At 31.9% G+C, this 554,782-nt stretch overlaps 11 protein-coding genes and 3 long non-coding RNA genes across 48 annotated transcripts; 9 read left to right on the top strand and 5 right to left on the bottom strand.

Moving 5' to 3' along the window:
- Positions 1-15,282: 15,282 nt before the first annotated feature.
- Positions 15,283-20,747, top strand: LOC143073668 (uncharacterized). Its single transcript, XR_012977565.1, has 4 exons — positions 15,283-15,339; positions 16,540-16,587; positions 17,688-19,224; positions 19,878-20,747. It is a non-coding gene; the product is annotated as an uncharacterized LOC143073668 (long non-coding RNA).
- Positions 20,748-27,949: 7,202 nt separating this feature from the next.
- LOC143073669 (protein madd-4-like) lies at positions 27,950-76,831 on the bottom strand. Of its 3 annotated transcripts, none has more exons than XM_076249378.1 (10): positions 76,671-76,831; positions 39,148-39,303; positions 38,634-38,843; positions 37,389-37,547; positions 32,954-33,087; positions 32,143-32,347; positions 30,930-31,778; positions 29,970-30,158; positions 29,354-29,501; positions 27,950-28,257 (listed from the first exon to the last, which is right to left on the bottom strand). In XM_076249378.1, exons 1-10 carry the CDS (start codon positions 76,803-76,805, stop codon positions 28,145-28,147), a joined length of 2,298 nt encoding a protein of 765 aa, XP_076105493.1. In that variant the 5' UTR covers positions 76,806-76,831; the 3' UTR covers positions 27,950-28,144. The 3 variants fall into 3 exon arrangements, with proteins under 3 accessions (XP_076105493.1, XP_076105495.1, XP_076105494.1); XM_076249380.1 differs by lacking the exon at positions 76,671-76,831 and adding an exon at positions 43,030-43,074; XM_076249379.1 differs by lacking the exon at positions 76,671-76,831 and adding an exon at positions 55,071-55,561 and having other exon boundaries at positions 27,952-28,257.
- A 6,269-nt stretch (positions 76,832-83,100) lies between these two features.
- LOC143073670 (structural maintenance of chromosomes protein 5-like) lies at positions 83,101-134,478 on the top strand. The gene is made up of 25 exons (XM_076249381.1): positions 83,101-83,289; positions 88,386-88,580; positions 89,045-89,144; positions 92,385-92,510; positions 94,277-94,486; positions 95,891-96,052; positions 96,811-96,882; positions 97,214-97,275; positions 98,060-98,135; positions 103,882-103,999; positions 109,858-110,012; positions 110,785-110,993; positions 112,178-112,361; positions 116,033-116,091; positions 118,559-118,625; positions 119,185-119,286; positions 120,136-120,203; positions 122,201-122,324; positions 122,820-122,942; positions 123,725-123,850; positions 128,499-128,594; positions 129,828-130,055; positions 130,527-130,706; positions 131,548-131,643; positions 132,802-134,478. Exons 1-25 carry the CDS (start codon positions 83,168-83,170, stop codon positions 132,931-132,933), a joined length of 3,192 nt encoding a protein of 1,063 aa, XP_076105496.1. The 5' UTR covers positions 83,101-83,167; the 3' UTR covers positions 132,934-134,478.
- Positions 84,903-87,564, top strand: LOC143073671 (uncharacterized). Its single transcript, XR_012977566.1, has 3 exons — positions 84,903-85,433; positions 86,178-86,246; positions 87,011-87,564. It is a non-coding gene; the product is annotated as an uncharacterized LOC143073671 (long non-coding RNA).
- Positions 134,479-138,180: 3,702 nt separating the features above from the next.
- On the bottom strand, positions 138,181-382,881 carry LOC143073678 (RNA-binding protein 8A-like). 2 transcript variants are annotated; one of them, XM_076249405.1, is made up of 7 exons: positions 382,865-382,881; positions 148,738-148,824; positions 145,490-145,549; positions 142,753-142,833; positions 141,987-142,123; positions 139,153-139,283; positions 138,181-138,510 (listed from the first exon to the last, which is right to left on the bottom strand). In XM_076249405.1, the coding sequence occupies exons 2-7, from the start codon at positions 148,802-148,804 to the stop codon at positions 138,474-138,476; spliced, it is 513 nt and encodes a 170-aa protein (XP_076105520.1). In that variant the 5' UTR covers positions 148,805-148,824; positions 382,865-382,881; the 3' UTR covers positions 138,181-138,473. The 2 variants fall into 2 exon arrangements, with proteins under 2 accessions (XP_076105520.1, XP_076105519.1); XM_076249404.1 differs by lacking the exon at positions 382,865-382,881 and having other exon boundaries at positions 148,738-148,866.
- Positions 148,990-156,649, top strand: LOC143073674 (uncharacterized). The gene is made up of 7 exons (XM_076249396.1): positions 148,990-149,191; positions 151,295-151,383; positions 152,379-152,451; positions 152,888-152,959; positions 153,602-155,127; positions 155,737-155,774; positions 156,521-156,649. Exons 1-7 carry the CDS (start codon positions 149,117-149,119, stop codon positions 156,634-156,636), a joined length of 1,989 nt encoding a protein of 662 aa, XP_076105511.1. The 5' UTR covers positions 148,990-149,116; the 3' UTR covers positions 156,637-156,649.
- Positions 162,614-174,188, bottom strand: LOC143073675 (HCLS1-associated protein X-1-like). Its single transcript, XM_076249397.1, has 7 exons — positions 174,043-174,188; positions 168,598-168,740; positions 167,737-167,942; positions 166,805-166,859; positions 166,121-166,263; positions 163,670-163,823; positions 162,614-163,122 (listed from the first exon to the last, which is right to left on the bottom strand). The coding sequence occupies exons 1-7, from the start codon at positions 174,117-174,119 to the stop codon at positions 162,938-162,940; spliced, it is 963 nt and encodes a 320-aa protein (XP_076105512.1). The 5' UTR covers positions 174,120-174,188; the 3' UTR covers positions 162,614-162,937.
- On the top strand, positions 174,366-209,938 carry LOC143073677 (stAR-related lipid transfer protein 5-like). Of its 5 annotated transcripts, none has more exons than XM_076249399.1 (7): positions 174,367-174,575; positions 182,877-182,926; positions 186,114-186,246; positions 188,796-188,807; positions 201,569-201,683; positions 202,934-203,024; positions 207,016-209,938. In XM_076249399.1, the coding sequence occupies exons 1-7, from the start codon at positions 174,471-174,473 to the stop codon at positions 207,170-207,172; spliced, it is 663 nt and encodes a 220-aa protein (XP_076105514.1). In that variant the 5' UTR covers positions 174,367-174,470; the 3' UTR covers positions 207,173-209,938. The 5 variants fall into 5 exon arrangements, with proteins under 5 accessions (XP_076105518.1, XP_076105514.1, XP_076105513.1 ...); XM_076249398.1 differs by lacking the exon at positions 202,934-203,024 and adding an exon at positions 204,917-205,010; XM_076249403.1 differs by lacking the exon at positions 202,934-203,024 and having other exon boundaries at positions 174,366-174,575.
- LOC143073672 (high affinity cAMP-specific and IBMX-insensitive 3',5'-cyclic phosphodiesterase 8B-like) lies at positions 216,152-364,046 on the bottom strand. Of its 13 annotated transcripts, XM_076249390.1 has the most exons (24): positions 363,929-364,046; positions 357,452-357,610; positions 293,752-293,808; positions 269,881-270,071; positions 263,227-263,286; positions 259,998-260,055; positions 253,081-253,248; positions 251,643-251,783; positions 250,595-250,683; positions 249,906-249,994; positions 249,444-249,464; positions 243,790-243,869; positions 242,774-242,947; positions 234,005-234,074; positions 233,245-233,271; positions 232,694-232,720; positions 231,254-231,392; positions 230,568-230,766; positions 226,006-226,136; positions 225,445-225,531; positions 224,814-224,952; positions 223,255-223,428; positions 222,195-222,324; positions 216,152-221,461 (listed from the first exon to the last, which is right to left on the bottom strand). In XM_076249390.1, exons 1-24 carry the CDS (start codon positions 363,980-363,982, stop codon positions 221,328-221,330), a joined length of 2,598 nt encoding a protein of 865 aa, XP_076105505.1. In that variant the 5' UTR covers positions 363,983-364,046; the 3' UTR covers positions 216,152-221,327. The 13 variants fall into 13 exon arrangements, with proteins under 13 accessions (XP_076105505.1, XP_076105498.1, XP_076105497.1 ...); XM_076249383.1 differs by lacking the exons at positions 357,452-357,610; positions 363,929-364,046 and adding an exon at positions 347,613-348,080 and having other exon boundaries at positions 234,005-234,071; XM_076249382.1 differs by lacking the exons at positions 357,452-357,610; positions 363,929-364,046 and adding an exon at positions 347,613-348,079.
- A 906-nt stretch (positions 382,882-383,787) lies between the features above and the next one.
- LOC143073679 (C-X-C chemokine receptor type 1-like) lies at positions 383,788-426,118 on the top strand. 6 transcript variants are annotated; one of them, XM_076249407.1, is made up of 6 exons: positions 383,789-383,921; positions 393,035-393,084; positions 402,556-402,665; positions 403,900-403,961; positions 409,168-410,403; positions 419,697-426,118. In XM_076249407.1, exons 5-6 carry the CDS (start codon positions 409,191-409,193, stop codon positions 419,789-419,791), a joined length of 1,308 nt encoding a protein of 435 aa, XP_076105522.1. In that variant the 5' UTR covers positions 383,789-383,921; positions 393,035-393,084; positions 402,556-402,665; positions 403,900-403,961; positions 409,168-409,190; the 3' UTR covers positions 419,792-426,118. The 6 variants fall into 6 exon arrangements, with proteins under 6 accessions (XP_076105526.1, XP_076105525.1, XP_076105522.1 ...); XM_076249411.1 differs by lacking the exon at positions 402,556-402,665 and having other exon boundaries at positions 383,788-383,921; positions 409,168-410,417; XM_076249406.1 differs by lacking the exon at positions 402,556-402,665.
- Positions 426,119-431,034: 4,916 nt separating this feature from the next.
- On the bottom strand, positions 431,035-484,798 carry LOC143073683 (uncharacterized). The gene is made up of 3 exons (XR_012977568.1): positions 484,740-484,798; positions 481,891-481,970; positions 431,035-431,171 (listed from the first exon to the last, which is right to left on the bottom strand). It is a non-coding gene; the product is annotated as an uncharacterized LOC143073683 (long non-coding RNA).
- LOC143073681 (uncharacterized) lies at positions 436,495-452,673 on the top strand. 3 transcript variants are annotated; one of them, XM_076249412.1, is made up of 12 exons: positions 436,495-436,713; positions 437,011-437,127; positions 439,021-439,831; positions 440,377-440,474; positions 441,440-441,655; positions 442,030-442,117; positions 442,700-442,821; positions 443,266-443,371; positions 444,293-444,474; positions 446,353-448,854; positions 449,438-449,537; positions 450,028-452,673. In XM_076249412.1, exons 3-12 carry the CDS (start codon positions 439,070-439,072, stop codon positions 450,151-450,153), a joined length of 4,302 nt encoding a protein of 1,433 aa, XP_076105527.1. In that variant the 5' UTR covers positions 436,495-436,713; positions 437,011-437,127; positions 439,021-439,069; the 3' UTR covers positions 450,154-452,673. The 3 variants fall into 3 exon arrangements, with proteins under 3 accessions (XP_076105527.1, XP_076105528.1, XP_076105529.1); XM_076249413.1 differs by having other exon boundaries at positions 437,067-437,127; XM_076249414.1 differs by lacking the exon at positions 437,011-437,127.
- On the top strand, positions 457,239-506,072 carry LOC143073682 (PDZ domain-containing protein 2-like). Of its 9 annotated transcripts, XM_076249420.1 has the most exons (14): positions 457,520-457,686; positions 460,194-460,947; positions 479,331-480,369; positions 483,607-483,740; positions 485,944-486,076; positions 489,626-489,784; positions 491,738-491,794; positions 493,113-493,362; positions 493,551-493,686; positions 496,835-497,295; positions 500,124-500,238; positions 500,896-501,028; positions 501,905-501,926; positions 503,858-506,072. In XM_076249420.1, the coding sequence occupies exons 2-13, from the start codon at positions 460,202-460,204 to the stop codon at positions 501,917-501,919; spliced, it is 3,378 nt and encodes a 1,125-aa protein (XP_076105535.1). In that variant the 5' UTR covers positions 457,520-457,686; positions 460,194-460,201; the 3' UTR covers positions 501,920-501,926; positions 503,858-506,072. The 9 variants fall into 9 exon arrangements, with proteins under 9 accessions (XP_076105533.1, XP_076105535.1, XP_076105532.1 ...); XM_076249418.1 differs by lacking the exons at positions 457,520-457,686; positions 501,905-501,926 and adding an exon at positions 457,239-457,383; XM_076249417.1 differs by lacking the exon at positions 501,905-501,926 and having other exon boundaries at positions 457,523-457,715.
- Positions 506,073-509,658: 3,586 nt separating this feature from the next.
- Positions 509,659-551,838, top strand: LOC143073687 (uncharacterized). The gene is made up of 8 exons (XM_076249429.1): positions 509,659-509,864; positions 518,936-519,003; positions 523,340-524,344; positions 540,045-542,416; positions 543,766-543,908; positions 544,461-546,994; positions 548,260-548,524; positions 550,206-551,838. Exons 2-8 carry the CDS (start codon positions 518,980-518,982, stop codon positions 550,532-550,534), a joined length of 6,672 nt encoding a protein of 2,223 aa, XP_076105544.1. The 5' UTR covers positions 509,659-509,864; positions 518,936-518,979; the 3' UTR covers positions 550,535-551,838.
- Positions 551,839-554,782: the final 2,944 nt, after the last annotated feature.

Here is a 554,782-nt window from a genome sequence, read left to right on the forward strand (position 1 = left end):
GCTAATACTTTTTTTCTTGTATGTGTTTTTCGATGTACATACAAACAAATAATGCTCTCCCTCATCCTTTTTATTTGAAGTGCACAAGAGAAAAAAAATAATTCTGAAACTATGTGCATAGTGTTTCAAATAAGTTATATTCATCCTCTGTTCAGTATCGTTTATTTTTCAAAACCATAACTGCATTTAAACTTGTTTGATAAGTAGACAATTTTCTTATGAACTGTTTATATACAAACGACAAAAAACATAAATGGTACTCGTATATTAGAGGAACATATGCAATTGATATGAATGAGCCTTAGATGTATGAACCCAATACTTCCCCAGCCTTTCTTTGTTTTAATCCGATCGATGGGAAACAACTAGTACGCTTAAACATATAGTTGTTTTACTTCCATTTGAATTGAACAGTTCACAAGCAACAGAAGAAAGATACTGAGTTGTCATATACATAAACTGAAAATATATTTCTTCACTTTATCTATACTTGCTTTAGTACGGTCAAGGTCGAATACAAGAAAAAAGTATGTCAGTCATGATCGTTATTGGTTGGTTATTGGTTGATTTTATTTAAATACCTATCTATCTCTGAAAAAAATCAAAACTGTTTCTGTATAAACACCTATTTCCAGGTAAGTAAAGTTTTTGTAAACTTAAATGTATGTTAGTACTATAAAAATAACTTATTAAACGTAAACCTTGGTTTGCAAAAATCACAAAAATCTTTAACATAGAGAATAAGTTGTAAAGAAAAATGTTTGTTTATGTGCCAAATTTTGCCAGTTGGATAGAATAAAACGTGTAAAGAACAAATACTATTAAAAGTCGATTTTCAAGAAACGTATATTCAGTTTCGAACGAAAATTATTTTCCAAATCATTAAAATCCATTGATCCTAACTAATTAGAACTATCTTCTTCACTCCAAGGTCTACCAAAAATCTCCAGATCTTTCGATTATTTTCTGAAAAGATATCCGACAATTTGAAAAGATCAGCGAACATTTTAACTTTTAATGGCTGAAAGTAAATGTGTGATGACTACTTTGGCTCCTCTCGGTTTAATAACAGGGTTTGATTAGACTCTGTAATAATGAAAAGATGAAATATGTTATTTAACAATTATCGTATAGTGAAGCAAATATGTATTTGCTGTTAGTAATGCAAATGATAGAACATGAAACTGACTACTCTAATGAAATAAACCTATATCTTTTTACTATTGCTTAATGAAAGCATTTGTATAAAAGGAACAGAATAAGGTCTCTGGCAACTAATGTCAGCCATCCAGATAATGTCATTGCGAAATATGAATACATTACTTTCATTAAATGAATGAGGAGCTCATTTGTTACACTTGCCTGCAGTTTATTCTCAAAATTGATTTCAATAAATCTTTTTGAAACCAAAAATTGCATTTATGTTTGGAACTAATTAAAATATATAGATATCAAAATCCAGGAAAGGGCATCGTTCATTGTTAGTATAAGCTTTATAGTCAGTTCAACAGGACACATATCTTTAGTGTACACACTGAAGTCGTTATTATTGAGAGCCAATATATCATCCACATATCTTTTTGTATATTGTATCAGATGTTATTTCGATGGGTCTTTGCTGACATTTGTCATAAATTGCAACTCATAAAAATACAGAAACAGGTTCGCAAGAAGTGGTCATAGTTAGTTTCATTGGAATGCCGATGACTTGACGATATACGGAATCTCCACAGCGAACAAACTTGTATTCTAATAAAAATTCAAAGGCAGTTATAGTAATAAAGCAGGTCCAATTGACACAGTTTTTTTGTTTATTGTAACTAAAAAATGACCTAAAACAGAGAGAATAACATTAACGGTACCAATTTTCCTGCACCAGATGCGCATTCCGACATTAAATGTCTCTTCAGTGATGCTCGTGGCCAAAATATTTGAAATTCAAAGCTCATATAAACGATGAAGAGCTATAATCCAAAAGTTCCAAAAAGTATAGCCAAATCCGTGAAAGGAATCAGAGCTTTGCTAACAGTAAATTTTAACAACACAAAAATCCATATTTTCATGCCAGTACCGAAGTACTTATACGTTCGCGCTCTTACTTGTTAAATGCCCATTTAATAAGGTGGGGCAAATTTTACTTATTATTTTGCAAAGAGATGTAAAGGGTTGAAAAATCAACAGTGAACAGATTCGAAACCAACAATATAGGCATGCAATTTATCAAGTACTTCTAGTGAATTTGTGACACTCCAAAAGTAGCTATTACCCACTATTTTCAGAGGCCTCATTTGAATAATTGATACTTGAAAGTAGAATAGACCATTTAGTAGTGATAAAATGGCTTAAAAAAATCTATATTTGTAAGGTGTTTTGTGCAACTTCTAAAGCAAGTACATTCATTATTACTTCCTACATTTCGATATTAAAACAAATAAATATATGGGTCAAGATGCGTATAAGGTTCTCCATAGGCCATAAGGGTAACGTTTTCTTCTGTTGCTCAGTCCATATCGTTAACTTAGATATGTATAATGGCTCGTTTCGAAGCTGAAACATTTTCATTTATGTGGTTAAATTTTCGGGGTAAAGTAATATTACTTTTTCCGTAAATTAGGAAACCCCGAGTATCCTTTTGTGATGCGGCTCCTCATGGTAAAAAATCCCATTTTTAACACAATAAGTTACTTGAAAATTTAATACTTGGAACACATTTAATAGCTCTATAGTTTTTACACATTTATTCTGTGTTCTCCTACTTTCTGAATTAACACAAATGGTTCAGCTCAGTCATTTGTTTATCATAGAAATGTGTCAAATATCACTTCACAGAGATTTTTTTGTTCACACGTGACTTTTGAGTTCCTCATTTCAAGGCGCATTAGGGATATTGTCCCATCTGTATGCAAGCACAATCTTTTTAGTATAAACATAGTAAATAGTTGGATTGTCTCCTATATTATTTAATCGGCAACTTGATACTCAACGTCAATTGGTAATCAGAAATTAGTATGATTCAATTTTTCATGTCCCATCCGCCTCTAACAGTAAGTTTTACACTCTCTTTATGCAAAAAACAGAAACTCAATCTCAGGAAATTAACTCTTAACAGAAATAAACAATATAAACAATCCGAAGAAAAAAAGCCCTTAATATTGCAAAACGTTAAAACCATATACCACAGAACTTAACAGTTAAAAAAAAACCAGTTTATGAACATACACAATGATATCTTTTTGCGATCCCTATACGTTGTTCTAAATAATCTCGTTGTCCTCAAATGTTGTCTTACTGTGAAAGTACTTTAATTCATGGGTATCAATTTTCGTGGTTTCAGCAACTTTTACATTTTAGTGGGTTTTTAAATTCGTGGATTTTAGTTTTCTAAAACAAAATTAAAGCCTTTATAGTTTGGATTGAAGGAAATTGCAAAGTAAACATTGACCCCCGTGTAAACCGTAGTGATAACACTCATTTACCCATTATAAATTGATCAACATATTAAAGACCATCTTGAATTGTCAAATAATTCTTATCAAATTAGGCCCAGCATAAAATTTTTATTTCCCATATGTACGAGAATTATGTGGATATAAAATGAACACTTTTTCAAACTAGCATATCAATACCGGAAATCTGACTTTCATCGATCAAAAATATTTTTATGTGAATTAAAAGATCAAAAGTTGTACAGTATCGGTTATTAAAGATTAAATGGGTATACGAAAATTGGTACCCCACGAATAAAAGTACCCTCACAGTATGTTACAATTTTCAACTAGAAAGTGTATCCATCTTTATCAATAAGATTGAATACCAAAACATTGCAATATGATCACTTCACACACTGACTGGTGCGGTTGTTGGTTGGGTTCCAGGTTTTCAGTCTTAATTTCGTATATGTAATATTTAGAGAATTAGTGGTTGTTTTTACCATTTTTGCTATGCCCTTGATGAATTTACTCATTTCGGGGCCTTTTATAGCTGACTTTGCGGTCTGGGCTTTGCTCATTGTTGAAGGCTGTACGATGACCTATAGTTGTTAACTATTGTGTCATTTTGGTCTCTTGTGAACAGTTGTCGCATTGGCAATCATACCACATATTCTTTTTTATATTAAAGTAATTAGTTTTTAACATGTATAGCTTTTGGTCTAAGATAATAGTGCATGTTTTTATTAGCTTTTTGAATTTAGTTATTTAAAGGATATACATGAACCTGCTTTTGAACAAACTACTATCTTATATATAATTCTATTACCAAAAAAAAAATTTTGGCTATCGAGGTATAACACACACAATAGTAATCAAAGGTACCAGGATTATAATTTAATACGCGAAACGCGCGTTTCGTCTACATAAGATTCATCAATGACGCTCAGATCAAAATAGTTATGAAGCCAAACAAGTACAAAGTTGAAGAACATTTGAGAACACAAAATTCCAAAAACATGCCCCAAATACGGCTAAGGTAATCTATTCCTGGGATAAGAAAATCCTTAGTTTTTCGAAAAATTCAATGTTTTTTTTTAAAAATAGAGGAACTTTATAAAAATGACCATATCATTGATATTAATGTCATCACCGAAGTGCTGACTAATGGGCTGGTGATACCCTCGGGGACGAAACGTCCACCAGCAGTGGCATCCACCCAGTGGTGTAAATAGTTATCAAAGTTACCAGGATTATAATTTAATACGCCAGACGCGCGTTTCGTCTACATCAGACTCATCAGTGACGCTCAGATCAAAATAATTATAAAGCCAAACAAGTACAAAGTTGAAGAGCATTAAGGACACAAAATTCGAAAAAAAAATGTGCCAAATACGGCTAAGGTAATCTATTCCTGGGATAAGAAAGTCCCTAGTTTTTCGAAAAATTCAGTTTTAACAACGGCATGACACGGGTTATGTTCTTCTCATATATGTTATGATGGTAAGATACTAAACCCCTCACGGGGAGGATTGCGCCTGATATTCATATGATGAAGACATAATTTTTCAATCAGTTTAATTGAGGTCCGGAGATGGCATGTCAGTTAACTGCTAGTAGTCTGATGTTATTTATGTATTATTGTCATTTTGTTTATTTTCTTTGGTTACATCTTCTGACATCAGACTCGGACTTCTCTTGAACTGAATTCTAAGGTAGCACTCCACAGTTAGGATTGTTAGTTTCGCATTATGGCCCCTGTGGATTTTTTTTCTAAAACAAATTAACTTGGTAAAAGTAGTTAAAAATTAGTAAAAGCAAATAATACAGCTTTGTAAGTGGTTTTAATGGAAAGATATGACTCCAGAGAAGAGATTGAGCCATGTTTTGTTCAGTAGAAGTGTAAATTTCGGGTTCAAATTAGTGTCTGTTCCAGCAATGACTCTAAAATTATATCAGCATTTCTTCTTCTTTCAGTTTCCGCACTCCATCATAATATTGATGACTATGTGCCAGGCATGCGTGGGTAAAATTTACAATTTTATATTTACATTAAAAAAAAAAAAATTAATAACGAAATAATAACTTGTTTTTGATTTTCACTGTACATATAAGATAAAACTATTTACAAGGTGTTACATTACATGGTGTTTGTTGACTATTTTGGTAAGGTGTAAATTTAGCACGAACTTTAAAAGTTAATTTGCGAGAAAATGAGGCGAAAGACCCCCAATTTTTTTTCTATTTTTTTAAAGGGCTATACATCAGTGTTGAAGTATTGTATATCTGATATGCATTGAAATTCTAGTTTATATATATTTTATAGCTTGAATTAGAGGGTCCCAATGCCATTTTTGAAGAAAAAATCAGAAAACAAACCCTTTATGTTTCCATGGATACTGAACTTATACATTATTGTTTTATCTATTTTGTAACAGATTTGGAATTGTCTGAATAAAAGGATTCTAAAGATGTATACATGTTTGGGTATCAATGTGAAAGTGGCTTTATGCATTTCAAAATGCATGTTCATGTTCCTGCACTTTTAGATGCAATTTTACTTTCAGATTCTAACTGTGGAGTGCTACCTAATGTGCGTATTGTTATTCTTGTATCATTTTAACTTTTAGTTTCTTGAGTACAATTTGGAGTTTAGTATGGTGTTCATTATCACTGAACCAGTATATATTTGTTTAGGGGCAAGCTGAAGGACGCATCCGGGTGCGAGAATTTCTCCCTGCATTGAAGACCTGTTGGTGACCTTCTGCTGTTGTCTGCTCTATGGTCGGGTTGTTGTCTCTTTGGCACATTCCCCATTTCAATTCTCAATTTTATATTGTAAACAGGAAATTTTATAAAAATGACCATATAATTGATATTCTTGTCACCGAGATGCTGACTACTGGGCTGGTGATACCCTTGGGGACGAAACGTCCACCAGCAGTGGCATCGACCCAGTGGTGTAAATAGTTATCAAAGATATCTGGATTATAATTGAACATATTCCTTTTTAATGACAACAAACTTTCTTTGTGAAATCCATTTATTAGAAAGATTAGTAAGGACATCCACCATGGATATCTGACCTATCAGTTAAAGGCAAAAGTAGTATAACGATGTTCGAAACTCATAAATCGATTGAGAAAAAAAAACAAATCCGGTTTACAATTTAAAACTGAGGGAAACGCATTAAATATAAGAAAAGAACAACCACACAACAGAAACACAACATTAAAATGTAACACAAACTTTAATATAAGAATGGCCATTTTCCTGACTTGGTACCAGGCATGGGGTAATCGTAATCAGTAATCGTAATCAGCTGTAATCGATTACATTTTGTAGTGTAATACGATGTAATCAGTAATCATGACATTTCTGATTACAAGTAATCGTAATGTTATTGATTACATGACAAAAAAACAGGTGCAATCATGATTACTTTTGGATTACTTTAAGATTACATTCATATGATTACTTCCTGATTACAAATATTGTATATATATGACAAGAGTGCACACGCTGAAATGTCTCGCCTTTTATACTAATCATTGATATTATGTTGATAGTCATAAGTATAAAGCTAAGCTTTATTACAAATGTCACATAAACTTAACATTAACCAAGATAACTAAACAAAGACCAATGAACCTTGAAAATGAGGTCAAGGTCAGATGAACCATGCCAGGCAAACATGTACAGCTAACAATGCTTCCATACAATAATATAGTTGACCCATTACTTATAGTTTAAGAAAAATAGACCAAATACAAAAACTTAACACTGTGCAATGAACTGTGAAAATGAGGTCACGGTCAAATAAAACCTGAGCGACTGACATAAAGATCATAAAATATTTCCATACACCAAATATAGTTGACCTATGGCATATAGTATTAGATAAAAAGACCAAACCTCAAAAACTTAACTTTGACCACTGAACCTAAGAATGAGGTCAAGGTCACATGACATCTGCCCGCTAGACATGTACACATTACAATCATTCCATACAACAAATATAGTAGACCTATTGCATGTAGTATGAGAAAAACAGACCAAATCATAAAATTTTAACTATAACCACTGAACCATGAAAATGAGGTCAAGGTCAGATGACACCTGCCAGTTGGACATGTACACCTTACAGTCTTATAGTATCTGAGATATGGACTTGACCACCAAAACTTAACCTTGTTCACTGATCCATGAAATGAGGTCGAGGTCAAGTGAAAACTGTCTGACAGACATGAGGACCTTGCAAGGTACGGGCATATCAAATATAGTTATCCTATTACTTATAATAAGAGAGAATTCAACATTACAAAAAAATTGAACTTTTTTTTCAAGTGGCACTGAACCATGAAAATGAGGCCAAGGACATTGGACATGTGACTGATGGAAACTTCGTAACATGAAGCATATATATGATGAAGGTAAATTCAGAAAAGCGCTTCGGACGCAATAAGTTATTAAACGTGTTGTTTTATATTTTTACATCACTGGGTCGATACCTCTGCTGGTGGACTATCAGTCCCCGAGGGTATCATCAGCTCAGTAGTCAGTGCTTCGGTACTGACATGATTAAACAAACTTTACTAAAATTGTCCGTTTATAAATTTTGAAATTATTATGAAACTAAGGTTTCAACTCCCTCAACCAAAGGTGGCTTTAGATGAATTTGGCTATTTATTTTAGGTATTTTTAACAGATAGTTCTTCAACGATTTTCGGTACTTATACATCTTCGGATTTCAAATGTTTGGCTTTGAGCGTTCCTGATGAAGGTAAATCCAGAAAAGCGCTTCGGACGCAATAAATTATTAAACGTGTTGTTTTATATTTTTATATATATACAAAGTATGAAGCATCCAGGTCTTCCACCTTCTAAAATATAAAGGTTTTAAGAAGTGAGCTAAAGCCACCGCCGCCGCCGGATCACTATCCCTATGTCGAGCTTTCTGCAACAAAAGTTGCAGGCTCGACAAAACTAGCTTTTGATAGACAAACTGAAAATGTAAATGTAAATTACTTTAAAGACAAGTATTCTAATGTAATCGATTACATTTGAAATAAGGTTTAATTGTAATGTAATCGATTACATTTTATAAGCAAAGTAATTGTAATTCAATCGATTACATTTTAAAGTAATCGACCCCATCCCTGCTTGGTACAGGACATTGTAAGAAACAAATGGTGGATTGAACCTTGTTTTGTGACATGCCAAACCTCCCGCTCTTATGACAATGTTAAATATAACATCAAAATGAAAAACATGGAGAACATATAGGACAGAGAAACACGAGAATAGTAGTAAACAAAAGGTACCAGGTTTGAAATTTAATACGTCAGAAACACAATAATCAGAGCATGGTCATATCTATACAGGTTTGTTTTGGAACAGCATGCTCTTAGATATGACAGTATACACTTGCGTGATAATCTTATCATACGATTTATTAGGCAAAACAATATTTAATTATATGTAATAACGAAAAATGTGATGACAAAATAAACGCCTATAGATTCATTTGCCTTAAGAATTATAACATAAAATAAAAAAAAATAAACAGCTGTAAAGTTCAGCTCATCAGATTCCTTTATGTACTTAGAATCAATTAAATCCAACATATAGTTTCAACCAAACATGTTTGTTTGAGTTGCTTACCCAATATTGCCGACATCACAGAATTATACAGAAGTATCGTTTAGCTTGCTATAAAACAAGGTATTCCTCACCATATTCTGCGGAAAATGCCTGTGGTAACAATACACAGTTACGAAAAAAACTTAAGATTGGCAATCTTAATTTTAACCACCCTCTTTCTCTTCCTTTCTAATCAATAAGGCTTAATATTTGTGTTATGCATGTTTAAATTTAAAAAGAGCATATTCCATGAATTTGATTTCCTATAGTTATAATGGTGAAATATAATCTCTTTCTGGTGTAACCATAGCAACAATCTGCATTGATTTAAAACTACTTACTGCAAAAAGGCCGGGGTGAAAATGCCACAAAAGTCTCCAATTGTTGGTCCAAAGGATAATTTCAATCAATTAGAGTGATACCTTTCCTGAATACATAGATATTTATCATTCAAGACATAGAAAAAACATATGCATATCTGCTCGTTCCATAAAATTGAATTGAAAAGATCGAGCGTTAATTCTTTGTTGAAAAACAATGCAATAATTTCTGAACCTATGTGCGGTACGGATGTGAAAATACGGACTATCAAACAGAAAATGGCCTATAAAACATGCCAATAAACACGTTTTTTTTTTTTTAGATTAGACCTTTGGTTTTCCCGTTTGAATGGTTTTACACAAGTAATTTTGGGGCCTTTTATAGCTTGTTCAAGTTGTTGTTCGGTGTGAGCCATGGCTCCGTGTTGAAGGCCGTACATTGACCTATAATGGTTTACTATTATAAATTTTTATTTGGATGGAGAGTTGTCTTATTGGCACTCACGCCACATCTTCCTATATCTATATAAAAACGTTCATATAAACCCACTTGGAGGGCTATCTTATTCTTCAACTGTCTGAAAATCATTGTATAAAAACTTTCATATTAATTTTGAAAAATTCACCATGGCCAAACTACGTAAATAAATTTCTACTTGTGTCTTGCTACCTGTACGAAGACGGTTGTCTTAATTTCGTTTCTTTGGTTGATTTAATCCTACGATTGATTTTGTCGGATTCGTTTATTTTGATTTGAATTGGCGTTTAGTATTTCTGTAACTACTTTTTTTCTTGTATTATTTTTCAATATATATGAGAACAATAAATGCAAAGCATCATCTTTTTAATTCGAAGTGCACCTTCAAGTCAACCGATACCGTTCTCAATGTATTTCTTTGCAATGTGCAGATTGTTTAACATCCAACTACACTTAAAAGTACAATTGTTTTACAAGATTTCAAGATACCAAATATATATATATGACAACCCCATAATACCATCTAACTGATTGTAATGGCTTTTTTAACTTCCTTTTTACTCTAAAATAAGCCCTGACCAACCTACACCAGGGTTTTATCCAATCACTTTGTTTATATCAAAAGGTTTGGTATGATCGGTGTTGTGAACGTTAAATATCGCGACAGTACCTTTTTGTAAACATTACGTCGTTCCCGGCAAATTTTACAGTTGCCGATTTAGCGTTACGAAAGTCCGCCAATATGTAGCGTTCGAATAACATCTTTGTTTTCTAGCTTGTTATGAATCTTACATTTCCTAAGTTACTTGTATTTACATGCTTTATATTGTTGAATCGGTGATATACGTACTGACAGTTATTTACATGATAAACCTTGACCAGTAACGAACCATATTCTTACACGCAAGGAAAAGGCGTGCTAAGACCTATAAAAACCAGATTTTACTGGTAGCAAAACGAATTTGAACCGATCTTGAAAGAATTCAAGAGGTAATAACACATACACGAAATTTAACTTTGACCCATAATGGTTTACTTTTACAAATTGTGACTTGGATGGAGACTTGTCTTATTGGCACTCATATCACATCTTTTTATATTTATTTTTAATATTTTTACCGATGCAATTCCATTATGTTTCTTAGAAACACTCTTAACCATCTCTGTGCCATGGGTCACTTTTGGGCCATTTTTTTCATACTACGTTCGGTGCCACGGGGCCACTTTTGGGCCATTGTTTTTTTTACTCTGATGCTATGAAATGTACTATGACGTAACGTCATTGTCCGTGCTTCTTTAAAATGCACAAAGCGCGCCAAATTATTGGAAAATAGTAATTTTTTGAAAAGTTGCGTATACTAAATACACAACTGAAAAATAGTTTATTAATAAGATAATATATTTTTCTAATAAATCAAATTGTGCTTTATGTCTTTTATACATAACTTTTTTTATTCTCTCAACCTTTAGTTTAGCTATCATAATCTATTTCGCTTTCATTATTGTAAATCTTTTATTTTCTTTACAATGCTGAGGACATTATAACTTATCTACGTGCATATCCGTAGACATGGATATTTTAACACCCTGAAGTATCAAGTACACACTGAGGTATCTCTAAAATTTGGCGATTTTAGTGAAGTTCGTCCACAAAGTTTAAAGTGAAAGCAACGGTTTTTTTTCTCCCTTTTTTATATATCTTTTACTGAAATTTGACTTATTTCTAACGGAATGTAGGGTACACTAAGCCGGGAATAAAAGTTTTTGACAGTATACCCTTGAATTTCTCATGGCACCTTTTCAACTGATTTTTAATAAAAAAAAAATAATAATTCTTTAGAAAACAAACTGGAACATGTTTTAGGTAGAGGTAGGTTAAATGCATATTTATGACGAGGAGATGGTATATGAGATTTGAGTATTTACCAAGCTTTGTAATAAACTGACTCGCTTGGTCGGTTTATTTTACTTGCTAGTTCAAACAATAAGTATAAAGCTCTGTTGTAAAACAAGTTACCCTACGCGAACACATAATTTTTACTTCATTACTTCTAAACAGCGAGTGCTTAGCGGAAAAGCAGCAAGTATACCAATGTTTTAAAGTTTTTAAGTTTGACCAGGCGCAAAGCTTGAATCCACGACCTCATTTTAAAAAATCAGTGCCATAACTTTTAGAATTTATCTTAGTAAATCTATTTATTTTATATAAGAGATACATGCAACGGCGGGCACATGTAGAGCAGTATCCCTTTCTGTTTCGGTAAAGGGTTTTTGTTAGTCAGTCTTCAGTTTTTGAATAGTGTTTGAAGACTCGTTCTTTGTCTTTTTGTCGTTTTATTAAAATTTCATTACTCGGGGTTTATTTCCGTTGACTAGGACAGCCTTTTTGTTTGGGCTTAAATGCAGAACGATTTTCTTCGTGCTCTTTCACAATATGCAAACATTATAAAATATGTCCCTTGAGAGCGTATAAAATTTATATCAACGTGAACTTGATATGGTATGTTTTATCATGTTCGGCATGTTCCTGTTTTAGCGAAAAGTTCCTGTAAAATTTGCGCCGAGTTGTAAAAGATGTTTAGCAAGCGATGTAGAAGTAAAGAAGTTGTGATATACGACATTGGTATTTTTTACGAAGTAATGTAAATAAGAAGATGTGGTATGAGTGTCAATGAGAGACATTAATTCTCCATCAATTCAAAATGTATAAAAAATTTAAAAATTAAAGATCATAGTACACAGAACAAAACGGTAAAGCGCTCCCAAAATGACTCGTGTAAAATAATTCAAGCAGGAAAACCAACGGTCTAATCTTTAGGAATTAAAAAAAAATTCGAGAAACATCTATGAACCACATCAACAAACGACAACCACTGAACAACAACCCTCGGTTGACCTGGTGGTATTGGATTGACTGCACGCCTTTTCTCTCTATAAATTATATATGTACATGTACAAAAAAGTATATATACTATAGTGAGCATGATATTTCCTGACATTGATTCTACCAGCATCCAAACTTTTACCTCGAAATAAAACTTTTTATGGAATGCATTGCAGCATGCATGTTTGACTGAGAGTTCTTACTAATTGACGTTTGAATAAATCCGAAATTTTGCTGTCGGAGTGTAGTTTTGATTGTTTCTACCGGGAAGGTTATTGTTGTTAGTTAGGTAAGAATTAAAAATTAGTTGAAATATGTTGCGACTAAACATTCAAGTTCTTAAAACATTTGGTTTCTTGGCTTAGCAATATTGCTTAGCAATGTAATGTTCCACTATTCAGATATCGACACTATGAGTATGTATCGTACAAGGAAAGGAGAATTAATGTTCTTTCATAGTAGAATTGTTCACTGTGAAAAATTTAAAATGTATACGAACTGCCTGCAAGATTTACTGACGATCACATTTTGCAAGAACCGCAGAAGCGGATTTTTCATCGTCATTTGCATTCATTTCGTATAATTATATACAAACCACAACTCTCCAGCCTTTTAGTTACACATCTTCGAAAATTGACACAAAAGTTGTATGGAATAAACATTGTGAATGCAAAAGTAGAATTAAGGCAACAAAAACGTTCGTGGTAGAAATGACCAAGTACCTGAATCAAAATTATTAGATATTATTTACGTGAATATCATCGGATTATAATTTATTCATGTAACTTTTACATGTTCTATCAATAACTGTTGTTCTTAACACTTTTAATTGCAAAATAAATCATAAATCACATGATGTATACGGAAAATCGGTCTACGAATAACTACAAGGAAGACGATATAGTTCAATTGCAGAACATGTACATGTATATCATTGAAATATTGAGAAAATAAGATTTTCGTAAAAAGTATATGCATGAATTTGCATACGTTTTTTTAAAAAGCAGCTAATAAGTTAAAAAAAAGCATGTTTTCATTTTTTGTTCAATTTGAAGTTTTATAACACTTTAAGAATCTTTGTTAAAGAAGAAATATATATATGTATGTAAATACGGTAAAAACTGCTTATTCGCAAAAAAATCAATATTTGGACTTTTCCGTAAATTTTTATTTTCCCCGCGTTTTTCCGCGAACACTTTTTTGCAGTTCGCCTACACTATGACGTTAGGGTACAGTAACGTCATAATACAGAACCAGTCTGGATGGAAAAACATGCATTGGCACTGAACGTATATTTTTACGATTTCACCGTGGCATTGAAAGGTAAACATAATTGTAATTAGACTCTTGATCTATAGGACCAGGGGAATAACACGGAGTTTTGCTTCGGACTTCCTTTTTAAGGATTTATGGGGCCTTAGATGCTATATAAACGGACCAAAGCTCCAATAATAGTGGCCCTGTATCCACTGGTAAGAATCTAAGCACCTGTCTCCTTGGCTAGGACTCCATTATCGATTGGATCTACCCACAATATCGATTTTACTAAAAGAGGGACGAAAGATACCAGAGGGACAGTCAAACTCATAAATCGAAAATAAATTGACAACGACATGCATGGCCAAAAATGAAAAATACAAACAGACAAACAATAAACACATGACACACCATCTTCATAGTTGACAGCTTTAGTTAGAGGTTTAGTTATTTTTTAAAACCAGGTTTCACCAACCATACTGTGAAGACAATGTCTTAACCAACTCACGAACATGGCAGTTGTTTTCCTTTCGATCGTTTGATTTATATAGTTTGGCGGACTCGTTTTTTAAATGTGAATTGGAGTTCCGTATTTCTGCTAATACCTTTTTTCATATACATGTATTTGTTTTTCCAATGTACATGAGAAGAAGAAATGCCCCACATCATCTATTTCAATCGAAGTGCACCTAGGAAAAAATATTCTTATTGGAGAGTAATCTGATACTATCTTCTTTTTTATTCCGAAGTATGTGCATGTTGTTTTAATTAAGTTATATTCATCCCCTGATTAGTTTTAGCGTCAGATCTTTGAAAACCAAAATTACTTTTAGATTTGTAATTAGTATGCCACATACCTGAACAGTGCATAACAAGACTTTTTATATATAAATGACAAAAAATGAAATTCATATTTCATATGTTCCTATAATGTGCAAATACTTTTTATATATTCTAAATACATAAAAAGTATTTGCACATTATAGGAACATATGAAATTGGTTTGAATGAGCATTAGATGTATTATAAAAAGCGATGCATGCCAAGATATTCATTGTTTTATCCAAATGTGAAATAACTACGCTAAAACATATACTAGTAGTTTTTTTACTTCCATTTGAGCTGAGCAGTTCACAAGCAACAGGATCAGGATACTAAGATGTCATATACATAAATTGAAAATATTTTTTTCGCTTTATCTATACTTGCTTTTGTACGGTCAAGGTCGAATACAAGAAAAAAGTATGTCAGTCATGATCGTTATTGGTTGATTTTATTTAAATACCTGAAAAAAATCTAAACTGTTTCTGTATAAACACCTTTTTCCAGGTAAGTAAAGTTTTTGTAAACTTTAAAGTATGTTAGTACTCTAAAAATTACCTATATATAAAATGTAAAAATTGGTTTCCAAAAATTATAAAGATTTATAAAACAGGGCTCGATCCTTATTGTAAAGAAAAATGTTTGGTTTATGTACCAAATTTTGACAATTGAATCGAATTATATCTTTTCAGGTACAAACATGAGCAAAAATAGATTTTTTAAGAAACGTATGGACGATAATCACTTTTCACATTTTGAATTCAATTGATTCTTACTAATACAAATTATCTATCTTTTTCATTCCGTGGTCACTTACACCAAAATCTTTGGATTATTTTCTGAAAAGATATCCGAATCTTTGAAAAGACCAGCTGTAATAATGATTACTTAATAAAAAGTATTTAAAAAATAATACTATAGTGAAGCAATTAGGTATTTGTAATTCTAAATACCAATGATCTACTCGAAACTGACTACAACATGCAATGAAATATACCAAGAATTTTTTACTATTGTTTATTGAAACTATTTGTAAAAAAAGAACAACATTGGGTCTCTGGAAACACATGTCAAGAAAACGTCAGTCAAAAGTATCAGATTATGTGTCCATATAAAATGGAGGAAAAGTGTACACAGCAAAATTTTGCTCACGTGAATTTAACGTGTGACCTCGATCAAAATGTCCCTGTGTATGTGAAATCAGATTAGTTGTGATCTGATTTTTATTGAGGGAAGTTGATTATCTGCCGATACTTTCGTTTGCAATATATGAATTCGTCCATTTTATTAAAGTAATAAGGAGCTCACACATTCTTCTTATCTTCAGTTATTCGTTATTCTTCCTCTGTCAAAATTGGTTTCAGTCAACTATAATTTTTTCAAACCAAAAATTACATTACATTTGGAATCAATTAAAATGTTACTTTAAGAAGCTTTTGTCACAGTATGTTGAAAAAATACTAATTTGCTTTATCAAGATAATATATGAACAGCGATCGTACAAAAGTATATCAGTCTTGATCGTTATTGAATTGATAATATTTAAATACCTACCTATTTCAGCAAAATCATGAATATTGTTTCTTCATAAACACCTATTTCCAGGTAAAAACAGTATTTGTAAACTTAAAATTCTATTAAACAACTGTTTGGTTACAATGTTTCCAAAACAAGATATATGACACGTGACTTGTGCTTCTTATACAGATGAATATTGAGAGTTTGCTCTATTTGCTGTTGGAAAACCAGAAGAAGGTGAGTTGACATTACATTTTTTCAACATCTTCAATAATAGGAAATCAAGGATTGTTCTGTAAACGCTGAATCTGTTAATTTTCTATGACTTTGAAATGCAAATAAGATTATTCAAGAGTATTTAACATAACATAACATTACTTTGACGATTAATTTTACTCAAGTTATCTAGATTTAAAATAGAATGAAATGTAAAAGTTAGATATGATCGAAATAATATAAGTTCTGCACGCTTTTTATTATGTCTGTTTAGTTCACGCATCATTGTAAATATAACGGAATTTGATGAGACTGTCATCAAAGTAAAAGGGTTAGCGCTATAAAACCAGGTTTAATCCACCATTTTCTACATTTGAAAATGCCTGTACCAAGTCAGGAATATGACAGTTCTTGTCCATTCGTTTTTGGTGTGTTTTGTTATTTGATTTTGCCATGTGATTATGGACTTTCCAATTAGATTTTCCTCTAAGTTCAGTATTTTTGTGATTTTACTTTTTTCAGTTATCAAGGATATTCCATTCTAGGTCAAAAATATATACTACTAAAACGGACTCGATGATTGGCTCCATGGTCACGTTAAACAAAAAGCTTTTTAACATTTTGGATCATTACTTAATGAAATTGAAAAAAAGTATTTGACAATTTAAAGCACATAAGCTCAAAAAAGCTAATTATGATGCTCCGTCAGATTTCTTAAACAAACAATTTTATCTCCAAATTTTATTTTCTTCCGAAAAACGGAATATTATTAATAAAATTAACAGTACCAAGTTTCCTGTATCAGATGCGCATTTCGACAATACATATCTCTTCAGTGATGCTCGTGGCCAAAATATTTGAAATCCAAAGCTTATATAAAAGATGAACAGCTTTAATCCAAAAGGTCCAAAATGTATAGCCAAATCTTTGAAAGGAATCAGAGCTTTGCATGAGGGAGATACATACCTTAATTTATGATAATTTCTAATTATTTTCTCTATATGAAACTAAAGCGTCAAACTGAACTCATAATTTTGCTTAATTATCTTTAAAGTATTTCAGTTCCAAACAAACAAAACTGCTGATCAGCAAATAACAAACTTAATGTATTGATTTAATAGGGAAATGGCATATAAAACACTATCCGACCTGAAAGGTTTTCTGAAAGAAAATGAAGATGTTTCTGATCGGGATGTTGAGACTGAATGGGAAAAGGAAGAGGATATTGTACAACTTATCAAAGGGGGGCCGAATTTGGAAGAAATTTTTCTTGAGCAAAATGTGCAGTCTGACTTACAGGAGGCAGTAAATAGTCATGGAGTAACAAGTGATTCCACTTGTTTCACTTCAAACCGAGGAGTTGGAGAACCAACATGCTTCTCGTGTGCAAAAAAGTGCAAATTGAAATCGGGTCACGACATCAAACTGGGAATGCATCTCTTACATGGAAGATATTTACCCGCCAACAAAGTTAATGATGCAATCAATAAGGCATTTAGTTTCGTTTCGCAAAAAGTAGGATCAGAGCAGCCATTTCTGTATGAACATCATGCTATCGTTTCAGAGGTTATAGAAACGAGTGATAAAACAGCAACTGTAAAAGTAGTGGAATTTACATCACTGGGTTCATTTACATATGGGGTCATTGAAAGCGATAAACCTTTTGTCATTAATGTGGAAACTGATGGTCACATTTCTTATAGACAATATGGTGAACTAAGGTATACACCGGATGAAATTGTAGAAAGGGCTAGAAGTTGCAAAGGAGAAAGTGCGTATAATTTGATTACAAACAATTGTGAACACGTTGCTGTTTGGTGTGTGTCGGGAGAAAAAGAAAGCTTTCAAGCAGCAGAAACTAGTGATCAAAAATTCCGTCAAATCTTCACATGGATAGGTTCAATGTTAGGAAAAATAACCCAGTTCATGGTATCAGATGGCGTAGCGTTTGGATCCCGTGTTGCAAAGTTTGCAACATTGGCAATTCCTTGTATTGCTTTTGCGGGTGTATTTTTTCTCCTAGAACTGATAATAAGTATTCTTAGATTCGTGGAACTAAGAAAACAAAAGAAAAGTGGTCTTATTTGCCATGCGTGCTATAATAAAAGAAAGACTTACTTGATTGCAAAGATAACATGCTCAGTTATTGCCTCCATCGTATTGTCCCTAATACCAATGGCGTCAAAGGCACACTTAGCTATCTGGGCGATCGTACTTGGAATTGCTGCAACTTTTATTCTGCCGTCATTGGTCTCGTATTTGTACCGTAAAGTCAAGACAGTTTTGAATCCTCTCTATGAAATTCCCAAGATGATTGTGAGAAAGCATGAACATATCAAACCAGGAGATGTCCTTACTATTCCAAAGGACCACGATATCATAATAAAAAATGTAAAACTCTTAACCAGAAACGAAGCAAGCGGTTATGTACATTTAGAAGTAGTGCACTTTACATTCCCAGGACCAATGTCAACGAGAGTTGTAGAAAAAGAGAAAATTCCGTTTGAAATAAACGAGGACATGTTAAATGTATTTGAGTTTCCCTCGTCAGCTGTATACCCTGATGACGAAGTGGTCAGAAATGCTTTGGGGAAAGTCGGTGATAAAAACTTCAACGCCCTCTTTTATAGATCGAGTCATATGGCAAAGTTTTGTAAGGTAATTCATTTAGCTTTCCTAACCGAAATGGTTTGTTTGCATTATTCACAATCACGGAAGAATGTAGACCGCAAGAAATTCTCATCCAATTTTAACCTAACTAAGATATTTTGCACAATAACAGCTCATTAGATGCAAGTCAGGTTAATAATGATTTTGAAAGAAGGACGAAAGATACCAGAGGGACAGTCAAACTCATAACTCGAAAACTGTTATCTTCATGCAATTGACATGAATACATATCCCTCATTAAGTCAAAAATAGGCCAATCGCAACCAAACCAATATGTTATCAATTATTTATTTATGTACAACATATCAGCACAATTCATAGCAGACTGAACTGATAATTAGATAAATGATAATGGTCTGGAGATTAGACAGAAATACAGGAAAATGTACTTGCAAGCAAAAGGCTGCGATATGAGGTAAAGGTCAAATATGTTTATGGAAGTTGCACCCTTGCACACACACCCTTCCTAAACAACAGAAGCATGTATAATATCGGGATTGATGAAGTCGTCTGAGTACTATAAAATTGTAGATTTTTTCACGTCTGTTTTTTAAGATTGATATAAAAGAGGGACGAAAGATACCAAAGGGACAGTCAATATAAACTGATTTAACTTTATTTGCGTTTGTTTTGTATTTCAGGTCAGAGATTATTTTGAAGATTATTGGTTATCATTCAGTAAAGTTAAAACTTCAGAACGCAAAGTGAAAAATGCAAATGACGTAAAACCAGGAGATATGATAAATTTCCGTTATTTTGGACTTCCTCATATTGGTATTGTAGCTGAAAAACATCCACCAGCCGATGTCGTCGAAATAGAGTTTTACCATGTGGAAAGAGGGATTGCAACACAAAGTAAACAGAAATTTGATCTCGACACTAACAAAATATTACGACATAATTACAATGAAAGTGACCGATTACCAATCGAAGAAACAATTGAAAAAGTTGAAAACAAAATCGGTGAAGAGGTTTACCCGTTTCGCATTTACAAGGCGTCGCGATTAGCCCGCGATTGTGTGTTAAAAACTGGGAAGTGAGCAACGAAATCGCATATTATAGTGTTTTCTAACGTTTTTTGATGTCGAGTGTTATATTTAACAGCTCAGCAGAACATACTTAAACTGTATTTTGTTATTTACTTTTTTTCTCATTTTATACTGTCGAAACCTATTAAGAGTGCTCCATTTACAGTTTGGTTCATATGTAATGATATGAACAAAATAATTGTATATTCTGACGTAATCCAGCTACAGTGACACATACGGCTGGCGTCTTTGACCGCATAAGAGATCTGCGTGACGGCTGGACAGAATACAAGTAAACTGGTAAACATGATGAAAGAAGTACGTTCTATTCAAATGATTCAATGGCTTCAGTGATAGTGTTCCAGTGATTCAGCTTCAGGGGAATGAATCTGTACTCATAAACGATTGGTCCATCAATTATTAATTGTGATCTAAATGTTTTTATGTAGTTTCTAATTACAAACAAAAATTGGGCTTTTATTATTCCACAATTCATTGAAAGCATCTTCTCAGAATTCTAAATGAGGTTCTATCGGCTATTTAAAGGGGTTTTTTCCAACACCTAAAATATGTTTTTTTGTGGGTTTTTTTCTTATTAAGAAAATATTTCTTTTTTATATGAATAATCAATGATGGAATCATTTTGATTATTATATAACATCGATGAAACAACGCATTCCATATTGTCAGATAGGACCTAAAACTAGTTGATTGTTTCGGCAGTTAAAGCTTGATATAGACATCTTATAACGTATAAACTCGAAGATACTAAAAGGGACACTCAAACTCATAAGTCGGTAATAAACTGACAATGTCATGGCTTAAACAGAAAAAAACATCAAAAAGACAAACAACAGTATACAAAACACAACACAGAAAACTGAATAAAGGCAACAGTGGTATACCGCTGTTCAATAAAATTAACGGTACCAATTTTCTTGCACCAGATGCGCATTTCGACAATACATGTCTTTTCAGTGATGCTCGTGGCCAAAATATTTGAAATCCAAAGCTTATATAAATGATGAACAGCTATTATCCAAAAGGTCCAAAAAGTATAGCCAAATCCGTGAAAGGAATCAGAGCTTTGCATGAGGGAGATACATTTCTCAATTTATAATAATTTCTAATATTTTGTAACAGCAAATTTTAATAACACAAAAAATCCGTATGTTCATGCCAGTACCGAAGTACTGGCTACTGGGCTGGTGATACCCTCGGGGACTAATAGTCCACCAGCAGAGGCATCGACCCAGTGGTAGTAATAAAATTAACGGTATCAATTTTCTTGCACCAGATGCGCATTTCGACAATACATGTCTCTTCACTGATGCTCGTGGCCAAAATATTTGAAATCCAAAGCTTATATAAATGATGAAGAGCTACATGTATTATCCAAAAGGTCCCAAAAGTATAGCCAAATCCGTGAAAGGAATCAGAGCTTTGCATGAGGGAGATACATTCCTCAATTTATAATAATTTCTAATATTTTGTAACAGCAAATTTTAATAACACAACGTCATTAATTAATTGAGAGAAAACAATTCCAGATTTCAAACTTAAAGAGGAAAACGCCAACATATATAGAAATGAACTATTTGAAAACCTGAAAAAGTATATTCTTATTTCAATTCCGTCTCATCCTGCATTTCTTTAGTCGAGAGTTCTCATCAACAAAAAATAACAAAAATAACAGGAAAAAATTCAAAACTTTAAGTTCCTAATCAATGGCAAAATTAAAGGAGAATGCAATTGTATTGTGTTTTAAATATATTATTTATGATTCTTTAATGTATGGTTATTACTTACTGTCGTTATTCTTCAGATGCGATGAATTAGTAAAATTAAGTACATGATATCAAACATGTTGCAGTTTTCTAAAGGGAGTTATTACTATAATAATAGAACGGCTGATTGTAGACAGTTTAATACCTCTGTTGGTGTACTATCAGTCTCCGAAGGTATCATCAGCTCAGTAGTTAATTCCATGCGTCCGAATCGCTTTTCAGAATTTACCTTCGTCGGGAACTCTCGTAGGCAATTATTTGAAAGTCAAGAATGTATAAGAACCGAAACAGTTTCGAATATATAAGACCAAAAGGACCTAAAACATTGCCAAATATATCAAAGGTTAACTTTGATACCTTAGTTTCTTTTTATTTTTAAAATTTATAAACGGACAGTTTTATAAAAGTTTCTTATAACTCATGCCTGTACCGAAGTACTGAATACTGCAGCTGATGTTACACTCGGTGTTCACCAGCAGAGGTATCGACCCAGTGTTGTAAAAAACTAAAAAAAAAAAAACACGTTAATAAATCCATGCATCAGATGCGCTTTTCTGAATAACCTATTTTAGGAAATTAAGTATTAAATTACATTATGATTGATTTGTAGATCTTGTCTTGTTGATAATGTTTGCCATTAAATTGATTATATCTATTTATTGTCGTTATATATAATTAGCAAAAACGGAAAAAGGTGTCACAAAAAAAGGCTTTAACTTCAATAAGGAGTAGACTAACGATTTTATTCATTTGACTTAATAGTAAATATTGTTTTGCTGCTCATTTTTTCTATTTACAATTTCTATATATATATATTGTAGTTTTTATACGCCCGTCAAAATTTTGACGGGACGTATTATGGTATACAAATGTCCGGTGTCCGTCCGTCCGTCTGTCTGTCTGTCTGTCCGTCTGTCTGTCCGGCGTAAACATGTCGCACCGTAACTTGAGAACGACTTATCCAAATTTCATGAAACTTAATATAGTTGTTTCTTATGATGGTCAAATGATCTGTATACTTTTTGGTGAAAATAAGATTAAAACTTTTTGAGTTACGGCACTTTGTAACTAAAACAGGGGTGTGTTTTTTTCACATGTCGCACCGTATCTCAAAAACGATTCTTGATTATGGCTTAAAACTTTAAACACTTCTTAGTTATATTAATCTTAATATCTGTATACTTTTTGGTGATGATTCAAAATTTCATTTTTGAGTTATTGAGTATTTTGTAAAAAAGGGGGAGGGTTTTTTACATGTCGCACCATATCTCATAAACGATTTATGATTATTGCTTAAAACTTTACACATGTCTTTGTTTAATTAATCTTAAGATCTGTATACTTTTTGGTGATGATTTAAAATTTCATTTTGTAAAAAAGGGGGAGTTTTTTTTTACATGTTGTGCCTTATCTCAAAAACAATTTATGATTATTGCTTAAAACTTTACACACTTCTTTGTTATATTAATTTAAAAATCTGTATACTTTTTGTTGATGATTCAAAACTTTATTTTGGAGTTATTGAGTATTTTGTTAAACAGGGGAGGTTTTTTTTTACATGTCGCGCCGTATCTCAAAAATAATTTATGATTATTGCTTAAAACTTTACACACTTCTTTGTTATATTAATCTAAAGATCTGTATACTTTTTGGTTTTGATTCAAAATTTTATTTTATTGATATTTAGTTTTTCGAAAAAAAAAACAGGGTTGGGGGTTTCACATGTCCAGCTGTGTCTCAAAAACAATATATGGTTATTGCTTAAAACTTTCTCAGAAACTATTTATGATTATTGCATAAAACTTCCACACAAGACGTCGGGCGTATCATGCGCTCATGGCGCAGCTGTTTATTTAAGAGAATATGTAAAACTGCAAAACAAAAAATCGACAAAATCGTCCTTAAAGTGCAATAACTTCAATTAGGGGTCGACTGACGGTTTTGACCATTTGATATATTTTTAGAGCTTGTTTTACTGATATTTTTTTCCTTAATTCTTGAAGTTTATATCAATCGTATATAGTTTTCAAGAAAGTCGGCATTAATGCATACAAAAGTCGTGGAAAAATCGCCGTTAGATGGCTATTAAATCAATCTAGAATACTAATTGCAGTCATATTTGACTTAATTGAAGATCGTGCTTATCATGTTTGATACTTTAGTACAGGTCTTTGTGAAAAATCATGCAGAAGGTGATTTATGACATGTCACAGAAGTATTTTTTTTTTTGCCTTATATCATAAGAACTTTAGTAGATGAGTAAAATTCTGTCTTTATTTTCCCTGTATTATGCCTGTTGCCATGGTAACCATCAAATCAACATTTTGCCTGAATATGTGAAAAAGACCCTTTTTGAAAATATAAAATAAGGGAATTTAAAGTCCCATAGAAATATAGTTAATCAATACAAACAATATGTATATTTACAGTATTGACAAACAAAATCCCAAACTATACAAAAACGTTAAAATTGTGAATTTACTAAATAGTTTGTTTCCATAGCAACCATTTAAAAATGTGTTAAAATTCGAAAAACTCCTATATTTTAAATCTGTTTATCTCCCAAGACCAACAATACCATGACATGTCATTGACAAATTTTGAAAGACCACATTCTATATATTCATAAAATAAAAAAGAAAGTCGTGTGTTGTTTTTTTTTTTAAAAAAAATTTTGTAAAAAATTGTCAATTTTCACCAAAATTCAGATTAACAATCAGATGAATAATTAAACATTTTAAACTTAAAAAATTCCTATTTTGTGAAGAACCAAACTGAATATACAAGAAAATATATTGAAGATAATCAAAATGCTTCACTTTTAATTAGTGTTGTCAACGGTTAACCGGTTAATCGGTCGAACGACCGAATACCGAATACCAAAAACGCTAACCGGTTAACCGGACTTTTTTCAATTTCGATAGATTTGATATAAATTTGTGTTGAAAATCAAATCATTAAATAGTTATGTTTTATTTAAAAATTGTCGTCGTGGTAATTAGTTTGACAGATCAATTGTCCAGTATATTGATTGCTATTGTTAATACTAAAAACGTAAAATTAATTAGAGTTCGGTGCAGGATCTTTAAGAAACATAATTAGTAAACATGTTTTTTTAACAGTAACTTTAAATCAGTAATGAGATTTAATTTTACTTATTACTTCATTATTTCGTTTTTGATCTAATATTGTGTAAACCTACATTTAAATGTGCAACCTCCGTAGTTAGTCTAACTTTCAATTCAAAAATTGTGAAATGCATACCAATGTGAATGTACTCAATGTATACGTGAAAGTACGAGTAATATTCTTAAAGAAAAAAGCAAACACAGTGAAGAAACAGGTCGTACAGCATGTACAATGACCTATAGTTGTTCATTTCTGTGTCATTTTGGTATCTTGTGAAGAATTGTCTCATTGGCAATCATACCACATCTTCTTTTTTATAACTAATCATTTCAAATTGAAACACACCCGATTATTTTCGGAGACAACAAGAGAAAAGGAAACAATAATATGTTTCAGACATTTGACATATTCAATTCTACGAGATTAAGATTTTTTGGGGGATTTTTTAATCTGAAGTTGGTACAAACGCTAAATTTGATACGGTGTATTTGATTATCAAAAGTCACACTTCGCCAGGAATCCTCACAGACAAGCCTCATAATGCTAAAGGAAAAACTTCAATTCTAAAAGTGTATTTATGACTTTGATGAAATGTTGTCAAATTGACACTCATACCACATCTTTTATCTATGTGTAGGGTTCTATTAAGGCTTTCAAACACCAACTTAAATTACCGGTTAACCGGTTAATCGGTCGAACGATTATCCGGGTAACCGGTTAGGCAAAAGTGTACGATTTGACAACACTACTTTTAATCGACAATGAATTAGTTGAGTTTAAAGGATTGATATTTCAACAAACAGTCGTTATTCAATGGGTACTAATTGTGCGCACCTACTGGCCATTTCGTTGTTTTTGTACTCGGATTAAGCAGAATTCATTCAGAACCTTCTAAAAGACAAAGTGCCTTGAGAATTTTTTTTATTTTACTTACAGATATATTGATGATGTCCTATCACTGAAAAACCAAAATTTAAGCCAATACTTGCATCTCATATATCCCAGTGAACTTATCAGATACTTGAACAGATAGACGACCTCACACTAAAATCTATGACACAGGGGACGATTTTAACGTCCCAATTATCACTTACCCATTTCTCAGCTGTAAGATACCCTCTGCCCCATCGTATGGTGTTTATATATCTCACTTGATACGTTATGCTCGTGCATGCTCGCTATAAGGACTTCATATACAGGAGTGTGTTCTTAACGCATAAACTGCTCCAACAAAGTTATGAGTAGGACAGATCGAAATGACACTCCGCAAATTTTAAGTTCGTTTGTTGCACTTTAGTGCTTCTGTTGTTTCGTTGTTTTCCTCATGTAGTTGATGTGTTTTCCTCGGTGTTACTGTAGTTTGTAACCCGGATTTGTTTTCTCTCAATCGATTTGACAATCGAACAGCGGTATACTACTGTTACCTTTATATTCCTGTATGTCTTTGAGAACGTTCTGAATTAATTCTGTTTCACATGAGTACCAAAACCGTCAAGTAGTGACGCACAATTAATACGCGATAATAATAGCAATATCGACTTTAAGCAGAAATGTCAATTCACCAAAATCAGCGACTAGACTCAGTATCTAGAGAAGATCTTTAGAAATTTAAAGAGTCCTCATCTGATAGACACTGCTGGTTGAAAATACATCATCACAATAATTCTGACGGCCATATTTTTCTGTAGAATGAATGGTGGCAGGAAGTTATTATAGATTTTTATCTGAACATCTTGAAGTCACGACTATATATCGTTCTTTATAAGGTTGGATTTTTTTTTTGTGAAGTTTAGGTATCCAGTATAAAGATTGGAGATTTTCATCGTTTTTTATGCTAATACCAAAGGAGAAATGAACATACTTTGATTTTCTTAAATCTGCTCTTGTGTAAATACTGAAGTGGAATGTAAGTGGGCCCCCTGTGTTACTGTGAATTTCAAGTTCTTTAAGGATACATTACAAAGTAAAATAACAAAATACCGAACTTCGAGGAAAAGACTGCCCTGAGCAAATAGCAAAAAAAAATAAAATATAGCAAGCGAATGGATAATAATTTTCATATTCCTGACTTGGTGAAGACATTTTTTCTTAAAGGGCGGATTTAAGCTGGTTTTATATTCAGATAAACTTCTCACTGGTATAACAATCGAAAAAAAATCCTGAATTTGATGATCTGAAGAATTTGTCCAAATGATAACGTTTTTGCATTAAAAAAACCCATAAATAATCTAACTTGGTGCGTTTTAAGAATAGATACACGGACCATTTACCATTTACATGTACCAGGAATGCTCAAACCCAAACATTTGAAAGCCAAAGATGTACAAAACCTTAACACACGAAGAGCTATCTGATAAAAAAAATTACTCAAATTAGCAAAGTCATTCCTTATTAAAGGAGAAAATCCCAATTTAAGAAAAGTTTGTGAAAAGTCATGACGGTATCAGAACACCGACTAATACACAGTGAGACTTACAGTTCATAAGCAGTGTTATCGACCCAGCGCGAGTAATATAGCGTATCACTTTAAATATTTAGTGTATCCGAATCACTTTATTGGGTCTGCAAATATTATCCAAATGTAAACACAAATGGATGTTGCATTATATATCTTTTGAAGTACAAAATTAACATAAAAAGTTTACATACTTATACAAATCACAACAATCAATAAAATGTACAATTATATGTAACACTGCGTAAATCAAATTCTCATTCTCTAGAATTATGGTTTGCACAAACCTTTTATTAAAAATGGAAGTACAAATAAAAGCGATTTTGTAAAAAGTGACATTTAAAATCAATATCCCGTGTTTAGAATGACAACTGAAGCTACTTTAGCACCAAAACAATTGGAGAAACTCCATTTGGTGTGCATGTTATAAACAATCTTATCACAGAACAGAGCTAGTACATGTTGCACAACATCTTTCCCTAAATGTTCTGTCATGTTGTAGAGAACTTTTATGTGAGAACAGAGTTAGTACATGTTGCACAACATCGTTCTCTAAATGTTCTGTATCTGCACATGTTCAATAGTTTTGTAATGCTACAGTATCGTGACGAATCAAAACATTCTGAAAAATAAAGTTTATTTTTACTTTATATGATAATTCATTATGATAATTTGTAATCTTATCTATCTACCTTTTTGTGCTTCTTTGTAACATATTTGTCTGTTTTCATAGAGATTAAGATTATAATACAATGTTGACTGATTTACCCCTACTTTTGACATTTTTACCTATTATGTCGGTTTGTTTTGTTCACAAATCGTTGTCATTGTCAATATATTGGAATTGTATGCGACTGTCATACAAGTGAGAGGTTTAGCTAGCTATAAAACCAGGTTTACCCCACCAATTTTACATAAGAAAATGCCTCCACCAATTTAGGAATATCACAGTTGTTATTCTTTTGATGTGTTTGAGCTTTAAATTTTGTCATTTGATAAGGCACTTTCCTTTTTGAATTTTCCTCGGGAGTTCAGTATTTTTGTGTTTTTACTTTTTACCAAAGAAAAGTAAAAAGAATCCAAAATTGTATGTATCATTAATACAATGTCTTTTAATAATCTATAAAAATTATCTGTAATTTTCTTCAACATGTCAATAAAATCAATGCTTCGCTGAGTGCAACCTGATTCGACCGCAGAAGTTGAACTTTGAACAGTTGGATCAAATTTTGACACAATATTCAATCTTCATACTGTCTGAATTTGGAATATGAGTATGACTGCTATCTTCCATTAGTTTGATGCGTTTTAGCTTTACATTTTGCAATTTGATTAGAACTTTCCTTTTCAAACTTTCCTTGGAGTTCAGTATGTTTGTAATTTTACTTTTTTCTCTGTAATATCTTTATTGGCCAAGTTACATTGTTGTATTCACAGCAGATTCAGTGCACATTTTAACCTGTAAAATACTCATCAACACTATTTCAAGCATCTAAGATTTGTCTTTCTGTCCAATGAAGGTTCTCCTAAACCTCGCAAATTTTTATTACAACTCCTTAGTACTTTTTTAAAGTCATGAATCCTTGAAAATTTTATTTTTTTTTAATTTCTGATAATCAAATTTTTTACCACTATATACTATGTATCATACTTTTTTTAAGCTTTCTTTACCATTGTTCTGATTTGTAAAACAAATTCTATATGATTATGATACTTACTCCGTTTGCAATGTTTTGGTCTACAAACTTTCCTGAGTACTGGTTTTGGTTTTGATTTACAATTATCTTTAGCTTGCTGCTTGTTATGTTTCCACACACACGAAAGCATCCTCGTTTTCTTACCAGTCTTTGCACATCTTGGTTTACACTAGATAAAAGAAAATGTATTATTATATGTATTATCATCGATTCACTGTTCATTGTATTTATTATCACTGTATCTTATATTCACGTTTTGTTTGTTATTGACAGGTTCTTTCAAACATGGGAAATGCTGCCAAGTAAACACTTAAAATCTAACATACGTTGTCATCTTATTTTTAACTCGTGTATAAAGTAGAATCGTCAGTTTCGGTTACGAAAGCATTTGATTGAGTATTATAATATTTATAATTTGCTTTTTTGTGTGGTACATTATTGTTTTGTGTATAGACTTTGATATATTAAATTTTCCAATGACGGAAAATTCTAATGACGTTATTTTAAGATGAGGTTTATATCATTCCATTATCATATCAATATCAGTACAAATATTGACTGAATCTCTGTAATGTTCTAATTCTGTACCATTTGCAAAACACCTTTCCTTTTAACGAGTCATTTATTCATGTCTTACCGATGTCCATTTGCTGGTTTTCCAGATAGCCTCACATTCTTCATTGATACACTGTCTGTGAGTTTGAGGACGAACTTTTATGTCGCACTTATTATGAGGGAGTGTAATGGATTGGTTATTTTCTGCATGACAATGTATCTCTTTGGTTTGTGCTGCTATTCCATCAAACTTGCATGTTTTCACTGAACACTATATTTAAATAAGGTTGGATCATTAACAAAAGAAAGTACATATAGATTATATGCATTTATGTGTTTCATAAGTGTTTCTCGCTTTTTGTATAGGTTAGATCGTTGGTTTTTCCGTTTGAATGGTTTTACAATAGTAATTGTTTAGGGCCTTTTATAGCTTGCTGTTCGGTGTGAGCCAAGGCTCCGTGTGGAGACCTACCTTGATCTAAAATGGTTTATTTTTTATAAATTGTGACATGGATGGAGAGTTGTCTCATTGGCACTCATACCACATCTTCCTATATAAATGTAAAGACATAGAAAACAAACTCTTGAAACTTAGATATATGTTCTTTCTGTTATGTTTGCATATGGTATTGTTTTATAACCAATGTTCATCGGTGTTGATTATTTAAAGACCAAACCGGACCACTAGTTTTATATACCAATAATAGACTAATGGTTTAAACATTCAGCTCAAGGTTCAATATACCACTTATTTTTTTGACACCGTTGAATTCTACTCGTGTTTCCCGACCATAAAATATGTTGATTAGAAGATGTTTCAAACTGTCTAACAGTTATAATACAACAATGGCAGGATCAATAAAATTGGGTCAAAATACCTCACAAGTTGCTTGTTGTTGTCGCGTGTTCGCCCCTAAGTTGTCTTTTTTGTTGTTCTGCAACTATTTCATTGACAAAAAACTAATGTCTTGCTATATTCGTTCGCATTGAGCTTTCTATATTAATTGGAAATACACAATGTTATCATCTATTAGTTCCTTACCTCAGACCATTCTCCATCTCTCCAGACTGGACAAAATGGATTATCTTGGCATACTCTGTGGTTTTCTGGTTTTTCTTCGTTACATTGCTTGTCTGCTACTATTTTTATATATTTATCTGTCACAATATTACACGTTACTTTTCTAGTTTGAAAACCATAACCACAGGTTCTAGAACATTTCGACCAATCGCTTGTTACATATACTGCAGAGTTTTTGGAATGTTTAATATCACTTGGCCTTGCTATTATATTTTGTGGTCCACTTCCAGGAATAGTATCTGATTGAGGTATGTTATGAATTTCATTCTTAATTTTATTAGACATTATCTTTTTTATTTTCTTTGCTTTTTGCCTTGCAATCTTTTTACTTTGGAATTCTATGTCTACATTTCCACTTTCCATCCCTGCTATACAAGTATATATTCCCGTATCTTGAGACACATCGGTCCTTTTGATCTTAAGAGCACCCTTAGAGGTAACGTACACTCTATTGAAAACAGACGTTGATATTAGTCTACTATTTTTAGTCCAAAATATAAGTGATGTATCAAAGTTGTCCACTGGACAATCTATTTTTACTGATTGTCTTGACAAAAGAATGGCCTTTACACCAATTTTAAGTCGAATTGTTTTTGATTTCTTTAACTGAATAAATGTTGAATTGTCTTGTGTGATATGAGGAGAGAATGAAAGCATTTTAAAACATGGCGGCTGAGAGCATGGTCGTGAATTTTGGGGCTTTAGTCCCATACATTCACTGTCTGAGACATTAACTTTTATTCCACGAACAAAGGTTTTCATGCAATAAACGGGACGCCCTTGGACTCCAACATCACATGTAACTGAACACTGAAATGTAGAAAATATCTAATACATATACTTAATTATTAAATTTGTTCCCTTCATCATGAATAAAAACACATTTATCAAAGTTTTAGTACCATTTTGAAAATGATTAGTTGGACTTGTGCTAGGAAAAAAAACATTTCAGTATCTTGTCAACTGTTCTAGTTATCTGAAAATGTTCATCTGTTTATATTTTCAAAAGCAACAAAAAATATTTTCTTTTTCATTACAATTCTTGAACATGTCAACGAACCGGTAATATTTGTAACCCCTTATTCTTGTATACGCTTCCGAATACTGCAGAAATGAAATGATACGGAGTTTTGCTCTGAAGGAAAATTACTATCACAAAATGACAATGTATTACCTGTGTCCATGGCCCAGTCTGCCAATTTGAGGGACAGAACTGTATATTACAAGGTCTTTCTGATGGTGGAATAGGATCGGGACAGCGATATGATGCCACCTCTAATGTTTTGTACCTTCCTGGAGTGAGAACACATGTAACCTTCCGCCTCTGAATACCTCCGCCACATTGAACAGAACAAGATTCCCATAAACTCATTCTCCACCTGAAAAGACCCATGCACATCACTTTAATCATATCTATAATATTACTGAAAAAACTTTAAATCACTCAAACAAAAATTTAAATTAGTGAAAACAATTGTAAATGCCATTTTGTTCTTTCTACTTGATTCAAGAAGTTGAAAATAACCGACATTTTGTATACATATTACAATATATCAATTTTTTTTTTCTCTTCAAGCTGAAACTACAAAATCTCCGGCCTAAATAAAAGTACGAAATAAGATAACGAACTATAAGGATTACCATGGATCGCATGCCGATAACGAACACTCTATTGTACCTCGACACTAACTGGATGGCATACTGCATGGTGACGAACTTTCAATTGTACTTTGACACGTCTTACTGTGGACTGAATACCGCTAACGAACAGCCAATTGTACTTTAAAAATTACTATGGATTGCGAATGGCTTTATTTTAAGGAGCATTCAATTTTACTTTGACTCTTACTGCCAGTGTGGACAGCATGTTGTCGACGAACAATCTGTACTGTGGGCCGCATGCTGGTAATGAATAATGTATTGTACATGACACTTAATGTGGACCGCATGCTGGTAATGAATAATTTATTGTACATGACACTTACTGTGGACCACATGATGCGGATGAACATTCGCGTTTACTTTCTGTTGGTTGAGTTTTGTAATCACAGTAGAATTCCGGAACTTGTTGACCGTATTTTATGTTCCAGCAACTCACTCGGGATGTCTGAAATCCTGTCTAATCAAAAATGAGCAGACTTTAGAAAGCTCCATTAAATAAACCATATTATAGTTTATTGAATATAATGCACATTTGTACCCATATGGGTTGAAGGCATACATAAATCAACATAGTAATTTTACAATACATCATACAGAAAAAACCAACAAAAGAACCAAACATTATATACATATATGTATCTATTATGCAGTTGTTGAGTCCACCCTCCTCAGTGACCATGACTTTTTAACAAATGAAGCAGCATACTGCATAATTGACGGACAAGAAAGACATAAAACCAATTTATCCAAATTATCCATATTATCTATATCGGAATAGATATTTTTAACTTTTTGCAAAAATTCAAATCTCAAATCTTTATTTTTTGTACATGTAAATAAAAAATGCTCTTCATCATCTATTTTATTTAGAAAGCAATGTTGACATAAACGTTCTTCTCTTTTTATATTTTTGTATCTACCCCTTTCAATTTCCAAAATATGGTCACTCACCCTTAATTTAGTGAATTTTTTCCTTATTTCAAAGTTATTCTCTTTAAGTAAATAAGGCTCAGTTTCATATTTCTTTTTGAATTAACTATAGATAAATAATTTATTATTTTCTGTTAAAGAATTTAATTTTTTAAAGAACAGCTTTTTATAGTTTTCTTGCACAATCTCTTTCATGTGTTTATTCATTTTATATTTTTCTTTTATAAAGTCAATATTTTGTATATCAGATATATTTAAATTATTTTCATGAGTTATGTTTTTTACAAAGGTATACCAAGAATAGGTTCCTGTTTCATCCAACTGTTTAGCTGTGCAATATGCAGTCAGAAGCCTGTTGTTCAGTGGTTGTCTTTTTGTTGATGTGGTTCATAAGTGTTTCTCGTTTCTCGATTTTTATATAGATTAGTCCGTTGGTTTTCCTGTTTGAATTGTTCAAACAAGTAATTTTGGGGCCTTTTATAGCTTGCTTTTCGCTGTGAGCCAATAATCCATATTGAAGGCCGTACTTTGACCTAGAATTGTTAACTTTTTATACGTTATGACTTGGATGGCGAGAGTTGTCTCATTGGCACTCATACCACATTTGCTTATTTACAGTTGTCGTGTAACTGGTTCGGGTTTGTTCCAGCAAAAAAATGTTCATACTTCGTTACTTTATATCGGTAATATTTCAAAATCAGAATACTGCCTGTTATTTTAGACTTTCTGTGTAGTAACAATTTTTTAATCACAAAAGGCTAAGATTTACAAACCTCAAGACGGTACAAATCAATTCATTCCATAAATATTTCTCGGTATGCATTGATATGAGATATTTGCCACACAATGTTTTAATATGTAAGAACGTGACCTATTCCCGAATGTTATACCGTTGTTGTCATTCAAACACACAACCAATGATGAGATACGAACTATCATTCAAAAAGCCCCGAATAAGTCCTGCGAGCTTGATCCTATTCCGTCGAACCTCTTGAAACAGTGTTCCGATGTTGTCGTGCCACTTATTTCAGAAATCGTCAATGCATCATTTGATGAGAACAGCGTGCCGTCAGACTTTAAACAGGCTCTTGTGAGACCTCTTCTGAAAAAACCTGGACTTGATTCCGAAATTTACAAAAATTAGACCAGTTTCCAATTTACCCTTTATTTCGAAAACTCTAGAAAAGGTAGTTGATAAGAGACTAGATGTTCATTTGGACTCGGGCTCATTGTGTGATCCACTTCAGTCAGCATACAGACCACGCCATTCAACTGAAACTGCATTAGCGAGAGTACATCATGATATCAATGCAGCTTTAGATAAACAGTCATCAGTAGTATTGGTGCTATTGGACCTTTCCGCTGCATTCGATGTTATAGATCACAGAATTCTTCTAGAACGTCTGTCATTTTCATATGGCATAACTGGTTGCGCTCTCGAATGGATTAAATCGTATTTGACGAATAGACATCAGCGTGTGGTGATTGGAACAACTACATCGAAGAAATGTCATCTAACATTCGGTGTTCCACAAGGTTCCGTGCTTGGCCCGAAATTGTACTGTCTTTTCTCTAAGCCAATAGGTGAAATATGCTGTCGCCATGGCATGACATATCACTGCTATGCGGACGACACACAAGTTTACATGGTTATCAAGCCACTAGACAACTGGGAAAACTATTTTTCGAAACTTGAACTATGTCTTTCCGACATTAGTTCATGGATGTCAACAAATATGTTAAAACTGAATCAAGATAAAACCGAACTTATCATATTCACACCGAAACATCTGAAGGCTAGTGTACCAAATCTCCAACTCAAAGTCGGCAATACTGTTATAAGTAGTGTATCCTGCGTGAAAAACCTAGGTGTATATTTTGATCAACACCTAACGATGGAACGGCAAGTTTCTGCCATAGTAACATCTTGTCATTTTCACATCCGTAATATTGGACGCATTCGCAACTTCATAACAACAACTGCTTGCAAAACACTTGTGAACAGTCTAGTAACATCCAGACTTGATTATGGGAATATTCTGCTGAACGGTATCAACAAGACTACATTGAACAGATTACAAAAAGTACAAAATACAGCAGCTCGTCTTATCACCAGGACAAGAAAACATGAACATATTACACCGATACTTGCTGATTTACATTGGTTACCCGTCCAATATAGACCACAATACAAAATACTGACTTATGTGTACTGCGCTTTGAATGACATTGGCCCTGCTTACATCCGGGAACTAGTCAATCTACACGTGCCAAACCGATCTTTGCGTTCAAGTTCCACAAAACTACTCACCGTTCCAAAAGTGAGAACGAAGACGTACGGTGAAAGACAATTTGATTGGGTAGCGGCATCTCTATGGAACAATCTCCCGAACAGTTTAAGACAATGCAAGTCCCTAGAGTGTTTTAAAATACAGTTAAAAACTCATTTTTATCGTATTGCTTTTAATTAGATTGAATTCTTTTCTCTTTTACGGGCTTTTTTACTCTTTGTATTGAGTTTTTGCTTGTTCTGCATGCTTTTATCCTATATTGTTATTCTTTTATTCTTTGTTTTAACATGTATTTCGTATTGACCTTTTATTTCATGGTAGGCATTTTTTATTTCAGTATTTGAATCTGACACGATGTATTTTTTTATGTTTTATGTTATTGTCATTGATATGTTTTAATTACCATGTGTATGTACAGCGCCTTAGAGTAATTTTTATTTTTTATATAGGGCGCTTTATAAATTTTCATTATTATTATTATTATTGTGAATTTGCATTGCTATACGGCGTGTCTCCGTATTTGTACATCCAACATTCCATTTATTTTGATATTTCTGTTATGGTTTCGGAAGGATAATATGTTATGCCTTATTGTTTGAAGTCATTATAATTATAAAATTGCCTTTCAATATCATCATTGTTATGAGAATTGTTTTGACTGGTTTTTGAAAGTAATTGTATAAGTTCGTGATCGCATGATTGTTACGTAAGTAACTGCGTCACTGTGTGTGGTTTCTGTCGTTGATGGAAGATGTTCGTGTTGTTCTGCTTTTTGCATGTTGTGTCGACTTTATATTACTTGTTTTGCTTTTCTCCGTGATGAGTGTTCTTGCATGCGTTTGTGTTGTATTTCTGCCACGCGTTTGTGCTGTATTTCTGTCACGTAGTGTTGTCATTTTAGCGATATTTTTTAACATAGTCATTTGAAGCACGAGGTTTGGCTACCATTTTTCTGAAAATATCCTATAACAAGTCAGGAATATCGCAGTTGTTTCTATGTATGTTGGCGTTTGTTTTCTTGCTTTTCAGTGGTTCTTTTGTTCCTTTGTTTTCCTCTTACAGTTGTTGTGTTTCTTTCGTTTTGGTTTGTGGCCCGGATTTGTTCTCTCTCAGTCGATTTGTGACTTTTGAACACCGGTATACTACTGTTGCCTTTATTCATTTAATTGACAAAATTGCATCTCATTTAGTGAATAATTCCTTATCATGTCCCCTCCACTTTCCTGTCCTATGCTAAAAACTGTTCTGATTGGTATAATTAAGAAATTAGAAAATTTATGTTCTCAAAGTCGTGGCATGGGGGAAAAACGTTATATCTATAGTTTTTGAATGTCGCATGTTTGGAATATTTTGTACATATTTAACAAATGGCGTTCATATTCAACCTACGGTGTTCGCCACCTCTGTTGATTTCAAAATAAATTGTTTTTTAAATCGGTTTTTGTTTTGTTTGTTCCCTTAACTCCATTTTCTTATATAATGCCCCTTTAAAAAAAGGTCCTGGTTCCGTCCCTGTGTATAATTGAATTTGACTTACGCCACATGATACAGAACAAAATGTCCACCGAACGTCCCATTGGTAAACATGTTTGTCCAGGGTTGGTTCTCGTTCTTCACAAAATGTACCATCGCCATCACAGATACCACAATCATCGACAACTTTAGATGAACCCACTATACCATCACAACCAAGTTTCTGTAAAGCAGGATATATATATTATAGAATACAGTCTAGTAAATGTCATGTAATTTATTTATGAATAGACAATAACAAAGAGGAATAAAATACCAAGGAGCCAATAAACAGCATAAAGTCGAAGAAGAACTGACAATAGTATACCATGACCACTAGTTCACAAAATACTACACAGAAGAACTGACAATAGTATACCATGACCACTAGTTCACAAAATACTACACAGAAGAACTGACAATAGTATACCATGACCACTAGTTCACAAAATACTACACAGAAGAACTGACAATAGTATACCATGACCACTAGTTCACAAAATACTACACAGAAGAACTGACAATAGTATACCATGACCACTAATTCACAAAATACTACACAGAAGAACTGACAATAGTATACCATGACCACTAATTCACAAAATACTACACAGAAGAACTGACAATAGTATACCATGACCACTAGTTCACAAAATACTACACAGAAGAACTGACAATAGTATACCATGACCACTAATTCACAAAATACTACACAGAAGAACTGACAATAGTATACCATGACCACTAGTTCACAAAATACTACACAGAAACTAACGATTGAGCAACATGGACTCCGCTAAAACCAGGAGTTAACTCAGTGCTCCGGAAATTCCGAATGATTAGCACTTTATCTTCACTTAAGACACAAGTGTTGTTACTCGTGAGAAAGAGAAAAAGATGTTCCATTCAATTGTTGAAGGCCGTAAGGTGAAATGATTTAGCTTCTATGTCGTTTGGTCTCTGGTGGAGAGTTGTCTCATTGCCAATATACCTCATCTTCTCATTGTTAAATCATGCAATCTAGTAACTAATTGTTAGTCATGATATGTAGACGAAGTTACAAATCACAAAAGACAGCAAGAACGTCTATAAACATATCTTTTATTTGATATTCAATAATATTATCAAAAGGTCCTTTGTCTGCATTAAAATAATTTAACTTAGAGACCAACATTTCATAAAAATCCATATTTCCATAAAATATTACATACATAGGGATTTTGCAAAGATATTGTTTTGAGGTAGACATTATTTCCGAACATAAACTTACCAAACACTTTCCATTTATACAATAGTGACTGGAATGTTTACTACATTTCGTACCATCAGCCAAATTAATACTGATCATGTCCGGAATTTGTTTAGTTTTGCCGACACAGGAGACAGAACATTGGTACTTTTGGCGAGGAAACCATTCAGTGCTTCCGGAGTAAGACTGACAAGCTTCATACTCCGGTATAATATCGTCCGATGGACATTTCTACAAGAAATTATTACAAATAATTATTTGTATATAGTTTAATAAATAAAGTACGGAAACGGGGACGTGTTTAAGATACACCAACCCGGCAAAAAAGCAGAAAACAGCCCAATGCCACCAAAGGGGTCTTCAACGCAGCAAGAAAATCCCAAACCCGCCGTTCAATGAATAATTGAACACTTACCACACTCTAATCAAAATAAAAGAAAAACTTACATTTGTATAAAACTAATAACAGGAAAATATCAATAAATTACAGTTTGAAGGAATTAATCTAAGACTAAAATATATGTTTCATATATACCTGCGTATTACAAAGTCTGTATTGGATATCGTTTCCAATACAGTTACCCCCGTAACACATCCGTCTTCTGTTAGACAGTCCCCCATTACACGACCTAGAGCACTCATTCCATCCTCCCCAATTATACCAGGAGCCAGCAAATGTTAGTTCTACTATCTGAAATAAGGGAAAACATCTTAAACAATCAGAATCCGTTATGAGATGTTGTTTTTCCTGAATGCATAACGAGATATATAGTTCTTTTTTAATTATTTTATATATTTTAATAGCGTGTAGTTTTTGTTTCTATAATATTAATTAAGGAAATTGTCGAAGGTTAAGGCCAATAAGCAATCAATGTTTTATTTCGCAGAATATGAAATTGAAAGATTGAATAACAACAAAAAAATGTTTAATATTAAAAAAATGACTAAGAAGTAAGAAATATCGTTTTTGGTTTCACTTGAGAATTGATTTTGGCTCCAGATTTTTGTTAATTACTAATGACAACTTTATTTGAAACGTTATTTTAAAATCAGCGGTAATTGTTTTACTCACGTAAAAGAGTAATTAGTAATAGAAACGCGTTGTATAATGTGTCTGAATTAAAGAGCATCTGAAGCAAAGGTCTGATGATTTACTTTAGCTCGATAAACTTATACATTGTGTGTTCAGATATTGCACAATAGCAATCTTCAGACCTTGTCTTCCGATACTCTTTAATTCAGACACCTTTCACAATACCTTTCGTATTACTAATTACTCTTTTTCGTGATTAAAACTTGCAAATATTTTACTGTTTTTATACCTACAACAGTCTTTTAAAAAGATTTTAAAAATGAAATAAAACTCCGTTAGAAATACTTGGACAGTAAAAATCAAACCATTTTATGCTGAGGCTTTTGTTTCGTATACGTTAATTTGGATGTATGTCGGATTTTTGTGAAATGTTTTATGAATGAGAAAGACTGGAACTGCATCTAAATACCCCTTACTGCCCTACACGCCAATAGCGTACAAGGGCGGTAAGTAAGTAAGTAAATCTAAATATCCCAAAATATATAGTACTATAAATTGATTTAATAAAGTAGATCAAATTCATGTAAAACTTAGTAAATATGCATATTTGACATTCTACATGAAATATCACGCTGCGCCATATTTGCCATATTATAACTAAATTTCATAAATATTACAAATATCAAACAAGCAAAATGAAATGTCAACATCATTTGTCAAACTAAACAATTGAACAATAACATTTTAATATGATTTTAACTGGGAAATGATGAACTTTAGTACGCATACCTCTACGTGGTAACGTCCCTGTGTGAGTGAGGTGTAACGTGATATAGTTTTTCAAGGCAACACTTAGGCCGGATCGATAGCTTTCTTTACAGTGTGTGTTTTGCTCGTTGTTGAGGGCCTAACTGTGACCTATCGTTGTTTTTGGTCTCTGGTGGACATTTGTCCCTTTGACAATCAAATCACATCCTCTTGTTATTGAATTGATTGTGTTTGTGGCATTTTTATATGGATAAGAGAAAGATAATCTTAAAACTTATGCCGGGTTATCTCGAGATTGTACGTAACGCTGACATTTTTTAAGACACACTTCTGCTCGTATCTGTGGTAACGTCTTTTATTTCTATGAAACGTAATCTATGTATTACTGGTTTCGTTAACACAAACTACTTGAAACCTTTACAGAATTCTTTAGTAGATACAAAGATTTGGTATGGAAGTTTGGCTGTGGAACCTATTTTAAACGTGTTAGCTGTATACCGAGTATACCGAGTCCCAAAATGTACGTACAGTCCAGGTACACTTATCAATCCTCTAAATAAACTTCTTCTAATTATGTTCATGATATTGAACCAGCTGTCAGTGACTGCGAGTGATCTCTGTTTTTTGAGTCTTTTTTGTTGTTACATATAAGAATATGATCGTCTGATCTGTGTTTTTGATAGATGTTTTTTCTGCTGTGTATCAATGTGATGAGATAAGCCTTTTTCAACTTTTACAGCTTCTTCGTATGTTGTACTGTTACACCCTTGTCTCATGTTAGGATTTGGCGCCAACAAACAAGTTTAACCTTGCCACATTATGTTAGACCCTGTTTTTCAGTGGTTGTCACTTGTTGCTGTATATCTGTCAGACATTTTTGTTTTTCGTTCATTGTTTTGCACATAAATCAGGTCTTTTCTCGTTTGAATTGTTCTAAATTTGTCGTTTCGGGGAATTTTGTAGATCACTATGCGGTATAGGTTTTACTCATTGTTAAAGGTCGAATGCTGAGTGGCCTATAGATGTAAACATGTCTCTTGTGAAGAGTTCAGTGTCTCATTTCCAATAATACAACATCTACTTATTTATATATCTTAGTCCAAGTTTTAAGGTTTGCTGAAACCCATAAGTACACTACATAAATAAACAGTGTTGCTAATTTCAGGTTCCATGTTCTTTCAAGTTGACCATGTGATTGTCTTGCTCCTATTCTCACAGCTTGTGAAAATATAGCACGAAACTTACTTATCTTTATCAAAGAAATATATTTTTTTACAAAAGAGACATGCAATAACATCATCAACACACAAATTAATTATTTGTGCAAGTTAAACCGCCTTCAGGATAATATATTGTTTGTTTTTCTATACATCAAACACATCTAAATTTAAAAGTTTAAGTAACAAAATCTCTGTTAAACGTATGTTAATGTTGATATGTTTACTACACAGACACAAGATGTGTATCCATAAATCAATCTGGTAATCTTATAATAAAGAGGGGGTAATTATACCTTATAGGCTTATGACAAATATTAAATAGGACTTTACTTTTATAGAGAAACGAGGGGGATGGTTGCTATTAAAAAAAATCGGAGGTACGGCTAAAAACCACTACGATGTACTTGAAAATGAGTGATACGATGACAAAAATAACCTCCAGTTTTTATCATTTTTTTTAAGTAAAAAGGGGGACCTGTAACGTGTAGTACGCGGTCCATGCCGTTATTCATAACTTTCTTTTTGCTAATTTGCTAATATTTCAAACAAATTATCAAATAATATATATATAATGTATAGTGACGGAAGGAAACCATCTGACTGTGTTAACGAGGACTAAATGTTCAACAGTAAAAAGAGAAGGAGGGTTACATCATAGAGATAGCAACCTAACAAATTAAGATAACCAAATTAGTAACTTAAATTGACAAAAATTATGTATCTGATACCTATACCAAGTTCGTCAATGCTTTGTTTAAATGCGTCATGCCGGCTGAATTTTTTTATAGAGCAGAGGTGTGAACTTTCAAAAATATGTCAATGAGTCCTTTTAAAATGACATTTTTATTACAGTGAAAGAAAATATAAATACTTGAAATAACAAAATAAAATATTATGAGTGTCATTGTATATTTATGAAATATTATTCGAACATATATTTTGTACTAAGTTCATGTACGATATATTTTCAATCTATCTATAGTCTACATTACGGATATATATCTAACAAATAATGCAGAACAGCAACTCAAGCACTATTTCTGTACTTTTTGTGTTTTGTTGGTTTTTTTTAATTTTTGCTGTCCATGTCCTGAATTTGTGTTATGGCAACCCATATCCTTCGTTTCCTATTATTCTAAAAATAAAATCTAGTAGGAATTGTATTATATGTGTCAATAGATATAGAAGATCGAGTATGAGTGCCAATGAGACAAGTCACAATTTATAAAAGTAAACCATTATCGGTTAAAGGACAGTCTTCAACACGAAGCCTTAGCTCACACTGAACAGCAAGCTATAAAGGGCCCCAAAATATTCATTAAATATCCATATCATTATTGATATTATCATTTCCATTTATCACCATCAGTTCAAGTTAATTTTAAGGTAAACTTACCTTTAGTAAAATAAAAGTTCTCATATTCCAAGTATTTGACAATGACTTTAGTGTGTGCATATAAATATCAAAGAAAACTCAAGTAATAAAATATCATAATATTGCTCAACTTTAAATATTCTAAATTAGTATTTGGAAAGATAATCAAATGTTCTTCATTGTACAACTCTGTAGGTGCCATCTCCTTTAATAATTTGTGTCATTGTCAGCTTTACCACTTTTAGTTCTTTCCATTGTTTTGTTTGTGTCATTATTGAATTGAACTAAATCGATTCATTTAAGAGGGTGTTGGAAGTCTTATAATATATACTGCAGGGGAGGGAGACCGGAACACACATATACATTGGACAAAAGTGAGTTCCCAGTCAAAAATGTCTTAATATTTCAACTAAAATCGATATTTTTCAAAAAATTATTACCAAGTAACTGTATGAGCGAATTTTACCAAAAGTGAGAAAAAAATGAGAGATACCAAAAGATGTAGAAATGTCTGAAGTTTTATTCAGTATTGTTTTTATTTAGTTATCATAGTATTCATGCTCATTTTAATTTTCTGACGAGATGAACACAAAGAAACATATTTCTTGAAAAGTTTGCTATTATTCTAACCAAATTAAAATCGTAAAAATTTGCTTTTGTGTTGAACCCATCAGATGATGAAAACGAAACTCACGAAAATTATGTCCAATGACTGTATATATAGGAAAGGTAACACACGGCCAGCGAAAGGTCTTTTTTTGAGAGCCCAGTTGGTCGTGTGGTCTAGCGGGACGGCTGCAGTGCAGGCGATTTGGTGTCACGATATCACAGTAGCATAGGTTCGAATCCCGGTGAGGGAAGAACCAAAAATTTGCGAAAGCAAATTTACAGATCTAACATTGTTGGGTTGATGTTTAGACGAGTTGTATATACATTATGTACACAGCCATGTATCACCATCATTGATGGCGATCCGATGGATACATCTGTTGTAGAGTTGTCACTGACTCAGACGTACTTATATATATATATATATATACATGATTTCGGAATGCACAAATAAACGTTCAACTTTTTGTATTTAAAAGTCAATACATTAGAAATGTTTATTTTTACAACACCATATATATCCATCTTTAAGTAATTTAACAAACTAACAAGAGAGAAAAAGTGCATGCATTTCCACCAACAGCAAAAATGACTTTGATTGACACAACATTTCCATTACATTGAAAATGATAAAACCACATGTATTTCAATTTTATCATCTAAAATTCGATAAAGCATTTATCTTTAAGATATGATAATGAAATGAAATAAATTTAATTTGAGAGAGTTAAATATAAAGGAATTATCAAAGTGTCAAAACCCTTCAAAGAGTTATCAAGTTAAGTTTGTAAGCTAAAAAAATAATTTTTGAAGCCTTCGGCATAGAATTTATTGGCTTCGTTTTGATTGAAATTGAGCCCTACTATCTAGAATTCTTATGATAGTGAGATTTTCCCCTTTACATTTCTTTTGATCGTCAATGTACGAAACATTTTACACACTGAAAATTAAAATGACATCCTTTTCAATTTGAAAAAAAAAATGTTTCAGACTTTTTTCTGTCGGAGTTTAAAATACAAATGTTCGATAAGTACAACATAGTCAGCTATGGTAGATGTTTTATAATCTGTATTTTAGGTATAAACGTGATACACTTTTCTGTAGGAAAAAGGCTTGACGATCGAACAAAACACAAAACTTTAAGAAAATTTTATCACAATTGCCCTTTTTAGATTTTTTTTTTCAAATGCAAGATATCTAATAGCAGTACTTAACTTGTCCGCTTTCTATTTTAAGTAGTAGTTTGCGTGACAAAAAATCTTCTCTTAACATACACCAACCTGCTGCATGGCATTCCATAAATTTGCAGCAGTCAAATTCTATCAATATTATATAAATAATAAAAAAGTTTTAATTTCAAAGAAATGGGTTTTTGCGTAAAACTTTCCATTTGTTTCATGTAATACTTCTGTACAGTTGCATGCAATATATGATATCATTTTAAGAGATAAAATACAATTTCTTCCCACTGAATATGTATGATATAGTAAATAGTATAGAGATATGTTCATTTTCTGTGTGACATGCACAGTAATCCAGTAAATCAAAGTGTCGGGGAAACCATGCATTTACTCTCTGGATTCGCCTTTCATTTCATGAAAATGTTGATGTTTTATAATCTGTATTGATTTTGATCCATTCTGTATTAAATATTATTTAATAAACTACTTTTCTCTTTATAAAATTGAGAATGGAAATGGGGAAATGGGGTATATGTCAAAGAGACAACAACCCGATTAAAGACCGTCAACAACCGAAGACCACCAATGGGTCTTCAAAGCAGCGAAAACTAGCACCCGGAGGTTGTCCTCAGCTAAATAAGTTGTGTACTAGTTCAGTGAAAATGGACGCCATATTGAACTCCAAAACATATAAATGAAATAAAATAAAAAACAAACAAGAACAATTCTGTATGTATGTGCCTGTCCCAAGTCAGGAGCCTGTAATTCAGTGGTTGTCGTTTGTTTATGTGTTACATATTTGTTTTCCGTTCATTTTTTGTACATACATTATAGGCCGTTAGTTTTCTCGTTTGAATTGTTTTACATTGTCATTTCAGAATCTTTTATAGCTGACTATGCGGTATGGGCTTTGCTCATTGTTGAAGGTCGTACGGTGAACTATTATTGTTAATTTCTGTGTCATGTTGGTCTCTTGTGGAAAGTTGTCTTGTTGGAAATCATACTACATCTTTTTTTATAATATTGGTTTCTGTTATATCAGTGGTGCAACTTGACCTTTATTTCCTTCTCGTTTTGGATCTGGATGTTTAACAGTTTTCTATATTTGCAACCCCCATAAATGCGCGGCATGAGAAAAATACATCTATAATACTAAAATTACGAGGTCCAATTTGTCAGCCGTCATCACGTAAAAACGACGAATCAAAAAATTCAACTTTATATATAACTAATATAGTACAAAGGTGTAGATAAAAAATTACACCACTCCAGGCCCTTTTGTTTTCCACGTAATTAATATTGCCAATAATTAAGAAGTTCCGGGTCGAGTCCGATACCAATACCAATAGTATATTCACCTGTTACCGATTACCTTATCTGTACGTTCCGCATCTGACAGGCGCACCACCAAACGGTGTATTCAGGATTAATATGCTATATAGTATTACACGGGTCATAATCACAGGGTTGACACTACTTAATTGTCAAATTGTTGCCTATTGTAGTATTTTAATCAGTTAAACTTTCTAAGATAACAATACGAATCTATAATACTAAAATTACGAGGTCCAATTTGTCAGCCGTCATCACGTAAAAACGACGAATCAAAAAATTCAACTTTATATATAACTAATATAGTACAAAGGTGTAGATTAAAAATTACACCACTCCAGGCCCTTTTGTTTTCCACGTAATTAATATTGCCAATAATTAAGAAGTTCCGGGTCGAGTCCGATACCGATACCAATAGTATATTCACCTGTTACCGATTACCTTATCTGTACGTTCCGCATCTGACAGGCGCACCACCAAACGGTGTATTCAGGATTAATATGCTATATAGTATTACAGTGGCGGATCCAGCCATTTTAAAAAGGGGGGGTTCCCAACCCAGAGTAAAAGGGGGGGGGGGTTCCAACTATATGCTCCCATTCAAATGCATTGATCGTCCAAAAAAAAAGTGGGGTTCCAACCCCTGGACCCCCCCCCCCCCCCCCCCCCCCCTTGGATCCGCCACTGTATTACACGGGTCATAATCACAGGGTTGACACTACTTAATTGTAAAATTGTTACCTATTGTAGTATTTTAATTAGTTAGACTTTCTAAGATAACAATACGAATACTAAAAATCTGGACTAAAATAAGGCGTATAGGTACAGTTTTCAATTTGTTTATAGCGGGCATGACGTAAAACAGCGAATCAAAGAATTCAATATTTATAACTAATATAGGACAATGCTGTTGATTAAAAAATACTCCATTCCAGGACCTTTTGTTTTCCAAATAATTAATATTATCAATAATTGATAAGTTCCACTTCGACGGGTTCAAACAGAAAGATTTGAAAGCAGAGAAAACTGTGTATCTTATAATCAGCATGACTTTATCAGATGACAATACTAATACTAAAATAAGGCTTGCGCATAGTTATATACTTTAATTCAGTCACGGACCCGCGATATACGGGTGTGTTCTAGTATTTTAAAAACAAATGACTCATATTTTCTACTAAATCAAATATCTTGGATTCATGACATGCGGTTTAGGTAATGCTTTGATATTCAAGGTCTATTGGTCAATAACAGATTAACTATTACTAATAGGCAGATCGCTTTGTCTTATATTTTTTATTTGCATGAATTTGTAAAATCTTTTTCATTTAAAATATCCATCATGATAGGGGTATCTTGTTTTAAAAATAATTAAAGTCACTTTTATAGAGATGCAACATCAGTCAAATAACCAAAAGAATACAGACCCTCAGATTACCCTTCTTTATAACTTTATCAAGGTAAGGTACATTTATGTACCCTTTAAAAACGCGACATGCGAAATATTACTTATTTTTTGAAAAATTAAATGCTCTATAACTTGGGATGATAAAAACGAAAATCGCCAATGTATACAAACCAACATTATAGATATAAGAAGATGTGGTATGAGTGCCAATGAGACAACTTTCCATCCATAATGCATACGAATAGAGTTAAATGCTTGCTCAAGTATACTTGGTATAGCACGCGAAATCGTTTCATCGAAAGCACAGACACAGGTTGGTCTGGCCATGGTTTATAACCAACTGCAAATAGTCCATTGTGATATTTAGGCCTCTCATGTGTTGGGGGGCGTATAAAAAAAACAAAGTTGGGTATGTTACTAAATAGAATTATATCTAAGATCTGATTTTATCAATAATTCACGCATAAGTGGAAAAAATATTAACAGTCATGTTCTACTTAAACTTTATTTCATTTCATGAACAACAGTTTATTATATTATTTACTTTTATAATTTATAAACATATATTATAAAAGTGAACGCATTAAGAAAATACATTTATTTTATGACCATTAACATACAAGCTATATTTTATAGTTCTAAATGTGTATTAATTAATCCTTGGTATGATCATTATCAGAGATTTTGTTTAATTTCCACTAAAGGAGTTTCTGTTTCCATAAATAAGTCAGTCCTTTTATTCTCTTCAGTGGTGTTGTTATAACTGCCGCTAAACTTTTTTTTAAAATAATCCCTAAGTATCTTCTAACTTTTTAAAACCCACATATAACTTTCTAAATATTTGTATTACTTGGAAGAGTCCAGTACAAATACCATTTTGTATCCGGCATATAATCCGGGTCATATATATAGAAGTTGCCAATAAAAGAACACAAAATATCAATAGACAGAAAAAAAGAGGGACGAAAGATACCAAAGGGACAGTCAAAATCATAAATCTAAAACAAAATGACAACGCCATGGCTAAAAACGAAAAAGACACACACGACACAACATAGAAAACTAAAGAATAAACAACACTAACCCCACCAAAAAACCGCTCCACATGCGGCACCCGTCGTGTTGCTTATGTGATAACAAATCCGGTAAATAGTCTAATTCGGTAGGTCACATTCATGAAAGGGAAGGGGATTGTAGTTACGACGTAAGGAACATATCCGATATCATTTGTGAAACGGCTATTCCCGATGATAACGGTCAACCAACTCGTGATGGCGTCCGTAAAATTTACGAAGGGATGATTTCAACTTCACCATTTGGAACTCTTGGTTTAATAGCTTCCTTGTGAGCAGCAACCCTCTATCAAGAAAATCATGATAGGAAATGCAAGCACGGGAATATCGTATCAATTGGGAGATATATACCCCGTATGCAGGTGCTGCTGGAATGTTGCTACTTAGAAATGGAAAGTTCACAAGTGGAAAGCTGAAATCATCTCTTTTGTCGTAAAGTTTGGTTTTCAACCGACCCTCATTGTCAATTTCTAGATGTAAGTCAAGATATGAGGCCGACTTAACTGTGTCTGTAGTATCCTTTATCTCTAGCTCGATTGGATAGATGCGTTCCACATAGTCACCAAATTTTGAATTATTTAGTGAAAAAACATCATCTATATAGCGAAAAGTAGAGTTAAAGGATATTGCTAACTTCTTATCTTTCTTCCTAAGAAGTTCCTGCTTGAAGTCAGCCTCATAATAATAAAGAAACAAGCCGGCAAGTAGAGGGGCACAGTTTGTTCCCATTGGAATGCCGACAGTCTGTTGAAAAACACGTCCTCCGAACGTAACAAATATGTTGTCAATCAAGAAATCAAGCATCTTGATAATATCAGTTTCAGAGAATTTTTTGTTCGAATCAGAGTGATCCTTTACAAAGTAGGATTTATCCCTCCCTAAGACAGGATACTTGTATCTACGTTGGCCATTCTTTTTTACGAAGCAGAGCAATACCAACTCTTTCGATTTGTCTTTTAGTTTGGAATGTGGAATACTAGTGTACAGAGTAGAAAAGTCAAATGTTTTAATACTGTTACAAGATGAAAGAGAGTTAGGTTGTATGTACTCTAACTTGAAAGATCTTTGGAGTTTTTAAGTATCCACATCTGATTCACGCCCCTCTAGAACAGGCAGTTTCACAATAACTTTGAAGCCCGTCTTTGATTGCTGATAAAAGAGATGTTAATAATTTAGAAAGAGGTTTCGTGGAGCACTTGGAAGACCCAGCAATATACCGTTGTTTGTTATGACACTTATGTAGTTTAGGTATCCAATACAGTGATGGCAGATCCAGTTCTTCATCTTTGGTTGAAATTCCAAAGGAACACAGAACAGACCTATGATTATCCAGGCTTTCCTCTTTGGTAAGTGTCGTGAGGGTATATGTTGAGTTTCCAAGTGAATTGTCAATACCTAATTCGTTTATCAAGCAGTTAATGTAATGAGTTTTACATACAAAAACGATGTTGTTTGGGGCTTTATCTGCGGGGACAACAACATATTTGTCATGGAGGTAGGATAGGTGTTTTGCAACATTTGGGTCTTTAAAGATTGACGTAGCATGGCGGGGCATTGATAGACCCATTCAGTTTCTTAATTCTGATTTGTATCAACGACCTCACCGCCTTAATCCATTCGGAAAGAGTGTCTACGTCTTCCTTCTCGCGCTTAGCCCATTGACTGGCATAATCCTCAATTGAATCCATCAAGTTGTATTTCCAATTGATGGATTTAGGCTCACGATATTCCGGACCTTTCGATAACACATTTCGTAGAGAAGTGTTATTAACAATGTTGAGGTCACCAGTAATAACGTGGCCAGCAGGATTATATGTGAATCGGGAACTAGCACAAGTGCAATCACCGGGAGGTTTAGACTTGAAGTCGTCAATATCGAGATCCTGCAAAACGTGTTTGTAATTGAAAATTTTAGTTGCAATAGGTTTGGTATAGGTATAAGAAATGATTGGTACAGACTGGTCTTTGATATAAGGAGGTATTTTCGATTGAACTAATTTATGATGAAGGGTATTGCCTACGTTGACGCCATCGATACCTTTGTTGGCAAAGGAAAGATTAAGGAAAGATCTTTTCTCTTTTTCATCTTTGCAAATGCGGACTGGCTTGAAAGTCTGTGACTTGCAATATCCGAAATGCTGGTATAGAATGTCATTAGCATTAAGGTTAATGTCTGATCTATGACCGCACATACGTTTGTTTAGCCTTCCTTTCGTTTCACCGACGTATACCAATCCGCAAAGGTTGCACTCTAATCCGTAGACGACATTTATCGATTTACAATTCAGATCATCGTAACTTCTGGTAAAATATGACTTCTTGGTCAAATTTCTAGTGAATTCAGCATCTGTAATTAAAATTGCACAAGTTTTGCAGCCTTTGGTCTCACATTTCGAAATGCGACAGTGTTGTACTGTGTCATCAAAAACCAAAATGTCTTTAAGGAGAACTGAACATGGCTGTATATGTGTAATATTGCTGTTGTCACTAGGACGATGATCTGAATGAGTCATGTTTGTGATATTTGTCATGTCTGGTGATGAGGGGACACCTGCCGTATCAGACGACACCGTGTCCATGGTGACGTCTGTTTCGGACCTTTTTATACTGGGCGACGTCCGAGCCAGTTTCCTGTTAGATCTTCGAAAATTCATGCAATTGTAGTTTTGCTACTGGGCGGATGATGTCCTCGGGGACAAAATGTCCACCAGCAGAGACATCGACCCAGTGGTTATAAAAGAGGGACGAAAGATACCAAAGGGACAGAAATGAGACGAACAAATTATACGAGATTAACGAAAAAAAAACAAAAAAAAACGAGTTTACGATAGATAACATTAAGATTAACGATATATAAGAACGAGATTAACGATACCAGACACACAAATAACGAGATTAACGATAGACAAAAACGAGATTAACGATAGATAAAAACGAGATTAACGATAGATAAAAACAAGAATAACGATAGATAACAATAAGATTAACGATATATAAAAACGAGATTAACGATAGGCGAAAAACGAGATTAACGATTGTTGACACACAAATAACGAAATTAGCGATAGACATAAACGAGATTAACGATACTAGACACACAAATAACGAGATAAGGGAGAGACAAAAACAAGCTTGATTAACGATAGATAAAAACGAGCTTGATTAACGAGAAATAAAAACGAGATTAACGATAGCTAACAATAAGATTAACGATATATAAAATGAGATTAACGATAGGCGAAAAACGAGATTAACGATACTAGACACACAAATAACGAAATGAGGGATAGACAAAAACGAGCTTGATTAACGATAGATAAAAACGAGATTAACGATAGGTAACAATAAGATTAACGATATATAAAAACGAGATTAACGATACTAGACACACAAATTATCAAATAACAAGATTAGCGATAGACAAAAACGAGATTAACGATAGATATAAACGAGATTAACGGTAGATAGAAACGAGATTAACGATTGATAGAAATGAGATTAACGGTAGATAGAAACGAGATTAACGGTAGATAGAAACGAGATAAACGATAGATAGAAACGAGATTAACGATAGATAGAAACAAGATTAACGATAGATAGAAACGAGATTAACGGTAGATAGAAACGAGATTAACGATAGATAGAAACGAGATTAACGGTAGATAGAAACGAGATTAACGATAGATAGAAACGAGATTAACGATATTTAGAAAATCGATTTACGATAGACATCAACAGACAAGCCATGCCTCCTTTCAGTTTTACTGCTGGACGAAATAAAATATAGTCCATCATATAAAACTGTTCATTTCAAGCCGATTAAAGGAACGAGAGCAGGCAAAGAGCTTTATGTTTTCAGTTATCAAAAACGTTTTCAGTTATCTAAAACGTCAACAGAAAAGCCAAATAGTAAATTGGATTAGAAACACTTGACACATCAGTATACAAATGATAGTACTAGTCTGGCTCCCCAGTGATCCAGAATCCCAGGCTAAGATAGTAAGTACCCACTTAAGTTTAGTTACATATGTCAACTCAAAGGTAAAATGTAACTTGCTAGCTATGTGAACTTGTAACAGTATTGTCCGGAATAACTACTATTTGAAGGTCATAGTGTTGTAACTATGAAGACATTATCATTCCATACGTTTTATGCCAACTTTACCGCCGGTTTTCCTCGATCATTGTTCGAATTTAAATTATTTTATATGCACGTTTATCGTTATTTACTAGTACCAAATTTTGCAATAGGATCTTACCGGGTATTTTAGTGTGTCCTCACTGAGGTCATTTTCTGTGTCAATGACCTGTAATCTATTTTATGACATTTATCACGAAAGAAAAGCTTGGTTAAATAATATTAAAGATAATAATAAGCTATATATCAATGAAACAAACAAAGCAATGTATTCAGTCAATAGGCTATTTATTCATCCTGTGTTTATAATCGGTCAATGAGTTTTGATGCAAACATTTTTTTAATGAAAATGTTTCTCACGATTGTGTTTCCCAATTTCTATCTCTTGCCTTTGAAAATCAGATATGAACTGGAAGACTAGAAATTAAAGACGGTTGAAAACATCTCGGGTGTTTTCCATTATAAAATCTGAATTACACAATAAATACGACCAGTCAGAAACCGGGGACAGGTTGTGATATTTTTCTTTAAATTGTTGGTTGATCATATGCTTAATCTTGGGTGTTTCTGATTCTAGAAGGTCTCTTATCCGGGTATTTTTTAAGTGATTGCTTTACGGAATAAGTCTCTGCTAAACGTTAAATAAAATGGATTCGTAGCAATCTTGAGTTATCCTGTTCATTTCGGTTGATGGGTTTCTGTACTACTTCATAAATAACGCAGTTGGTTTATTTTTTATTTGTGAAAACATTAAATGTACACAATTCATATACAGATGTTACCTCTATTCTAATACGTATAACAGTTTCTTATTTCGTGCACTGTAAACGCACACGTAAATGTTTAAGTACAATTGTTGTTTGAACAGTGACAACAAAATATGGGTTTCTGTACTACTTCATAAATAACGCAGTTGGTTTATTTTTTATTTGTGAAAACATTAAATGTACACAATTCATATACAGATGTTACCTCTATTCTAATACGTATAACAGTTTCTTATTTCGTGCACTGTACCGGAAAACTAATATTACAAGACAATATTGAGATAAATACAAACGCACACGTAAATGTTTAAGTACAATTGTTGTTTGAACAGTGACAACAAAATATGGGTTTCTGTACTACTTCATAAATAACGCAGTTGGTTTATTTTTTATTTGTGAAAACATTAAATGTACACAATTCATATACAGATGTTACCTCTATTCTAATACGTATAACAGTTTCTTATTTCGTGCACTGTACCGGAAAACTAATATTACAAGACAATATTGAGATAAATACAAACGCACACGTAAATGTTTAAGTACAATTGTTGTTTGAACAGTGACAACAAAGGAAAATTAAAACTCAAATCAAATAGTAGTATCAGCTATCATTTGTAAATAAACTTGTATATCATACACCATGAACTACAAAATGATTATTAATTTCTGCAGACTGGTTATAGGGGACAACCATTTGATATTTGTTTAGGGAGATGGGCAGGAGGATCTTTTGCTGTTTGGCCATTAGTTTTTTCCATTGTATGCTTATATTTTCCCTCACCACCCTCCCATCCCAACGAAAATCAAGAGATTGTTTTCATACCCCAGTAAACAGGACTGCAAACAATATTTGACATGCAACATACGACTTAAAGGAAGAGGCGATAACTTTATAGAATCATTTTTGGCTGGATATTCATCACTTTAGTCATCATTACAAATTATTTCTATATTACACACAAAAAACTTTGAAAATTATACCGTGTCTATGCTTTGCAAAAAATGGCCCTGAAGACCTGTCGACAACAAAACTGCTGGCGTATTTATACTAATTGAACAGATGGCTGTCGCTTCTTCAAAACTTTCGAGCACTATATATGATGAACTTCTGTAGTGAAGCAGGCCGAAGTCTTAATTAGTTCTAGACCTCTCAAATAACTCCTAAAAGCATTCCTTTTAAAATTTGCTTGAATCAGGAAATGTGAATCAAAAAAGGTCTGTCTTGTTATTTCAAATTATTTGGTTACAGTGAAAAATAGCAGTATTATCTTTGTACTATTTAGATGTAAATTTATAGGACATAAACCCTTCAAAGGAAATAAATCTTAATAATAGCTATAATCTTTATAGGTTGTCACATAAGCATACATAATACGGGGTTTGTGGCATTATATGTAAAATAATATAAAAGCAAATTGGAATATTTATACAAGCACAAGTAATTATTACCATGATGAATGAACATTTAACAATCTATAACATATTTTCAAATTTTGAACCATTAATGCATAAAAGGATAAAATATTACAAAAAAATATAATTATAACTTACCAGAAAAACACAAACGAATACATTCTTGATGTAGAGCATTGTATTAACCTTTACTCCGGCCTTCCATGTCTGGACAGTTCACTTGCCCAGCTCTTAGAGTTTACAAAGTGTATTTCAGTTCACTTGTTCGGTCAGTCTTAAAGTTTACACAGTGTATCTGCAGACGTCAATCTCAAGACACTGAATACGTTACACCATTTTATATAAATCGTATCCTAAACAAGATAGAGATGTGATATTTACCTGTTAAAGGTAAACTCGGGTCAATTGAAACTAATTTCCACAGATAAAGTCAATTTGACTCAATTTGATAACTACATCGTACGTATCAAAACGAAGTTTGTATCAGTATCGCGTCCCTGGCTCCACAATATCCCTGTGCATAGATTAATCAAAATACTTTCAAAACTGACATTTGAATGAAATGTTATTTGCAATATAATTTCCACAAACTTAAAACTTCAGTTCCGAGTCTAATTGCAACTTATTCAAGTGAAGCATTAAATTTGATTATTAAAGTGCGTCGATAAGCTAATAATTTTTGTTAATATGGACTATTTTCATTGGCCAACACGAGAACAATTGACAGCTGATAATGGTACAACATTGCGCTACAGATGTAATAATATGCTTGATGCATGAAAAATAGTTATCTAATTATAAGGTGAGAAAATTCTTTCCAAATAATGAGTGTCAACTCTTCAATGTAACAGGACAATTGATTTTAAAAGGTTAAAGGTAACGTAATAAGGTAACATATATCTAAGCTGGTACAATAGAAATTTAATGTTGAAAAGCAAAAAAGTGTATTTAAGGAAAACGTGTGATGCCCTGAATTTTAAAAATAAAGGACTTTCTTTGCAACATAAACTTTGCAGAAAGGTATATATTTTCTGTTTTAAACCAGATAAAGCAGTTCAAATTATAAATCGAATGAAAAAGGGGTGGTACTGAATTTAGTGAAACAAATAACACTGAGTTTGAAAGGACAAGCGGTTTCGTTTTTTATAACATTTTGTGATATGTTTGTTTTTGATTGCATTGTTCAATGGTATGCTATCTTAACGTAGTACAAAGAACTGCTTGTTCAATACTATCTCATTTCAAAAAGATCGCGTGTATCCACTTCTTAATAAATTGGGCGTTACATACTAACGGTCACCTTATAGTTTACTTAATGGCCAGTATGTAAACAATCCAAACTTTGATCCCAGTATTTATAAATTGAAAGTTTCGATTTGACTCTTTGGTTCACATTAGCCCTTTCAGTCATTTATTTCAAAGGCGAGGGTAGGTGTCATAAATAATTGAAAAATTTGCCTTTTCCTTAAAACTACGATGAGATTAGACATCTCATTTTCTCTTACAAACGATTGATGTAAAGTCAAAGTAATGTGCATTCAGATTGATTGATTAATTAATGACGATTCAATGCTACGGTACTACAACGAGCTTTGGAGTCGCATAAACATTTTTTTTCAAAAATAGTACTATTCATATTTGAACCAAAAGGACTTTATAAACAAGTTAAAGATTTTATTCACTTTCACAAGCTCTTAATTTTTATTTTTGTTTAAATAAGAAGACGAAATATGATTGCCAATTAAAAATTATCTATCAGAGACCGAATGACGTTAATATTAGCAACTTTTAGTCTATATACGGCCTTCAACAATGAGCAAAACTCGTATACCGCACAGCAAGCTCAACAAAATGTAAAAATACATCAAACGTGAAAACTAATAGCAATATGTATGCACAAAACAACGAACGAAAATAAATTATGTTATACTCAGACGTTACGCGCGATGTTCGTACATGTAAGCGTAACACAACGTCGCGAATATTTCGTAACATTCAAACCAAAACTTCGACTGAAACGTCGTTTTTAAGCAAGTGCGAAATTCTTGTAAGACTCCGAAAAATCGACGGTGCTTTTTAACTACTTATTGAAAATTGATGTATTTTAGATATTTGAAAAATTAAGAAAAATAACATTTTCAAAAATTATAAAATTCTACCATTATAAGAGCACTGATAAGCAAACAATTGACGTAAATTTGAGGTGAGTTCGTTTTTACGTCAAGAAATGGCAGTGCGACAACCTTGTAAGCCTTTGAAAAATCGCTCATAAATTACAATATATCATTTTTCAGGATATTTGTCTTTAAATTCATAAAATTAAGCAAATTAACATTGATGTAGTAAATACAAACAGTAACCTTTTTCCATGTTAGATAAATGTTTTTTTATTCTCAAATCTGGAATCCAATTTTTTTTCCCCGTGGGACAGATTTGCCCTTGTAGTACGGATCGCCTTTTTTTCTATGACGTCATTAAAATGTCATAAAAAATATATAAAAGACTGATGGAACCTTTTTTCAAAATATTAAATAGTTTAGACGAAAATCATAGTGTTACAATGAATGAAATATGTTACGCGGGACAGCCTAAAAATAGCCAGGTTTTTTTTAAATGAAGCTTGTCACATGCAGCATAAAACATAGTTTCAACAATTATTTTTTTCGTTTTTATTTTAAAAAACATTATTTTTTTAAAATATGTACAATAGCAATGAATATGATGTCACAAAACTATATATTTTGGACTTGCATCTTGCCAACTACACCGATTTTCCAATGATGTACGAACATCGCGCGTAACGTCTCAACAAACGTCAACCACTGAATTATACATGCTCATAACTTGGGACAGGCACACATAGAATGTGGTGGGATTAAACATGTTTGCTGGCGCATAGAACCCTTTACATAACCTGGTACAGTGGTGTAAGCGCATGTTGTTACATAACAACCATTTATTTTGAATTTATTTTCAACCATTTTTTTTTTTTAAAGAAACTGCAACATTAATGGTTTGAAAGGCAACCTTTGATTTTACTTTTATTTTTATATAAGTCATTTCGTTTTCAGGAAAGCTAGTTTCGAAGAACCTTTTTTTACTTCGATTCTGGCCAATATAAACATACATGTATATGAGATCTCGTCGCGAAAAAGCATTGGGTGCTGCGTATTTTAGCAAACATCAATCAATCAATCTTTGCTCATTGTGGAAGTCCGTACTATGACCTATAGTTGTTATTTCTATGGCACATGATCTCCTCGGAAGAGTTTTCTCATTGGCAATCATACCACTTCTTTTTTATATTGACTTCCAGTATATATTATTATTAGTATAACAACTCGTCTAAACATCAACCCAACAATGTTAGATCTGTAAATTTACTTTCGCATTTTTTTCTCTTATACACAGTGTAGATACTATTCTGTACGCTATCCGGAAGTCGCGATTTTCGAAGCGAGAACGTTTTGGATCACATTTTAAATTTGATGGGTATACTGAATTAAACGGTAAGTTGATCATCTGTACATTGCTTAATGATTAATTCAGCCGACATCGACATTCTCAAATGGTTTAGAATTAAATTCCGCACATTCAATATTCGTGTCTTTGCCTTAATCAAGAGATTTTCAATTGCATCACTAAGAAAAATCAGTCGGCGAACCTAAAAAAAATCTTTTTACCCTCTTAGTGTACAAATTAACGTAAAAACCAGACCTAATTAACTCAATGAAGTATATTTCAAGTGGTGGTAAAAGTTTCAACTAGATCTTTGAAGCCAGAAATAAGAAAATTACACTTGTTTGAATTTCTCACTGTACGATCAGTCTCGCTTGTTTATTTTAAAACTGTATGATCAGTCTTTATGTCACTGTATTCTAGTGATGATTTCAAAGTTATTTACGATACATTAGAAGGTGGCATTTTTCTAAATAGCACAAATATATTTCAATACATTCACATCCTGAAAACTTATGAAACATGTTTTAGCTTGATAGGGTGTACTCGACTTACTACATTAAGTATAAGGATGTTTAAGTGTTGCTAAAATAAGAGGAAGGTTTGATGTATACTAGTATATAAGTTTCAGAAATGTCCTCCGTTATACTGAAAATTGTACAAACACACAGATTTAGTTGTTATATAAAAATGCATGTATTTACACACATTCGAGGCCGTACTGTAGCCTTTAATTGATCACAGTTCCTTCACTTTGTTTAAGATGTAGAGCTATATAAAAAAGAAGATGTGGTATGATTGCCAATGAGACAACTATCCACAAAAGACCAAAATGACACAGACATTAACAACTATAGGTCACCGTACGGCCTTCAACAATGAGCAAAGCCCATACCGCATAGTGAGCTATAAAAAGCCCCGATAAGACAATGTAAAACAATTCAAACGAGAAAACTGTCTCTTTGACACTCAATTGTACACCACTTTGTCAAGCGGGGGGTTATAGTGATAAAGAACTCCGTCTTTCCGTTCGTCCGTTGGACCGGTACAATATGTTTCGCCGGTTTTGTAAGCGCATCTCCTCATAAACCACTTAATATACATTGGGGGTTTCGGCCATTTTTAAATGGAGAGGGGTCCAATCCAGGAGAAAAGGGGATTCCAAATATATGTTCCCATACAAATGAATTGATAGTTAAAAAAGGGTTCCAAACTGCCGGATCCCCTTTTTTTGAATCCGTCACTGATATAACTATTAATTAATCTTATTCGGATTCCTTATCATAAATGATAATGACTGTATTGTGTACCGTCTATTTCGGATTTTAGTAAAAATCTTTTATGGGGTAACTTTATATAAGATACGGACTTGAACATTACATTATATGGGGCACCCATCAGGTATTTCCAACACCTCCTAAGGCAACAACCATTTGATTTGGGGGGGGGGGGTGGGGGGCTATGTTTTTTTTTGGAAAAAAAGTTTGTTTCCAGTTTTTTGAGAAAAAAATAATTTGTTTTGAATTCTGAAAAAAAAATTTGTTTGTTACACCCTCAGCTGCCACTATATGTCAAATGTATGTAATGCTAAAATTGAAAGAAAAAAAATTGTTTTCGACTTGTCACGAAAAAAAAAAAGTTTGTACAGAAAAAAAAACATAGCCCCCCCCCCCCCCAGACAATCAAATGGTTGCTGCCTAAACCAATCATGAAAGTTTTCTGAAATTGCTCCATTTTTACTCGATTAATGCATTATGGACCTTCTATTTCTGTAAACTTACCAAAATTATATCACATGAATTATCCCCCTACGCAAAGCTGTCTTTATTCATTTTTTGTTATTTTGAAAGACAAGCTTGATTTATGTTATCATCAATTGGTCAACGGCGGACGGTGTAAATAATTTTTAAAAATGTAATAGCTAAACAGATAACTGTTACGATACACTATTACAAAGTCCACAAGCGAATCATGTATTACTTTTTAGGCATTTGATTTTAAATAAGACTGATGGAACAAAAATACAATTATTTTGCCGTCTAAAAAATTCATCAGAAATATATTTGTATTGTCTGATGAAAGTAATTACACGTTATAGTTCCCTGGATAGTTCATAATATCACATATACACATATATACCTTCAAATTGCTGTTGTTTTTTTCTTCAAAATCACGACTGGTCATACAGTCAAAAAATCTTAAATCGCTTCTAGAATACAGTCAGTTTTAGACTGATCGTACAGTAATTTATTTTGGGATCCTCAAGGAAAACGTATTTTTTTTATGGGAAATACGAATATTCTACTTAAATACGAAAAGAATATTGAAACAGTATATATTTAACTGTAAACTGATGCAAATATTTGCAATAAAAGATTATTTGCTTTGTACTACGAGAACAAAATTGTCCATCGATTTCACTTTTTTTCTACCAAGTTGAAGTGATGCACACGTATATTTTATATTCTAATGTATGTTTTTGTTACAGTTACTCATATTTATGATGCTATATATACCTTGAAGATGTTCAAAGCACTTTGTAGATATAGGAGTAAACAAATGATGAGAAAGTTACCGTAGGCAAAACCGTCCTGTTAGCCAGTTGGAAATCATCGCTTCGAAAATCGCGACTTCCGGATAGCGTACAGAATAGTATCTACACTGTGTTATATATATATTATATACTAATGATAATTAGAAATTCAAACCAGCAATTAGTTCTAGACGTCTCGTATTGCAGCAGCAGTTAAACTTTATATATATCCACACAGCGATATTTGAATACACGTATCAACAACTGTTTCTTGATTTGTACTAGAAATTATTGCACTATACATTTCAAAGAAAGCTAACATAAGCTGAAATCGTATGTATTTTTGCAGTATACGCCGTCCTCAATACTTGTCGAGACACTAGACAATATATAAAAACAAGTTTCCATTGATTATAAAATTTATTTTGATATTTTCTGCTATTGTTTTTGGCAATGAATCAGTATACTTTTAATCTTTTAATCAAAAACTGCATCTTACAATGCTTTTAGGAGTTAATCTTTTAATGCGGAGACACATAATTTATAAATTAGATAATAAACTGCATTTTAATCTTTCTAAAATAGACATTTGGTTCCGTTTCATATATAAACTCAACACTAATCTGGCACTGTTAACTATACAATGAATTTAAGTGGGAACAAATAATGTAACGTATGCAGTTTCTTAAAAACCTGCATGTATACATTAATGCTGTCTATGTAGTGATACAAATATCGCTCGTTAATATTGTTTTGGTAATTAAAAACCAAAAAAAAACGAGAAAAGGAAGGTGGTATTATCCAACCCTTGCATAATTTGTGTAAAATCTGATAACGCTTTTTGGTTTAACTGTTTACATCTTTATAAGAATTAAGCTGACAATGCGTATGAACATTTTTTCAATTTAGAATTTCCCATATTTCTGTGTTGTATTCGGTCTTGCGTTTTATGCTTTATCCAATCTCTAAACGGTCATTGATTTGAATATGGTACTATCCCGAAAAGGGGGGGGGGGGGTACTGACTATCCTTTCGGATATAACTGTGCCGACTTCACTTGCCAAATCATACCCTGTTCTAACCAGAAAACATTGAACAACATATCCTGTTCTAAACAGGAATATTGAAAAAAAACATACGCTGTTCTAGACACGTATCCGGTAAGGTTCAGATAAGGTTTTTTTTCTATAATAATCATTGCAATAGAATCAAAGTTTTCAAAGAATCATTCGTTTGTGAAAGAGCATATTTATATAAGGGTACTGGTTAATAACTATGGGGTGTTTGAGTTAAAATGCGTTCTCATAAGTCTTGATTTCATAAACAACATGTTTTACACAGGAGAACATGTAGCCAAAAAGCATGCCTTAAATATTTACTCTTTTCCGTCTTATAACAAAATAATTGGTTTCAAACATTTCTTTGGTTAATTGAATATATTGATCTCCTTTAAAATATATATATATGAAGGTTGACACAAATAAATTGTCCAATATCGACTTACAATAACAAGAAAAAGACATTAAATTCTTCATATATTAATAAGTAGATTTTTAAAATTAATTAAAAAGGTGTTTAACTGAAATTCATATGCTTTAATTACAATATAATGTATATATTTATATTATAAAAGAAACTGATTCACAAAATAGAGCAGAACATAATTTCTCAATGAGGGGCGTGAGAATTTTCATGCTAAGGTTGTTAAAAGTATGGCGGGAAAAGGGTGTACAAGAAGTCGTCTTTTTAAAAGTAATACTTTGGGAATCTCTTCTGTACACATGAGAATATGCAAACCATGCACTTTCTTTCATGTTTTCACGAGTCATATGATAAATAAAATGTGTTAACGAAACGTAATTTAATTGAACTGTATACACTTGATATTAAGTATTTGCAAAGATTCACATGCATTCCTGACATAATAAGCTGTCATTTGAGTATCATAATGATCTTTAAGATACATAAGTACTACTATTGAAAAGTCACTTGTACTTGTGCACTCGACTACTTGTCTGCATAAACAAATTAAGATACTAGCATGTACATCAATAACTTTATCAAATTTTAAAAAGATATAAACGAAGTATATATACATCGTTACGATTTTGACCCGTCAAAGTGACTGATTTATCATATACGGTATGTGTACATTGTCTAACTTTATGACGCCAGTAAAATGGGTACTAGGGGTCAAAGTTGATGATTTAAAGACATCAAACAACTTAATCTTGCTTACATTTTTGTCAAAATAAGGTATGTGAGCTGTAGCCAGGAGCTGTCTTAAGGAGTTAAAAGTTTGTACCTTAATTCGAAGTGGATTACCCTAAGCCGTTATTACCTTTTAATGAATGTATATTGCTTAAGTTTGTTTTTCTTACGCAATGACCTGTATAACAATACTACGATGCTATCATTTGAACAAAACGGTTGTTTATGGCATTAGTGATCTTTCGCAGCGATATAGCCTTTTTGTGCTAATGCGGCGTAAAGCAACCAACAATCAATCAATCATTAGTGATCTTCTAAGCGGTCGCCTCATAAATTGATTTGTGAACAAAACAAACCATCTGCCGTTGCATGCTGCAATGAATTGAAATATAAAAGAATAAAAATAATAAGATAAGTTTATGGAAGTTTATATTTTTTACGTTTTCATGCACTTGGAATGAAAAATTCGAAATGTTCCAAAAACATTTCGTTTGATTGGAGAAAACCTTAAAATTAATATGGTTTCGTCTAAAAAAGCGATTAACTTGAAGTAAATTCGGTTTCGTCCTTCAAATTAATTTGGTTTAGTCCACAAAGAGAAAAAGTTCAAATTAATATGCTTTTACCTAATGTATGATGAAAATCGTATATACCCGTGAGGTTAGGAATAGGATAAACTAAATTGATACGTTTTCGACATGCTATTTTATCATTAGATTACTTTAATCACCGCTTATCAATAAATTGTTTATGAATGACGCCAAGTTACTACAAAGATATTAAACAAGATGTAGGGTATAGTCAATATCAACAAAATATCACAGTAAAACCTGCTATTCTTGGACTCAGTTCTTGGATGAGTTTTTAAAACCACTGGTTCAATGAACAATTCGTCCACGAGGGTATCAATATCACAGTAAAACCTGCTATTCTTGGATGAGTTTTTAAAACCACTGGTTCAATGAACAATTCGTCCACGAGGGTATCAATATCACAGTAAAACCTGCTATTCTTGGATGAGTTTTTAAAACCACTGGTTCAATGGACAATTTGTCCACGAGGGTATCAATATCACAGTAAAACCTGCTATTCTTGGATGAGTTTTTAAAACCACAGTTCAATGGACAATTGGTTCAACGAGGGTATCAATATCACAGTAAAGCCTGGTATCTTGAATAAGATTCTACAACCATTGTTTATATGGATGTTTTGTACCCGATGGTATCACTATTCCAGTAAAGCCTGGTATCTTGAATAAGATTTTACAACCATTGTTTAGATTGACGTTTTGTACCCGAGCCTGGGTTTCACTATCTTGGATGAGTTTTCTTCCCTCAGATTGGATTGCCATGACCATATTTTTCACAATTTTCCAGAACTTTCGGGTGTTTTAATGTTCTTCCACGCCGAACTTTTTTGTTGTTTTGTATTTTGTTATTTTTACGCCACTGACGTGTTTTGCAATTGACAGATTTATTTATTTCCTTCTGGTGTTTATCGCGATTTCAATAGATAAAAGAAGATGTGGCAATGAGACAACTCCCCATCCAAGTCACCATTTGTAAAGAAAACCCATTATAGGTCAAAGTATGGTCTTCAACACGGAGCCTTGGCTCACACCGAACAGCAAGCCAAAGAGTGCCCCAAAATGACTAGTGTAAAACCATTCAAACGGGAAAACCAACGGTCTAATCTATATCAAAAACTAGATACGAGAATCACTTTTTATTCTTGGGGAAGTCGAGAATATCGGACCTTCTGCAGGAAACTGGCAATCATAGTTTTTAAACTCACAACTTCAGTGTTGTCAGGATAATGATAAGGCAGGTGAATGACCGAAACCACTCGGCCAATGAGGCCTAAAATGAGTATTGTTAATAAGAAACGCGCGTCTGGTGTTCCAAACTATCACCTGATATTTGTTATGTTTTTTTTTTCACATACGGTTCAAGTTTACAATAGTACACTCCCCAAACCCTAACAAGGACCAGTATGTTATAACGTCTGGATACGAAAAAAAAAAAAAAAAAAAAAATGACGTACCAATAAAAACCAAATCTGTAATAACTTGCATACAAACTGTAACCTGCCCTCTAATATATCTCGTTTCACTTTTATCACATTAAAATAAAATACAAGAACGGTAGCAATACTATGTCTTTGTCGTTATATGATATTTGATAATAAAACTTGTAAATCGAACTCTTTACCACCCAGTAAAATATCAACGTGTGTGTGCGTTTAGAAAACAGTATAAACAACGCCTAGTAGTTAAGATAACCTAGGTATAGGTGCTACTACAATTGTTCAGATATGATTTGTATGCCTATTGTCGTGGCACAATCCCTGTCAGTATATTCAACTGTATAATACAGCTGCAGATTATACAAGATTATATATGTCTCTCACAAGATCAAATGCAATATAATCTGCAGCAATGTAAACACCAAGATCCAGATATACACATACTGTTATGATATTGTAATTATTATGTTTATTTATGTTGGCCTAATTTGTGTTGTATGGCCTGATAGTTGTTTACCAAATAATCTTATAACTGTGCAGTTTAGGAATCACTGGAACAATCACAGAATGATTGGAACTTTCTAGAATGATCCTTATAAAAGATGCGTAATTTAAACTTCTACGTTATTCCAGAAACTTCCGTTGTAACTTTCCAGGATTTTCCACAATGTTCCATTATAGAGTGTTCTAGAATTTTCCATGACAACACTATATATACAGACACTAAAGTTAAACTCTCATAATTAAACTTGGACATAGACATTGATAGACATTAGTATTCACAGCATTTGGATTGACACTTTTATTCTACAAACAACATCATACTGGATTGTGACATTAGTAGTGAACGTAATATTCAAATTGGATTCCGAAAGATTTCCGGATACAGATAAAGATAACTGATTGGACTCATATTTTGACAGTTAAGTTAACAGTAATATTTGTGTAATACCTTTTGTAAACTTTTGTATATTAAATATTGTTAAATTTTATTATTGATTTGTGTCTTTTGTTGGCTACAATTTAAAGGCGATTTCTGGCCGTAACAGAAATTGGGGGCTCGTCCGGGAGATACTGAAAATATTTTATTCAAAATTTGTTTAGTATTTGTATTATAACTAGCCAACAAAATTCTACAAAATGGCATTTGATGCTGGTAAATTTTTGAAAACGCCAGACCTGGAGAGTTTTGATAATTTAAAGAAAGACGAATTAGTGTTGCTTGCTAAACATCTGCAGTTAAATTTTAAAGTATCTATGAGAAAACAAATTATAAAAAATTTGGTTATAGACAAATTAGTTGACGCAGAAATTTTAGGTGAAGAGGCTCTTGAACTTAAGGTCGAAAATGTAGATGCCTTTAAATTAAAACAGCTTGAATTAGAACATGAATTTAAATTAAAACAAGCAGAACTGGAAATGAAGGAAAGGTTAGAAATGGAAAAGAAAGAAAAAGAAGATGAATTTAAATTAAAAGAACTGGAAATGAAGGAGAGGGAGAAAATAAAAGAACTTGAAATGAGGGAAAGGCTAGAGATGGAAAAACTGAAAATTGAAATAATTAAAGAAGAAAGCAACTCTAAAGTCCTATCAAAATCAGATTATTTTGATGCAGCAAAAAATATACGTTTGGTTCCCAGATTTTGTGAAAAAACAGTTGATAAATATTTTCCACAGTTTGAGAAAATTGCTCGTAATTTGAATTGGCCAAAGCCGTATTGGACTACAATGCTACAAAGTGTTTTCGAGGGTAAAGCCGCTGAAATATACTCCGCACTTCCATCAGAAAAAAGTTCCGATTATGACACTGTGAAACAGGAAGTTTTGAAAGCCTATGAGCTAGTACCAGAAGCATATAGACAGAAATTTAGATCTTATAAAAAGTTTGATTCACAAACCTATGTGGAATTTGCTCGGGAAAAAGAAGATCTATTTGATAAATGGCTTACTTCAAAGAAAACAGATAACAATTTTGATAACCTAAGACAATTGATGTTATTAGAAGAGTTCAAACAATGTGTTCATTTAGACTTAAAAACACATTTAGACGACAAAACTGTTGGGACAATACATGATGCAGCTGTAATTTCAGATAATTATACTCTTTCACATAAAAGAAGTTTCAAGGGTCAAAATGTTAATACTTCCAGTGGAAATTACAAAAATCAAAGCACTGAGCATACTGATAGTAAGCCTGTTCCACAGAATAAGAGTCAGTCGAGTTATAATATGTCTAGTCCAAAATTTGATACTTTTGAGAAGAAGTCACTGACTTGTGCTTATTGTAAGAAGATTGGTCACCTGATGGCTGATTGTTTTAGACTCCAGAAGAAGAATGAACGAGATAATAAGCCGAAGTCCAGTGCGTGTACGACACCTTATATTACCAGTACGTTGGAATGTCCTGCGAGTCAGGCTTTTAAGTCCAGTTTTTGTGATTACATGGAGGAATATAAACCCTTTATGTCTGATGGGTTTATTTCTATTGTTGATGATACCACTCTTCAGCCTATTAAGATTTTACGGGACACGGGAGCTTCTCAGTCTTTATTGTTAGAAGGTGTGTTGCCTTTGTCCGAGAAGACTTCTGTTGGTGCCTCCGTTTTGTTACAAGGTGTAGAGTTAGGTTGTATAGATGTTCCTCTCCATCGTATTTATCTGAAGTCAGATTTGATAACTGGACCAGTTATTGTGGGTGTTCGTCCTAATCTCCCCGTTGAGGGTGTTACATTATTGCTAGGAAATGATCTAGCTAGGAACAAAGTGGTTGCTGAACCAATTGTTACCAGTGAACCGGTGGTGGATTTTAAATCACCTGAAGATGATGCTGAATTGTATCCAGCTTGTGTTGTTACTAGGGCGATGGCTAGAAAACAACAAAATGAGATTTTGCAAGAAGACAAGTTTGATTACATGGACCTTTCTGACACTTTTATAGCTGACATTGAAGGTCCTGGTAGCTCAGAAAAGGCCATTACAAAACCACCTAGTGTTAACAAGAATGTTATTATGCCATGGCCAGACGTTACCAGCCATTCATTAGACAGAAAGAACCTTTTGGAAGAACAAAATAAAGACCCTGAGGTTCTTCAGCTCAACCAGCGGGCTCAACCACAGGAGGAAGCAGACAAAGTGGCCGAATGCTATTACCATCAGGACGGCATTTTAATGAGGAAATGGAGGCCTCCTGATGCTACCCCAGAAGAGGAATGGAGAGTGGTACAACAAGTGGTGGTGCCTAAAGTTTATAGGCAAGAAATTATTGGTCTTGCCCATGACACCCCCTTGGCTGGACACTTAGGTATAAGAAAGACTTGCCTTAAGATCTTGCAGCATTTCTACTGGCCAAGACTTAGAAATGATGTTGCAGAATACTGCAAATCCTGTCATATATGCCAGGTTGTTGGTAAGCCTAACCAGAAAATACCACCAGCACCACTTCTGCCTATTCCAGCCTTTGACGAACCTTTCAGCAGAGTTCTAATTGACTGCGTTGGACCTTTACCAAAGACCAAAACTGGAAATGCGTATTTATTGACAATCATGTGTACATCCACTCGCTTTCCTGAGGCTATTCCGCTAAGAAATATCAAGACACCTACTATCGTCAAAGCTTTGATCAAATTTTTCACATTAGTAGGACTTCCTAAGTCTATACAGTCCGACCAGGGATCAAATTTCATGTCAGGTTTATTTCAGCAAGTCGTATACCAGTTAGGGATTGCTCAGTACAGATCAAGTGCTTATCATCCAGAATCTCAAGGTGCCTTAGAACGTTTTCATCAAACATTGAAGAACATGATTAGAACTTTTTGTCTTCAATTTGACAGAGACTGGGATGATGGAGTTCACTTTCTACTTTTTGCAGTCCGAGAGGCTGTTCAAGAATCCCTTGGATTTAGTCCCTTTGAGTTGGTATTTGGCCAGACTGTAAGGGGACCGTTAAAATTGATTAAGGAAAAGTGGCTTACTGAACATACTGACTTGAATCTTTTAGACTATGTATCTAGATTTAAAGAAAAATTGTATACTGCTTGTCAAATTGCTCAGAAAAACTTAAAAAATGTACAGAACAAGATGAAAATATGGTATGATAAAGATGCCAGGGACAGAGTTTTTGAGCCTGGTGATAGGGTACTTGTATTTTTGCCAGTCCCTGGACATCCTTTACAGGCTAAATATTGTGGTCCTTATACAATAGAGAGTAAAATCAATGATTTGAATTATATTGTAAAAACTCCAGGTCGGCGCAAACAAAATAGAGTGTGTCATATTAATATGTTAAAACCATATTTTGAGCGTACTAATGTTCTATGTGATAGTAAACCAGTTGCCACTTTAGGCATGGTTAAATTTGAGAACAATCATGACAAACCAGATGTAATTGAACCACCTTTTAGTTCTAAAACTTTGGAAGAGACAGTTAGATTGAAAAATTCAGAAATTTTGTCAAATTTAGACTCAAAACTTGCACATCTGTCTTTTGATCGTAGAGAAGAAATAAAAACTTTGGTATTTTCTTTTAAAAATCTTTTTCCAGATGTGCCAAACAAAACCACTGCTGTTTGTCATGATGTTGATGTAGGAGATGCTTCTCCAATTAAGCAACATCCTTACAGGCTCAATCCACTCAAACTTGAAGTTATGAGAAAAGAAATTAAATATATGCTTGACAATGATATTATTGAGCCGAGTAACAGTGAATGGAGCTCTCCTTGTCTCCTTGTGCCAAAACCAGATAAAACTTTTCGTTTCGTGACTGATTTCAGAAAAGTAAATTCAGTCTCAAAATCTGATTCCTATCCGATTCCAAGGATAGACGATTGTATTGACAATATTGGTCAAGCAAAATTTGTGAGCAAATTTGATTTATTGAAAGGTTATTGGCAAGTTCCATTGACACAGAGAGCTCGTGAAATATCAGCTTTTGTTACACCAGATGGCTTATTTCAATATACTGTAATGCCATTTGGCATGAAAAGTGCTCCAGCTACATTTCAAAGAATGATCAATAATGTTATAAAAGATTTAGACTGTTGTTATGCTTATATTGATGATCTTATTGTATGTAGTGATAGCTGGGAACAGCATTTAAAACATTTGTATGATACTTTTGATAGATTGTCAAAATCAAATTTGACTGTTAATCTTGGTAAAAGTGAATTTTGTCAGGCCACTGTTGATTATTTAGGGCATACAGTTGGCCAAGGTCAAGTAAAACCTATTATGGGTAAAGTGGGAGCCATTTCCAAATTTCCACCTCCTACAAATAGAAAACAACTTATGAGATATTTAGGCATGATTGGATTTTACAGAAAATTTTGTTCAAATTTTGCTACTGTGGTTCAACCATTGACTCATCTTTTACGAAAAGATTATAAATTTATCTGGAGTGAAAATTGTCAAAAAGCTTTTGAAAATAGCAAATCACTTTTAATTAATAGTCCAGTTCTGATTACTCCAGACTTTGAAAAACAATTTAAACTTGCTGTTGATGCAAGCGATGTAGGAATAGGAGCTGTTTTGTATCAAGAGACAGATGATAATGTTGAAAAACCTATATCATATTTTTCTAAGAAATTAGATAAACATCAGAAAAATTATTCAACTATTGAAAAAGAGTGTTTTGCAATGTTGTCAGCACTTCAACATTTTGATGTATATTTGAATCCCACTGTATATCCTATTCTTGTTTATACTGATCATAATCCTCTCACCTTCATGCATAAAATGAGAAACAAGAATCAGAGGTTGACTAGGTGGAGTTTATTGTTACAGGAATATGATGTAATTGTAAAACATATTAAGGGTAAAGATAATGTAATAGCTGATGCTTTATCTAGAGCTTAAAAATCACTTTGTATATATTATGTATTTTTGTTCATATTATTCATGATAAGTTTTTGTTACACTAAAACTTCTTTTAAGGGGGGAGGTGTTATGATATTGTAATTATTATGTTTATTTATGTTGGCCTAATTTGTGTTGTATGGCCTGATAGTTGTTTACCAAATAATCTTATAACTGTGCAGTTTAGGAATCACTGGAACAATCACAGAATGATTGGAACTTTCTAGAATGATCCTTATAAAAGATGCGTAATTTAAACTTCTACGTTATTCCAGAAACTTCCGTTGTAACTTTCCAGGATTTTCCACAATGTTCCATTATAGAGTGTTCTAGAATTTTCCATGACAACACTATATATACAGACACTAAAGTTAAACTCTCATAATTAAACTTGGACATAGACATTGATAGACATTAGTATTCACAGCATTTGGATTGACACTTTTATTCTACAAACAACATCATACTGGATTGTGACATTAGTAGTGAACGTAATATTCAAATTGGATTCCGAAAGATTTCCGGATACAGATAAAGATAACTGATTGGACTCATATTTTGACAGTTAAGTTAACAGTAATATTTGTGTAATACCTTTTGTAAACTTTTGTATATTAAATATTGTTAAATTTTATTATTGATTTGTGTCTTTTGTTGGCTACAATTTAAAGGCGATTTCTGGCCGTAACAATACACTAATATGCATGAGAAATTAGGGACTCAGAACAAGAACCAAATAGGTGATATTGTGGCAAATAATAAAATTGTTTACTGCAGAACAAAAGTTTTCTTCCATAAAAAAAAAACAAACTGTTAGTGGCACGAATTTTCAGAAATAAGAGTTCTTTTTGTAATGAAAGTTCGGCTTTCGAAAACGCATAGAATGATACTGTTAAACATGCCGTATACAAACTAAATGTCTCAACATTGGTAATTAAGCTCTTATTTCCATTTTATAGTGACAATCGTTGCTTCTTAGTGATTGCTTTTTACTTCTGGATGAGTTTAAGAATACACAAATATAAAAAAAGAAGATGTTGTATGATCTTGCACATATTTGAAATGCATAAACTAAGCTTCAGACTTCCTTTGGCTAAGTTGACCTTATAATTTGACTATACTTATGAAGTCTCTTTTGGGAATTTAGTTTCTAACTTTAATATTAGAAGCATCCTTAATTTCTAGATGTTCCTGATAAAGGTTAATCCAGAAACGCTTATGGACGTACAAAATGTATAATGAACTGTTATTTTCATTTATAAGCATTTGTGTTGATAACGGTAACAGCTGGTGGTGGAATGTTAGTTCCCGATAGTATCATCAGCTCAGTTTAAGTCAGTGCTTCCGACAACTTATTAAAATTCCCTGTTTCTTTGTTTTTCTATATAATCCCTGGCTTTCAAATGTTTATATTTTAGTGTTCCAGGTGGGAGTGAAACAAAATTAAGTGAATCAGACGCACGGAACTATCACCAAGTTGTTTTTTCATTCATAACTAACGGCCTGATGTATGCACATAACAAAAAAACAAGAACAAAAACGACACATATGATTTACAGCAACAAATGACAACCATTGAACTACAAGTTCTACGAATGTGTGGTGGGTTGGGTTGGGAAGGGTAATTTAAGGAACTTTACCTCATATTCGGTAATCAACCATTTTCAGCTTTCTTGATCACCAAAAAAGAAATCCATGAATAATGAATTACAAGCCTAATCAAAGTTAGTGGACAATTGATGTCATTCTAAAAGGAAAGAGAAGACACCAGAAGGGCAATCCAAAATCAAAAGTTTAAAATAAACAAAAAATACTTTAGATATTTGTTATGTAGTCTTCAGAAGATGTAAAGGATGAATCCTGTCAAGATCGGGACTAATGTTGTCCAAAAGGTTGAGAAATTCCTGCTACAATATTGGAACCCGTTATGTTGCTAATTAATGGCTAGTAAAAATCCGGAAACAAATTGCCTTCGTTGGTGTCATAAAAGGATAAGAATGTGGTTATGACAAGTGGAACATCGTTGTTGTCATCTATGCCAAGGATATTCCTTAACAGTTAGTCAACCAAACCATAAAAGCGTACGTTAAACTTTCGAAGAGATAAAACAACAAACACTTATAAGTGATGTGAAGGTATAATAAATGGGTTTCCAGGTAACCTGCCAATATCTTATTCTCTTATCAAAAATTTTTTATCTTCGATTCTAGAGAGAGAAAAAAAACTTGAAAATGATTCAGATGATTCCACAGCATATTAAAACAAATATCTAATAAATCTGAATATTAAACCATTTCATAAATTGTGCTGATTGATCAGTTCCTATGTCAGACCACTGCACGTGGTGTTGTCTTTTTTTTAACACTTAATTCTTTTAAATTTAGCGATTTTATTATTTTAACGAGGGTTGGTAACAATACAAAGGCTACTAGTAGTTCTCTTCTAAATAATTATAAGAACAACTACTCTGATCACTATTTTGACTCCAAATAACAACTATATATATGTTTAGAACCAAACAGTTCTCGAATAGGACATGTAGGATGTAAAATAAATATTTGAACGTAGTGTAAATATATGATTACTTTATAAGAGATGTTGCATTTTGGAACCAGAAATGATGCTTTTAGTCAAAAATTGTTATAAACACTCCAAACAATCTTATATATTCGAGAGTTGTCTCATTGACACTCATACCACATCTTCTTTTATCTATAACATAAAAGAATCTCTCTCTTTCGTTTTTTGTTTATTTGTTTGTTTAATAAACTTTGTATACCCAAAGGAACAAACTTTATCATTCACAGGAAATAGAGATAATTATATCGACACGTTAATTCTATAACTACTCTTCAGTCCCGAAAAAAAAGAAGAAATAACAAAACGTGATGCGATGATTCAACTTTTATATCTCCCATGCGGTTAACCATATCTTAATATCTTGATTTATTCTTTGAAATTAATATTTATAAAGATTGAAACCTTGTAGCTTTCATCTTAATGTGATATTAGGTTATCATGTTAAGTTGTTGAGAGGCATATTGGAGGCTTTAAAGCATGATGTAATACAGTATTATATATATAAGCCTTACAAATTTCATTACTAATTTCTCGACTAACAAACTGTTTTTCGTGCAGCGCACTCGAGGCAGCGCCTTGCTACATTTTTATATAGTGGAATATGGAGAATAAAGTTTCTTCGATCTAAAAATATATTTTAATTTACTCTCACAGTAATACTGAACAATTTTACAATAAACCGTTAAGACATCAAAGCAGATGCAAATTTTACGAAGGCGATGTCTTTGCTATTTTGCTAACACGGCTATCGGCAACTAGTTTTTATTCTGAACTCACAGCAAAGTGTTCAAGAATCGAGCGAAGCTAGCTTTGTTTTTTCTGTTATTGACTCTTTTTGAAAAAAAATCTTCTACAAGACGAGTTGTAATAGCCGTCAAGCAGTATTTTTATTTGTATTGTGTAATAGATATTTACTATAGTATTGTTTTGCGTTTCTGTTACATAAGAAACGTAACATGGTCAACTTTTCTCATTCATACAAATAATCACACGCAATTACGAAAATTATCGCCGAATAAGTCCAAGAAGCTATATATTTAAATATTCGACATTGACCATATTCTTTTCCATAAATGCATTTGGACATGGATAAGTTCATCATTAAAACAACCCAAGGCAAGCTAAATTTGATTACTTTCGTTAATTATTTATGTAATTTTTATCATACTTTTTTTAAAATGGTGTTTACAAACCCAGTAGTAGAATAAAGATACATCCAGAAAAGCGCATCGAACGCAACGCGTTTTCTTTGAAAAAAATAACGATATCGACTTTAGTGCGCACATCACGGTCACTTGTCTTTTGAAATTGGTATAACTGGTAACATTTATGCAGAGACAAGTGCCTGTGCATGCCACATATTCGTACTTAAGTGCTTCTTACGTCTTTCACACGGAAATCTTGGGGCCTAGGGTTTGGTATACAAAACATTATAATCGGGTTGATAGCGAGAAAATTGCTGGGTGCGAGAATTTCTCGTTGCATTGAAGACCTGTTGGTGACCTTCTGCTGTTGTCTGCTCTCTGGTCGGGTTGTTGTCTCTTTGGCACATTCCCCATTTCCATTCTCAATTTTATATAAAGAAAAGTCAAACCCCGTCTGATATATTGTCTTATATATAGTTAACGTAGCAATAACACAATATGAAATTTAAAATTCACTGACTGAAGTTTAGATTCATCTTGAGCCCAGTACCCGGGGCGGATCCAGGATTTCATGTTAGGGGTGGCGAAAAGTTTTACATTCGGCGTGCGGAGCGATGCGAACACATTTTTGAGGTTAAATTATTGAAATATTCTAAATAGGGCGCAATTTAGATATCTCGAACTATTGTGTGGTAAAATATTGGAGAAATTAAAGTTTCAAGCTGAAACCGCATAAATCCATCCCTGCCAACAATAAATACAATCACTATAATTAACAAGAAATCTGTAAGGTTCTCTTCATTGAGACTACCCCATATATTTCCCAGAAAACGGGACTCATGAAGACAATAAGGATAGAGGCAGAACTCAACAATCAGGACCCTTTATATAAAAAAATCATAGTGATGTTATGTCAATGGTCGATGGGAAAACTGGTGTTGCATTCATATTAGTCAATCTAATATCTTCAGGGGGAATACAATAATGACTTAATAGATTTGTATACGTCCTATTGGTTCCTCCGGACCAAATATCAAGTGACTGACTGGCGGATGGACTGACAGAGGTAAAACAATATGTCCCTGTTCCACAAAGAACCTCCGAGTTATGAGGGCAAGGTCTCCTTACAAATTGAAAATTCTACAACAATCTCCTAAAACCATAAGTTACGCACTAAGGGATTCATATTGCATTTACGAGTTTATAAAGCTACAGTTATAAAGCTACAGCCCTAAACAGAAGCTGAAGGGTAATCACGTTGATTCTGTGAATAAGTGACTGTTTTGTATACTTTGAATGCTAAAAATGATGGAATGGTCTCTTCTAATACTTAAATAAGCTGAGGTAATTTAAACCAATGCTTTGCAAATTTTAGGGGGGGGGGCGCCCGCCCGCCACGCCCCTCATAAATACGCCCTGCAGTACCAATAAACTTACTTAACAGAAGTTGCTGATCGTCTACCAACAGCGGAACCGACAAAATGGCAATATAAAGAAAATATCGATTTTAGAATTTTAATTCAGTACAAGAATAGAATAAAATGTAATAGAATCTTTTTATTAATCAAATTACAGGGGCCATAAAGAGCATAAAATTAGATACAATAGAGTACTCCTTCACAGTGGTAAGTTGTCTTGCCAGCCAAATAATGGCTTTCGCTGTTCAATCAGTATGGTCATCTTGCTGCATGGACCTTGTCTTCCTATATATAGAGATACAAGAGTTTCGGTGCATTTTACAGCTTGTAATGTGGCATTGGTTTTGCTCATTGTTGAAGGATGTACGATGACTTATACTGTTGCTAACCCTATACCTCATTTGGTTTCTGTTGGAGACTTGTCTCATTGGCAATCTTATCCCATCTTTTTATTTTTATGAGTTCTGTGTTATAAATTAATAAAACATTATAGTTGCAAAATAAGATTTGTACTTACCGCCATAAGCCATGCGATAACGACACATATCATATGCCTTGAACTTGTATCCATCTGTAGGGCTATGAATGATAAAATCTCCAGAATGGTGAATTCTGAATTACAGATATCGAAATACTTAAAAACCATTGGCATTTCCTTAAATCCATTATGAGTTATAAACTTTCATTTGATTAACTGTCAAATTATATACATTATTTCTTTGTACAAAAAAAACATTTAACCGATTTGTTTAATATAAGAGGTGCATTTGAACACCTGCGGAATAGAAACGACCCGAATCAAAGCCACTTCAAAAGATAAGTATAGTTTAAAATGCAATTGGATTTAGCCTTTTTCTAAATCACATCAAATAAACAGTCTGTCTAAATTCAAATCTATAGTGTTTATATGTGCTGTAACTCTCTGTCTAAATGTTGTAAACGACTTTAGATACAGTTCAAATCTTATACATCTTACATATTTTTCTGTAATATAATAGTGTCTACTTTAAACCTTCGATTGTTATTGCAAAAATCGTTTTATCATAATTTGTTTTAATGTAGATGTCTGCACCATCCTATTTTCTTTTTATAGTTAATGAATGTTCTATGGGGAGATGTTGGTTATCTGTTAATGAAACTGCAAACAAACATGTGTAAAACAAAAGAGTCGAGAGTAGACAAGTATCTACCAAACGTGGATCCAGTGTAATTCGTAGGATACCAATTTTTGTGTAATTTGAGGGTATAGTTGAAACACGAAATTGTTGAAACTGAATGATCAACGAATGACAAATTTACAATAGGCTTGTAGAATCATATTCAAAACAGTGTGGCTGTGGCCATTGATTGACGACCTAATTAAATTATCCCATTGACTGGGACGGCATGTAATAAAAAGTGGAGTGGAGTGGAATGGTGGAGTGTTAGAGTGTTAGAGTAATGGAGTGGAGTCATAGAGTGAAAACATGGAGTTAGGAAATGGGGTGTAGTTGAGTTGTGGGATCAATAGTTTTGAAATTAAATCAGTCAATTTATAAGGTATTTTTTTGTATATATGTAGTCATAAAATGAATGTTTTGTCTTAAAGTCATATGAAACGAGTGACCGGTGAAAAATAATGTTATTCCAATTCTTGAACCAATGCATACAACATCATAAACCGCTTAGTCTTCTGTGCACGATTTTATCATTTTTTTCGCATAAATTTCGTATAATTGTCAATTTGTTTTTCAATCGGTCAGTGTAGTTATGAAAATATGGCAGGTAATTAAAGTTCGTGTTTTGAAGCCGAAGTTTAACGATTGTCACGTGTTTGTCAACAATCAACAAAAAAAACATGGATATTGGTCACGTGTTTAACATGTACAATCAGATAATAGTTTATTTTAAGGACATCCATGCGTATTGCGATCACCGGATTTTTACGAGATGGGTCACACTGAGGTCACTTTGCATACGGAAAATATGTGGGGGAATTCCTTCCCGAAGAAAGCAATTAATTTTACCAAGTATTGTCTGAGCAATTTAGAACATATTCACATTATCTGTCCCAGTCAATGGGATAATTTAGGTCGTTAATCAATGACCACAGCCACACTGTTTTGAATATGATTCTATGCAGACTTCCCCAAAACAACATAGTTAGATTTCCTCGAACGTATAAGTTTTCCTTAATCCAAGAAAATTGGTACCTAGGAAAATAAACAGTATATTGATATAAGCTGTGTTAAGATCAGCTGCATTAAGTTTGACAGATTCATGGGGGTGGTTGTTTTGTTTTAACGTAAATGTGTGCACCGTTCTATTTCTTTTCATATTTAATAAATGTTCTATGGGGAGATGCTGGTTATCTATTAAGGAAACAGCAAACCAACAACATATGTAAAACAAAAAAGTCGAGAGTAGACAAGTATCTTCCAACTATATACCATGTAATGTATATAGCTCTTGATATACGCTAGGTCTAGAAAATTCATGGAGGAGGGTTCAGCGTTCCGAATGAAGGTAAATTCAGAAAACAGCTTCGGACGCTCCGTATTTATAGAATTGTATTTTCATTAAAAGGCTATATTTGATTGTGAATCGATTGTACAAAGCGGTGAAAAGCATAATTTTTTGTCGGAATTTCAGACTATCACGAACAGAAAGTTGAAGGCCAGACTCAAGCTAAGGAAGCAATTCACAGTTTTGAAGAAAAAAAACTGCTTTCAAACATTTCTCTCTTCCTGCTTTTACTTGCTTTGTAACCAATTAATCTTTATGTTTGTGTATGCATGATAATTGGATAGCGATTTGTCTCATTGGCACTCACACCACTCCTTGGGTTTTTTGCGCAATGTGAATATCGACATATATCTTTTGATTGAGTTAAGCCATTTCATTTGATATTTTATAGTGTGTCTTTCTGTGTGTTGATGTTACACTATTGTGTCAGATAAGGGTGAAAGTTTGGTACCATTAAAACGTTTAAACCCGCTGTAAATGTTTGCGCCTTTCCTAAGTCTGGAATCTTATTTTCAGAAGTTGTCGTTTGTTGATTTGGTTCATTAGTATTTCTCGTTTCTTCTTTTTTTGTATAGATTAGACTGTTTGTTTTTTGCCGTTTGAATGGTTTACACTAGTATTTTTTTTTTTTTTGGGGGGGGGGGGGGGGGGGCTTTATAGCTTACTATTCGTTGTGAACCCAGGCTCCGTGTTGAAGACCGTACTTTGACCTATAATGGTTTACTTTTATAAATTGTGACAGGGATGGAGAGTTGTCTCATTATAGCAGTTCGGCATACCACATCTTCTTATATCTTTTTATATATGATTAGAAAAGCCGGAATTTTGAAATAAAAGTCGAAATTTTAAGATTTGAAAAGTCTTATTTTAAAAATAAAATAAAAATGTTAAGATTTTTTTAAATGTTGAAATTTCTGCCTAGTTTGCTTATTTTATGTTTACTGTGTACCTCATCGGGTTCGGTAAAAATAAAACTTAACGAAAATGGTTCTGATGTGGTTTGACTGGATGTAAATGTTTACTTAAGATATAAACTAGTGATGATATCTAACTATAATATATTTATATATTGCTAGTACAACAACTTTCTGTCTGCATGGTGTTTACATGAACGCCCATTTATAGTTTATTTTTGCATTTTCTACATGTGATTTCATTCGTTTAAAATATGCACAGATCAAATAATTTTTGATGGCATCACTCTAAGTGTTGTCGTGATTGTTTGTCTTTGCAAGCTTATACGGAACTTGAAAACTCTTTTGGTTCTATGTTCTAATCCGAGCCATCCTGGTTTATGTTTTATTTGTTGTTGTTGTTTTTTTTTTGTTTTTTTTTTTATCGCATGATTTGGCTTTTCAAACAGTAGATTTTTAAAATATTTAAAATATCATTACTTTTCGCATGTACGAATTATAATTTTCGCATGTACGGATTATAATGTGCTTGACCATAATGGACTACATGCGTAGCAGATGATCCCAGATATGTGTCACTTGTCATAATCACAATCACATCCTCTTTTTCTCAATTGTGACATTACCGAATGCTACAAAAGTCTTACCACTGTTTTTGTTTGAATGAGGACTGACAACACGACGGGGACACAAGTGGAACAGGAACTGACGGTTTACCGTTTGAAGTACACAAGTTACCCACCGTTTAACTATTGGTAGGATTCGTGTTGCTCAATCTATTGATTTGTCAGTAATGTTTTATTATTTCTGTTTGTGTTAAATACCTTCGTTTTGGCCAAGGTGTTGTCTGTTTAATTCGTCTTAAATGATGTTTTATTGTTCTCTATTTATCTTCTCTCTCTCTTTATATATGATTTGTAGGGATGGTTACTTAACGCTGCAATAGATTTAAATAGTTGTTTCAAGGGTTTCTTTAGCAATGTCAACTTAAATGTCAATTGATTTATAAGAGATCTTGAATGTTTTACATCTTAAAAAAAAATGAAATAGACGATAGCTGTAAGACTGACTGATGCTCGTGTGATCGTAACATTGGATTTATTTTTTATCCTAGCACATTTCTTATCGTTTGGTACCAAATGAAACCGTACATAAGTTGATACGCGTTATAGTAAAAAAAAAATGCTTTAGTGCACTATTATGAACTCTTATCTTCCCAAAAGTAACATATGTTGTGTTTCAAAGTGTATAATAAAGTTTACCTGACCTATATTGCGTAATGCTGCAGCTTGTAACGTAATTAGGTTTTGCTTAATTACACTGCTAGTAAATGAAAGGACTGCTTATCTGAACATATCTCGTAGACATTCGTTCAGTTGACCTCCTTTAATTTAAGGTAAACTTTCATTGGGAGTAATTTTCTGGGTATATTGCTTTAAACACTTTAACTAAATTCGTTTTGTACGAAATAATAACAATTATTTCTCATTATACAGTAGTTCAATCTATAAGTGTCTTTCAATATTCCAATTTTGAACTTTCCATTTCTATCTTGCAACATTCCTGTAGCACCTGAATAAACCTAGGCGTATATATCTCCAAGTTTAAGCGATATTTCAATTCCTGTGTTTTCTGTCTCGACAACTGTCGCGGGGAGTTGCTGTTTATAATTCATATGACCTCGAAATGGAGTGGTCTAAGTGGTTCAACTGCTGTATCACTTGCCTGTCAGCGCTGGGTATGTGAGGTCAAACTGCATATGGCAAATGCGTTGGACTCTAATCTTTAATGATTTTTTCCAGACTAGTGACCTTAGTAATTTTTTTAGCAAATTTTCTACATTTTCAAGCTAAATCTCTAAGATTTCATCGGCGAAAGGCTTTGCACATGTTGAAGTTGCGCACCTGCTATCATGGACACCTTTGTTTTAAATTTTGGAACTTAGTTATTTCATAGCAAAATTTACAAACCAGGAGCCGTGTCAACGAAGCTGTCCTAGGACTGGGACATGTCTTAGGATGGTCTTAGGGCACGTCTTAGTCCTAAGTCAGGTTAACGAAAGTCTCCTAAAATAAGATATGTCCTAAATTTGATCCTAAAGTTAGGATATACAAATAGGTGTCTTAGGATAGTCCTAAAGGTTACAATGTCATAAAACGTAATAAAAACAACAAATATAGCACAAACTCAATACTAAAAATACTAATACAATATTAAACTTTCATACTGTTATTAGAATTGAATTGATAAAACAAAATATTTTCAATATTTGTTAAAGATTCAATTGTATTACATTTAATTATTCTGTGCTGTTTATTTTGAAGCCTAAAAAATACTATCATTATAAGCAACATATTTTGCGACTAACCAAAACGGTGCAATACATTTGTATTAATTTAAATATGGTAAAAAGTTGACTTTTTTAATTTTTTTAAAAATAATCCTGATTCGATACAAGTAATCAAATCGAGTGGACCTCAGTATAAAACTAGTTTATGTACTAAAATTGCAGCACGAATATCGCATTTAGCAAAGTTTTGTGACTATTTACTTTTGTTTTCGTATCAAATTGATTTATGATATCTTTTATCATATTTAATAACGTATAATAACTTATGACCTATTTATTAGTATTACGTTAAAACTTTAACTTTTATTTTGCGTTAATTGTTTCCATATAAGAGTAGATACTAACATACCATTAAATCTATGACATAGAAATCTCTACATATTTTTTCAATTTAAATAAATGTGTTAGGATGGTCCTAGGACCATCGTAGTTAGGACTGTCCTAAGACAGCTTTGTTTTACATCCTAAGACATGTCTCAGACACGTCCTAAGACCATCCTAAATAATGTCCTAAGACATATCTTAGGACATATCCTAGGATACTTTCATTGACACGGCCCCGGGGTACAAGATTTTTATCAGCTGCTCCTCTACAATTTTCAACATCATCAGATCCCTCAAACATTACATTTGTCGATCTGATGGGTCAACCTTTTTTTAAATACATATAAACTCGTCAACGTATTTTTCGTATGTTGCTGTATATCATATTTGTTTTTCGTTAATTGTTTTGTGCATAAACCAGGGCGTTTGTTATTTATCATCCCTTTATTGATTTATTCTTAAATTAAAAATGGGCAACTAAGATTTCTGTATTTATTTCTTTGGCGGCAACATTTATTTTGTCACGTTTGTTTTTCACTTTAAAATGACACACAAATACACGAATGACTTGATTTCAGACCGAAAGATAAGGGACACAAGACTAAACCAGAGACATATTTGTTAACAGGCTACTATATTGTATAACTGTTCATGATTTTCAACGGCAAAAATCTGATATTTTTTTAAACCCGTTATACCTCAGACCGACCAGCAATTTTTCTTTGCTTTCTTTATCATTTTCAAAAGCTATAACTCCACTGAACAAAATAAGAATAAGAATAAGAATAAGATGTTTTTTCCTTTGAAATGAAATTCGAGTCGAGTACGGGACTGAATACTAGATTTAGCTTATAACACAAACAGGAAGTTTAATGGTTGTTTCTAACATTTGCCGCGAAATTTTGTCAAAAATTTGGAAAAATGAAAAATTCTGTAAAGCAACGGAGACAGAATAGCTCCCAGCTAGCTTTAACAAACAATAATCACGAAGACGTTACATTTAAGGAAGGTGCAATAGTTAGAATCAAGCTTGAAAATATTTTGTAAGTTCAACAGTAGCAGGCAACTTTTCACAAGTTTTACATAATTTGGCCACAGGAGACCACAAATCTTATAATATAATGTTAAAAGCTCTCTACCCAATGAAAAACTGGAGTAGGATATCCTATAAAGTATGCCTTGAACCAGGGACTTTAAATAGTATAGACTATCCCTGCTTGATACAGTTGAACATAAACAAATTATAAAATATTGTGACAGGATTGCTTCCCTTAGATAAATGTATCCAGGTGTGTTGATAAGTCGTTATCCTAAGGCTATTTTTTTCTTATTTTTTCTGTAGACTTAGCTTTCATTTTTTATTACCGTGCATTGTCAAGCTTTGTAACTCATAATTGTTTCTCAGTAACTCAATGTACGATGCTGTCCCATTCTGAACCTTCTGACCTTGTTTGTTTACATTCTAATTTCAATGGCGTCAAAATCATGTGATGTCAATTTGTTCTACCTTATCAAATTGCTCTACTGTCAATTAGGGGATTTTTCAGTCTACGGCAATTACGTTATTTCTTTGTGGGATATTGCTTTAAAATAGTTTGCAATAATTTGGGGCTTTATTCCATGATTCAACAGGAAATCTCATTTTTTGCCATCCCTTTCGACATCAATGGAATTTTGTATGAATATTTACCTAACAGTCATGATGGTCAGAATTATATCGATCTTTTTAAAAGGAATAAAAAAAAATTCTATGAAAAATAAATGTAAATTGTTTTTTATTAACCTACTCTATATTCCTGTACAAAATTATGGCATGAACATCATTTTTTCATATAGTTTTCCTTTCATTTTGGATGGGCTTTTTTCGCAGGAAAATCGCGAAAGACGTAAGGAGTATGTCATTTTAAAATGCCTAAAAATACCATTTGCTTGACTTGTGTTGCCTGCCACAAGATTGATGATGCTGAATGGAATGTACACAAAGCAATGGAGGCCGGAAGTGGGATTTTGTGAAGTTCTAGAATGTTTTTAGACATTCGGAAGTCGGGATTGAAACGGGCATTAGAAAATTGGCATTTTTTAGCAATAATTGAAAACAACAATGAAAACTTACCTTAAGAAATGTTTTTTTAATCAAAAGTGCAGAAAAAAAAGTATTCTGCACTGTTTTTCTACGCCGGAAGTAGCGTAGTGACGTCAATGCGTAGTTTCCCCGTGTGTTAAGTTCAAACACAAAAACCTAATGAACTGATAAGATGACCGATTTTAAACTATGGTAGGTTAGTAGATACTTAGTCAGCGGTAAGCAGTTAATTAGGAGGTACTTCTTTAGCTCAGTCGCTTAACTTGCTATCTTGTTTCACACCGGCCCCAGGTTTGAGTCCCTGTGGAGACTAGCAATTTTGTAATGAAATTCATGCTCTCCGGTAGTCCAAATAATTTTGAAAGCAAAATAAATATTTTCCCACTCTTAATGGAATTGAATCTTATTTTTTCATTTCATTTGGATATTTCTGCAAATATTTTGCATCAACAAGCACGGAAAATGTAAGACTTTGTAACTATATAAAAATTTCTAGCCGACAATAAAATTTCATGTCAAAATTAGGTCTCAAATATAAAAAAGAAGATGTGGTATGACTGCCAATGAGACAACTGGGTCAGGATCCCTAATAGACCTTGAGATGAGGAACTCAGATGACGTAATTAAAAAAAATATTAGTCCGCCATACAATTGTGGATGCTGTGATTTTAAAAATGGACATAAATGAACAATAAGAACTGTTTTATAGAGCTGGTGTGATGAGAAAAGAAAGATGTAGATTTGACCTGAAATAAATTATTAGAAAGGACAATTTTTTTATTGAATTTTATGATCAGAATTTTGGGATTATTTCATGAGGAGAGTGACATTTTTCACCATCTTCCGGGGTCCATCAATTTGCGAAAAAAGTAATCTCACTTGCCACCCCGAAAATTTAACCAGACATGTATAAATGTATCAGCTTCGATATGAGCCATCATACATGTTCAAGTAAACGATATGGACTGAGCAACGGAGGAAAACGTTACCATTACCGCCTATGGAGAATTAATTGTAAATGTATACCCAATTTAGAAGCTTAATTCCAGAAGTTTTCAGGCTGATTTATGGATGATTTCACCTTGTTCACCACCGAAAATGATGGTTAGTAGTTTTTTATTTATACCTAGTTATTATAAATGGTTTAAGATAACTATTATTGATAAAGATCAGCAAAAACTCAATGAAACTTTGCTTTTAAAATGCATTACTGGCACGGGGCTGAACACTTTTTTTAGGCACAATCATAACTTTGTTTATTTCCGAGAGATCCGAAAGGAATTTGTTTACTATATTGAAAAAGGCAAGAAACAACTTTTAAATATTATTAAATTGTAAGTAAACATGACACAATATAGTCTTTGTTATGTTATTATCACTTCGGTCTACAGGAATACCTGATAATCAAGGGAGATAACACACTTCATACGAGTAAAGTGAGATACATCATCGCATGTGCTTTTATCCAATGATTTGACCCCTGGTCAGTAGATATCATATGCAAAAAAACAGAAAAAACATGTACATGTTTTAAGAAAATCATGAACTAATATTTTTAATGCACTTGAGCAAAACAATAGATATTGTCATTTCTCAGTGAAAAAGGGGGAGGGTCAAACCTTTTTGAAAACAATATTTCTGCACCTATTCAACTATTAAGCTAGTTAGCTACTACCCATTGCTTCTAAAATAAAAGGTTTAAATGAAGGTGACTAAGCCACAAGGGAGAAGCATTTGTCTTTCTTTGTGATTAAACTTTCAAGAATTAGATTTTTCTCTCTCAATAGTAACTTCTGTATTTAAATCAAATGATAACACAGCCTGAGTAATTTTTTTGTCTAATTTCAGTTCCAGACATATCATTACTTTTTAACCTGAGATGGCAAACTAGAGGTTTTAAAAAGTCCTGAATAACTGGTAAGCATTTTGCTTTATTAGGCAAGCTCTAAATTGTTTATTTATGGTATTTATGCAATTGAAATTACAGTCGGTATGTTAAAAATATGCAAATATGAAAGCTGTTGCTATGGTCTTGGTATTAAATGAAAAGGCTTAGTTACAGATCGTTTCGACTCAATATTTCGAGTTAAATCTTGCGGCAACTGTTTCTCACGTAACACTGCAAACTATATTTAGCTCTATTTTGATCTGTCGTTATTTAATGACGCCATAATACATGTGATGTCACAATGTTTCCTTTAAAACCTCATGTGGATTTCTCACTAATAAAAGGTTTTCACTGAAATACATGTTAAAAACATTTTTTCTCAAATAGAATTATGTGAAAGGACAAGTTTTGAAAATTTGCACTATATTGCACTCTAATTATATGATAAGGATGACTTTCCAAGTAGTTAAGAGTGCTTTCCACAGTTTTAAATACCAGATTTCCACTAGTAAGAATAATTATTTTGGTGTTGGTTTTTTTTATAAAATCTTCATTTTTGCATAATTTCTCTGTCAAAATGCACTTTAAGGCACAAGAAAATTTTATAGAATGCTTTAACAGGGTCTGTGTATTGTAATTAAAGGTTGTAATCAGAAGTTTTGTCCTTGTTTTGACTAGTGAAGGTATTCTGGAAGAAATTAATTATACAAACACATTGTATTCAAAATAAATGAATATAGCGACGAAAGTGTCATTGCCGTATAGTGCTAAAACAACTTTATTTTTTTTTCAGAAATGGACAAAAATACACAGATTTATTCAGAATGTTATACTGATGAAGATCACATAAAAATATTTGGAAAAATCAGAAGTATGAATTTCAATATGGGTCAGGATCCCTAATAGACCTTGAGATGAGGAACTCAGATGACGTAATTAAAAAAAATATTAGTCCGCCATACAATTGTGGATGCTGTGATTTTAAAAATGGACATAAATGAACAATAAGAACTGTTTTATAGAGCTGGTGTGATGAGAAAAGAAAGATGTAGATTTGACCTGAAATAAATTATTAGAAAGGACAATTTTTTTATTGAATTTTATGATCAGAATTTTGGGATTATTTCATGAGGAGAGTGACATTTTTCACCATCTTCCGGGGTCCATCAATTTGCGAAAAAAGTAATCTCACTTGCCACCCCGAAAATTTAACCAGACATGTATAAATGTATCAGCTTCGATATGAGCCATCATACATGTTCAAGTAAACGATATGGACTGAGCAACGGAGGAAAACGTTACCATTACCGCCTATGGAGAATTAATTGTAAATGTATACCCAACTGTCCACAAGAGACCAAAATGACATATACATTAACAACTATAGGTCACCATACGGCCTTCAACAATGAGCAACCGATATGACAATGTTAAAAAAACAATTCAAACGAGAAAACTAATGGCCTTATTTATCTAAAAAAATGAACGAAAAACAAATATGTAACACATAAACAAACGACAACCACTGAATTAAAGGCTCCTGACTTGGGACAGGCACATATATAAATAAGGTGGTGGGGTTGAACATGTTAGCGGGATCCCAACCCTCCCCCTAACCTTGAACAGTGGTAAAAAAGTACAATATAAGAACGAACTATAAAAATCAGTTGAAAAAGGCTGAACTCATCAGATGGAAAATAATACAAGTAGTCGTGGCCGGGTACTTATACATCCCGACAACAAAAAGACAGTATGAACAGATCTGAGAGTACTCACAGTTATCTGACAGCTAGTTCAAAGCCACTAAACTAATAAAAAAATCATGCATCTAAGACTAAACTATTAATCCGTACACATCCAACAGCCAATGGATTTAGTGTAAAGGCGTTCAAATTAAAGTTCCCCTCAAAATTTGCTCTAAAAGTCCAGACGTAAAAAAATGGCTTCAGCGTTATGACGTTGTAGGAAGGCATCCCAGAAAGAAAACAAATAGCCTTGCCAGATGTCATAAAGTTATAACTTTTTTTATAATATTTTCCCTTTTGTAATAAACCTGTAGTGCGTTGTCACATGTAACAGTATGGTTGGATTTTTATTTCAAAATTAAATTGTCTCCATCTATTCACATGAAATATATTTGTAATGCTATTACATGTATATTGTTGTAGAACATATGATTCTGTTGAATTCCAAGTTGGACCATACTTGAATGTGATAATTGGACCAAATGGAACTGGAAAATCAACAATAGTTTGTGCAATATGTATAGGACTAGGTGGAAAATTAAGTATATTGGGAAGAGCACAGCAGGTGGCTGATTTTATCAAATATGGATGTAACAAAGGAAAAATAGAGCTAGAATTGTAAGTTGGTATATATATATTATCCTGGACTTCTTTAGTATTTTGAAGGATTATAAACATGATGAAGAAGAACTTTCAGGATCACATAAAAATCTTTGTTGAAATTCAATGTGTAAATGTTCCTAATTTTAAATTGTGCAACGTGTTGTCTGATTTTTATGAAATTAAAGTCTAAAGGTTTATAAGCCAGGTCTTGGACTGATCTTATATGTGCACTGCTTTCTTTTATTAAAAAAATGCAAACATGATTAAGAAGATATTAATTAAGATTTTGAATAATTGAAAAAATCTAGAATTTATTATTGATTTAAAATTCAGTTTTATACAATCAGTTGACATTAAATGATGCTGATTTTCTGTTGAGATTATAATGGTTAAAACTTTGACATTTATGACATAAATCATGTTAATTATGTCTCTGAATTGAGTTTATTATAAAACAGCAACTTATATTTTATATTAAGGTTCAATGAAGATGGAGAAAATTATATTATACACAGAGAAATCCACAAGAACAACAAATCTGAGTGGACCATCAATGGAAGACCTGCAACACATAGAGCAGTAAGTATCAAACAGAGGCTAAGTTAATTTATGAAGTCTTTGGAGTTACATGTAGGAAGGAAATATGTTTTTTATGCAGTTAAGCTGCATTATGCGAGCACCCTAGATTTGTGTTCTACCCAATAAATCCTGAAATACTTGCCATTGTTATTATCTAGCTTGCTACTATGTTATATAAAACTAATTGAACACTTTTTTAATACTTTTTATTCTGGATTACAAAAAAAATGACCAGAAAAACCTTAAATGATCGTCGATTTATCCAAAAGTTTTAAAGTTACACATCAAATGCACATAGGAAGTAGTGCTTATTAAGAATCCTTGTGTGGTTCATAATGACTTGTGCTCTAAGATGTCAAAGAACAATTGTATGAAATATTTAATCGCCGAAAATCTCTTAAGACAAGTAGTTTAGATTTCCCAAATGACAAAGTCGTAGGAATATTGTTTGTCATCAATACGTAGTACAACTACGTCAGTAGTCTATTATATAATAAGTTCAACTGTTCATGCTGTTGGCGGCAATTTCAAATTAGAAAAAGAAATTTTCGTAGCTTTTCAATTTGGAGGCAGGTGTGCAAATTAGCGGTGGTCCGAGGTCCGCGACCTTCCACTTTTGCAAGCGGAATTTCGACTAGGATAGTTGGTTTCTAGCTACGCCCGACGTAGTCACCTTACATTTGAAAGAAAATAAGAAATTACTTTGCAAACCTTTTCACCATGTTCACCAAAGTCTCCAATTAAACGAGCTAAAAACTTATTTTTATCATTATTATTCATGACAGTGATGTTCATTTTGTTCAACCGCTAGCTTTATACAGAAAATCGCCGACAAATATTGTATAAATTCGAGTAAAATCGTATCTGATTGACAAAAACAACATTGTAAACACATAACAATGGCGGCCGTGAAGACAAAATTTTACAAAATCGGATCCGCAGGTGAAAAAATACATCTATGCATGGTAAATGAATATAAACGCTATTATTGTAAACCAAAAGATATATGTAAAAGAAAGAAAAAGCAGAAAAATATTTTATTCAGAAACTCAAAATTACTTTTTGACAAATTTTAATTTAAAAATCCATACAACAGTATATCTAACAATATACATGTTCATGGTCACAGTCTAAATTTTCTTTATAAATGATAAATCATGATAATGCATGTGAGATGCTTTTAAAGTGTATACATGTTACTGCAATTTCGAGGGGTTATTTGTTTTTTCTCAATTTTGAAGGGTCAATTAAAGTAGCTGAAAGTTTCATTCTTTATTTTCACAAATAATGCAACTATATTATATATACCTTAATGTAAGTAAATCATATGATATATAGGTGGCATTCTTTGGGCCACTCTACCCCCTCCTGTTTGATAACTTGGAAACGGTCGAGCTCCCCACCCCTAAACCATATGAGGGGCAGATCCAGGATTTTAGGTTAGGAAGGGCGCAAACTTAAATTTTCGCCGAGCAGAGCGAGGCTAAAAAAAAATTGAGGTAAAATTATCGGAATATTCTTTTTATTAAGCTGAGAACAACCATGCTTTGCAAATTTAAGGGGATGCAAGCCCGCAACCCTCCCCCGTCTGAATACGCCCCTGCATATATTCAAGTATAGGACAATATAATAAATAAAAAATGAAATATAGGGGGAGTCCCTGGAGTTACCCCACCCCCTCCTGTTTGAGAACTTGGAAACAGTCGAGATCCACACCCCTTAACCATATATATTCATGTTTGTGACAATATGAAAAATCAAATGAAATATAGGAAGAGTCGCTAGGGGTCACCCCACCCCTCCTGTTTTAGAATTTAAAAGTTGAGATCCCCATCCCTAAACCATATATATTCATGTATGGGACAATATAACAAATCAGATGAAAGATAGGGGGAGTCCCTGAGGTCACTGTTCACCCTCCTGTTTGAGAACTTGGAAATGGTCAAGATCCTTACCCCTAAACCATATATACTCATGTATGGGACAATATAACAAATCAAATGAAATATAGGGGAAGTCCCTGTGGTCATCCCAACTCTCCTGTTTGAGAACTTGGAAACGGTCGAGATCCCCACACCAAAACAATATATATTCATGTATGGATCAATATAACTAATTAAATGAAATATAGGGGGAGTCCCTTGGGTCACCCTACCCCTCCTGTTTGAGAACTTGGAAACCAATGAGATCCCCACCCATAAACCATATATATTCATGTATGGGACAATATAACAAATAAAATGAAATGTAGGGGAAGTCCCTAGGGTCACCCTACCCCCAGTGGCGGATCCAGAAATTTTCATAAGTGGGGCCCACTGACTGACCTAAGAGGGGCCCGCTCCAGTCACGCTTCAGTGATTCCCTATATAAGCAACCAAATTTTTTCCCAAAAAGTGGGGGCCGGGCCCCCTCCCCACCTAAATCCTCTGCCTACCCCTACCTGTTTGAGAACTTGAAAACCATTGAGATCCCCACCCCTAAATTATATATATTCGTATGTATGGGACAAAATAACAAATCATTTACATTTACTATGGGCAAGTCAGTCAGACCTCACCTTTGATCCCTGTTGTAGTGAACATATGTCTGTTTCTTGTCTCATAACTTTTGTACTATAGAACACAAACTCAGTTTTCTTTCCAGGGAAACCAGTCCATTCATACTATTACATGGTCATACTAAGTCAAATTGAACTTCTAGCAGTCAAATAAAACCAAGGTTAACTACCAAGTAGAACAACTGCTATCATTGGGAACTTGTACCACTGCAGACTCACCATAAAAAATATACATTGATATATGCATTGCTTTTGAAACCTTGATAACATATAAATTATTTGCCTTAATAAATAAATCATTAGATAAACATGAATGTACTATATGTGAATGTTTAATGTTGAGGCAACATTGCCACAGTTTTCATAATTACGGTACCTTGGTTTTTGGTTAACTGCCTTCAGCGCTTACAGCGCTTTGATTTTTGAATTGGAACATTTTAACAAAAATAATTTTTACTTTGTCTGAATCATTGATAGAGCAGACATTTCTTAGTCACAAGTAGGTAGACTTTTTTGAGAGCCTTAAAGATGATTTTTTTTTATTTCAGCATCTGTTAACAGATTTCACTAACTTTTGCTGATGATGTATTGTTATCAACTAGGAGATTGTTTACAACATAAACTCTGGTTGTTTTTACCTTAATTGTGCAATAGTATAACAATGTTCTATTATTGTATTTCAGGTAGATGAACTGGTAGCTCAGAAGAACATTCAAGTAAATAATCTTTGTCAGTTCTTACCTCAAGAAAAAGTTGCTGATTTTGCTAAAATGACTTCAGAAGAATTGCTAGAAAACACAGAGAAATCAGTATGTATGATTTAAAAGATGATTATTTCTAACATAAATCTTATTTTAAGATTTAAAGCACCTATATGTTAACAAAGTACAAAACATTTGTTTAATTTTGACATATTTGAGCCTTGATCATTCATTGCAAAATTTTGCAAGGTTTTAATTGCAATTTATTACATGTTTGGCAAGGTTTGAATTACAATTTATTACATGTTTGGCAAGATCTTCATTTAATCTCCTGAAAAATAAGAGCCTAAAAAATGGAAATAGTTCAAACGGAAATAAAAATTTACAATGATGCAAGATGTCATAGTACATTTACATCCATGCTCTCTGTTTTAAACTTCAGGACATATCGTCTCTTTCTATAGTAATTTTTCATTTGTAATTTTTGAGATATTATTATTATAAAAATACAACGAAAAAATCTAGAAAACCCTTACTTACATTTTCAAGTATCAAAACTTCTTTAGACGTGTAATTTTTGCATCTTATCTGCTAATGAGGTACCTTTTACTCCCTTTACTTACTATTACTATTATAACCTTGTAACCTTGTAATTAAGGTGTTTTTTACAATGAATTAACGATAAAGCACAGTCTTGAAGTAGTCATAGCACTTTTTATCATGTAAACATTTTTCACCAAAGTTACAGTATCATATTTATTTTTGTCGAGCCTGCAACTTTTGTTGCAGAAAGCTCGACATAGGGATAGTGATCCGGCGGCGGCGGCGGCGGCTACGGCGGCTACGGCGGCGGCGTTAGCTAACTTCTTAAAAGCTTTATATTTTAGAAGTTAGAAGACCTGTATGCTTCATACTTTGTATATGGATGCCTCATGTTACGAACTTTCCGTCAGTCACATGTCCAATGTCCTTGACCTCATTTTCATGGTTCAGTGACTACTTGAAAAAAAAGTTCAGATTTTTTGTAATGTTCATTTCTCTCTTATTATAAGTAATTGGATAACTATATTTGGTATGTGCGTACCTTGCAAGGTCTTCATGCCCGTCAGACAGTTTTCACTTGACCTCGACCTCATTTCATGGATCAGTGAACAAGGTTAAGTTTTGGTGGTCAAGTCCATATCTCAGATACTATAAGCAATAGGGCTAGTATATTCGGTGTATGGAAGGACTGTAAGGTGTACATGTCCAAATGGCAGGTGTCATTTGACCTTGACCTCATTTTCATGGTTCAGTGGTTATAGTTAAGTTTTTGTGTTTTGGTCTGTTTTTCTTATACTTTATGCAATAGGTCTTCTATATTTGGTGTATGGAATGATTGTAAGGTGTACATGTCTAACTGACAGGTGTCATCTGACCTTGACCTCATTTTCATGGTTCAGTGGTCAAAGTTAAGTTTTTGAGTTTTGGTCTATTTTTCAAATACTTTATGCATTAGGTCAACTATATTTGGTGTATGGAAATATTTTATGATCTATATGTCTGTTACGCAGGTTTTATTTGACCTTGACCTCATTTTCACGGTCCATTGCTAAGTGTTAAGTGTTTGTGTTTTGGTCTGTTTTTCTTAATTTATAAGCAATACGTCAACTATATTTGTTGTAGTGAAGAATTGTTAGCTGTACATGTCTGCCTGGCATGGTTCATCTGACCTTGACCTCATTTTCATGGTTCATTGATCAATGTTTTGTTTTCTTGGTTAATGTTGAGTTTATGTGACAGTTGTAATAAAGCTTTATATTTAGGTCTATCAACATAATATCAATGATTAGTAAAGAAGGCGAGACATTTCAGCGTGTGCACTCTTGTTTTAGATAAACAATGAATTATATGATAACCACCAGAAATTGAAGAAAGCTAGGGAACAAGCTAGATCATTAGAACTAGGGTTTGAGAATATACAAGAGAGATTAGATCAGGAGAAACAGAAAAATGCCAGGCTTGAACAAGATGTCAAAATTTTTGAGGAGCGAGAAAGACATTTATCAAAGATACAAATATTGCAAATGAAAAGACCGTGGGTGGTAAGTATTCATAGACATTTATCAAAGATACAAATATTGCAAATGAAAAGACCGTGGGTGGTAAGTATTCAAAGACATTTATCAAAGATACAAATATTGCAAATGAAAAGACCATGGGTGGTAAGTATTCAAAGACATTTATCAAAGATACAAATATTGCAAATGAAAAGACCATGGGTGGTAAGTATTCATAGACATTTATCAAAGATACAAATATTGCAAATGAAAAGACCATGGGTGGTAAGTATTCATAGACATTTATCAAAGATACAAATATTACAAATGAAAAGACCATGGGTGGTAAGTATTCATAGACATTTATCAAAGATACAAATATTGCAAATGAAAAGACCGTGGGTGGTAAGTATTCATAGACATTTATCAAAGATACAAATATTGCAAATGAAAAGACCATGGGTGGTAAGTATTCATATCAAAGATACAAATATTGCAAATGAAAAGACCATGGGTGGTAAGTATTCATTATAGTCATATTTTTAATGCCAAATGTAATGGTAGGATAAATTCTTGAAAAATTAAAAAAAAAATGTTTTAGCCTCCTCTTCAATGGGAATTATAGATATACATTATACAGCAAGTTCTGGATGAGTAACTCAACAATAAGAATTAACGTTCTGATATCTGATACATGTATCTGTAGGCATATTTTCCTGATATCTGATACATGTATCTGTAGGCATATTTTCCTGATATCTGATACATGTATCTGTAGGCATATTTTCCTGATATCTCAGTTATTTTAAAATCTTATATTAAAAATATGGCTATATTAAGGGACGACATCAAAAGATCGATGTAGGATAAAAAACTTAAATCGAATAGTTTGGGGGTGGGGGGGTCAACATTGCTGCAAGTTTTGTTAATCTAAAATCGATTTTTACATATATCCATATAGGAAAATCAATTTTTCCCAAATTAAGTTAAGAAGGGGGGTAGGGGGGTCAGCGAAAAATCTATGTGAATTAAGTTTTTTATCCTACATTGAACTTTTGATGTCGTCCCTAAATGCTTGCATTAATTTCTGAATTTATAGTAGATTTTTGCCCTTATGAGTCAGTATATTTGTTTTGTATTTGTTAAGTGTGTGTTAAAAACTACATCTCATGATGTGTAATCTGTCTGGCAACAGATTTTAATGTGTGTTCCTTTTCTTCAACAGAAAAAAAAAGCTGCTTATAGAATTTGAAACATTTGCAAAATGAACAAAAAGCTTACACACTTGTATGGGTGACAATAAATAATTTAATCAAATGGCCTATTTATAGATTTACGGCTTCAAATTTCTATGTGGTCAAAATTAAAGGATTTGTTCCAAAATAAAAATGTTTTATGCTGAATAGTAAGCTAATAAAGAATTCCATACATTTGTTTTATTTGTTGCAGGAGTATGACGAAAAGAGGAAACTATATGAGAAGTATAAAACAGAAAGAGATAAGAAAGCTGAGGAATATAAACAAGCCAAACAAATGTTTGCTCCCTTACAGAAGAAATTAGATGCCATGAAAAAAAGGAAGGAAGACATTGAAAAGGAAATGAAAACTAAAGTAAATACAGGGATATCTTTCTGAACAGAATCAGAAACATTTTTAATCAACCTCTGCCCTGCAGATTCATTTATTTTTATGGGTACTAATTTTTGTGGATTAAAGAAAATGTTTGTTTTTTGTGGATGTTTAGTTTGGTGATTTTGTTGCAGCCTGCATAAAAGCCTTTACAAAATTTATACTTGGTGAACATTTATGATTTTGTGATTCACATTTTGTGATTCACATTTACCCATAAAATCCACTAAAGTTGGTATCCCATGAATAATAATGAATCCAAAGGAGATCCCAAACATTTCTTAAACAAATAATGCATTGACAAGAATCAATCAAAACAGGGCACATCTTCAAACAGAAAACTTTCAATCTAATAAAAGGCATAAACAAAAGCATATATCAATACAGAGACTTGCATACCAGGTTTTCAGTATACATGTAAGCAAACAATGATGTTTTGTTGTAATTGCTACTAAAGTTAGAAAGGCTTTTCCTGATAGCTTATAATAAGGCTAAGCAGAAAATGATTTTTTAAAATGTAAATGTGTCATATGCATCAATTAACTTCATATGAAGGCATACCAATATGTGATCTGTGTCTGAAATGAAGTGTGCACATGGAACTGACTTGTAATATTTTAAAACTTTTAATTTTGTCTTCTAAAAAAAATGATTCTGTATTTAATGAGTTGAATTTTAAAAATATAATTTGATCGTATATTTTTATTGATTGTTCTCCAATGTTTTTATAATTTTTCCAGACTGACAGTTTAAGGGACTATGCTAGAAAGGCTCAAGCCAGCAGCAAAGAAATAGAAGCTTTTACAGACAAGGTAAAGTTTGAATCCTTCCAGTGTTGTAAATTTGATTATTATATTTCATTTATTTCATTCATTTATTTCTTTTTGTTGTAATGGACCTTCATGCTATACATTTGATGCTGTTAAATTTGTTGTTTTGTTTTTCATGTGTTAACTAAGTATTGTATACCTCCTTCTTAACCCTAATCCTTTAAATGGATTGATTATTTTATCTGTTCTGAATAAGTGTTGGGATTGCTATTTCAACAAATTTTGTCCTTAAGAGAAGTATTGGTTAATATATGCATCTTGTGCTTCCCAAGTGTTTACCTTATTTTAAAATGATTTTGATATTTTATTGTAGACTCAAGAAGTACAAAATGACTTAAAGTTCAAGAGAAACGAGGAACTGAGTAGAAAGAAAAGGTCAGCAGTAATGTTCATTGTCAGGTTTTGTTTTTATGCCCCACCTACGATAGTAGAGGGGCATTATGTTTTCTGGTCTGAGCCTCCTTTCGTCCGTCCGTTCGTTCGTCCCGCTTCAGGTTAAAGTTTTTGGTCGAGGTAGTTTTTGATGAAGTTGAAGTCCAATCAATTTGAAACTTAGTACACATGTTCCCTATGATATGATCTTTCTAATTTTTATGTCAAATTAAAGTATTGACCCCAATTTCATGGTCCACTGAACAAAGAAGAAGATAATTGTGAAGCTCTGGTTAAAGTTTTTGGTCAAGGTAGTTTTTGATGAAGTTGAAGTCCAATCAACTTGAAACTTAGTACACATGTTAACTATGATATGATCTTTCTAATTTTAATGCCAAATTAAAGTATTGACCCCAATTTCACGGTCCAGTGAACATGTAAAATGATAGTGCGAGTGGGGCATCCGTGTACTATGGACACATTCTTGTTTCATTGTCAGATGATAAGAAGTCAACAGAGAGAACTTTCAAAGGATAAATATATTTTATGAATTGTTAAGATTATTTTTTTTTCCCATAATTTGTTAAAATGTTATATTTCCCCCAGTTGTTAACACATTTGAAGGTCTATATGTTTTCCTTCAAGATTTTTTTTAAATCTTTAAAATACACAACATCATTGAACCAGTGGTTCTCAATAGTTGAGGTCAACTGTCACATGACCATTGACAAAGTTTCTGAGTTGATACAGGCACATACATATTGAGTTTACTATTGATACATTTCAGAGTACAGGACCTGAAGAAACAGATTGATCTTCTTAAAAGTGAATTAGAGACAACAGTCCAGACAGAAGACATAGGGGTTTATATTATTTATTATTATTAAGTCTTTCTATTTTTCTGTGGAAAGACATTGTTTTTGTTCTGATTATTAATTTTTTTTTTCTTCCGCCAAATTTTGTTCTTGCGATAAATATTTGTTTCGCAATATGACACTTAGATATTTTTTAGAATGAAATTCAAAACAGTGTGGCTGTGGCCATTGATTGACACATTAAATTCATCCATTGACTGGGACAATTTAGGTGAACGTTTGTATGTAACGACCACTGCTCACTATGTACTTTTTAAAGAAACTTAAACTATGGGGTCACTAAAGGTTCTCAACACCTTAATAAAGTAATTCGAAAAATTAATCAGAAATAACACGATGTTTTGATTTATATCAATTATATAAATCAAAACATAAAGGTTATTCCTGATTAATTTTTCGAATTATTTTATTATTAAAGGCGTTAAGAAACCTTTGTTGACCCCACAGTTTAAATGTCTATAGTTGGTACGTCGTGAACAGTGGTCGTTACAGACGAACGTTCACGTAAATTGTCCCAGTCAATGGATGAATTTAATGTGTCAATCAATGGACACAGCCACACTGTTTTGAATTTCATTCTATGTTGTATCGTACAGTGTATGCGCTTTTAAATTTCACCCTGTTAAGGGAGCTACCATTTGATTTTTATGGGGGGCTAGGATGAAATTTGAAAAAAATAGGCAGGACAGGAGTTTTGAGTAAAAAAAAAAAGGCAGGATGAGACACTTGCAAAAAAAAAAGTCAGGATGACAATTTATGTAAAAAAAAGTCAGGATAAACTAAAAAAAAAAAAGCAGGACCGAATAGAGTGAAAAATAAAAAGGCAGGACAGAGATTACAACTAAAAAAAAATGCAGGACAAAATTTTTCATCCTAGCCCCCCCATAAAAATCAAATGGTAGCTCCCTAAGACGAACAAGTTATCTCTCTATTCACTGTTTATCATCAGATTGCATCTCCTTCGTAACAAAAAAAAGATATCGACAAAATTCTTTTTACAAATTGTTCATTACATCCTCAGGAATATTTGGCTAATTTGAATTGAAGCAATTTGATGAACTTTTATAGGAAATATCTACCTTTATGAAATAATTTTGTCGGTATGTTTTTTTAACTCATAAACGGTTAACCGTATAACCCTGGAATGTTTTTATTTGAGGCCTCTGGGTCCTAACTTAGAAAATTAGGTCAAGGTCAAAGGTCGAGTTCAAGTTCTTAATGTTGACTTTTCCTTGTTTTCGGCATTTTCTCCAACACCTTTAAAGATATGTATAAAAAAACAAGTGCAAAATGTTTGCTTAATTATAACGTAGATATGTTACATTTGATCTGATATAATCTAATGGCATCTTATAGGAGTTACTGCCCCTGAACTGTCTTAATATAAGGTTATTTGATTATAACTTCAACTGTTAACATTATAAAGCCATTTGACTTCGTACAAAAGGTGAGGTGCCAAATGACCTTGCAAAATGGCTACCGGAAGTGACCCTGAGAAAACCGGAAGTAGAATTCTTTGCAATTTTTTCACATAAAAGTATTCAGAATCCATATATTTTGTCATCTAGAACATACACTGATTACTGAAGACTTAAAATGACTTCCAACAAACCGGAAGTGGCCAATTATCTCCCATTCTACATACAAAAGTATATAGAAACTATATATTTTTGGAATCAGTGTGAAAAAGGCTATCATATTAGACCGGACATTCATTTCACCGGAAGTAGCATATTATCTCCCTTATTTCACTCAAAAGTATAATTCAACCATTATTTATCACATCAGTAGGAAGAAACTATCTTCTTATCAAAATTTCTTTGATGTGGAAAGACTTTCAATTGTTCTCTGAACAATTGGTTTTTAATTATGGAATTTGTTTGTGAAAATTAAATACATGAAAAAAACATAGTGCCTGTATAATTGTCTACAATTACTTTCTTGCTAATCATTGTGTTATCTAATAGACAAACCAACTTGGTGGTCTCATGGTAGTGTGCTCACGTCAAGGGTATCTGTTTGTGGGTACTGTCTGATGGTAGTGTGCTCAAGGCCCAAAATAAAATATTGTTTCCCCTCACCCAACCAACCTGGTAAAATCACTGCGACCCGAAAATTTTATTGGCCATTCTTGTCCACTATTTTTTTTTTGCTATGTTGGTTATTGGTGATATCTTTCCGATGCTGTAGTCAACGAGCGTTGGGTTTTGGTGATACCTTTCTGATGCTGTAGTCAACAAGCGTTTTAAATCAAGGTATTTTTGCATTGAAGTGTCTACATGATTCGGAATCAAGGAAAACAAACAAAATGCTTTGCCACACGATTTGTTTGTGTGCAAGTGTGATCTTTTTTGAAAATAAAAAAAAAACTGAAGCATCTTTCAACAGGCTGATTGCATCTTGATTTGCTTTGTGTCTAACCTCTGTTCCTGTTTAAAGGATAAAATCTAAAAGACTTTGAGTAAAAATGGTCAGACTCATGCTTTAAAATATATCTACTATATCTTTGAACAGGTTGGGCACAAGTCAGGAAATGTGGGATACATGTATTCCCTGCTTTCAGGGAACGTCCCTGTTTTCTGGTGTTACAATTAACTTAAACCAAACCAGTTTAAATGGGATTTTCTTTTTTAATTTATGGCAAGAAAATTACAAAACGGCACGTTATAACTGCATCAGTAGAATTTGTAAATACTTACTAAAATAGGAAATACAAAACATGAATATAAAGTGAAGCCTTGTTTCTTCTAGAACTCGAAAAAACATACAAATCTTTGTTCAGGAATCAATTGTCCAGGTGTAACTGAACATAACTGAATTATGTTCACTTCTATTGAAATTTTTTATTCATTGAATTTTAATTCCCAAGTGATTAACATACATGTATCTTTTTGTCATCTCATAATTGATGATCAAGGTATGAATTGGTGAACAAAGGAATTGTTTTGTTGTGAGTTATGCATCAAATTAGACTTGAAATAAGCTTTATTTAATAACTAAAAAAAAACTAAACACATTTATTTCTAAAAAAAAACAGTTGTTGGCATGACACGGGTTATGTTCTTCTCATATATTTTATGATAGTATGATACTAAACCCCTAACGGGAGGGATTGTACCTGATATTCATATGATGAAGACATGATCTTTCAATCAGTTTAATTGAGGTCTGGAGCTGGCATGTCAGTTAACTGCTAGTAGTCTGTTGTTATTTATGTATTATTGTCATTTTATTTATTTTCTTTTGTTACATCTTTTGACATCGGACTTGGACTTCTCTTGAACTGAATTTTAATGTGCGTATTGTTATTCTTTTACTTTTCTACATTGGCTAGAGGTATAGGGGGAGGGTTGAGATCTCATAAACATGTTTAACCCCGCCGCAATTTTGCGCCTGTCCCAAGTCAGGAGCCTCTGGCCTTTGTTAGTCTTGTATGATTTTAAATTTTAGTTTCTTGTGTATAATTCGGAGTTTAGTATGACGTCCATTATCACTGTTCTGTTATGCATATTTTAGGGGCCAGCTGAAGGACACCTACGGGTGCGGGAATTCTCGCTACATTGAAGACCCATTGGTTGCCTTCGGCTGTTGTTTGCTCTATGGTCGGGTGGTTGTCGCTTTGACATATTCACCATTTCCTTTCTCAATTTTACTTGCCATCATTAAGCATTGTTATCACAAGTAGAATGTGTGCTTTTGCAGATTTCATTACATTAAATGAATATGAAAAAAATTCGTAAGGGTTCCACGGAACCCGGTGTCTCGCCTACTTTTTCTGTTAATCGCAGACACAACAAAAATGAGGAAAAACATCAATAAAAATTTCCCTCACGATACTGTCTTTTGATTGAAAGAAGCTTCCAAGTTTGGTAAAAAAATCCAGGATAGTTTATGAATCTAATAAATGTTTTATAAACTTTAACTGCAGACTGTATGTAATGTTAACTGGAAGAAAAACTAAGTCCATTTATAAGTAAAATACGGAAAAAGTGAATTTTTTTTTTTACAAAATTTACTTCTGAAAAATATCTTATGATCAGAAATAACTTTTTGTCTAAGTTTGGTAGAAATCCAGGATAGTTTAAGAACATTATAAAAATTTTAAAAACTTAAACCACAGAGTGAATGTTTTGTTTCTGGCAAAAAAACTAAGTCCATTTATAAGTAAAATACGGAAAAGTGAAAATTTATTTTTACAAAATTTTCTTCTTGATACTATCTTATGATCATCAACAAGCTTCTGTCCAAGTTTAGTAGAAACCCAGGATAGTTTAAGAACATTATAAAAATTTTAAAAACTTAAACCACAGAGTGAATGTTTTGTTTCTGGCAAAAAAACTAAGTCCATTTATAAGTAAAATACGGAAAAGTGAAAATTTATTTTTACAAAATTTTCTTCTTGTCAGATACTATCTTATGATCATAAACAAGCTTCTGTCCAAGTTTGGTACAAATCAAGGATAGTTTATCAAAGTTATTAAAATTTAAAAACTTTAACCACAGAGTGAATGTAATGTTTCCTCGCAGAAAAACTAAGTCCATTTATAAGTAAAATACGGAAAAGTGGAAATTTATTTTCACAACATTTTCTTCTTGATACTATCTTATGATCATAAACAAGCTTCTGTCCTAGTTTGGTACATATCAAGGATAGTTTATGAAAGTTATTAAAATTTTAAAAACTTTAACCACAGAGTGAATGTAATGTTTCCTCGCAGAAAAACTAAGTCCATTTATAAGTAAAATACGGAAAAAATGGAATTTTATTTTTACAAAATTTACTTCTGGATACTTTCTTATGATCATAAACAAGCTTCTGTCCAAGTTTGGTGGAAATTCAGTATAGTTTAAGAAAGTTATTAAAATTTCAAAAACTTTAACCACAGAGTGAATATTTGTGGACGCCGCCGCCGACGACGACGACGACGACGACGACGCCGACAACGACGACGGAATGTAGGATCGCTTAGTCTCGCTTTTTCGACTAAAGTCGAAGGCTCGACAAAAAGGAGGTCCCTATATACTTTTTTTTTTTAACACCAGAAAACTGGGGTGTACACTGAATTAGAATACAGGGAATACCCCACTTTTCTTGACTTGAGCCTTACCTGTTGAATTTTGTACAAATTCAATATAGAAAACCATATCAAGGAATGAAATAAAATAATTTGCCTACCTACCTACCCATACCCTAACAACCTCAGTCGGGAGAGGGGAAACAAAGATATTTTTAATGTTGGCCCAATTCAGGTGCATGAGTGTGTGAGTACTGTCTCATGGTAATGTACTTAACTCAAGTGCATGAGTGTGTGGGTACTGTCTCATGGTAATGTGCTTAACTCAAGTGCATGAGTGTGTGGGTACTGTCTCATGGTAATGTGCTTAACTCAAGTGCATGAGTGTGTGGGTACTGTCTCATGGTAATGTGCTTAACTCAAGTGCATGAGTGTGTGAGTACTGTCTCATGGTAATGTGCTTAACTCAAGTGCATGAGTGTGTGAGTACTGTCTCATGGTAATGTGCTTAACTCAAGTGTATGAGTGTGTGAGTACTGTCTCATGGTAATGTGCTTAACTCAAGTGCATGAGTGTGTGGGTACAATCTCTAACCTCATCAAACAATAGAGTTCAAAATGGCAATTAATAAATAGTAAGTGTATTGTCAATTAGTATATACACCAGTTACATAAAAAGTACCAGTTGATAGTTAAATGACATATAATCTTATTTTGTAGCCTCAAATTGAGAGGGTAACTCAGGAAATGAGAAGAATTTGTCACCAGATGGAGGAGATGTCTCAGGATGGAGACCTAATACGAAGAGATATAGTAACAATTAGGACTGATATTAATTGTAAGTTAGGGGGGAAAAAAGTACAGAAGAACAGATTTTATGTTATGTTAAGAATGAATTATTCGCAAGCATTTAGAAAATTTACATTCTAGTGTGACATTCTACTTTCGCTTTGGAAGCAAAGCCATTTTTTAATTCCAATAGAACATAAACAAAACATTCTTGACAGTTTGGATAATCTAAGGTATAATAATCCAAAGAGTTATTGGAATCTCATTAAAGAATTAAAAGAACACATTTCGGATGGTCCAGAAAATTATTATTATATTCTATTAATGTCTGGTTTTCATATTTTCAATCTTTAAATTTGAACTCTGACAAATTTAAAGACAGTTTAGAGGAAATTAGTAAGAAAGTAAAAAAGTTAGAAAAAAATCCAACTTTTTGTGAACTAGATTACAAAATAACCCTAAAAGAAATTATGGATGCTACAAATAAACTAAAGATTAATAAAGCTGCAGGATTGGATGATATTCCAAATGAGATATTAAAACCAGGGGGAAGTATATTTGGATGCTATAAATAAACTAAAGAATAATAAAGCTGCAGGATTGGATGGTATTCCAAATGAGATATTAAAATCAGGGGGAAGTATATTTGCACCTGTTTTGCAGAAACTTTTTAATTTAGTATTCTGCTCTGGAACATACCCTCGCAAATGGTCATTATCTTATCTATGTCCAATTTTTGGGGAAAGACGGCTTCAAGCCGTCAATCCCCTATGGGGTTGACCTGAGTGACATTCCCTCACATCATTCATTTTGTTTTTATAGTGTGGAAAACCCCCCAACAAATCTTACTGAAATTGATGAGAGGGAGACACACAAATGAATAGTTTGACTTTAAACACTTTTTTTACACATTTCCCCTCTGTTTCTCGCAAAATTATCGTATTTTGAGCTCTCCTTTAAACTATTTACGTTTCTTTTACAATCCGGAAAAATAAGTATGACGAGATATTCAGAATTCTAAATATATCCAACCTACATTGTATTTTATAGTGACGTCATTGTTGGATTGCCACACTACGCAGAAGCAGGGATATCCTTCACTGGTTATTTAAATCATTATCAGAGATCGTTTACTAATTAAAAATTGTTATTTGTTAAATGTTTGCTAAATGTTTTACATAGTAATGTTTGCTGTAGATGATTCAAACATCAATATGCAATACTTTAATTTGTAGGTCAACAACTTTCAAAGTAAACACAGATCGTGGGGATACATGAGATAGGGGAGAGAAATGATTTTTTTCATTTTTTTCTGTTAAATTCTGTTTTGAGAATCTTCCTCCAATTCAGGAGCACCTCAATTGATTAGTAATTATCCACTAAAATAAAAGTTAATGTATCTGAACACTTAAAATGTGACATTTCATTTGATATATGATTAGTAGTCTTCCATTTAAACTAAATCTTTGTGTACCAACATAATCATTGTAATGGTAAAAATAAATTGAATTACATTAAAAATGTTGCATTTTGTTGTGTTTACCTATTTATTCATGAAATTTAGAAATATTTCAAAATGTAGGATTTGGAAACAAGCTTCACACAGTTTACATCAATCATATTGTTTTTTATTAGTACCTGTATCCCTGTGATGAGAGTTGTAACTGGGAACTTTATCAATGGAAATCTAAAACTGAATAGATTTTTCAGTCCAAACTTTCCAAAGAAAAAACTTTAAAATCTTAGAGTACTGTCAAAAAAAATGGAAAATGGCCCTTGCCTGCAGTTCAGTGGTACACAATTAAGATTTCCTAAAATATTGTAGTTGTTGTTAAATGACAGAATTCAGTTGAATTTTAGATAATTAACTATCAACTTTAATCGAATGTTTAATTAGATTTAGAAGATGCAGATCTCTTCCATTGGTCCAAATTGGATCCTAAACTAAGGAAAGGAAATTACATTAAACAGCAATTGATTTCAATATTGTCAACCTTTCTACATGTTCTAGCTGTTCTTTTTTTCATTCTTTTTATGAAGACTATCAAAAGATACCCCCCCCCCCCCCCCCCCAAAAAAAAAAAATGAATAGAAACAAGGGCCGTCTTTCCCCTCAGAGCTATTCAGCTCTTTGATTAAAGCAGTGAGTCCTAGTAAACCTGAAAATTACAGAGGCATAACAAAAAATTCATGCATTGGAAAATTATTTAACAGTATTCTTAATAAAAGACTTGACATTCATCTTGATAAAAATAATATAATTCATCCATGTCAGATTGGTTTTTCAAAAAAGAGTAGAACATCTGATCATATGTTTGTTTTAAAAACCTTATTAGACAAATATACTTACAAAAAAGGGGGAAAGATTTATGCTTGCTTTGTGGACTTTAAAAAGGCTTTCGACAGGGTCATACACTGTGGTATTAAATATAAATTATTGGAAAATAACATATCTGGAAAATTTTATACTATTTTAAAAGATATGCACAGCAAGAATGAAATGTCTTTGAAAATGGGCAATGTATTAACACCATCTTTCAGCTTGCTAGTTGGGGTAAGACAAGGGGATGTTCTAAGTCCAAACTTATTTAAGCTTTTCATTAACGATCTGATGCTGTTGATATCAATGGGCATAGAATTTATTGTCTTATGTACACAAGTGACATTATTGTATTATCAAACACTAAAAAAGGTCTTCAAAACCGACTTGATATATTGCATACTTATTGTATTCACTGGTGTCTAGATGTAAACTTGTCCAAAACAAAAGTTTTATTTTTAACAAGCCTGTAAAAATTTTGAAGGAATCGCTCTATTTAGATAAAGAGGCTATAGAATGTGTTTATAAATGTAAATATTTAGGGATAGTTTTTACTTCTAGTGGTCTTTTTCAACAGGGGAAAGAAGAGCTATTCAAAAAATCCTTAAAGGCAAAATTTGAATTACAAAAATCCATGTCAGCTTGTAATCCAAGTATTGATACTGCAATTCATTTATATGATCACACAATAAAACCAATTTTATTATATTGTAGTGAAATTTGGGGTTCATTTAAAATTAACTCTGCTGCTTGCAAGAAAAAAAGTGATGATCTATTTGAATTAATCTACATAAAATGATTATTTGGAAAAATCACATTTCAGATATTTAAAGTACAGTCGACTCTCGTTATGTCGAAGCCAGCCGGATCAGAGAAATATTTCGAGATACACGTAGTTCGACTCAAACGAACACCGGAAGTTCGACAGTCTAAGGGACACAACTATTGCTTAGCTTGGTAAAGCTAAAATAAATCCGGGTGAATATGTCAATGGGATCGATAGTCTAGTATCAGATCGATGTATTTGTATGTCACTTATTAACATATATATATATGTCTTTTATTATTATAATGACATTATTTGTACTTATTCAATTGTTTCAATTAAAAAAAAAAATTCTATGGCTTTTCCAAGAGAGTAATTTCCAATCGATAGTTTCGTTATTCAGGTCTGTTATAGCTGACAAAATTGTTTATTCTCGGATACAAGAGATTTAAGAAAATTTTGATTTCTATTCATTTTGTTTTATCTCATTCTTTCTTTTCAAAAGAAAATATAACAAGATTAAAGACGCCGTTTGAGTTGTTTTTAGGTGATCATCAACGGAAGCCATAATCCTCACTTTATACACACCCAAGCTCATTAGTGTAAATCACAAATTAATTGTTTTGTAAACAATTTAAATACTTTTTCATGAATATTAACAATGTATCACTTATTATTTATCAAAATTCTATAAAAGATAATCTTAGGTAAACACTCATGGAAATAGCATGTCATAAATCAACAGTGGTCAGTGACCGGAAATTTAATTACACGTGTATTGTCAGATTAACTCTTCAATCCTTTTAAATCCCGGAGGTCATGTTTTGACATATGTGTATTAGTTCGAGATAAAAAAATGAATTTTGAATGCTTTGTTAACCTTGGGATCGTAAATTTAGTTCGACTCAACCAAAATTTCGACTCATCCAATTTCGACTCATCAGGAGTAGAATTACATACTTTTGTATGGAATAAAGTTCGGGACCACGTAAAAATTTCGACTCATCCGAAATTTCGAGTCAACCTAGTTCGAGACAACGAGAGTTAACTGTATATTCTTGGTGTAAATAAGAAAGCCTCAAATTTAGCAGTGTTATCAGAAGTTGCAAGATTTCGTCTTTATTTATCTGTCATTATATCTATGGTAAACTATGTACACAGGCTTAACAAATTGGACGAAGGGTTACTTTATGATGCTTATATGTTTGTAATAAAATTTTAGATGCAGGAAACATTAATTGTTGGTATTCATCTATGAGATATGTACTTCAATCACTTGATACACAAAATTTAGATACAAAGCTCAATAAATAAATTAGATTTGTAAAATGTAACAGTTTTAAAACATTTTGGTTGGTCAAAAGATCTGAAACCTTATCACAAGGTAATAGTAAATTAGAAAATTATTTCAACCTCAAGGCTGACTTTGTAAAGGAGGCTTATTTATCAATTAAAGATTTTAGTATAAGAAGAGCTAAATGTAAAATGAGAATAAGTGCTCATGATCTTAGAATTGAGAAAGATAGGATTAAAAAGAAGATGTGGTATGATTGCCAATGAGACAACTATCCACAAAAGACCAAAATGACACATACATTAACAATTATAGGTCACCGTACGGCCTTCAACAATGAGCAAAGCCCATACCACATAGTCAGCTATCAAAGGCCCCGATAAGACAATGTAAAACAATTCAAACGAGAAAACTAACGGCCTTATTTATGTAAAAAAATGAATGAAATACAAATATGTAACACATAAACAAACGACAATCACTGAATTACAGGCTCCTGACTTGGGACAGGCACATACATAAATAATGTGGCCGGGTTAAACATGTTAGCGGGATCCCAACCCTCCCCCTAACCTGGGACAGTGGTATAACAGTACAACATAAGAACGAACTATAAAAATCAGATATAGTAAAAAATACATAGAGAGAACTCAACGTCTATGTCATCACTGCTTATCACATGGATCAAATTTATTGAAGATGAAACCCATTTTACAGTAAATTTTCCTTTATATAATGAACAGAGGAAATTATTATTTAATAAAGTTATCTCTTTTTGTACTAATTTTAAAGAACTACCTACTGATAAGAAATATTTCTGGCTGTTCACAAATGAGCATTTACCAACTCTTATGTGCTTAGGAAATTACATTATTAAAGGTTTACAAATAAGATCCAGATGCAAACAAAATATATGAAATAATATAATATTTTATTGTTATAACATTTAATATAATAGTTATATAAGACACATGTTGTGTTAGGCTCTGATCCTGTCCATAACGTTATAGTTTGGTATTAGTTTTCTGTTTTGCTTTTTCCAATCATATTGTGTTGTAAAATGATGCCCTTTATTGGTTCTTGATTAGATTAATAAAATTCTTATCTTATTCTGCATGTGATTGATGTCACAAATGAAATTGTAATGTCAGATGTATTTTAAACAATGATGGAGATCAAAATGGTACACCAGTCACTTTTTTAGTTTAATTTTTTCTTAAAGGATTTAATGGGGTTTTACACATAATGAATACATTTTATCACAATTAGTTGGTTTTTTTTTGCACAAAATGAAATGAATCTAAGGCATTGAAAGTCATGAGTTAGGAACTTTGTTGCCTTCACTAATATACTTGCCCTATGTTAAAATAATAATTCTGGGACTGAAAATAAGCATTTATTCTGTTTGTACTTAAACATCTATTAGGCTGTAACTGATAAAGGACCAAGATCTTTGGCACCCTGATGTATATAGAATGGATAATGTTTAAAGCATTCTAAAATTAAAATAAACTAATGTTATTTCAGCAAACCAACAACAATTAAGAGAAATCCAGAATGTAGAAAATAAGAAATTAGAAATCCTTCGACAAAAACATAAGCATACTTATGACGCTGTTATGTGGTGTAAAGAAAACAAAAACAAATTTCAAGGAGAGGTTCACTTACCGATGATGATGACCGTAAGTTCACCATAAAACTATAGTTATAAACATGTAAGGTGCTCCAAGCAATGTTTTATCCTTGTCCCTATTTCTGTTAAAAAAAAATTGCCTTGCTTTCTGCTTTCGGTATATATTTGTATAACAATGAATTGTCGTTCTAGATAGTATTTCAATCTGCTTGCAGTAATGTTGACATAATAACAAATTGGCAAAAAAATATGTGTTAAAAACATTCTTGTACTGACCTTTGTGTTGGGCATGCTCATTTGGACCTCAGTTTTTGGTAAGTTATTGCATTATTGTCTTGTTTTAACATATTTTTCTGCAAATGAGGGTATCCATGTCATTCTGACATATTTATTAATAAGCAAGATATATTGAAAATTATCTGTAATTGTAACAATTTGCATGCAAGAAAAAAAAATGCACTTTTAAATGATATGTCCTTAATCGATGCAAATAAAAGATGTGAGTTATATGACAATTCAAGGACACCAATAATCCAGACATCTATGTAAGATAATACATACATTCAACTTGAGTGTTTTTTTACATCCCACCTTTCTATTCCATTTCACAGCAGATTTGAGGGCAATCATTTTCCCTCAAGAAGATGCAAGTAATTTTGAAAAATTGCTAAAAAAAAACCTGAATATAAAAATTTGTCGATTTAGGATTCAACATACTTTTACAACATATATTTATTTACTTCTGAACTTTAATAATGATAAACTTATGAAAAAAAACAGATTATTTATATATTAACCAAACTTCTGATTTATTGTTACAGATTAATCCAAAAGATGCTTCAATGGCTAAATTTATAGAGATGCACATTCGTGCTGATGATCTCAAGGCGTTTGTGTTTGAAAACTCCAATGATTATAATCTATTCATGAACACAATGAGAGATGAGCAAGGACTTAAAGTAAATGCTTTGAAAGTTCCACAGAAACCAGTTTGTGAATATGTACCTACCAAAAGTATTGAGAATTATAGGTAAAATGTGTTGTATAGTTTTTAGAATACAAAAATCTTCAGAAATAATTTTTTTTTATCATCTTTTTAGCATGTATGAAAACATGCCACATAATGGTATAATTTTAACTAATCAAAGAATTCAAATAGAGAAAAATATTTAATGCGTGACCGAACAACACATTAATTCACGAATGCACATGACTTAATTATCAGTGTTGTTCGGTCACAAGTTGAATATTTTTCGATATTTGAATTCTTTGATTAGTTATTCTTTTTATTACATTGGCAAATGACATATTTTATGAAATTAATATAGAAAATGTAAGGAACTATATCTTTTTCCCTACACATTCACAATTTTTTTTATCCAACGTTATCAATGCCTTGACAATGCCTATTGTTGTTTGACGTCAGAGAATGTAAAATTATTGATTTTTATCAATAGGGAAATCAATGTAATTGACTGCAACCATTGTAATAATGTTTTTTTTTATCTGCACAGACCTCAAGATCATTCAACAAGATTGATTTTACTTCTATACTGAGGGATTAATTTACCAAACTTACTGTTTAGCCTCCTAACTTTAAGATAACATTGTCCGTCCTTTGTCAACATGTCTGAAAATAACTCTTAATACTTTCACTAATTTGCATAAAACTTAGATGAATTGTTTACATCTATAGATATGAGCTCCCTTTCGATTGTTATAAATTTTAGATTTTACATTTTTGAGTTATTGGGTTTTGTTCATTTAAAAAGGTGGATTTTCCAGTTATCAGACATATCAATAATGTTCTGAACAGTTTATATGAAACTTTATTGAATTATTTGCATCTATTACCATAAGCTCATTTCCTATTTTTATGAATTTGAGATTTTATATTTTCGAGTTGTAGAATTTTATTTATAAACAAGTGGGTTTTTTTTGGACATAAACTCAGAAGTGATTTGAGTAGTTTTCAGTGATCTTGAATATAATTTATATACCTTTCAGACGTTACAGGTTCCAGAGTTACCTGAAGGATTATATATCTTGTCCTGATGGTATTGTATAGTGATAATGAATGTAGATTATCTCCCTTTCAGACGTTACAGGTTTCAGAGTTACCTGAAGGATTATATATCTTGTCCCGATGGTATAATGAGATACCTATGTGCTCAATAGAGAGTCCATGCTAAATATAGATTATCTCCCTTTCAGACGTTACGGGTTCCAGAGTTACCTGAAGGATTATATATCTTGTCCGGATGGTATAATGAGATACCTCTGTGCTCAGTACAGAGTCCATGCTATTCCTGTAGGAGATCGTAGGAGTAAAGAACGTGTAGAGGATATTGTGGCGCAATGTCCAGAGTTTTCCATGTTTTATACCATTGATAGTCAGGTAAAGACAATAGAATTCTTGTACATTTCTCATGTAATAGCAGTTAGGAATCATGTATATATGGAATGGTGGACAGTTTATTACAAAGGCAATAAAAAAAAACAGAATTCAAAAAATGACAGTTGGGACCATGGTCAAAAGTAAAAAAAAAAAAAAAGAAGGAAACTGACAACAGTAAAACACTGCTCCAGGGGGAGGGGTTTCCTCAAATGCTATAAAAGACTAGCATTGTCTCCTTCATTTTTAAAGCAATTGCTTTTATGCCGTCGCGTATGGCCATCTTTGTGACCCAGATCAGAGACTCCGCCCAGATCAAGCCATAGTATTTTGTTAAACAGGCTCCTGGTCAGTCATTCTTTAACACCTATGTATGTTTTCTAATGCAATACATAGCTTGAAACTTTAAAAAAAAGTTAGTGGATTTAAGAAGTTTCAGAATATGTTCTTGTAGATGTATTTTTGTATTTAAAGGGTCAACCGTTTGACTATCAAATAACATAGAAGTCCGAGTGAAAAAAAGTACATTTTTATAAATGCGATTCCGTTTTCCGCCGTTCGTACGATGTTTCAACAAAATATGGATTCATTTCAGTTGTTGATTTAGTATTGAAAATTTAACTGAATTATCTCCTAATAAATACGGTTTTTTATGTTTAATTTGTGTTTCTTTAAGAGGTCAGGTGCTCTTGTTCATTCATAAAATTATCGTTCATTCATACATTTATCGTAAAATCAAAATCACTACACAGGTTAATGCGTAGTGTCAAATTATTACCTGTAATCTAAAAATAGACAAACTTTATTTGCGCAAATAATTTAGCGGAACGAAACCCTTGTTGAAAACACATAACAATAAGTTCGTTTTCCTTTTCTGTCAAAACTCCGTAATATTTAACGATCACCTTACTAATGAAATGGACCCGTCCAAACGTAGTAGATGCCAAGTCGGTCCAGATGAAGAGATATTTACAATTTGGAATTTTCTAGTTTATTAATACATAGATTGAAAAAAAGTACGTCTTTTTAAATATCATGATCAAAACTGGGTTTGCATAACAAATGTCAGATGAAACCATTATCCTCGTCTTTTCAGTGAACAAGTCTACTACGTTTGTTGACACTCGAAGGTCCACCGTGTTAGCAATTTTATTTCACATGTTTTCGAAATATTGAAGATCTCCATGCATGTAACCATTGTAACCTGACTTTCCCATGTATGTTACCATTGTAAGCAAATTCTCCATGCATGTTACCATTGTAACCTGACTTTCCGATGTATGTAACCATTGTAACCCGATTCTCCATGCATGTAACCTGACTTTCCCATGTATGTAACCATTGTTACCTATTTCTCCATGCATGTAACATTGTAACCCAATTTTACATGTATGTAACCATTGTAACCTGATTTCCCATGCATGTAACCATTGTAACCCGACTTTCCCAGGCTTGTTACAAATTTTTACTGGATTCCCCATGCACAGCCATACATGTACAGTTTGCAACAGATACAGCCACTATTGCATATAATTTACTTAAGGTCCATGTGTGTAACCAATGTGACCATTGCTTCAATGGGGGTAACAAAACACGATACCTATATTCAGGTGCACATTTTGTGCCATATCATATAAGGCACAAAATGTGCACCATAATTCAGTTACCTTGTTTTGTAACCCCCATTGACATAATGGTTACATTGGTTACATTGGTTACACTCATACAAACTATCATAAATCATCATATTCAGAAATTCTCAAATCCTGATACATTTGTAACCTCCATTCAGAAATTGTAACCATTGTAACCTGATTCTCCATGCAGGTAACCATTGTAACCTGACTTTCCCATGCATGTAACCATTGTAACCAAATTCTCCATGCATGTAACAATTGTAACCTGATTTCCAATGTATGTAACCATTGTAACTAAATTCTCCATGCATGTAACCATTGTAACCTGATTTCCCATGTATGTAACCATTGTAACCAAATTCTCCATGTATGTAACCATTGTAACCTGATTCTCCATGCATGTAACCATTGTAACCTGATTTTCCCATACATGTAACCATTGTAACCTATTTCTCCATGCATGTAACCATTGTAGCCAAATTCTCCATGCATGTAACCATTGTAACCTGACTTTCCCATGTATGTAACCATTGTAACCTGATTCTCCATGCATGTAACCATTGTAACCTGATTTCCCATGTATGTAACCATTGTAACCAAATCCTCCATGTATGTAACCATTGTAACCTGATTCTCCATGCATGTAACCTGACTTTCCCATGTATGTTACCATTGTAAGCAAATTCTCCATGCATGTTACCATTGTAACCTGACTTTCCGATGTATGTAACCATTGTAACCCGATTCTCCATGCATGTAACCTGACTTTCCCATGTATGTAACCATTGTTACCTATTTCTCCATGCATGTAACGTTGTAACCCAATTTTACATGTATGTAACCATTGTAACCTGATTTCCCATGCATGTAACCATTGTAACCCGACTTTCCCAGGCTTGTTACAAATTTTTACTGGATTCCCCATGCACAGCCATACATGTACAGTTTGCAACAGATACAGCCACTATTGCATATAATTTACTTAAGGTCCATGTGTGTAACCAATGTAACCAATGTAACCATTGCTTCAATGGGGGTAACAAAACACGATACCTATATTCAGGTGCACATTTTGTGCCATATCTAACAACCCGACCATAGAAAAACATACAACAGCAGAATTAAGGTCACCAACAGGTCTTCAATGCAGCGAAAAATTCCCGCACCCGGAGGCGTCCTTCAGCTAGCCCCTATACAATATATATACTAGTTCAGTGATAACGATTTAATGTCATGTTTGTCTGTGATGACCCCCCTTTTCGGGATTGCATGAGAATTGTAGTTATCTCGTACCCACATGCACTTGTTTCTATCCATAGGAAGGTCGACTATCCATATAAGACCTTCCTATGGATAGAAACAAGTGCCTGTGCTCGTACCGCATCAGAAGGACACATATCAACTGAGCAATAATGTTTGGAACTTAGTTTTAAAAATGATGACAAAGTAACATTATGAAAATATTTTTATTAAGCTGAAATATACATTTATTCTTTACATGTTTATGTCTTGTAAGATATTTTATTTCTTTCCCGTTTTTTAACATTTGCGTCTGGAAAGTTGAAATGTTTTAACTTAATCATTTGTTTTAATGGTTAAATATAAATTAATAATGAAAATTGTTAAAATTAAATCAATAAAGGAAATTATTGCCAAGGAAGTTACAAACACTACCAGGGGATAATCCATGATGATTTCTTTTTGAGTTATATGTTTCAGCACATGTATATTTGACCCCAACTTTAGCCTGGTAAACGTGTTGTCTCCTTGTGAAATATAAAACATATTAAAAATGACTTTCTGCTAAAGTCTTTTATTTATATAAAGTTAAAACCTTCTTACTTTTAACTAGACAACACTCATGTCAGGTTTAATTCTTGTATATATGTGGATGAAAAATAAAAGTCCCCAAACATTAACATGGCAGCAATTGCTTTTACAGCCTTTAAGGCTTTGATTATATCTTTTTCAAGGTGCAAGAACCATTAAGCATATTTAATCATTAACTAAACTAATATTATAATGGTTTTCTTTCAGTACCAAGTTAAAAGATCAAGATATGATGGAAGTATATCTTCTAGAAGTTCAAAGATCAGGTATAAAATTACATTCATTTTTTACTAGTCTAAGTTCAGGTATGATATGATATTCATTTTGACTAGCCTATTGCTTTCTGCTTTGCAAACAGGTTTTTGATTTTTATGCCCCCACCATAGCCAAGGGGGCATTAAGTTTTACCCTTGTCTGTCTGTACATCCAAAAGTTTGTCTGTTCTCAAACTTAAGTTTGTCTCAACCAAATGTTATGAAACTTATACACAATGCTAATTACCACAAAACACAGATCAAGTTTGAATTTTGGTGGTATCAATTTAACCGTTCTAGAGTTATACAAATGGAAAAATTTTTCGTTTCAGTTCTCTAACTTAAGTTTGCCTCAACCAATTGTTATGAATCTTATACACAATACTTATTGCTGCAAAATTCAGATCAATAACGAATTTGGGTTGCGTTAATTTTACACATTTCAGTTATTTCCCATTATAACTTTATATGATATGCAAGCAGGGGCATCATCTGTGTCCCATGGACATGATCCCCATTTATTTCTATACAAAGTCACACTTTCAACTGTATTAATTATGGAAAGATGATTAAAGTATAAATGGAGTTTATCTCTCCCAAAAAATTTGAAAAAAACTCCATTCTGACCAAAAATCCAAGAAGATGTATACTCAATCATGATTTGTAAGTGTCAATCACAATGTACAGCAGGGCTTCCAAAATTTTTTTGAGCCAGCCAGACATTTTATATCTGATCCTGATTTTAATCCCTAAGACTATGTCACATAAGGCAATTATGGTAATCAGATGGCCATCATGGATTTTTCACTAGCTTTATGCCAAAAATTGCCAACAAGTAATGTGTAAATCCAAGTTGAAACATATTGAATGACAAACAACATTGACAAACAATGGCTGCCATAAATAAACAGAAAGTGTGGTAAAATGCAAAAAACAGATCAATTCCGAAAACAGATAAGGCTATAATTCCGAGTTTGTCCATCAAATACAGTAAATAAAAAATTAAAAGAACCAAACATGTGACAGCTATCATATCACCACTAAAATTTAACCCTACAAAATATATAAAAGAGAAAAAAGAAACAGGATATATTTTATACAGAACTCAAAATATTTTCATGTCAAAATCAAAAAATGTAACAATCCTTAAAGAACTCATTTTTTGATACTTAAATAAACTTAAATGCCTTGTTGTTACATTTAAAAGCAAAGAAGGTGTAGTCCTTAATTTATTTTCACCAAAAAAAAAAAAATAAATTTGTATTAATTAAACACACTCAAACTAACATTTGGTAGATTGGTAGCTTTTCCCAATTTCATTGAAAACCGCGTTAAAAAGTCCCCAAAACTGGCCAGGGTCCTTTTTCCCAAAATACCCAGATAAACCCCTGGCCATCCCAATTATTGACATTATATTAAAAAAAAAAAGATATTAAACTGTACTTTGATATGAATTTGATGTTCTGACGTAAACTGTTAAAATTGGCAGTGCATCATTCAAACTGTGCACATCAGCGTGCTCATATCTGCCTTAGACTTTATTTGTGCAAAATGACGTCAAGAACTTTACCTTCGTTTTTAAAGTCACATTTTCCAAAACTGGATGTTGACTTGACAATGGTAAAACATAAACGGATACGTAAAATCCGTGTACGTTTAAAATGCACGACTGAGTGAAGAAACTCTTTCCACGTTATTTCTTCAACAAAATACTTGGAATGAAGGTTAGATACAGGTATCAATAATAATTTTAGCATTTTTGAAGAAATGTAGGATGCATAATTAAATTTCCTACCTGTGCACATGCGCACACATGTTCTTGTTCATACAACGTAGTTCTGTCGATTTTTCATTTAAAACCTTTTTACATGTTTTATCAAATCATGTTTATAAATGTATTTATTATGATTTTAATCTTTTTGACTAAATCAAATAGATACAAACCGCTGAAATGTACCAAAATAATTGTGAATTGACCGATTAATTTATATGATGTCCGCTACTGAAAAAAGTTTACCTGTCACCTGATCAGGTAGTTTTCAGCTGTCCAACAACTAATTAGCCTTGATTAAAATTAGAAAGTATTGAAGTAGTGGTTGTTTTGATAGTAATTAATCATCATGTCACTTTTATGACCAGAAATGTGTGGCTGTTAAAGGCAAATGGTTGGGTCATAAAGATCTGAATTATGTTAAAATGACCAAAACAGCCTTGAAAATGAAAAGTATATGACCATTTTATGCTTTGCCCAGCCGGACTTTACCGGACATTATACAACTCTCCGGAATATATGACCGTTTTGGAAGCCTTGATGTACAGCAATACATTTCTAGTTTCTTCGGTCCATAAGCTGTTGTTTCCATTAGTTTGTGTTATCATAAAAGGAAAGATTACTTCTTTTATATAAAATTTAAATCTAGATACCCTCTTAAGAGACATTTTTGAGATGCATGGTTCACCACACATCTATATATTACAGAGATCCAACATGGCTGATAGCATCTGGTGATAATTCAAGAGAAGTTATGCTAGAAACACAGATAAGAGTAAGTAACTCTACTACAAGACAGTAAAAATTTAATCAAGTAAAAGTTCACAAATTTTTAAATGTATATTCATACCCAGGGTGTATTAGTTTGGTGTTCCTTTTTCATTTTTCATTAAAAAAAAATCTGTATCCTCCAATTTCATCATTAAAATTTTTTCTGACCAAAATAAAATTTATCTTTTTAATGTTTTTAAAATTGTCTCAAATATTATCTTTTTGAAGCTCATCAGAAATTGTTAATGTTTAGAGATGATGAAGACCTGGATACTTTTATGTATACAGATACCTTAAGTTTTAAGTGAACTTTATAAATGGCATATTTTTATTGTCCTGTCCTCATTTTGATGGTTGTATTAGTTCATTGAATGATTGTTAGAATTTCATGTCTGTATGGCAGGTTTTATCTCGCCTTGGTTCAGAGTACCCTATATAATTGACACCCTGTGATTTGCCAGCAGACAGGGTAATTTAAGCTGCCATCATGACCCATCTAGTTTTGAATAGTGATATAAGTTTTGTACTGTCTGTGTATAAGATGTACTGTTTATTGTTTACAGCAACTACAAGCACAGTTAAAAACTAAGGAAGAGGAGTACAATGGCAAACAGAAAATGTCCAAGGAACTGGATACAAAGTTAAATCAAAAAAGGGAAGAAAAGGTAATTAAATGTGCTGATAGAATACAATGGTTTGCACTGAAGCAAAAACATAACTTTTTCCCTGCCGCTATTCATTGTATTGTCACCTTAGTATGATGTACACATGTATTATAGAGATGAACAGAGATAAATACATGCTGGGCACCTTTGTTATTGTAATCTGATATTTGTGCTATTTTCCAATTTAACGATTTTGATGCGGTGACCAGGATAAATGTTCCATTGTATTTCATTCACTTGTAAAACATGGTTGTTAGGATTAGGATAAATAAAAAAAATAATGACTGCAATACATGCCTTCTAATATTTTATACCTTATATTGGTGTAAGATTGTTATTTCGATACACTATTCTGGCTAAATTGAAGTTTTGTACGATAAATGAAGTCATTTTTATAGTGATCCTTGTAATTTTATATGGCAGTTACAGTTTGATGCAAGTTCTTTCATTCAGAAAAAAACAGCAGGGTAGGATTGTTGTTTCTTTGACATATTCCCAATTTTCATTCTCAATTTTACATATAAAAGGTCAAAATGAAGCATTGCTTATTTGGGAATATATTTGAATATAAAATGAAGAGATGTGGTATAATTGTCAATAATCCAACTTTACACCAGAGTTCAAATGATGTGAATATAATCAATGATGTTAAGTATATGTCAACAATGTCACAAACTTATTTTTACAACAATTGATTGCAGTTAAATGAGTTTAAATCAGTCTCTTTTAAAAATGGTAATTTTTCAAATTTTCTGTGTGTAATGTGAGTGGGTTAGGTTTCTGACAGTTATTCTTCTGAAAGTTTCAACAAACCAGCAGTTTTAATCTAGATTATTTGTCTTGTTGCAGAAAGAACTAAGTCAGAAAAAAGATGTCAAGAAAAGACTTCAGTCCCAGATTGATTCTAAGATCCAAAGGTTTGTCTAAATGTACAGTGTAAAGTTGATGAGTTTCATAAATCATTCATTTCATATAAATTTATTTATTTAGAATGTACTGATCAGCAATAAGCCTAGCATTTGCTTGCTATTTCTTTGTTTTCCAATTATGTTTATTCAGTTTTAAATTTGATTCTATAATATAAAAATAATGAGATGCGGTATGATTGCCTATGAAACCACTATCGACCAGAGAAAAAATGAAGTGGTAAAGTTAAAATGAAAAGGTAGTAAGGTAACTTAGAGGTATTATAAATAAGACTTTTGTCTTTACTATTTAATCTTCATGCTGGTACTGGTAGAGGATCAAGGATAAGTTCATAAAATATATATGTAGGACTCGGAACCACGATGGTACTCCCAACCGCGATGGTCACGCTGAAGTGCGATGGTCTACGCTGAAGTGCGATGGTTAACACGCTGAAGTGCGATGGTAACATTGTGACGTTAACTTGTTGATATTTACGCTGAAGTGCGGTGGTGGTTACGCTGTAGTGCGATGGCCAACTTAAGACTTTGAGTAAAAGCAAAATGCACATGGGCTGTTGTAATAAAATAACACCATTAAAATTTGGCTGCTAGCCTCTTATTTAGAAGATGTTTTAACTTCTGTTTAGATCAAACCAAACACTATAATTTTCCAAGTCTCCAATTATTCCTTTACACGCAAGAGTATGGAATAAGGTGTTCAAAGGAGAAATAAAAAAAAAAAAGATTCAGCGTATAAGTCTTTATAAGAAGTGTCCATCTCATTTACCTAAATATTATGATAAAACTTAGTAATTGCTCACATTCTTCTTCAATTTATATATACATGTTGTACCTTGAATGTTGGAACAGTATCCACGAAGTAAAAATACCGACAAGTAAATTTATGCTTTACCAATAGCGAAGCTTGTCAATTATTTCACGAAAAACAAAGATGAGGATGATAAATTGGGAAGTACACGTAGGGTTTAGTCAGGTTAATTTCTGTCTGACATGTTTTAGACTGAAACCATAAAAAAAAACAAGAGCGACGGTGTTCTTTCAAAACAAAACAAAAATATCTTGGGAATAAAACAACATTATATGAACTTGATATAGCAAAATCATTGAAACATTGCTAATGCTATCATATTTTTTAAAATTTTTAAATTGCCCACATAAAATCATGTGACGCTTACCGTAAGATAAATTAAGATTAATATTTAGATTAGTATACTGCATTTATCGTACTAAAAGTCTGTGGCATAATTCAGAATACTGGTTAGCCCATTTGGTGACCAAGTTCATCTTTCAGCCGCTTTGCTGCCTACAATGTTTTAACATATTTTTTTAACCTCAACATGTAATGATTAAAACTGTTCGGGACTTGAATTGTTTGTTTCTTTCTTATTTCCTTACTTTTCTTTGTTAGCATGAAACCTTCATCTACAAAACCCTATTCTGCCTGCGAATCCATGTTGTATTTTGAAAACGTCGTATTATTCAAACATCATACACAAAACCATCGCACTTCAGCGAAAGGACCATCGTACTTCGGTGTGGACCATTGCACTTCAGCGTGACCATCGCACTTCAGCGTCCCCATCGCACCTCCGAGTCCTACATATATAACAGATATAAAGTCACCAGGCAAAAATAAAAAAAGAAAGAAATTAATTTAATTGAATTGTTCTTAAAAAAATGATATTTTAAACAAAGAGGTATTTTCACATACATGTATATGTTTATTAACTTATAATTATGATTGTTTAATTGTTAGAATGAGAACAGAAGAAGCTGAGGCTGTTAATTTACAGTATAATTATGATTTTTTTTTATTTTGTTAGAATGAGAGGCTATTAATTAGTTATAATTATGATTGTTTAATTGTTAGAATGAGAACAGAAGAAGCCGAGACTGTTAATTTACAGTATAATTATGATTTTTTTTTATTTTGTTAGAATGAGAGGCTGTTAATTAGTTATAATTATGATTGTTTTTTTTATTAGAATGAGAACAGAAGAAGCTGAGGCTGTTAATTTACAGACAGAAGAAGAGAGTGCTTTGAAGGAAATCAGAGGATATAATAAGAAAAAATGTACATCACTACAGAAGTTAAAAGACTATACAAGGGTAAACAAATTATCTAAATCAACAGCATTCAAACTGCCTCCAAAGTGACAGATGCTGGACAGGTGTTCCTTACCTGGTCTTGGTATCCTTTTGATTATGTCTTGCCTATGATGATATTGTATTATGATTTCTTGTACATTTGTCCCTTAGTTCATCCTGTTTCAGGTTAAAGTTTACCATGGCAGCTTCATACTTGTACACAAGTTCACTGTGGTGTCAATTTAAAAAAAAAAATATGCCAGATTAGGGTTTGACAAAGAATTCATAGAATCCTGAATTTGATAGTATAACGTAAAATCATAAAAATACTGAACAGTGAGGAAAACTCAAAACAGATTGTCTCCGATTCAAAGGACAAAATCTAAAGCTCAAACACATTAAACTAATTACTAATACGTTCGTACTTCAGATTGTAAAATAAGCACTGTTGAAAATTAAGTGGAATTTCTATTGATATTTCTATATAATACCATGTATATATGTATGTTTTTTTAGAAATGTATAGAACTGAGTACAGAGAAAGTGCGTTTAGGATTAAGACAAGCCATGTTTATTCATGAACAAGAACAGGTTGAAGAAGAGCTAAGAGAGCAATCAGAAGTATTACAGAATTTTGAGGTATAGATCTCTTTCATATTATCTGAACATCCATGTTTTGATTTAAGTTCTTAGTTGTTATAGTTGCTTATTATTTTATTACCATAATGGTTAATTAAAAAAAAATGATTTAGTTTGATTCCAAAATTATTTTTGGGTATTTTTTGGAAGTCAAGTATTGTTAGACTGGAGAACAGAAACGATTGAACATATACATACCACAGACATTGACTTAAATTATTCCTAACAAGAAAAAAGACAAGTTCGGAAAGCTATACAGTTGTGATGAAATGTCCTCACAATTTGATGGATACTCAAAAGTCTAATTCTGGATGTTGGACTTTTAATATGCAAAGATCAATAAATCAATTATCTTGAACTTCTGATTTGAATAAACATTGTACTATGATGAGTTACAGATTGATTTTATGTTTGGTTGCTCTCTGCTGGTTATTGCTGAAATGAATATCTTTGAACTATGAAAATTTCATGAATATGACAGTGAATCAGACTTTTTTTCTAAACACCTTCACATATTAGGCTGATTTTAAGTATGTGATTCCTCTATTGTTAGTAACGGTTCAAGTTTATGTTTTGTTCCATGCTGCTGATTTTTGCTAAAATTATTAACCTTCAATTATCGAATTTCCTCTACTATAAATGGCCTTAGGCTGCTTTTGTGAGTGGGGCCATTCATGTCATTAGGCCACATCTAGTTACATCTAGTAAAGTTGAATCAATCAACTGATAACAATTTCTGTGCATTAATGATAAATAGTGAATATATCTTTATTATACTGTAGAGAGCATTTGAAGAAATAAAAGAGAAGGTTAAAACAGCCAAAGAAATGGCAAAGAGATTGTTACAGGCTGCCAAGCATGTCACCAACACAGATGTTGATAGTGAACTGTCTCCAGAACTTAGACAGGTAAATCTTTGGTGGTCCTCAGGATCGTGAATTAGATGGCATGGGGATTAAAATACACATACAATTCTGATGTATATTATCAAGTACATGCATTGTTAACAGTTGATGTCAGACTTATTGTAATAATGATACACATTTTAGTATGTAATACAGTCGAACAAGTATGTTTACACAGCTTTAATCTTTTTGAAAATGATTAGTTGACATAAGAAATACATCTGACTTAAATTTTTATCATTAGGTCTGCATCTTTCGAAAATTCTTACTTTCGAAGTTCGAGACATCAGGGTCAATTTACATTAATTTTCCTTTGACGGAACTATAAAATTTACTCTACTTAACCGAGTATTCGAATCAACCGAGTTCGACTCATCAGAGGTAATTATGCATTGATCAAACAGGAAATTTACCGGAACCAAGAAATAACTTCGACTCATCAGAGTTACAACCGAGTTCGACTGTATATCAAATATGAGAGTTTGAGTCTAATTGGTGAACACTATTTTGACAGCTAATGCCCCTTTAAATGAAATCAGTAAATTAATACTGCAATAAAGGAAAATGAGATAATGTTATATATATAGCAAACAATATTAACAAAAATTTCAATAAACACTAGAACTTAGCAGCACAATTGATAAATGTTTTTGGGTCAGTATTCCAGTTTCGTTACATGTTATTGTCCAAAAACAAATCTCAACCAAATATTGTATCAAAATATCTTTAGTTGAGAACTAAATCAAAGACAAGGTCTTAGCAGCTATAGTAATCAGTCATGAATAAAACCCCATTATTTTGACACCATTTGACATTATTTTGTTTAGAGCTTTGAGAGTTGTCCGTCGACTTTAGATGATATAAACCCCATTATTTTGACACCATTTGACATTATTTTGTTTAGAGCTTTGAGAGTTGTCCATCGACTTTAGATGATATAAACCCCATTATTTTGACACCATTTGACATTATTTTGTTTAGAGCTTTGAGAGTTGTCCATCGACTTTAGATGATATAAAGCCCATTATTTTGACACCATTTGACATTATTTTGTTTAGAGCTTTGAGAGTTGTCCATCGACTTTAGATGATATAAAACCCCATTATTTTGACACCATTTGACATTATTTTGTTTAGAGCTTTGAGAGTTGTCCGTCGACTTTAGATGATATAAAGCCCATTATTTTGACACCATTTGACATTATTTTGTTTAGAGCTTTGAGAGTTGTCCATCGACTTTAGATGATATAAAGCCCATTATTTTGACACCATTTGACATTATTTTGTTTAGAGCTTTGAGAGTTGTCCATCGACTTTAGATGATATAAAACCCCGTTATTTTAACACCATTTGACATTATTTTGTTTAGAGCTTTGAGAGTTGTCCATCGACTTTAGATGATATAAACCCCATTATTTTGACACCATTTGACATTATTTTGTTTAGAGCTTTGAGAGTTGTCCGTCGACTTTAGATGATATAAACCCCATTATTTTGACACCATTTGACATTATTTTGTTTAGAGCTTTGAGAGTTGTCCGTCGACTTTAGATGATATAAACCCCATTATTTTGACACCATTTGACATTATTTTTTAGAGCTTTGAGAGTTGTCCGTCGACTTTAGATAATATAAACCCCATTATTTTGACACCATTTGACATTATTTTTTTAGAGCTTTGAGAGTTGTCCGTCGACTTTAGATGATATAAAGCCCATTATTTTGACACCATTTGACATTATTTTTTTAGAGCTTTGAGAGTTGTCCATCGACTTTAGATGATATAAAACCCCGTTATTTTAACACCATTTGACATTATTTTGTTTAGAGCTTTGAGAGTTGTCCATCGACTTTAGATGATATAAACCCCATTATTTTGACACCATTTGACATTATTTTGTTTAGAGCTTTGAGAGTTGTCCGTCGACTTTAGATGATATAAACCCCATTATTTTGACACCATTTGACATTATTTTGTTTAGAGCTTTGAGATTTGTCCGTCGACTTTAGATGATATAAACCCCATTATTTTGACACCATTTGACATTATTTTTTAGAGCTTTGAGAGTTGTCCGTCGACTTTAGATGATATAAACCCCATTATTTTGACACCATTTGACATTATTTTTTTAGAGCTTTGAGAGTTGTCCGTCGACTTTAGATGATATAAAGCCCATTATTTTGACACCATTTGACATTATTTTGTTTAGAGCTTTGAGAGTTGTCCGTCGACTTTAGATGATATAAACCCCATTATTTTGACACCATTTGACATTATTTTTTAGAGCTTTGAGAGTTGTCCGTCGACTTTAGATGATATAAACCCCATTATTTTGACACCATTTGACATTATTTTTTTAGAGCTTTGAGAGTTGTCCGTCGACTTTAGATGATATAAAGCCCATTATTTTGACACCATTTGACATTATTTTGTTTAGAGCTTTGAGAGTTGTCCGTCGACTTTAGATGATATAAACCCCATTATTTTTACACCATTTGACATTATTTTGTTTAGAGCTTTGAGAGTTGTCCATCGACTTTAGATGATATAAACCCCATTATTTTGACACCATTTGACATTATTTTTTAGAGCTTTGAGAGTTGTCCGTCGACTTTAGATGATATAAAGCCCATTATTTTGACACCATTTGACATTATTTTGTTTAGAGCTTTGAGAGTTGTCCGTCGACTTTAGATGATATAAACCCCATTATTTTTACACCATTTGACATTATTTTGTTTAGAGCTTTGAGAGTTGTCCATCGACTTTAGATGATATAAACCCCATTATTTTGACACCATTTGACATTATTTTTTAGAGCTTTGAGAGTTGTCCGTCGACTTTAGATGATATAAAGCCCATTATTTTGACACCATTTGACATTATTTTGTTTAGAGCTTTGAGAGTTGTCCGTCGACTTTAGATGATATAAACCCCATTATTTTGACACCATTTGACATTATTTTGTTTAGAGCTTTGAGAGTTGTCCGTCGACTTTAGATGATATAAACCCCATTATTTTGACACCATTTGACATTATTTTTTAGAGCTTTGAGAGTTGTCCATCGACTTTAGATGATATAAACCCCATTATTTTGACACCATTTGACATTATTTTTTAGAGCTTTGAGAGTTGTCCGTCGACTTTAGATGATATAAAGCCCATTATTTTGACACCATTTGACATTATTTTGTTTAGAGCTTTGAGAGTTGTCCGTCGACTGTAGATGATATAAACCCCATTATTTTGACACCATTTGACATTATTTTGTTTAGAGCTTTGAGAGTTGTCCGTCGACTTTAGATGATATAAAGCCCATTATTTTGACACCATTTGACATTATTTTGTTTAGAGCTTTGAGAGTTGTCCGTCGACTTTAGATGATATAAACCCCATTATTTTTACACCATTTGACATTATTTTGTTTAGAGCTTTGAGAGTTGTCCGTCGACTTTAGATGATATAAAGCCCATTATTTTGACACCATTTGACATTATTTTGTTTAGAGCTTTGAGAGTTGTCCGTCGACTTTAGATGATATAAACCCCATTATTTTTACACCATTTGACATTATTTTGTTTAGAGTTTTGACAGTTGTCCGTCGACTTTAGATGATATAAACCCCATTATTTTGACACCATTTGACATTATTTTTTAGAGCTTTGAGAGTTGTCCGTCGACTTTAGATGATATAAACCCCATTATTTTGACACCATTTGACATTATTTTTTAGAGCTTTGAGAGTTGTCCGTCGACTTTAGATGATATAAAGCCCATTATTTTGACACCATTTGACATTATTTTGTTTAGAGCTTTGAGAGTTGTCCGTCGACTTTAGATGATATAAACCCCATTATTTTTACACCATTTGACATTATTTTGTTTAGAGCTTTGAGAGTTGTCCGTCGACTTTAGATGATATAAAGCCCATTATTTTGACACCATTTGACATTATTTTGTTTAGAGCTTTGAGAGTTGTCCATCGACTTTAGATGATATAAAACCCCGTTATTTTTACACCATTTGACATTATTTTGTTTAGAGCTTTGAGAGTTGTCCATCGACTTTAGATGATATAAACCCCATTATTTTGACACCATTTGACATTATTTTGTTTAGAGCTTTGAGAGTTGTCCGTCGACTTTAGATGATATAAACCCCATTATTTTGACACCATTTGACATTATTTTTTAGAGCTTTGAGAGTTGTCCGTCGACTTTAGATGATATAAAGCCCATTATTTTGACACCATTTGACATTATTTTGTTTAGAGCTTTGAGAGTTGTCCGTCGACTTTAGATGATATAAACCCCATTATTTTTACACCATTTGACATTATTTTGTTTAGAGCTTTGAGAGTTGTCCGTCGACTTTAGATGATATAAACCCCATTATTTTGACACCATTTGACATTATTTTTTAGAGCTTTGAGAGTTGTCCATCGACTTTAGATGATATAAACCCCATTATTTTGACACCATTTGACATTATTTTTTAGAGCTTTGAGAGTTGTCCGTCGACTTTAGATGATATAAAGCCCATTATTTTGACACCATTTGACATTATTTTGTTTAGAGCTTTGAGAGTTGTCCGTCGACTTTAGATGATATAAACCCCATTATTTTGACACCATTTGACATTATTTTTTAGAGCTTTGAGAGTTGTCCGTCGACTTTAGATGAGATTGATGCTGCCATTCATGAACAACAAGCCAGAGCTGATTCATTGTTCCAGACAGATGAAAGGGTCAGTCATTTACCTGTTATATTTATCATTCAGTGTTTTGAGAACTTGCTACAAATTAATTCTTATTTCAAAAAAAAATATTTGTTTATGAAACTTTGTTTTTATTTGGTAAGATGTTCCATCTTATTTAAGTTTTCCAGAAGCTTGGATTTTAGTTTTTAAAAGACGTTAATCACCAGCTACAGTTTATCTCATAGTTTGTCATTCAAGCTTACAAGAGTAAATACGAATCAAAAAGAAGTATTATAATAAAATGTATTATGTTACGGCCAGAAATCGCCTTTAAATTGTAGCCAACAAAAGACACAAATCAATAGTAAAATTTAACAATATTTATTATACAGAATCTTACAAGAAGTATTACACAAATATTACTGTCAACTTAACTGTCAAAATATGAGTCCAATCTTTTATCTTTATCTGTATCCGGATATCTTTCGGAATCCAATCTGAATATTACGTTCACTACTAAGGTCACAATCCAGTATGATGTTGTTTGTAGAATAAAAGTGTCAATCCAAATGCTGTGAATACTAATGTCTATCGATGTCTTAAGTCTAAGTGTAAGTCCAAGAGTGTGTGTATATATATATAGTTGTCACGGAAAATTCTACAACAGTCTATAATGGAACATCCTAGAAAGTTACAACGGAAGTTTCTAGTAAAATGTAGAAGTTTATATAACGCATCTTTTATTAGGATCATTCTGGAAAAATCCAATCATTCTGTAATTGTTCCAGTGATTTCTAAACTGCACAGTTCTAAGATTATTCTGTAAACAACTATCAGGCCACACAACACAAATCAGGCCAACATAAATAAATACAATAATTACAATATCATTTATATAACATAATTACAATATCATAACAATTATAATAAAAAAAAAAACAAATAAAATAGCACATAATTGCTTCAATATTGTATACTGGATTCATGAATGTCAGCTTCCTTTTCCTGGCACAGCTGTTGATTGTTATTATTTGTTTTTCTGTATCAGACCTGTTAATAATCAATTCCTGTTCTGTTGAAATTAAATGTTGATATCTCTGCTTGTTTAATAGAAACATAGGAATCTGGCTGTCTATCTACTTTTTCCTTTGACTTGGCCAACTTCATTGTCCAAACCTTTTGAATTTATTTCCTGTAGGCATGTTTTCTTTTTGAATAAAATTTATGTACTTCCTTTTGATGTTCAATAACCAAAATTTTAAAATATCTATTTTATTTTAGGTTGTTAAAGAATACAGACAAAGAAAAAAAGAAATTGCACAGTTAGAGAAAGATGTAACAAATAGACAACAGCAATTGCATGGTCACCAGGAAGAAGTAGAGAAAGCTAAGAGGGAATGGTTAGAACCATTACGAGGATTGATAGAGAGAATCAATGAAAACTTTAGTTACTTCTTCTCTTGTATGAAATGTGCTGGTGAAATTGATCTCAACGTACCCGATAATCCAGTAGGTATTCCTGGTATAGGTGTGCTCATAGATATAAGATGTGGTATTATTGCCAATGAAAAACTCTCAATCCAAGTCACAATTTATAAAAGTAAACCATTATAGGTCAAAGTACAGTCTTTAACATTGGGTCACAGTTAACAGCAAGCTATAAGGGACTTATAAAATGACTAGTGTAAAACCAACAGTCTAAACGATATAAAAAAACAAGTAACAAGAATCACCACATCAACAAACAACAACTACTGAACCTCAGATTCTTGACTTGGGACAGGGCCAATCAAATGCAGCAGGTTTAAACGTTTTAATAGGTACCAACCTTTGCCCTTATCTGAAACAATAGTGTAACATCACAACATAGAAAGATACACTATAAAATGTCAACTGAAATGGCTATACTCAATCATGTTGCCAAATAGAATAATATAAACATTTGATTGTCAAGTTTTTAAATGTGTTACTCAATTACAGGAAGACTATGAAAAGTACGGTATTAAGATCAAAGTCAAGTTCAGGGATTCTGAGTCACTAAGGGAGCTAACTCCACATCATCAGAGTGGTGGGGAACGTAGTGTGTCTACAGTGTTATATATGATGGCATTGCAAGAATTAGCAAAGTGTCCATTCAGATGTGTTGATGAAATTAACCAGGTAATTATATGTTTGCTCATTTCTATCTAATATTGGAGGTGAACTACCATAATATACTGAAATTCTGAAAGTAGCATGAAGTATCTGTTTATGTTAAATAAAATTCCAACGATCTTTTTCATGGTTGTATGAAATGGGTATTACAATACTGGTTGATGTCAAATTCTAAGTTTGTGAATTTAAGATTTAAGATATTCGGCTACAATGGAAAATGTATTAGGTTGGGTACAAAATTATAAAACCAGGTTCAATCCACCATTTTCTACATTAGAAAATGCCTGTACCAAGTCAGGAATATGACAGTTGTTATCCATTCGTTTGATGTGCTTGGACTTTTGATTTTGCCTTTCGATTTTTGATTTTCCTTTTTGAATTTTCCTCAGAGTTCAGTATTTTTGTGTTTTTACTTTTTAATGGTAGGTGGCAAGAAAACTGGTACCCCAAGAAGGATACTTCCATAGAATAGGGTTTGTGAGAACCAACTCCTGACATTCTTTTATACTTTGAATAAAATTTACAGGTTGATGAACAATGAAGCTAAATCAAAATTACAATGATTTTTGCCATCACATTTCCTTGGAACCCTTTACCGTTGATACTAAAGTAAAGGTCAATCTGACTATAAGTTGGTTGCTCTTTTCGGCGACAAAATCTAAGGATTTAGTCTTGACCCTCATATAAATCTGACAAAATTCTGGCATATTTTGCAGGTAACAATAACTGACCACTGGTAAAATCAATGCAAAATCCATGAATTATATTCATTTTCTGCATGAATGTTTGTTTTTAAGATGTAAATATTGATTGTGAAAGAATGTTAATTATATTACTTTAACTGTAGGGTATGGATCCTGTTAATGAGAGGAAGGTGTTTGAATTAGTCGTACAGACCGTCTGTAGGAGATCCGCATCCCAGTATTTCTTATTAACACCCAAGGTAAGTAACAATATTTGTTTTTACGCTCCAGCTGTTGCGGAGGGAGCATTAAGTTCTACACTTGTCAGTCTGTACATCAGTACGTCCGTACGAGAAAAAAATGGTTTCCTTTCTCTAACTTAAGTTTACCTCAACCAAATGTTATGAAACTTAACACAATGCTTTTTACTACAAAACACAGATCAAGTTTGAATTTTTGTTGCATCATTTTTACTGTTCTAGAGTTATACCGCTTTTCAAATGGAAAAATTGCTGAAATTTGTTTCTGTTCTCTAACTTAGAATGAAATTCAAAACAGTGTGGCTGTGGCCATTGATTGACACATTAAATTCATCCATTGACTGGGACAATTTACGTGAACGTTTGTCTGTAACGACCACTGTTCACGACGTACCTACGATAGACATTTAAACTGTGGGGTCACCAAAGGTTTCTTAACGCCTTTAATTATAAAATAATTCGAAAAATTAATCAGGAATAACCTTTATATTTGATTTATATAATTGATATAAATCAAAACATTGTGTTATTTCTGATTAATTTTTCGAATTACTTTATTAAGGTGTTGAGAACCTTTGGTGACCCCATAGTTTAAGTGTCTTTAAAAAGTACATAGTGAGCAGTGGTCGTTACATACAAACGTTCACCTAAATTGTCCCAGTCAATGGATGAATTTAATGTGTCAATCAATGGCCACAGCCACACTGTTTTGAATTTCATTCTAAGTTTTCCTAAACCAAATGTTATGAAACTTACACACAATGCTTATTACCACAAAACAAAAAAGTTTGAATTTTGATGGGGCCACCTTTACAGCTCTAGAGTTACGCCCATCTACAAATGGAATAATTGCTGAATTTTTCGTTTCCGTTCTGTAACTTTAGTTTGCCTTACCAAATGTTATGAAACTTGAATATGCACAATGCTTATTACCACAAAACGCAGCTCAATTTTGAAATATGGTAGCGTAATTTTTACCAATAAAAATACCAATCCTGCTTAGGCAATACAATAGCTTCCAGGTCTCAACTGTTTGTTAACTTCAGTTGGTTATTGATTTACACATCTGTTCCTCAGTTACACAGACGATGGCTGCATTATGTGTTTGTAATAGACTTTATATGTTTAACCATTAAATGCATTATGTTTTTTCCCTAGCTATTACCAGATTTGGAGTACTCTGACAATATGACTGTTTTATGTGTATGTAATGGACCATATATGTTAAACCATACAGAATGGAACCTTAAAAAGTTCATCAGACGAAGAAAAAGACTGGAAGATGAGTGATTACAGATACAAAGGTTGTGGAGGAATACAGATCTGTTGATGAGAGTTTAATCTATAACAGGATGAACTTTGTACGACTATTAGTTAAACATGGAGAGTACTGAACGAACGGATGTTTTAATGATGAGATTTTAATTATGTCTAGGATTTTGGATTATGAAAGAGAGAATTGTATTAAAAAATAAAGACTATACACATAAAAAAAAAATAATACTTTTAAGAAGAGCTAATTCCACTGTTAATTTCAGGAATTTGTGTTTATATGTGAATAAAACAAGTGTAAAAAATATTATTTTCCATTACCAAAGTAACAAATTTTTCCAGCATATATTTGAACCAGATATTAGTTTATGGCTTTCAGTAGATTTGTTGAATATCATTATCAGTAAAGAAAATTAAAATAAAATGGTGAGATAAAATGTTAAAATATTTACTGATATTTTAAAGAAAGAAAAAAATGAAGAAAAAGAATTGTTAACTTTTTGGAATATTTAGTTTTTATTTTTAAATGTTGCCTTAGATACCTATTTTGCTCTTTCTAGGCTTCTTGGGTAGTTATCTTAATGTATATTTATTGTTGACACCCAGGTAGGTGTGATTTACTAAATTATTGAACTCATGCTTTGTTATCATGGTTATAGAAAGAAAATATTGAAGGCAGCTGTACACACAAAAATGGCAGGACATAGTTTTGGAAATCTTCTACTTATATTTTTTTCTTAGAGTAAAACTAAATCATTGCTGTAGAATATTTATAGAAGAACCAAAAATAACTTTTACTTTGAAGTATTCAAACTTTAAATTTCATTTTATCAAATTATCACTACTATAGAAATTAAGACAGTTTTAATTTTATTAGATAAAACATTTTGTGCTGATGTAAAAGATTGAGGTATGATAAGAATTATTTTTGACATTTCAATGAGAACAGCATTATGTTCCTTAACTAATTATCTTTCTACTCACAGTTATGCTTGATATTATCATCCTTTAATTTTTTAATTTTAGAATTATTTTAACAAGCGAAAATTCATTGTTCAGCCATAAAGGTTGTTGAATTTTAATACACAGAATTTTAAAATTTTGATGATCATTCAAACAAGCATTAAAGTAGGATTGAATAAATATTTAAAATTAAATGACATATTTGATGTCATTTTGAGAGTGTGCAATGATAATATTGCACACAAAAAAAAACAACACATTTATTATTTGCTCACCTGTTCTTGGGGGGAAAAAAGTTAAAAGAGATACAAAACAAGAGGTTAGCAAAATTAAAATGTTACTTATTACCATATATATGTATGTTTCAACACAGAATTTTACACTGCCATATAATGCTGTGATATGCATTAAAATCTTATGTTTAAGGATGATGGAGTAAGTACTGGGATGATCAGAATATTTTCTAGTGTTTTTTGTTTTTACTTTTTTATTGAAGGAGAGTAAATGAATGTGTTTGTGATGTGCCAAATTATTTGATGTTGGGTTTTTGAAGAAAGTGCAATGTTTGTAGTCAATAGTGCATTAAATTGTTGAACTTTACTGTTGTTTCCTTATTTATATTTCCTTGGTAGAAGTTGTGTACTGACAAAATCATTATGATAGTACTTACTGATTGTCAAGTGTCAAAAATTTCCTGCAAATTCAGAATGCCTTAATCCCTACCTTAACAGTTAGAATTCTCTGCGCAAGAAGTCGCATAAGTTAACTGGAAATTTTAACTGCCATTTGAAACCGATTATGTTGAGGAATGGCAGATCTTATACAAACACTCTCAAAAGTTAGAGCTAAATGAACCCAACAAAAAAAGTTGTAGACTATACTATTATTCCAACAGACATTACCATGAAAACTATTTAATGTTAACCAATAAATCATTTAAATAAAGTCACGGTCAGATGAACTCGACAATGCCAACATGCACACACCTTACAACTATTCACTACACCAAGCATAGTTGACCTGTTGCTAATAGCATTGGAGAAATGAAATTGACAACAAATATTCAATATTAATCACAGATTCATGAAACATACTTTCTGACAGATAAGTAGACATTGTAAGAACCACATATAGCAAATATAATTATCCTTTTACTTGTGAGTCAGTACTTAACATTAAAAAAAAATCTAGCACTTTCTGAACTATGAAAACAAGGTCAAGGCTATGGACATATATATATAATGACAGACAGAAACTTCATAACATGATGCATATATAAACAAGTCTAAATTAATAACTACGTTCAAACCTATGATTGCGTTGGATAAAAACCGCAATTTTTGTATGTGTTCATGTAAAACAAATTTTGTTGTAGAAGGGTCTAAATACAGCACAAACAACATTTTCCAAAAGACCAAAAAAGTGAAAAAGTATATTTTAACAAAAAGCATTTGCCTACAGGTCGAACAAATGTTCTTAAACCCTGCTGACTGCCATATAAATTGATCACAAGAGGTAACAAAATAGATCTTATATATATATGTGTACAGTGTGCATTGCAGGCAAGACCATTAACTGCATTACTATTTACCTAATATCAGTCACTATGAGCTATGGAAATTATATCAATGAAAGTTGTCCAAATATAGATTCATCAATTTGCTATATTGGCTGAGAAACTGACTATTTTGTTGTCAGTTCCTCATATAGTTTACCATGCAGTATGGGTTATACTCATTATTGAAGGTTGAACAGTGATCTTTAGTGCGTACTTCCACATCTTTGACTGGATAATAATTGTCTTATTGGCATTATAAAATCAAAAATGGAAACGAATGTTTCGGAGACAACAACCTGACCTAAGAGCAGAAAACAGTCCACCACACCAATGTACTAAAAAAAAATATGCAAAAATGCCCATAGCTTGGCATAGCTTGTAAAGGGAATGCAGATCACTAGGTAATAATAAACAGCTCAATTGCAGGTGATTTATGATGAACATACATGTATGTAGAATTCAGTAGACCAAGAACATACATCGTATTGAGGACTTTAAAAATTGTAACTTTGAAACTAACCATAGATGATGACCTATATATAACTCAGTTATAACCGAGAGGTAAAAGAAACATTAAAAAATATACTAACAACTCCAATCCCATGAATAAACAAGAATGTGTTTGTAGTACACTGATGCCCCAATCACACTATCACTTTCTATGTTCAGTGGACCATGAAATTGTGGTAAAAACTCTTAATTTGGCATTAAAATTAGAAAGATCATATCATAAGGAACATGTGTACTAAGTTTCAAGTTGATAGGTCTTCAACTTGACCAAAAACTTTAACCTGAAGTGAGACAGACAGATGGACAAACGAAAAGACCGGAAAACAAAATGCTCATAAATTGGGCATAAAAAGAAAAAGACCAACAGACAAACAATAGTACATAAACACAACATAGCAAACTTAAAGGAAATCCTTATGGGAAATATAAGCCTAGGAGATGTATGCTCTGTATGCAGGCGCTGCTTGAATGTTGCTACATAGAAATGGGTAGTTCAGTTTGGAAAACTTAAATGATCTCTTTTGTCAAAAATGTTTTGTTTTCCACCGACCCTCATTGTCAATTTCTAGTTGTTAGTCAACATATAGGCAGACTTTCTTGTGTTGTACTGTTAGGGGAGGGTTGGGATCATGTTTAACTCTGCCATAGCCTGTAATTCAGTGGTTGTCGTTTGTTTATGTGTTACATATTTGTTTTTTGTTCATTTTTATGCCCCACCTACTATAGTAGAGGGGCACTATGTTTTCTGGTCTGTATGTCTGTTCGTCCGTTTGCCAGGATTCAGGTTAAAGTTTTTGGTCAAGGCAGTTTTTGATAAAGTTGAAGTCCAATCAACTTTAAATTTAGTATGCATGTTCCCCATGATATGATCTTTCTAATTTTAATGCCAAATTAAAGTTTTGACCCCAATTTCACTGTCCACTGAACATAGAAAATGATAGTGCGAAGTTCAGGTTAAAGTTTTTGGTCAAGGTAGTTTTTGATGAAGTTGAAGTCCAATCAACTTGAAACTAAGTACACATGTTCCCTATGATATAATCTTTCTAATTTAAATGCCAAATTAGAATTTTGATCCCCATTTCATGGCCCACTGAACATGGAAAATAATAGTGCGAGTGGAGCATCAGTGTACTATGGACACATTCTTGTTTGTACATAAATTAGGCTGCTAGTTTTCTCTTTTGAATTGTTTTACATTGTCCTTTCGGGGCCTTTTAAAGCCAACTATGCATTATGGGCTTTGCTCATTGTTGAAGGACGTACAGTAACCTATAGTTTATTTCTAGGTCATTTGGTCTGTTGTGGAGAGTTGTCTCATTGGCAATCATACCACATCTTCTTTTTTTATATTAACTGTATACCGGTATGTTGTATCCTTACCTCATTAGATGGAATAGATGCGTTCAAAATAGAAACCAAAAGTTTGAATTATTTAGTGAGAGAACATCATCTATATAGCAGGAGGTAAAGTTAAAGGATACTGATAACTTCTTTTTCTTTCTTCCCAAGAAGTTCCTGTATAAAGTAATCCTCATGTAAATAAAGGAACAAGTAGGCAAGAAGAGAGGCACAGTTAGTTCCCATGGGAATGCAAATATATTGACAAGCAAGAAATCCAAGATCTTGATAGAATGAGAATCCGACTTGATCAGGAACACTATATTTAACACCAACTCAAAAACTATAAATCTGCATTCTAAGTTTTATTCACAAGTCAACTGTGAAAATTGAGCCAAATGGACTTGTATTGATCGTATTTAATTACTGCTGTAATTTATTGTAAAACAATAGTCGTTTGAACCTTGATTTTCAAGAATTGATCAAGAATATGTGTTCATGGTACACGGATGACACACTTGATCTATCATTTCTATGTTCAATGGACCATGAAATTAGGGTTAAATCTCTAATTTGGCATTAAATTAGAAAGATCATATCATAGGAAACATGGGTACTATTTTTCAAGTTGATTGGACTTAACTTCATCAAAAACTACCTAGACCAAAAACTTTTAACCTGAAGAGGGACAAACAGAAGGATGAACAGACGAATGAACTGAAGCAGACTAACAAAACCCAAAAATAAATATATAACTTAGTCAAAACATGACAACTTCATGAGAAGCATTTCATAAACATAAATTTTCAATTTTCCCTATTGTAAGTATTCCTCTAATATGAGCATAAACCCCATATCCTTTCTTCTGTTCTTTTATAGAAAAAAATGAAAGATGGTTTTTAGAACAATATTTATTTACAGTTTCAATGTTGACATGTATGTACACACAAAGTGACAGCATAATAAATGAAAATAATGAATGATGTGTCCTTATGTTCTTAAAGTTCATGATTTTTTATCTAAAAATAAAACCATTTCCTTTTTATACCTTCATTTTCCACAAAATCATTCCTTGATCATAAGTATCAAGTATTAATAGGTTTACTTGATAAGAGAAATACAAAATTTGCTGGACTTTATATAATCATATGATGTTGTTAAAATAAAATAAAACAATGAAGTTAGGTTTTCATCTTTTCCGCCGATCATCTCCACTCCTTCTTCCTCTGCAATAAAAAAACAATATTCATTCAATTAATTTGATATGTAATCATAATTTGTAAAGCTCATTTCTTAAAAATTCAAAACAATTTCAATATTTAATAATTTTATGAATGTAAAATAGCCTACCCTTACCCCATTATACTTTTTCAGTTTCAATAATGAAATGCTAAATATTAATTGCAGATGTGTGTTAAAGTTTATTTACAATATGTGTCGACACATTCCCTGTTTCCATTCTCATTTCCATGGTTCATCAAAACATTCTCAAGATCTTTTGAGGTGTGTATTAGCACTCCTAAATAACATTTGTATGTTCCAAAGATATGCACTATGACCCCATTAATATTCCTAAGTGTGACTGATATATAGTTCACAGTTACTCTGACTCATATATGTTTGAACTGTTTCGTAGAAATAACATCAAACCTAGGGAAGGCAGCTTGAATTTGCCACTATCGGTGTGACACTATGGGTGTGACAACACATTTATACAAGTCTCTAAAATTGCATCTATAGGGGGTTACCTTATTTTCAAAATGGCTAACATGCACAGTCCTTAGACTTTGTCAAGTTTCATTGTAACACGATTGCCTTAATATTGTGGACTTGTCAGTTAATTTTTTCTTGTGTCATGTTTTACTTACTTGTGTTTTCTGGGACCTCTTACGAAACACCAATCAACATTGATTTTTTGTTCAAAGAAATCTGATCCATTTAATGCATCCATGGCAGCTTGTGCTTCTTTAAAGGTTTCATATTCAATTAAAGCATAACCCTGAAAACATATATTTACATTTTAAAGTGAACCATTTTATACTGAACTAACTTTCCCACTATGCTATACACCTTAAACTTTTAAACATCCAAAATATACATTTTAGTATGTAATAATATTGTAGATTTATTATTTTGATCTGTGGTAATCTTCTTGGTGTGTATCTGAAATTAATTCAGTTAGAAAAGCCCCAGAAAAAAAGGATGATAATTTCAGATTGAAAGAATGTGTAAAATAGATATAGAGAATTCCTGTTTTGTTGCTTACAGTTGTTTTATATTTGTTTGTATTTGGTGCACAGTGAAACTTTTCATATATTTCTAAAATACAACACTTCTTTTGATCTCCACATTCTTTTTCATCTCAATATATCAATATTTATGTAAGAACATGTTCATGTTCATTTCAACATGTGAATATTAGGCCAAATAAAATAGTATGTGTGGTTCCAGTTACATCTGAACACCAGATGCTCCGCAGGGCACAGCTTTATACGACCGCAGAGGTTGAACCCTGAACAGTTGGGGCAAGTATGGACACAACATTCAAGCTGGATTCAGATCTAAATTTGGATTGTGATTAAATAGTTGACACAGCATAGGTTTCTGACACAGAATGAATGTGGTCTAATGAACTTAAAATATTTTTTTTGCCTTTGAGCAATTCACTATGCTGTTGAAAAAATGTTTGAAGAAATTTTCTTTTTATTTATGAAATCTGAAATAAGAAAAATTTAACCCCCCCCTTTTTTTTTCACATCCCCCTTTCCCTTTTTCTAAAACTGATCTCAATTCAAATTTCTAATGGAGTTTGCAACAATAACTACTCATTTAAATACATCATAAAATATTAAAATGTAAAATAAAGTGCTTGTTATCACTGAATGGTAAAGATTGTTTTAATTTATCAGTTGGTAGTAAAAGTGAATATACATTGTATATTGTATAAAACAATGATTTAAGTTGATTCAACTACTATTCTGGACAAAGAAAGATAACTCCAATTGAAAATTTCTTGCTATTGCACAATATTGTGCAATTAGATATTTCATGCTATTGCGCAATACTGTGCAATTGAAAATATTTGCTATTGCATAATACTGTGCAATTGAAGATTTCTTGCTATTGCGCAATAGTGGCAATTGAAAATTTCTTGCTATTGCACAATACTGTGCAATTGAAGATTTCTTGCTATTGCTGAATACTGTGCAATTGAAAATTTCTTGCTATTGCACAATACTTTATATAATAATTTTGGATCCTGATTTGAACCAACTTGAAAACTGGGCCCATAATAAAAAATCTAAGTACATTTTTGGATTCAGCATATCAAAGAACCCCAAGATTTCAATTTTTGTTAAAATCAGACTAAGTTTAATTTTGGACCCTTTGGACTTTAGTGTAGACCAATTTGAAAACAGGACCAAAAATGAAGAATCTACATACACAGTTAGATTTGGTATATCAAAGAACCCCATTTATTCAATTTTTGATGAAATCAAACAAAGTTTAATTTGGACCCCGATTTGGACCAACTTGAAAACTGGGCCAATAATCAAGAATCTAAGTACATTTTTAGATTCAGCATATCAAAGAACCTAACTGATTCATTTTTTGTCAAAATCAAACTAAGTTTAATTTTGGACCCTTTGGACCTTAATGTAGACCAATTTGAAAACGGGACCAAAAGTTAAGAATCTACATACACAGTCATGACAGTTAGATTCGGCATATCAAAGAACCCCAATTATTCAATTTTGATGAAATCAAACAAAGTTTAATTTTGGACCCTTTGGGCCCCTTATTCTGTTGGGACCAAAACTCCCAAAATCAATACCAACCTTCCTTTTATGGTCATAAACCTTGTGTTTAAATTTCATAGATTTCTATTTACTTATACTAACGTTATGGTGCGAAAACCAAGAAAAATGCTTATTTGGGTCCCTTTTTGGCCCCTAATTCCTAAACTGTTGGGACCTAAACTCCCAAAATCAATACCAACCTTCCTTTTGTAGTCATTAACATTGTGTTTAAATTTCATTGATTTCTATTTACTTAAACTAAAGTTATTGTGCGAAAACCAAGAATAATGCTTATTTGGGCCCTTTTTTGGCCCCTAATTCCTAAACTGTTGAAACCAAAACTCCCAAAATCAATCCCAACTGTTCTTTTGTGGTCATAAACCTTGTGTCAAAATTTCATAGATTTCTATTAACTTAAACTAAAGTTATAGTGCGAAAACCAAGAAAATGCTTATTTGGGCCCTTTTTGGCCCCTAATTCCTAAAATGTTGGGACCAAAACTCCCAAAATCAATACCAACCTTCCTTTTGTGGTCATAAACCTTGTGTTAAAATTTCATAGATTTCCATTCACTTTTACTAAAGTTAGAGTGCGAAAACTAAAAGTATTCGGACGACGACGACGACGACGCAGACGACGACGCCAATGTGATAGCAATATACGACGAAAAATTTTTCAAATTTTGCGGTCGTATAAAAAGTCAGGGTAGGTAGGGATTCTTTTTTAATTTTTAATTTTTTTTTTTACATTGAGTCTATGGAAGCATCATTCTGACTTTAACATTGCTTAAAGAAAAATGACAATAAAATCTTTAGGGTAGGCTATTTTTAAGACGAAAAAGTAGGGAAAGTTGGGTTACTGGAACCACACATATATTTTTATTTGGCCTTAGCAGTGCTTGCCTTTAGGAAACCTGTTCTTCTGTCTAAATTAATGTGTAGATTTTTAATTTCACCATAATCTGCAAATTTATCATGGATATCATCTTCTTGTGCTTCTTCATGGACACCGGTAACAAACAGGATCCAGCCCTCTACAGCTGCAAGCAAAAATAACAAGAAGAAATGACTTGTATCAAATAAATAATCTATTACGGGATCCAATCCTCTTTTATACATGTAGCTTGCTGTTCTGTGTGTTAACATTTTATGCATTGTGACTTGGATGAAGAGATGTCTCATTGGCATTCATACCACATCTTCTTATTTATATGGTATCAAATAAAAATATATTCCATAAGTCTTAAATGTGCATTTACTGAGGTTGTTAGTATTTCAAAATGTGGTGAGTATAAATTTAGTTTTAAGGACTATGTAAGGGAGCTACCATTTGATTTTTATGGGGGGGCTAGGATGAAATTTGAAAAAAATAGGCAGGACAGGAGTTTTGAGTAAAAAAAAAAGGCAGGATGAGACACTTGCAAAAAAAAAAAAGTCAGGATGACATTTTATGTAAAAAAAGTCAGGATGACATTTTATGTAAAAAAAGTCAGGATGACATTTTATGTAAAAAAAGTCAGGATAAACTAAAAAAAAAAGCAGGACCGAATAGAGTGAAAAATAAAAAGGCAGGACAGAGATTACAACTAAAAAAAAATGCAGGACAAAAATTTTCATCCTAGCCCCCCCATAAAAATCAAATGGTAGCTCCCTAACAGACGATACATACATCTCTGTGGACCGGGACCACCATCAGAATCATCCACTTCCATTGCTTCATATTCTTCAACACCACTCCTGGTAGGTCCATCTAAACAACAATAAACAGATATTAATTGTTAAGGCAAATTTTCATATGTACACCAGTTTTGATTTGCTATTTCTAAGGTTACACTGTTAAAAACATATTGGGTCCTTTGTATATTCAGTAAAAAAATTTTGGATAAAAATCTCTACCTACATTGCCTACAGTGTTATCCCCAGGCCGTTTTAGCGTCGCAATACATAGATGCCAACCCCCTTTTGACACAATCAGTAACAAACTATCAAATTTTCCGTATTTTTGAAAAGTTTTCAGTAATCATTCATAAACGTGCATTTACCAATAAAAATTACTGACAAGTGGTTGCAAAGTGATGTACACTAAAATTTGTCATTTAACATGTTGTCTGTAGTATGTATTCCATTCATTAATTGTTCAGATGTTCTCGACTCAAACATTTTTGTTTTGTCAAGGAGAAGTAGAGAAAGCGGGAAAGCTACTTAATAAAATGCAAATAAAAATTGCCTCTTCGGAAGTCAGTTAGTTACCCAACAATAGGTTGATAACTCCCGAGAAACCGGAAGCATTACATTGGCGTTTCCTAAATACTGGACCAGGACGGAAAAGTAATGATAAAAATCCGCGTTTTACACAATTGAACGTCGATGATTGGGAATACGTAACTATTCGACTTTGACCGTAATAGCGTAGTTTTTATCGCAAAATCGGAAAAACTACGGAAAAATCGTAATGGTTGGCACCTATGCGCAATATATGTTTGCTAAGGGAGCTACCATTTGATTTTTATGGGGGGGCTAGGATGAAATTTGAAAAAAATAGGCAGGACAGGAGTTTTGAGTAAAAAAAAAGGCAGGATGAGACACTTGCAAAAAAAAAAAAATCAGGACGACAATTTAGGTAAAAAAAGTCAGGATAAACTAAAAAAAAAAAAAAAGGCAGGACAGAACAGAACAGAGTGAAAAATAAAAATGCAGGACAGAGATTACAGCTAAAAAAAAATGCAGGACAAAATTTTTCATCCTAGCCCCCCCATAAAAATCAAATGGTAGCTCCCTAAATGAAATTTCAAAGAAACAAACAATTTTTCTCTTTTAAAATGAGGTTGAGTCTTAGCTGTTTACGACTTTTGATATATTAGTATTACTTTCTTTCTCTTCCTATTAAATCGGGAGTGAAAATTTTGATTTTGGGCAAAATAAGTTTTGTACTTTCTTTAGAAAGTGATCAAAATTTGCTTGTGCATATGTTTCATCCATTTAATACATTAAAAACGCCATATTCATTCCAAATCTCTTGTCAAACATTGTTTATTTTCGTATTTTTCATTGCTTTTGGCGGCCATTTAATATTTTAGTGTAAACTACTGATCGGAACCGGACCAGATATAACAAAAATCCGCATTTTACAATAATAACTACATATGCACAAATGGCACAGTAGACAGAAAACAATGATACATGAAGAGAAAACTAAGCATTAACAGACTACTTGTAGATAACTTTGTTAAAAATATATCATTTTGTAAAAAGAAACAACTGGGACCATGAACCAATATGTTTCAAAGACATGATAAAGAATTTTTTCTATTCAAATTTTTTATTAAGAACCCATGTTTTTTCCTACATATTTAGTGCAATTGTATCTATACAGGTTGCACTATAATAAACCATTCATTCATTTAGCTGGGTATAGGTAGGGTAACTGGAACCACACATATATTTTTATTTAGACTAAGAGGAAAAAAAATAATTCTGGAACTATATATGAATATAGAAAACATAAACTGAAAATACTGTTATCATGGTTATAGTTTAATTGTATTCTCAGTTATGAATTCAACAATATAAAAACAAAGAATAGGGTGGAATAGAATATTTTATTTACCAAATAAGGGCCTATAGCATACAAACAATATAATACATTTTGTAATAAACAATAATGTATATAACATAAAGGAAATAAAGCGTTGCCACGACACGATAAATTACATTGAAAAAAAATACAATTTATTTTTTTACGCCAAATGTGATGCTATCCAAAATTTCTGGGGAGAACACTGGCCTATTCTTTTTTTAAAACAATGTTACAGAAACCATAATTATTAATTTACTTGGTTTTATATAGCATATCATATACATGATATAGAGTTAAGAATTTTCTTCATTTTGCCACAGTAAATTTAAAAATATGATTTCTTTTATACAAGCTTCAGGTCAATGTAGAACAAAATAGCTTAAAAAAAATTCAAATTGTTTCATGGTTATATATCATTAAAAGGTATTTACCAAAATATCTTACTTCTTAGTGTTTATGTTTAAGAGAAATTAGAAAGAAGAAATTAGTAACAATAACATGAATAAGTTATATGTCTGTTACACCTTTAAATTACAATCTATGTAAAAATAAATTCTTTCGAAATAAAATAGTAACAGAAGAAATAACAATAAAATTAGGATCATAATAAACATGATAAAACCTTCTCTATGTAAAACTGTTAAAATATACAGTTAAAACCCGCCCTGTCTGTGAAACTTTCCAAAAAGAAAGAGTCTGAGATTTATATATTGAATTTTGCTTGAAAATAACTGTTTACTTCTGAGTTTCTGTTCCCTAGAACTGAAATCTATTAACATGTAATAAGGTTCATAAATCTGTAGTTTTAAGATAAATATTTATAATGTACCTGAACCAAATCCTCTTCCTTTTCTTCTTTTTGCCTTTTCTTTTAGTTTCTGCAATCCCTCTAAAATATATAGTAATTTACATTATACATGTGTAATAATTCCTTCAGGAATTCTGTGAAAGAGTGAATTTCTGATTTGACTGCCAAAAAAATCTGCCCAGGCACATAATTCAAAAAAGTTTTTCTAAGACTTCAGTATGGTCTTTTTTTTACATTTCTGACATATTATGTTATTCAGTCATTCGATGTACATATATTGTCATGTATTATATAGAAAACATGAAGCAGACAATTTTCTCCACGAGCCATTTACTGTTTGAACACATGATTTTACTTCTTTAACTTGCTCTTACTTGGCTGAGTACCAGGATGTCCTACCACAGAAAAGGTAACTTGTTGAAAAAGTATAAGCCCCAGGGTCTAGATCGCTATAAATATAGTGTTTAACTCCAATTGTGACCAAGGATAAAGGATATATAACATGTGACATGGTCGCCATGTTCGATGTACACACTTATTGACATTATATTTATAAAGATCTAGAACTTACCTGCTTGCTGTAAATCATTTTTAAGTTATCAAATACACTTTTAATATAATATTATTTAAATATCAATGTTAAAAAGTCACCAATATGTGCTAAAATTAAAATTTCGAATAATAACAGTGTTATTCGGTCATTCATGTTACCCTGACAATATAATGAATATTGATGAAAATGGTAGACCTTCCCCCCAAAATGAACCGATTATATGTTTGATTTTAATTTTTTTGGTTACTCTAAATACTTGACTAAGTACTATCATGTCTAACCACATAGTAAGTTACCTGTACCTTGCAAGGTTTTTTTTCTTTCTTTCTGTGATGCCTTCCTAGAAAGGGAGGCGTCACAGATTTTTTTTTTAAAGCCTTGAAGAGGGTGGTAAAGGGGGTGCTTGCACAAAAGAAACGTGAAATAATTTCTGTCATGAACGTTGCACGAAAAAATAGACTTTGGTGTGAATTTTTGTAACTGAGTCACAGTCCTCTTGAATATATAAACTCTCTGCTTTACATAATATTCCCTATTAAGTATAAACATTTATTATATAAATTATATAAATGATTTACGGCTTTTAAAAAAGTATTCAACAATCTTCTGAACTTTTAAAATGCAAATTAAGGAACATCATAGGCCTTTCCGCCTTCTCACAAAAAAATTTCAATCAATTTTTTCTTGATGATCACTGCCTAGTGTTTGAAATTTATTTGAAAAAAATTCTGAGCACACAAAAATAAGCATTTGAAAATCACGATGCACTTAAAATTAAATAAGCAGAACAAGTTGAACGAGGCACCTGCACGACAGAATGTCAAATAAAATAGTAAAAACACATTGAACGTGAAATAAATAACGGTGATCATGTTGCACGAAATATAACCCTTTACCACCCTCCTTCAAAGGAATTCTAGTCAAATCTGCACCTGGTTAAATCGGCACCCGGTCAAATCGGCACCTAGTCAAATTGGCACCTGGTCAAATCGGCACCTAGTCAAATTGGCACCTGGTTAAATCGGCACCCGGTCAAATCAGCACCTAGTCAAATTAGCACCTAGTCAAATTGGCACCTGGTTAAATATGCACCCATGTTAGATTTGTTTGATGTACATTTTTTAACAGTAATTTAAGCAAAAACAGTAAAAATAAGAAATAGGTTGTCTAGAAATTTTTCAGTATTTACACAAAAAGGGTTAAATAAGGAAGGGGTTGTCCAGATATAATCACTTAATTTTATTCACATTTTTTGGAGTTGATGTATGTTTTTTTCTCTCAACTATAAAATATGTATTTTCAATTATTATATGAGGTATTGGATATTATTTTATGCATTTTTTAACAGTTGAGCATTTTGCAGGATTGTTGGGTTTAATGCTGTTTAAACTTTCCTGAAAAAAAACACCTTAAATTGCTAATTATTTTGCATGAAAGTTTGAAAATTATTGAAAGGGACTCATATAGTTTTCCATTTTGTTGCTTCTAATTGTCTCATTAAACAGCTTGTGTAAGGGCTTTTTGTTGTTTCTTGAAGAATAAAACATCAATAACTACCTGTATACTGTTGAGTTAAAACAACAAACATATTTTAAACTATGTACTTGATTTAAGTTATTTATTAATTGAAAAGAAAACTTATCAAAACAACGGTCACAGAATGTTGGGAAAACTTTAAATAATTGACTTATTTTTTCTAACTGCTTGATGCTTTTTAACGATGCATGATAAAATCCAACCCCCAAAATAGACCATGAATTTATACATTTTAAAAATTATTAATACATATATTATATCAAATATTATTGGATGCCGAATTGACTTTAAACTAAGATGCCGATTTTACTAGATGCCTATTTAACCAGGTGCCAATTTGTCTTTTTCTATGGGTGCCGATTTGACCAGGTGCCGATTTGACTTGTACCCCCTTCAAAGATGTCCTAATCATTAGGACTAGGAAAATTCCTTAAAATAATGTGTTAACTAAAAAAATTGAATTATAATTTGTAGAGAATGGTGTCTGTTAGGGTGGGTCTTTTCACCACCAAACACCGCCACCTACCTGATAAAAACACCAACCACTAAGAAAAACTTTGATATAATTATACAATTAGTAATCAGTTCAAGTATCCTGGATCTCTGTTCATTGGTTAGATTTTGATATTTTTCTCTTTTATTAGTATTGGTACAACTATTTTATAAAAGAGTTAAAAGAAGAAAAAATGGAAAAAAGTATATTTGAGGTGTCCATAAGGGTTAGTCCAAATAATTATGACGTCTTGAAAGGCTATTATAATTAAGGCGTCAAAGAAAAAACTTCACAATTATTTGGACTACATGAGGGTCAGCAGAGTTCAAAAAGTGGGGCGTTATAAGACTCTTTCTTTCTGTTTTCTGTAGATATTTGGACTTTTAATATTTGTATTGATACCGATAAAAGACAAAATAATAAACTTTTGGGGTGTTCGGTGTTGTTCAGTGGTGAAAAGACCTACCGGTGTCTGATATATGTGCTGCATTTGGAGGTCAGGAGCCCGTTCAGTGATTGTATTTTGTGGATGTGGTTCATATATTTATTTTAAAGTGTTTTTGTTTTTATTTTATAGATTAGGCCAATGGTTTTCCTGTATAAATTGTTTTCCACTAGTTCTTATTGGGCTTATTATAGCTTGATGTTCGGTGTGAGACTCTGCTACTTTAACTACATGTGTCTTACGGTCTCCTTCTTCGTCAACTTCGAACTCTTCGCCGGTCCCTTCTTGAAGATCCAAAACATCCGCCATTTTTCACAAGAACACGCGTAAAGAAATGTTGCTTTGGTTTTTTCTGCACCTGTTGGGTAAAACCCAGAAACACTTCGAAAAAGAGATTGCAAGGAAATCTATCGCTAAAAATCAAGGGAGATAAAAATTTCAAAAATCAACATTGCGTTTGAATAACATTATTTGTTACAACCGATTGAAAGCACAAATTTGACATTGACCCAAAAAAATGTGTTCTTAGTTCTTACCATGAGCTTTTTCCTAAGATGTGATTGATATATTGTTTGCAAAGATCTATCTAATCCTATTTCTATATTTAATAACATTCCAACAATGGAAGTACATGAACAGAGAAAGCTTGACGTTGCTAAACCAGCTAGTACAGACATTCTGTCTTTGAATAATAAGGTTTACTGTTTATATTGTTTATTCTGCTTTCATATACTTCTATATGAGCTTTTCTCATCACTTGGCGTCCGTTGTGGTCCTGCGTCCGTCGTTGTTAACTTTTACAAAAATCTTCTCCTCTGAAACTACTGGGTCATATTTAACCAAACTTAGCCACAATCATCATTGGGGTATCTTGTTTAAAAATTGTGTCCGTTGACCCGTCCATCCAACCAAGATGGCCCCCATGGCTAAAAATAGAACATAAGGGTAAAATGCAGTTTTTGGCTTATAACTCAAAAACCAAAGCATTTAGAGCAAATCTAATTGTTTATCAGGTCAAGATCTATCTGCCCTGAAATTTTCAGATGAATCGGACAACCTGTTGTTGGGTTGCTGCCCCAGAATTGGTATTTTTAAGGAAATTTTGCCGTTTTTGGTTATTATCTTGAATATTATTATAGATAGAGGTAAACTATAAACAGCAATAATGTTCAGCAAAGTAAGATCTACAAAAAAGTCAACATGACCAAAATGGTCAGTTGACCCCTTAAGGAGTTATTGCCCTTCATTGTCAATTTTTGTTATCTTGTACAAAAATCTTCTCTGAAACTACTAAGACAAATTTAACCAAACTGGTCCACAATCTTGTTATCTTGTCACTTGTACAAAAATCTTCTCTGAAACTACTTAGACAAATTTAACCAAACTGGTCCACAATCATCATTAGGGTATATAGTTAAAAAATGTGTCAGATGACCCTGCCTGCGAACCAAGATGGCCGACATGGCCAAAAATAGTACATGGGGTAAAATGCAGTTTTTTGACTAAAATCTCAGAAACCACAGTCTGCGACATTAGTATATATATCTTTATTTCTCAACAAACTAAATTACAATGGTATAGAGATGAGCGTTACCCTGGCTCCAGTACAAGAATCTAGGATCATCTAGTTATGTTTTGTAGCTAATGTAAGGAGCAGTGAAAGGGAGGCAAATTTGTATCTGTATTTGTATTTGAACAGGAGTTGTTCAGCAAATTGAAAAAAAATATGAAAAATTATGAAGAATAAAATTTTAACTGATTGATTTTCTTCTTTTCTTGGTCTGCATCAGAAAGGATGATCTCTTTAACTTCCAAAGTCAAATTTGAATGAGAAATTAATTTAAACAAAAGGGTTTATATCTACATGTATACATTTATTTTACATGTATGTCTTAAATTCAAAGAAAAGAGTCAAACAGTTTTGAGAAGGTTTTTTTTAAGGTACAGCAAAGTAAGACCTACAAATAAGTCAACATGATCAAAATGGTCAATTAACCCCTTAAGGAGTTATTGCCCTTTATAGTCAATTTTAAACAATTTTCATAAATTTTGTAAATTTTTATACGTTTATGATATGCACATAGACCAAGGTGAGCGACACAGCCTCTAGTTTTGGTTTGACGACACCTTACTGCCCAGTTAGGCGTCAAGCAAGTAAATAAGATAGCCTTTGAAGACATCATAATATTTTAAACAACTTACATATACATGTACTGCCCAGACTCACACCCTAATTCAATATGAAGATTGTTCTAGCAAGTTTTGGATATATCAGGTCTTGATTATCTACCAAAGCAATTCAAATTCCTATTTTGAATAATATCATAGATGTTTCAAAATCTTTTCTTTGTTGTGTCCTTTACAACAAACATATAATGTCAGAATTAACAAGATGTCATCAGTTATATGATTTCATTGCATTAAAGGATTGAGTGTGGAGCAGGAATCTGTGGAACCCTTGAAGCGATCTGTTCAAATATGCTGCTTATTGTACTATTTATTGTAAATTAAATGCAAAAGACAAACCGCAGTAAACCTTCATGTTCTAATTAATATAATTACTTTATTTTGTTCAAAGCCACTTTTCAATGAGGCATTAACATTTATGGTTATTTAGATTACAATGTCTTACTCAATTATTTTATGTGATCAAATATATTTTATTTTTTGTGGAGACACTTTTATTCTGTCAATTTGTTATTCGATTTAACATAGATTGAAAAAGCATAATGTGGAAGAAAGTGGTTTGGACAGTTTTAACAAACATAATTAATTTGTGTTTTTTATGTAATTTGACAGATTATTATGATGAGACAAGCTGTAAAGAAGGCTAAAGGTCAGACAGTACAAAAGATAATTAGGAGAGTAAAAAGTTTAAGGAATAAAAAGTAAGTTTTCACATATATACTAGTTTATACCAACTTAAAAACAATTATTTATTGTCATAAAATGATAATAATAATTATTACATAATTTTCTATTGTACTACATTTATAATCATGATGACAATGAGTAATTCATTTTACAGATAATGTTTGTAACAGCAGCTTAACAAGGATCATGGGAATGTATTTAACATGTTTAAAACTTTATTTGATGTCTGTAAATGTAATTAAATTTGCCATGCTGAAATCAAAGCAATAATTACATGAATTAAAACCAATAAAAAGAATTTAAAGTAGTTTTGTACAAGTTGCCACACCAAGAATACACCTAAACACTTATCCCGGCTGACCCGGCCGCTTGAACTTTTGACGCATACAACAATCACTTTTCAATTGTGGCATCAGATATTTTGTATTATGATGTCAAAATTTTACGGGAACCTGTGTGATATCCAGTAATTGCCGTATATAGCATCACATTACTATCATGCTAAAACACCCTGGAAAAAACACTGTCAATTGATTGTAAAATGATTACATACACAGCTAATTTCTTAGTTAAGATTGTAGGACTGCCGTAATCTGGTATCTAAAAGAGTAAGAGTTTTCCTTTAAGTAGATTGAATCACGAAGATAAACAGGACATTCTTTACCAATAGCCAATTCAATGATCATGATGGGAGGTTTTACAAGAGTTCATGTTCTTTGTTAAATCAAGTAAAATTTGATGCCTATTCAAATAGCAATGTACACTGTCATGACTGAAAATTAAATTATACATACATTGTAAGTTATTTTTATTTTTGACTGTTTAAAAAATTGACATGTAAACCTCCGTTAGTAAAGACTGCTCATAGTTTTAACAGGAAGGCGGTCTATACAGCTTAGGGACTGGGAGGATCATAGAATCAAACAACAATTATTGATCATTCACAGTTAAGCATTATTACATACTAATATACCTCATAAATGTATTACATATATTAAAACAATTTTAGAGGCACAGAAGAAGAAAAAAATAAGGACAAAAGAAAAATTGAGAGACAGTTAGAAGTTATGTATGCCATCAAGGTACAATGTACTTATGTTAAATGTCACTAAGATTTCTGGATCAAAGATTTTTTTATGTGCATGTATATGTTTTCAATAACTGAACTCATGAAGTTGAATATTAAATAAAAAGTATGATTGCAATTGAGAACTAAACAACAGATTCCAAATGACTTGGATTTAATCATCTGTAGGTCTCCATATGGCCATCCACATGTGAAAAACCCATACCTTTCAGACTAGTTTGAAGGCCAAGTTTGAACTGTTATTATCTTGGTATCTGTTGTAATACTTCAGTGCATATTATTTTTGGTTAAAATTCCATGAGTTATCATTGTGCTTCATAGACCTATAGAAAATGATATGAGTTTGTTAGACTACTAATCTGTATTCTGTTATATACTTTGCTAGTTTATATATAAATATATAACTGTCAAATGTGTTGATTTATTTGTAGGACTTGAAACTCGACAAAGTTTCTAAATTTGCCATTGGATATGATTCAGTTCTTCAAGAAATAACAGAAAAGGTAAGTAAACATAATCCTCAGCATTTTACTGCTTTTTGGAGGGGAAAATTAATTTCTCTTCCTGGTCAAAACTTAGTTGCTAAATCATCTAAGCTTGAATATTTTATTGTAAACATATAGGTACAATGTACTCTTTTTTTTTTGTAATACAATGTTGTATTAAAAAGAATGTAGCAGGGTTACAAATGTTTGAAGGTGTCAACATTCCCCTATCCTGGGAGAAAGGTGTAACAATACAACACTAGAAAAAGCTTTAAAATCAGTTGAAAAGGCTTAACTCATCAGATCAATACAAATTAGTAAAACAAATAACAAAAACACAGACCATATACAGGAAATATGCATCCTTCACAACAAGAAAGACAAAAAGTACAGATCTGAGCGTACTCATATTACCAACACCTAGTTCAAAGCCAAAAACAACTTATAAAAATACCAAAGGATTGATAAAATATTCACTCAATTCGTATCAAAATTTCTAGGCTCTCAACAACATAAAAATTTTCTGGTTAGTAAGAAGTTTTCTATATGTACTGCTAAACTTCCAAACCAAATCTTTTTATCCATGGAAGAATTCAATATGATGGTTGCTTTATAACATTAAATACTAACATTAGTTAAGACTTGTACTTATACTTACAGCCTGATGCCTCTGCAGAAATGATAGCACTAGCTAGACTATCAGAACATGCTGCACTAAAAGAGGAAGTAGACAAATTTAGAAAGGACCATGATGACTGGAAGTCCTTATCAGAGTTTCTTCTTAACCATATTCCAAGGCGTTTTAACAAAAATAAATACAAGGAAATAAAATCTAAAATGATGACAAATGTTAATGCCGGAAATGTTTTAGTAAAGGCATACTTGGAAAATAAAGTAGGAAAGAATTCAGAATTAACTATAGAAGATAATAGTGGTGTTTTAGATAATGCTTCAGACACAGATCTGGTGAATAAATCTACGGATATCGAAAAAGTAAGTCAAGGACAAACACCTCAAGTAAAAGATGAGAGTCAGCAAGAACTATCAGAAGTATTGGAAGAAATATCATGTAAATCAACAAATGAAAGAGAAGAATCCCAAAAGTCAACAGAAATAATAAGAGTTAGCCCACAAAAGACAAGTAAAGTTAATATAGAAAAAAGTCCTAAAAAATTTACAAAAGTATTGGAAGAAAAAACACATAAATTAACAATTGATAAAGAAAAAAGTGATAAAAGTGAAAAACAGACATATGAAGAAGAGGACAGCAATTCAAATGGAGATAATGACTCTTTAATAGAAAGTGAAAATAATGAAATTTCCGATGACCAAAGCAATGCTGAAAGTGAAAGTAGAGTGGAAGAATCGGACAATGATGAAAGTGAAAGTAGAGTAGAAGGTTCAGACAATGACGAGAGTGAAATAAGTGAGGAAGATTCAGATGACAATGAACAGGATGAAAGTGAGAATGAAGACCACACTAAAATTAAAGGTGAAATGGTAGTCAAGAAATTGAACATGAATGACCTAGTTAATAGCAAAGATGAAGATATCCCAGACTTTCTTGTAGCTAACTCCCAGGAGGAAAACATTTCAAAAGTGAGAAAGTCTAAAGATTCATTCTTTGAAAGAGGTGATACTGATAGTGATGATGAAGATTCAGACCGTAATCTTTCTTCTACTCATGGTGACAGTGAATCAGATGACATGGGCGAAGACGAAAAGAGAGAAGCTAGTAGACAGGCTATTAGTAGTTCTTTTCTAGGTGCTTTAAATGAAGTGAAATCAAAACATAGACCTTATGATGAAAGTGAGGGACAAGGATATGGAGGTAGATGGGGACACTTTGACAGACGAAATGACAGCAGAGGAAGGGGAGGATTTGACAGACGAAATGACAGCAGAGGAAGAGGGGGTTTTGACAGACGCAATGACAGTAGAGGAAGGGGTTATTTTGACAGACGAAATGACAGCAGAGGGAGGGGACATTTTGACAGACGAGATGACAGCAGAGGGAGGGGGCAAAACAGAGGATTTGGAAATTCTGATAGATTTGATAATTATAGAGGGAGAGGAGGACAAGGACGTTTTGAAAGAGGAGGGAGAGGCAATTTTAGAGGTCAGCAGAATGGACCTAGAGATTTCCAGAGGTCAGACAATAGAGGAAGTTCATACAGACAAAACCAGTGAGTACACGATCACGAATCAAAGATAACATTTGGTTTTATTTTTTATTTTCGTAAATTAAACCAAATGTGTTTTGTTCATTGTAGAAGGATCAACTGTGACCTTCTATGTCATTTGGTCTCTGGTGGAAAGTTGTCTCCTTGGCAATCATTGACCTAATTTCAAATGTGGTGTTCTTTTTTATTTCCCATCATTCTTACAACAATTCTAACTTAAATAACATTACAGATTAAATAAACTTGTAATGCACTATTGGGAAATAGATATCACATATTTTAATTCTGAACTGGATCTGGAGAATTCTTTAAAGAGTGTTTTCCCCCCTTTACTGAGCAAATCGTTGCTTGAAAATAAAGGTTACAGAAGTTATAGCTATCAAAACAATTATATAAGATGGAAACGGAGAATGTGTCAAAGAGACAGAAAAGCACCCAAGGCCACCAATTGGTCTTCATCACAGTGAAAAAATCCCACACACAAGCGGCCTCCATCTTTTCCTAAACAAAAATGTGTGTATGTACTAGTCATTATAGTATACAATGAACTTCATCAAGGAAAAAAAAATGAATTTTAACTTCAAAATCTAACTTAATATTAATATTTTACAGGTCAAGCAGGAATATGAATTCTTATGCTGACAATAAAGGTAATTATGTTATTGATGTCACATTATAATCAATGCTTTCAATTATAACATATCAGGATATCATTGCAATTTTTATGGTTCTTTTGACAAACTATGTTAAAATTATTATTTCATAGATAAAGATAAATAAAATTTCATAAATTCATACTTAGATATACTTAAATTGATTTTGATTCATATAAATCTTTACTATTTTTTTGCAATTGATCAATTCTATTTAATTGTTTTATTTTTTTTAAATGTTGTGGTAAAATGTCAGGTGTTGAATCCTTCTCGCAGATTTGAATCTAGGGACCATGGACCTTTAACAAGGCATCCTTCGAAGTTGTACATGTAAATAGTCTTTGCATCAACTATATACATGTATATATATATGTAGCCCATATGGGATGATGGAACAGGGCACTTAGCCCACTGCCCCCTAAATTTGTCTCTGTTAATAAGGTGAAATTTGGAAAATCTAAAGTCACCTGCAGACACAAACTATTTCACCAGAACAGTACTTAATTCCATATCTTACAACTATTTTAATACTGGTAACTCTTGAAAGGAAAAATTCATAGTGAACTAACTAGTTATAAGAAAATAGTTGTTTCTTTTGTTAAGGTTCAGGATAAAATAGATATCAGTCATAAAAACCTGTTTTCTTATCCTTGTTGTTTTTATTGTGAAACGTTGATTTACAAGTAAAGGTGATGTGAATATGTTAGAGTTAATCTTTAAAACGAAAAGTTTTATTTTTCAAGGTTCATCAACAAAGACAGAGGAGAAACTTCATCCTTCCTGGGAGGCTAGCAAAAAAAGGAAGGAACATTCAACCATCCAAGCTTTCCAAGGAAAGAAGATTAAATTTGACGATTAAACTCTAAAAAAAATCTTTTTTTCATTTCTTTATTTAGATCAACTATATTTGGTGTATGAAATGATTGTAAGTTTAAGGTGTACATGTCAGACTGGCAAGTTTCAACTGACCATGACCTTTATTTCATGGCTCATCGGACAATGTAAAGTTTTTGTGGTTGGTCTTTTTTTCATATACTACTAGAACATACCCGTGATATCGCGGGTCCGTGACTGAATAAAGTATATAACTATGCGTAAGCCTTATTTTAGTATTGGTATTGTCATCTGATAAACTCATGCTGATTATAAGAAACACAGTTTTCTCTGCTTTCAAAATCTTTCTGTTTGAACCTGTTGACCTGGAACTAATCAATTATTGGTAATATTAATTATTTGGAAAACAAAAGGTCCTGGAATGGAGTATCTTTAAATTAACAGCATTGTCCTATATTAGTTTGAAATAAAGATGAATTCTTTGATTTGCTGTCTTACGTCATGCCTGCTAACAAATTTAAAAAAAACTGTACTTATACACCCTATTTTAAGTCTAGATTTTTAGTATTCATATTGTCATCTTAATAGAAAGTCTTACTGATTAAAATACTACAATAGGAAACAATGTAACAATGATAGAATTTAGAAGTGTTAACCCTGTAATTATGACCCGTGTATATAGCAAATCCTAAATACACCGTTTGGTGGTGCGTCTGTCAGATGCAGAAAGTACAGATAAGGTAATAGGTAACAGGTGAATATACTATTGGTATTGTTATCGGATTCAATCCGGAACTTGTTAATTATTGGCAATATTAATTATGTGGAAAACAAAAGGGTCTGGAGTGTTGTAATTTTCAATCTACACCATTGTCCTATATTAGCTATATATAAAGTTGATTTCTTTGATTTGTCGTTTTTACCCCATGACGGCTGACAAAGTTGACCTCGTTATTTTAGTATTATAGATAAGCAATTTTTTAAGCATAAAGGCCCCATATTTAGTTGATGAGGTAATTGTTAGGTGTACTTGTCTGATTGTAAGGTTTCTTCTGACCTGGACCTTGTGTTAATTGTTCATTGGTCACTATTAGTTTTTGTGATTTGGTCTATTTCTCAGATTATTTAACCAATCAACTTACATTTGATATATGGAATAATTGTAAGTAGAACATGTCTGCCTGGCAGGGTTCATATGACCGTGACCTAATTTTCATGGTTCATCAGTCAATTCAGATACTATAATGAATAGGTCAGCTATATTTGGTGTATTGAATGCTTGTAAGGTGTACATGTCTACTACAGGGTTCATATGACCTTGATTTCATTTTCATGGTTCATTGGTCAATGTAGGAAGATGTGGTGTGAGTGCCAATGAGACTCTCCATCCAAATAACAATTTATAAAAGTAAACCATTATAGGTCAATGTACAGCCTTCAACAGGAGCCTTGGCTCACACCGAACAACAAGCTATAAAGGACCCCAAAATTACTAGTGTAAAACCATTCAAACAAGAAAACCAACAGTCTAATCTATATAAAAAAACGAGAAACGAGAAACACGTATAAATTACATAAACAAACGACAACTACTGTACATTAGATTCCTGACTTAGGACAGGTGCAAACATACTTACAAACACAGCAATGTTCTGGATCCCAGAGGGAAAGAGATGCAGAGGACGACCTAAAATAACATGGCGGCGCTCAGTTGAGTCTTGAGATGGCAAATTTCCAACATACTTGGGGGAGCTTGAAGAAGATAGCACAAAACAGACAGATGTGGAGAATCTTCGTTGCTGCCCCACACGCCAATGGGCGTAATGGGCAGTAAGTAAGTAAGTAAGTAAACATTTGCAGCGGGATTAAACGTTTTAATGGTACCAAACCTTCTCCCTTTCTCTCAAACCTGAGACCAAATGATGTATAGTAACCATTTTAGGTCAAAGTACAGCCTTTAACAATGAGCAAAACATATACAACATAGCCTTAAAAAGCCCAGAATGACAAATGTAAATTCAACTGAGGAAACTAATGGCCCACTTCCTTTAATTGTAAATGGGAACTGAGAAATGTGATGTCAATTTGAAGACAACAATAAAATGTCAAGGCTCATTCGATGCCATTTGACTGAGGTGGCAGCATTGTCAACAATGTATTAGCTTGTGATAAGGTGTAAAGTGAACCCCTAGTTGTAGGTCAGTGATATTTGGTATGCAGTTGTATCAGCATGGCACATCTCATTTTCATGGAGATTATTTGGCCTCCTCAGTCATGGTCTATTGACAGACACTTTTGCTTAGTTCACATGTATTAGTTTGTGATTGGGTCAAGTTTATGGGAAACCCACTAGTGGTAGTTCAATGAATTTTGGTATGCAGCTGTATAACCATTGGAATATCTCATTTTCATGGGGATTAGTTTACATGTATTAGTTTGTAATTAGATTAGTTTAAGATAAAGCTAATGTTAAGTCAGTGATATTTGGTAAGCAAATTTATTTGCATTTGCACGACTTGTTTCCATTGAGATTATTTAGCCCCATCTCCTGGTGATTGACTTTGACCCTTTACATGGTTTACAATGTTTGTGTTTAAAGGGAACAACTTATGATAAGTCAATGGTATTTTGTGTGCTGACACATCTCATTTCCATGGAGATTTCTAAGCCATGTACCTCCAGTCAATGTCTATTGACTTTGAATATTTGCATTACTTCCATGTTAAAGTATTGCTATTGTAAATTCAACATTTGCATTATCCAAATTACAAAAAGGCTAGACATATCTCAGATAGAGTCTCTGTTAACAATTTATTATTCGTACAGTTAGTGCCAGTTGTTTTACCACCACTGGGTTGATGCAAGCAGAGTAGTCAGAAATTCTGTGTTGACAAATTATCATTGATATTGTCATACCGTATTCATAGATTCACCATCTACAGGACTAAAAATTGTTTGTAAAACTAAATGACTTTTTACCACGGATATGATTACCTTAGGTGTATTTGACAAAACCGTTCTCAATTTTCAACTGTCACTGCTCAACCAACTGTTTAGCTTTTTAGATTTGAGGCTACTGATGATTCTTATAGACAAAAAGTGTGTATGGTGAACAAAATTATGAAACTGGAAGTGTTTTTTTTTTACTGTTACAAATTTCAACCAGATGCTCCGCAGGGCGCAGCTTTATACAACCGCAGAGGTTGAACCTTGAACAGTTAGGGCAAGTATGGACACAACATTCAAGCTGGATTCAGCTCTAAATTTGGATTGTGATTAAATAGTTGACACTGCATAGGTTTCTGACACAGAATGAATGTGTTCTAATGAACTTAAAATATTTTTTTTGCCTTTGAGCAATTCACTATGCTGTTGAATATTAATCCTTTCAAAAAAATGTTTGAAGAAATTTTCTTTTTATTTATGAAATCTGAAATGAGAAAAATTTAACACTGTGCAATTGAAAATTTCTTGCAATTGAAGATTTCTTGCTATTGCTGAATACTGTGCAATTGAAAATTTCTTGCTATTGCACAATACTTAATATAATAATTTTGGACCCCGATTTAGACCAACTTCAAAACTGGGCCAATAATAAAAAATCGAAGTACATTTTTAGATTCAGCATATCAAAGAACCCCAAGGATTCAATTTTTGTTAAAATCAAACTAAGTTTAATTTTGGACCCTTTGGACCTTAATGTAGACCAATTTGAAAACGGGATCAAAAATTAAGAATCTACATACACAGTTAGATTCGGCATATCAAAGAACCCCAATTATTCAATTTTTGATGAAATCAAACAAAGTTCAATTTTGGACCCTTTGGGCCCCTTATTCCTAACCTGTTGGGACCAAAACTCCCAAAATCAATCCCAACCTTCCTTTTGCGGTCATAAACCTTGTGTTAAAATTTCATAGATTTCTATTCACTTTTACTAAAGTTAGAGTGCGAAAACTAAAAGTATTCGGACACCGACGACGACAATGCCAATGGATACCAATATAAGACCAAAAAATTGTCATTTTTTGCAGTCGTATAATAAGATTGCTTTTGTCATAATCTCCTAGTCTGTTTAGATGTTGGGAATATGTGTGCCTCTGAACAGTTTAAAGACTGAATCCACTGTCAATTCTATTAGTCTGTGTAAGTTTTATGAATCATAAATATTTGGAATGAATCAAAGAGACAACAACTGGACCAAGACATTTCCTCTTTTTAGCTCACCTGGCCTAAAAGGCCATGTGAGCTTTTCTCATCACTTGGTGTCCGTCGTCGTCGTCTGTCGTCGTTAACAATTTTTCAAACATCTTCTCCTCTGAAACTACTGAATGGATTTGAATGAAACTTAAAATGATTGTTCCTTAGATTATCCTGCACAAAGTGTGTGCTTCGATTTTTGATCCGTCAAAAAACATGGCCGCCGTTACTTAAAATAGAACATAGGGGTCAAATGCAGTTTTTGGCTTATATCTCAAAAACGGAAGCATTTAGAGCAAATCTGACATGGGGTCAAAATGTTCATTAGGTCAAGAATTATCAGCCCAGAAATTTTCAGATGAATCAAACAAACCATTGTTGGGTTGCTGCCACTTAATTGGTAATTTTAAGGAAATTTTGCAGTTTTTGGTCATTGTCTTGAATATTATTATAGATGAAGATAAACTGTAAACAGCAAAAATGATCAGCAAAGTAAGATCTACAAATAGGTTAATATGACCAAAATTGTCAATTGACCCCTTAAGGGGTAAATGTCCTTTAATGACAATTTTTCACAATTTGTTCATCATATTTGCTAACTTTAAAAAATCTTCTCCTCTGAAACTACTGAATGGATTTGGATGAAACTTAGCATGATAGTTCCTTAGATTATCCTGCACAAAGTGTGTGCTTCGATTTTTGATCCGTCAAAAAACATGGCCGCCCTTACTTTAAATAGAACATAGGGGTCAAATGCAGTTTTTGGCTTATATCTCAAAAACGAAAGCATTTAGAGCAAATCTGACATGGGGTAAAAATGTTCATTAGGTCAAGATCTATCAGCCCTGAAATTTTCAGACGAATCAAACAAACCATTGTTGGGTTGCTGCCACTTAATTGGTAATTTTAAGGAAATTTTGCAGTTTTTGGTCATTATCTTGAATATCATTATAGATAAAGATAACAACGTTAAATTTTCGTGGTCAAGTCCATATCTCAGATACTATAAGCAATAAGTCTAGTAGATTTGGTGTATAGAAGAACTGTAAAGTGTACATGTCCAACTGGCAGGTGTCATCTCACCTTGACCTCATTTTCATGGTTCAGTGGTTATAGTTAAGTTTTTGTGTTTTGGTCTGTTTTTCTTATACTATATGCAATAGGTCTACTAAAATTGGTGTATAGAATGATTGTAAGGTGTACATGTCTAGCTGACAGGTGTCATCTAACCTTGACCTCATTTTCATAATTCAGTGGTCAAAGTTAACTTTTTTAGTTTTGGTCTATTTTTTTAATACTTTATGCATTAGGTCAACTATATTTGGTGTATGAAAATATTTTATGATCTATATGTCGGTTACGCAGGTTTTATTTGAACTTGACCTCATTTTCACAGTCCATTGCTAAGTTTTAAGTGTTTGTGTTTTGGTCTCATTTTCTTTATTTATAAACAGTAAGTCATATATATTTGTAATATTGAAGAATTGTTAGCTGTACATGTTTGCCTGGCATGGTTCAATATGTTCAATAAGGCATTGTTTACCAGGTGAGCGATTCAGGCTCTTGAGAGCCTCTTGTTTTATAAACAAGGGGTCAATATTTGGTATGTTTATTCTAGGTAAGTTAATATCCAACTGGACTACATGTGACATTATATTATTTTTATAGGGTTCTATACCAATGCATTAAAACTATATGCATATCAGGTAGCCAGTATTTGATGGGTGGGTGGATTTAATTTATCCCTCTTTCAAACCGCAATTGGAAAACTATGTATTAGATAAAAAATTTCAGTAGCTGTAAAGATTTAAAAATATTTATTTTTACATATTTTATTACATTAAAATTCAATATTGAAACAATGAATTTGGTTATTTTGTCAAAAATACAATATAGTGTTGACATTATATTATAAAACATGTTCACAAGGAGTCTTATGCATCTTCTTTGCCTATAACAACTTTAATCAAACAAAAAACATAATTGATACCATACATTTGCAAATAAAAACTGAAAGACAATGGTTCATGTAAATATTGGAACAGTGCGAACATCAAAACAAGTCACTTGAGATTTGACACTTCTGTTTCCATCAGGAATAGGACAGATTTTACATAGTTTCAGGTCTACTTTGGTTTAAACCAACCATCAAAGAATTTATGGAACAATGATGCATCTGTGCTGTCTTTAATCACTGGGATATTTTCTCTTAATTCTGGACGATTGTCTCTGATCATTTGATCCCCTGTAGATTCAGGCAATGATGGTTGTGGCTGAGATTTCCAAGTTCTGTTGAATTTATTGATATCCTCTGTAAAGAGAAGAAGGCTGCTCAAGGAAAAATGTCAAATTAGCTAAAATCAAGCTGGAAAATGTCAATTTGCTAAAATCAATCTGTAATTTTTAACATTTGCTCATTTTTTAATTGCAGTTTAAAGCACCATTTGTCTAACATTAGGCTTGAAAAGAATACACTATCTTGGATAGTGTTGATGTATAAAAGTACAATATTTTTTTCTTCTTTCTAGTATATATTAGTTTTTTAGGTTTAACACTTCTGTGTTACCTCTTATCCTATTCAAGGTTTTTGGTCATTTTAATACTTCCAAAGACAAACATGATCGACTTTCTCTTACTTTAACAGTGCACATTAGGGCTATTCCAGAAATAACAATATTAGAGGTTGGAAGGCACTTTTTTGTTATGTCCATCGCCCATACAATTGCATTTTACTTTGCATACATACCCACACAATTTAAACTTTTTGACCTGCCCCAACCAATACAAAAAATAAAAGTGCCTTCCAACCCTCCATTATTATTTTTTCTGGAATAGCTGTTATAATAATAAGCACTAACTGTCATCAATATTGTTAAAATTTTCAATCTTTTCCTCCACACCAGATTTGTCTTTCTTTATGGTGACAGAATGTGACTGGTCCCCTATAGATCTGGTAACTGTCACTTCTTCATTCCCCTCTCCATCTCTCACTGTCTTTCTCTGTTCTACTCTCTGTAATCACAACATATAAAACATCAGGTTATATAACCTGAGAACTAAGAATTTAAATGGGTCACACTTTACATAACTATAAAATATAGAAAAACCAGTTTGAAAACTGCATGTTACATTACAATAACAAAACTTTTTTTAAAGTTGGTATTCAAATAATGACTTCTTTTCTCAATTAGCTGGACTAAATCACAATAATTGTCAGATAGCAATAATGGAAAGTTTACCCCTCCTCCCTTATGGTAATTTTAAATAGCAGTGAATATTTTGCTTGATGACAGTGGGATTATTAGACATCAGAAGTTGTCATTAATATGTACCAGTAAAAGGCAGAATATACATTTTGTTATCATTATTCTACCGCCACATATAATGATGTGATTATGATGATAGCTTGTTTAATTGCTCTCACAGTTTGGTAGATTTTGGCCCTGCTTTTATTCTTTTTTATCTTAACTTTTTGGTCAGTTTCTTGTTTAAGTTACTAAGGCCACACCAATTTGATTCCTTGTTTTTTTTTCAAAACAGAATTTTTTAAATTTTTTTATATTCCCGCTTCCCGCATCCGGAAATGTAATCATGTCCATTTCCCGCACCGTTGTTTTTGTAAATATTATAAAAAGATATCAACATTTGTTTTAAAATCACAGTCTAACCTGTATACAACGACTTTAAACATAAAATCACCCCACCACAAGGTGTAAATATCTGTGAGAATATTTGCTTCAGCATGAAACCTATTTATCTAAAGAGGGAGTGCTCCTCCGATATAAATTTATAACAGCGCAGAAATACCTGTAAAGAACAAACAATTGGTTTCTTTCCCCCTTACTTATATTCCCTATCAAAATATGTTCGCTGTTAGAATAAAGTACGAAGAACTTCTGAAGGATTTGCCTTCAACTGCAATTATATTGTATGCTGGCAAAACAAAACTATTTATAGCCACTGCATGTTAATGCACCTGTCCTGATTGATTCAGGGGCCTGTCTACAGCAGTTATCGTTTGTTGATGTTGTTCATAATTTGGTATTTTCCTGTTTGGATATATATATAAATTAGACCGTTGGTTTTCCTGTTCGAATTGTGTACGCTAATAATTTTGGGGTCCTTTTTATAGCTTGCTGTTTGGTCTGTTTCAAAGCCCTGTGTAAAAGGCCGTACTTTGACCTGTGTTTGTTATTGTCAGGTTGAGAACAACCCTCCCTCAGATAAGAGGGGGAGGACAGGGGGTACCCTTCTCCCTTCTCCCACCCCTCTTCTCCTTTCTCCTACCCCGTTCTCCTTTCTCCCATTAGAATAAAACATCTCCTTTTGAGATAAATTAAAAAAAAATCTCCTTTCTCCAACTTTTTCTCCTTTCTCCCTGTCTCCCTTACCCCTGTCCTCCCCCTCAGATAAGTGGTCATTTTATTGATGTAGAAAAGAAAACAGAAATACCAAGGATTTGTATAGTTCTTCTATACAAAACCTTTGAAAACTTAGAATTTTGTACTCGAAAAAGAGGGGTCCACTTATTTTGAATAATATTAAACTGTTAAAGTAAATGTGTTAACATGGTTAAAGTCCAGGAATATTACAAAATTCTTGGACATGTTTTGACCATTTAATACCAGATAGATATATAGTTCTTTGAGAAAATATGCGCTCTTTTATACAAACAAATATATTATAACTTATATTGATCCCTCATAAAACATGTAAAAGGGATATTTATAACATTAAGGGGTTCCCCAAAAACTGATTATGACTTGAATGGAAAATTGTCTCATTGTCAGTCACACACACATAGACCAGATCTAACTATTTCTTGGTGAACAGGGAAAAAATATATTAGAAATTAAAAAAATGTCAACGTACAAGTGATAAATCAAGTTTTAATATTGTGAAAATCTACTTTTTAATGTTTACAAAAAAAAATTATAATCGCTCGCCTTTACTTTTCAAGCTTCGCCTCAAAAATTTGCAAATTAAATATTTTTTTATTAAAATTTTCAAATCGCTCGCTCCCCCCATATTTTGGAGTCCAAAAATCCATAGAACAAGAAATTAAATTGGTGTGGCCTAAAAATAAAGATATCAACACCTCAAGGTGGTACATAACACTAAAGGGAGATAACTCTATACAAATCATGTTCCACTGTTTAATTAAATTTTTATATTTTTGTAAAAGGGCCAAAGTAAATATTTTGACAAAATTTTATGAAATTAAACGGTCCAAAGTATTTTTTGTACCACCTGAAAGAAACATCTTTTTAACTGCACATAATCATATATATATATGTAAATTAACATACCCCATCTGGGCCTCTTGATGTTGTAAATGAAAAGCTTCGGTTAAAAGAATAGGATTTTGGTTGTTCCATTCTGATCTCTGGCTGTGACTTTGATTTATCAAAGAGTTTGGCAACATCATCTACTCCAAGCTTTCCATCCACATCTACAAAGATACAAATATCTTCATACTTTGAATTTAGGTTCTTAAATACAGTTTCATAGTATCTGAATAACTTTCTTCTGTTTAATTTTCAGTGTTTTAAATCTGAATTTCCATTTTTTTTCTAATGATTGAATAGTTTTTAATTGCACTCCTATCAGTCACTAGTTTCTCTTTGTGAAGATTATAACTACATAAGAAACGAAACAAAACATAAATTTCAGATCTCAAATTTTGCTATGAAAACTCAAAACTTTCTGAATCCTTGCAATTTAATCCAGACATTTCAAAATTGAGGGAAAACTTACAAATGGGAGTTAACTGAAAATTCAGAAATTATTGTAAGGTTTTATAAATGCAAATAATGCGACTGAACGACTTTCACAAAAATACAAACTTGCATTCTGATATCTGATACATATAAATCCAGATTTTCCTAAAAATGTAACAAATTGACCTCCCATTTAGGACCATTCTGCAAAGTTTGCAATAATAAATACATGCAATAATTTCTAAATTTACAGACCATTAGGTTTGTATTTACCTGAATCTTCCCTCTTTCCTGTAACAGGTAATCTTGGACTGAATGGAGATCTGAACTATAATAGAAAATAAATCTTTACAATACAATTCTTCTATAACGTCAGCATTTTAAAGCCTATCATATTGATATCAAAGCATTAACAATACATCTAATCAGCAAAACAACATTTAACAAGCTATTATTTGAACTTAAAATTATTTCTAATTATGGAATTTGCATAATTTCTTGTGTTGAAAATTTTTGAAAATTCCATGTGTAATCTGTATTATAATGTTTTGAGCGTTGCATAACGCTTTCCACACAATGTATTTTGTATAGATAATGTTGTGCACAGCACAGTACATTCTATTGAAAACGTTCTATCTTCTTTGTATTAGTTTTTGTGTGTCGCACAGAACATTATAATACAGAATAAACATGGAATTCATTTAAAATTTCAAGTACAAGAAATTATGCAAATTTTTCTTTCTCCCAAATTGCATGGATTGAAAGCATTACCATGTATTTAATGTCTTTAAGTTGCTCTTACTTGACAAAATATCAAAATGTCCTACCACAGAGTAGATAACATCCTGAATATATGAATAGAGGTTTTCGGTTTATATAATTTCTAAGGACATTTTTCCATATTTTCTGGTTTATTTCTTGTTGATGTTTATTATGTATTGCTAATTGTGTCACAAATCTTTATATGATTTGATGACAAATAAGTTTTTGAATTACAAAGAAAATTAAAAAAATAATACTTACAAAAACAGGTAACAAAACTAAATTTGTAAGTTTTATAACCATTGCACACATCAAATATGCAATAAATTATTTATAAATTTTATTCATGTTGCAATTGTTTTAAAAATCTCAGACCAACTTTATAATTATGTATAGTCCGTTTCAGTGATTGACAATAAGGAAAAATGAGGCCAAATAATTACAGGAGTGAATGGTTGTATAAAATATGGCTTTGACTCTTTTTTCTCTTCATTGTCTTTTAACATTTGATCTCTTGGATTCTGCTGGGTTCTTGATTCAGGTGCAAATGGTAGACGAGGTTGAACGAACATTTCCTCTTTGTGTTCATTGTCTTTTAACATCTGATCTCTGGGATTTTGAGGATCTCTTGCTTCTGGAAGTTGTGAACCTGTCAGAGATCAAAAAGTTTATCAATTAAACAATTTTTTTAAGAACAACAACATATAAAGAAAACAGTGCATGCACAATTTAATAATTTCAGGCAGGAACTTTTATCAAGACAGTGTTGATTTGAAAAAAAATGTTCATGTCCAAACAGAATAAAACAAGAATGTCTCCATAGTACACGGATGCCCCACTCGCACTATCATTTTCTATGTTCCGTGGACCATGAAATTGGGGTCAAAATTATAATTTGGAATTATAATTAGAAAGATAATATCATAGGGAACATGTGTACTAAGTTTCAAGTTGATGTAACTTTAACTTCTTCAAAGCTACCTTGACCAAAAACTTTAACCTGAACTTCGCACTATCATTTTCTATGTTCAGTGGACCATGAAATTGGGGTAAAAACTATAATTTGGCATTAAAATTAGAAAGATCATATTATGGGGAACATGTGTACTAAGTTTCAAGTTGATTGGACTTCAACTTCTTCAAAAACTACCTCGACCAAAAACTTTAACCTGAAGCGAACGGACGCAGACGGAAGGACGAACGGAGGCACAGACCAGAAAACATAATGCCCCTCTACTATCGTAGGTGGGGCATAAAAATTCTTGGTTATCATTGACAAGATCCTGTGTTTATGCTATAATCACCTGGTGAAAATTCTACAGCACCAAAATTTCGAAACATATCCTCCATTTCTCTTTGCATGCTCTCCATCTGACGATTTAAATCAAAGTGAAAGAAAAACATTCCATGGTCCTCTTCATCGTCATTACCATCATCATCCCAAATACTGAAATAGAAAAATAAATAATTTACAAGTGAAAAGTATATCCATATAAATGTATAGGGAAAGATTGAGTTCATCTCCATAAACAAGTTTATTGTCTACGTCAACAACAACTATCCTATAAGAGATCCCAATAGTCTATTTTCCACTTCCAGTAAATCCAGATACATGTCATTTTTAATGGAAAAAGCCAAAGTTCTCTCTCCACAAGACAAGATTTTGCCTGTATTCCAAATAGAATTTGTACAAAATATACATGTTTAGACAAGAGATTGTGATGCAATCATATCAGAGATTTGTAACATCCTTAGTTTGCCCAGGTAGTAGTACTTCTTCAAGATAAAAACAATTTAGTGAAATTGCACATTGTTATATTTCTGTTCATTAACCCCTAGAACTCAATAGTACATTTAATAGGGATTCCCACTAAATTCTTTGGTTGCCAAATAGACATCTAAAAAGATGCCTTTAATATTGCTTGTATTAATATTTCTTTTCATTTTTTTTCATTTTTATTTCATTTTTTTATTTTATGAATTTTCATATATATTGTAACGGATTTCGGCCTCGTTGTTCAACAGTTTGAGTCCCCTCCCCCTTTTCACTTTTTATCAGATTAAATCTCTGTTTAACCGTATTGGATACTTATAAATTTTAAAATATGTTTCTTTTTATTAGAATAAGTTATCTTGGATATTTATTATGAACAGTAACTTGAGCAAAGATAAAAATAACGTCAAGTCCTCCCTGAAACTGAGTCGCCTTTCTATTTATTTTTGTACAGTGTAAATACAGAATTTCCTTATACTGGACCTACCTTTATATATTTGTTGATGATTGTATTATGTTGTTTTAATCTCTATATATAATTATATTGAGTGAATTAGTTAACCTGGTCAAGTTTCTAGAGACTCAGAGTCTCTCTTTTTCCTTGTAATGTCCGCCATGTTTACTTGAGTCGCCTTACCGTAAACCGTCAAAGTGCACTGTCGTGAACGGCAATATTACGTTGAAATAGAGTCTTTCGAGTCGCTTTTGACGTCAATATGAAGTCTTTTAAGTCTTTTTGTTGTATATATATTGCACTACCAGTGAGCGCGTTAGTCGTGATCGGACTACCGTGGCAAAAGGTTGCTTACAATCACAAGCCTAATAATAAATCCTTTTTCACTGTACAGTAACTTACAACTCGAGTCTTGCACTTTTAAAAGGTTAGGAAATATTTTGCCAGAGTTTGACTTTATGTAAAACATAGATTTATAATTTTATATTATAAGAGACTCTAAAGATTAGAGATCATTAGACGTACAAAAAGTTATATACTGAAAAGTACAGAAAAGTCAGAAATATAAAATATTCCATATTTTATACAGAGACTCACCGACGCAGTCTCGAGTCTTAAAGTCGCTATTCAATAAGACGTCAATATAGTTTTCTTCAGAGAAAGTAACAGTTAAAGTTATTCTTGTATTATTTACTCGATATACCAATAGTATAGAAACTGCAATTATTAACGATTCTTTACATATATATTACGAAGTCAAATATTAACAAAAAGTACAGTAAAACCCGGAGTAGCATCTTATACATTTGAGAAGTCGACATAACTTACATAATTATAGAGATTTCTATAATTACTTGTTAATAAGATTGTTTATTTAATACATGTGTATATAGAACTTGACCAGAGTACTCACTAGCTTGCATACTATTTAAGTGTTATTTATTGTGTTGATCTGATGTAAAAAAAGATACAATATTGAAATTGTCTGAATTACATATATATATAACTGATCATAGTAACACTTCATTAAATCATTAACTTTAAACGAATTATTTATTTCTGTCTTCTGAATCAACGCATCTTTAAATACACCTATTGGATTACAGGGTTGAGTTAACCCAAGGGAGCAGTCATTTGAAACAGTATTAATTGCCGAGTATTAGTTTGTCTGGCGAATTGTCTAGTTTTGTCAGTGGGTCAGAGTTTCACTTCAGGGTAACGAAAACGCTATAGCAACACAGAGCGAAAACGTTACAATATGTATTACAATGTATGACAATAATTCCTTGTATTCATTTCTGTCTCAAATGGGAGGTAACTCTACTTTCTTTTCAAAATTTAAAATTTTGTTTAACAGAATCTTCATGTAACTAATAAACAGGGCAGTATATATTTTTCTGAGCAGCCTTGTTCCTAGGGACAATATATTGAATTTCCTTTCACTTAAAATTAAGCAATTTGTTTAAATATGATATGATAAGAATATTTATAATACATCAAACAAGTGAAACTGCGAGCTACTGCTCACTGATGATACCCCCGCCGCAAGTGGATAATATTAATAGTGTAAAAATATGGAAGTGTTCGGTAAACAGGAAGTTGTCAAGTGATGAATCTGAAAACGCATCACACGGTATAGCTGACTTATAAAAATCCTGAAACCAAATTTCAGAAATCCTTGTATTGTAGTTCCTGAGAAAAATGTGACGAAAATTTTTAACTTGGTTATCATGTGTAAAATCATACAAGTGTTCGGTAAACAGGAAGTTGTCGAGTGATGAATCTGAAAACGCATCACACGGTATACCTGACTTATATAAATCCTGAAACCAAATTTCAGAAATCCTTGTATTGTAGTTCCGGAGAAAAATGTGACGAAAATTTTCAACTTGGCTATCATGTGTAAAATCATACAAGTGTTCGGTAAACAGGAAGTTGTCGAGTGATGAATCTGAAAACGCATCACACGGTATAGCTGACTTATATAAATCCTGAAACCAAATTTCAGAAATCCTTGTATTGTAGTTCCTGAGAAAAATGTGACGAAAATTTTCAACTTGGCTATCATGTGTAAAATCAGACAAGTGTTCGGTAAACAGGAAGTTGTCAAGTGATGAATCTGAAAACGCATCACACGGTATGGCTGACATATATAAATGTTGATACCAAATTACAGAAAGGGTGGATGTGTAGTTCCTGAGAAAAATGTGACGAAAGTTTCATGGGACGGACGGACTGACTGACGGACGGACTGACGGACGGACGGACTGACAGACAGAGGTAAAACAGTATACCCCCCTTTTTTAAAGCGGGGGTATAAAAACAGTCTGAGCGCACCATAAGCCACTAGATCTATGCCAAAGACCAGCAAAACTTTATTTGAACTAGTAAGTATTTACAAATTATTTATTAAGACACAATCTTGTGTTATGATATTGTATTTATGTTATATAAATGATATTGTAATTATTGTATTTATTTATGTTGGCCTGATTTGTGTTGTGTGGCCTGATAGTTGTTTACAGAATAATCTTAGAACTGTGCAGTTTAGAAATCACTGGAACAATTACAGAATGATTGGAACTTTCCAGAATGATCCTAATAAAAGATGCGTTATAAACTTCTACATTTTACTAGAAACTTCTGTTGTAACTTTCTAGGATGTTCTATTATAGACTGTTCTAGAATCTTCCATGACAATTATATATATACAGACACTAAAGTTAAACGCTCACTCTTACTCTTGGACTTGGACTTAGACATCGATAGACATTAGTATTCACAGCATTTGGATTGACACTTTTATTCTACAAACAACATCATTCTGGATTGTGACCGTAGTAGTGAACGTAATATTCAGATTGGATTCCGAAAGATATCCGGATACAGATAAAGATAAAAGATTGGACTCATATTTTGACAGTTAAGTTAACAGTAATATTTGTGTAATACTTCTTGTAAACCTTTGTATAATAAATATTGTTAAATTTTACTATTGATTTGTGTCTTTTGTTGGCTACAATTTAAAGGCGATTTCTGGCCGTAACACTTGAAAAAAAATGGAGTTGGAAAAGATTTTAGTTCAGACTGAGAAAAACATCTCAGAAAGTGTTTTAAAAAAGGATATGGGAGATAACTCTATCTACACAAATATTTATATATTTATATAAAACATCTCAGCTGTTTTCTGACATATATTGTACAGGTTTAATAGCTCTTTTTGGAAATGTTGATGGCTAGAACAGTTTATTCTGCAAGATTTTCTCCCATGGTTATCAACCACCCTGCAGAGAGATGGCACATTTTGAGCACTTCACATGGCAAGACTGCACATTTTCATGCCACTATATGTGTTTTTAAATTAAGTATTGTTTCATTATTACTAGGAAGAACATTTTGGTCTTACCAAACTAGCAATAAATAGAAACAAATCCCTTTAATATTCATTTTATGCTTCAATATAAATTTTTATTTGAGAGAAATCCATGCCGAAATTTGAGTCTTGAATCTAATAATATAGTTATTCATCTATTGAAGCACCATCCAGGGAATAATGCTATACATGTGTACCTACTTTCTTTATAAAATGTATAAATTTTCATTTGTAACCGATCAAAATTAGTCTGCTGTTAGGGGTGTAACCTGTGGAGCAGGATCAGATCTGCTATTTACAGCTAACCCTTCATATATTTTTTCTTGAGGTTCATGAAGATCAGCCTTAAGTTTTCTTTGTGGTAAAGTTTATAGAATGTTAATTGTTTGTCTTTTTGTGTTTTTTTTTGCCATGGCATTGTTATTTAGTTTTCAACACAGGCACTTGTCTCAGAAAAAAAAATCCTATATACCTTATATAATATTATGTTATATTAAGGTATAAAGCGGAAAAAAAATCTGAGACAAGTGCCTGTGGTTTTCAACTATAGTTTGACTATATATGTGCTGATTGCATCCATCTCACTTTTAAAGAGGGGGCCTATGAGTTCCTAGTATAAAATTTCCATAAAATTAAATTCCATAAAATTAAAAAACGATTGTTACATCACTTACACGACATCAAAAAGTTCTAGATTTGAGGGTCATTTACACAGGCAAATGACAGGCACTTGTTTCTATTCATGGGAGACAAGTGCCTGCGGTCATTCAGCATTCAGAGCAAACCCAGCAAAATACCTATTTTTAGATAAGATTAATTTTTTTTTTATATTTTTTATAATAACCTTCCCGGTTGTGACTTGAGTAAAAAAAAATGATGCAAGACATGTGTATGTCAGTATTTCGTGTTAAAATTTGTAATCATCACCCTTTGAGAATATTGATCAATTGACGTTCATTTTTGAATTCTATTCATATAAATGGTAAAGCTAGCATAATAGAAAACCCTGAAAGAATAGTTCATGTTTTATTTGTTTTGCGTTTTGACTTTTGTGTTCCAGATGTTCAAAACAAAATGTTCAACAAAATATGATTGTGCATCATATTTGTTCGTATGTAGAGCTGATTCCCCGTTTTAAAACTACATACTTGTTTCCTGCAAATGGATGATGGTCTTGGGGCCTTTTAAAACCGAAGAAAGACTTGAAAAAGTCGTTGATACTCATTGCTGTTTTTGATTTTCGTGAAATACTTCGTCTGCATGCGCATGTGTATTGATTCTTGTTTACTTCCGGTTAGGGAGAAATTATTATAAAAATGAAATTTTAAAATATGTCAATGTTTTAGAGTGTAGCTAACAAACCAGTCGTGTAAACAGATATTTAGAATAACTTTAAATCCAAAACGACCACAAAAGTATTTTTTAATCACATTGATAAATTAGTTTCTCCTTAAAGTGGGTTATAAAGTCACATGACTTCATATTATTTATTTGACAGCACCGGTCCTCCGGTAACACGTGAAAAGGTGTTGAATGCTGAAGAAGTTATATTGACACAAGTCAAAGCTAACTCAAGATGACAACAGAAGACTATCGTGACAAGGCTTCAAAGGTTGCAGAGGAACTTCAAGAATATCTAAATAATACTGATAAATATAAATGGGAAGTCGCTAAAGAAACGGTATGACTTTATATTATTTTTATTTAAAATTTAGTATTGGAATAATTCTATTTTGTTTTAACTGATGCAAAGTAGAGAAAATGGCATTTCTATCTCAATTTTTGAAAGTAATATGCTTAATTTTAAAACTTGAAGGTTATCTTCTTGAAATAGTTTGAAATATTTGTCACTGGACATGAAGCATTATACATAATATACAGATATGAAATAATTTATCTAGAATACGTTTTTTTGGGGTTATATTTCAATGAGACAGCAACCCAACAACAGATTCAACTAAAGCCCAAGAAGGTTATCATCTGCAAATCCTTCTGTGTGTATACAGTATATTTATGTAGCTGTGTCTTTCTGGATGACTTTTACACATTTTTCTTCAATGAAAAATTCAATTCTAAATTTATCAAATGTTCAATCATATATTTCAAAATAACTTAGTTTTACAAATACCTTCTTGGTTGGGACAATATGCATTTGCGAAACATTTGCTGCCAGTCTCTAATAAACAAAACTTAGTAAAATTTTATATAGTCAATGAAATTTAGTCCCTTTGTTTATTGATAATATTTTTTTTAAACCTATATAGTCCTTTCAATTAGATGAATTGTTACATTCTTTTCTTTAAATATTGATTTTTTTTCCATCTTTTTAAAGTTTATAAGTATTTAAAATTAAGTGAATATTTATACTTTATTAGTTTTCTTTTTGTTTTCTATGGTTTTAATTGTGTCAACACGAAAAAAACACAAATTAACATTGTCCAAATCTAATATTTTAGTCAAATCTAAAATGCTTACTGATTTAAAGTTGTTTAAGATGTAAACCACAAAATTAAGAGATATCATTGATATATATGATACCAGCTGTATTGACTGATTTGAACCTCATGAAAATATTTTTGTCACACCGTTTTATATATATATATTTTTTTTTTAACTTATTCTCTAAATGTCTCAATGATTTATTACAGAGATGCAGTATCTTCTGTTTAAATGTCTCTTGTAAGACATCCTTCATTTGTTGCCAAATATTTCAAACTATTCTAGAGTACTATTGAAAGGGTCCTACATAGTACATGTAACTTCTCAGTTTACCGTAGATTAATAGGATGAAATTAAAGTGAAGTGGAAAATATTTTATGCATTTTTTAGGTTATTGATCAAAATGCATGGGTTAACAATTATTTTTGAAAGTTATCATGATTTTTATTTATCTATTTGCATCATCTGAAATTACAAAATAGTAAAGAATTAGCTCTACTCAAATGGATGGGATGTTTGCTTGACCAGCTGTCTTTGATTTTATCACTTATATGCTTTGTTTTTGAGAATCATTGGACTCAGTTACATTATACAATCAAACCTAGATGAACTGACATGAACTTAAATAAGGGGCCTGATGGGGAGGGGGGGGTCTTATCACGATTAACGAATTGATTTTTTTGTCAATCAATTTCCATGATCACAGATCACAAAATATAAAAAAATAAATCGCGAAAATGTGCCGATCACGAAGAACACCAATAACCCATCAGGCCCCTCTTAAATAGAAGTTTGTAATATTGCACCAAAGTTAACATTCCAAACATTACTCAGACCTAATTCAGTGTTTACCACAAAGGGAAGTGGATGCACTGATTCATTATACAGTAGAGTAAGAGTGGATCCCTCCCACATCTTTCTATTAAATCCTTATGTGTTATGAGAAGAAGTTAAAGTGTTTCATTATATTGAGATTGTTGTATTTTACATGCATGATCTATTCTATATGACACATAAAATTGCATTAAATTCTGACATGAATGGGATATTACCTATTTAAAACCTATTCACCGTAGTCTAGACTGGTATTTTTGTCGGTAAACATTGATATTTCAGGAAACATTTCCACTTTAATTATGATTTATTATAAATAAAAGATATTTGACATTTTGAAAAATAAATAGAAATGTAGAGGAAGGCATTTTTTTCATTTGTTTATATCGCTGTTTGTAGGTCAATTGTCCTCAATCAAATTCTTTCAAATGTGAGTCTTAGATATGAAAAGTATAAGATAAGATATTTTAAGATATTTTTATTTCCAATTATGGGCCCCAAAGGGCATAAACATTACAACATCAATAATTTTAAAAAAAGAAGATAAAGATTTTATTTATTTTTTATTTTTAAGTCCTAATTTATATTGGTTTATTCTATCAAGATGATAAGTTGAATGATATCTGATTCTGATCCTCTACAAAAGAGAAATTCCATAGCTTTGGTTCTTTTCACAAACTATCTTACCACAGACAAAAATTGACGTTAATCTTGTTAGTTTAGATTTTTTTTGGGTGATTTAACAATGATCTCCCGACTTCAAGATCAGTTTTAGAAGTATTTTAACCCTGTTATTAAAAAAAAGGATAAAGTATAAATGGTTTATCATATTTCTCTATCTTGGTTGATCAGAAACATAAAAATACATAATTTGTAGAAAATTTAGATGACAGAAATTAAACATTTTTTTCAGAAATCTCATAAATCATTCATTTTTCGTTCCGATCTGTAATAGATTATCCATGTTGAGGCTTTACAAGTATTTATTATCTATGAAAAGGTGATTAGTTGTATCAGAAATAAGATTGGCATTTTGATTAAGGTTTTACTTCATTTGAACTCAATGTACCTCTCAGTGATAATGTTGTAGTTAATAAATCACACTGTTTTAGTTAACTAGTTGTTAGAAAGATTCTTCAGTTTGATGGAGAATTACGATTTCAATGTGATAACCCTTGAAAGATAATTAAAGCATCAACTATCCATATGAGACCATCATAGCCCCAGGTTAGTTCTTCACTTAAAGTCTCTAAAGTGTTCAGAAGATGTGCAAGTAGATTATACTCGTAGGTTGTGCATTTTTCTATGTCTTACAATTCTAATTTTTTTTGCTACAATTTCTATGATAATGTCTTATGAAATTCATAGGCAGTTCAAACCTCCTTTTCTTCAAATTTAAAGAACACAAGAAAATCAATGAAAAAAAGACTGGAACCCACTCCTATAACATCCCAACCTCTGGATCTTATGCATTGAAGTGAACTTTTTTCAGAATTAAGTTGATATGTGGCATAGTAGTGTTGTACTCAAATACAAATATGTCTTTCAATTGTATGTGAAAATATTTAGATAATGACCCATATTCCTGGATATAGTTTTTCATTCAGCAAATCTTCCAAATAATGATAAAATTTACAATTATTGTATTTCAAATGCATTAATAATTGTTATAGGAAGAACAAAAATATGAAGAAGTTTGCCAATAGTATAATCATTGTTTGACTATACAGGTATGATTGTGTCAGAGTTTAACTGATAAAGTCTTTCCCTAGTACAAATAATCATAGTTCAATGTTTCAGTGTACTTAGTAGGGGACCATTCACAATGTCTATATATAGAAGTCTTTGTTGACATTTTTATACTGATTTTATGAAGGAAACAGTAAATATATTGCCCACTTTGTGTGATTTATTGTACCATTACAGTGTGTGGGGGATTTATTTTACAGGAAAAATAGAACCTTCATCAGGTCATAACAATTGATTTCCTTATTCTATTAATCAGTACACATTTGTGGGGGAGTGCAATAGATCTGGCCAAGGGAGACCATCACCAAGCAATCAGATCAAGGGGGGGGGGGGGGGGGGGTGTTATTTTGTAATTAATTAGAAAGCTATTATTTATTTTTGCAAAGTAAAATATCTGTTTTTATATTGATTCGAATCAAATTATCGCTGTAATTAAAAATAGTTATACTTTTGAATTAATAATTTATAAGTAACTTTCTCTATCAAACACATTTTCAGGGATGATGCTGCAGACAAATTTTTAAAGGTGGAGTTGAATATAAAATAAATTAATAAGTTAAATGTTAAAGAAAAAAATTAAAGATTTTATAGGTCTTTTGAATATGTACAATGTATGTAGAAAATTTTTGCATCTTCACTGCATGAAAAAAACCAATTTGGAATTTAATTAAAGTCTTTTAAAATGAAAGAAAATTATATTGATTAATGAATATTTTCCAAACTTATCTCATACAATCTCAAAACTTTAAAAGGTTTCTGCTGAGAAAATCAAGAGTGACGTTGGAGAAGCAGTATTATGAGTCTCTTACATAGTCTGTGGTGAATATAAAGATGTGAATAGAATTATTTAGGGCATAGTCAGATCCAGGGGGAGCCTGAGGGGCCTGCCCCCCCTTTCATGGGAAAAATTTGGTTGATTATAAAGGGAATCACTGAAGCATGACTGGAGAAGGCAGTGTTCTTCCCAGAAAAAGCATTCAGCATCATGGTAAAAAGGGAAATTGGAAATACCATCTTGCTTCTAAAAATTATAGCATCACATCCATAACACAATCTATAAGAAAACCAATCCAGATAGCATCACATTCAAAAATATAGCATCACATTACCCTGATGCTAAAAGGCCCTGGGGAGAACACTGGAAGGCCCCCCCCCCTTATGAAAAGTTCTGGATCCGCCACTGTCGGTGTCGGTTATGGACATTTAAAGGTTTTAGCAGGAAGGTGTATAAAAATCATCAATTTTAGCCAATTATTTGAGCTATCTATGAATTCAGACATTGAGGTGTAATCATAGATTTATATAATCTGTATTTATCAATTATAGCTGGTTTCCTGATCTGTTAATGGCTTCAATGAGTACATTTAAATTTATCAAAGATTGCTTGCCAATGAAATTTCATACCTAGGTACTAGAACTATGTCAGGGTATTGTGATTTCCTAAAACTGATTGTTATTAGAGATCCTTTAAATGTCATTCATAAATTTATCACTAGAACTGGAAAATTTGATAACAAGATCCTTGAGTTTGATATTCCGGTTCACTCAGTACAAGTAGTGCAAGCGGAAGGTAACATACTTTTGGTGCTTTTTGGGTGTTCAGCTAACTAAATGTTGTTAATTTATAGTTGTCAAACATGATTGATAGTCTAGATTTTCTTGTTAGTTTAGTATCAGTATTATTTAGATAATTTTTTTCAGAAAATATAATTTAGGTTAGTGAAGGGACTGATACTTTTTGCTGATAATGGAAATAGAGAGGTATGATACTGAATCTACAACAAGAATACTGTGAATTCAGAATTTTTATGCCCCACCTACGATAGTAGAGGGGCATTATGTTTTCTGATCTGTGCGTCCGTTCGTCCGTCTGTTCGTTCGTCTGTTCGTCCGTCTGTCCCGCTTCAGGTTAAAGTTTTTGGTCAAGGTAGTTTTTATGAAGTTGAAGTCCAATCAACTTGAAACTTAGTACACATGTTCCTTATGATATGATCTTTCTAATTTAAATGCCAAATTAGAGTTTTGACCCCAATTTTACGGTTCACTGATAGAAAATGATAGTGCAAATTTCAGGTTAAAGTTTTTGGCTTCAGGTTAAAGTTTTTGGTCAAGGTAGTTTTTGATGAAGTTGAAGTCCAATCAACTTGAAACTTAGTATACATGTGCCCTATGATATGATCTTTCTAATTTAAATGCCAAATTAGAGTTTTGACCCCAATTTTACGGTTCACTGAACATAGAAAATGATAGTGCAAATTTCAGGTTAAAGTTTTTGGCTTCAGGTTAAAGTTTTTGGTCAAGGTAGTTTTTGATGAAGTTGAAGTCCAATCAACTTGAAACTTAGTATACATGTGCCCTATGATATGATCTTTCTAATTTAAATGCCAAATTAGAGTTTTGACCCCAATTTTACGGTTCACTGAACATAGAAAATGATAGTGCAAATTTCAGGTTAAAGTTTTTGGCTTCAGGTTAAAGTTTTTGGTCAAGGTAGTTTTTGATGAAGTTGAAGTCCAATCAACTTGAAACTTAGTATACATGTGCCCTATGATATGATCTTTCTAATTTAAATGCCAAATTAGAGTTTTGACCCCAATTTTACGGTTCACTGAACATAGAAAATGATAGTGCAAATTTCAGGTTAAAGTTTTTGGTCAAGGTAGTTTTTGATGAAGTTGAAGTCCAATCAACTTGAAACTTAGTATACATGTGCCCTATGATATGATCTTTCTAATTTAAATGCCAAATTAGAGTTTTGACCCCAATTTTACGGTTCACTGAACATAGAAAATGATAGTGCAGATTTCAGGTTAAAGTTTTTGGCTTCAGGTTAAAGTTTTTGGTCAAGGTAGTTTTTGATGAAGTTGAAGTCCAATCAACTTGAAACTTAGTATACATGTGCCCTATGATATGATCTTTCTAATTTAAATGCCAAATTAGAGTTTTGACCCCAATTTTACGGTTCACTGAACATAGAAAATGATAGTGCAAATTTCAGGTTAAAGTTTTTGGTCAAGGTAGTTTTTGATAAAGTAGAAGTCCAATCAACTTGAAACTTAGTATACATGTTCCCTTTGATAAGATCATTCTAATTTTAATGCCAAATTAGAGAATTTATTCCAATTTCACAGTCCTTTAAACATAGAAAATGATAGTGTGAGTGGGGCATCCGTGTACTGTGGACACATTCTTGTTTGCAATGTTTTTATAGTTGCAAAAATTTCAACAGTATAGGTTTGCCACAAATAAAACTGTATTTCAAGAAAATCACAAAAATTAATCTGAAATTTGTGTCAATTTTTGAAAAATCACTATAATGAATATGAATAAAAATTTCCAGAATTAACAGCAAGCATCATAATCATCATCATCATCATCAACACCATCATTAGAATCATATTCAAAACAGTGTGGCTGTGGCCATTGATCGACGACCTGAATTATTCCATTGACTGGGACAGATTATGTGAACGTGTGTCTGTAAAGACCACTGCTCACTATGTACTTGTTAAAGACACTTAAACTGTGGGGTCACCAAAGGTTCTCAACACCTAAATAAAGTAATTCGAAAGAATAATCAGAAATAACACAATGTTTTGATCTATATCAATTATAATTAGTAAGTAGTGAGCAGTTGTCGTTACAGACAAACGTTAACCTAATCTGTCCCAGTCAATGGTATTATTTAGGTAGTCAATCAAAGGCCACAGCCACACTGTTTTGAAAATGATTCTATTATCGTGGTTGTCTTGTCTACAACGTTGAGTCTTCATCATACATACACAGTGAACCTTTTAAGTAGACTTCTTCAATTTCAGAGGGCTGTTAAAAGTTATTTTATAAATCCCTGTCCCATCTTGTGGCTAAGAACTAACATACTACACTAGCAGGGGCACTAGCTGTCAAATTCATGTTCACCGATTCTAATCAAATTCTCATATTTGATTTATAACAATGTAAAACATTTATCCAAACTATTAAAAGTCTAAAGAAAACAATAAACAAGACACAGGCATGAAAATATGTAGCTTCGTTTCGTGTGTATTTGAGTGCTAATTTTTTATTGAGTTGACCTCTATAGTCATATGATGACCATATAAGCGATGTAAACATAAATATAGATAGCAAACACGTAGTGTTGAATTATTCTATGTCTATTTAATTTCATATTACAGATAAAAAATAAATGTTTATCATCATTTTTACTTGCAATAGAATGTTTATTTGTGGATCGAATCAGTCAATCAAATGATTTACCTTTGTTTCACTTTCAATGTTGACATTCTCTCCCTTTAAATAACTTTACACATACAATTCACGTGTTATCCATCTCAAGCTAAGGGGTTAAATATAAGTTCACATGAATACGGATTCAATGAGGTTGAATTTTCACTTGCAAGTGAATAATTCATAATCAATGTATTTTTGCTTATTTTGACAAAATTGAACCTTATTGGCTACTAAAAAGGATTTATTATTTCACACTATTTGTATTTCATTACTGATTGAGCCAAAAAAATTAATATATTAGGTTTTTCATATATCTTGTAGCTAGTACCCCTTTAAATGTAGAACTTCAAAATAGAACTCATGTTACTATGTGTGGTTCCTCTGTCTTTAATAATCTTTAATTTTCTCTACAATCTACATTTTATTTCTAAAGTTAGTTTTTTTTTACTGTCTATCTTGACATTCAACTTAAATTGTGTTCATCATTATTTAGGAGAGGTATTTGTAAAAGTGATAATTCACTTGTTTTCCAATCCTAATAAAACTGTCTTATTTGTAATGTTAACATATTACTTTCATAATGAAATATTGTCTACATTAGCTGTGTTGTGATATGGACTAGAAGTATAAAGTTGGTCAAATGGCACAAGGGTTATAGCTATAATAAAGTCAATTTCTAATAGGTTAATGTTTCTACAGCTAGTGATATTTTCTTTTTTTTATTTTTCAGAAAGACTTCAAGATCTCATGTGTGAAATCAGAATATTTTAGTGGTCATTTGTAAGTATTTTTGACATTATCAATTTTGTTGAAGGTTAGACCTTCACTATTATATTTTTTTTTTATTCCCCATTTTTTCCCTGCTGTAATATATTTGTGGTAAGTTACTGGTAACACACAGTTTGATACAGTTATGGCACTTTCATCTTGCTTTCAGGTAGTGAAAAAGCAAAACTTATTGATTAGGTATACTGTTTCAAGTGTCAACAATTTGTTTAAGTTTGCAATTTGGTAGGTCCAAGAGGAACCACTCATGGTTAGTCAAAGAAATATGTTAGACAGTTGTATAAGCATTAGCTAATCATTTACATAAAGATTGATTGCTCCTGCCCCCTCTGTCATGGTCTTTTTACCTCAGAAAATAGAGTTTACACGTTACTGTTTGTGACTTAGTCAGTATATGGGATCCACTTTGACAATTCATTGATATGTGGTATGCAGTTGTATTGACATTGGAATATCTTATTTTCACAGAAATAATTTGGGCTTGTAACATTTAGTTAGGGTTCATTGACTTTGCATGTCTTACATTTTAAGTCTAGTTATTTTAATTTCATCACTTGCATTTTACCAATCAAATTACATACAGGCAAGACATGTATCTGTGTCAAAATACTAGAAAGCATCTTAAGCATACAGAATGTGGGTTTAACAAAAAAAGGAAATTGGATGTGTAGCTGTGTTGATATAATAGACAAACATAAATATTGAAGAATAAGATTAGAATTTTTATGAAAAAGTTATGCCTGATTTGTTGAAATACACTTGGTCCAAGCTAAACTCCTGCATCCGTTCAGATCAATCTCATTAAGCTTTCATTAACCCAGTGTACTTTTAAAGCCTAGATAAATAGAACATTTATAGGAAAACTAAAATACAAACATAAAGTGTACTTTAATATCAATGATATACAGTCAATAGACAAACATTTATATAAGAATTAAAATGTACTTGTAGTCGATTTTTATTTCTTACTGAATGAAAGAAGAATGTGTATGATTGAATGTTTCTCAGCACTCTTCAGTGAAAAATTATGCAAGCTAAAATATTCTTTTTATTATCAGTTTTTTTTCATTAAAGAGTTCCTGTTGCATAGTTTTGATGCATGGAGATATGATGTAATTTGTATATATATTTGAATCATATTTCAATACAGGTGACATTAGTGCACCAAACAAGAGTTTATTGTGGTTTGTCATCAAATGCACTTGTATATATGTTTTAGTATGTAAACATGAGGAAAAAATTACAAAAATGTGATGCACAATTTGATTGACAATGATTCTGAGTCATTTTAATTATTTATTTATTGTAAAATGTTCAGGGCCAGATCTAGAAGGTGCATTAAGGAAAAGTTTTATAATTTAGACAAATTTCAAATTCATGCAGTTTCCAATGCAATAATTTTTGCTGTATCACAATAATAATACTATTACGTCACAGAAAGAACCTTTTGTTCAGTGACTTCATTTTAGCTTAAGTCAACCAGTGTAACTCATTCATAAAAATTAACTGGAAATTCAGAAAAATTCATTTCTTTTTTACTTGCTAATTTTAGTTACGTACTACTAAAATTCCAACCTTATTTTAAAATTACCACTTTTATCTTTGTTCGAAGGTGTAACTCTGTTCCCTGAAAGCACAGACAAAATTCTAGTTCAGAAAAAAAAATCAGTTATCCATAAAAGGAGGGAATGATAGCATTTTAATTGATTTCACAGCTTCTAGTTTGCTAACATGCATTTATGAAAAACGTATGATCAAACTTAATGCCTGAATTAACCCCAGGAGGTACTTAACTTCATATGTAATACTTTTTTTTTATCAAGACCTGCTTCCTGTTGAACTAGATTTTTAATGAATAATACAGGAATGACATTTGTCTGAATGGAAAGTTAACGAGAGTGATGTAACTTTGCCAACCACAAGAATGAGGTCGTTTTAGCATATCATGCTGCAGTTATGGCCCTTGTGTGTTAATGATATTTCTAATGAATAATGCACATGTCAGACATACCTTAGGGATGTAATAACATATTGTAAGATAATTTTTTAGCAAGCAAAGTTGTTTTGTTGAGTACATTCAATACAACTGTCAATTCTAACACACATAAGTCACAAGACCTGACATTTCACACATTTGATTTTCAAAAGATAAAAACCTTATGCTTTTTTTGAAATAAAAAAAAAATGAATTCAAAATATCAAACCAAGATCAACCAAGGATGTAAAATTTACCTCAATTTTATAGTTTTTGATAAAATAAAATATACACTTGTCTTAAATAGATGCCTTCTCTTTGAGAAAATAAATTTGGCAAATTAGAGAAGTTGTCTTATATTGTGATCTCCAAAAATCCTTTCAATTCTGAGTAACATGAAAAATTTAAATGTTTTGATTAAGGGACATAAATAAATCAAGTAACTTAAAATAAATAACTAAATTTATAATCATAACTAAATTTATAATTATAACTAAATGTATAATCATAACTAAATTTATAATCATAACTAAATTTATAATCATAACTTAAATAACTGATTTTATTTCAAGAATAAGATGTCATGACATTACTATTACTCTAATGAACCCTTTTGAATATTCTGTATTGGTACAGGATATTTATTATTTCATTTTAACATGCTGGTGTGTTCTTGTGTGAATATTTCTCTTTGACAAATTTCCCAAATACTTAATTCATTGTTATGTATGTGAATTTTCTCAGTTTTACTTAAAGTCAAAGAAGTATAAAGCAGTCGGTGACTAAGTGTTATTTTATGAAGATAAAAAGAACAGAATATAGTCACTTTATTCTATACTAAAAGGTGTATATTAAAAGAAATTTCATTGTAACAGAGCTTAGAACAGTATAGAGTGAATGTAATGTATCAATACTACATTCTGTATTGTCCCAAGTCTGGAGCATCTAATTCAGTGGTTGTCTTTTATTTGCTGTCAGTTTTTGTCTTGCTGCATCTGATCCTGACCTCATTTTTATGGTTCATTGGTCAATGGTTATTTCTAAGGGCCTGTCATTTGATTTTATTGTTATTTGGTTGACTCATACTTGTATACTCTACATCTTTTCAATTAATTTTTGTTAATCAATATCCCTACCTCCCTCTTATCCCCCTCTCCCCCCCCCCTAATAAAAATCATCAAAAATATATAAATTGATATTTTACAGATATAAAGGAGAGGCAGAGTATAATGTGCCACCAAAAACAGTATTTGAATATGTAGAACCTCTACCAGAAGGTCCAAGAATGAAATGGGACAAAAATATGAAAAAGATTGAAGTCTTAAAATGGCTAGACAAGGTAATTGTATTATTTTATATATGAAGAATTAATATGTAATTATTAGAGTTTCAGATCATGTATTTTATGATGGATTATAATTGATTGAAAACATTACACACTAGTTAAAATACTAAAAAAAAAACTTAACTGGAAGATATACCAGTTGCAGTAAAATGTCAACAGTTGCATGTAAGTCTTGTGTTGGGATTTATTATTACATTTCCCAGGCTAAATGTCAGAATCCAGTTTTTAATGTTTTATTTCCCCTGCAGACAGTAGAAAATCATTAAAATCTTCCATTTTTGTTATAAATGACAGAATTGTCCATAAAATTTCCCGAAATTGATTACAAAATAATTGGCTGCTTAGTAAGCAATTTAAAAGAGTCAACTTGCAAAATAACACAATATTTTAGGAGTAAGGGGTTTCATTCAAATGAATAGGTATAATTTTGTTTGTGGTTGATATAGCAAAAGTAAATAAATACAATATGTATTGACTACATTTCGCATCAAATAATAACAGTCAATTAAAATAATGTCATGCCTTCTTGTAATCTTCAGGCAAAGATTTAACATTGTCCTTGAACCATTAGGTTATGTTAATTACGTTACAGTAATGGTAAGGGGAGATAAATCTAACATGTTAAAGTAGAGCTGTTTAATGTTGACTGGAAGACCAAAAAAAGATTACAAAAGTTTACACTGTCATTGCTGAAGATGACTGTAGTTTAAAGATAACAAAAGTTTACACTGGCATTGCTGAAGATGACTGTAATTTTAAGATAACAAAAGTTTACACTGTCATTGCTGAAGATGACTGTAGTTTAAAGATAACAAAAGTTTACACTGTCATTGCTGAAGATGACTGTAGTTTAAAGATAACAAAAGTTTACACTGTCATTGCTGAAGATGACTGCAGTTTAAAGATAACAAAAGTTTACACTGGCATTGCTGAAGATGACTGTAGTTTAAAGATAACAAAATTTTGTCATTGCTTAAGATGACTGTAGTTTAAAGATTACAAAAGTTTACACTGTCATTGCTGAAGATGACTGTAATTTAAAGATTACAAAAGTTTACACTGTCATTGCTGAAGATGACTGTAGTTTAAAGATTACAAAAGTTTACACTGTCATTGCTTAAGATGACTGTAATTTTAAGATAACAAAAGTTTACACTGTCATTGCTGAAGATGACTGTAATTTAAAGATTACAAAAGTTTACACTGTCATTGCTGAAGATGACTGTAGTTTAAAGATTACAAAAGTTTACACTGTCATTGCTGAAGATGACTGCAGTTTAAAGATAACAAAAGTTTACACTGTCATTGCTGAAGATGACTGTAGTTTAAAGATTACAAAAGTTTACACTGTCATTGCTGAAGATGACTGTAGTTTAAAAATTACAAATGTTTACACTGTCATTGCTGAAGATGACTGTAGTTTACAGATTACAAAAGTTTACACTGTCATTGCTTAAGAAGACTGTAGTTTAAAAATTACAAATGTTTACACTGTCATTGCTGAAGATGACTGTAGTTTAAAGATTACAAAAGTTTACACTGTCATTGCTGAAGATGACTGTAGTTTAAAGATTACAAAAGTTTACACTGTCATTGCTGAAGATGACTGTAATTTAAAGATTACAAAAGTTTACACTGTCATTGCTGAAGATGACTGTAGTTTAAAGATTACAAAAGTTTACACTGTCATTGCTGAAGATGACTGTAGTTTAAAGATTACAAAAGTTTACACTGTCATTGCTGAAGATGACTGTAGTTTAAAGATTACAAAAGTTTACACTGTCATTGCTGAAGATGACTGTAGTTTAAAGATTACAAAAGTTTACACTGTCATTGCTGAAGATGACTGTAGTTTAAAGATAACAAAAGTTTACACTGTCATTGCTGAAGATGACTGTAGTTTAAAGATTACAAAAGTTTACACTGGCATTGCTGAAGATGACTGTAGTTTAAAGATTACAAAAGTTTACACTGTCATTGCTGAAGATGACTGTAATTTTAAGATAACAAAAGTTTACACTGTCATTGCTGAAGATGACTGTAGTTTAAAGATAACAAAAGTTTACACTGCAGACAGTAGAAAATCATTAAAATCTTCCATTTTTGTTATAAATGACAGAATTGTCCATAAAATTTCCCGAAATTGATTACAAAATAATTGGCTGCTTAGTAAGCAATTTAAAAGAGTCAGCTTGCAAAATAACACAATATTTTAGGAGTAAGGGGTTTCATTCAAATGAATAGGTATAATTTTGTTTGTGGTTGATATAGCAAAAGTAAATAAATACAATATATATTGACTACATTTCGCATCAAATAATAACAGTCAATTAAAATAATGTCATGCCTTCTTGTAATCTTCAGGCAAAGATTTAACATTGTCCTTGAACCATTAGGTTATGTTAATTACGTTACAGTAATGGTAAGGGGAGATAAATCTAACATGTTAAAGTAGAGCTGTTTAATGTTGGCTGGAAGACCTTTTATAAAGTGTGCTTCCTTTTGCCAGTCTTTTATATTTATTAGATTCATTTATTATATAGGACGGAAATACGGTAAGTTTCCCCCTACTGCACGTATATATATATATATATATATATATATATATATATATATATATATATATATATATATATATATATATATATATATGATTCACATATAATCTTCCTCCATTCTTCTGGCCTATAATTAGAAGAAAGAATTGAATTAATAATTATAGGAATTAGATTTTTCACCATCGTTGGGAGTATTTCAGTTATTATTCCAAGTCTACATCCTAATTGCTTGGGATTTTTATAAAGTTACCACAGACACAGTTAAAAAGCTGTTTTGTCATTGATTGAGATGACTAGAGATATTCAGAATTGGTCATTGTTGCAAAATGGAATGTTTCATTTCAGTTTACACTGTCATTGCTGAAGATGACTGTAATTTACAGATTACAAAAGTTTACACTGTCATTGCTGAAGATGACTGTAGTTTAAAGATAACAAAAGTTTACACTGTCATTGCTGAAGATGACTGTAGTTTAAAGATAACAAAAGTTTACACTGTCATTGCTTAAGATGACTGTAGTTTAAAGATAACAAAAGTTTACACTGTCATTGCTGAAGATGACTGTAGTTTAAAGATTACAAAAGTTTACACTGTCATTGCTGAAGATGACTGTAGTTTAAAGATTACAAAAGTTTACACTGTCATTGCTAAGATGACTGTAGTTTAAAGATAACAAAAGTTTACACTGTCATTGCTTAAGATTAAGATAACAAAAGTTTACACTGTCATTGCTGAAGATGACTGTAGTTTAAAGATTACAAAAGTTTACACTGTCATTGCTGAAGATGACTGTAGTTTAAAGATAACAAAAGTTTACACTGTCATTGCTTAAGATGACTGTAGTTTAAAGATTACAAAAGTTTACACTGTCATTGCTTAAGATGACTGTAGTTTAAAGATAACAAAAGTTTACACTGTCATTGCTGAAGATGACTGTAGTTTAAAGATAACAAAAGTTTACACTGTCATTGCTGAAGATGACTGTAGTTTAAAGATTACAAAAGTTTACACTGTCATTGCTTAAGATGACTGTAATTTAAAGATAACAAAAGTTTACATTGTCATTGCTGAAGATGACTGTAATTTAAAGATAACACAAGTTTACACTGTCATTGCTGAAGATGACTGTAATTTAAAGACAACAAAAGTTTACACTGTCATTGCTTAAGAAGACTGTAGTTTAAAGATTACAAAAGTTTACACTGTCATTGCTGAAGATGACTGTAGTTTAAAGATTACAAAAGTTTACACTGTCATTGCTGAAGATGACTGTAGTTTAAAGATAACAAAAGTTTACACTGTCATTGCTGAAGATGACTGTAGTTTAAAGATAACAAAAGTTTACACTGTCATTGCTGAAGATGACTGTAGTTTAAAGATTACAAAAGTTTACACTGTCATTGCTGAAGATGACTGTAGTTTAAAGATTACAAAAGTTTACACTGTCATTGCTGAAGATGACTGTAATTTTAAGATAACAAAAGTTTACACTGTCATTGCTGAAGATGACTGTAGTTTAAAGATTACAAAAGTTTACACTGTCATTGCTGAAGATGACTGTAGTTTAAAGATTACAAAAGTTTACACTGTCATTGCTGAAGATGACTGTAGTTTAAAGATTACAAAAGTTTACACTGTCATTGCTTAAGATGACTGTAGTTTAAAGATTACAAAAGTTTACACTGTCATTGCTGAAGATGACTGTAGTTTAAAGATTACAAAAGTTTACACTGTCATTGCTTAAGATGACTGTAGTTTAAAGATAACAAAAGTTTACACTGTCATTGCTGAAGATGACTGTAGTTTAAAGATAACAAAAGTTTACACTGTCATTGCTGAAGATGACTGTAGTTTAAAGATTACAAAAGTTTACACTGTCATTGCTTAAGATGACTGTAATTTAAAGATAACAAAAGTTTACATTGTCATTGCTGAAGATGACTGTAATTTAAAGATAACACAAGTTTACACTGTCATTGCTGAAGATGACTGTAATTTAAAGACAACAAAAGTTTACACTGTCATTGCTTAAGAAGACTGTAGTTTAAAGATTACAAAAGTTTACACTGTCATTGCTGAAGATGACTGTAGTTTAAAGATTACAAAAGTTTACACTGTCATTGCTGAAGATGACTGTAGTTTAAAGATAACAAAAGTTTACACTGTCATTGCTGAAGATGACTGCAGTTTAAAGATAACAAAAGTTTACACTGGCATTGCTGAAGATGACTGTAGTTTAAAGATAACAAAAGTTTACACTGTCATTGCTGAAGATGACTGTAATTTAAAGATTACAAAAGTTTACACTGTCATTGCTGAAGATGACTGTAATTTTAAGATAACAAAAGTTTACACTGTCATTGCTGAAGATGACTGTAGTTTAAAGATTACAAAAGTTTACACTGTCATTGCTGAAGATGACTGTAGTTTAAAGATAACAAAAGTTTACACTGTCATTGCTGAAGATGACTGTAGTTTAAAGATTACAAAAGTTTACACTGTCATTGCTTAAGATGACTGTAGTTTAAAGATTACAAAAGTTTACACTGTCATTGCTGAAGATGACTGTAGTTTACAGATTACAAAAGTTTACACTGTCATTGCTGAAGATGACTGTAGTTTAAAGATTACAAAAGTTTACACTGTCATTGCTGAAGATGACTGTAGTTTAAAGATTACAAAAGTTTACACTGTCATTGCTTAAGAAGACTGTAGTTTAAAGATTACAAAAGTTTACACTGTCATTGCTGAAGATGACTGTAGTTTAAAGATTACAAAAGTTTACACTGTCATTGCTGAAGATGACTGTAGTTTAAAGATTACAAAAGTTTACACTGTCATTGCTGAAGATGACTGTAGTTTAAAGATAACAAAAGTTTACACTGTCATTGCTGAAGATGACTGCAGTTTAAAGATAACAAAAGTTTACACTGGCATTGCTGAAGATGACTGTAGTTTAAAGATAACAAAAGTTTACACTGTCATTGCTGAAGATGACTGTAATTTAAAGATTACAAAAGTTTACACTGTCATTGCTGAAGATGACTGTAATTTAAAGATAACAAAAGTTTACACTGTCATTGCTGAAGATGACTGTAGTTTAAAGATTACAAAAGTTAACACTGTCATTGCTGAAGATGACTGTAGTTTAAAGATAACAAAAGTTTACACTGTCATTGCTGAAGATGACTGTAGTTTAAAGATTACAAAAGTTTACACTGTCATTGCTGAAGATGACTGTAGTTTACAGATTACAAAAGTTTACACTGTCATTGCTGAAGATGACTGTAGTTTAAAGATTACAAAAGTTTACACTGTCATTGCTGAAGATGACTGTAGTTTAAAGATTACAAAAGTTTACACTGTCATTGCTGAAGATGACTGTAGTTTAAAGATTACAAAAGTTTACACTGTCATTGCTGAAGATGACTGTAGTTTAAAGATTACAAAAGTTTACACTGTCATTGCTGAAGATGACTGTAATTTTAAGATAACAAAAGTTTACACTGTCATTGCTGAAGATGACTGTAGTTTAAAGATAACAAAAGTTTACACTGTCATTGCTGAAGATGACTGTAATTTACAGATTACAAAAGTTTACACTGTCATTGCTGAAGATGACTGTAGTTTAAAGATTACAAAAGTTTACACTGTCATTGCTTAAGAAGACTGTAGTTTACAGATTACAAAAGTTTACACTGTCATTGCTGAAGATGACTGTAGTTTAAAGATAACAAAAGTTTACACTGTCATTGCTGAAGATGACTGTAGTTTAAAGATTACAAAAGTTTACACTGTCATTGCTGAAGATGACTGTAGTTTAAAGATTACAAAACATTACACTGTCATTGCTGAAGATGACTGTAGTTTAAAGATTACAAAAGTTTACACTGTCATTGCTGAAGATGACTGTAGTTTAAAGATTACAAAACATTACACTGTCATTGCTGAAGATGACTGTAGTTTAAAGATTACAAAACATTACACTGTCATTGCTGAAGATGACTGTAGTTTAAAGATTACAAAAGTTTACACTGTCATTGCTGAAGATGACTGTAGTTTAAAGATTACAAAAGTTTACACTGTCATTGCTGAAGATGACTGTAGTTTAAAGATTACAAAAGTTTACACTGTCATTGCTGAAGATGACTGTAATTTTAAGATAACAAAAGTTTACACTGTCATTGCTTAAGATGACTGTAGTTTAAAGATTACAAAAGTTTACACTGTCATTGCTGAAGATGACTGTAGTTTAAAGATTACAAAAGTTTACACTGTCATTGCTTAAGATGACTGTAGTTTAAAGATTACAAAAGTTTACACTGTCATTGCTGAAGATGACTGTAGTTTAAAGATAACAAAAGTTTACACTGTCATTGCTGAAGATGACTGTAGTTTAAAGATAACAAAAGTTTACACTGTCATTGCTGAAGATGACTGTAGTTTAAAGATTACAAAAGTTTACACTGTCATTGCTGAAGATGACTGTAGTTTAAAGATTACAAAAGTTTACACTGTCATTGCTGAAGATGACTGTAATTTTAAGATAACAAAAGTTTACACTGTCATTGCTGAAGATGACTGTAGTTTAAAGATTACAAAAGTTTACACTGTCATTGCTGAAGATGACTGTAGTTTAAAGATTACAAAAGTTTACACTGTCATTGCTGAAGATGACTGTAGTTTAAAGATTACAAAAGTTTACACTGTCATTGCTGAAGATGACTGTAATTTAAAGATTACTTAAAGATTACAAAAGTTTACACTGTCATTGCTGAAGATTAAAGATTACAAAAGTTTACACTGTCATTGCTGAAGATGACTGTAGTTTAAAGATTACAAAAGTTTACACTGTCATTGCTGAAGATGACTGTAGTTTAAAGATTACAAAAGTTTACACTGTCATTGCTGAAGATGACTGTAGTTTAAAGATTACAAAAGTTTACACTGTCATTGCTGAAGATGACTGTAGTTTAAAGATTACAAAAGTTTACACTGTCATTGCTGAAGATGACTGTAGTTTAAAGATTACAAAAGTTTACACTGTCATTGCTGAAGATGACTGTAGTTTAAAGATAACAAAAGTTTACACTGTCATTGCTGAAGATGACTGTAGTTTAAAGATTACAAAAGTTTACACTGTCATTGCTGAAGATGACTGTAGTTTAAAGATTACAAAAGTTTACACTGTCATTGCTGAAGATGACTGTAGTTTAAAGATAACAAAAGTTTACACTGTCATTGCTGAAGATGACTGTAGTTTAAAGATTACAAAAGTTTACACTGTCATTGCTGAAGATGACTGTAGTTTAAAGATTACAAAAGTTTACACTGTCATTGCTGAAGATGACTGTAGTTTAAAGATAACAAAAGTTTACACTGTCATTGCTGAAGATGACTGTAGTTTAAAGATAACAAAAGTTTACACTGTCATTGCTGAAGATGACTGTAGTTTAAAGATTACAAAAGTTTACACTGTCATTGCTGAAGATGACTGTAGTTTAAAGATAACAAAAGTTTACACTGTCATTGCTGAAGATGACTGTAGTTTAAAGATTACAAAAGTTTACACTGTCATTGCTGAAGATGACTGTAGTTTTAAAGATTACAAAAGTTTACACTGTCATTGCTGAAGATGACTGTAATTTTAAGATAACAAAAGTTTACACTGTCATTGCTGAAGATGACTGTAGTTTAAAGATTACAAAAGTTTACACTGTCATTGCTGAAGATGACTGTAGTTTAAGATTACAAAAGTTTACACTGTCATTGCTGAAGATGACTGTAATTTTAGATAACAAAAGTTTACACTGTCATTGCTGAAGATGACTGTAGTTTAAAGATAACAAAAGTTTACACTGTCATTGCTGAAGATGACTGTAGTTTACAGATTACAAAAGTTTACACTGTCATTGCTGAAGATGACTGTAGTTTAAAGATAACAAAAGTTTACACTGTCATTGCTGAAGATGACTGTAGTTTAAAGATTACAAAAGTTTACACTGTCATTGCTGAAGATGACTGTAGTTTACAGATTACAAAAGTTTACACTGTCATTGCTGAAGATGACTGTAGTTTAAAGATAACAAAAGTTTACACTGTCATTGCTTAAGATGACTGTAGTTTAAAGATTACAAAAGTTTACACTGTCATTGCTTAAGATGACTGTAGTTTAAAGATAACAAAAGTTTACACTGTCATTGCTGAAGATGACTGTAGTTTAAAGATAACAAAGTTTACACTGTCATTGCTTAAGATGACTGTAGTTTAAAGATTACAAAAGTTTACACTGTCATTGCTGAAGATGACTGTAGTTTAAAGATAACAAAAGTTTACACTGTCATTGCTTAAGATGACTGTAGTTTAAAGATTACAAAAGTTTACACTGTCATTGCTGAAGATGACTGTAGTTTAAAGATAACAAAAGTTTACACTGTCATTGCTGAAGATGACTGTAGTTTAAAGATTACAAAAGTTACACTGTCATTGCTGAAGATGACTGTAGTTTAAAGATAACAAAAGTTTACACTGTCATTGCTGAAGATGACTGTAGTTTAAAGATTACAAAAGTTTACACTGGCATTGCTGAAGATGACTGTAGTTTAAAGATAACAAAAGTTTACACTGTCATTGCTTAAGATGACTGTAGTTTAAAGATTACAAAAGTTTACACTGTCATTGCTGAAGATGACTTTACTTCAGAGATAACAAAAGTTTACTCTATCATTGTGGAAGATATTTCATTTATATCTTTAGGATGATGGAAATATGCAAAAGTTTTTATATATATGTCAATAAGTACATTAATTTTAACTGTAATAAGGGAGATGTTTTTGAGAGAAAAAAGTTTTTTCATATGAACTTTGAATCCTGATGATTTTTCTCATTACCTGTCTCAGGGCACCTGGTTAACATTAGGCAGAAACAGACTTTAAACTGTTAAGTGCAATCTAAACTGGCAATTTGAAGATTAAAGAAATATTTATGGAACTTTTATGATTTAAAAAGATGTTTGATCTAATAAATATGTGGTAAATTAGATGTTAGGTAATACTAGGTACTTTCTACTGGTAATTATCTCCTAGGATGTTTCTTGTAATTATATAATACAAAGGGTATTACCAGGATATTTTTATGTATAGTTTTCCTATTGCTCTAATCCCTTTAATTTTTTCTTTGATGAAATTATCCCTATAGGGTTATGTAGAAGCACCCAGGAAAGTCATTCGAAGAAGAGAAAAAGCTCATATAAAACATTCTTCTTACCTAAAGACTTTATGAATTTAATGATTTTTTAAAGTATTGCTTTTTCCCGATTGATGCCAATGATTAAAGTCAGTTGACTGCTTATGGATATTACTGATAATCCCACCTGGCCAATCATTTTTAGATTTGCCATTTTAACCTGTTTTTCAGAATCCATTAATATTACAGCCTTGGTGGTCTGAAATAAGTTTTTGATTTGAATGACTGTTTCCCTGAATGTATAATAGTGTTATATTCCTGGCCATCTTAAGCTATCAGCGTTTGCTGCTTATCCATCCTTATCCGCTCAGTATGCAGAAGGACAGTATTGGTGGGTCTGGAGTCTGTGTCCGCTCAGTATGCAGAAGGATAGTACTGGTTGGTCTGGCGTCTGTGTCCAGATAGTACTAAACCAAGTACTGGTTGGTCTGGAGTTTGTGTCCAGATAGTACTAAAACATAGTCTTGTATATATTTATGATCTAAGCATGTCCTTCTTAGATCTATATATCATGCTGATGATATGCATGCAGTAAATGTTTTATAAATAATTCATGAAAAAGTAATACAATTCACCTCAAAGCTAGGTTCTCCAGACTTTATGAAATGCATTTGAAGCTTTGTTAAATGAGCCTGCAGATTACCGAATGATTGTTTGCTACTTAAAGGAAATGTTATTTTTTTTTTTCAGTTTTCTATTGGAATTAAATTGACTATTCATGCAATTTATACAAATAATGAGAAAGTTGTCATTTATAAATCTATCATGGTCATTGGAAAGAAATAAAGTAGTACAACATTGCAGCTTAACTTTTATATGTAAGGGCATGTACACATTTCAAAGTTAAAAGGAATAAATATTTTGTAAAGGAACTGCCGTTTTTACTTAGACAGTTAGAAATTGGAAAGAGATATTTTTGAGTGTCAAAGAACTTAAACATGTTCACATCTTGTTGGATTGATAGGATGGTCCTTAAATCTCTGATCTCTTTATACCTTTAAAATTGCTTTGCAACAGTGGGTCAATATCATTTTTGAACCAATTCAATCAATAAGAGTCTGTCACAGAGTGGCATAGTGGTGTATGTCAATATTGAGTTTGTTAGTTTGAAACAGCTTCTGTGGTAAGTGTCAGTTCAACTCCTACATATATGGATGAGGATTGATTCCTTCCAAAGGTCAGTGGTTTTCTCTATGACCATCTGTTTTTCTGACCACCAACAGAAAAACTGTTTGCAACAAAATTACCAACAGTGCTGAAGTGTTTAACACAGCCAATGGGACTTAAAGTGGTGTTTGACACCAATAATCAATCAATCAGTGATTTGTTGCTGTTTTAATCCACTCAATCTAAATAATAAGAAAGTGACCCAGGAAATGTACCTGTTATTTCGAATGAGAAATGATGATGTCTCAGATTTTGCACGATGTTGTCACTATCAGTAATGGAATATTTATTGTACTAAACTAAGTATTTATTATTATAGTCCTGATTTCTTTCTGAACATTTAAGATAAAATTCCTATTTAGCAATTTGATATATAAGATGCTATCATCAGCAAAAAAATCAGAGCATTTGTGTACTGACATCTTAAAAAGACATCATACTCTATCTCTTGTTCTATTATCTTCCCTCCAAAATGTCGAGCTGTCGAGCTGTTCTGTTATCTTCCCTCCAAAATGTTGAGCTGTCGAAACTGTCAATTTCTGATGAGTTTGATTGATAGCTTCACTTGTTGTTTAGATAACTGATTAATAATCAAGATATTAAAAAATGAACTGTACAAACCAAGCTTTAAATTGAGCTTTGATACATCTTAATGTTATGGTACTGAACTACTAATTAGTGCTCGGTCAGAGAGAATGTGAAAGAAAGTAGTAACATTTTTTTAACAAAATGATTCCTGCCCATTGCTGAAACTTTGGCAAATAAAGTAAAATATTTGGGTAATTTGGGTATCAGATGAAAGGAAAGGGACTAATGATTGCTTTAGAACCCCTTTTATTATTATTTTTTTTAACTTTGTTGGAATAATAAAAAGAATAATTTGAAATTAAAAAAGGAGAGCTCAGACCTGAAGTACATGTTTTTGCAGTACCAAACTTTGGGGAACCTGAGTGTTCTACAATTGCAATATGCCATTGATTTTTTCAGCACATATAGTCAAAATCAGGACTTGCCAAAGGTATAGTTTTGACATGAAATGACTAACATTTTATTTGAACTTAAGACAAAATAGCTATGAATGCTTGAAATTATAGAATTTAACTTTAAAAGCAATGGGGCTATGGATTAATGGTTTTATTCCTTATATCATTTTATTAACCAACTAAGTACATTATTGCCAAAAATGACTGGTTATTAGAAATAACATATTTTCTGTAATGGCCCTGTTTTTCTGTAATGGCCCTGTTTTTTCTGTAATGGCCCTGTTTTTCTGTAATGGCCCTGTTTTTTTCTGTAATGGCCCGGTTTTTCTGTAATGGCCCTGTATTAATGCCCGGTTTGTCTGTATAAAGCACAGTTAGGGTTTTTAATAAAGTTAATAAAATTAAGTTGTAAAGAGTATAATACTTTTTTGTATTTTATTTAATTAAGTAACCAGCAACCAACATTAAAGAACCATATATAGGGATCACTGTTCCTCCTGTTTTTCAACACATAACTTCTGTCAACTTAATATCTTGGATATTGGGTATATTAACACATACACTTTTATTCAGTTGGTTAATAAATGTATTAAGAAATGGGTGTTTTTATAATGGCTCTGTTATATGTCCTCGGTCAGTAATAATGGCCTCGGATGTCTGTAATGGCCCTCGGCGTTGCCTCGGGCCATTACAGACTTCCTCGACCATTATAACAGACCTTGGACATATAATAGGGCCATTATAAAAACACCCATTCATTAATACTATAGTATTATATTGTCTAAAATTGAAATGAAGAAAGCTTGGCCTTTTATAGCTTACTTTATGGTATGGGTTTTTCTCATTGTCTGGTGACCTACTGTTGTTCCCATCCCCATAATTTGGTATTTGGTGCATAGCTTCTTCAGTGTCAATCTTACATCATCTCATTATTTTTATAAAGATTTGATAAGAAGCTACAAAAAATGATTTTGTTGTCTATGATCTTTCCTTTTAATTTCAGTTTTATGCTTTTAAAATAAAATCGGCCATTTTAAATATTTTCATTTTGCTATATCCTGCTTCAAGTACATTATTTGATCATTAGCTATGGGAGGTAGAAATAATGTATATATAATGTCTAGGAAGAACGTAGGGGCACTTACAATTATTGAGAGATATATGTATAATATCAATCTAATTACACAAACATGTAGGTATTTCATCTAGATTAAAATCAACCGAAAAACCGCAAGGGGTCAGTTTTTATTGGCATTCTCTCACATTCATCACAGTTAAATAGAGGTTTCTTCTTGTTTTTAATCAAAATATTTATGTACTCAGTGTTTTTTAGACATAAAAAATGCAAAAGTTTATATTGCAATTTAGTCTGGTTATTCTAACGTACCCTAAGTAACCTTTAAATATATTTTATTCATAAGTGTATCACAAAAAATCTTCAAAATAACCTGGAGGTTTCTGCCTGTCATGCCAGTCTTCTTCAGCATAATTTATAGGCATGTACTAAAAGGTTGAGTGGAGTGGTGAAGTGCTGGATTGTTGGAGTGAAGTCATAGAGTAAAAAACATGGAGTTAGGAAAGTTTTAAATAAAACCTATTTATGAGATATGCTTTTATATCTTTAAAGTTGTAGAAAGAATCTGAATGTTTGGTCTCAATGACATCTAACTGTGTATAAAAAAGTGTGTATAAAAGTGACACCTAACATCCACACTTCCCAACGTCAATCTGAATTATAGCCAAAAAATCTTATTTGGAAGACTTTGTATACATACTAATAGTATTTTATTGTAATTATATTACAAAATAATGATCTAATGATTCTAGTACTTCTAGACTTGCAATTGCTTAACATTAACTCAATTTTGTTATAACAAAACATCAATGCAACCACACACTCCATTCCACTCCACTCCACTCCACTCCATTCCACTCCATTCCACTCCAATCCATTCCAACACTCCACTCCAGTCAACATTTTTGTACATGCCTTGCACTTCCATATACATCATATTTTTTTTGTCTTACCTTTAACAAGTTCCTGTAGGCAAAAGTCAAGCTTAATGAGGTGTAAGTATTTTATAAACAGTGTAAACCAATTGAAAATGTAATTACAAATGCATGAACAGAATATGTTCACCTATTTCATACGAACAGCAAATTGACTGCAGATTAAAAATTCAATCAGCTGGTAAATATTTTTTTCTGTCTCAAAATTTTCAGAGATCCTCATCCACGTAATTTAAGTATATGATAAACTCACTGTACAGATTATTGAATGTAAATATTTAACATTTACCTTGGTTTTTTCAGCGATTTTTATTTTAAAACAAAAACATTTGAAAAGATTATTTTTTTTAGTAGTTTTCTTCCTTTATTCAATATGAATATACTACAACAGATTGACAAATTTTATTGAGCAAATAAACTCAAAAAGAGGTATGACAAAACTCAGTGTATTAAAGAGGTATGAAATATCTGGTGCTATGAGAGAGATGTTCCTAATTACAAATGGTTTGCCAATTCAGTCATATTGCTAGTGATCATCATATAAGATAAAACGATGAATAAAAGGAGATGTGGGTTACAACATCTTCAGGACATCATACAGGGCCACAATTAAAAATATTTTGGTTTGCCCAAACCCTAGTTTGAGACAGTGGGTAGGTAGGTAGGCATTTTCTTTTTTTTTTTTTTAAGAAATTTACGTATCGGATGTTTATTAAACTTCGTGCCTATCTGATTAAAAAAAAACTTCTTCAAATCAGGACAATAAAAGAATTTGAGTAGGCAGCTTTTTTTCTGGATAGGTAGGGTTTGGACAAACAAACCTATTCTTTTTTATGGTCCAGTGTGTAGCAATGGATACTGAAAGGTGTAATAGATATACAATATGACAGGATCTTAATCATCTAATAGGTAGCTTAACCAGCTCATATGGAATGACCATTTAACTTCAAGGGTTTATTTCTAAAAATAATTGTGGTCTAGAAGATGACCCAAAAAAAAAATCTCAATCCAGATTTTCCCAATACCTTATAGTGTTAAATTTAGAAAGAATAATTTGATTGATAGCGATGAAAAACTTAATAAAATGTTTCTGACTAGGGAAAAAAAAAATACTTCCCCTCCCTTTTTTTTTAAAATTTATTTGCATTGTTTGCTGGTTACAGAGAATTGCTCTTAAATGGTTGCTCCCTTAAGTATTTTTATAATGCTGCTATGATTTCTCACCAAAAATAGAAGAAGACAACATTTAAATTGTTTTATTAAAAGAAAGTCATTTCTTGGTTTCAATATTTAGCAGGTTTAATGATATATTAATTAAAACTTTTACATAATGTGTCTTTTTTATTTTGTAGGATTTAAGACTTAATAGAGCATGTACATCAAGTGCCTGTATGGGTCTGATCTCACCAAGAGACTTTGTTGATCTCATAGTCACAAAAGAAACAGATACATATTTATCCACAAATGGTATGTATGCCGGCATTGCAGGGGTTGATAGAGTCGGGTCTCATTGGGGTCTAAGTGTGATGCCGGATTGGCTATTTGTTTAAGCGTGATACATGAAAGTCAAATTATTTAGCTTGAAAACAGGAAATGAAGTCAGGGGGACACTGGAAATTACATTATGGCAAGGAGAAGCAGGATGCAGGATACAGGATTCTGACAAAACAATTAGTGGGATCTGGGATCAGACACCCAAATGAGACCCCATAGAGGAGTTTTAAAAGGGAAGGGTAATTCGTAATTTATTCCGGCCTATACTACATTTTTGGACTAACTCATGCTAAAAAAAATTATAAAATAGTGAGAAACAATTTTTTTAAAGTTTTTTGCGATCAAAGGGGTGTATTCCTAGTGGCCCTCTACAGCACTGGATCTGCCACTGGTATATTACTTTACAGGTGTTAAATTATTTTTGTCTAGTGAAATCTAAATAGCATGAAAAATTGTCTGGATTCTACCATATCAATTGATTTCATTGAGAACATATGTAGAAAATGGTATTCCCTAATATCTTTAACATAACTACTTGATTCTTTTGATTTCTGACATTACCCTTACATTAGGTGTTACATAACTCTCTACATGCACAAATTATCATTGGTAAAAAACACCTTCTACTTTTATCTTAGCTTTGAAGCTTCCTTTACAGATGATAACACATAAGATATATAGCCTTCTGCTCTTGAATTTTGAATATTTTCTTTCTGTTCAGTGTTTAGAATATATTGGTCTCTTAACCCCAGAAATCTGTAGTACCATTTACTGAAGTGTTATCACCTAATGTATATTGAAAAGTTTTAAATGTCAGAAGACAGTAGTTTATCTGAATACTTAAATTCCTGGAAGCATTATATTGTTGCACTGACATAGTAGTACTACATAATGTTCTCAAGTTCTGTACGTTAAGGGCTTATTAGGCTAAAAAAATCACTGAAGTTTGTTCTTTTGATCTTTAAAAAAACTTGAACTCCCATTTATACCTGTATGAAAAGAGATATTAGAAAACTGAAGACCGATATTTTGGTAGCCATAACACCAAAGCAGATCTATATATGATATCAACGAAATATCAATAACTTATTTTTGCTCAAACCTACCAATTATTATGACTCAAATTCCAATGGTTTTGGGAAGTCATAGAATAACAGTTACTATTAAGTAGTTTTGACAGAAAGCAGAATGTAGATATTTAAGTATTTATCTTATTTCAACAGCTACGAGTGTAGACCATACCAATGGTCAAGAGAATGGCCATGTCCGAGGCTGGAATTGGCCATGTGGTATGATAGTCCACAAAGTTCCAGAGTAAGTTCTAATTCCCTGCATGCCTGTGCAAGTACAATATTTTCTTCTGTTTGCTTCCTGTCTGAGTATAAACAGAGCATGATATTAATATTTCTGTTGCTTCTATCTGGTGCCCAGTACAAGACACATTAGGACAAGTTAACAGTCTAAATTGTATTGTTGTTAGGGATACCCAGTATATATTAAATGAGTGTTTAAGCAATAATTTTCTCATACAGTAGTGGTATCAGTGTTAATATAGATTTTTGCTAGTTTCCACTTCATTGCAATCTTTTCTAATCAGCAGCATTTACAAGTATTAGATAACAATATTTTATTATTGATAGGTTAAAGGTAATCTCATAATTTTCTCTTGCATTATTAAAAGTATGACAGTTTTTAGAATTATTGGTAAATAATATTATTTATTTTTCAGTTTCGTCATCTGTTTTTGTTTAATATAGTTTGTCCATCATGCAATTTTTTTTTTGTGATTTTGAATGGTATGATCTTTAATTAAACAAATAACTTTGATAAAGAAGAGGAGTGGGTGTCTCTCTTTAAATCTTATGATTTTTTGTCTATTAAGAAATTTGTGATAGATTTGGACCGTCTTTTTAAACATCTGGTTATTTTGACATCATTCAGATTTTGACTATTTTTGAAGACTGTATATTGACCTTTGGATGTATTGTATATTGACCTTTGAAGACTGTATATTGACCTTTGGATGTATTGTATATTGACCTTTGAAGACTGTATATTGACCTTTGGATGTATTTATTTGGTTCTACTGTGTTGTTGAGTTGCTGTCTTATTCACTTCCTAATTTACAAATTTTTGGGATTGTTATATAACTTTATGCTACTGAGGAAAAAATGAATTTGAGTTTTAATACATTATTATATTTAACAATAAATGAAAGACATTATAATCACCAGATTTAGTTCATTTCTCTTTGATAGTATTTACCCCTTGTTACACACACCAACCTTTATTGTCGATGTATTAGACTGGAAATAAATTTCAGATGGGATAAACCTTCTTTACTTCTAAAAATGTATTCTTTCTCAGTTTCTGTATAATCATATTATGAAATATAATCTTTTAATGATCTAATCCATTAAAATCAGTCTAGAATTCAATATATAGAAAAATTAGTCTCAAGTTTAGAGTTGCATGAAAATGTAGTCTTAAGCATTGCATGCAGAATTTAGTTGTATATAATTTCCTGACTTTCTGTGATGGACAGAATCTTGCTTGCACAGGCATCAGAGAGTAATGATAGCTGTCCACGGCTAATTAGCACTTTCAGCTGTTCCTTCAACAACACAATAATCCTTATGAGATCTTTGAGATTCCAATGTTATAAATGATTGGGTATCATTGAACTGAAAGTGCTATGTTTGTAGATAGACGCCAGTTCTAATTAAATGTTAACAATCAGCTTTGTATTTCCTAATTGTTATTTTTATGCACGAGTTGCTTAGCAACACTAAACAAATATAGTCAGTCAGATTTTGTCAGTTTAAACATTAAGTGTAAATCTGGTCATCTATTAATGAAGAGTTAATGATTTTTATCCAATAGTGATTAATTTTTCTTTATACGTTGTTCATTGTTTTTATGAAATGTTCACTTTCTTTCAAAAAAATTGTGAACTTTAAATATAAAAAGTACACATTTTCTACACACTTTTATGCAGACTTTGGCAAAACCATGAATTCAAATTTTCACAGAAATACAATCAAAGAAAATTGGTTCTTATAAAAATAAAGATCCAACAGTAATTTTTTCCCCAAAATATGCTGACCAGCAAATATTATAACCATGACTAAACTGACAAAATCTGATTGGCTAGTAATCTTGATATGACTTTTGCTTCTGTGTATCATTGCTTATATATATTGTAGCTATAAGTTGTGAATGTGACGAGTTTCCTGAGGTGAAGAAATTTGTTAGAGGTTGGAATTATGCCTGCGGTGTAGTAGTATTAAAATATTCCCAGTAAGTTTACCTTATAGAGTCTACAGTATGTCTGCATGGATTGATGTTGTATATGCCTTTGTCTGCAGAGGATTAACAAGCATTTTACATTTTTAGCTCACCTGGCACACAGGACCAAGTGAGCTTTACTCTCACTTGACATCCATTGTTCCTTGTTGTCCATTTACTTTTACAATAATCTTCACTGAAACTACAGTGCCAAATTGGACAAATCTTGACTACAATCATCATTGGAGTATCTTGTTTTATAACATTGCCTCAGATGATCCTGCTTGCCAACCAAGATGGCTGACATTGCTTAAAAATGCTGCTTTCCAACCAAGATGACTGCCATGGCTAAAAATCATATATAGGGATAAAATACAAGGTTATCCATTATCTTGAAAAAAAATGTTCAAAATGTTGAGCTCTGACTAATTTCATATTCGTAAAAACTGTCAGATAGCTTTTTACACGACTGCAAAAAATTTTGCGGTCGTATATTGGTATCACGTCATAGTCGGTGTCGTCGTCGTCGTCGTCAGAAAACGGATGGTTTCCGGATAATAACTGTAGTATAAGTAAACAGAAATCAATAAAATTTTAACACAATGTTATAACCACAAAGGGAAGCTTGGGATTGATTTTGGGGTTATGGTCCCTTAGGTTTAGGAATTAAGGGCCCAAAGGGCTCAAAAATAGCATTTAAGTAGTGTCAGAACTATAAGTTGTGTATAAGTATTTCAATTGTTCTGAAATTGTACCACAATGTTTAATACCATAAGTAGAAGATTGAGATGTATTTTAAGGGTTATGGGGCAAACAGTCTAGAAATAAAGGGCCAAAAACAAGCATTTTTGTAGTTTCAAGTCAATAAAATGGAGTTATCTTTCTTTGTCCAGAATAGAAGTTGAATCAACTTAAATCAATGCTACATGCAATATACAATGCAATATTCACTTTACTACCAACTGATAAATTAAAGCAATCTTTACCATTCAGTGATTACAGGCACTTTGATTACCATTCAAGGGTTATGCCCCTTTACAAGTGGAAAAATTGAAGAATTTTTTAGTTTCTGTTCTCTTAACTTAAGTTTGTCTTAACTAAATTTAATGAAATGTGTATAATAATGCTTATTACCTCTAAACGCAGTTTAAGTTCAATTTTGGCAGCTTCACTTTTACAGTTCTTGAGTCATGTCCCTTTATAACGTTATATGCTAGCGAGGGCATCACCTGTGTCCTTTTTGACACATTCCCCATTTATTCTTTTAGAAGTTACTATTAATTAATATTAATTTTAACCATGACTGTATGACATTATATTTTAATATTTAAGATGTATTTCTATGAGTAGTTATTGTTGCAAACTCCATTAGAAATTTGAATTGAGATCATTTTTGGAATAAGGGAAAGGGGGAAGTGAAAAAAAAATTGAGGTGGGGGTCAATTTTTTTTCTCATTCCAGATTTCAGAATTTAAAAAGAAAATTTCTTCAAATATTTTTTCTTTGAAAGGATTAATATCTAACAGGATAGTAAATTGCTCAAAAGCACAAAAAAAAATTTAAGTTCATGAGACCACATTCATTCTGTGTCAGAAACCTATGCTGTGTCAGCTATTTAATCACAATCCAAATTCAGAGCTGTATCCAGCTGGAATGTTGTGTCCATACTTGCCCCAACCGTTCAGCGTTCGCCCTCTGCAGTCGTATAAAGCTGCGCCCTGCGGAGCATCTGGTTATTGAATTTATTGCACATAATCCCATGTTTAAAACGGAAAACAATATTAGATATACATGTACTGAAAATTCATAGATTATTGTGTTTTATTAATGCCAAAAATGCAACAGTATCAGTTTTGCATTGATAATGACTCACATTCATATATGTATTGGTTTTCCTTTTACAGATTGTTTTCAATCTGATTAATAAGGTCTAGCATATTCACCATGGATAAACGATTCGCAATAATAAATGTACACATGAATTCCTGAATCTACAATACTTATTCTTTATTTGTAGTAATCCAAATAAATGTAAACTAGTCAGTCTGATACAGCCAGACATAAAAGGAATGGTCCCTAAGAACCTGACCGATGCTGCTATACCAGGATCAATGGCCGAGTTCTTCACTAATCTAGGTAACGCACTGAAGGAAGATGGAAAAGTTGTATCATAGGAAGACGTTTTACAGAGTCAGACAAACAACTTATTAGTTAATTTTGTTTTAAAAGCAGAAGAAAGTCGTAATTATTTATTTGAATGGGATCAGATTGTTTGGCAAACTACTTAAAGAAGAATGTCAGAATCAAATATTTTATTATTCATTTAATATATATATAATTTTATGTAAAACATTACAGATTTGAGTTAAAAATGGTTTCTAAAATCAAATTTGATTTTAAGTTCATATGATTATGTCATCCATAGAATATAAGAATTAAATGTATAATTATTATTGTATGTGTATATTGTGTAAAGAATATAATTGATAAATTTTGTGATTTTTACAAGATGCTATGTTTAAATGATATTTATGGGAGAACATCTGAAGTGGTAGAATTTTGTTGTCAGGATTTACTGTAATTTCAGAAATTATTGCGAAGTTTTTACTGAGTGATTATCGTCGTAATAAGAATCAGGGGCAGATCCAGCCATTTTAAAAAGGGTGGGGGTTCCCAACCCAGGACAAAGGGGGGGTTCCAACTATATGTCCCCATTCAAATGCATTGATTGGCAAAAAAAAGGGGGGTTCCAACCTCGGAACCCCCCCCCCCTGGATCCGCCAATGAGAATTTGCATTCTCATACCCAATACACATAACTGTATGCAGATTTATCGTGATGATAAGTGCACACAATAATTTCTAAATTTACAGTAATTATTTGAGGTTTTAAATTTCCAATTTCTAAATTCCTTATTAAATTACAGCGGAACCAATATCAATTTGACTACCTAATTTTACAGTACATTATGTAATAATTAAGTATAAATAATTTAGACTGTTCACATTTAGGCCTTTTTTAATTGAATTATTTAGGATTTAATGATGATGATGATGATGATAACTAGGGGTATTACATTAATCTCTTAATTCATTTTGTATTTAAAACTCAAACTTCTTTATCGCATTTTTAGCTCAAGCTTAGTCCAATTAGTATCAAATACTCTACTCAGTACAAGTCATCTATTAATAATTTTCAGTACAGATGAACGACTGCAATTTTTGTATATCCGTAAACAGTTTTAACTTTTATGTTTTTCAAGCTAACTAAAGTTATTTGATCTTTTCTAAAACAATATAACAGTATGACATTTAGAAAGTGAGTATTCCAGTTGAAACTGGTTCTGAAATATTTCATGTTCTAGATCAATACTTTTCTTTCTTTTTTTACATTAAATTTTTTGTGAGTAGGTGTACCCTCTAGTCAAATCATTATAGTTGGTATTTCAGGAAAATGACACAGTAATCAACTTCTCAAATTAAGCAGACTTTCATGCTGTAGAAACTGATAGCCTTAAGCAGTTTTGGTAACATAAAAGGAGCATTGATTTGTGTAATAGCATCCTAGACAATTTTTGATATTATGATATAATGGAAATGTTAACCCACTTATACATTTCCAAACGTAATCTTTTCCTTTATAAACTATTATTGGAACCATTATTTTGTTACAGTTTGTAATAAGATAAAAATTAGTCTGGAAGTGTCTATATTATATAGAGTTGTTATGAATAATAAATGTGTATTGAGATATTTAAAATTTATATTTAAAAATTTAAAGAGTTGTTTCCCTTTAAAGTTTTTTTTTTTTTTTTTATATATACTTTAATGATTTTAACAAACTATCCCTAATAACTTTTAGAACCTTTTGATTATAACTTGTGTACTGTTTTTGATTACATTTCTGGCAACATATTGAATCAAAACATAGGGCTTCTGGTATAGAACTTTAATTAAAACTCCTCAGTTAAACCCAACACCTACATGTTTAATTAAGCAGATGTGGAAATGTAATATTTGTTTCATGGTATTCATTATTCTTAATACTGCTCAAATGATCAATTTTAATTAGTTTGTGACCTCAGGTTTTTTAACAAGATCTGATGGTGTTATTTGAGTGAATTATATAAAATTAACAACACTCCTCTGAAATATTGTTTTAATCATTCATGTTTAACTTGTTATATTTAAAGTTCATTCTAATGAGTGTTTAAGCATATTTTGTAAAGTAGAGAACTTGTTACAGAAAGAAATTCAAATTATGCAATATTTACCAATTAATATAACTTCTCACTAACACAGAGCCTTGATATCAAGAAAAGAACAAGAAAGCATATCATGACCTGTCCATAATGTTAAAAATAATTCTTATAGTCCCAAATTATAATTTTATCAAGAGTATTTGATTTGCATATTCAATAATTGTATCTGTATACATTGTATGACGCCATTGTAGGTTAATTATTCTAGTCACATACACTTTCAGACTGTTACTTATTTCTCTACAAATATTTCTATAACGCTTCAAAATTTATATGGTAAAATATTTCACTGAACCAGCCTCTATGATAAATGTTTTACATTAGTGAGATACAAATGTACAAGAAATGTGTTATTATTTTTGATGATTATTTACCAAACATAAATTATTTATTGTTATTGTAAAGCACGGACTCTATTTATATATATATGCTTTTCATTTGCAAGACATACAAACATTGTGTAAAACAAAAATCAAAAATATTTCACCAACAACATTTATTAGAAAAAAACAGTAGGGTTGTTGACATATGCTTATAAAGAATAGACAAAGAACAAAAATATTGCCAGTATGAGCAATTTAGAATTTTATCATGAATATTTATGTATATTTTTGTGATATTTATTTTTTTGTGACAATGATTATGTGATCAGTATATTAAATTCTATGTGTATAAGCTATTGATGTTTTTATGTCTTGGTCCAATATTTGATCTTTTAAACAGCCATTGGTTGGCTGCTACAGACCCAAATAAAACAAATAAGTATTATTATACCACTGAGTTTTGAGTGGACGGTATATAGTTAATGGGCAGTTTGTCCATCCATTACCTATTCGTTGGTTCTTCCCTTCATAAGTTTGTTTGTCTGTTCATCTGCTTGTCTTTCCAACATACCTTTAATGCTCTCTGAAAAACCCTATAGTGATAGCTTTGTTCGTCCATTCTTCTGTCCGTCCATCTGTGTCATGGTTATAAGATGGTTACTTGAGTATCCCTTGCTTGATTGGATTGAAAAGTATACAAGAGAAAGGAAAGGGAGAGAAGCCTATTAATTTGGGGTCGAGAACAAGGTCACTGTTACTCAAAATATAAAAGTTGTTTTCTAGATGGTATCCTGCTGTGAATTGTATCACATTCTAATATAACAAAACAAAGAAATGACATCTAAAGAAAAAGTTTGATTTTTTTTTTTTCAAATCTGTAGTTTACTGATAAATGGACTCAAAGTCAACATTACACTTTTACACTGAAAGCAGCAATCATACCAGTAAACACTAGTAAAACAAGGGGCTCATCTATATTACACCAGTAAAACAAGGGGCTCCTACAAGTTTGAATCCCTCATCTGGATTATGCTAGTAAAAACAAGAGGCTCCTACATGTCTGAATCACAGATCTGGAGTCCGTGTACACTAGTAAAAACAAGAGGCTCCTTAAAGTCTGAATCACTTGCCTGGATTACACTATTAAAAACAAGAGGCTCCTACAAGTCTGAATCACTTGCCTGGATTACACTAGTAAAAACAAGAGGCTCCTACAAGTCTGAATCACACATTTGAATTACACTAGTAAAAACAAGAGGTTCCTATAAGTATGAATCACACATTTAAATTACATTAGTAAAAACAAGAGGCTCCTATAAGTATGAATCACTCATCTGGAATACACTAGTAAAACAAGAGGCTCCTACAAGTCTGAATCACTTGCCTGGATTACACTAGTAGAAACAAGAGGCTCCTACAAGTCTGAATCACACATTTAAATTACATTAGTAAAAACAAGAGGTTCCTATAAGTATGAATCACACATTTAAATTACATTAGTAAAAACAAGAGGCTCCTATAAGTCTGAATTACTCATCTGGAATACACTAGTAGAAACAAGAGGCTCCTACAAGTCTGAATCACACATTTAAATTACATTAGTAAAAACAAGAGGCTCCTACAAGTCTGAATCACTCATCTGGATTACACTATTAAAACAAGAGGCTCCTACAAGTCTGAATCACACATTTAAATTACATTAGTAAAAACAAGAGGTTCCTATAAGTATGAATCACTCATGGATTACACCAGTAGAAACAAGAGGCTCCTACAAGTCTGAATCACTCATCTATATTACAGCTGTAAAAACAAGAGGCTCCTACAAGTCTGAATCACTCATCTGGATTACACTATTAAAACAAGAGGCTCCTACAAGTATGAATCACTCATCTGGAATACACTAGTAAAAACAAGATACTCCTATAAGTCTGAATTACTCATCTGGATTTCACTAGTAATAACAAGAGGCTCCTATAAGTCTGATTCACTCATCTGGATTACACTTGTTGAAACAGGAGACTCCTACAAGTCTGAACTCATCTTAATTACATCAGTAATAACAAGAGGCTCCTACAAGTCTGAATCACTCTTCTGGATTACATCAGTAAAAACAAGAGGCTCCTACAAATCTAAATCACTCATCTGGTTTACACTAACAAAAACAAGAGGCAAGTTTCAACCAAAAGTAGGTCCATGTGAGCTATTGTCATTAATTGGCCACTGTCATGTTTTGTCATGTCATCATTGTCCATTGTCATGAACTTATCAAAAAAAAATCCTGGGTATCCACTGGAACAACTACAAATGAAATTTACTTGAATAATCCCTAGGATATATGGCTTCTTGGTTATTTTTAACTTCCAGTTGCAAACTAAATGCATATTCAGAATGAGAACACAATCTTTACCAGTCTTTGCGCTTAAGCTAAATGTCACTTGCTTAGTGAAGAGGCAACAAATACCAATTTTTCAAGTCGTAATTTTGACCTGACTGGTATTCAAACCAACAAAATTTCATAAACAAGACAAGCAGATTTCCGTGAGTATATTAAGACAAGCATGCTACCATGAGACCAGCCATCAAGGCAAGTATGCTACCATGAGTGTATCAAGGCAAGCAGGCTACCATGAGACCAGCCATCAAGGCAAATATGCTACCATGAGTGTATCAAGGCAAGCATGCTACCATGAGAGTATCAAGGCAAGCATGCTACCATGAGTGTATCAAGACAAGCATGCTACCATGAGACCAGCCATCAATGCAAATATGCTACCATGAGTGTACCAAGGCAAGCATGCTACAATGAGTATCAAGACAAGCAGGTTACCATTAGTGTATTAAGACAAGTATGCTACCATGAGACCATCAAGGCGAGTATGTTACCATGAGACCATCCAGGCAAGAATGCTATTGTGAGACCATCAAGACAAGTATGCTACCATGAGACCATCAAGACAAGTATGCTACCATGAGACCATCAAGACAAATATGCTACCATGAGACCATCAAGACAAGTATGCTACCATGAGACCATCAAGGTAAGCATGCTACTATGATACAATCACTATCAAGGCAAGAATGCTACCATGAGACCATCAAGACAAGTATGCTACCATGAGACCATCAAGACAAGTATGCTACCATGAGACCATCAAGGCAAGAATGTGCCCATGAGACCATAAAAAATGTATGAAATGTCTTATAAATACAGGGTTAAAATGTTTGAATTTTTTTCAATAAATACAGGGTTAAAATGTATGAAATGTTCAATAAATACAGGGTTAAAATGTATGAAATGTTCAATAAATACAGGCTTAAATGTATGAAATGTCTAATAAATACAGGGTTAAAATGTTTGAAATGTCCAATAAATACAGGCTTAAATGTATGAAATGTCCAATAAATACAGGCTTAAATGTATGAAATGTCCAATAAATACAGGGTTAAAATGTATGAAATGTCCAATAAATACAGGGTTAAAATGTATAAAATGTCCAATAAATACAGGGTTAAAATGTATGAAATGTCCAATAAATACAGGCTTAAGGTAGCACAATACAAAGATTTTATAACTCAAACTCCCAAGTTTTAAAATGCTGTAACTTTCTTAATAATGCTTGAAAATTTATAAAAGTGGTAGTTATTGATAGCTAACAGATTACTCTTTCAAATAAATGCAATGTTAGTATGATGCAACAAATATGTAACCAATTATAATGTTAACTGTGTCTAACATATTTTTCCTCAAATTTCCACTTTCAATTGAAATTAGCTTCCTCATAGGTATTCCTAGAGGATTGATTTTATTATATGTTGCTCCTATGGCTATTATCTACAAAAGGAAAGCTCTAAATTCATTCAAGTGAACTGACCGAGATTTTGCCACTAATTACAAAATAATTGATTACATAATGATTGCATAATAAAAATATTCCATTCAGTTAAAAGCTTAATCTTTTATCTGTCTATATATAGTATACCTCTTTTATTATTTTGTATGCATTCATAAGAAAGTTACAGCATTTTAAAGGTTAGTGATTGGAAGGAAAAAAATCTTTGTATTGTGCTACCTTAATATGAAATGTCCAATAAATACAGGGGTAAAATGTATTATAATTGTCTATTTGAATATTAATAATTCATAATTGCTACTGAGAAATATATCTGTTAATGCCTATTAAGGTTGGTGATGACCACTTCAACTTTTGAGTTACTGCTCTTTGCTTACTTTATAAACATGACTGGAGTTGTGACTGTTTTTAAACAAAAAAAAAAGTAATGCAGATCCAGGTGGAGGATGTTCTGGGGGTTATAACCCCCTGTTTGATGATCAATGCTATTGAAAGGGGACATATGGTTGAAACCCCCCTTAATTCTGACAGTTAAAACAAAGCTTTTTTTATTGGTCTAAAGTCCTTATAGCTAGTAGTTTGTTTTATAACAGGTTTTTTTCATGACTTATGCTTATGGTATAGACTCTACCATAGAAAATATTTTATCCGTTAATTGAATATAGGATATATATCAGCCAGTTAAGGTAGGAATATTCATGAATCTTATATTTTAAAACACACATAATTGATCATAATTGTTAAGTTAAATGTAAAGTGGAAAGTCAATGACATTAAATTAAAGAGGTACACAATCTCTTCAACATACCCATTTTATCATCAAGTTTATAAACAATAATAAATTATATCTAAATTCAGAATGTTCTAAATATGTCTATCTGAGATAAAGAGTCCTTGAATTGCCATATTCAGGTGTGAGGATCTCTATATTTGGCACTTATTAAACAAGTTACATCCTAAAACAGATAGGTTATCAATGTATTATTCGTGAGATCCTCCATTATTTATCTTTAGCTGAACAAGTATATGTATAGCTTAATTCCTTATCTATATATTAACAACAAATTTGAAACACTGATATAAAGATACAGAAACTATCAAATTAAAATAATAAACTAAGATTACAGGATGTTAATTTACTTGTGATCAAAAGATGAAGCATGAACAGAATGGGACAATGTTTTATTTGATTGTGTGTTATTACCTCTATAGAAATAAATGCAGTGGAAAAAGCTACGGTCTGTTTACATTGTAAAAATGTGCTAACTCAGTAAAACTTTCAACTTTTCCTCTTCTGACAAGTTTTGTCAAGCTGAATCTATCATGTCCTTTATATTCAATAACCCCAAACCGGGTCCATACCCCAAATATAGCTGACCTTTTGCTTATAGTATCTGAGAAATAGACCAAACCATAGAAACTTAACACTGTCTAATGAATCATGAAAATAAGGTCAAGGTCAGATAAAATCTGCCAGTTGGACATGTTCACCTTACAATCATTCCATACACCAGATGATACACCAAACACAATGGCTTTATAATAGTATCTGAGAAATAGACAAAACCACAAAATATAATCATTGTCATATGAACATTAAATCAAGGTCTACTGATTGTTAGATATTTTGTTATGTCTTTTAAATCACTGTTAAAGAAGATGTGATTCAGTATTTATATATCTGGTTTTAAATCACTGTAGAAGAAGATGTGATTCAGTATTTATATATCTGGCTTTTGGCCATTTTGTTGTACTTTCTCATACGTGTGGGTCCAATTGGTCATTTTGTGCTGAGTTATGGTCTGTTCATTTCATTTGTGGTTTAAATTCTGTATTTCCTGTACATTTCACATGTTTTATTTATTAATAATCGAGTTACACCATTACAAGCACAATTCCATTTTTATATTCTAGTCATTGTTAGAAAATAAATAAAATAGCTCCATAACAAACTCAATCCTGATTTAATATTCTTGTACCAGTCTATAAATAAAAATCTATTCTATTTTAAAATATTTATCCATGAAAATATAAGCGCACAAAATAATTTTACGGTACTTTTTGTAATGTTTATCCATTCATGTGACCCATTTTGTTTGTGGTTTCCTGATGCGCTGTTGTAAATTCATTGCAGGCATCCATTGTTATTCTGCTGTTTACATGTTGTATTATACTATTTTACTATTTTACCCTTTCCTCCATTGACATTTTTTTTTGCATACTTGATTCGCATAGGATTTTTCAATAAAATGCTAAAAATATGCCTTAAAGTATAAACAAATTGCGAAAAACAAATATTTCATCAAATAAATTCAAGTTAGATATTCTTATGAATATCCTTTTCATATTAGATACAAACTTTATTAAGTCTGAAGCAGACACTTTGTAGTCAAAGCGTTTCAACTGAGGTACTACACAGGCGTCAAAAGGCGTCATTATGGAGTAAAGGGGGTGGCGTCAAAAGGCGTCACTATGGAGGAAAGGGTTAACTCAAACACATATAAATGAACTAAAATTAAAAACTATACAAGAATAACAAATGCCATAGTCTCCTGACCTGGAACAGGGGCAAAAATGCAGCTGGGTTAATCATGTTTTGTGAGATCTCAACCCTCCCCCTATACCTCTAGCCCATGTAGAATAAACAAAATTCATGTAAAAACCTATAACTGGTAGTTCATGTTACCGGGTATCTGACAAAAAACTACGAACACCAAATGAGCATGTTTCTAACATTTTATTAAAAGTTTGTAGACTTTTGAATGGATTAATACACAATAAACCATTCATAATAAACATAACAACTTATTTCATCACAACTAGGCAAAAAAACTATCCTGTAATTTTAACTATACATTGAAAAAAATGTAGGGATCCTACTACATGATCCATAGAAAATTTAATGCAGCAATACCTCAAAAAAGATGATAACAACATTACACATTCTCAAGAAACCATAAAAAAACAGCTAAAATTTGCCTAGGTTAAAAGTCACAGCGAAACTAAATTTAGCTTTAATGATGAAACTATAAATTCAATGAAATTTAAATGAATTCATGATGTTAATTATCACTCTTAGAAACAAAACAAACAAATGAATTAATCACTTTTTTTGTATGATTATAGATCATTAACAAACCCTTACATTTTCAACATTTGATCCAAAGATTGTGGACAAGTCTACATGCTACAATCTGAAATTTTAGAATATTTCTTTTTCAAAGAGTTACATCATGATTTTATAGATTTGTTTTTAAAGACTAGAACTGCCCCTATGCACGTTTTCAGTACATAAAGAGAGATAAATATTTGAATGAAACATAAGTACTATTTTCCCTAATTTCATCTGGAAAAACATTTATAAAATATATCAAACATAAAAAAAATGCCGACTGCTACACCATGTAAACACTAAACAATGTTTATTTATACATTTAATATGAGAATGCTAAAACCTGCAATATTTTATGATAATATCAAAGGTTACATAATGCTTGTAAAATCTTTTTAAAGATATCCACAAACTTTGGATCAAAATTCTTTTTCTGACAAAGAAGTCAACTTATGATCACAGCGAAAAATAAATAAAATTAAAATTTTCTTTATAAATAATTTTATATTAATTTTAGACATGATGCCATTTTTTATTATTATTTCACTATCACAGAACAATCTATTCAACAAAATTAATCAACAATAACAAAATCAAGCCATGGAGTTATTTCCCTTTCCTTTCATTATGGTAAATATTACCTCCCCTTATGCCATTGTCAAAAGGGATGTAGAATCAACCAAGAGGTAGATATTTCGGTTCAGAAACATAATTTAAAAAAGGGCATACCTCGGGCACAAAATATAGTTTTACTAAAGTTTGCCAAAACTGGTTCATGTTTCACTGACATGTAAATCAGTAATGTTGTCCAATTAATTGGGCTAAAAATTCCTGGAGTGGACCAGCTAGAAATAAAAACATTAAAAGGAAGTGGTATAACGTGTGAATCTTCTCATAAATTATATCTAACAGTTGAGGGTTATCTCTTTCAACAACTTAAAAATAAAAAAACGAAATAAAGAAACAAGAAAATGAACCAACTAAACAAACTATACTTTCTGTCCAAAGTCAGCCAAGCAAAAGAAAAAAAAATCATTATCAGCTGATTAGTTATGATTCTCATTCAAACTGAATTAGAACAAATCTTCAAGTTGAAATATCTTCATACAATTAATTTTTTTACAGCTTTAAGTATGTTTTTTTTTTTCGAAGTAACAACATTAGATATCACAATATTTCAGATTGTTTAGCTGCTTGAATACATTAAACTTTCTTGTTTTAAAAATTTTAATTTGTGAATTTATTACAGTAAACTTAACAAATATCTGGTATTTACTGAATTGCAAAACATTTAGCAGTAATGAATGACATTGTTTACAAGTTTGTAGGCAAGTGGTACCACCTCCTTGAAAGGGGCTTGTGTCGGGTTTTCCTCTTCTAGTTTTCATAAGTGTATAATCCGTACACAAAATTACCAAAAAGGAAATAAAAATGGTAGTCAAATCACAGCACCAAATGAAGAAGTACTATTAACCAAAAACAGTTGATGAATTCATGAAAAATGACTCGGTAAAAACATAAGTGAATTAGGCTGCAATATTCTAATCTAATTAAAAATTCTTTTATTGTAAAAAGACATGCATGAATATTGTAGCACTGGTAAAAATTTGATGTACAACTGGATGGACGAATAGCAGCAGATTCAGTATATTGAGCCAGTCATTCAAAGAACATTAAAAATTAGGTTAAATATATACTAATATATGTATAATATATATATAAATCTTATATATAAATAGTACATTTCTCTAAGACAAATATATTACAATATAATATTCAATAGAATGTACATCACCGTTATACACTCAATAGATACCTATAAATTAGTTACCGGTGTTAGCTAATAAGATACATGTAAAAAATGGTTGTCAATGACAGGACCGGGTAGGGTGGGAAAAGATATTCTTTTCAATATTGATGTTTGGGTATAACCGGCAAATTTGTTTCTGACATGATTGTGAAACCGCCACAACTGTTGATTAATAGAAATAAACACTGTGGTGAAAATGACATTGTTCCATTATCTTGCTTTAACAACCAATATGGAATTATATATGAATTTTCTACATCAAGACTCAATCCATGAAACATTACAAGATCTACCATTATACAATGGTATACATTGTAAAAATTTACCTATAAATTTCAAACCTTGACATGAAAATATGTTATAATGAATTTAATTGGTACACTCACCCCAATGTTTTTTTAGGTAACAAATATTTAATGGAGCCACAGTTACATATTGAAAAGTTTGAATCATTTTCATACAATATTTTTCTGAAACTAAAATATGTATGTTGTATACCCTGTATCCATGGTAATACTGTAGGTACCCAAAGACAAAATGTACACTGTATATCACATCTAGACTAGAGATCAGAGACCTGTAACCATGCCAACGGCTATTACAGTAAGATTTGTTTTCTCACTTACAGTGAAACTTTAAATATTGAGAGTACTTTTGTTCATGGGTTATAAATTTTATGGATTTTAATGCAAATCAAAATCTAAGAATGTGCAACAAAATAAATATCTTCTCATTTGTAACTTTGTTTGGGCCTGAAACCAAAAAGATACCTACAAACTATAATGATATTTCAACCAATATCTAAAAATCTATAACCAGGAATAAAAGTACTATCACGTTTAATTTATAAAAGATGTAGAATTTTAGTCTAAAACTTTCTCTTTTATTTTTCTTTTAACTGATGTTGAAAAAGGTACCAAACATTGAATATAACTAATATTTACAATTTGTTTCAAAAAGAAATTAGACATAAATAGATATGATGTAATGAAATGTTAACAAGTAAATGATATTTCTCAAATTTAATACTGATATAAACACCATGTCTGCGTCTAACAACAATAACTACTCTTCTATGGAGACTTCCTTATAATCTTGGTACCTTTGATAACTAATTATACAATATGACACGCTTACATTCATATGTAAATAATGAATGTCGAAAAGATCTTCTTTATAATTCATGAAATACTGCACAACCATACTATTTATATTCTTAAATCATGGTTTAAAAAAAGAATACTAGTATTGAAAGTACTTTTTGTTTTGTGTGTGTAAAATTTACAAAATTATAATGAAATTTTATGAAATTTAAACTGCAGATTGAGAATACTTGACTACATACACTTTTGTTTATTTGTTGAATGCAATGCTTTATAATTGTGTCACTTACGTTACTTCTATGGTTTATTGTAACATGTGAGGTAGTGTAATACTGATTCAGTGGCGGATCCAGGGGGGGTTCCGGGGGTTGGAACCCCCCCTTTTTTTGGCCGATCAATGCTTTTGAATGGGGACATATAGTTGGAACCCCCCCTTTGTCCTGGGTTGGGAACCCCCCTTTTTAAAATGGCTGGATCCGCCACTGTGATTTGATATAACAGTATCATGTTGGCATAATCAGCAGTTTCTTCAAGACTCCATTGATAAAAAAACAGAAAAATTTCTTTCTCAAAATAATTTTAAAGATAAAATGTTCTACCAATTTATCCTTGTGGTATCAGGAAATTGACAAGTCAAAACAAAAGGTCGATCTGTCTGTCTCGCCCTTGAAAGAAAAATACTGTTAAAGCTTTGATTGGACTAAATAAACTATTTCTTTTGAAAGGGAAGAAAGGTTTTTAGAAACGCCCCATAAGTCTTAAAGCTAGACAAGATAAATCAGACACGCTTTCAATTTTTCTTTTAAGTTACTGTATTTTATACCAGTGCATACTGCCAGTAAATTTCCTTTTGAAAACAAATTTGCTATCATATTGAAATTTGAGAGAGCATCCCATGAGAGAACATCCCAAATTATCAAATCTTAGATATCAGGTTGAGAAAAATATTCATTTTGGCATACCCTCCACATTTTTGGCATTTGAGAGAAAGGAGTTAAAGAAGAAATAATATCACAATGCAAGACATTTGGTGTGAGTTTATACACAGCATTATAATAGTAAATTTGTTTACCATATTTTTGGTTTACATGATTAAAGGATTACTCTTTGGAATATGAGCTATGTCACAATATGAAACTTTATAAGCATCATCATATCTTAGAAAAATCACAAAAAATAAATAAAAAACTATTCATACATTAACACACATGACATTTTTAAGTAAATGCTGAAAAGAGTCAAGCTTGACTGGTTCCCCTTCATTGTTCACACAAACTCATTGTAGCAGATACCTTCATGCAAGTCTATACTGGTCCCCATTTACAACACTCTTGAAGGGAATGAAAACCATTTCTTGTCATGACAAGGAAATCTAGCCTTTATTTACACAAATGGGTACCAGACATAACAGACAACAGGAAATCAGTCTGTAATAAAGCACTGCCTGATGCTGGGAAATCCCCCTACATAATTATAATTTCACATATCTACAGTAAATGCTTTGGCTTTCCACCAAATTACATAGTGTAACAAGTTGTGATTTTCTCCTTGTAGACTAAATCTTCTGTTTCTGGGAACGTGTGAATTTCTCCTTCAATATGAAATCTTCTGTTTCTGGGAACGTAATCAGCTGTCTGGATTTAAATTTCTCCTTATATACACACAATTAAACATCTGTATAAACTCAGTATTTTATTGCTGATTTTTTTTTCGATGACTTAAGTATCTTTCTTCCTTTCCTTTTAGGAATCGTTACTGGAGAAATTTTCACCACAACTCTCTCTCTCTCTCTCCCTCTGTATGATATCAATGAACAGTGAATGAGGTATTGATGGATGACATGTTATGAACTAGGCAGAGTGTCATCTGCTACGTGTCATCTTCTGTCGTGCCATTTGGTAAGTTTTCTTGTTCACTCTTTTCACTGCTTTCTTCATCTCTTTCCTTCCAGTATTGATAGTTTGTTTGGAGATGTGATATTAACTCTGGTATGTCACAGTAATCTAAGAAGAAATAATTAAAATAATTTATAATCACTTATTCTACATTCAAAGACAGACAAAGAACTATAACTCTTCTCAGATAGGTATTTTAGCAGGAAAATATTGACGATTAGTTTTTGAAATAATATATTTCACAGCAAAATACTTTTGAAATAATTACTCAGTTGACAAAATATATACAGATTGGTAATTTAAACTATACTGACAAAAAAATAAATTGCCACTCAAAAGAAAAGCAATATTTTGTCCATTTACCATAAAAAATCAAAAATTGTATGTCATTGTGTGTGATGTGATTTGTTCATTATCATCTTGTAGATAATCTGAAAGAAGTAGTTTCTTATTTATCTTCATGTCTATCATTTTTTTCAAAGACTACCTTTACAAAAATTTTAACCTAAAGCGGGACAGAGGAACGAACGAAGGAACAGACGCACAGACCAGAAAACATAATGCCCATAAATGAGGCATAAAAATGGGACGTAAAAATTGTCTCTATATTGTCATGTCAATTATAGAAATCAATTGTATTCACCAAATCTTGTGCAATAGAGTATTTTTTCCACTCTTGACAGTTATATTTTAAAAACTTAACCGTCCTGAGTGGAGAAATATAGTAGCACAATTGATGCAGGGATGCAACTTGTATATAAATATCAAACTCCTAAACCAGATATTTAAAAAAAAAAAAAAAAAGATAATTCTGCAAAAGTAATAGTAATTGTAACCTTACCATCAAAACTTTCAAACATTTCGTTGATGAAGACATCAATAAAACTAAGCTGGGACTTTGGTATTCGTATAGATTTTCTATCAAAAACAGGCATAACCACCGGTAATCCTCTGGCTTTTTCCTCGTCAGTCTGTAAAACATTACAAGAGTTTTGGTGTCTTTCAGTTTTTCTATGCAAAGATTAAATGTTTCCACATATTGTAAATTAAGAAATTATTGCGATGTTTTTTTTGTTGTGAAAAATGGGACAGGGTTATAATTGCAATAAATCAATTTTTTTTTTTATATGAATTAAATAGGATATTCAAATGCATTTAACTGGACTTAATTATAACTGGTAATTCAAACATCATAACAATTGAAAGCAGGAATATTTCCATTAAACATAAAACTATGTTAAAATTGCAGGTGTCTGGGATAACCGATAGATGAACAGAGATCTGTTACCCAAAACTCATTCTAGCAATAACAACTGATTGATTGTTGGTTGCTTAACGTCCAGTGCAATGACACCTGATTTTATAGTTTGTTCTTAATATGTTATATTGTTACATGACTGTCCCAAGTCAGATGAGGGTTTGGTGCCTGTAAACATGTTTAACTGCCATATTCTTCATGTGCCTGTCCCTAGTCAGGATCCTGTAGTTTAGTGGTTGTCATCGGTTCAAGTCAGTCATATTTGTTTTTGTAAACTGTTTTGTTATAAATAAGGCCATTAGTTTTCTCAATTGAATTGTTTGAAATTTTTCATGTCAGGGCCTTTTATAGCCGACCATACAGAATGGGTTTTCTCATTGTTGAAGGCTGTACGTTGCAAGTTCACTTTATTTGAACTTTGGTGGATAGTTTTCTCATTGGCAATCATACCACATCTCCTTATTTTTATATACAAAGCTGAGAGCATAGAAGCTAGGCAGACAACCCTATACAAAGATCAATTTAGATTTTCATCGCAATCAAATGGAGGTGAAAATCAGCCACATTAGTGATGATGTAGAAATGTATCAGAAAACTGCCTTCATGTGAAAACTTTCAGCATTGTGTTATTTCTTTAACAAACCTGTAGAAAATATTCTTCAGCAATTCTTTTCCCCCATTCTTTACAAACATCTAATGGACGGCACGGGTTAGCTACATCAGCACACTTGATTAAAATACGTTTAATGAAAGTCTTGTTTTCAGGGGCAGATAACTGGTTCAGCATCATGGTACTATCTGGTGAACCATTTCCACTCTAAAAATAGAACATTCAGATGTTTATAGAGATGATCTTTCTTACAAGCAAGATAAAGATCCCATGATTATTTTTTTTTTACGGTAATAAAGTAAAAATAATCAATTTACCATATCTAGGATTGAAATATATGATACAGAAATATTTATATTTTTATTACTCCAATATAGTGCAAAAAGATCCAGAGTTAATTGTACTATAAAATGTTTTATCAAAATAATTTATTTTTTTATATGTCTATTATTAACACTTGGCGGAACCTCAACATATGTTTATCATTTTATTAAATCATTTTTTTTTTTAGATTACAGATTGCAGTTCACATATAATAGTGTTATAATTTGTAGTTAGTACAGTCACACTTAATTTCTATTCTTTGCATCATGAAATTTGATGAAAGGAGTAGGGGCATTAAGGCCTAGTTTTGGCCCAAGAAATAAAATGAATGATAACCATTTCAAATTGGCACATAATGTTTAGAAATGCATCGGGTCAAGAAATTTAAATGAAAAACGTAAAGATTTTTATCTGATGACGTCACAATTACGTCATAATATGTACTGTTTTCACAAAAACAATGAAAAAATACAGAATTTATGCAGTTTTCCATCTTTATTTCCGTTGTGGAAACATCCTGCGCAACCAAGAAACAACAAAATAATTTAACAGAAGCTTTGTTATAACTATTGGCATAATCTCACCAAATATAAAGTTGTTTCTTGGGTGTGCAGATACTTTTTCAATCTAAAATATACTTAAAATTTGATGAAAAAACAAGGAAAATCACAAAAATTAACATAATATGCAAATTAAGTCATGATTTGTTGCCATGGTAACTTGTTCCATGTCAAATTTGTTTTGTTTTTCTTAGTACCTTATACCTTAGTCAAATTTTCAGTTATTTAAGAATACGTATGATAACTTTTAAATTTGCCATAATTTTTTGGCCAAATAATGGCCTTATTGCCCCTACTCCTTTGAATTGGTGATAGAACTGATTGTTTTCATGTAATAGTATTAATCCAATATGACTTTTAAGTGCCTCGATCAAATCTGGTTATTCCAAATAAAAGTTAATATTGTATAGCTGAGTAGTGGCATGTTGCCTACTGTGTTTTTATGCGATAATCAAACACACGTGTACATACCATTGATGATGTTTCATCCATTTTGAGACAACCTTTATTGATACATACCATTGATGATGTTTCATCCATTTTGAGACAACCTTTATAGATACATACCATTGATGATTCATCCATTTTGTGACAACCTTTATTGATACATACCATTGATGATCTTTCATCCATTTTGAGACAACCTTTATTGATACATACCACTGATGATGTTTCATCCATTTTGAGACAACCTTTATTGATACATACCATTGATGATGTTTCATCCATTTTGAGACAACCTTTATTGATACTGTTGATGAATTTATTTAGATGTTGAAAATGTTGTTTCATTTCTGTTGCTAGGACCATATCAATAATATTCTGTCTCAAAATCTTGTAATCATCTCTGTAACAAAAACAATTTTAATTCATCTTTATAAATTTTATTCCTAGAGTAATTGTACGTTTATTGAATTATGGCAGCTATGCTTGAATGGTAAGCATTCTTAATTTCATAATACTAAACAGTAGTTTCAATATTAAACAAATGCTGTTTGTTGATTGGCTTTAAATTTAAGTAAAATTCACATAAGATTTGATTCATAGTTACTTAGATAACTAAGTGTTGTCTTAGGTTGTTGGTTTTAATGCTTGAGAGCATTGGTATACTTTGACTATGAAATTTCTAATTCAAGAGATGTATCAAATGCAAACCATACCCTTTCACACCATATTAAACATCCGTTCAGCTAAAGAGGATTGTCTGTAGCTTGTTATTCATTTGTTGGTTCAGTAGATTTTTTTTCATAGTAGCCATTTACCAAGAAAACTTTTTATCTATTTTTGTTCCTTTTTTACCATCATTTGTTTGAATACTTTACAAAATAAATGTACTTACGTTTCCAAATTTTTGAATATATTAACCGAATCATCCTTCCACGTTAACTGGAACGCCAATGCTGAATGATGGTTCTCCAATACAGCCCTAAAGCATAAAGAATTTCTTACTGAAAGAATTACTTAGAATGTCTTAGCTCTGTTAAAGTCTTTCTTTTAAATAGTTGAACAGCACTTAACTGTCTTTGTATGAAAAAAGCATATTCTGTCTGTGCTTGATGTCAAAACTAAGTCCTGGAACTGCACAAATTATATCCCAAAGCTCAAACAACAACATAGAATCATTCATTTTTAAGCCTCACAGTTGAACATGTAGAAACTCTTAACTCTCTTTAACTATAATTTTAAATCATACATCAACTTGACAAGTGAACATTTCTTATTGTATGTAAAATCATGTCACTGCACTTTTTATCAGTTTTCTACAAATTGATTGTACAGGAATGCTGTTTTTTTTTGTTTTTTTTTAATTGCAAAAAGAAATGCAGGTGAAAAATAAAATAACAAAAAATAATGAAATTAAAGCATATTATCCACGAAATAATTAGCATATAAATCTTACTGGTCATTATATAATATAGCTAATTGATTTTTCTCATTGACAAGGAAGGCATTGGTTCTGCCTGGATGGTCTAGGTCGTGGACGATTGCAGCTATTAAACAAGCTATCTCATCCATTTGGTCAAAAACAGCCTGAAAAATCATAAATACACAAGTTTTAAAATATCATTTTATTAGTCCTTTCATTGAAAACATTGTGTAACTTCTTTTAAAAGCTAAGCAGGTGAATATGTACAAAATTTGTTCAACATTTTTGAATTGAAATAATGAAATAAATACTATTATCTTAATATCCTCTGGATAGGCTTTACAGAAATAACAAAGAAAAGAAAACAATGGCATAAAACAATTTAACTATGCAGATGACTTCAAGCACATCTAGACACCCTTAAATTAATATCAGAGATAAGCAAGTTAACAAGTTAACAAGTCTTCGTTCGTTTCTATAATTTGTAATGTTTGTATGCATTTTCTTAAAGGATGACAGCAGCTAAAATTAAGAACATATTATTTACTAATTTTGATATGATATATATTGAATGCCTTGAAAAATAAAAGACAGTAGTCTAATTTACCATCTATAATTTCATACTTCTGAGAAATCACTCCATACAGATTTTTGTTGTAATGACAACAAATTAATTGTACACGACGGAATGTGATAATAAATCAGTTTAAGTTTAATAGAGTGTATTAGGAGTTTATTACACATTTTATCAATATGTATTTGGAGTCAATAACACATTATATTACAATAAAGAGCATACATGCCAAGTGACATGATATTCGCGTGTAATACACGCTTTTTCAACGATTTACACACAAGGATTTTGTCACATGGCGTGTACACGCTTTTCAACACTTTACACGCAATTACACGCTTTTTTCGTTCTTTTCATTTTTTGGTCGTTAGTGATATTGCTATTCTCGGGTTTTTACCTTATTCGGCGATAAATACCGAAACATTCGAAGTAATTGTTCGGCTGCCATATTATTTATTTTTCTATATGGACAAACAGTAAAAGGTAAGTAGTTTGTGATTAGTTTTAATTATTTTGTGACTTTCTTTCAAATTCACTTTATAGGGGATATGTGCACAGAAAGAGGTCGCTTTCAGGGCCTGTACCGTCGTCTAAAGAGCCGATTGTTAAGCCAAAAGAATGTGTACGTACCAAGATAATTCAAGATTTATATGAGAGGAGAATTTCCGAAATACAATGTAGCTCTTTGAAATTTATAAAACATCTTTTTTTCAATTTCAGTTTCAAATCTAGCCAACAGATTTCTACAGTCCATGGGGATGAAAATATCACAGAACTGTTGGATCAGCTCTCATAGTACCAGCTATCTTCTGATGAACTACCCAGTTTTGACCAGGCATTAGCAATGGGAGCAATGACAGAGATAATAGATGACATTTTACATTGCCATAAAAACCAACATTATGACATTTTTTCAAATCTTGATAAAGCTAATTCAGTCAAATATTAATTCATACTGTGGGAGAGCATTTTCAATTATAAAGAAATTGACACTGAATTCTGATTAGAACTTGACTATGTTACATTTATATTATTGTGTGCTGTTATCAAATAAATGTAACTAAACTTGAAACTGGCAGTTGATTTGAATAATCAATATGTGCCTAGTGGCATGGTGGTGCTTTAAAAGCAACATAACTGTTTAATACAATAAAAGTTTACAGTAGAATATATATTGTTTTTAACAAATTTGTATGTGAAATTATGAACATTACCACTGTCCTGTATACTCAGATATTCGTAATGTTATTTTTAACCATGCTAGTATTGTTGTTGAGAATTTTTTTACATATGTCTGATAATGAAAAATTTATATTTCTTTTTACAAATGAAAATATGGTATTTTATACTGCCAAAATCTACTATGAAATTTTAATAAAGCAAAAATGTATTTTTTATTCATGATAGTTGACTTGTATTTGTATTATAATTTAAGAAAAATTGTTTTATAGTCTCTCATAGGTCTTTATAGAGTGGCTCTTGTTGTTAACTTGTGTTTTAAAAAGCTGTATATTTTATATGTTACAATTGTGGTGAGACTTTAAATAAAGTATTTGTCTTGTCATAAGGTCCCATAACAAATCATTGGCTTTTCTATGTATGATCAAATTATTTCCTGTAGTTTACAACTCATATTCACTAGTCATTCAAAAAAATCTTTTTTTTTTCAGTTTCATCCCTATGTTCTATTTATAGTAATGGTAGCCATTTTGGTTTGTATCTAGCATGATAAAACATAACTTGGAAACTACAAATCCTAACAATGATGGATGTCAATTTGCATCCAGTATGTCCAGTGTTTTCATTGGAGAAGTTGGGTCAAGTTTAAGATGCTAGATGTAAGAAAGGCTCAAAGAAATTAATAAAACCTCACAGTTAAATCTTACAATTCATTTGATCTAGCTACAGAACAACTCTGTGTTGGTTTTTAACATAACAGATCATCAAACATCAAGCATATATGTAACACTCCCAAACGTGTCCTTCCCCCCAAACATGTCCGATTCCCCCAAACGTGTCTTTCCTCCCTAAACGTGTCCGAAATGTACAATATTCCCCAAACGTGTCCGAATGCATAACCCCCAAACGTGTCCGATAAATGTTGTTCGCCAAAACGTGTCCAATATTTAAGCCAGAACGTCTCACGTCTTTTAGCGTTAATACATGTAACTCCTAAATAAAATCGCTGATAACGTTAACTTTACGGCAATTCTATGATGGGGACACACGTGACAAAGTTTTTATTTATTAGCTTTAGCTAATTGAATGTAAGTTTTAAATGAATATCATAATTCCAAATTTAATCTGTAATTGTTAATTATCTTTTGACTGAAATTACTTATTGTTCAGTTGCAAGTATTTCATACTCATTTAGAGCGAACCTATGTGTACTGAATAATTATAGAGTTGAATTAATCGGTAACTTTGTAAATTATTTTGTACTTATAAACTCCGATGATGCTTTTTATATTTATCCGAATATTGCATGGCGGGCGTTAAGCAGCATTTTTTTTCCTCACTTTTGTTACTAGTTCTCCATCTGAATTTGTGTGTATTTCAAAAACTCACCAAATCATAAACTGGTTATCCGTTTTTTCATAAATTTTAGGTTTCCAGCATCACAAAAGACACACGATCAAGAGACATAACTTCCAGTGCCAAATATTTCTTGCATTGATTTTATAGATTCTTTTTATCAATATAAATGTTATGAAAAAACGACGGTTATTAGTAATTACCGTAATTGCAAATTTAATTTGTACTGTATAAATTAACTTTCTAGACTATCTATCTATCTTCATATTTCCGCACTCAGTCACAACTTTGACGATTACAGGACTATTGATAGCGTATTCTCCAGTTGCAAGTACTCTATGCATATTTAGAGCGAAATAGTTTTACATTTGCCGTATAAATTAACTTTAGACTGTTGGTGGCGTATTTCCAGTTGCAAGTATTTCATGCATATTTAGAGAGAACATACATGTTTTAATGATTTTACTGTTCTATACTGTTTAAATTAATATTTAGATTGTTGATTGCGTATTGTCCAGTTGCCAGTATTTCATGCATATTAGAGAGAACAAAGTTTACAAGTTTTTAATTGCAGTTTACATTTGTACTGTACAAATTTACTTGAGACTGTTGGTTGTCCAGTTGCCGGTGTTTCACGATATAAATTGTAATGTGCAGAGAAAGGGACATGGCGTTGTCAGTTAATTTTCGATTTATCAGTTTGACTGTCCCTCTAGTATCTTTTGTCCCTCTTTTTTGTTTTGGGTTAGTTGAGAAATGGACACGTTTGGGCATTTATACAAATTACACGCTTTGGCGATGTTTTGATCTAGACATCTTTTGCAATTCAGTGACGTCAACATAGACACGTTTGGGGGACAATATTTAAAGAGAACATACAAATTTTAATGTGCAGAGAAAGGGACACTTTCATCCGTTAACTGTACAGTTTAACTAAACATGTTTGCTTACAATTTACATACGACATAGCTGAAATGACGCCCCCACTTTTACCCAGTTTTTTTCGGTCGGTTTAAAAAAGTACCTTATCTATATTTTTAATGAAATGGTAAAATTAGTGTACGTTAATGGAATAGCAATAACCAAATAACGCTTGATATGGACACGTTTTTGGGATTGGACACGTTTGGGGGTTTGTTGAGAAATGGACACGTTTGGGCGTTTATAGAAATCACACGCTTTGGCGATGTTTTTAACTAGACATGTTTTGCAGTTCAGTGACGTCAATGTGGACACGTTTGGGGGAATCGGACACATTTGGGGGGAAGGACACGTTTCTGAGTGTTACATATATATGGACCATCTCCAGGGGGTCAAAACCAAAAATGGTGGCTATGGTGTTTATAACTGGACATAAATCAAGATGTGTAAATAGTCCGGTCTTCAATTGATACCTTAAAAAGCTATAGTCCCCCAGAAAAATGAATGTTTAATCTCATAAAAAAAAAGGTCCAAAATATATTTGTTTTTAAGGTAACACCATTACCTTATTTCTTTCTCTCTCTAGAAAATATGCTGAAGCATGCATGACGTCTGCAGCATGAGTAGAATTATGATATGTATTAGTACTATGGTATCTGCCTTCAACCAGTTTCAACCAGTTTGCTATTACACTCTCCTCAACTTGAAAAAAATCACAAATTCCAAATCTAGTTAATGTCTTTAATCCTAAATATAAAAGTGGTCTGAAATGGAAAAAAAGAAAGAGTCATGAAAAATGACTAAAAAACATGCATGCTTTCATATGACCATGTGTTTTGGTATATAAGATGTTTTTAATTTTATTTTGTTGGTTTACTGTCACATTGCTTTATATTCCCAACATCTCTATAATATATGTTAAAGCAAACTTTTTAACACATCATAAAGCTCCTATTTTGAATACTCTTAATTCTAAAGCATTGTTAGTTAGGTACGATTTCATCCCCGGCAATTTCAGCTCACAGTATTCTAATTTCATGTTATCTCAACTTCCAAGATTTAATGCCAGGCCATGTTTTTATAGTAATACAGCTCACCTCTTATTTACATCCTTTTCTAATTCTATAACAACATGGTAATAGAGATCATCTTTTATACACAAGTATATAATTGTATGTTTATTGAGTAATAGAGCTGACCTTTTATTCATAACTTTTTCTAATTCTATAAAAATTTAGCAATAGAGCTGACCTTTTATTTGTAACTTTTTCTAATTCTATAACATTGAATTCCCAGGTGTAATCTTTATCCAGTATTTCCTGTATATGATCTGGAACCTGAGATAAGGATGAGGTTACTGGACTAGGAATGTGCAGATGAGAATGATGACCTGAAAAGAAAAATACAGGCCGTCTTTTATTTAAAATTTAAAATTCAAAATCCTAATTCCATGAAAGAATACTCCATAAAGGCTTGATACTCTCATTAATTTGTAAAAAAAATCCCAAAGGCTTATTTATTATTATTATATTGAAATAACTTGAGTTGACAGTGGGTTTACAGTATTTTTGGAAGTTTGATGCCTCTGTACTGTGTGAGGTAGACACAGAAGATATGCCCACCTCCTCCTAATCCCCCCCCAAGTTTTATGCAATTTCATTTATCAAAGTCTGTATTTGGGTTTATACTCCACCTTCGACATTACAATAAATAGCCATAAGTTGAGCAAACATACATAAGTTTCAAAATACATATCATTCATTTGACCTCTAAATTGTAGAGAGACATTGTAGACAAAATCAGTATCATGAGTATAGATTGTCATACTTCAGTTCCCTATTGGTAAAAATTAATTAAAAATATATTGCAGTTACTACAAAAAACTGTTTTTTTATTCTTTTTAAACATTTCTTACAATAAGTTTAATATGTCGCTTCTATCATAGAAAAATATATTTATGGAATGAACATCTCAGTAAAATGTTTATGTGACAATGACATGTCCAAGCAAGAACAAAAATTCTGTTAAGATAAACAATAAGCTAGAGTCAAACAAACTTGATAGTTTAGAATAATCAACATTCTCTTAAGCAAGATTAGTACACAAATAAAGCTTTATGTAAAACACCATGATTTAAACACCAACATTTCAAAGATACACAATTATTTAAGTAATTGGAAGGTTGTTTCGCTAAGTCACAGAATTTGCTGGTTCTGTGAAATATCTATTTATGTACTACTGAACATTGATTACTTATTATTGCTATACTTCAGACACTGAAAGCTATCCCTTTTTTTCATTTTCATGCTTCCAAAAAATGTAAATGCTTACAAGTGAGAGGTTTAGCTAGCTATAATAGCAGGTTTAATCCATCATTTTCTACATAAGAAAATGCCTGTACCAAGTCAGGAATCTGATTGTTGTTTCACATTCGTTTTATGTATTTGAGCTTTTGATTTTACCATTTGTAAAGGGACTTTCCATTTTGGATTTTCCTTCGAGTTTGTTATTTTGTTATTTTATAATAATAAAAAAAACACATTGGAATAAGGATTGGTTCATCCTAAATTTGATCTCCATCATCAATATCCCAAATAGCAACTTCAATTACTGTCATAAAGGTCAATCAAAGCAAAACAAAGGTCAAGAGAGACAATTAATTCACAGCAGAGAAAGCAGCCAATAACTTACTGGATTGTCTCGAGGACAAAGCACGACCTAAAAATCAGGTTTTTTTTCATTCAACACTATTTTTTAATTTCATATAACAAAAACAAAAAATGAATTGTCTAAAGGAAGAACAGAAATGACTTAGCTTCAAAATCTTAAAAACACTAACAGTTATCCACCCTTGAACAATAATTAATTTTTCTGTTATTACATTCCATTATTTATCGTTTGTTTCCTAACATATTTTCAATAAAACTCATATGCATCAACAGAGCTATTCTTAACATATTTCGTATAATATTTCCAAATGAAAAGATAAACAAGCTTAAAAGCTTATTAAATTATTCATAGATTTTGTTAAAATAAAGTTAATTTGAGTAAATTTATTGTAAGCTTCAATGTGATCGAGTGCACTGTATAGTATACTTAAAAAAAATTATGAGAAAAAAATTACGACAATTTATTTTTCAATAAGAGGTCAATATAATAGCATTATTCAGTCAATTGACCAATATTTGTTTTAATATTTAACAATTAAATCACACAGCAATCTGAAGCAGTATTTTACTCACTGGGTCGTCTAGATTGTAGATCACTCCCTGTGAAAATATCAGTACTGTATAAGCTACACTCAATTATGTCAATGAAATCAAAGTTTTTTAACCTGCTTTTTTAATGGAGGCGTGTATTTAATATTTTTCAAACAATATATCGTTGACCAAACCTATTGAAGGTTCTAAAAAAAATTGAAATATCGAAACAAAAACACTACAGCACTGTTCTGGTGCATAACAAATAGAAATAATGCCTTAGAACGCGGAATTATGTGTAAATCTAGGATAAAATAAAATAATCAAAAATTCCTTGAAATTTCATGAATGATCTTAGGGCATTGAGGTTATATCAAAACATGACGTCATACAAATGAAAATTCCCAAACAGAAGGTTTAGGCTTCAAATTTACATAATATCTCAAAAAAGGGTTTTTGTGGAAGACATTTTCATTTTTTATTTTCATGCATTAATAAAATATTTATGGATTTCACTTAGTAAATATGGCTGCTCTTTCCTTAGTTACCACATGTCAACTTTGATTACAAAAAGATGCAAATGAAAATAAAATGTTTAAAGTTTCAAATGTTTGGGTTAAGAATTATAAGGATTACACACAAATTTTCAAGAAGTTATTGATGTGTACATTAGGTTTCTGACTCACAAACTTTACATAAAATGCCTTCAAAACATAATTCAGTTTGTGAGTTAATAGTTGACAATGATTATGACTTAGAAGGGACACTTGGTCTGGTTTTAATATAATAAATAATCTCTAACCTTGTTTTCCACTGCTGTTACTGTTTACATCTGATAAATAGCTTGGTGTTAATGACCTTTTAACATTCTGCTGAAAAATATACAAACAAAAAGGTTTACCAGTGCATGTTCTTAATCTATTGAGCTATTTAATTGTATTGATGCAAAAAAGGTACAAACAAACAAAAAATATTAAAGTGTGCATAATTATTGGTAGCAGACTTGTGATTAATAAAACACATATACTTACTTATACAAGTACTATGTAAACTATAGGGTATGGGGTTTGCTCATTGTTGAAGGCCGTACTTTTTTTTTTCTGCTGGCAAAATTTACACAAGAATGTGTCAATAGTACATGGATGCCCGGCTCACACTATTATTTTCTATGTTCAGTGGATCGTAAAATTGGGATAAAAACTCTTATTTGGCTTTTAAACTATCTTTTTTGCTTAGCAAAGTTTTTAATAATCAAGTAATTTTGCATCTAGATTGTTAAATTTAATTTAAAACATACAATATTAATATTTCTTTTACTTTTTTTGTTATTTAATTTAAAAGAAAAGTTGTAAGTGGTTTTGGTATTGCTCGTAAATCTACTGTATGAAACATTCTTTGGCCTTTGCTACTAATAACAATAAAACAAGAGTAACTGTAACCTGTACAATAAAACATCATTTATCATTTTCACACCTATCAGGCATGTTACCTATATTACTTCCTTGTTTCATACTAATATACAGTACGGTGTAATACAGAACATTTAATCTATAACATATATTGTGCTAGATTGTTTGCATATCTATACATGTGAAGAAAAACACATTAAGGTTTATATAATAAATTTGAATTTCGATTCTGAGGAACACAAAAAGACATTTACATCATCTTGTAGACAAATTTTATACGATATTTTCATAGCTCCTTTCAAATGTCAACTATGTGGTAACAGAAGTGATCATAAAAAAGGCAAATGAAAGGAGAAAATCAATATAGTTTCTACCTTTGAAATTGATATATGGATATTACGTCAGGATTTAATGAGACATTTACCCTTTAGCTGAACACAGTGCAGATGTATCAAGATTGTTATAAATGTTTTATACTTCAGATCATCAATATGATGCAAAATATCTTGAACTTTTAGAACCTAAAAAAACCTGTCAGCCAAAACTCAACCATGTTTAAAAACCTGGCTAAATTTATACTGGATTTTGTTCAGAAGATGGGATATATCATGACAGTTATAACTCTCACTTTTATAATTACATACTGCATAATTACATACAAGCCCCGTTCCCAAATGACTGAAAGATTTTTGTAAAGATCTATATCTTAATGAGACAGAACCCAACTTTACTAATAACAAGAGGCTCTCAAGAGCCTGAATCGCTCACCTTAATTTTTTTGGTTAAATCTCTCATCAATGATTATTTTGGCTTTTCAATTTATTTAAATGTTCTTTGAATCGTCCTATTTTCTTCAAAAGCAAAAAAAAAATCATTTTCTCCTATGTTCTATTTTAGCCATAGGAGCTATGTTTCTGACATACAAGGAAATGAAATATAAAATTTATACTAGATACTCTGAAACTCATTTAGCCTAAGTTTGGCTGAAATTGATACAGCAGTTTCAAAGGAGAAGATTTTTTAAAGTAAGTCAACATGATGAACAAATTGTGAAAAAAGTCTTTAAAGGGCAATAACTCCTTAAGGGGTCAATTGACAATTTTGGTCAAATTGACTTATTTGTAGATCTTACTTTGCTTAACATTTTTGCTATTAACAGTTTATCTGTATCTATAATAATATTCAAGATAATAACCAAAAACTGCAAAATTTCTTTAAAATCATCAATTCAGGGGCATTATACCTGAAAAACCAGTTACCCAATTCGGCTGAAAATTTCAGGACAGGTAGACCTTGACCTAATAAATACTTTAATTTAACTTCTTGTCTTATTTGCTCTAAATGCTGGAGTTTTTGAGATATAAGCCAAAAACTGCATTTTACCCTGTGTTCTATTTTTAGCCATGACGGCCATGTTTTTTGACGAAATAAAAAATAAAGCACAAACTTTATTTTATACACCCTACTGATCATTCAGTTGAAGTTTGGTTGAATTTGGTTTAGTAGTTTTAGAGGAGAAGATTTTTTAAAGTTAGCAAATATGATGAACAAATTGTGAAAAATTGTCATTAAAGGACAATAACCCCTTAAGGGGTCAATTGACAATTTTGGTCATATTAACTTATTTGTAGATCTTACTTTGCTGATCATTTTTGCTGTTTACAGTTTATCTTTATCTATAACTAGAGGCTCTAAAGAGCCTGTGTCGCTCACCTTGGTCTATGTGAATATTAAACAAAGGAAGCAGATGGATTCATGACAAAATTGTGTTTTGGTGATGGTGATGTGTTTGTACATCTTACTTTACTGAACATTCTTGCTACTTACAATTATCTCTATCTATAATGAACTTGGCCCAGTAGTTTCAGTGGAAAATGTTAGTTAAAATTTACAAATTTTATGAAAATTGTTAAAAATTGACTATAAAGGACAATAACTCCTTAGGGGTCAATTGACCATTTCCGTCATGTTGACTTATTTGTAAATCTTACTTTGCTTAACATTATTGATGTTTACAGTTTATCTCTATCTATAATAATATTCAAGATAATAACCAAAAACAGCAAAATTTCCTTAAAATTACCAATTCAGGGACAGCAACCCAACAACAGGTTGTCAGATTCATCTTGACCTGATTAGCAATTTCACCCATGTCAGATTTGCTCTAAAGGCTGCGGTTTCAGAGTTATAAGCCAAAATCTACATTTCACCCCTATGTTCTATTTTTAGCCATGGCGGCCATCTTGATTGGTTGGCCAGGTCACGGGACACAATTTTTAAACTAGATACCCCAATGATGATTGTGGCCAAGTTTGGTTTAATATGGCCCAGTAGTTTCAGAGGAGAAGATTTTTGTAAAAGATAACTAAGATTTACGAAAAATGGTTAAACATTGACTATAAAGGGCAATAACTCCTAAAGAAATCAACAGACCATTTTGGTCTTGTTGACTTATTTGTAGATCTTACTTTGCTGAACATTTTTGCTGTTTACAGTTTATCTCTATCTATGATAATATTCAACATATTAACCAAAAACAGCAAAATGTCCTTAAAATTACCAATTCAGGGGCAGCAACCTATCAACGGGTTGTCCAATTCATCTCGAAATTTCAGGGCAGATAGATCTTGACCTGATAAACAATTTTACCCAATGTCAGATTTGCTGTAAATGCTTTGGTTTTTGAGTGATAAGCCAAAAACTGCATTTTACCCCTATGTTCTATTTTTAGCCATGGTGGCCATCTTGGTTGGTTGGCCAGGTCACCGGACACAATTTTTTAACTAGATACCCCAATAATGATTGTGGTCAAGTTTGGTTTAATTTGGCCCAGTAGTTACAGAGGAGAAGATTTTTGTAAAAGATGACTAAGATTTACGAAAAATGGTTAAAAATTGACTATAAAGGGCAATAACTCCTAAAGGGGTCAACAGACCATTTTGGTCATGTTGACTTATTTGTAGATCTTACTTTACTGAACATTTTTGCTGTTTACAGTTTATCTCTATCTATGACAATATTCAAGATAATAACCAAAAACAGCAACATTTCCTTAAAATTACCAATTCAGGGGCAGCAACCTATCAACGGGTTGTCCGATTCATCTCAAAATTTCAGGGCAGATAGATCTTGACCTGATTAACAATTTTACCCCATGTCAGATTTGCTCTTAATGCTTTGGTTTTTGAGTTATAAGCCAAAAACTGCATTTTACCCCTATGTTCTATTTTTAGCCATGGCGGCCATCTTGGTTGGTTGGCCGGGTCACCGGACACAATTTTTAAACTAGATACCCTAATAATGATTGTGGCCAAGTTTGGTAAAAATTGGCTCAGTAGTTTCAGAGGAGAAGATTTTTGTAAAAGCTAACGACGGACGACGACGACGACGACGACGGACGACGGACGACGGACGACGGACGCCAAGTGATGAGAAAAGCTCACTTGGCCCTTTGGGCCAGGTGAGCTAATAATATTCAAGATAATGACCAAAAACTGCAAAATTTCCTTAAAATTACCAATTAAGTGGCAGCAACCCAACAATGGTTTGTTTGATTCATCTGAAAATTTCAGGGTTGATAGATCTTGACCTAATGAACATTTTTACCCCATGTCAGATTTGCTCTAAATGCTTTCGTTTTTGAGATATAAGCCAAAAACTGCATTTGACCCCTATGTTCTATTTTAAGTAACGGCGGCCATGTTTTTTGACGGATCAAAAATCGAAGCACACACTTTGTGCAGGATAATCTAAGGAACAATCATGCTAAGTTTCATCCAAATCCATTCAGTAGTTTCAGAGGAGAAGATTTTTTAAAGTTAGCAAATGTGATGAACAAATTGTGAAAAATTGTCATTAAAGGACAATAACCCCTCAAGGGGTCAATTGACAATTTTGGTCATATTAACTTATTTGTAGATCTTACTTTGCTGATCATTTTTGCTGTTTACAGTTTATCTTTATCTATAATAATATTCAAGATAATGACCAAAAACTGCAAAATTTCCTTAAAATTACCAATTAAGTGGCAGCAACTCAACAATGGTTTGTTTGATTCATCTGAAAATTTCAGGGCTGATAGATCTTGACCTAATGAACATTTTTACCCCATGTCAGATTTGCTCTAAATGCTTTCGTTTTTGAGATATAAGCCAAAAACTGCATTTGACCCCTATGTTCTATTTTAAGTAACGGCGACCATGTTTTTTGACGGATCAAAAATCGAAGCACACACTTTGTGCAGGATAATCTAAGGAACAATCATGCTAAGTTTCATCCAAATCCATTCAGTAGTTTCAGAGGAGAAGATTTTTTAAAGTTAGCAAATGTGATGAACAAATTGTGAAAAATTGTCATTAAAGGACAATAACCCCTTAAGGGGTCAATTGACAATTTTGGTCATATTAACTTATTTGTAGATCTTACTTTGCTGATCATTTTTGCTGTTTACAGTTTATCTTTATCTATAATAATATTCAAGATAATGACCAACCAGATGCTCTGCAGGGCGCAGCTTTATACGACCGCAGAGGTTGAACCCTGAACGGTTGGGGCAAGTATGGACACAAAATTCAAGCTGGATTCAGCTCTAAATTTGGATTGTGATTAAATAGTTGACACAGCATAGGTTTCTGACACAGAATGAATGTGGTCTAATGAACTTAAATTTTTTTTTTTGCCTTTGAGCAATTCACTATGCTGTTGAATATTAATCCTCTCAAAAAAATGTTTGAAGAAATTTTCTTTTTATTTATGAAATCTGAAATGAAAAAAATTGACCCTCCAATTTTTTTTTCACATCCCCCTTTCCCTTATTTCAAAACTGATCTCAATTCAAATTTCTAATGAAGTTTGCAACAATAACTACTCATTTAAATACATCATAAAATATTAAAATGTAAAAAAAGTGCTTGTTATCACTGAATGGTAAAGATTGTTTTAATCTATCAGTTGGTAGTAAAAGTGAATATACATTGTATATTGTATAAAACAATGATTTAAGTTGATTCAACTACTATTCTGGACAAAGAAAGATAACTCCAATTGAAATCCAATTGGAATTTCTTGCTATTGCACAATATTGTGCAATTAGATATTTCTGGCTATTGTGGAATACTGTGCAATTGAAAATATTTGCTATTGCACAATACTGTGCAATTGAAGATTTCTTGCTATTGCACAATACTGTGCAATTGAAGATTTCTTGCTATTGCTGAATACTGTGCAATTGAAAATTTCTTGCTATTGCACAATACTTAATATGATAATTTTGGATCCTGATTTGGACCAACTTGAAAACTGGGCCCATAATCAAAAATCTAAGTACATGTTTAGATTCAGCATATCACAGAGACCCAATAATTCAATTTTTGTTAAAATCAAACTTAGTTTAATTTTGGACCCTTTGGACGTTAATGTAAACCAATTTTAAAACGGGACCAAAAATTAAGAATCTACATACACAGTTAGATTTGGCATATCAAAGAACCCCAATTATTCAATTTTTGATGAAATCAAACAAAGTTTAATTTTGGACCCCGATTTGGACCAACTTGAAAACTGGGCCAATAATAAAAAATCTAAGTACATTTTTAGATTCAGTATATCAAAGAACCCCAAGGATTCAATTTTTGTTAAAATCAAACTAAGTTTAATTTTGGACCCTTTGGACCTTAATGTAGACCAATTTGAAAACGGGACCAAAAATTAAGAATCTACATACACAGTTAGATTCGGCATATCAAAGAACCCCAATTATTCAATTTTTGATAAAATCAAACAAAGTTTAAATCTGGACCCTTTGGGCCCTTTATTCCTAAACTGTTGGGACCAAAACTCCCAAAATCAATACCAACCTTCCTTTTATGGTCATAAACCTTGTGTTTAAATTTCATAGATTTCTATTTACTTATACTAAAGTTATGGTGCGAAAACCAAAAAAAATGCTTATTTGGGTCCCTTTTTGGCCCCTAATTCCTAAACTGTTGGGACCTAAACTCCCAAAATCAATACCAACCTTCCTTTTGTGGTCATAAACATTGTGTTTAAATTTCATTGATTTCTATTTACTTAAACTAAAGTTATTGTGCGAAAACCAAGAATAATGCTTATTTGGGCCCTTTTTTGGCCCCTAATTCCTAAACTGTTGGAACCAAAACTCCCAAAATCAATCCCAACCTTTCTTTTGTGGTCATAAACCTTATGTCAAAATTTCATAGATTTCTATTTACTTAAACTAAAGTTATAGTGCGAAAACCAAGAAAATGCTTATTTGGGCCCTTTTTGGCCCCTAATTCCTAAAATGTTGGGACTAAAACTCCCAAAATCAATCCCAACCTTCCTTTTGTGGTCATAAACCTTGTGTTAAAATTTCATAGATTTCTATTCACTTTTACTAAAGTTAGAGTGCGAAAACTAAAAGTATTCGGACGACGACGCCAACGTGATAGCAATATACGACGAAAATTTTTTCAAATTTTGCGGTCGTATAAAAACTGCAAAATTTCCTTAAAATTACCAATTAAGTGGCAGCAACCCAACAATGGTTTGTTTGATTCATCTGAAAATTTCAGGGCTGATAGATCTTGACCTAATGAACATTTTTACCCCATGTCAGATTTGCTCTAAATGCTTTCGTTTTTGAGATATAAGCCAAAAACTGCATTTGACCCCTATGTTCTATTTTAAGTAACGGCGGCCATGTTTTTTGACGGATCAAAAATCGAAGCACACACTTTGTGCAGGATAATCTAAGGAACAATCATGCTAAGTTTCATTCAAATCCATTCAGTAGTTTCAGAGGAGAAGATGTTTGAAAAATTGTTAACGACGACGACGGACGCCAAGTGATGAGAAAAGCTCACCTGGCCTTTTAGGCCAGGTGAGCTAAAAATTGGCCTCACTGTTACTTTGAGATGAAGAACAGCAATAAAATAGAGTCTTTGCTTTTTGTGTGTTTTAGCAGTGCTTGTTCTTATTATGGGTCATCTTTCTAAACAATATTTAAGCTTAAATTGGTTTAAGTTCTTAAATTGAGCCAACCTTCTGTATTGAACCTGATACTAGTACATATGACATGACAACCAAGCTGTCTAATATGTGAACATTTAATTTCATTCACTGTTTAAAGACAACTACACTCAATAAAATCAGCTTTAACCATTAACCAAACAAGGAGGTTTCATATTTCATAATTTTCTTATAATTATGTCCATTCTAGATTGTGATCAAAAGCATAAAAGTTATACATCAAAAGGATTTATATCACACAAAATGAAGCTTGATTGTATTTTACAATAGAGTTCTAGATAATATTGTCATACATTTATTAACCTTAAGAGTAATGTAGACTATGAAATAGATTTGTAAGTAAATCACTATTATATCACACATTGTGAACAACATATTGCAGACAATGTTGTTTTTATTTTATAAAAGTATCTGAGAAATATCAATACTATGGTAATTACAGAAATATCAATACTATGGTAATTACAGAAATATCAATACTATGGTAATTACAGAAATATCAATACTATAGTAATTACAGAAATGATTTAAAACCAATTCCATTTGTGAAATGTTAAAAAAAAAAAAATGCAAAATAATCACTTATTTTACCTTTATGCAGTTGTGTACCTAATTTGTAGAGAGATCTGAATGATAGAACCTTAACTTTTTCAAGAATTTACATGTATTTATTTACATGAATTCACATATTTGTAATAGTTTAACACACTCTCCAATGTGACAGACAAATTTTGCACTTTTGCAAAAAGGAGCCCTCCACCCTTTTCTAAGGCTTAAAACATTATATGACTTTATGTACACTATTTTCTAAGAACAAAGATGTGTTATCCCAAAGGTTCCAATGATTACTTCAGCTTAACTATGAATGCAAAGTAAAGAAGTTTTTTTTTATATCTTTATTATTTCCTAAAGATATAATTTGTATATGTAGCAAATGTACCTATCAGCATATATAAGCTGACTAAACCATCAGTCACTAGAAGAGTGTCAGATGTATAAAAGTTAGAAAATTGAACCTACCAAGACAAGGCCACTAACTTAGTCACTGGATTAAGTCCGATTGTAAATAAAACCAACCAAGACGAGCCCCATGGACTAGGTCAGATACACAAAAGAAAGAATAGTAAACTTACTGAGACGAGCCCACTGACTAAATCACTAGTCATAGGATCATTATCTTTCATGTTTTGTTGTGCGAAGTATGGTGAGTAAAGTTCGCTGGTTCGTAGAATTTCTAGCACCTTATCCAATGCCTGTACAACAGTAATTGGACTACTTTCCTGAGCCGCATTTATGATATTAATCACCTAAAATCAGAAAAAAATATCATTTGAACTCAATTCGGTAGATAATTTGTCGACCAAAGTGAAGCAGATCTACATATACTGTAAAAGCAGACATTTTCGTGGAGGATTTAATTTCGTTTATTTTGTGGAGATAATATATCTTTAAGATTGAAACCTCCACGAAAAATTTAACCTACATATAATATCACTTGCATTTACTGGAAACCACAAAATTTTAACTCCACGAAAAAATTAATGTTTCTAACAGTATATAAAAAATTATTAGTACAAATAATAGAGCTAACATTGAGAATATTACTACCTTTGTGATGGGAGCTAACATTGAGAATATTACTACCTTTGTGATGGGAGCTAACATTGAGAATATTACTACCTTTGTGATGGGAGCTAACATTGAGAATATTACTACCTTTGTAATGGGAGCTAACATTGAGAATATTACTACCTTTGTGATGGGAGCTTACATTGAGAATATTACTACCTTTGTGATGGGAGCTAACATTGAGAATATTACTACCTTAGTGATAGGAGCTAACATTGAGAATATTACTACCTTTGTGATGGGAGCTAACATTGAGAATATTACTACCTTTGTGATGGGAGCTAACATTGAGAATATTACTACCTTTGTGATGGGAGCTAACATTGAGAATATTACTACCTTTGTGATGGGAGCTAACATTGAGAATATTACTACCTTAGTGATAGGAGCTTACATTGAGAATATTACTACCTTTGTGATGGGAGCTAACATTGAGAATAATTACTACCTTTGTGATAGGAGCTAACATTGAGAATATTACTACCTTTGTGATAGGAGCTAACATTGAGAATATTACTACCTTTGTGATGGGAGCTTCTATAGTCATTGAGTGGATCCGTGCTATAGATTCTTTCCTCCGTGGAACGCCATGTAATCCACCTGAGAAATAAAAATACAAATTAAACATCCACGAAACACATTGTACCAAAAAATATTAAATACTGAGTATTTTTTAAAATAAACAATACAATGCAAAAAATTTAATAGATGCATTTGTAAATAGTTTTTAAACTGATTTGCAGCAGATTAAGTAGTTTAAAACTTAGGATTCACCCTCTTATAAAAATCAAAGCGCTGTAAGCGCTGAAGGCAGTTAACCAAAAACCAAGGCAACCGTAATTATGAAAACTGTGGCAATGTTGCCTCAACATTAAACATTCATATATAGTACATTCATGTTTATCTAATGATTTATTTATTAAGGCAAATAATTTATATGTTATCAAGGTTTCAAAAGCAATGCATATATCAATGTATATTTTTTATGGTGAGTCTGCAGTGGTACAAGTTCCCAATGATTGCAGTTGTTCTACTTGGTAGTTAACCTTGGTTTTATTTGACTGCTAGAAGTTCAATTTGACGTAGTATGAACATGTAATAGTATGAATGGACTGGTTTCCCTGGAAAGAAAACTGAGTTTGTGTTCTATAGTACAAAAGTTATGAGACACGAATCAGACAAATGTTCACTACAACAGGGATCAAAGATGAGGTCTGACTGACTTGCCCATAGTAAATGTAAATGATTTGTTATTTTGTCCCATACATATGAATATATATAATTTAGGGGTGGGGATCTCAACGGTTTTCAAGTTCTCAAACAGGTAGGGGTAGGCAGAGGATTTAGGGGGCAGGGTGCCCGGCCCCTCTTTTTTGGGAAAAAATTTGGTTGCTTATATAGGGAATCACTGAAGCGTGACTGGAGCGGGCCCCTCTTAGGTCAGTCAGTGGGCCCCACTTATGAAAATTTCTGGATCCGCCACTGGGGGTAGGGTGACCCTAGGGACTTCCCCTACATTTCATTTTATTTGTTATATTGTCCTATACATGAATATATATGGTTTAGGGGTGGGGATCTCATTGGTTTCCAAGTTCTCAAACAGTAAGGGTAGGGTGACCCAAGGGACTCCCCCTATATTTCATTTAATTAGTTATATTGATCCATACATGAATATATATTGTTTTGGTGTGGGGATCTCGACCGTTTCCAAGTTCTCAAACAGGAGGGTTGGGATGACCACAGGGACTTCCCTTATATTTCATTTGATTTGTTATATTGTCCCATACATGAGTATATATGGTTAAGGGGTAAGGATCTTGACCATTTCCAAGTTCTCAAACAGGAGGGTGAACAGTGACCTCAGGGACTCCCCCTATCTTTCATCTGATTTGTTATATTGTCCCATACATGAATATATATGGTTTAGGGATGGGGATCTCGACCATTTTTAAATTCTAAAACAGGAGGGGTGGGGTGACCCCTAGCGACTCTTCCTATATTTCATTTGATTTTTCATATTGTCACAAACATGAATATATATGGTTAAGGGGTGTGGATCTCGACCGTTTCCAAGTTCTCAAATAGGAGGGGGTGGGGTAACTCCAGGGACTCCCCCTATATTTCATTTTTTATTTATTATATTGTCCTATACTTGAATATATGCAGGGGCGGATTCAGACGGGGGAGGGTTGCGGGCTTGCACCCCCCTTAAATTTGCAAAGCATGGGTTGTTCTCCGCTTAATAAAGAAAATTCCGATAATTTTACCTCAATTTTTTTTTAGCCTCGCTCTGCTCGGCGAAAATTTAAGTTTGCGCCCCTCCTAACCTAAATTCCTGGATCTGCCCCTCATATGGTTTAGGGGTGGGGAGCTCGACCGTTTCCAAGTTATCAAACAGGAGGGGGTAGAGTGGCCCAAAGAATGCCACCTATATATCATATGATTTACTTACATTAAGGTATATATAATATAGTTGCATTATTTGTGAAAATAAGGAATGAAACTTTCAGCTACTTTAATTGATCCTTCAAAATTGAGAAAAAAACAAATAACCCCTCGAAATTGCAGTAATATGTTTACACTTTAAAAGCATCTCACATGCATTATCATCATTTATAAAGAAAATTTAGACTGTGACCATGAACATGTATATTGTTAGATATACTGTTCCCAGCTGTCACGTTGTATTGGATTTTTAAATTAAAATTTATCAAAAAGTAATTTTTAGTTTCTGAATAAAATATTTTTCTGCTTTTTCTTTCTTTTACATATATCTTTTGGTTTACAATACTAGTGTTTATATTCATTTACCATGCATAGATGTATTTTTTCACCTGCTTGGATTTATTTGGTAAATGATCGTCAAACCCGCAATTACCCTTATCCGCTCCGGAATCGGATCCGATTTTGTAAAATTTTGTCTTCACGGCGGCCATTGTTATGTGTTTACAATGTTGTTTTTGTCAATCAGATACGATTTTACTCGAATTTATACAATATTTGTCGGCGATTTTCTGTATAAAGCTAGCGGTTGAACAAAATGAACATCGCTGTCATGAATAATAATGATAAAAATAAGTTTTTAGCTCGTTTAATTGGAGACTTTGGTGAACATGGTGAAAAGGTTTGCAAAGTAATTTCTTATTTTCTTTCAAATGTAAGGCGACTACGTCGGGCGTAGCTAGAAACCAACTATCCTAGTCGAAATTCCGCTTGCAAAAGTGGAAGGTCTCGGACCACCGCTAATTTGCACACCTGCCTCCAAATTGAAAAGCTACGAAAATTTCTTTTTCTAATTTGAAATTGCCGCCAACAGCATGAACAGTTGAATTATATAATAGACTACTGACGTAGTTGTACTACGTATTGATGACAAACAATATTCCTACGACTTTTGTCATTTGGGAAATCTAAACTGCTTGTCTTAAGAGATTTTCGGCGATTAAATATTTCATACAATTGTTCTTTGACATCTTAGTTAAAAGCGCAAGTCATAATGAACTACACAAGGATTTTTAATAAGCACTACTTCCTATGCGTAACTTTAAAACTTTTGGATAAATCGACGATCATTTAAGGTTTTTCTGGTCATTATTTTTGTAATCCAGAATAAAAAGTATTAAAAAAGTGTTCAATTAGTTATATATAACATATTAACAAGCTAGATAATAACAATGGCAAGTATTTCAGGATTTATTGGGTAGAACACAAATCTAGGGTGCTCGCATAATGCAGCTTAACTGCATAAAAATCTGCTAGGGTTTCCAAGGATTTTTCATTTATTTACATGGTTTCAGAACACTATTAGATAAATTGGTAACTTTTGACAGAGAGTCGCCTATGTTTGGAAGTCTTTTTAACATACATTTACTTTTCTACATTGGCTAGAGATACATGTATAAGGGGAGGGTTGAGATCTCATAAACATGTTTAACCCCGCCACATTTTTTGTGCCTGTTCCAAGTCAGGAGCCTCTGGCCTTTGTTAGTCTTGTATTATTTTTAATTTTAGTTTCATGAGTACAATTCGGTGTTAAGTATGGCGTTCATTATCACTGAACTAGTATATATATTTGTTTAGGGGCCAGCCGAAGGATGCCTCCAGGTGAGGGAATTTCTTGCTGCATTGAAGACCTGTTGGTGACTTTCTGCTGTTGTCTGTTCTATGGTCGGGTTGTTGTCTCTTTAACATATTCCCCATTTTTTATTGTCAATTTTATTTAAAAAGAATTGGTGTAAATATGTTCATGAAAAAAAAAACCAGAAATAATTTTTAAAATGTACACCGACAAAAATCCCTGTTAACCTTAGTACATTTTATGTCAGTCCAATTCCATTCACCACCTGGTGTTATATTCAGCAAACTGTTTATGTAATTTAAATTTAAATGTGTGACTTTTATTCTTTTTTCTATTTCTATCCTGAGTGACACCTTTGACAAATGGGAAAGTGCACTATTCAAAAGCTAATATTTTACAAAAAATAAAATCAAGTAGCAGGCTTGGTAATTCTACTTCAAGTTGCACGATTTTAAAATTATAGTTAAAACTCAAATATCATCACATTTTTTTATGTATTATAAAAATATTAAGGCAATATGAACCATGAGATACACTGTACTGCAAAGACATTCTTTCAACAGTTAACAAGAACAAACTGCTGGTAACAAAAACAAATACACACCAAGAGTCAGCCAATTAAAACAATGCATTATACAACAACTTCTTTTAAGTTTCTCTGCATCAATGTTGTTCAGAGGTGGCAATCACAAAATCAGATGTTTTCAAGTTATTTGTGTGTTTTACTTATATATATTCATGCTTTTGATGTTTTTATAATTGTTTAATAAACCTAAGTAATTTTAGCATTAATCTGAAATAAAACTGTCAAGTTGAAAAATAGGAAAGCATGATTAAACCACAAAATATTGAACTGTAATAAAAAACAAAACAAATACAACAATTAAATCAACACTTTTATACTTTTAATTAATTACCATGGTAACAATTAGTACAAAATCAAAACATCAAAGAATGGTACTAATGATAATAATGACCAAGAATGATATAAATAGCAATAACAAATTCCAACAGTTTATGTTTAAGAGAAACACTTATATGACAGCTGACATCTTAGTTTTCCTTAGTGATTAAACACTTGAGTTTTATATGTATTACATAAGGTGGAACTAAGTGCTTGTGATTGTCCAATACTGCTTCAGTTTGTTGCTCACTAATAGATGCAGTAGTGGATCGGGAAGGGGGGAGGGGGGGTTATAACATCAATGCATTTGAAAGGGGACATAAAGTTGAAACCCCCCTTATCATGGTTTGGGAACTTCCTCCCCCCCACCCCTAAATCAGACATGAATTATACAAATCAGAGTAGTCACAATCACAATTTATAATCCTATGAAAGTTTATAGTGGGAAAAGTGAATAGCTGAAGAGAAGACATTTTACTACATGTGCAGCCAGAATTAACAACCAGTGGTGGATGCACTGACTACCTAAAAGGAAGCCCAGTCAGGTCATGCTTCAGTGATTCCCTTAATAATCAACCAAATTTTTCAAAGAAAAGAGGGAGGCTGGGACCCCTCTAAATCTACCAATGACAACCAATGAGTAAATAATTACTTTTGGTTTTACCAGGAAGTAATATACAAACAAAAATGTACCACATCAGACAACATTCACAAAATCACAACTACGGTATTTTTTTTTTTGACAAATTGAAATTTCAGTAAATGATTTATTCTCTGGTACCCCTAAATGAATGATTGATTGATTTATTGTTGGTTGATTAACGTCCAGTGGCAAATATTTCAATGTTCAGGACAAGTAGTAATCCTAAAGAGAGTCAACTAACAGGACAAGATGAACATCTTCTATTCCTCCTCTTCACTTGAAGCCAACAGACATACTGACAAAAGCTGATGGTACAAAACATACAGACAGAAAGATATATGACTACAAACAATCAATGGATGAGGGACATATGTGATCAAAGGAACACAATAATCAACACATCATATACAAGATCATACAATAATCAACACATCAATCAAAATATTTATCAATTTCATGTAATATTTGGCACAATTTATATCTGATATCACAACTTAAAAAATGTGTCTTTTCCAATATGTAGCTCACAGCAAAAAACAAATAACTTACTAGACTGTCTAGATAACCTTCCTGTAAATAGTTACAAAACTCAATCAATTCCCTTTCTTGACAAGACTTTCAAGGAGATTTATTATGGTTTCAATTTTGAGACTTTAAAAAACTATCAACGCCCCTTCATTCATTGCCATTAACAACCCTTTTTATATCACCTTTATTTTGAAAATGAAAGTAAAGTTCTGTTTTCATTCGGGAAAAATGGATCTTAGACTATGTTTTAGCAGTGTAGATTGTTCAGGTGAGAACAAGTATAAATTATTTAATAGGTTTCCAAGGTATAATTTCTTCCTTGGTATACCAACAATACCACATCTTCATCAAGGCTTGCAACTTTCTCATAGTATGTTATGCAGTCAGATTAGCAGTATTTGACTTTTTTTTAACTTGTATACACGATTTTGAAATATTTAGATAAATTTCTTGCCACCTGTAACATCTACTGATAACACTTACCATTAACTAAATTAAATTCTGTACTTTCTTTTAAAATATGTGAGGTATCTGTGGTTGAATTCTTTATTGATATTACATGTGATATTTTCCTGTAAATAAAACAAAATAACAATAATAATAATAATTTGCAATGGGTAATGGTTATTCCAAACAAAACATGTTTTTCTACAAAAGAAATTATTAAAAAATTGAAAATAAAGTAAGTTTACTTAATGATGTAAGAGAAAATATAAAAAAAAATGTAATCATGTGAACTTTTAAAGTGCTTTCTGCTCGTCCAGCTGTCAGGTGCAAAACTTATTATGCAAAGTTTACATTTCTTTTAGATACAGCACCTTAATTCATTTTATTTTCAGTAAGGTTTTCAAATATCTTAAATTTTATTTTAAAAGCAGGATATCTATTTCAATTTCTCCCTGCAGGTCAAACAATGTACTATTAATTTTCATAGACATTCACCTTAACAGCTTGTTGTTCAAAGAGGTTCCTGAATTGCTTTGGAGTGCCAGTGATCCAATGATTGGAAATTTGCACTTCTCCAAGACCAGGAATGGTTTAATTAATCTAATACAAGATTCATCATCTTATCATTAGAGACTACTTATACATGTATCTCCCAAAATTTAACATGAATATTAAAATATGACAAGAACTACAACAGATTTCGCCAGTTCAAAGTAATGACTTACCCCCCTTGACCAAGAACTGGACAGATATGACAGTGACTAGGCAAGATTTCACCACTTTTCCTTCTTGTATGGTAAATACCATCCCAGTACTGAAAAAAAAGAATATCATAAAAATGGAAGTTTCATTTCCTTAAACATGAAGTTTTCAATAAATAAACAAAAGTTTTTTTCAGGAAATAAAAAAAATGCATTCCATGAATAAATTTTAAAACTGTTTGTGTGTACACACATATCAGCTAAAAATGTCTTGTACCAAGTGAGGAATATAACAGTTCAAGTTGTTATCCGTTTGTTTGAAGTGTTTGAGCTTTTGATTTTCCATTTGATTACTGACTTTCCGTTCTGAATTTTCCTCGGAGTTCAGTACTTTTGTGATTTTCTTTTTTTTGTTCACATATGTAAACAAACGAGCAGTTTGTGTCTTCTCTTGTGTAAGTCAACAATAGAGCTGTAATAAAGCTATTAATGTCTGCACTTTTTTAGGTTAACAACAGCTTGTTAATGTTTCACTTGTGTATGTAATCAACAGTTCTGTTAATGTTTTCACTTAGTTAGATCTCTTATAGCTGAGAAAAGTGTAAAACAAATAACAGTTGGTCTACAAGATCCTTAACTGTTTGCTTTTTCTTCTGTATGAACAATTGTTGCTGTATAAACTGACTGTGTTTGTGAGCTCTTTTTTCCTAACTTGTTACTTTTATTGTTGGCATGCTTGTTGTTTATAAGTTTGGTCGGCTTGCTTGCTTTGTTTGTATAAATGTTTGTTCAAGCTTTGGAATTAAGATTGACATCTTCAAACAATATATATATAGGAATAGTTAAAAATCGTAAATGTTATATTTAAATTTTACTGGACGTCATCCAAATTAAAATTACAAAAGTGTACAATATACAAACAAAGCAAGCAAGCTAAACAAAGTCTTGCTCTACATGCATTAGGAAATTAGCTCTAATAATTGTTACTAACAGTAATTGTTTTGTTGGTAAATGACAGAATAACAATAAGTATTAAAGAGTAGAAATTGTATGTGGTTGAATTACTGCCTACCTTTCCCTTTTTAAGCTGGCTATTTATGGTATCATTGAGATCGGGTCGGTTACGGTCATTTTTAACTATTTCTGAACTGTTTTTTCCTAAAACTTCTTCACTACTATATCCTGTTAACCTTTCAAAGGCATGATTTACATACTGAAATATAATAAAACAAATCGACATTAACTCTCTAAAATTTTTGCTGAATCAATCTATTTATAAAATCAGTGCAGTGAATCACTCCATTAAAACAAGCCCTAAAACGAATCGCTCTATTCATACATGCAGTAAAATTAATCACTCTATTTATACAAACCAAATACAAAATTGAAACCACTCTATTTACACAAGCTCTGAAATAAACCACTCTATTTACACAAGCTCTGAAATAAACCACTCTATTTACACAAGCTCTGAAATAAACCACTCTATTTACACAAGCTCTGAAATAAACCACTCTATTTACACAAGCCCTAAAATGAAACACTCTATTTATACAAGTCCTAAAACAAAACACTGTATACATAAACAAGTCCTTAAATGAATCATAAAATTAAGAATGGAAATGGGAATGTGTCAAAAAGACAACAACCAGACCATAGAACAGACAACAGCAGAAGGTCAACAACAGGTCTTCAATGCAGCGAGAAATTCCTGCACCCGGACGCGTCCTTCAGCTGCCCCTAGACAAATATATATACTAGTTCAGTGATAATGATTGCCATAGTAAACTCCAAATTGTACACAAAAAACTAAAATTAAAAATAATACAAGAATAACAAAGGCTAGAGGCTCCTGACTTGGGACAGGCGCAAAAAACAGTCTATTTATACAAGCCCTTTAATGAATCACTCTATTTATACAAGCCCTTAAATGAATCACTCTATTTATACAAGCCCTTAAATGGATCACTATTAATACAAGCCCTAAAATGAATCACTCTATTTATACAAGCACAAAAAAAAATCCTTCTATTTATGAAATCTCTGAAAAATGAATCAATCTATTTGTACAAGCACAAAAATGAATCACTCTACACTTGAAATTTCTAAATCGAATCACTATATTCATAAAAGCAAAAAAATGAATCCCTCTACTCACAAAATCTCTAAAATGAATCACAATTAATACAAAGACAAAAATGAATCACTCTATTTATACACACTATAAAATGAATCACTTTATTTGTACACACCTTAGAATGAATCACTCTATTTACAGCCGTCCTCACTTAACTTTGGAGTCCACAAGCCAGAAGCTCAATCTTTTAGAATTTTAGATGGGTTCTGTAGGCTTGTAGAGAAGAATTTTACAAGCCAATACTAAGACTTGTGGTTAAGCATGAAGATTGTATTTATACACACTGTAAAACTCTTTTTATACACAATTCAGAGTGAATCACTCTTTTTCTACAAGCCCTATAATGAATCTGTTTAGTAGTTCAAGCTCTCACCTGAACCTCAAGGTCCTCACTAGAGATTTCTACAGCGTCTGAGACATTATCAAGAGCTGAGAAGACAGCTTTACAAGCACTGAGCTTTAACCGAGATTGTACTTCACCATATTCTAATGTCAGTAATTCATTCATACACATACTAATGTTTGGACTTTCAACAATTCTCTGTAAAAGAACAAATGTCATTTTATAATTTTTACTAGGTCAATCATAATTTAATAATTACAACGATACATCATATAAATAATCTTACATAGATATGTAGCGGCTTGTAGCCATATATCACAGAATGATGTGAAGCATGAATAGTAAGTCATATTGACCTCATGATCGTAAAGAAGACTCTTCTAGTCCTGTTTAAGACCAATTAGTATGCAAAGCTAATGGTCCAATATCTTTCAGTTCCTGGTATGACTTTAGAAGATGTACACCTATACAGCTATTGACCAATAATAGTCCATCTAAATCTTAACCAGGCAGATTTAGACCAATCTGTCTAGACTGCCATTAAACAATGATTACTGACCTGATTTTTAATTCATGCATACTATTAATTCAGAAACTATTACAAGGTTTTCATTATTGTGAATAATGAGACTGGGTGATTATTGTAATAATGAGAAGTCACATTCTGATATCTGATACATAAAGAGATACTTATAAAATAACTAATCGAAGAATTCAAATAGATAAAAATATTCAACGAGTGACCGAACAACTCATTAATTCACGAATGCGCGTAGCACAAATTATCAGTGTTGTTCGGTCACCAGTTCAATATTTTTCGATATTTGAATTCTTTAATTGGTTATTCTTTTTATTACATTTGCAAATGTCTTTTTAAAAGAAATTAATGTAAAACATGTAAGGAACTATATCTTTTTTCTACGCATTCAAAATTTGTTTTGATCCACCGTTATCGATGTCTTGACAACGCCTATTATTATACCTTACATATATTTCAAACAATTCTATTGGGTAAAACGTTATCACGTGACATGGAATAATTCAGTTAATTTTCATACAATTGCAAGGAAGAGCGAATAACCCTAAAAATTTACACCAGCGTTGAATAACCCTATTATTCACCGGCGAATAACCTTTTTAGTTTGTTGATTTGTACTCATGAAAATGACGTCACAGACGTAAATCAACAAAATGGCAACGTTCAAGTTACAGGAAGCCCATTGATAGAGAGAAGAGGAAATAAGGCTTTTGACGTGCATCTTGTGCTGATGATAGAATGAAATTCAAAACAGTGTGGCTGTGGCCATTGATTGACACATTAAATTCATCCATTGACTGGGACAATTTACGTGAACGACCACTGTTCACGACGTACCTACAATAGACATTTAAACTGTGGGGTCACCAAAGGTTTCTTAACGCCTTTAATTATAAAATAATTCAACAAATTAATCAGGAATAACCTTTATGTTTTGATTTATATAATTGATATAAATCAAAACATCGTGTTATTTCTGATTAATTTTTCGAATTACTTTATTAAGGTGTTGAGAACCTTTGGTGACCCCATAGTTTAAGTGTCTTTAAAAAGTACATAGTGAGCAGTGGTCGTTACATACAAACGTTCACCTAAATTGTCCCAGTCAATGGATGAATTGAATGTGTCAATCAATGGCCACAGCCACACTGTTTTGCATTTCATTCTATCTCGTATAACGGTACTTTTCTGGGCCATCAATATTTTACAAAAAGAATCTACCTTTGTTGTACATAATTGAATGTGTCAATCAATGGCCACAGCCACACTGTTTTGCATTTCATTCTATCTCGTATAACGGTACTTTTCTGGGCCATCAATATTTTACAAAAAGAATCTACCTTTGTTGTACATATGAGAATTCTAAGACACAAATTACATGTATTTTTGAATGTCAACTTGTGTTTGTTACTGACTCAAGTAAGGGTAAGTGCTTTTACAATGATTCAAAATGCCCTTCCACTGTTAGTTCGGTATAATAAAACAATTGTGGCCCCTTAGAAGCGATGAATATCCAAAATTGTCAACCCTCAAAAGTTATTTCTCTTCGGGCTGCGCCCTCAGTGAAATAACCTTCTCATGCTGACAATTTTGGATATTCACCTTTTCAACGGGCCATAATTGTATATTGTTGGATGACGTCAGAGAGTGAAATAGCCACGTTTATTTCACATGTGAAATTATCGGTTTTTATCTAACTGGGAAATCAATGTAATTTATTGCAACCAATGTAATAAAAGAAGATATGGTATAAGTGACAATGAGACAACTCTCCATCCAAGTCACAATTTGTAAAAGAAAAACCATTATAGATCAAAGTATGGTCTTCAAATCAGAGCCTTTCTGTTTGCAGACTATTCTGAAATCACAATAATCCAATTCTCATTTTTGTCCATTCTTCAAACAGTATTGTAATTGTGTATTGTTGAGGTATTCTTAATTTTGTAATTAAATCTCCTTTGTATATTACACCTAGCCTCTTTCCCATTCAGTATATATAAGAAGTTTATTTATTGATCAACTACTAACATAATAAAATTGAGAATGGAAATGGGGATTGTGCCAAAGAGACAACAACCCGACCATAGAAAAAAAACAACAGCAGAAGGTCACCAACAGGTCTTCAATGTAGCGAAAAATTCCCACACCCGGAGGCGTCCTTCATGTTTACTTCTTTGGACCTCTTCCAATTTTGAAACCAAAGTATTAGTCTAAATCTGAATGGAGTACAATGTTTTTAAATTACCTTAATCAAAATTAATTTAAACAAAATGTTGACAATTTGAAAAATGCATAAAACTTAATACAAAGAGACATCTATGGGCTTAGTACGTTTTAATATACGTGCTTCTAATTTGCCTATCCAAACAGGGTCTAATGAAATGGTAGAAGAATTGGATATCTGACTATTCGATTGTGATGTACATAATAAGTAAGCTTTCTATAGATTAGATGACGAGAATTTAATTAGGGCTTTTGACAGAAAGGCTTGGTTTTGACTTCAAAATGAATATACCAAATAGAAACATTCTGTAATATAGATCCATAATCATATTAATTAGTTTGAATGCACGTCATGTTGAATCAGTAGATAATTAATGGTGTATCTTTCATGAAATGAACGCTGTTGACAAGTATAGGACTAGTTAATCTGATATATCATCTATTAACCTACTTCTCAGATCAATACATCACAGCCATTATAAGATCTGACAGGACAAATACATATTTATGAAGCTGTCAGGTTTAAATGTTCTCTAATGTGTAATTTAAGGCTTTAAGACAAACAACAAGCAAACCATCATTGTAGATGAATCTTACGAGCTGTTTTTTGACAAAAGCTCAATACTAACTACATACAATGTTCCATGGTTTTGAATGAGTATTGCTAATGAAACAAGAAATTTAGGCAACATCAGCTAACAGAGAAAATCATGGAGATTTAGACAGAAGACTGAAACCTAATTTTATGGAGATTACAACTCAAGACCTAGACACTAATGTAGCAATCATGCAAGTCAGATCATGGAACCATTGGATCCTTTCAGAATCTACAGCTTTCTGTAGCCCACATTTATATGATGTAGAGTGTAATATACAATAACATTATATTGTGGTAAATTGTTTGATAAAAATAAACAAGTGAAAAAAAAACACATTAGTAGATTATATAATAAATTTGAAATTTGATTCAAAGGATCATTCAAATAATTCTTCATTCAAACCATTTTTGGATATCACATATACTTGTCCCAAGTCAGGAGCCTGTAGTCTAATGGTTGTCTGTTTACTTGTCCCAAGTCAGGAGCCTGTAGTCTAATGGTTGTCTGTTTACTTGTCCAAAGTCAGGAGCCTGTAGTCTAATGGTGTCTGTTTACTTGTCCCAAGTCAGGAGCCTGTAGTCAAATGGTTGTCTGTTTACTTGTCCCAAGTCAGAAGCCTGTAGTCTAATGGTTGTCTGTTTACTTGTCCCAAGTCAGGAGCCTGTAGTCTAATGGTGTCTGTTTACTTGTCCCAAGTCAGGAGCCTGTAGTCTAATGGTTGTCTGTTTACTTGTCCCAAGTCAGGAGCCTGTAGTCTAATGGTTGTCTGTTTACTTGTCCAAAGTCAGGAGCCTGTAGTCTAATGGTGTCTGTTTACTTGTCCCAAGTCAGGAGCCTGTAGTCAAATGGTTGTCTGTTTACTTGTCCAAAGTCAGAAGCCTGTAGTCTAATGGTTGTCTGTTTACTTGTCCCAAGTCAGAAGCCTGTAGTCTAATGGTTGTCTGTTTACTTGTCCCAAGTCAGGAGCCTGTAGTCTAATGGTTGTCTGTTTACTTGTCCCAAGTCAGGAGCCTGTAGTCTAATGGTTGTCTGTTTACTTGTCCCAAGTCAGAAGCCTGTAGTCTAATGGTTGTCTGTTTACATGTCCCAAGTCAGGAGCCTGTAGTCTAATGGTTGTCTGTTTACTTGTCCCAATTAGGAGCCTGTAGTCTAATGGTTGTCTGTTTACTTGTCCAAAGTCAGGAGCCTGTAGTCTAATGGTGTCTGTTTACTTGTCCCAAGTCAGGAGCCTGTAGTCAAATGGTTGTCTGTTTACTTGTCCCAAGTCAGAAGCCTGTAGTCTAATGGTTGTCTGTTTACTTGTCCCAAGTCAGGAGCCTGTAGTCTAATGGTTGTCTGTTTACTTGTCCCAAGTCAGGAGCCTGTAGTCTAATGGTTGTCTGTTTACTTGTCCCAAGTCAGAAGCCTGTAGTCTAATGGTTGTCTGTTTACATGTCCCAAGTCAGGAGCCTGTAGTCTAATGGTTGTCTGTTTACTTGTCCCAATTAGGAGCCTGTAGTCTAATGGTTGTCTGTTTACTTGTCCAAAGTCAGGAGCCTGTAGTCTAATGGTGTCTGTTTACTTGTCCCAAGTCAGGAGCCTGTAGTCAAATGGTTGTCTGTTTACTTGTCCCAAGTCAGGAGCCTGTAGTCTAATGGTTGTCTGTTTACTTGTCCCAAGTCAGGAGCCTGTAGTCTAATGGTTGTCTGTTTACTTGTCCAAAGTCAGGAGCCTGTAGTCTAATGGTGTCTGTTTACTTGTCCCAAGTCAGGAGCCTGTAGTCAAATGGTTGTCTGTTTACTTGTCCCAAGTCAGAAGCCTGTAGTCTAATGGTTGTCTGTTTACTTGTCCCAAGTCAGGAGCCTGTAGTCTAATGGTGTCTGTTTACTTGTCCCAAGTCAGGAGCCTGTAGTCTAATGGTTGTCTGTTTACTTGTCCCAAGTCAGGAGCCTGTAGTCTAATGGTTGTCTGTTTACTTGTCCAAAGTCAGGAGCCTGTAGTCTAATGGTGTCTGTTTACTTGTCCCAAGTCAGGAGCCTGTAGTCAAATGGTTGTCTGTTTACTTGTCCAAAGTCAGAAGCCTGTAGTCTAATGGTTGTCTGTTTACTTGTCCCAAGTCAGAAGCCTGTAGTCTAATGGTTGTCTGTTTACTTGTCCCAAGTCAGGAGCCTGTAGTCTAATGGTTGTCTGTTTACTTGTCCCAAGTCAGGAGCCTGTAGTCTAATGGTTGTCTGTTTACTTGTCCCAAGTCAGAAGCCTGTAGTCTAATGGTTGTCTGTTTACATGTCCCAAGTCAGGAGCCTGTAGTCTAATGGTTGTCTGTTTACTTGTCCCAATTAGGAGCCTGTAGTCTAATGGTTGTCTGTTTACTTGTCCAAAGTCAGGAGCCTGTAGTCTAATGGTGTCTGTTTACTTGTCCCAAGTCAGGAGCCTGTAGTCAAATGGTTGTCTGTTTACTTGTCCCAAGTCAGAAGCCTGTAGTCTAATGGTTGTCTGTTTACTTGTCCCAAGTCAGGAGCCTGTAGTCTAATGGTTGTCTGTTTACTTGTCCCAAGTCAGGAGCCTGTAGTCTAATGGTTGTCTGTTTACTTGTCCCAAGTCAGAAGCCTGTAGTCTAATGGTTGTCTGTTTACATGTCCCAAGTCAGGAGCCTGTAGTCTAATGGTTGTCTGTTTACTTGTCCCAATTAGGAGCCTGTAGTCTAATGGTTGTCTGTTTACTTGTCCAAAGTCAGGAGCCTGTAGTCTAATGGTGTCTGTTTACTTGTCCCAAGTCAGGAGCCTGTAGTCAAATGGTTGTCTGTTTACTTGTCCCAAGTCAGAAGCCTGTAGTCTAATGGTTGTCTGTTTACTTGTCCCAAGTCAGGAGCCTGTAGTCTAATGGTTGTCTGTTTACTTGTCCCAAGTCAGGAGCCTGTAGTCTAATGGTTGTCTGTTTACTTGTCCCAAGTCAGAAGCCTGTAGTCTAATGGTTGTCTGTTTACATGTCCCAAGTCAGGAGCCTGTAGTCTAATGGTTGTCTGTTTACTTGTCCCAATTAGGAGCCTGCAGTCTAATGGTTGTCTGTTTACATGTCCCAAGTCATGAGCCTGTAGTCAAATGGTTGTCTGTTTACATGTCTCAAGTCAGGAGCCTGTAGTCTAATGGTTTTTGTTTAGTTGTTGTCTGATATATCTGTTTTTCATTTATTGTTTTGTAATAAATCATGCTTTCTGTTGCATTTGTTTGAATTGTTTCACATTTTGTCATGTATCCATTAATAGCTGTTTCACATTTTGTCATGTATGGTCCATTAATAGCTATTTCACATTTTGTCATGTACAGTCCATAAATAGCTGTTTCACATTTTGTCATGTACGGTCCATAAATAGCTGTTTCACATTTTGTCATGTATGGTCAATAAATAGCTGACTATATGGTATGACTATTCTCATTGCAGAAGGCTGTATGGTGACCTATAGTTGACTATTCTCATTGTAAAAGGCTGTATGGTGACCTATAGTTGCTTAAATCCACATTATTTATGCTATAGATACTTGTCTCATTGGCAATCCTATCACATTTCCTTATTTTATAATCATATCACAATTCTTATTTCAAATGTATTACCTTATTGAAACCTGCTGTAATCGATGGTAAAAATGATGGTTCTTCTTTGTCTAATGCACTGGAAAATAAAATAAAAAACATTTAAACCGATTGTTTACAGTTTCCCTCAAATAATTTATCAAAAACCTAAAAAAAAAATCTATTAATGAAAAAATGTGGTTCCTTTCCATTTATGCACTTTGCTGTTAACACAATTTTCTCCCATGACATTGTACTTTAATACTGATCTGTTTTCCCCCTGACATAGTACTTTACTTATAATACAAGTTCCCCAAGTCCCCCCTGACATAGTACTTTACTTATATTACAAGTTCCCCAAGTCCCCCCTGACATAGTACTTTACTTATAATACAAGTTCCCCAAGTCCCCCCTGACATAGTACTTTACTTATAATACAAGTTCCCTCTGACATAGTACTTTACTTATAATACAAGTTCTCCCCTGACATAGTATTTTACTTTTAATACAAGTTCCCCCCTGACATAGTACTTTACTTATAATACAAGTTCCCCCCTGACATAGTACTTTACTTATAATACAAGTTCCCCCCTGACATAGTACTTTACTTATAATACAAGTTCCCCCTGACATAGTACTTTACTTATAATACAAGTTCCCCCCTGACATAGTACTTTACTTATAATACAAGATCCCCCCTGACATAGTACTTTACTTATAATACAAGTTCCCTCTGACATAGTACTTTACTTATAATACAAGTCCCCCCTGACATAGTACTTTACTTAAAATACAAGTTTCCCCCCGACATAGTACTTTACTTATAATACAAGTCCCCCCTGACATAGTACTTTACTTATAATACAAGTTCCCTCTGACATAGTACTTTACTTATAATACAAGTTCTCCCCTGACATAGTACTTTACTTATAATACAAGTTCTCCCCTGACATAGTACTTTACTTATAATACAAGTTCCCCCCTGACATAGTACTTTACTTATAATACAAGTTCCCCCCTGACATAGTACTTTACTTATAATACAAGTTCCCCCTGACATAGTACTTTACTTATAATACAAGTTATAATACAAGTTCCCCCTGACATAGTACTTTACTTATAATACAAGTTATAATACAAGTTCCCCCTGACATAGTACTTTACTTATAATACAAGTTATAATACAAGTTCCCCCTGACATAGTACTTTACTTATAATACAGGTTCCCCCCCTGACATAGTACTTCACTAATGATACACATCATTGATATAGTATTAGTACTTTCCTAATAATATATTTCCCCCTAGGTTGAAATAGTACTTTACTAATACATGTAATAAATTTCCCCCTTGAAATAGTACTTTACTAATACATGTAATAAATTTCCCCCTTGAAATAGTACTTTACTAACACATGTAATAAATTTCCCCCTTGAAATAGTATACTTTACTAATACATGTTATAAATTTGACTTATAATAGATTTCACTGATAGTACTTTATCTATATTACCCTGTCCCCTTTTACCATAGTACTTAACTTATAATACATTTTCACTGACATAGTGCTTTACTGTGATTTCATTTTTGTTCACTGACATAGTTAAAACAAAGGGCAACAACCTTTGTGAACTTTTATAGACCTAGCTTTGTACATGCTGTTATTTATGCATCATTCAACCTCATCTTCATTGTATCCTAACAATATACAGTCAATAACCTTATAAGATCTGTAGTTTTTTAAAAGTGTGTTGATTTGTAGAAACGCTTTATCATCTGTTTTCAATATTTGTCATTTTATTTTGTTATACACAGACAGATAACATATTCATGTGATAGCTTTGAATATATCCAATTCAAAGATTACAACATCTTAAAATTCATAAAACACCTACATGAAGTTATAAAATGTTTAATGTAAATATTTATTTCTATCCAAATGCCTTTTAGTGTGAGAATGTTATGATCAGTTCAGAACTAGTGCATAAAAGGTAACATCCAAACCCAGGCTTTTGGCAAACAAGTCTATGGCCTCAACAAAAGAAATTAAACAAATTTAATATGCCTGGTCTGAAAAAAATACATTTTCCCTGGAAATTCTTGCCAATTTTACAGAAATAGAACAAAATATAAAGTGCCTTGTTGCCTTTCCATAAGATATCATTGGTGATAAATGAACGTTTGTTTTCATTCATAAAACCATTTCTTGTTAATACATCAACAGCTACAACTACTTTTTAACTTCACTTTAAATTAATGAAGTTTGTCTAGCTGAACGACTATTCATTCATAACCCAAATTATGTAAGCAATACTGCATAGCTTCAAGGCCAGACAAATTTATAATAATAAACAGAACATTAATCTTCACTTTGTTTTTAAACATTTGTACCAGTTAGGAGGGAGTACAAGAGAGCAGCTTGGAGGAATATGGAAATGGCATTGGAAATGTCTAGCCTTGATACTAACCAATCAAAATGGGGCAAGATATCACATAGTTAGGAGGGAGTACAAAAGACCAGGTTGGAGGAATATGGAAATGGCATTGGAAATGTCTAGCCTTGATACTTACCAATCAAAATGGGGCAAGATATCACATAGTCAGGAGGGAGTATAAGAGAGCTGCTGAGCTTGGAGGAATATGAAAATGGCATTGGAAATGTCTAGCCTTGATACAGAATCAACCAATCAAAATGGGGGTCTAGCCTTGATACGGAATCAACCAATCAAAATGGGGGTGCATTACATTTTCTCTTGAACATCATCATAAATGTTCATTCTCCTGTGTTATAAATATATTTTTTAATCATATTAATACTGCAGCTTAAAAGGACGACAAGCAGAATGATCCCTCTAAAATCTTTAAAAAAGTTGAATACAGTTTGTCAGGCCAATGCACCATTGAAGCCATGTATTTAATCCCACTTAACATAATGTGGTTAAGTCCTATGAACACTGTGGACACAAACCCAGTCACTGCTCACATATTATTGTTTATACCAATGTAATAGAACCTGTTAGGACCATGTAAATAAAATCTTAGACTAGTTTCACAACTTTACCTAATACTTCCCAACTAAGTACTGCCACTTTTTGAGGTAACATTATATATTACTATTTTTGAGGCCACAGTGTATATTATTTATGCCACTTTTTGAGGCAATATCATAGATTTCTTAAGTAACTATTATGTTTTGTGACTCAGACTGAGTGACACTTTTTGAGGCCACAGTATATATTACTAATGCCACTTTTGAGGTCTTAGTATACTTACTATCGTTTTGTGACTGCCACTATTACTGTGTGTTCACTTGATTCTGTTGCTCTTAAGGATCTGCAAAAGAAAGACACAGAAATTAATTTGTTCTATTGCAGGACTTTTTGTATTCAACAATTATATATTCTACACACTTGTTCAAGTAATTATCTAATAGCTCGAATAAATAAGTACATGTCCGTTTGCAAGAAAATATGTATAGCAGGGGCGGATCCAGCCATTTGAAAAAGGGGGGTTCCCAACCCAGAGTAAAGGGGGGGTTCCAACTATATGCTCCCATTCAAATGCATTGATCGGCCAAAAAAAAAGGGGGGGTTCCAACCCCCGGAACCCCCCCCCCCCCCTGGATCCGCCAATGTATAGCTTCAGTATCCAACAGTTGAATTGTCCTGAACATGCATGAAATATTTGCCAGTGAATGTTAAGCAACCAAAAATTAATCAATATAACAGTAGGAAACTTCCAGACTGAAACCATCAATAAAAGATTTTTGTTTTTGTTTTTTTAAGGGTATCCCTTCAAAGACCCTCCCTTCATATAAATGTCCATCTCACCCAGATTAGGTGCTAAATTTTTTCTGCATCAATTTGCAAATTGGACAGTGTCAATGAATATAAAATGTGATATCAGCGTTTCTTGTCAAGGATTTGTCAACAATGAATTCACAGTTATGGAAGACACAAAAAGCAATCAATACAACTGAGAAAAAAAAACCTGCTTTAATTTGTCTACATGATGCAATAAACAAATTGGACAATTTGGATTCACTCCCAAATCCAATCATGGTCTTCTCACAGAGGAATTGTGGGTAAAAAGGATCAATTAGTCTGTGATTAATTGGCAACTATAAAGCAATTAACACGAGCTACATCAAGTACATGTAATTATCACCTCGTCCATTATAGTTAAACAGTATTCAAAATTGCTCTCCTCAACAGAAACAGAATTGGATAATTTATCGGTAAAGAAAACGCAATCTGACGCAGCAGAAGTATGTGGATATGACATTTCTGCCTCCCAGCAGATTAGAAGACAATGAATGCAAATAGTGTCTGCTACACCAATAGAAAATCTTGTCAACATTGTTAAAAAAAAACGTGGAATATTCAGCAGTTCTCAGAGATTTTGTCATGTATGACAACTCACTGGGAACCATTTACAGCATTTCATGTATTGATTTTTATCCATGGTGACGACAGCCGTTTCTTCATGATTTTTCTTTAATCATGAGGTACTCATCCATTGACATGACCTATATATGGTATTCAAATGATAAATGGTTTAATTCAATTAAACGAAATTTTATCTTTTTGATAATCATTACAGAATTATATTTTACAACCAGATGCTCCGCAGGGCGCAGCTTTATACAACCGCAGAGGTTGAACCCTGAACGGTTGGGGCAAGTATGGACACAACATTCAAGCTGGATTCAGCTCTAAATTTGGATTGTGATTAAATAGTTGACACAGCATAGGTTTCTGACACAGAATGAATGTGGTCTAATGAACTTAAAATTTTTTTTTTGCCTTTGAGCAATTCACTATGCTGTTGAATATATATCCTCTCAAAAAATGTTTGAAGAAATTTTCTTTTTATTTATGAAATCTGAAATGAGAAAAATTTAACCCCCCCCCCCCCCATTTTTTTTTCACATCCCCCTTTCCCTTTTTCCAAAACTGATCTCAATTCAAATTTCTAATGGAGTTTGCAACAATAACTACTCATTTAAATACATCATAAAATATTAAAATGTAACAAAAGGTGCTTGTTATCACTGAATGGTAAAGATTGTTTTAATTTATCAGTTGGTAGTAAAAGTGAATATACATTGTATATTGTATAAAACAATGATTTAAGTTGACTCAACTACTATTCTGGACAAAGAAAGATAACTGCAATCAATTGAAAATTTCTTGCTATTGCACAATATTGTGCAATTAGATATTTCTGGCTATTGCGCAATACTGTGCAATTGAAAATATTTGCTATTGCACAATACTGTGCAATTGAAGATTTCTTGCTATTGCACAATACTGAGCAATTGAAGATTTCTTGCTATTGCTGAATACTGTGCAATTGAAAATTTCTTGCTATTGCACAATACTTAATATAATAATTTTGGATCCTGATTTGAACCAACTTGAAAACTGGGCCCATAAACAAAAATCTAAGTACATGTTTAGATTCAGCGTATCAAAAAAGCCCAAGAATTCAATTTTTGTTAAAATCAAATTTAGTTTAATTTTGGACCCTTTGGACTTTAATGTAGACCAATTTGAAAACGGGACCAAAAATTAAGATTCTACATACACAGTTAGATTTGGCATATCAAAGAACCCCAATTATTCAATTTTTGATGAAATCAAACAAAGTTTAATTTTGGACCCCGATTTGGACCAACTTGAAAACTGGGCCAATAATAAAAAATCTAAGTACATTTTTAGATTCAACATATTAAAGAACCCCAAGGATTCAATTTTTGTTAAAATCAAACTAAGTTTAATTTTGGACCCTTTGGACCTTAATGTAGACCAATTTGAAAACGGGACCAAAAATTAAGAATCTACATACACAGTTAGATTTAGCATATCAAAGAACCCCAATTATTCAATTTTTGATGAAATCAAACAAAGTTCAATTTTGGACCCTTTGGGCCCCTTATTCCTAAAATGTTGGGACCAAAACTCCCAAAATCAAACCCAACCTTCCTTTTATGGTCATAAACCTTGTGTTTAAATTTCATAGATTTCTATTTACTTATACTTAAGTTATGGTGCGAAAACCAAGAATAATGCTTATTTGGGCCCCTTTTTGGCCCCTAATTCCTAAACTGTTGGGACCTCAACTCCTAAAATCAATCCCAACCTTCCTTTTGTGGTCATAAACCTTGTGTTTAAATTTCACTGATTTCTATTTACTTATACTAAAGTTATTGTGCGAAAACCAAGAATAATGCTTATTTGGGCCCTTTTTTGGCCCCTAATTCCTAAACTGTTGGAACCAAAACTCCCAAAATCAATCCCAACCTTCCTTTTGTGGTCATAAACCTTGTGTCAAAATTTCATAGATTTCTATTCACTTAAACTAAAGTTATAGTGCGAAAACCAAGAAAATGCTTATTTGGGCCCTTTTTGGCCCCTAATTCCTAAAATGTTGGGACCAAAACTCCCAAAATCAATCCCAACCTTCCTTTTGTGGTCATACACCTTGTGTCAAAATTTCATCGATTTCTATTCACTTTTACTAAAGTTAGAGTGCGAAAACTAAAAGTATTCGGACAACGACGACGACGACGCCAACGTGATAGCAATATACGACGAAAAATTAAAATTTTTGCGGTCGTATAAAAACTGTTCTAATTTCACGGATACTGCGTAGTTCTGACATAGATAGACAAAATGCAACATTGGCCTTCAATAAACTGATTAAAAAACAAACAAACATACAACGTATTGCAAAAATTCATTATTGTCATTGGAGCAAAAATTACCATATTATCTATCATATATCATTCATGATACATAATTCTATTCATTTTAAATGGCAAAAAATATATACATAACTAATTCAAAAGCGGATTAGTATCGAAAATAAACATGTGATCGATTGTTTGTTTGTTGATTTATATTTTGTAAAAATGATCATGCATAATTTGAGGTCTAAATTAGCAGGACTACAGCTCTATTACCGTAAACTACTTAAAAATAGAAATAGTATTATTTAAAGATTATTTTACTGAATAAATTACTGTCATTTAAAGAGCTTGACTAATTTTTTGTTATTAAATTTCAGATTAAAGTAATAAGACCGATGATTTTTACTTCGATATAGCTGATTTTTTGAAAAATTAATGATTTGACTATTTGTTTTTACTTTGGAAGCAAAGCCATGTTATAAGTCAAATAGAACATGGGGTCCAAGTGTGTGACGTCACAATTAAATTTGCACTGTCATAGGTATTTTGAACAACGCCAGAGACTGCAAGGGATATTTTTTATGTTTCTCGCTACGAAATTAAAAAAAATTACACAGAAAGTAAGTTATCATGTACCTGTCCATTTTTTTAATCAGGAAACAGTTGGTTTTTCTTGAACATTAATGCTTCATCAAGTCAAAATATTCATCCTTTGAAAGTGTTGTACAGGTACAATAGATCGATTTTTTTGGATCAAAATTGAAATAATTCTAGCATGCAATACTTGTATGCTCATTTTTAAGATAATGACAAATTTAATGCCTAGTCATATCAACATGAGCATTGAGCATGGCATGAAATAATTATCTCTTACTGAACTCATATCACCTGCTTCTATGAAGCAGTTAAACACTTCTTCATTGGTTAAGGAGTCAATATATTAGTGTATTTAACTACTCTGAACCTATAAAGATCTTGTGTAAAACTAATGGGGAATAAAACTGTCAGTATTTTAATTGGTGGTAAACCATCTTATAACCTGTATCTGTTTGGAATCAATAATTTATATTACAAAATAATCAGAATGTGTTTTTGTTAAAAGATTTATTGTCAAATTTTCTGGGTTAATGGAGAATTTATTAATATGCCATCAACTAAAATATAAAATATATTCTTTACACATGCAGCTATAAAATTCCATGTTGCCACAACGAAAAAAATAAACTAGAGACTCAAAACTTTATTGGTGGTTATTTACATCATATAATGCCAAACATTCACTGGTATTCAGCTAAACTCTGCTGAAGATTTTAAAATAAATAATTAAATCCCAGAGGGTTAAAATGGGAATCATTCTTAAAATGAAGAATTCAACAATAAAGTTTTATGATAAATACAAAATGAGGAGCTGTTATAAACAATATTCCTTACATAACTTCTGTAAAGTTTGGTAGAAAAACAAAAGTTACTTCAAAGAAAAAGATGGCAAAAGATTTCTCAACGGAATTCAATGAAGGCCTATCCTCCTCCACAGTAACCATACATCCAACAAAAACCAATCTTTTGTAAAGGTTTTCAAAATAACCCTGAACTTTGTTTAAAAATAGAAAGGCAAAGCAGATACATTTCTTGCTTTTAGTAACAGCATAAAACCAATTGGATTAAATAAGAAATAACAATACTATAATTGAGTTGCTGGCACCAATTGGCCATTTTTTTCTGACGATCAATGCATTTGAACGGGAACACATAGTTGGACACCCCCCCCCCCCCCCCCCCCTTTTCATCTTTTAAAAATGGCTGGCCCGCCTTTGCAGTCATCAACATCAGAAACTTGTTATTTCAAGAACCTAGAAAATCTAAGTTAACACTAATGTTACCAAATAGTATATACAATTCTTACAAATATCAATAATCATATTGGATTTATTCTCATTAAAGACCATTTACTTATTCCCAGGAAAATTGACCAATCGAAATCAAGAATTGTATTCTTTGACCAGAGGGAAATGAGAACATTTACAAAGGACTTACTACTAATTTGATAAAGACAGACCAATTAGTTTCATTGAAGGATATGAAAACCTCATTTGATTTGACAGGGTTTAATAGACTACCATGGTCAAGTTTGGTTCAATTTGGCACAGAGGTACCAGAGATGAAGATGAAAATGTTAAAACTTACTAGAAATTTCTGAAAACAAAAAATGTCAAGGAATAATAATACCTTAAACTTTTCTTTTTGACAAGGCTAACATAACAAAATATATTACTTCATATATGTAAAGTTCTGTTTCAAAAAGAAAACCTTAAGAATACCAAAGAATGCATGCAAAGAAAATGTTCCTTAGACAAAAACTTGATTAAAATAAAATTTTCATATTGTGAACAAGTGCATTTTTAAGCATGTACTTTAAAGTTTTAAATCTGGAAATAACATATATGACTATCATAAGTTGTACACAAAGTCACAGCATCCACTAAGATCCTGAAGCTTAACATTCACTGGCCATCATCCTCTTATGATCAAATGTCAACGACCAGATAGGAAATATAAAATATACACAAAGAAAGAATCCATTTTGACAGATAAAATTTAGAATTGTAATGGGGAATGTGTCAAAGAGACAACAACCCCAACTACAGAGCAGAAAACAGCCAAGACCACCAATAGGTCTTCAACACAGTGAGAAAATCCAACCCCCCTTAGGTGGGCTTCAACTGGCCCCTAAATAAGAATGTTTTGGGAGAACATGTTTGATAAGGAAATTGATTAAATTTGGGTTTGCATCAACCAGGTCTATACTATTTTCCCATTAAATTGTAGAGTTGAAATATACATCTTTATGGGTTCTTGTTTCCACATCATAGGGCCAACAAAAAATTCCAAAACTATCAATTCTGACAATGAAAAGTATGTTTTATTCATCTGTGCTGTTTTAATCCATGTTGTTTGCTGTATGTTTCATTTAATGGTATGTGTTGTCTGAAACTAAATTTTACTTTTTAATTTTACTTATTGCAGGCAATGCCACATATAATGTCTGCACGAATAATATAAACTAGTCTATAGATAGCAGCATGACATATATACTAGTCTATAGATAGGCACATGACATAAACTAGTCACTAAATAGTCATATGACATACAAACTAGTCTATAATTAGTCAACATCTCCACATGACATATATACTAGTCTATAGATAATAACATGAGAAGATCAGCTTCATTACCTGCAAAGGGCTTCAGCATCAAAATGTTTGCTATTTCTGTGATCAATGATGACAACATCTGGATGTTTGTCCAGGTAGTTCTCCATGGCTGTCTCTGGATTGTGGGCAATATAACATTTATATCCAATCTTGTCTGCTGCCCACCAGAACCCATCACTTTGGGCATCTTCCTTGGCAAACACAAGCAAGATCTAAAATAGACAAAATATTTCAACATTAATTCAACATTTTTAAAACAACCTACAAGTCAATGTATTAAAGAGATGTCATAAAGCTGCTTATAATGTCAGAAACCTGGCGAAACATAATGGTATTATTTTTCTGACATAACTGAAATTATACCCCCTTCTCCATTAACATGTATCAGATAAGACTGGATCTATCTAGATGCTCATGTGAGAAACACATTAACACTTTTAAGTGCACTACAAAAATAATAAGACCATGTGTATCTATAAAATCATATGTGCATGTTTAACATCTAGTTAAAGTGCCAAAAATGGAAATTAGCATTTATTGTATAAGCATTTGATCAGATCAAAATAACACACAACTGATTTTGTCTCAATCAATTAGCTAAAATCTGGGTTGTTCATATTACTAACAAATTGTGAATAAATTTAACAGCAACTATTACAGATCTGCAATAAATAACAAAAGAAAACAATAATTTATAAGTGAAGCCAACCAATGAAAATGCAGTACCCTACTAACCTAAAAACAAAATACCTGATCATGCTTTTTGCATGTTTTTGTCATCAAGATAGAGTGAAAACACTCAATTTTCATGTCGAAACTAACAAGAAATTAATTTTTTATTCTATTTCTAGCCATTTAGTCAAATTTGGTGTTATTTTTTTTCTGTACTGAAGAACTGAATATGTTAGTTCAAATATGTTTTTTAAAAAACAAAATTCCTTTTCTTTTTTTTTTTTTGTATAGATTACAAGGACACAAACTTAAAAAAAGAAAAAATACTGAAAAGCATCCAAAATGTGAAATAAAAATATCAAAATCAATTATTCCAATTCTTTTTCTAACCAATTTTGCACTTTATCATTGAAAAACAGTATTAACAAAAATAACGAACTCCGAGGTAAATTTAAAATAGGAAGTCCATAAAACCTAGGGAAAAATACCATGAGACTATATGTATCAGAACAAAATTAACCTATCTGCACAAATCTTAGTCACTATGATAAGTTTCTTTAAAGTTTAAGGCATAAAAATTATTTATTGAGTTGTGAAAAAAAAGAAAAAAAAGAAAGAAATGTCAGCCGCAGACATACACTGAAAGGAAACATTATAGTGTTTAGTATTATGTTTACCAAAACATGACAAACACAGTATCAACAAAAACACTGACATATGGTTTTCATAACTTCTGAATATAGTAATGAATATACCAACGATTTCATTCACAAACAAATCTCTATACACATAAAACCGCAAAATTTACATTTTTATAGCGGAAATCACTTATCACAGAGCATCATTTGTAAATGTGTCCCTAAAACAATTAATAATAAACATCAAAATAAATAATAGGTTGTGTCAAATTGCCCCTAAGTTAACTTGTAGTGACAAACAAATTTAACAAAAATCCAAACTGACTTTTAAATCTAGATAAAGTACAAAACATATTTCCAACAAATCATGCCCTCAACCAGGGTTTTGACTATTTACAGAGATTTTATCTTTGAGCTGAGTGCTCATTCTGCACTTATTTTATCTTTGAGCTGAGTGCTCATTCTGCACTTATTTAATCTTTGATCTGAGTGCTCATTCTGCACTTATTTTATCTTTGAGCTGAGTGCTCATTCTGCACTTATTTTATCTTTGAGCTGAGTGCTCATTCTGCACTTATTTTATCTTTGAGCTGAGTGCTCATTCTGCACTTATTTTATCTGTACTGTTTGTCATTGCTCTGCTCCAGAGAAAACAGGGGGAGGGAATGGAACTAAAAAAACCATTCTAGAAGTACCTAATGATCATTGCCTGTCCAAAGTCTAAAATCTTGTAAATGCTTAGTAGCTTTTGTATAATAATAACAGTTGGTATTTTTGTTTATTTTGTCACAAGGGGAACTTGGGTTGATAGTTTCTGTTGAGGGCTTCATGTATTGTATACACATCTTTCTAAAGTAAAGGCTTCCCATATTGTATACACATCTTTCTAAAGTAAAGGCTTCCCATATTGTATACACATCTTTCTAAAGTAAAGGCTTCACATATTGTATACACTTATTTCTATTATTGAAGCTTCACATATTGTATACACATCTTTCTAAAGTAAAGGCTTCCCATATTGTATACACATCTTTCTAAAGTAAAGGCTTCACATATTGTATACACTTATTTCTATTATTGAAGCTTCACATATTGTATACACATCTCTCTAAAGTAAAGGCTTCCCATATTGTATACACATCTTTCTAAAGTAAAGGCTTCACATATTGTATACACATCTTTCTAAAGTAAAGGCTTCACATATTGTATACACATCTTTCTAAAGTAAATGCTTCACATATTGTATACACATCTTTCTAAAGTAAAGGCTTCACATATTGTATACACATCTTTCTAAAGTAAAGGCTTCACATATTGTATACACTTATTTCTATTATTGAGGCTTCACATATTCAAATGTACATTAAAAGTGGGTTTACGTTTAACATCAATTTGAATAGAACAAAATTCAACTCAAAACAGAGTGAGAGAATAGAGAAAAGATATGAAAAAAAAAATTAATAACCCTATGTCTGCCCCTCATTACTAGCTTAAAGATTGGCAATTAGAGCAAAACATTCTATTTCAAAAATAAAGAGATATGGTGTGATTGCAAAAGAAACAACTACATGTATCTATCATAAAATAAAACTCATATGGTATAGTATAACTATCAAATAAAACTCATATGGTATAGTATAACTATCAAATAAAACTCATATGGTATAGTATAACTATCAAAATGTGAAGCAATTCAAACGAGTAAACTATCCAAGTTAGCTTACCACCTTCATAACATTAAACCAAAATAAGTTATGACGGCAACCTATTACATCCACTTGACTACAGGCACATATTTAAGTTGCAAATTGCAAACAAACTATTAACCATAATGGCTTACAGCATTCTACTAAACACACGAAGAAGTGAGATACACGATAAAATAAATTGCTGAACAAAGTTTACTCTATTTGAAGTCGTAGATCATTCATCTACTCTAATGACCTTAAAAACTGAATTTATATTATCTCTAAATAATCTGATTTAACTTTATGACCAGACGTGAATTATTTACAGTTCATTCACTAATAATAACTCACTAGTTTATAAGTTCATTCGATGTTTTTAAAACCCAGATAGTATACTGTAAACAAACTTACTTTCACGAGCGATTAATTTTCGCGACTAGAAAATTAACGCGAATATAAATCGTCGCGAATATGTAAAATTTAGATCTTCCCTTATTAAACTATATACAGAAATTAGAAAATTAAATAGCCGTGAAATAGTTTACAAAGGGTAAAACTTGAAATAAAGTATCCGCGAAAATAAGTTGGTTTACAATATATACAAGGAGATACAGGGTAATACATCCATGAGACAGCACCAGAGCAGTAAAGAATTTCAAAAGAGTTATCAAGTTGAGGAAGGCAACAGCAGACTCTAGAAAAGTTTGGGATAAGAATGTATAAACTCAGACTTAGAGAAATCTATGAACTAGTATTAATGAATAAAATATTATCATTAGATTTTATTATTTCTGTTCATTGTATAGAGAGTATGATATTGTATCTATAAGACAAATAATTTACCATAATAATTAATTTTCATAAATCTGTATAATGCTGAATCATCAAAAATTTATGCACATGCCAATTCAAGCTGTTTAAGGATCACAGGTCCTTTAAAATGAGATGTCAGGTTGGAAGGCTGCCTGCCATATTTGTAGCCAAAAATAAATGTCTGATCTTGCAATTAATTACAATTCATTTTTTTGGCACACATAAAATAAAACAAAGAAAGGCAAACCCATGGCTGTTCATTTTTGTGTCATTTGTCTCTTGTGGAGAGTTGTCTCATTGGCAATCATACCACATCTTCCTTTTTATATAGAAGATTCAACAAAAATTTGCATAACATAAACATGTTCAGTAGTGCAGAACTCAACCTAGAAAAATAACAGCCATAAAAGATTTAAGTTTTTGACCAAAATTGGTAACAGCATCCTCAATAGCAAACACTTATATTTCAAATCTCTAGTTCATCGTACTACACCAGACAATAGTACCACTGCAAACGTGATATCCATCCTAGTTGATGTTCCAAGGCCAAACATTATATAAGTCTGATACAATACTAGGTCAAGCTTTCCATTCATAAACATTTTGCAAAGTCACACAAAAGTCTATTAATTAATGAAAATGTTGTCATAATACATTACTAGTGATGATGGATAGCCTAGGTTGAAGATCTTGTACTAGAACAAGATAATTTCATTTTTTACCAGACATTGAGTGTTTACATGAGACAGTTAAAGACTTTTCCTTATTATTACACAACAATTATTACACTGTATGTTGATTAATGATCAAATCAATCCAAATATTAAATAATGTCATTAATACAAATTCATAATTTTTTTTAATTGCACTAGTTTGCAATGCAATATATCAATCTACAAGGCCATATTAATGCAAAATCCTTTCATTGTATAGCAAAGTGATTCACACATGCTTTATCAATGATGACATCAATCATTTGAAGCTGTAGCTGTATTTGTACAAGTGCAATATTAATGAATATCTACTCATAAAAAGAAACAGTAGATATTATATGCTCAGAAAAACAAATATCACATTAGGATAGTGATAGCCTTACAGCCTTTAACAACGAGACATAGTAAGTTATAAAAGGTCCCCGTTATATGTATGAACAACAGGATTTCATATACATAAGGTAGATACTAACGGGTTTATCCCTGACAAGGGGGAGATAACTAAAGAATGTGCACACAAATAAATATTCCTGCTAATGAATCATGCTTAAATATTAAATACGCTGATCCAGGAACCCCCCCCCCCCTTTTTTTTAGTGGGAAAAATTTGGTGTTTTATATTTGGAATCACTGAAGTAGACTGCAGTGGGTCCCTTTTTTGAAAATTTCTGGATCCACCACTGTATAATTATACTTACAATATTGTATCAGAAAAGTATACCATTGCATAAAGTTGTGTCACATATTATGTAGGACAGTAGACTAAAACAGTAATTATAAACATTACAACATAAAATTGTATTTTAGATTATTTATGTGTGATTAATCACCATGACAAGTCTATAAACTATCCCACATACATCAGCCAAGAGACATTCTAAGGTAGACAGCCAAGGTCAGCATTTAGCACCACAAGGTTTATCAACAAATTGGTGCAAATAGGTATGCAAAAACAGATAATGATTAAAACTTGCAAGCAAATTCATCTGTTTTCTTTAGTTTGGGGTTTTTAGGGCTCTTTTTCTTGATAAATATTGTTAAATATTCACAATATCAGAATGTATCACACATTTTTCAAATTAAAAACTTTGTTCCAAGACAAACAGATGGTTTAACCATTGTTTATAGGATGACCAACAGGAAGGGTGCCACATGTAGAACATGACATGGTTACCCTGTACCATTACCACTGCCTACCAAATATCACAGACATGTCATTAGCGGTTCCAGTTTAACTGAACTGAGTTCTGTGATTAAGCTATCATTGTATAATCTTTATAGAGAATGGTAATAGAACATACTACACACCCAGAGTGTGCACTGGTATAAATTATAGGCTACTTTATAGTGTGCTTTGGCAATCAACACCCAGAGTGTGCACTGCTATAAATTATAGGCTACTTTATAGTGTGCTTTGGCAATCAACACCAAGAGTGTGCACTGGTATAAATTATAGGCTACTTTATAGTGTGCTTTGGCAATCAACACCCAGAGTGTGCACTGGTATAAATTATAGGCTACTTTATAGTGTGCTTTGGCAATCAACACCCAGAGTGTGCACTGGTATAAATTATAGGCTACTTTAAAGTGTGCTTTGGCAATCAACACCAAGAGTGTGCACTGGTATAAATTATAGGCTACTTTATAGTGTGCTTTGGCAATCAACACCCAGAGTGTGCACTGGTATAAATTATAGGCTACTTTATAGTGTGCTTTGGCAATCAACACCCAGAGTGTGCACTGGTATAAATTATAGGATACTTTATAGTGTGCTTTGGCAATCAACACCAAGGGTGTGCACTGGTATAAATTATAGGCTACTTTATAGTGTGCTTTGGCAATCAACACCCAGAGTGTGCACTGGTATAAATTATAGGCTACTTTATAGTGTGCTTTGGCAATCAACACCAAGAGTGTGCACTGGTATAAATTATAGGCTACTTTATAGTGTGCTTTGGCAATCAACACCAAGAGTGTGCACTGCTATAAATTATAGGCTACTTTATAGTGTGCTTTGGCAATCAACACCCAGAGTGTGCACTGGTATAAATTATAGGCTACTTTATAGTGTGCTTTGGCAATCAACACCCAGAGTGTGCACTGGTATAAATTATAGGCTACTTTAAAGTGTGCTTTGGCAATCAACACCAAGAGTGTGCACTGGTATAAATTATAGGCTACTTTATAGTGTGCTTTGGCAATCAACACCCAGAGTGTGCACTGCTATAAATTATAGGCTACTTTATAGTGTGCTTTGGCAATCAACACCCAGAGTGTGCACTGGTATAAATTATAGGCTACTTTATAGTGTGCTTTGGCAATCAACACCAAGGGTGTGCACTGGTATAAACTATAGGCTACTTTATAGTGTGCTTTGGCAATCAACACCCAGAGTGTGCACTGGTATAAATTATAGGCTACTTTATAGTGTGCTTTGGCAATCAACACCAAGAGTGTGCACTGCTATAAATTATAGGCTACTTTATAGTGTGCTTTGGCAATCAACACCCAGAGTGTGCACTGGTATAAATTATAGGCTACTTTATAGTGTGCTTTGGCAATCAACACCCAGAGTGTGCACTGCTATAAATTATAGGCTACTTAAAAGTGTGCTTTGGCAATCAACACCCAGAGTGTGCACTGATATAAATTATAGGCTACTTTATAGTGTGCTTTGGCAATCAACACCAAGAGTGTGCACTGGTATAAATTATAGGCTACTTTATAGTGTGCTTTGGCAATCAACACCCAGAGTGTGCACTGGTATAAATTATAGGCTACTTTAAAGTGTGCTTTGGCAATCAACACCCAGAGTGTGCACTGGTATAAATTATAGGCTACTTTATAGTGTGCTTTGGCAACTAAAACACCCAGAGTGTGCACTGGTATAAATTATAGGCTACTTTATAGTGTGCTTTGGCAATCAACACCCAGAGTGTGCACTGGTATAAATTATAGGCTACTTTATTGTGTGCTTTGGCAATCAACACCCAGAGTGTGCACTGGTATAAATTATAGGCTACTTTATAGTGTGCTTTGGCAATCAACACCCAGAGTGTGCACTGGTATAAATTATAGGCTACTTTAAAGTGTGCTTTAGCAATCAACACCCAGAGTGTGCACTGGTATAAATTATAGGCTACTTTATAGTGTGCTTTGGCAATCAACACCCAGAGTGTGCACTGGTATAAATTATAGGCTACTTTATAGTGTGCTTTGGCAATCAACACCCAGAGTGTGCACTGGTATAAATTATAGGCTACTTTATAGTGTGCTTTGGCAATCAACACCCAGAGTGTGCACTGCTATAAATTATAGGCTACTTTAAAGTGTGCTTTGGCAATCAACACCCAGAGTGTGCACTGCTATAAATTATAGGCTACTTTATAGTGTGCTTTGGCAATCAAAACATTACATAAATAGTATGTCATACACAACAGAAAGACAATACATAATGTTTTTTTGCAAATACATAGGAGGGAAGCAGACACTGTAGTGTTTTTAGACATGTGGACACTATAGTGTTGTAGGCAAGTGGAATAAGTGGACACTTAGTGTTTTAGACATGTGGACACTATAGTGTTGTAGGCAAGTGGAATAAGTGGACACTTAGTGTTTTGGGCAAGTGGACACTGTAGTGTTTTGGGCAAGTTGACACTGTAGTGATTTACAGAGGAGTCCTCGGTGTCCACGCGGCCGGTGATACTGCGCATTAGCTGATTTCATTATATCAACAATGTAACGCAAATAAAATCGTTCTTGTTATTGTTTTAACATTCCAAAGGGATAAAAAAGAATAAGATTAATAAGTTCAAGAATGAAATAATAACTGCAATCCCGTGATTTACCCAATGTCCATTAAAAAAAATACAGCATCAGATAAAATTTGTACCTTTGGTAGCAGCAAATCTTTCCTCTATTCAAAATAAGCTATTTTTGGAAGGCATGTGCAAAATCACCAGACATTGGAGGAACTCTCAGAACAGAGGTTTCCCCAATTTAGGACACATATTACTCAAAATCTTGAGGGTGAAATCTACAAACTGATAATTTTATGAAATAAAAGTTTGTTATGAATGAATTTACACAATATTATCCATGGCCAATTATTGGTTTTATCAGTTGAATGAAGTGAAGTCATAAGTCTTAGGTGCACAGATTCACCGGACTGCACCGTAGGAAAGCAGACACTATTGTGTTTTAGGCAAGTGGACAATTAAGTGTTTTAGAAAATGGACAATATAGCGTTTTAGGCAAAAGATAATAAAGATAATATTTAAGGCAAGTTGATACTGCATTTAAGCTGGCATATACTGTATAGCATACATCAAAAGAAAATGGATTCATAGAGTTTGTTCATAGATATGTAAAGAAAAATATATATAGGACTAGATTTAGGACACCATGTAAACAATTTTGTTAATATCTGTACCTAAGCATAATGTGTACAAAATGCATTTTATGCATAATCTTTGGAAACAAGTTTTTGAATAGTAATCAGAATATATTTCAGTACAAAGTCAATAAAGAAAATTTCCAAGATATAATTTCTCCAATCTGTTGCATAAATTTTTAAATTTCTGTCACAGATGTTTTAATGTGCAAATAATTATCCTCTTTTACTACTGAGCTACTTCTGCAGACTACAGGTAAACAAAAGTTCAGGTAATAGCTTTTTAACTGTAGAAAGGTATACATGTAAACCTTGACTTTAACATCAGGAAATATATTTTCTCTGATTTCACAAAGTCAGCTGATTTTGTTTGTTTACCTTTTGTATATATTCAATGTGCTAAAGTTGATACTGTTAACCTCACTGTCTGCTCATGTGTAAAAAGAATGGATTTTTTCTCGTTTATGATCTACACCCTATCTACTGTTCTACGAATGTAGGAATAAAAGGTTTGGGTATATGTCAGTAAGTCAGCAACCCCAAAATACCAAGAAACTAAAAACACACATTGTATGTAAAGATGTGTAATTTTATGTGGTTTAAATTTACAAAACTTAAAAGTTAGATTAATTAGTTAAAGTCCTAGTTTTGGGATAATATCTTGAAACATACTTCTTGGCAAAATTCACTGGTGTTTAAGGGGCTCAGGGATCTAAATCCATTTTTTTTATCTAATATAGGATTTCGCTATATTTTTCTATAAATGAACTTTGTCTTATACTTAATTGAAAAATAAAATTAAAAAATGGGGTCACTTTTCATTTACGCTCACAATCACAGTCTGCACCAAAAACTTTTTCAACTACTAGTCCGAAGACCAACATTCTTACATTTTTCTTATTGGGCCAAACAAAGTTTTGCAAAAACTTACTAGTCCAAATGAAATTTTACTAGTCTGGGGCATCGGACTAGTGGCTAACCGTGCAGACTGCTGAATCTGCCTTAGAAAGAAGCATACATTTTTGTAAATGTACCTTTTTTCTGTTGAACTAATAAGAGAAATAGAGGTAATATTGAAATAAAAAAAGAACTTAATTACAGAAATGGCTCTAATTTTACAATAGTTTAGTATAAGTAAAGCTTATTTGAAAATTATAATAATCTGAATATCAAAAATGATTAATTATTGCACTTCGTAAAACTTTGAGAATTGCCTCAAGATCATCTTTAAGATCGTCCAAATTATTAGTCAAAGTTGCCAATCCTGTCAATGGTTTCCCCGATAAAAAAAAATCTATTTGGAAAAGTTGTCCAACTGAATACAAATGTTTCCATCTGATTTTACAATTCATTGATCTTGCATAAAAAATCGTCCTCATCTAGCGGAAATTAATTCCAAGTGAAAAATTCCTGCGTTGAATACTTATTTTGTGATATATCCAGTAGATTTTGGAATTATTTGTATTGTCAGAATTATTGACTGATTCTCAGCATTTTCTCCCTGAAGAATATTTCCACAAAAGACTTAATTATACCACAGTTAACTTTTTCACGTTAATAATTAGATCTGACAATAAATTTTGATTAAATACAACAAATTAACAATAAATGGACAACTTTTTTCTCGCATTTAAAAAGGATTAAGAATCATTCTATCTTTTCTCATATTCTCTCAATCAAACTGTGGCATTTCTGTAATAAAAGCAGAACAAAAAAGAACCTTCAATGCAAAAGGTTAACATTAATCAACTATTGTTCCATAAATTCACAGATTAAATACATTCTAATGGAATATTGAACAATAACACAAGATTGTCATCTGATCAATTTTCATGTTGAATCCTATATTGTAAATCAACTAAAATTTAGATGTGCAAGAGATTCTAGAGAAATGTTAGTTAATGAATGTAAAATCCCAGATCTTACATACGGTAAATCAGGGACTTTCAGGACTGAATATTTTCAATTGAGATCAATTCTAAGCTCATCACATGAAAAGTTTTCTTTTCTTGAATTGTAAACTGATCAATTGATTGGTGTTGTTTAATGCCACTTTCAATACATATTAAGAGTCCTTTAATGCCACTTTCAACACATATTAGAGCCCTTTAATGCCACTTTCAACACGTATTAGAGCCCTTTAATGCCACTTTCAACATGTATTAGAGCCCTTTAATGCCACTTTCAACATGTATTAGAGCCCTTTAATGCCACTTTCAACACGTATTAGAGCCCTTTAATGCCACTTTCAACACGTATTAGAGCCCTTTAATGCCACTTTCAACACGTATTAGAGCCCTTTAATGCCACTTTCAACACGTATTAGAGCCTTTTAATGACACTTTCAACACGTATTAGAGCCAGCTTTATTTGATGAGAGAAGCTGGTGTGCCTGGAAAAACCCAACAACCTCTAGCAGGAAAATATGGTAATACTAGTCAATTAAAATTGGAGTTGAGTCTGCCACATTCAGGGTTCAAAATACAGCCTCAGGGTAGACAGGTTTAGTAATACAGCTGATTCAGACTACATAGACCACTAGTTCACTAAGGCTCGATCCATTATGAACAATGAAACTCCATGAAATACATTGACAGTGTAAAATAAGAAGATGAGATTAACATTGTGACAACTATCTTCCTTAGAACAAAGAACCAGGATGTAGATAACTATAGGTCAAGGTCAAACTACAAAAAGCTTCGAATAGTCAAGGGTTAAGTTATGTTCTGGTTTTAATCCATCTTATTTAGGTTTGCAGAAAGATTGGTTACTCTAACTCAGATATATATTTGTGACTCAGAGCCCACCAATCCTTGCTCTTACTCGTTCATGTCATATGCTTAGCAAAGAAGCAGCAAGCTGAAATTTTCTGGGTTGCTTTCATACATATGATTAATCTGAAAATTGAAAATAAGTACCATGTTTTTCAAGACAACTTGTCACAAATAAAAATTAGAACAACAAAGGATATGCCAATGACCTTTTATTCTTATAGATCAAGAAAATCTATTTCATATGTAGGTTTTTTCTTTCTTTCTATTTTTATGTTTAATCACAAAGTTGAAAATTATATAGGTTTCGAAGATGAGTCAAACTTGCTTCTGACCCATATTGTTCTGATTGTTTCCTGATGGTCTATCAAGGTGATGTCAAAACATGAGGATGACCTTGAAAGACTTTTTGTTTATCTCTTTGTTGGTGCTGTGCTAGTGAATGAACCTTCTGCATGAACAACTTGTAGCAATTCCTTTAATGATAATATATTATGACAACACAGTGACAAGTTTATAAAAGAACAGTTCACTAATTAATTTAAACTAAAAATAATATCTTCGTTCATATGCTCTTATCTGTACCTACGTTTCAAATACATGTAGATAGTTATTAAAGATGATTAAAAAGCCAAGCCATTACCCTCACTTAGTCGCTCTTAAATTCTTAACTTGTATTGGGCCAAGCAATGAAATATTTGAAAACAATCCTTTGCTTAAAACAAAACCAACTGCACAGGTTATCCAATATCTAAATGTTTGTGTACGATTTTGAATCATTTGTGTAACACTTTTGAAGAAAAGGTCAGAATAGATTTGATAAACAAAAGTGCACACACTGAAATTACTCCCTTATTTTACTGATAAGTGATAAATTTTATGTTGAAAAAGTTTATTACAAGTATCACATAAACTAACATTATCAGTAATGCATAAAATACTTGACTTGATCAATGATCCACAAAAAAGTGGGCAAGGTCAATTGAGCATTGAAAGATGAATACTTACACCTTAAATTCATTCTTTATATAAATTGCTTATATTTGAGAAACAAAGCACAGCACAATTGATTGACCAATGAACCATAAAAATTAGGTCAAAGTCAGATGATACCTAGACTAGATGGACAAAATTGTACACCTTACATTCATCCCATACACTGCATAAAGTTGAACTGTTGCTTTTAGTTCCAACCAGCAATACATTAACCAAAGAACAATAAAAATGTGGTTATGGTATTTGTCAGACAATTTATCAGTGGTCGGTACTGTTGCATAGACATATGTTCTTGTAATCCTTTTAAGTATTATAGTATGTCTACTTTTGTCAATAGTTGGTACTGTTGCACTGACCAATGTTTTTTTTTTATTATTTCTGTAATCCTTTTAAGTATTATAGTATGTCTACTTTTGTGAATAGTTGGTACTGTTGCACTGACCAATGTTTTTTTTTTTATTATTTCTGTAATCCTTTTAAGTATTATAGTATGTCTACTTTTGTCAATAGTTGGTACTGTTGCACTGACCAATGTTTTTTTTTTTTTATTATTTCTGTAATCCTTTTAAGTATTATAGTATGTCTACTTTTGTCAATAGTTGGTACTGTTGCACTGACCAATGTTTTTTTTTTATTATTTCTGTAATCCTTTTAAGTATTATGTCATGGTTAAGGGTGAGACATTTTTGTGTGTGTCTAAGTATGTCTATTTGCCAGTGGTTGGTACTGTTGCACTGACCAATGTTTTTTTTAATTATTCGTGTAATCCTTCTTAAGTATTATGTCATGGTGAGAGAATTTTTTTTGAATAGTATTATTAAAAGTCATGAAAAAGATCTGAAAAGTTAAATATTTGTATTTAATAATCAAAGAAAATTTCAATCAAAATTTCACTTGAGTATGCTTTATGTTTTAAAGAAATAAAATTGTATGAAGATTAATTATATATATGAATGTACTTCTCTGTCAAATAAATGGAATGATTTTAATTACAAGTGCAATTTGTAATATGACTTCAAAAGAAGGTATAACAAAGGAAGGCTTTACATCAATAGTGCACAGAATAAAGGAAATATTTTTGTGGCAGGAAAACTACAGTACAAGGTTTCAATACATCTGATATACCAGTCAGTTACTGGGACTTATACAGTCAATTGTTGGTCCCAGTCAACAAAGTGTTGGTCCCAGTAAACAAAGTGCTGGTCCCAGTCAACAAAGTGTTGGTCCAAGTCAACAAAGTGCTGGTCCAAGTCAACTAAGTGCTGGTCCCAGTCAACAAAGTGCTGGTCCCAGTCAACAAAGTGCTGGTCCCAGTCAACAAAGTGTTGGTCCCAGTCAACAAAGTGCTGGTCGCAGTCAACAAAATGCTGGTCCCAGTCAACAAAGTGCTGGTCCCAGTCAATATAGTGCTGGTCCCAGTCAACAAAGTGCTGGTCCAAGTCAACAATGATAGAATTAGTAATAAGACAATTAAAAATCTTATTCATTTCATTACCCTCCACCTTAAGCCAGAAAATAGTTGTCCTTAGAAAGGGGGAGGGGGGGGGGATTTCTAGGGTCTGTCCTCTATCATCCTGATTCTTACATGTTTAAAAGAGGGTTTTTGTCAGGAACTTTGGTCTCTAAATGAGAGTGGTGTCATTTGCAGTCATACCACATTTTGTTATTTTATGTTAATTTCTGTGGTCTGAAAATCATGGCAAGTTATTTTTGGCAAGTGCCATACTTGTGTGGTGTTGGAATCAAATGGTTAAAGGCAAAATCAAATCATTCATGTAGCTGCTTTTTGTGTCCTAATTTTATCAATCTTTACAGTTACATGTATTGTTAAATATTGATAAACTAATACACCTGAATATGCTTGAAAAACTAACTGGCCTATATATTAAGTGCCCCATAATGAATGATCCCCCCGCCACCCCAATTATACTTCAACATTTTCTATTTCCACTAAATCATGAGTAAACATGACGAAGTTAGATTTCCTGTATTCGTGATGGAGAAAAGAAAATATTTCAAATTAATCAGAAATAAAAAAATAAAAACTTGTTTGAAGAAAATAATAAAAATATGGGATTTTGTTTTTTCCGTGTACTTTTTAGGTACATTTTCAATTGACAGTTTCAGAACACTTAATCTCTATTGTCCTTGACCTAATTAACTGTACATGTATACAAATACTTGTAGTTTAGTTGAGATAAACAATTTAACAAGATGTTATTATTTACATTCTTAAATTCTGCTGAATAATTATGTCTTTTAATTGGAGTAGAATCTTATAAATTATATATTTACTGACAGTAAACACAAATTTAGAAATCAAAATCAAAATCTTTTTTCCCAATAGATAGATTTCTTTTTATTTACACTGGTACATTCCAGTGAAAAATTTAAAATGTCTAGAAAATTCCAAATTTCTCTAGTTTTATTTAAATTAAGTGATTGATTGGTGTTTGCTTTACGTTCAGTGGCTAATATTTCATGCATGTTCAGGACGAATATGACTTGATTGATTTCCACATAACTTTGTTTAAAAAGATTTCAAATAAGTCAAAGTGATATTGGATCTTTACTAAATCAACCTAAAGAAAAATCCTTCTTATATATATCTTACATGTGATTATCATAAACCTTCAATAAAATATGATCCATATGATGTATTGTGAGTGCATTAGTTTTTGTAAGTATATATTGACTTATCAATATCCCAGGGTTACATGTGACAGAAATTGTAACCTTTCAATACTTGACCTTGACACAGGATAAACTTCAGATCCAACAAGAGATAACATTACAGTAGAATCTGTACATAAATCAACTTATCAGTAAACTAATTCAACCTAGATAATAATGTACCAACATTATCACTATTCGTTTATTTATTCAAAAATGTAAAATAAACTAGATCAAAACACACCATTAAACACAACTGAAACTTGTGTATTCCCTGATATCATTTACAAATGCAGACAATAAAACTTTTTTTATGGTTAACAGAATTGTATCACATAAATCTAATTTCACATCTTTTTTTTCCTTTTAAGTGTCTTATTCAAGTCATTCAAGGACACTTCAATTTTTCAAGGCTACATTTTAAAACCACAGTTTAATAACAATATCGTATGAAAGAACCACAATATTAAAAGAATGAGAGATTGCCAAATTCTGATAAAAAATATGACTTACTTTTACTTGTCACACAATAATACAGTTCACCTTTACACAATCACAACTAAAGGAAAAGAAGCATTTTTTTTCCGACTCTGGTCTGTAAAATCTAGGTCACGTCAGACATATGTGACTATGGGTCTAGATCAATTGTTTCATATAGTTGTCTATAAAATTGATTTGTGAATTCCAAAATGTTTTCAAGGGTAGCTCTCCTCATAATTTCTCTTTTGGTGAAGACCTTGTTGTGAACAATGCTTAAATATTGGCCAAACATAAAACATTTAGATGAAATGGTGGTCAGTTTTTATGGGTGGAGAAATCCAGAGTGCCGTAGAAATCCACCAACCTTGGATAGGAAAACTGACAATCCTAGTCATTTAAGATAAGAGTTGAGTGCACCCACAAGAGCAGGGTTCAGACTCACAACATCAGTGTTGACTGGCTAGTGGAACTATTTAGACCACTTGGGCACCGAGGTCCATTGACAGATAAGATAGCAACAGTATGACATTAAAAGGCAGTGGGTGATGAATATGTACTGATAGAAATTTTAGTCTAAGATACAGGATTCTTTAATTCATATTATTATTGCCTTTGAAATATTGGCAGTAACTGCCAGTACTCTCAGATTGGTACCTTTTGTCTTTAATGTTTGTATTACTGTTAGTTGTTTTAGTGCAATGTATCAATCTGGCAAGTTAAGTCCTTGTCTACTGATTTTTTTTATATATATTGTGCTGATACAACACCGTCCCAGGCAAGGGGATGGTTGAGAGCCAGCAAAAATAGTTTAACCAACGCCATTCTGCATTCCCCCTGTAAAGAACTAGTAATTCAGTTGTTGTTTGTTGTTGTATGTTATATATGTGTTTTTATTTACATAAATCAGGCCATCAGTTTTCTAGTTAGAACTTTTTTTACATTTTTAAATTTAGTGGACTTTTATAGTTTACTGTGCATTATGGGGTTTTTCATTGTTAACAAAACAGTGTCGACCTAAGATTGTGTGTTCCTATGTCATTGTGGCCCTGGTGGAGGGTTGTATCATTAGCAATCATACCTCATCTTGTTATTTTTAAATTTAATGTGTGATTTCACAATTGATAGAAAGTGAAATAATGCATATGTTTTTTTATAACTCAATGGATAGTTTTCATTGTAAAACTTATGTACATATACTTTTTTCTGAAGAAAATTCTTTAATTTGTTCATATTTAGAAGAAGTTTACTTTATTTCAATTGCTTCCTTCCAGCAAGCAATTCCCCCCCCCCCCCCCTACATATTTTCCGTATGCAAAGTGACCTCAGTGTGACCCATCTTGTAAAAATCTGGGGATGTCCTTAAAATAGACTATTATCTGAATTTACATGTTAAACACGTGCTCAATTTCCAACCTTCTTTGTTGATTTTTTGTCGATTGTTGACAAACAGGTGACAATCGTTAAACTTTGGCTTCAAAACACGAACTTTAATTACCTGCCATATTTTGACTACAACACTGACCGATTGAAAAAAAAATTCACAATTATACGAAATTTACACAAAAACTAGAGGCTTTTAGAGCCTGTGTCGCTCACCTTGGTCTATGTGACTATTAAACAAAGGAAGCAGATGGATTCATGACAAAATTGTATTTTGGTGATGGTGATGTGTTTGTACATCTTACTTTACTGAACATCCTTGCAGCTTACAATTATCTCTATCTATAATGAAGTTGGCCCAGTAGTTTCAGTGGAAAATGTTAGTAAAAATTTACAAATTTTATAAAAATTGTTGAAAATTGACTATAAAGGACAATAACTCCTTAGGGGGTCAATTGACCATTTCGGTCATGTGACTTATTTGTAAATCTTACTTTGCTGAACATTATTGCTGTTTACAGTTTATTTCTATCTATAATAATTTTCAAGATAATAACCAAAAACAGTAAAATTTCCTTAAAATTACCAATTCAGGGGCAGGAACCCAACAACGGGTTGTCCGATTTATCTGAAAATTTCAGGGCAGATAGATCTTGACCTGATAAACAATTTATCCCCCTGTCAGATTTGCTCTAAAGGCTTTGGTTTTTGAGTTATAAGCCAAAAACTGCATTTTACCCCTATCTTCTATTTTTAGCCATGGCGGCCATCTTGGTTGGATGGCCGGGTCATCGGACACATTTTTTAAACTAGATACCCAAAAGATGATTGTGGATAAGTTTGGATTAATTTGGCCCAGTAGTTTCAGAGGAGAAGATTTTTGTAAAAGATTACTAAGATTTACGAAAAATGGTTAAAAATTGACTATAAAGGGCAATAACTCCTATATGGGTCAACTGACCATTTCGGTCATGTTGACTTATTTGTAAATCTTACTTTGCTGAACATTATTGCTGTTTACAGTTTATTTCTATCTTTAATAATTTTCAAGATAATAACCAAAAACAGTAAAATTTCCTTAAAATTACCAATTCAGGGGCAGCAACCCAACAACAGGTTGTCAGATTCATCTGAAAATTTCAGGGTAGATAGATCTTGACCTGATAAACAATTTTCTAATAGTCAGATTTGCTCTTAATGCTTTGGTTTTTAAGTTATAAGCCAAAAACTGCATTTTACCCCTATGTTCTATTTTTAGCCATGGTGGCCATCTTGGTTGGTTGGCCGAGTCCCTGGACACATTTTTTAAACTAAATACCCCAAAGATAATTGTGGCCAAGTTTGGATAAGTTTGGCCCAGTGGTTTCAGAGGAGAAAATTTTTGTAAAAGATTACTAAGATTTACGAAAAATGGTTAAAAATTGACTATAAAGGGCAATAACTCCTATATGGGTCAACTGACCATTTCGGTCATGTTGACTTATTTGTAGATCTTACTTTGCTGAACATTATTGCTGTTTACAGTTTATCTCTATCTATAATAATATTCAAGATAATAACCATATAACGGCAAAATTTCCTTAAAATTGCCAATTCAGGGGCAGCAACCCAACAACCGGTTGTCCGATTCGTCTGAAAATTTTAGAGCAGATAGATCTTGACTTAATAAACAATTTAACCCCATGTCAGATTTGCTCTAAATGCTTCGGTTTCAGAGTTATAAGCCAAAAACTGCATTTGACCCCTATGTTCTATTTTTAGCCATGGCGGCCATCTTGGTTGGTTGGCCGGGTAACCGAACACATTTTTTAAACTAGATACCCCAATGATGATTGTGGCCAAGTTTGGTTAAATTTGGCCCAGTAGTTTCAGAGGAGAAGATTTTTGTAAAAGTTAACGACGACGGACAACGGACGACGGACGCCGGACGACGCCGGACGACGACGGACGCCGGACGCCAAGTGATGAGAAAAGCTCACTTGGCCCTTCGGGCCAGGTGAGCTAAAAAGGATAAATTCGTGCACAGAAGACTAAGTTTATGATGTTTGTATGCATTGGTTCAAGAATTGGAAGAACTTTATTTTTCACCGGTTACTTGTTTCTTAGACTTTAACAAAAACATTTGTTTTTTTAAATTGCTAATATGATTCTTCAATATGTTCAGCGGTACTGCATAAATAATGAACCATCAGTTTTGTATTTCTCCAAATATTGGCAATAGAGAAGTAAACAGTAATACTATTACCAAAATCCTGTGATAAAGTGTATTTTGATGGTGTATTATGTACACATATTCACTTCTCTACACTCTCGATGTTAATCTCTAAACCAACATAATAAATCCTTGTCAAGTGCACTTTTCTACACTCAAAACACAATTTGCTAAGATTAATGCAGTCATGAAATTTCATCTATATCAACCCAAATCAGTATTTTATCAGCTGTTAGTCAATCAGATTAAAAATTCAACATAAATCACTTTTGTCAGTCTGACACAGATCTTATATAAAAGAATATTAAATGAGTCTTACTGTGTACAACAGTTACATTATGTTGTCAAGATATCAATATACGAGGGCAACATAGAGGTAAATTATTACCCAGGGAGGGCAAGATTGAGGATAAATATTACCCTAGATATCAATATACAAGGGCAACGTAGAGGTAAAATATTACCCAGGGAGGACAACATTTCTTATTGTGTACAACAGATACATTATGTTGTCAAGATATCAATATACGAGGGCAACATTGAGGTAAAATATTACCCATGCTATTCAATATACTAGGGCAACATTGAGGTAAAATATTACCCTAGTTATCAATATACGAGGGCAACATAGAGGTAAAATATTAACCTAGATATCAATATACTAGGGCAACATTGAGGGTAAAATATTACCCTAGATATCAATATACGAGGGCAACATTGAGGTGAAATATTACCCAGCTGTTCAATATTAGAGGGCAACATAGATGTATAATAAAGTAAAATAACAGAAATACAGAAATAACAAGCTTTTCAATATACGACGGAAACATTGAGGTTAAATATTGCCAAGGGAGGGAATCAATGAGATGAAATATTACTAAGCTATTCAATATACAAGGGCAACATTGAGGTAAAATATTACTTAGCTTTTCAATATACGAGGGCAACATAGAGGTAAAATATTACCCAGCTATTCAATATACGAGGGCAACATAGATGTAAAATATCATTAAGCCATTCAATATAAGAGGGCAACATTGAGGTAAATTATAACCAAGGGAGGGCACATTGAGGTGAAATATCACCAAGCTTTTAAAGAAGGCAACACTGAGGTAAATTATTACCAAGCTTTTCAATATAAGAGGGCAACATTCAGGCAAAATATTACCAAGCTTTTCAATATAAGAGGGCAACATTCAGGCAAAATATTACCCAAGATTTTCAATATACGAGGGCAACATTGAGGTGAAGCATTCACCAAGCTTTTCAATATAAGAGGGCAACATTGAGGAAAATTATTACCCAAGCTTTTCAATATAAGAGGGCAACATTCAGGTGAAGCATTCACCAAGCTATTCAAAATAAGAGGGCATCATTTAAGGTAAAATATAATCCAGATTTTCAATATAAGAGGGCAACATAGAGGTTACCGCCATTCAATAAAAGAGGGCAAAATTGAGGTAAAATATAACCAAGATATCAATACATGAGAGGTAAAATAATATAAATTTTTACAATGTAAGAAGGCAACATAATGGTAAAATATTACCAATCTATCAATATAGGAGGGCAACATAGAGGTGAAATATTACCCAAGCCATTCAATATAACAATGTATAACAATGTATAAAAGGGCAAAATAGAGGTGAAATATATTCATCAAGATTTTCAATATAAGAGGGCAACATTTTGGCAAAATATTACCCAAGCTATTCAATATAAGAGGGCAAAATTGAGAAGAAATACTACCAAGCTATTCAATATCAGAGGGAATCATTGAGGTGAAATATTACTAAGCTATTCAATATACGAGGGCAACATTGAGGTGAAATATTACCCAGGTTTTCAATATACAAGGGCAACATAGATGTAAAATATTATTAAGCTATTCAATATACGACAGAAACATTGAGGTGAAATATTACCCAGCTTTTCAATATACAAGGGCAACATTCTGGAAAAATATTACCAAGCTATTCAATACATGAGGGCAACATTAAGGTATTATAAAAAAAGTTCCATCAAACAGCAAGCCCCTTGTCTTTACTTGTTGCATGTTTTGGATGTTAGCCAGTGGCTACTTTAACTTTTGAATGTTTACATATCCTGGGGCTATTGTCTTGTGACATTAATGTATGAATTAGAGCAGGGAGAAAGTGTGTCAAAAGGTTAACATTAAACGGCTAGTATTGCTTTATACACCAAATATGATACCTGCATTATCATACATGTATACACTGTTGAGACTTATCGGTCATTTGTGTGTTGGTCATGGTCATTGTTACTTATCGGTCATTTGTGTGTTGGTCATGGTCATTGTAACTTATCGGTCATTTGTGTGTTGGTCATGGTCATTGTTACTTATTGGTCATTTGTGTGTTGGTCATGGTCATTGTTACTTATTGGTCATTTGTGTGTTGGTCATGGTCATTGTTACTTATTAACCTAATAAAATTGAGAATGGAAATTGGGAGTGTGTCAAAGAGACAACAACCCGACCAAAGAGCAGAAAACAGCTGAAGGCCACCATGTGTCTATACATTTATACACAGTGTTCCAACTTAACTGTTATTGTGTGTTGGTCAGGGTCAGTTACTTATTTTAACATAATACATGTATACACTGTGGCAACTTATCGGTCATTTGTGTTGGTTATGGTCAAAGTTATTTATCAACCTAAAACATGCATAGGTTTTTTTTATCACTTCTACATTTTGACAAAGACAAGTTAAAGGTGAAAATAATTGAACTGCTGATAATTTGAAACATTAATTAATTGAGATGAATGACTCATTACATTAACTTATCTGAGTTTACTTTCTATAACACTTAAAGGACATCAGTCCTTACTCTTAAATATTAGTTTAAACAAATTTATTTAGAGTGGATTGGGAAACAAGTTATTGCAACTTATATTAATCCCTTTCCACTTTGCAGGTGCCAGTGCTGCCTTGTGGTGGCATAAGCCTGCTCTTTTTCTATATCTACAGGTGTGTCTTTTATGTGCAAGAGATATGGCTCTCTCTTAACACGGGTCAGCCATTTATGGTCCCCTTTCAAGGGACTATCATTGTTTCTCAAAACCATACTTGCAAATGATGTTGAGGGAGAGCGGAAAATTCAGACCCTGATTTAAGATTGAAAAGCTTTATATATTTAGTTTAATGAGGGTGAAAGGACCTTTATCTGACATGGATATTGAGCTCTTTATCAGTTGCAGGAATTTGGAAATAACCCTTTAAAGTGGTAAAGTTGTCAGGAATTGGGAATTTGGGACTAAGTTATATCGTGACAAGGGAATTAACACTGGTGGATCTAGAAATTTTAATAAGTGGGGGCCCACTGACTGCCTAAGAGGGGGCCGCTCCAGTCACACTTCAGTGATTCCCTATATAAGCAACCAAATTTTTTCCCAAAAAGGGGGGACCCGGGCCCCCTGGGCCCCCCTCCTAAATCCACATCTGCTTTCAAATTTTGAAGGAATTCACATATATTTTCTTGAAAATTTGTGATGAGACTCCGCCTAACCCCACTTTATTGGAGGGTTCTCTGAATACAAATAATTGATTCAACTTCTCTTCTTGCATTTGAGTCTTACAGTATCTAGAAAATATTTGTATGGTGAAACACAATATCTAAAACAGATTGCATAATGTGATTATTGCGTTGACATGAAATTCATGACCAAAATTGTAAAATTTCGTTAATCAATCACCCAGAAGACTGAGATCAGCAGAAGACATACAGAGTAATGTTTTGAGACAACACAAACATGGAAAGTGCTTGTTTAACATGGATTAGATTGTAAGCTTTCACTAAGTATGACTATGAATATTAATACACAAATGATGTGAATATAAATTGTCTGTCGCTCATCCTAGGAAACAGATGCAAATGATTTAACAAATGAAATGGAGGCAAATGTATATAAGGGAAACCCCCTGCTAAAACATGCATCCAAAATACATATATAGATCAAAACATAACGGGCTGATCATGAGCTGAATATAGCAATATACTCCAACGGACAGCAACCTTTTGGTCAATAGGAACTAATATATATGCTAAATCTGTCTTCTGTCTAATAAAAGTCAAAAAGTCTGAATGAACTTTTTCTGTGTTCATACCAATATCATCCTTTTCTAATAAATCAATGTCTATCAGTAATCCAGTTAATACGAAAATGAAAACTGTCCACAAAGTAGAAATAATAAACTTGATACTATCAAAGTCACACTGGACAAGATAAAGATAACTTCAAAGATCAAAGGGCAATAACTCTAGGAAAAGGAATGACTGAGAAATCCTACCAAATTGATCTATAATTATGCTGACATACAGCAGATATTTTCTTTGACTTTTAATAATTGCTTTCGCAGAAACACTTTATAAAGCAACGTATTTGTATATGTACTAAAGTAAACTAAGTTGCAGCTGTTACTACTAAGTATATTACTACTTACAGACATGGTTTTTTGTTTCAGCTTCATTGGGCCTAGTGATACTTCATTATTTGTGCTCTGAAAAATAGACATCAAACAAAGTTTTAATGATTTGTACTACATAAAATATAACATTTTTGCTGTAAAAAACCTGAAAATAATAGTTTTCTTATTGTAAAGGCATATGTAATTTATATGAGAAACATTTGTAAAACATCGTTGTAAAACACATTTCTTGACATTTCTTCATAAAATTAACCTAACATTAGAAGATGTTCTCATCAGATTAATATTTTATATTTAAGTCACCAGCCAATTGTCTAAAATTAACACAGTTTATAGTATTATTTGTTCTGTATCAAATGATTGAATTTGGCTTGAATACACAGACTTTGCTTCACAATTTTCAAATACATGTATTTTATCGAAATCTGTTTCTTTGATTGGGAATTTGGTACAGTTCACATTACCCTCCAACAAGAAGTTTTGTAGGGTGCACACCCAACCTTTTGAGTCATATTTCATTTTGTTGAATGTTTAAGTGGTTAAGACATTTTCTGTATGATTTGTAAATTGTTGGAGATCAATCATGTTCTGTACAAGATAAATACTTTTTTTTTTTATCATAATACATTTGACAGCAGTAGAAGATATATTATCTATACATCAGAACTCTTTCATTTTACATACATCTTCTTTATTCAGAACAGTGCACATCAGAGAAATATTTTAGGTCATTGTGTTGATTTTATATGTCACCTGCAGGTCGTAGATTTGATTTATTTTGTCATCTCTAAGGACAGTATCATTATTTACCAGTGCAACCATACACACTAAGTTTCATAACATGTCCATTCTGGCTTACTTATCACCTATGTACATGATGTACTTATATCAGAGGTATACCTAGGAGGATGTAAATATTTTAACTTTAATTTTTTACAGTTAGAAGTTATCATATTTCGAAAAGGGACAAAAATATCACCTTACTTCTTAAATTAAATCAAATTGAAAGAAAGGATGTCATCCAATCATCAACAAATCCCATTCCTTACTGCAAACATAAATCCAGAAGAAAACGGATTAAAAAATTATTAGATTCTTTCTGTAAAAAAAATGTGTTTAGTAGATCGTGGTATTTAACAACTTGAACTTGAAAGTAATTCTATTAGAATTTATCTATATCTAGACTTAATGACAATTAAAAAAACTTTGTAAGTGTTTAGTGTTGGTACATGCTGAAAAAGCAGTTAACTTTATTACTGTTTTTTTTGACATAATATTAAAACACATTTAGGGGTCATAGCATGGTCTTGATATATAATAGATAGGAGTTTATATAATATCCAACTGAAAATCAGTCAGAAATTAAAGAAAAATTAGAAATCTAAGTGACATAAATATCTGCCAATAACATCAAGCCCCACAAATGACAATATACACTGACACAATAACATCAAGCACCACAAATGACAATATACACTGACAGATAGAATGTCAATAACATCAAGCACCACAAATGACAATATACACTGACAGATAGAAAAAGACAAACACCCAATAACATCAAGCACCACAAATGACAATATACACTGACAGATAGAAAAAGACAAACACCCAATAACATCAAGCACCACAAATGACAATATACACTGACAGATAGAATGTCAATAACATCAAGCCCCACAAATGACAATATACACTGACAGATAGATCTGCCAATAACATCAAGCACCACAAATGACAATATACACTGACACAATAACATCAAGCACCACAAATGACAATATACACTGACACAATAACATCAAGCACCACAAATGACAATATACACTGACAGATAGAATGTCAATAACATCAAGCACCACAAATGACAATATACACTGACAGATAGAAAAAGACAAACACCCAATAACATCAAGCACCACAAATGACAATATACACTGACAGATAGAAACTGCTAATAACATCAAGCACCACAAATGACAATATACACTGACAGATAGAAAAAGACAAACACTGATTAAATAAATTCCTCACTTGAAAAGTCCCACCACCATGTGGTAGCATAAGACAATTTTTTTTAAGATCTTTTAAAAACAATCCCTCTATTAAACTTGAACAGTAGCAATCTTGGAAAATAGAAGAACTTGAAATGAAATTAGTACAAAAGCACTCCTTTCTAAAGGAACAATATAGTAGATAACAATAAGAAAAGTTCATTGGGTCATGTCTTGTTTGTAAAGTTTTGTTTCCTTCTTGATCTGTTACACTGATAGCTGACATGTTTATTGTTTACAATATTTTCCCACAGGTCTCTTTCCTTCTAACTATTTAGGAATAATTCATTTATAGTTGTTGGGAACAGTCATTTGGCAAAGTATTTAACTACCCATTTGTTTCTTTTTTTATAAAGTATCATAATGTTAATATTTTCTGATTGGTGTCCCCCCTCCCCACCCTTCCATCTTTTCCCTCTGTTATTATACTTTTATAACTAGTTGTCAAGCATACAACCAGGTGCTCCGCAGGGCGCAGCTTTATACGACCGCAGAGGTCGAACCCTGAACAGTTGGGGCAAGTATGGACAAAACATTCAAGCGTGATACAGCTCTGAATTTGGATTGTGATCAAATTTTTGACATTACATGGGTTTTTTTTTACACAAAACAAATGTCAAGATTTTACAAATCAATTAAAGATTTCTTCTTCAAACTTTTTAAATCTAAAATTAAATAGTTGACACAGCATAGGTTTCTGACACAGAATGAATGTGGTCTAATGAACTTAAAAGTTTTTTTTTGCCTTTGAGCAATTGACTATGCTGTTGAATATTAATCCTCTCAAAAAAATGTTTGAAGAAATTTTCTTTTTATTTATGAAATCTGAAATGAGAAAAATTTAACCCCCCCCCCTTTTTTTTTCACATCCCCGTTTCCTTTCTCCAAAACTGAGTGCTTGTTATCACTGAATGGTAAAGATTGGTTGGTAGTAAAAGTGAATATACATTGTTTATTGTATAAAACAATAAAAAAAACTTCATCAGCAACATTTTATATTGGCAAATTTCCAATGAAGTTATTTACATAAAGTTATTGGCAAATAAAAATAGAAAATGACATCATAGTCATGTCTGGCAAATTTCCAACATATATTATCAACTACTATTCTATACAAAGAAAGATAACTCCAATTGAAAATTAAGTACATTTTTAGATTCAGCATATCAAAGAACCTAACTGATTCATTTTTTGTCAAAATCAAACTAAGTTTAATTTTGGACCCTTTGGACCTTAATGTAGACCAATTTGAAAACGGGACCAAAAGATAAGAATCTACATACACAGTCATGACAGTTAGATTCGGCATATCAAACAACCCCAATTATTCAATTTTGATGAAATCAAACAAAGTTTAATTTTGGACCCTTTGGGCCCCTTATTCTGTTGGGACCAAAACTCCCAAAATCAATACCAACCTTCCTTTTATGGTCATAAACCTTGTGTTTAAATTTCATAGATTTCTATTTACTTATACTAACGTTATGGTGCGAAAACCAAGAAAAATGCTTATTTGGGTCCCTTTTTGGCCCCTAATTCCTAAACTGTTGGGACCTAAACTCCCAAAATCAATACCAACCTTCCTTTTGTAGTCATTAACATTGTGTTTAAATTTCATTGATTTTTATTTACTTAAACTAAAGTTATTGTGCGAAAACCAAGAATAATGCTTATTTGGGCCCTTTTTTGGCCCCTAATTCCTAAACTGTTGAAACCTAAACTCCCAAAATCAATCCCAACCGTTCTTTTGTGGTCATAAACCTTGTGTCAAAATTTCATAGATTTCTATTAACTTAAACTAAAGTTATAGTGCGAAAACCAAGAAAATGCTTATTTGGGCCCTTTTTGGCCCCTAATTCCTAAAATGTTGGGACCAAAACTCCCAAAATCAATACCAACCTTCCTTTTGTGGTCATAAACCTTGTGTTAAAATTTCATAGATTTCCATTCACTTTTACTAAAGTTAGAGTGCGAAAACTAAAAGTATTCGGACGCCGGACGACGACGACGACGACGACGACGACGACGACGACGACGACGACGACGACGACGACGACGACGACGCCGACGCCAACGTGATAGCAATATACGACGAAAAATTTTTCAAATTTTGCGGTCGTATAAAAATGATAGGGAGATATTTTTCAAGGAGATAAACTGTATTTGTCCTAATTTTATACAACTTTCAAATGAGGCAAAATTTGTTTGGTTATTCACTAATGAAAATTTGTCTGTACTTAAATATTTAGGGAGCTACATTATTACATGTCTAGATGTTAGACAAAATGTTAATTAATGTATGTAATAACAATGATAATTGTAATGGTTTTATGGTTCTGATCCTGCCTGGAATTAAATGATTTTATAGAATGAAGATAATAACATCTGTCTGAACTTTTTTTCAATGTTTCATTTTAGTTTATAAAAATGTTTTTCTGTTACAAATGATGATGTATTGTGTTATGTGTTTATGTTACTCTACCCATCTAGGGCCCTTGATTGGAATAATAAAAATATTCTATACTCTTCAAGTTGTATATAACCACTGTAAGACAATATTTGTTTGTACACATAAAATACAGACTTTTAGAATATTCTGCCTTCATATGTTTAAATTCTATATAGATATAGGAAGATGTGGTATGAGTGCCAATGAGACAACTATCCATCCAAGTCACAATTTATATTAAAGTAAACCATTAATATGGGTAAAGGTATAGTTTTCAACACAGAGCCTAGGCTCACACTGAACAGCAAGCTATAAAGGGCCCCCAAAATTACTAGTGTAAAACCATTCAAACGGGAAGTTTGTTTATGAAATTGTTTACACAAGAAGGTTCTCTAGATTAATTAGATTAATTTGTTTTTGTTACCAGTATCATTTTGTTGCTGCTTGTGAATCAACAGTTTGTTGACCAAACTCTTCAAAATTCGTAATATTTACATTTTCTATCAATAAATTGTTTGTTTTATTTTAGTTGATAAATACACTCTTGTTTGTAAATGTAATGCCTGGTATGTCATTCCTCAGTAATTACTTCAGTGGAAATAGTCATACCATATTATTTCTATATATATATATATCAAAAAAGATATCTTTGGGGAAAGATTGTGACAAGCTTAGACGTCATGGTATTCAACCTTTGCTACAATGAGGATATTATAGAAACTTTCTTTACCTCTGACGTAATACTATTATGATGTATTACATGAAGAGAGAATGTTTGTAGTAATTAGTACTAATTAAACTAGATGTAATGGAATGATACATGTATGATGATTGATGTGTGTATCTGAACGTATTATGTGTATTACTATTATGATAGATAAGTATGTCTGAATGTAGTGATTGACACACGCTTCTTTATTGTCACCTGTTAGTAAAGGTTAAACACAGAAAAAGTAACACTTAAAATATCTACACAAAATGCTAATTTCATTAATGGCAAATTTCCACTAACATTCTTGGTATCTACGACTGCATTCCAATACTAAATCCATCATGGTTAATACACAGGAGATTTAAAAAAAAACATTACAGAATGTGTAATAGCATTTCAATAAATAAAATAAACATTTACAAGATTAAGCCAAATGTTTCAAGGTTAAGACTAAATGGCAGCTAAGAAGTTTTTTTTAAATACTTTAGTCTCTTGATTATGGTACATTTGCATTTAAAGGTTACACTTTTATTACACACTAGGCTGAGAAAACTAATGACATCAATAAATAAATCATCTACTGCCCCCTCCCCCCCCCCCCCCCCTAAAAAAAATATACATATATCCGAACATGATGAAATTGACCAAATGGACTACTATTGTGGATGTTAAACAAACTGGATTGGTTGTGACCTATTCACATTCACGTGGTCAGTCAGTGAATACCAGATCCATAAGAAAACATTGAATACCATTGGTGGTCTTGGTGAATACCATTCATGGTCTTGGTTTTTTTCTGCTCTTTAGTTGGGTTGTTGTGTCTAAGACACATTCCCCTTTTCCATTTTCTATTCTATTTACATAAAATATAAGTAAGATAGAATAGAAGAATTTATGTAACAATAATTGTGAAACAATAAGAATTTATCTTATGAAATTGATGCAATTCTCATCTACTTCCATTCTCATGATTGCAAATGAGAGGACTTTCCACCCAATGACGTATATTTAAGCAACTTTATGTATGGCTTTACTTAGGTTGTATTATGCTACATTCAATATTTTGAAGGCAGATCATACAATTTGCTCATGTGACAGTAGAAATACATTTCTATACTTCTTTCAGAGATTTGACATGTTCTGATCAATCTAGATAAACAGAAATGTTGTGAAGGCGTTAGAAAAAATGGGCCAATGACGTAACACCATTTCCCTAACAGACTTATAAATATTCCAAACAATACAATTTTACCTCATACAATCAAATTAATACCCGCATAAAACAAATATAGGATTTCGTAACAGTTGGTTTCCGAGATCTAGTTTACGCGACATATATATTCAATCTAAATCATAAAACACTATTATAGGTTTTATGTAGAATTTTAATAGTAGGAGCTTTTTCACAATAAAACAAGTACTTGAAATTTTTAATTGAACCTCACTGAGAAATGGGAAATCAATTTATCTGCTTTTAGGTTGGAGCACAATAAAGAAACATCAAGACACAAATCTAATGACGTCAAACGTTCTTGTAAAAAGGACATTTAATTCTACCGATTTTTCAAGCAAACTCTTCGTACCAAGGCATTTTTTATTTGCAAGTTAAATAAAATGTCCTTGTAGTAGTACTTTGATTAAAATCTGGGTCAATTTGAATGTTCAGGTGAATCATTGTTAATGTCATTGACCCAAAGATTCACTTATAAAGAATTTACTAACAAGAGAAACTGGAACGGTCAATATAATTAGACTAAGAGACTGATATGGAACGGTCAAAATAGTTAGACCAAGAGACTGATATGGAACGGTCAATAAAGCAGTGGCGTAGCTTGCCTTCTGTTTATACCGAGGCAGGGGGTCAGGGGGGCAGAGCCCCCCTGAGGCTATAGAGGTTTTTACAATTTGAACAAGAAAAAAATGGTTAAAAATAGTTGCTGTTCAATGTTATTTCATCATAATATGCCTTACTATCTATACTCAAAGCTATAAAAATAACAAAATACGTGAAGGTATCACATTAGACAACCAATGAAAAGTCAGTTTCCTGACTTGCTAGCAGTTACAGAAAGCAGGAACATATATATATTGACATACTGTTCCCAGCAGGAAGCCAGCTCAAATGGCTAATGGCTCCCAATATATTTCCAAGCCGTAGTACACTCTAATATAGTTGGCTGTACCTCACACGTCATATCACAAGAAATCATGACCTTGCTCGGTGGATAGAAGAAACCTGTACAAAATGTTCAATACAGAAAAAAACCAAACGCAAATATTAAGGTTTATTTGTAATAAGTTTTGTGATGATCATTTATTTGGTCGTAGGTCACGAATCAAGGAATTATAGATAATCACCACAAAATGACAGCTGGATTGAACAAACGAATTTCAGGATAAACTAGGAGAAAAACTTATGCTACATGTAAAGTGTAGCACGGCATTTGTTTTAGTGGTGTATTCCTTCGAAGGTCTTAAAATAACATATTGAATGATTTTTAACTTTTTTTTTCATTCACGATGAACATGACAACCGGCGAATAACTAACATTTACTTTATTCTGAAGTCTTCATTATAAATAAACAGTATTTAGTTGATTTTTTTTATATATATAAACTGACATTATGTATTAACTAACATACATGTTTCTCTGGAATTAGTGATTCCTTTAAATATTTTAAATTCACTGCTTGTGAAAACGTACTATGAATTTAAAATAGCGAGAATAAAACTTGAGAACCACAACATATGAATTATTTTCTGTGCACTATAATATATAAATGCATATTTTGTTTTGTTTAGTACCAAAGTCAATGAACATAGTCGTAGGGAAACATGTCAACGGTTATAAATGAGGGTGTGAATGCTTAGAATGGGATTTTCAAATATTTATTTTTTAATCATTCAGTCGCCCATAATTTGATTTTCCTTTATTTTATAATTTAGCACCATTTTAAATCCATATTCTTTTAAATTTAAATTAATTTCAGGGCCGATTTTTCTGTTTTCTTAAAACCTCACTCAGGCCCTCATATATACTAGAAATTATTCTGACACAAAATTAACTAATTGACCTAATTCAATGGTAAAGTGATTTGATCGGATGACTGGTGAGTTGCATCCTCATCTATTCTACTCACTGTTTTCGCTTGCAATGGGGTAGGACAAAATAAATCTGTTGTCGAATTCCTTTTACTCTGACAAACTTAAATTACAGAAAACTACCGTAAAGGGTATTTCCAAGTAGAGGAGGGAAAATTAATTCAAATGTTCCCATAAGTCTTGAATAATTCGTAAAGGGTATGAATCAATAACCGCGCCAACAAGACATAACGAGTTGCTACATTATTGTTTAGTAGCCAGTTTGCTGCAATAATCATTTAAAAGAAAATACAGTGAAGGAAAATATATTTTTTTTTACCGAGGCAACTGCCTCGGTTAGTTGCCTCGGTGCCTCAACGTAAGCTACGCCCCTGTAAAAGTGAAACAGGGAAATTTCAAATGATAAATTCTGATGTAATATTTGGATTAAAAAATTTATAATTTCATTTGTCAAGTCACTATTTAAGAAGATACCACAGTAATTTCAGAAATTATTGTAAGGTTTTTGTTATTGCAAATAGGTCAACTGGGTGGATAATTGCAATGAGAAGATGGGAACTTGCATTCTGGTATCCCATACCTATATTTGAATGCAGATTTCTAAAAATCACAATAACTTATCTTGCAATTTTTTTCTATTGTTCATAAATCACAGTAATTTTTAAATATACAGTTGGTCAATATTTATGATAAACTATAATGCACTCCATGATCAACAAACTAGAGGGTAGTTTTTAAACATATCTTTTACAGTGGATTGAGAAACAAGGTATTGAAACTTATATTAATCCCTTTCCACTTCGTCGGTGTCAGTGTTGCCTTGTAGCGGCATTAGCCTACTCTTTTTCGAAATCTACAAGGATGTCTTTTACTTGCAAGAGATATGACTCTCTCTTAACAAGGATCAGCCATTTATCGTTCCCTTCCAATGGACTATTGCATAAACTATAGGGTATTTGGCAGTGAGTCAGTTACTATCAGTCCTGCCCATCAAATGACCAGATTTAAAAGCCTTCATTTAATTTGCTAATACCAATGCACAATGCACATGACACAGCAGATTACAATATTTTGTGTACTTAAAAAAAGATTAACTTCTTAAAAGTGTGTAAAATCTTTTCATAAGGAGATATCTTATTTTTAATTACAACAACAGTACTTAAATAATACAAAGTATTTGACACTTTTAACCTATGAACTTGTTTATTTAAATAATACAGGAAAAGAGAGAGATTATCACCTAGTAAGAGGTGCCAAAATGGCAATGATCTAGCCTTAAACCACCACTGCGACATTATACATGCAGGGTAAACCAGACCCAGCAAAGATTTCAAATTAAAATTCACAATCAATTTAATCTGAACAATGAACAGTTGTGTGTAACCCTTAGAGTTTTAATGCTATTCTGACCTATATTACAAATGTATGGAGTCATGCATTCATGCAGATAACAGACTTTTTGAAATTTCCTTATAAATGGTTCTCAGGAAATCGATTTTTACTGTAACACAATATAGTCTCACTTTTACCTAATTCAAGGTTATTTTACGAATAAATTATGTCAGTTATTCAAATTTATCCATAATGCAGTTCATGTACAAAATAATTCTGATGTTCAATCATAAAAAAGTTACATATTTTATCATCAATTTAGATTTAAACAGAGATAATTTGTTTATTCTAAATGCTGAACTACATATGATCATTCTCTCAGGTCCCATTCTAACCAAATGCTTATTCAAAAGCCTTTTGAATAAGCATTTGGTTAGAATGGGACCTGAGAGTTTAAGCCAATATAATTTGAAAGCAATTTATTGTCATCTTCACAAAGTTTTTGATCTATTTTCTGATAGATCACCTAAGAATTCCTCCAAAAAAATAGTAGCATGGCAACTTTTTTCAAGAAAAAAATATTTTATTGATATAGATCCTTAAGTTTTTATCAAAAATAAATTTTTGTCCATATATCTACGGCTTTTCCACTTTTCCTTGCAAATCAAACAAGTGAAACTGCGAGCTACTGCTCACTGATGATACCCCCGCCGCAAGTGGATAATATTAATAGTGTAAAAATATGCAAGTGTTCGGTAAACAGGAAGTTGTCGAGTGATGAATCTGAAAACGCATCACACGGTATAGCTGACTTATAAAAATCCTGAAACCAAATTTCAGAAATCCTTGTATTGTAGTTCCTGAGAAAAATGTGACGAAAATTTTCAACTTGGCTATCATGTGTAAAATCATACAAGTGTTCGGTAAACAGGAAGTTGTCGAGTGATGAATCTGAAAACGCATCACACGGTATAGCTGACTTATATAAATCCTGAAACCAAATTTCAGAAATCCTTGTATTGTAGTTCCTGAGAAAAATGTGACGAAAATTTTCAACTTGGCTATCATGTGTAAAATCAGACAAGTGTTCGGTAAACAGGAAGTTGTCAAGTGATGAATCTGAAAACGCATCACACGGTGTGGCTGACATATATAAATGTTGATACCAAATTACAGAAAGGGTGGATGTGTAGTTCCTGAGAAAAATGTGACGAAAGTTTCATGGGACGGACTGACTGACGGACTGACTGACGGACGGACGGACTGACAGACAGAGGTAAAACAGTATACCCCCCCTTTTTTAAAGCGGGGGTATAAAAACTGTCATTATGGTCATGCATGTTACGAAAAAATAATCTAAAGAATATCCTGCATGAGAAATGACTAAAGTTCAGTAAAAAATCCTCAAAAGGTTATTTAAGCAAACTATAAATTAAATTCATAATCATTCCTATGCCTTTCCATAGCATACAAATATCAGAAATACAAAGAGATGGGTTTATAGAAAAATAAGAAGATGTGATATGATTGCCAACATGGCCAATGAGACAAGTCTCCAACAGAAACCAATTGAGTAGAAACGGAATCTGTCACCATACAATTTTTAAATAAACAATGAACAAAAGCCCTCAAAATGACAATAACTAAACTTTTAAAGTAAGTTTCCACATTTTATAAACTTTCAACCTTATAATGATCTTGATGCAAAAGAGGGTTACAATGAGAATACAGGATAATACAAACAAACAAAAAACAGAAGAATAGAAATAAATCAACATGGTAAAACAAAGTACACATAATCACAAATATGCAAACATCATGGTCACAATAGTTAAGGATATCAAATGGACAAAATAGTGGTCATATTAGTTTAGGACATCACATGGACAAAATAGTGGTCATATCAGTAAATGATTTATCACTGAGTGATATACACAAATGTATCATTTGTTTTAACTGTTGACCTATACATTTGTACTACAAATGTCCTCCCCATGACCTATTGACACTGGGTTGCACAAGGTAACAAGGACACCTGTACTAGTACAGTCTAACTTAGAAAAGAATTCATGTAGTATGGCTTTCCGCTTTCTTTTAAATTACATCTCAATCACTTAATAATCCTGAAAGTTGAAAGCTTCATTAAATGCCAGGCTCTCAGGCCAGGCATGGATCCAGGATTTGATGTAAGGGGGAGGTGGGCTTAAGAATTAGTAGTATTATGATTTTTGTTTGTCAAAAAAATTACTGTAATTTAAACTGATTTTTTTAGGGTTGGGGGGCACCATTTTAATTCACACCTGTATGCATGGCTTAGAATATATTCTACAGAATTTAATTCTATCAAAACAGCCATATGAAGAAAAACTGAGCTTATATGACCTTATGACCTAGATGCAACATTCTACATTTTTAATATAAGACATATAGAAACACATCTTTACTAGCATGGGTTATAATCTGGCTTCCTACCTCTCAACCAGGAAAGTGGGGTTGGGGCTTGGCTAGCAAAGATGGTAAAAAAAAACTTCTATAGAAATCCTCTATTCTCAGATCAGCAAAGCTAAGTGTCAATTTGTAGTTACATCACATCGCAAGTTGATCAAACTAAAGATAAACTATACATAATATATATCATCTATTAATGACAAAAACAAACAACATTCAAAAGAATACACAAAAATAAACTATCCACATGCATCATGTTATATAATCAGATAAGTAAATATCAGTTGAAATTTTTCTCGTCTGGCATTTAGGTGTCCTCCTCCACATAGATAACTTTACATGCCATTTTACCGATTTTCTTCAGTTTGGGTTTGTAAGATTGGCACACCTCATTTTCTATATACCAACAAAGATTAAATTAGAACTAGCAATCTGAGGGAAAAAATAAGAACCAGCATTTTAGGAGAGAATATAAGAGGTATACAGATTTCCTGACAATCATTAATGGATTCAAAAGGCCACATGATTTTAAGTTCTAAATAAAAAATTATGAAATTTTAGGATAATGGAGACAAATTTGCTGAAGCTAGATGCTTATATAACTGCACTGAAATATACTATAAACATGAAAAATGGAATAATTTATCAGAACATGTGAATTTTTGTTAAACTGTTGTCTCATCAATATAAATCTTTCATTTGTTTCGTGATTCATTTCAATATAATACCTCTTAGTAAGCCATGCTTAATTTATACATGTTAGTATAAAACAAAGGAATTATTAGTGACCACAGACCACCCACCAGTGACTGGTTATTAATGTCACCAAAATCATATGTCCATTCTTACATAAATGGTCAATATTTATTAAAAAAAAAACAGCTTATTAAAGAGACATGGCAATTGAAAATTCATGTTTTAGGACTAATTTTTCTGTAACATGAACTTTTAACCCTTCCCAACCATTTAAAGTCCTTTTTGTTTTAGACGACCTTCATTGTAAGAACATACAATTCTTAGTGTTGATATATACTAGGCATCAACACCATAACAGGCCTATAAATTGTTCATATAATAATAGGCCAAATAATTGGTTTCTGTACGAGATTCCCTTTCCATTCATGTCATCATTAATAAAAAAAAAAGTAGACCATGGGTCTATGAGAAGTTCTGTAAAAGACCCAGGTCAAATTTCAAGTATACCTTAGCAACTTATGGTTTGATGTTAATTTTCCCTATAGCCTGTGTATTATAATATTACCTTAAATGTCATCGGAAATAAAACACCAAGATGACCTTTTATATTAAAAGACAATTGGTTATGACAAAAATGCAAGAATATGCTAGTAGTTCACAGATAATATCGTTTGTGTTTAATTTTCCAATGTTTTTTTCTCTCATTTACACCAAAACTTTACAAAAAGATCTGTGATTGTAAGTCCCTTTATCACACCTCCACCCCCTCAAAGGATACATTTTCATATTAAAGTAGAAAATGCCAAATTAGGAGAAATAAATCAATCACAGTATCTTTAAAAATAATAAAACAATCAACAACCATTCATGTACAATCATTTCTTATTCTATCAATCTTGTACAATGTTGTATAAAGAATATATCGCCAAACAAATTTATGAAAAAAATAAATGAAAAAAAATCTGTGTACATAATGGGTGACCTACCTCATCCAGGGAGTTTTTCCTCTCCTTTTTACACTGACACATCCCCATTTCTACCCTTAATCCCCTTTCTACATCTCATAGATACACATGTAATGATGCAGTCTCAACTTCCAAAATAATGTATCCATTTTAGGGATATTCACAAACAATAGTTACTTTACATCCTAAATCATCACATAATACATTATTTTCGATCAAGATGTATTTTAGATGCTGCACAACAAACTGACCTTAAAGCAATTTCTGATGTCAGCCTTTATTTACATATATCTGTATATTTATTTATTTGCATGAAGCGATTTTTGTTTTATCTGATGGTAATCAATTGATCTATGTCTGAATTAGTCTAAACATTAAGATGACAAGTCCTCACATTATAAATCATCTGATCATTTTAAAGATTTACATCAATAACTCCATTATTACACGTAATTATCAAATTTCAATTGCAATGTTGATTTCACAGGCAGGCTTTGAATGTAATTTGGTACATTAACACACTTGTAAAACATGTAAATATATCAACACAAACGTTACACTCCAGAAGAATTGATTATGCACTGAATATTCATTACATTATATCGGCCTCTTTCTGTATAAACCAGTAGAAGAATCAGTGTCTTTTATTACAGCTTCAATTTTCCAATATATGTCCTTTTTTCCTTAGCTGAGAACAATAGATATTTCATTTCTTTAGTGAAGGCCAAAACATTAATCTTACAGTACAACCTAGATTAACTGTGTCAGCTGATATAGACACATAGAAAGAAAGTCTCAGCTATATTTTATCATAATGACATGTACTGTTTTTGTGTAATAAACTTTATAATAAAATGGGGTAAAAAAATCGTAACATAGTATTAAAAATGTCAATTATTGATTATATCATTTTTCAAAATGTCATGTTTTATGTTGATGAACTTTATGCTAATATATTTATTATTGACCGATACCTAGGATTTCTTATTCTAATGGGAAATAATAGCATATTTCATTTTATGGTAAATTAACTCTTTTCTAAAGTAACTAAAATGTTTTGAACTGTAATTAAATTTTGAGATCAAAGTTAATTGGTTCATGTTATATTTCAGAGATATGTCTCCCTGCAAGACATGAATGAATTCTATATCACTGAATATTGTGTATCTATTCATTAGAAAGAAATAATTTAGTCAGCTATATAAATACGTCAGGGAATATTGGTCTGGGTATTTACAATCAAAGCAGAAGTTCAGTATGACTGTTTTTTCATGGGAAGTTTACATAAGGAAAAGAAAAAGAGGTTACAGGTTAAATTTCCCAAAATATTTTTCTTTCATGTGATTGAACAGAACAATAATAAACATCCTTCAATTTATTAATCAACAATAGAAATAATTGTCAATACTGCGACAAGGAAGTGAATTGATTTTTTTAGATAATGAATTCTCAATGGTATATTCAAACCTTGAGTATATACATTACAAATGAAGAATAAGGTACCATGCAGGATTCCAAGATTACCCAGGATTCCAAGAATACCTGGGATTCCAAGGTTACCAAGGATTCCAAGGTTACCAAGGATTCCAAGGTTACCCAGGATTCCAAGGTTACCCAGGATTCCAAGATTACCCAGGATTCCAAGGTTACCCAGGATTCCAAGGTTACCCAGAATACCAAGGTTACCCAGGATTCCAAGGTTACCCAGGATTCCAAGGTTACCAAGAGTTGGGGCCTTAGTGGCAAAGTGTTCGTTAAACTACTGTATCACTAGCCAGTCAACACTGAAATGCGAGTTCAATCCTGCACTTGGCAGGTGCACTCAACTACAATCTTCAATTGACTAGGATTGTTAGTTTTCCTACCAAAGGTCAGTGGTTCTCTCCTCCATCAATAGAAATTGAGTCATGAAACGGCACAACAGTGATAAAAGTGACTTTCAATACCAATCAATTAATCATTCTATTTTGAAGTAGAATTTCAGATCTGATCACAACGGTCTGTACTTAGGTTCATTATGCAGCAAGCATTAAAAGAGATTGCTGTTGAAGACTAGATGTCTTTTGGTTTGTTGGGTGTCTGTCTTATTTCATTTTATTCTTTATATTTAAAAAGAACTTCAGTGTTTCCTTATTTATTGTTTTGTACTGTCACCTGCAGTCTGTTTCCTTTCTGGTATTTAGTCATAACTTCCTTGGTCCATATCCTTAACTCATATATTTAAAAAGGCTTTAATATCTTGACACTAATGGTTCAAAGTATTATACCAAAAAACTTTTGAAAGAAATAAAATTGATAATAATCATTAAAGATGAATAAATATTGTTATGTAACTTATGTGCAAATTGATAAATGTTTCCTTTCTGTACACTGAGAAATAAATTAAAACAAAATATATTACACACTATGAAATCTATTGCCGGTTTCACAGTAGTTTAATACATCTACACTAACTAAATATAATCTGGATTAACTTATGTAGGTCCAATATGGATTAAAACAGTATACTCATATGCACTATTGTAGTAAGTTAGTTTTAATTATTTCCCTTTAACATCTAGGATAAAGATTTTTCCCAGCAGTTTAGGGACAACATCAAAAGTTCAATGTAGGATAAAAAAAACTTAATTCACATAGTTTTTTCACTGACCCCTTCTACCCTTCCGCTTAACTTAATTCGAGAAAAATTAAATGACCAATAAGGATATATTTTAAATCGATGTGAATTAAACTATAAACTTGCAGCAATTTTGACCCCCATCCCAAACCTCCAAACTATTTGATTTAAGTTTTTTTATCCTTTATTGATCTTTTGATGTCGTCCCTAAAGTTTCAACAACTGTGTTAAGATTCATCCATATTTGCTAGCAGTTTAGAATTTGTATTTACAAGGCACATTTACAGATAGATCGAAAGAGTTGGTTCTATATATACCCATTTCCTGTCCCCTAAAAAAAAGAGGGTTTAGAAAATAGTAGGCCTAACTTCCAGAATAATTTGTATATTATTTCCAGAATAATTTGTATATTATTTCCAGAATAATTTGTATATTATTATTTTTTGTCTATTCAAATATTAATTATAAGCTATATGTTTGGTATTACCTTTAGGAAAAGTTTTTATCTTCATTTTATCAATTATAGACTTTCATCAAAAACTCATTCCTTTTCATTTTAACTGCAGTTAGGAAAATAAAAACTAGATCCTTTAGCTGCAGTTCATTCAATCACTTTACCTCAACATAGTTTATTAAAATATTTGTACTTTACAGTTTTTTCATAAACACTTCTTTGTGAATATAAAGTTTAAAGGCTTTTATATATAAATATATATCTACAGCTGTTTATTACACAACATTTATTTGTAATTATACAGTGCAACTACCTGACAATGAACTAATATTTTATACACCTTCTATGATGCAAACGGTCTTAGACTACCTGACATAGAACTAATATTTTATACAACTTCTATGATGCAAGCAGTCTAACTACTGGACAAAGAACTAATATTTTTAGACCTTCTATGATGCAAACAGACTTAGACTACCTGACAAAGAACTAATACTTTATACACCTTCTATGATGCAAACAGTCTAACTAACGGACAAAGAACTAATATTTTATACACCTTCTATGATGGAAACGGTCTAACTAACGGACAAAGAACTAGTATTTTATACACCTTCTATGATGCAAACAGTCTTAGACTACCTGACAATGAACTAATATTTTATACACCTTCTATGATGCAAACAGTCTTAGACTACCTGACAAAGAACTAATATTTTATACACCTTCTATGATGCAAACGGTCTTAGACTACCTGACATAGAACTAATATTTTATACACCTTCTATGATGCAAACAGTCTTAGACTACCTGACAAAGAACTAATATTTTATACACCTTCTATGATGCAAACAGTCTAACTAACGGACAAAGAACTAATATTTTATACACCTTCTATGATGGAAACGGTCTAACTAACGGACAAAGAACTAGTATTTTATACACCTTCTATGATGCAAACAGTCTAACTAACGGACAAAGAACTAATATTTTATACAACTTTCTATGATGGAAACAGTCTGAGACTACCTGACAAAGAACTAATATTTTATACAACTTCTATGATGCAAACAGTCTAACTACCTGACACAATACGTTGATCTATGGTTGACAAATTTTTTTCAAAAATATGATGCTATATTGCACAAATAATTCGACAAATTAAGTTTTTATAATTGATAATCAGCACTGCTGTCATTAGGGAATTGTGATTAAGTATAATATAAACATTATTTCTAGTTTATCCTGCATATAAATGAAGATTACGAAGACCTTGATGAACTGAAATAGTGCAGGGATGCAGGCCATCCTCTCTATCTGGTAAATGATGTCATTAAAGCACATTATTGAAAAACCTTAACAGTGAAGGACATAACTCGAAAGCTGTCTATTCAGTTAATTCAATGGAAATAAATCCTAGATTATGTGACAGGGAAAATCCAGAATCATATATTCAAAAAAAAAATGAACACTCATTATATATACATCATATCTATAGAATTTTATCATGTAGCTATCAAAAAGAAAAAAAATATATATTTTAAATGTATTTAAAATGAAAAAAAAAACAATCAAATTTTCATTTTGCCTAAAAAAATACTTATTTGCAACAAGTCCTTCTTTTTTAATCAATATGTTAGTTGTCAATTTTGAACGGCTAATTGTGGTTAATAAAAATATTATACAAGAATTTTAATTAAAAATAAAAAACAAACAATACTTTATATACATGGCCATCAGGAAATAACCTAGAAGATTTGACTAATGACCAGGAAGACCTCAGAGGCATTCTACAATGTACCTTCTGTATACCAAATGTCAACATTCAGCCTTGTCTGAAGGACAAACGTTCAAAAATGTAGTACATGTACTAACATTTTACAGGCCAATGATTACGGGAGGACTAGAAAAAAAAAACAACAATAAACTTGTTGGTGGTAAGATCTTGTATAACTAAAATAAATGTCAACCTGACAATGGTATTATTATCTGACTACTGTAAAATAAAACAAGAATGCACAAGTTGTCTGTGCTTAGCATTATATACCTCTCCAATGAGTCAAAGTATTAGTAAAACAAGAATGCATAAGTTGTTTTTGCTTAGCATTATATACTTCTCCCATGAGTAAAAGTATTAGTAAAACAAGAATGCATAAGTTGTTTATGTTAAACATACCCCCTCTTGTGATTCAAAGTATTGCTAAAACAAGAATGCATAAGTTGTTTGTGTTAAGCATACCCCCTCTTGTGAGTCAAAGTATTGGTAAAACAAGAATGCATAAGTTGTTTGTGCTTTAAATTTTACTCACAAGAGGTATGCTATTAGCATACCCCCTCTTGTGAGTAAAAAAAAAGAATTGGTAAAACAAGAATGCATAAGCTGGTGTGAAACAGATCCCAAATGTTCACATTTTAAAATCCATTACTGTTGAGCTGTCGACCTTGTTTGTGATTTACATACCCCTTCCCATGAGTCAAAGTATCAATAAAACAGGATGCAGGTGTCAAACAGTTCCAAAAAGCACATGCTTTGAAACTTATTGCTGTTGAGCTGTTGATCAAATATCAAATCAAGTCATTCCTTTTTTCTTGATTTAAGAATAACTTGATGAAAGGGAAAGATTTAAAAAGGACTGTATAGTAAAGTTATAATGAAATTATCAATATCAATCTTGTAAACGTTCCACTTGAAATTTTTGGAAAACAGTGGGCTGACTATCAGTCAAATCACCAATCACAGAACAACCAGAAAAAGTACAGAAAGTCAACCCAGCAATGTATTGTTAACCAATAAGCCTTTAAATAAAGAACTTATGGCATGTCTGTTGACTTCTTGAGTGTTCACAAAAACAGGATAATTCCAGTGGTCCAGACCACTAAAAAATCAGGTAGGTCAATCAAATTGGAATGTCATGGTGGTCCAGTAATCAATTTCACAAAAAATCTTATAACTAAAGTTTATCTTATGTATGCTGGAGCCGCCGTGGTGTAGTGGTTAGTGCATTGCACTACTAACACAAAGGTTCCTGGTTCGATTCCAGTCTGGGATGAAAATTTCAGGGACTGAATTTTCATCGCTCCCTTGACAACATTTACGAGTATGGTCTGGAGGAAACGATGATAGTCCTTTGGAAGGAGACAAAAAATGGCTGACTCGTGTTAAAAGAGAGCCATATCTCTTGCACGTTAAAGACACCCTTGTAGATTTCGAAAAAGAGCAGGCTAATGCCGCTACAAGGCAGCACTCACACCCGCAAAGTGGAAAGGGATTAATATAAGTTGCAAAACTTGTTTCCCAATCCACTATAATTAAATATGTTTAAACTAAACTGAATTGTTCATGTTTTATGATCAACTTCAGTCCTAAGATTTCAAAGTATATCAATATTTGATGTTGAACTATATAGTAATTGTACAAATTGGCCTTTTCTTATCTATGCTTATATGTTCAATTGAACGCAAACTCTTCAGCAAATACAGGACTATTAAATTTTCAATGGGACCATTAATTTCACTGGGACCACCAAATTTTTACTAAATTTTATCAAATTTTCACTGGTACTATTAAATTTTCACTTGGACAACCAAACTTTCACTGGAACCATAAAGTTTACCACTGGGACCACCAAATTTGCAGTCTTAGTTGTCCTTATGACCATCTTGCTAGAATTTTTTTTTACAACTCTGCTTCTTATTCTAAATGGTCTTTCCGCAATATAAAGAAAGTTAAAGCAAACAAATAAATTTTAACCTTACGGATTATGAATAAATTACCTTTGCACTATTTTCACGGCAGTAACTGACATGATTGATGAAGGTATTATCACCACAGAAACTGAAATCTTGATCACTTATTTCTTCTTCATCTTCTATATTTAAACATATTCCAATTTTCAATTGACACAGTCCTGATGTCATTTCAGCCATTGTGGACATTCTACGGTCTTATATACCTTTAAAATTCACCCTGACCCCCCTAATCGCAAAATTTGGATCATGATGCCGTATTAAGTATGCACAAAATGTATTTTTAATCCAGATTAACAAATATAAATTATCACACCTTGCAATGAGCTCATTAAGCTTGTTAAAAAATACACTTAGAATGTTCTTTTACATATTCAATCCTTTATACTTTTTTTATCCATAGCTACATGAAAAAAGAAAAACGAATGTCACTGTCTTTCAGATAAATTACAAGTATTTTATGGTCTATGATCACACATTATTCTCCAACATAACTATTATAAAGTTTACAGTCCAAAGCCTTTTATATATATTTTTTTGTTTACTTATATTCTTGTGAAGAGTCTGTATAGTAGGTAAACACGTAATACTAATCGTTAAAAATTCTACACCAATCATGCAAACTTGTTCACTGGAACAAATTAAATGTACGTCAAATATTTGATTTTTTAAATTATTCAAATTTATTCTTTAGGCTTAAGTGGAGTGGAAATTAAAGTAGGTAAATAATTAGCAACCAGAATTAAAATGTAAATGTCCTCTTTTGTCTCTTCGTAAAGATTTGTAAACAATAATAGTTAATCGAGTGAAAAATGTCCTCTATTAAATAATTTTTTGATAATTCAATAGGTTAAAAAATCTTTTACAGATGTCAAAAGAACTTTAGATTCTAATACATATTGTATAATGCTTAAAGTAATAAATTTTCATTTAAATTCAATTTGTCACCATTTCGTTGGACATTTAATGCCAATAAAATCAAATTTAATGCAATAAAACTTGTTTTAAATGTACTTAAGATTTGATGCCACATTATAGTAGTATTCTTCGGCAATTAAATATCAATGAACTAAAGAACTCCAGTAAAGACATATGTAGTGATTCAAACTTTCATTAAGACTATGTGTACTTTCTATGCTAATACCCAAAATATGAATATAATAATAGGCTATGGGGGTTCATTTTATTGCTAAAAGTGTTGTCCCTATCATAAAGTTGTGACCTTAAGAAAATTTTTCCCAGAATGCTTCAGATTTTGAAAAAAACTGAATTATCAAACAACATCAAAGATTGCTGCCTCAGTGAATGCAAGTGGCCATCTTGACTATTTTAAGATTGAGCAGTTGATTTCAATACCTTCAATATGACTTATTGATTGATTGTTGGTTGCTTACTGTCTAGTAGCAAATATTTCATGCATTTTCAGTGTGAAAACAAGTTAACAATACATTCAATAGGTAATAGAGGCCATCCGGGATGATGGGCGGGGAAATTTGGACTGCCACTGGAAAATAAGGGTAAATTCGATAGGGACATAAATTTTTCCTTGCAACAGGCCATCTTCTAAACCCTCAAAGAGTTGTTGCAAGGTATTTTTAATGTGCAAAGAGACGCCTTCAATATGATGAGCCGCAATAAAAACACTGTTCAGCAATTTGAAAATTTTCCCTTTAATCTTATTGCCTAACATTTTTTCTATATAATGGGCATGCAAGACCTGACACTCAAAAATATTAGGCAAAGACTTCACATAAAAGTAAAATAACAGAAACAGTAACTTTCTGCACTAAATGTGCATTTAGACAATCTATGTCTCTTAAGTGATGCTCGAGGTCAAAATATTTGAAAATCAAAAAGCTTATATAAAAGATGAAGAGCTATATTAACCGAAAAGGTCAAAATGTATTGCAAGTAAGTATTACAATCTCACATGTTCAAGTACATCCTTGTCAATTTATCAATGAAATGAATGCGATTTCAATCATTAAACACAACAACTATCATAAGCATAAAAAAAGTATCACTAACATTTTTAATCTTACGTCAAATTTTCAACAACAAAAAAATCATAGTTACTAACTTTAACAGTTCCAATATCAGCTCGTCCTAACAAGCTTGCTTGATATTCTTGCTGATAAAGTAAGACTCTTACAAAAATGCCATTACTTTATACATTAGCTATTTCATAAAAAAATCTAAGATGAACATCTTCACTACATTAGTTCTTTTATATATAATCAGACATCTAGCAAAAATAGTAAAACAATTTGCAAGTATAAAAGTTTTAACCATTTCACTTTAAAATGGTCGAATCTTTTAAATCAACAAGTGAACTTTGAACTTGAGACAAAATCCCCTTATTCTCTGAAGAAGGAATGATGCCTTTCATCTGGTAAAGGTCAAATTGAAAGTCACAAAGAGTAAAGAGAACATCATGTACTGACGCTAGCAAGGACAAAATATTGACAGTTAACCAACAAGGCCAAGGTAAAACGTAGGTTTGTTAAAGTGTTGATTGTCTAACAAATATCATGTGTCAAATATGTCATGCATATTCATAGGGGAGGGGGTGAATAAACAATGCATCAATAGGTATCTATCAGAAGACAAGAACAGACTAACCAGGGAGAAGAGAGGAAAATTTAAACTGTTGCTGGAAAAAGAGAACGAAGAAACTATTATTTGTATGCACCAAATATGCATTATTTGACATCTTATTTCCCATTAGTTGTTCTGGAAACCTAATACTCGAATCTGACAGTATCAAAATAAAGACTTTTGGGGAGAAAGGTTAAGGTATATATTAATTTTTTTTTTTAGATCTGAAGCCTTTATTTGGCAAGTGCTGATTTATCACCTAAGTCCAACCTCTCAGCGCTACCGTTTTCTCGTCATATCAGAAAACAGGAGCGCTGAGAGGTTGGATTTAAATCAGACTGGGCAAGCATATAAAAAAGTAATTCAATTTATCAATTTATTTAAAACAAGTCTGGCCAAATATTATTACTTATTATCCTAAAAAGATAACAAAATAATCACAGACAAAACTTCATTGTACAATTATCAAAATGTTAGGATTTACAGGAGTGGTTTGCCAAATTGTATATTTAAACTTTATCATGAAGCAAAAAAGCAAGCAAACATTTGAACGTTTCCTTTGTTGACTCTAACATTCGTTCACCCCAAGAAGAACTGATATTGTAGTATAATGAAGCCTAACGACGTCAAATATTGTCAATATTTGTTATTACTCAACAACTTTTTCAAATCAAATGAGCCTAACTTTGAAAAGGTACAAGACATTAACTGTATTACTATTGTATGAATACAAATATTGTAAACAAGTATAAAGTAAAAAGGGATCAATAATTTCTGTATATACAAAACAAATATTGGGGAGTCTGTAAGAAACATTTAATCATATAAGACACAATCCAAGTGCAAGACAACTTTCTTTATTTAGACATTTTCAGTGTTATTTAGCTAGTCTTTTTACTTCTGCATTACAATAAGGCAAGCAAGATGCAACTATAAAATATTCACCTCTTTATTATTTATAATTGGTAATTTGCACATGCTTAATTTTACTAAATTCAAATTCAATGTCCAGTGGCAAATATTTCATGCATGTTCAGGATTATTGTACAAGATCTTTGAATAACTGGCAAAATGAATTCTAGCAAAAAATTTGCAATTTGTTTATGTATAGCAAATGTCTCCATAACAATTTAGGAACAATGTCTCAAGCATCAGGGGGCTCATTAATTTATCAAAACTTGCAATTAGTCATTAGAAAATAACTGACAAATTCATGTGCCTAGAATGAGCTACCAATATATCAGTGTTAGTTAGATATCAGAAGTCCGTTGTATCACCTAGATTGAATCCAATTCTGATTAGTTTTATTCATATATTGTGTTTGATTTATTTAAGCCATCTTTAAATTGTCAACATAATATTAAATGTAATGACAAATCTACAAAGATAAAATTTCTCTGTTTTGATCACAAATTATTTTACAAGAAAAAAAGTTTGTATAAATTTGAAACATACCTGCCATCTCTATGTTAAAATTTTGGTGAATTAATTTCCCTCGTTTTTAACACCTCCAAGTGAATAAAATAATATAAAACTGATGATTAATCAGGCAAAAAATTAATCAATGGTACTTCAAATATCTGTCATATTTATATTAATAAATTCAATTAATGTAATTAACAGTTGCAATAACTCCTCCATTGATTAGCTGTCAATCATGTTAGCCATGTGTACATGTTACCAAACTGTTTGACTCATTTTTAGTCCTAAATAAGCATTTTCTGTTTGGACAATTTTTACACTTTAAATTATACAACTGTTAACCAATAAAAGCATTTACATTTTTGGACATATTTTACACAATAAACCATACATGTGTTCACTAACTTTTTGGCAAAAAGGATGAATTTAATTCAAGTTTATTTTGAGTTTGTAAATCAATTCATTAAGGGAAATTGCTTAATCAGACACCCTAACCCTGACAGAGGATTGTCTGAGCAGTCAGTCCTTCATCAGCAGACATTATGTAAATCAATACATCTGTTCATCATTTTTTGGTTTGGAAAAACTCCATGCAAAGTCTGGAACCGTTTGAAAATTGTGTTACAAGAACCCAACAAAACAGACCAAACTTTCATCATTTTTCGGTTTGAAAAAAATCCATGCAAGGTCTGGAACCGTTTGAAAATTGTGTTACAAGAACCCAACAAAACAGACCAAACTTTCATCATTTTTCGGTTTGAAAAAAATCCATGCAAGGTCTGGAACTGTTTGAAAATTGTGTGATAAGAACCCAACAAAACAGACCAAACTTTCATCATTTTTCGGTTTGAAAAAAATCCATGCAAGGTCTGGAACTGTTTGAAAATTGTGTGATAAGAACCCACCAAAACAGACCAAACTTCATCTTTAATTTCGTATTTGAATGTTCCAAAGTCAAAGTCTTACACAGGTACTTATGTATATGTCAGTGGTGGATCAAGGGAGAGGGTTCCATGGGTTGAAACCCCCCTTTTTTGGATGACCAATGTATTTGAATGGGGACATATGGTTAGTATCCCCTAACCCCCTTTATCCTGGGTTGGGAACACCCTCTTTTGAAAATGACTGTATCTGCCCCTTTATGTACACTTGTATAAGTTCAATTTCTACACAGCTCGTAGGTAAAGGCAATGATTGCAGTAAAACATATTTTACTAACTATACATTATGACAGATCAAATGAAAAATTTAACAAAAATACAAAACTTCAAGCAATTTCTTTGACTATTTACCAAAGAAACGAAAAAATAACTTTATATTAGAAATGTAAAATACATCTTCCCATTTTTCATTCTCAATACCTTTTCAATTATAATTTTTAGGTGGTTTAAAATTTTCCTAGAATTATGAGACAAGATCTCTGGTATAGGGAATGTTTGTAAACTACTAGTATGTATACTCATTTTACTTTTACAAAGTTTAGTTAATAAAGAATTTTTTATTGTAATATTCCAAAAAATGATTATTCATCTCTTTCAAGGATAAGGTAAATCACCTCTTACAAAGAATAAGGTAAGAAATTTATTGAAATCCCAAGGACAAATTTTACGTCATCTACCATTTGAAATCAGCACTTTAAACTTCTAAACCGTAAGTATATAATAGACCTGGCTTTGGTTTGTTTAAGCCTGAACAGGTATTCAATCAAGAAGAAACGTCCAAGGTAATACTCTGACGTAAGTCACAAGTTCAAGCCGTATCAAATGCGTTAAACTAAATTCATTATCTTATTCATATTATGATTAAACTAGGTCACATATTTGCATAATTGATTTATAACCTACAATTTATTCGTCTTAAGTACAGAATATATATATTATTTCAACAGATGATTTGATAAGTAAATCGTAGACAATATATCCCACAAGACACCATTATGTTTCGGACATTTTCATTGGTTTTGTTAGTAATGGCAGAATGCTTCACCTTTTTCATGCGTAAATTACAATTGATTCTGTGAACTGAACAAAACAGGGTTAAAGGGGTCTAAGGTGCACTTATTGCAAAAAAAACATTTGTGTTTTTTGTACATTTTCCTGATTTTTGACTGTCCATACACTGTTATTTTTCAAACAGGCCTGAACCCTTGGCCTTTGTGTAAATCCTGGATCTGTCACTAAAGACTCAAGGAAATCATGCTCAGATACAAATATATACTTTAACTTCTAATTGTTCTCAAAACTAAAACTCTTATCAAGCAGATCAAATTATTACCAATGAGTTTAAATAATTTCATGGAATTTCTGTTAGGTCTTTGATAATGATATTTATTTGAATACGCCAGCAATATAAAGTATGCTGGATCAAAACAATGTTTGATTAAGATTTGTCTGATTAAGATATTGTATTACATATATATTCAAATAAAATGGCAACACTGCATATATATCCCCTTTGTTGGAATTATATATTTAAGGAATGACTGTAATATTTTTTCTGTCTATGAAGAAATAACATAAAAAATTTGGTGCACACTGAATAACGCACGTAGCGGGTTATTTAACAGTGTGCACCGCATTTTTTATGTTATTTCGAATAGACAGAAAAAATATTACAGTCATTTCTTATAATTTAATTCTAAATTTCATTTAAAAACCGTAGAAAACCATGACAAAACGTTGATGACGTTACGGTCACATGACTAAATTATGTCTATGGGCTGATAACAAAATAACGTCAGCCAATCAAAGGACACGTTACATCCAAAATTAAATTATTTACATATATTCAAATAAACTGGCAACAATGTTTATGTTCCCTAACTTGTTTTCTTTATTCCAGTCTAGTTATTATCTAATCTTTCACAAATTATCGTGAAACATAGATACTATACTATAAACTTCAAGTGATCAATTAAACATATATCTATATATGTACTTTTAAAGAAATAAACTTCTGCTTGTTTACAAAGATGTGTAGCTCAATCTGAATGAGACAAAGTTAAGATTTCTAATTTTGAAAATCCCTCTTACAATCAATAACTTTGTTGATGTTTATTTGGAAATAAATTTTGTATGCCCTTTTAGTAAAAGTAAGTAAAGGAGCTTATTATAAGACTACTTGAACCTATCAATATTAAATACATTTTTATACTAGTTTATCTAATAAAAAATTCCTTTTCCTTATGAATCTTGGTTGCTTTTTATAGGACTTTCATCTTCTAATCTTCGTGCATGGTTGGCCAGTTGCTGGCCTTGGGCTGTTGTTCTGCTCTTAGATCAAATTGTTGTCTCTTTGACATACTTCCCCATTTCCATTTTTTTTTTAATTTATGCAATGCCATGGAAAGAAAATTAAAGGTCAAGGTAACTCTAACTTTGACATAAACTTTCAGTACAATAAAGAAGAAAATGTTCAATGACAGAATTTCCTAATGACCTTGATACAAGTATCTGGAAAATGATGCAAAGTTTTGAAAGTGACACTGATTATTTTTTTCTAATTATAACAAGGAAAGAACAATGTTCATTTTAGTCCAAATATGGCCTTGAATTTCAACATTATAATAAAATATCAAAAAGGTCATAACTTGGTTAAAATGGTTAAAAGCCTTACTGCTTGGTTAAAAAATTCTCTTCAAAAAAGTACATTATAGACTCCAAAGTCAGCACATTTTGCAAAAAAAATTGTCAAAATGTAATAATTTTGTGCATTTTTGGACCCTGAAGCTCAAGGAAAACCTTGCCAAAACTTTTATTCCAATATGTTCTTTAACCCAAAGATGCCAATAACGGTATTGAATCGCTAGACACACACAAAAATCTTGATTAGAGGTTGCGGTCAAAGTAAGTTTCGCCAAATAATGTTATGAATAATGGAAAAATTGAACCCAAACTGACTTTACAACATAAATAATGTATAATTACAGTGTTTCTTCTTAGACATTTATAAAGATAGGGGCCAAAAAAGAATTAAAAGTAATATAACTATTTCTATGTGAAATGTGCATTATTTTGATCAGATTAAAAATCTTAAATCTAGTTTTATCCCTTCTTTTAATCTTTCTCCTTTACCCAATATAAACTTTCATAACACTACTCGTGGGCATAACTTAAAGAAAATGATATGGGAATCTATTAAGAATATTACCTTAAACCTTTTTGAAAATATCTTTTTTCAGTAAATATGTTTACCAACAAAAATTAAGCTGCTTTAACAATCTTAATAATATATCTTATCATTTCTTCCTCTAATGTTTTCCCTTGATATCGCTTAGGAAAATCAATTTCTGTTTTAGTTGTTCTTAATTTTTTCTCAAATCTTCATAACTTATAAAATATTTTTTTAAACATATATTCTTATAGTAAGTTTAATAATAAAATATAATTAGAAGTATAATAAATTTTCAACTCACCATGGGACACATGCTGATTTTTATTCAAGTTATTTTTTTATTAGTCTATGGGAGGTAACTCTATCGACATCCACATTTCTCCAGCAAGATAAAAGTGCATATATACAAGACAATTAAATCTCGCCTCAGGTAACTTGATACGAATAATCAATGTATGTACATAAATTAGGGATAATCAATTACTGCAGTTTTTAAATAGTTTGTGTTATAAATCCAAATATGCTGAAGTAATTATAAAAGAATATCTCCACACAATTTAAAGTCTAAATAATTCTCCTGACTGTTTCTTTTTACAACAATTATTCAAACATCACCACATAACAAAATAACAAATATATGTCTTCACTGAAAAGTTTGAAAAGTTTGTCACTGCACTACACACTATAAATCCTTTTCTTCAAACAATAACTACTTCATTTAATCATTAATCTTTTAATGTCCACTTATACTGAGGTACATCTATTTAACAGTTGTAGGTCAAACTTTAATATTAATCCAAAAATCAATGAATAAGAAAACTGAACCACTTTATATTAGAACAAGTAAAGTTTAATAACCAGGACTCATGGACATATTTTCTAAACTGTCAAACATGACCAAAACAACAGTATAACCAATAATACTTGGTAGTTACACCTGTTTGAAAATCCAATTAACACCTTCAGAATTATTTATGACAAAAGAAAAATCTCTTTCATTCTTTGTTTAGAATATGACACTTTTTTCCCACACTTTCAGGAATGGTTATTTTCTTCCAGGAATGGTTTAATCTGCTTCTAAGAATGGTTTAATCTAATGTCTATCTGTATTGTAAATCATAAATTCCATATCATATCAAATGTCTTGGATCTGTATTTAAAGCTCCAAGGAACAATACATCTAACCATTGCCAAATTCATTTATTATACGTTATATATATATATCATTGTTCCACACAACAAAAACAAAACAAAAAACGTTTATAGTTAACAAGATTTGCTTTTGTATATAAAGCAATGAATCACAATATGCCTAATTTAATCGTAACAAAAAAGAATTCACAAATGCAAATAGTCACAACATATTTAAATTCTCATCCTTCTCAAACCTCTTATTATTCAGAGTTTATAAAACTTCCATACAAGTAAATAAATCTATCTTTCATAACACAACAAAATCATTATTTATTGCCATACATTGCCAAATGTTCATTTCATTCTTTAAACAACACAACAGGTAGAGAAATATGATCAAATATACATGTCACCATTAAAGCTTACGATGTTATTTAGATGTCACATAAGAAGCTTTTAAAACCATATGGAAAATTAAAGTCCAAGAAACTGCATCAGAAAGTCATATGTTGACAACGAGGACTAAAAGTCAGCACAGAAATTAGTCTTGTTATGTTAGTTTATACAACTCGACCTTACAGCCTTCTGATAAGATAAACTGTTAATATGTTATGATTAAACGAGGGTCAATAGGGTCATATCTCCTGATCATTTCCTTCCCATAACAAAACAAAAATAAATAATAAAAGAAACGTTAATTTCTAAGTTGTGTTTAACTGTATGTATAAATTGACACTGCTAATCTTAAGGTAAAATACAACAAAAAATTCCCTTCTGTTAATTAATTGTATTTCTTTATGAATAAGAATATGTGGGAAGAATTTTTTTGTCCAATCGAATTACTGGATGAACAAAAGAGTGTACTTACAATGTCATGTCTTGTTGACAAGTAATTGTGTCGATGTTGTACTAAATTGCACAATAACCACACATATATTGTACTAAGTAATATGCTTCTTTTTTGTCTTACGAATAAATATTTCATACACAGTTTAACCAATAGTTCCCATGCAATAATATAGGGTTATTGCATAAATATTGGGGAATATTGTCCCGAGTAGAATTTTATATTGCACGAGCTTGCAAGTGCAATATATGTTCTACGAGGGACAATGTTCCCCAATATTCATGCAATAACCCTTTTATTGTGTAGTAATATAATATTTGAAAGTAAAAATTGGTTTAAACTAAGATTTTGTGGTTGATGACGTCATGAATTTTGAAGATTTATTGCACTAGTGCAATATCAGAATTTTATTGCATGCTAACTTTTTGTTATTTTCTGTGGGAAATATTATATTGCTATGCAATACTATAACTTATTGCACTAGTGCAAATATATCATCAAATTAGCTAGTCATCAATGACAATCATTTTCAACAGTTACTCAAGCTTTGATTTACAACAACTAGAGACTCTAAAGAGCCTGTGTCGCTCCTTGGTCTATGTGCATATTAAACAAAGGACACAGATTGATTCATGACAATATTGTGTTTTGGTAATGGTGATTTGTTTGTAGATCTTACTTTACTGGACATTTTTGCTGCTTATAATTATCTCTATCTATAATGAACTTAGCCCAGTATTTACAGCGGAGAAGATTTTTGAAAATTTTATCAAAAATTTACAAAATTTATGAAAATTGTTAAAAATTGACAATAAAGGGCAATAACTCCTTAACCCTTTCCTCCATAATGCACTTTTTGACGCCACCCTCTTTTCTCCATAATGACGCCATTTGACGCCTGTGTAGTACCTCAGTTGAAACGCTTTGACTACAAAATGTCTGCATCAGATTGAAAAAAATTTGTGTCCAATATGAAAAGGATATTCATAAGAATATCTGACTTGAATTTTACTGATGAAACATTCGACATTTTCGCAATGCATTAATATTTTAAACCTGATGATTTTTTTTATTGAAAAAAATCCTATGCGAATCAAGTATGTTAAAAAAAAAAATCCATGGAGGAAAGGGTTAAGGGGTCAATTGACCATTTTGATCGTGATGACTTATTTGTAGGTCTTTCTTTGCTGTACATTATTGCTGTTTACAGTTTATCTTTATCTATAATAATATTCAAGATAATAACCAAAAGGTGCAATATTTTCTTATAATTACCAGTTCAGGGCAGCAACCCAACAACATGTTGCCCTATTCGTCTGAAAATTTCAGGACAGATAGATCTTGATCTAAAAAACAATTTTATTTAATCAGATTTGCTCTTAATGCTTTGGTTTCAGAGATATGAGCCAAAAAGTGCAATTTACCCTATATACTATTTTTAGCCATGTTGGCCATCTTGGTTCGTGGGCAGGGTTATCAAACACTTTTTTAAATAAGATACCCTAATGATGATTATGGAAAAGTTTGCTTGAATTTGTCTTACAGTTTCAAAGGAGAAGATTTTTGTAAAAGATTACAAAAAAATAACAAAAAATTGTTATAAATTTACTATAAAGGGAAATAATAATAATAATAATAATAATAATAATTCTTTATTTAAAGAGAGTTACATAGTTAGCTATAAAGCTGATCTTCCCTGAGGCCCTCATGAAATACAATGAAATATAACAAACAATTACAAAATATCAAACAGACAAACATACATGAATAATGAAATAAAAAATAACTCCTTAAGGGGTCAACTGACCATTTTGGTCATGTTGACTTATTTGTTGATCTTACTTTGCTGAACATTATTGTTTTTTACAGTTGATCTCTATCTATAACAAGAATGTGTCCCCAGTACACGGATGCCCCATCCGCACTATCATTTTCTATGTTCAGTGGACAGTGAAAATGTGGGAAAATCTCTAATTTGGCATTAAAAAAAAGAAAGATCATATCACAAGTTTTATTTTGATTGGACTTCAACTTCATCAAAAACTATTTTGACCAAAAACTTTAACCTGAACTGGGACAGATAGACAAACGGACAGACGAACAGACGGACGAACGAACAGACAAACTGACAGACGAACGAACACACAGATAGACGCACTGACCAGAAAACATAATGCCCATAAATGGGGCATAAAATTTTTCAAGATAATAACTACAAATGGCAAAATTTCCTTAAAATTACCAATGCAGGGGCAGCAACCCAACAACTGGTTATCTGATTCATCTGAAAATTGAAGGGCAGATAGATCTTGACCTAATATAAACAAATATACCCCAGCTCTAAATGCTTTAGTTTCAGAGATATATGCCAAATTCTACATTTTACCCCTATGTTCTATATTTAGCAATGGTGGCAATCTTGGTTGCTTGGCCTGGTCAACGGACACATTTTTTAAACTACATACCCCAATGATGATTGTGGCCAAGTTTGGTTAAATTTGGCCCAGTAGTTTCAGAGCAGAAGATTTTTGTAAAAGTTAACGACGACAGGAGACGGACGCCAAGTGATGAGAAAAGTCCTAGAGAATAATATTCACTGACATTAACTCAAACTAACTTTACAAAATGCAATAATTAAATCCTGCCGAGATATGAGATATGTGATATAAACATCTGAGAAGTGGAGTTTGAAAATTTATCGGAGGGACAGAGGCCTGCAACAGGAAACAACTGTTAAATTTAAGAACACAATTAACTTTTAAAATGTAAGACAACATTATGTAAGCCTGCTTACTCCTGATACTAATATGTTGTGGTGTAGTGGTAAGGGCATCTCACTACTAACACAAAGGTTCCTGGTTTGATCCCTGTTCCTGGGAAAAATTTCAGGGACTAAGTTTTAAGCTCTCCCTTGACACCATTTGCGAGTATGATCTTGAGAAGATAGTCTGTGGGAAGGGGGGCATAAATGACTGATTCGTGTTTATAGAGAGCCATATCTCTTGCACGTAAAAGACACCCTTGTAGATTTCCACAAAGTGGAAACGGATTTATATAAGTTGTATTAACTTGTTTCCCAATCCACTATAAATAAATATGTTTAAACTAATAGAACAATAACATTTCCCTTATTACAGAAAAAAGGATACAGAAAACATTTTCATAATGTGTATAATTGCTGGGCTGATTACAGTGAATATTTAAAAAATATGCAAAATTGGATAAAAATAGGGCAACAAATCCTATAAGAAGTCAACTGATGATTTCATTCATTTTTATTCTATTCTAAATCTTATCTTGCCAATCTTTTTTACTGTCCTCTTGTGTAAAGTAACAAAACACCCTGACTAAAATATGGTAAAACTTCTGAGTTCAACAGTTCCATAGGAGAAAATTGGCTGTTTTAGTCATTGGATCTATTTGTAAATATTGGTTTCATGTACAGGTTGGTTCTCTCTAAATATTATAGATTTCTAAGATAATTGCCAAAAAAAAAAATCATTGTGTAAGAGTTATTTGACGTCAATGAATCCTTTCCTGAGGGTCAACTGAAGAACATTTATATATATGATAAGTCACATGCATAGGTATAATAAGTCACGGAGGTACTTGTTGATTTATAGTACATGTAGTGTAAAGAAGTTCAATAAATATTACTTTTTAGTACATCTTATTCCATTTATAGTACATTACTTTTTTTATTATACCATTATGTGAGATTTGCACTACTTGCAATGTTCAATCCGTTGTGCAATTGATTGAATTGAACTAGTAATGTATTCTATTCAACAGACAAAATCTCCTATTATTCACACTGGGAGTTTTTCACTACTAAAATTCTAAAGAAAGTAAAGAACACAATTCAAAACAGTTAAATATAAAATCAATATATGTTTTTCATATTTTAAACTACATAATTGTCAATAATAAAAGTGGATAGGGTTAACCAATAAAGAAAAATATGAAAAAAATTTAAGAATAGAAAAAAATATGCGACTGAAAAAGGTAGAGAGCAGAGAAAAGAGGGCCAACAAATTTAGAGTAGAGAATAGAATGAAATTCAAAACAGTGTGGCTGTGGCCATTGATTGACACATTAAATTCATCCATTGACTGGGACAATTTAGGTGAACGTTTGTATGTAACGACCACTGCTCACTATGTACTTTTTAAAGACACTTAAACTATGGGGTCACCAAAGGTTCTCAACACCTTAATAAAGTAATTCGAAAAATATTCAGAAATAACACGATGTTTTGATTTTTATCAATTATATAAATCAAAACATAAAGGTTATTCCTGATTAATTTGTCGAATTATTTTATAATTAAAGGCGTTAAGAAACCTTTGGTGACCCCACAGTTTAAATGTCTATCGTAGGTACGTCGTGAACAGTGGTCGTTACAGACAAACGTTAACGTAAATTGTCCCAGTCAATGGATGAATTTAATGTGTCAATCAATGGCCACAGCCACACTGTTTTGAATTTCATTCTAAGAAGATATTAAATTGTTACTGGAGAGCATGATTCTACATACAACATCATCTTTGTCTTCTTTAAGACGTGAACCAAGGACCTCTGTGTTACAAGGAAGCGTGTTAACCAACTGAGCTAAAGAAGTTCTTCCTTAGCTCAATCGTTTACGGCTGGCTAAGTATCTACCACAAGTTCTAAGGGAAGCAATTTCATCACAAAATAATAGAGAAAAAAGGTCCTCAACTTAACTAAATACAGAATTAAAGACACCTACCCAGAAATCAAGAGCATCTTTCATCAGACCATACCACTGAATATATTGCCTACTATGATGTAAAAAACTTAATATACTGCAACATCACTGAAAACACTGCTAGAGTAAAACATAGAATATATATCAGGAAATATACTTCATGAAGGTGTGAATTACTGAATACATTGTAAGATCAAGTGTAAATTATTGCTCTTCATTATGTAAATTACTAATTACACTGTTTTCCATGGTGTAAATTGGGTTTTTTAATGTGCTAATCACTAATTGCAGTATTTCATGAAACAAATCATGATACATACAGCATAATTGATATAGTGAAAAGACAAATCGATTACTCAATAAACTGCCCTTCATTTTGGTTATCACCAAGTGTGACTTGTTTTGATGTTAAAAGCCACTGAATTTTCTACCAGTGATGGTGTAAATCACAAAAAAAAACACTGACAATCGATGTACTAATAACCAATTGTAATGTTTGTCATGATGTAAAGTGATGATGCAGTTTTTTCATGGATAAAGCAAGTGAACTCTACTTTTTCGAGCATAAAAGAAAAATTTGATCATTATAAAAGTCAGTTCAGGTTGTATCTTTTGATGTTCATCCTCTTTTTTGACTTATCTGAATAATTATAATGGAATTAACTATTCTCAGTACAAAGTTGACTTTGTTTTATAATCTAATAAAATAAGTAGTGTCAATGTGACATGTTACTTAAAACAAGAATGTGTCCATAGTACATGGAAGCCCCAATCGCTCTATCATTTGCTATGTTCAGTGGACTGTGAAATTGGGATAAAAACTCTAATTTGGCATAAAAATCAAAAAGATCATATAACAGGGTACATGTGTACTAAGTTTCAAGTTGATTGGACTTCAAACTTGATCATAAACTACCTTGACCAAAAAATTTAACCTGAGCAGGATGGACGCATGGACAAACAGAATTATGAACGAAAGAACAAATTGACACATAGACCAGAAAATATAATGCCCATAAATGGGCCATAAAATAATATGCTGGATAGGGGCAGAAACTTGGACTGCCAGTGGAAATAATATGCTGGAAAGAGGCAGAAACTTGGACTGCCAGTGGAAATAATATGCTGGATAGAGGCAGAAACTTGAACTGGCACTGGAAATAATATGCTGGATAGGGACAGAAACTTTGACTGCCACTGGAAATAATATGCTGGATAGGGGCAGAAACTTGGACTGCCAGTGGAAATAACATGCTGGATAGGGGCAGAAACTTGGACTGCCAGTGGAAATAATATGCTGGATAGGGGCAGAAACTTGGACTGCCAGTGGAAATAATATGCTGGATAGGGGCAGAAACTTGGACTGCCAGTGGAAATAATATGCTGGATAGGGGCAGAAACTTGGACTGCCACTGGAAATAATATGCTGGATAGGGGCAGAAACTTTGACTGCCACTGGAAATAATATGCTGGATAGGGGCAGAAACTTGGACAGCCAGTGGAAATAATATGCTGGATAGGGGCAGAAACTTGGACTGCCACTGGAAATAATATGCTGGATAGGGAGCAAATATTTAGACTTACAAGAGCGCACACACTGAAATGTCTCGCCTTCTTTACTAATCATTGATATTATGTTGATAGTCCTAAGTATAAAGCTTGATTACAGCTGTCACATAAACTTAACATTAACCAAGATAGCTAAACAAAGACCAATGAACCATGAAAATGAGGTCAAGGTCAGATGAACCATGCCAGGTAGACATATACAGCTAACAAAGCTTCCATACAACAAATATAGTTGACCTATTACTTATAGTTTAAGAAAACTAGACCAAAATACAAAAACTTAACACTGTGCAATGAACCGTGCAATTGAGGTCATGGTCAAATAAAACCTGCGGGACTGACATATAGATCATAATATATTTCCATACACCAAATATAGTTGACCTTTGGCATATAATATTAAATAAAAAGACCAAAACTTAAAAACTTAACTTTGACCACTGAACCATGAAAATGAGGTCAAGGTCAGATGATATCTGCTCGCTAGACATGTACACCTTACAACCATTCCATACAACAAATATAGTAGACCTATTGCATAAAGTATGAGAAAAACAGACCAAAACACAAAAACTTAAGTATAACCACTGAACCATGAAAATGAGGTCAAGGTCAGATGACACCTGCCAGTTGGACATGTACACCTTCCAGTCCTTCCATACACCAAATATACTAGCCCTATTACTTATAGTATCTGAGATATGGACTTGACCACCAAAACTTAACCTTGTTCACTGATCCATGAAATGAGGTCGAGGTCAAGTGAAAACTGTCTGACGGGCATGAGGACCTTGCAAGGTACGCACATACCAAATATAGTTATCCTATTACTTATAATAAGAGAGAATTCAACATTACAAAAATTTTGAACTTTTTTTCAAGTGGTCACTGAACCATGAAAATGAGGTCAAGGACATTGGACATGTGACTGACGGAAACTTCGTAACATGAGGCATCTATATACAAAGTATGAAGCATCCAGGTCTTTCACCTTCTAAAATATAAACCTTTTAAGAAGTTAGCTAACGCCGCCGCCGCTGGATCACTATCCCTATGTCGAGCTTTCTGCAACAAAAGTTGAAGGCTCGACAATAACTAGCCTATTACAGACCATCAAGGGTTACAAATTTAGGAGAAGATTGTTTGATTGGATATGGTTGGTTTTTATTACCAGTTTCAACACTATTGTGTTGTTTTATGGCGGTCAGTTTTTATTGGTGGAGGGATACTGTATTTAAGACTAATTAGACCACTCTGCCACCTAGGCCACATTTAAGAGAAGACTATTTAAAAACTTGTTTCTCATCCCTTTGGCATATTAAAGCAAATAAAATATGTTTAAACTCAACTAACAAAATTCCAGAATATATAGTATTGATTTTTGATATATCTAAATGAATTTTCAAGGAAGTTTCAATTACTAAGGGGAAGTAACTCCATCTGATAATATTTACAATTACTGCAATCACTCATTTAAACATTAAGAACAATGACCTGAAGAGCTGTGGCCTAAATTTCTTTTTAATTTTTTCAATTTTTTTTAAATAATAGCTAAATTTTCTTTTATCAAATCATGATAAAACTACATTGAAGAAAACCATAAACAAACCTGTGAATGTTAAATAAGACATTGACAGGACAGGATCACATGCAATTTCTTTAATAGATATTTCTCCTATTATTACAGCTTTCTCTGTACAGAATATAATATTATTTCAAGACTTACTGACAATACTGACAAAATGTTAAAAAGAATGTTTTAATCATCAGATGACACAATCTTATTTGCCTTAAACAATTACATGAAATATTTGTTTACAACATTTTTATTTTGTTCTTGAATCTTTTCCAGTGCTAAATGACTGCTTATCATTTTATTTTTTTTACACATATATGTATTTAGCAAAAATAAAAGTACATATTTAAGGTTAAGATTATTTTGTGTTAATAATAACAAAAAATTTAAGAATCATTTTTCAATGTGATCTCCTGTGATGTTTTAGTGGCATGTTTCATTTCCAGTGAGCTATTGGTCAAATTGAAGCCCTATCAAGCCAAAAAGCAACGCTACAGATTTAAGACCTGTGCAACATTTCCACTGAGCTATTGGACAGACTGCAGCGCTATCCAACCAAATCAGCACGCTACTTATTTTAAAAATTTCTTATTATTGAAAATTTAAAGTAAAAACAACTTACTGCTAACTTCATGATTCAAACACTATGATTTAAGATAGAGGTAAATAACTTTACTCAAACATTATTCCAACTGTTGTATATCACTATGATGGTGGTAATATTTACCAACCAAGACTACTTTAGCTGGATACAATTTCCAAATACAAATTGAATTATTCTAATTTTCTAGGAGTGAAATGTGATAATAATGTGATAATGAGGTCAGCTGCCCCAAACATTACCATGGAAACAGCTTCATTTATCAAAACATATTAAAGGTGTAAAGATCTAATTAATTCCTTTATATATATAACTTTTTTAATTCTCAAATCAAATAGCAAGCATGGAAATATGTTCAACCGCTACAGTCTGCACGGTTAGCCACTAGTCCGATGCCCCAGACTAGTAAAATTTCATTCAGACTAGTAAGTTTTTGCAAAATTTTGTTTGGCCCAATAAGAAAAATGTCAGAATATTGGTCTTCTGACTAGTAGTTGAAAAAGTTTTTGGTGCAGACTGCGCTATAAAATCTTGAATTGTTTTTGTGCCTTCTTTTGTTTATATGCTTTTTTCTAGAATTTCCTTTCTTTAGTAACACCAGGAGCAAAAACATTTAGTGGCAAACATTTGTATATCCCCCAGAAGTCGAAAATTGTGACATTTGTTGTTTGTTTGTATGTTAAAGTTACTTAAAAAAGAATAGCATCAATGGCAAAACAGTTTTGACACAAATGTATTAAATGTTTCATCCGGCAATTTTCGGAAGGGTCAACCAGGTTTCTGTAGGTCAGATTTTAAATAACTAGCAGAGCCTGTGTTGCTCACCTTGGTCTATGTGAATATTAAAAAAGGACACAGATGGATTCAAGACAAAATTGTGGTTTGGTGATGGTGATGTGTTTGTAGATCTTTCTTTACTGAACATTCTTGCTGCTTACAATTATCTCTATCTATAATGAACTTGACCCAGTAGTTACAGTGGAAAATGTTAGTAAAATTTTACAAATTTTGTGAAAATTGTTAAAAAATGACTATATAAAGGGCAATAACTCCTTAGTAGGTCAATTGACCATTTTGGTCATGTTGACTTCTTTTAAGTTCTTACTTTGCTGTACATTATTGCTGTTTACAGTTTATCTCTATCTATAATAATATTCAAGATAATAACCAAAAACAGCAAAATGTCCTTAAAATTACCAATTCAGGGGCAGCAACCCAACAAAGGGTTGTCCGATTGGTCTGTAAATTTCAGGGCAGATAGATCTGATTTACAATTTTACACCATGTCAGACTTGCTCTAAATGCTTTGGTTTTTGAGTTATAACCGAAAAACTGCATTTAACCCCTATGTCCTATTTTTAGCCGTGGCGGTCATCTTGGTTGATAGGCCTGGTCACCGGACACATTTTTTAAACTAGATACCCCAGAGATGATTTTGGCCAAGTTTGGATTAATTTGGCCCAGTAGTTTCAGAGGAGAAGATTTTTGTAAAAGTTAACGACGACGGACGACGACGACGACGACAGACGACGGACGCCAAGTGATGAGAAAAGCTCACTTGGCCTTTTAGGCCAGGTGAGCTAAAAATGGTTCCAGTCTTAATTATTAATGATTTTACACAAAAAAATGCATAGAAACAGTAGATTTAGACTTGCACTTTTAGAATTTCATCAGAAAAAGGTGGGTTTTTTTTCTTAGACTTTATCCTTCTATTCTATATCTTAAAATCATAAAATATTATATGACCGACAATACTGACCTTGTGTTGATCATATCCTGAGAACTGAGGATAACCTGTTACTGATTATTGACAAATACTAATATAATTAACAACCACATTAATCCATCATAATAAACTATTATTCTACCACCATCATCATACTATGCTTTGATTAAATTAAAAATACCCATGGAAACGCAAAAACAAATACATTTTCTATTTAATTAATTCCTACTAGAGCATCTGCAGTAATGTCCAAAAGATTTTGTCTTTTCATTTTTTGAACATTATAGATTTACCTGAATAGACTTTATTTTTTGTGGTACATTTATACCAATTTTCATGATTTCAAAGGTAAAGGTAATCCAAGAATTTAAATCTTCAATGAATTAAGGTGGTACCCAATACTTTAACTAAAATTAATTTGGCTCATTTAATTTTCTTAAAATTTTGACAAAGTATTTACTAAATGACCCTTTAACAAAAATATAAGAATTTCAAAAAATTTGAACCAACCATTTTATCAGAAAAATTACACTGGTTATATAGCAGTTTGACAAACACTTATTTTGATCATTGAGAAGCTTAATATTCCCTTAACAACACAACGTAATTAAAACGTTTAGCTGATTTTACAGAGTTATCTCCCTGTAGTGTTAGTTACCACCTTAAAGTTCAAATGTGCTATTGCATTATTGACTTCTATGCAGACTTTTGACTAAATTCACAAAATCAAATAACCATGAAAGTACAATTTATTTTTCCCCATCCAAGAAAATTGATACCCACAAAAATAAACAGTATATCAGTTATTCCAGTTTAAAATATAAAAGTTCAGATATTCCCTGAAAAAAATTTGTTACCAAAAGTGCAATTAATTTCCTTGGATCGTGACTTTCAAGTAGCAAGAGTTGACAAACAATTCTTACATGTATGAAAGATTTCAGTTGAACAGTATCAGAGGAGATTCATGCACAAAATCAACTGTAAGTGTATTGTAATAATTGGCAAAGCATAGCTGTCATTTCAGGGCCTTTTACTAGCTGACTATGCGGTGTAGGCTTTGCTCATTATTGAATGTGGTATAGTGACATATAGTTGTTAATTTCGGCATCATTTGGTCTCTTGTGGAAAGTTGTCTCAATTTTATCGTTGGCAATTATATCACATCTTATTTTTGTATTTGTACTTTTACAATTATTCTATGTTTAACCTACTTCTTATTGTACATGTAATTGACAAACTAATCTGATTACATGTATTTGACCTACTACTTACAGTAATTGGGAAACTAATCTAATTAATAGCAAGGTAGGATTGACCAATATATCAAAAAGAGTCAACGCCATATAAATATTAAAGAGATCAACTGACATACTAACTGAGAAAATGACCTTACATTGATCAATGAACTATACAAATAAGGTCAAAGTTAGACCCAATTTTAAATTATAAAAATTTAAATTATATTAGGCCAAATAAAAATATATGTGTGGTTCCAGTTACATACTTTTAAAAAATAGGGTTGGTAGGTTGGCAATTTTTTTTTTTTTTTTTTATTTTTTTTTTATCGTGTGTTTACCGAAATTGTTTCCGGAATTATACACGCCCAACCGGAGTCCGACATTTTTACATGTATTTGGTTGTAAAATAAACAGTCATGTTTAAATAAGGCCGTTAGTTTTCTCGTTTGAATTGTTTTACATTGTCTTATCGGGGCCTTTTATAGCTCACTATACGATATGGGCTTTGCTCATTGTTGAAGGCAGTACGGTGACCTAAAGTTGTTAATGTCTGTGTCATTTTGGTCTTTTGTGGATAGTTGTCTCATTGGCAATCATACCACATCTTCTTTTTTATATGATACGTTTTTAGTTAATTTTGTTGCATTCTGTTATAAATTCTTGCATTTTAGCCATAACAGATACTTGTGATGGAAATTCAGATGACAGAAATCTATGAATTTAATTATTTTATTTCACAATCCTTAGAATTTGATCGTTTGAAAATTTATTTTTCAGAAACTAGCATTGGTCAGGTTACTGGAACCACACATTTATTTTTATTTGGCCTTACAAAAAAGTTTATTAGATATCTTATGAAGTTTTCTTTAAATCATAAATAATAAATTTCATAAAATATCTTATTCAACTTTAATATGAGAAATAAGTGATAACAAGATGTATCAATTAAGCATTAAATATCTTTTTGAAAAAACGCAATAAGATTTTTAAAAGGTAAATATGATATATTATATTTATGGGATTTATAACATATCTGATTATGTATTATAGATAGGAACAAAACATTAGATATTTCCTACTGAAAATATAAGATATCTAATGCTACTATGTATTGATTGGTTGCTAAATGTGCAGTGGCAAATATTTCATGCATGTTCAGGACTTATATAGCATGTATACTTTATAAGCTACATGTATATGTATTATAATCTAAATGATGAGTGTTTTATTAGATACCTCATACATGCACTGAGTGAGTGTTTTATTAGATACCTCATACATGCACTGAGATAAGTCTGATCTAATTCAAAAATTCTTCTGAATTGATTAGAGACAAAAAAATCAAAAGTTCTTCTAATTTGGTTACAGACAACAAAATAAATTGGAAACTACATATATTCCCCCTAAAAGTAACATTTGAGTAATTTGTTTATAGTGTTACAAAGGAAAAGAATTTTGCAAAGTAAGTCTAAGCCTTGAAAATGATTTACATAAGCTTGTTACTTCTCAGTAAATAATTTAAGGGCTTGTCATGTATATACAATTCATCTTTTGAAAAAACATGTTTTTTCAATAACTAATATTCCATTTCAACTATTAAATAAAATTCAAAATTTGAATTAAATTTAAGACTAGAAAAACATCCCTCATTTGAGGGTTACTCCTTCCTCAAATAGGAAACTAGTCTCCATTGTTGAACCCCCCCCCCCCAAGGTAGATTTTGTGATGAACATTTTAAACAGTAGACCCTGCTTTAATACTTTAAACGCACTACCCTTCTTTTTCTTATTACAGTTTAGATTTTTAAGTCCCAAGAAGTTTTACAGCAAATCATTCCAAGGACTCAATAATTTATGATTGAATATGCGACGTAGCAAATATATACATGTACAAGGAAGCAAGCTGGCAGAAGAAAATAATGCCAAAAATATGCAGAAAGAAAAAGCAAACAAACTTGCCTGCAAAACTAAAAAGTCTTCCACTATGGTGCCCTGAAGTTAGTAAACAAAAAACAAAAGTCCTGTCGACTCGGTTTTCATATATTAAACCTTGCCTGAGGGCATAATTTTAAAACATCACACACTAATATAAATAAGTCAGAAATGCAATGAGTCACTAAACAGCTTCTTTCCTTGTACATGACAAGTTAATTCATTATGTTCTAGTTCATTAATGTCAAAGGTTAATATAAAAAAAACCTCGTGTGTTGATTTAAGGCTAAGTATAAGTAATTTGGCGATATTTCAGTTAAAAGTTTATTCAATAAAACTTGTCATGATGAAACTGAATAACTAATAATATTTAAATGGTTCCGTTGATATGACAATTATAGCTGTCGCAGGCTTCGTTCGGTCGATTTTTGTCATTGATGTTTGAGCGATCGGATGATGAAATCAACTGAGTCACTCTCCTATAGCATATAGAAATTGTTGCAAGAATTTAATCCAATAATTTGCAGGTTTTTACTCAGAAATAAAATGGCCTTGTAGAAAAAGTTGCAAGAGAATATCTTGAGGCATTTAAATATTACCTATTTGGTATAACTGTTGAAAGTTTTATAACTCTGAAACTTCAAACCAAAATCTTTTCAAATATTAAGTGGGCCTTCATTCACCAATCACAACAAAAGTGACAAGTTTGTAGTATTTTGATTCATGCAAAGTAGTGAAAATTTCAAAATCAAAATGGAAATGTTACCTAGTGCATGTAGAGTTGTAAGTCAATCTTTTAGAAGTATACTGAAAAGTGTATCACATATACAATAAATAGCTGGGCCATGAGTGCATGATACACCCTTCATCTTGTGTGAAAGTTTTATGCAATTATCATAAATAGTTTCTGAGATACAGCGCGACTTGTGGAAAAAAACTCAATAACTCTAAATAAAATTTTGAATCATCACCAAAAAGTATACAGATCTTGAGATTAATATAACTAAGAAGTGGGTAAAGTTTTAAGCAATAATCATAAATCGTTTATGAGATACATGTATGGTGCGACATGTGAAAACCCTTCCCCCTTTTATACAAATAACTCTAAAATTAAATTTTGAATCATCACCAAAAAGTATACAGATCTTTGGATTAATATAATTATGAAGTGTGTGAAGTTTAAAGCAATAATCAGAAATTGTTTTTGAGATACAGCGTGACATGTGAAAAATACACACCCTTGTTTTAGTTTGTTTCAGTCCTATTTTCACCAAGTATACAGATCGTTTGACCATCATAAGAAACAACTATGTAAAGTTTCGTGAAATTTGGATAAGTGGTTCTCAAGTTACGGTGCGACATGTGGATGCCAGACAGACGGACGTATAAAAATTAACTTAGATCTTACAGTTCAAGCAGAGTTTGCTAAAAGTGGTGGTCAGAAGGTTAATGCTTGAGCACCAAAATTTGGCAAAGAATCAACCATAATTTTGGTATTTCGAAATAGAAATAAAACTAAAAGTGAGGACCAGCAGATTTTCATCAAGTACCACTGGTCATGGAAGCACGATTTTGAGAACTCTGTTAAATGTTGTAAAAAGCTATGGATATGAGAAAATTTGCCTTACATCTGGCAGCTTAAGTCCTGTAACTCAGGAATGATCGTGCCTGATCATGCTTAGGTTTGTCTGTACTGGTACTCAGAGTCATTTTCGTGATGCAAGTAGAGTCTAAAGGTGGTGATGATCAACAGTACTGATTGCGTTGGATCATCTATCTATGGTTATAGGAGTTAATAGTCATATCGATCATATAAAACAAGTGTGTGATTACTTACTCTGCTTGTGAACATACAGTCGTTTACCATATGTGTTATTGCATCAGTTGACGCCCGATTCAGTCGAGTTGTCCTCATCTGACGGAGTGATTAATTTTGGAATGTTTACGGTTGTAAGTTCCGTAATTTAAATTTTTCTCACCTAGCGCAATATGTTTTATTTTTTTAACGGTTTTAATCTTATTCTAATTTATTACTTTATGCCTTGTAGTCATGCTATTGCTGTCTATATATGTACTGAAATAACAAATAAAACCATAGGGAGAATTGTTTAAAATCCTGGCGATCTATTATTTTTCATTTTTTTTTGTTGCTTTTCTAGTCAAATCTTTTTAACGTCATATTTTTTTTTAGATATGCACACATATAGTTACGAGCTATATGTATCTGATCTGAAGACAAATCTATATGTATATGCCGCCTAAAAAGTTGTGATCCCCCTTTTTTTTCTCTGTAATTTCAGTGTGTGTGCTTTGATTTTAATTTTTTAAATTATTAAAAATGGTCTATTCCTCTTAACGTCTATGACTGAGGGTCGAACGATGAAGCGAAGACATATAATGCAATGTCTAATAAACAGTCATCATGTGATAAACGGAACAAATCCAGGCACGTCTAAAAAAAATCTGGCGTCATATTGCTGTACCAGGTCACAAGGTCAATTCTGATGTTCATAAACAAATATTTTTTTCAATATTCTTATCAAACATCAATACCAAATGGAATGACCAAGCAAATTACTGCGAAAATTACGATTCAACAGATGCGCCTATAGGAAAAGTGGTAACTATGAGTACTCTATGATTTGAAATTTGTGTATTTTGGGTCTTTGTATTTGTTTTGTGCTTCGCATCGATCTGGTGGGTACATATAAAATTATTGCCAATGAGACAGCCCTCCACAAGAGACCAAATGACACAGAAATTAACCGCTATATGCCACCGTACGTCCTCCAACAATGAGCAACTGATCTTTATATTTTGTTTTTATATTCTGCTATATATGTTACACCACTGTTCCACCTTTTAACTGACAAAAAAGATATTATAGACATTCAATAGTTCCTATATACGTTTTATCCTCGTTTTATCTCTGGTTTTATCAGATACCGTCCTTTGTTCACTGTTTTGTTATTGGATGATATTTGAGTGCATGTGTACTAGTATATATCATGACTTATTTATTATTTAGAATAATCGTGCTGTATGTTTAAAATGTAATGGTATTCATAGAATATACTTAGAATGTTATGGTATTCATAGAATATACTTAGAATGTTATGATATTCATAGAATTTACTTAGAATGTTATGGTATCCATAGAATTTACTTAGAATGTTATGGTATCCATAGAATTTACTTAGAATGTTATGGTATTCATAGAATATACTTAGAATGTTATGGTATTCGTAGAATATACTTAAAATGTTATGATATTCATAGAATTTACTTAGAATGTTATGATATTCATAGAATATACTTAGAATGTTATGATATTCATAGAATATACTTAAAATGTTATGATATTCATAGAATTTACTTAGAATGTTATGGTATTCATAGAATATACTTAGAATGTAATGATATTCATAGAATATACTTAGAATGTAATGATATTCATAGAATATACTTAAAATGTTATGATATTCATAGAATATACTTAGAATGTTATGATATTCATAGAATATACTTAGAATGTTATGATATTCATAGAATATACTTAGAATGTTATGATATTCATAGAATTTACTTAGAATGTTATGGTATTCATAGAATATACTTAGAATGTTATGGTATTCATAGAATATACTTAGAATGTTATGGTATTCATAGAATATACTTAGAATGTTATGATATTCATAGAATATACTTAAAATGTTATGATATTCATAGAATATACTTAGAATGTTATGATATTCATAGAATATACTTAAAATGTTATAGTATCCATAGAATATACTTAGAATGTTATGATATTCATAGAATATACTTAAAATGTTATGATATTCATAGAATATACTTAGAATGTTATGGTATTCATAGAATATACTTAAAATGTTATGGTATTCATAGAATATACTTAGAATGTTATGATATTCATAGAATATACTTAAAATGTTATGGTATTCATAGAATATACTTATGACTTGTTGTTACATGCATCTATGTTGTTATAATACTATTGTCTGTATTTGGATCACACCTCTATTGTGCTCTTTCCAATAAATATTGAATTGAATTGAATTGAATTGTTTTTAAATTTCTCATAACTTCATTTCATCTCGGACTAATGCACTAACAATAAATAATATGTGCTAGACCTTGATTTCATATAATATTGAAACATAATTCTTTAAATCCTTACAATGTACTATTGTTTAAATTTTCAGAAGATCGTGATTTATACAGGCCACGGACGTATAAAACATTGTATTAATTGTTTCTGTGCTGGGATCGCTTAAGACATTAGTAAAACAAATATGAAAAAATGTATACTTAATATTTTCGGACGTTGACCTTTTTAATACTATAGGAAGGTCCTTACACAAAAAGGCATTCGACGAACATCCTATAACAACATATAACTGTTGTAATAAAAACTTACGGAAGCGAAAGTTTTAGTTTCCGTCGGAAATATAGTGACAATTTGGATCACAAACCTTATCCATTTTCTTGTCAACTTTATAAATAGCAAATGAATTATATATTAACCTGAAGAAGAGCTATATGCGTCTTTCTTTCAAATGAAGAACACTTGAACGGACCGTTTAAAGACACAACATATCGCTATATTTGGAAATAACTTTATGTATTATCCATCAACTCGATAAGCTATCAATATTTTGGGGTTCAATAAGGTTCATTGTCTTCTATGAAACTAAAATGATGAACTCTCACAACCTAGGATTGTGATAGCATTTAACGGTATTAATTGTTGAGGTATCACATTAAAGTACTGTATTTTCACAAACTATGTAATTGCAGTGAAGCTATAGAAGTGAAACTAATGCAGTTGAGAATATTTGAAAATTTATAAAACTTTTAAACGGTAGAAAAAAGGGGGCAAATGAAGCCATGGTCGTCTTAAATTTTTTGGCTACCTCAATTCTATTTGGTGTGTGTGTGCATGTGTGTGCATGTGTTTTTGTTGTGTTTTCCCTTTTCGTCTGTAATTATATATACAAATATATTCTGCATGATTTCTGTAAGTTTGGTGGTACGAGTACAAATTATCAGTTTAAGTGGTTAGGCCAATATGACGTTTTGATATATTTCAACATAATTTTCAAAACTCTGAAGCATCCAATACTGAGACGGTGCATTATTTACATATATTATATTATACTCCTTGTGAGCTCATTTGATGGAAATAAAACATCTTGTTCTTCTTCATATATTATAAGATTACATTTTTGTTTTCAATTACATGTAAAGGACCTATGATGAGCAAAGTAATTTAATGCGATAATTTTTTTTAATTGAGACAAAAAGTATCTGGACAATCATGTGTAAATGTACAATTTATTTATTCACAGCTAGATCAGAGCCATGAGATATACATGTAATTTATTTATTCACAGCTAGATCAGAGCCATAAGATGTACATGCAATTACAATCCGGTTTCAAATCTAAAGATGATCATAGATAATCGCAGATTTTGATAACCGATTATTACTGAAATATTGACACTATCGGGACGGGTCAAGGACAAACTTAAAAGAGGCATTGGACTATAGATACCAGGCCTTACAGCCATAAACGGAGTACGATTATCAAACTAAGAAATCAACCAATCAAAATACTGGACTTGGTGTTTCGTGCACACAATGTCTTAATAAAACAGGAATTTAGAAACTAGCTTTATTGTTTGAATTAACCATATTTAGGTTGGTTGATTTATTGTTGTGTCGTTCAGTGGCAAATATTTCGTACATGTTCAGGACGTTCCACGATAAAGAAGATCACGGTCGAGTAATAACCCAATATCAATGAAAAAAGAGTAAAATGATGCGGCAAATGCATTAACCGTGAAAAAAATCCTCCCATACGGTATATTCGATAAGAAACAGCGCTTAATTGACGTGAAGACATGCAGTCAGACACTACCAAGGTCCCCGTCACCAATACCAATTTTAATGGAACAAAAACTTTTAAAAGGAAAACCCCTTTAATCAGTTCTAAAAAAATATATATCTTGAAGTTTTTGTACGGATTTATTGTCTGTTTACATGGACTAAAACATTACTAACCTGTTTTCCTATTATACAAACACTATAGTTGGGTATATGAAGTACCTAACCTTGATATTCGCTGTACTTGGCATAGATCCGTCATATTTCTACTATCGTTATTAAAAACAAATTAATGTTACAATTTGTTTGCATTGTCTTGTGATGTATCCCTTTGTCAATACAAAACATTGATTTTTAACAAGTTGCAGCAGTTTACCTGTTAGAATCAGGTCTTTATAACAAACATGATGAGATGGTAATGAGCGAGACCATAAAATAAATAGCTTTTACAATGGTTATGTTATCCTGTTGTGTCGTGTGAATCAGACATTAGTTTTAGTCCTGTAGCCTTTGGTATTTTGATGCAAATGTAGTTTATATAAAAAGAAGATGTGGTTTGATTGCCAATGAGACAACTCTCCACAAGAGACCAAAATGGCACAGAAATTAACATCTATAGATCACCGTACGGCCTTCAACAATGATCAAAACCAATACTCCATAGTCAAAATCGAATTTGAAAATACAGCTCTCGCTCATGCAAAAATTAAATCCTAGGTATAAAAATATAATATGTTTGCATTGAGTGTATTTCAATTCTTTTAAGAAGAAGAAGACTTCAAGTAACACACAATCAATCGTACCATACAACCAGCTCTATACATGATACTGAGGTAGCCGTCATGTTGACGTTTACTTCCGCTTATCTATAAATTGTGTAACAACAGTACTGTCGCTGTAATCCCACATGATCTCAATTCCATTTTCCTCCTCAAATTTCAGATCCACAACCATTACCATTAACTTAGTGTATTTGTCATTAGGCACATGTGCCCTTTTTCATGAACAAATTACCCAAGATTACAAATATCACTTTCTTAATTAAAACAGCTGTTACATAAACGAAGACGCTTTCATTTCCCTAATGAAACATATATTTTTTTTCAAATCAATACGTTTTAATTTCCTGAAAAAAATCTCCAATGCCTATTGCTACACGCATAGCTTATTTGATGACATAAAACAAAATCAGCTGAGCTTCATAATGATTTCATCTGAGTTAACCAACATTATTTATTTCTGCATATTACACTGTACAATTATCTTGGACATCCAATACCTGCAACGTTTATGAATAATAAAATGAAAAAAAGGAAGCATAAAGACTTCGGCAGTGTTGTACTCTTTGGTCAGGTTGTTGTCTCTTTGACATATTTCCCATTTCCATTTTATACAAACCTGCCTCGAATAACTGCACACAAGCAGTTGGGTTTGGAATGCTTTTTAGCTGTTCATCACAGAACGATATAATGAACAAAAAAATGTATATATCATATGATTTGGCGCAAAGACTGCACTAATAAGACTTGCGCATCTTTTTTCCTGGGAAATACCTGAAGATAGTGTTTGCATAGTCATACGCCAAGAAACATCTCTAATAGAATGAAATTCAAAACAGTGTGGCTGTGGCCATTGATTGACACATTAAATTCATCCATTGACTGGGACAATTTACGTGAACGTTTGTCTGTAACGACCACTGTTCACGACGTACCAACTATAGACATTTAAACTGTGGGGTCACCAAAGGTTTCTTAACGCCTTTAATTATAAAATAATTCGAAAAATTAATCAGGAATAACCTTTATGTTTTGATTTATATAATTGATATAAATCAAAACATCGTGTTATTTCTGATTAATTTTTCGAATTACTTTATTAAGGTGTTGAGAACCTTTAGTGACCCCATAGTTTAAGTTTCTTTAAAAAGTACATAGTGAGCAGTGGTCGTTACATACAAACGTTCACCTAAATTGTCCCAGTCAATGGATGATTTTAATGTGTCAATCAATGGCCACAGCCACACTGTTTTGAATTTCATTCTAAGTTTAGACGTGAACTCGCGACGACGACGACGACTGCAATGATACCAATGATGATGTTTATTTTATTAATTTTGACATGTTTGATATTAATAATAAGGTAAATCATAACTATGATAACAAGGTATACAGCTCTAATATAATTATATCTAAAACTATTATAATCCCGATCAAAGTGATGAATATTTCATGTAAGTGCGTGACATTGGTCAACCGGAAATATACCATCGAAAGTCCTAGCAACCGCGTATTACTTAGTATGGCATAATCAGATGAAGAGTTGAGAAATATCTTCTTTCTACGAAAATAGCGACAAACATTTCATTAATGTTAAAGAAACAATGGTTTCGGCAAGCAGGAAGTAATACAGCTTATAAAGGGACTAAAAATGGGTCCCAGGTATTGTATTACCAAAAGAAGATAACATCAGATGACTGACAACATCAGATGACTGACAACATCAGATGAAGACGAAAAAATCAAATGAAAATAACCACATTAACATGACCCTCATCATTAATAATAAAAAAAAGTTGAAAAAAAAATATAAATTGCGAAAACAATATAAAGTCCCCAAAAGTAGGTAAGACCATCTATGCCTGTGTTTGAAAAAAATAGTACTACATTTTATATATGAACAGTTGGCGTATGGAAAATGACAATATCTATAATATTTCAGGTCAACACAGAAGTACTGACTACTCAGTGGGTTTCCGATGTCAGAACGGACTATCCTTGACGACGAACCATCCGTCAGAGGTGACACCGGACCAGTTTTGCCGTGTACGAGCGTATGTTCTGATATAAAAAAAAATAGATTTGACTGAGTCGCAATGCTTTTTTTTAATACATGTACACAGTTAGCTAAATTTGAAAATACGCGAAAATATTTTTTTTTAAAGTAGGAATATATAAATCTATCTCTTGAATTACAAAGGAAGTCTTGGTGAGTATTTGTCAAATCTACTTTTTTCATTTATTCAAATCTTGTCATGTCCTTTATAAGAAGATATGGTATAAGGGCCAACGAGACATAACTCTCCATCCAAGTCACACAATTTGTAAAAGTAAAACATTAATCATCGTTGTTGGATTTTTTTTAAATCCGAATCACCATTTTTCAAAATTAAGTTGTTCATTCTGAAACAAGACTGGGTTGCGTCAACTATAATTCTACGAGCATGGGTTTGTACCTGTTTTAACACAAATATAAAAATATTCCTTTACATAAATTAAACAACTTCGAAATGCCAAAGCGGTATGTTACTATATAACAGGAAGTTCCATTGTTACGACTTTCATGTGTATGAAGATGCCTTACGATAATACTAGTCAATGTTGGGACATGTGTAAGTAACCAACACTCAATCAATTCATTATAATATTTCAAAATTGAGAAGTTTTTCACAACTTAATCAGGGTCGGTTAATTTGGATTGATGTGTCTACATTGATCATTAAGGAAGAGACATATAATATCAGAGGCGGATTTAAGGGGGGGGGCAGGGGGCCCGGGCCCCCCTTTTTGGGAAAAAATTGTGTTGCTTATATAGGGAATCACTGAAGCGTGACTGGAGCGGGCCCCCTCTTAGGTCAGTCAGTGGGCCCCCACTTATCAAAATTTCTGGATCCGCCACTGAATATATGTATTATATATGTCTCTGACTTAAGGTAATGTAAGAATGTCATATTCGAATTGTTAAACATGTTATACTGCCCACCAAGGGCCCTTGATTGGAATAATAAATATTCTTATTCTTATTCTCCATTTGACGTGTATGCTGTTTATTTTTAAATTTAAGAAATAAAAATTAACTTTTTGATCCGCGTCTAAAATGCCTACCGACAACAGTATTAAACATACCTTCATTTCTATTCTGATACTAGTTTGTGTTTGGGCCTCAATATTAAGGCTTTCGTTTCCTTGTTTCAGTGTTAATGGTACAAGTTCTTTAAAAGCAGATTGTTTATCTAGCGAAGTGACAGCCACACCAGAAGAGGTTTCTGTGGTGCCGTCAGATTTGACCACACGGGTATGATATGCTGCACTATAGGATGCTATATGTGAATTTGAGTCCTCCGATTCGCGACAAATCACTAAACCAGTTTGGTTAACATGGATGCTTGGAGTGCATCCCATTCCGAACGCAAAGTAGCCTGGTCCAACGCTTTCATCTACAATCCTTGATGACAGGAATATATATTATGTTTTCTAAGTTTTGCAGTTTTATATGAGTCCTCCAATGCTCACGTTTTACGGTAACTTTCGTTAAATTCAACAAAATTAACCCAATATCTATTTCAACACATGTTTATCGATAGATAGCGATTAAAACAAAATATAACATAACTGATTCATAAAACGGTAACAGCTGATTGCGACTGTTTCATTCACAAATGATATAATATTTATTGCAAGTTACGTCTTTTATCATTCTGAACTAGAATCAAAATTGTTATATAAAAAATAGGTCACGAAATGAAGAAAAACTGTTGAAACTGATAAATAGATCCAGAGTTATTATATATCACATTAATAGCGGTGCCTCTGACGTCAGACTTTCAAAAGAATAGACAATTATGATTATTTATTTATATATACTCTCAGAGATAAATCTTACTTCAATTTATAGATATCAATTTTCTATAATTCAATAAATCAGTTCGCAGGAGTCATAATCGGATGCAAAATAACTACGGAACAGGTGTCGTTGGTGACGAAAGTTTTCATGTTACCATGGTGATTGACAGGTGTAATTCAGTCGCATAGCGATGAAATTTACATTGTCTGTGATTTTTAATAAAATCGGTCATTGATAACAAGCAAAAATCGAAACATTGACCACTCAACTTCTGAAACACTCGAAACTAAAGAAAGGTAAATAAAGGAGTCGAGTGGAAAACCTATTCTTTTTCAATCTTGAAATTTATGGATGTAAGATTAAATCTTTCTTTTCTCAAGTAGTTATATCAACAATATAAAGCTTTTGTGTTTCATAAAACGAGTTAAAATGCATATTTATGTTCTGACAATAAATGCATGGTATTATTTAAAATAGATACATTTATAAATTATAGGATACAGCATTATATATGTCTCTGTTAGAAATGGATGATAAATATATCATCTTCCATATATATTATAAAGACATAGTTTTCATTTCTTCATTTCCGCATAAGGAAAATTCTAAACCGATGCATTGGCGGATCCGGGGGGGGGGGGGGGGGGGTTCGGGGGGTGGAACCCCCTTTTTTGCAACGGATCAATGCATTTGAATGGGGACATGTAGTTTGAACCCCAACCCCCGCCCCCTCATCCTGGGTTTGGACTCCCTTTTTAAAATGGCTGAATCGGCCGCCCCTGCGATGTATGTCCATGTTGAATAGATGCGCATATTTTACCACCTCACCCCCCCTATTTTTTTTTTTTAAATACATAGAACATTTTTACTTATATAACATTAGTACTTCAGCCCTTCGGTTCTTGGACTGATATTGAACCATGGCCTGATAATACATCTGATATGAAAAATGCCATGTAATAATCTGATAATATTGCCTATGAGAAAACTGGTCACTCTGCAGAGACCAAATGAAGTAGACAATAACTCATGCTACCGTACGGCCTTTAATAATGAACAAAACGCATACAGCATAGTAAGCGGCTTTAACCGGCCTCCAATGTCAAATAATTTAAACGATAAAACTAACGGCTGATTTATATCAAAAAGAAGAAAGAAAAAAAAGATGGTATATTGCAAAAAACATGTCGAACAACCTCTGCTGATACGCAAATATCTACTTCTAAGATGGGAAAGAAATGAGTTTCATCCTCAATCTCCGTTATGATCCTTTATAGACGTCGCGCAAGATACTGGTGACAATTTGAAGGTGATTCGAGAAAAATCGGCGAAAAGGCTAACTGTCCGTTTAGGACGCAACAATTTGCAGAATCGCTAAATAATTTTCGTTACCCAATCTAATGGCAACAAAATATCTGTTTTTCATGATATTTTTTTCACGAATAGGTTTCGATTTGAAGCGCTAAATTTTATGAAATAGGCAATTTTGCCGTGTAATGCGTAACATTGAACATTGAGATCTCCAAACATTTTTGAGAATGAAATATGGATTGAGTAGCCAAAGGTAGTTCTCATTTGGAAGGAATTAAGAACCATATGTAAAGTTTTGAATTACATAATTTTACTTACATATATGACGTCATACATGTAGAAAAATGACGTCATAGCAACTTTTTGATCTTGTAATGGTGACAAATAATCTAGACTCCAACTGCAAACTTTGAAGTTCAAATTCATATACTGAAGGTAATTTTAAAAGGATATCGTTTATATTTATAATTTATAAATTACAAACATTTCTGTTTAAATTGGTACCAAACTTTTTGAGTTTACTTGTTTTAAAAAAAAACTATTGAAAAAATTTAAAATCAGAAAAAATGTCCCGTATCATCTGAAATCCAAACAAATATTCCATTTTGACGATTTCGGGATCTACGATGTATCGCGATTAAATCAGAAGAAAAATACTGATACAGATTTCAAAAATTACAACAAATACTGAACATGATAATATAAATACTGGCTGTTTTTATGTTTTATCCTTTTCGCAAATAAAGAAAAGAAAAATCAGAAAAAATGTCCAATGAGACAAAAAACGTCGAAAAATTAATGAAACGTCATATTTCACACAGAGTCAATACTCAAAAGAAATTATAAGAAGAACTTGTAAAGAATCGATCTCCAAACATGAAACGATATGGGCATGTTTTTGCCTTAGGGAGCTTCCATTTGATTTTTAAGGGGGGGGGGGGGGGGGGGGGCTAGAATGAAATTTGAAAAAGAGGGAGGACAGGGGTTTTGGGTGTAAAAAAAAGGCAGACAGGAGTTTCGAGTAAAAAAATAATGAATAAGAATGGAAACGGGGAATATGTCAAAGAGATAACAACCCGACCAAAACGTAGAAAACAGCTCAAGGCCACCAATGGGTCTTCAACATGCGAGAAATCCCGCACCCAGAGGAGGTCTTGAGTAGGCCCCGAAATCCTAATGTATACTAGATCAAGAAAATGGACGCCACTCTTCACTTCGAAACACAGAGATGAACTAAAAGTAAAAAAATATAAAAGACTAACAAAAGCTATAGGTACCTGACTTAGGACAGGCGCGAACTGCGGTGGGGTTAAAAGGGCAGGATGAGCAGTTGGCAAACAAACCCAGGATAAACTTGTAAAAATAGGCAGGACCAAATATAGTGAAAATAAAAAGGCAGGACCGAGATAACAACTAAAAAAAATGCCGGACAAAATTTTTCATCCTAGCACCCCCCCCCCCCCCCCCCATTAAAATCAAATGGTTGCTCCCTTAATGAAATAAAAATATTATTCTATATTAAAATTCGTAAAAAATGATGTGACTTTAGGAAGTTCTGGAACAATCTAAAAGAAGAGTTACCATATTAGATAATTTTCGTAGACAAAACAAGAGGCACCAATCCCTTCAAACAACCGAAATGATCTCTGGTGTTTCAGGAGAATGATTAGTTCCAAAAAAATAAAACACGAGACAAAAAAGATCATATTTAATTATTGAATGTATTTATAAACCAACAATCAATTAAAATAATCGGACTTAAAAAATCAGACCAAAATTTTGTGTACATTCAAATATAAATATGTTTTCAGAAATATGAATAACAGAAAAAAAAGTAAACTTTCGGCTAAGGAAATACTTATTAGGAACAGAGAACGAAAAAGGCTTCAGAAAAATGAAACGAGTAGAAAATCTTATGGAAAGTTGTACAAGAATAAAGAGAGCGAGACAAAAACATATAGTCAAACGATTAATGCAAGAAAAAAGAGAGAACAAAGGGAGAAATCTAAGAAAATAAATGAAAGAAAACTGAAAAATAAAATGAATGTCCGTAAACACAGAGGTAAAAAAAATGTAGAACTTTCATCAATGTCACTTGTTGTACCAGAAGGTTCAAATGTTTTCAAAAACAGAATGGAAAAGGCCAGAGCCCTAAGAAAATTTAAAGAAGGTTTACCAAAATCTCCATCTAAACGATGCGCAGTTATATCGACTTATTTGGCCCGCAGATCCCCTCGATCGCCAACAATAGCTAATCTGAAACATTCAGTTTCGCCAGTTGAAATGGCCGTCGTTGCAGATATTCAAGAAATAATAAAATCTACAAAATTAAAGCGATCTAAGAATGCACGTTCGGTAATGAATTCTGTTACTGCATCAATCAGCGGGGAAAATTTAGCAAACTCGAGAGGTAAAATTAAACTGTGTAAAAATTTAGGTTTGCCAGCAAGAAGGGTTGCTGGAGGCCAGCGTATTAGGTCTAGAATTCTTAAAAGTGAATCGTCTGCATGGGCTCTTACGCAACAGAAAACAAGAAAAGATTCCATTTCAGAAGAAACAAAGAAAACAGTTTATAACTTTTGGCTCTCTGATGGCATATCACACCCGACCGGCAACAAATCCGATATCAAAAGAGAACGATTGGGACCAAACTTATATACTTCGCATATGACACACGTGCTGGAAAAAACACAAACTGATGCGTATTTAGATTTTGTCGCCAAATATCCGGAAATTAAAATTGGACAAAGAGCATTTGAGAAACTTCGACCGTTTTTCGTAAGACCTGCATCTGAAAAAGATAGAAATACATGCTGTTGTAGATATCACGTGGAAGCAAACCTTGTTTTCAAAGCATGTATGAAGTTCAGAAAATCGTGTGACAGGGAAACCGATTCGCAAGAAAGTGACTATCCCGTATTTGAGAAAATGTCAGACCTTATACATATTACGCTATGTCCAAAAGTAAATGGATTTTATAGAAAAAATTGTCTTGACCGAAAATGTAGCCTTTGCGGAGTTAGTAATTTCAAACTTTCACCCAACGAATCACAGTCGTCTTCAACTGTTGAATGGCAAAAATATGAATATATAACTGAAAAATCGAAGGGTAAAAATGTAAGGCGCCGACTGACCCTGATAAAAAAGAAAACTAGCGTAAACGAAATGTTTCTCAATTTAAAAAAGCTTCTCGAAACTTTCCCCGCTCACCAGCACCGATCAAACTGGCAAAGCAATCAACTTAAAAGTCTTGTTCAGAACTTGCTAGTCAATCATTGCATATGCATCCACGATTATTCGGAAAATTATCGCTGTGTCGAGAAAGAAGAAATCCAATCCAATTACTTCCAAAGAACTGAATGCAGCATTCATGTAACCGTCATGCACCGACACGCCATTTTAGAATACGATGGTGTAGACAGTACAGAAGAATTTCCGGAAATAATTACGGAACATTTTTTCGTAATTTCCCCGGACCTGCAACATGATAATGATTTTACAAAATATGTCCAAAAGAAAGTTAAGGAATATTTAGATTCAATATCATACACAGTTGATCATATGCATGAATTCACAGACGGTTGTTCTAGCCAATATAAATCGCGGCACTGTTTAGGAAGTTTATCTACTGCCATCCCTGATTTCGGATATAAAACATTCCATAGAAATTTCTTTGAAACAAGCCATGCAAAAGGGCATCAAGATGCCGCGGGGGGATTTATAAAAAGACAGGCGGACATATCTGTTCTACGTGGCAATACAGTGATTCAGAATGCGAAGGATTTATTTACGTTCTGCGAAAGTAGCCTTAAAAAGCCAAGAAGTGCATTATTTAAAAGAAGGGTATTTCGATATGTGGACTCAATTGATAGACACAATTCCAAAATATTTAAGCCGATCCAGCAAAATAGACAAATACATCATGTTTTTACTAGTACATGTAATGAAATCATTGTTTCCGATCTCTCTTGTTACACGTGCGATCAATGCATTTTGGGGGATTATCTTAACTGTTTAAATGTAGAAAATACCGGGGTAAAGAAAACTATTAAGCCACGCGAAATAACACAAACTTCTAACGAAGAAGAGGTAGTACAAGACACTGACATTCTTTCAGAAGACATATCAGATTTGGTATCCATAAACTCTGTTGTGGCTGTCAAAACCGACGATGATAACTTTGACTATTATTTAATGAAAATTTCCAAAGGTTCACACGTATTGAATTCAGCAGAGAGTGACAGCTGGGGTGCTACATATCCCCCTGGATTCGAGGTTTTCCGGGGTCATTATTATGACAAAATCAGTGACAATGATCCGTTAAAATATAAACTTTTAAAGACAAAGACTGCTTTGGTACCGACGAAATCTCTGCTATACATACTTGCTGATGTAGATGCCTCTTATCGTATAACTATTTCAGAGGACACCCATCTTGACATTCTTTCTGTATTGGACAATTTGGATTGAAATAAGAATTAAATTATAAAACATCATGCACTGTTGTTTAGCCACTCATAAAATATTTTAGTAGACCTTTCCGATTCAAATGAAATGATTCAACGTGGCTCTGCTTATAATTAAAAAATATAAAATATATATATATATATAAGTACGTCTGAGTCAGTGACAACCCTACAACAGATGTATCCATCGGATCGCCATCAATGATGGTGATACATGGCTGTGTACATAATGTATATACAACTCGTCTAAACATAATGTTTAGACGAGTTGTATATATATATATATATATATATATATATATATATATATATATATATATATATATATATATATATATACATTTTTCGTTAAATAAAATATACATGAATATCTTTACTGAAAAAAAATATTCCCATGAAAAAAACCTTAATGAATCAATGCTTACACATTAGAAATCACATTAGAAAAACGTTACGTAAAAAACAAGAAAATAAGACGGCTTTTTGCTATATTTCCGACGTTACGTTATTATCACCAGTATTTTGCGCGACGTCATACTGACGTTAAGCACGATATTGCGTTTCAAATGGTAACGTCAATTTCTTACGTTTTACGGCGATAAATGATTTTTGGGATAAGTTTTTTTATTTCGCTTGTAATTTTCGTTTTGCATATCAATATGGATACTTCTTCATGATTCGGTGTACTGAATATGCATGAAATATTTCCCACTGAAAGTAACGTAAGCAACAAACAACAAAATATATCGTATTTGGGTAATGCATAAATCTATATGAAATGAGAAGATATATACGGTATGATGAGTGCCAATGAAACAACTCTCTACCAGAGACCAATTGACATAAAACGTAATAAAATGCAATGTTTCCCCATTTAGATCCGAAAAGGAGGAAGATATATATATATATTGCTTTACTATAAAAAGTTTGTCTGGAAGTTAAACGGGTCTTGCTTATAAAATTCAATTTACTAATAGCGGTACAATTAGATTACGAAATGAAACGATTGTCAGAAATAAAGGGTTAATTATAATTCATCTCATATATTTATAAGCTTTGTATGATGTGGAGAGGTATATATAGCCAATGGCACGCTTTAGGCCCAATTTTATTTTTACTTTCAAGTTCTATACATATGACTCTTATTGCAGAGAAATAAAAAAAAATCGAAGTTTTACGCTTCCCAAATTTGAAAATTTGAAAAAGAGGATTTTTTTATCCTCTCATGATACATGTACTAACTTTTTCACAACTTAAGAACCTCATCTAAACGAACAACCCTAGTCATCGGATTTTTTTTTAATACTTTGTCTGACCATCAAGAAAATTCTGTCTGAGGAAATATACAAATGATCCACCATAAATAGCGTACCCCGAATAGACAACGTTGAAAACGTATGAAAATCGTCCAGTAGACAAACTAGCAAGACATTTCATTTCTTTAAAGACGAAGTCGTTTTGACTACGCAAATTATTAAAAACTATGTAGCTGTTTTGCAAAGTTAAAGCACAATTACGGAAAAGCACTATGTAGCATGCAACTAATCTAAATTTTCAATGAATAGCGTCGCAAATGCCAATTTATTTGTAAAAAGCGGCAAAATCCGACATTGGACATCTTGCAAGACATTTGCCAGAAGCCGTTGCATTTTCATATGAAGTGTGAGTGCTGCAAAAATTCGATTCTGATATGGTCTATGTATGTACTTTTGTGAGCATAATTTACACAAACGAAATATCATATAATCTTATATTTTAAAACCTATAAATTTTGATAACTTAACATTTTCCAAAATCTGACCATAATGACCACTATTTGTTTTTACCAAAATATAGCGTTGATCGTTACAGTAACGCATATTCAGTAATATTGTAATACTTTATATATAAAGCATATCATTCATTCGAATTTTCGTGGATATAACTCTGTTTTAAAAAACACAAACACCCCTGCTAAAGTTATTATGCGTATAGTCTGTTACGTCTGACACGCATATTTTTGACGTTTTGTCAATATGTTGTCCTTATTTTAGACTATAGTAAAGTATGATAAAACAATTTGCACTTTTTTTCGAAATAGTATTTACCTGTCTAGTCTATGGATATAAGTTGTATATATCTTTACTGTTATGATTTTATAGAAAAGCTGTTTATTAGTGTTGACTTGTTGAATACACAGTATTGACGCAATAACGTGCGTAACGAGACTGCAGTATTTACGACATTTGAAAGACAAATTCTAGCAATTTGTTTTTAGAATATATCTGTAATCGATAATTTCATTACAGCCGATTGCATTGAGTGTGTATTATCCTTGGTTAGCTTACTTGTTAGCTGATCAGTGAAGTCATTATTAGGTCAAGTAAACTACCCTGCTTTCAAAGTAGTCTAGTCCTACAGACAGATAAATTGGTTATCTGTCGGACTAGTCTACTCTTAAAGGACGGTAGTTTACCTTATCTAATAATGACTACACGGTTCACTTAACAAACAAGCTAACCAATGATTCTATCTTTCCCACACACGCAATGCAGTCGGCTGTAGATGATTTAACATTTATTTTTTTCATAGTCAAAAATGTCTGTAATGTTATTCTGTTTAGTGTAACCGCTATACTTCCGTTTTTTTTTTTTTATTTTTTTTAAATTCTTCACGGCATTTCATGATTCTTTATGTAATTAGAGTTTTTGATAAAATAGTTAGTACTGGAGTCAGATGTTTACACAATCCATATTATTCATTTTGCAAACTTTTCAAAATTTGAAAACTTAACAATAAAAAAATATTGTCACAAATCACACGTTTTTGTCTAGTATGAAAAATCAGACAAGATTTCTGAGAATATATCATAAAAAAATAAATAAAAAAATTAGAATGTCAACATACAAGATATGGAATTATCAGAAGAGTATCAAGAAGGTAATTCTCTTGGTCACAACATCGTTGAAATACAAAAATACATAGATAAATGAAAACATCCTACAGCCAAATGCAAAATTGAATTCAATTGTATTCTCTATCATGGCTGTGAATAATCCATTGAATATCTACAGTATACGTGTAATACGTATAATGATTCCGCATTTTAACGAAAAATGACATTCGCTCTCCGTATATGATGGATACTTGATTTATCACTAAATTTACCGGACAAAGGAAAAGAAACGAACGTGATAAAACACTGCAGCTCAAATGATCTATAGAAAAAACGCAAATGTACGTTTGCTTACAACTTGCAACCATTTCCATTAAAAACAAATGATTTTTCAAAAAGTTCAAACGTCTGATCTCACGCCGTTTTATAATGATCTATGATTGTTAGTACAAAAACCACACAACCATACCCTTTTTTCTTCTCGTTTTTTCTTCTTGAAGTATGATTTTTTGACTGTTTTCTTCTTCTCATGGTGTTTACTACTGCTGTCGTGTCTTTCATGTTTCCTGTCGTGTGTCGGGGGTATATAGCGGGGAGTAACTCCAACTACTGATATTGTATCTGATACCTGAAATCACATAGAAATAGGAAAGGCGGAAATAATATATGAGTCACTGAGATGTATATATTCATTGTAGAAATAAATGGTATGTTTATATATGACCGAAATAAAATGTCAACATTTATCCCTGCGTAAATCCAATCCCATGACAAATATAATACAGGAAAAGTGAATTTTCGCTAATTTGCAATCAAGTAAAATTCGTGAAAATATCTCCCGCGCGAATAATTGGAAAAAATCAGAGACATGTTATTCAACTATTTTTAAAAAGTCTGAAGAACAGTTAGCCAATGTATATACGTTCGAAGTGTGCTTTCAAAAGCTCGGATGAAAAGTATATGCATTAAATTCGCATAAAATTATCACTTAAAGTAGTGGATTTACGGCTAATTTTATTACCCTTTTTGGCATTAGCTTTTCAACTTTTTAGGTTTCCATACATCGTTGGCTTTTAACTATTCGGCTTTGGGTGTTCCTGATTAATGTAAATCAAGGTAAGCTCTTCGGTCGAATTAAATTTAGAACGTTGTTTTCATTTTTTTTCAACCGCATATGTCGCGGGAATGTTTTTAATGTACAAAGAAAGATAATTCAAAAATAAAAGGTGGTGAAAATTTATTTCTTGATTTTTTTCTCCGGTTGATTCTTTTAAATTCAAAAATCAAAATCAAATATGCTTATTCCTAATCAAAGGCCAATATTTCACTGTAAAACAGTATATTAAAATATCACGAGTTTTTTTAATTGTTATTGCTAGATTTATATTCATTAAAGGGTCTGCTCAACAGATCAGATGGGGAGTGCTCAAGTCTCTACAAATACAAAAATATTTGTTTTAACAAATATAAGTATAATGGATATAGCCCACGTTCTGACAGGACATACAACGTAGAACGTATACAAGTAATTGAAAGTATTAAGAAAAAGAGGCTCATAAGAATATGACGCTCACCCACAAGTTTTTGGGAATTACTATTTACTGAGTCTTCCAATGGTTTCAACCATATTTGCACTGGTGGTGCTCTTGTACACCTGGTCATTCAGTTTCCCTATTTATACAGTTTTAATCGATCTATTATAGTTTTCAGGAAAATTTATACAATAAAAATTCAATAGTTTTCTATAGTGCTTTGTTTTTATAAAGACAAGCCCTTTTGCGCCTGTCCCAAGTCAGGAGCCTCTGGCCTTTGTTAGTCTTGTATTATTTTAATTTTAGTTTCTTGTGTACAATTTGGAAATTAGTATGGCGTTCATTATCACTGGACTAGTATATATTTGTTTAGGGGCCAGCTGAGGGACGCCTCCGGGTGCGGGAATTTCTCGCTAAATTGAAGACCTGTTGGTGACCCTCTGCTGTTGTTTTTTATTTGGTCGGGTTGTTGTCTCTTTGACACATTCCCCATTTCCATTCTCAATTTTAAGAACTATGGTATAAATACTCATCCAATGCAATTCAATTCAATTCAATATTTAATAATATGAGACTATAACGTTAAACACATTATATAAAGAATTCATCTATTACAATGTATAAAACATATTTATGAGATCATTATTTACTGTATAAAACATTTCTACGTCTATTTAAAATAAGATTACAGGCTTTGGCACAGCTACGAATCATATTATTATCTGCAAATAAAAACACTAATTGCTGTTTATCATCAAAAGACACAAAATCACTTTTTAAAATGTGTTGCTTCATCAAATATTTTTTTTCTTTTATAGAGCCTATATATAGCCTAAAAGGACACGATAAAATAACATGGGCTTCATCTTCTAAAATATCCATGCAATAACACAGACTCGATCTTTTAAAATTATTTTTTTCAAATCTCCCCGTTTCGATTCTTAGTGGTGCTACTGTGACAGCGATATTTTCCGCTTTGTTTATTTCGTGGACATTCAAACTTTATCTAAAAGCAAGATACTATTGTTCTCAAAATTGTCAGCTTACATGTTAAAAAGTTAATCCATTTTAATCCTAGCATTGTCTGTTTCTTGTTATCGTATATATGTTTTAATTGTATTATTCGTTTATAGCATTACGTGACAAGTTTCATTAGTACATGTAGTTATGATTAAGTAAGATTACGTAATTCATTTTAGATTGTTTCTATGTAAATGGTCAGTTGGATACCAGCGGTCAAGCTGTACGGACGCCGTGCATTTACAGTGACATTCATTGTGTTTAGTATAGAACATTTATTGGAATTACCATTTGTTGTATCTTTCCGGAATATTTACCGTTGAACTTTTATTGTAATTAATGTTTTGCACTATTGAAGAAGTTATATATAAACCATCGTAAAGCTTAACTTAGTTTTGTTGACTTTATCCAGTGACTTTCCCCCCGAATTCTAAATATAACAGGAACGACGAAAACCCCTGTTATACTACACCACATCGAAATTTGGCAAAAGAACTCCTTTGCGAAAATGACATTGGAATTTTACAATAAGTCTCCGTTTCAAAACTGTTTCAAAAAAATAAATTATATGTACGAAGTTTGTTACCACCTTTACCAGATAAAGGTTTCTCTGACTGTAAATTGTATTGCCACTGTTCAACATGTTTACTAAACATTTTAGACGTAACAATATTTACAACAGAGTACTATCAACATATTCTGTAATGACACACAAATGTTCTGCATTTCACTCAAAAAACGCATGGTTTCGGTTATTATGTTTTCTTTATTATCGATTGCATGACGATAATATATTGCCTTGATTTATTTCAGTTCCAAGAAATAACACGGAAGGAATACTTAATGTACGTTGTGCTAGGCGCGCTTCAGCTGGCCCCTAAACAAAAATGTGTACTGGTTCAGTGATTATAGACGTCATACTAAACTTCGAAATATAACAATGAACTAAAATTAAAATCACACAAGTCTTAAAAGAACAGAGGCTCCTGAATTTGGACAGGCGCACAATGCGACGGGGTTAAACATGTTTCGTGAGATCACAACCCTCCTCTATACCTCTAGCCAATAAAGATTGAAAAACACACAGTAATACGAACAGTAAAACGCACTTGAAAAAGAAATACAAGTCCTATGTCAGAATAGGAAACAAACGAAACTAATGACAATGATAATAAATTAACAAAAGACTACTATATATAAAGCTAGCAGTTACTGCCATACGCAGCTCCAGACCTCAATTAAACTGATTGAAAGATTATGTCTTCATTATGCACACTCTCTCCCTGTTGTATTTCTTGCTAATTTGTTCCGGAACATTCATGAAATATGCGTCACTGGCAACAAAAAATCGATAATTTAAAATAGGTTGTTTACGTACAAATTACGAAGAAACTTAGGATTCAACTCCCTTGGACAAAGTAGCCCTTATAGATGGATTTTGGTATGTTTTAACTTCACTTCACGTTCTTATTTTTCTTGACTTTCAAATTTCAGTTTTCAGCGTTCCGCAGTTCAATTCTTTACTTAAAATTCAGCGTTTTACATTGTACTGTTTTTTCGAGAAAAACATTGGTGTATGGCCAAAAATGGAAAAATCCATCATGCAGCTGACAGCTTCTCTTTACACGCCCCATTCTGACTGGATGTACCTGTGTTCTTTTAGTTTGCTAAAAGTCGATTGTCGTACGATAACTTAAAAATGTTCAAATAACAAAATGCAAATACGGAACAATAATACAAAAAATTCCCTTTCCTTTTATTTACTATTTAAAAACAGTGGTTGATCTAGGACCCATAATGGAGCTACATGTACGTATATGATAACCAGTCCAAACGTTGTCTAGAAGGGAACAACCATTTAACTTTACAAGTGGGGTGTTGTTGTTGTTGTTGTTGTTTTGTCGAAGTGCTAGCAATTTTATTAAGTATATCGCTGATATAAACTTTAATTTGAAAAGAATTTATTTTCAATTTTCAAAATGCCGACACCTACAAATAGATAGATGGGCGCTTAATGTAGTACAGCGGGAACTATTTCATACATATAAATGCTGAAAATAATGTTTATGGTATACTTTTATATATGATATGAATGGTTTCAACTTTTACAAAACCAGAGCTATAAGTTTGATATAAACGTTTAATTTATTTGGCCTTTTTAATTTTATTTGACTTTATTTGCCTTTTTAACTTGATTTGAATCGAGCATCAATGATAAGTCTTTTGTAGACGAAAAGCGCGTCTGGCGCAAAAACCGGCAAAATTTATATCCCGGTATCCATCTATGATGAGCTTATGTAGATACCTTGTAACAGTATCTTGGCTCCAATCTACTAATATTTGGTCTTAGTACTCTTAATTTCAGCGTAAATAAGATATATATATAAAAACCTCCCACATTGTAGACTAGCACAACCTTAATTGGGACACCATGCATTCACTGAGTATTCCTACCGTACCAAAAAAAAATATTAACTAAAATCATTGATACAAGGCAATACAATTATGATCGTCATATACAATCGATAAAATGAAAACATAACGTTGCAAGTTACGACCGAAGCGCTTTTCTGGATCGACCTTCTTAATGAAAGCTCAAAGCTGAATATTAAGGGCCAACAACTTACAAAGAACAGATTAAATGATATATTCTTCAGCCAACATGATTTCGGAAAGTAAGAAGTCGTAGAGCAAAACAGAAAAAATTTAAATCAAAAGAGATAATACATCGTGTATTGAGCCTTTCTATTGCTTAGAGTTCAGTAGAAAATATATATACATGCTCAACCTAAACATACTATTTGACCTACTGCGAGTTGTTCAGTTTTTACTGTTACTCCTGTTTCCCCTAAAATCAATCTTTCAAAAAGTGAAATAATCAACATTGCACGTAAGGTTTAATACTTTAGAAGTTTGATCAAAATCCTAAACTATCAAATTTATAAACGATATTTAGAATTTTAATATTTTAATAATTTGGTTAAATTTCAAAATTTCAAAACTTTTACACAATTTGAAATTTTGATATTTTGAAACTTTGATCAAAATTCCAAAAATCCAAAATTTCAAAACTTTTTAAAACTTTGAATTGATAAGTGTTATACGGACCATTATGGCATTTTCTTTGTATATGTACTGTATTCCTGATGATTTTTGCTGTATACATTTTTTTTATCTATCCTTAAAATGTTTTTGAGATAAGTACCATAAACACAAAAAAAAGAACATAATTCCTTCAGGACTCATCTACTTATTTAGGTTTCTCAGCTAAGTCCGAAATTAATGATGTTTTGCTGCTTAATTTGTTTATATATCGGTTATAGTTCTTGAAATAATTGTCGTGACAACGTCATAAAGTATTGTCAAAAATCTTCATAAGACCATAAAAGCTAAAGGCGTCAACCAAATGGTCGGTCATACTGGCAATTTTATAGCTAATCATCTGCCAGTTTCTACCTTTACTATGATAATTTTCGGAATAATTTGCAAAAACAAGAAATTTGTCAAAAATCATCGTTTAATGGCACAACAACTCATATGCGAATCATCCAGGATCATTCACCCTTAATTTGGTTAAGATTAGGCAAGGAAGGATTTCTTTGAGAGGAGTATACAACGGACACGAAAATATAAGTAATGAAATCATGCTTTCAGGCTATAACTCCTAAATTGGTCATCAAATTGTTTTTGGTCATTGCCGTATGAGCATTTTAGTAGACCTTGTTATTTTGTGCATGTTTGTTTTTGCTGTTTAAAGTTTTACCTATATACATTTTTCTACATAGCTATTTTAGTTTTTGAGGTAATCAGCAAAACACTTAAAAGATCTTAAAAAGTAAAACGTCATTACTTTACATGGAATAACCCCTAAAGGGGTCACTCAATGGTTCTGGTTGTATTGGCATTACTGTATAGATCTTTGATTGCTAACCTCTTTTGCCCAAAATATTTGCTATCTATCATATATAGTTTTCGTGATAATAGGAAAAACACTTGTAACATTTTAGAATAAACTTTTGAAATTTTTTGAATAGATTCGCACAAACAGAAAGTAATCAGTAGGCCAATTATTAACTTGGTTTATATTTCTTAAGACCTTTCATTTGTATTAAATGGTTATAGGTTATAGACGATAATCCCGTTATAATTAATTATAATATATATATATGATATTTTAATTCAATCTATATATCAAATTATGCAAGAGTACAATGTACAAGTTCCTATTATAAATCTTATAATTCTGTACTATATATACAAAAGTTTCTTTTTATGCAATTTTTAAGTTAAGTCTTATGATACTAACGAGAAGTCGATTTGTTTTACCTTAATTGAAATTATATTAATAATAATAAAGCATAATAAATAGAAAAATAATATGTAAAGTTGCTTACCGCGGACATTTTCGGATATCGCCCATTCGGTAAAACGACCTTGGCGAACTTCATGAATATTACAAAAGATCATGCGTGTGCGTATCCTGTTTGCAGAGTTTCATGTATCTATATTGTCTTTTCAAAGTGACCCATAAACTCAACCTATATTATTGAAGGTTCGAGTTCAATTGTCAAATATATTTCTTTTTTTACATATAGTTTAATCTTTTAATCGTGTAAAGTAATGCTTTGTAATACAGACTTATAACTACATCCCAATGAGGCATAGGGCTAATTGTTCATTGGACCAGAATGTTGAAATAAAGTGGTTATTTAATTAATCTTGTCTATCTCATCGCCGTTATAAAGGCTTTACGTCACTAAAGAATAAAAATAAGGTCAGCAAGTTTGACGTTTTGGTTCCAAGTAAACAAAATAACACTAAAACCAACTGTGTCAAACGGTTATAGTTCTCATGATTATTTTTTACTGAGTTTGCTACACAGCATAGGTACTATTTCTGTACTAAAAATCTGTAGTACTGGAAATTTACTTTGAATATTCAGTACTATTTTGTTACTTTAAAATTATTGTAATATTTAGGTACAGGTCTGTATTTTACAGTACTAAATTCGTACTTGAAATTTAGGTACTACAGATTGTTGGTTACTACCGTTACATTTTCAGCATTTTGAAAGTTTTTCTATTTCAAATCTCTTAAAATTATGATTTTGAAACATGGAATGTTGTATTATTTCTGTACCGAAATATTTAGTACAAATCAAGTACTTTAAAATACAAGTACCTAAATATTACAATAATTTTAAAGTTAAGAAATAGCACTAAATATTTAAAGTAAATTTCCAGTACTACGTATTTTTAGTACAGAAATGGTACCTATGCAAAAGTAGCTGTGTACGATATCATCCTCTGTTCTCAGTGGCGGATCCCGAATTTTTCAGAGGGTGGAGGTCTACTGATTACCTAAGAGGGGGCCTACTCCAGACTTGCTTCAATGACTCCTTAAATAATCAGCAAAATTTGCCAACAAAAGGGGAGCCGGGACCTGAACCTCCCCCATAAATCCACCTCTGGTTCTCTTCATTCTTTATAAGCATTGGTATATATATATTTAATTGTTTTCTGTTTAGTATTAAATTCATATTAAGATCCATTTTGTTAATTTTATTTAGCAATCGCCAATGGCAGTAAGCAGGGTTAAAGAACACCAGTTGTTCTAGATTGTTTCCTCACTGTATCAAGTCATATGTTCTAGATTGTTTCTTCACCATAACAAGTCATATGTTCTAGATTGTTTCTTCACTGTATCAAGTCATATGTTCTAGATCGTTTCTTCACTGTATCAAGTCATATGTTGTAGATTGTTTCCTCACTGTATCAAGTCATATGTTCTAGTTTGTTTCCTCATTGTATCAAGTCATATGTTCTAAATTGTTTCTTCACTGTACCAAGTCATATGTTCTAGTTTGTTTCCTCACTGTATCAAGTCATATGTTCTATATTGTTTCTTCACTGTATCAAGTCATATGTTCTAGTTTGTTTCCTCACTGTATCAAGTCATATGTTCTAGATTGTTTCTTCACTGTATCAAGTCATATGTTCTAGATTGTTTCCTCACTGTACCAAGTCATATGTTCTAGATTGTTTTTCACTGTACCAAGTCATATGTTCTAAATTGTTTCTTCACTGTATCAAGTCATATGTTCTAAATTGTTTCTTCACTGTATCAAGTCATATGTTCTAGTTTGTTTCCTCACTGTATCAAGTCATATGTTCTAGATTGTTTCTTCACTGTATCAAGTCATATGTTCTAGATTGTTTCTTCACTGTACCAAGTCATATGTTCTAGATTGTTTTTCACTGTACCAAGTCATATGTTCTAGATTGTTTCTTCACTGTATCAAGTCATATGTTCTAAATTGTTTCTTCACTGTACCAAGTCATATGTTCTAGTTTGTTTCCTCACTGTATCAAGTCATATTTTCTAAATTGTTTCTTCACTATAACAAGTCATATGTTCTATATTGTTTCTTCACTGTAACAAGTCATATGTTCTATATTGTTTCTTTACTGTATCAAGTCATATGTTCTAGATTGTTTCTTCACTGTATCAAGTCATATGTTCTAGATTGTTTCTTCACTATAACAAGTCATATGTTCTATATTGTTTCTTCACTGTATCAAGTCATATGTTCTAGTTTGTTTCCTCACTGTACCAAGTCATATGTTCTAGATTGTTTCCTCACTGTATCAAGTCATATGTTGTAGATTGTTTCCTCACTGTACCAAGTCATATGTTCTAGATTGTTTCTTCACTGTATCAAGTCATATGTTCTAAATTGTTTCTTCACTGTACCAAGTCATATGTTCTAGATTGTTTGTCACAGTACCAAGTCGTATGTTCTAGATTGTTTCTTCACTGTACCAAGTCATATGTTCTAGATTGTTTTTCACTGTATTAAGTCATATGTTCTAGATTGTTTCCTCACTGTATCAAGTCATATGTTCTAGATTGTTTCTTCACTATAACAAGTCATATGTTCTAGATTGTTTCTTCACTGTATCAAGTCATATGTTCTAAATTGTTTCTTCACTATAACAAGTCATATGTTCTATATTGTTTCTTCACTGTAACAAGTCATATGTTCTATATTGTTTCTTTACTGTATCAAGTCATATGTTCTAGATTGTTTCTTCACTGTATCAAGTCATATGTTCTAGATTGTTTCTTCACTATAACAAGTCATATGTTCTAGATTGTTTCTTCACTGTATCAAGTCATATGTTCTAAATTGTTTCTTCACTATAACAAGTCATATGTTCTATATTGTTTCTTCACTGTAACAAGTCATATGTTCTATATTGTTTCTTTACTGTATCAAGTCATATGTTCTAGATTGTTTCTTCACTGTATCAAGTCATATGTTCTAGATTGTTTCTTCACTATAACAAGTCATATGTTCTATATTGTTTCTTCACTGTATCAAGTCATATGTTCTAGTTTGTTTCCTCACTGTACCAAGTCATATGTTCTAGATTGTTTCTTCACTGTATCAAGTCATATGTTCTAGATTGTTTCCTCACTGTACCAAGTCATATGTTCTAGATTGTTTTTCACTGTACCAAGTCATATGTTCTAGATTGTTTCTTCACTGTATCAAGTCATATGTTCTAAATTGTTTCTTCACTGTACCAAGTCATATGTTCTAGATTGTTTTTCACTGTATTAAGTCATATGTTCTAGATTGTTTCCTCACTGTATCAAGTCATATGTTGTAGATTGTTTCCTCACTGTACCAAGTCATATGATATAAATTGTTTTTCACAGTACCAAGTCGTATGTTCTAGATTGTTTCTTCACTGTACCAAGTCATATGATATAGATTGTTTTGATTTCTGTTTTTCACTGTACCAAGTCATATGTTCTAGATTGTTTTTCACTGTATTAAGTCATATGTTCTAGATTGTTTCCTCACTGTATCAAGTCATATGTTGTAGATTGTTTCCTCACTGTACCAAGTCATATGATATAGATTGTTTTTCACAGTACCAAGTCGTATGTTCTAGATTGTTTCTTCACTGTACCAAGTCATATGATATAGATTGTTTTGATTTCTGTTTTTCACAGTACCAAGTCGTATGTTCTAGATTGTTTCTTCACTGTACCAAGTCATATGATATAGATTGTTTTTCACAGTACCAAATCGTATGTTCTAGATTGTTTCTTTTAACTTTTGTGTTCTTATACATTTTACTGATAACAGTACCTATCTTTCACAGTTTTGAAAAGAATGGCGAAAACACTATCTAGTAAAAAAGATATTACTATTTTTTTATTGGCAATATTGCATTTTTATTTCTTTTTAGAGTTTGTTATATATTATAGTTGTTCAGATTATCGATGGATTCCGTTATTTAGGTATTTTTATAGATCTAATGAACTAACAATAATAATTTTCGCTGTTTACAATTTCTGTCCATTTATTACTAATAGGAAACACTAGAATTACTCAAACATCGGCATTTAAGGGCAGTAACTCCGCAGAGATATTTTCAGTCATGAGGCAGTTTTGTTTATGATATTTTCTATCATTCTATTATGGTTTTCAAGAAAATGTGCCTACAACTGGTAAAAAAACCCTTGTACACAGGTAGTCCATATTACAAACTAAAAAGACAAATTGAAAAATATTGGTCCTGCTTTGTTTCAACCATATAAAGGAATGACCAACGTAGAGACAAGTATCTTGTCTATGTGAGGGATAACTCGAAAAATAAAGGCAGCAGTAGTATACCGCTGTTCAAAACTCGTAAATCTATGGACAAAAAACAAAATCGGGGTAACAAACTAAAACTGAGGGAAACGCATTAAATATAAGAGGAGAACAACGACACAACATTAAAATGTAACACACACAGCAACGGACTAAGCATTAGACAAAATCCGATGAGAATAACCAAATACATGAATTTGGGATAGAAAAGTACCGTGACACGTTTTATATAGTGATGTGAATTCACACTCAAATATAGGAGAAACAAACGACACAACGGAAACACAACGTAAAAATGTTACACACACAGAAACGAACTATGATATAAAAATGGTCATTTTCCTGACTTGGTACAGGACATTTTTAAAGAAAAGAATGGTGGGTTGAACCTGGTTTTGTGGCATGTCAAACCTCTCACTTTAATGGCATTGTTAAATATAACATTAAAATGACAACATAATAATACAGGACTACAATACAAACAAATAGGAGAACGTATTAGGCAAAGAAACACATGAATAATAGATAACAAAAGGCATCAGGTTTAAAATTCAATACGAATTTATGAAATATCTCTCTGATCAAAAAAAAAAAAAAAAAATCTTCGAAACCAAAATTATCGAGATAATTGATTTCTTGATTGGCAACGTTTGGAGGACTTGATTTTAAATAAACTATCGACATTCCCATGGGAACCAACTGTATTCCTCTTTTCAACTTGTTTCTTTGATCATTTTTTTAGGAAAAATAAAAAGACTTTAGCATTTTTCGCTATATAGATGATGTCCTCTCACTAAACGATTCAAAGTTTGGTGACTATGTTGAACTCATCAATTCCATCGAACTTGAAATAAAGGATACAGCAGATACAGTTTGTCATTCTAATATCTTCACTTACATCTAGAAATTGATAATGGCGGTCGGTGGATATCAAAAGTCTACAAAAAAGTGATGATTTCAGCTTCCCAATTGTGAACGTTCCATTTCTATGAAGCTACATTTCAACAGCGCCTGCATATGGAGTATATATCTTTCATAGTTGATACGATATTCCACGGCTTACGTTTAGTATAACGAATTCTTTGATTGAAATTTGCTGCTGTTGAAATGAAGCTATTTAAGCAAGAATTCCAAGTGGTGAAGTTGAAATTTTACTTCATAATTTTACCGACGCCATCACGAGTTCGTTTGTCAATATTTAATAAAACATTTTTCATTGATGCATTTTACTCTGCGACTCTGCTAACGCAAATTTACCAATTCAATATTGTTTTGCTAATAATGAAACGAATCATATACAAATTGTGTTGTTAGCCCTAAGTACAGTGCGGTTTAGATGGCAAACGTCTGTCGTATCTTTTTTAGTTGTAACATATTAACATGTATATATACTAGTCAACGAAAGAAACGATACCAGGTAATGCATTTCCCTTATGTAATGAAACTGGATACACTGTACAAATGTAACTAATTGCCTTATCGATCTATTTTTTACAGAGTGTTATTTTCTTATCAAAACCAGTCGTTACAGACAAACGTTAACGTAAATTGTCCCAGTCAATGGATGAATTTAATGTGTCAATCAATGGCCACAGCCACACTGTTTTGAATTTCATTCTATTTAAGGCACAAACTCGATACTTTTTGGGGATTTTTTGTTATTTCAAAAACCGCATTTTTTACAAAAAAAATATCAAAAACCGATATTAGAACTTAAGATTTAAAACTTAAACATGGTCTGCTTAAAACTTTGGATGCCTTGGCAGATATTTGAATATAAGTGCCGACTTTTGTCATCATTTTCCGCAAAATAATTGGAATAACTCGGTATCTTTTAACTTTCCAATTTGGGCAGATTCTTTTGAACACATTCCTTTGCTTTGTAAACGAATGTTTTTCATTGGATAATTTAACAATTTTTCCTATTTATTATATTTTATGATAAATTTGAGTTCAAATTTGTGTATCGAGTCTTTTGTATACATAGGCGGATCCAGGGGGGGGGGGGGGCCTGGGGGGCCCGGGCCCCCCCTTTCGTGGGAAAAATTTGGTTGATTATATAGGGAATCATTGAAGCATGACTGGAGCGGCCCCCCCCCCCCCCCTTAGGTCAGTCAGCGGGCCCCCCTTAGGAAAAGTTCTGGATCCGCCACTGGTATACTAGTTTATACCTTGATAATGATTAAGAAGTTTTGCTGTGTCTGCGCACTAATTCTTATTAAAACCTATGTATCATTTCCCAATTTTTACAGTAATGTGCTTTATAGAGCCGGGTCCCCAATGGTGATTGGGAATAGAAGTATGGTCACCACTGATCTTCTTCTGACCGACAGTAAAACCTTCGGCAAAGTGGGGCGTCCGTTTGGCTGTGCAGGGTGTTCAAATTTAGCCTTGCACGTTTAGAACCCTTGCAACAACTCTTTTGAGAGATCCACAGGTGATCTGTTACAATGCTTAATTTTTATCCCTATCCAAAATACCCTCATTTCCCGTGGCAATATAAATTTCTCCGACTCTAATCCCGGACTCCTTTAATACAGAACCTGCCTATTGTTTTTTCTTTCATTTTTAATTTGTTCTCGGTTTGAATATGCATACACTATTTGCCACTGTGTGCCAATAAACTGGTCATAAACTTCAAATGAAAAGTTTTTTTCTAATATTCTATGAAATGAAAGAATTTGCAAAAAAAAATTGCTCATATGGCTTGTTGAAGATAAATTCTATTATTTAACATCATATGAAAAGTTTCACTCTGATAGAGATGCAACCGTTAGTTTGCCTTAATTCTTAAACTAGTTTTATATAATCAAAACAAATGACGGGCAAAATCCGGTTATTTGGTGTTCTTTTATCTATTACTTTTATATGATTGTTTATAGGATCACCGAATAATATATATGTATTGTGTATTGCTCGTATGAATACTTTGTAAAATGCAACTAACACAAGATATAAATAAAAGATATATTTTGCTAATCAAATCCCCTGGTTTTATTAGTAATTAACAATACCGGGAGGAACCTTAGCGTCATTGTTGTAGCGCTAAGGGGCATTGTTCACAACATGTAGTGGAATAAAATATTTAAAGTTGAAAAAAAAAAAGAAAAAAAATTCCAAACCTTTCTTTGATCTTCTTTACTAGAAAATCGTCAAAAATCCATATATTTTTAGCTGTTAAGACAATCTAAAATTAATCTTACGATAAAAATATTTAGTTGAATTGTTTAGAAATATTTAAGACTAATGTATCAGAGTATAGTATAAAACATATAACTTTGGAAAAATCACATTTCAGATATTTAAAGTATATTCTTGGTGTAAATAAGAAAGCCTCAAATTTAGCAGTGTTATCAGAGGTTGCAAGATTTCCTCTTTATTTTTCTGTCATTATATCTATGGTAAAATATGTACACAGGCTTAACAAATTGGACAAAGGGTTACTTTATGATGCTTATGTTTGCAATAAAATTTTAGATGCAGAAAACATTAATTGTTGGCATTCATCTATGAAATATGTACTTCAATCACTTGATATACAAAATTTAGATACAAAGCTCAATAAATTAATTAAATTTGTAAAATGTAAACTTTGTAATAGTTTTGAAAACATTTTGGTTGGTCAAAAGGTCTGAAACCTTATCACAAGGTAATAGTAAATTAGAAAATTATTTCAACCTCAAGACCGACTTTGTAAACTGGGAGGCTTATTTATCAATTAAAGATTTTAGTATAAGAAGAGCTATATGTAAAATGAGAATAAGTGCTCATGATCTTAGAATTGAGAAAGATAGATATAGTAAAAAATATATAGAGAGAACTCAACGTCTATGTCATCACTGCTTATCAAATGGATCAAATTCTATTGAAGATGAGACCCATTTTACAGTAAATTGTCCATTATACAATGAACAGAGGAAATTATTATTTGATAACGTTATCACTTTTTGTACTAATTTTAAAGAACTACCTAATGATAAGAAATATTTCTGGCTGTTCACAAATGAGCATTTACCTACTCTCATGTGCCTAGGAAATTACATTATTAAAGGTTTAGAAATAAGATCCAGATGTAAACAAAATATATGAAATAATATGATATTTTATTGTTATAACATTTAATATAATAGTTATATAAACACATGTTGTGTTAGGCTCTGATCCTGTCCATAACGTTATAGTATGGTATTTGTTTTCTGTTTTGCCTTTTCCAATCATATTGTGTTGTAAAATGATGCCCTTTATGGGTTCTTGATTAGATTAATAAAAACAAGTTGCTTTCTTTAAAAAAAGAAAAGCAATACATGAACCTAAGAGGTCACCAAAAAATTGTTGCTGAATTTGTGTTTGCTTTTGAATTGAAATAATTGACTGTGAATATAAGAAGCCAGTTGAAAGTATATATTTACAGCTTCTATTTGAATAGTTATTTTAAAGCTCGACTATTTTATTTATTACTTGGGAATGTACATAATTTTTCCGATTATAATCCTTTGGCAAATCCTAATTTCTACTAACCGGATGACTTATGCAAATTGCACAAACCTACTCAGTTTGCTTTATAATGTGGAATTCTGGATGCATTTATTTTATCTATCATATCTTTATATTTTGTTTCCTACATGAATGCCTTTATATTCTCAACTCGTATTTGAAGCTGTCTTTACTCACGGTAGATGTTGTATGCGGTGCAACCTGTGGCATACAATTGATTGGGACCACTTATGAAGAGACAGATTTTGGTCTCATAAAACATCTCAAATTTTTAAAAAGGATTTCCTGATTTTACTTAAATCAATTCAAACATTCTACAGTGAAACTTAGTTTTGCCGAAGAATTTCTTAATTCAGAAGTTTATGAATACCTGTACACACTTTCAAAATAACCAAATTTATATAAAAAGGTATGTAGATATAAAAAGATACCAGAAATAAAATGATGTACGCCAGACACGAGTTCAGTAGACACAAAAAAGCACCATGCCAGTGACGCTCGAATGAAAAAAGTTAAAAGGCTAAATACATTACAAAGTTAAGGAATCTATTCCTTGTGTAGACAATCCTTAGCTTTTCGAAAAGGTCAAAGTTTATAATAGGACAGTGACTCAAAAAAGAAACAAAAGAGAAACAACTCGAGGTCAGAATACCGTTAGAAATGATGACCATGCTTGAAAGTCATATGTGAAGCTCTTTCTTCCGTGTCCTAAATTTAGATAACAAAAACGAAAATAAGCTTTCACGAGTGAATTTAATAGTATTGCATGCAAGTAGTATCTTAGCGCACGAAATAGTAATTAACCCATTTCTCTGACGTCAGTCTATTGTTCTAACAGTGGATTATTTTTCAAGAATCCACTGACCATCATGTTAACTTAAGATGACTTATATCAGAACTTATAACTTATGATATTTTATCCTCTCAAAAACGAGTGACTAATGAAAGGTTCGAACTCGCGCGTATTTTCGACAGTAAAGTCTGTAGTCCATGCATGATACCACTAGACCACAAGTGCTGATATAAATTATTATTTAAATATCACTCTTATAGCGTATATCTGCCAATGCATGTCAATAGACTGTATTTCTGTCTTTTTGTTATCTAATAAAATATATAAACACTATAAATCAAGGAATTGTAAAATTAATATTTCTTATTAGTACAATTCCTTGATAAAATAAACATCCATGTACACATTACACTTATCACTTTTAAGGTACAAGGCCTTTCCCTTTTCATCATAGCAAATGCTTACTTTTGGTTTTATGATTATAATGATATCAAACTATGATCACTTAGTTTTTCTTTGTTTGATTATAAATGGTCAAAATATAAATCAACATTTAATTGACTCTTATGTGAATAAAGTGTGATAAGCTACGACTGTAAAAATACTTCTTTGACGGTGAAACCAGAAACAAAATCGTCAACTTTATAGTAAAAATGAAATATAGATACCTCTAAGATTGAAAACAATATTTTGGTAGAGAAAAACATTACAAAAAAGATCATTCCGGGTACTAGGCTTGAACTCGGCACTGTTGATCTCACATTTTTTTCTTTCGGTACCAACGACTAGACGATCACGGCTATGAACAGCTTACATGATACAATTCAAAATTTACATAATTATATATTGTACATTTGAAGCAAACGTAATTCTGATTGGGTTTCAGAATGCGTACCACAAATAATACTAGTTCATTAACTGATTGACGATGGATGCCAAATGTAATAACGTTAACAAAATCAAAACAAAATGAAAGGGAAGCAGTTTAAACAAAATTTAAATATGATTTTTCAATTAAGACCAATCATTGTATCTTTTTTATCATCAACTTGTGTCTAGTGAAGTGGTGTTATTGTGAATTTTACACTTCATTTAGTTTTTTCAGTCATTTTGCATTTGTGTAATATTTACAATAAAATGGAAGATATAACTGCAATAGATTTGATGCTTGGGTTGCTAAATACTATATATCTAAATATTAAAGGTTGCTATATGTTGGTTATTAAATTTTTTTAACTTTCCAAAAAAGATTTTTAAAAATCTATATATTAATTATATGTCTTTTTGAATGAATTATAAATACTAAAATCTAATCAATATAAATTATTTGTAATGATTCAGCATTGAATGAAATAATTATTTACAAATACAATATCTGGTAATAAAAAGGGAAGATAACAACACATTTAAGTTAAATTGAACTTATATTAAGTTAAATATAAATGTGAACCGTGTGGATCTAGTCAGTTCCAGCTATTAGACAATAAAAAAGACAAAATACGAAATTATTGTCATGAAATTCAGTTGATTCATTGTCAGATCATGAAACAGATAGTCGGTTTGACTAGAAATGGGTTAAGCTAGAGAATTGATAAGAAGTAGTGGATTCGAAAACGATAATCAACTCGCGACTAAAGTCGCTCGTTGATTATCGTTTACGAATCCACTACTTCTTATCAATTCTCTACTACATAGAAAGCATCTCACTGATACTAAGGAAAAGAATACGCATTTGCATCATTACATATCTTAATCTAATAGTTGAATTCGAATGTCAAACGGCCTACATTAAATGTTTTGACTCCGGATTCATTGACATTTTATCCGGAATTTTTGAGAACGCAAACCGATAGTGAGGCTTGTTTAGGGGGGGTATCAATATCCCATATCCCATTAAGTTTTTATCCCAATATCCCGTATCCCTATAATGTTTACCCCTAATATCCCAATAAATATTTTGTACAAATATCCCATATCCCTAAAACTATTTTGAAATATCCCAAAAAATCATTATAAATTCATTCCCAAGCCCATTTTTTTCCTCATCATCACAACGTCAACAATTTTGACTGGGAAAACAAACTGTGTTGAAGGAAATTTACAGTGCATACTTCCAGTGTTAAATAAGAATATATGTGTCCAAAAGATGAAGTGTTCCATCTTAGAGCCTTGTATACATAACAATCTCTCTTTGTGTGATCTTAAACGATAAATTTAGTGTAAGGGGTCTAATTTCAGACTTTTTTTTAATTGTTCAAACCGTGATGCATACGACTGTTTAATTTCATTTTGATAGCATGATTCTTTCATTGATAAGAAACTTCTTCCTACACGTTAACCTATGTTGGAAAGAACAGAAGGACTCAATCCTGTCTCTTGTCCGAGATTGCTCTGACATTCAACGGCTGTTTTGCCAGACAAGCTGAGACTGTGGGACGTCAGAGCACGTCCATATCAAAAAGTGGATATTTAGCATGCAAGTTCAATAACTCAAAATTTAACACAAGAAAGCTTTCTGCTAATGTACCTACATTACACTTAACTGTTGCAATATTTTTACAGCAGGCAAAATTTGCACAGCCCTTGTTTTGCAAAGAAATAACACAACATTTGACTCTGTGATCTTGAACTTTATGAATTACACAGATCCCAATATTTTTGTTACTTTTTTTTTTAATTTCCTTCCTCACAACACCAGTAATAGAAAAAAATATATTAATTTATATTGATTATTTAGTAATTATTCGTTATTAACATAGTTTAAACGACGAAATATCTACTTTTTGATATGGGACGTGCTCTGACATCCCTCGGCCCCAGCTTGTCTGGCAAAACAGCCGTTGCACATCAAAGCAATCTGTAAAACGTGGAGACCTCTGAAGATCCTCGCCACATAATAAGAGGTAAAACACTAGAAAATATCCTGTAATCATATAAAGCATCAAAACAAAAAACAAAAACATTGACAACAATAAGGCTTAACTCATCAGATGGATACATCTAATAAAAATCTATAGATTATTTCAAGAAAATTATCAATGCATATGAACTTATAATATAAAAAAAGATGTGGTATGATTGCCAATGAGACAACTCTTCACAAGAGACCGTGTGACACAGAAAATAACAACTATAGGTCACCGTACGACCTTCAATAATAAGCAAAGCTCATACCACATAGTTAGCTATAAAAGGTCATGAAATGACAAATGTAGAACAATTCAAACGAGAAAACTAACGGCCTAATTTATGTATAAAAAAATGAACTAAAAACAAATACTAGTATGTAATACAGCAACAAACGACAACCACTGAATTAAAGACTCCTGACTTTGGACAGGCATATACATACAGAATGTGGCGAGGTTAAACATGTTAGCGGGATCCCAACCCTCCCCTTAACCTGGGACAGTGGTGTAACAGTACAACATAAGAACGAACTATACAAATCAGTTGAAAAAGGCTTAACTCATCAGATGGATACAAATAGAAATACATCTTACAATAAACATCTGCGACATGAGCGCATGATACGCCCGACGTCTTATGTGGAAGTTTTATGCAATAATCATTCAGAACTCAGAGTTGTACATATTGTCCTGTGCATCTGATAGCCACTTGCCCGTCTTACATAGCAACAGAGAACCTCTTAACTTTCTTTCATTAATGTTTTTCACAAACCATGAGGTAACATGTTTAACTGTAGTTTTCACTAGTTCATTTTTCTTCATTGCTGCTGCAACCTTGGGGATATGCTGAAGTCCTACATAACCTAGGGGGTGTAGCTGACCATCAATGTTTGCCTTGATTACAATAGCGTTTTTGTCTTTTGGGTTATCTGTCTCACGTGACAGTTCAACTAAAACTTCTTTTTTCAATCTAATGGAGGTACGTGCAAATTTTAGATTGTTCTGGTACTCCTCACCATATGTTGAACCTTTGATTGGTATTGTAACTGTGTACTGAACAGTGTCTACTTTAACTTTATCGTCCATGTTGACAGCTACAGGCATACACATACTTTTACTCTGATCTTGTTGATCTGTTGAAGTTGTTGAGAATATACTTGTTCCGCGTACACATGAACAGTTTAAATCTTCATAATCACAAACTGGCATTCCTGGCAGGTCGACTGCATTGCAATGGTCTGGTTGGGATCTCAGTTGAGCTCCAGGAATCATAACAAAGGACCAAATAAGCACAGCCAATGAATCTGTCCCATCACTGAAAACTTTAGAAACTGCATCTTTGTTGAACTGAAACAAAATTAAAATTTCATATAATAGTTGCTTTATATTGTCTTATTGATATAAATAATCTATCGTATCATAACTCGATATGGTTTTAGTATATAATTAATAACCAAGACATTAAATAACTAAAACCTAACAACTATATCAGTGGCGGATCCAGAGGGAGTTTTAACCCCCTTTTTCTTGGATGATCAATGCATTTAAATGAGGACTTATAATTGGACCCCCCGTTTTTGACATGGCTATGTACAACAATGACACGGGCAAAAACAAAAATAGTTCATCATGTGCGTGTTTATTGTTACTATTAGTGTGTTTTTTTCTAATGTATGTGGTCTTTTGAAAATGATTTGGTCCGTCATGTCTATGTATTAAAACAATTAATGACTACTGGTTGGTATCTCAGGAACAACAAACTTGCTATTACCCTGAAACTCTATCAATAGGAGTACAATATTACTTGCAAAAACGATATGTACAATAAATTGATGGCTCTATATAATTTAATAAAAATTAAGTTCAATGTTGACTTCCCAACTCGGTCCTTTCATTAAATTAATTCATGCCGTCGAGGCATTGAAAGACGTATTGTATATCAGGGTCAAAACGATTTATAAATAAACATAGATAGTAACAAAATAATACCTTAAAATCACATGAGTTAGTGATGAGCAGTAACTGTGGTGGGGGTTGGTTGTACAACGACGTCAGACAACTGCTATCCGCCATCAACACTCGTCGTCTTATCAATGGTTTATCTGCTGGACTGATATGAGCAACCCGTGCATTTACTTGCACAGATGGACAGTCTCTCATTGACACACTGTATTTATCTTTTTCTATGCAGAAAAGCCATATATTTGAAGAATTTAAACAGACGCTTTTTGATGTGACCACTTCGACTTCCATTTTGTTAATGAACCGTAAACTTCCGGTGATCGATAATATAATCCGTTTCTGCGTGCCGTGTGCAAAGTGTCGTCCCTCCTCTGATAATCATAAATAGTTTCTGAGAAAATCTTAAGCAATAACCATTTATTGTTTTTGAGACACCCTGTTTTTTTGATTTTTTTTACAAAAAACTAAATATCACTAAAATAAAATTTTGAATCAAACCAAAAAGTATCTAGATCTTTAGATTAATATAAAAAAGAAGTGTGTAAAGTTTCAAGCAATAATCATAAATCGTTTTTGAGATACAGCTCGACATGTAAAAAAAACCCTCCCCCTTTTTTACGAAATACTCAATAACTCAAAAATGAAATTTTTAATCATCACCAAAAAGTATACAGATATTAAGATTAATATAACTAAGAAGTGTGTAAAGTTTTAAGCAATAATCAAGAATGGTTTTTGAGATAAAAAAACATACCCCTGTTTTAGTTACAAAGTGCCGTAACTCAAAAAGTTTAAATCTGATTTTCACCAAAAAGTATACAGATCATTTGACCATTATAAGAAACAACTATATTAAGTTTCATGAAATTTGGATAAGTCGTTCTCAAGTTACGGTGCGACATGTTTACGCCGGACAGACAGACGGACGGACAGACAGACGGACGGACAGACCGACAGACAGACGGACACCGGACATTTGTATACCTTAATACGTCCCGTCAAAATTTTGACGGGCGTATAAAAACAGAGAGTGGACGTGACCGAGTACTTCTACATCCCATCAACAAAAAGACACCAAGTACAGATCTGAGAGTACTCGCAGTTACTGACAGCTAGTTCAAAGCCAATTACAACTAATAAAAAGTAATGCATCTGAGACTAAATTATCAATCATTACACATCCAGCATCCAATGGCACGGTAAACAACATCTTCGTAAAAATGAGGATGTGATATTCCGTTTGAAATAAGTTTTCTACAGGTAGACCCAAACTTCAAAACCAAATCTAGAATTTAGTTAAGATTTTAAGTGATTTGTGGTAACGAAATCCCTGACTTAATAATTTACCAGTAATACATAGATTTCGTTCATTAAAATCCAAAACGTTACAACAGACACGGGCATAGCGGAGGTGTTGTGATATACAAACACCATAAGATAGTGCCAAAGGAACATCACCATCCAAAAAAAGGAAAATTAACAATAAGGAACGAAGTATGGAAAGCAAAACAAATACTTTTAAAATTATCAGTACATATGAGCATATAAATATCGAAAATAGATCAATACTTTTCGCTTGGGTTTGGATGACTTTTAAATAAAACGACCATAAACTCAATAAAAATCAACAAAGCACTAAAATGACCTTTAATATTAAACTTTTTTGGGCAATTTTATCAAGTGAGATGTAAATATTTCTGTACTCATCTTTTAAATTCCACTTATTTTTTTTTTCATGTTAAAAATTCAATATCCTTATAAATGCATCAATATTCCATATCCCATTTACTTTTAGGACAAATATCCCATATCCCTAAAATTAAAATGGCAAATATCCCGTATCCCAATATACCCTATACAAGCCTCGATAGTGTGCTTTTGAAATGTGATCTACAATGTGAATGCATCAAGAGGTGTAGGATAGTTGGTCAACACATTGAATACAATTTTCAAAACCGTACCATATAGTACAAATATGTAGATGCTATACGGTTAAACTATTAAAACAAACAAACAAAAATTGAATTAAAATTTTATAAAAAACTAACGTTCCTGTTATTATTTTATTTTCAAATTCTTTTGAATATACATTGTATATAATATCAATAAACACGAACGTCAAGTATTTACGGATGGACAGTTTATTTATCCAATAAATCTACTTTTAAATTCTAACATTCCACTATGTGAATATATTACTATACAAAATATAAGCAAAGACTTCTAAATCCATACTAAAACGGTATGAAATAATCAACATTATGGTTGTAATTAAATTTTGTTGTGATTATTGTAAATTATTTTTACGGTTGTTGTGAGTTGCAAGGATTTAAAATCATGCTTTATGAATTGAAAACACACAAGTATTTTTATTCACGACCGTTTAAAATTTAAATATTTACTAAATTTATCGTACTTTCCGTTTTATGGATATATTACAATACAAAAAATAAATAATAATTACTCATAAAACCTAAATACTAAAATGGTATAAAATAATTAACTTAGAAATATAATGATTATTGTTTATAAACATTTTTTTTTGTAGGATGCAAGAATTTATTTACATTTAATTTTTATGTTTTCTTTACAAAAGAATATTTAAAAATACCACAGCAGAGTATCTTGTAATATAAAATACTTATTTCTTAATTGCAACTCTGAAAATATTCTGATTTCAATCATTGTTAGTTTCTTCAGAAACATAAATACAGCATATATTGTAGTGAAGTTTGGGGTGTAAGCCAAGTGTTCAAAGATTCAGATCCATTTGAACATTTACATAGTATGAAATTCAAAACAGTGTAGCTGTGGCCATTGATTGACACATTAAAATCATTCATTGACTGGGACAATTTAGGTGAACGTTTGTATGTAACGACCAATGCTCACTATGTACTTTTAAAGACACTTAAACTATGGGGTCACCAAAGGTTCTCAACACCTAATTAAGTAATTCGAAAAATTAATCAGAAATAACACGATATTTTGATTTATATCAATTATATAAATCAAAACACAAAAGGTTATTCCTGATTAATTTTTCGAATTATTTTATAATTAAAGGCGTTAAGAAACCTTTGGTGACCCCACAGTTTAAATGTCTATCGTAGGTACGTCATGAACAGTGGTTGTTACAGACAAACGTTCACGTAAATTGTCCCAGTCAATGGATGATTTTGATGGGTCAATCAATGGCCACAGCTACACTGTTTTGAATTTCATACTATTAAATTTATTGAAGAAATTGTAGGAGTATGTACAGTGCAAAACAACAAATGTAGCCTGTTTAACTGAGACAAACAGAATCCCTTTGTACTTTAAAATTCACCTTTCAGCTATAAAATTTCTAAACGACATCGTAAACTCGCCTAACACTTTAGTCCATAAAATATATAATAATGTAGAGAAAACAAGTAAATGGGTTAACATTGTAAAAGACTGGTTAAATAAATTAGGTTTCGGTCATCTCACTTTTAATACTTTTAATTTAAAATATCACATAAATAGTATCCAACAAAGAATGTATGACCAGGCTTTTCAAATTATGAATTGTTCTATCAATAAATGTGAAAAATTAAATTTCTTTTGTCATACTAAAAGAATTAGAAAAAGGCCCCCATATATTGATATATGTAAATTCAAAACCGACCAATCAGTTTTCAGTAAATTTAAACTAAGTGCGCATTCCCTAGCAATTGAAAGAGGGCGTTATACCAACATTGAAAGAAGTAAATGCATTTGCTTATCCTGTAACAGACAAGAAATTGAGGATGAATACCATTTCTTCTCAATCTGTCCATGCTATAAATCATTAAGGGATACCTATATACAAAATATTAATAAAAATCTTAATTTCAATTTTATTAAATTGCAGTCCTCTATAACACTAAATCATTTGACTGTACTTTTAAATAGCAGTCTACCAGACATTATAAAAATCACCATAAAGTATATTAATGATTGTCTTTTATTAAGAACATCTGTATAACTTTTTTTAATATGCAACCTAATTTTTGTTTGTGTTCTTTTTTTAATTGTAATGTTGATATTTATAGCCTTTTTCTTCTTCGCTGTGAATACCACTGTCACTCTAATATAATTATAATCAATTTAACTATTGTCAGTTTATTGTCTTTAAAATCTTGTATGCCATAACCATTTAATGTAAATGTGTTTGTGCGAATAAAATATTGTCTATTGTCTATATTTTGTATATATTTCTTTGATTCCGATTGAATACTTTTGATAAGAATATTATCTTTCTTTTTTCCGATCTAATATTTATATGTTAACCAGAATCTTCTCTCCCATAAGTCTATGATGAAATACACACTCAGTATCCCGTGGTTAAATCTTCAAACATAATTAGTTCACATGTTATCGAGACAACATACAATGCCACGTTATAATTGACCCAGATACACACAGTGTACAGTGGTCGTTTTAAAACAAATATAATTGCGTCGTCAAGGGCCACCAAGGGACCATATCAAAGACGTAGCCTGGGGTCCTGGCGACGCAGTATGATTGGGCCAGGTTTCCAGGCTAATCAAAGACGTAGATAACAACCTGTTAAGACCTGTATAAATGACCGTAACCCGAATAATTCAGTTGTTATATTCCGCTGATCTACGAAGGCTACATTAACGCCTGAACGTCTTCCTCGATCAAGATCGTCAACCGGAATTTTCACACCGCTTTGCAATATGGGAATTTTGATTTAAATTGGCAGCTAAAGAAGGAGGAGTTCCGGATGTTAATTGATGTTAAATGATGTAAACTGATGTTAATTGATGTTAATTAATTATTATCGGATTTGTGTTAATTGAATACACGTGTTTGATTAGACAATTACAAGAGAGTTGCGCAGACTCATTATCCTGATCGCCGCTGATTGGCTCTCTCTCACAGAGAGCAGGCGACGCGGCCAATGATCACAAGGAGTTCAAGCCCTCGTGTGGGAGAAAATCGGACACGGAAAGGGCTTGAATTATTCGAGTTAAAATGACCGAAAACTTTCGAGACGTTCCGAGAATTTTATTCTGACTTCCGGCCGAGAGATATCGAGTGGCCCATAGACACATCCAAAACTCGCCAATATATAAGCATGAAACCCTCAGGGGGTTCATGCAAAAATTCTTATCTTATAACCAAGATCAACAAAGTATAGAAAGCCCCTGTATAAACCAAGGTTTTTTTTTACAGTCTGAGTATCTCTATGATGCCATGTTCTTTTTCTTATACTTATAGAATTTGCTACTACAAAACTCCTTGTGTTTTTTTTAATCGAATATTTGATGAATTTTACAAATCTTATTCAATAAACATTTGTAATTTTGAGTTGTCTCTCTTTGATCCTCTGTGTATTGCAATTCAGCCTTGACCTTATTTACATTTTTACAAACGGCGCAGGCGTGGAAAAGTTATTTACTAGGTCAACACGCATGACACCATAACAAGTGCGAGCAGTCTGTTTCAAAGATTCTACAATAAAAAGGCAAATTGAAAGCGAATATTACGTAAACAGATGATTGTAATGTAGCTGTTTGCATTAAGTAAGTTATATTCTAAAAGTTAAATTTGTTATAATTGCAAAACTGCTGCGCTTTTAGTCGTATGCATCTAAAACAAGATGAAATACACATTTTTGATCGATATGTAATGTGAGCAGCATGTTCCATGTTTATACTACTGACCGACTTATATGTGTGTATTGCCTTAATTGTTGATTTTTATATACAACCGAAACTTCTTTTTAAAGTTATGAAAAAGAATATTTTAAAGAAACTTGTGGGTTTTCAGAAATATTGTTCACATCGCAATGTTGACAAATATTTGTACATTTTATGTAAACAAATGGTTAAAGCATGACTACAATGTACAATTTCTAATACATTAAACGATGTCCATGTTTAGATGATATTGTATGACATATAATATGTTTGAAACACATCTTAAAGTTGATGGGTAACCCTGTAAATGAGAAAATGTAACTGTAGATCCTAATTATATTATTAATAAACAAGTAAGGAATTTATAATCTTTGTATTTGTGTTTAAAATGATGATGGATGGCTGCTTATATATATTTATAATTAACTATATAGTGTCCAGCGGCAAATTATTTGCACAATCAGGACAAGATGAACAACATATTTATGTTGTATGAATACAAGTCCAATTAATTATGAGGTTTAGCTTTGTACTAGATCGAGACACCGAGCTGAAGTTTACTACATGTATGTTGTTTCACAAGTTTGCAGGAAGACATGTTTTCGTTACCAGACACATCATTCTGACCAGTCTTTGGTCTCCAGACACATCATTCTGATCAGTCTTTGGTCTAACTTTTTAATGCTCATGTGATTAGCAGAGAATCAGGAAATATTCACGGTCATATTTCAGGCTCTCCTTTATTAATAGTACTTATTTTTTAAATGAACATTTGTTTAGAAAGTTTGTTCACTACATTTTTAATGCTAATCTAAGATGTGTTCTAAAAAATATTTTATAGAAACTTCAATGGTTCTCTTTGCCAGGCAGTATCAACCAAATAATTCATTGTTGCTGTTTTTTGTCCAGTGGCAAATATTACATGAACATTTTTGGGACAAACAAGTGTAGTAAAGGAATATAAAAAACTTTTTTATGGCCCCGCAACGAAGTTGTTGGTGCCATATAGTTTTACCCTGTCTGAAATTGCGATATTCCGTAATTCTGAAATTACGTCATTCCGCAACAAACTAGAGTTTTTTTCTAAACACCTTCAGCTATTGGACTGATTTTTGATATGTGAGTTAACCATGATGAGTTACAGATGAAGTTTAAGTTAAGTTCCGCTCCACTAATTTTTGCAGAAATTACGGGCTTTGGACTTTGAAAAATTGTTGAAAACAAAACAGTTATTGGAATCTAATACATGAATTGTGCTTATTTTTGGCTTGTATTTAAATTTAGGAATGGTTCTGAAAAATAAGACAGGTTACCCCTGTTTTACCACACTACACCTCACACTGTCAATAGTACCAAATATATACTCTATAATTGTGTATTGTAAATGTCATGATAATCAGTCAAAACAATCCTTGGACTATCACACTGCAGTCAATTTTATTTTTTCAAACAACCTTTGAACTTGTTTTAATATGATAACAAAATTATCCCTGATTGTGTGGGAAAATAATAACGTTATGAAATTGGTAGGAACTTATGTTTTGGAGTACATGTTTTTTTTTGTACCTTTGCAAGGTTTTGGAAGGTACACTCATATGCGGTAAAGCTTAGCGAAAGGTCGTGCGACATAATCAGTCAAACAAACTTTATTAGATTAACTCTTTAAGGAACGATCGTTTTCATTGGGCAATTCAAACCTTCGACCTCACACCTGCGAAAATAGAACACACGTACTATAACGTTGAATGGACTGATCAATATTCACGTAGCTGGTCAAGGTCGTTTAAAGCTTCCATCGTCGTACATGATTGTGTTCTTGATTATGCAATCACAATTCTAGCTTTTATAAATGTGCATGTGAAATTCATTGGTTTTATAATTTTCTGCAATTGATAGTAAAAATTTTAAACTTTAAAATCTTAACAGTTTTCACATCGAAATATTTAATTCAAATGTGTCCTCTGGATCAAATGTAAGGGACGACATCAAAAGTTCAATGAAAAATTAAAAAAAAACTCAATCCACATATTTTTTTTCATTGACTCCCCCCTCCCCCCCATAAGTTGCTCATTCTGCCTTTTCTGTCACTCAATGGACTCGATGAATTAGCGTTGTACTTGAAAAATGAAACCGTACTTTTCTACAAACACTTCATATTCTTTGACAAGTTTTAGGTATTCGACATAGGATAGGGATTTTTTTTCTGATTCCGTTTACTTGAGAAAAAAAATCCCGAAATTGTAAGTAAATTCATAACATGTAACCAACCATGCTTTGTTAAAAAAAAAAACGCAGATAGCAAACCATGGCACAGGGGAATTAAATGTAGTTTATAAACTCCAACGATATACTTCATGAGGTTTTGCTATTCTCGGTTGAAAAACGAACGTAAATTGTATATTGTAAATATGTACATGTAAATAAAAACAATCAGTTTTTAAAAAAAGTGTTTATTCATAAAATGTTTTGATAAAAAGGTGAATTTCTTCTTGTGCATGCAGTCATCCTTAATTTCTTGATATTTTGTTTATCAGTTTATCATACATGTTTCGTTTTGTATTTCATTTTAAATACGAATACATACTACATTTACTCTAGCGAATAGTTCAACAATGTTATGCAGCTCTATACTTACAGTATAAAATTAAAAAATAAATGTTCATCCATTTAAAATCGAAAACAGTACATTTATATTTAAAAAAGAAGATGTGGTATGATTGCCCTTCTGATCCCTTCTGTCCGGTGGGCGTCCGTTTTTTTACGGATGTGTTCTTAAAAAGTGACAAATCTTAACTGCGGGATAATACCTTGTATACTATAAATACATATATAAAAGAAGATGTGGTATGATTGCCAATGAGACAACTCTCCACAAGAGACCAAAATAACACAGAAATTAACAACTATAGATCACCGTACGGCTTTCAATAATAAGCAAAGCCCATACCGCAAAGTCAGCCATAAAAGGCCCCAAAATGACAATGTACCAAACGAGAATTGTTTCTTATAAACTACCACATTTCTCACAAGTATTAATTTATTATTTTGTTCGACACATGCAAAAGAACTGAATACTTCGGCGATGTAACATTTCAATTTATTACAACAACATGCCTTCACTGAATTCATTCAGGTGCACACATGATACGATTAAAGTTATTTTGTTTCTATTTGGGGGACAATTAATTTCCTCCGTTTATGGTACGATTAGCTACTGTGTGTATGTTTTATAGCATGAAAATAATAAAAGAGGAATGTCAGTGCAACCCATCATCACTATTGTTGTAAATTAATGGACCAGTATTATGAGATACTTATTATAAGTGACTACGATATTGTAAGGATTATAACCTATCGTCATTATGAAAGAAATTAAAAGTGGTTCGTATATTCATCCGTATAAAAGCGGCACATGCATTTTATCTTATCCTTATATTTCTCATTAGAGCTAAGGTACGTATGCTTGACGAATCATACGTAAGACTCGTTTTAGGGATCATTTATTTCGACATAATTAAATAATAGTCGTGGAACTTCGGACAATTAACGTGCATGCAACGACACTTATTAAATTGGAATTTTCTTGAGATATATTTAGGATTTCGGGACGTACGATAGGTTAGAATATGATTATTGATACCACCAGGTCGAAGTAAATAACACTACAAAATATTCTAAATATATCTAGTAGTCAGACGAAACAAATGCCCCTAGAAGCCTAATTTAAACCGGCCCCTCCCCAACTCTTCAATATTACAACGTTGCACTGTTTAACATAAGAAAATGTCAAAGCAAATACATTGTCTTCTTCCCTAACAGAAACACAAATACTTCCTTGATTCAAAATTTGCAACGCTCAAAATAATAAATGAAAATGAAGAAAAAAAGATAATCTTCATACTATGCCATATGCTGGTGCTCGTTTCATAACCTTTGAATCATCGCCTTTCCCCTTGTAATATTCATTGCCCCCCCCCCCCCCCCCTAAATGTGTATTAATATATGATACACCTGAGCAATGGAACGGTTATTTTAGCGTATAACTGCGTTTTGCTTATAGTCCTGAACATTCATGAAATATTAGCCACTGGACGATAAGTGACAACTCCGCGTCTATCTTCCTAACATGTGTTCTGTTAAATCGTCATTATAAAATCCACAATATATATGGTGCAAAATTGTAGATTTATTTTCTTGATATACAAACTTTAAGTTTTTTTTTCTAGATTTATTCAACATTACTTTTTAAAAACATTGTAGCATCATTTTTTTTTAGCAAATCTCGATATTCCCCTTTGACAATTTGCTTAAAGTGTACTGTAACAAATAAAAATAAATGTGAATCTTGTCGTTAAATTTAGACTAACGTACTTCAATAATGTCATTGAAATGTTAATAGTAAAACTCGTGCTGAAAAATTCCCGCGGAAATGTGTGTACTCGTGGTTTACGTAAGTAACGTATCGGACGTAAGTGTATTTGGCACTATTTTTCTCTGTTTGATTATATTAAAATCGTGTATTATTTGCGATATTATTATTTTTTTAAATAAACTTGATTTAGAAAAGAATGCTGTTTTACTGGATAAAACAAAGACTCTTTTAACTGTTTTTGTAGAAACGAAATACGTGCTCCCTTTACGTTCGTTCGTACCTTTCGTCAATTTGTAAGAAAGCTCTAATAGAGCTTTCTTACAAATTGACGAAAGGTACGTATGCTTGACGAATCATACGTAAGTCTCGTTTTAGGGATCCTTTATTTTGACATATTTAAATAATAGTCCTGGACTTCGGACAATTATCGTGCATGCAACGACACTTATTTAATTGGATTTTTCTTGAGATATTTTTAGGATTTCGGGACGTACGATAGGTTAGAATATGATTATTGATACCACCAGGTCGGAGGAGAAAACGCTACAAAATATTCTAAATATAGAATAGTCAGACGAAAAAAAATGCCCCATGAAGACTAAAAACCGGCCCCTCCCTCACTCTTCAATATTACAATGTTGCACTGTTTAACCTACGAAAATGTCCAAGCAAATACATTGTCTTGTTTCCTAACAGAAGCACAAATACTTCCTTGATTCAAAATTTGCAAAGCTCAAAATAATGAAACGAAAATGAAGAAAAAAAGATGATCGTCATACTATGCCATATGCTGGTGCTCGTTTCAACTTTTGAATCATCGCCTCTCCCCTGGTAATATGCATTGCCCCCCCCCCCCCCCTAAATGTATATATATGATACACCGGAGCAGTGGAATGGTTATTTTAGCGAATAACTGCGTTTTGCCTATAGTCCTGAACATTCATGAAATATTAGCCACTGGACGATAAGAACAACTTCGCGTCTATCTTCCAAACATATGTACTGACAAATCGTTATAAAATCCACAATTTATATGGTGCAAAATTGTAGATTTATTTTCTTGATATACAAAGTCTTTTTTTCTAGATTCATTAATTCAACATTACTTTTTAAAAACATTGTAGCATCATTTTTTTAGCAAATCTCGATATTCCACTTTATATTTAGACTAACGTACTTCAATAATGTCATTGAAATGTTAATCCCGCGGAAATGTGTGTACTCGTTGTTTACGTAAGTAACGACGTATCGGACGTAAGTGTATTTGACACTATTTTTCTCTGTTTGATTATATTAAAATCGTGTATTATTTGCGGTATTATTTTTTTTTAAATAAACTTGATTTAGAAAAGAATGCTGTTTTACTGGATAAAACAAAGACTCTTTTAACTGTTATTGTAGAAATGAAATACGTGCTCCCTTTACGTTCGTTCGTACCTTTCGTCAATTTGTAAGAAAGCTCTATTATGCGGTACACGATAATTGAGTTGCTGCATGCATAAAGAACTTAGAATATTACTTAATACAAAATATCAGTATAATATTTCGACCCCACTATTTGAAGTTAACAAAAGATTTATTTAATTCTTTTGACCAAAGGTTTGTAAACTAAACAAATCCTTGTTTTTACGTTCGTAGTAACATAGTACATTCCATTGTCAGTCACCTGTGTCAATTCACGTGCACACTGACTACATTGTTGTTGTATTTGAATCTTTCGACCAATGAAATGAGACGTTACAAGTTGTTTGTTTATGATACGCCAGAATGTTATCAATGAACTATCAAATGCTAAACTTCACTGCATTTCACTGTAAATACATGAAATGTTTAGAAGCATCAAATACAAAAGGTTGTATATATAATCAGGATAATTTAACATTAGTAGAGTCAGCTTAAGGGGTTTCCCATTTTCAGTTTTAATACATAAACCATAGATTTGAAGTGATAATTTTCTTTGAAAAAATGGATTATATAGTATATATTCAACTGGTGCCAGTACTGAATTGGAAGTATTAAGGTTAGTCCTCTTTTCCTATCAAATGCAATGAAACAGTACAAAATAATGCTTTGCATCAAGTTTCCCCTTGGAATATGTACAAACTGACCAATCTCTATTATTCATTATATCTGTAGTTTTGATACAATTGAGGTTTAAAAAGTTCGTACAAAAATGGCTACAGAAGGGGTCAGTTAAACCTAATGCCAATGATGTTATAAGTAATATTAAGATTTGCATAAGTTTCATGATATAATGGTCCCAATGGCATGTATTACATTTTCTAATGCTAACTTTTGGTTTTCAAAATGCATTTATATATAAATATAAATATATTTCTCTAATTATTCATCAATTTATCCCTTTCTGCAACCATTGTATAAAAAAATTTAATCAACGTGTGGTTCATTTGATCTCAGTTCTTCATTGGTTAAAATCCAATTGTAACATCGACTTTTCTTGTTTTCCTCTGAATTTCCTATTGTTACAGCATGAAAAAAGGCAACCATGTCTGATGACATCACATAGAAAGAACACATCTTTTTGCAGATCAATCTCAAAGAAGGAATAAGTTTGCCTGTGTATTGTTTGAAAATCCTCAGAGAAACAGATTCTACCACCAAATCTTGTGTAATGCAATATTTATCCACTCTCAACAGTTAAATTTTGAATATTTAAAATGCTCGGCGAGCCTCTCGTTTTAAATTTGAAAATTTAACTGTCTCGAGTGGATAAATATCGTATCACACTCGATGCAGTGGTAGAATCTATATATATTGTAAATTCAGAAAGTATTGCAAGTTTTTATTAATGCTAAAAAATGTGACAGATTGTGGGAAATACATTTGTACAATAATAAAATTTGAATTTATAATTTCTTTAGTGATTTTCCTTCACAAATATTTTGAAATCACCTAAGTATTCCAACACCCTGATTAATCCGACATTTCTTTCTGTGTGCCCAGTGTGTTGGATAACACAGTTACACTTTATATTCAAGTAATCAATGTTATTTTGATGGTACAGACTTAACCTACTAGACTACTGTACAATAAGACAGACTAATTACTGGTTTACTATTCAATCATAGATGTCTGGATCCAGTCTGATAATTTGATTTTGTGGAAGGGTCAGTGCAAATATTGCTCTAGCTTAGCTGATGTCACTAGTACTACTGTACTTTAAAATTGAGAATGGAAATGGGGAATTTGTCAAAGAGACAACAACCGGACTTAAGAGCAAAAAATACACCATAGGCTATCAATGGGTCTTCAATAACAAGATGTATCTTCACTTATTGTACACGGTGAACAAAAAATTAAATATGAGCGTGAAGCAATATTGTAGTTGGTGTTTTTTATGAATTTTTTGTTCATGTATGATTATTTCAGATATCCTGCATAGATATTTGGGAAAGAAAAATAATAGTCTTTAATTCCATCACTTCAAAAGAAGTCAGCACTTTGACATTCCCTCTTAGTGAAATAGTTTGGAATTCTGATTAATAAAATCTGGTTTTATGCACAGATATGGTATAGATTGAAATACCACATGGTCTTTCTGTAAAAGGAGCTTCAATGACCAATATGAATAAATAAAATAGGCTTTGTTTAATTTCCTATCAGATATCAATAACTCTCAAATCTTCACCACTCTTTATAGAATTCTATGTAAATCAGACAAAGCTTCTTCATAATAAACATGGTAAAAATAGCATCTACAGAAACTTTTACAGAAATTTTGTTTTTACCTTGGAAGCAGCAGTCAATGAATCAATCAGATTTTACTGATAAAGGAACTAAGTTGTTATAAGGAGTAAATGCAAGTGTTTTCTGTTTTAAAACCATTAACAAACTTTTCAAAACTTCATGGAATTTCATAAAAATTTGTACAGAAGCTTCTTCAGGATTAAGAGTTAGCATACAACTTATTTTTTTCTGTATTTTACTACTAACTGGAATTAATTTACCCTGCAAATTTTCTTTGTTTGCTTTCACATATACTTTTATGAGATATTGCTAATTGAATAAAATATCCTGTAACGACTTACTCAAGTCAGTGAAGATGGAAATAATGTTGTTTGAGCACAAGACAACTTCCTTTTCACCAATATACAACAAGATGGAAATATTGTTTGACAGAAAATAAGACAATTTCCTTTTCGCCAGAATAAAAATTCATGAAATGTTGAAAAATACCAAAGGGAAAAGTATATATCTCCTTATAGCAATAGAATGAATTTTCTGATTGACAAGTTGATTAGATTAATGTTGATTTTTAGCTTGTAATAGGGTAAAGACACTTACATTGTTTATTGTAACAGACCTGATTATGATGTGTTGTTTGTTATTGTCTTTTAATATTGATAGATATATTAGATCCCAGATCCCATGTTATAAAAAAATACCAAAAAAAAAAATACCTTGGTCTGGTTACAATAAAAATTATGAATTGAAGAAAGACAGTCAAATGTTTTTCAGTTGCTGAACTTGGTAGTTGCTACTGATATATATGTATTTGATAGTTGCTAGGAATAAAAAAGAAATAAAAATCTCCACAAGAGGACCTTCTGTTGATATACATAAAGTACTTGAACTTATGGAAATTTTTGTGGTTTTTTTCTAGGTCAGAGAAAATGTAAATGATTGGTCTGGAGGATAAACATTAATGTACAGGTAAACCTAAAAATAAATATCATTCATAAATTATTACTTAGAGGTGGCTAAAGATAGTTTAATGGTAAAAAACTAAACTTATATAGGATATATGTTACATGAACAAGGAACTCTTAACAAAATAAGAAGATGGCAAATAGATAACCAAGAATGTAAGTACCGTATTAGATGCACTGATAAGGGAAAATAATTAAAGAGGAAGGAGGGGGATGTTTTAAAGCTGATTTTGTTAAAATCTGAACACATTATAAATGCAAGATATCAACTAATTTAATGACATTTTGGTGTAAGATGATTTACAGTACTCATGAATGCTTAGTCTGAATGCAGGGCATCTTGCTTGACCTTCAGATCTTTGGGGTCAGGACACAGCAGGAGTAAAAGTCACTAAACAAGTAGAGCAAGAAGTTACTTGAATAGTTTGGATATGTATGAACAAATTCTTGAAATTATTTCCTTTTCATTAAAAAAAATTGCAAGTTTACCTTAGGAATTTATACTCTTTAAATATTGGTCAAATTTTAATCATATAAAGGTTGTAATTCTTGGCACCATGAATCCATTCAATTAATTAAGACACATGGTCACCTCAAGGTTAACAGGAGATTTTGTGATTAAAATTTGTAATGGTTTATAAAGTTATAAAAAAGAATTTAAAAACTAAGTCTTTTGTTAATCAAAGAATTTGTACTGGTAGTTGACAGTTAAATTGCAACTTTTATGTATGCATCCTATTATTAAAACTTGTAATCAACATCTACTATAAATTCAAAATGTTCGTGTGCATTTAATTTTGACGTTGTTGGTTGTTGGAAAATGAAATAAAATGCAAGTTTATAAATTATTAAAATTCCAGGGAATGCTGTAAACAAATAAAGCTGTTTAAATTACAAATTTAAGTTTTTATTCTTGCAAAACCTATTCTGCTGCAATTTAAATTTTCTCAATACTGTAAATTCCAAAATTTAGCATGCATTTATTATTGCAATTTCGTCATTTTTAAGACTTAAATGAAGGGGATAAAGTGGATAAAAAATAATTATTATTCCAATCAAGGGCCCTTGATGGACAGCATATCATGTACACATAAAAATGCAAGTTTTATTTTTATAAAATATTTCAGAATGCTAATTTATATCATTGCAAGTACAACTCTGTTACATTTTTCGCAATAATTAAAAACTACAGCAATAATTTCTGAATCTACAGTAATAAGAACATTGTAAAAAAGTGTGAAATCACAGTAAATGATTGTAACTTGGTTTAAGGATGCAGTTATTGCTCTCCCTATCAGACTCATTAATTAGAAGAAATGTGTGTCAATCTGACCTACATTTCATACGTCATTGACCTAATTATATGTCTTCAATTATTATTGCTCAGATTTGATTGTTTCAAAATCTCTGTTGACGCAAATATATTTCTTATTTCTGAGTTTTCTGAAGAAAATGAACACTAATTAACCCAGTGTGTCTGTATGACCATATATGGAATTGAAAATATTTCTTCGGTACAATATAATTGGTTCAGTATAAAAGTAATTTAGTTAAAAACAATGTTTTCTCAAACTGTAACAATATTAACTCAGCTTTATTTATTTAGACACTTCCATATTTAATTGACAATTGCGTCAAGTGGGAAGCTCTTGTTTCCATGATCAGATTATATGTCAATTGCATGCAAGTGGGAATCTTCTCATTCCAATAACAAAATTGTCTGAAATTGTCTGACAATACCTAAAATAAAGTCACGAATGACAAGAATACTGCACTGAAATGTTTTCTTTTGTCTCGATTTAATAAGTTGGTTAACATCTTAACAGTTGTGTAATAATTTATAGTTTTATTTTCAATGAGGAATGAAAATAATGGGATTGGTATTTACATGTAACCATGATCCTTATATGGTTTACAGACAGTTCTGATTGGTATTTACGTGTTACGATGATCCTTATATGGTTTACAGACAGTTCTGTGGCTTTGTGTCTAACCATTTCTCACGATACCATAGACTCAAAAGAATATTTATGAATTTTATAAACAATGCTTAATTTAAAAATACATTAGCTCAATTTTGATCCACAATTTCCGTATTTGTGATAATAGAGAGTTAAAAGATTTTAATTTATTAAAAATTGAAAAATTACAAATTATCTGAAATCATTAAAAATTGAACATTGAAGAAATAATCTCAAATCATTAAAAAGTGAACAATCAATTAAAAAATTATCTGAAATCATTAAAAATTGAACATTGAAGAAATTATCTCAAATAAAAAAGTTATGAAACTATCTCATGACAATTGAAGTTAAACTTTTTGAAAATGTTTTGCCTTATATTAAAAAGTTCAATACAAAGGAATAAGTTCAATTCAAACTAGCTTCCTTTTCATTGTGTTAAGAATTAAAATTCTAGTTTCACAGTTATTGGGAAATTATTTCATAAAACATTTACAATGTGTAGCATGTCCCAATGGTAACTCAAGTTTACTTTATTAACTCTTTACACAATATAATGGTTTTCATATTTATTATTCCAGAATGAATGACACAAACATAATTTAACATATATAAGTATATGTACATGTAATGGGTTCTGTCACAGATCTTTTTGAAATATGTACATATTATTTATAAGGTCAATTTGTACAAGCACCTTTTGGATTATATTTTCTAACTTAAAATTCAAAAGTAGTGTTAATTAAAGACAAGTTCTTGTGTATCTTTCTAACCTTTTGCATATTTTTAACAATCTTCTAACCAATCTAATTTCGCAGCGACCAAGCATAAAAAATGATGGAGTGCAGACATTTAATTTTAATTAGATTGTCTTATAACAAAAAAACCTGCCTAACCATTTTATAGTCTTCAATTTTTTACCAAAAACATCTTTACTGAAATGTCCAGGAATGTTACACAGGCACTTGTCTCTGGTCCCCCCCCCCCTGTATACCTTATTTTATGGTACATGTATATAGTAGAAAAAAATCAGATACAAGTGCCTGTGGAATTTTACCAAATTAAGTAAACATATATAAGTGGATTAGATAATTTTTTGTTCTTCCTTCTTCTTGTAAATATGTAGTAGCCTGAGAAAAGTTATATTTGATGAAGTAGATAAAGTGGACTCGAAATGTCAGTCAATTATTTTAATAAGATGCAGTAACATTTGCTCGTCCAAAATATAATGTTTCATAATTTTTAGGCACTAATTCATAAAAAAATTCTGTAAAATAGAAAAATAAATTTAGAAAATTTAGATTCTTAAATAATCCTGTAGGTGTGTTATAATTTTACATAGTTTTTTAGGGGCTAATTTATAAAAGCAAAAATTTGAATTCTTTAATAATCCTGTAGGTATATTGTGAAATAAAACGTTCGCAAGTCTTGGTTAACCAGGAGAATATTAACACTTCTTCATATTCCAAATTATACATGGTAATGTGATACTGATCTAAAGTATTATTTTCTAATGTATCATTACTGATTTATTTGGAAGGACTTAATAACAACCCACTGCTAAGGATCTTAATCCATTGACGGAATGTTGACAAATTTATTTTTGTGAAGGTTGTTTTTCTAATTCCGTTAAAAGCTAAAAATAATTAACTGGCAGTTGTGAGATCTCTTTCTGGAGTTGATAAGAGCAACATGGTAACTTAATTTGGATATTCAGCAGCACTGTGAAGGCACATTTAGATGTCTTAAACATTGACCAATTTAATTAAACTTTAATAACCTTAGAATTAAATAGAAATATAAAAGCCACATAATTCAGCTTTAATCATAAATGTTTTGTACTTTAACAATTAATACAATGTGTTTGTCTTTTATAAACTCTTTATACTTAAACTTGAAGACTAACTTTCTATTTTTCTTGTGTTCCTTTTGAGTAACAACTTTTATATTTAGAAATGTATTTTTTTTTTTAAATGAGACAATTTTAACAATCAAAGTTAAACTAACATGTTTATAAAAGGACAAAAGTTTTGAAACCCAAAGACAAATTTTATTTTTTGGGGATTTTTCTGGAACATTTTATTGTGACTTAGTTAAACTAATAGTTTTCTTGGTTAGTTGTCAGAGTCATCAGACATAATTATCACAGACAACAATATTGGGCAGCTGTTAGTAATAAGTAGACATGTGACATTTATAAGCAGTAAGCGGTATTTCTTTGTCATAAAAAGTAAGGTACAATTTCACCATAGAAATAATGAAATATTTCTGAATTAATAATTATAATTTGAGTTGTACAATCTTTTATGGGCAGAGTTGTTACATGTAAATGGTCCTAAGTTTTGCTGGGCAGAGTTGTTACATGTAAATAGTCCTCAGTTTTGCTGGGCAGAGTTGTTACATGTAAATGGTCCTAAGTTTTGCTGGGCAGAGTTGTTACATGTAAATAGTCCTCAGTTTTGCTGGGTAGAGTTTTTACATGTAAATAGTCATCAGTTTAGCTGTGCAGAGTTGTTACATGTAAATGGTCCTCAGTTTAACTGTGCTGAGTTGCTACATGTAATTGGTCTTGAGTTTTGCTGGGTAGAGTTGTTACATGTAAATAGTCCTCAATTTTTCTGGGCGGTGTTGTTACATGTAAATAGTCCTCAGTTTTGCTGGGCACAGTTGTTACATGTAAATGGTCCTAAGTTTTGCTGGGCAGAGTTGTTACATGTAAATAGTCCTCAATTTTTCTGGGTGGTGTTGTTACATGTAAATAGTCCTCAGTTTTGCTGGGTAGAGTGTTACATGTAAATAGTCCTCAGTTTTGCTGGGCAGAGTTGTTACATGTAAATAATCCTCAGTTTTGCTGGGCAGAGTTTTTATGCAGTTAAGCTGCATTATGCGAGCACCCTCGATTTGTGTTCTACCCAATAAATCCTTAAATACTTGCCATTGTTATTATCTAGCTTGTTACTATGTTATATATAACTAATTGAACACTTTTTTAATACTTTTTATTCTGGATTACAAAAAAAATTACCAGAAAAACCTTAAATGATCGTCGATTTATCCAAAAGTTTTAAAGTTACACATAGGAAGTAGTGCTTATTAAAAATCCTTGTGTAGTTCATTATGACTTGTGCTTTTAGCTAAGATGTCAAAGAACAATTGTATGAAATATTTAATCGCCGAAAATCTCTTAAGACAAGCAGTTTAGATTTCCCAAATGTCAAAAGTCGTAGGAATATTGTTTGTCATCAATACGTAGTACAACTACGTCAGAAGGCTATTATATAATTCAACTGTTCATGCTGCTGGCGGCAATTTCAAATTAGAAAAAGAAATTTTCGTAGCTTTTCAATTTGGAGGCACAGGTGTGCAAATTAGCGGTGGTCCGAGACGTTCCACTTTTACAAGCGGAATTTCGACTAGGATAGTTGGTTTCTAGCTACGCCCGACGTAGTCGCCTTACATTTGAAAGAAAATATGAAATTACTTTGCAAACCTTTTCGCCATGTTCACCAAAGTCTCCAATTAAACGAGCTTAAAACTTATTTTTATCATTATTATTCATGACGGTGATGTTCATTTTCTTCAACCGCTAGCTTTGTACAGAAAATCGCCGACAAATATTGTATAAATTCGAGTAAAATCGTATCTGATTGACAAAAACAACATTGTAAACACATAACAATGGCGGCCGTGAAGACAAATTTTACAAAATCTGATCCGATTCCGGAAGCGGATAAGGGTAATTCCGGGTTTGACGATCATTTACAAAATAAATCCAAGCAGGTGAAAAAATACATCTATGCATGGTAAATGAATATAAACACTAGTATTGTAAACCAAAAGATATATGTAAAAGAAAGAAAAAGCAGAAAAATATTTTATTCAGAAACTTAAAATTACTTTTTGATAAATTTTAATTTAAAAATCCAATACAACGTGACAGCTGGGAACAGTATATCTAACAATATACATGTTCATGGTCACAGTCTAAATTTTCTTTATAAATGATAAATGATGATAATGCATGTGAGATGCTTTTAAAGTGTAAACATATTACTGCAATTTCGAGGGGTTATTTGTTTTTTCTCAATTTTGAATGGTCAATTAAAGTAGCTGAAAGTTTCATTCTTTATTTTCACAAATAATGCAACTATATTATATATACCTTAATGTAAGTAAATCATATGATATATAGGTGGCATTCTTTGGGCCACTCTACCCCCTCCTGTTTGATAACTTGGAAACGGTCGAGCTCCCCACCCCTAAACCATATGAGGGGCAGATCCAGGATTTTAGGTTAGGAGGGGCGCAAACTTAAATTTTCGCCGAGCAGAGCGAGGCTAAAAAAAAATGGAGGTAAAATTATCGGAATTTTCTTTATTAAGCTGAGAACAACCCATGCTTTGCAAATTTAAGGGGGGTGCAAGCCCGCAACCCTCCCCGTCTGAATCCGCCCCTGCATATATTCAAGTATAGGACAATATAATAAATAAAAAAATGAAATATAGGGGGAGTCCCTGGAGTTACCCCACCCCCTCCTGTTTGAGAACTTGGAAACGGTCGAGATCCACACCCCTTAACCATATATATTCATGTTTGTGACAATATGAAAAATCAAATGAAATATAGGAAGAGTCGCTAGGGGTCACCCCACCCCTCCTGTTTAAGAATTTAAAAATGGTCGAGATCCCCATCCCTAAACCATATATATTCATGTATGGGACAATTTAACAAATCAGATGAAAAATAGGGGGAGTCCCTGAGGTCACTGTTCACCCTCCTGTTTGATAACTTGGAAATGGTCAAGATCCTTACCCCTAAACCATATATACTCATGTATGGGACAATATAACAAATCAAATGAAATATAAGGGAAGTCCCTGTGGTCATTCCAACCCTCCTGTTTGAGAACTTGGAAACGGTCGAGATCCCCACACCAAAACAATATATATTCATGTATGGATCAATATAACTAATTAAATGAAATATAGGGGGAGTCCCTTGGGTCACCCTACCCTTCCTGTTTGAGAACTTGGAAACCATTGAGATCCCCACCCCTAAACCATATATATTCATGTATAGGACAATATAACAAATAAAATGAAATGTAGGGGAAGTCCCTAGGGTCACCCTACCCCCAGTGGCGGATCCAGAAATTTTCATATTTGGGGCCCACTGACTGACCTAAGAGGGGCCCGCTCCAGTCACGCTTCATTGATTCCCTATATAAGCAACCAAATTTTTTCCCAAGGGGGGCCGGGCCCCCTGCCCCCTAAATCCTCTGCCTACCCCTACCTGTTTGAGAACTTGAAAACCGTTGAGATCCCCACCCCTAAATTATATATATTCATATGTATGGGACAAAATAACAAATCCTTTACATTTACTATGGGCAAGTCAGTCAGACCTCATCTTTGATCCCTGTTGTAGTGAACATTTGTCTGATTCGTGTCTCATAACTTTTGTACTATAGAACACAAACTCAGTTATCTTTCCAGGGAAACCAGTCCATTCATACTATTACATGTTCATACTACGTCAAATTGAACTTCTAGCAGTCAAATAAAACCAAGGTTAACTACCAAGTAGAACAACTGCAATCATTGGGAACTTGTACCACTGCAGACTCACCATAAAAAATATACATTGATATATGCATTGCTTTTGAAACCTTGATAACATATAAATTATTTGCCTTAATAAATAAATCATTAGATAAACATGAATGAACTATATATGAATGTTTAAAGTTGAGGAAACATTGCCACAGTTTTCATAATTACGGATGCCTTGGTTTTTGGTTAACTGCCTTCAGCGCTTACAGCGCTTTGATTACATGTAAATAGTCCTCAGGTTGGCTGTGCAGAGTTTTTACATGTAAATGGTCCTCAGTTTAACTGTGCTGAGTTGTTACATGTAATTGATTTTGAGTTTGCTGGGTAGAGTTGTTACATGTAAATAGTCCTCAGTTTTGCTGGGCAGTGTTGTTACATGTAAATAGTCCTCAGTTTTGCTGGGTAGAGTTGTTACATGTAAATAGTCCTCAGTTTTGCTGGGTAGAGTTGATACATGTAAATAGTCTTCAGTTTTGCTGGGCAGAGTTGTTACATGTAAATAGTCCTCAGTTTTGCTGGGTAGAGTTGTTACATGTATGGTAAATAGTCCTCAGATTTGTGGGAAGAGTTTGCTGAGAAGAATGGTACAAAATATGTCTCAACATTTACAATTAAATACCAAATATTTTACTTTGCTGAGATTTTTTTTTCAACTGCATCTGTAAACAACAATAAGCATTAAATAGAAAATTATGTAAATCTGAATGACGATAAAAGTTACAAACACAAAATATGTTAGAATTATCAGGTGCCAGCAGTCTGTTGCCGTAGGGATATTTTTTTAAATGTCAACTATGAATAATTGTAATGAAATGGATTTTTTTTATCAAGTTTTAAGTTTTAAGCATTATTTGTAATGTAAATTTGATAAGGCTTAGAAAAGTACATTAGATTATCATTCTTATCTGATTTATTTTGTCCGGATCTAATCATAAACACCGCTTATGGTATTTTGTTTGATAAAATGTTGTAAAATTAAAACATCAAACACAGCTTGCGAAATGTTTTAAATGTTATAGATATATTATTGAAGTATTAATGTAATTTGAAACTTAATATACACTGGTATAGAATATAGAAATAATTTTAAAATCGACCTAAAAAGGTACATTTACAATAAAACTTGATAAAATGAATTCAACTCTTGTTAAAACTAAGACAAAAAATATAGGAATATTATTTGTTCAAATTATTCTGTTTGATGGAAATAATTACGCTTTCTATGTAATTTTTGTCGAGCCTGCAACTTTTGTTGCAGAAAGCTCGACATAGGGATAGTCCAACTGGCAGGTGTCATCTGACCTTGACCTCATTTTCATGGTTCAGTGGTTATAGTTAAGTTTTTGTGTTTTGGTCTGTTTTTCTCATACTTTATGCAATAGGTCTACTATATTTGTTGTATGGAATGATTGTAAGGTGTGCATGTCTAGTGGGCAGATGTCATGTGACCTTGACCTCATTTTCATGGTTCAGTGGTCAAAGTTAAGTTTTTAAGTTTTGGTCTTTTTATCTAATACTGTATGCCATAGGTCAACTATATTTGGTGTATGGAAATATTTTATGATCTTTATGTCAGTCGAGCAGGTTTTATTTGACGGTGACCTCATTTTCACGGTTCATTGCACAGTGTTAAGTTTTTGTGTTTTGGTCTATTTTTCTTAAACTATAAGTAATAGGTCAACTATATTTGTTGTATGGAAGCTTTGTTAGCTGTACATGTCTGTCTGGCATGGTTCATCTGACCTTGACCTCATTTTCATGGTTCATTGGTCTTTGTTTAGCTATCTTGGTTAATGTTAAGTTTATGTGACAGTTGTAATAAAGCTTTATACTTAGGACTTTCAACATAATATCAATGATTAGTAAAGAAGGCGAGACATTTCAGTGTGTGCACTCTTGTAGAATTATGGAACTATGTACAAATTGATTGAGGCAAGAAAACATGTTGAGTCTTTTATGCTGAAATAAACACAAAACAAAGCAAAGCAAGTTCTGGAAAAGGATTTTCTAATGTAATGATAAATTGGAAAATTTATGGATTTTAAGCTTTTTACATCAAATTTTAATCTTTTTAGTGGGTTAAAGGTTGCTATTTTTTAAAAAAGACAACATGACTGAGAATGACCATATCTATATGTGTACAGAAAAAGACAATTGCAATAGGCCGCTATGTATTGTAAGCTTTTCCCATTTAAATGGTGGCATAGTAATGTGTATGTTATCTAACCCAAGGACAGTTCTTTAATTCTTATTTTATTTTTACCTAAGTGCATAGGTACCTTCACAAGCCATTTGTACTGAGATTTGAGAACTTCTTGCAGACAAACTTGAAGTCAAAACATGTTTAAAATACTCTAATAAATACTTCAATATTGTTTGTATGGACAGAGATTTTCAGTTCTAGAATTGAGACATGTCTGACATACATGGGATTGTTTTCCAACTGCTCCTAGTCTGTGAGCTATTATGATTTAATGACCAGAAATATCAATATAATCTCCCTGCATGATCTTTAAGTATTATGATCCACCATTTTCAGTATAGGATTATCAATAACATAGTAAGTGGTTTTAGGAAATGGTTTTAATACTTTGTTTGTTTCTGTTTTCAATTATCACTAGCTCAGTATGACCTTGTGGTCAGTAAGGGGGACACTAAAAATAAATTTCAGATAGAAAAATTGAAAAAAAGGGGTTAGACAAAATCAAAACGGAAAACGAGAAAACAATTCAAGATACATGTAATAATAAAAGCTACATTATGATTGATTGGAAATATCAATTTCATAAATGTATCTTGCAGCCACAAAAGAGACAAGTCTAACAGCGTAGTGGTCCCTTGTCCATTGGTTTCCCATCACATTTAGATGCAGGATGTTTCCTCAATAGATACAAAAACATGAATGATCATAAGATATCTGTGAAACATGTGTCACTGGTATTATACAAATACATTACTTGTATCATATCACAAATCCCATTGGTCAGCCTACATTGTCAAATTTGCATACAATCAAGTGGAAGAATAAAGTTTTGATTTCAGTACAACATATGGTGGTGAATTGCTACATGCAGTCAGATAGCCTTGTTATGAACATGATCAGATTGTGTGATATTATATAAACAACCAATGGTAACCTTGTAATAATGATAAAAAAAAGGCTGAAATGACCATATCTTGTTGGAAGCCTTGATACTCTATATAATCAGTTATATAATGTCTAAATGATAGCTTTGATTGTTGTAGGTGCTATGTTATCTTTGGATCTAAGTATAGTCTGACCTGCCAGCAGAAAGTTTTTCTAGAAGGTAAGAAAATTCGGTCAATTTACTGCAGATTATTTAGGTTTTGTATAAATTTTGCTTTGTTTTTATGTGACCATTAAGGTTCTAATCTTTTACTTATTAAATGGATTTGTATACTTAGTATGTTATCAATAAAAACTTTAAACTGAAGAGGTGTAAGGTTCAGGATCAGGAACCATGCAGTTTTCTGGTCGATTAAATTTATGTTTTTTTCTAAAACTTGAAAACGGTGTATTTATGCCTTAATGCTCATTGAAACGTGTGAAAATTTCAATGTTTTTAGATTTAAAAATAAACCAAATTTTACTATGTTATAACTTGAATTCATCAAATAGTTACACACATTTATTTACTTGAAATTTTCAGGGTTTGATAAAATCTCTATTTTGTGTCAAACTGGCTTAGAGGCCTGTTTATTAAGATATTATCAGAGTTATGTTCGGCTTATCTGTATCATTGCACTGGCTTATCTTTATCATTGCAAGACTTTTCGTACAGGTGTTGCATGTCAATCTGCTACCACTCAGCTAATTTAGAAAATTTATTAAAATTATAAATCTTCTTTGGTTTTGGAATTAAAAGAAAGAGCACCATGCACCTGGATTGATTGGTGTTTGCTTAACGCCACATGAGCACAAAACGGCTATATCGTGTAGACCATGCACCTGGAAGTAAACAAGACATTTTGAGGACTTCGTGTTTGGTGTTACAGTTTTCTATCACTGTATCCCAGCAATATAGCCTGTTTGTGCTGATGGCTGATGTGGCGTAAAGTCATCACCAATCAATCAATGTTTTCCCTTTACTTCTTTTTAATCATACATAAGCTAGGTTACAGGAACTGAAAAATGACATTATGAAAATAGAAGAAGATATAAAAGTGATATTATATAAATAGCAATTACAGCCCTATACTAAATTGAAATGTCTCTTTACTTCTCCATTTATTGATTTATTTGTAAAGTGTTTGACCAGTTCAAAAGATGAACTAAATTCTCTGCTGCTGTTAAATATGATATATTTATAAAAGATTTCAAAATAGACATTTAGTTGCTTACATCTACGTCATTTATTCTCTGGTGGATAATTGTCTCATTGGAAGTCATGCCACATCTTCTTATTTTTATATTCAGAATACGAGACAGAATAAGAATACTTTACACTGGAGATTTTTTCACATTTTTAACTAACGTTTTTAGTGGGATTTTGTTCTATATTTTTCTGTAAGGGTGTAGATTATTATTGTCTCAATGTTCGTGACATTATTTGCTATGGTAGTGGTTATCTTATACTGTTTACTGTTACCGTTACTCTAATTACAAAATCATGTAAAAAAAGTAAAATCACAAAAATACAGAACTCCAAGGAAAATTCAAAATGGAAAGTCCCTAATCAAAGGGCAAAATCATTTTAGCAAGCGCTATTAAAATAATTGCTGATTAAAACATGAAGTGATATTTTTCATACACAAGTAAAAGTAAAATTAAAAAAAAAATCATTAAGAGTTCAGCAATACTGAAAAGATGAGTATATACACAATATTTAAGCTGTACAATTATCTAAGTTATTTAAAACAGAGAATATAAAAAATCTGCCAAACTTTCAAATGGCAATTTTTTTAAGGAATGACTAAAACCAACCACTGAACACGTTGCTATAATGTAGGGCTACTACACAATGTACGTGAAAATGGTGCCTGGTTAAACAATCATTCCTTTATATTTTCAATGATCAGTGGAATGTCAACAATGTACCATAAAAAAACATAAAATAAAATCATTCTGGAAAGAAGCCCCTCTATACAATATGGTCACTTTTAAACTCATAATGCAGAAATATATATTGGTTTGTCGAAGTTTGTTTGTGAATTTAACACAGCTCTTGCCATTTTTTTGCGGCAGCATTTTGGTTAGATCTAAGGATTAAAAAAACTTTATCATGTTATGCAGGGTGAATGGATGTCCTAGTTAACTTGCCTCTGTGTATCAGGTGACATCAGATGAATGTTTTATTGGGGGAAATGTTATATGATGATTAATCATTTATGAGAAAGAATGATAGGGAATTGTATATTACAGTAAACAAGTTTTTAATAAAATTTGATTTTACTTCACTGGTTTAAGCTCAAATTAACCAACCTTACATATTTTGTAGGTGAAAATCAACAAAATCCTATTTTCTACCATATGATCATTTTCTGAATTGACAACTTTTTATACGACCGCAAAATTTGAAAAATTTTTCGTCGTATATTGCTATCACGTTGGCGTCGGCGTCGGCGTCGTCGTCGTCGTCGTCGTCCGAATACTTTTAGTTTTCGCACTCTAACTTTAGTAAAAGTGAATGGAAATCTATGAAATTTTAACACAAGGTTTATGACCACAAAAGGAAGGTTGGTATTGATTTTGGGAGTTTTGGTCCCAACATTTTAGGAATTAGGGGCCAAAAAGGGCCCAAATAAGCATTTTCTTGGTTTTCGCACTATAACTTTAGTTTAAGTTAATAGAAATCTATGAAATTTTGACACAAGGTTTATGACCACAAAAGAACGGTTGGGATTGATTTTGGGAGTTTAGGTTTCAACAGTTTAGGAATTAGGGGCCAAAAAAGGGCCCAAATAAGCATTATTCTTGGTTTTCGCACAATAACTTTAGTTTAAGTAAAGAAATCAATGAAATTTAAACACAATGTTAATGACTACAAAAGGAAGGTTGGTATTGATTTTGGGAGTTTAGGTCCCAACAGTTTAGGAATTAGGGGCCAAAAAGGGACCCAATTAAGCATTTTCTTGGTTTTCGCACTATAACTTTAGTTTAAGTTAATAGAAATCTATGAAATTTTGACACAAGGTTTATGACCACAAAAGAACTGTTGGGATTGATTTTGGGAGTTTTGGTTTCAACAGTTTAGGAATTAGGGGCCAAAAAAGGGCCCAAATAAGCATTATTCTTGGTTTTCGCACCATAACGTTAGTATAAGTAAATAGAAATCTATGATATTTAAACACAAGGTTTATGACCATAAAAGGAAGGTTGGTATTGATTTTGGGAGTTTTGGTCCCAACAGAATAAGGGGCCCAAAGGGTCCAGAATTAAACTTTGTTTGATTTTATCAAAATTGAATAATTGGGGTTCTTTGATATGCCGAATCTAACTGTCATGACTGTTTATGTAGATTCTTAACTTTTAATCCCGTTTTCAAATTGGTCTACATTAAGGTCCAAAGGGTCCAAAATTAAACTTAGTTTGATTTTGACAAAAAATGAATCAGTTAGGTTCTTTGATATGCTGAATCTAAAAATGTACTTAGATTCTTGATTATTGGCCCAGTTTTCAAGTTGGTCCAAATCGGGGTCCAAAATTAAACTTTGTTTGATTTCATCAAAAATTGAATAAATGGGGTTCTTTGATATACCAAATCTAACTGTGTATGTAGATTCATCATTTTTGGTTGGTCTACACTAAAGTCCAAAGGGTCCAAAATTAAATTTAGTCTGATTTTAACAAAAATTGAAATCTTGGGGTTCTTTGATATGCTGAATCCAAAAATGTACTTAGATTTTTTATTATGGGCCCAGTTTTCAAGTTGGTCCAAATCAGGATCTAAAATTATTATATTAAGTATTGTGCAATAGCAAGTCTTTTCAATTGCACAGTATTGCGCAATGGCAAGAAATATCTAATTGCACAATATTGTGAAATAGCAAATTTTTTTTTAATTAGAGTTATCTTTCTTTGTCCAGAATAGTAAGCAAGAAATATCTAATTGCAAAATATTGTGCAATAGCAAGATTTTTTTTTAATTGGAGTTATCTTTCTTTGTCCAGAATCAACTTAAATCTTTGTTATATACAATATACAATGTATATTCACTTTTTACTACCAACTGATAAATTAAAATAATCTTTACCATTCAGTGATAACAAGCAGTTTTTTTACATCTTAATATTTTATGATGTATTTAAATGAACAGTTATTGTTGCAAACTACATTAGAAATTTTAATTGAGATTAGTTTTGGAATAAGGGAAAGGGGGATGTGATTAAAAAAATTGGGTTCAATTTTTCTCATTTGAAATTTCATAAATAAAAAAGAAAATTTCTTCAAACATTTTTTTGAGAGGATTAATATTCAACAGCATAGTGAATTGCTCTAAGAGAAAACAAAAATTTTAAGTTCATTAGAACACATTCATTCTGTGTCAACTATTTAATCACAATCCAAATTTAGAGCTGAATCCAGCTTGAATGTTGTGTCCATACTTGCCCCAACCGTTCAGGGTTCATTTTTATTGTTTTATACAATAAATAATGTATATTCACTTTTACTACCAACCAATCTTTACCATTCAGTGATAACAAGCACTTTATTTTACATTTTAATATTTTATGATGTATTTAAAAGAGTAGTTATTGTTGCAAACTCCATTAGAAATTTGAATTGATATCAGTTTTGGAAAAAGGAAAACAGGGATGTGAAAAAAAAGGGGGGGGTTAAATTTTTCTCATTTCAGATTTCATAAATAAAAAGAAAATTTCTTCAAACATTTTTTTGAGAGGATTAATATTCAACAGCATAGTGAATTGCTCAAAGGCAAAAAAAAACTTTAAAGTTCATTAGACCACATTCATTCTGTGTCAGAAACCTATGCTGTGTCAACTATTTAATTTTAGATTTAAAAAGTTTGAAGAAGAAATCTTTAATTGATTTGTAAAATCTTGACATTTGTTTTGTGTAAAAAAAAACCATGTAATGTCAAAAATTTGATCACAATCCAAATTCAGAGCTGTATCACGCTTGAATGTTTTGTCCATACTTGCCCCAACTGTTCAGGGTTCGACCTCTGCGGTCGTATAAAGCTGCGCCCTGCGGAGCACCTGGTTATCAGATTGTATGTATGTTACTGGTACCTGTATGTATGTTACTGGTACCAATTTTTCAGGGATATTTGATTTCATGATTTTGCCAAAATTTGCTTATCAGCCTTTAAAAATTTTGCTTCCTAGAACTCTTGAATTCATAGATCCATATCAGAGAAAGGAATTCAACAAGTAATAATAAATTCACAGTAATAGTTTCTGAGTGTAAATCTAAAGATCAGATGAAAATCTAATGTTGATTGAAACAGATGTAAACATTCTGTATTAAGATTTTACCCATCTTGTACATGTTGTAAGATTTTATTTAGTGGTGTTATTTTTTTTTTGCAGTTCTGTAGCCAACCTGATTAGCAATGGAGGGAGAGGAAGACAAAAATCCGGGAGTATCAATGATAGTTATCTGCGTTGTTGTAGCCCTGATAGGAATAGTCTGTATCCTAGGAAACATACTGGTCATCCAAGCATTAATATGCTCAAAATATCCCCGAATTCCAATCTACATTGCAATTGGAGGATTGGCGGTAGCAGACTTGCTCAATATCATTATGGAAAGTCCATATATCATTTTCAATGAAGTTGGGCATAAAGGCATAGTGAATACACCTTTGTGTAAAGCACATTTTTATTTGACTTCAGTATGTTCATATGTTGCAGGAGCACATTTGGTACTTTTCAGCATCATTCGTTGTATCATGTTAAATGAACGTGTTCGTTCCAGGTCATATGTTCGTCACACCATCATAGGCTGTGTGGTTATATGGATAGTAATCTGTCTGTCAAACATTCTTAATCTCAAAACTGTAGCATACGACAAAGACTTTAAAGTATGTGTTGAACTAGGTTCAGACCTGACGCCAGAAGATGAAAGAATACTATGGTTACGATTTTCATTTTCATATATGATTCCGTTACTTGTAATATGTATCTTATATGTAGTGACAAAGTTCTTAAGCATGAGATTCTTTTACGAAAGTTATTCGTCAAGAGAACGTAGATTTTCAAAAATGGTGACTATCTTAGTAATAACATTTGCTATTTTCAAATTACCAAATGAGGTAGTGTATATAATGATTTTTTACAAAACTCGAGAGTTAGTTACTAGTATGAAGTCAGTTTTAGACTTTGATGATGTACTGTATGATCAGATCGATACACTATTTGAAGTTTTGAAATATTGTGAAATCGTAGCATTGGTAGACTTAGCAATTCGTCCAGTCATATATGCAAAGTTTTCATATTACTTTGGAAATAGTTTTGATGAAATTATTAACTGTAACTCTTGCCGTGAAAGAGGACATCGTCCCCGACGGAAGAAGACTGACAGCGGAATGTCAAATCATACGACTCTAATTCAAGATGACGGTGAAGAAATTGATAAAGACAACCTAGATGCTGACGAAGATATCGATGAAAATGCCAAACATGTGGACGAAGATAACAATGAAATGGAAGTAGTCAATTTCATAGAAGGCGAAGTTCAAGATTCTAAATGTCCAATCTCCATTATCATTAACAATGAAAAAAATGGTGGATTGTTTGTTGGATCAATCTATGATGAGAAAAATGGTATGGTTTTAGGGGTATGTGAGATCATCTTAATATAAGGGGGGGGGGGGGAAGAGAAAAATGGTATGGTTTTAGGGGTATGTTTTATCATCTTAATATAAGGGGGGGGGAGAGAAAAATTGTATGGTTTTAGGGGTATGTTAGATCATCTTAATAAAGGGGGGAGAGAAAAATGGTATGGTTTTAGGGGTATGTTAGATCATCTTAATAAAGGGAAAGGGGAGAGAAAAATGGTATGGTTTTAGGGGTATGTTAGATCATCTTAATAAAGGGGAGGGGGGAGAGAAAAATGGTATGGTTTTAGGGGTATGTTAGATCATCTTAATAAAGGGAAAGGGGAGAGAAAAATGGTATGGTTTTAGGGGTATGTTAGATCATCTTAATATAAGGGGGGGGGGAGAGAAAAATGGTATGGTTTTAGGGGTATGTTAGATCATCTTAATATAGGGGGGGGGAGAGAAAAATGGTATGGTTTTAGGGGTATGTTAGAGCATCTTAATATAGGGGGGGGGGAGAGAAAAATGGTATGGTTTTAGGGGTATGTTAGATCATCTTAATATAGGGGAGGGGGGAGAGAAAAATGGTATGGTTTTAGGGGTATGTTAGATCAACTTAATAAAGGGGAAAGGGGGGGAGAAAAATGTTATGGTTTTAGGGGTATGCTAGATCAATTTAATAAAGGGGAAAGGGGGGAGAAAAATGGTATGGTTTTAGGGGTATGTTAGATCAACTTAATAAAGGGGAAAAGGGGGGGGGAGAAAAATGGTATGGTTTTAGGGGTATGTTAGATCATCTTAATAAAGGAGAAAGGGGGGGGAGAAAAATGGTATGGTTTTAGGGGTATGTGAGATCATCTTAATAAAGGGGAAAGGGAGGGGGGAGAAAAATGGTATGGTTTTAGGGGTATGTTAGATCAACTTAATAAAGGGGAAAAGGGGGGGGGGGGAGAAAAATGGTATGGTTTTAGGGGTTTGTTAGATCAACTTAATAAAGGATAAGGGGGGGGGGAGAAAAATTGTATGGTTTTAGGGGTATGTTAGATCATCTTAATAAAGGGGAAAGGAGGGGGGGAGAAAAATGGTATGGTTTTAGGGGTTTGTTAGATCATCTTAATATAGGGGGGGGGGGGGGTAATGGTATGGTTTTAGCGGTATGTTCTATCATCTTAATATAGGGGGGAATGAGATGGTTTTACGGGTATGTTAGATCATCTTAATAAAGGGGGGGGGGGGAGAAAAATGGTATGGTTTTAGGGGTATGTTAGATCATCTTGATACAAATATAGGGGAAAATAAGAAGTTCAACTAAGAAAAAGAGAAAATGCAAGTTATTTTAAAATACATGAATATTAAGAATAAATGAAAGGTTAAGTTGTTGTACACAAGGTCACAAACGGATATCAAGTTTACATCAGACTTATGGTTTAAATTAGAACTGAACAAAATTCATATTATTTACCTTTCATTGTAATGTCTTCAATAATCATTTGTTTTTCATGGATATAAGCATTTATAAAGTAAAGCTTTTCATGGTAGAAGATTAAAAAAGTTTAGAACCTCTGGTTGAACTGAAAATTAATCATTCATACTTAAAGAAAAACCCTTCTTTTTTTCCAAAGAGTTTATTTCCAATCTTAAACTGTCAATATATGACATTGAAATGTCATTGTGATATTTATTTAAGCTCTAAAGGTATTAGGTAAAGGCTCTTATAACACCTATTTACTTGCTCATAATTACATTATTACTAGGATGAAAGTCTGATTCATAACAAATTACTGATGACATTGTCCACAATGAGTCCTTTTAATGGGATGCCTTTTACAAGAATCAAACGCTTACAATTTGTGCAAAGCTTTTAAAACTTGAGTTGTTTTGAGCTTGACATTTTGTACTATCATTTGCCCATTTTTGGAGACCACATGGTATAAATCTCAAGCTATCTTTTTTGTGTTGTTGGATTGTTTTATCCTGGTCATATTTTATGTCATTTAATAGGTTTCAGCTTTTTATTTAAATCAATTCTATTTTGTCCAAAAGTTATTATAATTCTTTTGATATTTATAAAGTGTTAAATGAATGTTCCTTAACTGCACACTTGGACTTTAGGAAAGGAATTTCAACCCTTGCCAGATAGACAGAACTCGTGAAAGACAGCTTTAAAAAAACAAAAATCTCATTCGAAATTGTTTTTAGTTGTTTCTTGTTTTTTGTGTATAATTTATATGTTAAAAATGCATGAACGGTTATCCAAGATTTGGTATTTATGAATGATTTATATATTGTGTATGCAAGGAAAAATGCTCAAATTATTGATGTTGAAAAAAAACTAATTAGTCACTTATAAGTTTGTACTAATTACCATATTCAACTTAGTAGGAAACTGTAATAACTACTGTGTAGTCATTATTATTCATGGCGATATCAATTTTCGTAGATATAGGGTAACCATGAATTTAAATGTTCAATGTCAAAAGTACAAATGTTATATAGGATTATAGGTTGACCTTGACAATACAAATGTTATAAAGGATTATAGGTTGACCTTGACTATACAAATGTTATATAGGATTATAGGTTGACCTTGACAAAACCATGAAATCAAATATCCATGGAAATGCAAGATTTTTTTAAACACAAAATTGGAATTGTATGAAAATTAATGGTGTTCCATGCTGGTCCTAGCAGTTTGTGGGAGGCAAAGTTCTTTAGATTCCTATTTAATATTTATTATTCAAATTCTGTCCAGAAAAAACTTTCAATTGTTTTCAAGGTTACAAGTCCTTGGTATCTATGAAAACTGGGGTTGGTGGGTAGATTCTACATAAAATCTTAAATCTAACAATGGAAAATGGTTTCATAACACAGTCTTTATCAGAAACACATTTAAGGAAGAGTGTACCAATTTTATTTTTCAAAAAAAAAAAAAAAGTTTATATATTTGCCTTAGAAAAACAGTTTTATGTATACTTTATGTATAAAAAAACTTACTTTAAAGAATGTTGACATGCACATAATTAAAAGTCATGCAGTTTAAAGAAAGTAATATGTTGAATTAAGGAGAAAAATCTTTTCATCAAAAGTAATGATATATGTTAGAAAGGAAGCATTTAAGATTCATTTCCTCTGATTATTTATTTCCTCAAAGGCTAGGAACAAAATAACAACACAAATATTTTAAACTACTCAGGTGCTTTATTTTTAAAATTAAAACTATCTTAGGAGATGAATACGTTTATATATACTAAAAATCCCATGATTTTATTCACTAAAATATCTATACAAAGATCCCCGCCAATAAATTTTTCAATGAAATTGAATATTTGGTTATATTTGAACAGTGTTATCTTGGTGATCTTAGTGGGACACCTTGTGGTTTACGAATAATTAAGTATCAAATAGTTGTAGCTTCTGTGTTAGAATTACTGTAAATTGATTTAACCACAGTAACCGCAATTTAAAAGTTTTTATTACCAGAAAACATGTTTTCATAGCAAAAAATGAAAATAAATTACAACGCAAATTAAAAGGACAGTGAACTTTAAAAATTCAAGATCTAGTCTATTAGGTCAAGGATGTTATACATAACAGAACCCAAATTGCACCTATTTTGCAAAACAAGCAGCAAAAAAATAGAGGTTTCCTGAGAAACTAAACAATTCATATTTTTATAATTCTCATAATTCGCTACATAATGATGCTACTGTGCACATGTTTCAACAGAGCTATACTTCCTTATATACTAAACTGACTTCTGTAATATTATATATCAACAAATTTAGTATCCAGTAAAGAAAAAAAGAATTTACGGTGATGTCAAATGTGAGGTCCACAAACACCAACTTTTATAAATGAGCTATTAAATTATGTAACAGGCATCCTTTTATTACAAAATGCAAAGTAATCATGGACTATTGTCAAAATGTTCTAAAACTATAGATAAATAACACAAAACTTCAGTTGATCGCTTTAAATGGAGGTAAAGTTAAGCATGGATGCAGTTTAGGTATTCCTCATTACTGAATTTTGGGTTATATTGAAACAGGTATAAACCCATTTTTCGATGTTTCAGTATGGATTTAAAATAAAAATTGTGGAAATACAGACTAGGATGATAGTAAATCTGCAAAATAAGCTTAAAATGGAAACACTTGTCTGTTTCCTAAATTAATGTAGGTGAAAAAACTAGTCAAAATAGGTGCAAAATGGGTACCCTCATGTTAACCACCTTCATTTGATTTCTATATACTAGCTTATATATATATAGTATTCAGTTAACTTTTAGAAATGATCGAAAAAAAGTTGTTGTTTGTACAGGTGTGAATGCCATATCTGGTGTGAAAATTTTCAATGCACTGAAAACAAACATTCGGTACAAAGGTCCTTATTGTTATTGTTTAATTTAGGAGAAGTAACATATTTTGATTATTTTTATATCCAAATATTTAAAAAATGCACTAGTAAGTTTATAAAAATAGTAACAACTTCCTGTCTTCTTACTGAATTATTTGATGTTTTACACAGTTTTCGTCAGTTTTGGCCTGTTTCTGTAATGGCTTATTGCACATTGAGGTGAATTGTCTGCTCTTCACATGATGTACTGTATAAAATCTAGGTTAATAGTATAACCTTGAAGTTCAATGAACTCTTTTCTATAAATAAGTTAACATATGCAGTCATTGCGTAATTTTGTTTGTTTTGCAAATGTTGCTCCATTTCTCACTTTGTTTTTTGATCATTTTTGTAGAAATAGATTTTGACATGACAAATATTGATGGGGTTATTTAATATTTAATAACCTTGTAAAATGAGTATTTACTGTATTGTTATTTGAAGGTCAATGATTGATAGTCAGCACTAGACACTAAGATAATTTTGATAAATGGATATTGGAACTGATAATGTCATTGTTAAGTACTTGTGATACATGCATTAGAAGAGGTTGGTAAGGGATATTGGAACTGATAATGTCATTGTTAAGTACTTGTGATACATGCATTAGAAGAGGTTGGTAAGGGATATTGGAACTGATTATGTCATTGTTAAGTACTTTTGATACATGCATTAGAAGAGGTTGGTAAGGGATTTTGGAACTGATAATGTCATTGTTAAGTACTTTTGATACATGCATTAGAAGAGGTTGGTAAGGGATATTGGAACTGATTATGTCATTGTTAAGTACTTTTGATACCCAGTGTGTAAGGGTTAGAGTGCAAATAAATAAGTAGTAACGCTGTAGAAGTGAATCTCCTGCTGGAGGGGAAAAAATAGGTATCAGGAGAGTTTGGTGAGGGATAATGGAACTGACAATGTCATTGTTAACAGGGGCGGATCCAGCCATTTGAAAAAGGGGGGTTCCCGACCCAGAGTAAAAAAGGGGGGGGGGGGGTTTCCAACTATATGCTCCCATTCAAATGCATTGATTGGCCCAAAAAAAAGGGGGGGGGTCCATCTTATTGATAAAAAGTGTTTCTTTCAAGGTCCTTAATTTTCTTTGAAAAGATACTTTTGTGCTGTTTCTTCCATTATTCTAGTTGCTGATTGAGTTGAATTTTTATTAGAATTTGGTCTAGAGAGAACCATTGAATAAATTGGAATTAAACTTTACCGACATACAACATGTACAATTTGGTGAAGTTTACTCCGACACAATCCGGTGAAGTTTTCTTCTAGATGTCCTGAATTTGTACCATTAAAATTAATGTCATTTATGAGTGGATCAAAAATCATGTGGCCCGTCTTTCTTCATAGTTAGTTTTAAAAATTCAAATATAATTTACTCAGAACATATTTGTACAAAAAATGTACTGATGAGGTTAAGATAACATGTATAACCTATTAAACCTTTCACATTTGTTATCGATATAATATTCAGTATAAAGTGTCATATTACTTTAATTATCAGAACTTAAGATGACCATTTAAAGTTGTTATAATGAAAAGTTGATAAAATCAGTATACCAGACATTGAAGTATTGCCAAATATATGTTAAACTGGTCTATAACTAGAGCAGGGGTAATTTAATAATACAAGATTTAACCAGCTGAAGGATTTTATCAAGACGTTTGAGAAAACAGGATGTAATCCTATAGTAATTTAATAGATATGTGTGTATGTAGGTAAACAGATTAAAAAAATATCAAGTTAACATACATGAAGTAAACAAATTTTCTCTCTGTGTTTAAGACCCATTGGTGGACTTTGGCTATTTTCTGTTGTTTGGTCGGGTTGTTGTCTATTTGACATGTTCCTCTTTCCATTGTCAATTTTAAAGTTTATGCATATGATATACATGTTATTGTAAAATATTAGTTGACTCCTTCCTCTGTACATAAGTCAGTAATTTGGATACCAAGCAATTCTTAAGACCTTGTGGCATTTTGCAATTTCAATTTTTTTTCTGTTCAAGAAGTTATTATAGTCTTTCCTACATAATTCATTACTATTCCCCATCTACAAATGGGGATTATACAGCAGACATTTATAAAAGTGCTATATATATCATCCCAACTCCTCTGAACTAATTATAAAATGTACTTTTGTTGCCCTTATGAAAGACATGTATGCCCTTGAGTCAGACAACACTAACTTAAGTGATCCATAATATAGCAAGACCTTGTTAAAGATAAAACATGTTGAATTCCTTGTACTGTCATTGATATACACTGTTAAATCATAAGTTTCTACATTTAGTATTGCAATTGTTAACAGCGAAAACATAAATTGGATATTAATAATTAAGAATTTATAAAATGCTGTTAAAAAAAAATCCTTTATGCTTTTAAAACTCAGTTATCTTATTGCATTTCTTATAATTACAATAATAAAAACACCACAAACATTTTGGAACTAATAAAAAAAGAATAAAATAAACTTTTATAATAACATGGAAAGGATAAATTTAGGCAAAAATTATGAGAAAAAGGATTGAAAAGAAAGAGAATAAACAATTAGCTTTATCCTGAGGCATCAATCTTGTTGCTCCAGTAAATAATCATGTCAAGAAGTCATTAAAAAAATCTCCTTTCAAGTATATAAATAGTATGCATAGTTGATGAAGCGAATTCCTGTATAAGATTTTATCTGGTAGGTTGAAGGCATTCGACTTCTTTATGCAACTCACTGCAGTCATACTGACAAATCATTATTAGTAATTATATCCATCAATTATTCCTTATCATTGTCACTATAGTTATCTGTTCAACATGGAGAATTATTAAAAAAAAATCAAATTTTTCTTGCTGTCAACCTAATTGTTATATTTAAAGCAACATAATGTTGTTTACTGAGAGATTTAATATGAGATAATTATCAAAGAAGTTGTATGAATTCCTGGCATAATATAAGTTCTTATGATTTTATCTGACTAGACATCATGCAGTAATTGAGATATTTATGATATTAAGATTTCTGCCAATATTGAGGTACATATGTATCTATTCCTGATTTATTTCCAGTTGTTAATGAACATGATTAAAGCATTTTGTTTTTATGACCCCTCCATATTAGAGATGGTTTCTATTCTCTTACTGAAGTTTGATCAACCAAATATTATGAAAAACAAAACACAGATCAAGTTTGAAATTTAGTGGCTTCACTTTTTACTGTTCTAGAATAATGCCCTTTACAAATGTAAAATATTGCTAAATTTTAGTTCAACGCATGTTATGAAGCTAATGTTCTGATTACTACCAAGTTTAGATCAATAACAATGGAGAAGGTCATGTAAGGGCTAATTTTAGCCTAAAATTGGAAGTAATTTGTTTTTTTAAGGAATTTAGTTGGATGATCAGTTAAAGCTTACATTATATTTTTGGATTTGTTAAATCATGGATGTACATACTATGGTTTATAAATTATTTCTATTTCGGATAATATGATTTTGCCTTAGTGGTTTTCATTCAGAAGTAGAAGTTTGATGAGTTCACATAGTTCATACAGAGGTGAAAAATTGTTAATCATCTTCACCTGATGTTTTTGTTTACTGCCTTCTAAAATCAATACTTAGACTTAACCTCATTTTTGACCAATCAAAATGATGAATCCTATTTTTTATCCAATGATAAGGTTTCATCATTAATTTAGAAGGATAGTCATAGCCTGTTTTGTTTGTAAACATTTACAGAAATAAATATTTCAGATATTTGTGGGATATTTCCTAAAGGTGTTATGCTTCATTAATAAGCCTCTAATCACATGCTAACAATGAGGGATGGAAATGTTGTAAATATTATTGTGGTTTTATTCTAATCAAGAACAGGGAATTTATAGTGCCTAACAAGATTATGTGAGGTAGACGAAATTGACCTTAATACATCCGTATTAACTTTTTTGCTCCAAAAATAGGTAGATCGGACATATTTTGACTTTATTTAATGACTTCCTTAGTTTGGGATTAATTGTAATTAGCATGTTCCTATGATATTGAAGAATGTTGTTTTTTTTGTAAGATCAATAATAATTTTACCTGGCGTAGCTGTGTGTAAATTCTCTCCGAAAAATGAGTTGTTGATTGGAATAAAACGTCTTATTTGTAAACTTTTTCTGTTTTTCTCCGCAATTGACTATTAGAAAATAATCTATCTTCTGTGTATTTGGAAAATTTTGTGAAAATAGAAGAATTGGCAATTCTTACCTTTCATACCTATACTTTCATCGATAAAACAAAACATGAACTCATCCAGTGTCCAGTTTGAAGGTCGTTTTAGTTACTGTCACATTCATGCATGTTTAATCAATAGTCATGTATGAAAAGCATAAACAGTTTGAAGGTAGACTAATAATAACTTGACCCAATCAAATTGCTTAATACTCAATAACAATGACCGGTCCACATTATAATAAGTAATAGGGGTAAACTGGGTAGGGAGAAAATGTAAGATATTGAAAATTAATTTTTTTGCAATAACGAATAAAAATTTGTCAACCAAAAGTTTTGCTATAATTTCATAAACATGTCGTTCTGTATTCAAACAGTTTTGGGATCTTTCATTTATGTATTTAAGACCATACAAAGTTTGGGCTTCAAAAGTTCATATAATTATTGACTTTATACAGAAAATTTGTCCTTTTAAAACATAGTTCGAGATTTTAAAACATAAAATGTTTCCAAAACAATACGTTACTACAAAGGAAAATCATTTCTCAAAACACTGCAAAAATTTTCATTTCGATTGGTACAGAAGTATTGTCATAAAGTGTTGAAATAAATAGTGGTATAGCAAACATCGAATTCCCTCACAAAATCTTGTTAGGCACTATAGTGATGTTTCTTTTTTTTTTTTTTATTTCAGGTGAAACTGGAATCAGAATTGAAAGAGTTTCAATGATAGAAAAAGAAATTGAAAAAGATGAAATAAAAGAAGACACATTTGGAAAACCAGCTTGATTATGTTTCATCCTTCAAAAAAAAAGAACAATATTATATAACGTTGAGAAACAAAAATGTTGTAAAGATTTCCAATTGAATTGTACATTCAGTATACAATATATATATATATAGAGTTCATCACCCTTTCTAGTCATTAAGAATCAAAGATGTTTTATGTTGATTATAGAAAGATGTAAAACTTTTTATGTAATTTCCGTATAATCAGATTTGATCAAAGCTTGAGTGATACACACTCTTGAACAGCTGGTCTTGTATAATGATATCACAGAAATTGGTCTTTCCATACATTTGAATAAAAGTAAAGCATGCAAAATAATTCTTTTAAGATTATTTCCAAATAATTTAATTTTGAATGTAACACGTCTTCTGATTGGCTGACGTTATTTTGTTATCAGCCAATAGACATAATTTAGTCATGTGACCGTGACATCAACATTTTTTCATGGTTTTCTACAGTTTTTAATGGAATTTAGAATTAAATTATAAGAAATGACTAATATTTGTTCTGTCTATTCGAAATAACATAAAAAATGTGGTGCACACTGTTAAATAACCCGCTATGCGCGTTATTCAGTGTGCACCACATTTTTTACGTTATTTCTTCATAGACAGAAAAAATATTACAGTCATTTCTTAAACAATTTATGACAGTTATGGAATATAAGATTATAAATTAAGATTGAATATTAAACTTTTAAATAACTCAGAAATGCTCCATATACTGCTTTATAAAGACCTATTTTTTAATTCACACAAAATATGAGCAATCCTAGACAGGTTTGATGTTTTTATGACATTTCTAAATTCTCTTCAATATAGGTTTTTTTAAGCATTTCAATTGGATAAGATATTTTAAAATTTTAAATGTCAACATCTAATGATCCTTGTTTCAAATATTTTTGATTAACATTCTTCTTTTGCCAAAAAAAAAATTGTATGTTCCATGTTGTCTCTGGAAAAGTAAAAGTTTGCATTTAAATTCTGTTGTGCATTTACAAATACAATGTATACATTTTTTTATACAAATATATACACACAAATAATGCTAAAAGTAAGGTAGTTTCTCATTATAACATATTAATTAATTTTAATATAGAAACCTACATGTAGTTGTTGTTTTGTGGAATTTGATAATATATATTAACTGGAAAATTGAATTATTGATTGTCAAATATAGAGGATATTATTTTAATGTTCAATTTAATGATAAATAATGACTAAATTTTCCAACTTTAATACCAAAGTGCCTTATAAATTAATGTAATATGGTAAAATTAGCCTTAGAAAAAAACTTGTATGTAAATAAGTTAATTAATGAGATTTTTAAATGAATCAGGGAAAACCTGTTTTAAACCAAAGTTAATAATATGAGTGGTTTGTTTCTAACATTAATTTTGTTAGCTATGACTGTTGTCAGCGTTCACTTTTTTATGTCCTCAATTAATTTTTATTCAGTACAAGACATGAAACATAGATTTTGAAACAAATGAAATGTAAATATTGGTCAATAGATCATTTCTCGATAAATTTACATGCATGCCTCATAATACTTTTGCAATGAAAATGATATATGTTCCCATTTGAAACTTTATTACATGAACATAAGTTACATATAACTGTAAATTTGTTCGGGAATATGATGTATTAATGTTGCTGAAGTTCTACTAAGCATGCTACTGATCTAGCATAAAAAGGAAACATTCAATTAATAACCCATTATACTGCACATACATCCTTTGATGACAACCCGACAACAAAAACATAACAAACAAATCGACAACAAATACATGCATAGTGATTAGAAAACAAACACCTCTATACTTCAGGATTGTAAAACATAACAAACAAATACGTGCATAGTAGTTAACATTGTTTGATTAGAAACAAACACCTCTATACTTCAGGATTGTGAAAGATACCTCTCGTAAACTGCAGCTTTTGTTCTTAAGAAATGTTATAAATTATGCTCAAATTTTGTGATTTTTTTAATGATATTCTTTGCTTGTTATTTCTATATGAAAATGTTGCTTGTTGTGTTAATTCTGTATGAAAATATTATATAGGGCAAAATTTTAAAGCTTGTTTATGATTTCAATTATTGTATAGAAGAAGAAGAAGAAGAAGATGCTTTATTTCCATAGAATGGGCTCACAAGGAGCATAATATAATATCATTGTAATATAATATTCTTTTACAAATATAATAAACAACACATAGTTACAAACACAAATAAGAAACAGCAGTTATCACATATTAGTATATATATAAAACCTTTGTCTCAGGCACACCTCTGGAAAGTAACATATGTATATATTGGCTACATTCATTATTGTTAAGAAAAGCTTCAGTAATGAAAAATCCATTTTTAACTTTTCAGCACATGTTTGACACTTCATAATAATGTTTTTTGACTGATTTTTTTCCCCCAACAATTTTTTTAAAAGTTTTTAATTATCCTACGCAAAAATGCATGCAACATATGGAGTGAAATTGATTTGGCATTTTGCATTAAACTTGTGGCAATGAGCTGCACATTATGTAATCCTTTATAGATATAAAAAGTACAAAAATGTTGTTGATACCTGACCGAATTTTTGTATGACATTAATATGATATTTGTGTTAAAGCTAAAATTTTATGTTTTTCTTGCTTTAAGAAGATTGATCTTAGTAGAATGTCTATGGGTTCCAAGTTCAGCATTAAGAGGAGTTAATGATTTAAAAAAGTAAAAAAAAAAAAATCTCAAATGGAACCTGTTATCATTCCTTTATAAAATATTGTAATTACGAATCAAAAATTTAAAATTGTATAAAAAATTCTCCCAAACAAATTAAGCTTTTTTCTTGAATACTTGTTAACATGTGCTTTACACTACGAAAGGAATGTTGAGTTTTTGTTTTGTTATTGGCTCACTTTTATTTGTTATATGACTCAGATGTAAATAATCACTATTTTCTCCATTGTAAATAACACATTATATCATCTCTCTAAATGTCCCATCTATTAATCTCTTTTATCCTCAAGTCCGTAATATTATATTGTTTTCAGAATTTATTGTGAAAATGCCTCTAGTGAGATTTTTACAATATTTCTATCATATTAGTTGACTGTTTTGGTAAAAATCTATTATGTTTGGCTAATTCAAAATTTTCTATGAAATGATTTTTGGATACTGTGAATTAAGTCTCCTTTTTGCCCTTGAATATAAAATATGAGAAAGTATTTTAAATCTATTCTATAATGTCTTGAAATATGTTTACCAAATAAGTCTATCAGATTTAGTTAAATGTTACTAAAACTATATAAGGTAAGGGACGACATCAAAAGTTCAATGAAGGATAAAAAACTTAATTCAAATAGTTTTTTCACTGACCCCCCTACCCCCCTATTAACTTAATTTGGGAAAAATTGATTGACCCATATGGATATATGTAAAAATCAATGTCGGATAACCAAATCTTGCAGCAGTTCAACCCCCCCACCCCCAAACTATTTGAATTAAGTTTTTTATCTTACATTGATCTTTTGATGTCGTCCCTAATTGTAGACAAATTGAAAAAAAAAATGCGAAAGATACGAAAAAGTCTGTCTTTTAGTAGGCAATCGGTAGTAGAATTAGTTTTTCTAATTTTCAGTCGTTGGATGAATAAGAGTATTTCTGAGGACTATTGAATACTATAAATAAAATTAAAAAATGTACACGTAGTGGCAGCTGTTGCATCAGAAACATGTATTATTAAATTAATCAGAATTATAAATATTCCCAACCTACTACAGCCTAGACCTTCTGGATCCAGATAAATACATGTTATATTGTGTCATTGTAACGTCCATTATGTTATTTTGACTGTCACTCAATGATTTAATGTAAATAATCAGACAGATGTTGCAAAATTTATTATTATAACAATCATCTACAAGGTTAAAACAGAATCTAAAAAAAAAAACTGTTTGCCATCAAGGCATAAATATAAAGAAAATGTTTGTGGCGGTACAGACATTCAAAAGTTGGATCTTTACAATGTAACTTGGGTTTCTTGTACCCTTCTTGTCCTGAAGATGCATGTAAAATATTTGCCACTGGACACTAAACAACTAACAATCAATCAATCATGTACACTTTGACATACCATGATGGCCAATACTCTTTACTCCTGTATTGACCCTTTACAATTTGGCATTAGAAAAAAGGAAATCAATTTATTTAGTCTTGATATTATAGTCCCCATCATCTTATAAAACATGTTCAAAATCTGAGTCAGACAAAGGTGTAATTCATGAGTTATATAACATAAAAAAATATTGAGTTTTAAACTCTACTTGGAAGTTGGTGCCTTCTTCATATTATGTTCAATAATAAAAATTAAAAAGTTAATCACTAAATGAAATGTAAATTATTATTAAACAGAATTTCATTTGTCATATTTGCTTTTAAACACCTGCATATGTTATAAAAGCAGGATTAAGTTTTAAATGTCATTATCGGGTCAAATTAAACTTTTATTTTAAAGAGTGTCATTTTATTAAGCCTCTATTTTGGAGGCATTGTTTTGTTTGTAAATAAGATATACAGCTTTATGTGTTATATAGTATATAGTGTGGTGTAGCCTATAAGAAATTAGTGCTAGTCTTAAACATGCATCACATTTTGTATATAATCTTATTTTCATCAGGCATGTTACCATCAAACATTACATTAATACAGAAGTGTTGTGGAATATAAATTTATACACATATATCTTTATATCCAATTTAAAATTCATTCATGTTTAAACAGTTCATAAAATTTGCATATTTTAAATAATGTGTTGGATTAAATCACTGGCTTTATCATATGGTATCAACGTTTAAAAATGCTTTAAATATCTATTCAAACATTTATCCAAAAAGTTCTCAAAAAATTAAAAGATATATATTAGTATAAATTTATTTTCTCAAGATTTATATAATTGTAAATAGTAAACGATAAAATGGCTATTTGTTTTGTTTTATGCTATTTATTGTTGATCATTTAATGTTATATATTGTATTTTAATCATTTCATTTATCTATTTTGTTATCGACTGCATTTTCAAATCTTTTTGCATTTCTCATATATTTAGAATGAAAGAAGCATGTGAATGGTCAGTATTATAATTTACGGGTATTTCAGTATGACCATGTGATCGAGTGTACACTGTAAATTGACCTCACCATATCATTTATGTACAGATATATATTTACATTTAATTTGGTTATAAGTTGACAGTTACTACATATTTGCTTTGTCTCAGTGTTGATTGAATGCCAATAACAAAGTACCAAGTTAGTGATATTAGATGGTAGTGCTAATTGGAACACAGAAGTAGGGTAAATCAATCTATAATAATTGTAAAATCGGTAGGAGCTTCAGACGGAGGAGGGGCATTATCAATTGGTTGTTGACATGAAATTGTCCAACAAAAATTCACTTTGCTAGGTCTGGCAAAATATTTATACCATTGTGAACAATTATGCCCTCTTCCATACATCTAGACCCATACTTCAACGTAAACAGTAGGGATATATTGATATTTAGCTTCCATACATGTAGACCCATCCTTGAACGTAAACTGTAAGGATATATTGATATTTAGACACCTAACTGAACAATTTATATTAAGAATTTCAGAATTGACGGGTATCAAAAGTAGAAAGATTGATGCAACAGTATTGGCATTAAAAGTAGTGTTTTTGAAGTGACCAAAAGTCATGTCATATTTTAGACACATGAAGACAAACTGTAATCCTGTAAATGAAATAGAAAGCTTGTAGTAAATTGAGATTATTGAAGTCTTATTTTTAGCTGGCTCATGTCTGAAAATTGTAGTACATGTAGTTGTAGAAAAGTATGTTTAAGCTGGCTCACGTCTGTCAGTTGTAATAGTTGTATAAAAGTATTTTGTGGCAGGTAGAATCTTGATACATTATTTATAAGTACGTTGATGCTTATCTTGGAATATTTGATGTTTACTGATAATTATTGTAGACAAAGCAAATATGTAAGAATTGTGACTACCAAGCAACAAGACTCTCAAATAGGGCATTGATGTTAATATTCGTGTTGTTGTCAATTATTCTTTCAATTCACTTCATTCCTCTTATTTCTCCATTTTATTGTTTGTAAAAAATTCTGTCAATTTATTCATGTAATAATTTACACATTAATTTATCATGTTCTGTAACATGTGGTGGAAAAGTTTTAAAATCCTGCCTACATATTTCCTACCTGTCTGATGTAAGCTATTTTAGTTGGTATTTAAAGAAATACCAGGAAGAAACTAAGTTATATATGCCAGAGGTTATGTTTTCAATTTTATTTTTGGTATCAAATTAAGAGCAAATAAACTAAGAATTCTGAAATAGGTAAATCCTTAATTTTGAGTAAAATAAATAAAGAATGTCTGTTGAAATATTTGTTAATTTTTAAAAGTACAGAATTTTGTTTTCAATTGTTTGATAATTTGAAAGGAAAGGTCATTTATAAGTTATCCTAAACAAAGTTGAGGGTCTATTGCAATACCCTCTGGGAGTACCCAAGCATATCCTTTGCATCTTCACCCAAAGATGGTATAACTGCCTACCACATATAATAGATGACCTTGACCTTAAGGACTCCAATTAACCTTTCATTTAAGTTAAATTTTAAGTTGCCCACAATCATGTTACTTGATGAAAGATAGTTCTATGCATCTATTATTTTCAGTTTGATAGATGTGCTTAAATTCACGGTAATAAGTTCTGATTATTTTTTTCTTATTAGAAAACAGTTAACTGTCTTTCGTGAAAAAACTATATATATATTGACAAGATATTGTCTAATGATTGACTTTAGGCTTTAAGAACATACACATTATCATGATTATGATATCACAAAAAGTAAATTATATAGAATCATTAGCATCAAACAATACATGCCCATGTGTTAACTCTGTCATATTGATTAAATTATATCATAAGTATATAATATGGAGGAAAGTCTTAATAAAAATCAATTTTCATTTACATTATCACAAAATTTTTAAAACAAACTAATATTTGAATGCCTTTTAACTTCCACCAAACTGCCAAATTTTTAAAAGTCATGTTTTACTTTAGATCATTCAATTTTTGTCCAATTTGGATTTTCTTTTTGAAACCTTTGCATAAAGTTTTACAATTGTGTTAGGAATTCAAATATTTATAAGATGGAAAATTGTTAATAGATACATACAGACAATCATAAGGTACTTCTGTCAATGACGTAAAACTCAGGGAAATTAAGGTTGCCATGGATATATAAAACAATTCTTAACATTAAGAAGCCTTAAATGATGTTTGACCTAGTACTGCAATCAAAGAAGCACCATAATTATATAGCCAGGTAGTCATAGCTATAAGGGTAAAGCAGGACTTTAAATGCGGGTACATTAACGTTGTATTTCAACTGATGTGTGAATTTTTAAGCCAAAGAAACATGGTATTATTTGTTATATCAAACATAAACAATTTAATTAATCGACAGGATCAAAATGATATAGGACACATGATCATTGTCATTTTACTCATTGTAACATCATGTCACAATTCGTATGTATATAAATCAATGTAAATAAAATCATGTTACATGTAATATGAATTAAATAATTCTATTCCTCTAATATCTAAATCTTCAGAATCATTCAGTTGATAAGAATGTGATAAGAATGTGACGAGATGTGATCCATTAGGAGTATAACACTAGTTATATTTCAAAGACAAAGTGAATAAAACAAACCAGGAATGTATGGCAACTTTTAGAGATTTCAAATGTGTTGAAATTCATATATTTGCAGAGTAATCAACTGTTGACTAAATTTGTTTACCTAACATCAAAGTTGGTCACAAAATTTGTTCTAATTATAACTTATTGAAATTAATTCAAAATTTCAAAAGCATTATATTTTCTTTATAAGATGTGAATTCAAATTACAAACTTTTATAAATTTTGTTTAAAAATGATAACAAGTGTTAAAAAGGATAACAAGGTAATGAGGAAATTTGCATTAGTTGAAATTGCTTGTTCTAGGCACTGTTTTGCCTAGAAAAGCCTTTGTTTTTAGCTGTGGTACAATCTCTTGCCAAGTATAATGTTTTCAATTTTTTGTTTTCCTCTATTTTATTGCCTTATTTTCAGCTTAAGAATTTTATTGTAACATGTGTGTATGCATGCTCATTGTATTATGGAAGTATTGCTCAAATATCAATAAAATATATAATAATCCAGCTATATAATTGTTATTTACTGACACAGCAAAATACTGGTTACTTGTATAAAGGTTGTTTGAAGGTCAGGATAGAGGGTCTTCTGTGTCCATGGTATTGATTGTCAAAGCTTTATTATCTGTTGGTTGTTATTGAGATCCTAGGTATTATACAAGACAGAAGCTGAGGAGGTAGCAAGACAAAATCGGCTTTAAATAAAGAAGTCAGGAATTTATGACTTGACTGCTTATTTTTGTGCAGAATGAAGGAAATTAGCAGACATTAAGATATTATTTTGAAACTTAATCTATGCTCACCTGTCGTCATGAAATTGCTATAATGTGGGCATATAATGTTTTCATGTTTTTTTTTCTTCTATTATTTGCATAATTTGAATTGATTCTGAAATCTTTAAAGTCAACATTTATGATTATGGGTGTGGTTTGCTGGTGTCCATGAAAATATAATTTCCCCCACTTGTTGAACACTGATGGGAGGTGTTTATTATTGTTGAATCTGAATATATGGAGGCTCTCATGCAGCACAGGACAAGCATCACATAAACTTGATATTAAGGATCAAGGTCAGAAGAACCCTACCAGACTAACATGAACACTTTACAATCATTCTATACACCAAATATAGTTTAGCCATTTGCTTATAGTATCTGAGAAAAAGACATAATTATAATAATTTAACATTGACCAATGAACTATTAAATTGAGGTCAAGGTCAGATAAAACCTGCCAGTCTGACATGCACACCTTACAATATTTCTATACGCCAAATAAAGTTGGGATCTGGCTTATAGTATCTGAGATACATGTATGGACTTGACCACAAACACTTTAAACTTGATCATCAATTAATGAAATGAGGTGAACCTTATCTGATCATTAGACCATAAAAGGATCACACATAATAGTATACCAAATAGAAAATTGAGAATGGAAATGGGGATTATATCAGAGACAACAACCCAACCAAAGAGTAGAGACAACAACAAGAAGATGTGGTATGATTGCCAATGAGACAACTGTCCACAAGAGACCAAAATGACACAGACATTAACAACTATAGGTCACTGTATGGTCTTCAACAATGAGCAAAGCCCATACCGCATAGTCAGCTATAAAAGGCCCCAATATGACAATGTAAAACAATTCAAATGAGAAAACTAATGGCCTTATTTATATAAAAAAAAAGGCCACCAATGGGTCTTTAACACAACAAGAAAATTCCACAAATATAGTTTATATAAATGCTGTTATGTGTAAAAAATGATATACAGAAATAACCAAAATATGAAAAACTGTGATACAAAAACTACCTAATTTCAAGCTCCCTTTCTTGTCAAAGCCTTAACACTGATGAATTATAAATAAACAGCTAGGCCAGGAATTAATGATGTGTCCATTTTTTTATGACAAAAAATTGTGTAATGTTTATTTTTTTGTAGTTATTTGATACACGCATTCTATAGAGCTAGACTGTGGAACATGTGAATACTACCTTAAATTTGAAGGCATGACCAGTAACTCTGGAATAAATAAATAAGATAATGGTCAAAATTAAAAGGAATCTTTCCTTTACCAATACAGTACCGACAACTTAACTTTGAGAGTAAGTACTGTAATTTTAAAGGATAACCAGAAAATGTTCAAAATCCAAAGGGAGTTTCCTTTTATCAATCAAGTATTCACTATTGAGTTAATAATATGGAAACCAATACCATAAATCAGACTGTTTAAGTCCTGTAATCATTGACAAAAAATCTAAACTATGAAATATAAGTGACAACACTTTTACTACTAATGCATAAATCAAACCTTGAAGTATGAAAGAAAAGTTCACTAAAAGTTGATTTATTACTGGCAGAATAGTATGAAAAGTAAATCTAATCTTTGTCAGTATTCCAAGGGAAATAATTCAAACTATTCTATAAACTTATAAACTAGCATTTAGAGTTATCTCCCATACAACACTTACAGATTCAAACTGGTAAAGTTTTCTCATCTTGCAATTTTATTACATCATCTTATTTTTATAATATAATCAAGAAATAATTCAAATTTCAATAATATTGCATCATAATCATACTTTCAAAAACTTGATATGATATAATAAAACACAACCCATCTTCTGAGTCTTTGTTGAATTTTCAATATTTTGATGTCAACCTTTTACTATAATACAAAAACATATATCTTAAAGAAACATTCTACCAATTAAATCATCTTTTGAAAATGCTTGGGAAAAACTAATACTAAAAGCAAAAGAAAGAGGTTTTTCTATGAACTGTAGTCACAAACAGAACAAAATAATATGACATTTTAATAGGCAGTATGGAAATATGGACATATCTTGTGTCAAAATTTATCAAGGTATATATATAGTCATCATGTTATCTCCTGCTTGTACTGTTATGTTCACTAACTGATGTTCATTGTGCTGTCTTGTTTATACTCATGCCCTCAATGGTTTGATAAAAATAATGTATAATTGAATATTATTGTATTGTATGGCATAAATCCTTCAAAATGGTATACATGTATAATAATTTAATAAAAGGTATAAAAGGTATAATCTTGTATTGCTTATAATGTATAACAGCTACAACACCTATAAAACAAACATGGTGATTCCAAACTCAAAACATGCATTTGTTGACATGAACCATTGAATATGATGTCTGAAACATTATTTAACATGACAGTCTTACACATGTTGATGATTTTTCATTCTAATATCTGTAATGGGTACAATGTATGTCACTTTTCAGTTTCTTCAAAAATTGTCAGCCATTATGAAAGTTATTTTGATTACTTTTGACTTTTAATGTGATTATCTGCCTCTTTTAAAAGTTTTTGCATGTCAGAATATTGAGAAATTTCCAAAGCTCGATCAAGAGTTGACCAAACATATGTTTGATGTTCATCTGATAATATAATTGGACATTCTTGGTTTTTCATCTCTGCTAACCAATACACAACTCGTTTAGGTCTTCCTTTCACTTCATAGTTTAATGTATATTTGAATTCTGACAATATGTTGTAAGCTTGTTCACTAAGTCCTGCTTCTTCTTCTGTTTCTCTTATAGCTGTCTGGAGTTCTGATTCTCCTGGGTCAACATGACCTGAAAAATATTTAACTAATTGAATGAAATACAGTGATTTTTCCTATGTTTTCTAAAACGCAATCTGGTATTTCACATGATGAATAGATCCTGTAAATTCCTTCCTCTGACATTCCATTGTACAACAAAAGATAGTTTGAAGACTTCAATGAATTTACATTACGAAGTTAGAAGAAATATATAATTATTGTTACTTGCTTTAACAATTCAACAATATTTCATACTCTTTTTTACCAATAAAAGTCAATTTTAATGTAACAAAAGAAGAATATCTCAATCTATCAGTTAAAAAAATGAGAATATCTTAAGAACAAGTCAGACCAGTAAGTTCTCAAAAAGATAATCAGACTCCAAAGCATTCTTTAGACTATTGTAAATTATTGCAAAGTTTTTATCAATGCAAATTATGTGACCAGCTTAATTAGATATAGGAAGATAAGCACACCTCAGGGGGGGGGGGGGGGAAGTATCTCGCTGCATTGAAGACCCATTGATTGCCTTCAGCTGTTGTTTGCTCTTTGGTCTGTTCCCTTCTCAATTTTATTTTTATGTATTATACCTTATGATCAGTCAATAGTAGATTCTAGCATAAATTTGACCCTAACCCAAAAGTAATTGCAACAGAAGATTTTTAAAAGGGGGACGAAAGATACCAAAGGGACAGTCAAACTCATAAATCTAAAACAAACTGACAACGCCATGGCTAAAAATGAAAAAGACAAACAAACAACAGCACGCACGACACAACATAGAAAACTAAAGAACACGAACACCACCAAAAAACTAGGGGTGATCTCAGGTGCTCCGGAAGGGTAAGCAGATTCTGCTCCACATGCGGCACCCGTCGTGTTGCTTATGTGATAACAAATCCGGTAAATAGTCTAATTCGGTAGGTCACATTCATGAAAGGGAAGGGGATTGTAGTTACGACGTAAAGAACATATCCGATATCATTTGTGAAACGGTTATTCCATAACGGTCAACCAACTCGTGATGGCTTCCGTAAAATTTACGAAGGGATGATTTCAACTTCACCATTTGGAACTGTTGGTTTAATAGCTTCCTTGTGAGCAGCAACCCTCTATCAAGAAAATCATGATAGGAAATGCAAGCACGGGAATATTGTATCAATTGGGAGATATATACCCCGTATGCAGGTGCTGCTGGAATGTTGCTACTTAGAATTGGAAAGTTCACAATTGGAAAGCTGAAATCATCTCTTTTGTCATAAAGTTTTGTTTTCAATCGACCCTCATTGTCAATTTCTAGATGTAAGTCAAGATATGAGGCCGACTTAACTGTATCTGTAGTATCCTTTATCTCTAGCTTGATTGGATAGATGCGTTCCACGTAGTCACCAAATTTTGAATTATTTAGTGAAAGAACATCATCTATATAGCGAAAAGTAGAGTTAAAGGATATTGCTAACTTCTTATCTTACTTCCTAAGAAGTTCCTGCATGAAGTCTGCCTCATAATAATAAAGAAACAAGTCGGAAAGTAGAGGGGCACAGTTTGTTCCCATTGGAATGCCGACAGTCTGTTGAAAAACACGTCCTCCGAACGTAACAAATATGTTGTCAATCAAGAAATCAAGCATCTTGATAATATCAGTTTCAGAGAATTTTTTGTTCGAATCAGAGTGATCCTTTACAAAGTAGGATTTATCCCTCCCTAAGACAACATACTTGTATCTATGTTGGCCATTCTTTTTGACGAAGCAAAGCAATACCAACTCTTTCAATTTGTCTTTTAGTTTGGAATGTGGAATACTAGTGTATAGAGTAGAAAAGTCAAATGTTTTAATACTGTTACAAGATGAAAGAGAGTTAGATTGTATGTACTCTAAAAGATCTTTGGAATTTTTAAGTATCCACATCTGATTCACGCCCCCTCTAGAATAGGCAGTTTCACAATAACTTTGAAGCCCATCTTTGATAGCTGATAAAATAGATGTTAATAATTTAGAAAGAGGTTTCGTGGAGCACTTGGAAGACCCAGCAATATACCGTTGTTTGTAAGGACACTTATGTAGTTTAGGTATCCAATACAGTGATGGCAGATCCAGTTCTTCATCTTTGGTTGAAATTCCAAAGGAACACAGAACAGACCTATGATTATCAAGGATTTCCTCTTTGGTAAGTGTCGTGAGGGTATATGTTGAGTTTCCAAGTGAATTGTCAATACCTAATTTGTTTATCAAGCAGTTAATGTAATGAGTTTTACATACAAAAACGATGTTGTTTGGGGCTTTATCTGCGGGGACAACAACATATTTGTCATGGAGGTAGGATAGGTGTTTTGCAACATTTGGGTCTTTAAAGATTGACGTAGCATGGGCATTGATAGACCCATTCAGTTTCTTTATTCTGATTTGTATCAACGATCTCACTGCCTTAATCCATTCGGAAAGAGTGTCTACGTCTTCCTTCTCGCGCTTAGCCCATTGCCTGGCATAATCCTCAACTAAGTTTGACTTTTTAGCATTATACCCCAAATATACACAGAAATAAAGTCCCATAAAATCTAACTTGAGGAAGACTAAAAAAATCACCATTTAAAATTCCTATTGAGATTTGCATTGAAAAGGGAGATAACTCTTGCAAAAAAGACAGAAATATCAATAAAAATTGATACAAAATTATAACTTAACCGCTTCTATTCATCAGAATGAATTGATTCTTGATTTTTTAGCAGCCTTTAGAGTATAAGAAACAACTCTAAAGGTGTTTTCATATCTTTTATCAAGCTATAATCTAGATTTCGTAATTCATTAGATGACAATTTATTGAATTTTTCAACATGTCAAGGTAAAGAATCTAAAATTTAATCAAAATAATTAAGCATGTAATCTTCTTTTTTGTGGTTTAAAGTTTCTTTAGATAAGTAAGATGCGGAAAAAATATGATATACAGAAATAAACAATACCAAATTTTCACATTATTTTTTCAAAATGGTCACAAAGCTTCAAATTTGCAATTTCTTTAAAGGGGCACTAGCTACGAGGTATATAAAAAATCTAAAGTTTAATTTGTTTCTGTTTAATCAATAATAAAAGTGAAATATTGAAATAACAATTTGCTTTTAGCAGCCAAAAAGGATCAATTTTGTCAAATTACGCTAAGAAACATTGATAATTAGTAATTCACTTGCAAGTGAATGAGTCGACCTCTTTAAATCCGTTTTCATGTGAACTTCAATTTAACCCCTAGCTAGAGATTGACAATGCATGCATTGTACGTGTATTGGTTATTTAAAGAAAAAGAATGTCAACAATGAATGTGAAACTACGGTCAATCATTTGATTACTAATTTGATGCACATGAAATCATTCTTATACGGTTAAAAACAATGAGAAACATCTATTTTTAATCTATAAAATAAAATCAAACAGACCTATAATAATCCAATAGCACGTGTTGGTTTAATCTATTCATATCTTTATTTATGTTTACATCGCTTATATGGTCATCTGAGGTCAAATCGATAGTTAATTAGATGGCGTCTGGACTAAAATACACACGAAACGAACCTATATATTATCTACCCCATGCTCTGTAAACTGTTTATTTTAGACTTTTGATAGTTTGGATAAATGTTTTACATTGTTATAAATCAAATATGAGAATTTTAGTCAAATCAGTGACCATGAATTTGACAGCTAGTGCTCCTTTAATGAAAAATGAACGAAAAAAATAAAACTACCCATAATACTTCGGTTTTGTACATTTGATGAGCAGAAGATTATATAATTTAGTCAAATACAAACTTATAACACCATCAAAGTATCTTAAATTTCAAGAAAAACTGACCAAAAACTGACCAAAACAGACTCATTTTTGCAAGAGTTATCTCTTAGAGGAAATTAAAAATGCTGATTTCGAGTTTTCCTCAAGTTAGATTTTATGGGACTTTTTTCTGTGTATATAAAGGGCATAATGCTATAGATTAGAACTAAAAGTAAAACATTTTCTGTGGCAATTAGTTTGAGGTTAAATCTTAGTTTGACTGGACTATATCCACAATTACTGGACATCACAAATGTTCCCGTAAAATTTTGATGTCATAATAGAAAATATCGGACACCCACAATGGAAAAGAGATTGTTGTATGACGCCAGGACAAGCCAACATAGCTGGCAATGATGAGGCTGACATCCTCGTAAAAAATGCGGCAGAGGAAGCAAAAGAACTACCACCGGAAAATAACATCATAACACTGCAGGATGTCAAACAAGCATCAGCATATAAAAGTACAGGAAATAAATGGCAGAGAAGATGGTGAAATATCTGAGAGAGGCAGGGTCCATTATGAAAAAATACCAACTATGAAACACTCAATTATGTATGATTTCCCAACTAAAAGACATTTCAGTATATTCGCACAACTAAGAACTGGCCATACAGAAATCAACTACTACAAGAACCGAGTAGGCCAAACCAACGCCATAGAGTCATGCAAATGTTGAGCACCTGAAACACCTCACCATTTCCTTCTGGAGTGTCCCTGCTATGAAAACGAACATGAAGATATATTATATCAAATATCCAAAGAGGTCGGGGTCAGAAACTTGAATTTAGCTACTATGCTAAAGAGACTAGACGGCAAGAACACAGAAGAGACAAAAGCCAAACTACAAACAGTGGCACATTACATTGACAGAACAGGCAGATTTAATACTGCTGTTCCTCAATCCCAATCTTAACCAATTGTTAGAGTAAGATATTGCTATCATAAGTGGTTTTTTTTTTAACAAGTGAAACTGCGAGCTACTGCTCACTGATGATACCCCCGCCGCAAGTGGATAATATTAATAGTGTAAAAATATGCAAGTGTTCGGTAAACAGGAAGTTGTCGAGTGATGAATCTGAAAACGCATCACACGGTATAGCTGACTTATATAAATCCTGAAACCAAATTTCAGAAATCCTTGTATTGTAGTTCCTGAGAAAAATGTGACGAAAATTTTAAACTTGGCTATCATGTGTAAAATCAGACAAGTGTTCGGTAAACAGGAAGTTGTCAAGTGATGAATCTGAAAACGCATCACACGGTATGGCTGACATATATAAATGCTGATACCAAATTACAGAAAGGGTGGATGTGTAGTTCCTGAGAAAAATGTGACGAAAGTTTCATGGGACGGACTGACTGACGGACGGACTGATGGACGGACTGACAGACAGAGGTAAAACAGTATACCCCCCCTTTTTTAAAGCGGGGGTATAATTCTAGTAATGATTTAATTAGATACGTTGTTATACGTTAAATAACGGATTTGTGTGTGGTATTTGGATATATTTATTTGTAGAGTTGTTTCCCTTGTAAACGGTTTTTGTATATCTTGATTGCTTCGCTAAAACATACTACAATCCGCATTTTACCTTTTGGGGGAGTCCAGTGGTGTTGTCCATATGATGTTTGCAGAAGCAAATACTCGATATTACTTTGAATTTTGCGGAAAATTATCAACCCAGCAGCAACCAAACCACCGGCGGAAGCCATAACTTTCCTACCTCCTTGCAAGAGAACAATTTTGAAATGTAAAATATGACATTTTAAAACTATTTTTTATTTAAACTGACATATCAGTTTGTCATGCATCTTAACATCTGTCACTTCTAATTTTCTTTAATTGAAAAATAGTACAGAAGATAATATATCCTATCGTTTCCAAGGAAAGCGCGTCTTTCAAAATGGTGACTTCAGTAACATTTTCCCTTCGATAAATTATTTATAAGGCTTACACCAAAATAATCAATGCCATAATCCAATATTTTTGTCATGTACATATGATTTTTACAAGATTCATTATAGTTCTTTGTTTGATTAAAAAAAAGATGACCCAGTTTTTATGGATCTTTGGATAACATGCCTGAACCTGTAATGTTTTCAGTTTTAACAGGACATTACGTTATTTCACGACGCCGGCGTACTAGCAAAATAAAAGAAATGCAGTATGTATATTTACAATAGAAATCTGATTAGTACTTATGATTTAATTATGAAAAATAGTAATTGCATGGAGATACATAATAGAAATATGCAACATTTTTTTGTAGAAAATAACATAAATAATGTTTTGTTTTTTGTGCAAATATAAAAGTGGTTTTAAAATTATTGTAACAATACTGGGATTATGCCAGAAAGACACCATTATTTTACATATCTGTAAACTATGTAGGTACACACACACACATATTGCTTCTTGTTGACACAGAGACAGCAACCCAACAACCATTTAACAATAAAGTAAAGGAGACACATATAATTTGACAAATTATTTGTCAAACATCTATGTGTAGCTGTCAAATGAGCTGTTCACTCACACTGGAGTATATACACTCAAAAATGAATCCACTCCTTGACGGGAGATAGATAGATAAATGAATAAACTGGTTGTCATTTTCTATAAATGCTTGTCAAATCTTCATTTTATAAGATAAGAAAACTTTATTTTGATTCGGCATAAGTACAAATATAAAACACAAGCCCTCATTTTATTACATGTATATTATGAAGACTTTACCAGTTGCATTAACTTAAGTACATGTAACCTGCTGTATACTTTAAGTATTATAATTACCACATTGTAGACTATTGACACTAACATTTACATATGATATATATCCTCTGTGTTAAATGCATAAATGTTAGAAATACTCAAAGTGCAGGTAAACATTGTACCTAACTTGAATGCAGTTGTTGATCAAACATGCATGTATAGCTGACTATGTGGCATGTGTTTTACTCATTGTTGAAGGCTGTACATTAACCTATAGTTGTTAATTTTCTGTGTCATTTGGTCTCCTGTGGAGAGTTGTCTCATTGGCAATCATATACCACATCTTCTTATGATTATATATATAATTAATGCATATTCGTCACTCAGTCTAAAAGGAATTGTATTCTGGTGTCCACACTTTAATATCTGTAAAGAATTGCATATATGGTATTGCGTGTTGTTGACATGTGAAAGATATTAACCTGGCTAATTTGCCTAGAAGTTGTAATGTATATGTCATGTATAAACCTTACTGTCTACATATATATAAAGATTCTGAATCATGTCAGTAAGCATGGACAAAGGATCATAAATATTTTTAGCTGTTGTAGATCTCATTTAAGAAAAAGAAATACTTTATATTTTGGTATTTTGGTAACATGGAATTGCTTTAGTCTGAATAATTCATTGTTGACCTAAAATGACAATAAATTCTAAATTCACGATTCTCTACACATGTATAAATGTCTAAAGTTTGTACTCCTAATGAACATAATAAAGATTAATATAATGTACTTTTGTACTGTACATGCTGTACATTGTTATGAAATTCCTTTTTTCATACTCAAATTATATAAATGTTGTAAAAGTATAATAACATCAATTATATAGGAATATGGTTATATATAAAAAAGAAGATGTGGTATAATTGCCAATGAGACTACTATCCACAAAAGACCAAAATGACACAGACATAAACAACTATAGGTCACCGTACGGCCTTCAACAATGAGCAAAGCCCATACCGCATAGTCAGCTATAAAAGGCCCCGATAAGACAATGTAAAACAATTCAAACGAGAAAACTAATGTCTGTTTTTCTGCTTTCTTACAAGATGTTGTTTCATTGTACTCTCAATCTGCAGAAAAAAGTTCTCTAAATCCTAATTTCTCTTTGCATATTTTTGCAGGGTGGTATTATTAAACACAAATTTAAAATTCAGGAGACATTAAAAGTATTAAGACTACATATTTATATTTGTCAAGGAACGTCTTGTAGATTCCAAAATTGATTTTTAAATTGTTAATTATAATTCAAATAAAAATTAAATATTTCATTTTTTCAGGTTGACTATAAATACATAACAGAAACAGCTACTTAAGTGCTCATGAAATATGGGAACTCTTTATGAATGTTTGAAAGAGGCAAGATTAGAAAAATATTATCCCACCCTAAGAGTGAATGGGATTACAAAATCTGAAGCATTAGCACGACTTACACCACAAGACTGTGCAGCCATAGGTATTACTTCCCATGATGACAGACGACGCTTAGTTGAACTTATCAATATTATTAAATCAGTCCATACTACAGAACCATCCAATTTGTCTGCTGCAAGACCAAATAGTCACAACCCATCACCAAGGAAACGTAACAGAAGTCCATTGGTTTCAGGTAATCGTGGGAGGGGTGATCAAGCATTGCATGCGGTCAGTGATGTCAGAGTTCATGAACGACCAATAAACCCTCCAAGTCAAACCAGTCATGCAGAACTTTTAAGGTTATTAGATAGCTCTGAATCTGAGTCTTCATCAGATTCCTCTGATCATTCCGACTATGAACCAGCAACAAAACATTTAAATGCAGCATCATCACCCCCTAGAGTCAGGAGATCGGTTGTCAACCGTATCAAACAAAAGGGATATAACTATGGTGTTCCATCAAATGCACCGAGTACGCCAACAAGTAGTAAAAGTAGATCTAGAACTAGTCATTCTAGTGCTATAGAAAGGATTAAAGTTTGTGTGAGAAAAAGACCGAGAAATAAACGTGAAATAAAGAATACTGATGATGATATTGCTAAAGCTGAAAGTGACACAACATTGACTGTTAATGAACCAAAAGCAGCTGTTGATCTGAGAGCATACACACTGCAGGTATGTATAAAGTAAACACTTTCTTTTCTGTGCATGCATTAGATATGAAGAAGCCAAGTATGCACAAGTTGTTATTTTCAGAGGCAGATAAAGCAAAAAACAACTACCCCAAAATTGTATATCTAATTAGGCCAAATAAAAATATATGTGTGGTTCCAGTAACCCTACCGTCTTTTTCATTAAGCACTGTTAAAGTCAGAATGTTGCTCCCATAGACTCAATGTAAAAAAAAAAACATAAAATAAAAAAAAATCCCTACCTACCTACCCTAACTTTTTTTCAGATGTAACTGGAACCACACATACTTTTTTATTTGGCCTTAAGAAGATCAAAAAATATAAAAATTGTACAGCTTTGTCCATGTTCATGATGTTGTCTATGAAAATTTGACCTTTTTAAAAACATAGAAAATTAAGTTTTAAGTTAAATTCATTAAGCAAGATATAGACTTATAATGAATGCCCCAAATATAATGTCAGATATGAAAAACAATATTTTTGATTTTATTTGTTTTTTCTTCTGTATACATTGCTTTTTCTTTTCAGCATGAGTTTATTTTTGATGAAGTATTCAATGAGAAATGTTCCAATGAAGATGTGTATATAAGGGCCACCAGACCTCTTATTAATTGTGTATTTGAAGGGTAAGTATTGTGTAATAATAAGAGTACATATATAAAAAAAGATGTGGTACATGTGGTATGATTGCCAATGAGACAAATCTCTGATAGAGATCAAATGACACAGAAATTAACAACTATAGGTCACTGTATGGCCTTCAACAATGAGCAAGTAGCATGGTCGTTCGTATTAAATTAAATGACCTCTTAGAGATACAATTTGGTAGTGAAGTTTGTCAAGGTTACCAACTTGACCTATTATCTTGGGTTACCCACCACATATGCTCCTATTATTTGTATAATTAATTGATATTTTGAATAAAATTATCTGTGTATACATACATGACATGTCACAATATTTTCATATCTTCTAGCAAACTTTATCAAGATAACAACTACACATCTATCAACATCATATTTGTATATAAGCTGATTAGTTACAAATAATTAATAATATAAAAAACAACTTGTTTATTTTTTTTGGCAGTCACTGCATGTGAGGGCTAGTTACACAATGTAATCCATTGTTATACCAGTTATACATCTACATTTTTTTTGTTTAACACATGGTATGCATACAATATAAACTTTGTCACTTTTTTTCCACAAACTGTATGTGTCATATTTTCATATTGGATAAAGTTGAATCTAGGTAAACTATGTGTGACCCTTTTTCATACCATCTGCACAGTGTATAGCAATGCGTTTATTCATTAAGTTTTATTCAAGGTTTTTTACATCATGATCTTCATTCGACCCACTTCTATACCTATAGATAGAACAGGAACTACATACATACATATACAAATGCACCTGTTGAATAGATATACTAAAATGCATTGTATTGCAAGCACACAACTACCTCCATTGTGTGTGGAACTTCTGTCCAGGTCTTATTTTGACCAAAGAATTGCTATACAATAAAAACTTTCACACTAAGAACTAATTTCTAAACTTTAAACTAAGAACTATTAACTTTATTTTTTTAGTGGGACAGCCTCATGTTTTGCCTATGGTCAAACCGGAGCAGGTAAAACTCACACAATGATGGGGAATCAGGAGATCCCAGGTCAATATTTACTGGCAGCTCATGATATCTACTCAATTATAGACTCCAAACAGTATGGAGCAGGGCTTAAAGTCTGGGTCAGCTTCTTTGAAATCTACTGTGGGCAGCTCTTTGATCTCCTCAATAAAAGAAACAGGTACTAGTGTTTTTTTTAGAGTACAAAATTGATTTTAACCTTATAATGTTCTCTAATTAATTTTGTGCAGATCAAGTTTTATTAGAAGTTAAAGATGAGGGGTAGGAGGGGTGTATAAATAAAGAATTAAAAGTATAAACAAATGAGTCTCGTGTCTTTACCAAATTCAACTTTGAAAAAAATAGTCTCAGTTCATATTTTCTGATTTTGAAAATAATACATGTAATCTACATGACTTTTGTAAACCTATATACAAAACAGAATTGGATATCTAAATGGGAACTGTTTTCAAATGATTTTACTGACTTCTTAGTAGTCTTTGATTCTGTATGCTGATTATTTCTTCATTTGTAAATTGAAGAATACTTTTTAAGGTTACAAGCCAGGGAAGATGGTTCTAACAGGGTCTGTATAGCAGGACTAACAGAAACAGAATGTAAAGATGTACAAGCATTAATGCAGGTTTGATACATGTAGAACCTTTTTGGTTGTCTTAAATGTATTTGATCTGGGGTTCCTTTATACAGTTTTTGGGGTAATCATTTGGAAAAATACATCTAAATAGTTCTAAATATTGAATGTGATAAGTGCATTAACAGCATAAAACTCAACCTGGGTTTATAGCAAGGATTCTCGAGGGGAAAATTATCAGATTATAGAAATGATGAATTACTTTTTGCTGCCAACAGTTTCTGTGCCATTGCTTATGAGCTTTTTTGCCAAAGCCATTAAAATTTTGATATGTTGTTCCTGATGACAAAATGGAGGTTAATATTTTTATAGATTTCACTTTTACTGTCAGGATTATGGTCCTTGATAGATTGGAAAATGACACTTTAATTTATTTAGTTTCATGCAATAACTTATAAACAGTTTAATAAAAATGAAATTATGCAAAATTTTAATATTATAAAAGAAAAGATTGAACAAAGAGACAAGTAGCCTACAAGTTATTAAATTTTGATTTTTAAAACTTGATTGTGTGATGATCAATGTAGGAAGAACAGTACATTTAATATTTATAACAATGTATACATTTTGAAGGTAATAGATTACGGTAACAATGCTAGAAGTAAAGGTGCTACTGGAGTTAATCCAGATTCTTCAAGATCTCACGCAGTTCTACAGCTCGAAGTACGCAACTCATCAGACAAAAGAGTTGGAAGGTATTTTTATAAACATTATTTATAAGTCTGCTTAATAAAATTAAAAATTGAAAATAGAAAAATTATCAAGAAATTACTGAACATTAATTCCCAAATGTATGTAGTGCATGACTTCCTTAACAATGTTGTTCTGTAAAGTTATGTACTAACAACAGATAGCTTAAACAAAAATATATATGGATTTGAAATTGGAGTTTTGTCAGTTTAAAGTAAATTTAAGAACATTTTTGTCGATTTTATGAGCTTGCTATACAAATGTTCAACTATTTTGAAAAAATTCAATCTGACACTACCACCAGTAATATTTCAGAAAATAAAAGAGATAATTCCATTATTTTTTTCAATTTTCAGTTACGAGTTTCAACAAGCCAAAGTTGTTTTCAAAATTTTAACCACTATTCAGATCTTTTAAAATGTCCTTATGCATATGTAATGTTTTTGTAGAATATCATTTATTGATTTGGCTGGTAGTGAGAGAGCTTCAGATGTTACAGACACAGACAGACAGACACGTCTTGAAGGGGCAGAAATCAACCAAAGCTTATTAGCTGTAAGTTATACTTAAAATGCTTCTTTGTCTTTTATTTTTCAATAGATATGCATGGAACATAAATTTATAAAATTGCCTTTGAAAAAAGAACATATTCATCTTCACCTTCCTAAATTATTCCCCACAATTGGAATATTACAACTGTCTTAAAATTCTTGATTGAAGCAAAAGTACTTCTTATTCTTGTTAAGGTCCCTAGGGTGTTTCAATGTTCAATCATAGATTTTTCTAAAAATTCTGTAAAAGTCTTCTGAGTCACAGTACATATAACTTTCAATAAATAAAACTGGGGGCCCTTTTTTCCCACTTTAAATACATTTAATTTATGTATGGGAAACTTGATTTTTCCTTATTGAAGAAACTTTAAAAGGTATAATTGGTTAAAGGTGAATGCGAGAATTGCTTTTTTATCAATACTTCCTAAATATCAAATAAGAATAAGGGGTCACATGCCTTATTTTTTGAAAATTCCAAAAACCAAAAATAGTCCTATCAAATTCGCCCTTGATTTTTTCATAAAATTTAATATACTTAACAACACTTAATTTTTGATAGTTTAATCATAAAATTTAAAACTTTTAGATGTTGATGTTGTATGGTATATTGAGTTATACTAAATAAAGAAAACAGAAAAAGTATATTTGCAATATGCCCAGAATGGATGCTCATAAAAAGACACCACAATCTACCTCAAGGGGAAATAAATGAAACTTTAAAGTTGGAGCAAAATTTTTTTTTTTAACATGACATATCAGAGAGTAATTTTGTCCATTTTATTTTTGATACAAAAAGACTGATTGAAACATTGGAAAATGTACAGTATACTGAATATTTTGATATAAATGAAAATTTGTTAAACATTTACCTTTATTGCTAGTTCACATTTCTGTATTTTCAAAACTATTTATATATCTTTTTCAGCTAAAAGAATGTATTCGTTCTATAGACCAGGAAAGTAAACATAAACCATTTAGACAAAGTAAACTGACACATATACTGAAGGAATCATTCACAGGGAATTCTAAAACATGCATGATAGCTAATATATCTCCAACCAAGTCGTCCTGTGAACATACCCTTAACACACTCAGATATGCTGACAGGTAAGAAACTAGATACACCATGATAGCTAATATATCTCCAACCAAGTCTTCGTGTGAACATACCGTTAACACACTCAGATATGCTGACAGGTAAGAAACTAGATACACCATGATAGCTAATATATCTCCAACCAAGTCTTCCTGTGAACATACCCTTAACACACTCAGATATGCTGACAGGTAAGAAACTAGATACACCATGATAGCTAATATATCTCCAACCAAGTCATCGTGTGAACATACACTTAACACACTCAGATATGCTGACAGGTAAGAAACTAGATACACCATGATAGCTAATATATCTCCAACCAAGTCGTCGTGTGAACATACCCTTAACACACTCAGATATGCTGACAGGTAAGAAACTAGATACACCATGATAGCTAATATATCTCCAACCAAGTCATTGTGTGAACATACCCTTAACACACTCAGATATGCTGACAGGTAAGAAACTAGATACACCATGATAGCTAATATATCTCCAACCAAGTCGTCGTGTGAACATACCCTTAACACACTCAGATATGCTGACAGGTAAGAAACTAGATACACCATGATAGCTAATATATCTCCAACCAAGTCATTGTGTGAACATACCCTTAACACACTCAGATATGCTGACAGGTAAGAAACTGGATACGCCAGGTAGATTTATGGTCATATTTCCTTTTCCTATGGAGTCTATATCTAAGATGTAACGAGTCATCAAACAATGTGACCAATCAGTAGAAATTAAAAATGAGAACATAAATTTATACTACAATAATTTAATTTTGGATGTACCGCGTCTTCTGATTGGCTGACGTTATTTTGTTATGAGTCCATAGACATAATTTAGTCATGTGACTGTGACGTCAACGTTTTTTCGTGGTTTTCTACGGTTTAAAATGGAATTTAGAATTAAATTATAAGAAATGACTGTAATATTTTTTCTGTCTATTCGAAATAACATAAAAAATGTGGTGTACACTGTTAAATAACACGCTACGCGCGTTATTCAGTGTGCACCAATTTTTTTATGTTATTTCTTCATAGACAGAAAAAATATTACAGTCATTCCTTAAATATAGTTTTTCTCATATATGACTATAAACAGTTTAATAAAAATGAAAAGAAAGGACATACTTTAAAGGTGTATGAATCTCATATGCAAGATAGAATTATTAAAAAGCAACAGTAAATGTATGAATTTTATGATGTATACTCGCACCCAAAATAAAAAAAAAAACAGTGCCTTTACTATAATTATTATTGTTATTTTAAAACAGTTCAAAGAATAAATACTATGTACAAGAAATTTAAAATTGATATTAGAACACAGGCATAGAGTCAATGAACATTTTATAGTCAAAATAAATGTTCAACAATAATCAAACCAAATTGGAACAATATTTAGCTAATGTAATTGTATATATCATTTCCATACTCAATTTTGTCATAAATTGCTCTTAAATATTATTATTCTTGTTTATATTGGAACTTATTCATTTGCGAAGAAGAGCCACTAAGCTCTAATAAATACTATTTAAAACCTGACATTAACATTGATGAAAGGCTTAAGTTTGTTTATTGTGTCCAAAGAAAATATCGAGTATACATGTACATCAATTAGTATACATGTACATCAATAAGTATACATGTACATCAATGAGACAGCAACACAAAACATTGTTAATCTTAAATTTTTGCACGATTTTTCCATTGCACCTAATCAGTCAATATTCAAGAGAAAAATCTTTTATGAAATAGTAACTTTCTGCTACTTTGGTTTAAATTCTAACATTGAAATCGAATCATTAATGTTATATCATTCTATTCTTCCAATTTTCTTTTATTTCTGTAAAAATTCATTTCATTTATATATTTTTTCAGAGTGAAAGAATTACGTAAACAAGGTATACCAGCGGGATCTAGAGCCTCTGTTTCAAGTTCTCTACTGTTGAATATTCCTCCATCAGGAGGACCATCAGTCTTTCATCCTAACAACATCCTTTGTTCATCTACTCCGGTGAGACATAAGACTACTAGGCATACAGGTAGTCACAGAGGAGCAGAAAGGGGATCAGAGAGAGACAATCGAGGTCCAGAAAGGGATTTTCATCTGGACCCTAATGAAACACCTATAAAAGGACTTGGTGTTAAGAGAAAAACTGTTAACAAAAGTGCTGTTAAACCTGCTCAACCTAAACCTACCCCAAGTGTTCCAACCAGAACTTCTGTAGTACGACATGTGGCTCGTAGTTCTTCATCTCAAAGTGAATCAGATCATGTTGATTCAGATTCATGTAATATAGACACAAACGCTAAAACTGTAAAACCAGCCACAGCAAGTGGCCAAAATGTTCCCGTAATAAAATCTACTGATACTGAAAATGATTTTCCTACAACTGATTTCAACAACGAGGAAGAATTAAATGATTTAAACAGAAGTAGTGGTAAATATGGAACTCTTCCAGTATCTAGGGCTAACAATCCTACAGGAGGATCAGCACTCAAACTGTCGACTGCTGGACATCCACTTCCTGTTGTGGATTGGAGTTCACATGGGGCAATACCTAAACATACTGGTTCCCAGTCTTCACAAGTATTGTCTTCATCTGCTGCTCCAGTATTACGACAGAAAGTATATAAAGATCCAGGTGAACAAGAGACAAACGAACCACATGTATCTAATGACTTGTCACAAAAGAAGCCTGGGAATCATATAGCTCCAGCAGGTAACAATCTGTCACAACCTAAAACTAACACAAAATCAGTGCCATCTTCTACTGAAGTTACAACACCTCGTTTGTCTGATTCTTCACCACAGCATCATAATCAGTTTCAGCCTGTATTGTCAGAAAGTTTTGAGGATGACATGTTATTTGATAAACCTTCATTTCAATCCAGCGTATCTCAGAGAATTCAAAGGACTCCATCCAATGGGGATAATGGGATGAACAACTTGGGTTTAAGTCGTGGACGTGAAGTTCAGTTAAAAACTCCCCAGGACCCATCAGTGCATCCTATTTTACCTGCAGTCATGCCAGCAAAAAGCAGTGACTTGACCACATTTTCACAAAGATCACCAGCAAGATTTAAAAGTCACTTTGAGCAACCAGAATTGGAACCCCCACCATTTCACCTGGCACTTGTAAATCCTACAGAGAGTCGTCCAAAACTTGCTAGAACACCACCCCTGATTTTGACACAATCTCATGCTGAGTCTCAAGGATTTCATCGTCCAAATGTTGACATTTCTTCTATTTTAGAAGGCGTCAACGAACATAGGAGAATGCAGCTAGATATGGAGGCTAATGCACAAAAAACACATGGAGAGCGTAATCATCATCATGTGGAGAGGAAAAACTTGAGACCAGACAGAAACGAGTCTCCATCAGAGCAGCTTCCATTAGATACATCTCCTCTGTCAACAAATCAGTGGTATCAGACTCCTGCTGATTTTGCAGTTCATATAGCTACCTCAATTCAAAAGTCTGTTAATATCAGTACTGATCAACATAGTGACCACGAAGATACACAAAATCCTGAAAGAAACAATAATAAGTATGACAAGTATAATTTTGCTCCTTCAGAAGAAAATTCCCCATCCTATCGACCTGTTGTACAAGAATTTGAAGAAACAGGACTTAAAACTGTTGAGGATAATTTATCTGAATTTTTACCAATTCAGAAAAGGCCTGGGAACCATGATAAACCAGCTCAATCACTTAGTGTGGCACACAGAGATGTTGCCAGCCGTTTAAAATCAGCGTTTTCTAAAAACGAACCTTATAGTTCAAGGTCAAAACCAGCACAAAATAATTTATCAGGGCATAGTGACAGTGGACTTGCTACTACAGTATCAAGTGATAACACACATATTGGGTCCCCCAAAATGTTAAATAATAATCATTCTAAACAAAAATCTAAGGAAAACAGTGCCTTAAGTGACTCAGATATATATAAACATGCGAGAGACTCATTACATCATGTTAAAAAAGGAAGGCAGCCAAGGTCAAGGTCTCCAGTGAGTGATAGAAGTACTGGGTCTACAGGGTCCAGAACTCCTGTCAGTCAGAGAAATATATATTCCCCAGTTAGCCAGAGAACTGTGCATTCTCCAGTTAGCCAGAGAAACGTGTATTCTCCTGTCAACCAGAGAAATGTGAATTCACCAGTGGGGAGCTCGCGCTCAATAAATAATGTTATTAAGACTGAGAAATTAAACATTGGTTCTGCATTTTCTCCTATACATCCACAACCTGTGACCACAAGTGCTTTATCTAAAACAACTGTTGGACATTCACACAAGGACATAGTTCATCCAAAACCAGTATTGTCGCCTACTTCTTCTGACCCGAGGTCAGTTGACACAGAATCTACCAGTTTGAGGTATGTTTATATCCTACTATAGAATTGGGTTAAATTTTAGGTCAATATAATTAATATAGTAATGTAGTGAAATTAAGAAACAATAGGGCCATATTTTAATCCATTGATTTTGAAAATCGTATTATAAATCTGTAAAATCACATGCTTCAGATTTTCAAAAACATCATTTTATCAGACACATCAGTAATTTTATTTGTGAAAAGTGTATTGCATGTTTGCTAATGAGATCTCCTTAATATTTAGATATGATTTAAGTCCTAGCACAAAAAGATATCTTGCAATAAAATGTCTTTTACACAGGGTAAGGTATCTATTGATATGACCTGGGCTCATATCTAACTTTTCCAAAAATTATTTGACTTTGACCTCATTAATATGATTTATTGCACAATATTCAGATTTTGTTTTTTGGTATGTTTTTCTCATACATTTGTATAAGCAATAGGTCAACTATATTTGGTGTATGTAATGATTGTAAGGTGTACATGTCTGTCTTGCAGGGTTCATCTGACCACGACCCCATACTTAATATAGCTTGAGTTTATTGTATTTTCCACACTCTGATGACATTGTTATTTTGTAGACAAAGATTAATCTCATCACATGAAGATCAGCTGGCATCTGTAACTTCACTCTGTAAACAAGAAATGAAACTTCTACTTGGTGCTAAAGCTGGACAGAAGGTACGTTTCCGGCTATCTGTCTATGTGTCACAAACTATTTCTGCTCTTTAACTTTTTTAAACCCCTTTGACATTAGGTAATGAAACTTGGTGTTTAATAATCAGTGGCCGATCCAGGGGGGGGGGGGGGTTCCGGGGGTTGGAACCCCCCTTTTTTTTGGCTGATCAATGCATTTGAATGGGAGCATATAGTTGGAACCCCCACTTTACTCTGGGTTGGGACCCCCCCTTTTTAAAATGGCTGGATCCGCCACTGATAATATTCACAACTGCTACAAGATGTGAAGTGTTCAATGAAAAACATACATTATAATATAAAATATGGAGATGTTGCCAATGAGACCACTAACTATCCACCAAAGTTCAAATGAAGTGGTTGTAAGCAGTTTTAGGATAATTATTCTCTAGTTACATTAAGATATTACTTTATGTAGTATTCATTGTGAATGTATTTTTGATATATGTTTATTATTACAGTATCTTTTTTTCAGACGTTTGATGAATATATTATGCGAGTTAGTGGAATACTAAGTCAGAAGATGTCAGCTATTCGTTTACTGCAAGAACAAATTGATGGTTATGTTGCATCGAAACTTCAAGATGAAGAAATCAGCTGATCTTTGATTCTCAGGGTTGACAGCTTACAAAGAAGAAGACCAACAAATGCATTATAATTTTATAAGAAATGTTCAAATCTTTATGATATCAATGAAAAAGAAGGCACATTTTTTGTTTGTTGCTACAGAAAATAATATGACGGTTGTTGTTTTTGAAGTTTAAGATGTTTGAGATAGGCTAGGATTTTCAATTCTCTTCTAATTTTATCTTGCCTACTTGAGAAATACATTCAGTGAATTTAGTAAGACCAAATCAAATGGAACTCAATTTCATATTATGATTATTGTCAGGATTTTTTTTTTTTACTTTGTGATTGTATAAGCCATGGTTGTCAATGTTTTTGTACTAATAACATTCCAGTTACATCTGTGATAGACCAAGATTTTTATTTACAACTCAATTTATTTATTTGAATATTTTGTGTTACTTATGCATTTGTTATGATTTTAGCAGAAATATTGTGTTCAATGTTAGAACCTTATGATGAGTATTTTCACATTTTATCCAAAGTTAGAAAACTTATCATTTAAGCTTACGGTTTTGGTATAATTTGTTTTTACCCTGTAGTATCTTTTTTGAAACTGAAATAGAAAGACATGTTTTTGTTGTAGTAAATGATCAAAACATGCATTATGTTATTCTGGTTTCCTGTTTCATACAGGGAAAGAGTTTGTCCTTCTGTGTATTGTGGATACACTCCTATACATACAGTCAAAGGGGATATAATGCAATCCTTGTCATTCTGTGTAGTGTGGGTACACTCCTATACAGTCAAAGGGGGATATAATCCTTAGTATAGCGAAAGGGTTTATTTTTGCAGAGTTTAAGATTTCTAGGATTAACCTGGTGTTTTTTTCTTTCAAACTTTTTTCTTGATCCTCTCCCTGATCTCCATTATACATCAAATTTATGTGAGGAATTATGTTTTAAGATTTTATTTTAATCATAATTATTGAATATAAATCCTTATGAAAATGTCCATTTTACATATAAACCTTGTATGAAATCCAAGTTACAGTAATTCATTTATTCCTGTGTTTTTGCCATAAAGTTGCAATTTTCATTTATTTTATTTTTAAAAAAAGAATCTGCACTGTGTAATTTTTGATTCTCAGTGTAGTATTTGTTTTGAGACATGATCCGTCCCAGTGATTGATTTGAAGCACTGTGATATTTTGCTTTATCTTATACATATTTTATTTTTTAACATCATCAGTTCAGACCAAATTTAATGAATTATTTTCCTTGATGTATATATATTTATAGAAGCTAATATTAAAATGTCATACAAGCAGTTTAGAGTTAAAGTATTTAGAAACTAAGTCTAGAGTTTCCGATTTAGGTTCACACTTTTTTGCACATTTATACTGTAAAACAGCAACATTTAACTTCAAATATATTGTAAACCTATATCTAGGTCAAATTTAGATTAATAACACAGGCATAAATTTTGAGATAGTAAATAAATAACAGCAGGATTAAGATTATTATAGAACTAGTTCCAGTAGATATTTACTGTAGTCATATTTTATGTAATTTTTGCTTATTTTGTTTTGGCTAAAGATTACTGTACTATATTTTTTTCTGGTTTTGGAATTTTTTTTAATTATTTTTTTCGTTCAAAATATTTTTATGTCTTCAACATAAATCCTTTGACACGTAACAGAAAGCCCTTTCTTGGTAGGTTGCTTGCCATCATGTTTTGTTTATTATTTGTTACTATCGTTTATATTTTACAAGTTTTATGAATTCCTGAGTGGATTCAAGAACCAAATAAATATTTAATGGAGAGATTTTCATATTGTCAAGGACAAATCAACCAAAATCTGTGTATTTCATAAAACATATTGAAGCTGCCTTTGATTGTGTCATAACTATATTTATTTTGTGACATCATGGCTCCAAGAGTACCTGTTATCAGTTTTGTATTAACTCAAATATTAAAGATGAAATTGAAATCTTGAATTAAATGTACAATGATACAACCAGTAAAATATTAGTGCAAACAAAGCCCTTACCACACAATGCCCTAAATGAGAAAAAGGTTTTACCCCAAAAATAATTACATTTTCATTTTAAGAGAATGTCTAATTGTCATTTGAAGGTCAAGAATGCATAAACCTATACTTCTTCTTTAATTTAAATTTTACATAATTAAAGAAGTTATATGAAGAATCAATCTTATTAAAATAAGTTCTCATCACTTGCTCCTCGATTTTTTATATGTCACACGGCGACATATAAAAAATCGAGGAGCAAGTGATGAGAACTTATTTTAATAAGATTGATGAAGAATTTGTTTTAATTTAGTTTTTATAAGCATGAGAAGGATGATTATTGAATCAGTCCCCATTATTGTTTTTAATACCATTCCAAGTCCGTCCTATTAAGATATATGTCAAAAATGTCATTTTATTGTTGAACTATTATATTTTTAGTTATTCTGAAGTATTTTTTTTGTACATTACATATTATTTATTTTTAAAAATCATCAATTAAATTATTTGAAATTTTTCAAATTGTTGTCATTAGACTACAGTTAAATATAGAAAGAATCTAATTGACAATTCAAGTAGTAGCTTGATATATACTTCTTCTGGATCACTTGTTTGAAAAATTCCAACTACAAATACCATGATTTGTCTCCCTTTATCTGTATAAACTAAGATATGGTAAGAAATATCAATGTGGTTTTTTAAGAAATATTTCTCAGTTTTCTAATATTTTAGATGTGGTATGATTGCTAATGAGACAACTCTTCACAAGAGACCAAAGTACGCAGAATTAACAACTATAGGTCACGGTATAGCCTTCAAACTTGAGCAAATATAATTACAAGGACAATTTTCCCAAGATATATTTCAGAACAGGCCCGTTTTCAAAAAGTACTTCAATCACGATTATTAAATTCATATTATAACTGTCAAAAGTGAGTACTTTAGTTGTATTAATATATTATTGCTCATTTCTCTACAGACCATCCAATTATCGACTCCTGTATAAATTATGTTGGAAGTAAAGCTATCATGTATTGTCTTGCAAATTAAATTTAGTTAAATTTGGTAAGCAATGTCTTTTGATGGTAATTCGGATAAAAAATGTGTAAAATTTGCAATCAAAAACAACAATGTTGTATTATGATTTGATACCTTTTAGATTTAGACCTTGTAAGTGAAGCAAAAACAGGATAAATTGATCCTTCCTTTTTTGCATTGTTCAATAAGAGTCTGATATCAAATCTGGAGAAGTGGTTTTCATCATTAGATTTCAAAAGGTTGAAGTTCAAGAAATGTTAACTTGAAAAATGTATATTGGAATCAGGCTTAGAGCCAGGTAAGATAATGGCATCTCTTTGTGTCAGTTGACTGTAAACTTGAATCTTTAAAGTCTGAAATCATAGGTTGAACCCAAAAGATGTTTACTATATAGTTTATGGTGTTTGTCCAGGTCCACCAATCACCATGGAAGGATTGGTAAATATAGCAAATAGGGGTCAAACCACATGCCTATATACTAGTATTAGAAACTGATCAATATGGCAACTAAACTTTAATGTGTGTAATGATTTTAAGATGTACATGTCTTTTTGGCAGAGTTGATCTGACCATACCTCATTTTTGTCTCTGAGGCACCGGCTTGTATAAAGTTTAATAATTCAGAAGGTAAAAGACCTGGATGCTTCATACCTTGTATGCAGATACCATGTTATGAAGTTTTTGTTTTGTCACATCTACATTGTCTTTGACCTCATTTTCATGGTTCAGGAACTGCTTGAAAAACTAGTTTGTGTCATGTGAATTTCTTCCTTATTATGAGTAATAGGATAACTATATTTGGATTATGGGTTCTGTCTGTCAGGCAGAGTTCATCTGACCTCGACCTGATTTCTAAGGTCAGTGATCAAGGTTAAAGTTACATGAATAGTTCAATAAGTCAACAATATGTGGTGTATGGGATGATTGTAAGGGTAACATATCAGTCTGGCAGGTTTCATTTGACCTTGACCCCATTTTTATGGTTCATTGGTCAATGTTAAGTTTTTGTGTTTTGTTATGATTTTCTAACCTAGAAGCAATAGGTCAACTATATATGGTGTATGGAATGATTGTAAGGTGTACATGTCTTTTAGGCAGTGATCATTTGACCTTGACCTCATTTTTATAGTTCATTGGTTAATGTTTTGTTCTGATTTTCAATTACTTTAAGCAATAGGTAAACTCTATTTGGTGTAAGAAATGATTGTTAAAGGTGAACATATCAGTCTGGCAGGTTTGATCAGAACTTGACCTAATTTTTATAGGTCATTTTTCAATGTTAGCTTTTTGTGATTAGTTCTGATATTTGTTACATGGAATGATTGTAAGGTTTACATGCACAGGCACTTGTCTCTGAATTTTTTTCCCTATATACCTTAATATAAAATTCTGAGACAAGTGCCCGTGTTTACATGTCTGTCTTACCAGATTTATCTGATCTTGACTTCATTGCCATGGATATCTAAACATGTTAAATTTACATGATACTTGTAGTTAAACCTTTATTTTCAAGACTTTCAACATAAAATCAATGGTCAGTAAATTTTAAGTTCCTCATTTTTTTTGAAAGAAATTAATAAAACAATATTTGATGTATGGAATGATTGAAAGGTGTAAATGTCTGTCGGGTATTAGTTTCATCTGACTTATATTTCAATGTTTATTGGGCATGTTAGATTAACGGCCAACCTGGTCATGATTGCGATCATAAAACTTTTAAATGGATTATTTTAAGTTTTTCATTTGAAACACTTGGTTTACATAGCTGTCTCAAGTTGTAAACATGTATTAGTACCCCTAGGAAACGCTAGCCCTCTATAGAGGTATTAACCTGAAGTTATAATCATAAGAAGGGAATTCACAATTGGACAATTTATTTGTAAATTTAGTAATCAACTCCCCTTCCCCCTCAATTTCTTAAGCAGACTTAACAGTTTATATGTACACGTCTTTATTTCAAATGTAAAAGGATGGATGCAATTATCATTCACGAAACTTTGAATTCATTTAGTGTACAATATCATCATTATAGAGGAAAGAGCTAACTTGAGTTAATGCCAGCTTCATTCCATTTTTGTCGAGCCTTCGACTATAGTTGAAAAAGCGAGACATAGCGATCCTACATTCCGTCGTCGGCGGCGGCGGCGGCCACAAATATTCACTCTGTGGTTAAAGTTTTTGAAATTTTAATAACTTTCTTAAACTGTACTGGATTTCTACCAAACTTTGACAGAAGCTTGTTTATGATCATTAGATAGTATCCAGAAGTAAATTTTTGTAAAAATAAGATTCAATTTTTTCTGTATTTTACTTTTAAATGGACATAGTTTTTCTGCCAGGAAATATTACATTCACTCTGTGATTAAAGTTTTTAAAATTTTAATAACTTTCTTAAATTATACTTGATTTCTACCAAACTTTGACAGAAGCTTGTTTATGATCATTAGATAGTATCCAGAAGTAAATTTTGTAAAAAATTAAATCCCATTTTTTCCGTATTTTACTTTTAAATGGGCTTAGTTTTTCTGCCAGGAATCAACACATTCACTCTGTGGTTCAGGTTTTTAAAATTTTAATAACTTTCTTATACTATTTTTAATTTGTACCAAACTTGGACAGAAGCTTGTTTATGATCAAAAGCTAGTATCCAGAAGGAAATTTTGTTAAAATTTTGTACCTGTGTATCTGTTTTTTACTTATAAATGGACTTAGTTTTTCTTCCTGTTAACATTACATACAGTCTGCAGTTAAAGTTTTTAAAACATTTATTAGATTCATAAATTATCTTGGATTTTTACCAAACTTGGACAGAAGCTTTTTACAATCAAAAGATAGTATCAAGAGGAATATTTTTATTGACTTTTTTCCTCATGTTAGTTGAGCCTGCGATTTACAGGTAAAGTAGGAGAGACACGGGGTTCCGCGGAACCCTTACAAATTTTCTGGAGAAGCTTCACTCAGTATGAAATCTCCAATAGAGAAACTAGTCGACAAGAAGAGAGGGTACATGTGGATTCCATAGAAAGGTCAATTGCATGTTGAAAACACTCATCAAAACAATGTGTTATCATTAAAATAATAAAAGTATCTTGATTGAAAACGTTGTTAGAACCAGAGCATGTTTTATTTTACAGTAAAGGACAAATTTTGTTAAATAAAGTCTCAAACGGACAAAGAATTAAAAAAAAAAAAAAACAGTACAAGGGAGTTACCATTTGATTTTTAGGGGGGGGGCTAGGATGAAATTTGAAAAAAAAAGGGCAGGACAGGAGTTTTGAGTAAATAAAAAGGCAGGATGAGACGATTGCCAAAAAAAAAAAGTCAGGACAACAATTTAGGTAAAAAAAGTCAGGATAAAATAAAAAAAAAAAAGGCAGGACCAAACAGAGTGAAAAATAAAAAGGCAGGACAGAGATTACAGCTAAAAAAAAAATGCAGGACAAAATTTTTCATCCTAGCCCCCCCCCCCCCCCCCATAAAAATCAAATGGTAGCTCCCTAAAGTGTCCATGGGATTACCCCGGGTAGCTGTTGAAACATACACAAAATAATCAAGGGTAAACATATCTAGTAATCTAATAGAAAAGTCAGATGCACCTTTTCAGTCGCGTTTGAGTCGCCATTCAACAGAGGGTAAAAGAGGAATTGACAAAAAAATCAGGAGAGGAGTTTTGAGTAAAAAAAAAATGCAGGATGAGCATCTTTACAAAAAAAAAAACAAAAAAAAACTATTAATTTAAAAAAATAGCAGGTCCAAATAGAGTGAAAAAATAAAGTCAGACAGGACAAAAATTTTAATTCCCTCCACTCCCCCCTTTCCCCCCAAAAAAAGATCAAATGGTAGCTCCGTTAATTAATAATCCGACTTTTAAGATGGAGTAGCATCACTTGCCCTTCAGCATATGGTATCCACATTTATTTCAATTTTTATCTTAAATTGAAATCTCTGCTTTACAATAATGAATAAATTTATGAATAACAAAGACATAAAATAATGTTCCACTTTGCAAAATGAACACTTAGCGGTAAACTCGATTTTCGTTTGAGATTATTTTTCAACAGGGTCGAAAGAGCTGCTGATAAAAAAGGGCAACATGAACGGAAGAATTGAAAAGAACAAGAGGGTAAACACTCTATGGAAAATATTTGAACGAAAGATCAGAAGGTTCGAAGGAATCAAATACTTAAATTTAAGGTAAATGGTTTATTTAAATGTTTTATCGACTTTCATCTCGTACCTGAGGGCTTTAGACACTTGTTAACAACTAATAAACTGATAAAAGTATTAAACATTTAGTGAATTAATCAATATAGGTATCTAGTCGTAAAATTCTCTCGTGGCAATCAACTGTAACGCTGCTAAGTGGATCAAAAGGTTGCATCAAAGCCCAATACACATAATGAGCCAAAACGGTGGGACGTGAAGGACATAGGAGTGTGTCGGTAATAAGTAGCCTAGAATTATCAGGGAATATAGTACATTGTGAAGATAAAAAAGGTATGACAGTTAATTGTGAAGCTAAAAAGGTATGACATTTTGAAATTAATATTCAATGTTTATTATTTTTGCTTTGCATTGCAGCTTCTATTTTGCTATTAATTTACAAATAAATGAAAAACACCATCTAATTCTTGAACAATATTTAAAAAAAATCAACATTTAAAATTTGTTTTTTACATTAACTGAGTCCTATAAAATATAAATTCATAGAATCTAAAATGTCAGATTTTATTTATTACTAAAAGACCTCTGAAAATGGTAGGAATTTTAAACATATCAGCAAATATACCGTCTGAACCAACATACTTTAAATTATTTACTACATTTGACAAGGTTTATATAATAAATAATTAATTGCATGTATACATGCATTGTTATAATATTTGTCTATGTACTATATGTACATTGTAAATACAGGATGTTGGATAGCAACCTCAGACATTTATAGCTTCCTTATTATAAACAGACATCCAAATTTTCATTAAAAGTTATTTTTATGACAGAAAATAACTCATTTTATCTTGATTGAAATACACAAACTTTTAAAAACCACTTTTACTAATGCAATATCCTCTTTGTTCTAATAAAATTTCTTTTTGAACCAGACTGACACTAATAACAATTCTTAAGTACACTCTTAATATCTTTTTTCATGCCATTTTTTTTAAACAAGATACTTTTAATATGTCAGAATTATCCTGTAGACTAAGAGGTGTTAAGTTTGGTTAGACTTTAGATTTAACAACATCGATGGTACCACCTGTTTTTCATCGCAAAACTGAAACCATGTTCCTGTTCTGTTTTCATTTGGGCAAATAGTTTTGAAATGGGAAGTTGAGTTGGACTTTATAGTAGTATTATTAGTTTAGTTTAATATTTGAAAAATATAGATATTAGTTTTGGGTTTTGCTCATTGTTGAAGATGGTACAGTGACATACAACTGCTAACTAATATGTCATTATGTCTCTGATGGAGATTTGTCCCATTGGCAATCCTACCATATCTTCTTATTTATAATGAAATTAATTTCAGAACCTCTTGCACACTCAAAGTGAAATTATTCACATACAAATTGAAAAATGATTATTTGGGTTTGTTGTTTTGTTTATAGAGGAAACAGAGGTCATGGTGTTAATCTGTATTCCAGATCCAGACTATAAAGTTACATTCTCACAAGAGTACTCCAGCCTCAAATCTCCACAATCTTCCAATACAAAACTAAGATATTTATTCAACCAGTAAATAATGTAAAAGAATTGCCTAAAGTTTTCAAAATAACTATAAAATGTCAACCATGACTTCAATGTAGGAATGCTGTCCAGAGTTTCCATCATAAATATTGTGTATTAGATATTCATTTGACACATAATGGTCAACTGTTTTTGTCACTGTTCAAAAGGTGGATTAATTAATTACATGTATGAAAATCTGACAACTTGTACTTGACATTTTGTTACATTTAACACCTAAACAATACAATAGACAGTTTCATCAAATTGATTATTATTAAGTATGTAAAAATCAAACATATTAAGGCCCAATGCAATTATGCATGTTTTTTCACTAACATTTTGAAAAAAAGGATTTTATATAGGTATGTATGATAAATAGTTTTCTTTAGATTGATTTTGGTGTTTTAACACCACTTTTAAGCACCGCTTTTGGGCAGCTAGTTTTTATTGGTGGAAGAAGCCTGAATGCCCAGAGAACCATGACCTTTGATAGGAAAGCTGACAATCCCTAAGTCAATTAAATTGGAGTTGAAAGCACCTACACGAGTGGGGTTCGAAATTACAACCTCAGTGTTAACTGGCTAGTGATTACAGCAGAAGTAAAGTTTTATTTAGAAAAAATATCTTATTTTCTGTATTTTAACTGTTCAGTGTGTTCTTAACCACAAATTTCCATAAAATATGTTAGGGTAGGTCTTTCATGAAAACTAAGGCTACTGGTTTCAGAGGCAGGAAACATAACTAAATTTTATATGGCCTAATGATGTGAATGTTTTAAAATAGATACCAAGTTAGGGTTAAGACCCAAATTTCACAGATCACTAAACATAGAAATTTGATAGTTTTAACAGGGCATGGTGTCCTATGAATACATTTTCTTGTTGTTTAGACAATATAATTAGTTTTCCAATGGACTTAAATAAGCATATCTAAGAAAATATAACTTGATACAACTTCATTAAATAGTCAAAATATTAATTTTATTTTGAATCATGTTTATAATAATACATGTACATGTATATGAAAAAGAAGAAAGTATCTAGAAAATTAAAACTATGAAATCATTGTTATTATTATCATGATTATCACACTTGAAAATGATCTATGTAAACAAGGATTTGTATACAAATCCTTGATGTAAACGAAGAGAGAACATGTATGTAAAATATCCAGTATAAATGTCAGTGATCCATGTAAATTGTAATTAGACTAAAGTTATATCAGTGAAATCTTGTAATAGTATATACCTTATAAAACTTCCTCTTTTTCAGAGTTTTGAATGATTGACAGTTTTGGGAAGTATACTACGACTTTCCAGTATTCCCCCTCAAGCTGTCAACATGATCAATACATTACCAGTAGCATATGGGCCACAAATATAAACATGGAAACTTTAAAGGCATATTTGAACAGAATTAGATTTCCCAGTGTTTCATCATCAACATCTGTTGCCAAAGGGACAAAAAAGGAGAAATTATGTAGGAAAGGAAGCTTACAACATCATGGCTCGTCTAAAGCGTCGAAAAAAAATAAATATCAAAATCATGATCCCCTATCTTCTAGGGATTCGAATGGATTTACATCTATACATGGAATTAATAATATTGATTTTATAGACAATGAATACGAAATTCCTCAATGCACAATGGTGTCAACATTGAAATTAGCACTGCAGAACTCTGTCGGAAAAAAATCTCCCCCTCCGATTAAACCACCAAGGAGGGACAAAATTTTGGTTATTGATCTGGATGTGAAAAAAGGGGGAGAATTAGGTCTCTCAATAGATGCTGTTGATTTATTTTCAGTAGAAAATTATTTTTACGGGGAAAGTCCGACTCGGAAAAGGATATACAGTGATAGAGGTATAGATTCTATGAATGGATATGCCGATATTGTAGAAGTTTTACGGATAGTCAATATTAAAGAAGGTGGGATTGTTCATAAAGATGGGAGAATTCATGTCTACGATGAAATATTAGAATTAAATGGACAGTCTCTTCAGAAGGAAACAGTTGGGAATGCTAGGTATGTATGAATACACATGGTAGTCCTTACAAGGAAATGGTCACACCTCCACATAGTTATAAATATATTATATCTATCTTATGTAGGTTGAATAGACAAGAAAGATATTATCTGGGTACAATAACTATCAGTTAAACAATCAGTTTGACAGGAAATCTATAATGAAGAGGATACAATGATGTACCTACTATATGTATAACAATTGGCTAATATTAAAAAAAAAATAGGAACCATATATAATTTTTTTTCTATGGTCAAGTACCATTGATGTGATTTACTGGTTGTTAAATCCTGAATCTAGAGGAAACTTGATTACATAACATACAATACTAGATGGTTTTAATAGGGGTATTTTCATGAAGAATATAAAGATAATAGCCAAATGACGATATAAACAGTAATTTTTGATGCATGATAAAGAAAATGTACATTTTCTTTTTGATGATAAAAAAATCAACTGATTTTAACAAATCATCAGTGGTAGATCCAGAAATTTCCCTAAGAGGGGACTAACTAACTGCCTAAGAGGGGCCTACTCCATTTATGCTTCAGAGATTCCCTAAATAATCAACCAAAATTTCCAACAAAAAAAGGGGGGTGATTGTATCAGAAATTGAGAACTGTTCATGTTGAAGTAATTTATTTTACTGCATTTATATACCAGTATTACAAATTTTGCTATTCCTGAATTTAATTATTTAAAGTAAAAAGTGATAACAGCTGTTTTGAAGTACTTATGTTGAAACAGGAAACAGTCACTCAGAAACATTGCATTGTATACTTAGAATACCCACACATGTTTAAACTATTAGACTCTTATTGGCTGATTGATAGAAAACAAAGTGGTTTCCCAAAGTAGTTTGATTAGTACAAAACCCCAAAGAGAGCATACCTTACTAATTAATCTCATCTTTATAAAAAAATCATTTAGTTTTCTAATCTCTAATTTTCTGAGAGAAATACATGCAGGAAAATGTAGACTTATAAATCAGATTAAATTATACTCCAGGGAAATTCTTCCTAGTGATTAAAGGTATTTATTATAATAAATCAGACTCGTGTTATAGTAAATCTAATGATTTGTGAAAGTATTGATGATGATGAGGATTTCACAGATGTCTGATGGAGTTTGAACAGATTGATTGATTAGTGGGATATTGTTGCAGGACTGAAAAACACATGATCAACATGTCCCACTGAATTGCCCCATTTATGCAGAACTTGAAATGTATAATTATCTGTGACAACTTTTCCATGATTCCTGTTTAAAACATGAGGGTGTGGATGGCAGTGGCAGATCCAGGGAGGAGAGGGGTGTCATGGGGTTGGAACTGCTCTGGTTATTTTTAACGATCATTGGAACTGAATGGGGGACATAACGGATCATGAACCTTCCCTTTATTCTGGTTTGTGAACCCACCCATTAAGAAATGGCTAAAGCCACCCCTGGGACCTTAGTTTTATATTCTTTAATTTATTCTTCAATTTTCCTTTATTCTTTGAGAGGTTTTGCCCATTATTCTCTATTTTGTATTACATATGTATTTCATTACCTCATCATTTTCTTTTCTTTTGTTTGCTTTAAAATAAAATTGAGAATGGAAATGGGGAATGTGCCAAAGAGACAACAACCTGACCACATTTTTCTCTGTTCTTCATATGTTTTGCCCTTTAATGCTATATCATCCTCTAATATATATGGTTCTCTTTTCTTAATTTGTTAGATTTTTTATTTTACCTTTGTAATGCTGTTACTTTCTTCCTCCTTTTTATTTTGTGAAACAAAATGGGCCATTCCAGTTAATATCTGCTAAAGGGGGTTGGATGGTCCTTTCTGAGGGGTGTAAAATTTATACATCTTAGGGGTGAAAATTTGGGGTTTTTCATTTGACACCTACACTTATATGCAAAAAACTTCTGAGGGTCTTGCAGCAGCAAATAATTTAAAATAATTACATCTTAGGGGTTACAAAAATGCCTATTTCAGATCTTAGGGGTGCTTTTGAATGTAGACAGTTACGTATAATGCATTATCTGGTATTGTATTTAAAATTCTGATGGGTACAATCCTTGCAGTAAAATATTCTGATAGGTCATTTTTTCCCATGAAAGCCCATCCACCCAATATGAACAGAAACTCTACATCTGATAGGTCTTAATTCTTAGATCTGATAGGTAGTTTTTCATGATGTTTTTTTCTGATACGTATAAACAAAATTCTCCCCATCCATCCCCACCTGTCAGAAATTAACTGGAATGGCCCAATGATCAGTGAGTAGTAGTTTTTATTTTTCATATAATGGCACCTTTAGATAGATTAAAGCTAGATTTGAAAAAGTCTGACATATTTTGAAATAGTTAGTATGCTCTCATATACAGTATATATAGAATATGTAAATAGATTCACAAGAATCCATTTAGGATGTAGCTGTTAAAAAGTTTAATTTAAATGTTTGAAGGGTGTATTGTAATGAATGACAACATTGCTTGGTAGTTTTCCAGATCTATTACTAGTTAAAACATTGTAAACATATTTTCAGTTACACCTGCCTGCAGGAAACAAGATAAAACTTCACTATGCATAAAGACAGTATTCAAATACATTGTTTGTAAGACTAGTTACATAGATTAGCTTTACATTACATTTAGTCAATTACAGGTATTAATATTTTCACAAAACAGAAATACTGAATCTATAATATATAAACATAATATTTCAACTAAAGGGATATTGATTTTCAAAATTAAGGTATACAGAACTTATAATTACAATGATTTCCACACGGGGGGTCAACTTCCTATTATTGGGTATACAGGGATGTGCCAAAAATATGGGTCATAATTTTGCGAGATTTTATATAAAAATGACCCTCCTTTTTAATGACATCCTATATTAAAATGCATTTACATTTGATAACTATATATTGATTCGGGGTATGATCTACATATCATATATAAATATGCTATTGAGAATCATACATTATTAATGGTCAATTACTATATTAAATTAAATCAATTCATTTGAAAGATCACCTTTCAAACAAAATGCTTTCAAATAAGTTCCCAAATGAACCCCGGTGAGTTAGTGCTTATATAAGCATGGGTCATATTTTAACTTGATATTGTATATAAGTATAGGTCATTCTTTCTTAAATATTTATATAACTATAGGTACTGAATTTCAGTGAATGTTATATTAAAATGGGTACGTTTTTTGAGGCAAAAATGGCACACCCCTACCAAGAAAATATCGAAGTTACCCCCCCGTGGATTTCCAGTACATGTATCATTAGATTTGATTTACTAGGTCATTCAAATGAAGGATCAATTATATGTTTAATAATTCAGTGTACTTTTTAACCCACACTTAAGTTATACTTTTAGCTGAATGATATCAGTCTTGATGTCATGAAATATAAGTTCCAAGTGGAAGAAATATTCTGTAATATGATATCCACTTGAACAAATTACAGTATTTCTGTGTAATGCAATAAAGGATATACTGGTTGATTCATTTATATTTGTGGGTACCAGTTTTCATCATGGATTGAGAAAACATTGCATTTCCTGCTTACTTGATTTTGTGGTTTCACAAAAGTTTGCATACAGTCATAACATTGTAACTTTCTTGAAGAAATTTGGAATTTGTGGTAATTTAGAATTAGGGAAAATTGATATCATATGAAAAATGACGAGTTGACAATAGGTTTTTTGCTCCAACAGGAACAGATATTATGGCATTGTTTATAACAAAATTTTCAGGTGAATGTCTGTTAGTTGGGACAAATATATGTTGACATACTAACATAGTTTCTCTAATTCTTAGGGGATTAAAACTTTCAAGAGCCAAGTGAATATTTTGACCCTCTTAGCTAATCTAAGTGCTGCCATGGCTGGACCAGAATGGATAGTTCAAAGGGCATTTAAGATGAGGATTTTCCAATTTTGATAAGCACAGATATCAAACATTTTTTTCTCTTGGCAATAAGATAGATTTTTGATAGGGACTCATCTTTAAAATCAATTATTAGTACTTAACCAGTAGGAAACTGTTTATTTATTCCATCTTCAAACTAATTTCCCAGTTTATATCTTTTAATTCATCCTGATATCTAAAAGCAATTTGCCAAAATATTTTTTGAGTATGAAGAAGAAAAAAACGCAGTTTACAATTAAAAGATATAGTAACTTCCTGAATGAATCAATTCATAAAGTAAGGTAGTTTTTATGAAAATTTTCGTAGGAAGTACTTTGAAGTAACTACGTAAATTCCAAATTAGGATAAGATGAGTTGTTTAAAGTGACTACTTGTAGTATTATATCAAAATGTCTACCTTATCATCAGGAACATTAAATTTACCAGAAATCGGATTATTTCTCTCAGATGAGGACTCGGAAGAATACAGGTAATCAGGCAACATTTCTAAATTTTGGCAAATTTCTTTTTTATGTTGTTGGGTTGCCGGCTCAAATATGGTTAAACCACATCTCCCTTCATTGATAACTATTTTAAGTATAGAAACTTGTGAGAAATGACGACAAATATGTACTGGGTGTTTTACATCGTGCAGGACTGCATTTTCATGGTTCAGTGGTTATAGCTATAGTTAAGTTTTTGTGTTTTGTGAATTTCGATTAAGATACATGTACCTATTCTGGCTTTTGTTTTAATTCTATTTTTGAGTTACAAAAATGTACTTGAGGCAAAAGAGGGTTGGGTGGGTATACAGGGTCTATACCCCCCCCCCCCTATAGTTTTGGCATTATATAACATTAAAATTTATTCTAATATCAAGTACATTTTCTGCAATTATCTCCCTTCCAAAAATCCTGGACTTCGAGTGTGGATACTGAGATATTCAGAGAGAAAAAAAATCATATTTTATTGCTCTTCTGTAGTTGAGGGATTTATTATTTATGATTCCTATCTACAAAAATGATAAAACATATTTTATTTGATAAACTTACAATGACACCATTCTGTAGTGATACAAAATGCCAGAGGTTGGTTTATTGCACCAGATTTCTTATAATACAGAAATATCAATTAAGTATAAAATAGGAGTAATTTTGTGCATGTGTTTTTATCCATGCATGTAATCTGTGATGAATGAGGACAACTGGTTACCACTTAAACCACTTGAGATCCTCTAGATGCAGGTTCTAGTCATGTAATGGGCATACTGTAAAACATGGTATGGTACGATGGTATGGTATGTGTTATGGTATGATGGTATGGTACGAATACCATCATACCATGGTATGCATGAATGGTACCATGGTATGGTATGATGGTATGGTACAAATTACTATACCATGGTACAAATTATTATACCATGGTATAAAGCATGGTATGGTTTTTCAAAAGAGGAAATTTTGAAAAGTTAATAAACCTATTCTTAAACAGGATTTTATAAATTATCTGTTTTCTTTTCTTTCTTTTTTGAACTATTCCGAAACAAACTTTTTTTGCAAATTAAAATGGTACTTTATTTTTCACAACTACATTCAGGTGCTTTGGGTCAATGTAACTTATCAAAATTTCTATATCTACAGTTAATTGTTTTATCTTGGGACTGACCAGGAATTTAGCTGGTTGAGGAGTGGCCACTCCTGTTAACTTTGGGATAAACTATAAATAGGAGACAGAATGAACTACATTGGTTAGAGGTATAGGGCGAGGGTTGAGATCTCACAAAACATGCTTAACACTGACACATGTGTTGCACCTGTACCAAGTCTGGAACCTCTGCTCTAGTCTTTTTTTTTTTTTCTTTTTTTTTTTGGTTCATTTACATGTTTCGGAGTTTATTGGCACGTTTATCTTATATAATCTAGTACACATTTTTGTTCAGAAAACGGCCATATAACTTCTAACCCCTCCTCCCCCCCCCCCCTTTTTGAAGTTAAATTATTGCTCCCTTCGGAGTCAGCAGCCCGCCTCCTGGTGCAAGATTTTTTCGCTGTGTAAAAGACTTTTTTGTTTTGCCTTGGGCTGTTTTCCACTCTTTGGTCGGGTTGTTGTTTCTTTGACACATTTCTCATTTCCATTCTAAATTTTATGAAGGATTTACTATACTCAAAGACAGTTACATATATGCTGTTTATGTTTCTCCTTTGAGGAAGCACCGTAAAGAAAGAAATGGACAGCAAATTCAATGTGATTAGTGTGAATCTTAAGATTCTTGTAAACAACAGGTACATGTAAGATCAGTTCTCAGAGACAAATTATGTCCAAAAACACTTTAAGTGTCTAGTAACAGATAGTACAGGAATCCCATTTTCATAAAAACAGTTAACAACATTACAAATTTTAACAGAACAGATAACAACCAGTGGGTTGAAAACAGTTAACAGTTTTAATTTTGTCTAAAATAACAGTTAAAACACAAAGGCAAAAACAGGTTAACACAAAAAGGTATTGCCCCCCCCCCCCCCCTCCCCCCCCCTTTCCTTGTAGGTCATTATGTTGATCATTTTCTTATACGTATAGTTCAAAATCAGTCTAACATATACCTTTAAGGATACTACATCATTCATTAATATTATTGAGAAATTAGAACCTAATTAGCCTTTTGGTTTCGTATAATATAACAAAGATGTTTACTAATCTTCCTCAAACGTCCTGTTAAACGAGTCCATGACAGTTTTGACAAATCAAGCTCCGCCGTCAATGTATTAATACATTTGTTGAGAATCATTTTAGAAAACAATACATTTGAATTTGATGGAAAAATTTATAAACAAATAATTTATAAATAGTTGCGGCAATTGGTGCAGTCCCTTCAAGGGAAATCTGTGATATACTTAATTGTGTTAAAATATTCAAAATAATGAATCAAATACTTTCTGCATTACATAATATTCTATCATGGCAGAGTATTCATAATATTCGATGGAACATTAGATCATAGATGAAATAATAGATTTTTTTCGTCTAGCAAATTATTATAACCCTTTATTAAAGCTCAAACGAAAAAAATGTCGTTTTTAGATGTTGATGTAATTAAAGTTCAAATATTTACAACACATGGCAATTATAATTGACCTTGAAATCCATTTTAAAGAAACCTATTCTTATCTCTATCTGCACAGAAATAGCTGTCACTCTCAGCATGTATTAAAAAAAAAATGAAATAAAGTTGTTTAATAAAATCAAACATAAAAAAAATAAAAGAATCATTCCTTGGTTGATATTGTGTATTCTAACTTCCATAATGCACATTGTTTTTACATATAAATGAAGAAAACAAAATACACTCTACAACATGTGGTATCTATCAACTAACATAGTATTATATTAGTGACAGTTTAATTTGAAAGTATGGTGTTTTCTAATCCACACAGGAGATGCATTCACCTTTTATTCGCATTTTTAGTGGAATTTCGTGGCCATAGATGTAGACAGAATATGCAACTGTTTAAAGTGTCATATTTCAAAACAATATAAAAGTTGACCATTGACAGAAGGTGCAATAAAACTTTAACTACATTATCTAGATTATAATCTAAAGATATGCAGTACTTCCCAAAATTTCAAAGAATATTTGACAGCCATTTACAATGTGTTAGAACAGGACATTATATCTATCTTATCTTAACTTAATAGTTATCTGAGATGTTTAAATTGAATTTTCTCTTGTTTTCTGTTCACAGCTTTATGCATGTAAATGATAGTCTATCTGGTTTGTCTACATCTATTTTGTAAAATATTATTTTCATAACTAAAACAGATACATAATGTCAACAAATTAAAAAAAAAATCATATTTCATATTACCTAAATTAATTTTTCAAAATTTCCTACTTCAAAAAATCATACCATGCTTCATACCATCAAGTTATACCATGGTATAATAATTTGTACCATGGTATAGGAATTTGTACCATACCATTATACCATACCATGGTACCAGTCATGCATACCATGGTATGATGGTATTCGTACCATACCATCATACCATAACACATACCATACCATCGTACCATACCATGTTTTACAGTATGCCCATGTAATGTATCTTGAAATATGTTTCCTAATGTTTTTCCCAGGGATGCCAGCAGGTCATCCATTTTCAAACAGGAAATGTTTGAATATTAAATTTCTCAGTTTAGTCACAAGGTTTTCATATCAGATTATAAGTAATTCCACATAAAAAAATAAAAAGATGAGAATTTAAACATAAGATTTTAAAACTACAAAAAATAATATAAAAGTGTTAGATTTTTATCCAGTATCTTCTTTAATTATTTCAAGGACATATAAGAAGGTATATGGTAGTCCACCATGTCCACAGAGATGAAAGCTTATACTAGAATTTGAAGATCACTTACTTTCATATCTTTTTAAATTGCAAAGTATATATAAGATCTGGGATTAATCAAATATTTGATCCCATATATGAATATAAAAAGTCAATACAATATTCTTTCACTAAACTTGAAATTGAGGAAAGGAGAATTATATGATCTCTTGCAAAGTTTTGCAGTTTTGCCTAATTTTTTTTAAACTTGTCAAAGGTAAACTGGTAGATATTTAGTTAGTGATATAATATTTAAGGCCAGATTTACATTTTTGTTTGATATATTTTATAAGAACTCACATAGTCCCATATATCAGACCTGTAGTGTACTGGACAGATGATAGGAGGGAATTCAGGTTCTAGTTTATTAATGCCATAGATTGTATGTGTCATGCATAAACTTTCTATTTTAAACCAAAAAAAATGAATGTCTGAAATGTTAACTCCTCTAGTTCAACCTAAAAAGCAGCATTAAATGTATAATGGTAGACTTTTTTTAGGTCTTATCTATCTACAGAAAACATTTATTGCTAAAAAAATAGAACACTTCTGTGTTTTTTGCAATTCTTCAATTTTATAGGAATTTAAAGGCTTACAAACTATGAAATAGAAGATTTTGTTTAATTTGTTTTTCCTCCAATATTTCATTTTTGCTAACTAGTTTATCTCAAAGTTTATCAACTGATACGAAGGTTGTGCTATTTATTTGAAAAGATACCTACAGTTTTACAGTATCGGTTAAACATCTTTCACCTGCCAAGGAGGTAGAGTTTGTTTAAATAATGGAAAATGCTTGCCAATTTCCCTGACAAATTAAGAGAATACTTGGAACGTTTTTGTTCAGAAATCTGTAGACAGCCAGTGTGAAATAAATCACATTTTAACCAATATTCAAAGGTAGATGCTGAGAAGTTTATTAGCATGATGTAATCTAATGAGTATGGGATGAAGAAAAACAGTATAAACATGTACAGTAAACTTCCACAGTAGTTTGTGGTAGTACTTACAGATACCCTATTCATGTATTGTTGATGTGTTTGTGGCAGATATATGTCTCATAACACCTGTCTACTCAAACATTATAATGGTATCAAACTTTATAAGTGCAACTGCTTGCTTTCCCACTTTTTTAATGAAATCTGTTCAATGGCTATAAGTGATTGGAAAAGATCATGAGACGAAAGATACCAAAGGGGTATTCAAACTCAGAAATCGAATAACAAACTGACTATGCTATTGGCAAATAACAAAGAAAACACCAAAAAGAACCAACAGTTCACAAAACACTACATGTGTGAGCCAAGATTCCAAGTTGAAGACCGACATACTTTGACCTATAATGGTTTACTTTTACAAATTCTAACTTTGATGGAGAGATGTCTCATTGGCACTCATACCACATATTCTTATATCTAAGTAGAAAACTAATGACTGAACACCCCCAACGCCACCAGTTTTCAAGTTGGTCCAAATCGGGGTCCAAAATTAAACTTTGTTTGATATCTACAAAAATTGAATCCTTGGGGTTCTTTGATATGGTGAATCTAAACATATATTTTAATTTTTGATTATAGGCCCAGTTTTCAAGTTGGTCCAAATCGGGGTCCAAATCGGCGTCCAAAATTAAACTTTGTTTGATTTCAGCAAAAATTGAATATATGGGGTTCTTTGATATATGCTGAATCTAACCATGTATTTAGATTTTTGATATTTGGGCCTGGTTATCAAATTGGTCCACATTGAGGTCTAAAGGGTCCAAAATTGAACTTCATACTTGCCCCAACTGTTCAGGGTTTGAACTCTGCAGTCGTATAAAGCTTCGCCCTGTGGAGCATCTGGTTGGGATCTGTTTAGTAAGCAGATTCTGCTCCATATGTGGTATCCATTGTGGAAAAGACATGATGATGAGAATTTTAATAACTGTGTAGGTATCCAATTCTTTTTTCCCTAAAGCTGAAAAATGGCCATTGTTGGATAATTCCAAGTTTCCTCTTTGGATGTTTTCAGGTTAGGTCCCCTCTTTGAAAATTACTAGACAAGCAATTGTCTTAAGTGAGAAATCATTTAACTTTACTGACACAATATAAATGATATTGATGTCACTCAGGAATAAGCTATTGAAATAAGGAAACACATTTTATATGCACTCTATGATATATGCCATAAAAATAGATACAGATCTATATTTTTCAATAAATCCTGTAATTTCACTCCTCTAGTGCCTTACAACAAGAGGTGCTGTCCTATTTAGACCTTACCAATGATGTTACAGCTAATGTTAGTGAGAAATATGTAGAAAATGATTAGTAACATTAAGAGTTCATGTATTGAATAAGAAAAAAAAACTAATCCAAGAAATCAAATGTAGAAAAATATGCAATTTGAAAGTTACAAAGTAATACCTAACTCATGTGCTGATCTTTATCATAAATTATTATGTTCTTTGTTCACTGGGATATTTTATTTTATGACATTTAAATTTTGCAATTCTCAAATAGTTTGCCAAAAAAACAAGGAGTTATCTCCACTTGAATCATAACAGTTTAATTTACAAGGCAAGAAGTACAATTTTTGTAAATGAACTCTGTTATAAGTTCTAATTCATGTACTGTGGATTCGGTATTATTCTTGATATCATTTTTTGTTGATTTCCCAGGAACAGGTAAACTATGAAATTAAATGTTCCACGAAAAGCAAATTTTTTATATGCTTGTATGCAAATTTCAGCAAAACCACGAAATTAAATATCCATGAACATGCCTGTTTTCCTTAATCCATGAAAATTGGCACCCATGAAAATAAATGAATCCACAGTATGCTGGGAGATTTTACAGCAGTTCTTTAATATGTATGAAAAAGACTTATATTTGTTATAAACAGGTTGCGTATCTGTATTTGTCACCGAGCCTCTAAACTGTAAACAGATTTTTAAATGTGCTACCATATTCACAAAGTATGCTGTGAGTCAACTTTTGTTTGCAATAATGTTAAATTTCTTTAAAGTACTTGTTTAAGCTGGTTGAAAAAAAAGAAAGAAAAAAGACCGTTATGTCAAAATAGAATTTGGTAAACATGTCAATGTATAAAACAGGCACATGCCAAAGAGAAATTTATGGCACTTAAATTCTGTAATTTATAAAAACAAATAAATACACCTTAGTATACATATAGCATTTTCAAGGAAATTGTTTCAACAATAATATAAAATTCGTTTTCATGCTTTCAGCATAGCAATCAGTATGACAGAACAAATGTACTAACAGTCATGTATTAAATATTTGTTGATGAAGATGTTTAGATCTTAAGTGTGATGGTAGATAATTAGATTAGTACATACATCAAGCCTATATAAACTGTTTGGAAACATTTGATGAAGCTTGGCTAAACTTTGATATAACCATTGATTTTCTTTTAATGAATATAGGTTGTTATACTAAGGAGCAAAAGTTGAGACAATGGTCAAGGATGATACTGATAAATTACATTTACACAGTTAGATCTAGTTTATAGGTGATTTAGATGATTATAAAGTATACCAAGGAGGGGAGACCATTATTTAGTTGTCAAAGATTATTGTAAATCAGTATGACAGTACCAACAATGATTAAATGTATAAAGCATTTGTAGATCTAGTTTATAGGTGATTTAGATTATTATAAAGTATACCAAGGAGGGGGGGACCATTATTTAGTTGTCAAAGATTATTGACAATCAGTATGACAGTACTAACAATGATTAAATGTATTAAACATTTGTAGATCTAATTTATAGGTGTTTTTGAAGGTTTATATATGAAGTATACCAAGGAGGGGAGACCATTATTTAGTTGTCAAAGATTACAGAAAATCACTTTTTACATCAGAAATAAGAACAGAATCGAAAAGACCAGTACAGTTGCCTTACTCCAATTTGAGACCAAAGGGATGTTATGAAGATATCCTTAGCATCCAATAGTCTACTTTCATGCTCATAAGCAAAAAAATGCCAAGCACACTAACTCTGTGAAAAGTTGATATTGAAATGAAAACTTCCATTCTTATGACGTTTTATAGATAATTACCTCAACCTTAGGATTTATATTATTATTTTGTCATTGATAATTTCCTGATTTTTGTTGATGCAGTTTGAACTTTAATCCTTTATTTCATAAAAAAATATGTGAAAGGGGATTCTGCCAAACTGCAAACCATTGTTTATTTATTAAAATAATATTTTTGACAAACCTTGCAAGTAAATATGAGTCAGATAATTAAACTCAAATTTAAGTATTTTGAGAATCATCTGGTTAAAATCAAAATGTATCTGAACTTTTTCCATTGCTGCTAAATTCATTAATTCCAAACTGAGTGAACCCATGGCCAGCATGAAATGCTTGAGATTATCATCATTTTAAATTTATTTTTAATTAAAGCAGTCAAAACTTCAAATAGGAGTCTCGGTAAAATACTTGTGTGGTGAATTTATGTGCAAAGGTTATTAGTTGCTGCGCAGTTAAGTTTTAATTTAAGCACTGGGGAATCGCAATTCAAGTATTTGTTGTGTTTCAATATAGAAATTTGTACATTTAGACAAAACTTTTTGATGGATGCACAATAGTGCCCACTTGAAAACAAGGATCACTATAATGATTTTATAGTCAGTAGCTATAAGGTCAAGGTCACTGCAGAAATCAGTCAACTGATTTCTGTATATCTTTAGAACCATTTGTCAAATTTCAAACCTACACCAAAATTAAGTTTATGATTTCCCTTTTTGTAAAATGTTCCTTTTTGTTTTGGGTCAATTCTGAAGGTCTCGGTGCCTATCAGAAATATGTATCCAAAGTGATTTTTATGTCTCTAAATACAAGGTCAAGGTCACAGAAGCAACATTGAAAGACTTGAATTGAGTTCATTTTTGGTTTGCCATCATTTTAACATAAATTATTTGCCCACTTCAAGTTTTTCAAAAAAATTCTTTATATTTCTGTTCATTCAACCAGTTTTAGTGCCTGTTTTCATCATAATTTGCCTTACTGCCAGACAGACTGACATTGTAATATAATTATGTTTGCAGAAGATTTTTATAAATTCACATAATAAAATAATATCTACACAGCAGTAGCTTTATTTTTATCAAAATATGTTGGCCCTCTGACCTAGTCTTATCTATATAAATACATTTTATTTGAAGTAGGGATTCTGTTCTAAACTGGGATATAGGTACTTCCTCTAGGGGTTATCTAGATGTAATCTATAAACATTCTTATTTTACACCAGTGAATACATTAAGATGTTTGGTATCAAAACCTAGTATTACTGTCACAGCTGGCCACAAGTAAACATTAAAAAGGAATAATACTAGGCTATTTTTCTCCAATGTTGAAAATTTAAATACTAGTATTTGATTTATCTGTGGTCCCCTGCTTGCTGAAGTGGTTCTTAAATACAGTCATTGTAGTTAGTTTATTTGTCTGCTTTTTTTTCTGCAAAAATAAAAAAAAATCCCAAAATGTTTGGCACTCAAATTATGCAATTATGATTGATTGAATATTGGTGCTTGATACCACTTTCAGCAGTCTTTGTTAGATTGTGGCAGCCAGTATCATTGATTGTATGCAATTGTGAACATTTATTTTACATTTAAAAAATTGTAAGAATATTGTTGATCTAGGGGTAAAAAGCTTGCCTTCAGTGTCATGGCCATTGATTTAAACAAAGGACCATAAATGAAATAAGGTTTTGCTGCCTCTTTGCCAAGCAAGTTGAATAAAAACTGTGACTGATTGTCTCATACAGAGTCAGAGTAATGTATCAGAGTGGGGCAATTGTCTCCCCTCAGTCTGTTATCTAACATGTTTAAAGATAACTCCACATGTTTGTCTAGAATAACATGAACTTTACGACACAAACAATGCATGTAATATTTCCCACTGAATATTAAGCAGTCATGAAGTTCACTCCTTATTCAGAAGGCTGCCCAATCCAAAAACTATATTATAGGGTTTTTGCATGAATATTGGGGAATATTGTCCTGAGTAGAATTTTATATTGAACGAGCTTGAGAGTGCAATATATGTTCTACGAGGGACAATATTCCCCAATATTCATGCAATAACCCTTTTATTGTATAGCAATATAATATTTGAAAGTAAAATTTGGTTTAAACTAAGATTTTGTTGTTAATGACTTCATGAATTTTGAATATTTATTGCACTAGTGCAATATTGGAATTTATTGCAAGCTTACTTTTGGTCACTTTCTGTGGGAAATATTATATTGCTATACAATAATATTTCTTATGTGATAAGATTCACTCTGAACTTATTGTTGAATTTTTCAGATCTAAAGTATGTATTCTAATATAACAGCAGATGAGATATATATGTAGAGCGAGTTATAAATTTAGTAAATATATGGTTTTTTATAATCTGAAATATAAATAAAGGCAGAAGAAGTATACCACTGTTTGAAAGTCATAAATCAATTGATAGAAAACAAATCAGGGCTAAACACTAAAACTGAGGGAAATGTTTTTTTTTTTTGCCAGCTTTGAAGAAGACAATTTGACATATATATTAACCATTTGACACATACCCCCAACATAATAAGGGTCAAGTGAAAACTTGGCTCTCCCAGTAGGGCATATTGTGTTAACATCTGCATCTCATAATGTTTAATTATTTTGAAGTTACATCTGAAGTATATACTAAGGTTTTGTATAAGTATATACAGCTTGGAAAATAAGTTTTGTTTTGAGAGAATTATAAAGTATTAACAGTGCTTAATGATTAATGAATCATTTCCTGAGAGTGTTATCATTTGATGTGCCTTAATGGTAGGTGAAGATGGTAGTCTTATATTTCTTCTCAGGTTAAGAGTTTTATACAGTAAAATCTACACTTTATGGTAACAAGGCATGTCATCAATGTCCTTAGACTGACTGAAATATTGCAGTGAAATCATAAAAAATGAAAGATAAAAGGGATGACTTTAAATCAGTTTTCCAATGTAAATGTGTAAAATAAAAAAAGAAATAAGATTAAAATTTTGTAAAGATAAAGACTTCATAGTAAAAAATCATCTTATTTTGTAAAAAAAAAAGTATATAGTCGTTCAAATTGTGAACAATCTCTTAACTATACAGTGTATACAGTAAATTACATTTATTAGAACTGAAGAGAAAAAAGTACACCCTACAAGCTTACTGATTGATAAATGATAAAAATTGCCATTCAATATAAATACTGGGTATTTAGTCAATTTATCTATATGGATAAGAATAAGAATGAGAATAAGAATATTTTATTATTCCAATCAAGGGCCCTAGATGGGCAGCATAACATGTACACATAACACAATACATCATGATTTGTAACAGAAAAAAACATTTTTATAAACTAAAATGAAACATTAGAAAAAAAAAGTTCAGACAAATGTTATTATCTTCATTCTATAAAATCATATACATTTAATTCCAGGCAGGATCAGAACCATAAAACCATTACAATTATCATTGTTATTACATACATTAATTAACATTTCATCTAATATCTAGACATGTAATAATGTAGCTCCCTAAATATTTAAGTACAGACAAATTTTCATTAGTGAATAACCAAACAAATTTTGCCTCATTTGAAAGTTGTATAAAATTAGGACAAATACAGTTTATCTCCTTGAAAAATATCTCCCTATCATTTTTGTATGCTGGACAACTAGTCATAAAATGTTGTTCATCTTCAACCAGATTTAGAGTACATTTCTTACAAAGCCTTTGGTCTCTTTCTATATATAATGTTTCATATGGATATTTTTGTCCAATATTTGGAATCCCACGTCAGCAGACTACATGGATTAAAAACCAATTCAAACTTCCTGTTGTTCATGTACATCACATTTCAAAAATGCTAGCAGTCATGAAGTAACATATTTGGGGGCTGACATGACGTTCAAAAAATTTATTTTACTTTAAATTGCTGATAAATTTAACAGCTGAAGAGCTACAATGCATGCAAGTTAATTTAAATAATGTAGTGAAAAGGCCAGAGAACAGACACACACATGTTGAAATAGATATATGTATACAGTGCAACATATGATAAGATGACACAAATGTTCCTTGTAATCAAGATTCTACTATAAATTATATAAGATATCAATAGTCATAAAAGATATCACAGTTTTGTACACTGCTGTGTTTTGTGTATTGGAAGTTAAAGTTTTATCATTTCTGATCAAAGATTCTCACAGCCATTGTGTAAACATCAGATCATGATGGTAAGTTTCTTCATTATTTGTTTGATGGCAGATTTTGTTCATTTTGTTGCATTTAAAAAAATCTATTGAAGAATATTAAAATATATTCTGTTCTTTGAGGTTCTGTATGCTAATGTTTTCATTTCAAGAGGTACATTAATCTATTGAGCTACTGATAGTAAGATCCTTTGTTTGCTCAGGTTATTTTTGTGAACTCTTGAAACAGCTGAGATTCAAGTGTATCAAATTAATTGGTTTTCCTCTAAAGTTTTGTTGTTCTTAGATGTCTACTGTATTAGTATTAGTAGAGTTATACTGATGAATTAGTCAATGTAACACAATGTTTAACTGATAAGATAATTTCCATCTCTTCAACTTGATGTTTTAAGATCTCCCATGGGATGAAAAAAAGTAAAATCACAAAAATACTGATCTTAGAGGAAAATCAATTCAGAAAGTCCATAATCACATGTCAAAATCAAATAACAAAACGAATCAAAAACGAATGGACAAGAACTGTCATTTTTCCTGACTTGGTACAGGCATTTTCAAATGTAGAAAATGGTTAATTAAACCTGGTTTTATAGTGCTAACCCTCTCACTTTGATGACAGTCTCATATTTACATTGATGGTTAACTAAACAGACACAATAAATAATATAGTCAAAATATGGGTACATCAGTCATCATTGTAACAATTTTAAAAGGAACAATTTAACAGAACACATTCATTGATTTGTGTGCCTGACGTCAGAAAATTTTATGAAAATTTTATAGGTCACATAAATTTGTTGTTCAATGTGCATACAAATGAACATGATGAAGGTGGATATTTCCTGTTTTTCTCCATATTTTCTTTATTTATAAGTTTTTAGAGGAAGGATTAGGGTGCCCCCCACCTTTTTATGGAGCTACACATTTATGGTTAATCATAACTTTCTACCAGTTCAATCCCAATTTTGTCTAGTTTTGAGACCTGCAGGCCCCCCCCCCTTTTTCCAAAATCCTGGATCAGCATCTGGTTTTCTTTTTCTTTTCTTTTTTTCTGGTCAGAAATTAAAACAGTTTTGTCTCGAGCAGAACTAAGGAACTTCCAGATATATCAACATTCATTGGGACTGCATATATAGTTGTTGATGGTTTTTGATGCATGCGGTCATGAGGTTTATTGAGAGAGTATTTTGATAGTGATGTTAAACATGTTAAAAAGGCTGTATTAAACTGTTACATGAGAACCCTAAGTCCCAATTTACATGTCTATTAGCACATTTCCTAACACTCCTAACATACTGGACTTTATGCAGTTGTTGAAAACTACCCAAGGACATAATTTTGGTTCTAAATGTTTAAGGGGAGATAATTGAACTTACTACTTCAATACATGGTATTGCTATAATTCAGGAAATAGTCTCTAGTGAGAGCAACTGCTCTTCAAAAGACTCAATTGGATATCTTAGAAAACTTAACAATGTTGAGGAACACTACATGAGTATATGCATCAATCAAGTTTTAGTTGTGAAAGGGGAGATCATAAAATATTCCAGTATCCTTTTGTGAGTTCAATTAAGGTTCCAGTTTTATAAGATGCCAACCTTGAACAATTATATAATTCTTATTCTCCATATCAACATGTATGCATTGAACAGAGCATATTCTTTACACAATACTTATTTTTTCTCTAGAAAAGATGAATTCTACCTTAAATTTTCTTGTTTTAATTATGAGAAAATGGGTGGCTTTCAATATTTAATGTTGTTCTTGACAAATCTTAATTTGTTTGCAAATCATATATATTTGTTATTTTATTTCAAACTATTATCATAATCTTTGTAACTTTATTTCAGGCTGCTATTAGCCAATGCTGTCAAGACAGGTCGTCTTACTATGACGCTACGTAGACGGAAGAAAAGACCAGCTCCACCAGTACCCACAACGACAACAAGTTCAAAAGATATGCATTTCTCAGAATCTAGAACAGCTTCCTCGGAAATGTCTAGTCAACTGATGACTACCTCATCTCACATGTCTCACATGACTGCTAGTTACTCAAGTCACATGACCCATAAACAGTCAAACATAGGTCATGTGACATCTCACATGACCTCAAGTCAAAGTACCTCAAACCATACGTCTCATATGATATCTCTGTATGGTAACAATGTATCTCAAACGCTGTCTCAAGTCTCTAATCATGCATCCCATACAAATATTGATTTAATGAATGGGTCATATCATCAGAACACATCTATCAATCGGATCAAAGTTGAAGAGGATCATTTGTATGAACCAGTTGAGGTCACCAATGGTGTTTATAAGCAGAAAAAATTAAGTCAATCTCTAAATAGTTTTTTGAACGTTGAGTCTGAAAATAATAATGATGGAAGTTCCTGCACATTGAATTCCTTGATGTATAATTCTGAATATAGTTCCAATGACGATGTGTTTGCCGATGCTTCTTCAACAAATCATCAATGTGATAATGACCCACCTTATACTGTAACTGTTATAAAAGCTGTGACAGACAAGAAGCCCTCCTATGTTAATTTGGATATTGATAAACAGCGGACTTTAAGTGCTTCAGCCATCGAGGATGAACTTCAGTGGAATTCAGTACCTATTGATTTTCCTAAGGAAGACAATAGTTACATCACTACAGCAGAAATAGCTAGAAGGAAACGTGACCGAGGCCTCAAACAGATGAATAAGACATTAAATTCAGATAGCAGTATTCATAAATCTGACCCAGATATTGTTAATAACCAAAGAAAACACTTCAGAAAGAATAGAAAAAGTCCCAGATATACAGGAAATAGGGACTGTAGTGACTTATCTTCTAGTGCTGGTAGTTCTTCATCAGCTAAAATAGCCAATCAAAGGAAAAAGGTATCTATTTTTAATGCTTTGTAATTCTGTACTGCGACAACCAAAGGAAAAAGGTATCTCTATTTAATGCTTTGTAATTCTGTAGTGCGACAACCAAAGGAAAGAGGTATCTATTTTTAATGCTTTGTAAATCTGTGTTGTGACAACCAAAGGAAAAAGGTTTCTATTTTTAATGCTTTGTAATTCTATGTTGTGCCCCCTTTTTTTGACTTTCGAACTTTTATATCTGGGCGTCACTGGTAAGTCTTGTTTGGACGAGGCGCGTTTTTGACATAATGAATTTTAAACCTGATGCCTTTTGTATCTATTATTCATGTGTTTCTATGCCTAATACGTTCTGCTATTTATTTGTATTGTAGTCCTGTATTATTATGTTGTCATTTTAATGTTATATTTAACGGTGCCATCAAAGTGCGAGGTTTGGCATGCCACAAAACCAGGTTCAACTCATCCTTTTTTTCTTTAAAAATGTCCTGTACCAAGTCAGGAAAATGGCCATTGTTATATCATAGTTCGTTTCTGTGTGTGTAACATTTTTACGTTGTGTTTCCGTTGTGTCGTTTGTTTTCTCCTATTTTTGAGTGTGAATTCACATTACTATAAGACGTGTCACGGTACTTTTCTATCCCAAATTCATGTATTTCGTTTTGATGTTATATTGGTTATTCTCAGCGGATGTTGTCTAATGCTTAGTCCGTTGCTGTGTGTGTTACATTTTAATGTTGTGTCGTCGTTCTCCTCTAATATTTAATGCGTTTCCCTCAGTTTTAGTTTGTTACCCCGATTTTGTTTTTTGTCCATAGATTTATGAGTTTTGAACAGCGGTATACTACTGTTGCCTTTATTGTGCATGTTGTGACAACCAAAGGAAAAAGGTATCTACTTTTAATGCTTTGTAATTCTATGTTGCGACTTTGTGGTATTTAGCTCATTTCTGGTTCTGTAAAAAAGGAAACCACAATTAATCTAAATGCTGAAGACAAATTCTTGGTAATTTTGTCTGTGGTTGTTAATAAGAAGATGAGTTTATAGTTTGAGGACGTGAGTGACAAAGTCACAATGCTCAGTATTATGAGTTACTATGTTTCCTTTTTCCGTTGTATTTCCTATATTTTTTTTATTGCTATTGTATAACTCTACAAATCTACAAATCTAAAACATTGATTGATTGATTGATGGTTGTGTAACGTCCAGCAGCAAGAAATACATGCATATTCATGACAAAAAAAATCAATCAGCTAATTGAGTTTTGAATTAAATCTCCTCTGTACTATACAGAGAACCAATAAACCCTGCTTTTTCCTATAGACCCAGATTCTATGTTGGATATAAAATTATGTTATGCACTAAGCTCTCAATGTAACTGTCTGCAGGAGGACATACCATCTTACCCAAGTCACATTATTCTGACTACAAACTGCCATGAATTTGCTCTAAAAAAAATCAACTTTGTTCATCTTTTGTTTTGAAAGATTGACTGAATAAAACTGTCTATGGTAATTATTATTATATAACACCTACTTTAATTGGACGGATTAGGTTCATACCAGTTACAATAGTGTTGTCCTTCCGTATTTCTATTTTTCTGGTTACTCCATAACCTATAGATATAATGACAGTTTTGACGGGAAGTAATTTCCACATTATACAATATAATTCATCAATTTAATCAAAATAGGACACTTATTGTTGTTAAGGAAATTTTTATAAAGTACAAAGGTTCATTACATAAGGGAAAAGAGTTTCTAAAGATATACACACATAAATAGCGATGGATTACATGGATAAAGCAATGATTGAGGAGGATCATATTTCCTCTGTGTGGAAAGGGGTAAGTGGCTTTGGGGGGGGGGGGGGGGTGCAAGTATGTAAAGAGGAATAAGGGTTGAGAATGTAAGCATTTGGGTGCTTAAAAAATTTAGTTATAAGAATTGAAATTGTTTAGATTTCTGAGCCAGAAGTGAACTGCAAAAAAAAGCTCATACATGTTTCATTTAGGAGTAAAAACTAAAGCTGTAATAAACAGATTTAATTTGGTTAATTCTTCATGGGGGAACCTTGAAACTTATCAACATTCCTTCATAAGAATTGGGTGCTTAGGAAAATAGGAAACAATAGAATTTTTAAAAAAATTAAATGGTTAAGTTATTGATAATATTCACTTCCCTGTTTAAATCTATTTTCCCTTTGTAATTGGTACATTTAGTAGAATAAGCCCTCAGCTAAAAAATGTCACTATAAATTGTGGCAGCTTTATTTTAATCATATTGTTCTGTCGAGTTTAAAACCATGGTATATGGAGTATATTGGAATTGTGTCTCGCAAACTCAGGTATAGATTTTTATACTTGTATATATATGTCATGTATGTATGTATGCTATTGAGAACAAATAACTAGATATGATTTAAATCAGTTTTGCTGGATAGTTTAAATACAAAAAGTCAGTCTATTGTGTTCATTATTCTTTAAATGGATGTACAATGTTAGTCTGCTTTTCTAAGAATTCTTTGTACAGGAAAGCCACTTGCAATTGTAACATATAAATTGTTCCGCATGTATTGGTCGTTGGCTTTCTGAACTTTTGACCTTGAGCTTTTTTAGATAAAGAACATATTAAAGATACCTCCATGCAGAAAATTTGTTTTTATTTTATTGAGAAGAGAAATTACCTTACAAAGTCCCCTCCCCAGCTTACCCTTTAAACTCCAACCCTTTTTCCAAAAAAAGGCTAACAGCAAATTAAAAAAGATATCAGACAGATGTAATTAATTTAGTGATTTGTAACAATTATTCAGGAATCAGAACATTTATTAATGTAGTATAGGGCCTTAGAGAATGCTTTCAACGTTTCCATTGAAATTGGCCTAAAATTTCAGGTTCATTTGACGAAAGATTTTGGACACTTTTTAAACACTAAAGTGTCTAATTCAGTTGATTAATTAGTTTATGAGAAAGATTTTAACTAATTTACTCATTAAAATCGCTCTGATTCGAGCTTAAATATGAACAATCTATCAAATATGCCAAAAAATGTCACTTTTCAGATGGTTTTTGACAAAAATGAAAGTGGCCGCATTCGTGTTTATCCTTAACCTTATATATGTTATGTATTAACCTTATATATGTTATGTATTATCATCAAATACAAGTTACATTTCAATATATTTTGGGGCCAAAAAGGGGTCTTACTGAACCTACTCCTTTAGTTATATCATCATTTCTATCATATTTTTCAGAGAGTTGTGACAAAAATGCATCTGATTAAAGATGAAACAGGATTAGGGATACATATTGCTGGAGGTAAAGGGTCCAGAAAGGGAGATTTAGGAATATTTGTAGCAGAAGTTACAACAGGAGGAGCAGCTGATAGGTAATGATCAGAATAATTTTTATGTAATATTGCAGTAGAGAAAAAGAAACTGATATACTGTCATAACATTTGGATAGATATACAAGAAGATGTGGTTTGAGTGCCAATGAGACAACTCTCCATCCAAGTCACAATTTGTAAAAGAAAAACTATTTGCCAAATTGGATTTAGATGAAAGCTTTTTTCATTGTAATGCTAGGTTCTTAAAACTTTTATGATGCCACTCAGATATAGGTTGGCATTGCACTGTTTTGCCATCAAGCTATGTTATAAGGGGAAGGACAAGAGGAGTTAATAGTCTTTTCTCTGACAGCAACAAATTCTGGACTAATTTTGTACTCTGGAAAATTAATACAAATGTATGATGAAAAGAACTGTGGATTCATTAAGTGGATTCATTAATATTCGTTGGATACCAAGTTTCGTGGGTACAGGGGAACCAAGAATTTAAATGTTCATCGAAATACAAAATTTCAACAGGAATGTATACAGACTTTGCTAAAACCATGAATTTAAATATCCAGGAATATGCAAGTTTTCCTAAATCCATGAAAATTTATACCCACGAAAATAAATGAATCCACAGTAACCAAACTAAAGAGCATGCCTGGCTAAGGTTTATTTTATTTTCACTAAATATTTTGGTATGAACTAACTAACCACCAACCACTAGCCATGCATGCATGTTAAAATTTTGGGCCAATAGTGGACCATAATCGATACCTATTGGGATTTGTCTGGATTACAGAAACAACAAAAAAGACTAATACATTTAGCATTGTGGGAAAATGAACATTAAATACTAGTGCAGACCAAAACATTTTAGCCTTTGGGTAGATATTTGTGAAATACACTTCCTGATTTGTAAATATTATATATTATTTTATTTATTGAGTAAAGTACATATAAGTTTATTTCACTAAGAAATCAAGGTTTTTAACCAGTTCTCAACAAAACAAAGACTCATATTCGTACAAAAATATTTAGTAAATCACTTACTAGTTAAATTGTTTTCTAACACAAAATTAAGTATTTATAAAAATGTCTGAATGTCAAATATACAAGGTCATATCACTGATACTTATAGGTCAAGTACTTTATCATATAAATAGAAAGATCTTGTGTCAGTTAAACGGAAACCCAAAGACCAAAAGCAGCTAAAGGTCAGCATAGGGGATCTAGAATTTTTTTAGAGGGTGTCATCAAAACAAAACCCAAAGACCCGAAGACATATTTAGGTCAGCATAAAGGGGATCCAGAAATTTTTCAGAGGGTGTCATTGATATAAAATTTTAAAACAAAAGTTTAATTTAATTTAAAGTCATGCAGGAAGTTGCTATGCAAATTGTTCCACATGATCCAATTAAATCTTTCTTGGATGTCTTGGAGCGAAAGTGTCAACCATCACATCACTATTTAATTTTGAATTACAATGCACCTGCATCAGTGATATTATACAATACATTGAGTCGATCCTGGCACAGTTCAACCTAAAAATGTTTTCAATAAGCCTAGCTCAAAATTTTTATCACTCATATTCCAAACCTAACCATTTACGCTGAAATGGCAAACAATTTTTAGAATGTCAAAGATTTAAATTCACTTGAATAGTAAACCTTGTCGCATTTCTTTAATGCTTTCATCTCAAAGTATTTTAGACTTTGTCAGAAATGCAACCACCTAACTTCTTTTAATCAAATTTAAATTATAATCAACATGAGGTACCACTTGTGTCAATCACAAAAAAAAAGGGGGGGGGGTATGAGCACACAGTTACACTGCTCCGTCAGCCATTTGTTTTCAAGTATATAACTTTTATAGGTCTATAAAAATGCACAGTTTATTATTATTAAATTATTTATGGTTTTATTTATTTGGTATCATGAGAAGGATGCATTGACTGGCTGATGTGCTACAATTATTACTTTCAAGTCACCCTTACAATATCTTACATACACAATAAAGCACAATAGTGTATGTTTTATGATATGTATAAAAATATAGTTATATCTGAATCTTTATGTCTAGATTTAATCTTAACCTTTATATATGATGTACACTATTACAACTTATCCTTAGGTACATACATTCATAAAGTAAACTAAAGTATTCAGTGTTCTAATAAAATAAAGAGAAGAGCTATTCTAATTGATGATCTTCATCAGTAAGAAGTCAAATGTATGTTTTATATTCTATTTTCCAGAGATGGAAGACTTAAACGTGGAGATGAATTGTTGATGATAAATGGGAAAAGTTTGATAGGTTTAACACATCAGGAAGCTGTGGAAGTCATGAGACAAGCACCAAAACTAGTGCAGATTGTTGTAGCTTCTAAAGTATGTACCACACTCCCCTCCCCCTAAACTAGTACAGATTGTTGTAGCTTCTAAAGTATGTACCACACTCCCCTCCCCCTAAACTAGTACAGATTGTTGTAGCTTCTAAAGTATGTACCACACTCCCCTCCCCCTAAACTAGTACAGATTGTTGTAGCTTCTAAAGTATTTACCACACTCCCCTCCCCCTAAACTAGTACAGATTGTTGTAGCTTCTAAAGTATGTACCACACTCCCCTCCCCCTAAACTAGTACAGATTGTTGTAGCTTCTAAAGTATGTACTGCACTCCCTGCCTCCTAAACTAGTGCAGATTGTTGTAGCTTCTAAAGTATGTACCACACTCCCCTCCCCCTAAACTAGTGCAGATTATTGTAGTTTCTAAAGTATGTACCACACTCCCCTCCCCCTAAACTAGTGCAGATTGTTGTAGCTTCTAAAGTATGTACCACACTCCCCTCCCCCTAAACTAGTCCAGATTGTTGTAGCTTCAAAAGTATGTACCACACTCCCCTCCCCCTAAACTAGTGCAGATTATTGTAGTTTCTAAAGTATGTACCACACTCCCCTCCCCCTAAACTAGTGCAGTTTGTTGTAGCTTCTAAAGTATGTACCACACTCCCCTCCCCCTAAACTAGTGCAGATTATTGTAGTTTCTAAAGTATGTACCACACTCCCCTCCCCCTAAACTAGTGCAGATTGTTGTAACTTCTAAAGTATGTACCACACTCCCCTCCCCCTAAACTAGTCCAGATTGTTGTAGCTTCAAAAGTATGTACCACACTCCCCTCCCCCTAAAATAGTGCAGATTGTTGTAGTTTCTAAAGTATGTACATCCCTCCCCTCCCCTTCCCTCCCCTAAACCAGTACAGATAGTTGTAGCTTCTAAAATATGTACCACACTCCCCTCCCCCTAAACTAGTCCAGATCGTTGTAGCTTCTAAAGTATGTACCACACTCCCCTCCCCCTAAACCAGTGCAGATTGTTGTAGCTTCTAAAGTATGTACCACACTCCCCTCCCCCTAAACTAGTCCAGATTGTTGTAGCTTCTAAAGTATGTACACCCCTGCCCCTAAACTAGTCCAGATCGTTGTAACTTCTAAAGTATGTACACCCCTCCTCTCCTAAACTGGTGCAGATTGTTGTAGCTTCTAAAGTATGTACCACACTTCTCTCCCCCTAAACTAGTCCAGATTATTGTAGCTTCTAAAGTATGTACCACACTCCCCTCCCCCTAAACTAGTTCAGATTGTTGTAGTTTCTAAAGTATGTACACCCCTGCCCCTAAACTAGTCAAGATCGTTGTAACTTCTAAAGTATGTACACCCCTCCCCTCCCCCTTAACTAGTAGATTGTTGTAGCTTCTAAAGTATGTTCACCCCTTTTCTCCTCCTAAACTAGTGCAGATTGTTGTAGCTTCTAAAGTATGTACCACACTCCCCTCCCCCTAAACTAGTCCAGATCGTTGTAGCTTCTAAAGCATGTACCACACTCCCCTCCCCCTAAACCAGTGCAGATTGTTGTAGCTTCTAACGTATGTACCACACTTCCCTCCTCCTAAACTAGTCCAGATTATTGTAGTTTCTAAAGTATGTACGTCCTCCCTCTAAACTAGTCCAGATCGTTGTAACTTCTAAAGTATGTACCACACTCCCCTCCCCCTAAACTAGTACAGATTGTTGTAGTTTCTAAAGTATGTACCACACTCCCCTCCCCCTAAACTAGTACAGATTGTTGTAGCTTCTAAAATATGTACCACACTCCCCTCCCCCTAAACTAGTACAGATTTTTGTAGCTTCTAAAGTATGTACCACACTTCTCTCCCCCTAAACTAGTGCAGATTATTGCAGTTTCTAAAGTATGTACCACACTCCCCTCCCCCTAAACTAGTACAGATTGTTGTAGCTTCTAAAGTATGTACCACACTCCCCTCCCCCTAAACTAGTACAGATTGTTGTAGCTTCTAAAGTATGTACCACACTCCCCGCCTCCTAAACTAGTCCAGATTGTTGTAGCTTCTAAAGTATGTACCACACTCCCCTCCCCCTAAACTAGTACAGATTGTTGTAGCTTCTAAAGTATGTACCACACTCCCCTCCCCCTAAACTAGTCCAGATTATTGTAGTTTCTAAAGTATGTACCACACTCCCCTCCCCCTAAACTAGTCCAGATCGTTGTAACTTCTAAAGTATGTACATCTCTCCCTCTAAACTAGTCCAGATAGTTTTAGCTTCTAAAGTAGGTACATACCCTCCCCCTAAACTGGTCCAGATCGTTGTAACTTTAAAAGTATGTATACCCATTCCTCTCCCCTCCCTTTCCCTAAACTAGTCCAGATCGTTCTAGCTTCTAAAGTATGTACATACCCTCCCCCTTAACTGGTCCAGATTGTTGTAGCTTCAAAAGTATATACATACCCTCCCCCTAAACTGGTATGCTCCTTTACAAATGGAAAAATTACTGATTTTTATGCCCCACCTACGATAGTAGAGGGGCATTATGTTTTCTGGTCTGTGCCTCCGTTCGTCCGTCCGTCCGTCCATCCGTCCGTCTGTGCCTCCGTTCGTCCGTCCGTCCGTCCATCCGTCCGTCTGTGCCTCCGTTCGTCCGTCCGCTTCAGGTTAAAGTTTTTGGTCAAGGTAGTTTTTGAAGAAGTTGAAGTCCAATCAACTTGAAACTTAGTACACTTGTTCCCCATGATATGATCTTTCTAATTTTAATGCCAAATTATAGTTTTGACCCCAATTTCATGGTCTACTGAACATAGAAAATGATAGTGCGAAGTTCAGGTTAAAGTTTTTGGTCAAGGTAGTTTTTGATGAAGTTAAAGTTACATCAACTTGAAACTTAGTACACATGTTCCCTATGATATGATCTTTCTAATTTTAATTCCAAATTAAAGTTTTGACCCCAATTTCACGGTCCACTGAATATAGAAAATGATAGTGCGAGTGGGGCATTCGTGTACTATGGACACATTCTTGTTTTTGTTTCTATTCTCTTACTTAAATTTGCCTCAACCAAATGTTATGAAACTTATACACAACTGTTATTACCACAAAACTGAGATCAAGTACAAATTTGCGTAGCATCACTTTTAACGTTCTTCAGTTATGACCCTTTATAACTTTATATGATAGAAAAGCGGGGGCATCATCTGTTTTCCATGGACACATTTTCATCATTTTATTTTTATCATTTGCAATATCTTTATTTCACTTTGCTGTTGTTTGACTGCACTGCTAACCAAGTATCCCTGTGTCTAGTCACTGGATAACCAGGGAAATTAACCCTAGAATTTATAGTTATATGTAGTTAGTTTACAATATCATTATTTAATATAAAAGATTTTTTGAATACATATAAAGTAAAATGGTCACAGAAATTGTTTTGTCTGACTTTGTTTCATAGAACTAGTTCTGATCATTGACCTTAACCTTCAAAGAACTTTATCATTTATCCTGTAGATTGTGTCTTACAGACTTTTCTTACAGACAACATAAATTTCAATTACAATCTTTAAAAATAAAATTGTTTTTTTTTCTATAGATTAAAAGAAGTGGTACCTTACCGTCCATGTCCAGTGGCTCTCAAAGTATAGAAGATTGCAAACCTGCCACCAGAAGTGCCGATATGACTCAACGAATCCCAGATCTGACAGCAGAAACTCCACATGGTACAGTCATGAAGTGGGAAGAATTATTTGAGGTAACTTTATTTATCCTGTTAAGTATGGTTCAAAATTGAAGTACAGCAATAATAGTTAATTGTTACAGAATCTTATGAACAATGTAATTTGTATAAAAAGCTGATGGATTCAGTTTATCTATGTAGATGGAAACCAAATTTGTGTGTTGTTTCAATGCAATGACTAAAGTCATATTATTTTATAATTTTATACACAAGCATTAAAGATTTTTCATACAAATAGTTTACCATACATATAATGGAGAAATAAGTACTTGTAGAAAAGAGAATGAAAATATATAGTTTGTCAAAAGAGACACCAACCTGACCAAAGAGCTGAAAAAACCCAAAGCCACCAATGGAGCTTTAACACAACTAGAAAATCCTGAACCTGTAGGCAGGCTTCACATTCTAAACAATGATATATACTAGTTCAACCTGACCAAAGAGCAGAAAAAACCCAAAGCCACCAATGGAGCTTTAACACAACTAGAAAATCCTGAACCTGTAGGCAGGCTTCACATTCTAAACAATGATATATACTAGTTCAACCTGACCAAAGAGCAGAAAAAACCCAAAGCCACCAATGGAGCTTTAACACAACTAGAAAATCCTGAACCTGTAGGCAGGCTTCAGATCATAAACAATAATATATACTAGTTCAGGGAAATGGACTTAATTCTGAACATACAATTGATAAAAAAAAGCCCCAAAACAATCAAGACTTAGACCCCGTTTACACTAGGACATTTTTATCGACTTAAACTAGACCGGTTCACTTTAGATCGGTTTAAGGGCTAATGTGAACGCTTTGAATCGATCTTCAATCGGTCTAAACTAAAACACCAAAAGAGGTAGTTTAGTTTGAATCAATCTAAAGTAAACCAATCTTACTTTAAATGTGAACGCAGAGATCGGTTTAAACTAGTATGATTAAATCGAAAATAACGTATGCGCATGTATAGTGGCAAAACTATCTCATAGGTTCGTTGTTTAATCCATATTTCTCTGTTAAAAGACCTTTAAAACAAACTGAAAATGTGTGGTCTTCGCCATAGCATAGATTTGCGAAATCTGTGTCTTCTTTTCTTATGTTGGTTTATTTTCTTTGCTTGAACAGCAGTATTTCCGGCGTTGTTTTGTAACTTCGTTGCTCCAGTTATTTTTTTCAAAATTAAACAAAACTGCAATAAAACCAGTATTAAAATTTTAACTTGTAATTCAAGAGAAACACTAACTTTATCCAATTTTGTGTGTGTGTATCAACACATGAACTTGATAATTCAGTTCTATTTATACACAATGTTTACAGTTTTACGGGAAAAAGGTTAAATCAATTGCGCTTTTAATTGTAGTATGAACGCCGTGATTCAGATTGGACTATGATTAAAGATAATGTGAACGCTAACTGGTTTTATTTAGATTGATTCAAATTAGATCGATAAAAAAAAATGCTAGTGTGAACGGGGTCTTACAAAGGCTAGAGGTTCTTGATTTGGGACAGGCACAAAAATGTGACAGAGTTAAACTTGGTATGTTAGATTTCAACTCTCCGGATATACCTCTAGCTATTATGTTGAATAAAGAAACACACAGACATATGCACAGTAAAAAGTCAGTTTAAAAGAAGTCAGAATCGCATGTTATAATACTAACAGAAGAAACTATCTTGTAAACAACAGAGGCGGATTTAGGGGGGGGGGGCAGGGGGCCCGGGCCCCCCCTTTTTGGGAAAAAATTTGGTTGCTTATATAGGGAATCATTGAAGCGTGACTGGAGCGGGCCCCTCTTAGGTCAGTCAGTGGGCCCCCACTTATGAAAATTTCTGGATCCGCCACTGAACAAAATGACAAAAATCATACGTAATAGTCTGCTACCTAAATCATATTACCTCTTATCCTGTAAAATAAAAATATGTCTTTAAATTCTGTACCAATTACTTTTACTTTGATTCTAATTATTCAACACCTTTAGGAAATCTTCGCAGACAAAAGTCTAGTAGACAGTGTTGTTAATAAGATAGAGGATTTTGTGAGTTACATTTGTATAGATGGATTTAATCAATTCTTTATTCAACAATATATTTCTTCTTATGCTACTAACAATCTCAGACTATTTTCCAAAGGAAGATTTTTCTTCTGACTAATTTACTTGGTGTATTTGTATATAAAATTAAAAAAAGTATCATATTTTCTTTTTAATCAATATTGTCAATTCTACTAACACTTAAAATATTTTTAGGTATTAAAGAATTTTTTTTCCAAAAAAACGGTTTATTTGTGTATAGAATATAAAAAAAATTCTCATTTTCTTTGTAATCAATATTTTCAATTCTACTAACACTTTAATTCTTTTTCGGTATAAAGCGTTTTTTTTTCCAGAAAACTTTTAAGAACTGCATTTTCTGTCATTTTAATGCGTCTTAAATTCTTTTCTTCTTACAATCGTCAGAGATCAATAGACCATTGTAACTTAAATCTATTTGTTCAAAATGTTTAAGGCTTTTATTGAGTCTGAGTCTCTATATAACAATGTAAGATGCCATCAATTGCTTGCTTGATTTCTAAAGCTTGTCAGTGATCTATCAAACTATGTCTAACAGCTGAATACGATTTAATACAAAGAACAGCTAAACATGTAAAGGAATGAACAATTTGTATGATTAAGTTTTTCGGTAAAAATTTATGAATAATAGAAGTTTTTCGCTAAAATCTTTCTATAAGATTCAACTGTCTAACACAAATTAAAGCAAAGCATTCTTATTATTATGATATTGAAATTTGATCAAAACCAGACTGTTCTAATTAAATTTTATCTTGATGTGAATATAGAGACTATAAGAAATGCTGAAGATTTGTTATTTTGATAAAAGTTCTGTAAAATGAAGACAGCAATGAAAACATGAATGTAAACAAAAAATACTGAGAGTATAAACAAATGCAAATTTTATTAAATTGGAAGTAGAAATGTTTTTAGCAAGTTGCTGGCACACTTAAAGCAATAGTAGCTACAATTTTGATATACATTTTAAGAATGCTTGAAAGCTATCAAGATAAAACATCAAATTTATATACTAATATTTAACATAGAAAAGCTGAAATATTGATATAAATCATTTGATTCAATAATTCTTATTTAATAGCATTTTGCCTGGTCATCTAATTATAATTGTTTTCTGAACTGAAAAATCACAGTTACTATTTTTCTTTTTTTTTTTCATTTCAAACATTTTTTCTTTGTTTTCAATCATCTTGAAACGATTGACATTGATACATTTTTTAGGGCATCTGTTAAAATTAGATATCAATGATGAATTGTAAAAGAAATAACCAATTTCAATGATTTTTAGAAATTCTCTAGACCATCTGACCAATCGGAGGACAAACTAACAGAGAGTGCCATTAGAGAGGAGACGTTAAAGGCAAAAACTTATCACTACGACCCACCACAGTCTATCACGATTAATAAAGGGGCCAGAGGAAAGGGTCTGGGCTTTACTATTGTTGGCGGCAGTGACTCGGAGAAAGGAAATCTAGGGATCTTTGTCAGGAGAATATTACCCAGAGGACTTATAGCAGAAGATGGCAATATGAAAGAGGGTAAAATGTCAAACATTTCTGAGGATTTAATTGTAATTTTATGAATTTTTGAATCTTCATTATCATATGAGGGCGATAAAAAATTGACTTTAGAGTTTTTGAGATCAGTGGGAAGGATTTTCTAGCTTTAAATAATGTATTTATGCATTAGATGTTCTTATACTTTAGATTGCTTTTTATTTTTTCAGGTGATGAAATTTTAGAAGTAAATGGTTTTACAGTAACAGGTTTAACACACAAAGAAGCACTTGCTAAGTTCAGAAGGTTACAGCGGGGTCCTGTGACCTTCACATTCCGAAGACGAGTCAGGTCAAGGTCAAACAGGTAACTAATTACCTTGAAGAGGATGGTGTTCATTATAATAATATATTCAAGATGTCATGAAGAAGAAGTTTCTTCATGATATAAATTCAAAGTGGAGGAAATATTCTGTAATATTATTATTTGAATAAGTTCCATACAGAATAAGCATATACAATTTGTGTTCCAACAGGAATTAATGGTATGGTATTGTTTATAACAAAAGTTTCCAGGAAAACTTCTGTTAGGGGAAAATATATGTTGAGGCTTGACAAAGAGGTATTTTTATGCATTTACGTAATTCATTTAAATAAACACAAAGGCTATAATACCATAATACATGTACTTGTATTAATTTGCATATAATCACTTATTGAGTTAAAGGTCATGCTTATATAAAGTCGTAATTATAGTTTATAAATCTTATCACAAGAGTCTGATCGTGATGTTGGGTCATGTCTACTGGAATGAGATATTTCTTTTATTAAGTTTCTTTCCAACAAAACGCAAATCAAATAAATAAGCAGATTAAACTTCAAACTGTTGCATAAAAAAAAATGATAAAGTGACTGTTTTTTAATCTAAACAGAAATGTACATAATAAAATTCATACAAAATTGTTATGACTGGATTAAATGAGAAGTATTGTATGAATCATAACAGCAACAGATGTTCCTGATCTATATACAATCAATATATAAATACTGTATCATATCTATATACATTATACTACAAGTATTGTTAGCTAAAAGTCAAATCCTCTAATCAACAAAAGAAAATGACATTGTGTTATTATGATATTGATGATGGAATATATGTTATGATTAATAAAGTATAAGTTTATTGCCATTACTTGATCCAAGGTCAAGGCCATTTGTTGCTGAGGAATTTTTACATTGCCAATGTTTAAAACAGATCAAATTAAATGTCTAAACTTAGCAAAAGCCCCACTTATGACAGTGAAGGGGTAGGGGGTATTTTATAGCCGAACTTATGACAGTGAAGGGGTAGGGGGTATTTTATAGCCCCACTTATGACAGTGGAGGGGTAGGGGTATTTTATAGTTATTGTCTGTTCATTAATCCATCCATACGTCCATTTGTCCGTCATCAGATTGAAGTTTTGGTTTAACATTGTAAGTTTGAACTCTCAGTTAGAACTGAACATGGTAATGTGATAATACCAGTAGTGCTTGGTGTATATACCCTTTACTATGAAAAAGAGGGGCTATATAGTTTTTAACTCGTTCATCTGCCTGTCTGTGTATTTGTCATAAAAATTTGTTATCAGAATGAAGCTAAATATATTTCTATTATAAATGGAGATGTTTTGTTTGTCATTAATGAAACAACAACCACACAAAAAGACTTCTACAGGTCAAGGACAGTTTAAATCTAGATACATATAACACTTGAATAGTTTAAATATTAGTGTCTTTATACTGTGGAGTCATTATTATACATTGGATATCAATTTTCGTGGATTTCCTGGGTACAGGTGAACCACAAAGTTAAATGTTCAACAAATTATAAACTTTCCATAGACTTGTATGCAGACTTTGGCAGAACCAGGAAATTAAATGTCCAGGATAGTGCAAGTTTTGTTCAATCCATTGATTGGTACCCACGAAAATAAATGAATCGACAGTATGCTAAATATTAATTGAAAGGTATACTGAAAATGTTTCTCTTATGATCATGTCTTAACCAAGGATACATGTAGCAGTAAAATTGTCAAAACTAAAATTAAAAAATGAATTTTGCTTACAAATATAGCATAAATACTGGTTATAAAGTTATTATTTTTTTTGCTGATAAACTTCACAGTTATGTTAGTTACAAGTGAAAATGACCTTTTACTAAAATAGATACATGTATTTATATATAATAAAACATGTTATTGATGGAAAGAGACAGAAATTAGGTCAATAACATATACATGTTTTTGTGGTGAGGTGTCAGAGGACATGGTATTTTTGCTTTTCTCAGTAATATACATCCCTCATAATGTTAAAATGAGGAAGCTGTTTTTTCACTTCATCATATTGTGCAGGGTTTTTGTGGTTAGACTAAAGGGGAAATTTGAAAAAATAATAAAACATATAAATGATACAAAACAATAGATGACTTCAGTTAACAGTAGATGACCTCTTTATTTATCACTTTTATTATCCTATTGACATTTCAATATTTTTATATCAACGAGTTATGTCCAGTTGTAACCTGAATTATCATGATAAATTATTGTTCACCTGCAAAATTCAACTAATAAAAATTAACGATTGTTATACTATCAGATGTGATCAAGAAACTATTTAAAAAGAAATCAAAACTGTCTTTCAGTAAAATGGTTTAAAATCATGAATTATTAATAACAAAAGCATCTTGTGTTTCTTGTGTTCTAGCTTGAAGTAATAGACCATTTTCATATTACCGACTTATGATTACTCCAGGTTCTACAATTATTCAACAGGTTACCTACTCTGTGGTAGGACATCCTGATACTCAGTCAATTACAAGCAGCCAAAAAAAGTAAAATCAAATATATGATCGGTGCAATTTGGGGGAAAAGTTACTACTTTCCGATGATTTAGTCGTGTAAAGAAAGAAATTGAACAGTTAACTTTCCCTTAAAATTGTACCTCTTGAATTTACATATCTATGTTCCTCTTGCTCGACCGAGTAACAGTCTGTCCGTCCTTACACAGAGAAGGTAACCTGTCTAAAAAAATATTACTGCCGAAGTCAAAAGTGGGTAATATGAAAATGGACTATTGTGTTTATGGTTTTGAGGTATTTTATACTTGAATTCAGATTAAGTTCAGTTTTGGAAAAAAAAAACATTTCTAGTCCACAGTAAAAAAATATGCTCAGGTTGTGTTGTAACAACACTTAAATGGTTGAATATTATACATGCATTATAAATATTACATGTACTGGTAATTTTTGGTTGTGCATCTATTAATACTACTACTGAATACAGAACTATATGACAATTTGGTCTTTTCAATAAAGGACAGATTGGGCTCAGCTGACACTTTGCTTAATATAAATTTTAAGAGCTAATACTGTACATACAAACTTTATTGTGGTAGGAATAAATTTAAATAAAAGAACAATTTATAACTTGCTCATGGTAGATCTAATTTATTAAGTTCATATATATTTTTCAGCCCCTTCCGTACAGGAGGACGAGTTATATCTGGTGGTGATTTTTCTTCTGATGGAAGTCCTGTTTCAACGCCAGGCCATTCACCGTACAGTAGTTGTACAAACCTAACGAACATTGAAGACGAATTTGCTGGCTTCTATGATGACGTTGAAGGAAAGAGTCAGTGTAATAAACTAGATTTCAGTGATTTAATACTTCCGAAAACAAATGTGATATTTTCATTGGACAGTGATACAGACAAGCCAAATAGTACCGATCTGTTAGATTCTAAAAATAGAACTGATCATTTGGATTCTAAAAATAATACTGATAATTTTGATTCTAAAAATGCTATTCATATAAGACCCCATACAGTAAAGGAGAGAGTAAAAAGATTACCAGTAGATATCATCAAAGATGAGGATCAGAGACCTAATTCTGTACTCAATCCAAATGTCAAATGTCAAATTCTACTGCAAAAAGGTGGGTATATATATATATATATATATATATAGGAAGATGTGGTATGAGTGCCAATGAGACAACTCTCCATCCAAAATAACAATTTATAAAAGTAAACCATTATAGGTCAAGGTACGGCCTTTAACACGTAGCCTTGGCTCACACTGAACAGTAAGCTATAAAGGGCCTAAAAAAATAACTAGTTAAAAATCTTTCAAACGGGGAAACCAACAGTCTAATCTATATAACCAGTTTTCTTATGTGAAAATGTTGTTTGTTGTTTTGCCTTGCCTTCTTTTTTCCTGGAAACCTACCATATCCTTATCAAATTATTATGCTCTGGAATAATTTCAAGTTCTACTCTAAAGCCATACTGGTATAAAATGTGAGAATCAAACTTAAAACTGTACTTTGAAATGAAGGTCATAAACAAATCATTGTTATAGAAATGATTTGAATGAAAAATGGAACAATTTAACATTATGTTTCAATTGTTATGTAACGGTCCTTATGTAATTGTGTCAGTTAAGTACTTCATCATGACTGAAAGTTTTCATGTCAAGTGGTAGGAATAGAAAATAGAAATACTTGATGTATGTAATAGGGAAGTAAGATATACGCCAGATTAAAACACTTTTCGCATGACAGGGAAATATTTTCTTTATGTGTTACTGGACCAACTCTTTCCTGTTCTAATTAAATGATGATGTTTTTCTTTGTAAGCAGTTTTTTGTCAGTGTAACTGCTCTATTAGAGATTCATTCCTATTCAACACATATATCATAATTACTACTTCTCTCTCAAGTTTAATGTAAGCGTTTGTTTTTGTATTCAACTCTTAGATTTTAGTTAGGGTCTATTGATGCAATATGATTCCACTTCATACACATTTTATTATGAAAATAAGAAGATGTGGTATGATTACCTATGAGACAACTTTCCACCAGAAACCAAATTAAGTAGAAGTAAGCAACTGTAGATCACTGTAAAGCCTTGAACAATGAGCAAAACCTGTATGGCATAGCAAGCTGTAAAAGACCCTGAAATAGCAAATGTGAAACAATACAAACAAACAAAACTAATGGCCTGATTTATTAACAAAACAATTGATGTAAAACAAATATGATTAACAACAGCATGTGTTGACATCATTTATAAAGCAATCATGGATTCTGTTATTGTTAAATAATTGAATTTTTCTGAATATATGTATATCAAACTGTTAGTTTACTCTTACAGTTTGAATTTAACACCCCTGAAATGTTAGTTTCTTTAATAGTGTATTTAATCATTGCAAAAAATTGCCACCAGTATATGAGATTGTTGTGTTCATTACTTTGAGCTTGCTCTTAGTAGCTTCAAGCTTTCTTTGACACAATATCAATTACTATGATTTGACTTGTTCTCATGTTTGTTTTCTGCCTCGAGCTCTCTAATACTTTTATTACAGAGTTGATAGGTTGTTTTTATAAACAGAATTTGAAATATATATTATTCTGTGATGTAATTTTTGTTATTCTGTTGACCTAGATGAAAAAATTTAAGAATTGAGTTCTCAAAATCTTATGAACTCTGACACCACGTTAATGTGTAACAGTGAATCCGGCAGTGTACCCTTTCATTTGGAGGAAGTAAAGAATTGTAAAATATCCCTGACGCATATTCCCTTAGGTTTTGTGTCTGACCGAAAAACCCACTAATACTAGTGCATTTCCTGAAAGTTCTACACCCCTCAAGGAATGTACTCTCATGTTGTACCTGTCCAATTTCAGGAACTTGGTCATAGGTTGTCTGTTTATATCTTTGTGTTTTTTGTCCTTTAACCTATTGATTTTGAAATTGAGATGAATAAAATGAAATATTGTTTGCCTTTTTTTTTTCTATTTTAATAAAAAAAAAGAAAACATGTAGGTGTAATACCACCAAATAATGGACCATCCAGTTGCATACAAAAATAGGACAAAAAAATATACACTTGAATTTGACAGTTGTAGGTAATTAATCCTACATTTATTGCAGTAAAACATTTCTGGGTCATAAACATATATCTTGGGTACTTCAAAACACCATTATTTTTTTATTTGGGGTTTCTATCGAATATTTTCGAAACTTGAGGTTACATGGTTACTATTTAAAGCTTATACACAGGTTAAATAAGGGGGAACATTTGATTGGTTAACTTCAAGTGATGGTTATTTTCTTATATGCAATGAAATGTTATGTGAAATTTTTTCTATAGTACTGGACAAGATAAAACTTTACTCATGCCAAGTATTTCTTTATTTGAAACAAAGATAAATTCTGCACAATTTTTTGAAAAATGCAAATTTAACAAAGACTAATACTGGGAAATCACTGGTGGTATTACACCTATATTGATAGTGCTGCAAAATTTTGATTTATTATTTATAACCAATTTTTAAACTGTTGATTTGATGACAAAATTAAGTCTCATGCTTTAACAAACCTACTTGACCTTTCTCATTTTAAAGATGAAAATCATTTGAAAAGATAAAACCGTTTTCCTTCTTCACACTAGTGTATGCTTATTCCATCCGATATGAAATTTATTATGAAACTCTATGAAATGTGTGTCAAATGATCTGCAGTTGCTAAAGAACATCAATAAGTATATTTCAGACCTCCACAAAAAAATGACCCGATTAAAACTTAGTTAATTGAAGTATGACTATAATCTTTATGTACACTGAAATAAGCATAAAGGGATTCTGAAAGACTGTACACATCCCTTAAACGGTTCAGCTTTATTTGTTGAAGTTGTTAACACTCTTTCTTTGCAAAATAAATTCCTTGTTTGATTTCATTATTTATATTTTATTTCTTGACAGAACAAGGAATAGGATTAGGCATTTTACTAATGAGAAGGGACCATAACGGAACCAGTCATATCTACATACAGGACGTCAAGTCTGGTTCCCCTGCAGATAAAGACGGAAGACTCAAGTAGGTTTATAGGGTACTGAATAACCCAGTGCTCTGATATATAGATGAGTCTATGGAAATCAAGTGACTTGCATCACAACTTTAATATGTTGTAGTTGTCTCCCTTTACTCAATTAATTAACTGTCTTGAGAAGTTATTTGTCACTTTCACTTTTGGATTAGCATGGTAGCATCGATCCATGCTTCTCAATTGAATAAAGAAAATGTGACCCCAATCTCTCTATCAAGATCTTGTGACCTCACTGTTTGCATAATTAAATTAGAAGCACCTTCACTGGTATATATTGTAAAGATATTGTTAGGCAAGATTCTTTTTTAATGAGAATTATAAATAAGATGTGGTATGATTGCCAATGAGACAACTCTCCACAAAGGAACCAAATGACACAGAAATTAACAACTATAGGTCACTGTACAGCCTTCAACAATAAGTAAAGCCCATATTGCATAGTCAGCTATAAAAGGACCTGAAATGACAAATGTGAAACAACCGACTGTGCAAGTGCTGTTTAGCCAGTCAAGGTCGTTAAAAACTTCCATCATGTAAAACAATTCAAACAAGATAACTTATATCTGTTTTGTTTTTTTAAATAAATACCTTAAGCCTACTTTATTTTCCATAATCAATACTTTAATGTTTTTGCTATTTTCTAACAGAAAAGAAGATATGATATTGGAGGTAAATGGTAGATCATTACAGAATCTGTCGTTGTTAGATGCTCACCAAATATTTCGTGGTTTACAACCAGGCAATGTTACACTGGTTATTAAAAGGAAACAAAAACATAAGGTGAGATTGGAATTATTTTTCTAATTGTTTTTTTCCCCGGTAAATGGATTTTGAAGTTTAATTAGCAAATGCAGTTTATTGACAGACAGATTATACATCTTGTGTTCATAATTCTTAAAACTAAATAACCTTATTTTAATGAAAATTTCAAACTTTAGTTGATGAGATTCAATTTTTTACTTCAAATAGACCTCAATGAGGTTAAAAATTTATGAGCATCTCTGCTAACATTTTTCCTTGAATTATTTTATCATCCAAAGATCTATTTATTGTGATAAAATCACTCTAATTAGTAACTAGTACATTAGTAAAGGCAGTGATTTACGAGTTTGGTATGTATTAATGGAATAGCCAGTAGTTCAAGGTTCAAAAGCCAATAAAAGAGCTGATGGACAGCTAGATTTTTACTGATTTTATTTTAGAACTACATCATTTAAAGAATAACAGCATCATAATTATTTCACAAAAATCAGATTAAAAAGTGTTCAGAAATTTAAAAGTTGCTAAATGGATATAGGAAGATGTGGTATGAGTGCCAGTGAGACAACTCTCCATCCAAGTAACAATTTATAAAAATAAACCATTATAGGTCAAGGTACAACCTTCAACACAGACCTTTGGCTTACACGGAACAACAAGCTATAAAGGGCCCCAAAAATTACTAGTGTAAAACTATTCAAATGGGAAAACCAACGGTCTTATCTATATTAAAACACTAAACGAGAAACACTTATGAACCACATAAACAAACGACAACCACTGAACATGGTTTAGATTTCAAAAAGATTTTTATGGAACCATGGGACAAAGTTTCTACTGTTTAATGAACTATATACTTCATTTTTTGTACATTCTTTTGGTGATATACTATTGTAGGAAGGGATAGATTGATGTCCAGGTATAAATCTATAGGGTACAGGCATGGAGTGGTCTGGATAAAAGTCAAGGTCATTCAAATATCATATGCTTCATGGTTTATTAAAAAACTCTAATAAACTAGATGCAATAGATTTTTACTTGTAGTTTTAAAAAAAAATCTGCTCACCATATTTTGATGGTGATAAATTTTTACTAAACTTTTGTTTGACCTTGACTTTTTTAAAGATATAAATAAAGTTTAGTTAAACTATAACATTTAGTTGACATATTAACTTTGTTTTTGTTCAAATGCACTGGAGTTACATCCTTATATTGTATGGTCATTTGAATGGTGAACAGATTGATTTACCTGCTGAGAATTATAGAACTGGTTTACAACAATGATGGGCCATGGAGGGGACTGAGTTTTGGAACTATTACAGTGACAAGGAATTTTTAGGCCGTTATTGTTATTTTGAAAAAAACAATCAGAGTAGTTCAAAACACTAAAAAATCAATTTACAATTGTATATTATAGGTAAAAATATTTTGGTTTGGGAATTCATTGCATGAAAATGTTGACCTGACAGATTTCAATTACCTTAACATGAGTTTGAGAAAACATTGTCTTTTAAATATCTACTATATTGTAGCATCCAGTGTATGAATTCATTGTCTCCAGCATAGAAGCAAAAACAAAACTATTCCTTGAATCCTGCATGAACAAAAAACATAATTAAAAGTAATCAGTATAAAAATAAGAAGATGAGGTATAATTACCAAAGAGACAACTCTCCACCAGAGAATAAATGATGTAGAAGGTTCTTTTTCAATATTTTCTGTGGTAATATTTATTCTATTCCATCATAATTATTACCAGTTTGACAGTCTGCAGGCTGACCTAAATTTCCATCACTGCATTAAGTAGTTAAGAAATTAAACCTGTATGTCTCTTTTGAACAAACCTATTAATTTTTACTAATTTTAAAGCTAACTGATTGTCCAGATATTATCCATACCCTTGTGAATACCTGCATCTTGTGAATTATATAATTTATAGTGTATATATATATAAATTCTCCTTGTATTAACCGGTGGATGGTCACAATTCTACAATACACTACTATTCCTTATATATACTATATCCGACATCAGATACTAGAACATGTTAGTGACTGTATACATAGGATATTCTAAAAAGCACCTTTTAACCATTAGAAAATTTTAATAAACATGAAGAAGCACTTTTTTAACCATCATAAAATTTCTGAAATGTTTATTTTTGCTGATTTTATATTGTTTGCTTGAAAGGGCAACCATACGGCTGTCTGTAAAAAACAGATTCAAAAAAGATTTTTATGGTCATAAAAGGGACCACATATTTTTTTTGGATTGAAGCATTAGGGGGTGGGGTTATTTAGGAGCAAAAATGTAAACAGTTTTATATGTCTACATTAGCATGGCAAATGAAGAAAAGGCATCTAAGAAAAAGGCATAGACTATGCTTTATTGCATGTTTACCAGACTGCCTCTATAAAATTTGGCAGTGCATGTAAAAAAATATATAAGGATTTGGATCTGAAGTTCACTAAGTGTAACATATGAAAATGGTAAATGATAGATTTGGAAATACTTTTACTCTGATCTTGTATTATCTGTCTTATTTGATTCTAAACCTTCATTTATTTTCATATTTTGATACTGAATATACCGGTAGTACATTTATGTTTTTTGTATTTTATATTTTTCCTTCACTTAGTATGAATGTTTCACTAAATATATGTTTAAAGTTCCTTAAAACATCTGAAAATATGCAATATCAGTCAACCTGCCAACATGATTATTTATGTCCAAGTCAGTTACAAGGGAAACAACTCTGACAGAATTAATCTACAGCTGATTTTAACTAATTTAACTTGTATTAACTTTTGCTGTCATTGAAAAACAAAACACTGTTTCTTTATTTTTCAGACTATTGTGATAAATATCCCACAAGCCAAACCAGTTGTCAGATACAAGCCAATTAAAAACAATGATGAAGGTACGCCATTTGATTCTGATAACCCAGGATACATTTAATACTGTAGTGTGCTTTGGCATAGATCGGTTTTATTACTTTCTGGACCAGGAAAAGAGGGAACAATTTTATTTGTTATGGATTTTTTAACACTTAGAGCTTTTGATCAATGAAGCATTAGTCAACTGTTTCAATCTGCATGTTATTTATTAATTGATTAAGTGTCTCAATTACCGTACTTTGTTTTTGTTGTCTAAAGTCTTGTGAAGTTCATTACATGTTATTTACATATGTGATTGATTCAGATTTTCTATTTTAGCATTTATTTAGTTCTACAAATTTATGTATTTGTGAAGCTTGTCATGACAGTAAGTCTAACAGTATTACAGTTTTGTTTGTTTTGTTCATTTATTATTTTACTCAATTTTGGCGCAAATGTTTTTGTGCCAAAAAGCTTTACCTTCATTTTATTTCCGCCTGTCTTCTTTTATCCACCATCTATATTTCAATTTTTGTCCCCATTTTGATAGACAACTTGAATCCAGCTTAGATATATCTGAAGAGCTGAAAGTTTATGAAATATTTACAATTGCTTGAACATTACATTATGGTGTAGGTTTTGAATTTTCAGTCAAATCAATATGGATATACCAGTATTTCATTTTTTCTATTTTGATTCCAGTTTAAACCAAAACTTTTTACCATTAAAATCTTGCAAGTCCATTCAGAATATATTTTCAATTGTTGACACATCCTTGTATAATTTTGATAAGTTGAAACAATTTTCACCAAACTATGGTTAATTTTGATGCTTATATATAGGTCTTTTTCTGTTTGAAATGATGACAATTTTGAAAGAGATGATATAATGATGGTTAGAATAAACAAAACAAAAAATTCAAAGCATTTCAACAATTTTTAAAAGTTCAATTTTGTAAAGGATAACACCGCAAATGGAAATTCTTTCTGAAACTGAAAGTAGGATTTTAGTTTTGATATCTTTTTTTTTTTACCAAGAATTACATAAAAGATAAATGTTATTTGATATAAAGTTAGATTGTAATCCCATTTAAAAAGGGTAAAATTTCCTCACTTGTGTGGTTATCTTGATAAATCTTTATGTATCTCTTGTACTCATGAACTTTTTCTGGTTATCATTTTACATGTATTTTATTTAGAATACTATGATACTCATAAAATCAAATAATTCATTGCAAAAATTGAAAACCTGGTGAACAAAATTGCTTCTTGATTTTATTATTTACTTAAGTGCAATATTGTTTTATATAGTGTCTATTTAGCTATATTTATTGTGTATCATTGTGTTATAGTTCATTGTTTTACTGTGTTTATTTTTGTTAATCGCTATATATTGAAATTTCTGTAAATCAAACCACAGATAGTGCTCATAGATTTAGTTAAAAACATTATGAATGATGATTAAAATGATGGCAAAAATTTAGAAAAAATAAAGACTGTGATTAAATAAGTTTGAAAAATCTTCAATTTTATCGGGAGGGGGAGGGGAGAGGTTATTGCATAATCGTTGACCTGACAAGATTTCCCCTATCTGGTTCTTTATTTCATAAATACAGATAACCCCACAGATTAAAAAATGCAAGCCTGAGGGCAATTGGGCTGGTGTTCATTTTCTTTTTAAACCATACAAAGTATATCTGTTGTACGGCTTACTAAAAAGTATTATTACATGTTTCCCAAATTATAATGATTTACATTTTTATACATATTTATGTATAAACAATAATTATTTGCTACATTTCAAGTATTGTTAAGGGGAGATAACTCATAAATTTAAATGGCTTAAAAATACTGAAACAAAAAGACTCATGGAGAAACAGGGTATAAAGTGGTTTGCTTTACATAGATTTTTTCAGGTTAAAGGTTATCATGAAATCCACATCCATAAATGTACAGTTCTAACTAACAGGTTGATTTTAACTGTTTGAAAACAAGACTTGTATTGTATATACACATGATGATGTATGTGTTTAACTGCTATCATTTTCATTTGTAAGTAAGCATGAAGTAGTGTAGCAATTTGTTATTTATGAGATTAATGTCATGTTCTACGAAATGTATAATTTTATTCACAGTTATGACAAAATATTTGTCATTTATTTTCAGTTGAAATATAAATCATGAAACTAATCGTGTTTTGATTGTTTTAAACTGATAAAGTTTTCCAGGATTTCATTGTGAAAAAAAAACAACCCACAATAATAATACTATACAAGATTATAGTAATTAACAGTCTCATCTTCCTACCAAGAAATTGTTCAGGGTTGAAATGTTACTTATATGATTTTACGCTGTTTGAATTTCTGACACTCTGACATCTTCGTAATACTATGCTGGAATTTTTGTTATAAGATATTGCCAATATGGTCCAGACACGGATGAGAACTGAGAAATAGATATTAATTGCTGTATGTGATAATAGAATATTTATACTGTGGAATCATAATTAATGTTGGATACATTTTTTTTCTTGAATTTCAAGGATATAGATGAACCATAAATTAAGATATTCAACAAAGTACAGATTTCATATGGGATTTGTACAGACTAGTGGCTAAATCACAAAATAAAATATCCTAATCCTTATAATTGTCATTTTTTTCATCCATCAAAAAAAAAGTGTACTCATTAAAAACACCTGAATCCTTAGTACATGTATATACCCTGTCTGTTCTGAATCCTTAGTACATGTATTTACCCTGTCTGTTCTGAATCCTTAGTACATGTATTTACCCTGTCTGTTCTGAATCCTTAGTACATGTATTTACCCTGTCTGTTCTGAATCTTTACCCTGTCTGTTCTGAATCCTTAGTACATGTATTTACCCTGTCTGTTCTGAATCCTTAGTACATGTATTTACCCTGTCTGTTCTGAATCCTTAGTACATGTATTTACCCTGTCTGTTCGGAATCCTTTGTACATGTATTTACCCTGTCTGTTCTGAATCCTTAGTACATGTATTTACCCTGTCTGTTCTGAATCCTTAGTACATGTATTTACCCTGTCTGTTCTGAATCCTTAGTACATGTATTTACCCTGTCTGTTCTGAATCTTTACCCTGTCTGTTCTGAATCTTTACCCTGTCTGTTCTGAATCCTTAGTACATGTATTTACCCTGTCTGTTCTGAATCCTTAGTACATGTATTTACCCTGTCTGTTCTGATTCCTTATAGTACATGTATTTACCCTGTCTGTTCTGAATCCTTAGTACATGTATTTACCCTGTCTGTTCGGAATCCTTTGTACATGTATTTACCCTGTCTGTTCTGAATCCTTAGTACATGTATATACCCTGCCTGTTCTGAATCCTTAGTACATGTATATACCCTGTCTGTTCTGAATCCTATTACATGTTATAACTGAATAGACCTAGTTTTTAGTTTCCAATACTATATCTAACAAAAGAGGTAGATCATGTTATCATTTTCTATAAAATTGACTTTTAATCGGAACCTCCCATTGACTTATTCAACACTTTAACACCAATCTCATACTGAATGTTTATTAATTGATTTATCAAACAAAACATGAAATCTAAATTGAACGAAATATGTTTAAATTGTGATTAGATTTCACTAAATAAACAAAATTATTTAAATTCTTTTGGTGATCGAATTACGACAGATCACCTGTATCTTTAAATCGAAATCCAGATATTTGATAATGTCAACAAGCTGGTAATTAACAAGTACATGTAGTACTAAGTAGGCATGGTGAAGTGGTCTTAGTGCAGATACAAAACATTACTCAGGACCTCAAGCAAAGTCAGCTAAACTATCATATAGCTAGAACGAGTCATTATGCATCAGAACCAACATAAAAAAAAAACCACTGAAGTCACTTTAATAATGATATATAAAAGCGATGGATTTCTATGAACTAGCATACATCGTTTTTAGTGGCCAGCTGAAGCCTGCCTCAGGATGCAGAATTTTCTCACTGCGTCCAAGGTCTGTTTGTGGCCTTTGGCTGTTGTAGTTCGGGCTATTATCTCTGACACATTTGAAATTGGAAAAAAATGTCTTCCTGTTTTTGAGTAACCCGAATTGCCCCTGAAATATTCATTTTTTTGCAGTTTATGTCTGTTATGCTGAAAAATACAGGAGATAGGTTAAAAGCAAAATCTAACACATGTGTGCCTTTTTTCAATTTTTTTTTAACCAAACCCCTTCAACAGCAACATATAGTACTGACTAGCATTTTCATTTTATGGAAATATATATAAAAATGTTGAAAGTTGTTTAAGGTATACAATATAGACTCTAATATTCAATTTCCAGTAGGTTATAACAAATTTTAGATTTGACCCTGTAAATGGAACACATACAGAGGGAATTTGGTCCTACTTTTTTCTTGTACAACATTAGTTCAATGACCAAGTAAAGGAAATCTTTAGTCTACTGTTATTATGTAGGTAAACTAGGGAGGATCTTAGTTTGAAGGCGTTGATTAGTCGAGGACAACCATTAGAAATAAGTTCTTTTTAACAATCATGTAAATTTTGGGTGAAAATATTCCAAATTTCAATTCTCATGATAGATCATTTATTCAAAGTTAATGAGGCAGTAAAAAAGAAATGTTTTCACATAAACTTATATAATACATGTCATGAATATCCCTGTCATGGTGAATACGATACTGTACAAAGTTATGTGAACTTTCCAACAAATATAGGAGAGATCCTCTTTTATACCACGTTTTTCACACAGTAATTACACACACATTTTCTAAACTTTAATATGTATATATGTATTAAAAAGTAAATATTTCAAGATATTTCTCTTATATATTCAAACAATTGTCAACATATTATTTGTGACTTTTTGTCCTGTGACTTTTTGTCCTACCAAATTTGTGACTTTATGTCCTGTGACTTTTTGTCCTGTGACTTTCTGTCCGTTTACCGATATACTATATTAGTTTCTGAAATATTGGTTGTTCAAGAAACTAAGATAAAAGAGAGGCGAAAGATACCACACGGTTATTTAAAAAATAAAATAAACTGACAGCACAATGGCAAAAAAATAAACTGACAACACAATGGCAAAAAAATAAAAAGACCAACAGACAAACAAAAGTATACAAAACACAACATATAACAATGTATAAAGAATCAGCTACATAAACCCCATCAAAATCATTGTGCTGTGGAATTATAAGCAGATCTTGCTACACTTGTGGCACCTGATGTGTTGCACATATTATTACAAACCCAGAGATTATAGTCTAATTTGGTAGGTCACATCCTTTATTGTCATATTCTGGTAAGAGTTGCCTTTAAAATTAATTGAGTTTCTGTGTTTATTTTTTTATTTCATCTAACATTAATTCTTCATTTTTTTTCATATCTTTTTAGTGTTGAAAATGGGCCTTTTAAGCCTTTCTGATCTGTATGGCAAAGTAGTAAACCTTAATGTTTCATATATCAATCATGTTACCTTGTTGTAAATTTGCACATTTTTTACTAATCATAAAAATATTTGATATGTACAAAAATAGATAACATCATAGGACGATTATCTGTCACTTTACAGGTCATATTTGTAGATTTAACGATAAAAGTAAACAAAATCAGTTATGCCCTAATATTAATAAATAATAGATCTACCCTGTAGTATAGTATTCTAAACGCTCCGATTCACACCCATACCTGCAAATTCCTGACGATTACATAGGTTATTGTCAAATTTAAATCTCGGTGAAAACATAGTAAACTTGATGAGAGAAGATTCTTTATTTTATCATTGGGAGGTGTGTGTGTGTCAATTAAATGAAATAGAGTAGCCGAGTATGAATAGAAAGTTACAGGTGGTAGATTGTATTGTCACGGAAGTGTAACTATTCATATTGCATGCATGGAATGTAATGAACTTTTTTTCGTAATACATCTGTTTACAAATTAGGAAATAAATAACTCAAAAGGTAAGTTAGTTTGTTAAAAAATAAGTTATTGATAAAGATAAGTAAATAAATACTTAAAATGAGAAATTTATTGGTAAGTAATGTTGTGACATTAAGTCTGAAGCATACAAACAAAGAAGAGGTACTCTAAACAGAGTAGTGGTACATAGGCAAATTTACTTAGTAATAATACTTTGAAACATATTATTTGGAAACCTTATAAATACCAGATATGTATTCAGAATTTTGAAAAAGGGTAAGGCCCCAGGTCCCCAAACTAGGCAACGGTTGGATTGAAACTTATAAAAAGGGGTTGGGAACTGACACTCCCCCCTCTAAATCAGCATCTGTTAATAGTTGCTTGTTTTCAATCAGTGATTTGGTACATGTATTACTCACTAAGTAACACTGAGCCAGGTTGGCATATAGATAGAGGTGTCTTCCCTGTTGTTCACCATTCCAAACTAGAAAACTCGTAGTTTCACTGTCACAAATTATTAAAGATATTAAAGAAAAGTGCAGAAATGAATGTCAAAGACAAATATAAACCTTCAAATCTTCTGGCTTAGATATAATAACAATGCTTTCTTTTCATTTTTCTAAGCCTTATAATTGCCTAATACATATAAACATAATGTGTATTTTAATCATGCCTGTATACTATTACATCTTTCTAATTTAAAAGTTAAAATTTAAATAGCCTGTAGGATATAACATATAAAAGTCACAATAAATCTCAGCTTATTTTAGACCTGTTTATATCATCAGGTAAAATATTTGCTCAATTAAACAATGGTATTAAAATAGGGGTGAAATTTCAATAAAACATTCAATAATTGAATTTTCATTTGAAAAGACTGAAGGATGGTTAAATTTGAAGCTCCACAATATTTGTCATGTGCAGACTGGAGAAAGGGATAGGCTATGTTAATCTAGATTTTACATTCAGATGAGATTTTGACGATTAGGATAGAACGATCATATGACATGTAAATATGATGATTAAATCCTTTGATAGGTATGTTATATTGGTGAATAATTCAATAAAATCCCCATTCTTTTTTTATTGAAAGATACTATTTTTTTTCCTTCCCAATATAGTTGTTTTTAGATTTAGACTGAAAATATATTTTCCCTTAAGTAAACCAATACGTTTGTAATCTTAATATTGGTGTAATCAAAATAAAATCGCCTTCCTGTAGAAGACATTATGAAATGCATTTGATTGACATAAGATTTGGTATATTTGTTCTGAATGAGAGGAACATTACCATTATTTGAATTCAAGGTCAAGGGACAAGGTCACATGATAGTGCTATATTAGAAAATAGAAAAATATTACAGGCCTATTATAATTGCTTATGGATCTTCTATTTATTAAAATTAATTTTAATGTTCATTGTTAAAAATGTACGGCTTCCATTTGATTGTCAAGGTCAAATATCAGCACCATAAATAGCTGTTTGATTACTTAATTAGCTGAGGATGTTCTGCTTTGCAATTAAGTTTCCTTTAATACAGTTTTCTGCACACTAAATTCTTTCTTAAAACATTGGATATCACAGCAAACACAAGCAAAAGTCCATCTATATGGTAAATATGAGGTCTACATACAAAACCAAATCTTAACTAACACCTATAGTACATGTAGTATGAGTCTAAATTTAGTATACAACCATGAAAGCTAAATCAAACTGGGTCCTAACAAGCAATATGCATTTACAATGATTGAGGTGAAATCCTGCAATATTCTTCAAACAAATTTTCATCTACTCATGGTTAAATCATTCAAACAAATCCAAAGAAGATATGCAAACAGTCCACATCTACAACTGTTATGGTGAAAGTCATCTGCAGCTTTAGAAACATATCCATAATTTAGATTTTTCAAACTATGTTTCCTCCTCCTTATGAAAAGAGAAACATTGCTGCAACCTTGCGGTAAGGTTGCAGTAACCTTGGGGCAATCTTTTTAGTATGCCAGAAGACCTGAAAGTTGTTCACGAATGTTCGCGACCTTTCGGCAAACATATGTAAAAAGTTGCAGCAAGGTTGCCGCAAACTCTAAACTTTCTTAAATTGAAGGAACTTTGTCAACAAACTTTAAAGCAGTCCTGAAATTTGCTGGAACTTTGCCGCAAACTTTATAGCATACTGAGCATGCTCCTTGAACTAAAATCAGACTTTCTGCTTCTTTGAATTTGAAATAAAATGTACGAGGCAAGTTTTAATGTTGGTGTTTTCATGTAGAAAGTAAATGGATGTAATATATGATAGATGTCTGAGTTATATATGATTCATCTCTTTGTAAGTTTCTTTGGACAGTTTTTGAATGTAAATTTGCAATTATTGGTACAAAAATTATGTAAAGAACCCCCAATTTGAAAGTTTGCTGGAAGGGTACCACAAAAATTGCCAGAAGTTCACTGCAAACTATATAAGGCTTTGGAAATTTGCCAGAAGTTCACCACAAAAATTGCCAGAAGTTCACCACAAACTATATAAGGCTATCAAAGTTTGACAGAGGTTCATCACAAATAGTGGCCAGAAGTTCATCACAAACTATATAAGGCTATAAATCTTTGCGGCAAGTCTGCAGCAACCTTTATTTCCATGGTAAAAAGTCGCAGTGAAGATGCTGCAAACTATTTGCAGTAACCTTACCGCAGTGTTTGCAGCAGATCTGCCGCAACAGTTTGCCAGAAGGCTGATTTTTCAGTAAGGGTGCCATCATCATCATTTGTTATATTTGAACCTAACTAATGTCCAATAGCTATATGATACTCTTGTTATTTTGATTATCTGTTTTCTTGTTTCTGTTTTTATTTCATAATTTTTGGTCAGGTATGCTCCAAAAATGTTTGCCTCTACAATTACTACAATCTAGAAATTTAAGTAGAGGGTAAAATTCTTCTTTAGAATGCAAGATGCATCATTGACTTTGAAGGGTATACATTTAACAAAAAGTTCAGCATTGACCTTGAAAGCAAAACAATTTCAGACGCAACTGTCAAAATAAATTAACAGGTATTATTTTCACATATTTTATCTTTTTGACTTACAATCAAGTTATTTCCACCTTATTAGGTAAACATAGTATTGAGGGATGTGGTATTTTACAATGTAAAGTTGGTGATGTTATCTGAAAGCCTATCTTATGGTGGTGTAAGGTGATATATATTGTAAAATTGACAGATGATTTTGTAAACCAGTATTTACTTGTTAACAGTAGAAGTTCTTGTGATTTATACTGCTTCAACAATCGAATTCTAGAGTGGTTATTGAATATCCACTCTCATTGATCTGATATATTGGTTATAGTAAGGACATTGTAGGCTATCATAGAGGTAGGGAAACTTGAAAGGAATGATACTTTTGCATCTTCAATTGCTTCTTGGGGAGGGGAGGAGAGGGGGACATTACAATCTTTTTATGATAGGGGTGATCAGCTGAGACATTCAGTACACTCCCCCCTTTTTCATATAATTTGAAAAGATAAAATAGATATCCTATCATATATTTTTCCTCATTGTCCATGATTATGCTCTTTCATAGATAACACTATTTAAAAAAAAAATGCAAGCTTTAATCAACTTCATCAAAAACTCCCTTGACCAAAAACTTTAACCTGAAGTGGGACCTACGGACGGTAGATGGACGAACGGACGTACAGACCAGAAAACATAATGCCCCTCTTCTATCGTAGGTGGGGCATAAAATTACGAAAGTAATAGTAATTAAGCAAGCAATAGTTATAAATTACTTCCTATTAACTGATTAACTGATTATTTGATTTATATTTTATTGAATGAAGAACACACTTCTTTAATATAAGTTCTAAACTACAACACAAAAGACACCAATGGACTTTAACACACTAAGTGGACACATGCAAAAGTGGCTTTCAATACTGTCTGATGTCTTGGAAATTGGATTTAATATGTTGGATTTGGAAGTGTCAATGTGTGAAGCAAATCATGTATTGTGTGTTACCCATATTTAGACATTTTGATTTCAATACTTTTTAGTTACTGTATATAATTAGTAAATAAATGGTTTAAAAGGTAATTGATACTTCTGTTGTGCACAAAGACATTAATAGCCATTCATGTTTACAAAATGTTTCAAAAGTAGTTTTTAAATTTTTGTAGGTCAAAGGTCTGGTGTAGCATATTGAGTAACATTGACAGTGTAAAAAAGATTTAGGTGGCGTCTTTTAAATGGTTTTTAATAATTCAGGGTCTAAAATAGAGGGCTCATTGATAAATTCATGAATTTTGTACTTTTTGTTTATATTTTTCAATATAATTTGAAATTGTTTTTTTCTCTCTCACTTATAAGCCAACAAGGCCCCACAACTTATTTAATATATTTAACAGAATGTACCTGCAATTTTAAATCCATTTAGGTAAAATGTAGATGGACTTTAAAATAGAATTGCCTGTTAATTTTTGTTTTTGCTACTTTTGAATTCTTTTACCGGCCAATCATGTATTTTCCCCTTGTCAAATATTATAATTTCTCCATGAAATGTAAGATAAGACTTAACAATAACAAATTGAACCCTTATAAAAAAAATTATAAGATTCTTGTACCTGATTTTAAAAGTCTTCCCCCGGCACTTTGTATTGATGTGCACATAAGTAGGATGTCCAGTGACAAATATTTCATACATATTTATAGTATTAGAAAATTTAACAATTAATTCAATAGGTAGGTTTTTATGCCCCACCTACAATAGTAGAGGGGCTTTATGTTTTCTGGTCTGTGCGTCCATTCGTCTGTCTGTTCCGCTTCAGGTTAAAGTTTTTGGTCAAGGTAGTTTTTGATGAAGTTGAAGTCCAGTCAACTCCAAACTTAGTACACATGTTCCCTATGATATGATATTTCAAATTTAATTGCCAAATTAGACTTTTGACCCAATTTCACGGTCCACTGAACATAGAAAATGATAGTGCAAGTTTCAGGTTAAAGTTTTTGGTCCAAAGTAGTTTTTAATTAAGTTGAAGTCGAATCAACTTGAAACTTAGTTCAATTTCACTGTCCACTGAACATTGAAAATGATAATGCGAGTGGGGCATCTGTGTACTATGGACACATTCTTGTGGATTAACATGTATGAAGGGTGGGAAATTAGGACGGCCACTGGATAGTGAATTTGTTGAATGAGGAAAAATATTCAACCTTTGGTGATGGTAGAACTATCTAGATTTCTTGTATTGACAGAATAATGTTCATATGCTGAGTCAAGATAAATCACCTATTTATATTTTAAGGATGTACTTGGGTGAGGTAAGGTGAAAATTAAGAAATTAAGAAATTAAAATTGATACTTTAAGCCGGTAGAGCATTCGCTAAGGATAAAAATAAGCTAAAAATATTGATAGGTCATGGACCTCCTTTTTCGAGATATTTGAGATTTAAAATATGGCGGGAAAAGGCTGACTTGGACTTTTACCTTATATTTGCATTGGTATTATTAGAGTCTCAAAACAAAACAAAGAAAATCAAAAATCTTCTTAAATTTTGGTATATGACTTTTCATGAGCTATTAAGTCTTGTATGAAAAAATAAATGGGTGTTATGGGGCAAAATATTCTACCTGCTATTGTATGGGAAAACACCAAGGAGTTCGAACATTTGACGCAAATTCCAAAACCTCACCTAAGTACATCCTTAAGGCAGTCACAAATGATTTTGTTTTGAAATTTTAATGTATGTGGATACAAGGGATCTTATAATAATATCTATGTAAATATTTACCTACAGAATTTGACCATAACTTAAGATGTTGACAGTTTTGATATGTCTGTTAAATTGGGTTATATAAATAATTCATTGTCCAATTTAGGATGACTGTACTAAAAAACAAAAAAAAACCTTTTTATATTTGAAAACATTATTTCAAACAGCAAAGGAACTACATTTGAAATATGGTTTATTATAATCAGAAGAAGTTCAATTACTTACCAGTACAAAATAATTCCAGTTCTTTGATAATACTTTTTTTAATTTTGATAAAGTAGGAGCTAAATAAACCTTTTTTCTTCTTTTTGTTTGGTGGTGGTGTTTTTTTTTTTTTTTTGTTTTTTTTTTTTGTGGGGGGTGGGGGGTTGCATGATGGTATTGTATATTTAGTTGTTAATTTTTGGGGGGGATGGAAGTGAATCATAGCAGCTAAAACAGTTAAAGAAGTAATGCTGTTTTCACTTAGAGGTGCTTTACCACAGTCATTTGTCTCTAAAAGTAAAAAAGTAATGACCTATACACTTTAATTAATATATTCACCTATTACATGTATATTAAAATTTATAGGTAATTTTTCTTTCAAAGACAAGTGCATGTGTGCTTTACTCATCAATTAGTGCATTGCATTCTTGTTTAGTACCACTAAGTCATGGTAATGGAACAAAATATTCTTAAAATTTCTAGTTTTGTTAATCAAATCTGTGTTAGAGGTATGTAACCACAAATTTAAGTTTTTTTAACAGTAGCATTTTAAAGTAGCTATTCAACTTTGTATAGGATTCCAATGTCAAGTGATAACCTTGTTTATACCTGTAATTTATTACCCACCTGATAATACAGGTGTATTGTTAAGATAATATAGACATACATTCCAAGGGTACAATAGTATTATCCTCAGCTTTAAGAGGAGATGTGTTTACTTTGTATAAGTTAAATGTGTAATTTGTTACAGATTAATTTATGTTGTCAGAAAGTGGTGTCATCCCTTGACTAGATATTAATCCAGTCCAGCCCTTTTTGTCCAGTTACTGATAAGAGATCATAGACTTTAATCTTTGGACTCTGAATGCTTTGCCTTTAATTGATTTAACTAAACATGAAAAATGTTGAGAATTATTTACAATAGCTATCTGAATTATCCAATGAAGATACAAGCAGGATTTCTTTTTGTCAACTCTTATTTACATTTATAGTCCGGTCAAAACAGACTGAATCCAACTGTACTTATAGGGGGGGACAACCATTTATATAGACATTTTTGCTAAATCATTTGTCTTAATTTATGCTCCTGAAAAATTATCCCCAAAACTACATTAACACATAGCAGTATCAATTTTCCTTTATTAAAAGTATGCTTTGATTTCAAACTGACTTTGATCATACTATAATCCTTTTGCATGGATCTTCCTGGTGTGTTGTGGCTATTGTGGTCATAGGGTCAGTATTTGTATTTTTTATTTAGAGTTATTCCCCCTGATTTAACTGAGGAGTTCTAGACTTTTATTCAAGAAAAAGATCTGAAGTTTCTTCTATCAGTTGCATATGATAAGCTTTTGCATGCATCATCATGGACATTTTAAAAAGTTATCCACACAATGAAGAGTAAAAGACAATTTATTCTCCTTGTGTATCAAATGTACCCCTTTATTTAGTCATCTGGATGATTCAAGAATCAAGTTCACCTCAAGTCAAATTGGAATTTGAATAATGATATTCTTCAAAGGACAAGCAACTGGTTTTCATAATAAATCTGAAACAATTATTTCAGCTGTTAGAAAAAATATATATTAGGTAGGATAATTTATTTTATCTGCTAGAAAAATATATGTCCTGTTTTATTATTTATAACCATATTACCAGCTTGATATTTTTTGTTCTTGAGATCAGCAACCCAGGATTAAAATATGTCCCCATTGAAATGCATTGATCGTAAAAACAACAAAGGGGGCAACAAGTGGTACCCTCCCCCTGGATCTGCCACTTATATGAGCACCAGTTGTTATTCTTATGTTAACAACACTTGTATGGCTAGCAAAATAAAATGCTTGGTATCTTTGATGAATTTCAACAAACTCATAAACTGATGCAGGATTCTGGTGGTATCATAATTTAGAATGTGTGCTAAAAAACACACCTAGAAAACCCCCAAATAAATATGAAATTAACTGTTTCAATGATAATCTCTCATCTTGGATACAAACTCTAAAATAACTGAGTCAATATAAAAAAGAAGATGTGGTATGATTGCCAATGAGACAACTATCCACAAAAGACCAAAATGACACAGACATTAACAACTATAGGTCACCGTACGGCCTTCAACAATGAGCAAAGCCCATACCCCATAGTCAGCTATAAAAGGCCCTGATATGACAATGTAAAACAATTCAAACAAGAAAACTAACGGCCTTATTTATGTAAAAAAACAAAAAAAAACAAAAAAAAACAAAAAAAACAAAAAAACAAAAAAATATAACGAAAAAAAAATATGTAACACATACACAAACGACAACCACTGAATTACAGGCTCCTGACTTGGGACAGGCACATACATAAATAATGTGGCGGGGTTAAAAATGTTAGCGGGATCCTAACCCTCCCCCTAACCTGGGACAGTGGTATAACAGTACAACATAAGAACGAACTATAAAAATCAGTTGAAAAAGGCTTAACTCATCAGATGGACAAAAATACAATACAAATATCAAATATAAACCCTGAACATAATAATATGAGACGTTCAATCAGTACTTTAATTATTGTTATACAACCCCATTACAGTCTGTCTCAACACATTTGACCAGTGGTCAAGATTAAATCAGTTCCACTATAAAGAACAGATGTACATTATAGAGTAAATTAGATTTAATGTGTCAAAACTTACACTATTTGTTATCACAATTTAAAGAAAGTTGACAATTGTTATTTTACATTACATAAACATTATCTCAGGTCATCACAAACTGACCAGTGGCTATTTATAATTGACAAATTAATATTCACACTTCTATGAAGTATTTTGATTGTCCTTCAGTTCATGCTCAAGTTGCTAGTTGTGAAGGCTACATTTTAAAACCAGTTTCAAATATATATAATGAATTATAAAAACATTTATTTTTGAGTACCTAAAATGTATTGTGGATATTTAACAAATTTGAGTTGTGAGTACCAATTATTTTTAGTGAGGCAAAAATGTCTGTTTCTATGAATAGAAATTTATGCAAGTTATATTTTTTTGAAGAGAAACAGTATTTGAAGAAAAATGTTCTTGACTGTCTTATTATATTCATCCTGTCGAAGATCACAGTTATAGTGATGTTAACATGAACAATTCATACTTTCAGGACCTACTTATCCATATTATCCTAGAAAAATAACAGTTATCAAAATGGAGAAAGTAGCAGAAAAACAGGTTTGTTTAATATAGATATTAACAAGAATGTGTCCAAAGTACACGGATGCCCCACTCCCACTATCATTTTCCATGTTCAATGGACCGTGAAATTGGATAAAAAATATAATTAGGCATTAAAATTAGAAAGATAATATCATAGGGAACATTTGTACTAAGTTTCAAGTTGATTGGACTTCAACTTCATCAAAAACTACCTTGACCAAAAACTTTAACCTGAAACATGCACTTTCATTTTCTATGTTCAGTGGACCGTGAAATTGGGGTCAAAAGTTTAATTTGGCTTTAAAATTAGAAAGATCATATCATAAGGAACATGTGTACTAAGTTTCAAGTTGATTGGACTTCAACTTCATCAAAAACTACCTTGACCAAAAACTTTAACCTGAAGCGGGACAGACGGACGAACGAACGAACAAACGAACGGACGCACAGACCAGAAAACATAATGCCCCTCTACTATCGTAGGTGGGGCATAAAAAAGACTTTTAACTGTAAATGCAGCCATGAGACAACAACCCATGGAAATCAACAATGAACTTTTAGCGGTCAACTTTTCTTCCTTAAGGTGGCTCGTGGGTACAAAAATTTCAGCAAAAAATTGAACCTTTATTTTTTTATTACAAATTTTATTTATTACACTATTAGTTATTACTTTATGATATGGTAAAATAATGAACCCAAAAAATCGATTCCGTTTGGCCCTAGATGACTTTAAAATGTTTATATCATTGAAAAAGCTCCAAATTATCTCTTTTAACTCATCGGTGACCTATATTTTTTATTATTGTTTTCACATACGCTGTACATAAACTAAATAATTGTAAAATTTAAGCGATTTTTGTAATTAGGTTATCTTTTTATTTCGATATTACCTCCTATTAGCTCAACAGAAAAAAAGGACATTAAAAAAAATGTATGCTTCTTCCCTTTTTTTATTTCATTTTTCTTTTAAGTATATGATAAAGTTCATTTATAAAAAAATATAGTGAAATCCTATATTAGAAAAAAAATTGATTTATACCCAGGAGCCCCCTTAATGATGAGTAAGTGCTTGCATATGAAACAGATGTCTATAAATGGCCTAAATATTTATAAAGTGTGGCTGGTTTGATATTCTTCTTGATAAAGTCAGTATCTAAAACAAAAATGTAATGATTTTATATCTCAATTAAACTATCAAACATAGGTATAGAGTATTTTGTATCTTATCTTTGAAAAATCTTCCAGTTGGTCTGCCTTTCACTTCTCTTTAACTGATAATATAATAGACCACTTTGAATTCAATGCATTTCCATCAAAAACTGTGGTTTTAGTGAACATCATTTGTGGGTTTAGAGCCATCGTCATTTCCTTCCTATGCTGAGCGAGCTGTTGAAAAAATATGATGCTGTATTAGGCAAACTAAATTCTTATAATTGATAAATAGCACTACTAAAAAAAAGAAAAAAGATAAATAGCACTGCTGTCATTAGGGAATTGTGATAAAGTACCTATGGAACAAACAGTATAATTTCTAATTTATCCTGCATAATGACGATCATAAAGATGCATGATGAACTTTGATAATTGAGGGATACAGGCAATTCCCTCTATCTGGTAAATGATGTCATAAAGGTGCCCATAATTGATGAACTTTTCGGTTAAAGGACATAACTTGGTGTGTCTATTGTCTATCTTCTCCAAACTCCCAAGCATTAGGTCAATTGTTGATGTATACTTTCTGCACATCTAATAGTTTATAACTTTGGTTTTGATGTTATATTTGTTATTCTCATAGGATTTTGTCTAATGCTCAGTAGTCCATTTCTGTGTGTGTTACATTTTAATGTTGTGTCATTGTTCTCCTCTTATATTTAATGCGTTTCCCTCAGTTTTAGTTTGTTACCCTGATTTTGTTTTTTGTCCATGGATTTATGAGTTTTGAACAGCGGTATACTACTGTTGCCTTTATTTTTATGCTCCTATATTGAAGATAAATAAGGAACAACAAATGCTTTTGAAAAAAATAGCTGACAATAATTATTGTCCCAATGCAATTGTAAGATGCATGAGTTTGATCTTGTATGGTACTGCTAAATCTTATGCAACAAAAATCCATAAATCTAGATGTTTACCATCTATTTACACTACATGGCTATACCATGTCATATGTCTTTTATTATATATTGATTAAACATGTAGTTGTTTGGAAAAAAACTATTAGAAAACTTAATAATGTTGTCATAAACCCACCTGTTAGTTAAAATAATTATGTAAATATAATATGTGTATTAGGAGTTATTACATACAAGTCTTATTGAATGAAATTTTAAATCTTTTTGACATAATCATAGAATTTCTGCTGTGTAGGTTGATTTGTTGATTTTATTAGACTAATGGCATCAATTATTTATGACTGTTATTGGCTTTTTCTTGAAGAAGAGTGGTATTGACTAACCTACCTTTAAAGGTATGGGTGATTGATTTTATTCATCGTTTCAATTAAGGTAAAATATTTTTTGGTGTATCCTTTCTGAATTTAAACGATATTAATTGAGGTAAGCTGTTAATTTTTGAAATATGAAAAAAATGATTAATTTTTGACAAAGTATGGATAATATTTACAGTAAATATGAGGATTTTTAAATCACTGCATTGAAATGTATTTCGTATTACATATTGTTTTACTTATTGATATATATTTTACAATTACAAAATATGTATCCATTGGGCCTTGATGGGTGAGTGTTATAAGATCTTATAAGAAGTTGAACTACTGTATCACTAGCAAGTCAACACTGAGGTAGTGATTTTGTAGACTGGTTCCTGATCCCAATATTCAGTATATGTCAGTTTTCCTAGCAAATTTCGTTAGTTCTCTCCATGGAAATTAGGCTTCCTCCACCAATAAAAACTGACAGCCAGGAAATAACACAATAGTGCTGAAAGTGGTGTCATACACAAATCAATCAATCAATCAATGTATCCATTGAGCCTATTTTCTTAAATATCTTCTTTAAATACATAAGGAACAGTTATATTTGCTGAACTAATTAATAATAGGATATTTGTACTCTTTTAATTTGAGGTTACAGGATATTCAAGGATAATCAATGTTTTAAATCATATTCCTCTATTAAAACTTGCAGTATGTTACATGTATATTATGTTCAATACTGTGAGGTAGAAGGGGCGATGTAAGTAAGGTTTTACCTGGCTGTTCGCCTATTAATCATTGTTATTTCTGAATGCTTACTTTAATACTGTATATTGGATTTCAACAATTCTAGGATACATAGATATAAGAAAATGTGGTATGAATGCCATTGAGACAAATCTCCATCCATGTCAAAATTTGCAATAGTAAACCATTATAGGTCAAAGTATGGCCTTCAACATGGAACCCTGGCTCACACCAAACAGCAAGCTATAAAGGGCCCCAAAAATGAGTATGGTAGTGTTAAACCATTCAAACAGGAAAACCAACGGTTTAATTTATATATAATCGAGAAACAAAAAACACTTCTATAAACCACAACCACTGAACAATAGGTTCCAATATGGTCACATATAATGAAAGGGAGATACCTATTGATTTTAAGGTCAACTTATCAAAAGGTCAAGGTCATATACTATGAATAGATTGATTATTTTTTTAATAAACAGCATTAAAATAAAAATAATTCATGCAATTGATAAAGATTGCATGCCTTTCCTCTCTTACAAAATTTACTGAAAGCAAAAAAAAGGTGGTCAATACATGATATAAACAATAAATCTGGATAAACTAAATTTCATTGCTCAATAACTAATCTTTTTTAAAGTTGAAAAATCTATTTAAGAATATTATAGGACTTTAGAGATGTGTAATTTAAGTTCTCATGTTCATTGCAATATAAGGGAGATAACTTAGAGGCCTAAAACTTGAATTATTAATCAGAGAAATTAATTACTCTGTTTTTACCTGGCTTATTATGCATGAATAATTAATTAGAGGAAAATAGGTAAACAGATGTTGGTATTTAGCTGAATTTTCTTACTAGCTGTCATCTTTATGATAATTTTTACATGCATTTATGCTTAAAGTCAAAGAACTAAGTACTCTGACTTTTAGTAAAATTTTAATAGTTTGTCATAAATTATGTGTAGTATAAAGTATAAAGGATTTAGTGTGTATGTCATGCATCAAAATTACGGATATTAAGGAAAGTAACATAGTTACTTGGATCAGGATTTATTCAAGTTTTTGAATCACAAGATCAAAATTAAATTAGAAGTTAGAGTAATAAGATGGCGCATTATTACAAATGATGTTGTTAATTAATTAAACAGTTTCTCTCTTTATTCATTGAAGGGAAAATCTGAAGAAATTTCGAACTCAGAAAACAGATATAAAATGGAAAGTACAGATTCAGATCTTTCTGAGTGGGAGTCACGAACATTTGGGAATATTCATCTGAAGTCGCCTCCCTTGGTTCATCAGGATGATGATTCCTCTAACAGTGATAATCCACATCTAAGTCCTAGTAAACGGAGATATCCTAACTCTTTCGGGAATAGTGCTGATTCAGAATCACCAAAGAAAAGCATGGATTCATTTCGTTTCGATAAAGAAAACATTCCCACAAACTGGAGTAGTTCTTTGACATCCAGAGATAGGGACAGTGCTTTAGGTGGTTCTTTAATTTCAGCGTATGGTTCAGTGCTGACGGATAGTTCTAGTTCTTTTGATGCTCAGTCCAATTCAGAGAGTGAGACTGTTTCGAATCTTAGTTCACCGACTCATAGTACTTATGGACGATATAGAAAGATCTATGGCAATCGTAGTGAATCTACAGAAAATGATAAAAGTTTGGACTGTGATCAGGAAGAAGTTGTAGTCCTTCATAGATTACCTGGAGAAAATTTAGGGATGATTCTGGGGATTGAGGGGGATAAAACAAAAGAACATATTTCGGCTGTCCGGGTAAAAACTGTGACAATAGGTGGTGCTGCATACAGAGCAACAGGCAGCTCCTCAGGGATTGCTGTCGGTGATGAAGTATTACAAGTTAATGGTCTAGATTTAAAAACACTGTCACATGATGAATGTGTAACAGTGTTTAAAGAGATGCCTCTTAGAGTCATTCTGAAAATAAAGAGGAAATTTAAACAGACCAAATCATCAGAAACAGGAAGTCAATCAAGTGAAGGCAAAGGATCTAAGAATAGTTTTGTGATGCGTTACTCAGCATCAGAAAGTGAGGATGACAACCATGATGGTTTTGTTCCCTATCAGTATGAAATAGATAAAGATCCGACAGAAAGTTTGGGATTAAGCATTGTCCCTAGTTATGGTTCCACAAGACAATATTTTCAGGTAAATTCAAAGATAGTATTACTCCTTACTGTGGATTCAGGTAATTTTGTGATTTAACTTAATTGAAAATTTCAATTTGTTGTTTATCTATATCTGGGAAATCTATAAAAATTTGGTATTCCACAAGTAATTATGAATCCACAGTGTTTACGTTAATTTGATATTTCTATAAGGATTTTTCTTCTCAGATATGTAAATAATTTATTTGATTTGATTTTTTGAGTTTTTAACGCCACTTTTTAGCCCCGCTTTTGAGCTATTTCGTGGTGGCCAGTTTTTATTAGTGGAGTAAATAATTTAAACTGTAAATGGTAATGGTTATCATGTTAATGTTTAACAATTTTCGATTTTTTAAAATTTTTTTAAATACTTAATAATTTCAGTTATAAGTTATAACATATTTGGTTCCTCAGATATAACAAAAAAACATAAATTTTTTGTCATTGAAAGGAGTAGGTTCGGTAAGGCCCCTTTTTGGCCCAAAAATATAACAGTTTTACAAAATTGTTAAAATGTAAACTTTTAGTTATTTATTGGACAGTTGAATGCTTCTGCTACATAAATATGGGCTGTTTTTGACAATACAATGCACATATATCGGGTTGTAGCACCATTAAGTCATGCTAAATTACTGAAATCTTCAAAATTCTATCATTTTAGTTAAATTTTAGACGGTTTCCGTGTAAAACGAAAGTGGCCGCATTCGTGTTCATCCTTAATATTGCAATGTAAGTTGTATTTTATGATAATACATAACATATATAAAGGTTGTGGATGAACACGGATGTGGCCACTTTCATTTTTGACAAAAACCATCTGAAAAGTGACGTTTTTTTGGCATATTTGAGAGATTTTTCATATTTGAGCTTCAATCGGATCGTTTTTAATGACTTAATCAGTTAAAATCTTTCACATAAACTAATTGAATCAAGTGAAATAGACACTTAAGTGTTTAAAAAGTGGTCAAAATCTTTCGTCAGATGAAACTGAAATTTGAGGCCAAAATGAGTCCTTACCGGACCTACTCCTTTGTGTAATATATGTCTATTTTTCATTTTAAAATTCATGTGATAATTGTAGATCTGAAGGTTTCTATTTTATCTTTTTATATATTTATTTTCTGCAGCTATTTCTATTTAACATATAAAAGGTCAAAGGTATTTTCAGCAAATATTAATCCATTGAATAAGGATTTAAAAATTATGTTCCTCAATTTTTAGATATAAATTAATCATTAAAGAATAACTCCTTGAATTCAATTCAGATTATAGACTTGGATTGTCTCCCTTAGAGTTTAAATTATTCTTTATTGATAATTAGATGTGTTAATCAATAGAAAAGTAATAAGGTAGAAAATAGGGTTTTAATTGTAGTCATTGATATTGACAGTTAAAGCAGTTCTTAACCATGTGATCAGCCTTGATTGATCTGACAAGTGTGGACCGAAGTCTTTTATTGTGTATAAAAAGGTCCTCTGGTGGGAGATCAAACATCGAACAACTATTTTACACATTTATTAAAAAAGATAATACTGCAAATTCTGAAATTATTGCATGCATTTATTATTACGATTTTGTCAGTTTAGACTTAAATGCAATTTTAATAATTTACGATTTTGAGAAAAATCCTGTTTAATTCATATAAAATATTTCAAAATGCGAGTTTAAATTATTGCGTTTACAACTCTGTCGCATTTTTCGCAATAATGAAAACCTCGCAATAATTTCTGAATTTACAGAAATGATTTATATCTTCAATATTTAACTTTTTTAGATATGAAGAAGGATTTTTGTCTTACAGGTTGGAAATTGAGTTGGATTTTTCATCTAATAGACTTGAAAAAGATTTATTTTTAAAAGTATGCTAACTGTTGCACTTTTGATGCTGTTGTTTTGCATTGATAACAAATTAATTCATGTCATATTTCTCTATCTCTGGTTCACAATTTCTAACTATAAAAATTTTAACACATTTTAGTGGTATGATAATGTGTTATTCTAGTAATGTATTTCTGATCACACATCAGATGAGAGAGAGATGTATATTTCAAGCTATAACTGGACTTTATACAAATTTTTTCATCTGGACTTTGAATCATATTAATAACACACAATTTACCTTCAGAACCTATTATTTAATGGTATGTCCATATATTTACCCTATTTGAAGATAATCAATGGAATGTCGATAGGGGAAGCAGATGGGATTTTAATCTTGTTTAAAATATCTTTTTGTGGAGTGACAACAGTTGAAGTGGTCTGATAACGATTTTAGACCACATTTCAAAAAAGTTTCATGTTATTGAATTTCAGTCAATAAATCAAAATCTTATATAAATATGTTAGTATTAAATGTTTTAGAAGTTAACTTTGAACAATTTATAGGATATTAAGTTTTATTTTATGTCAAGAAACTTGAAAATTTAAAGTTTTCTATAACAAAATGTCAGTGTCACCTCCTCCATGTGGCTCAAACATTGTCAAATCTGACCTGTGACCTTGCAATCTGACTTCTCATTTAAAAGGACATGCTATCTTTACAAATGGCCATCTTATGAATGAATCCCTTCCATAACTTAATTATAGGGGCCCAATACAATAATGCTACATTTATATTGAAGTGTAATGTAATGATTTGTTGTCTCAGCCCTTAGTATTAAAGTCTTGGCATTTTTAAATAATCTGCTAGTATCACCTCTAAATGTTCATTTCCCAAGACTAAACATAAATAGTACACTTCCAGTTTGTAAAAGTCAAATATATAAAAGAAATACATAGCAGTCTGACTGAAGCAAACCTCCACTATCCACAAACACAAGTGGATAGTTGGTGCTGGCTTTAGTCAGCCTGTAAACACAGCATTGGCTAATTTTTGGTGTAGAGCAAAACATTTTTTTTAAACACTACAAAGGTCTTAATGTGAATATAAAAAAGGTTGTATTTTAATCCACCAAAAATATATTTAAATTTTATATGCTAATTTTACTGAGTTAATGCTAAAACATGAAAATGATAAGTTATCATTTAATTTGTATGTACTTGAATTAAATATTTCTTACATAATGGGTGTACTGTGTACCTGCTAAATTTATTCACAAACTTTTTTGACTCCTGTGATATAAGATATTTTCAGTTATTTTTATACACCTGTGAATTGCTGAAGACCATATTTATTCCTTAAGATGTCCCATGTTTAGTTTTTTTTATGTTGTCAGGTTGCTGTCTCTTGATGTGTACCCCAATTTCTTTTCATTCATACTCATTTGTCATTTCATAAACCACAGATTAATGCACTTGAAATGATATGAAAAATCACTACCTAACACTATGAAAGTAAACATAGGTCTTTTTAAAAAATTGTGAAGTAGCGCTTTTATTTTTTTCAAATAAATTGGTAACTAAACAGATTTTCAACTCCTGTTTGAAGTAAAAATGTCAGGGCAATATGTGATTTATTATTGAACACTTTATTTCACCAATAAACACAATTCCCTAACAATAGAGAACTTCTGACTTGTCTGAACACAGATCTGTCTGCAGTTCATAATTTCATTAGATTAATTAACACAATTATATATATATATATATTATAATGCTTAATCCCCTTTGACAGCTTTTATGATACAGACTATAGACTGATTTTCAATACACTTTTTAAAATAGACCCATTCAAATTACTTTACCTTGTAGAACGGATTAAGAAAGGACTTAAAAAAAGTTTGAAATAAGTTCTTATATAACCATTTTTCGTAGATATGAAAAGGACATTGTAATTTTTGACTGTCCAGAATTTGTACGAAAAAGGAATTTTTACATGTCATTCTTGTTTGGGACATAATTCGTAGAAATTTTTCACAGGTGAGATTTTTTATACATGATTGAATCCATAAAATAGTATGTAATACTAACATTATTATAGGTAATATATTCAGGTAGATACCTGTTTTAAACTATAATTATATCACCTTGAACAGGTGAGCATTTGGTGATCATGAATATTGAAATATTGTTTACGGAGATTTGAAGAAATTTATACTGTTATGAATTTTCTGGACATCGATTTTTAGTTTAAATATTTCATAATTGGATTTAAATTTGCAGGTTTGTTGTTTTATTCTCATATTTTGAATTAATGAACATTTCGTTGAATTTTTACCAATTGAATATCTCTTGAATTATTATTGAAGTAATAGAAAATATGCAATGGAAAATAACTAAGAAACTAAAATATCTTTTATTTAAACCTTTATTAAATTTAAGTTGGAATTTTTATTTTTAAAATCTTATCAGTTTGTGAAATGGTTTGAATAGTGTCAAAGAAGCTTTGATTGGTGACAATTCCATAAGGTGTTATATTAAATTTTGTGCACCCAAAAGTTCAAAATATGTAATTTGCTTTTTACATAATTAATGATGCATATATGCTTCATGTTTAATGATTCACAAAGAATAAACAAAACCATTATCCCACACATTTGAATTTCATTTGTCAAAAATATTATAAAAAGATTATTAAATTTGTCAGATTCACCAGAAGAAACAAGCACCCCTCCCTTTGACTAATAGTTGAGTATTGGCCAATTTCAAGCCTGAACAACCTTTTTATTCCACTATGGCGTTGTTGCATTGCTAAATATTTAATCCTGATAAATACAGATTAATATCTTCCCAAAAAGTGTTTGAGTCTGCCAAGATTTGTAGACGTTCATTAATCATTCGAGATAACCATATAAAGCTTTATTTTAACTTTATATACTCTGTATAGACCATTTATTAACCTTCGGCAGTGATAGATAACATTAGCTTAAAATGACAATGCTGAAAAAAAATGTTTTTTGACACTGTAAATTAAAACCACATTTTGGATATGATATCCCCAAAAGTTATTATAACATATTTTGATAATGAACCGAAGCTGACATAGACAAGGCAGGTCGTTGGTGTTTGAATTCTGAGATGACATATAAGGCAGTCATTAGTGTAGCAATCCTTAATTGGCAAGATGCATTCTTGGTGTATGAATCCTTTAGGTTGTGAAAAGACAGTCATTGGTGTATGAATTCCTTAGGTTGGCTACAAGACTGTCCTTGGTACTCTAAGCCCTTTAAGAAGACAAAAGGGAATTCTTTGTGCTTTAGCCCTTACATAAGGCAAGAGGTTTTCCATAGTTTTTGAAACATTTAAGATTGGAAGTTGTGGCCCTTAGTGCTTGATTCATATATGTTAGCAAGAGGCTGCAGCCTTGGTGCTTTAACCCTTTTGCATATAGGCCAGAGGTGCTTGAACTATTCGGTTTGGCATGTGGAAGTCCTGTATACTTTTATCATTTTAAGTAGTTCTTTGGGTTTGGATAATTTAAGTTGGCCTTTAACTGCTTTAATACTTTAAGTAGGCAAAAAAAAAGTCCCTATTGGTTGAATCATTTTGGTTGGCAAGTTGCAGTCTTTTGTGACAACTGTTTGAATCATTTAGGTTGGCAAGAGGCATTCCTTAGTGCTTTGATATTTTTGGAGACTACCATGAGTATAGGTAATCTTCAGTAGAAGGCAAAATTTTGGACCAGGGTTTTAGTTAGAATAACTGATATCTATATTTTTATAAATAACAAAAACATAACCTGAAAACAGAAAAGTGTTGATAAAATAAGTAAAACTGTTTTTTTTTTTACATGTATATATCCCTCCACAGGAAGTTGTAGTAGTGTTAAATAACACGAACAAGACAGTTGACACATTTTTTCGTCTTGTTTTTCACACAGAACATCTGTCTACATGAGATAGTTTTACAGGTCCTGATACATGTATCTGTCACAGAGATTGTAAAGTGACTGTTAACTGACAAAGTTATAGACTGGTAATTAATAATTAAAGTGTCTTAGTTACCTTTGATGTAAAGTAAATAGTCTGACACCAAACTTACTACTGTTTCAATATAAAGGGAGATAAACCACGGTATTTTGCATAATTTAACATCTTGTTGGAGTGAAAATGCACATTGAGAATTATTTTCCTTGTCAGTTCTTGTACATACGTGTGTCATTTCAGGTCAATCTTAGTTACAAAGCTCCCTATAACAAGTACTGCATATCATTTGTGTTTATACTTAATGAACCCATACAGATACTCAGATATGTATTAAAATGCATGACAACTTCACTGTATACATTTTAAATGATAATTAAGGTTACAGAGAGATTTTAACCTTCAAAATTCAACAAAAACTGGTACAATAAGATAATTGTGATGCAATAATAGACTGTTCTTTGGATTTTAAATCTAATTATTCTTGTTGGTCGTGTTGTGTGGTAACATTTATACATCTTTGACTCTGCTGACTTTGATCAGCATCTTTTATGAATCTTATTGTGGATAACTTCTATAGACAGTGTATACTGATCCTACATTCCTCTTATAATACCCCCATGCCCTTCAATCTTTTGGCTCTATCTACCACCTTCTTTTGATCACTCTTTTGTTGAACATTCTAAAATACTGAAAATACAGTATTGAACAAATAATTGATCAACATGTTTTTTACTTGTAACTTCACCTGTAATAAAATGACCAAAGTCATGCCTGAATAGTTATCAAAAGTACCAGGATTATAATTTTATACGCCAGACGCGCGTTTCGTCTACATAAGACTCATCAGTGAGCTGAAAACATTAATGACAGAGTGAAATACAGGGTGTGTATACTTTTCTGTTCATTAAAATATTTAACCAGGGTCCCTATACTTTTCTGTTCATTAAAATATTTAACCAGGGTCCCAATACTTTTCTGTTCTTTAAATGAAGTATAAAATTAGGTTTAATTCAGTACAGTTATATCACTAGATCATAGATGCATGTAAAATGTAAACATTTGTTAAGTCATATCATAAATTACATATATAATAGACCAAGATATTAAATATAATTTACTGTCATGATGTAATATGTTTCTTTTATAGTCCCTTTAATGGTAAAATACATCATTGTAATTTCTGATAAAATCTACCCTGGTACTTATTATGTTTTGGTCTCCTGTATCGATTCGAGACATGTCAAAATGATATCTGCGGGACATTTTCCTCTCTGTGTTGACATTCCACGTAGATTATCATTAAGTCAGGTGTAACAGTGTTATATCACTAGATTTTAACATCGGTTTATACCTACTCGTTGTATTGATAGACAGGTGATGTATTTTAATATGTATTTATAAGGCTGTACTTGTATCTGTAGACATGCAGATGAAACTTTCACCAAAATAAAAAAAGGCGCTAACCTTTATTGGAAGTTTTTTTTCCAGGAATTATTGTACAAATGTAAGACATCTATCTTTTCTAAGAAATCAAAATGTAAATGTTATTTATGATATGAACCAATATTATATTTTTACTGTGGGAAATAAAAAAAAAAGGTCTATTGATTTGTCTATGAGAATGTGGAAAACTGAGTTAAAAGGCCCTCTTAAGATCTTGTAGAGGTAGGGTTATTATCATAAAAACTATAATGAAAGATGTCTTCAGAATTTGAAAATTTTAGCCTTTATAAAGCAACTTTACCGGACCATATAGGAAAATAGGTATTTAGTCGGATCTTAACACGTACTTGTGATTTGGTTAAAACCGGTTTTGTTCAAAATATACGAAGAAATGTCGAAATGTTCAGGACTTAATTGAATCCGTATTTCGGTAGGATGGTGCAAGCATACGATTTTTATTGCGTCTTACACTTTGAGAAGCGAATAATCTTCCACTACTTTATTCAAATATTGTGTAAAAACGTTAATTTTGAGCTATGAAAGTCAAGTGGCTCGAGTATTTTTCTGAGGAAGTTTTAAAAAATTGCAAAGAAATATTTTTACATTGGGTTAGCTTTCATTAGTCTTAACTATCTATAGATTAACAACTTTTGGTTATATTTATAATTTAGAATCATCATTGAAGGTGGGGGACGATTTCGCAGATAATTAATTATATTGATGTGCCATTTGTATGCAAGAGTGACATTTCGTTGTATTATGTGCCAATTCGAAAAAGTTATGCGAGTATTCTCTCCCCTTAACAGGTTCATTATTTTATAATTAAGTTTAGGTTTCTGATATAATTTTGAATAATTACAAAATGTATCAATTCAATATATTTCAGTTTTTGTTATTGGTGTATCAAAAACATTGATGTACGAATATAATTTCATAAATTTGAAACGTTTAAAATGATTACATACCAATATAAAGAACCGTTCATCATTTTTGAAAAAGACTATGAACGAAAATTGATTTATTTATCTTCCCTTGGTGACAGATTGATTGGGAAATGAACCAGCGTAATATAATGGTAATCACAGAGAGGGACCAGCAAGCAATTTTTAATTGTAGCTTATTCAACGTCAAAACAATTTTCCACTATAAACGAAAGCTACTTTATACAAATATAAGGACTTTGTTAGCTAAATCTACAAATTTTATTAGATATTATGATTTTTTATTGCAATAAATTAATATGCTACTTTATAAATTTTCATAAGGAGATTTTAATTTAAAATTGGAAAAATAAATTAACTGTTTAATACATGTTACTGGTATAGAATGCCAAAAATGTGAGAGTTAAAACTGTCAAATGAATTCTGAATTAAGGAATGATAAAAGCCTAGATTTCATTGTTGACTTTTGTCTTTACTTTATTCCAATATTTGGTAACAAATCAAATGAAATATAAATATTTTGATAGAAGTTTACCTAAGGTGAAGAAACAATCTGTCCAAAATTCAAATCCTAGTAACCTTAATAGCTTAACTTATCTTAGATAGATCAGTGCTTTAAATTTATGGAAAACATGTATATATCAATCTGAAATCTGAGACTGCAGTTTACAACATTAAAACTCTGTGGCCTTGTGGTCTAAGTAGTCTAATTACTATAGCCTTTCAAAACTGAGGTTGAGAGTTTGAATCCTGCACCATGGAAGGTGCTTCCGACTCCAAACTTTCAAAACTGAGGTTGAGAGTTTGAATCCTGCACCATGGAAGGTGCTTCCGACTCCAAACTTTCAAAACTGAGGTTGAGAGTTTGAATCCTGCACCATGGAAGGTGCTTCCGACTCCAAACTTTCAAAACTGAGGTTGAGAGTTTGAATCCTGCACCATGGAAGGTGCTTCCGACTCCAAACTTTCAAAACTGAGGTTGAGAGTTTGAATCCTGCACCATGGAAGGTGCTTCCGACTCCAAACTTTCAAAACTGAGGTTGAGAGTTTGAATCCTGCACCATGGAAGGTGCTTCCGACTCCAAACTTTCAAAACTGAGGTTGAGAGTTTGAATCCTGCACCATGGAAGGTGCTTCCGACTCCAAACTTTATAGACTAGGAACACAGTTGTCCTACCAAAGGTTGGTGGTTCTCTCTGGGCACTCCAGCTTCCTCCACCAACAAAAACCTAAGCACCGCAAATAAAGCACAATAGTGTTGACAGTTGTGTTAAACACCAAGCAATCAAACCCCTACAGTCTGTAGTCTTTTTTTTTTTTTTTAAATATTTTTGATTTTAATATGTCTGTAGCTGTAGCACTTTTATATGTTACACGATAATGTATGGGCGTCTTTAATTTAGTAATTATCACCACAGTGTAAAAGAACATTCCTAAGTGCATGAACCTTAAGGGCAGGGTCTCCGAAAAATTGTAGGCAAATTTCATAAAACATGTATTTAATTGTCATTGGTTTTAAAGGCGTTTCACACATAAAGTGCAACTATCATGTCTTTAGGCTTACCTAATTTAAAACTCTTGTTTTTCTTAACTTTTATATCTAATTGCTATTAGGACTTTTGAGTTAAACATACAATTTGGATAGTGTAAACACAGTCTTTTTTACATTTTGTTTAAACAGTTGAAATATTGTTTTTCATGCGTAATTATATTAAGATAGAATAATTCATTTGTATGCATAAAATGAATGAAAAATTTGAAGAGGTTTTATTTAAATATTTGAAAGATATTCATCAAAAAGCTTAAATTTGTCAAGCAGTTTTATGAAGTGTTATCTGATTCTGTTGGTAAATAAGTATAGACCTTTTCAATGCTCAATAAGGCGAAATAATCGCCTTTACACTATTCCCTTTGTTGTTTCGGATTTATTTCTATTGTCTATAGAATTGTCCGTAAAGCTTTCCATACAGAAGTTGTTGAACAAGTTTTTTGTGTAGGATATAATAATATTCATGATACATATCTATAAAATTGACTTCTAGTGTTTTGTATAGGGTTGTTTATGGATGTAAAATAGAGATTTCAGTTTAACATGTAAGTAAAAGATTTTATCAATTATCTTTTACAATTTTTTGTTTCTATTGTAATTTTTTTTAAGCAAATCAAATTGGATTTATTTTGGTGAAAACGTTTAACAAGATACTCACTTTTGAAAAAAATTAATTCAAAAGTAGTGCTACAGAGTAAATCTTTGAACTGCATTATATAAATTGTTTGTGAGAAAGCAGGGACAGATCCAGCTATTTATAAAAGGGGGTACCCAACCCAGAATTAAGGGGAGGGATGGGTTCCAACATAATATCCCTATTCAAATGCATTGATTGTCTAAAAATAAGAGTGGGTTCCAACCCCCAGAACATCCCCCTTTTCTTCCCCCCTCCTGGATCTGCCATTGGAAAGAGAAGATATGAACTAGGTGTTTGGTATTGAATCTTTTTAAAAGTCTATGGCTCATCACCAATTTGTCATTCATTACTAAACATAAACAGCATCACCTGAGTTCCAGACTATGTTACATAACAGCATTGTAGCAACAGACATCTTTTTCCTGTAAAATTGATTTTTTTCTGAAATACTTTTTTTTTCTTCTTAGTAAATCAAGTTTTATTAATGTGTATTGAAACAACTTAAGATTGTAGTGCTGTAGGGATAGCTTATTTATGTATGATGGTTGTAAAGTTGTCACATTAAGGACATCTTTGATACAGGATGGAATAGACTGCTTTAAGCATTTACTTCATAAATAAACTATTAAGGGAAATTAAACTATGGCAATCTCTTTTTTTAAAGATTTTGTCTGAACAAGGGCTTAAGTTATCATCTTTCAGCCATTTTAACACATTTAACATAGACAATGAAACTCTACAGTTATACTGAGAAAGGTAAACATTTTTTGGTTCATCATCATTTGTGGGTTAATAATATTGATGGATTTAGTTGGTACACTTGAACCATGAATTTAAATATTCAGCTTTATACATATTTGCTTTAGGCCTTTATCTTATATATGGAATTTGTGAAATATTTTGTGAATATCCAGGAAAATACATGCTAGTGGGAAAACATGTATCTTCTGTATGCTATTTGTAAAAACTTAAAAGTGGTTTGGTACAATATGAATTGTTTGAAATTAAAAGAAATTGAGGAAGATTAAACTAACTGCTAGCTATTGCATTTATTTTTTCTGTTTTTTTTTTTTTGTCAATATTAAGCGTATGTTTATATAAAGTATAATTTGTTCACAAATGTAGAGATTTTTCACATAGGGAAAATTGTTATCAAAGTTATTTATTTTTAAACCCAAAAATCTTCATGGATGAAATATCATAAGATTCAAAATATTTTGAAATGTATTTATTATTCTTTTAAAAAGTCTTTGTTAAAATGAAAATGGGTTTGACCCAGATCTGATGAGGTAGAAAATAACATAGGCTTTGATATGGTCGCATATCTACTGTTATTCATAGAAGATTTCTGATTGATTTAAAAATTTATTGTGAAAATAGGTATAGTCACGCTTTATCTTTAAGATGTTTTACTTAGCTAGAGAAAACTTTAGTTATTGTAAATAGATTTTATAACTGAAGGTTATTTCTAGGTGTGCAGATCTGGCAAATGAAAAGTGATAAAACCTTCTTTTGTTCACTTAAATACCCTTTGTAAGGCTTCATGACTACTGGAAAAGTTTAGTAAATTTAATATTATCTACACATATGTATTGGGTTAACATAGCTTCTTTCTGTGATATAACAGTTTGTGATAGAAATAGAAAACATTACTTATATCATTGCTCATTGATGAAGGCTGTAATTGTTCACATCCTTTGATTTTATTGATTGCTGTCTCATTGGCAATCATACTACATCTTATTTTTATATTTATTGGAAAGTTTCGGCATTTATCAAGACTCCATACGACTAGTTTAAAATCATCATTGTAAGCCAAAATTATGTTCTCCAACAAATTTAGAGCCTGCAATATGCTGTTATGTAAAAACTTAATAAATAAAAATTGCAAATGTTATGGATCAGAAGTGCTTGTGTGGGTTTACCTTCATCAGGCAGTTTAGAACAAGTATTTGAAAGCCTGAAGGATGTATAAGTACTGAAACAAGTGAAGAACTTAATCACCAAAAGGAACCTAAAAATATTATTGCCTGAGATAGTTGGAACCTTAGTTTCATTTGGTCCAAAAAAAGAGGGAGTTTCAACCCTTGTAACCCACATCTCTCCCCCCTGGAAGTGATGCCACTGTGTTTGATCCTAATTATATTTTGTAAAGGGAAGTAATTAATCGGTAAAAAAAAAAAGATAATATCGAAAATCATTTAAATTTGACACACTCATTATTTCAAATAAAATCAATTAAATTAGATCATAAATATTTTATTGGAAATTGTCTAAGTTTTTAAATCAATAGACTCCAATGGCAGTATTAAGATTTCTTTAATAGTTGACAACAGGTAGGCTTCCAGGTAATTGACGATGATGGACAACCTTCCACTTATACATTGACATCCGGTGTATGTAGTAATATTTGTTTATACTTAAGATCAATGGGTAAATTATCTGTATCATGAAAGAGAAACATATGGATGCTTAACATACTTACTTTGTGGAACATTTGGAATTTAATGATTGGCTGATTTTTTAGTGCTTATAAGGATATTTTCTAATTTGGTATGTATACATGCATGTGTATTTCATTCAATTATAGATGACAAGGAAATTAAAATAACAAGTTTGCAGAAAAAAAATGAAGTTTTTATTTTTTTTTTAATAAAAAGTCTGAAAGAAGATTTGATGTCTGATGTTATTGGTGGTACATTATGTAACAAAGACGACATTATATAATGTACCTATAAATTGTAACACCTGCTTAAATTATCATAGTTAGAGGTCATTGAAATGACATTTTGTTTTAAAACTTGGCAACACACTTTAAAGAAAACATTATATGCATGTACAGTAACAGTATTGAAGGGGAATATATAAATCCCCCTACTAAGACAGTATTACATATACCTGTACTAGCCATCATGGAAACTATCTAAATAAATTAATTGTGAATTTCTACAAAAATAGGCATACCAAAATTTAAAATACTTTTAAAACAAAGGTGTTATAACTAAACCAGTAATATAATACTCACATGTTGTCAAAGTATAACCCTGAGCCATTGAAGTTTCCTAAACAAAAGTGCAAGTTAGCTTATTTTACAGTATTGTTATGCTCACTATTGAAGGCCGTATTGAGTTGGTGACCTACATTACATCTATGTTATTTGGTCTTTGGGGTTGCATGGATAACTTTGGTGGTTACTATCTTCTTTAACAGGAAAACAATTTTAGATTTTTTAATAATTTGGAAGCATAAGAATTAAGCTGAAGGGTTTTTCTAGAGATTACTGTCCATAAGCTGAAGGGTTTTTCTAGAGATTACTGTCCATAAGATGTTTTAGTTATAGCTTAATATTAAGGAAGACCTTAAAAGCAACTTAAAATGTTAAGTTGATGATGTGCTGGATTTTACTGGTTTCGTTTTATCAAGTGTGTGTTGTTTCACCTTATAAATTTCAATTGACCTGACTGACCAAATTCTTTAAAACTGATCCAAGGAAATTATCCGCTAGTCTCCTTGTATTTTGTGTACCTATAAATATTGACATTAGGTCTGTAACATCCTAATATCTGCCTTAAGTATGACAACAGCTTCAGGTTAGAGAATCTAAAGAAATACACATACATAAGGCTAGTTATGTATGTATCATTTCATTGGAATTCTCCTGGAATTTTATACATAAGTCTTAAAGGAAATTACTCTACACTACATGTACATGCAAGGTTAAGTTAAAAACCTAAGAGTTTGTGGTCACTTATTAATTAATATATTTGTACATGACCTAGATATTTGTAAGGAAATGAGTGCAATTTATACAGTAAAGATTTCTGTGAAACAACCTTAGTAACCAACAATGGTGATAATAGAAAACTAAATCAACTCAGAAACAAAGATTTAACTTTAGACTTTCAATTTTAAATTTCATTTCTTTAAATTTTAACTGTTAGATCTGTCTAAAGCTTCACTTTTGTCTTTCCAAACTTTTCCCCTAAGAATTACAAGTGTTTTATTAACGAATTGTGTTTAATCTAAAAGGATTTAATCAAGTCATGAACAAAGTTAGAAGGTCTATCATTGTAAATAGGTCCATTACTTTGGTGATTTATAATTTTGTAAGAGTAAGGAAACCTTCATTATTTGGTTGTCATACTAATTCAATGGGACATCTCATTGAAGCAACACATTACCAAACTGAAAAATCTGAGATATCAAATAATGATTTAGATTATCAGCAGTCTTTATTTGTATACAAAATGAAATTAAAAATGTAGTTGTTTTCCATTCATTTCTTATGCTTTATCTTTTGATTTTGCTGTTTGATGGGTGACTTTCCATTATGAATTTTTCTTTGATATAATTTTTTATTATTATTACATTGTATGATAATATTTTTATTATTATTACATTGTATGATTTTTGTGTATTTTTGTGTATCATTTAAGTACAGCTAGTCATATAGTACAAGAATCACAAAGTCTATTAATATTACAATGTGGACTATTATTAACACATTGTGTCTTTATCATCAGAAGAATATTCAGGGCCCTGCAAACAGCATTACACATTATAAAAGTATAAAATAAATTTATTACAAGATAACAACTATTTATAAAAAATGTCAGCAGTAAATATTAATGCAGTAATTTGAAGTCACCACATTTGTTGTAGATTTTGTTATGTTTCCTGGTTTATGATTCATTCACATGTTTTTAACAAGAAAACTGAGTACTTTATATACAATTGGCTTGTCTTCCAAATTCATAATATTATTTCCTCTATGTGAGGCAATAAACTGACAACAAGCAGGCATTTATGACAATGAACTGCATTACATTATGACATATTATGTGAAATCAACAATAAATTGTTCTTAAATGACTAGTCACATTTTGTTTGAATGTTGATTGGAAATTTGTAGACAAAACATTTGTTATTTTAGTGATTGGAATAAGACTCGTTTTTGTCATCACCAATAGAAAAGACATCTATAAAATTACTCCCTAAAATGGTCCTCATGGGAAATTAATACTTGAAATGTGTTTTCTGAAATCTATTATGATTAAATAAGGTATAAAATTAGGAATAATTAAGTGTATGATGTATATGAATCTGGATTGCAATTTAGGTTTAATTTGACTAATAGATGTATAATTGAAATTTTATGTAAGTGTTTCTCAAATATTAATTTGGTAACAAACAAAAAATTACATTAACATCCAACATTCCTAATATTAGATTTTTTTCTATCAAAATCAATCTAAGTTATGCTGAATATTACATTTCCTTTACAGAATTTAGTATAAAAAAAATAATCTTTGATTTTTATTTTTCAGATAAAACGACTGTTGCCAAGTGGTGCTGCAGCAAGAAGCAGAAAACTTAAAGTTGGTGATCGACTTGTTTCATGCAACGGAATACATTTACGAGGAATTAACCAATCAAAGTGCTTATCTGTTTTAAAATCTGAAGCAAATAATGGAGATTTTGAAATAGAAATTTTGCGTCCAGTTGAAAATGGCATCCCAACAGAATTTTCATTGACCGTATCAAATGGACATAGAGGTGAAACTAATCTAATTCTCAAATCTCCAAGACACAGTAGAAAAACGGAAAAGACTCCTTTTGATTCAGAAAGTGAACCTGAAATAGTACTGAATAGTTTCCAAAATTCTACCAATAGTTTTACATCAAACTCTGCAAAGTTACCGTCTGAAAAATCTGATCAAGAAACTAGTTATACCTCAGATGCCAGCACTGATTTAGAATCTAGTTTTGAGCAGGATTTAAATAGAAGAAGAAATAAACATTCAAAAATGGCCAGTGAAGAACAGTGGGGTTTTGCACTTCCTCCACCCATGGAATTTTCTGATAGCCCTGATAATGGACAGGATGAAGAGGAGATAGCTGGGACTAGTATAGATGATGTTCTCAATGAATATTCTCCGTCTTGTTCTAATATGAGTACACCGATTCACCAACCAACACATCCACAGGATATGAAAATGATTGAAGCATTAGTTGGTTTAGAAGATGAAACGGATGTATCAGCAGAATTTCCATTGACAAATATTGAAGAAAGCCCTCTAGAGCAGGTAAACAATATCAACGGTGATCAGTTAATTGAAAATGGTGATTCTACAGAACATCCTTCTGAAGTAGAAGACAATTATCTGGACTTACAAAAAGAGGATAAACAAACAAATTACTTAAATACCAATGGGGATTTATTAAACGGTCAGCAAAATAACCAGGATAAAGAAGACCAAGTTGATTCAAAACAAGTCGAGAACAAATCAGAAAAGAAAACCAAAAATTTCTTTAACCTTGTTGGAAATATTCATCAGTTTTATTACAATTCTAGTGATGGTTTATCACAGAGTGAAAGTGGAGACGACGACCTTATCCAGCCAGTCAGAATTAAGAAAGATATTGTTGTACCTGATTATATTAAAGAACACTCAAAACTCGTCAAAGAAGTTGTTGAAGAAGAGGCCATTGCCCCATCAACCATTGTAAGAAGTAATGAAATACCTGTTTCTGCTACCTTTGATGTGAACTCATTTACTGAGGTCAAAAAGGAGGACATTCCTCACCCTATGAAATCAGACTCGCCTCCTTTACCAGAAATGAAGAAAAATAAAACTCCAAAACCTAGGGCACCAACAGAAGTTGAATTTAATGGGGAAGAAATAGTTGAAACTTTTACTCCTGTCCTGGCCCAGAGAGAAAACTATTCTAAGCTTTTAGAAGAGAAGCTGAGTAGGGGCATTGAAGAAGAATCAATAGTTCCTTCAGAAGTCAAAAGAGATGATTCATTTGGGGATAAGGTTCAATTGTTGATGATGACAAATCGGTGGACTAGTTCTGCTAAAGAGAAATCCGATAAAAAATCCACTGATATATCTTTCTCAGGAATGGTTCAGCATTTACAGAATGCAGAGCCACATATTGACAGTTCAGTGACTGTGAATAATCGGGATGTTAATGTACATAATGCTGAGCCTAATATTGACAGTTTGGTGACTGTGAATAACCAGGATGTTAATGAAGAAAAGGCGGAGCTTCCTGCAAAAGAGGAGGAACAACTATTGAGTAAATTGGATGTAACACAAACAGAATCTTCAGTAAATAAACTTGATAAATCTGCTGAAAACCAATCTGAAAATAGCATTCAACAATCAAATCAAGAACCTGGGGAACATAAAACTGAAATTTCAGTTACAACACAAAATAAAAGTGAAACTGACAAAATTTCGAAAGCTGAAAATATTGCAGATGCACAAGTTGATAAAAATTTAACAAAATCAGACACTGATGTTACACCAGTTCACAAAACTACTGTTGCTGTTACGAGTTCACAAAGCATTCTCAAAACTATTCAGGCTAAGACAACTACCTCGTCCATAATCAAACCTCTATCAACCATTAAACCATTGTCATTCAGCACATCATCTCTCAACCGACCAAGTGCCGGTAGATACTCAACTACGATAAATACAGGATCGAAACCATCACTTTTATCAACAATATACAGTAAGACACATGCAGTGGCAGCTAATGTCAGGACTGAAGATCAGGAATTTCTTGTCAGCGTTATGAAGGGAATTCTGGGAATAGGCATGAAAGCTGAAGTTCGACCGGAAGGATATGTTCAAGTGACAGAAATACAATCTAATGGCCCTGTTGGTAAAGATGGAAATATCAGGTAAGAACTATAAATTAGAATAACAGGATAATTTATAACATTGTTCTTTGATTTATTCAAATGTAGTCAATATTCTTAGGACCACCTTTTACAAATATATCATATGAGGACTTAAATATATAGTCTATCATACTAGTATGGGGACTTCGTTAATTCCAATATTGTCTGTCATGTGATGACCTTATTCAAGCATTGTCTGTCATATCATAGTTTCATTAGCTACACTCCATATGTTCAGAACAGTTAAATTATGAAAATGAGCTTGCTAAAACAAAAAACAAAAAAACCCAAAATGCTTTGAAAAAAATTCAATTTGATGGTTTAAAATGTTTGAATTATAGTTTTCATACTATTGAAATCTTACAAGCTGTCAAACCAGAGTTTTATTGAAAATCCATCTGACTGCATGTCATCCAGGTTATATTAAAGCTTTCATAGCAGTTGATGATGCTGTATTTTTTTTTAAAAGATTAGACTGAAAATATACCCTTTTTTTTTTAAATTTGATGCAAATGTCAGCTTTATATTTTGACAAAAAAGTGAAGGTCAAACTTGTATGTTATCTTATACCTGATCAAGGTCAAACTTGTATGTTATCTTATACCTGATCAATGTTAAACAATACCGAGTGCACAGATGTTTTACATACAATATTTGTATACTTGGGGCAATTAGACAAGATTTTATAGTTTGAATGTGTATTGAATGAAAAAGATATGGGAAAACAGACAAGGTTTTATAGTTTGAATGTGTATTGAATGAAAAAGATATGGGAAAACAGACAAGGTTTTATAGTTTGAATGTGTATTGAATGAAAAAGATATTGGAAAACATAATAAATTTCCACCTAGCCATCTAATCTGCAGTAATCAATTAAATCATGTACTCTTAAAGTCGTTTTATCAACTGAAATAAAAAATCTGATATAATTAATCGACATGTTATGTCAGAAAATAAAGAGGAATTGTTCAATTTTATAGTAAGCAGCTTGTTATGCAAAAGTTATAGAATTACACTGGCATCACTTAATCTATAATTAGTATTTAATACAGAAAAAAAACCTCTTCAAACATATGATAATTACAAAACAATAACAAAGAGTTTTTTGTCCTTGCAGTTTTTAAGGCTGTGAACAAATATTTGTTTTTAAGTTAAATTAGTTTCTGCTTTTGTTTATAAACGAAACATAAACAATAAACTTTTTTGTTTTACTATTGAAACTACAATTTTAACTACAAATATTAACTACAATTGGTTTAGTATTTTTTCTTTATAGAATTTGATGCTTTTCTTTTGTTTTGAGTATACTAACAAACAACAATAATTAAATATTTGTTTACATGTTTTAGGGTTGGAGATTATATCTTATCCATTAACAGTACAGAACTGACAGGTTTACCTGATCACAAAGTACAACAGATTATACGATTACTACCAAGAGGACTGGCTAAAATAGTCGTCAGTGTCTCACCTCCAGATATCACTAAAATAGGTAATAATACACAGAAGATATACATGTACATAACTAGGGATATAAGTCTCAAAAGTATTGATATCTTTATAATTAATTAAATCAAACTATCATGAAAATAAATACTATTAACTCAGAAATTGTGCTATTGCTGATCAATGATAAAAAATGTGAGATAAGTTGCATACAAAATGTGAGTTTTTATATTTGAAACACATTAATTCCCAACTTGTGCAAAAATACAAACTGCAAAAATTTGTGATTTGAAAATATGCCTTTTCTTATATTGTCATTTTGTAATTGTTTAAAAGACAGTTTGTTAATTGGCATCTTTTATCAACTTTATATCACAAGATTCACAAGAAATAATATAACTGGTCTCCTTGTCAGTCATAGTCCACTTCTTTCCTGGCCACCAAAATACCTAAAAGTTAAAACCATCAATTATGTTGTAGCTTTATAGTTCAAGAAGTAATTTTATGTTTTATAGTTTCTGGTCAAAGAAGTAATTTTATTAATGTTGAAAAATTCCTTAATTTAAACAAATTATTTTTATTAAATTCTATTTTACAGATACCTCAAAGTCATTATCTAGGCCACCAGATTTGTCAATAAATACAAGTTCTTCTTCACTAAGACGTTTATCACCAGCTCTTAGTCCAAAAATGATGATGAGTGAGGCAAATACCACAAGTCCAAGAAGTAGCTATACATCACCAACTGTCAAACCATCATCACCAACTGTCAAACCAGCTTCACCAACAATGACAAAACCAATATCACCAGCTTTGTCACCTTCTCATCACCATACTTCACCAACAAGTCAACATTCTCTGAATGCAGCTCCAAGATCACCTGGTTTGGCTCCTGCTTTAGCTCCAAGAAAATCATCCCTTCAACAGACACCACCAAAACCTGTTGCTATTCCAAGACAAACTGTTACCCATGATGCATCACAGAAGAAACCAGTAGAAGACACCATGAGCTCAGACTCTGTAACCAGTACAAGAAAAGAGCCACCACCTATTGCTCCTAAACCAAAACCAAGATCTCTGCCACAACAGACTGAAACAGCCACTCATCACAAAATCACTCCTAATCTTGGTGGATATGTCGGCTCTGCTGTTGGTCAACTAAAAAAAAGTCATGAACCAGTCAGTGTTGACAGAGAACCAGTTAAAACAGCACATCATACAGATTATGTGTCGTCTGCCAGAAAGGCCAGCCATGATACAGAAGACAACAAGCCAATAGATACTGTTATATTTGCTTCTATCAACCCAGGTCGGAAAACTGATTATGTCTCATCTGCTAGAAAGACCTTTGATGAGCCTAAATTAATTCCATCAGGAATGGTAGATTATGTTCCCACAGAAAAACCTAAAGCTGCTGAGAGAACAAAGCCATCACATTTTCAGGTTTTAGCACCATCTGGTGGATCAGAAGGAGGAGTGAAAATTACTGGTGCTAGGCTCAATTCTGCTCTCAGTCCAAGAAAGGGGAGGTCAGAAAATAAAACTGCTTTTAATTTCAATAACAAATTTTCATCTGAAGATAAAGCATTGCCAAGAGCCGGATATTTTGTGGGTAAGACTGATGTTGTAACCTCACCAAAAGACGTAGAATCACTGCATGATGAAGATGTATCTGTCCCACCTGTTCCTTCACCAAGGGCAGACAATTCACTTAGTCCAACTGCCTTGTCACCAAGATCAGATACTTCCATGTCTTCTAATGATGGATCACAAAAATCACCTATTGCATCACCCAGATCACCAAAGAGCAATTCTACGAGTTCTTCACCTAGATTTAATCTCTCTATAAAAGATGATTCACAGATTGATGTTGTTGCATGTTCACCAGAAGATGATATGTCCTCTTCACAAGTAAATCGTACCAGTCTAAGGTTAGAGTCAACATCTACAGTGCCATCAGTTAAATCTGGCCAAGAATTTGAAATAAATAGTGAAAATGTATTGGAGGCTGAAAATAAAGAAAAGCCAGAATATAATTTTTCAGATAAATTACCGTCAAATGCTGACAAACTTTTATCTAATGATGCTTGTGGTGTGGTGCATGAAGCTGAAATTGTTTCAGATTTTACAATTAATCAAGAATCAATGCCAGAAAATGACATTCTTACACATAATATTCAGACAGAAAAGCATGGGGAATCTGACAATATATTTATGCATGATAAGATATCTGAACAAAATCCTTCTTCTGATATTACTAATACTTTAAATATAGACATTAACAAAAATGATGACTTTGCTACAAGGGAGATAACTCCTGTCAATTCTTTTGTGGAACAAGGCACTGAAGAAACTGGAAATATTCAGAACGACCTTGATCCTTGCATGAATTTACCAAAACATGTGGAATCACAGGCTGCATGTACTAATGTTGTTATGGAAACAGAAGACATGTATGGTGAAAGCTCTAATACTGAAGGTGGAAGTGAAAATCAAAATATAACTGTGCAATTAATTTCTGATTCAGAAAATGTTTCTTTTCTGCAGGAGTCTCACGGATCAGAAGATCAGCCAACTGGTGCAATTTTAGGAGATAATTCAAATATAAATGTAGATAAAACATATTCAAACATTAATCAGGATATCATAGATAATATAGTTGTTGAGAGTGTTCCCCCTGGATTCAGTGATGAAATTGACAGTGTAACAAACAATGATATTCATCATCTGGATCAATCAAATTTGACTGATGTTTCTGTCCCATTAACTCAAAGTAGTGCTGAAAACTTTATACTTGATGTTTCCTTCCCTTCATACTGTGTTAAATTCCTTCTCATCAGTGGTTCAGACAGTGATTTAATTGTGGTGTCTAGTCAAAGGCCGTTCTCTATCATTTGTGGAGAACAAAAAGTTTCTGTCAAATCAAAATCAAATTGTTTAGAAGACATTGTATTATGTGAATTGTTGGTATCTACCCAAATGCTGTCAAATGATTTAAAGTTAGCCAATCAGAAGATGGACTCCATTGGAAGATCTAACAATGAGGAAATTTCTGTGATACTTCTTCATCGACAAAGCAGTAGGACCCCCATTGGAATAAACCTGTCTTCAGGGCCTAACGAAGATATGGTGGTAAGTCACAACTATGAAAGAAAAATATTGAATGTTTTTTGGTAATTAATTGTCATTTATGTCCCATAATTAATAGAGACCATAAGTTGTATAGAATTGTACCTCTCTATTAGTTTGTACATACAAATGTACTTATGCCCTGATTTGTTTGAGGTTTATATTTTATATATAATCATTCTTCAGAAATCAGAGATATATGAATTTATCATATATTTAGTACAAAATACAGCTATTTTGTATATCTAATAAAGGTGCGTTTTTCCAGTCTGTATCCCCTTCCCTGTATCACATACCCCGTATCGCATAGCTAAACCCGTATCGCATACCCCGTATCGCATGGTGAAACCCGTATCGCATACCTTTTTTTTTTTTTTTTTTTTTTTTTTACATAGTCAGTTTTTTTGGGTTTTTTTTGCTTAAGAAAAAATTTCCTCAAAATAGGTCAATTTTTTGAATGACGTCATTAATTGGTATGTAACGTCACGAACGTCAAGTTTTCATATTGTATGTGACGTTACGAACATCAAGTTTTCACAACATATTTTTTGGAACACTAAATGCAACTATAAAAATTACAAAACACTCAAAAAAATACCATTATAAAACAAAAATATTTTTAAAACAACAGATTATAAGGTAACCCAGGTGCTTCCTATAAATAATTGAGCAGTTATTTTTTTAAAGGCTTTGAAACAAGACAAAAGCAGAACTGAAGGTAACCCAGTGCAGCTATGGATTAGAAAACATCTCATATAATATTATACTCTTCTGTTGAAATATATGATAAAGCGTATAATACATGGCAAAATCCGTATCACATGCCGTATCACCCTCGACCAATATCATCCCTCGGGCCTAAAGGCCCTTGGGCTGATATTGATGTCTCGGGATGATACGACATATGATACGGATTTTGCCATGTATTATTCTCTATGTATGATTGCCAATGAGACAACTCTCCTCAAATAACCATATCGTTTCACCTGTCTAGTCCTCTAATATCTATAACACATAGATTGTATACAGCCTTCAGTGATGGACAACCTCTCAAACCATAAAAACAGCAAGTTCTAAAATGATCAGCACTTATATACAAATATGGTTGAAAAACTTGACCTGTATAGTCATTTAACTGTAAAATGCTCTATTTATTGAAGAATTCTTTCGTGCATATGCTTACACTTATATGACTAGATATTATTTATGAAATCAATAAAGGTATCGTATGATTTAATAATGCTCAAGATTTTAATTATATTTTTCAGGTTTCCCAACTAGATCCCTCAGGCCTGTTTCAACAGAGCGGACATATAAAAACTGGTGACACAATATTACTTATTAATGGAGAGATTGTCAGCAAGGACAATGCTGATGCAATCTTGGAATCGCTAGAGAATTCCGAGTCCCATTTGGTGTGTGTAGTTATCTCCTATAGTACAAGTTTACAGTCAAAGGGAGATAACTCAGTTCCTACACCAGTTACTAATTTGCCACACAGTCCTACAAGTGATGAAAATGCAAACAAAAAGAGTAAGTTTCAATCATCAAGTAACTTTGATCGTTGGCCAGTTGCAAAAGGAAAATCTGGGTTATTATATAATTTTAAGTTTGTTAATTTTTTTGGGCAGGTTCCTGTTTTATGCGAATACATAGTTTTCCTACTAGAACCATCAAATTTTCTCAGAATATTATATACATATACTACCTATATACCTGTAGTTAAGTTAAGCAAGCCCATAAAGGAATTCACTTCCATTTTCAAACCTATGGAACTTTTCTGCTTCAGTTTCCAAGAGGGTGCTGGTACCTATTTAGTATTCTCCTGCAATAGTTTGTAGACCAGATGCTTACAACATAAATGTACATATATTGAAGTTGTGCACTTCACATTGATAAGTGTTTTCAGATTTAAACTTCAATTACAATTTTTCTAAAGTTTTCTGGGTTTTTTTTCACAGAGAGTTATTTATAAACCAGAAAAACCATGATAACTTGTAGGATTATTAGTGTATCATATTAGTTGGAATTTAATTTGTATTTTAATTAAATTTGCTGGCTTTCCCCCACGTTCATAGAATTACGGGGGGAAATAACAGGATTATTTTACCCTGTATTTTCGACCTTATCCTATAATTTAAGTACATTGAAATGTAATTATAACCGAATATCTCTTGCCAACACCAATAAATGTACTACTACATTCCAGTATAACCACAACATGTAAGTAAGTCTGCTTGGTCTTGGAACTTTTTGCTATTCTAGTGTTTTTTCTTAGCTATAGGTTTTGAGAATTATCAAATAACATTGATAACTACTTTTCAGCTTGTGTTTTGCCTTGCTACAAACTTTTAGTCTGAAGATAAACAATGAGCCATTCGTGTGTGTATGTGTGTTTCAGATGTTCCTGTTATTAAAATTGGATAATTGCTTCTAGACACTCCATTTTCTTCTTTCAATAATTCAGTAATAAACAGAATGATTTCATGTAATTGTTGATTAATAATGTAATAAGAATTGTGTGATTTATAAAAACTTATTTAATAACAAAATTACCATTGAATAGTTATGTAGAAGTGAGGTAGTTATTCATTTTAGCTTTCATGATCATGAAAAATATCTTTTCTTCATATTTTTTTTATTAGCTTATTTTCCATTGCTCATCAAATCCACAGTAGGTTCATGGAATTTGTCAAGTTATTTGACTCTCAAGATTTTTCATAATGTTATTGTCTTCTTCAAATGTAAATTTAACACTTTTTATAATTAATTTTACTTTTCATTAATTAGTATTATTTTTGCACTGCACATCTCAAAATTTTAGAAATAATATTCAAATAGTAGTTCGAATTCTTTATCTGGAAAATTGTGATGAATATTTCACATCTCATAATTTATATCTTTACAATTTTTCCTTTTCAGTTCATTGTTGTACAAAAGATAATTCTTTAAAAAATAGAAAATACTAATTTATCACCTTTCTCTACATTTTACATATTTTCTTAATTGAAAGGATTGTCTTTGCTTGTATATTGTAAAATATATTTGACCCAATCTACACTGTACCGGTAATCTAAAGATCTCTTTGAAATAAGATTAGTATTTGGTAAGAAATCTTTGGATAAAAGTTGAAGAAAAAAGACATTCCTGTCTGATTATTTACAACAGACTTAAATTGTGGTTATGCTATAATATATATTTTGTATATTTTTAGTTATACCTGACCCAATAGAACCTATACCAGATACAGCAGAACCAAATGCTGACGGCCTATTAGAACTGACCATGGTTAAAGGAGTTACTGGACTTGGTTTTCTCATCGAAGGGGGCATAGGATCCCCCAGGGGAGATGTTCCCGTCAAAATCAAAAGAATGTTTAAAGGAGGATCTGCTGCCAAGTGTGGTGTTCTGAAAGTTGGAGATGAACTTGTTACGGTGGCTGGGGTAGAAATGTCAACAATGAGACACACAGAAGCATGGAATTTTCTCAAGTTTTTGGATGATGGAGAGGTCAAATTGACAGTTCGAAGAGCTCTAGAATAATTGTTAAAATATTTCATTATGGACAAATTCTGCATTGTTATATCTCAAATGTTCAGTATAAGCACGATAGCTTTGAAATATAAGACTGTTGCTTAACACAAAATGGTCAGTATATAAAATGCACTTCTCCTGTCTATGCCTTTGAAAACTCATATTTATTCAGACTGTTGAAAATTTAAATATTGACAATATTCAAATTCTCAGTATATTCTAATAAGATGATGATAAAAAAAAAAATTTGAATAAAAAATTCTGTGAAATCCATCATAGTTTTAGTGAACATAAATATAACACAAGTGTTTTTGACTTATATTTAATTTTGTGTCTAATAAATAAGTTGGCCATGTGATTTCTTTTTATTTGTCTCAATTTAACGATATAAAAATATTATTCATTTATTGTGATGTATGTCTCAGTTTAATTTTCTGTATTAACATTCTATATAAAACAAAGTCTCATATTGTCTTTCGTTAAAAGTACAACGTATTTAATTATTTTTAAATCCACTAGAACTATAATGAAGTTGGGGAGATTATATTGCCATGGCATCAATGTGGGAGATTATATTGCCATGGCATCAATGTGGGAGATTATATTGCCATGGCATCAATGTGGGAGATTATATTGCCATAGCATCAATGTGGGAGATTATATTGCCATGGCATCAATGTAAATGGAATGTCACATATTTACAATAATAAATTACCATTTTAAGTACTTAAAGGCAGACTATAATCTGTTTATTATGGGGGAAACATTACTTAGAGAACCACAGACAAGGGAGACAATTTCGACTAATTTCTCTAATGTCACCCAATAATTTTATTTATGTCTCAATTTATGTTTATATTCAAGACTTTCCTTTTACTTGTTGACATTCCCATATAAACATTGTATAAATATTTTTTTGATTTCTTTTCAATGTACATGACTTTTATGGTAATGAATAAGTATTTAAAACATATAACAGAATATTATATATTTGTTATTTGAACTAATAATTAATTTGAATAAATTTGCATCAATTGATTTATTGTCAAGAAATGTCTAATAAGATACACTACCTATTGTATAACAAAGCTATTGTTTTACAAATATACCACACATTTATATACCTATTGTATAACAAAGCTATTGTTCTACAAATATATCCCATTGTTGTTTTTCTTTGTTTTGTTACTGCTTAAGAATGTTTTGTAAAGGGATATGTAATATATAATATATTATTTATATACATAATAATTTAATTATTGCATATAATATATATAAATGATATGAAATATTAAAGAAATGAAATTATGAAAGGTCTTCTGTTTATCACAATTCAAAATAGGCATCAATTGATATAAATTATAAAGTACATTCTTAAATATGACATTCCAGGGCTTGTATTTCCTTGATAGAGAGTTGCTGCACAAAAAGAAGCTATTAAAATCCAAGAGTTTGAAGGGGTGAAGTTGAAATTATCCCTTTGTAAATTTTACAGACGCCATCTTGAGTTCGTTGACAGTTATGGAATATCTGTTTCAAAGATGATATCGGATATGTTCCTAATGTCGTTACTACAATCCTTTCCCATTTCTATGAAACTAGACTTGTCAGTAGGTTTCTAATTGCCCAAGCAACACAATTGGTGCCACATGTGGAGCAGTAACTGCTTACCCTCCCAGAGCACCTGAGATCACCTACAGATTTGGTGGGGTTCGTGTTGTTCAGTCTTTAGTTTTCTATGTTGTGTTTTGTGTACTATTTGTCTGTTGGTCTTTTTCTTTGTTAGCCATGGTGTTGTCAGTTTATTGTAGACTTGAGTTTGGATGTTCCTTTAGTATCTTTTGCCCCTCATTCAATTTATCACTTTTAAAACATCAACTACAAAACAGAAAACTTTTTTGTACTGTCAGATCAATAAAAAACAGAAGTGAACATCAAGTTCAATTTTTTCCTGCCACAGTTTTTTTTACCTATCAAAAGTACTAGGCTTATAATTTGGCACACCAGATGCACAATCTGTTTATGTAAGAGACAAACCTATTTAATTAAGGAACAAAAGCTGAACTTTGACTAATGAGTCACAATAATCAGGTCAAAGTCAGATGAACCCTGCCGGACAACATGTACACCATGTAGTTCATTACACCAAATAGAATTGAGCTATTGCTCGTAGCATCTGAGAAACTGACAAAATCATGAAAGCCTATTATTATTAAAGATTGACCAATGAAGCATGAATATGGGGTCAAGGTAATATGATTCTGCAATGTACACCCCTTACAATCGATCCATACACAAAATATAGTGGTCCCATCGCTAACAGAAACTGAGAAATGAACCAACCAAAAAAAAATCCATTGAAACTTGAAAATGAGGTCAAGGTCAGACGAAATGGCAATTGAACATGTACTACTGGTATTACAATTATTACATACACCAAATAAAGTTGACCTACTGCTTACAGTATCTAAGATAAGTACTTGACCATGAAAACAGATCACAGATTCATGAAATGAGTTCAAGGTCAAGTTTACCCCGTTTGAAAAACATTTAGACCTTGCAAGGTACACATGATATAACAAATATAGTTACCCTATTAACAAGTGACACCTTATGTTGCTCGGTCACAGGTAACACAACACATAACAAATCAGGCACAAACAGGCATATAACAAATCATTTCTTAATACAGAGGCTGAGTAATATGAGTGGAAAAACTATTGGCCAATCATAGTTATAATGAAGATTCAAAGTATCATCAATTGGGAGGCAACTACAAAGTAAATCTGTCAATCACTTACATGGTACAGCTTTACATTATAAAGTTTGGAACAAAATATAGTACAGTAGATAAATTCTGTCATATTATAAATTAAAGAACCTTAGTGAGCACGCTCACATACCCCACGTCCCCACATTGTCATTGGAGAAATTAAATAAGTGTAAGAAAAAAAAATTGTATAAGAAAAAATATTGAATAATAATTTCCTGTCAATATGCACATCAACATAGTATGTCCTTATTATCTACAAAATTTCATGAAATTCTGTTGTGTGGTTTCAGAGGAGTTGAGATGACAAACTGTTGCAGAAGTATATTGAAGCAAATAAGTTCAAAGGGGCGTAACTCCTAGAAAAAAAATTGAATTGTAATTTCCTGTTGATATGCACATCTACATAGTATGTCCTTATTATCTACAAATGTTCATGAAATTCTGTTGTGTGGTTTCAGAGGAGTTGAGATGACAAACTGTTGAAGTAGTACCTTAAAGCAAATAAGTTCAAAGAGATGTAACTCCTAGAAAAAAAATTGAATCGTAATTTCCTGTCGATATGCACATCTACATAGTATGTCCTTATTATCTTAAAAGGTTTCATGAAATTCTGTTGTGTAGTTTCAGAGGAGTTGCGATGACAAACTGTTGCAGTAGTACAATAAAGTAAATAAGTTCAAAGGGGGGTAACTCCTAGAAAAAAAATTGAATCGTAATTTCCTGTCGATATGCACATCTACATAGTATGTCCTTATTATCTAAAAAGGTTTCGTGAAATTCTGTTGTGTAGTTTCAGAGGAGTTGTGATGACAAACTGTTGCAGTAGTACATTAAGCAAATAAGTTCAAAGGGGCGTAACTCTTGTAAAATAAATTGAATCGCAATTTCCTGTCGATATGCACAACTACATAGTATGTCCTTTTCATCTGAAAAGGTTTCGTGAAATTCTGTTGTGTGGTTTGAGAGGAGTTGCGATGACAAGAAACAGGACTGACGGACTGACGGACGGACGGACGGACGGACGGACGGACGGACGGACGGGTCAAAAACATTATACCCTTCGCAACTTCGTTGCGTGGGGTATAATAAATTTGGTGTATTTACTGTCTTCTGATTGGTTAAAATTATTAGTTTTTATTTTCAATGTTGTCAATTTTTATGGCGACACGCCCACTCCGCTGACGTTGTGTATTCATACGCCAACATGTGTGTACATTGTTATTGTTAATATAAATAATATAAAAAGTTCTTTGAGCTTTATTTTTGATAGAAGTTTATGTATAATGAATGGCAATAATTTATTTTGAATTTATTGAACCATAAAATTTATTTTTGACTTCACATTTTACATAAATCGCTTCGTGGATTATTCAATGTGAAGAGTCAAAAATTAATTTTATTGTTCAATAAATTAAAAATAAATAATAGCCATTCATTAAATGTAAAGAAAATTCTATGCTTAGTGAAGGTGGATCTAGCACTCA

The sequence above is a fragment of the Mytilus galloprovincialis genome, chromosome 4, assembly GCF_965363235.1.
Source record: "Mytilus galloprovincialis chromosome 4, xbMytGall1.hap1.1, whole genome shotgun sequence".
NCBI classification, from domain to species: Eukaryota; Metazoa; Mollusca; class Bivalvia; order Mytilida; family Mytilidae; genus Mytilus; species Mytilus galloprovincialis.

Excerpts from the sequence above, each read along its gene's own strand:
- LOC143073687 (XM_076249429.1), top strand. The coding sequence starts at position 518,980 with ATGGAGAAAGTAGCAGAAAAACAG. Across the intron at positions 524,345-540,044 it reads CCACAAGACAATATTTTCAG|ATAAAACGACTGTTGCCAAG; the intron begins GTAAATTCAAAG and ends TTTATTTTTCAG. Across the intron at positions 548,525-550,205 it reads TGAAAATGCAAACAAAAAGA|TTATACCTGACCCAATAGAA; the intron begins GTAAGTTTCAAT and ends GTATATTTTTAG.
- LOC143073669 (XM_076249378.1), bottom strand. The coding sequence starts at position 76,805 with ATGCCAATGGTTTTTAAGTATTTCGATATCTGTAATTCAGAATTCACC. Across the intron at positions 31,779-32,142 it reads AGACTGGGCCATGGACACAG|TGTTCAGTTACATGTGATGT; the intron begins GTAATACATTGT and ends TCTACATTTCAG. Across the intron at positions 29,502-29,969 it reads AAACCAGCAAATGGACATCG|TGTAAACCAAGATGTGCAAA; the intron begins GTAAGACATGAA and ends TCTTTTATCTAG.
- LOC143073679 (XM_076249410.1), top strand. The coding sequence starts at position 409,191 with ATGGAGGGAGAGGAAGACAAAAATCCGGGAGTATCAATGATAGTTATC. Across the intron at positions 410,404-419,696 it reads AATCTATGATGAGAAAAATG|GTGAAACTGGAATCAGAATT; the intron begins GTATGGTTTTAG and ends TTTTTATTTCAG.
- LOC143073677 (XM_076249398.1), top strand. The coding sequence starts at position 174,471 with ATGACAACAGAAGACTATCGTGACAAGGCTTCAAAGGTTGCAGAGGAA. Across the intron at positions 201,684-204,916 it reads TACATATTTATCCACAAATG|CTATAAGTTGTGAATGTGAC; the intron begins GTATGTATGCCG and ends TATATATTGTAG. Across the intron at positions 205,011-207,015 it reads GTAGTATTAAAATATTCCCA|TAATCCAAATAAATGTAAAC; the intron begins GTAAGTTTACCT and ends CTTTATTTGTAG.
- LOC143073674 (XM_076249396.1), top strand. The coding sequence starts at position 149,117 with ATGGAAGTACATGAACAGAGAAAGCTTGACGTTGCTAAACCAGCTAGT. Across the intron at positions 152,452-152,887 it reads AAGTTATGTATGCCATCAAG|GACTTGAAACTCGACAAAGT; the intron begins GTACAATGTACT and ends ATTTATTTGTAG. Across the intron at positions 155,775-156,520 it reads TTCTTATGCTGACAATAAAG|GTTCATCAACAAAGACAGAG; the intron begins GTAATTATGTTA and ends TTATTTTTCAAG.
- LOC143073672 (XM_076249382.1), bottom strand. The coding sequence starts at position 347,888 with ATGGGATGCACTCCAAGCATCCATGTTAACCAAACTGGTTTAGTGATT. Across the intron at positions 251,784-253,080 it reads GTGAGGACCTTGAGGTTCAG|TATGTAAATCATGCCTTTGA; the intron begins GTGAGAGCTTGA and ends ATTATATTTCAG. Across the intron at positions 234,075-242,773 it reads TAGTCAGTGGGCTCGTCTCA|CAGAATGTTAAAAGGTCATT; the intron begins GTAAGTTTACTA and ends TATATTTTTCAG.
- LOC143073675 (XM_076249397.1), bottom strand. The coding sequence starts at position 174,119 with ATGAGTATCAACGACTTTTTCAAGTCTTTCTTCGGTTTTAAAAGGCCC. Across the intron at positions 168,741-174,042 it reads CATCCATTTGCAGGAAACAA|TATTTGGGATGATGATGGTA; the intron begins GTATGTAGTTTT and ends TTTCTATTTCAG. Across the intron at positions 163,123-163,669 it reads TTTTAACAATATTGATGACA|AGGATATCAATAAATTCAAC; the intron begins GTTAGTGCTTAT and ends TTCTCTTTACAG.
- LOC143073681 (XM_076249412.1), top strand. The coding sequence starts at position 439,070 with ATGGGAACTCTTTATGAATGTTTGAAAGAGGCAAGATTAGAAAAATAT. Across the intron at positions 439,832-440,376 it reads TGAGAGCATACACACTGCAG|CATGAGTTTATTTTTGATGA; the intron begins GTATGTATAAAG and ends TTTTCTTTTCAG. Across the intron at positions 442,822-443,265 it reads TCAGACAAAAGAGTTGGAAG|AATATCATTTATTGATTTGG; the intron begins GTATTTTTATAA and ends ATGTTTTTGTAG.
- LOC143073682 (XM_076249418.1), top strand. The coding sequence starts at position 460,202 with ATGATTGACAGTTTTGGGAAGTATACTACGACTTTCCAGTATTCCCCC. Across the intron at positions 489,785-491,737 it reads AGTGGGAAGAATTATTTGAG|GAAATCTTCGCAGACAAAAG; the intron begins GTAACTTTATTT and ends CAACACCTTTAG. Across the intron at positions 501,029-503,857 it reads AAAGGAAACAAAAACATAAG|ACTATTGTGATAAATATCCC; the intron begins GTGAGATTGGAA and ends TTTATTTTTCAG.
- LOC143073678 (XM_076249405.1), bottom strand. The coding sequence starts at position 148,804 with ATGGCGGATGTTTTGGATCTTCAAGAAGGGACCGGCGAAGAGTTCGAA. Across the intron at positions 145,550-148,737 it reads AGTTGACGAAGAAGGAGACC|AGGGATTGCAGAAACTAAAA; the intron begins GTAAGACACATG and ends TATATATTTTAG. Across the intron at positions 139,284-141,986 it reads GAAGAACAGGTTTCCTAAAG|GGTTATGCTTTAATTGAATA; the intron begins GCAAGCACTGCT and ends ATATGTTTTCAG.
- LOC143073670 (XM_076249381.1), top strand. The coding sequence starts at position 83,168 with ATGAAAAATTCTGTAAAGCAACGGAGACAGAATAGCTCCCAGCTAGCT. Across the intron at positions 92,511-94,276 it reads TAGAAAACACAGAGAAATCA|ATAAACAATGAATTATATGA; the intron begins GTATGTATGATT and ends CTCTTGTTTTAG. Across the intron at positions 122,943-123,724 it reads AAGTATTACAGAATTTTGAG|AGAGCATTTGAAGAAATAAA; the intron begins GTATAGATCTCT and ends ATTATACTGTAG.